Genomic DNA, 537,934 nt, shown 5'->3' on the forward strand with positions numbered 1-537,934 from the left:
ATCAGGTGCAAGACATACACTTCCTAACAGGCGTGTATGTGTGTTTCTGCAGGTCTGTATGAGCCGCGGTTGCGTGAACACGATTTTGGTTTACTGGAACTTCATTAACCTAAAGTTTGACAAAATAAATGCAGATGTGAAAATAAAGGTTAGGGAAGGCCCTACTCATGTGAGAGCTTATCATTTTGTGAGAAAAGGGCACAGCTGAGACAAGAGGAGCAAGCGTGGCTCTAGTAAAGAGTGAATTTTTAGAAAGTGTCTAAAGATTTTAAGGGTAATGGACAGTACGATGATAGGTGATAAGGAATTCAAAACAAGGTGTTAACGACATGGTAGAAGTGGGAGGAAGACGTAGCTATCAGAGAGGTGGTTCAAGTCAGATGTAGATCTAAAGAAAGTGCTTCAAATGTAGTGGATTTAAACCAACACCAAACCCCCCAAGTACCTTATTAACAGAGGTAATAATTATATCTTTATGTCACTTTATCCCCATGCTAATTTCAAACCCGTCCTAATTATTTGAGGTCAAAAGCAACGACCAACATTTACAGTAAGGGGAATGTCTGCAAAGCCAAACATCGCAGTGACATCGAGCGGCACTTCGTAGATTACAAAAATAAGAATTGATTCTGTTCTTGTGATTAAAGTCTGTGCTGTTTGGCCTAGGGCTGGTTTTGCACAATGCCAGGGTAACCCGAAACGTCCTGTCTAGCATAGCCTAGTGCTGGTTTTGGTATATTTCCTCCATTTTTGCCATTAACAGTCCAGCCTGGTGGCACTAGAGCTGGTTATTATTTATTTTTTTTGATTGGGGCACTCTCTCCTTTATTTATTTATTTATCTTCTGTACAAGCAGTAAGATCCTCATTAGCACAGATTGTGCCCCAGCGGGAAAGGAGACATGACAGATACAACTCCTAGTGGCTACTTTCCCCTCAGTGTACAGAAGGAGCATTAACACGTTCTTACTGTACTATGCCTATACCTGACAGCCCACTTCGCACCCCTTTCTGTCTCTCTAAGCATAAAGAGGTATCTCAGTCTGAGAGCAAATGTTTCCACTGTGCACTTACAAGTCAGACTTACATCTGACTCTAGATGACCCCCTCAGTGACTATTGAGCATAAGTAACAGCCCGTGAGTATAAGCCTTGAAAGGGTTTTGATATCACATTTTTATTTTTTGGCCTTTAAATCTGTTTCTACATGAATTTGTTAAAAAAAAGAACTGATTTTATTGTCTAAGACTCTCCACATTTTCACTCACTAGTCCTTGGTGTCAAGGTAAATTAAATTATAATGCAAACTAATAATTGAACCATTGTCATAACAACATTATGTATGTAAATGTATTCTGTCAAGTGACGTCAATGAATGCATTATAATACAAGTATGTTGAGAAGAGCTAGCAAAACTAATTAGAACTGATTAATAGATTAGTGTTATAAAGTAAGTAGTCATTTACCTTAATGTTTAACTATCTATATTGTAACTCCATGCTAAAATTAATGCAAATGAAATGGACATGAAAAACAAAATAATTGAATCATTGTAATTAAAATAACACATTGAAATAGTGAGAGGTTTATTTCTCTCCACGTAAGTGTAATTATCCCCCCCCCCCACCAATGATTGCTTCATTACAAAACAAAACTCTGTACTGCTACACACTTACTTTTTCCAATGTATCTAATTTGGGATATATATATACATATATATATATATATTTATACATATATATATATACGTGTATGTATATATATATATATATATATATATATCCAGGTCATACCCTCTGAACCCTACCTCTCAATCTCTTCCTTTGAAGTCCACACTATCTGTCTAGTTTATCCTCTCCACCTTCGTGTTGCTGTCATTTATCGCCCGCAGGTTCAGTTTCCATATTCCTTGACATCTTTACGGCCCCGCTCACTTATTTCCTATCCTTTGACCTGCCTACACTCATACTAGGTCATTTCAACATTCCCATTTATAGTCTCTTCTGCCACTAAACTTACTTCCTCCTTTGGTATCTCCCAATAGACCTCATCGCCCACCCACTGTGATGGGCACTGCCTTGACCTTGTCTTCTCCCGCTACTGCTCCATCTCTAGTTTTTACAAATTAGCCATCCCACTCTCCGACCACAACCTCACCTTACCTCATGCCCTCCCCCCTGCAACAAATCCACATGTACACAACAAAACCTAAGTACTCTGAACCCAATCCATTTATTATTTTCACTAAAACAACTATTTTCTCCAATGACTGCATTGTCCTGTCCTAATCAGGCTGCCTCTTTCTATAATGAAACATATATAACTTCTATAACTTCATCATCATCTATTTATTTATATAGCTCCACTAATTCCGCAGCGCTGTACAGAGAACTCATTCACATAAGTCCCTGCCCCATTGGAGCTAACAATATAAATTCCCTAACATACATACACACAGATCGAGAGAAAGTAAGGACAATTAAATAGCAGCCAATTAACCTAGCAGTATGTTTTTGTAGAGGAAACCCACACAAACACAGGGAGAACATACAAACTCCACACAGATAAGGCCCTGGTCGGGAATCAAACTCATGACCCCAGTGCTGTGAGGCAGAAGTGCTAACCACTGAGCCACTTCAGCCCTTGCAGTTCCAGCCACTAGGTATAGTCTCCGACGATCCAAACTCGAACCATGGTACACCAAACAGACCCGCTACCTTCAAAAGTCCTCCCACACTGCAGACCACCACTGGTGAAATTCTCATTCCTATCTCGAATAAATTCATCCTTTCATCTTACTATACTGCCTTTTCAATTGCCAAACACATTTTCTTGAAATCACTTACCCTCTCTCAGTCTGTGTTGGTATTTAATAGGGAATTTAGTCTGTAAGCTCCAATGGGGCAGTGACTGCTGGGAGTTCTCTGTACAGCGCTGCAGAATTAGTGGCACTATATAAATAGCCGATGATGATGAGGTCAGAAAAGCATTAGCTTTATTATTTGTCCGGTTCCTAAGGACTGGAAGTCCTTAGCAATATCCATAATTATGGAAAAATAATGTGCTCCGCACTGATTGTTCCCATGGATGCAGAAATTATTCAGAAGTGTCAGTCTCAACTTGAGGTCCTGGAGCACAAATTCAATTTTGTAAGGTAATTCTTCCTTTTTTGGGCATATATGCATAAGATTGCAATTAACAATGGCACCAACAGCGTGGAGTGCAGAAGCTTGTCTCTATTGATGGAAGAAGCTAAGTAAATGTGGACGTTCCCCCCCCCTCCCGCCGCGAATACACACTAAAAAAATAAGTCGATTTTACTTACCTTTCCTTTCTTTTCTCTAGCTGATCCGCGCCTTCTTCAGACAGAAAGAACTTTATTCACACTGTCTGTCAGTGACAGACAGTGTGATACTTCACCGATGCGCCGCGCACACTGAAAAACAGCGGCGGCACTGCAACCCTCTCCTGAGCCGCTGATAGATTAGAAAATCTAGTCAGTGGCGCCCTGCAGGCCCCGGCACCCTAGGCAACGGCCTAAGGTTGCCTAATGGGAGCGCCGGGCCTGCATATTACACCCACAAGTAAAATCAAGTTTTTGTATTGTTGGATATGGTGTTTAAATGACCTTCATTCCTGAGTTACTGGGGGCACCAGAGCCTCTATCACTGTGAATTACTTTATTTTTCCATGTCCCTAGAAGTGCCAGGAGCATCAGCTTATACTTTAGTGCACCATCCAGGTTCTGTTTATGTGGGGAAGCTTGTTTGACACGCAGTTCTATCAATGGAATAAGAATATTAAATGAAATAAATAGAAATGTCAGACATGTAATTATTACAGATCTGATGTCCACCTTTTCCTTTGATTCATTTGAGACATGAATTAAGCAGTATTTTAGGGGGGAAAAAAATCGAATCAATGCAGAGGACACATCTGCATTTTTAGCAATTAGTGAATTAACTTTTCATTCTGCTCATAAGAGATGTGTCTGAAAATCAAAGAATGGTGCTAGCAAAATAAATGTGCAATAATTTGGAGTTAGCTATGTGGAAAAGCTCTTTAAATAAATTCAAAAGAAACCATCAATATGTTTTTTATACATTGCTAGTATTAGTTTATAAAAGGGCAATCATAACTCAGCCTTTGGACAGACAATTGTATCAATAAAAATCTGACTTGTGTGCTTTGTAATGCATTAAATTCTTACATTTTTCATTATTTTATTTAGCTTTCACATTAAATATTTCCCTGTAACTAGGATTGATTCAAAACTACAAAAGAGCCAAAACAAATAAGCTTTCAATGCTAATTCATTCTGTGTACAAATAAAGTTAATGTGATTTCCAATTGTAATATTTTACATATGTTTAGGTTTTACAAAGTGGCAGATTTTTTTTGTCATTGACATTTTAGTGAAAATTTATAATCCTTATTGGATAATAAGATTATTTGCAAATTAGTATTAACCTTTATTCTTTCTTCCGAAGGAAAATATTTTATTTTAAACCTCTGTAACCATAAATGTATTCTGTAATCAATAAAAAAAGCATGCCCACGCCTTATCTCTTTCAAAGTTTTTCTAAACTATTTAAATATGCTTTTAGCTTTATATGTATGTTAAATACATAAATGTATGTAGATTTTATGCATTGAACCATTAAACGACACATTTGAATTAACTGTACATTTATTTTTTATTTTTCCATCTCCCTAGAACCTACTTATGGGACAGCGACAGTTCAGGAGGTATTTACCTCTCAAACACCTACACTTGGGGGCCGATTCAATTCTAACGCGGCGTTAACATTATTACCATTAATATGGCAATTTTAACCTGGATTTCATCTCGCGGCTCAGGGAGCCCTGAGTAAAAATCCAGAGTAGGAATTACTGTATTAAGGGTAATTATGCGCAGTTTACCCATATTAACGGTAAAACTGCTAACGCCGCGTTATTCCTGGCAGAATTGAATCGGCCCCTTGATGTAGTCTGCTGTTATTTTGATATTTCAATGAGGGAGAAAATTAAACGTTTCTAGACAAGCCATGGCAGAAATCCAATCAGCTTCAATCAACACCTTGGCTGATTCCCAATCACTGCCTGGAGAACATTTAAGATATTTCCACTGCACTCTGTACCTTGCAATAGTATAAAAAAATGCGGAAACATCAACATTTCAGTGCAGAAGAACAACCTTTCATAAGGTCACTTAGAACCATGTAATATACACCTATATATGGTAGTATTCAACAATTCAGTAGAGATTGCCATCATGAAAAGTCCTTGCATAGAAACCCAATCAAGGATCCTGGGTGGTCCACCAGATGATGTTGAGATGAAGTTTAAAAGATAATACGATGATAATTAAAAATATAAATTAAATATGCACCAAAGGGAAATCATTCAACATTGATGAATAGCAAGTAAAGGAGAGGTTTATATTTAATCATTTGGGGGCACCGGTGTCAAGAGTATAAATCCAATATGCTTCCTCTCAAAATACTAAATCCATCCGAAACAATAAGCAACCTTGTTTATGACTAGACCTATAGTATTTACAGATATATGTATCTGCTAAAATGTGCAAACAAGAGGTGCATTCCAGTATAAGTATATGTATGGGACCCAATCTTTGTAACCTGAGGGGTGGTGAAGAAAGCAAGTAACTTTGTGACTGTGTGTTCTCCCTGAAAGCAGACAACTCCTTGTAAAAGTATCTGTTGCACTTTATGGACCTCAAAATCTGCTGACCTGCAATGTTTCTTTATGTGGGTAAGTGGACTTACTTCTCCAACTATCACATTTTTAGGTTTACACCCACTTCATGGTCTTTGGAGACATCCTTGTAAAAGGAATATATACTATGTTTTGCAGGTTGGCAGACACTCTGGAAAAGGCACTTTGTCCAAGCGGAAAGAAGGTCACATCAAAGTCCAATCTACCTCCACTTTAGAAACACCCAGGGGCAGTTTTACCGCTATTAGGGCCGGGGGGGTAGGCCGGCCGGCAGCACCCTGGATGCAATATACTAATTTTCACCGGCGGCCATGACATGAGATGCCGCAGCGTCAGCACACAGGCGGCCGCATCACATGACAGGCGATGCGGCCGTGTCATTGATGAGTCCTGGGATGCGGCCACCTGTGTGCCCCCCCCGGGGCTGTTATCTCCCAGCCCGCGCCTGGAAACACCCCCAATTTTTCTAAATATCCATTTCCATTTAGCCTCATTTATGTTGTATATTAATCATGACAGTGAGGAGATACCAATGCTGTCTTTATTACATGTGTCACATTTATGTGCTTGATTTTTTTTATTCCATGGGTTGAAGCGAGCTTTCAAATGCACTGTCCCTGTAGAAGCACAAAAGGGGGGTGTACAGCACAATCTATTGTAAATAAAGATATGAGACCCAGTCTTCACAATCTATGGGAGTGTGGAGAATAAAGTGCTTTTGTGGGGAGAAAAAGGCTTTGTGTGCCCTCTCATAAAGCAAAGCCATCCCCCATGTCAATGTCCATCTCTACCATATTTTCTCATTTAAATATCTCATCCCATAAGATCTGATTTCTACATTAGAGTGCGAAAGTGGGTGTGCTTGTGTGCCTAATCCGCACCTAGTAACTCCCTCTGTTCCATCCAATTCCTCACATTGGATTGTGCAAACTTTTGCATCCCTGCTTATGGCTCGATCCTGGAAAAACTAGGCGCACTTATGTAAATCTAGGAGCATGGCTTCACATAATAAAATTTGGCTCTTTACCTCAGTTAAGTAAAACTCCTTTATACATAGTAACATGATAGAATTAGGATAACAACACTTATAATGCACCACACATAAATAGCTAATTCAATTGTGTAGGTCTAGAAAACTTAGTGTTCATGTCATATGTGACATTACACAGGGTGTCTGTGTGACAAGTCAGTAGTAAGTCTTACATCAGTGTAAACCTTACATCCTTTATTCATCACCATTTTCCCTATAATTTAGTCATTTGGACATTTTGACAAAACCAATTGTACTATGGATTAATCCACATATCGTTCTGTGATTGGATCCTGAAATGAGAGATCATGATTCAGCACATAGGCATTGAACTATGGCACTGTAGGCATTTAGTCTGCTGACATCTTCATGTCGACAGGTTAATTGCTGACATTTGCTGTGCGGGAATTATGACCGCCATCGTTCCTTCACCATGCATTGAACAGAATACACATATTGTGCTAGTAGAGTAAATTTTGGTTTTCATGCAATTCAATGTTCACATATGTTGACTTAAAACAGATTAAAGAGAAGGGCATTATATGCTCTATTTTTATGTTTTAATATTAAGTTGATTATTTATGCTTTCTTGTGTCCACAGAATCAATTTACAAACATAGCTGCAATATTCTGAATAGAGATGGACTAAAGTGCACTGAAAGTTCATGCAAATCAAATTACACAGCAGGACATGCAATTTTACAGAGGCGTGACTTGTACTTCGTGATTCTGCATCGTATTTGTAGCTTCTTATAATTTATAGTCTATGAACAGAGCTGGGACAACATTGTTAATTAATTTTGCTGTGTGGTGCAGTTATGGATAGACTGAGAACACTTAAGACCATATTCCACAGTCAAATTGTGCAAAATTACAAATGAGAAACGGGGTATATATTCAGTGGAATAGTCCTTTATATTCAGCTTTTATCTGCTTCTGACTTAGGAAGATTGGACAGCAAATACAGAAACTTGGCATTAAAGTGAGTATGATGTTAAAAGGACAGTGGTGGACTGAATACAGCATACACTTTTCTTAGGGGAATGTATATGATGCCAAACAAGAGTCCCAGTAGACAACAGGATGGTTTAAAGAGGGGCAGTATAAATATGGAGGATGGATATTGTCCGGATAACAATATGTTATTTAACAATATTTAATTATAAACAAGTCTGTCTCTTCTGCAAAGCAATACATCTATATGATGCCACGATAAATAATTGGCATGCTAAAACCAAAACTTAATTAACTTTGGCATACAATAATAAGTTCACTTGGCACCACAATTCATTTTGTGTTTCAGCTAATTTATGATACAGCATGAATCTCAATTTTTATGATTTTCTATGACCAGCATTGTACCCGAATAACATTCCAGTTTGAATTATTATCTGAGCCAAATGGTATTTAGTGATATCCTTAACCTGTCATGAATTATTGATAGGAAAGAAAAATGTGTAAGGCCAATTTATTATTCTAAAGGTTACAATATGTAACAAGAACATTTACATACATCCTGCGCTGGAGTTCCCTAATTTGAGGTTGCATGAATATATTTAACATTGCGATTCTGCTGGCTCCTGATGCATTAATGCTGGAAATAAAGGAGATGCAACAGATATCCTTCAATTAAAGAGAAATATTGAGTTGCAGATATACTTTGAACCTGATTAAAATGAAATCATATTTTTTTAAGTCAGTATATTTTAATTTAATTTACAGCACAGAAAAAACATTATGAGACATGGGGGTATATTTACTAAACTGCGGGTTTGAAAAAGTGGAGATGTTGCCTATAGCAACCAATCAGATTATAGCTGTCATTTTGTAGAATGCACTAAATAAATGAAAGCTGTTATCTGATTGGTTGATATAGGCAACATCTCCACTTTTCCAAACCCGCAGTAAATCTAGCCCATGGTCTATTCATGTTTAGAAACCTATGTCCAAATACAAATGAACACCTAAGATGCCATCTTTTGCAAAAAAGTACATTTTTACATTGGATCAGAGTCGGAACTAGCGAGCTGTGGGCCCCGGTGCAGGGAAGCGGGAGGGAGGGAACCGGGGCCCACAGCTTGCTAGTTCCCCATGCAGCGGTTCCCATGATCTTCATGGGCCCCGGTGCACCGCACCTGCTGCACCAATGGTAGTTCTGCCACTGCCTTGGATAATACATGGAATGAGGAGGAGGCATTGCTTATCCATGTATATTGCTGTGGGCCAACAGCATCTTGTGCATTACCTGCCTAGGTACAGCAGAATGATCTTCACTGAACCAACTAATAAGGCCACTTCGGAGTTAAAAATCAAGATTGTGAAAATCCCATGGAAAAACCCTGTAAAAGTGGAAACACCTTCATGGTTACATTGCTTGCTCATTTTAATATCATATCATACGCATAATGTAATCTGCGCTTAAAGTGTCAGGGGCAAACGCAGGATTTGTAGAGGGGGGTTTCCACATACACGTTGCCAGTGGGAGTGACCAACATGCATGGGGGCGTAGCTATAATTTTAGACAGTGCTTGGCTGCTCTCTAAAACTTTCTTTCCCCATTATATAAATGGGCAATGCTGCATGCACTACTGTTAGGTGCACACAGCTCTCTCTTTTCAAGCAGAGCTGTGTGAAGTGGGAGCAGGGTCCAGCCACCTCAATTATACAGTGCCCCAGTCTTGAATGGGGGGTTTCCAGGCACTGGGACCCCCCCCCCCCCTCGGTTTGCCTATGAGTGTATAGTACGCTTTTACATTCCTGCACATGCCCACAAAGCACTAGTTATGTTTGCTGCCATTTGTAGACTGAGTCTCATCTTGCCCTCACAGCTGCTTGTGGCCCCTTACCATTGAAGAGTCAGACTGGGGGAAGGAGGGGGCATGGAAGTGCGTACTGGAGCAAATGTGACTTATGTAGACTGAGTTTGACTGGGGCTGTATACATGTCAAACTGTAACGCAGGTGTTCTAAGGGGAGCTCAGGGAGGACAGAAACCTCCCTCCCGTGGAGCATGTCTCCTGACACGTACCTGTCAGGAGATGGGAAACTTGTGGATGCTGGGTCTCTGGTGTAAGTTATGATCTGATAGTGATGACCATCAGCTTACAGTCATCTGGCTCAACATACCAGTAAGATATGTATTTTTTTTTTTTGGAAGCAGTTTCTGTCTGTATTTTAAAGTGCAACAGCGTTCAACTTTACATGAGGCGCTAATATGTTACTAGACAATATTAAATAAGGAAGGTTTCCACCCTGCCTGACCCACTCATCATCCTGAGTAAATAATTATCATTCTATCAAAGCTGTCATCTACCACAATTGTTCTTTTACTAGTTCTGTGACATGTTTTCATTTTGCATCTACCCTCCAAAGTGGTTTGACAACTACACCTGGTAAACACAATAAATAAGATATGTAAGTACATGTTAAACTGACCCCACATACGACGGATCTGATGGTCAATGGATCGCAGTATGGCTGTTCAGTGCTTGGGTTGAGCAGCCGGATTACTTTTAGTATCACTGTGGCACACAGTCTGATAGCAATCACCCACTAACAGCATTTACAAACCTGTGAGCTGGTTGTCTGCTTGTGCTGTGTTTGCATCAAAAATGCAAGTACAAACTGCATGTGAAAAACAATTAAAATGTATTTGTACATTTATTTGATAGGTATTTTTCATGCAGTGTATCTATGGTTGATTTGTGCTGGATATGTTTGCATGTGTTCTTTAATGTGTCCAGACTCATGTGTAACAGGGCTTTTCCCATTACCTTCACTGACCAATTAATTTTAATTGGATTTCCAGCATATAGAAACCCATTTGAAATGAATGAACCATTAAAATGGGAGAAGCAACGCTACTAAATAAATACACGTGTTGATTAAAGAAAAAAAAAAAAAGAGTGTGTCCATTAAGACAGAAGGACAGCACTGTGGGCCCCCCTGCTCAAATGGTCAACATGGGATTCGAGCCTCTAGAGGTGGAGCCAGCCCTGCATTGTAATGTGCTTGGGCTCTTTCCATCACCTTTGGGATGGGAGTTCCAGGGTAATGAAAAAAAAATCAGGACCTCTGGAGTGACAACTTTGCCACCCCAGTGGTCTCAGTATAATGGGTACAGAGTCCCTAAAAAAACAAACAAAAAACACACATTTGTCAAAATAAGTTGGAAAAAATGTTTAATTAAATAAAACATTCTTGTTCACCACTTTTTGATACCTCGATAATCCATGGGAAGACCTTCTTTTCTTAATACACAGGTAATAAAACCCCCATAACAGTTGATGTGAACTGCTTCTCACAGTGCCCTTCTACAAAATGAGAGTGAATTCAATTGACCATGACTCCCCTTAGTCACTCAACCAATCACAAGTGGCTTCCCATACTATTCACAATGTGACATGGGTGGGGAAAGGGTAGTCCTACGGACTCCCTGCTTTCATCAAACACCAATAGAGTGTTGTGGGAATAAACAATTTCAAGTGCTTTGACATTCTTTTGATGTCTACAGACCATTTATTTTTATAACACATTTATGTTAATGGCGTTCTACATGTACATGCTATAGGAATAAATAAGCTATAGAAACCAATAAGAAAAAAAAGACACTTCTTAACCATTTGTGTTACCTCCTAATGGATAAGTACACAATGTGCTGTCATAGAGATCAATTGACTTTTTAATTAAGGTGCGGCAACATGCTTTAAACCAGGGGACAGGGAACTTTTTTACCTTTTACCCCAAAATATATTTAGATACGCCGACGTTACCCCCTTGATTTGAAAGGAAGGAAATAATATATTATTAATTATTGGAATTCAAAATTTTATTGAATCTATTAAAAATTTCTTTGAAAGCTTCAACTTCAAAACTTGAGGTTTTGGAGAAATGATGTTGCTTCATTTCTAATACGAGAGCATCAATATTGGGGCATTTGTCAATTTGGATACAGTCTTCAGCGTCCAATCAATTTCTCTGCTTTGTTTTTATGTTCGTTAGAGTGGAAAATCCTTGTTCGCAAAGGTAGGTTGTTGCAAAAGGCAACAACTTTTTGACTGCCTCCTAATGTGCCATTTGAATGCCTTTGTAGCTGTTGACATCCAAAAATATGACAGATCTGCTTTGTTTTCAAATGCAATACGTGCTTCATTATTGCATTGAAGCTCAAGAAGTGCCTCTGCCAACCCTTCAGGCTCTACTGGTACAACAGCAATTTCACATTTAAAGGGGTCTACAATCCAACTGACAGCATGTGAATCGACAGCATTACCCCCAGGAATTTCATTTTTACCCCATTTGGGGTAATATACTCCTGTTCCCTGACCACTGCTTTAAACGCACTGAAGTAGAACAAGCAATGGCAAATAAAAATGCAAAAGTGTCCAAAAATGCAAACAAACACAAATATGAATCAACACAGTTATGAACAAATAGGATAGAATTGGCCTTATTGTCAGATGTGTTTGCAAGCATTGCATTGGTGTAACAGTTATTGCTAGTTAGAAACTGTGACATCATCCTGTCTGCAGGGGTATAGGAATGAAGATTTTCATGGGGGGGGGGGGGGGGGCAAAAGACCATGGATTACTATATGGTTTGAAGACCCTTTTTCTTGCGTTTGTTATCTCGTTTTACGATAGATGTAACAGTGACTGTAGATATACAAAGACTCCAAATCCTATGTTAATTTTTGCCAGTGTTGGTCAACCCCGGTTTCATTGTTTATTTTACTGTAAAAATTTATTTATACATTATTAAATAAATATTATTATTAATGTTAAGTACCAATTAGTACAATAGCTGTTAGGAAGATAGATCAGTTCAATTGCTCATCTTAAAAATGTATATTTTGCATAGTCATTAACCTGGTTTTTATTCAGATTTCTTTGACAGCCTAAACTTATTTGATTGGCAGTTTTTTAAATCTATAGTCACTGCCTCACTGGTTATGGTCTGTGCTATACATTCAAATGACTATATCTCATGTTTGTTACTGGACCCACAGCAGGAAATTTAGGGTAAAGGTAAAGTGAATAGTTGTTCATCATCAATACAGGTTATTTATTAAATGCTTATGAATGTAACACTTAGGGGTATATTTACTAAACTGCGGGTTTGAAAAAGTGGGGATGTTGCCTATAGCAACCAATCAGATTGTAGTTATCATTTATTTAGTACATTCCACAAAATGACAGCTAGAATTCGATTGGTTGCTATAGGCAACATCTCCACTTTTTCAAACCCGCCGTTTAGTAAATCTAGCCCTTAGAGTCTTTTAAATAAACGAATCAATCTGTATTTAATCTACTCTAAGGCAAACTATATTAAAGAACATTTAGTAGTTATACTAAGACAATCTATAATTGAAAATAAAAATTCACAAGTATAGAACAGATACCATGACATCAGAAAGTAGCATGAAGGCTTTTGTGTAGAAGTTCATGGGGGGGGGGGGAGAAACAGTATTTGGCCACCCAACAGAAATCATGGGGGAGGCAACTATTCCCTCCAGTGTTCCCTCTAAGCTGAGCAATCTGGAAAGGAAAGAGTTAAAAGGTAACTCTAATGAGGGCTCCACCCGAAAGGTTTGCATTCACAATCTGCAATATGTTTCCTAGTAAGATACAGGTTAAACTCTATCATTTCCAGATTGATCAGCTTAGAGGGAACACTGATTCCCTCTGCCCCCCTTTCTCCGGTTCCTACACCCCTGTCTGTTTATATAGTAAAGATTCTAGGTCTTGGACATCTCTTCCTGCTGGCCTTTTATTGACTTTCTAATGTATTAGAGCTTCCAGGTAACTCACTGGTAAAAAGGCTAATTTAGAGGCTAATCTACCAAAAACAGTACTGTGTAGCTGGCATGTAATGTCTATGCTTAAGAATGCAACAGGACATTGTTTTTCCGGTGGTTAGATATCAGCAGTAAATGTAATTATTGTTTTGATACTATAGTCTGGGGATAGAAGCTGATGTAGCTAAGACTACAGTGTAATGAAGACGTTTACAGTAGTAAAAAGTAAAGATTGTAGCAAAGTCTCAAGTCCCGTATATCATTTAAAAAAATATATCAAAATCATTAGTCTAAATACAGTAGATTTGTTGCTGTATTCTGAGTCTGTGTCTTTGGTGCAGTATTTCTTGTTTCCTTTCCCAGTTAAAACAGTACAGACATGTTGGGTACTTTCCCCAGAAAGTGTTATCCTGAAATTGCCTCGGATGTGCAAGATATCACAATATTATTTATGTAAGCAGTGAGGTACAGTATGGCTTTAACTCACTTGGCTGTCAAGGCTAGTTTTGGAATATACCCAAGCCAAAAGAGTCTTGGAAGTGCCTTAGGTTCACAGCTAGTGATATCTGAAAACTGGCATTAATATGTATTAAAATTGATTGCAGAAAACACAGTTGGACACTCTTCTCTTTGTTGCAGCTGTGTAAATGCTTCAATTTATTTGAGAGAAGGTTACAGTGTACCTGCGTTGTCAGTGGTGTGCGGGGCAGCGTTTAGTGAGGATATTTCTGCAGAGATACATGTACGACTATGGCAAAAACAGCAGCTGTTAGCAGGAGGTGGCACTTTGGTCTGGTAGTATGAAAGCTGTAGCCCCCTACAGTTTTTTTTTCAGATTGCAGTAGAAGCATGTCTCCCCTCTCTCTCTCATTTTATTCCAAATTCACAAAAGATCTGAGGACGCTGAAGTGAAGGGGAGATGAGATTCGGGTAAAGCTGTGTTTTTTTTTCTGTGTGGGATAAATGATAGTAGACTGTGCTGTTCTCAGAGGGATTACAGTCTGCACTGTATCAGAAGCAGGGAAGCTTCAGAGAACTCGCAGAGAACAAAACTGACTCCATTCAGAGCAAGGATCAAGAGACAGGTGTAATGAATGGATGAATGTTTCACTTTCTGGGTGTCTGCAGAGCAGGTAAGTCCCGTTTTCCTGGAAATTCTAAAAAGCTTTTCTCCCAGAGGCAGAGTGCACATAATCAGCTAACTGCAGCTTGATCCAGATGGTGCAGCACTCCTAGTAATTGTGTAAGGGGCATGCTGCAGGGTACTCCGTAGTATTACTTATTTAAATATCACCAGTCTCACCTGCATGCAAAAATTAATAATAATTGTTGGAACAGTTTGATATAATCCGATTTACAGCATCCATCCTTATACTCATTTGGTTCATTCTCTGTAATTTTGACCTTTCTACAAAGTTTTTCTTCTCTTTTATTAATAATTCGGTTGCGAATTCTATTTGGATATGCACCTAAATGTTGTTGTTTATAGAATTGCAGCTTCCTAGTTGTTCCAGAAAATATCATAGATAAAATATCATAGATGTTACAGGAAAATTTTATAGGATGGGTGATTTCATGAAACTAGACTCACTAGTTCAATTCTCGTGAATGGGTTGGAAGGAAGGCGTTCTTTGTTAAAGGGACGCTGGCATTATAGAGCCACATGAATAGTTCAACTCACTTTGCAGAAACATGTAGCTTCGTTACTTTGTGTTGCATTTCAATTGTTGTTTGCTTTTATGAATAGTATTATCATGTGAAGACTCGGTATGGTCAGATTCCTTTGTGTGAGAGTTTTTTAGGATCATTATAACATGCAAATCTAAATATCGATGTTTGCATAGGGTTTAGTATGGTATTGGGCTTATAGTCATATATAATGTTAGACGCTACTTGATCAGTTCTTCAGCAGTTTCACAGCACAATGTTTCACAATGTGTGATGTTACTATTGCATCAGAGCCTAACGTGTCTGATGGATACGAGCAGTATCCTCACTGACGTTATTGTTAGAGCTGCGTCGCAATGTGTAATTACGGTAACAGTCAATATACCCCGAACATGATATAGCAGGAGACAAATGGTGACAGATGATTAAGGGAAGAGAGACAAATAGCTTGGCATAAAAACGCATTGTGATATCACGGGTATGTCACTTGTATGCAAAAAGACCTGGCTTCCTATGTTTTAGTATTCAAATCACTATAGAAGATATTATCAGAATGCCAATCCACATCTTAAAGGTGATCTATGTCTCGCAGTTAACTTTGAAAGAACAACTAATGAAGTCATCTTTCTTTCTTGACCACAGTAAATAAACAGAGGGATTTCATCCATTGTTAATTAAAATGCCCTTTTATTAATGGAATGCACCTGACTTGCCAATGTCGAGCATCACACAGCAGTGTCAGTAGAGGGAGTCATACTCTTGTCTCTGTTCTTACCGCAGGTAATAGAAGTCATTCTGCGGATACTAGCATGGATTGCAGTAATCAGAACAAATAATCTCACCATTGCTTTAGAGAAACGGTTATACCCTAACAATTTTAGGCTGTTTGGCATCTGATAGGACATATTCTTCTTTCCTTTTTTTTTATTTTTTTCAAAAATAGTTAAATGAGTATCTGTATGGAGTATCACACAAAACACTTTACTGTGCAATTCATAAATTTATATCATCAAGTAAAGCATGATAATCTGAAATGCTGGTGCCAAATTTATTGGAAAAATGTCAAAATAGCATAGAAGGGAAGCTTTTTGTAGCAGGATTTTCTGGTACAGTTTTAAAGGCTATTGAATTTGAGAATGGATTTAAATGGAGAACAAAATGCATAAAAATCTACAATGAGAATATATTGTTATATATATATATATATATATATATATATATATATATATATATATATATATATATGTTGTGTGTGTGTGTGTATCTTGCATGAAATAGCCCTGCCATCCTAGAAATGGACATTAAGGGCTAGATTTACTAAACTGCGGGTTTGAAAAAGTGGAGATGTTGCCTATAGCAACCAATCAGATTCTAGCTATCATTTTGCAGAATGTACTAAATAAATGACAGAGAGAATCTGATTAGTTGCTATAGGCAACATCTCCACTTTTTCAAGTCCGCCGTTTAGTAAATCTAGCCCTAAGTCAATGAATGCAATTCATGTGTGAACACAAATGTCAGTTATGACTCCCTACGACTTGAGAGTATTACGCGCAGATGTGGCTGATACAAGTCCTGTGTTTGTCGCAAGTCCGCTTGTTTTCAGCCGTATCTTTTGCACCCAATATAGGGCAGGTGCAAATGCTGACTTACAAAGCATAGTCTTTGATTTGATTTAAAAATGACACATACGCATGCCAGTGGCTATCACAGAACAACTGTATGCAACTAAGATATACTATTAGGGGCAGATCCAATTCGGCCACGTTAGTCTAGTATCACCTTTAATATGGTAATTTTAACATGGAATTTTACTCGCGACCGCGAGAGATGCGATGAAAAATCAGCATTAAAATTACCGTACTACCGGTAATACTGCACACGTTTACCATACTAAAGTTAACAGTGCGCAGGTCGCGTTATTCCTAGAATAACGAGGCCGAATTGAATTGGTCCCTTAGAAAGCATTGTATGTATGTGCGCATTTCAATCATCTGTATTTATGTAATTATATTTGAGAATTAATATTTATATAAATGATTAACTGTTAAGAGTTGCTATTTATTTTCTATTATCAAATAAAAGTTTTAAGTGTTTCTTTTATTGTAATTATATAAAACTTACAGAATATACTAATATTGAATCCCATGCTTGCCTACTGTAAGTCTTTCCCCTTCTGGAGGGGAGGTGTATTGCAGGTGTGGAGGGGGGCGCAGTGAATCAAGTCATTTTGTCCTTGCCCCCACAACAAATTGATGTAATTGTGGCAATTTGTTGCAGGGGCTGGGCAAAATGACGAAATTTCAAATGTCACCGAGACCCCCCTCCTGCAGGATATGGGAGAATGATCAGCTCTCCCAGGAGACCTACCTGGAATTAAGGAGTCTCCATGACATTCTGGAGGAGTGGGCAAGTATGCCCAGACCTCAAATCTCTGATGGTGATTTAATGCAGACTCCAGATCTCAGATGCAATACAGTGCAGACTCAGATTTCTGCTGACAACACAATGCCTCTCTCATTAGCCCATATTTCTGCCAATCCCTACTTTACACTCCCTCCCAGGTAAACAATTAGGGCTTTTCCCATTACCCCATACTCCTCTCTCCCCCACGTCCACTCAAATCAAGTTATCCAATAGTACACCAGAGAAGTCCAAATAGAAGGCTAACAATGGGCTATCTAACCATATATCTGTAACACTTGAATAGAATTATACATCTTCAGGTGCTGTGGGGCAAATTCAATTACCAGTAAAGTTGCATAGGAGTTTCTCACAAGGGAGGTTCTGGCTTACAATCTACACCATTTTATTTTTTATTCTTTTTTTAATATAGTAAGGTCTGTGTTGATGGTCATCTTCATCAGCACCGAACTTGCACCAGTAGAATCTCCCGCAACAGATACATCTCCTAGACACCTATCTGAGGCTGCTTCCAACTCAGCATAGCATAGCTAGGCTCGCCCACTACCACCCCCATTCCGTCTCTCTAAGCGCAGTGAGGTGCAAGGGGTAGCTCTGTCCCCTTCTGTGTGCAAACTGAGACGGATCTTTGGCTACTACATATGCGCAGTAGCCAAACGTGGTTTTTGCGCTTATGAGTTGGACTTGCGTAGAACCCTACATAACTCCCACAGGGTGCATTAACCTCTCTCACATAACTGAATCTGCCCCATAAACAATAATGTGTTAAGTCCCTGTCTCCAGTATTGGTGTTCATATGGTGATGGCAAGAGCATAATGTTTATTGGAATGAGCTTCCTAAAATTGACACTGCATGTAAACTGGAGACATTATTTGAATGATGGAATAGTAAAAGGGCATGAGCAGCAGTTGCTAGATCAGTCTGCTCACTCTCTGCACATGTCGAGCTGCATTCAGTGAAACAAAAACCAGTAAAACACTGATGTAAACAGATTTTTGTGCACATATACAGCTGTGTAACAGGACTGTTTTACTTTATCTGTTCTATTTTCAGGGAGGCAGTTGTATGCATGCAGCCAATTCTATAATGTTATTAATGCTTTTGTACTGTTTCTTTAGTTGTGATTGCAGCACAGCTGTAACCACATAACTTATAAGTCATAAGACTAATGGATACAAGAACAGAGGTAGGCAGTCTGTGGTTCTCCAGCTGTTACGGTGTACTCGGCATTCTCTGACAGTCTGCTGTGGGAATACAAGGCCAATCATACCTTGCCATCCCAAAATCAACAAGCTGTCCAAGACTGTACTATTCATTGCAATTTGATGGTATTTACAACATGTCATAATACTATCGCTATCAGTTAACTGCTAAAACAAGATGGGACATTGACAATTCAACAACATATGGAGGACCACAGGCGCCCAGTTTCCAACTAATTATGCTTGCTTTCTATTGGGATTAACATGCACAACATTATTAATACCCCAGCAGGGATTTGCAAGCTTTTAAATCATGTTTATTTCACCTTATCAAATTTAGAAGGACTTCCTATGTTATATAATTTTTTGAATATATTTATTTACATGACTAGTTATCCAAAATAATATTTTACCGCTGTATGTATGTAAGATGAGAAAAAGCACAATTACATTTTGGATTAAAATTTACATCGGGATACAGAGTTCCTCTGCTACAGACTGATGCTTACAGGGTAGGGTTAACTCACTCCCAGGTCATTAACTAGGGCTGTGCGACAGGGGCGACCGCACAGGGCGCAACGCTAAAGGGGGGCACAATTTAGGAATATTTTGGGTTCATTTGGGTAAAATTGAGAGCTAGCGGGGCGGTATTTGTCTTTCTCGCCCCAGGCGCTAGAATTGTAAGTTACGGCTCTGCCCACTCCCTTGTGTTACATTTATGAAGAGTAATTTTACTCCATTGAAAAAAAATAGTGAGGCCACCGAATCTACCACCAAGAATCTTTTACAGCCACTTGTTTTGAGCTCTGACAGTTTTCCCTGCCTCATCTCCACTTTCACACGGCTACAGCTGCCAGTGGCCAATCCCATGCCGGAGAGGTGCTTCCCCTGTCTGTCTTCCACACTGTCCACTGACCCAGCAAAAAAAATCACTGGCTGCGGTGCCTGACACTGTCAGTGAGGAGCCACACAGGGAGCAGCACCAAAGAAAAGACAGAAGAGAAAGAGAAGAAGACAGCAGAAGAGAAGGTCATAGAAAGTCATTATGAAGGGAATCAGGTCGATTATGAAGGGCACAGTGTAATGATTAAGGAGGGTACAGGGTAAGTATGAAGGGGCACAGTGTAATGATAAAAGAGGGCACATGGTGATTATGAATGGACACATTGTAATGATAAAGGAGGGCAAAGAGTGATTATGAAGGGGCACGGAGATTATGAAGGGGCACAGTGTAATGATAGCGGAGGGCACATGGTGATTATGAAGCAGCATAGTGCAATGATAAAGGAGCGCACAGTATGATTATGAAGGGGCACAGTGTAATGATAAAGGAGGGCAAAGAGTGATCATGAAGGGGCACATGGTGATTATGAAGGGGCACAGTGTAATGATGAAGGAGGGTACAGGTTGATTATGTATGGACACAGTGTAATGATAAAGGAGGGCAGAGAGTAATCATGAAGGGGCACAGGGTGATTATGAAGGGGCACAGTGTAATGAGGAATGAGGACACATGGTGATTATGAATGGACTCAGTGTAATGATAAAGGAGGGCAAAGAGTAATTATGAAGGGCCACAGGGAGATTATGAAGTGGCACAATGCAATGATAAAACAGGGCACATGGTGATTATGAAGCAGCACAGTGTAATGATAAAGGATGGCACAGTGTGATTATAAAGGTGCACAGTGTAATGATGAAGGGGCAGTGGGCACAGTGTCATGGTGATAGGGCAAAAGCATGAGGGAGTCATGTGGATAATTTTGCGAAATAAAAAAAATGCAGAATAACACTAGAAATATAAAGGTAAAGGGATGCTTAATTTGTGGAAAGAAATTGATTATAACTGCGTATAGTGATCAGGGAATTTTTGGTATGACATTGTTTACACTTTATCTGATATCAGACTTGGAGGGGGGTATTCAATTGACGGCGGGATCGCCGAAAATCCCGCACCCAAAAAATATTACCGTTATTACAGTAATCCTGCGCGTAAAAACCATTAATACGGTAATTTACTCGCTGGATTACAGCTCGCAGCTCAGGGAGCTGCGAGCTGAAATCCAGCAAGATATTACCGTATTAACGGTAATATTTTTAGAGCGCGGGATTTTCGGCGGTCCCGCCGTCAATTGAATATGCCCCTTAGGGGGGGTATTCAATTGACGCCGGGATCGCCGAAAATCCCGCGCTGAAAGAATATTACCGTTAATACGGTAATTACTCGCTGGATTTCAGCTAAAATCCAGCGAGTAAATTACCGTATTAACGGTATTTATGCGCATGATTACCGTATTAATGGTAATATTGTTTGAGCGCGGGATTTTCGGCGATCCCGCCGTCAATTGAATACCCCCCTTAGAGTTAATACAGCTTACTTTGTTGAAGATTGTTTGCAGTGTGTTTTATGTCAAGCGATAAGTTACAAAAAAGTTTCGGCTAACAATTTCTTAGCAAAGTGCAAACAATGTTAAGTTTGCACTTTGTCCGATATAAGGCATTTAAAACTAAGAAATACTTTTGTACAACATTATTTGCACTCTGTTTTAGGTAAGGAGTTAAAAATGTAATATTTTTTGGTATAACATTGTTTGCACGACCTTTTCTAGTAGATGTTAAAAGTTAATATATGCTACGCTAAAACAATATAGTGATAGGTATTGTTTTAGAGAGGGGGCCCCAAACCAGTAGGGCCCATGAGGTCTAAATGCGGCTCTGTCTGGAGGAGCCTGACAAGCATCTCTCTGTTGCACCTCTTTCTTCCTCCATGTGAGTGGAGTAACTGTGTGGCTGGTGTGTAACAACACTCCTCAGGATCTTTTTCTGCTGAAGTACTAATTTCCAGATAAGTGAGCACTAATAGTAATTACCAGACACCCGGGCTGCCGATCACTTCTTGTTACCTGGGGAGAGACCAGAGATCTCTAAGACAACAGGGAGAATCTAAAAACTTGTCTGTGCAGCACTAGAGAAGAACAGTTTTCTGAATCATTTGGCAATACATTTGTAATAAAACCATTGCTGCTTTTGGTGAAGGATTAGCAGAGTTTATTGGACTGATGAGGCATAGAATGGAATTGGGATTTATTGCCATTACAAGAACTGAATAAATAGTTAATCACTAGCAATTCATAGAAAATGTAAAAGATAAAATAAAAATAAAATATGCTCAGTCTCAATCTTGTTTTTCAAAGAGAAACATGTTTTTTTTTGCCAGAGGTAAGGCTGTTTTACATTTTGCCCTATCTATCAATGGGTCAATGCTGGTGATAGCTTCCCTATGAAAAGCAATGGGGAAGCCTATTTAACAAAATTTGTGGTGGTTGGGTTGTTCTGTTTTCGCCATCTCAGGATTGTGATAGCATAAGAAAATCAATAAAAAAATTACTTTATTACTTTAAGAATTTTTTTTTTCAATTGCTAATACTTTTATAACTATTTTTTTAAAATATCTTTTATCTATTTTTAAACATTGTGATTTGTCACTTAATAGTCTGGGCTTTCAGTTCCACTGCGCACTAACCGAGTAACCAGGCACGTGCACGCCCCTAGAGCTCGAAGAAGCTAAGCCTTACCGCTCGCGGACAAAATTTCCGATGCAGCTGAGTATTGGGGCGACTACAGATCGAATTTGGAAAACCCCCTCTAGAAATCCTGCTTCTGTTCTTGCCTCTGCTCATTTTATCTCACTTGCTGTATTGCCTCCTCCTCCCAAATTGTTGTACCAGAAAATAAGACAATCTGAACATTCAACAACCCAAGAGAGTAGAGAAGGAGGGGGATACTTGGTGGTGTGGACTAAAATAAGAGAAAATTGACAGCAGACAGAGACATCGGGCAGTTAGAAGTCCCCAACCCCCAAAAGAGTAAAAAATAAATATCAAGTAGCGCGCCCACGTTTCCCACTTGGAACACTGGGTAATAGCTCAACTGCCCCACCCTTCCCTGGAAGCAAGTGTAGCCCTGCCTTTTTCAGTCACTTATGCAGAGACTAAGCACATCAAAAGATCATTTTTCTTTTCCCATAATCAAGATGCAAATCTCCCTGAACAAGGCTCAATCAGAGATATTTAGGAAAATTGTTCTATGGGTTACCGTGTAGAAAGGAGGCATTGTCCATGGCAACCAATCAGATTCTGCCTTTTTCAAATATAATTTAGAAAAAGAAAGAAAATGCCTGATTGGTTGAGTTGGGCAATAATGCCTTTTATACATAGTTACCTGTGGAACAGTTTTCATAAATGTCCCACTATGTGTTTTAGTGGTGTACTTGCCTACTTTTTATACAGTTATTTGATTGATTTGAGCACTGAATATCCTCTGGTATGCTGACATTTGGAAATGTGATAACTCTGTATTCTAGACCAAAAGGCAAAATATGAGACCTTTAGAGCGCTCCACTGGGGTTGCTGCTAGCATTATTCTTGATGTAACCTCACACCAATAGGTCAGTAAAATAGGAACAAGAGTGGATAACAAGAAATATTCAGGCGCATACACATATAAAAATATACAGTGTGATAATACTTCTATATTAGCAGTGCATAGGACACTGCTTCCAAGTTCCACCAGAGGGGTCCGTAACATGTAAAAAATATAAAAAATATACAAATAATAGTGTAATACTTTATAGAATGTAATTATGTCTATAATCTTATATAACACAAGAAAAGTAATCCAATTCAATGTTCACAGTGTAGATCCCTTTTGTAGGAAAACTTACAGAACACCAACATGTGAATGTGCCCTTATAAAAATCAGACCAATGCTACACCTTCCAGCACAGTGTTTCCGCTTTAGGCATTATGCTTACTCTGTGAAGTCTTGAATTCTGCATATAAAGAGGTTCTTTATGATCTTCATTAAAATGATATCATGAAAACGAATATCCTCGTAAATTGGCAGCAAACCAAAAAACATAAAGATAAACCATCTAGTGTAATACATTCAATATAAAAAAATAAATCCTTAATTTAGATTTCACTAGACATTAACTTTTCAAAATTAAATGAGAGATGCAGGTACTCCTACCAGTTAGGAATAGATGATAGCCATATCACAACAGATGGTAATACAGTTCTGGGAAAAAGATGATAGCCCACAGCCTTCCTAGATATAAATTTCCTGGGTAGGTCTATCTGCAGTTCTTCACTTGCACTTTTCCAACGTGTTTCGGCCCAATTTGTGGGTCTTTGTCAAGGTCAAAGACTTATCACACTGTATATTTTTATAAGTCTATGTGAAACGGGTAGCGCCGAAATAACTCTATGTTCTAGCAGCTCTCACAAAAATAACAGTTCAATGAGCTAGTGTCGTTGTATAGTTTACAGGTGTCTATAATAATCTTTTACAGAATGTCTTCCTCATTAATAAAATACAGTAAATGAAACCTGTCACCAAACTATCAACATTTTTAATTGATAATTGTACCTCCTATTCTAGCTTTTGTTCTGTAAGTGTGTACTTTTCTTAGTATGCTTTTTATACGTCTCCTCCATCACCTTTGGCAGAGAATGAGGGGAAGGCAATGTTCCAATGTATGCTTACAAACATGCAGGCTCACCAGGAAACTAATGTGAAGTAGCTAATCAAATTACACAGACCACTAATCATACTTGCCTACTCTCCAAATTTCAGGAGCCACTCACCTGAATCCTGCTTCTTTTTCTTGTGAAATGGGCAGGGGCTTGTTGCTTTACTGCAAATTGCAGCATCATGGCCCAGTCCCTTTACATCAGGGGTGGGCAAACCTGTCCTCAAGGGCCATATCCAGTTCATGTTTTTAGGATTTCTGTCTGTAGAAACAGGTGGGATAATTACTGACCCAGCCAAATAGATTAACTCAGCTGTACATGATTAAAGAAATCCTAAAAACATGAACTGGATATGGCCCTTGAGGACAGGTTTGCCCACCCCTGCTTTACACAATAGTGCAAATCAAGGAATTGCACGTGGAGATCGAGGTCATGATGACTCAAAATGCATCGCCAAGCAGTAACTCATCTGTGTGACTTGTACCCTGGACCTCCCATCTGTGGGTTTTGAAAACGGTTATTACCTGTGTCAAACAAGTTCCTCCCAACACACTTTGTACCCCAGTATGGGACTATGTCAAGGGAGTTAACACAGACAGTTAACTCTGAATGAGTGTTACGTTTTGCCTCTATCGGCAAAGCGCAATACTCGGCATTCACTTCCTGCAGCCAGCAAAGGGAGAAGAGAATGTGGGCATCAGAGGATGGCTGCAAGGAAGCTAAATCCTGGTGAATGCTGAATTAACTTCCAGATTCAGATGCAGACTATGGAGTTCTAAAAGAAATCTGTACAAAGTTTGAAGAAATAGGGCACCATATGATCCATATATCCCCAATGGGAGGACTCTTTAGTGGGACAGCCACAATCCAAGATATTGAGAGTGAGCTATGGTAGTTATATCATCCCACTGGTAGCCAAGTTTTGAGCTAGACTCAAAGTTACTATTATAAGGATTGGATAAAGTTACTATTATACGGATTGGATAGTGGACCCTGTACATTTGAATATTGTTGTCCACAGTTTGACTGAGGTGATCTAGAAGACTCTCCCAACAGTCAAATTGTTATTACAGTGGCTGACATTGAGTAACTATTATAGTCATTAGGTGATCTGGTTAACTGTTAGCCCATATTCACATGTGGAGCACCACAGAACATGTTAGTTCTTAGCCAACTGTTTTCAAGATTATGGCATTTCACTAATCATATTTAATCATTCTGCCTTGTTTTAATAATTTTTGTGCTGAGTTATGTATCATTTAGATTGGAATGATATTGTTGTATGTTAGAAAATATATTGGAGCCACCACAATCAAGATACACAGTTCACACCGAGAAACCCACTGTTTCAGAATCAAGAGCATTACATTTAAACAGAATTGAGTATATCAAGAGATCTTTTCTCTTGTATGCTGATATAAAAATTATTGCAGTGGAAATATGGTTTGCAGTAAAACTCATATATGGAATACAGTAAAACTCATAACCCAGTTACTCTCTAATGTAATGTCATATAGCATCACAGCCAATAATGTTTGGCTTATGCTATCATTATTAGTTGCATACTTTATTTGTGTATTACCTCATCTATTTGTTACTTGCTTGTCTATCCGGCGCTACGGAAACTGTGGCGCCTTACAAATAAATAAATAAATAATAATAATAATAATATAGCACCAATATATTACGCAGCACCTTACAGAGAATACGGGAGAATATAAGAAGTGCGAAATGGATACTCTCTGAAGTATAAGATAAACAATACCACCATGCAGCAATATAAACATATAAAAAATATATTGATTTCTTAAATAAAAACACAAAAAACATATAAAACAAAATAATTGTATCATAAAACAAAAAATAAATTACAATTCACTCCATATAAAGTAATGGTCACAGTATTAAATTAAAAAACACCTATAGTGCATTTATATTAAAGAAGAATTAGAATATATATAGTCCTGGATTCTACAAAGATTAGGCAAAAATCAGGGGATCCTTCCACAGAGATTTCTCAAAACCATAATCGCTTAAATATCATCTTGATTCAAATGTCATCTGGGAAATAGAGTTTGCAATCAGACCAGTTGGCTCAAATGGTTATACCAGCAGTTATCGACTTTCCCCGCTAGAGCCATGACTCGGGTCTTTCTTCCACAAAGATGCTCTCTATTACGCTCTTTTAGATCTGGTTTACTCAAAGTCAGCGCCAGGCTGATTCCTATTCCTGTTTGGATTATGCTTGAAAAAACTTTTTCTTTACAGAGAATGTTTAATCAACCGTATTAACCCTGCCCTAATGGAGCTTACAGGCTACATTTTTTACCACACAAACACACACTGGAGTCAATGGGACTGAGTCATTAAGGAGAGCAAAGCATTAAAAAGGAGTAATTTTGCACCTGGGAAAAACCATGTAGCTTTGGAGGGGGAGGTCAATTTAAAATGTGGGGATAGATTTATAGTTGGGATAGGGCATGTCCTAGATCAAATTTCAGTGTAAAAATAAAGCTAGCAAGTATTTGTGTTTTATATGAAAAACTCAGCCAGTATTTAACTTATGTGCCAAATAATAATCTAATTTGCACCCCTTGCATTGTAACATGGTTTGTCCCGGAGAACATTTACTCCTTTTTTTTGCCTTTTTTTTCCTTAATGACTCAGGCCCAATATCAACAGAAGCTAATTTATTAACCTACCAGTATGTTTTTGAACTCTGGGAGGAAAGAATAGAAAGAACATACAAATTCCACACAGGCAGTGTCCTGGTTGAAATTGATATCTTGGTCCCAATGCTTCGAGGCAGCATTGCTAACCACTGTGTAGCCATTCTACTTTTCAACAACCTTTAGACTTTCATAAAAGATGTTCTTATAGAAAAAAGTTCCCTTTAAACATGTTATTATGTAATTTCCAAAGATCACGGGAAAATATCAAATATTCCTTTATTTGTTTGGTACAACAGACTATGTAAATGTTGTAGCTTTTTTTTTTTTTATAGGATTATAATTAAAATAAATCTGATCAATTTCACACATCAACCTTTGTATGCAGATGCTTCTGGCTGTGTAATTAGAGATCATAAACTGTTGAGCAACCCAAGACCAGGCATGATAAATGTGATGGCAGCTCTCCAGATATCATGCCACCATTGTTTAGAAGATACAGATTATATTTAATCAGAGCACTTATGTTACATTTGCCATGAATCATAATGAGGCTCTTTTTAACTGCGGGATTCCGCACAGATCCATTCGTCAATAGAAGACTTACATATAGCGCTGCTATTAAGGTGAATTAGAAGCCTGGCTTATTTCATGAATATTTTAACATTTGCCAATTCACACTGATTAATTCGCATTTGTAAAGCATGGGCTCAACTCAGTGACAATAAGCCTTAAAAAGTACTATCATTTCAGCACTTTACAATGATGAGATGTCAACTTGCCTGAATTTTTTTGCAATGTTGACTAAAATGACAAACACAAATGTAAATCTGTCTTTACGGAAAAATAAATGCAGCCTTATTTGATATTTAAAATGTTGAATAGTGTTTTTTTTATCCAGCTATTATGTAATATATTTGGTCACAGTGTTTTCTATATATAGGGCCTGATTCATTAAGGAAAGTAAGGCACAAAAATGAGTACGATTTCTCCTGGGCAAAACCATGTTACAATGCAAGGGGTGCAAATTAGTTAATTATTTTGCACATAAGATACATACTGGCTGTTTTTTCATGTAGCACAAAGATATTTGACAGCTTTATTTTTACACTGAAATCTAAGTTGATCTAGGACATGCACTACCCCAATTATAAATCTGTCCTCACATTTTAAATTTACCTCCCCCTCCAATGCAACATGGTTTTGCCAAGGTGAAAAGTTACTTCTTTTTTTGCTTTACTTTTCTTAATGAATCAGGCCCATAAAGTATTACTCTAAAATAAAATTAAATTTATACAAACTGATGATCGCTTCTATAATGCTGCATCTAACTTAGACACCATATCATGTTGAGCTAACCCCTCCAGTTCCATTGTGTTGCAGTGGTACTAGAGAAGACGTATAGGTGGGTGACACCAAGAGACAGACGCATCACTGTTCTGTCCATCCTAACAGTAGTTTTGCTTTTGTACTTCTGTGCTGTCATGACGATATTGGTCGATGGCACTTTCATGTCTATCATACTTGCATGCAAATGATAAAGTTTTGTCATTTTAAAAATATTGCAGACTTACCCACTTTTTGGGAGACTCCCTAATTCCGGGTAGGTCTCCCAGGCTCCAGGAAGAGAGGCCAAATTCCCACATCCTGCCCACTTCACTAGAAAGCCTCCATGGTGCAATTTGCGTTGAGTTGTGTGATTTTGGCCCTGCCCCCTGTGGCAGTTACTGGAACTCTGCGGCATCATGTGATTAGATGCAAAGACAGAGTCCTCTGTATACCTCTTTTACTAAACATATTAAGAAAAGCAGAGGGATATAAAAAGGGATGGATGGGTGTTAATAAAGAGAAACTGTGGGGGATCATGAAGGAGTTGGGGGTGGGGATGATTAACAGGGGTAGAGGGTTGATGGAGGGAGATGGTGGGGGATAATAAAGGTGGTATTGTGGGATGATTAACTGGGCTTGGTGTGAATTATTTATAACACTACCCAGTAAACAATCAAATTATTCTAAATAAACAATTCTATATAATGTATATTTTACATTATATTAAACAATTTTAATACTCTCACCGTAAGTCTAATAATAATGATTTACCCCTACCTCTATATGTATAATTACATATAGCTTATTTCTAGTCAAACAAAAAAAAACCACTACAAACACAATTAGGGACCCTAGGCCATTTGCAGTCCACAATCTGTCTGTTTCATTTTTAACTCATGGTAGTTCTCTATGTACACCTGTTTTTAATGTTGGTATCTATCTTCTCACTTAATATATTTCTATTACACTCTTTTATTAGATTATCTTCTTTTAATCTCTTTTCTTCAATTATATTGTTACGTTAAATGTCTCCTGTCTCACCCCTCCTATCTCTTCTGCTGTCCTTAAATTTTTCCCTAGCTTGAGTCTCCTTGTTACTATTATTATGGTTTATTTACATAGCACCAATCATATTAAGCAGCACTGTACAGAGAATATGTAGTCATTCACATCAGTCCCTGTCTCATTGGAATTTACAGTCTAAATACCCTACTGCACACAAACACACAGACTAGGGTCCATGTTTTACGACTGTGGGCAAAGTCTGGATCATCTGGAGGAAACCCACCCAAGCACAGTAAAAACATACAAACTCCACTTTCCATTTCCCTGTCTCCTCTTCTGTTCCACCTCCTATGTGCTTGCTCTGTCAGTTCAAGCTTTCTTTTTCTGTCCCCCCATTTTGTGATTTGCTACTAACCCTCATCTGGTTGTCATTTCTAACTTTCTCTGTTCCCCTCACTGTTTTCCCTCTATTCACTTCTTTGCTTTACCTCTGGTCCTCATTAATATGCTTTAAGCTCTCTGTTGTACTCACTCTTCTCCTATCTCTCTCCCTCCCCCCTGCCTCTATCTTTCTGAGCTCGGCTCTGTTCTAGCATATGCTCTCATTTCCTTATACAGACTCCCACTCACCAGATCAGCATTGGAAACAGCTCATCTTGCCTTGAAGACCATATGTCTCAATCTTTTGATTTACTTTTGTAGAGGGCCATTTGGGGACTTAGTCCTGATCACATAAGGTGAGCATGTGCGGTCTGTCCTATCTATCTATCTATCTATCTATCTATCGCTCCAGCACCCGGTTGAACTTCTATTTTACTTTTGTAGGGCACTACAATTGTATGTAGTTGCAGGGTCGGACTGGCCCGCCAGAGGACCAGGCTATCCCCTGATCGCTCCCCTCTTCATTGGTGGGGGAGCAGGAAACATTTTAAAAAGTAAATAAATAAATATATATATTCATGTGACTGCGGTGCAGGCGCCCCTCCTCTCTGCTCCGTTCACACTAAATGTCCGGTGTGACATCATTACGCCCGACGTTCAGTGAGGAGGCCTGCAGAGAGGCGTCTGCAAAAAGATAGAAGATGGAAGAGAGAAGAGAAGAACGAAGCCGATAGAAAAGGTAAGTGAAGGAACAGAAGCAAGGGGGAGCACAGACAGCATGAAGGGGGAGCACAGACAGCATGGCAGAGTGAAGGGGGAGTAAAGGCAGCATGACAGAGAGTGAAAGTGGAGCACAGACAGCATGGCAGAGAGTGAAAGTGGAGCACAGACAGCATGGCAGAGAGTGAAAGTGGAGCACAGACAGCATGGCATAGAGTGAAAAGGGGCAAAAGACAGTATGGCAGAGTGTGAAGGGGGAGCACAGACAGCATGGCAGAGTGTGAAGGGGGAGCACAGACAGCATGGCAGAGTGTGAAGGGGGAGCACAGACAGCATGGCAGAGTGTGAAGGGGGGCCAAAGCAGCATGGCACAGGGTGATGAAGGCGGGCCTGGAGAAGAGGGGAGCAAAAGCAGCATGGCACAGGATGATGAAGGGAGGCCAGGAGAAGGGGGGAGCAAAACCAGCATGGCACAGGGTGAAGGGGGGCCAAAGCAGCATGGCAGAGTGTGAAGGGGGGCAAAAGCAGCATGGCAGAGTGTGAAGGGGGGCCAAAGCAGCATGGCACAGGGTGATGAAGGCGGGCCTGGAGAAGAGGGGAGCAAAAGCAGCATGGCACAGGATGATGAAGGGGGGCAAGGAGAAGGGGGGCAAAAGCAGCATGGAGAGCGCAGTGTGATTATATGGAGGCATAGCATGGTGATTAAGGGGCATAGTAATGTGTGTGTGATGGCACAGCGGGATTGTGGCAATGTAATGAATGTGTGGTAGGTGGTGGCTAAATAATGGGTGCTATTTTGTTTGTAGGGTGAAGATGGAGCAATTTAATTTTATAGTGAGGATTATTAATTTATGATGGGCTGGTTTGGGGGCTATTCATTGAATGTGGGGCTGAGTTTGAGGAGCATGAGGTCTATTTATTAAATGTGAATATGAATTATTTAGTAGCAGTGATGTTTGTGGGAAAGGTATATTTATTATACGTAAATGCGATTAATTTATTGCAGGGGCTGTCTGGAGGGAGGGAAATACGTTTATTAAATGCGAATACTATTACTTTAATGTTGGGGCTGGAGGAAGGTCTAAGTATTAATTGTGGGTCTTATTGATTTAACACCGGGGCTGGTTGGAAATTTCAAAATGTACCCATTATTTTTTCCAAATCGGGCCCCCAACATTCCAGGATCCAGACAAGCCGCACCTTAAGAAACCAGCAGCAACAGGTGTTAAAAGTAACAAGAAACAGGTAGGACAGTCTGTCAAATGTTCTGAGTCTAGTGCAGGCTTGGCTAACCTGTGGCACTCCAGGTGTTGTGAAATTACAAGTCCCAGCATACCCTTCCAGCAATAAGCTGCTATATATTGGTAAAACATGCTGGGGCTTGTAGTTTCACAACACCTGGAGTGCCACAGGTTAGCCAAGCCTGGTCTAGTGGGACAACCCCGATTTTTGGTGACTTTTCTGCCCAATCTAAAGGGCAGGTCAAGACTGTGTACTCTTTATACACACACTGCATTCTTTATATACTACACTATGGTGCTAGCTGTCCTTTGTGGGCTGACTACTCCCCCTCTAGTGTCTGGTCTCGCCTCTATGATGGCTGGTCCCGCCTCCTCTGGTGGGCCCCTAGCATTGCAGTCCCCCTGTGGGCCCTTCATGCCCCAGTCCTACACTGTGTAGTTGTATATAGTACCTACTATATCAACATCCATGTTAGATATTTATTTTAAACTGACTGCTTTTCCAATAAAGCCTATTAACACTGCTATTTTACAGGAACAATTTCAGTATGTCTGAAAAAATAGCAGATGTTAAAAAGCCCTAAAAATGATTGTCTGCATTATTATGTGTCCTGAATTATAAAATGTGATGTGTGCCATTATGTCATAAAATCTTATTTTGATGCTCAGCCAGAAATTAAGTAATTTGGTGATTTCTTCCAAATGTTTACTGTAATATAGTACTAAAAGGAGAAAATAAATTAACAGGTTTGATACTTTAAGTATGAGGACCATTTAAATGATAAAGTAATCTATGGTGGGCACTAGACATAGCCCACCCCTCCCCCCATTTAATAACACAGACATATTTTAGCTAACACTCCATTTTCTGGCTTCCACCTACCTTTAATATTCCCTTGGGTCCACCACCCAGTTCTAGCTCTGTCTCTTTCACCATAAGTCCTTGTGAGTAAAATGGCAAACAGGCAAATGCAGGTTGGATAAAACCACAGTGTATATATAGCAGATATAACAACACTTGAGGTATGCAAGGGTCAGTAAATAATATAATGGGTGCAAGTCCACCTCTATCGCTCTGATGGATATTTATTTCATGCAGTTTACTCTAGCACAGTCCTTAGTAACTTTGAATTAGAAAACATTTTGAAACTCTGGGTACTGGAGCTGGTATTCTCCCATGATATGCTTCCATTCCTATTTCTCTCCTTTCTTTCTAACATGCTTGTAATGACATTAGTTTTCTCGTTCTCACTGGGCACCAGCACATTTGTCCCTGGCTACACTAATGAATGCAATCTTGCTACTCAGATGTGTTTCTTGGTGCTTACACCTATGCTCACACAACTCAATACCCTGACAGGTGATGTCAGCATCATTTAATCTCTCTCTAGCTCAGTACTTGACTCTTCCATAGCTCCTCCTCCATATCTCCTCCTCCATAGCTCCTCCTTTCACACTGCAGGCAACTTTCAGAAATACTAGCCAACTAGCCAAGTTACCCAAACACTGTCATTATTGGAGGACTAATAACGCAGACTTGTTCAGGGAAGCCACCTGAAAGGTCAGCTCTAATTCTAAAAAAAACCCCTTTTTTTATACACTCTAAAACATTTCCTTCTAATGGCTCCTGGGTGTCACACTTGCTCACACATCACAGTGTTACTCTCTAGCATTCAAGGAGCAGTTACGTCTTTATGTTCAGTAATAATCATAGCCATATCTTGTCATGTTATGCAAAACTTTTATGTAAAGATGTGTTTCTATGTTCAGTGTCCACCTCTCCTCTTTCAGTCATCTGGTTGAGCTGGATACTCATGCTAGCCACAACTGGGCCAGTTGTGATGCTTGGCTTGAATGCCAAGCAACAGAATAATCTTCCACTTCGCACACACACGGGTGGTCCAGTTGGACAGATCCAGCCATTTGGTGATCACGCTGAGCAGCTGCGTCACATGGGAGCCAGCCGACCTTGCACACAGGTCAACATCAGTTATCCTATTATTGTGTTTTCCAATCAATGACCCAAAAATAACTGTTCTCAGGCATGTTGATAATTTTTTGGCCACAAACAGGACTATTTAAGTCCAATTCACTGATGCCAGTGTTGTTATGGGTGTATGTGTTGTCATCTTTAGTCATACATGAAAATTTATATTTATAACAACACATAGGCTTGCAATGAGGTTCTTTCGATTCTGGGGCACTTCTGAAAAAAGAAATGTAACTACTTAAGAAGATATATATAATCTATTATTTTATATTCCATTTTCTAATGTAATATATCATATCAGATACTGCCATGCTTGAATCAAAGAAGAGACTCTGCAGGTAGCTCTCCTCCCCCACCATAATTAAAAAAAACAGGTTTTGGCCTTTGAGGCAGGCTACATGCTGTGAGCACTTACTGTGGCAGGTTAACTCCACCCAGAAGAAAGGTTTTGATATCAAGTAATATGAGGCAGAAAAGGTCTTTTTCTTCCCTGCCTTCACCCTGATAGGACACATATAAACAAAGCTTCTACCTGAACTGTTGGAAACTGTAAGTTGAATGGAATGGAGGTTTGTGCATATGGGAAGTGGCCTGGAAGGCAATTATATTAGAGGCTGGCTAGTACGAAAATGGATTATAATGGAGTTTGAATGGATTGAATGGGAAATGTGTAACTGCAAGTCTTGTAATAATGTTGCAATGCTGTGGATAGAGTTAGTAAGACAATGTGATGCTGTAGATTTGATAATGGAGAATGTGTAGGAATGTGTAATACGTGACTGTGGGCAATATGTTACCATACACATTCCTAACAATGTAACACAAAACTACGTAAGTTTGCAATGCTTGCTTGTCAGGTTTTGTTTATGTTGTAATTTTGATGGAGATTTAAGATTAATGTGTGACTGTGTGGATTGAAGTTTCACAGATAGGAATTGTATACATTTCAGATGGCACTGTGGTTCAGCAGTGTGGCTGGATGTAGTGGTAAGATGGCTGACAATGTGTCATATCCTGCAGTGCTGCACAGTTGTAGGACTGAGCTGTACATTCGGTTTATGAGACACAGCAAAATAGAATTTTGGTGTTTGAATGGAATATATAGAGTTTGTGTGTCTTTTGTTTTAAAATGTGAGTCCTGGAGGTACCGGTGGTCTTGTGTGTCGTGCTGTGCTGCTGCCACCCACCCACCCTGCTGCTGAGGTCAAGTTCATGTTTTACGGTTCGGTGGCCTTTGGTAGGAGAGCAGGTCAGTCAGCAACAAGAGAGCATATGGTGCTTGTTACCTGTTTATTTAAGCCATACTAATTTTGAATCACCAGACTCTTGGACCTCTGAGAGGAGGATCTATTGGCCTGCTGAGCGGTCGCAGGCCATCGTTGCGTCGTGAAAGGTAGTAGTCACTCGAGTACATCTTAGCACCGGCCAATAGATAAGGTATAACTTGTATGTTTATAAAACAGGCAATTATTGTAATGTATTGTATGAATATCTATGCTATACCATCCATGTTAATAGAGCATATGAAACCTGTCAAGTTTGTATAATGCACTTTGTTATACTACTATAATATATATGTGTTTTACAATTTGAATGTTAATTAAGACTACAAAACATATTACATCTTGTATGCATCTTTTATTGAAGCTATAGGCATAAGTTACTATATAAAGATTCGTCCTGTGGATTTAAGGGAAAATAAGAATTATATTTCTTAGGTTAAATCAGTACTACCTTTGTGAGGAGTGGGTTGACCGTAATAGTCATAAAAAAATATTATTAAATGAGTTTCACACATATTTGCCAGATTATTAGGGCCCATAGATATACCACCAAAATAGATACCCTTTTACATCTACATTTAGTAGGTTACTAAACATGTAATTCATGGGTTGGAGAACATTGCATTATTTTCTGGTAAAACAGATCTTGGGGACATTTGTTAGACTTTCTATGAGAGCAGGGATTCTTGAAAATGCTGCAATGGCGGGCAAGCAATTACTTATAACATCTCTGGGTAAAAGAGAAAGAATGGTATGACTATCATAGCATGCAGTAGAAATTGAATCTAGTAACCAATAATATATTAAAAGGAAAAAACACAGACAAATTCCCCCAGCACACTGCTATAGCCAGCAACAGATCTGCTATTTCTACTGTAGATAAAAATGCAAAAGTCTCCAATAATATATTCTCTTTTTTTGCATCTGTAAAACTTGCACCCTTGGCATCATCCCAACATCACCATAGACTGGATTTCAGTCATAGATACATTATGATTATAGCTTAGGTTTAGAATAACACAATACATAGACATTTGCAATATAGCGTTAGATAGTAACTGGTCTAATGCGTTGCTTCAAACAAAATTATCTGCAAGTCATTTTGTACTTGGAAAACAAATATGTATTATGCTTTCTATTCATGAGAAATTTGGCACGTAATGCACTAGGGACACAATAACAAATTAACTGTTGGTTAATTAACTCATTTGTCTGTAATCTCTAGTAGATATTGTATGACAAATAACAATTGTGCTTTATCCTCCTGATCAAAACTTGCAAAGCAGTGTAAGAGATTCTTCATACCACTAAGTATAGATAGCATTGTTTGCCTACTGAAGCAATTTTTAAAATCACAATATTAGAGATGGGGAAATCAATTCAGCCGATTCTGATTTTCAGCTAAATTTCAGTGATTGGTGTCTTGGTTCAGATTCTCCTTATCATTTGCCCAATAATTTACACCCTAGAAGAATCAGGCCAATTACAAGACATGAAATATAAATAAGCCAATCAGTAAGCATCAGCAAATTTTGCATGCCTTATAAAAGGAGTTTACAGCCCTTCTGCATTCATCATTATTGGGTATTTATGCTACTATTTGTGATTGTGACTTGTAACGTGAACTGTGACTTATCAGTGACCTGGCCTCTGTCTATTCTAATTTGTGTCTTCAATTCTGTTATGTGCACACTTTCTTAGTTTTGCATCATACTTAGTTAGCCCTATAAAGCCCCTTGGGTAGTTTTGTTTCTCTAATATACACCTACACCTTACCCATAAAGGTGTTCCAGTATATAGGCAATGCATTGTGGTGTATTTTTACAATGCCATGATTGGCAAAAAAATAATATTATTTAAGTTTACAAATACCCAAGCAAAACATTGTCATCCCAATGGGTGAAAAAATATACAATTTTTCTCTGCACATGTCATTGTTATTACTTCCCCTAATTGAAGGCCTTATTGTATTGGGAAGCCAGAATATCAAGTTTATTGTATTGACTGTTAGTCTGCCCGCAAACTTCCCATAAGCCAAAGTTGTGGTTTGGTAGATATGAGTCAAACACATGCAAGTGTGTGTGTGTGTTTGTGTTTGTGTGTGTGTTTGTGTGTGTGTGTAAGGGAGGTCAACCTGGAGAAAGTCTTCATTGCACTTTACTGTTTGTGCTAAATAAAATGTATTTTTTTGTTATATTCATAAGCATCCAGTAAATATCTGGACTGTGTTGCTATACAACAGTGATGGGCAACAGAGGGCCCTCCAAGCCTTCACCTGCAACCCTCAGCTAATTCCTGCTTCATTGTCAGATGAACTTGTTATAGCTTGACACATGCTTCTTTCTTCATTTAAATGTCGTCTTTTGAAAGTTAGAGCGCTGCCCATATGTCCACTGGAGGGTACCAGGTTGCCTATCATTGCTATACAAGCTTGATACAAAAAGCTTAACCATAGCTGATTTATCAGGAAACTGAATTATTGGTTAATTTGTGGGGACACAATAAAACCAAATGTATTTGCCTAAAAACTCCCAAAATGTATTTTAATTAACTATTCTTAAGGTTTACAAAACACATTTATTAAGTAAATTCACAATTTTATTAAAAAAACAATATATACTTTTTTTCCCTTGTTTATGTTATCATTTTGTTTCAATTTGCTTTGTTGCAATGATATTTTTTTCTAGTACAGAATTGACTGTAATATTTCAGTGCACACTTCCGGTAGATACATCTTGTCAGCTCTGTGCATCTGGGTATCTGGATAAGATATAGATTATACAGTGAAGTCTAATTAAGAAAACAGTATAGCTTCCCAAAATAGCTACTTAAACAACTTGATAGTGACCTTGGCTGGAAACTCATTGTTTATACTTAAGTGTCATTTAATGATATAGCCAAACATCTGGATAGAATCATTAAAACAAGTATGTAAAACAGAAAAGTAGAGTGTGATAGGAACAGATCATATGTAGTTGTACAGAAAGTATGAAAAGATGCTTCTGCTTAGTAAATATGGCTTCTATAAGTAGTTGTGCACCCAATATTCTCATTACCCTTTATCCAAAACCTCCTCCCTCAAAAGTTTACTATTTCAATAAAGAAGTGAAAAGGAAACAAGTACATAACTCCTGTGTCTTCTGAACATTGCTGCCTAGACATCATCATCATTTATTTATCATGATGATGATGATGTGCGGCGCCACAAATGATGATGTGCAGCTCTGTGCAGCGCCACAAATTCTGCAGCGCTGCACAGAGAATATTTGTCATACACATCAGGCCAGGCCCCATTGGAGCTTACATTCTAAGTCCCCTAACACACACACACACACACACACGTGTTCATTTTGCAGCCAGTTCCCCTACCAGTATGTTTTTGGAGTACGGGAGGAAACCGGACCACCCAGAGGAGACCCACTCATTACCCCAGTGCTGTGAGGCAGAAGTACTAACCACTAAGCCACCATGCTGTCCAGACATTTGCGTATATGGTAAATGCAGTACTAGTTATACGATTTAATTTGGTTATTGTTAGTATATCTAAAGTATTCCTTTGTGCTATTAATATGTGCTGTGTTAACCCAAGGTGCTGCGGAAGGGAGAGGGTCTTTTTGTTTTTGGTGTATTTTATTGGTAACAATTATTTATTGAGGTGCATTGTCTGCAGCTTAAATAATCAGATGTCATTGCCATGTTAAATATTGCATTAACTTAGAATTTCATGGTTATTTGGTATTTTAGCATAGTGATTGCGTGACATTTTTCATAAGGGCAGCATCACAATATACTTTCCATGCTCACCGTGCTCAAAAAGCATGTCTTGGCACAGTGGGTGTTGAAGCAAGCTACACAAGAATAACATAATTTTTTTTAAAAAAATCTATTAAGAAAAGCAGAGACATTGACTAGTTTGAATTGATTAATAAACTCACTACTGGCAAGTCATGACAGCTGGTGATCAACACAGGCATCCTCTGATTGGCTAAACAAGTCATTTACTCAGAATGGCTCTAGGAGATCAGTTTGTGAAAGCAAAAGTTGACTAATATAATATGATGGAGAACTGCTGCTGGAGTGCAGTGCCTCTGTAAGGGATGAGATCCAAAGCACTGCTAGAAATTACAGGTGTCTCCCGATAAAATAGTTACACAGCACATCCAGCCAACAGCTGGCAGTAATTTTTAGTGGTGTGTCAAGTCTCTAAGCTTACAGAATCTTTCTCCTGAAACACAGTTAAAATTATTTTGCTGTCCTGCTGCAGAGTGAAAATGATGATAATCCCAGAAGAGAAATCCTCATTTATTAGTCTGGAAGATGGAGAGTTGTGTATACCCCCCTCCCCCAAACATGGAAATCATCCTAAAAGGGACAATTCTAACACATGAGTGACACCCAGACTCTTACTTCCCTGAGATTTTTTTAGTCACATAACAAGTGTCAAATATCCCAGGATGCCACCAAAACTATTATTCATGATCTTTTCATTTCTCATCTTGACTACTGTAAGCTTATCCACACGGCCTCTCCCGCTCCCACCTTGCTCCTCTTCGCTCCATACTGAACGCGGCCGCTAGACTTATCATCCTTTCATGACGCTCTTCTTCTGCTTCCCTTCTCTGCCTTGCCTTACACTGGCTCCCCTTGCCCTACAGAATCCTGTTCAACCAACTCACCCTCACCTGCAAGGCCCTCTCTCACTCCACCACTCCATACATCTCCATTCTCTTTCCATACATCTCCCTCCCGTCCCCTGCAAGCGGCCAATGACCATCGTCTCTCCTCCATTCGGATCACCAGCTCCCATTCCCGATTCCAAAATTTCTCCTGGGCTGCCCCCCTCCATTGGAATGACCTCCCTTGTTCTATCCGACTCACCCCAAGTCTGTGCACCTTAAAACAGGCATTAAAAACTCACCTGTTCTTAAAAGTCTACCAACCATCCACCAAACCATCTCTCTTTGATTGCTCACCTCACCATCTCTTATCCCCATCACTCTTATGTGCTCCCCTTGCCCTAGATCCCATCTACTGACTCCCCTTGTGCTTATTGTCTGTGTACCCTCCCTTTAGATTGTAAGCTCTTACGAGCAAGACCCACTTCCCTCCTGTCTCTATACTTATTTTTCTGCTCCAGTTACAGTGGTACTACCTTTGTTTGGAGCTTTTAATGTTTTAGTAGTACTTGGTGATTGTTCTGTGCTGCTGAATACCTTGCATGGTCTACATTACTGTTTGCAATCAGTATGGTCCTGTAGAAATCTTGGGGCACTTTAGACATAAAGAATAATAATAACAATAATAATAACCGTTTGCTTCACCACTTCACTATTAACAAAATCCTGGCATGCCGGCAATCAATGCATAGCTGTATGCACAATAATTAAGTCCAGAATGTGACATACAGAGGATAAATAAACAATTAAAGTCTGGTGGAGGGTGAGGACTTAAGTGGTAATTGAGTTCACAGCTGAAATCCAGTTCACATATATACATTGGATGAAGAGTGATCAGAGTTCAAAACTTCAGTTAAATACATAGAAAGCAAATAGACAGTTGTGCACTCACAGCTAAGGTCCAGGTATTGAGTAGTCAGTTGTCGGCCTCGCAGGCAGTCTCCGGTTCACAGTTATGATAAAACAGTGGTCAGCATAAGAAGCAGGGTCTGGTACTCAGGAGACTCAGCAATAGTGGCTCTTCCAGCCTGCTGGAAGAGCTGGCAAAGCGCTGGCAAATTCCAGGCTGGCAAAGCGCATCAAGCTTTGTCTTTAATAAATATACCCCCAGTACTTTAAGCAAGGATTGGGCAGCGGTTAAGTTCACAGCCAGTAAATGGATTGTGGGTTCAATTAAGAGCTTAGAAGACATATAAGAACCAACCAAGCTCATTGCCAAGGTCCAGTGTTTAGGAGATGAATAGTCAACAATCTGTTTCATAGCCAATGTTTGGTTCAAGGTATCAGTATAGCAGCAGTTGGAGTTCAAATCCAAGATCTGATACACATGAAACAATAAAGCATACACTGGTCTATCGGACTTAATAACTGGCAACACATAGATGATGTTGCTTATAGACACAGGTGAATATCAGCACCTGGGATAGTATCAATCCTCCTTAGGACCCCCTCTGTTAAGCTGTCCCAATGTGGAAGCTAGTGTAGCAAAAGTATATGATTTATATCACTTTGGCAACTTTCTATACAGATTCATCTTAATAACATATTTAGCCCTATGATGTTGCGCAAACACAGGAGACACTACTGCCATGCGTTTTGGCCCTAATCCCCTGAATTATGGTATGCTGCAATAAGAATTCTAATGATCTGATTGGCTATAGGATGATTAATTCATGTCCATTTAACAACTGAGGACACATGGGTGAGCAGCAGATGAAGATTGATAGCTATATGTGTACTGTTACTAGTCACACACTAAAAAGCACAGATAGGTCTTCAAGGGAACAAAGACGCTATTTATGGACAGTGACTTTACAGGGGAGTGAGGGGCGTGGCTTTTATCTCTGCTCTATATATTTATGCTAATGAGTTGTCATTTGCGTCACTCGACAGTTTTTCTACAAAAACAATATAAGGTGTAACTTAACAATGCAGAAAAATGGGGTCAATATGACCATTGACCAGTTATTTTATATTTCAAGAAAATGCTTGTAATACAGTTACATATAAATCACATGTCTGTTTTACAATCGTTTGAATTAGCAGTGTTTGATGCCTGTTAATTACTCTGATTTGAGTCATGTCTTGTGTAGAGTTCTGGGGTTATACATTGAACTGTGTCCCGGGGCACTAATTTAAAGAAAAAACAGTCAACTTGAGCATCTGGTACAAGAAAATCCCAGATGTTTAAAATAAATTAATTCTAATGCTTTAAATTATCTTTTGCTTTGATCAGCTCACATCAGTAAAATGTTTAGGACTAAAATAATAAAAAAAATAATAAAACTAAAAGAACATCGAAATTTAATGCAGACACATAATACACAATAATCATACATTCTAAAATCATTAACATGTTGCAGTCCAGTTGTGTATGTATATAATATATATATATATATATATATATATATATATATATATATATATATATATATATATATATATATATATATATATACATACACACACCTTTTATATAAACATCTATACATCTATACCAGGTATTAGCTGGTAGTACTGTGAAAATTGTTCCTTTAAATATAAAGAATGTTTTTTTAAATTATGAATGATAGGCAAAGCAAGAGATTATAGCTCAAATGACCGAGGAGCTATCATAATGTATTTGGTAGGAGTGACATATTGTTCATTTAATCTCTAGCACAGATACTTGAAGGTTGCGAGCACTAACTGAAAACTTTAAATTGTCCATTTGAAGAAATCTTAAACAGATCTTATTTGTGATAATTGTTCTGTTTCAATTTTAACTTGTTATTAAATATTTTGCTGTGTCTTTCAACAGTTTTGTTCTATGCAAATACATATAGTAATATAATGTATTGAGAAAGTAAAAATGATTGTGAGATCAGTACCAAGAGTAAAGGATTTGCCATGCTTATGAAATAAGTTAATGTCTTGGCTGTTTTCCTTGTGACATCATCAAATTTGTACATAGACAGGGGCAGGCTGGGCTGGGGTGCAGGGGGGCATCTGCGCCCCCCCCCTTCCCTGGGTTGGTCCCATAGTGGGCTATCTTGGGCTGGGCCACTTGGCCACCTGCATTGTTTTTCCTTTAAAATGTTCCTAATAGGCTGATGAGTAGAGTCTTGCACCCCCAGGCTAAAATTCGCCAGCCGTCCCGTTTAGACAGTACGCGGTGTATATGCTAAACAGAGCTGCGTTATTCTAAAATACTGACAGAGAGTATTTTATTGCATTGAATGCGACACACATGGCACAGAATATTCTTTTCAATTAAGTGGAATAATCCTAGCTTTTCACAGCTAAACTGAGCAGAAATCTGTCTCAAGATAACACAGATTCTCAACTTAATTATCTCCCATGGTGTAATGTTTATCATGGCTATAAGCTCTAACACATCATTACTTCTTGGTCAGGTTTATCTATGAAGAGGAATACCAGTTGTAGGGGAGTGAGGGGTGCAGGCTAATTACATGAATGCGTTGGTTCACGCACTGACTTCTTAAGAAATCGTGACCTCACTGCAGCCAGAGCTTAGGAATGACTCACTACAGCTATTCCTTTTCAATTCTCTTCTTGGAAACAATTTTATCTCTTTATTACCTGCCATTTCAAAACCAAATGCTTCCAGCATAGTGATGCAACTAAACAATCAGTTAATTAGCTGGGTCACTCCAGTTTTTAAGCTTAAATATACCAGGCTGGCAAACTAAAGCCCATATATGGCCAGCATGATGTAAGAGCATTACTGGTAAGGTTTTTAAGGATAGAAAATGTTCAGTTTAATGCTGATAGTGTAGAGGTCTGCAAATAGTTGAGGGAGTCTAATAGTAATCAATTACTATGCATTAGACACTTGATCACTGCTAAGTAGCTATAATAATAAAGGGAAATACAGTATTACCATGGTGGCCCCGAAATCTTGCAACATTTCTCCAATATAACTGAGCCCAGTTTTAGGGTAAAAGATATGCTGTGTGATACATTCGCTATAGCCAGTGCATGATGATTTAATATCTTTCTTTTTAAAAAAACAAAAAAATATTAGAAAGATTAAAAAAATACATCTGGAACAGCAGGTGGCAGATTTGGAAAACTGCAAATATTCTGGTGAGGTTGAATTAATATATATGGATTAATATATCCATATATCTATATCAATCTCTCTCTCTCTCTCTCTCTCTCTCTCTCTCTCTCTCTCTCTCTCTCTCTCTCTCTCTCTCTCTCTTATATATATGTATGTATGTATATATGTATATATATATATATATATATATATATAATGTGTACGTTTGCCTTGTTACAATCCAGGGGCCTGATTCATGAAGGATCTTGACTTCAGAAACTTCTTATTTCAATCTACTGGACAAAACCATGTTACAATGCAAGGGGTGCAAATTAGTATTCTGTTTTGCACATAAGTTAAATACTGACTGTTTTTTCATGTAGCACACACATATCAACTTTAAATTTCAGTGTACAAATAAGCTATCAAGTATTTGTGTGCTTCATGAAAAAACAGTCAGTATTTAAACTTATGTGCAAAACAGAATACTAATTTTCACCCCTTGCATTGTAACATGGTTTTGTCCAGGAGACTGAAATAAGAAGTTTCTTAAGTTAAGATCCTTAATGAATCAGGCCCCAGGTGTTTGTATGTATTTATGAGCCAGTATAGACTTAAGATTCATCTGCCTTATGTAAAACATACGTTCTGCTTGCTTCTGTGACTGTTTAGCTCATAAACATTCACAAAAGAATAAAAGTTCTAATGCAGATGGATTATGCCTTTGCTCTAGTTATATTCTCTGTGAAATCTTATTGTGACTAACAGTTCATCTGTGGGGTAGTGGAAAAAAATCATTACAGAAAATCTCAAATTTAAAGTTCACCACAGAAAAAAAGATAATATTGATATACTGTATCCACGGCACCGTAACAATCAGCTATTCATCCACCTAGAATGTTTATATCTAGAGGCTAGGATGGAATTATAAAGATGGATCATTAGAGGATAATCACATAAGCAGAAATGTCTTATACTTTACTGTAAAGTCATATTTGGAGAGGTCAATTCATTGGCTTTATAGAAGATAATTAAACCATGCAAAAATATTGTTATTTTTAAACTCCTGGTAGAAATAAAATTGTAGCTTTGTGCCCATTCCTCCCAATTAGTAGTACCATGGGTATCTGTAATACCGTACCCCTGTCATTTTTAAAATACTCCCACCTGGGTCTAATTCTCACCGGTTTGCCGTCAGAATTTTAAAATGGCAATTTTATTGAAGACAAATCCATCGGGTACAAAATATCCTACACAGCAGACCCACTATTGTTCTTTTAATTCGAGGTAGAAACGAGTGACAGTATTTCACACAGATGGAATTTCATGGCAGAACAGAATATTTTGCAGAGATCTGAAGTTACAGAGATACAGGACCCAATTCATTAAGGAACATAAATGCTGTTCTGAGCCATATTTGGAGTAAAATCTCTCAGTGCATGCCCAGACATGGAATATACGCCGGTGAACACAAGAACATCCAATTCATCTCCAAGTGCAAAGGACACATATGAAAGCCTATGATTTCAGAGGCAGAATGGGGAGAGGACTGGGCATATGCACGTAGTAAATGTATAGTAAGGGAGTGCCAAGCTTGAGCAGACACAGCAGTGCCCTATTCAAGCTTTGGGGAGCTCTCCGGTGTTTTCTGTTGTATCAGTTGAACCAGCTACAGGTCAGGTGTAAGTGCTGATTGATAGGGATGACGGTCGCATATGGCTGCTAGAACATGTGTTTGAAATGAAGAGCAACTGTAAAAATGCATTTTATGTACAGTAGACATTAATAAAATAATTTTCTCTGTGTTCTGTTGGGACTTTATATTCCACATATTTATTAGATGTATCCTGCGGTGTGTTGTGTATGTACCCCCTGTCCCTGTGTGTAGTATGAGGTGCAAAGGTTACACAGTGCACCTCCTTCTCAAGCCCTGGCTGGCTGATTTACATGAGTGTAAATAACCAGGGGGTCACAGGTGATGTCACTTTGTGGTGCAGCGCAATAAATGTCAGAATAATTTGGGCTTCAGACCATCTCTATGACAAACTGAACTCTTTATTTACACTCCTCTTCTTCCAGCACAATAATCATAATGGTTGCAGCAATAAAGAAGTATATATACAGCTCCTCACTCTCTCCAGCACAGTTCTTAAGGAGCAATATGAATATGGTTGCAAATATATCTCCTTACTCCTCCTGCACAATTCTTAATGTTATCTAGATGTTATATAACATAAATCACATGTCTCTTACACTCCAGTACTCCATACTTCACTGCAGTTCACTCTTTCTCTGCAAGGGCAGTCAGATGGATGCTAACAGGCAGGCAGCTTCTCAATGCATTTCTGACACACACTGTGTAACTCTCAACTTCAGCTCACCCCTCCTCTGCGGGGATGATTTGTCCTTTGGGCTCTGACACTTCTCTCTGTGTGCGCACAGCCCCTGGCTCTGACACTTCTCGCTGTGTACGCACAGCCCCTGGCTCTGACACTTCTCTCTGTGTACGCACAGCCCCTGGCTCTGACACTTCTCTCTGTGTACGCACAGCCCCTGGCTCTGACACTTCTCTCTGTGTACGCACAGCCCCTGGCTCTGACACTTCTCTCTGTGTACGCACAGCCCCTGGCTCTGACACTTCTCTCTGTGTACGCACAGCCCCTGGCTCTGACACTTCTCTCTGTGTACGCACAGCCCCTGGCTCTGACACTTCTCTCTGTGTGCACACAGCCCCTGGCTCTGACACTTCAGCTACCATGCCTCTTGCACCCACCCTCTCTCCAGGGTCTCTTCCATGCAAAATGTTCCTCTCTCTCTTGGGGTTCTTTTTGGGGTTCTCCCCCTCTCTGGGATTAGAGACTCCTCCCCTCTGTATATGCAGCCACACTTCTGGTTTTATACAGTACATACCAGGTTCTCCTGGTCACAGTAGTTCCACAGCTACTCACAGTTCAGCCAGAATCACTGTGTAGCTTATCTCCAACACATATGCAGCTCCTACATCCCATAGTGTATGCATGCTGCCACTTGCATCAATTCCCCCCTTCTCTCCAGGGGTCTCTGCTCTGGGGACTCTCCCCCTATTCAGGCACACAGTACTTGTCCTTGCGCAGTCACCGCGCTCACACTCCCAGGCAATGCTGCGGGAGCATGGGAGGAAGCTCCCAGGTCTCCAGCTACATCTCTTCTCTCCCTGGGTGTCTCTCCCCCCTTGCCCCTCCTTCTCCTCACTCTGTCTCTAGCATGTATGTCAGAACGTACCTAGACCCGTGTTCAACAAGAGACGTTTCTTCTGATCCACTTAAATACGTTGAATACGAGCGTGCATATGCCCCAATCACGTGCACTTCAAAATAAATGCACAATACATTTTGTTTTGTGTGCATTAATGAACCAGGCCCACAATTTTCAAGTTCGGCCTTTGCTTCACCATTCGTTAAATACTGTGGGCCCGATTGATTATTACATGGCAAATTTTTTGTAAAAACGCTCTGCAAGGTAAGTGTTATTTAGCTGTATCACTTACTCCAGCTGTAGGGCAGGTGTGATTGCCAACTAATAGTGATGACTGTCATGTATGCATGTTAGAGCACTCAGCAGCAACTGTAAAAGTGCATTTAATGTAGAGTAGACATTAATAACATCATGATAAATGTATTTATTTGAAAAAAAAATCGGGCATATGCATACGCCAGATTTACGTGCATTAAAAAAAAACAAAAAACAGCAATCAATGTTCGTTTTGCGTGCTTTAATAAATCAGGCCCTGTATTTAAATACTCCACGTTCCTCATATTGCTCAATTTATAATATAGAGCTGGAATGACAACAATGTCAGTTCTTTCTGCTCTGTGGTTGAGGTAGGATTTGGAATTCTGACCCATATACAGACACAAGACTGGCGGAAAAAGTTTCCATAAAATAAAGGGATATTTAAAGGCACATTTAAGTAGACGTTCTCTGTTTTTCAGGAGGGGATGCAGCATTTTTCCTCTTACAAAAGGACTTTATTTTATTTTTTATTCTTTGGAGATAAGGTCTGATCTTATATTTACAGAGGTCCGCATTCTGCATTTTTCACATTTCCTAAAAAGCATTTCTCATGGTACTTTGTCTACTGTAGTAAAATCATTGAAACACACAAAAAGTGTAGGAGACATAAGTTAAGCTAAATTAAGCAGTATTTTAGGAGAAAAATGTAAAAGGTGTATACACAAATCTGCAAATGTAGGTGTATTCTCTTTACCAGGAGCAGTAACACAAAATGGAAAGTGTCTGTGAACCCAGAAATGTGGTTTGTGAAAAATAGTCAAGTAAAGAAATAGTGCAGGTCCATTTTGTTTGACCTTTAGTAAGTGAAGTAACTTCCTGTAGAAACATTTGAAAAGAACCAAGACCTGTGAAGTCAGTGACTCCGTATTATGGGAAATTGGTAGCATGCATACTTTAACAAAATTGTTTCACTGTTAAGTAACTCTGGAATGTAATAGAATGTCACCAAGTTAGTTAGAAGCCTAGGCAATTTACATTTTTTTTGGCTGGCAATTGCAGTTTAGCCTTTTATGGATAAGGATGAGTGGGACAAAAATAAAACCATATTATGTATCGTATTGCTGTTATGAAATATATAATAACCAAGCCTGTATTTCAAGCACACAAAATGCAATCCAACAATGATATTTCATACTTGCCAACTCCGTTTCCAGGAGAGGGGGAGTGACTGGAGGGCGGGAGGGGATGGGGCGAGGACAATTGCATCATTTTAGTCCCGCCCCCCGCGGGGCCAAAATGACGCGGTTGGCCTCCTCCGCCCCTTCCCGCCCTCCAAAATGGCGTAATTCACTGAGAATCGCGTCAAATGACGCGATTCTCTGTGATATCCAGGATGCGGGAGAAATGCCAGCTCGCCCGGGAGACTGACCCAAATTTCGGGAGTCTCCTGGACTTTCCGGGAGAGTTGGCAAGTATGTGATATTTGCCCATTTACCTTATTGTGAATTAAAATATTTTATTGCATGTTCTGTACAACACTAAAAGTAAAGTCATCCTGTATCGGAAAGAGGTAAAAGAAAATGCATGTTCGATTTGAGAGAGAAAGAAAAATGTCAACTGTGTTTATGTGTTAAGACCAATATGTTATCTCAAACTAATCTCAGTAGAAAAGGCTGGTGATGTTATTACACTACCAGACGCTGATTTAGACTTTCATGGTTGTACTCAGTACAATCTGTTGTGCGACATAACCAGTGCATGTAACACATGTTGCACCAGCTGTATTGTTGCCACTAAAAGCTAGAAACACTTTTAATTGTTTATTTGTATAGCAAATTTGTTGTGTGTATCTTTTTGTATCTTAGATTTCATACGTTTAAATTGAATCAAGTTTTAAATTGCACATTTAACAACATACTTATTAAGACAACCTGCACTACACCTATGACATTGCCTATAACAACATAAAACTGAAATTAAACTGGGGGGAAGCCAGACATGGATTATTCAACAATTCTGAGAATTAAATGGCATCTCCAGAAGACACATTTTATACAATAATGCAGGAGCTCTTAACTTTAACCTTTTTTTGGCCTGGAACTCAGATGTAATCTGGGAATAAGCTTCAGGACCCATTGCAGAAAGGTATACATTTTCTTAATCTATAACTGCAAGGAAATTCAATGTTTTTATAAAATAATATTACATTATGATCCTTAATATTAATTTAATTTTAGACAATCCCTTCACTTCATATAGGCCTTCCTCTTACATGTACTGTGGTGGTGAGTGTCACCCTGCTCATCCTGGGGCCAATACACTTGCCTGGCGTAACTTTATAGCTACATGAGGAGCAGAGCACTTTGAGAGTAGAAGACTAATCCAGTCCTAGCATTTGTCCTACCGGTGGAGGTGTCCAATAAATGCACCATCTTAATCACGTACCATATCCAACTCCCACCTCCAATCGGGACATAGGTGTCATGTTCTCACATAACTCTTTTTGTATGACCTTCAACTGCAGTCCGGTAATGCTGGAGAATCATACATGGGGTACAGGAGTTGCTAAGGTGACCTTCACCACAGTGACACTGATACTATGTGAAGTTTTGTCCGCAAATGTAAAACCTCATTAACAATGGTTTAGAATTTAGGGCTTTGAAAACTCATCCTAAGAAACATTAGACCCATTGGTTGGACAGTGACTAATACATTAAGGTAATTTTCCCGAATAGCTTTTCAGTTTTTACAACTTCTCTAATTTATTTTGCTTAAGATTTTGGAAGGATAGAACCATAATTAAAAAAAAAAAATATTGTACACTGCTTCCTTAAACAACAGATTGGGCCATGGGAAGATATTACTGTCTATTCATGGTTAGTATCAAAGGTTTCATAGGTTCTAGGCCACAGAACAGAACAAAGAAACAGCTACATCTCTTGTACTTAATGCACAGAGCATAAAAACAACAAACAATAAAGCCCATTAATCTGATGAAAGCCATGCAGTCAGGTTAGCAGCATGTTGGCTTGTGCTGTAATTTATTAAATGCAGAAAGGAATTCACTTGGCAGAGTAATGCAGAATCCTCCTACTGCTACAGATTTAGGAAGAGATATAAAATGTAATATGACTGGCTTACCCATGTGCAGCATATGGGTTTCTTCCATTAATCCTTCAACTACAGAATAGAATGCATATGTGAGCAATTGGTTTGTTTAAAATATTCATTTTAAGAGTGCTAGGGAAAGTTTTACTTTTATGTGAACATTTTATTTTTGAAATAAATGATTATTTTCATCACTGACGTATTAGACAAATGGAAAAAAAAAGCAGGACACATCCTAGAGCACTCGCCTCCTCCCACATGTACATGTAGTAGAATCTGTATTATTTCAGGTTGGATTGTGCAGAACCAAGAAGTATATAGTCCCTATATGTCTGTCAGAATTATTAAATACAATTGGAATTAAAGGTAAAACAGTCATGTAGTTCATGTAATTTATTTTTGAAAAATATTTTACAAATTGCAAATAAAACCGTATAGCTCTTAAATATGTTTATTACATACACAGACATAAAGGAAAACAAAAATTAGTTTAATATAATTTGCAATTTTTTTTTACAAGAACAACATTTGATCCACATTGAATAATAGGGGACTTTTATAATTTGTAAAACAGTGTATTGCTTGTGTGTTTAATTAGTTTATGTAAGCAATTGTGCATAGCGCACATAGACTGTCAGTAGAAAGTTTATTTATATGGTTATTGTGGCACCTACTATCCTCTAGGTATTTTGTTAAGTGGTTAATTAAGTTGTTTTTTTTTAATAATGATAACAGTAAGAAACTAGAAGCTACTTATAAGATTTACTCTATTATAAAAACATATTTAAATTCAACACACTTGGACAAGGCTCTAAATTATCTGTTGTTAACAGGCTATGGGCCAGGGACTATAGAGAGAGTGAAAGGTTTAAGAACAATGGCTATTAATAGCAACACAATGAAGTTCACAGTGGTCAATTTGAAAATGCAGAAATGCCAGTCAGTCATGGAAATGAAAAGTGAAGATACTGCTAATAAGGGAAAGTACATATAATATACGAAATATAAGAAATAGACTTAAGAGATTAGGCTTATTCCACTACCAGGTGATTAGATCGAGAAAGATCAAAAAGTATCATCTCCCTTAGTATATTTATTGATTAAATTGTGGACATAGGCAAATGTAAAACTGGAAAATGAATGCGGGTGGAGCTATAAATATGAATAAGAAGAAATCTCAGCAATACATTCTATTTAATCAGAAAACTATAGCAAACCAAGCTGATTGAGACCCAGTCTATAAGGGACGGCTTAGAGTGTACCTTAGAATTGATAGGAAGCTTATGAGGTAGCAGTGTTACTCAGTGGTCTACCAGACAGCTATGAAATGCTTGTGACCGCACTTGATGATCTGCTAGAAAATGAGATCACATAAGACTATGTCTAAGACAAGCTTGTGGATTAATACAAACAGAAAAGAAAAGAGTACAAGTAATGTTCCAAGAGCAGAACCAGCATTAAAGACACAGATTGGGTGAGAACTATAGTCAGCAATGTAAAACATGAGTGTTTTCTAAGCAAGCAAGCTGGTCACTCAAATGCTGACCAAGGGGGTGAGATCCAAGAAATAGAAGTAAAATTACATTTCAAGAGAATTATAATTAAAAGTTTATATGAAGAAGTAAGGTTATCAACAGTTCAGGTATGGAAGCGGATTTTAAGTAGAGATGTTCACTGACCCCTGTGTTCTGGTTTTGGTTTTGGATCTGGATTAACTTTGTGTTTTGGTTTTTGCAAAACCGCGCTTGCATGTTTTGGTTTTGGATCCCTGCTTTTTTATAAAAAGTCCCTATTTTTTTGCTAAAATTACATAATTTAGCTTTTTTCCCCTACATTATTATTAACCTGTATAACACTAATTTAAAGTCATTTGCAGTCAATTTTGACCACCTCACACGTCACAATATTATTTTCATACACTTTCAAACAAAGACTGCAGTGACCTGGCTGGATGCAAAGCGACAGAGCAATGACACAAGCACACGGCAGTTCATAGCACATCTAAGAAACATTGCCATACAGCAGTGCCAGAAAAGAAAAGTGGTGCGAGATGGAATTGTGCTTGGATTACGAAATCAGTAATGGTTCATTTGATCGCTCAACCCATTCCTTGGATAACTGTGGTAATTCTTCAGCTAATACATGTCGACGAGCGCTGACCGCTCCTGGATGCGTGCTTTTATCAGACCAAGACCAATCCAGGGTGTCAGACGATGCACTAAAAATAGCCAATGTAATTCACAGCAAAAAGCAAGTTCATCACTGAGCTTCAAATCAGCCCCGATTCACAGAAAAATGTAAAATAGTTAGGTACCTTTGACATAAAGTGCAGATTACAAACATTTTGTGCAATACTGATGAAACAGCAGCAAAGTGGATGGTTTGAGTAATACATATACATGTCTATTTAGACATCCATGCTTACATTACTTCTGCAAGCAACGTTGTTCTTTGTTAATAAAACTGTTGTCTTTATACCGTTCAAAAAAATGAAAAATAATCCTCCACCATTCTTTGAATGTTGATAGTATGATCAGATGGAGTTACAACAGAGGTGTCACTAATTCTGGTCAATTCTTTTACAGTTGTCAAGACCAGATTTCAAAATGTTGTGATGAGTCATCTGCATCATCAATGGGTGTCTATGATTTTTGCTAAACACACAACAGTATATAGCATATGTAGGTAACATTGGCACACAGTGGTAGCTGAAAGGAAAAGGTGTGCAAGATGGAATTGTCCTTGGGCCCTCCCACCCACCCTTATGTTGGATCTTAAAAAGGACATGCACTCTTTAACAAACCAAGCACTTCAGTGAGAAGGAGTGCCACTTTTGAGGCTGATGTGCTTGGTTTGTTTGGGTCCCCCCAAAACAAGCTAACATTGGCCTTAAGGCACCTAAGGTAACAGTGCTGTTAATGAACTCTACTGTGGAAAGATGTTGTTGTTGTCATCATCCCCATCCTCACCCTCATCAGTTTGTACATCATCCTGACACATTATTAATTCACCACCGCTGGAATCCACCATTACAGAAGTCTCAGTATTTTGATGCAATTGGCGGGAAAGGTCTTCCTCATGGAAATTGAAGTTCATTTTTATGAACATCATATTTTCCACATTTTGAAGAAGTAGCCTCCTACACTGATTGCTGACAAGGTTCCAGGCTGTGCTGAAAACTCTTTCTGAGTACACACTGGAGGGTGGGCAGCTTAGGTGGTGCAAAGCGAGTTGGTACATGGGTCTCCAAATTCCCTTAATTTCCGCTCAGTGTGTAAAGGGACTGTCTGATGTGTCTATTTCTATGCTGTCATCAAAATAATCCTCCACCATCCTTTGGATGTTGATAGTAGGATCAGGTGGAGTTACTGCAAAGGTGTCACGTTTTTTAGTCAATTCTGTTAGACCAGACCCGTTGTCAAAATGTTGTGCTGAGTCATCTGCATGATCCCTGGGTCTCTTGGGAAATCTAAGATTTTTCCTAGCAGCAGATGAGTGAGAAACCGAAGGAGGAGACGCCATCCTGTCACGTAACACTTGAGCTGTCATCTTGCTCACCAGGATTTCTTTGCATTCAGATCTGGGTCAGTTGGAAACAAAGAGAAGACATAGCGCTTAAACCTAGGATCAAGAACAGTCGCCAAAATATAGTGATCTGATTTCAAGATTTTGATAACCCTTGGATCCTGGCGAAGCGAATAAATTACTTGATCTGCAAGTATGACAAACTTAGCTTAATTGCTTTGTTTAATTTCCTCCTTCACTTTCTCAAGCTGCTTTTCCAAAAGTCTGATTAAGGGAATCACTTGACTCAAGCTAGCAGTGTCTGAACTCACTTCACAGATGACTACGTCGAATGGTTTCAGCACCTTGCACAACACGGAAAGTATTCTCCACTGCGCTTGAATTAAATACATCCCCCCTCCGTTCCCAATGTCATGGCTTGTGGAGTAAGCGTGGATGGCTTTTCGCTGTTCTTCCATCCGCAGAAGCATATACAGGGTGGAATTCCACCTTGTCACCACCTCTTGCTTCAGTTGGTGGCAGGGCAAATTAAATTGCTCTTGAAACTGTTGAAATCTCCTACATGCTATTGCCGAATGCCAGAAATGTCCAGATATTTTACAGGCCACAGACAGCATTTCCTGTCGTTTTCTAAAAAGCTATGCACCCCCAAGTTTATTGCTTGGGGATGACATTTTCTAAGGAGAATCCAAGCAGGATAAACCATGTTGCAATGACATCCCTTAGTTTTTGTAACAGATTGTCAGCTGTACACCTCTTAGTGAAGCCGGTGATACACAGAGTAGCCTGTCTCTGAAAAATGTGACATACTTGGTCACATGGTGCTGCTGTTCCTGCTGGTGAAGGCGAATCACCAACCCATTGGGCTATCACAGTCAAATAATCTTTCGTTTTCCCAGTTCTGCTTGTCCACATATCTGTGGTTAAGTGTACAGTGGGTAGAATGGCATTTTGTAGCCCAATAATTACATTTTTACGAACCTTCTGGTAGAGGTGAGGAATAACTTTGCTAGTAAAATGGTGTCATGATGGAATTTGGTAACGGGGACACAAGACCTCAAGTAACCGTCTAAAACCAGCTGCATTAATAGTGGATATTGGACTCAGATCTAATACTAGTATAGTTGTCGTGGCGTCTGTGATTCGATTTGCGACTGGGTGACAGCTTCCATACTTACTTCTTCTTGCAAAGGATTGTTTAACAGTCAATTGTTGTAAACTACTAATATTCTTCTTCTTGGTCTGCTTCTGGGATGAAGATTCACCCCCAGCAGCAGCAGCGACAGCAGCAGTGGGACTAACGCCCAAGAATTCTTCTGAGGAATCCAGTTCAATCATCTAGCCTTAGCAACTTGGATACAAGACTAACTCCGATCGCTACTGAGGATATTGATGAGGACGGTGTTGTGGGTGTAGATTGCAGGTACCAGGATCTAGCTGAAAGAAGGGTTCTAGCTGATGCGGAACTGCTTGTTTGGTTTTTTTTTAGCATAAGTTTCCAATTTTACCAACAGTTTGCCATGAACTCCCTTCAAATGGCGTAACGTGGATGAGGTTGCTAGATGGTTATGGTCCCTACCTCTACTGACTGTGGCTTTACAAATGCTACAAATGTCTAGACTATTGTTGTCAGGATGTGGGTAAAAATAATTCCACACATAAGAAGTGGATTTTTTGGTCTTATGCCCAGGCATGTCATTGGCCGCCTTCTTATCACGTGCAAGAACTGCTTCCACTGGTGCAGGACTTACACAAACAACATCATCCTCATCAACATTCTCATTGGTGCTCTTGTCATCTACACAAATATCCCCCTCATCCTGTTGCAATTCCAAATTGGCATCCGCAATTTGTTTATCACCGGCTACACTTTGGCTGTTCATGCACACATCTGCAGAAATGCTAAAAGGGGACTTCTTTATAGATACACCATCAGAAAGGTCAGGCTTACACATAGCACTCATGGATAGACTCTCCTCAGGGATTTGTGTCATTTCTGAATCTGAACATACATTTTTCTCTAATGCCTTACTGTTTTCTTCCAGCTTGGCCTTTACATGTAAAAGTATTTGGACACCACTTTTGGAGTCAGAATGGCAAGCACTTGCTTGGTCATGACTCACCTTACAGGAAGATGCCTCAGTGACAGTTGCTGAACTAGCACTCATAGAGAAAGGCGAAGACCTCATTCTTTCCTTGCCACTGTGTGTGTAGAATGGCATGTTGGCAATTTTTTTTTTTTTTTTGCAGATAACTTTGCCTGGATTACAGGTATTTTTTCTTGACAAAGGTAAAAGGTGTTTTTTTACATTTTTGTTTCCCTGACTTAAAAACACTAGGCCCTTTAACATAGGTGTCACTCACCGGACCGTGAGTGCCTCTGCTCTTGTGCGTGGTTCTCTCTCCTTCCTGCCGGCGCCTGACCTGAGCCGCGGCCGTCCGCCATCTTGATAGGACTGCGCATGTGCAGGATCCCTGAACTCTTATGACCTTGCTTTTAACTTAATTGGTTGATCAATCACCTCTCCCTATTTAAGGCACCTGTGGCCTTTGTATTGTTGCCTGATCTTGATTCTCACTCCCTGTGAGTCTCTAAAGGTGTTTCCTGTGTCCTGCTCGTGTCTTCAGTTTCCTGCTGGATTACCTGCTCTGCTCATCGGCGGTTCCCATACCCGCTACAGACTCCTAGCTCTCCTGCTCGTGTCTTCTGCTTCCTGCTGGATTACCTGCTCTGCTCATCGGCGGTTCCCATACCCACTACAGCCTCCCAGCTCTCCTGCTGTGTCTGCACCGGGACAAGCATCTCTACTCAGCGGCGGTATGCATACTTGTTATTGACTATTAACTGTTATCCTGCATATCTGCCTTGGACAAGTTTCTCTACTCAGCAGCGGTATACATACCCGCTATAGACTATTAGCTGTTATCCTGCATATCTGCTTTGGACAAGCCTCTCTACTCAGCAGCGGTATACATACCCGCTATAGACTATTAGCTGTTACCCTGCATATCTGTTTGGACAAGCTTCTCTGCTCTCCAGCTGTATACATACAGCCATAGACTATTACTATTACTCTACTTATCCGCACCTGGACAAGTCCTCACCTCCTCGCAGTGGTACAACTTGCTATCCGCAGACCACTGACTTCCCCGCTACCTACCTGGACAAGTCTTCCCATCACAGCAGTGGTACAACTTGCTATCCGCAGACCACTGACTCTCCCGCTACCTACCTGCACCTGGACAAGTCTTCTCATCACAGCAGTGGTACAACTTGCTATCCGCAGACCACTGACTTTCCCGTTACCTTCCTTAACCTATTCACGTCCGCCCGGCTCTTCTTGGTTGATACCTGCCTCTGCACTATAGTTGCAAGTCGCTGACTTTCCTACCATTATAGATGCAAGTCGCTGACTCCTATCTACTCCATTGACATTCTCTCTCCACCTGCTGTTGTATAACGTTCCTACTATTCACCCTACTGCCCAGAGGATCGCTGTGTAAACCCCGCCCCTCTGGTAAGCATTATCATCTGGTGAATCCTGGGTAGAACTCCTAGTGCCCGTGACAATAGACTTAAGCAGATGATGTAGAGGGATTACTATCATCATGACTGGTGCCAGCAGCTGCTTGGTGCTCCTGGTCTTCTGTGTACTACTGTGAATCAATTTTCATAACACAGTACAATGTGATTGCAGATTAAGAACAACAGTGCCAGCCCTATTATTTGTATTCCAGCAATGACAATTAGAAATGGAGCTCTCCTTTTTGCCTATATAACACAGCACAATGTGACTGCAGATTTAGACCAAGTCTTCCAGCCCTATTATATCTATATCAGCAATGACAATTAGCAATGGAGCAATGGTGCTCTCCTGTTTGTGTGTGAGCTGTATAACACCGTACAATGTGTCTGCAGATTTAGGCCAAGTCTTCCAGCCCTATTATTTCTATTTCAGCAATGACAATTAGCAATGGAGCTCTCCTGAATGTCACTGGAGACTTTGAAGAACACTGCTACCCCTCCTCTCTTCTACCCATTTCTACTATCCCTGATGAAGCCCCACGTGGGTTAAACACGTAGGAACGATACTCTACATCTTTTTATACATTTTCTAGCTCATGAGCAATCACATACTCCTTTTTTTACATACTAGCGTTATCGCGCTTCTGCGCATGCGCACAACCTAGGGCAGTGTGAACAACCAGCTGAGAAGAGAGGAAGGACGCCCGGCTGGGATTCCCTCATCGCTCTGCTACAGGACTCAGCATACTTGTTCAGCTACACGTGGAGATCATTTTACTGGACCAGGACCGTTCTGGGCAGCATTTCCAGCTATAGGTTAGTGCCTGCTCAGCTCTTGCTGACTTCACACCATGTGTATGAACTCAATAATTTTTTGATCACACGCAGTGTGCATTTCCTTTTATTGTTAATCCAGGACTGGCATACCATTGTGTACAGTAACGATTTGTTGCATTCAAATTACTCCAGCATTGGACTTATTGGACTCCTTACTGTCATATGCTTGGTTACTACAGACATCAAGCCATGCTTGCACCTGTTGATTTGTTATACAGCTGTACAATTTTGGTTAATTTGTTCCAGCATATATAGACTTTGTGGCACAGTGTTTATTGTAATCACTTGGATATGTGCCGGCATACCATTTTTTCTTGTTTTTGGTTTTGTTTTTGACAGTGATTTTGTTCATTGTTTTTGCGAAGTAAATATTAGGCTTTCAGCCTTTTCATATCCACCCCACATCTTTTCTGTCAGTTCTCAACAAATGCTTTGAAAATAATGACTTGTTGCATTCTACTCTGGATTCTAGAGTCATAGGGAGGAAGATAGGAACATTCTACTCAAGCAGAGCGCAAAAATCAGATCTTCAACAGTTTGACAGAAAGCAAAGGTGCATCAACAGCGATGGAGTCAGTGGACATACTTCATTAAGACACACAGAACAAATGTATTGTGTGTTTTTTTTCAAAAACATATATAATTCCGGAATACGCACGTCCATATTCAACTACATGTGGATCTGAAGAAACGTCTCTTGTTGAGTACAAGTTTAGGTTTGCTCTGCATATACGGCACTTGTCATATTGAGACAGACACAACACAATGCACGATATGTACAATATAAATATGAGGAATATAAAATCTCAGCATAATGCACAGAATAATAAATATCAATTATTGTCACCTGGTAATAATATAGTCATTAATGACAAAACATGAAATACATTTATCAGGAAGTTAAATTCTGTCCTTAAAATATGATTTTACAGTCGATCTCGATTGCAAACACATGTTTTAGCATGCATACGAATCCATCATCACTAGCACTCAGCACTTATACCTGCCCTGTAACTGGTGCAGGTGATACAACTACAAATCACTTACCTTAGAAATGTCTAAATCTTGAAGGGTAAGCTACATAAACTCGAGCTTGGCACGCTCTTACTGTACATTGACTATGTGTCTACACCCCTTCCCCTCCCTCTTCCGCCCTTAAAACGAAAGGCTGCTAGAAGTGTTAGTTACGTGCGAACATAAATTTTGTTCTTTGGTGTTTCAGTTTTGCGCATGGGCAAAGTGAAACAATGCTAAATGCAAAATATTGCATGTATATGCATTTACGTTCCTTAATGAATCAGGCCCAGTATATTAAAAATTAAAAACATACGATGATCTTCTAGCTATCAACAGAGGGTTAAGACAATCATTGGGGGCATTTTCATAAGTAGCCACAACCACATTTCAAATACTGCCTCCTTAATGGGACTTCTCTGTAGACCGGTGAGTAAGCCTCACCATAGAGATTGGAATACAGTCAAGGGATACTAAATATCTTAGTGTAGCACCGGCAACCCGAGCGGGCCACGCATGTGCTTTAAATATCTCCCCTGTCAACAGAGAACTACATCTGCATGCTGCAAACAGCAGTTGGAGATCCTGAGGGACTGGCAGAGAGACAATCTGAGAGGCCTCCAGAGAAAATGACTGAAATAGAGGTAAAGAAACAGATTGAAAGAAGCATCAGAAGAAGAAGAAAGGAAAGTAGCAGAGAGATATAGGGGACAAAGCAGTAGCAGCAGAGCTGACAGGGGACAGAAAGCTCTTAAGTGGCTGAAGAGCTGACCGGGGAGCGGAGGAAGCTGAAATATAGAAATATAAATATAAGAGAGGAGTGAGCAGTGGCGCACGCAGGGGGGGTTTCTGGTTCTCCAGAAACTCCTCCCCTCCGCGAACTAACGGAACTGTACAGCAGCCGCGGCGCTGTCAAAGAAGCGTCCGCGTTAGTGCTGTATTGTAGTATAATACTGACTGTTTTTTCATGTAGCACACAAATACTTGATAGCTTATTTGTACACTGAAATTTAAAGTTGATATTTGTGTGCTACAAGAAAAAACAGCCAGTGTTTAACTTATGTGCAAAACAGGAAACTAGTTTGCACCCCTTGAATTGTAACATGGTTTTGTCCAGGAGACTGAAATAAGATACCTCTTCATTTAAGATCCTTAATGAATCAGGCCCAAGGTTATTGTGCAGGGAAAGGCAGATAGGACTTTGGGGCTAAGGGCCTGATTCATTAAGGCCCACATACTGAGCGCAACCTGTGTTTGTTTTAAACCACACATATTTCAGCTCTGCATACACCCGAAGTCAACAGAGAATGAATCTTTGCGAACGATGCGCACAAAACTGGCAGATATGTTCATTAATGACTCGGGCCCTAAGTGTTTCAGTTAAGGAAAATATTACAAGTGTGATTTGTGATATAAATGATCATCTAAGGAGCTGCAACTTTTGTGCCCATTTGAGCGAGCAAGAGAACTATGCCATTGTCCTATGCATTCTGCCCAGTGGATTTGAGCTGTTTCTGTGGAAACAAAATAGAGGGTTATATTTAAAGTTTTGTAAAATATATTTGCTAATATATGTTTATGATGCTAATGTTAGTTTAAGATATGTAATGGTTTATGTGAAACGCGTTAAGTGATTATAGTAGAATTGTAGGTTGATAGATAGGATAAGTGGGAATGAAGTACCTCTTAGAGATATAAAGGATTGAAATTGATATGTAAACTAGCTGTGTTGCCTGACAAATACATCTCTACAATTTAGAAATACCATTGCAAATAATTGTTCCTCACTTTATGTTTGAAAATTACCCTCAGTTACTCCTTTGAATAAAAGTTATATAAAATGTTGATATAAAAAAAGTATAAATCCCTTTAGGAGTCCATACCCACCAATAAATGTGCTGGTGTGGCTTCCAAAGATCTGTTTGGTATATTGATATATCATTTGCGTGTCTGTGGTTCTAAGTATGTGGGAGGAGGGTTCCTTAATCTCCCTCTTGTATTGTTAATCCATCAACATTACCCAGTGAAGATCCTACAGAAACCTGACTAAGGTGAAGGCACTGCACAGAAGACATAGAGGTAAACGGTGACTATTCTATAAAGACACATACAGACCTGTACACACCATAGCTGGTAAAAGGGTGTTACATAAACTAAGGCATAAAACTTAAATATGAAGATATCAGCCAACGATGACCTTAAACTCACTTCTGTATTTTTCATTTCAACTACTGTATGTGAGTGGTTTTTTTTTAGTCCAGTTTAAATAGGCAGTAATTATAATATAGCACAATATAATATGCATACCTTACGCAAAGACCTCTCCTTAAATGTTCTACTACTTTTCACACCAATGCTCATTCTATTTTTATTTTCTTACTCAGAAAACAAGTAAGGCAAATCAAGCAACTTACCTATTTTCTAATTCATGGTGTGTCATTTTGCAAAGCAATGTTGACTTGCAAACCGTGTGTATTTTTGTCTTAATGATACAAGCTAACGTCATGAATCTATAAACTCAACAGAGATGATAAGATCAGCATAAAATTATATGAATGTTACAAATTGAGATTGGGTCACGCAATGCAAATTATGTTATTTTTGTGTCTGTGTGTAATGACTTGCATCATGCTCTCAATTGTCCAATGAATGCTGAATAAACAATATATTTTTTTAGACGCGGTCTGTGGGACTGTGAACATCTCTGCTTTCTCTCTAAAATATTTTGCATGACAGTTTTTCATCGTCTCAAAATCTCCATAGTAACATTTTCAGTAAAAGCAGCAACACATTTGAATGCTAGAAGAAGATATGTAGAATAAGATTTGGCAATCTCTGTTTTGGCCATTGAAAGAAAACAGCGATGGACAAAGATAATAGAGGGCAACCTCATAACCTACCACATATGTGAAGAAAGGAGGTTTGGGGGTGATCATTCGCAAAATCAAATGAAAAGCAAGTGTTTATTTTTCAAAGTTAAAAACAGTAAAAAACATATTTTATATATATATATATATATATGTATATATATACACAAGTTAACCCGTGCATGATACTCATGCATTCTAGTCAAATCAAGCTACTTAATGTCTTAAAAAGGTTCTTGTCATGCATTTGGGCCTAGCCCAGGCCTCCTCAGGGGAAGAGCGTTACTTCCCGATGCAAGCGCCCTTTTTAATGTGTGTTCATGAGGTAAAATTACCTCACGAAAATGAGTTTGACCCCTCAACTCGTAAATTTAGCCTTTACTACCCCTCCCTCGGGGGGAAGGGGGGATGATGGAAGTTAACTGACTTCACTATTCTAATTTTTTTGTCAAATAATGTCAGTATACCAAATTTCAGGTCAATTGGATGAGCCCTTTTACTTTTATATATTAGATAAGGCTAAGAATTTAGTAGGTCAGTGTATAACTCCGCCCAGCAGGTGGAGCTGCAGCTTGTTTTTTTTTTTTTTCACACACAGACTAACACACACCACTAGGCTTTTATTTTATAGATATACAGACATCTGTACCTGTTATAGGGGTTTCATAATATAATTGAGGTGCATAGAGCAACTCAGCTAATGACTGGTTTCAGTGCTCACCTTCTCTTTCATCCTCATATGATAAAGACATTAGGCCTGATTCATTAAGGATCTTAACTTAAGAAACTTCTTATTTAAGTCAAAACCATGTTACAATGCAAGGGGTGCAAATTAGTATTCTGTTTTGCACATAAGTTAAATACTGACTGTTTTGTCATGAAGCTCACAAATATCAACTCTAAATTTCAGTGTACCAATAAGCTATCAAGTATTTTTGTGCTACATGAAAAAACAGTCAGTATTTAACTTATGTGCAAAACAGAATACTAATTTGCACCCCTTGCATTGTAACATGGTTTTGTCCAGGAGACTGAAATAAGAAATAAGAAGTTTCTTAAGTTAAGATCCTTAATGAATCAGGCCCATAGACATGCTGGGAGAGGAAACCAATCCAGTGCTGGATATGGTGAAAATGACCTGAACATTCACAAACTTGCTTCCTGTATCTCATGGGGTTTGCCAACAGTGAAGGGTAATGGGAAGAGTGAGTGGGATAGTAGCTGCTTGAAGGTCCTGTTGCATGGACACAACTGGATTACTCATTGAATGCCATTCAACTAATTAGCTTTACTCCTAAATCAATTATTAGATCCCAACCAAATTACTATTTTTTATCTGGAGTACACCAGTTTATAATGAACCTCTTCACTCATTGCAGACATCAAGACATACCACTTATTGTGCATAAAACATTAACCATTAATGAACCAAAAAAATTACATAAACTTATTTCTAAAAGAAAAAAAGCTCTGTCATAATGAAATTATGGACAATAGCGCTATCCCGGCAGATGTCTCAGCAACCCAACCGACGCAAACAAATGTTGAGAGCAAAGCCTTTAGAAAATAATGCAGTCTACAGGGTGATGACTTTTGTTAAGGGTATTATCATCTTAATGTTGATTGTATTGCACTATATGTATATTATCTTGAGATAGTGGTGATCAACTACAAGATTTACAGAATATGACCATCTATTATCATATTATTTTGTGCAAAATTGGGAAAATGTCTCTTTTCCAAAACCATAAATACAATGCAATGTCTTGTCTGGAGCTAAATAATAAGCATAGAGGATCATGACAAAATGAACACAGTTGCAGGGTAAGGATCGAAACTTACGTCCAACCAATGGGTTGTTGTTGCGGATGAGAGGTTATTTTAGTTAAGAGGGCATAGACAAACCTATCATCTAATTGGCTAATGGGATGTCACAATCACAGAGGTTTAGAGTAGGAAGGGTTTGTTTCCCCCTGTCTTAAGCTGGGTACACACTACAGAATTTTCCACCAACTTTTTATGCCGAGCGATTTTACATGCGATCGATGGTCCGATCGCTCGGTCCATGGACTGCATACACACTAGCCTTGTTTAGGACGATAAAGGGAATAGCGGACGTCCCTTTAGCGACTTTTTACAGCCATGTTGTCGTGAGCAATGACTGTAATTTCATACTCACTGTTGTGGATCGGTCGGAAGTTTATACACACTACACAGCGGAAACGAGATTGGAACGAAAATATTAAAAGGTACGACCAACCAAACGAGGCGACAATCGTCCATTTTGGCAGACTTTTGACCATCGTGTCACTGCACACACTGACCCGACTTTTGAACAAGGGATCCGTATGTCGGCTGATTTAGCTGATTATTGGATGAACACTGTGTAGTGTGTACCTAGCTTTACTGGACTCTGTGGTTGGTTATCATTGGCAACATTACTTGGTGTTTGCATACACATTTCCGGAAGCGATGTTCATGACTAGAAAGAGCATTGGTGATTTACATTTGGCATTGTTTACTTGTGTTACTGTTGTTATATGTTTTATTTTATGTAATTTAATTTAATACAAACTTGATGTGGCATTTACCATCCAAGTCATGCAGCCTGGTGAGTTTATTTAAATGGTATGGTGGGAAAGGGAAGGCAATGGAACCAACAATGCTTTAGGTATGCCAATATCAACTCATGAATTTTCTCTGCCTGTAAAACAGCATCAAACCCACTGGTTATGTCCTCCTCAAAAGTAATAGCAATGTTTTATTACATCTTTCTGTAAAAATTATTTTTTCCCCTTAAGTTGCTTGCTTGCTAATGATAATTTGTTTAGCAAAAAAAAAAATCTCATTAAAAGAAAATTGAACTATTATATTATATTTTTCCCATTTGAGGGCCACAATCTTTCTTTTTATTATTTATTACCATTTATTTTCCACTGATGTAAAAAGCCATCACTTATCAGATGCTTATTTCATGGTCGATTTAAATTGCTCATTACCATAATAATACCATCAATAATCAGTAATTTGTAGGGCATTCACTGAGTGCATTGTTTAATACGGTCTTCTTTTTAGGATGCTCTTAGCATATTTAATTAACTGTAAATAACTTTCTTCCATCAACTGATACACTTATGTAGCGGAGTCTACATGACTAGGTTAGAAAATGAAGCATTTTATACATCCTTACTAATCACAGAGCGCAAAGTGATCATCTAAAGTAGGAATGGATTTTTTCTTATGAAAATATATGATCTATGCTGATGGAATATATATTTATCTTCATTATAAAAAAAATGGCATGTTAAAGCCAAATACATTTCTTAGTCACTCAAAGTGTAAAGACAAACTATTCTTCTATGATTTAAATCCCTATCTTAACTGATGTCCCTAACGCTAATATATACAGCTGTAATGGCTAGTCAAGCATCATCCAATCAATTTTTTTAACTAAACTGTCAGTATTCTCAATACCTTTTCTGGATGTTTTAATTTCTGTTCTTAGTGTTCTTATAAGACCAATGCAGTAAATCTGGTCTTGAGTTACATATAACAAATAATATAGGTCATATCACTGGCTTTCAATTTATATTCCTGTTACAATTCTGTTCCAAAACTAATTCCTTGCAATGACAGCTATAAAGACAGAAGTATGATGAAAGCATAAAAAAACTATTTATTGCAGCGAGAACACAATCCAGGTCAGGCTTGGTAAATAAGCAAACATCTGGGTGTGCCAGGAAAACAAGTAAATGATAATGAAAACAACACAGCAGGTACAGTGAATTTAGCTGAACAAAGATTAACGGCAAGAGCAAGGAATTCACAGCTGTAGATTTGCAGTATGTCCAGGCACAAGACAGATATCAAGTTAACATCCTTGTGACTGGGTACAGATGAGTAGTAAGTGGTTACTGAATAACAGGAACAGGCAAGAGCAAGAATTTCACAGGAGCAGAATGTAGCAATGCAGGTAGTCCAAGGGAAAAACAAACAATGACCAGCCAGGTGCATAGGGAGGAACAGACATAAATAGTCAGTGACACAGGTGTGGTAATTAACTAACAAGGAGCAGAAGATTAACTCCTGCCAGTTAGGCGAAAATGTCTATGGTAGAACAGCAGCACATCTGGTGGCATAGAGGTACTGCAGCCAGGAACAAACAATGGCAAAGACTTAGCACAGATTCCTCACAATTTCATATTACATTTGCGATAATAAGATTCAATGGGTGTGAAGACACTCCACAATGATGTATCTTAGCTGATTTTTCCTCATACCCTGTAGAGGTGCGCAACGAAAATCAGTGATATCTGACTGCCATAGTATCCGGAAATGAGCACAGTCAGAAATATTGTCCATAAACTGAAGAACTGTGCTATCTTATAGTCAAATTTATTGTGAAAACTGTTAGATGACACATTCATTAGAAAGAAAAGCATTTGAACCAAAAATTTCTATAATGTAGCCTATACCTACTCTCAGTGTTACAGTTCCAGCCGTTTTGTGGGAGGAACTACTGTATTACTTATAGAAATGAAGTCAGATAATTTCTTGAAACCAGTGACATAATTGAGGCACAAAGTTATGGGGTTCATGATTATAAATATTTATTGGCTTGACCATGTAGGATGTATGGATGTAACGTTTTTTTTCTTTCAGAGATAATTAATTTTAACCTATGTGAATCCTAAGATTAGGTGGTTCAACCACTAGAAGAAATGCAAGTTCAGAATCATAACATATTGCTATAACATTAGAAACATAGAATTTGACGACATATAAGAACTGCTTGGCCCATCTAGTCTGCCCATTTTTTTTATTAAGCTATGGTACCTTAAATCCTATTTGATCATTTATCCTTTATAAGGATATTCCTATGTCTATCCCAAGTATGTTTAAACTGCTCTACTGTATTAGCCACTACCACCTCTGATGGGAGGCTATTCCACTTATCCACTACCCTTTCTGTTAAGTAGTTTTTCCTTAAATTTCCTCTGAACCTACCTCCCTCCAGTCTCAGTGCATGTCCTCGTGTGCTAGTACTTCTCTTCCTTTGAAGAATGTTTCCCTCCCGTACCTTGTTCAAACCGTTGATATATTTGAAAGTTTCTATCATGTCCCCCCTTTCCCTTCTCTGCTCCAAACTATACTATATTAAGATCTTTGAGTCTTTCTGGGTAAGTTTTGTGCTGTAGCCCATGCACCTTTTTATTTTCCCTTCTATGTACATTCTCTAATGTATTTATATCCTTCTGGAGATATGGCCTCCAGAACTGAACACAATATTCTAGATGAGGCCGTACCAATGACCTATACATGACATTATTACTTCTTTATTTCTTCTACTGATTCCTCTCCCTATACAACCAAGCTACTGACTTGCCTTCCTCATTGCTTTGTTACATTGCTTACCTGCCTTTAAGTCACCTGAAATAGTGACTCCGAGATCCCTTTGTTCTTCAGTAGTTTCCTTATTAATACCTTATTATGTTTTATTAGTTTAGTACCTTATTATGCATTGCTTGTTTTAAGATAATTTAATGTAATAAAAACAAAATTGAAAATTACCATTATATTGTCTAATGATGAAAGGAAAAATATATCTGCATATAAAAAGTAACAAACACCCATGAGAGCAATATTGAAATGCTGATAAAATCGGGACTATAGCCATACTTCCCTACTTTTTAGACTTACCATCTGGGAGATCCAAAGTGCAAGTGCTAAGGGTATGGTTCTGGTTTGAAGACACAATTTACGTCATCACTGCCTTGCACCATACCGTACAATGAAAAATTTCTAAATGCAAAAAACATGGGTCTATGTTTTGGTAAAAGCATTTCTGCACATGTTTTGGAAGGTATAGATCAAACAACGGCAACCAGTGACTCTTCAGATGAAATACAAGTACCAGCAGCAAGTTCTCATGTAGATAATTGAAGAAGCATGTTCAGTTATTATTGTCTGTGACAGTGGGAGATTAAGTAGACTGTTTAATATCACAGTGGTTGACAACAACAAGTTGAAGACAGAAACCAGGGACAAATCTGTGAAAGTTTTGACATTACATCTGAGCTGTTCATCCTCTTACCATTGTTTATAGCTTCAAGGATGCTTCCGTATTCCTTTATGTCCTAAAATTTACTCTTTTTTTTTTTTTTCCCCAGAAGCTAAAAGCGCAAATCACATATTAAGATTCAACAGAGTGAGCAAAAATGTAGCTTTATTATTTGCAATTAACATTAATTTGTATTGTGATCATTAATTAATTAATAACCTACACTCCTTGAGACTGACCTATTTTATTAAAACATAAAAGATGTAGTTGGCATATTGTACAGCGCTGTTATACCCTAGTGGCGCCTTATAAATAAAAGATAATAATAAAGTAATAATAAAATATAATAACAATACAACTCTGACATGAGGTTTTACTGTAATGTGAACTTTCTTTTGCATATCAATGTGTGTTTTAATGATAGGCATGCTCAGTATGGCTTATAACTATATCTGCTATAGACAAAATTAATACAAAATAAATTCAGTTTGCATTTATGCGGAACTGAAAATTTTCTATTATTATAATATAACACAAATTACATTGAACTCTAGAGTTTATGTATAAGAAATAATAAAGATCTATAAGCTGTGACTATGATAACATTGGTCTCAGCTTTGTTGTTTACTGAGGTCAAAGATAAAAGATATCAAATAAAAACCACCACATAAAGCTCCAAGCTGTTTTAGGTCTATTTTACATAAGCATATAAAAACCTTATTTGGAATCTTGTTGGTTTTACAACTTTTATTTTTTTTTCACTTCATGAGTACCCCATATATCTGCTAGGAAGTAAATGTCTTATTTGTGCATCATAATATAATACTAAAGTCCAGAATCGTAAGTACTGTCTAGATGACAACAAGCTCCGACATTAGCATGGCTTGAGGCTCTTGGGTCCCAGAGCAAAAGTTATTAGCATTTAATAGCATTAAATATATTATTATTATGGATTGAACATTGTCAGTATGGGCTAAATGTTATCTAATCAATATGGGAGTACCACTGGCTTGATCATTATAGGACACTATTCTCATTATCAAAATGGGTGCACTTACAACATGGATAACATAGGGGCATTACTGACATAAGTGTTTTTAAGATTGACAGTTATGTAGATGGAGTGCAGAAGAACTGCACTCCATCTACATAACTGTCTATCTTAAAAACACTTATGCTAGTCATGCCTCTATATTATCCATGTTGTAAGTGCATCCATGTTCAATGCCCCATATAGATTATGCCAAGAGTGTCCCATATTGATTTTGCTATCTTCAGACTGTCATTCACTAATGATGGCCTCACACTCATCTATTCACATCCAGTTAAGACATATATATCGATGGTGGTGCCTACATCTGCCCCAAAACTCTATGGGCCTGATACATTAAAGAAAGTAAAGAAAAAAATGAGTAACTTTGCACCTTAGCAAAACCATTTTGCATTGGAGGGGGATGTAAGCTTAAAATGTGATGGCAGATTTATAGTTGGGGAAGGGCATATCCTAGATCAACTTTACACTTCTGTGTACAAATAAAGCTATCAAGGATTTGTGTACTACATGAAAAAAACAGACAAAATTTAAATTTTGTGCAAAATAATAAACTGAGTTCCACCCCTTGCATTGTAACATGGTTTTGTCTAAAGACAACTTACTAATTTTTTTGCCTTACTTTCCTTAATGAATCAGGCCCTATGTGTATTGACCACTCGGAGGTACTTGGTAGATCTGCATTTCCCTTTGCATAATGATGCTAAGCAGCAAACGTACCCCAGAATCTAAATCTAAACCTTAAGTAGGTCAGAAACCCTCATTAAATCAGCATATAACAACTCAAGATAAAAACGAGTAACATTTGTTTAATCTTTTACTTATATTACTTTTCTGTGTGCATTAGTGCACACTTTTCACATTTAAATTTTGCTTGTTTGCCTACGGAAAATACCTTTGACTAAATGCAGAGTAAGGGCATGCTATCTATTCAATTCCCTTTTCCACTCATTAAAATGTAAGTGTGGTGTTTTTATATTGTTTAGATTAGCTTTTGTCCTGCACCAGAGTAAGTCCATTCTCAAAAACAGATTCATCTATGGACCACCCTAATCTTCTAAATGTCAAGCAGTATGAAAATATGCCATCTTCACACACAGTTCTACCACAACCACATCACATAGAAGAATAAACTCTCTTCATCTGGTGGACAGAGTGAAGGTGGTCTTAGCGAAGTATAGAGTAGGCGCACTAATGCGCCTCATTTTGCAAGTGAGTTTATGCATTTTCAGTGGAGTGCCTAGCTATGCAGAGTAGTATACAGTCATTTCCTTTCCCAAAAGAACTTAAACTCTGCAACAGCTCAGAGTTGGCGGAGATCAGGTCTTGTCCTTTATTTTAACGAGTCAAAACAATCCCCATGTATAGTGTCCTGTGCAAAATACCATAAATAAATGTATTATTAAAAACTGTCAGCATGTCCCACTCCCAAATAACTTAACCAACCTGGACTGGTTTGCACTTTAACAGGGAACCTCCTCCTTTAGTGAGAACCAGTTTCTTTGGGGAGGCGGACGGGGGGAAGGGGGTTGCAAAATGCAGCAGGCCTCCTCTATCCCAAAGGCTACTAGCCATATGCTGAAAAGTGCTGGTTTTGTTCCTTATCACCCTGTCCTGTGGGAGCCACAATAATTTGCAAGATTGGTCCTGGAGTCACCCGAAAGACCCCAGTATAATGGACAGTTGCTCATAATTCCTCTGCTCATTAAACCAAACTTTTAAGTAATGCTTAAACATAAAACTACAGTAGAGTACTTTTTTTTTTTACTATTATGTTTTTTGCATCACACACATTTCTAACATTAATAAATTTGCTGCCCATGGCCAATTTACAGGAGGCAGGATATGGGGAGGCAGCTTTAACAAGAAAAGCAAGAGTATGTACAATCCAGTTATAGATGTAATATACAAAATGCATCATCATAGATTTTTAATTTCCTTTCATGGCTAAATTACCTGTGTTTTACGCCTTAATTAAAGTATATTTCATGCAAATGAATGTACTGTGTTTTCATCTGGGAATATTGGTTGGTGTGTTATTTATGAGAAATAGAAGTAGAAAGAGCAACAATTACAAAACTGTTCTGCAAAATATTCTCCTTCTTCCTCTACTGTTTTTTCATCAGTTAGATCTCAGAGCTAAAGTTTTTTTAGCTTTGTAATTGAAATCTGAGGTCAGCCTGTATCCTTCACCCCTATGAAGACCCCACCCCCAAAAAAACAATCAAGAGGATTTTTTGTCAGATTCTGGTAATGCTAGATACAATCAGCTAGAGAGGATATGTAGCTAATCATTGTAGGGAGGTAGATAGATTAATTTGGACCTATGGACCATCTACATTTGAATATGTAAAAGTAAATTGTCCACAAAGATGTAAGTAAAGTTCAAAAGCAAATTTGATATGAATTGGGGGGAAAGTATTTCAAATTACAGATTTTCAATGACAAACAAAATGGAAATCTAATAATGGATTCTGGAATTTTAAAGATGGTTTGAGCACCAATGGAATGAAATACATCTGTCACTATGAATAGTGTATGACAAATGACCATTATAAAAATGTATTTTTCAACCAGCCGCCACTAACCCACCTATTGTAAGGGTTCTAAGACGGGAAAAACTCTCCAGCGACAAAAATTCGCAATCAAGTCTCCTCTCCTTCAGCGATGAATGGTTTGCTATGATGTAATGATGGTTGCCTCAAGACTCCTCTCCTTCAGCGATGAATGGTTTGCTATGATGTAATGATGGTTGCCTCAAGTCTTCTCTCCTTCAGCGATGAATGGTTTGCTATGATGTAATGATGTTTGGCTCAAGACTCCTCTCCTTCAGCGATGAATGGTTTGCTATGATGTAATGATGGTTGCCTCAAGACTCCTCTCCTTCAGAGATGAATGGTTTGCTATGATGTAATGATGGTTGCCTCAAGTCTTCTCTCCTTCAGCGATGAATGGTTTGCTATGATGTAATGATGGTTGCCTCAAGTCTTCTCTCCTTCAGCGATGAATGGTTTGCTATGATGTAATGATGTTTGGCTCAAGACTCCTCTCCTTTAGCGATGAATGGTTTGCTATGATGTAATGATGGTTGCCTCAAGACTCCTCTCCTTCAGCGATGAATGGTTTGCTATGATGTAATGATGTTTGGCTCAAGACTCCTCTCCTTCAGTGATGAATGGTTTGCTATGATGTAATGATGGTTGCCTCAAGTCTTCTCTCCTTCAGCGATGAATGGTTTGCTATGATGTAATGATGGTTGCCTCAAGTCTCCTCTCCTTCAGCGATGAATGGTTTGCTACGATTTAATGATGGTTGCCCCAGGTTGTTGACCTCTGCAAAATCATTCTGCGCATTCACAGAACCAGATGATTATTTGTTAAAAAAGGCTTACTACAACCTACACTTTAGGGGACTGAATGGGATGGGGAATGGGCGGATGAAGGTAGACAATGTACAGTAAGGGTGCTCCCGTGGAAGGAACGTCCAAGTCAGCTTCCGTGTGCCAATTTCACCCATATCTCCTGCACCAGGGGTCTGTGTGTATGTGTGTGTATATATATATATATATATATATATATATATATATATATATATATATATTTATATCCCTACGTTTTAATGAACATTTATTGAAAAGCTGCTCTTGGAAAAGTATTTTCCATTACTAATGACTTCAAATAGGGAGATGTACAGGATTGAGGTACTATACAATGATCCTAAGAAACTATCCCTTAGCGGTACCTGTAGATGAATTCCTCAGCAGAGAACCTGAACATAAACTACTTCTGTGTCAAAACATTTTTCATTACTTCAATTAATTTATATTATTGCTAAAAATATAAGGATGGAAGTAGAAGTATTAAGAGTGTAAAATCTATAATATACTTTCATATGAATCCATTAATCTTTCCAATTACCAATAAACCATTTCATAGATATTGCATTAGGAAAATAATTTTCCTCTGTATTGCTAAGAAAGCACAACAGCAAAGTGGTTAGGGCGTAACACATTAGTCTCTTCTGCATTCACCCTACAGATGTAATGGTTTAAAAATGCCATAAATCTGTGAACTACACAGAGATAATGAAAATGATAAGACTCGTGACAGGTTAATAACTTAGCGAAGATTAGTATAGATGAGAGCACAGTTGTAGAGACGTGGATGCAAATGACTATACAGTAACTAACAATCTTTATGTGTTGTACTGGAGTGCAGGAGCGTTGAATCACCATTACTATATGTTATTCATCTCTTCATTTTCTATCTGTTGTTCTATATTTTACCCTCTGTCCCGGTCTTTACTTCTGTCATTATGTTATAGCTGTACATATCCATTAGACTGAATTTATACAGCTGCAGTCAATTTGCATTTTTTTGCAGGAAAGGTGGATTTTTATGTATTAAAATATTTTGCACCATTTAATCAAATTATTCATGTGGCTTCTGCATAACATATGTGATGCTTTGTATACTTCTAACATTTCTATCTGCTCATGGTAATATATTATGTGCTTTAAGTCAAAGTCCGAGCATGAAAAGCATAATACAAAATGGGTTACATTTACTAAGAATCGAGTTTGGCGGTGGTTTTAAACCGCCACACATCACCGGCGGTTTAGTGGTCCAAACCGCCGCATATATTATACAGCGGTTAGAGGCTGCAATTTAGGATGGATGGCAATGTGTGGCGGATTTAAAAAGCTAAATTGCCGGCGGTTTTGTCCAAACCACCAGTGGTTTGGTTAAAACCGCCATCAAAACCACCATCCAAAAGGCTGGACAGGACAGTTTTATTACATGTTTCTGAATGCCAATCAGAACATAAAAGAAAGCACCATTGACATTGAAAATATTTGGGCAATCATTTATTAAATAAGGGGCAAAATTAATTTAATATTAACTTATAGGGAATTTTGTTTTTTCATTATATTAAAAGGGACAAATTATTTAATTATTACATTATTCAGGCACTATGTAATGCCACATTATGCAACATAAATAATTATATCCACCATTAACAATCAGTTAATATTATTATAGATTCACATTTCCCCTATAATATAATGTTATATTTAAAAAAAAGTAATAATAATAAAAAAATTCCCCATAAGTTAATATTTTATTAATTTTGCCCATTAATCATTAAATAATGAATGCCCAAATAATGTAAATGTCAATGGTGCTTTCTCTTATGTTCTTAATGGCAAAATTGCTCAAACAGCATGCAGTTTGAGCAATCTCACCACTAACAATCATTTCTTTTATTCTGGCCGTTTGGATGGCTTTTTTGCAAACCAACCTCAGCTTAGTTAATCCAGCAGTTTGTATGTTCATCATTGTTAAAATTTGGATGACAATTTGTAAAGTAGTGGTTTTGTAAAATGTCAATTCTGGCCATTTTAATGGCGGTTTAGAAAATCGGGTGGTTCTAAATCCGCCGGAAAAATCACCAAAATTAGCGGTTTCACCAAACCACCATTTAGTAAATCTAGTCCAATGTCTTTATGTGTCCTGCTTTCCACAAATTATGAAATTCTCTGGTTTAATTGACATATTTCTGTTAATAATTAATACACATTTATTGAAAAGCTTTTTTTATACACGAGGCAGAGGGAAAAAGAAGATATACTACTATAAATATGTACAAAGAATATATTCCTTTAAAAAATAATTATAGTGAAAAAATACAATATTCAGTCAACCAGGGCCATCTCGGTGCACCCCCACCCCCCCTGGTGGCTCTACCCTCGTTCCCGCTCACTGCTTCTTACCTTAGCAGATTGGAATGAAAGGGGACACCATCTCCTGCCATATTCAGTGTGGGAGCCCATCACTGAGATTGAGGAACAGCAGAAGACAGCTTTCATAGGCAAAAATGTTCCATCTGTTTCTACTCTATGTCAGCCGCCAGCACTGTGTTTAGGGGCCTTCAAAGAACTATTTTCTTGCAACAATTTCTTATAATCAAATAATTTTACAGATAGAATAAAAAATCTTCATAGAAAATAATTTTTATGTACTATTTTATACTGTATTGTGTTTTTGGTTTTGAGTGGAAATCGGTTAGTGGGGCGGATGTCTAATTTATGTGAAATGGAAGTTTAGTGATAGAATACACTGTGTTTGTCACATAATCCTAAAAGTTCTATCCCTCTTGTGGGAGAGTTAGTAACATTGCACTACTATTTTCTCAGGGACTTCATAACAGAGTGAAGTGTGCAGAATAGAGATGATGAAAAATAGACAAAGCGGATTTTTTGATATGTATAAGCAATTCTACAATTGAATGAATTAATGAAGTGTTCATTGCATTGGCAGGGCTGTTCTCTGCCTTAGTGGTGACAAAGCCCAGTTTAAAAAAGACATGTATTTCAAAGAGGTATGGGCTTCAGTATATTTGTGGTAGCACCCTGTTATAAATAGATTTGGTGTTCAACATATCAAACTAGTATAGTAAATTGAAACTGGTTTAAAATAAATTATATTAAAATAAATCATACTAATATGTCACTCGAGAAAAGTAGTAAAATCAAATCCATCATTAAAACCAAAAGGGCACAGAGATAAAATGATAAATTGACAAAATTTCCCTTTTAAAGGGAAATAGTAAAGTTTTGTAGGAATGAAGGATCACTTTTATCATGTAGTTTGAAATATCTTTTGATTTGATCAGTATTATATTGAAGATATGATGTTCATATATCTCTGTTATAGACATCTAAGCTATCGTCCAAGTGTGCATCAGCATTACATTCAATATTTAATGTTCATATAATCTCTGGTTTAATCTCCTAAGCAAGTGGCCGAGGCGTTTCTATCAGTGTGCACATTTACAAAATGAGAGGGACAAAAACCACGCAGGCTGGCTTGCTTAATGCAGGAATGGTTTTAAATAGCCAATAAAATATATATATATATAAATAAATGTTACGTCAAAGAACTATAATCAGATACAACACTTACCACCCCCATCTGATTATATTATAGTTCAATCAAAAGACTATTCTTGTGACCTCTCTACAATATAGAAGGCATCCTAGTGATTAATATACAATACAGAGTGCACCCTAGTGACCAAAATATAATACAACATCCTAATAAACAATATACAACTGAGAGAACATACTAGTGATTTCTGTTCAATACAGGGAACATTATCAGGACCACTAGTCAAAATGCAATGCATATTTGTGGATATTAATGTGATCCCTATTCTGAAAGAAACCATAAAATGTAAGCCCTTCAATCGCTGATAGTTTTACTATGTTGGTTCCTAAATCTCTGATGGTTTCAAAATACAGACATGCCAAATATCTGGTGGTATTACAGTACTGAACCTTAAAATCTCTAGTGGCTTTATAATGCAGACAACCTAAATCCTCTGTTGGATTTTCTATACAGACTCCAGACTTATGTTAACTTTACTATACAGACCCCAGATCTATAATGACTTTACTATACAGACCCCAGATCTCTGTTACTTTTAGAATGCAGACCTCTGATAATCTCTGGTGGCTTTTGCTATACAGACCCCAGATCTGTAATGACTTTATTATACAGATCCCAGATCACTGGTCACGTTATAATGCATCCCGTAATCTATAGTGGCTTTACTAATCAGACCCTAGATTTTTGGTGGCCTAATTATGCAGACCTCCCCTCTATCCGTTGGTGACTAAATCAGACTACAAATCTTTGAATAACTTATCCTTCTTGCGGTCTCAATTTTTGTTGTGCAGGGACAACATCAAACCCAGTAAACAGCTTCCTGCTCTCTGAATGGTGGATAGTTCCAGCCATCTACCAATTAGTGTGTGAGGATCATGCTAGCAGCATTATAATCACTCCAGTTATTGCATGCACTTAGCTTTGGTATATATTATTGTGAAATAGTGGCTTTACTTGCCCTTTAAGCCTCTTATTCTTCCAAAAAAATACCACATTGCTCTGCATCTTTGCTGACACAAATCATTCATTGGGGTAATTTTATGTATGTATTTGCACAACTCGTCCCAAAACTGCAAGTTCATGCTTTGTGAGTAATAACAATGACAGGTGAGAACAGGTTAGATAGACTAACATGGGCTCAACCTAATGTGTCCCTATTTTCTAGTTGTGAATGTAGACAGGTATATAAGTGAGCTTTATAATTGGTAATTACATCCTTCTTATTATTTCTTAGACAGTTTGAAAGTTTGCACCAGTAGCAATTAACCATTAGAGTGCACCTTGATAGGTTGCTTAGATACAAATATATAGAATTATATCTTTTTAAAACAATACTGGACAGTGATTCATATTTAACGCCAGATTCTTGCTTTATATGTGCCACGCTGTTTATCTAAACTAGACATTTACCAGACCATAAAGAGCTTTAGAAATGGAAAGCAAACAAGACCTTCTGGAACATCTGCAGTGTCATTTTCAGAAATGCATTAACTCCTCAAATACTGGATCATCTGTCAAAGAGAGCAGGCCGCTAAGTCACTAAATGTGATTAGACTGAACAATGCATCTTGTTTTCTCATTATTCTAAAAAAAAAAACCCACATTCAATTTAAAGGACAACAGATCATTCACTGAACATAACATGTATGTTAGCATAGAATTATTCATATTATTGACTTTTTATTCCTTTCTAAATAAGTATAATTTCCTATGCCTTTCCGCTCTGTTACTGAGTTTTCCTCTTTCCACAAAATAGTTCCGTGAATCAAGAAATACAAGCTTGACGAGACATTTGAGGACTGAGTTAACTGAATTTACATGAATGCAATTTTACATTTGCAGGAAGAATATTGCATCATAGAGTATGTCATGCTTTAAGAATACAGTAGCTCTTAGAATAAACAAAAAAGTAATGCCACCGCTAAAGACTAAGGGGGTCATGTAGAGTGGGTACGGTATTCTGCATATAATGAGCTTTTTACTTCCTGCGCATGTGCACAATGTACTAGTTATTGCTGTGGCTAGATGAAGACTGAGTCGCATTTTGACCTTTCTGGTCCCTTATGATTCAAGAGGAACTAAGGAAGAAGGGGGCATGTAAGGGTAGTCAATATACATTTTGGGCGTGTTGGAGCAAATGCGGCTTAGGTAAAGTGACACATGCTCTTGTCCAGAGATGGGAAACTTGCGGGTATAGACGGAAATTGTCTAATCTCTACACAAGTCCCTAAATCAAGCAGACAAAAAGAAACCAAACCTGTTATAAGTGCGCGTGTCATTAGTTTAACAGGCATATCAAAAGTTGTTCCTTAATGAAAACCTCAATTTAGTTGCAAGCTACAGGTTTTGGTTCCTAGGCAATTGTCCTGTTTATTTTGAGAAAATATTTAGTGAATGCTATTATTAGCTATTTTAAACTGTATAAGGTCTATTGTATTCTTGATTTTTTTTTTTATCGTTTCATAAAAAGAGTTCAGACCAAGGTCTCATTGAGACGGTCATGCCTTTTGCCTCTGCTTGACTCATAATTTATAAGTGATTGGAATCTTCAGCATACCCTTGAAAAATGGAATTTACAAAACACTATTATTATCTAAGCTTTATCACTTTAATCTTTTTCAGTCTTTTCTAGCAATCAGATTGAAAGTCTCCCTTAATCTCTTTGTCTGTAAAACAATGACAGAAGGTTAACTGAGGTAATTGTTAAATGACTTTTTTTTTTACCTGCAAAGCAGTCAGAGATTTAGAGCTAAATAAAATTGAGGATTTCATGGAGTATAAGGAAGTACACTCTAACATAATTTGAAGGGGAGAGATGTTTGAGGAGTAGTTTCGAAGGGACACAATCATCAAAGTTATTGACAGTATATTTGGCATTGTATTTTTGTAACATTCCTTATACGCCACTACACTATGTTTTAAGGGCATGTCCGCCCGGTTAGAAGGTTACACAACTTTCCCATCCCTTGAGAACTTCACTATTACTGACGTGCAATTTCCCTGTTTTATTATCCACTCTGTGACCAATTAAAGATTTTGCCTGATTGGAAAGATGGCAAAGCCCATTGCCAGATAAACTAACTCCCTTAAAGAAATTGTACACTTATAGAGCACTTTTTGGGGACATATCTCACAATCAAATGGCTCCCAAGTTTTGTTCAACAAGTCCAATCACTACACTAACCCCACCAACTTAATAGAGATTTTATTGAAGTGCAGTGCACTTAGAATGATCAACACACCATGTGACTAGACAGTATTCTCCCCTGTCTATAGAACACTATACTACACTGTATTGTGTAGGAATAGGATAATGTGACTTTCACATTTATAACTAAAGAATGTCAAGCCTCATCTCTATACTAGAATCACACATGTTTATGCCTGATGTAGTCCTGATCTACAAATACTGTTGTGTTTCGTCTTGGATGTATTTTTAGATAAGTGCGACTCAAAATACACACATAGGTAAGGCTTGGTGGTAATGAGCATGTTGAGTCAGGTGAAAATTGTTTGAGAAACGGTGGGATAAAATGTTTCTGCTGGTGCTCAGCTAGCCATGACTCACAAGAGTCAGGCTACAAACTCGTCTAATGCTGTGGTATTGCACCCATAACTCATGAACAAATTCTAGAGTGCATCTAACGTAGAGAAATAAAAACTCTGTTCCTTCCAATATCTAACTATTGGGGTTATATTTACCAAATGGAATCAAACCCTATTTCTAGCATAAACTGTAGTTTTTGCCGGAGTAAGTGCTACTCCATAACTATTAAAGGGTCACCACTGGTGATAGCTATGTCCACATGCAAAGAAAGTACCAATGCAATCCTTATTCTGTTATTGCCATGATAACAATAGGCAAATAAAATTTAATGAAAAATGCTTTATTATTTAAAAAAAATAAAAAAAATTCACATGGGAATTATTTTAAAATATGTTTACATTTTTTCATATTTTTATTCTATTTTTAAACTTTTTTTGTAGAACTGAAAGGCTAAGTATGGATTTTCAGTTCCACTGAGCATGCCTGAACCAGCTCAGGTCACGTATGCACATATCCTTGTGACTGGGTGGGCAAAGCAGTAAGTTGAGCCTTATTGTTCATGGCCAGCATGACCATGGTAGCTCAGTGTCACTCAATTGCACCGGCACCGTTTTATTGATAAATCGTGGCAATAAGTGGTTTTAAGCGGTGATAAAAAAAACGTCCTATCACCCAGTGGTCGACGTGGGGGTGTATACAGTGGTATGCCATACCGCCACTTCTCCTACAGCCTTCATTGTAAAACTATCAAATTACATTCAATAACATTCCCATTACATTTTTCATACCGCCACTTCTAAATTTCCACCAGATCTTAATAAAAAGGCCCATTTGTCTGTGATTTGCTGCTTGTTTCCATTCCCCTTCCAACTGTTACTGTAGCTTCCAGTACTCACTAACACTCACAAGTAGAAAAGTCAATATCTCCCACAATATAAGTGCACATACTTCTTTAAATACTTGTGAATATTTTCATTATCTGATTGGATATAGGTTGTAATATCCCAGCTCACCTCGGGGGACATAATGGAGAGTAAAAGATGGAAACTGGTAGCAAAAAAGGTGTTATAACCCTTGTCATATAGAGTTTAAAAGTTCAAATACTAAAGCATAGCATGCCTCTAGCAATGCCCCTATTCACGTTCCACATTCCACAGTCTCAGATATAGACATACAAACATGATCAATTTTACTTGTAAGACATTTGTATGCTCCACTATTTCCAATTGTTTTCTAATGAATTACCAGGAATTGATTAAATAAGCCTGGGTAGAAACAGTCAGAAAGTTAATGGTAAATAAAAGATATGTCTCCTCAACAAATGAAAGATAAATACCTGGAAAAGTCACTCAATGTTCAACTTTTTACTAGTAATTTAATTAGTAATTACATTTTTGATCTATATAGTATTGAGCTTGTCGTGATTATAAGCTTGTTTTGCACTAACTTGCTCACTAGAATTATATCAGTCTTTGTAAAAACACATTTCCTGTACCATCATAGTTTAAAGAGCAATCTTCCAGCTGGAAATTGATTTTATTAATATGAGTATCGTTTACTGTATTTTTATAGTATTTACTGAAGCAGAACTGAGTATCATATGTGTAAATGAATTTTTAGGACAATTTGTAATTGTGTTCAATGTTGTTTTGCAGATGTCCTTGGTGAATTCCATGCATGGCAAGGTTTGTGCTTATTTTTTCTACCATGTATATTGCTAACATTTTAATTTCCCTTGCTTAGCTTATGGATTTAAATAATACTTCATGACTGGAGTATTTGATTACTATAACTACATATGCTTGCTAATATAATAATATATATAATATTATCTATCTATCTATCTATCTATCTATCTATCTATCTATTGTGCCAGTGCTGTATAGAACAAGATTATATATACTAAAACCATGCTGTTAAATTTAATTTGTATATGTTCATGGTGGTTTAGGAAATTTGCTAAATATTTGTGATGTTGAAATTTCAAATGATTAAAGGCAGCATGGTGGCTTAGAGGTTAGTTTTCAGCCTCACAGCACTTGGTTCATTAGTTTGATTCCCGACCATGGCCTTATCTATGTGGAGTTTGCATGTTCTCCCCGTGTTTGCGTGGATTTCCTCCTGGTGTTCTGGTTTCCTCCCACAATCCAAAAACATACTGGTAGGTTAACTGGCTGCCATTAAATTGACCCTAGTCTCTGTGTGTGTGTGTTAGGGAATTTAGACTGTAAGCCCCAATGGGGCAGGGACTGATGTGAGTGAGTTCTCTGTACAGTGCTGCAGAATTAGTGATGCTATATAAAGAGCTGATGATGATTAATGCCAGTGATGTTTTGAGGATTTCAGGATAAGCTCTGAATATATATTTATATAATTTATTCTTGGTTTCATATCCTGCCATAGGGTTTTAAAAACTCTAGACATACTTACAGAGAGAAATTTGAAGTCCATGATATATATAATGTCTCTGATATAGAATACATATCATTGGCTGGTGCCTTTGCTAGCCAAAAACCTGATTTTAACATCAGGATATCATTCCCCTACTCCTTTCAAATTTTTCTCAGGTACTTTATAGAATCATAGAATCTCTCTCTCTCTCTCTCTCTCTCTCTCTCTCTCTCTCTCTCTCTCTCTCTCTCTCACTCATATGGAACATAGTAGAATATTAATAGCACTGGCTGGGCAACTCCATTAAGGGCAGTGTATTTTTATCAGAATATTTAATAATCTGAATTATAGTTAGATGTATTTTAAACTAGGCTTTGTCGAGGCTTCCAAGTAGTTTATTTATGAAGACCCACTACAAAATCAAGATATAATATACTACAAACACATTTAATGTAGAATAAAATGCGCATTTTTGGCACCTAAGTATAAAATAGAGCCAATTTGTAATGTTTTCCTTGTATCGATCATTCCCAAAGGCCCACTTAGGTCAGAGCACAAGTGGGATCTACTTTAGAAGATAAGTGTAGTTTTAACAAAGTCCAAAAGATGCCCTACTCATATCATTATAATTGCATTCTAAAAATTAAAAACCTAGCTATAACTTCACATTTAAGGTTACACGTATATTTTACAGCCAGCTGACTAATGTTGTTACTGGTTGCTAGAGTCAATTGTAGACAGAGCAGACGATGTTGCTTTGATTGACAACCTCACCACTAATTCAGTTGTTAATCAACTGAAACTGTCAATCGGTCCTATGATTGTATGATGTTGTGCAAAGGGGGTAAAGTAATAATTGTCATTCAAACTGCCATGTGCTGTCTACAGATGTTATTGTCTCAACAACAAGGACAGAAAATCAACACTAGTGTAAACTAATTGTTGCTAGGTAAGTAATTCTACTGTAGCTTTAGCCTTACCTTAGTATTGCTTAACAATTTAGATTTTATTCAAACTGGATTAATCCTTTAATAGCCCTTCTGAGCCTAGACTATTTAATAGTCAAAGCAAAAAGTATTTAAATTATAGACATATATGATGTATTTCAAGCTCAAATGTAATGTTAGAAGAATTATAGCTTTACACTTTATGGGGCATATTCAATTGACGGCGGGATCGCCGAAAATCCCGCGCTCCAAAAATATTACCGTTAATACAGTAATCCTGGGTGTAAAAACCGTTAATACGGTAATTTACTCACTGGATTTCAGCTCGCAGCTCAGCTGAAATCCAACGAGATATTACCGGTAATATTTTTGGAGCGCGGAATTTTCGGCGATTCCGCCGTCAATTGAATATGCCCCTATATGTTATTTATGAAATATAGAAACACAGAAGATTGACTGCATTAAAATGTACTTATCAATGCTTTATGGCAAACGTAGGTCTGGTGTAAGTAAAGAATGTATACATTTAATTACTTTTGTATTTTCCACTAAAAAGTTATTATCTAACATTATAACCAAGCTTCACTTACCATGCACAGTTAAGAACATGTTTTCATATGAAGATTTATTCAAGCTGAATTTGATTTAGTTGTTGTGCTATTCCATCAGCACCTTGGACAGCAGTGCATGCAATGGTGTTTGTAGTGATTTCAGTGTGGATCTTGCTATATAAACTTAAAGGCCAGATGTGAAGCTCACAAACCATAGGACAACATCAGTTTTTTAAATAAAAAAAAAAAATATTTACAGTTGGGATTATTTCATTTTATTGTCTTAAAATAATTAAATATCACTAATCCCCAGAACTGAAACATTCATCTATGTAAATATATAATATAAATGTAATGCATTTGCAATGAAAGCAAAAATATTAGCAAACATCAAAATATAACAATTGTATTTGTATACTAACGTTGCTGAAAATGTGTCATCACTTCTAATGAATACATTCAACAAGTTAGTTATTTAAAATGGCCATTTCATTACAAACATAATGCCATACTCAAGGCATCTCTCTCATTGAATTCCTATCCACTAGCCACAAACAATAAATGGCTTTTGTATTGTTTATTAATAAAAGTGTGATCTAGATTTATGTGGGGTAGATGGGTGACTGTGCACTTGTGTCTAATAAGGTGAGATCGGGTCTTCTAAAATTGCTAGTTTTGCAAGTGTGGGAATATTTTTATATTTATATCTATTAGCATTTTGGTCATATTAGATGCACAATCTGCTAGTGCTAGTTTTTTTATATTTAATATGAAAATAACATTCAGTGTTAGCCTGAAATTGAACCCTTTAAAGAGAGATTGCGCAATTCTTCCCACTCCATTACAGTTAAAACCATAACTCATATCATTAGGACACTGTTGAATTTATGACTCCTTCTTTGCTATTTGTTCCATTTGAGTCCTCTCTACATTATGTCTCTTGTCTCTTGACCTACCTTAAATGTCTCTGTTATATCTCGTTATGTGTTACACTGAATGCTGGTGTCTTCTGCCTGCAACGCAAATTGTTATTTTGTACATTGTATCATATTTTTACTTTGAAAGCTACTTGCATGTATGTACTTGTTATTATGCTTCATTGTGCCCATGATTTATCTTGTGTTTATGCATCAGTTATAACTGATTTTACCGTTTCTGTACTTATATTTTATTTACTGTACTCTTGTAGTTTTGGCTGTACAGCGATGCAGAATCTCTAGCACCCTATCAATCAGCAATGATGATGATGAGCCCAACTGTCCTGATTAGTTTAAGCCATAAAGGAGGCTAATTTAAAAAATGTGTGCAAACCTGAAAAGCAATCTTCTGATTGGAGGGTTGTCATGTCAAATAAAATTGTACCTGCTGAATGCCTTCCATCTTTCAAATAAAGCACTCAGGCATTTTGCTGTGCAGGATTGAGAACCCCTTTAAAGAAACATCTGTTCTAGTGAAGTTGTTCTAATAGGTTGATAGTTTGTTAAGATTTTATTAAAAACATATATATTTTACATTTCATGCAACATTTTTCTGCTATTTCATTAAATCTTTAGTCCTAGACAGCAGCTCTGAAACAAAAGTGGGCAGTGTCCAATGGGAATGTCTTAATCCCATTGGGTTTGACCGAAATGTCAGTCACAGTCATAACCATTCTAAAGTAAATAAAAGAATGTATGTACTAGTTTACACACAGCACAGTAGAATCACTATGAGAACACTGACACACACACATGTCTGTGCTGACAAACTCAATCGCTCACCCTCCCCCTCTCCCCACCTTCCTTGGTTCTCCCTGATTCACTTACACAGCAAGACAGCATAAGACATTCACTGTTCTCTCTGATTACACAAGTCAGCAAGTCATTAACTGCAGTAACTATAAGATGGACAGACATTTATTTGTCACCTCCTTGAAACCTATGCCTTTACTGCTACCTGTACTTTAACAGAACTTGTGTACAAAAACATTGTGATGATTCAGATTCTGTCCACGATTCCCTGTTGATTCACATACCTAGAATATCTCCAGTTAGTCGCTTTGAAGGTTCAGATACTCCCACCAGATTATTGACAGGTTTATCTATTTAACGCACCAAGAACAGAGAAAAAAGCAGTTGAAAGTGGCTGTGGGCGATATTCAGAGGTGGGGTGATTCCAGTCTTTAAAAAAAAAATAAAAATGTAAAGGCAGCCAACTAAAAATACAAAGAAAAATGCAGCACTAATGTTCACTCTTAACGATCAGTGAGTTCAATTGCAAAGAGAAATAGCATTTTAATTAAAATATTCTGACCATCTCAATAATGGAAAAGTTTAATAAAAATTGTGATATATAAAAATTTTCACTAACTAAATGGATGAGGAATCAGAAGCATAGCTATCCACATTGGTAGCATACGCACCAGGAGGAAGAAAATAATGTCAAAGCAAACAAACGTTAGACTAAAAAATGATCTATTTAATATTGTCAAAGAACAAATAAAAAGTCATACATACATCTGTTGCAAACATACAGAGCTGCATTTAGAGCTGGACTACGCGTGTCCTCCAAATATTTGTACGCATACACCCATATATAGTTTTTTGTGTATCTCCTTTAGTCTGGAGAGGCAGAACAGGGTAAGGAAGGGACTGGCAAGCGAGTACAGCAAGGGAGTGATCACATAAATGTCACTCAATTAGATTTGGACACATGCGCAGATACAATTATGACCAGGTTGTAGCTTGGTGCAAATCTATGCACTGTTTATGCTATCAGCTGCACTAGATAGCCACTTCTGATTGGCTGATTGAGTCTTGACTCCTTCCATCGACCGTACTTAATTCATTAGTGCGGCGGTTCCCAAACTGTGCGCCGCGGCTCCCAAGTGTGCCGCGGCGCTGTCACTGGGGTGCAGCGGGCCAAGCATTGAAAAAGAGAGCACAGAAACTTACCAATCCGCCGGGCACCGGGACCCAGAAGCCTCCTCTCTCTCGCAGCTGTCACTGAATATCGACGTCAGTAACAAGCTGCTGCGGGAGAGAGGAGGCTGCTGGGTCCCGGCGCCCGGAGGATTGGTAAGTTTCTGTGCTTTTTCTTTTTTTTCTATGGCTGGCGCGCGGCAGAGAAGTGAGAGGGATCATGACAGCGAGGAAGAGAGGGTGACAGCTGGGGCAGAGAGGGTGACAGCTGGAGCAGAGAGGGTGACAGCTGGGGCAGAGAGGGTGACAGCGGGGAAGAGAGGGTGACAGCTGGGGCAGAGAGGGTGACAGCTGGGGCAGAGAGGGTGACAGCTGGGGCAGAGAGGGTGACAGCTGGGGCAGAGAGGGTGACAGCTGGGGAAGAGAGGGTGACAGCTGGGGCAGAGAGGGTGACAGCTGGGGCAGAGAGGGTGACAGCGGGGAAGAGAGGGTGACAGCTGGGGCAGAGAGGGTGACAGCTGGGGCAGAGAGGGTGACAGCGGGGCAGAGAGGGTGACAGCTGGGGCACAACGGGGCAGAGGAGTGTAACAGGCAGAGAGGGTGACAGCTGGGGCACAACGGGGCAGAGGAGTGTAACGGGGCAGAGAGGGTGACAGCTGGGGCACAACGGGGCAGAGGAGTGTAACAGGGGCAGAGAGGGTGACAGCTGGGGCACAACGGGGCAGAGGAGTGTAACAGGGGCAGAGGAGGGTGACAGCTGGGGCACAACGGGGCAGAGGAGTGTAACGGGGCAGAGGAGTGTAACGGGGCAGAGGAGGGTGACAGCTGGGGCACAACTGGGCAGAGGAGTGTAACAGGGGCAGAGGAGTGTAACAGGGGCAGAGGAGTGTGACAGCGTGAGAGAGGGCAGAGGAGGGGGGACATCATGAGAGAGGGCAGAGGAGGGGGGACATCATGAGAGAGGGCAGAGGAGGGGGGACATAGTGAGAGAGGGCAGAGGAGGGTGACAGAGGGCAGAGGGGGCAGTGTGAGAGAGGGCAGTGTGTCTGGATGCAGAGGAGGCAGTGTGTCTGGATGCAGAGGGGGCAGAGTGTCTGGATGCAGAGAGGGCATTTTTGCATACAACTAAATAAGTATTTCTGTCCTGACCTAAATACTTATTACAATTTTTTGACCCAACTACTTCTAAAACAGGACTGCTCAATAATTATTTTGGAGGGGTGCCTTGAAAAAATTTGGAGACTCTAAGGGTGCCGCAAACTGCAAAAGTTTGGGAACCACTGCATTAGTGTGACTTTTATATTGTATGAATTTGCAGCAGTCTATATGCATTACTTAATTGATGGTTCTATTTGCACTGCAGCAGGGAAAAAAATTCCCATTTGATGGTTAAAGGTGAAAACAACAGATGTTTCTATTTAATTATACTTTACATGGCAAATGCTACTTCCACATTTACTAATCACACTGCCCAGTTACTATTTTCTATTGTGTATATGACACTTCATTAAATAATTATATTGTGTATAAATAGGGTATTAAAACTTTAGCATTTGCGCTTTCCTTTGTCAAGCCACATCTTTATGCTATAGTTAGCTTTCTCTAAACTATCCCTACTGTATAATTGGGCATGAGTATACAAACTTTCTATGCCAGACTTATGCCTGGTGCATTTCCTAGTGATTTTGAGCTGGATGCAACTTGAGATGTATTAAAGTAATTTTATTGTTTTCCAATAAGCATTGTCTATGCGATATGTGTAGTTCTAAAGCACAAGCAATTTATTTAGCAAAAGCAAAAGTTTAGCAGTACTTATGTTAAAACAGTGTTTCATAACTCCAGTCCTCACACCTCCCCAACAGCTCATGTTTTGAGAATTTCTGCCTGTGGATGCAGGTGGGATAATTCTGACCCAGCCAAATAGATTAATTCACCTGTGTATGATTAAAGAAATTCTGAAAACATGAGCTGTTGGGGAGGTGTGAGGACTGGAGTTAAGAAACGCTGTGTTAAAAGAAGAAAAGTGTCCAACTTTATTCCCCATGTTATATAACAATTAAATATCTAATAGCAACACACATGACTCAATGTTGCTCACACATATCAATTAGAAGACGGCTGTATTCGCATTATTAGCTGCCAATGAGATTTTATCATCTGATTATTTACACTGCTATTGACAATTGCTGAAAAACGATTTAATAAGTTTAATGGACCCAATTTCAATACAAAATCGATTTGGTAACATATTAATGGTAAACAGCATATTTAACAATTGTGCGCGGCAGGGTGGTAAAACTCTTTGAAGCAGCTGATGTTAAAAAAATACCTCTAATTACTTAATTTAGACCAGATTAATTTAACTGGGGAAAAAACTGGGCAGAACAATGTGTCACAATTGAAAGTTATCATGTCTGAAATCAACCCTACTTAGAAAACACAGAAGACCACTTTGAACGATCTTAAACTGCCATGTACCAAAGAGTAAACTTATAGTAGCACATAAAGGCACCATTGACTCTCCAAATATTAATTATTTTTTTGTCCTGTGATGTCCTTAGTTACTGACAATGTGATAATTAACCCCATTAAAGATTATACACTTGAAACAGCATCATATAGTATCTCTGGAGAGAAAGCCTGTTTAATTCTCATTTTAAGTAATTCATAATGCCCTTGAATCCTGCATTTTATAGTGACATATACTTCACGCTTTAAGTAACTGACATTGGATCACCCATTGCACTACTTAAGGCTATTAACTACTCTATGGTATTGGAACTGTCACAGTCTCTCTAAATATGATAGATTGTTATAGTTACCTAATGTAACCTCTGTAACAGCTCCAAATGAGATACACAGTACACAAAGTATCAATGGTTCATTGCTGATTCTTCTGATACTGCAGCAATCTATATGGTGCAGAAGCCCAGCATTGCTGTGCAGAAAGTGTTCAAAAGAACCTATTCTTCAAAGGTAATATGTAAAGAAATTAGTGGAGAGGAGTGCTGTGTGCAAAGGTTGAAATATTGTTGTTTGATGTAAAGGGTTAACAGGATTGTTTGTGTGTCTTATGCAAGCCCTCTCCGATCTTTTATGATAACATTCATACAATGATCCCTGTTAGTACAAGGACATTTCTATATGTCCAGGACTGGTTTTAACTAGTCTCTGGGGGAGAAGGGGGTTGGATTCAGACGTTTAATAGGCAGCTGATAGCCACATAGTGGTAGCTTCAATTGGAACATTGTCTGGAAAGCTGGCTGAGTCCCAATAAGCTCTTGGGTAAGTGAAGTTTTGTGTAGTTCCATTTTAAAATTCAGCTCCTCACCCTTTGTGGAAGCTCTAAACTATTGAATCAGAAGATAATAGTGATGCCAATCTAAGTTAAATGGTTAGAGTCTGGTCACCTTGCCAAAGGACTACCACTGTACTGCATTCTTGTGAACAGGAATAGGTATCTTTTTAGTTCTCTTGTAAAAACAATAGATACAACAGTAACCATATTGCCTGTTCTTGTGAAGGAGTGAGTAGTATCTATATCTACATCCTATCATGTGGCAGTAGAGGTCTGTAAGCTCATAAAGGTACCAAAGTTATACATAACAAAGATGTTATAGAGAAAGACAAATTACATTTTGTAAATTAGTGTTTGTGTTTTACCTCTACAAAAAGGGTCTGCTTAGAGTAATAATGGTTTGTGGCATACAATAGTCTTGGAAAGCCATAATCAATCTGGTGGACCCTGGCTCACTAGTTAAGTGAGAATTCATAAAGTTAAAAAGTATAAAATAAGTAAAAATAACGATTTTACAAAACTCATCCTAATTTCTAGCCCACATATATATATATATATATATATATATATATATATATATATATATATATATATATATATATATATATATATATATATATATATCTATATCGTAAAGCTACAGTAATATATGCATATTAAGTGTCTATTATCATGTTGATACAGTCCATGTTTAGTAGTTCCACAAAACTTTACCTTGCTTCTTATCCAAGAGTATCCTCTTTTCTGGCATGGTACGGATACACGGCTGCCTCAGATGTGTGATTTGTCATGCCACCAATGCTGTTTCAGTTGTATTTTATTACTAAAACAATTGGAATGGTATGGTATGCCTTTCTTTGGACGCCTAGGCGCCACCATGAACTATTTGACTGCACAGTTGCTAGGTATGATGGCTCCTATTATGGAGATTGGTAGATGGCTCGGTCCATTCATGAATCAGAGTATCAGGAGATTCCCACACACTGATTGGCAAAGAGCTGGAACTATCAACCAGAGTTATAGGAGCTGTCTACTGTATATGACAGAGTTGCAGAATAGCCAAACTTTTTTGTTAGGTTACCACCAGAAATCTGGTGTCTGTTTTTTGTTACCAGCAGTAATATTTTTTTTGTATAGGTGGAGTCTGCATTATGAAGCCATCAGAGATGTTGGGCATCTGTATAATAATGCCCCCAGAGATCTGACGTGGTGTGAATTATAAATCAATTAGAGAATTAGGAGTTTGCACTCTAATACCGCAAGAAATTTAGGAGGCATGCTAAGTAGAACCACCAGAGGGAGCCTGCAATTTATAAAGGCCTACAAAGAAGGATTGACAACAAATGTTAATCATTAGTATGAACTTTATTTTGGCTAGTGGTCAGAGGATGCTCTCTGTGTTATATATTCTTTTTTTTTAAGATGCTTTCTGCAGTTAGTTACGATCATTAAGATGCTTCCTGTTCTATATAATGGTTATGAAGATGCTCTCTGCATTTTACAGAGATCACCAAAATGCTCTAGAGGTCACTCAAACAGTCTTTGTTTGAACACCCCCCCCCCCCCCCCACCATGCCAAGGAGCCCTAATTGGCAAAAAGTTGCAGGTCTACACAGCCGCATTTACATACGTTTGCTTTCTGAGTATGTGTAGTGCGTAAAAATGCAAAAATATGCTACACAAATAGACATACGTCTCACTCTGAGGGGGAAAATGTATTAACTTCCGATTTTTGCAAGTTGTCGCTTTTCTGCGAGTGTGCAGTGAAAATTTAAAGAGATAATGGCTTTAAAGGCATTGTTTTGCCTTTAAAGCCATTGCTGAAATCGGAAGTTAATACATTTACCCCTGAGAGTACATCAGGTGTTTATTACATTTTACATAGTATAAATTGCTTTACATTGCATGGATATCCTGTAAGATAAAATGTTTTCATTAATATTTTTAGAATATACTTTTAGTTGATATTAATGATTTTAACATTTGAACAGCTAAATATCATTTTAATTTGATGTCTGTACAGGAAATTCATCTGTCCTACAAAGGGAAATGATAATTTTTACATTAGTACAGAATTATTATCATCCAGCGATCTATACAATAATCAATTACTAAAGGTTACCATCTGCTCTGCTATAACAGAAAAGTCAGTACTAATCATTTTGTTTCATATCCTGTCCCTGTATTAATTAACATTGCTATTAGGAACTCTCTCTTATAGTAGGAAATGTATTCTAAATTCTCTACTATGCTCTTTATTTGTTCATTTTGGGAGATCACACTACAAGTTCAATTTAGATCAAACATAGAAATCCACAATTACTGATTATAATATCCTCAGGTAGGGAAATACATAAATAAGTAATGAACCAATACACAAATACAGGATAAATTAAGTACCAAATTAACACATTCATGACTTTTTTCATTATGTCATATTATCCGTTTCATTGAAGACGCTTTTATATTATTATTTGCTATTATTTCCAAGTTTGATATTGCGTTCTATGTATATGTTCTAGTCTTTGTTTGGGATGGGTTTACAAGACAGATAGAATTGTATTTTGGCAGCATATTGTAATATATATTTTAAGAACATATTATTTAGAGAAACAGGCAAAATAGGGCTAAAACAAATTTCCATCCTTCAGTAAAAAATTATTTTCAGGCAACTACTGAATTCGTAAGTATTTCAGAGTTAATAGCTATTCAATAAATATGCTGAAGATCTGAAGCAGTTCTAAGGCCAATGAACGAAGATAGCAATTGTAGGTTGTTGGTTTTTTCCCCCCTATAATAAGGTAACCATGACATGTCTACTGACATAAGATCACTATTTATTTCAAATTATCTATCATTGTTGAGGTGTGGGGAAGACCTGGATTTGGTTTCCTCTTGTTCTTATGTGCATTCTCCAGTGACATCACAATGACATCATCAGGTTTTCATATTAAATGCAATGAATTTTGTTCAGGAAAACACATATGAATAAGTTACTCAGAGGAAGAGCTTCATTACTGTCAACCTGACCTCAATATCAGAAATAAAATCCAATGGAACGTTGCTCTTACTGGACAAAATATCACATAACATTAGAGCATGCTTCAACAAGCAAAAGTCTTTCATGAGGGATTGATGAAACATGACTATACCCTAGTTTGATTTCATCATTCTAAGGGGCATTTAGTATACATTATATTAGTGTTTCAAAACATTTCCAAAAAGCTTGAGTTAAATCTTGTATAATATTTTCTAAACCATGTGTCAAATAGTGTCACACATTCAGTAATTGTAGCGCAATATTCTTCCAAACTTTCATAACAACCATATGGTAGATGAAATGAATATGTGTCTACAGGATGTTTACAAATTAAAGGAGAACAACCTCAAACGGTAGAAGTGTGGAGTGTCCCACAGTTGTATAGATACCAGCACCAGCACTGCACCTGGTACTTCCCCTAGGTCGACATAAGTGAACCCAATTCATATTATGTTACAGTAAGCAGCTTTGTATGCAAATCACCTCTCGTCGACACACAAGTTCCGCAACGGGACCTGGACACATAATTACTGGGAGTAGATAAACTGCCCTTATTGTAAGTTAGGCAATGACTAAACGTGTTGCTGTATCTTGTCCAAATTAATTAAAAATTATGTCATACAACATGGGGCAGCTTGGCTTAGTGGTTAGCACTTCTGCCTCACAGCACTGAGGTCATGAGTTGAATTTCCATGGCCTTATCTGTGTGGAGTTTGTATGTTCTCCCCGTGTTTGGGTGGGTTTCTTCCAGGTGCTCTGGTTTCCTCCCACACTCCAAAAACATACTAGTTGGTTAATTGGCTGCTATCAAATTGACCTTAGTCTCTCTCTGTCTGTATTTGTGTATGTTAGGGAATTTAGACTATAAGCTCCAATGGGGCAGGGACTGATTTGAGTTAGTTCTCTGTACAGAGCTGCGGAAATAGTGGTGTTATATAAATAGCTGATGATGATGATGATTGTGATTAACAGGAAAGTTTAAAAAAGATCTTTATATGGTCACAAACGACTGCCGGCTCAGCTGGACTGACCTGCGGTGTGGAAAAAGAAATATACTTGCTTTCCCAATCAAAAAAATGCAGGTCTTACTATGTATATTTATACACTATCCTTTATGTTATAATCTCATGAGGTTTGAATAATATCAATGTAATACGCAACATTTACTGCGGCAATAACATTTTTTTTAATCATTTTGCCACATCTATTTTCATGCTGCGTCTTACAGCTAAAATAATATTTCTGTGCATGGAAAAGCATCTAAGATGTACTGTAGATTTTCCCTGACAGCTGTAAATGGTAAAAAGCTGTGTCTATTTACAGCTATTTAAACATTGTCACTTTGTCGCTTGCAAAAAGGGGAGAAAAAAAAATGAATAATCACAGGATTCAACTCAAACAACAAAAGCAAGAATGTTTTTGTCTTTCCTAGAAAATTGAATATTTATGTTGGTTGGGGAGCCTTTCATGTGAACTGAAGTGTCAAAGCTGTATTTTTGTGCATTATAGTAGAAGATGTATATTTATCTCTAAATGTTGAATATTATAATTTTACCTTTCATCGTCAGTGAGCTGAATAAAAGCCTTAAAGGTATGTACACTAGCCTTGGGCAAGCCTTTAGTGGTTTCAATGTTTTGCATGGGAAACCAATTATTTCACGTTTTTATTGTCATTCTTTTGCTACAATCTGGTAATCAGCATTAGTTGTATACCATTAATATTTTACATGGGGAGAACAGATGGACTGGAGGTATTTGTGCCCAAGGACCACACTTTCACATACATCATGCTATGTAAAATGTGCTGAGCTGAACTGAACAAAAGGCCCTGTGCAAACAAAAATACTTTAGAATGTTGACATTATAATTTAACAGCACAGGGACATGGTGGTTAGCACTGCTTCCTCACAATGCTGGAGTCATGAGTTCTATTCCAACCAGTGCACTATCTGTATGGAGTTTGTATGTTCTTCCCATTTTCTCCCACAATCCAAAGATACAATGGTAGGTTAATTGGCTGCTGACAAAATGGATCTTAAGCTGGGTACACACTACAGAAATTTAGACCAACTTTTTATGCCGAGAGATTTTACATGTGACCGATGGTCCGATCGCTCGGTCCGTGGACTGCATACACATTAGCCTTGTTTAGGACGATAAAGGGAAGAGCGGACGTCCCTTTAGCGACTTTTTACAGCCATGTTGTCGTGAGCAATGACTGTAATTTCGTACTCACTGTTGTGGATCGGTCGGAAGTTTATACACACTGCACAACGGAAACGAGATTGGACCGAAAATATTAAACGGTACGACCAACCAAATGAGGCGATAATCGTCCATTCGGGCAGACTTTCGACCATCGTGTCACTGTACACACTGACCCGACTTTTGAACAAGCGGTCGTATGTCGGCTGTTTGAGCCGATTATTGGACGAAAACAGTGTAGTGTGTACCCAGCTTAAGCCTGTGTGCGGTAGAGAAATTAGATTGTAAGCTCCAATGGGGCAGGGGCCGATGAGAAAAACTACTTATGCTCTGTAATATGATTAGTGCTATATAAATAATAAATATCAAGACATTGAAATTAATGGAAAAAAAAGTCCATGGGGATTTAAAAATAAAAATATCCCAATAAAATCACACTACAGACATATTGTCACAAAAACTGTCAGAACATAAATCAGACATGGTATTACTACTGTTGTAATTAGCAAGAAGCTAGACAAATCATTTCTTTCTAGATTCCCTTTAAAATTACTTTATATGCCACAATCATTGTAGCTCTTAAGGTGGTTTTAAATGTGACAATAATTGCAGCTTTTAAGACAGATTTATAGGCAATAGTATTAGGTTCAGATCTTGGTTTTGACTGTAGGGTCACACTCATTTATATTTATAACAACCTCAGTAAGAATGAGTGCAAAAAGTTTTGAATGACTCAAGTTTTATGTTTAATTTTATTTTTTACACCCAATATTGTGATATGTGCAGTATGGGAATGTGGACATTGATTGACTTTATATACTGTAAATTACAGGACCTGCTTGGTAGAGCTTACAATCATAGTATATAACTGCTATATAAATATACATGGCTAATATTTACATGACCTATTACATATGTTTGTATGTAGGTATGTATATGTGTATGTATTTATTCGAAAATACGTGCCCCCATAAGGATAGGTACCTGCTAACAGCGTTTAGAAGTGGTGGACTTCTAATCAGCCACTGAGAGAATAGGGTCCTAGTTATAATGTCATCTTATTGTAATGACTGATTGAGGGTGGTTTACAATCAATTAAACATTAGTTTTCATTTTCTAACTTTGACTAGATTGATAATGGCTAATTGCTGATTGCTTGCCTGGCTATAAATCACTGTACATTTTCACCTTTCAACATGGTTAGTACAAAACCCGAAGTGACTTTTACGCTTAAATAGGGACCTGCAGATTCTCTCTGCAGATTTGAAAATCCACCCTTCAGGCCCTTATCATGCCCACCATCAGGAATGCACATGCCCAGTATGGTTGCCCATTAATGTATTTACCTCCAGAGTCTAAAAACGAGCTGTGGAGAGCTGCTGTGTTTCAATTAGGAAATTCACAGGTACATATACTGTCACTGTTCACAAAGCTTGAAAACCGCTTGCAATCAATAGAATAAAAGACCAGCATGTCAGACTGTATGGACAATCATTTGCTTGTGTGATAATGCCTTCCTATTAGAGATGCTCAGACTTGGTTTTTCAAAAACCGAGCCCCTCGAACATCGCCACTTTCTCCCTTCCTCGCATCTGAACTGAGGCAAAACATCATTGTTGCTTTGTCGGATTTCTCGTCTTTTGAACTCCAAAAGTTCCTCCCTCCCCAGGAGATCCAGCTCCATTGCTCACACAGAAACAGGGGTAGCAGTGTTCTTGTTGCTCTCCATTCTCCAGTGACATTGCTCAGTGCCATTCTTCACCCAGAAATGGGGGTAGCAGTGTTCTTGTCACTCTCCAGTTTCCAGTGACATTGTTCTTGGTACTTGACAAAAAAATGACTGGAAATGACTGGAAATTAATGTTATTGAGGCTAATAATAATGTAGGAACAAAAAAGAGCCAAATTATGTGATTTTGGCATATTTTAGCAATTAAAAAAAAAACAAAACACTGGGGTCAGTGAACATTCCTACTTCCTATCTGCCTATATTATTTCAGTGATTATAGCCACTCTCCACAAACCTATGCTCCCATGTGCAATTCTAGGCACATATGCACCTAGCAGATCGAAAGCTGTATTTGCTCTGCAGAGCAGCCATTTTGCCCTTCATAAATGACCTTGTGTTGTAAGTAATACACAAGTTGAGCTAGCAAGCAGTATATTGCCAGTATACAACCTTGTGCGGGTAAAGACAAGTACAAAAACAATGTTTTTTTAAATTTATTATAGTTCTGGACAGTGGTCGAATTGGAAATTTAGAAGTGGTGGTGTGGAAAATGTAATGGGAATGTAAGTGAATGAAATTTTATAGTTTTACAATCAAATCCATAGGAAAAGTGACGGTATGGCATACCACCAAATACCAGGCCACTTTATTCACTTCTTCAATGCTATATGAGTCACTATAGTAATTATAGTAAGATGTAAAATAAAGAATAGGCAAATCAGGCATGTAGCATGTGCATAGACAGCACAGTTGGAGATTAGAATAGTCAGCGACGAGGTCACATAAATCCAGGCCCGGCGCTCCCATTAGGCAAGGTTAGGCAGTTGCCTAGGGCGCCGGGCTCTGGAGGGCGCCACAGAAGTAAGGTACTTAATTAATTACTTAATTACCGCCGCACAGCTTCTGGTGAATCCACAGGGAGTGGCGAGGGGCCATGGATCGCGACCACTCTCCTCCCCTCCAAGAGCTGATGGGGCGGACCTTCCCTCCGATGACTCTCCTCCACTCCCCCCTCCCCTCACTGACTGTCAGGCGTGACATCATCATCACGGCCCGACAGTGTCAGTGAGGGACGGGACTCAGCAGCAGCAGCTAGGAGCGCCTTTAAGGTAAGGAAAAAGAGGGGACGGGAACATTTATACCCAGGGGGGCGCATTGAGACTCATCTAAATAAGTTTTCTAAATAATAAAAAAGTATTTAACATTTTTTCATTGGAACTAAACACTACTGGGTTCAAATCTCACCATTCACATTTGAGGTTCCCATTCTCAATTTTAAAGGCTAAAGTGTATCAATTTAAGATTGAACATGGTCAAACAGGCTTAAACATGGTCAAACGGGCTTGAATATGGTCAGATCTATTCAATTTTTAAAAAGTTATTGATTTAAATTTATTTTGAGAAATGACAACAAAAGTTTTTATAGCGATTCAATGGTTCAAGAAATGATACACGGTAAGTTTCAGCATCTTCAGTAAACTCCTTTTTTAAGGCTATAGACATGTGACATTTATTGACCCTTGCTGATTGGCTTCTTTACATTTCATGGACTGTGATTGGCCTGATTCTTGAGGTTTGTAAACTATTTGGTGAATTTTGGGAAAATGCAGTCAAATTTGTGAATAAATTTGCAAATCTCTGACATTTTAGCTGAATTTAAGAATCAAACCAACTGATTCACTCATCTCTAGCAGTACCAAGAAATGCTGGAAAAGCAATTGTAAATGGCTTGCCTCCTCCATATTAATAAAAAAAAAATATACAGAGACTTATTGAACTATTTATTTAGGGAAACAATAGAAAATGAGAACTACATTTCGATATATTTTCCTTTAAATCTAAGTAGGTTTCCATTTGAAAACTATAAAAAAAAACACTATAACTGAAATATGAATTGATGCAATATAAAAAAAATGTGTAAAACATACAAACACCTGCAAAAAAGTCCATACTTGAATGAATTTCAGACGGTTGGCCTTATATTTGCAATTGCTATGCAGCAAAGAACAAGCTAAGTGCATAATATTATCCTCTATAATCAACAACTTCAGACTGAAAGAAACCACCCACAGTACCCTTCAATATAGCTAAAGGATAGATACTGCATCTAGTGAGTTTTGCAAACAACATAATAATTAACAGTTTTGTCTCAAATATCTTTCTGATTAGCGCTGGAAACTTTTATTTTATAAAATGTCTTGTTTAAAAAAGAAACAAAAAAAATTTGCTTTAGTATTACAATTTTTATGTGCGTGTCCTTTGCATTGTGATTTGTCAACTCTAAATCACAGACATTTGTAGAGTATTGGGCTGTACTAAATTATTTCACTCATTTCTAATCATGACCAACTTCAGCTACAAACCAACCACTGTCTTATTATAAGAAAGATTTGGCAGCTAAAATGCCATAATTTCTTTCAGCATAACAAAATTACAGAATATTAATATGAAACAAAAATAGATATGCCACCACTCTCTCTTATAGATATAGTGCATAGGTGTAACTACCAGAGTAGCAGGCATAGTGTCAGAAACATGGAGATACCTGCTGATTTGGCACAGCCCTATCAGGAAGTGTGGAGTCTAACGTGCCTCTAACGTGCCTCTAATGTTCACCAGGGACCCTTGCAAGGGAGTTTGGGTTTAGCTGCTTGAGTTGCGCAGGTCACGATTCCATTTGTTTTTGAGGGTTCTTCCTCTTCCTCTGGGAATCAGTGTTGCATGTACTTGATTACCTTTAAGACCTCCCCTCAGTGACAAGTGCTATTCTTGTATTAGTTTCACATTAGTTAGTTAGTTAGTCACTTCTTTCTATTCCTACCAATGTTAACAAAGTTTCATCACTATTGTGTTATTGGTGCAGGTGTATATACCTTTGTTTCACAAATTTTCACAACTTTTCGTTTTATGTTTCTTCCTGTGAGGCCTACATAACAAAGACACCATGGGCAGAATATAACATATGCTACATGTATGGATTGACAATCAGTTACTTGTTGAATAGTAAAATACTTTAACAAACGATGTGGCTTAATCCCATAAATAACCTCCTTATTGCTTCTATTGATACAAGCATCTCTCTTGTTGTGGTACAGCAACAGTATCACAGATAATATTAATCAAGAGTAAACTCATTCTATTTTTCAAATAACAGATGTACAAAAGTATTTAATTAAGGAAAAACAGCTAGAGAAATGATTGTACTATGCTGGAAAAAAACAGAGCTGTCTGGAAACTTAATTATTATTGAGGTGATCCATTTATATATTCAATTAACAGCAACAAAGAAAATTATGTCAGCAGATGGAAAAATTGTTGTCTGAAGCACAACCTGGTAAAATGTTTCAAAATCAAATTCTTGACCATAACTTAGCAAAAACTAATAATAGATTTACTATAATACAATGAAAAAAATATATACCTATTTTTTGTCTATTTGTCTAATTTTTTTAAAGATAAATTTATATATTTTCTGTTTTGTTCCAATATTTAGAGTTCTGCTGTAGCCAGTCTTCATTTCATTTCTACAAGAAGTGATGTTAAAATTATGAGGAGGTAAGAATCAGTATAGATATAGGAGCAAATATGTTGGATGGCTAACAGTGGTTATCCATTCAAGCACAACCCAACCCAACCTGCCTGCTTCTATATAGTCAGGGACTTTCCCCCTGCTATTCCTTTTCTCTGCATTGAGCATGTGAGGGCATCTGAAGAAGTTGGTAATCTATCTAATATATACGGCAATAGAGAGCTTTGAAAACAACAGTTGAATACTGAAAGGTCAGTAGACTTATCAACAGCAGATTGACTATAGGAGTAATCTAAACTCATAGTAGTGGGGACACAAATATCAATATGCCTATTCTTATTCAACAGTTGTAAGTACAATGTATTTAAGGTATTAAACAAACACTTGATCTATGAAGAGCTTTTATTATTTTCAGTGCTCTCATTATCTATAATATAAATGCCTAGTGGCATGTGTTAGTCTGTCTGTGTGTGTGTGTGTGTGTGTGTGTGTGTGTGTGTGTAAAAAATAAAACCAAGCTGCAGCGCCACCTGCTGGGCGGAGTTATACACTGACCTACTAAATTCTTAGTGTGTGTGGGGAAAAAAATCAGAAAGGGCTGAAATTTGGTATACTAAGATGTTTTTAATTTGTTAATTTAATTTGTAAATTGTTAAAAGTGTTTATAAAGATTTTAAAAAAATATATATATATTTCTTGAAGGAGAAGTGACAGTTGGGAGTGGTTGGTGGTTGCCGGGGGTGACAGTGGGGAGTGGTTGGTGGTTGCCGGGGGTGACAGAATAAGAGGAGTGTAGATACTCAGGACCGCTGAGAGAGATCCCTGTGTCTGGATAGACATCTGGATAGATGTGGCGATGAAAATGAAGGATGAGGTGATGGAGAAGAATGATGAGGTGGTGACATGTGGACAAAACCACGTTAAAAAAGGGCGCTTACGTCGGGAAGTAACGCTCTTCCCCTGAGGAGGCCTGGGCTATGGCCCAAATGCATGACAAGAACCTTTTTAACACCTTAAGTAGCTTGATTTGACTAGAATGCATGAGTATCATGCACGGGTTAACTTGTGTATGTATGTATATATATATATATATATATATATATATATATATATATATATATATATATATATATATATATTACTGTTTGAAGATGCATCTGACAACTTCTGCTCCTGACACTAATCAATCCTGTATAGACATGCTCCATGCTCCTCTTCCTTTGAAAAGGGGAGCATGTTTTGGGACTCTCGATTGAATTTACCTAGTATGATCAGGTGTGCAGAACTGGGCACTTACTGGCAAGCATAATTCCACCACATCATTCCGCTGAATTACTTTACAATGTAATTACATTTGGAAGTCCCAATTTCACTACCACACTGGGACATTGAGATATAATTATGTCTTCAAAATGAGGAAGTGTCGGATGGACAATATGCTCCACTGCTGACAGCTCAGCTCATCAGGATTATATCTTTTTTTTGTACTTTATTTTACATCTATTTTTTTATATTATATCTTGGTACTGTTTTTTACAGGATTGCAAGCGACAAAATATATTATTGCTCTTTGCTATACAGCATAACTTCAGTATAATTCAGCGTAAGTCGAAAAATAAATAAAGATAAATATATCAAAGTCTACAGTAGATAGAGTACTTTGAGGACTTGTTTACAAATGCACTGATAAAATTAAAAAAACACATGAAAACTAACACACACATTAGATGAGTAATGATGAATTCTTAGCATAATTTCCACATGATTTTATACTTTTGTGCTTTTACCAAAACATTCTATTAAACTGGCAATGTGTGCTAATGCATGAAAATAGGACATGATGCATTCATGACATTAACAGTTTAGAAAGCAACAGTGGGTACAAGGCCATATGTAACCATTTATCCTATATTTCATATAACTTTCTAGTTAGGTGGTTTGCAGTAACAGCAGACTGGTGTGAATGAGCCATGACAGAACTTGATATGATTTGGCATTGTATTTAGATTTGCTATGCAACTCATTGGCAGCTATTCTTATGTTGTCAGCTATTTTAGACTCAATGAGGCTGACAGCAAAGAACTATAATTGAGTTACAGACCAAAAGACCACTGGGCACCCTAAAAATAAATTATGCCGTGATTGTGGCCTAATCAGGAAGTAGGAAAATAATATCTTAATGTGGACTTGACTCCTCCTAAAGATATGAGTTATTTTTAATATGTCAATCACTGTGTGCAATTGAACCAGATGTAAAATAATGTTTTAGAATCTACTTTAGAGATCTGCTATGTGTCATCTAGTTGGAATGTTTATACAGAGATGCTTGCGTGCAACAGACGATCAGTCAGATACTGTTTAGTGCACAGATGCTTTGACTGCAAAGGATAATAGCTATGGTCTCTCCAACTGCATATATATATATATATATATATATATATATATATATATTTCCCATAGGAATAACACATCAAAACCATATTTTTTATAGTCCATATTTCAGAAGATGACTGTACATATTTGTAAACAGTGAAACTAGAAACATGAAGTGTATCATGTATGGAGACAAGCCACATAAGAAAGCATATAGATAGCCCCCCTCCCAAAAAAGGAAGCTAATATAATCATGTTTCATATACATATATGCAGAAAATTATATTCTGTTTGATGACCGTAAAATGTTATCTCTGTCATGTTCCAGAGGATCCCATATTAATAGAATCACTGACTAGAATTGTTTGGAACAAAATCATAATAAAACAAATTAGCATACAGACTACACTACTCACTGTAGTGAGGTCACAAGTAAAGATGGGTTTGGACAAAGAATATATAGTTTAAAAGCAAAGAAATAATAGGTTTCCTCCCACACTCCAAAAATATACTGGTAGGTTAATTGGCTGCTATTAAATTGCCCTTAGTCTCTCTCTGTGTGTATGTTAGGGGATTTAGGTTGTAAGCTCCAATGGGGCAGGGACTCATGTGAGTGAGTTCTCTGTACAGCTCTGTGGAATTAGCGGTGCTATATAAATAAATAGATGATGATGATGATGATGATGATAGATCTTTGCAAGGTTAAAATGATTAGTCTGTGATTAGTATTTGCATTAAACCAATGAAAGCTAATATCTGATTGGTTGATACAGGTTGCAATAAATTTCTGCAGTTGTGCTATGTAATTAAATAGACTATCAAGTTTTTGTTGGGTTGTGATTGAGATGTAAATCTGACTGCTACTGTAGGTAAAACTTATTGTCTGAAAAATATATATGGGATAAGGCAAAGCAAAGTATAAGATTAGTAGAAGTCACCTAGGCAATTACTATGCAAAGGTATAAGGCTGCAGGTCAGAAATTCAGATATTTACAGAAGGGGGTATGTTATTCCTTATAATACACGGTTTTCCTAATGAATGCTGAGGTCATCAGAACTCTACATTTTATGTACAGAATTTACTGGCATTATAAATGGAATAATAATAATTATTATTATTATCTTTTTATTTATAAAATGCTGTCATATTACGGCAGTGATGTATATTGAGTGGATCTTAACATGACACAAATTACATACAATAACATGAAACAGAATGTAAAGATGACCGTGCCCAAAAGAGCTTACAATCTAAGAGGTGTGAGAAATAGGTGCAATTGTAAGGTCCCTAAAGGAGATGTGCCTCACAGGGCGACTACCTCCTAATACCTCCGAATTTACCACGATCCGCGTGGATGACTGGATCCCACCTCGGTCCCGGTTTGGGTTTTCTCCGGACGCCCGCAAGTAACGCCTAAGAGGGAAACACACAGTTAAACCGAGTCTACCAAGTAAGGGCTGTCCGAGACTACGGCAAAGGACAAGGACACGGTCAGTCCAAGCTCCTTGCCGCCTCCTCACTTTGTTCTTGCCAAGACGCGGGGGACTACAGGCACTGAAGGCCAAGACTAATCCGAGGACTAATCCCGCCTCAAGTGCCTCACACACCTGCCGGTGAGGGCCTAACCGAAAGGAGGAATCGAGCGTGATACTCACCGGGACACTCCCACTTCCGATCCGGTTCTCCTGCACCTTCCCGACTCCTGCGGATGACAAGACACACAGCCTCCCTCTACGCTCTCCGTGAACTAAGATGGCACCCACAAACTGGACTAGCTACAACGGCGACCCGACCCTAACAACGTTCTAATGGTCGGCAACGCAACTACGTCAAACACTAGGACTAACTAAATGTGGTGCACTAACGGAACTACTAGTTACACGCTACAGGGAACACCAGCCGGTGTTCACAGCCTAAACCGGAGGGCGGTTCCTAACCCCCTCACCCAGGTCTTACCAAGAAGCTGCCTTCTTGCTATGGAGTCACACACAGGCCCTAAGTACGGGTTCTTTAAGCCCGGCTGAGGCTCAGTAAAACAGCACACTAACCCGCGGGCCGACTGCCGCACGGAACAGCCGATCGAACTGAACCGCCCGACTGCCTGTACTCGGGTATCTCACACGTGTCCCTACGTCCGGAACCACAGGTCCACCTGCACGGAACCGGCCTTGAGGACCCTTGATCAGAACCACGGCCGCTCCTGGAACTGCCTCAAGGTGTGCTGTACTGCCACCAACTCACTCAGCCACCCCCCTCTGGGTACCAGTGTGACCCCGGGGACCTAAGGGACAGGAAAACTACATGTGTTCTCCCCTGACTATGTGTATGCTGGTACTTACACTTGTCCCCCACACAGCACGGGTTAGCACAGGAAAACCACAGGAAACAAGAGCCTACCTTTAATGGGGGCCTGACGTCTTGCCCCTGGACACAGCTAGAAAGCACACCAAAATACTGTAATGTAAACTACACTCGCCACACAGACAGAATAAATACAGTCTACAGTACTTTGCCGCTACTTACCCGAACACACCGCTGCTAGCCAACCAGCAGGTTGCTACAGCACCACGGGAGCCTACGCTCGACCGTACCTCCTAACCACGTGTGCTCACCTCACACAGGACCGCGCCTACTCTCACGAGGCTCCTACGCCTCTACCTCTCACCACCAGGGCCTTATGCCCTACACACCATGGGTCTCTGCCCAGCTACACACAGAGCCTTCTGCTCTGTTTCCTGGGCCTCAGCCCCCTCTCTACCTCAGGGCTCTGAGCCCACTCACTAGGGCCTTATGCCCTACTACCTAGGGGTCCTAGCCCCTGCCTGAGGCCTGTGGCCTTCCTAACTGACTGAGGGCCTTGTGCCCTTAATAGCAGATGGGCTACCAGCCCCTAACCAGGCCCTTTGGCCTTCCTATGGCCTCTAGGCCACTAACTACCTAGGGCCTTGTGCCCTTGTACCTGGGGCTCAGAGTCCCCCTCTCTAACTAACAGGGGCTTGTCCCCTTTATACAGATACTAATGGCCTACTGGCCCACTACCACGTTGGGGCCTAGTGCCCAGGTCCCTGGGCCTTGTGCCCCTAATTTACAGTGCCAACGGGCCTTGTGCCCGGCTGTGCCCACGGGCCTAGTGCCCGAATTCAACGTTGAGTATACTTACCTGCTCTGCGCAGGATACTCAACTTGACACGCCGTCTTCTGTTTCTTTCTCCTCCGGGTCTTCCAGACCCTCCAGCCGGCGGCGCCTCTTCTCCGCTTCGGCGCTGTTGAAAGCTGCTTGGCGGGGGCGCTCTCAGCCCTGACAAGGGCTCCCCGCCGACGATCTCCGCTCCGGTGGCTTGATAGAAGTCTTCTGGCGGCAGGGTAGCTCACGGCCCTTACAAGGGCCCCCTGCCGCCGCTGCCGCTGGTCTTCTGGCTCGACGTCGTGGAGAGACGTCCTCTCTCTTCTCCGCCGACGGACTTCTGGCAAAATGGCGCCACCCGGCGACTTATATAGTCGCCGGCGTGACGTCATCCGCCGGCGCGAGCGCTGATTGGCTCGCGTCGGCGCCAATCTTTTGAATGGCCGGGCGCGAGCCGCGATTGGCTCGCGCATCCGGCCGCTGATTGGCCAGCGGGGAAAGATGAGCCCTGATTGGCTCATCCTTCCCCCGCGCACAGGACCTGCAAAAAAGAAGTTATACTCACCGCCGCTGGATCGATGGACGGGTGAGTACTTCTCCTCTTCTTTCTTGTAGCTGGGCACCATCGGGGACCTCTTCAGCCCCTCCAGGGGCACAGCGCTGCCGGATATCTTCGCCCTCTTCACGGGCACCGGCTCCAGCGTCTTCTGTCCCTCCACACAATACAGAAGGTAGAAGGTAACATAATAACAACTAGTGTGGAAAATATAGGTGGCTGTGCACAGCAATCTATTGGCATCTATAATTTATTTGCAGCTGCTGGTGGTACAGGATAATTAGAGTGAGGAGAGACAGCAGAGATACGAAACATGAACCAGTCACTGCAGAAATCCCCAAACAGTGCCTCTCGCAACCTCAGCTGTCCCCCGCCATCCATCACAACTGAGAGTCCTTCCTCTGCTGGTTATAGAGGAGGCGCTTGTCTTTATGCTGCAAAGAAACTGTAGGGGGTAAATGTATCAAGCTGTGAGTTATCGACGGGATTGAAAAGTGGAAATGTTGCCAATCAGATCATTTTGTAGAATGTACTAAATAAATGATAACTAGAATCTGATTGGTTGTTATAGGCAACATCTCCACTTTTTAAACCCACCAGAAACTCGCAGCTTGATACATTTACCACTAGGGGTTGTTTCATTGATGTATATGTGCCAAGCCTGGTGATTTCCTTTAATGTTATGCTCTCTACTGGAAATAGAGCCAGGATAGTTGTTTCCAATGTTCAGTGGCAGGAAAGACCACCAAAGGAGGAATAGAAATGGCAACAGCAGTGAAAGCTGGATCCAGCAGCTGATCTGATATGGTACTCCAGCAGATCCTTGGTGTGATGACTCCTTTGCTTCACTTTGTCTGATTGTGTAGGAGGTGGGGCAGATCTAGCATCTATAGTGCAGCTATATTCAACTGCCTCCAGCATGTCACATATTCCTCCTATCGTAAATTCTAAGAATATTAGAAGTTACTGTGGAGTTCAGTGACCATATAAAACACATATATATGGGTCAGAGAACTCTGAGGTGCCTTGTAATATCCATAATAATTTAAAGTAGACTGGTATATTGCTTATCGGATATTTCTGTAGCACAACTTCTATTATGAAACTATGCATTGCTAAATAATAACTGTTTTCATTACGTTTTCAAATGTTATTGTCTCACAATTTTATTCCACTTAAAGATACAAGCGTGCAATGTACTGTAATTAAGGCTGATGACGTGCTCTGAAGTCAGCCACTGTATCCTGGTAGCAGTTGTCTTGTTCTTGCCATGCTCCTTTGACTTCTTGAAATACAACGTTTAGATGAAACTGGCAACTTGTCTTGTAACTGAACAGTTTAACCTTGAACATTTTGAAAAGGTGAAATCACATAATCTGTGAAATGGAAAGGTACGTGTGTGGCATTGTCTTTATGGTGTACTGTTGCAATGTAACATCTGTAAATGTTATGTCAAAGAACTGATCTAAAACAGTAATTAAAAGAAAATACAGAAATAACTGCTATACTGTAATACTCAACAAGGTAACTATTTCAACTTTAACAATATTTTCCCAGGAAGACCATTTTTTGTTCATCCAATTATACATAAATCTGGGTCATGCTTACAGACAAAGGATGTCTTTACCATACCAGTGCAGGTGGCACAAATACATTGCATATTGTCCGTTTTATGCAATGCATATGATAATGTGCATAGGCTTAGAGGGATGAATATGGAACAGCATCTTTGGTTGGCAAAATAACTTGTTCTACCCCTGGTCACTCATGACTCAGTGGACCATTTTAACAGACTTAAACGTATGGATTTAAATATTTCTATACATATATATATATATATATATATATATATATATATATATATACACACACACACACACTCACAGTTTTGCAATGAAGTGGTGGTATGGCATACTGCTGCATACACCCCCGCTTCAACCACTAATATATATATATATATATAAAGTTAACCCGTGCATGATACTCATGCATTCTAGTCAAATCAAGCTACTTAAGGTGTTAAAAAGGTTCTTGTCATGCATTTGGGCCATAGGCCAGGCCTCAACCACCAACCACTCCCCACTGTCACCCCCGGCAACCACCAACCACTCCCAACTGTCACTTCTCCTTCAAGAAATATATATATATTTTTTTAAAATCTTTATAAACACTTTTAACAATTAACAATTTAAATTAACAAATTAAAAACATCTTAGTATACCAAATTTCAGCCCTTTCTGAATTTTTTTTCCACACACACTAAGAATTTAGTAGGTCAGTGTATAATTCTGCCCAGCAGGTGGCGCTGCAGCTTGGTTTTATTTTTTCCACACACACACAGACAGACTAACACACGCCACTAGACATTTATATTATATATATATATATATATATATATATATATATATATATATATATATACACACACACACGCGCACACACACATACATCAGGCTATATCATATCATAAATGATATTTTATGTAAATGAGAGGAAAGAGACTCGACAGGTATTCTACTGTTTAACATATACTTAACTGGCCAAATCTTTTTTTTTTTTCAAATATTTTTCCTTTATACTAATTAATAATCCAACATCCATTATTTTTTTATGCCATCATCGCTCATGATGACGTAAAGCATATGTGATCTGACCTTCGGCTGCAAGTTCACCACACTGAGCTACCACAATGTTGTATTTCTGCTTCTGAATGCTCTGTAGTACATTGACCTTTGCAGTATGTTTCGCATCAGTGTGTTGCTACGACCCATCTAAGTTCCATCATAAAGCATCCAGAAAATAAATAACACGGTACTTCAGTCAGTTAATGTTGCAGCGGGTTGTTGCTAATGATGGTAATTAATAGACTAAGTATCTAATTATAAATTATTATCACACCTGGTACTGTGTAACTTGATTTAACACTTCTGACAGTTTTACATGAAGGAATTATGTAACATAGATACAGTATTTAGCACTGTTGCTAAAACGGTAATGTTATTCTTTTACTAAACAAAAAATAGAAGCATTTTATGCATGGGTCATTAGTGGGTGCAGCGCGATCTGAGTTAGGATAATTGAAAGATGACTTATGTCAGACTGTGCTTTGCCTCCACCTTCTCCCATATAAACAGCACATGAATGTAGCGTGACTACGAAACCGATAGCAGTCACACAGCATGCTATATGCTATTTGCAGCATGCTGTGTGACTGCTAATAAATTGAGCCATTCATACTGCCGAGTCATGCAACAAGTATGCCACTTGGGCATTGTTCTCTATGTTGGTTCGCAGAAAGTAACCAATGGAGATGACCTGATCTATAAATCAAATGGCTCGTTATCGTTGAACTCTATTCTTCCCAGATGCATTCAGGTGATAGATAGATATTAACTAAATGGTTGAAGTTTTCATGAATTGCAAAAATATGTGGCCGCAAATCAGTATCTAAATGACAAGCTAATAAACCTTCAAAACAAAATTGCTTTTCAAGGTGTTTTTAAACAACATATTTTAGAATAAAAGATCCAAAATAAAAAATGCAACTCATTTACATTCCAAATGATTTTTTATATCCCAAAATGGATTTTCTTTTTTGATTTTTGCTACATGTATTGAAGAAATGAAATTTATGATTTTAGGAAGTAAATTGCAGAAGATTTGTACATTTTCAGGTCTAAATTATCATTCGTAAATCAAGGGCTAAATTATCATTTGCTATTACATTGTGCATGTTTGTTACAATCTTTTGGTGTTTCTAAAAATATGAATTAAAGTACAGACAGTACAGACGCTCAAAAAGACCATTTTGACTGCAATTAGTCACATTGAATAATTCAAGGTTATACTGGATTAACATAATTACATAACTACAGATTAATTCGTTTTTTAAATGTATCTATTTTTTGTATTGTTAAACTGATTTTTTTCATAGATAAACATATACTTAAACTTGAGATATATATATATATATATATATATATATATATATATATATATATATATATATCACAATAACCACTTTTACATGGCTAGTACTTTTACTTAGTAGGACCACTCTTTGCCTCCAGCAGGCCAGCCTGGATTCTTCATGGTATAGACTCAACATGTTGTTCCTTAGTTATTCTGGTCCATGTTGGCATGCTAGCATCACACAGCTGCTGCAGATTTGTCGGCTGCACATTCATGCTATGAATCTCCCATTACACCACATCCATAAGTTGTTATGATGACTCCAAGGATTCATGTTGTTTACACCAAATTCTGACCCAACCATCTGAATGTAGCAGCAGAAATTGAGATTTGTCAGACCATTATGCATTGAGTTGTTGCCACATTATTGGCTGAGTAGATATTTGCATTAGCGTGCAGGTGTACATAATAAAGTGGTCACACTGGCATTATGAAAAATGTAACTGAATGGCTGGGCCTCGTAACCTCAAAGCTTTATGGAATTTGATATGTTTAAATACAGTTTAGCTTTAGTTTTAGATGCTCTTATTACTATTTTAGTAAAACAAAGACATAATGATGCAAAGCTATTCATTTTTGCCAGAAGGGGAAGACTTTGGCATGAGTTGGTCAGCTTAACATGTATTTCAACTAACATGACCTATTTCTAAAACAGAGTACAGCTTGGATAAGCTAGAATAGCATTAATAATGTATTTGGTGGGTGCAGAGGATCCAATGATTTTTTATTACATTATGGAATCACATTCCATTTGCATCCTGCACCCCAGTTTTCAGGTCTTCATAGTTGCATTGCTGTATTTGCATGCTAGTGAAATCATAACTGTGCCAGGGATGTCCTTTGCATGCATTTTATGATTGTACTAAGCAACAGAGATTTTATTAGAGATGGGCTGGTCCGGTTCCCCGAGAACCGAACCCACCCGAACTTTGCCTATCCGAGTACCGAGCTGAGTAGCTCGGTACTCTCCTGCCCGCTCCGAATCCAAATCGAGGCCGAGCGTCATTGTGACGTCATCGGATCTCGTGGCTCGGTTCTCGCGATACTTCAACATTATAAATACACGCCTCCACAGCAATCCATCGCTGTTTGACAGAGGAAGAGAGCAGGGTGTAGTCACAGGCTGATTAGAGCAGGGACAGAGAATCCAATATTCTTATTGCAATTGCTCTAACAAAAATCGCTAGAGAAGAGAGGAGGATAGAGGTTTATTTTTTATTTTTTTATATTTGGCACACCCCAGTGCTTTTGGGGTGTCCCCCATAATTGTGCATAACAATTTCTGGCTGTCAAAAGTCATATCTGTCAGCAGTATCTACCAACTAATTTTTAGCACTCCTCAGTGCTTTTGGGGTGTCCCCCATAATTGTGCATAAATATTTCTGGCTGTCAAAAGTCATATCTGTCAGCAGTATCTACCAAATTATTTTTACCACTACAAGTGCTTTGCGCTCAGAATGGATTCAAAGCAGTCCACATATGATCAGAATGAGCAACCAGGTTCTGTCACCAGTCCTGATGTTAGTGTTCCCAGTACGTCATCTGGCCAAGGCGATGTCAAACTACAGAGTGTTTCGAAATCAGTCCAAAAAACAAAATACATTTTTTTTTTTTACTGTGTTGAAGCGAAAAAGAAGTGTTACTGAGCAAAAGTTAAGTGCCGATAAAAAAAAAAATTGCCAACATGCCATTCTACACACACAGTGGCAAAGAGAGAATGAGGCCTTCACCTTTGGCTATTAGTGGCAGATCCCAAAAAGTTACCGAGCCTACAATTGGTGCACAACTACTGTTACGCGTCAAAGCCAAGCTGCAAGATAACAGTAAGGCATTAGAGGATAATGTTTGCTCTGATTCACAAATGACACCAATCCCTGTGGAGAGTCCATCCAACAGTGGGATGTCTAATCGTGAGCATTCTGCCGATGTGTGCCTTAATAGCCCAAGTGTAGCCAGTGATACACAAATTGAGGATGCCACTTTGGAATTAGAAGAGGATGAGGGGGAGATTTGTGGAGGTGATGAAGGCGCTAATGAGGATGCTGATGATTATGATGCAGACAGATACCAAATTGCCTTTCTCAATTTATATTTATATTCTAGATTATATAACGGCTGAATAGTTTTCTATTTTACTCCTAGTGGAAAGGGGATCTGATGCAGACAGATACAAAACTGCCTTTGTCCATTTCTTTGTATATTCGAATTTCTAGTTCTACAGTCTATGCAGGCTGCTTTTTTTTCTATTTTACTACAAGTGGATGGGGGGGGGGGGGTCTGATGCAGACAGATACCAAACTGCCTTTGTCCATTTCTTTGTATATTCGAATTTCTAGTTCTACAGTCTATGCAGGCTGCTTTTTTTTATATTCAACTACAAGTGGAGGGCGGGGGGGGGCATAGATAGCCACCAAACTACCGTGGTCCATTTAATTTTACTTTCTAGATCCGCAGTCTGTGCAGGCTGCTTTTTTATATTCAACTACAAGTGGATGGTGTATAATACACCCAAAGACGATGGTTACATTGCCAATAATCAAAGATGGAGGTTGTAGACAACCAGGTTTGACTGTATAATTTGCAGACAAGTGTTCGCATTAAGGACAGCCTACCAGGGATTAAACTGTTTTTTTTCATAATTTATTAGCTTTATAATTACCTCACTTATCTAAGAAACTGGTGGAGCACTAAATTAGGTTATTTTAGACCTGAAAAATAGCAAAACAAAACCAAAACCAAAACACAGAAGGGCGGTTTTGCAAAACCAAAACCAAAACACGAAGGTAATCCAAATCCAAAACACGGGGTCAGTGACTATCTCTAGTTTTTATGGTTGTACTAAGCAACAGTCTGCTGTCTCAGTCTGCTGTCTCAGTCTGCTGTAATATGATCCCATAAACAGCCAGTCTCATTTCTCTTTAAATTCCATTGTTACCTTTATTGTTACATCTGATGGATCAATTTGCAAAAGTGGCTGTGAAAAACTTTAGAATTAGCAACAATATTATCTTTAACCATATAAAAATGCATTTTCTCTTTAATCTCTTAATAAATCTATATATTAATAGCATAAGTGCGACTTTTAAGAAGTGACGTATTTCTCGTTTTGCAGTTATTTCACCAAAAATCTGCCCACCATTTAAAACTATGCATTCTCATTGGTGGCTAAGTGGTTAGCACTTCTGCCTTACAGCACTAGGGTCATGAGTTCAAATCCCGACCATGGCCTTATCTTTGAGGAGTTTGTTTGTTCTCCCCGTGTTTGCGTGGGTTTCCTCCGTGTGCTCCGGTTTCCTCCCACACTCAAAAAAACTTACTGGTAAGTTAATTGGGGCTTTAACAAAATTGACCCTAGTCTGTGTCTGTCTGTGTCTCTCTGTCTGTCTCTGTGTCTCTGTGTCTCTCTGTCTGTCTGCTAGGGAATTTAGACTGTAAGCCCCAATGGGTAAGGGACTGGTGTGAATGAGTTCTCAGTACAGCGCTGTGGAATTAGTGGCGCTATATAAATAAATGGGAATAATAATAATTGTCCTCTGAAAAATGTGTTGGCAATACACCTGTGTACACGATGGTTGCTCTGGAAACTGTGACAGTTAAAGAACTCTCCCTGTGCAGCTGCTGGGTGACCTGGAACATGGGACCTGCTGGGTGGTCTGGAAACTGTGGCAGTTATTTGCAGCCACATATATCAATGTGTCTTGTGCGGACCATGCCCAGCAATTTAACTTTGATGGAAGAAGTTATAAATATTTTGTAGTGTATAAAGCCATTTTTTAGTTCCTTTAATAAAGTGATTGATAATATAGTTATTTATTCATTATACTGCGTTGCTAAAATCTCTACATGTAATGTATTGTATAAAAAAAGTTATTGAATTCTGTTACTAAAGTTATTTAGTCATTACATGTCAGCTTCATTTAAGGCAGTTACCTCTGAGTTTCTTTAGTTATTTGTTAATAATTTACTAAAACTACAACTTGTGGCCCAATGTTCAAATCATTCTGTGGACCAAAGTGAGGGAGATTTGTTTATCTCTAAATGAAAGAGATCCTTCACATGTCCAAGGATCTATATTCATGTCCTTTTTCATCTACTTTTAATTAGAGATGAGCGGGCTCGGATTCTGCTAATCCGAGCCCACCCGAACAGTGCGGATCCGAACGGGATCCGAGCACTGTTCGGATATTTCCGGTGGGCAAAAAAATGAAAACAAGGCTCTGTCGTCCAAGTCTCGCGTCGAATCTCGCGAGGGGTGGGAGGGAGGGCCCAGAACAATTCCATCTTGTACCTCTTTTTTTGGCATTATGTGCTCAAGCTACCTCGGCGCAACCTTTTGGCCTAAAAACAATATTGTGAGGTGTTCAGAATAGACTGGAAATTAGTGGAAATGATTGTTATTGAATGTTATTGAGGTTAATAATAGCGTAGGAGTGGGAAAAAAAAACACAAAACTGTTTTTTAGCACTTTTTATGTTTTTTTCAAAATAAATCCGAATCCAAAACCTTAAATCCGAACCAAAACCTTTCGTCAGGTGTTTTGCGAAACAAATCCGAACCCAAAACGTCAAGCAAATCCGAATACAAAACACGAGACACCAAAAGTGGCCGGTGCACATCCCTACTTTTAATGCATTTTGAACAGGATAAAAAAAGACATGACAAATAAAACACATCTGGTATCAGTATCATGTAATCCAAACATTGTTTCCTCGAACATGAGCAATTTGGAAATGAAAGAGTTAAATGGTAAGCTAAAGGGGACTCTACCTTAAAAGGCTGCATTCACAATCTGTTAGATTTTTTTGTAGTGCATTTCTAACACTATTTCCAGATCACTCCGTTGACAGGGAACAGTAAGTGTAATACTGAAAATATCAGTTATTTCTGTTAATTTCTATATTTGTGCTTTATATAACATACTCATGTGTTTTAGCTTTGGAACCACTCAAAAGCTTTTGACATTATTGTACATTGCGATCTGCTTTTATTAACACAAGAGGGTTAACTTTTTTTGCCTTGGTAATCTATATCTTTTAATAGATGCCAAGTCATGATGTAGTTGGATGAACATTATTCCATACAGAGGTGCGTTTGACACCACAATCTTCCCAAATCAGTTTGACAGAAGCCTTACATTCCTGTGTGCTCTTAGCATTCAGATGCTTGTATCAGATAATACTTTACAGTGTTCCAAACATATTTGATAGCGCTGTTCAAAATTGAATGGGAACTGCCACATTGCATAACTCATCTATTAATAAGATATGGGCTATATTTAATGAAAATATTATGCTAGTCACACAGAGATAAAACCTCTATTGTAAGGTGGAAAGCTTAAAAGAAACACACTCAAAAAATTCAAACAAGATTAACTTATCTTGCTGTGGAATGCAGGGGATCAACACAGATGGTTTAAAATACTGTATTAAAAAAATGAGATCTGCAGATGGTCTGTTCAGCTCTAGTGCTCTGTTATATCTCCAAAATTGGTAATCTTGTTCTGTACATCTGCAATTCTGCAACATCCTGCATGACTAAAACTCATGGTCATTTCCATCTATTTGAAATCGTGCTAAAGCCTCATCTATTTGACCAAAGATTGAAAAGCTCAAAACAGCCTACTCACAAAGCTAATTCACTGCCAGCCCTAAGCCAGCATTCAAATAGGCTATAGATGTGTATATTTTCAAGCATTCACTCTTGCATGCATTTCCTGATCAAAGAGTCACACCTATAAGGAAGCAATTAGGTAGAAGGTAAATAGGTGTGAAAAAATTAACAAAGGTTTGCTAACAAAGAAAAGTATGAGTTAATCCAATATAATGGAATATTTTACAAATATTAGAAGTGTAAAAGTCCCAAGCATTAAAATACACTTTGCTTTTAATATTAGAACTACAGAATATTTTAGGTACCCATAGTTGCCTCCTCTACTGGAATGACTGGGAGACTTCTCAAATAGTGGGAGAAGTCCCTGACTCCCAGAGAGTAAATGTATCAAGCTGCCAGATTCCATCGGGTTTGAAAAGTGGAGATGTTGCCTATAGCAACCAATCAGATTCTCGATTTCATTTATTTAGTACATTCTACAAAATGATAGCTAGAATCTGATTGGTTGCTATAGGCAACCGGATTTGTGTGTTGTCTCCTGTTTCACATCCAGCGTAATGACGCGACTGGCATATTGATGAACTGGATGTCCAGAAGTCATCGCGGAACAGGGCAGCATCACACAGGACATCTGCTGAGTGGATCTGAGCTACCAAAACATCTTTCTGGTCAACCCCCTGTTGAGAGGAAAAGTAGAGGAGAACAATGAACAATGTTGGGTTTTTTGTGGGGGTTTTTTTTTTTAATAGTTTTGTAAATGACAAATCCACTCTAAGAAATCCTTCCAAAGAAAAAAACAGCACAGGAATTATACTAAGAAAAGACAGTAACTATTATTTTTAAGAAACACAATATTACAGGTATAAAATTAATATGTAAGGGACACAATAAACTGTGAAGTGCAATTCACCCATTATATAAGCTTTATTGATGTGGTTAATACATTTAATGTAAGTTGATACATTAATAATTGTAGATTATTTACCTTGAGTGAGATATGTTAGCATCTTTTAAAAAGAAAAAAATAAGATATGATCCTTTTAAAAACAAATGCAGTCTGTTATATTTCCCCTGCTTCAGTGATATCTGCGGCAAGAAACAGCTTTATAGCTAACAACTTTCAGCACCTATGAATAGATTTTCAACAGTACCCTACCTACTGCCTCCTGCAGGATGAATTGTAAACTGCATTGCTTCAGGGAAATTTGTTAATCAAAACAGTGGTATATTATTATAAATATTAACGGATGTCAGGGGCACTACTATTCTCTAGATTGCTTTGTATTCTTGTAAGTAGGACATCTCAACATTTTCCACATTTGCAAACTGCGAATGTGGGGCGAGAGCTTGGTTCCTGGTTAGATCACATGCACATTTCTCTTCATAATGTGAAAGAGATACAATTTGAAAGTATGAAGGGGTTTTTAAAAAAATAATAAGAAGAATAATAAGAATAATTTAAAAAATCCTGTTTGGCTGCATGCTGCTCATAATGTTATATGTTCTACCTGGTGGTGCATCACTGGGCAGCAGTATATGGGTGGAGCTGAACACGCCCATTGTAGAGATCAGGACATGCCCTTTGGGCAGAGCAGGATACATCCCTCACAGTGACATATGGTGTCCTCTAGTCTTGCTCCCTGAAATGATTTTTCAAAAGTATGCAGTTACCATGCATCACATCAAATCAGGTTACAAATCAGCTTACTATTCCTTCTATAACATGTGTGGCAACCCTCCTGATGAAGTCATCAGTCATTTCATGTAGCACACAAATATCAACTTTAAATTTCAGTGTAAAAATAAAGCTATCAAGTATTTGTGTACTACATGAAAAAACAGCCAGTATTTATCTTATGTGCAAAATTATAAACTCATTTACACCCCTTGCATTGCAACATGGCTTTGTCCAGAAAACTAAAGTAAGAAAGCTTACTCAAATTCTTGCCTAAGTTCCTTAACCAATATTATCCCTTAGATACCATTCAAATCTGCATGTATCTTAAGATATGTGTACTTCTGAATACAGAGTAAACTATAAGATGCAAGTTACGCTTATGTTGTAAGAGGGAATGGTTGCAACTCTAAATAAGGCTTCAGGTTGGCAGTTTTGTTCCCCTATATTTCTTGTTCGTCCTTAAATGTCTATACAGTAGAATTCCTATTAAAAATAAATAAAGAAGATATTAATAAATTGAAAAAAACATCGGAGAACAGCTACAAAAATACTGCATGAACTGCATAACAAAAACATATCAGGAAAGACTGTAAGAGCTGAACATTTAAGAAGCTAAAGCGGATAGAGGACAGAAACATTTAAATATAGCAGTTGTATTAAAAGAGTTCAGGAAAGCAGCATGTTTAAAAACAAGGGGGTATATTTACTAAACGGCGGGTTTGGAAAAGTGGAGATGTTGCTTATAGCAACCAATCAGATTCTAGCTTTCATTTATTTAGTGCATCCTACAAAATGATAGCTAGAATCTGATTGGTTGCTATAGGCAACATCTCCACTTTTTCAAACCCGCCGTTTAGTAAATCTAGCCCAAGAAGGAGATTTATAGAACAAGGGACACATTTTAGAATTGTAGGAAGGCTAATAGGTAATACTGATACGTAACACAGAGAAGAAAGGGTGATGGATCCATGATATAGGCTCCCAGCAATTGAGGAGGGGACTCATACAGTAAAATAAATGAACAATGATTGGGACAAATGAAACACTATTGTTGAGACTTAAATAGAAAATATTAGGGGGAAAAAAGAGCTACACACAAATAAAGGCAGAATAAATGAATATCTAGATTCCTTTCTTCTACTAAATTCTATGTTTCTAGAGTAGTGTTACATAAAACATTTTAAAATATACCCCTGAAATAAAATGTATTTCAGCACGGCACAATCTATTGTGAAAAAAAATAAAATTTACTTGGCAGATTGAAAAGAAAAAGTAATTTCTGGTATAACTCACCGTCAAAATTAGGATTAGAGTCAGTAAGTGAGTTGTCCAATCCTAGGGAGAGGTTAATAAAAAAAGGACATTTTCAAAGGAATAAACTTCCAGGTAAAAACATGGAAGAATGGCAAATTATGTGCAATTGGCAACAATAGCCTGAGTAAAATTGTCTCTTTTATTACGAAGCCCATCTAGGTTATAAGGCTTTGTTTGCATTCACCATGCCTCAGCAGGCTGAGAGATTACAGTAAATTGCTGCTTGGCTTCATATACCATAGATCTGTTACTTGGTCATCATTTCATTTTATGGTGTAATAAAATATTCTAAAATTATTGCGGGACCTATGAAAAGACAAAAAGGATTGCAGTAGATAGCCGTAGCGCTTTTCTATCAGCTGAATAATTAGAATAAACTCGGAGTGACATTTGCTGGCACTATCATACTGGCACAACAGCAGTCCCACTGGCTACTTTACTAGTTTAACAGATGGACATAACGCGTGTAGACAGCTTCACAGCTATCAATATGAAGATATACCATGCAAGCTTTTATTTCCCACTTTCACTCATCAGTTACCTGACAGTAATGAATCTTACATACAGGGCTGAATGTTGCAGTCCATTTATTCCAGCAAATATCCACTCGATTTTTTTTAAAAGAGGAAATAAGCCATTCTTTTAAATGGAGATTAACTCTGCATCAGCACAGACTATACAGTGTTCACTAACATATTGCTGCCGGTACTTTTGAAATGAATGAGAGAAGGTGTTAGTAGTGTTTGCATTACAGACTTGAAAGGGTAGGTCCACTTTAATTTATTGGGTTACACATGCCCTTGTGTTGCTTGTGTGCTGCAATTTCATTTTGGTTTCCTTCTGTGTTTTTCAGCAAGTTTTTCATATGCATAGTCAACAGGAGAGGGCTGGCAAATTTTAGCCTGGGGGGGCAAGACTCGACTCAGCAGCCTATTAGGAACATTTTAAAGACAAAAAATAATGCTCTGGCCCAGTGACCCAGAACAATGTAGCAACTATGGGACCGGCCTGAGGGGCAGATACCCCCCTACCCCCCCCAGCCCAGCTTGCCCCCAGGGCTGCCAAGAGGAATTCAGGGCCCCGGTACAACAAATTTGTGGGGCCCCCCCTTATAGTTGAGCATGCAAAAAAATTTTGCGCCGCCTCACGGCGGCGCAAATTTTTTCAAAGTTGTAGTTAGGCATTTGGGGGCGTGGCTAACATCAAAATCACTAGGCACTCAATTCGCCGGAGCGTCACATATGTCCAAGCACTCCTGACTTTCAGGACATCTACCACCACAGTGTAGTATACAAAGAATGCAGTGTGTACACAAACAGTTCAGTCTTGGCCTGCACCTAACATTGGGCACAACACTCACCAAAAATTGGTATTGTCCCTACTAGAATCACAACATTTCACACACTCTGCTGCTCTCTCCTACCTGTTCTTCTCACTTTCTCCACCTGTGGCTGCTGGTTTCTTTAGTTGTGGCTTGTCTGGATCCTGGAATGTTGAAGGACCTATTTGGAAAAAAAAATGGCTACACTTAGAAAATTACAGCCAGCCCCGGCGTTAAATCAATAGCACCCACAATTAATAATTAGGCATTCCTCCAGCCCCAACATTAAAATAATAGTATTCACATTTAATAAATAAACCTATTCCCTTCCTGCAAACAGCAATACCTATTTCCCGCAACCATCACTGCCATTAAATAACTCATAGTCACATTTAATAAATAGACCTCATTCTCCCCAAACTCATCCCCACATTCAATAGCCCCCAAACCACCCCATCTTAAATTAAGTCCCCACTATTAAATTGCCTCCCCATCACCCTACAAACAAAATAGCACCCATTAATTTGCCACCATCTACCTCACACTCACTACATTGCAACAAGCCCCCTGTGCACATTACTGTGCCCCTTCATCACTACACTGTGCCCCCTTATGTTCACACTGCGCCCTCCATGCTGCTTCCCCTCCTTTTTATTCACTCTGTACATTTCTCCCACTTTTTTTTCATTCTGTACATCTCTCCCCACTTTTTTTTCATTCTGTACATCTCTCCCTGCTTTTTTTTCATTCTGTACATCTCTCCCCACTTTTTTTTTCATTCTGTACATCTCTCCCCACTTTTTTTTCATTCTGTACATCTCTCCCCACTTTTTTTTTCATTCTGTACATCTTTCCCCACTTTTTTTTTCATTCTGTACATCTTTCCCCACTTTTTTTTTCATTCTGTACATCTTTCCCCACTTTTTTTTTCATTCTGTACATCTCTCCCCCTTCTTTGTCACACTCTCCCTTTCTACTTTCCTTCCCTTGACTCTCTGTTCTTTACTTACTTGTTAGTTTCTTTCTTTTCTTCTGTGTTCTCTTCTTTCTTCTTGCTTGGTCCCCTCTGCGACGTTCCTCACTGACTGTCGGGCGTGACTTGATGACGTCACGCCCGACAGTCAGTGTGAAACGAGCAGAGAGGAGGGAGGGCGGCGCGATCAGGTGAATATGTAATTTTTTTTTTAACTATCTAGCTCCCCCCACCAACGGACGGGTCGGACACCCCAAGCCCCCCCCCCCCCCCCTCCCCGGGAAAAAAAAAAAAAAAAGAAGACAAAAATAAAAAAAAATTGCAATAAAGAAAAGTGTAAAAAATAAAATAAAATTCAGCGGTGGGGGCCCGGTCCGGGCCCCCTGGCATGGCCGGGCCCGGGTAAATAGTACCCGCTCCCCCCCCCTCTCGGCGGCCCTGCTTGCCCCTGAAAGTCAACATTGTTAAATTTTGTTGCCCTTAGATTTATTACAGAGCAGATTTTGGGTTACATTTCTATACAATACAGTGAGCAAAGCAAATGTGTCATTGTGCATCATTGCACCAGCCCTCCAGCATCCACAAGAGCTCGGCCGTACTGGCCATCTGGCACTTCTGGCAAATGCCAGAAGGACCGATGGCTAAATGGGTCGATCCAGCAGTCTGCTAGCCCTAGCGGCAGAATGTCCCAGCAGCATTTTTCCCCATCAGTTGACACCAGCATCAGACTGGGAACGCTGCCTTAAGATGACACTGCCTTTGACATATAGGTGGGGCGCATCCAGGGCTGAGAGTGTTTAAACTCTGGGTCCTATGTTAAAGGTGGCAGCTGCACCTTTACGTGAAACTCCACCTTTGATATGCACACAAGATGACGTTGCCGGCAGGCAGCAGTGTACAGGAGCCGCAAGGAGCCTGCCCAGCCGACCAGGAAATTAAGCGAAGGTAAGTCACCTTTATTGTTACTTTTGATAGGTTAGGGGGAGTGGGGCTGGTATTCAATACTTTGACCAGGTCCCGCACTGGATCTCTTTTTATTTTATTGTCTTTTTTTTTTTTTCTTAACTTGACACTGCTCCCTTTTTTCCCTGGTTAGGGAAGCATGCAATGTTCATGGCATAATGTGGATTGGGGACATTAATCTGTGGCATACATTGAATTGGGGACAGAAATCTGTGACATAATGTGGTTTGGGGACAGCAGACTACGCACACCTATGTGTAACACCTGGGGCATGCACCAGCTGACATGCGTGCCGTCGATGTGTAATTGCAGCAAGTGAGGTAGACAAGAGAGTTTACCTCTGAAATGCAGAATGGAAGAAGGTAAATAAGGGGGAGGGGGGCTAATGTAATGTGGGAAGAGTCTTGAGTTAATAATTTAATGGTGGGGTTGAGGTTAATCACTTAATGGTGGGTGACTATTGCTTAGTTGAGTATGTGCATGAGATATCTGAGTCTGTCGCTGTGCCTATGCAAGTGTCAGCAGATGTTGCGTTTCTGCACCTGTCGTGTGTATACACAACTCTCTTATATAATACATTATAATTCACTTGGAAAGATTTGTCTTCAGTGGTCTGAGATTTGACAACTTTATGGATCAAGTTGCTTAAACTCATTGGGCATACACAGTTGTGCACAGTGACATCAGAGCACAGAGCCAACACTTGTTATACTAACTGTGCCCACACAGTGTTAGCTGTGAATGTCTCTGTGTGATAGATGGCAAAAGGAGCATTTAGCCAGGATACAATGGGGATTTCATTATTTCCCCAGGGGGAGTTGACTTTACTTAATGGGGGTTGGGGATTAATCATTTAATTGTGAGTGGGAACTAATGATTTATTGGTGGGATGATGGTTAAGCCTATTAATTTGATGGAGGGGGATATTTAATGTAAGCGGGTCACAGTGTTGCCTATTTAAGGCTGTGTGAGAGGAAATATGTGTATTTATTAAATGTGAATACTATTAATTTAATTTATGGGCAGGTTAGGGGGAACCCAGGTTCAGGTACCCATTTATTTATTCCACATAGGGCCTCCAACATTGCAGGATCCAGACAAGCATCAACTAAATACACCAGCAGTCACAGGTGGTGAAAGTGACAAGAACAGATAGGAGAGAGCAGGACAGTCTGCCAACTGTCCTCAATCTGGTGGGGCAGGCCTGAATTTGGATGACTGTATCGCTTAATTAGGATTTGGTCCTACTGGAAGGATAGGTATGAGGTATATCCCAATTCACAGTGTACTACATGTGAAGGCAGAGCTGCATGCATCTAACAGTAGTACACAAAGTATTGAATGTGTATTTGTCTAAAATGATAGCCATGTTACATAATAGAGGCCCACCTGTCTTAAATACCCTGGGCCCCCCGAGCCTTAATCCAGATCTGGTTAGCAGGAAGAAGCTGATTGCTGCTCCCAGTTATGGATAGGACAAAGCCTGCAAAGCAAGCCTAGGAGCTCTAAGTCTGGATATCTGATGGATGCCAGCAGCACCAGAAGTATAGATAAGTACAGTGGGCATGGGGAGTCATAATGTGCCTGGGGGGTGGCGTAATGTGGCTGATGAAGGGGTGATAAATTAAATGTTTTATTATAATGGATGTATCAAAGCCCCATGTTGATCATGCCACCAACACAATGTGGTCACGCCCTCTTTCGGGGCCAGCGCTATGTGCGGCGCACAGTTTCTCTCCTACTCCTCTATGGAGGGGGGCCCTGAAAGTTCACTGTACCTGTGCCCCAAATTTCTCTTGGTAGTCCTTTACATACCATTGTCTGATACTGGTGCACATCATCACCATCATCATTATCTGGAACAGAGATGGGCCGGGTTGCTTAAATGCTAGGGCTGATTATTAGTTATAGTGCAGCCCAGCTCAAGAGGTACACACCTCCTAAATGTTTATTGGTAGATGTAGCCACATCTAATGGTGTCACAATTGCTTGAACACCCCCCTACTGTACTCAGCATATACTTGCCCACTTATACCTTCCCCATCCCACCTCTTCTGATACAAGAAGACACAAGCCAATGACAGCAAAAAAATATTTACAGATATCTGAACGGACATTTTTGGTGTGCATGTGCAGTACAGAAATAAGCAGTGTTGGAACTACCATTGGTGCAGCAGGTGTGGTGCACAGGTGCCCATGGAGATAATGGAGCCCGCTGCATGGGGAAGTAGCGAGCTGTGGACCCTGGTTCCCTCGTCTCCGCTTCCCTGCACCGTGGCCCACAGCTCACTAGCTCCGCCTCTGGAAATAAATATCTTATGCAAAAAAAACAAATAAACAGATGTTCAACTATAAATGAGCCCCATAAAGGATAAACTAATTTTCTCCAAGTCTCCAAGTCCAGTGATAGCTTCCATCTTGTTGTTTCCCACAGTTGTAATGCTGGCCACATATATTTTAATCTAGTCAGTCTAAATGGTCAGACCTTTGTAATTTGAATGTAGAGCCAAATTCCAAAGAATCAATAGTTCAGACCCCAGCCAATTTCATTGGATCAAAACAATTTGTGTTGAAAGACTCCATAACCACTTCTAAAAACCCGATGACCTCACACATGTCTGCTCATCCGGGGGTAAATGTATTAAGCTGAGAATTTTCCGGCGGATTTGAAAAGTGGAGATGTTGCCTATAGCAACCAATCAGATTCTAGCTATCATTTTGTAGAATGTACTAAACAAATGATAGCTAGAATCTTCAAACCCACCAGAAAACTTTAAGCTTGATAAATTTACCCCCAGATCTTCTCTTTTGCAAATTTACAACTGATGATTAATAAAATCAGATTGCAATTTAATTATTATTATTATTATTATTATTATTATTATTATTAATAATAATAATAATAATAATAATAATAGTGATTTTATTTATATAACGCTTCTCTCCAATAGGGCTCAAAGCGCTTTACAGTTATAATAAACTCATAATACAAAATAAGCATGTAAAGGATTAACAGAGTACAGAAGAGAGAGCTAAGCAGTTGGAGTTTTGTTGAGGATTGGATTACACTTAAATTACTAAAGACAAAAATAAATAAATATATTAAATGGATGGTGAATTTGGTAAATAATTGCCAAATTGTTTGACCAAATCTGTACTAACGTTGTCATTTTAAGACTGACCAGATCAACTGATATATCAAGAACGCTTTAAAAATAAGTATTGTATATGAACTTTGTTTCATACATAAATTTAACAGTATAATATATTCGCAATAATCTGATAGGAGCCTCACATTGCTATTCTTTGCTGTTGGAGACCCTGCTATTTCCATAGTTTAATACTCAGGGTCTGAGTCATTAAGGAGAGCAAAGCATTAAAAGGAGTAACTTTGCACCTGGGCAAAACCATGTTGCATTGGATTGGGAGGTAAATTTAAAATGTTGGGACAGATTTATAGTTGGGGTAGGGCATGTCCAAAATCAACTTTACATTTTAGTGTAAAAATAAGGCAATTGAGTATTTGTTTGCTACATGAAAAAACAACCAGTATATTCCTAATGTGCAAAATACTAAACTAATTTGCACCCCTTGCATTGCAACATGGTTTGCCCCAGAGAACATTTACACCTTTTTTTGCCTTACTGTCCTTAATGACTCAGGCCCTCAGTGTTTGGCTAAATTTATGGCACTGAAATTACATCCATTATCATGCTGATTTGTGTTGTGATTGTGTTTTCTTAACAGGACTTCCTGCTTAATCAATTAATGGGTTTAGCCTTATGGCAACTGAGCACAGATGAATATTATGAATTATTTAATGAATTAAATAATGTATTTTTAATTAGCGTTCTCCAGCTACAATAAAGGTGAAGAGAACAGATAACTGCATGACAAAACAAAAAAAGGAAAAAAATGATTACATGTAAATCATAGCTGTATATTATTTTTCATTTGTTGTGAGCGATTTCCTGCAAAACACAATTTATTTTGATAGCAGACAAAGGATGTGTCAAGTAATAATAAGTATGCACATCCTCAAACATCATCAAGCCTTTAATACTTGTGTTTTGCCTTCTTTTCAGAAATAACATCAATTGTCGCATATACAGACTACCATTACAAAGTCAAATGGAAGACGTAATGTTTAGATTATGCAGAAATGTGTACTGTTTGATGAGCGAGCAGGAAGATAGGAAAGATTCAAATAATTATTATCATGTACCAACAGTATTATTCTATAAATCCAAAATACACATCTGTTGACAGTTTCTGTGTTGGTTTCAAAACAGTTTAAGGCCATCGGTTTTGATTTTGATTCAATAAAGAAGTAGCAGTTGACCCTAAAATATAATATAATAAATACAGTTATAACAGTATTTAATAAGGGAAGCTGATTATGTGATGGTATAGATTACAGGTTTGTCCATTTTAAAATACCTTTTTTTTCCATTGTGGAGCTTTAAGGGCAATGCCTCTCAAATCATCTTTAGCTAGATAATGCAGTGAAGAAACAAGTCTAAGGGGGAGGTTTACTAAGCAACTGTTTTGTGTTTGATCTGCAAACCACCTCACATCAGATGCGATTTTTAGATCTAAAACACATGTTTACTATGCTGTGGTTTGAAGTCTGAAAGCTCAAACTGGATCTGATGTGTGACAGTTTGTAAGCTCCTAAACCGCATGCGGTTCATGGATAACCACGTATGGTTTAGGCCGAACTGCATAGTGGAACTGGATTTAAAACATCCTGGTTTTACCGTTTGCATTGTGCAAGAGCCCAGTGCTACCCATCATCAGGGCTGGTCCTCAGGGCAAGGTTTGGACAAACAAACAGGTCACTGCACTTAGAGGTGACTTGCCCAATGCTGAGTAGCACTTGGCTATCTAGAGGAAGTATTTGTAGCACTACAGCCCATGAGTCTTCTTGAAGACTTGTAATGTGCAGCACCACTGAGGAAAGACAAGTTTGAGCAGACTGTCTGATTGTAGTAATGGAAGCGGGAGGTGTGCATTCCCTACACATGCGGAGTATGTCTCAGTAAGGAGGTGTAGTCTGAAAGTGGACAATCACTATTTAATATTAAGTGGTGATAGCGTTGGTTGTCTGTCGTCGCTTATTGCAACAATAAAAAAACCTACAATTGCTACAATTTACCAAGAAAATATCACTGTGGCAGTTGAATGATCAGGGCCTGATTAAGGGTTTACGACGCCCCTTGGCTAATATGCTCATAGCGTCACTCGCCTACCACGCCAGGTTAATACGCGGTAGGTAAAAATTAACTTGCCCTTAATTTAAAATCCAGCTTCCTTCACCTCCCCCCACCAATGTTTATATTCCTCTGTTTTCCAAACATAGCTACACTTTTTAAAAAATTCACAGAAATCTTTGTCACTTATTTAGTTTTTATTTAAATTAAAACATTATAGCAGAACAGAGGCATAAACAAGTGCTACTGAGGGTTAATATGTGAAGGCAGAGGGAGCTATGTCTCCTACACGTGTCCTACGATCCTATGTTTTACATTTCATTTTGTATGTATTTAGAGGCTAAAGGTCTCACTGTATCTTCAGGGGGGGGGGGGAAGCAAAAATATTTGATTTTAGCAAAAAAAAAATAGGAATTAAAAAAAATAAATCGGGATCCAAAACCAAAACCCGCAAGGGCGGTTTTGTCAAAACCAAAACTAAAACCCAAACATGAATTTAATCCAGATCCAAAACCAAAACCAGAACACGGGGGTCAGTGAACATCTCTAGTTAATAGCTTTGCACCATTTTCCAGCATCTGATTAGTTGGTTTGTTTTTATCGAAGTTTTCATTTTCTTTTTTTTTATGAGAGGACCAGTTCAAATACAGTTAATGTCTAGAGATAAGTATTTTTATTTCTGTGACTTTTGAGTGTTTGGAATCCTCACTTTTTATATAAACAGTAAGACGTCATCTGTGAATTGTAGTTCCCTTTCATCAGTTGCTTTTCAGGATAGTACTGTTAAATATTATCTATGTGCTAGTCTTACCTACTGTCATGGAAATCTCAGTGGTCTCACAGACATTCCCGGCAACTATGATTATATTAGTATAAAAAGGAGTCAGCAATTGTATTGATGTTGGTCACTATGCGACTTGAGGGCGGAAGTCTCGTGTATATTCTTGATGTCTGATATCGTTCCTATGTGAGTGGTTTATGAACTTATGCGACTCAATATTTAAACTGCTGATTTTATCATGTTAACCAGAACCCCTGAGTATGTCAATGGGACAAACCTTGTAAGGACTGCATGTGGGACTTACCTTCGTCTAAAGACTGTACTTCTTCTTAGTGATTTTGGGATCCTTCTCCTGGCCAGAAACGTAAAATCTGACAGATTCTTTTTAAGAGCAAATACTGATTCTCATTCATTAAAACACACAAAATGAAAGCAAATTGCTTTTTTTTAAAAAAAACAACACATGGAAATCAAGAAGATACGTCTCTTGCTGAATATGAGTCTAGGTACGCTCTGATCCAACTGACTGCAAGGATATGTCCAATACATATATGGAATTTAAAGTCTCTAAAGAACACACAGAAAAAATAAAAGTATTCAATGATTGACACTTGCCAATAATATAGTCATTAATGACAAAATTGTTAAAAAGAAAAAAGTTGTTTTTTTCCACTCCAATACATGATGTTATTAATGTCTATATACATAATGCATTTCTACAGTTGCTCCTGTTTGAAAATACATGTTTGATAGCATGTATCACTTTTAATCGGCACTTACACATGCTTTATAACTGGTATTCCGCCCCCCCTGACAAAAAACCCCCCCAAAAAAAAAACCACGAGAGAGAGCTGCTGCGCATGCGCCCGCGCATTTCGGCAGCGCTGTCCTATACAGCAGCTGCGGCGCTGCCAAAGAAGCATCCGCGGCGGTGCTGTATACAATACAGCACCGCCGCGGACGCTTCTTTGACAGCGCCGCGGCTGCTGTATAGGACAGTGCCGATATGGTGGGCACTGAGTTAGCGCAGGGGGGGGGGTTTCTGGAGACTCAGAAACCCCCCTGCATGCGCCACTGTTGAGCTTGGCACTCCCTTACTGTACATTGACTAAGTGCATACACCCAGTACTCTCCCAATTCTGCCCCTTAAATCGTAGGCTGCTATAAGGGTCATTTGCGCTCGAAGATGAATTGATTTACTGTAGCAGCGTTCACTGGAGTCTGGTCCAGTTCTGGGCATGCGCAGAATGATTTTACACAAAAAACAGCACATATCTGCATTTACATTTCTTAAGGAATCAGGCTTAGAGTATATACATATGTCACATTGAATATATACTGCATTTCTGGTAGGCATGTACTCATTCATATAAACTCTATATATATATGTTTTAAAAAATATACTACACTATATTATAATCTGGGGGGTTTTGTGGAGCTGGACAGCTGTTTGATCGTCTGGAGAATCAAGTCTCTTATGTGATTGCATTTCCAATTGAAGAAGACAAATCTACTCTGATCCTTCACTTATTATTCAGATAATCTCTTCTTTGACTTTCCCTTTGGTACCTGTCCACAAGTTGTATCACAATTTGTTACAAATTTGTTTTATGTTTGCTGCACTATGTTTGGTGCTCTTTACTTTGGTGGTTTATATAAAATATTGTTTTGGCACAAGAACCTTGGTCAGTTAATTTACATTTTTAAATACACTATGGGGCATATTCAATTAGGTTTCCGGTCCGCGGTAACATGAGTTACCGCGGAACCTGCGCAGTATTGCCAGTAATACGGTACCGCAATAACGCGGATTTTCCTACGCAACCCTATGGGGTGCACACAAAAATCCACATTATTGCGACCCTTTCCGGCGCAATCCTGTGGACCGGAAATATAATTGAATATGCGACAATGGCTCAATTACAGCTGAACGCATATGCGCTTAAAACGTATGTTGGAAAAGACATATTAAAAAAGTATATATATATATATATGCATATGTTCAGTCGAACGCATCTCAAGATGGGTCCAGCTTAAGACCCATTAGCATTTAGATCAAGCATATATGAGGTGTAGCAAGTGTCTATACTTATGCCCTAGGGATAGCATAGATAAAGCGCAAAGATAGTATAAAGATGTAGCTTGATGGTGTTAGTATTAAAGCAAATGTAGCATTAACCTAATTGTACACAAGTGTCATATACACAAGAGAAAATAGTGTCTTGACAGTTATTAATAACAGTCACCTTTACTTACAAAATATAATTAAATACCAGCATCTGCTATTCACTCCTTTTAAAATCCAATGTCAATCTTCTTTTCTGTAGTAGAATAAACAGAAATGTCAATTATTTAATGCTAATAGATTGCCACGACTTCATATAATATAGTGGCAATGCTATTGAATTAAGTAGTATAAGCTGGAGGGGTCCATACACAATCAGCCAATCAGAAGTGGCTAGAGAGTGCTGGTCATGATGATGTTCATCATTATTGTTGTGTTTCTCTGAACTGCCCTCTGGCACCTGCAAGAGATATTCCCCCTGAGGTGTATCTGCATCTGTGCCCATGTTAAATTGAGTCACATTTATGTAAACATGCTCTTACTGTACTCTGCCTATATTTGCCCATCCGTTCCCTCCCCTAATCTGCTCATCAAACGTAAGGAGACGCAATTATGTATACACATTTTTGGGATGAAAACATGTATCAAAAAAATATGTATATCTAGCTCTAAAATGTGCTAGGTAGCGTAGTAGTGGTAGAGCGAGGGAGCAGTGTGGTAATGAGATTACCATGGGGAGAGTTGCACCACACCCTCCCCTCTTCTATGTGCCAAAATTCTTTAAGCTGGTGGGGACCTGCTCAGTTTTCAGCAGACCTATGTTATATGCAGAGGTGGAGGTAGCAAGGTGTGGGCCCCAATTCAGGGAAGCGGGGAGAAGCGAACTGGTGTCCACGACTCACTAGTTCCCCATTATCTCCATGGGCCCCGGTGCACCGCACCAGCTGCACCAATGGTAGTTCCGCCACTGGTTATATGTAATATCTAAATATTACATATGGCATCCCCTCTGCTCCAAAGAAGTGGAACACTGGGGCTCTATGTATGTTATGGAATTTGTGTTGAAAACCTGCACATCAGGGCAAGGAAGTAGGTCTCATGAAGTATTCAGTATTACACCTGACCAACTTTGCACATACATGATGTTTTGGGGGATAAAAAAATCATCAAAAAGATAAATGCTGCCTAAACTGTGTCATTGACGGGTACATATTCTGCTTATCAGTGCACAAGATAAATAAGTGCATGATTTATATGTACACTAATGTTGCCAATAATTTCAATTAAGTATGCAAGGACAAACTAATCAAAAGGCCTGCTACTGATATTTGTATTAAAAAGTTTAACTAATGATCCACGTTGTTCCCACTACTGCTATAAAGATTGCTTTAATTTAAAAACTGTAGTGAAGAGAGTCATTTTCCTGATGTTTTCAGAATGTAAATTAAGCATAGACTGATCTATCATTGTCAACCATCATAATTCCATCCAATTTCTATTAAAATGGGAAACAAGCATACTGGCACACACGACATTGTGCTGTCTTTGTCACATTGTGGAGAAAGAGATACATGCGTTAAATGTACCAGATATTTCTCTCTGCATCAAAATGTAAAGTAACTAATTAGAATTTTTGTAAATGACAAATGGTAAAGCTGCCCTAAAACTCCTAAATTCCCTAATTCCTAAAATTAAGGATGGACACATTTTATTCTCCAGTACTTTTTCTATGGCTTCCAAAGGGGTACATGGTTTCATATTGAGACAGTCACACATTATGGGCTGTCTTCTGGGTAATTCACTTCATTAACTTCCATTATTTTGTTACCAACAGAGTTCCAAATTCATACACACATTAGCTAGATAGAATGTTCCTCCTTTTGAGCCTAGAGGGTGGCTGACCTTGACATCTGGGCCCTATAGATGAATGGACTGTGTGAACTGTCACTTTCTACTTGTGGGTGACAAATTTATATATCCTGTAACAGATGAGCTATATTCAAGGTCATACAATGTCTCACCTGTGAGAGCACATATTTGGTATGTATTGGTACATGTCCATGCAATAAAGTATATTGGGGCTAAACCACAAAGGTGCGCAAAGAATGTATGGCTTTACACAGAACATGGATTAAAAAAAAGCCTTTCAGGATGTTGTCTCCAGTACAACACCTGTTGTAGACATTTTATGTATATTAGTGATAAAATGATGGACTTTCGCTTTATGATAATAGAGCAGGTCCCCCCACTACGCAGATGGGGAGATCGAAATAAATTACTTTTACATAAATAAATATACATGATGCATCACTTAGACCCAATGGCATTCCATGGCCTTAATGAGGAACTAATTTTATGGAGTGTTCACAAATTTACTTCTGAGGGTCATCATCCGGTGGTAGTGGTGTCATTGGCTCTGCTTTCAGGGTTAATTTGCAGTGCTTAAGTGTGTCGGCTTTGTCAGAGCCGATGATTTGTGCAACACCCTCATCATCTACATTGTGTATTGTGCAACTATGTAACATCACATGCAATTGCACTGAATATATATATGAAACAAAAGTACTGTAATGAGTGCTCCAAAACATTGAATCCTACTACTGCTGTACACTTGAAAGGTTGCAGTGCCAAGAACCAGCGGGATACCTTGGCAGTTACCTACCAGTTACTCTGCATCACCCGCAACGATACATAATCTGTTATTAATGGGGATTCTCTGTCTAGGAGATAATAGTGCAGAGCTTTTGTGGCCCATTTTATGGCATTCCTTCTCTACAGTTGCATATTTTTGTTAGCTCTGAAGTAACCTCCGACTCAGATACAGGACCAGATTCTCTATTCAACTCTTTTCCTGTGAAAAGATTTCACCTAAGCCGACATCAGAGGTATCGGTTTGGAGAAAGAACCTCCGGGTAAAGTTATTTGCTTGTATTACTGGAGAGGAACAGAGTGCCGAAGATCTGACCAAGCAGCCTAAGACTAGGCTAACAGTCTGGACAACTTTTCTTAAACATGTCTGTAAGGGGATCAGCTCTAGTGAAGAAACGGTACCAACTACACCTAGGAGGTTCATAACTTTTATTTCTTTCCCAGTTTTAGACAGTTTTTGACTGCTTCCACCTTGTCTAGTTGAGGTTTTGTTTGGCTCCTCTCAAAGCTGTGCAATACTTTTCTGGATTAGCTGTTAATCCCACGGTCCACAATGAAGCTAAAATCGCCTCGACTTTGGCCAGATGTGACTTCCAATTCGGGGTATAATTGACTATATAATCTACGTAAGCAGCTGCATAAGCTGTATGAGGTCATAGCAATTTATTCATGGCCCTTTAGAAGGTGACAGATGCACCGTGCAACCCAAAGGGAACTTTATATTGGAAGAGACCTTTGGAAAATGTAGTCTTTTGCTTGGCTGAGGAAGTAAATTTAATTTGCCAATACCTCTTTATTAAGTCAAGCGTAGTCAAAAAGCTATTGTGAGCTACCAGTTCGTCCACCCCTGACAATGTGTAGGCATCGAACTGGGACACGCTGTTTAACTGCCTAAAGACATTGCAGAAGTAAATACTCCCCTTGGGTTTTGGAAGAAGCACAATAGGGCTGTTCCACTCACTAGTGGATTCCTCAATCACATCCAGCTGGACCATCTTCTCAATCTCCTTTCTCACGTCAAACACAAAATAAATATTTTGATATACCAGTGCGGACAATTGAAAGCAGTCCTCCGTTATCCGGCACTTGATCCACTTATATGTGCCAAATAGGTTTTAAACTCAAGGTGTTGGAAACAGAAATGGCGCTATCAACAATCCTCCCGTAAATACTATTAAACTAAACAGCAACAATCAATATAAAAATTCTCCATGTAATAAAAATCAATACATTAATGATGCAATGCATACACCTTGATGAAATTGTTCAACAAAGAAGTCCCAAGTGTCCTTGATATCATATATTCTTAAAGTCTCCTCCAAAGCATGTATATGTGAAAGTCTCCATGTGATAAAAAACAATACACATGAAAATTGATTGTTGCTGTCTAGTTTATTAGTATTCATGCAAGGATTGTTGACAGCGCCATCTCTGTTTCCCACTCCTTTCTCATGTCAGCCCGTCTGACTTTCGGAATACAGTACTGCTTCTTCACAACAACTCCCAACAGAGTAACAATGCCGTGTTCAATTAAAGTAGTGCTCCCAGGAATAGGAGAAAGACATCCCTGTTCAGGCATACCATTTACTCAGTCTGCTGTTTTTGCTTAACAGATAAAGCTGGCTCTATGGGAACTTCAGACGTTTCAAACACAGTACTCAATACACAAGGAGAGGGGTCCTCATCATACCAAGGTTTAAAGGAGATTGACGTGGTAAATTTGTTTCTTTCTTCTTCTCCCCAATTGATGGACATCGCAATTGACAGGACCAACAGCCTCTAGGTCTTCATATGGATGTAACTTATAGCACAAAGTTCCATACACTTCCTGGTGACCCTATCACTAAGTTAACAGTCCAACTCCTTAGACACCAGCCAACTTGTTCAGCATAGGTCACACTTACATAATGAACAACTCAGGCTTAAAAATATCATTGCCTTTGAAGCACTTTTTGTGCAAAGCAATGATGACTACACATGTTTCCGTGCAGGTAACCATGGTTAACAGAGGAAGAACAATGATTTCAAGCACCACCCTCCTTTTAAAGCTTCCAGTCTGTTTTCTAAATGAATCAGCATGACAGAGTGATCTCCAGCCTTGTCCTAGTCAATGCTCTCACCTGTGTTAACGAGAGAATCACTGACCTGATGTCAGCTGGTTCTTTTGTGGCAGGGCTGAAATACAGTGGAAATGTTTCTGGGATAAAGTTCATTGTCATCATAAAAGCTGAGGCAGCAGACTTTGTGAAAAATAATATTTGTGTCATTCTCAAAACTTTTGCACATGACTGTACATGCATAAATATGGTTTACACACACACACACACACACACACACACACACACACACACACACACACACACACATATACAGGGTGTTTTAAAAAGATAGAACCAATTTGAAATCGTTATATCTCTGCAACCACGAACTGCCCATGAAAGACACTCTTTTTCTTGTGGGGATACGTCAAAAACCATTAGTGACTAATCTGAGTCCTCAGAAAAAAATCACAACAGCAGTGAATTCAGTGTAAGAAGACACTCTATGAGGCGTTTGTAATAAATTCAACTATTGTCTCAATGTTAACCATATAGCAGGTGGAGGGCACATCAAGCATTTATAAAATGGTTAGTAAAATTTGATAACTCCTTAAACTGTTAACTTTTGTGTAATTGTAACATGATGCCTTCGTAAAACATATTGCTTTGAAATTGGGTCCATCGTTTTGAAACACTCTGTATATAACCATATAACCATATAACCATGGACAATATAATCCATAAAAAACAAGTGCATGCATGTTTATATATACATATTTATTCATTCGAGAATTAGGTGCATTTAAGGATGCAATAAAGTAACCTCATTTAACTGAAAGCCTCTTATGAGCTTGCACTAAGCATAACAGGGTTTAGAGAATAGCTACTGATGTGTTAACACAGATATTATTTGCATACTCTTATTTTTAAGGGCTCTTGAATTTTAAATAACTCCTAAGCGCTACCTAGACAGTAGAGCTAGGGGAATTTTACGTATCTTAGTGCATAAACTGATAGTGGTAAAGATACCTTAAAGGCACTAACAATCTGTTATAGTCTCCTTAAATTCAATAAGAAAGTTTAGAGCATCGGCAGATGATTCAAAGGTGGGAGCAATTCTATGTTCAATTTTTTTTATCATACAGAGTAGAACCACAGAGGTCATTTGTCTGGCTAGAAAACAAACAATTGCAAGCAATTTTTCTTCCCAATCAACTTTAGATATGCTGAGCTTTAGTTTCTTTTATTTATGGAAATATGGTGATTATAAAATCTGATGAAAATCCATTTTTAACAGAAGGTTTAAAAGTAATTTTCAAAACAACGGGAGATTTAATTTATCACATTCTCAGAGCAGCTTAAAACTCAGCGTTTAAATACAAATGAATTATACTTCCATAAATCGCCTCTTCACAACCCCGCTTTACTATTTTGAATGATTATTAACAGAAATATATTGTTCTTTAATACTAAACTATGTACAATGTATGAGTGTTAAAAAAACAAAGATGCAATTAATGGCAAAGTTCTCATACAAATGACTAAGCTATTAATCATATCACAGAGAACAGTGGAGACTGAAGCTAGGTTTATTCTACCTAGATATATAGTCTTTCACCTAAACCACTTTTCTTTAGCGAAGTTCCATTTATTATTCTGTATTTAGGAGGACCCTATTGTATTTGTAGCTTGCATTTCTGTTTGTACATATTTTCTATAAATTAGTTACTACATTTATTTGCACAATTTTTCTTATCTACAGAGTGATCGTTTTTGTCACTGTTCCATAATCCCTTAATCTCCTTCCATAACCCTCTTGTTAACCTTATTCACATGGAACCCTTTAATAATACAGGCAGGGGTGTGCCTGAAATAAAGCAACCTGAGGCAACTGTCTCATGCAACACGCTAAGATAAAGCAAGATAAAGTGCATTATTTTATTTTTATTTTTTTTAAAAAATTACAATTTTCTTGATGCAGATGTAAGATAATCATCATCATCATTTATTTATATATCGCCACTAATTCCGCAGCGCTGTACAGAGAACTCATTCATTTATTGTATGTATTTCTGATATTTTCTTTACTTTTCACTCTAAAACACCAATAAAGATGATATGGCTCCTGCCACTGCTTCTGACCCATCCTATGTCCATGATTAATCTTTGCAGGTGCACCTCAAAATTTAGGCACAAGAGAGTTTGGCAGTGCCAAAGAGAGTCATTGGGCTATATTTACTAAATTGAGGATTTCAAAAAGTGGAGATGTTGTCTATAGCAACCAATCAGATTCTAGCTACCATTTTTCTAGTACATTCTACAAATTGATAGCTAAAGTCTGATTGGTTGCTATGGGCAACATCTCCACTTTTTTAAACCCGCAGTTTAGTAAATATACCCACTTGAGTAAGACATACTGTGCATCTGCATGTGAATATATTTGCATTGCTATGTTTGTGACACGCTGTTATTGACGAGAGAGCAGATTCAGAATTCACAGCTCCTGAGTAATTTTTTTCTTAGCATCTTGTACTGTCATTTGAAGTGTGTACCATAAAATTATTCATTTTAATCCTTCTATTTCTGGAACTGATGGTTTGCAATTCTTCTTCAGTTGTTCTGGCGCAGAGTAACCTGCCCCAATTCAGTACAACAAATTCTTTATATTCTCTTCAACCCTGGCTTCTTTCTGATTGCTGGTGTTAGCTACCCTGAGTACAATGCAGACAATCACTTGACAATAGTGCTGATTTTTGTGAGTTTTTTTCAGTTTGTTATTAAAAATGACACCTATTGTTAAACATTATGGGTCACATCAGATTGCTCACTTTATGCTTCAGAGGAGAGACAGCTCTTGTCTATTTCTTAACTCTTTTTTTTACCTTTTTGCACCTGTTGTACACAATGAGGGCAAATCATGAATTACTAATAGTGGATCTCTTCTGCCTTTATATGTGATCTAGAGCAGAGGGTGATTTTAGGCTGCAGTCTGTAATTCATTTCCTCTGCCTCTTCCACAACCATTTTAATTATGTTTTTGTTGGTAGTGGGTTGTAAGATATTGATAGACAAGTAAGTTGTTGGCGGATGGGTCATTATTGAGTTTGGAGTAGATAATCGTCTTAGACAAGGATAGTTAAAAAGTTTGGGTGTTTAGGATTTAAGCTAAAAAAAGGTAAAAGTGCAGGGAAAACAACTGTTTTCTAGTAACTGTGATGGAAAATAAAAGTTTTGTTGACGTTACATTACATTTTTTCTTTCTAGACCTATGGTTGTTAGGAATGTCAGTAGCTTAATAGAAAGAGAACATACTATTGATTTGATGAAGTGGCAAACCCCACATGAAGTTTGTTGTATGAACTCTAAAATAGAGGCACATTTTTCACGCAACAATCCTACTGCTGCATCAGTGGGACACAAGCCTCACATTACTATTCTGTGATATCAGGGGATCCTGGTCCTTCTACTATCCAACTATCAGTCGGTGGCTTCCTGCTTACTTCCATTCTCTTCCTCACAATAATATAAAGCCCTGTCCTCACTTACATATACGGAAATGACGCTGTCTCCCACATGAAGTGCACTCATCTGCTTCTGCTATGAACCCTTCAGTAATCTGATAGGCTAATAATAAAGATTATGTATCAACAAGCACATGCTAAAATTGATAAATAAATCTCAATGTAAAAGTTCTGTAGGTGAAACTGAATGAAAGTTTGTTAGTGGGGACAAGGTTTCGTACACACACTAGAGTTCCTGTCTAGAGTTTTATTGAAATACATTACTAGTTAAAGTCTTTTAGCCATCTTTTGCAGTAAATAGATGATAACCAAGCAATACTGAATGTAAATACCTCAACCTCAACAAAACACTCAACAATACCACCCCTACATACCTCTCATATCTCCCTCTCTACCTCTAACCAGTGCCTTATCTGGTAACCATCTTTCACCCCCTCCTAGAAGACTTCTCCTGTGCCACTATTGACTTATGGATTTCCCTACCACTCTCAATCAGCCTCTCCCACAACTGTCAAATTTTAAACGCTCTCTCTTAATTGGAGCATACCCTACTCCCTCCTGTGCTACTCACACAAATGCACCCTCTTGACTGTCCCACTTTCTACTCTGAAGCACATTCATTTCTGTTATTTCTGCTGTGCGTCTTCCAATTAGAATGTAAGCTCTCTCATGAGCAGGGCCCTCCCTACCCTTTATTTTTATGTCTGCATTTATTTTGTCTACCTTGTATGTCCATTTTGTATGCATGACCTGATGGCCAGCACAGTGGCTTAGTGGTTAGCACTTCTGCCTCACAGCACTGGGGTCAAGAGTTCAATTCCCAACCATGGGATTATCTGTGTGGAGTTTGTATGTCCTCCCCGTGTTTGCGTTCCTCCGGGTACTCCAGTTTCCTCCCACACTCCAAAAACATACTTTTAGGTTAATTGGCTTCTATCAAAAATTGACCCTAGTCTCTCTCTCTCTCTCTCTCTGTCTGTGTGTGTATGTTAGGGAATTTAGACTGTACAGTACTGTGGAATCAGTGGCGCTGTATAAATAAATGACAATGATTTCCCCACCATTCAGCGCTGCAGAGCACTGTGACACCTTACAGATGTATGATAATAATAATAATAATAGCAATAATAATAATTTCTGTAAATATATGAAAACTTTTAGATACTTTATATAATTATAAACATCTTTAGCAGCTCTGATATATAAGGCAATTATTATTTTAGGTTTGGTGGACCATTTTAAGTCTTTAGGATGATTTTGAAATAATTAAATAAAAATGACTTGCTTTAATCAACCATGATGTTTAGTAGAGCTATGCATTTACTCAGAAAATCTATATATTTTATAGTATTATTATAACAGCAAATTACATTTTGAATGTGTGCATAACAATGTTTACTACACAGTAAGATCTGACAGACTATTTGCGATGAAAAGGTCATACATGCTGTCATACCGCTCCCTTCTCTCGCCATCATACACACCTGCCCATATTTTCTCTTCTTTGATGTGGGTCATAAGGTATTATATGCAGGCTATGTCACATGGAATATCAGTAAGTTTTTGAGAAGAGTTGTTTGTTTGCTATTTAAAGGTCAAGAAGTCAAGAAGACAATAAGCAGGATAATTGCCTTCATAACTATTGGAAAAAAACAATAAAGAAATCAGAAAAGTGCTCACATGTTACTTGCAATGACAGTTAAAAGTACAACACACACAGCTTTCTATCTATCTATTTATCTATCTATCTATCTATCTATCTATCTATCTATCTATCTATCTATCTATCTATCTATATATGTGTATATATATATATATGTGTATATATATATATATATATATATATATATACACACATACACACACATATAACATTATAAATCAGGTTTTATGTAATTTATATCAATCCTCAAAACTGATTTTTCCCTTTTTTTTTTGTTACTTGCATGAATCAAGTAAAATAGTCCTTTAGAAACATAGACTAACATACCTCCCACCATTGAGAATCACAAAATCGTGACAAAACAAGCCCCATCCCCATTCTGCCTAAACTCCACCCTCAAAGGGTCACCTTTGGTTAAAACGAGTGGTCGAAGTAGAAATTTAGAAGTGGTGCTATGGAAAATTAAGTAGGAAGGCAAGTTAATGGATTTGATAGTTTTACTATTATATCTACTATATCATTTACTATTATTTTAATCAAGGTAGTAGGAAAAGTGGTGGTATGACATACCATCTCCGCTTTAACCATTGGGTAAAACTCTACCCACTTCTTGTTAAACCCTGGCCATTTTTTGGCATGCAAATCGGGATGTCCCACCACAATGGGGACAGTTGGGAGGTATGGATTGATTCTACACCATACCTACAAACTGGTGTCACAGTTTATGAAACTTTTGAATTCCGTTATAGGCTGTCAGCTGTTTCCATATTTGCTTCTGAATGGCGTCTAATTATTCAGAGACCAAGATATCTTACTCACTTTGAAATCTATGTGACGAACATTTGGTTTTATAAACAAGACTTTAAAAGGGCCATATGATAGAAATATGAACATTTAAGTAATTGACTTAAAAATACATAACAACTTGGAAGAACACAGGAAATTAGAGATGCTTGAACTGGCTGGGAACTGTTTTCCAAACCAGTTCATCGAACTGAAACAAGTACTCAACCAAAGTTTTAATAGATTACATAAATTGAGTGCACTGCCTACCGGTTCCACCATGTTCGAGACAATTTGAGTATGGGCGAACTTCTTCTGACATGATCAAGCTAGTTCTCACATGGTCGATCCAGCTTGGACATGTTCAAGGATCAATTAATACATTTTAAGTGCACTGCTAGCTTTTTGGAGAATTTTTTTTTAATACTTTTCTTAAAATATGATCTAAAAAGTATTTCAAAATAAAAATGTTTAAAAATATTAATTTAAATGTGAGCAACAAACTGTAAGCCTCAAGCACAAATAGAAAATCTCAAACATTAATAGGAAATCTTGCTATATTGAAGATTGTACCGTGAACATGTTCGAGACAATCGAATAAGTGAAATTAGAATTGGTTCAACGTTTTTGAGCACCTCTAATGGGAAACCCTTAGATATTCTAAACCCGTAGGGTAATCTAAGCATTTTGAAATCTCTCTAGGTGGCTCAAGGCTCACTGACATTTAAACATAAATGTTCAGCAGTTAACTGTGTGGAAAAAATGCTAGCCCATAGCAATAATTTATGGCTTTATTTTTAAACTGTGCTCTAAAAAATTACAGATTGCATCTGATTGGCTACTGGATACAATGTACCCTCTTCTACTCAGAGTCTAAATAATAAAATGTACCTAACAAGAATTTTGTGCAGGCATCATCGAACTATGGGGACAGACTCAGACAACTGCTTCTGTCCATGTGATTGTTGTGAGAACTTTTTTTTCCCTCAAGTGCTGGGAACTTACATCTACAAAATAAAGTCTTAATAAACTTGAGGAATCATGCAGCCAGGAACAAGAGATAGGACATACTTACCAACCTTTTGGCCTTACCCTGTAGGAGGTGAGGTTGGAGGTTGGAAGGTGGTGGGATGCAGCAAAAGCGTCCTTTGATGTGGGTGTGGGGCAAAAATGGAGGCTCCAGCCCTGCCTTCTTCACTACGAAGTGTGCAGAATGCGGGAGAATGGCCTGTTCTCCCAGGAAACATACCCGGAATTTGTGAGTTTCCTGGACATTCCGAGAGAATGGGCAACTATGATATAGGGCCGAAGTTAATACTCCAATCACCAAGCTTTTTGAAAAAATAATGTTTGGGTGGAGTGCATCGATAATAATTTACCAATTTCAATTATATGAATTTAGAACTGTAAAGTTCAGTTCAGAATGCTGGTGCTATGTAAATACATAATCATCATTATCATCATCACAATGAATAGATTGTCCTATGATAAGATTTGATTTGGGTTTTAACATTACTACTAGCAGAAACAGGAGCCATAATTTAAAATAACCTGGTAACTTATTTTTCATTCTGAAATTAGCATTCAAAAATCTGATGATTTGCAAATGATAATTTGGGAGATAGCAGTCTGTCTTCTAGAAAAGTATAGGGTACCGCATCCTGGCCAACCCGCGTGCTTTGCCAGCAGATAGTCTTTAGCTGGAAAGATATGCTGGGACTTGTAGTTTCACAACACCTGGAAAGCCACAGGTTGGCAAGGCCTTCTTTATAGTACAGAGTTCCATACGATGCTTTCTTTAAAACATACAATATTTGCAAATATTTTAACATTTCACAAGTGTGTGACCGTGGGTTCTCATTAATTCTTAAAAAAAAAAAGAATGAAATGTTCTAATTTTGTTTTGTGATCGGGCTTTAAAATATGTTAATTAAGTTGAACGTGTTTTACAGAATTTTTATCTCCTTTTAATCTTCATTTTTGTTAATCTAAGCAGGATGCGTCACTTTATAAAATGATATCAATGTCATTTAAAAAATGTCATGGTAAGAGGCTTTGCAGCAATTTAATTACATCAAACTATTAAGGAGATCAGTGGATAAAATCAATGAAACTGTTGGAAACTAGTCTTAGATAATATTCATAATGTATTACACAATATGAGCTGGAAATAAGGAAATAGATGACAGTGTGAATTTTGTAGAGTAAGTATTGATAAAATAATGCTATAAAATATAAGAAATATTACAGCTTTATTCAAAAATAAAGCCCCTCCCTCCCCACATCTTATTTGTATCGGAAATCCAATATTCATGTTTTTCATTTATAAAGCTTCAACATATTCCATAGCACTGCACAAAAGAAACTTCAATTAATATTCCGGGAATCTCCTGGGCATTCCAGCAGAGTAGACAACTATGGGCTGCTCCTCAATGACAGAGAGTCAGAAAGAGGAAGATTGAGTAGGCAATTTTAGGTACTTGTAAATAGAACATTTATGGGAATATTGGGCTTCTATTAGATAACATCATTTATAACACCATGGGGAATGCATTACAGAAACCTTCTTAAAAATATAGTTTTAAAGATGTTAGTATAACATTATTAAACCTATGACTAGGTTTGGTGTTCAGTATGAGGTATATGTAAATATTCTCTGTTATTATGGTTTAAAACATTCTATAGTCACATCACATATAAAGCAACAAAAGCCAGATAATGAAAATACTAAATTCGTACTGAATAGTGTATTCATCATGCCACTGTATAAGTTTAATATTGGCCATTCCCTGCAGTGAGCTAGCAATGAATAATAAGGTGAGCTTGAGATAGCAGCAAATCAAAGACGGGAGGAAACCGGAAAAATATGTGATACAAGGAGGGAATTTCAACAAGATAAGGTGATTGCTCTGCATGACAGAAGAGAAGAGGGTTACAAATGCAGCTGTTATGTTTTTCTGTTGCCGTTTACCATAAGGTCCAAATAGCGATCTTCTGAATTCTTTCAGAAACGTTGATTTGTGCATAGAAAGAATGCGCACAAAAGCCTCTAAGCATTTACCCAAATATTGTCTTGGTCTCGTCATTTGCTTTTATGTTTGTTGCTAGTCAGCATATTTTCTAAAAACAGATTTAGATCCAATTAGCCAATTCCTAAAATCCCCCTCCTGACAAATGTAGAGCCTCCTTTTTACTTGTAATTAAATTATTCTGATTGCAAATGCTAAGATTATTGATTGTGTTCTAATTAGACCTTTGTCTTGCATAATTAGACTCACCTGTTACAAGACATAAGTATTCTGAATTATGTCTGTCATAGGAGAACATGACAAATTCACACGGCTGAAAATGAAAGTGGAAATTGGAACTCAACAAATTAACATTTCAAGCAAATTGATACTATTCACACTTATACAGTCTCACAGCTGTCCCAATTTCCACTCAGAGACACACTCGGTCTTCTTGTTTCAGCTGTGCCCTCTGCCGCTTAGAATGTAAGCTCTCTAATGAGCAGGGCCCTCCCTACCCTTTGTTTTCATGTCTGCATTTATTTTGTCTGCCTTGTATGTCCTTATTTTATGTTATCCGTTTTCCTTACTGTACGGCGCTGTGGAGCACTGTGGCGCCAAACCAATCTACAATAATAATAATTGATTTTTAAACATTTCTGCTATAATTATAGATGGAGCATGATCAGATGAACAGCGAGATACAGATCTAGGTACTCAAGTTTGTGATCATGCTGACCACCTCTAACCGCATCTCACTTCTATAGTTATACCGCACCTCACTTCTATAGTTATACCATATCTTACTTCTATAGTTATACTGCACCTCACTTCTATAGATATACCATGTCTTACTTCTATACTTATACCGCACCTCACTTCTATAGTTATACCGCACCTCACTTCTATACTTATACCGCACCTCACTTCTATAGTTATACCATGTCTTACTTCTATAGTTATACCGCACCTCACTTCTATAGTTATACCGCACCTCACTTCTATAGTTATACCATGCCTTACTTCTATACTTATACCGCACCTCACTTCTATAGATATACCATGCCTTACTTCTATACTTATACCGCACCTTACTTCTATAGTTATACCATGTCTTACTTCTATACTTATACCGCACCTTACTTCTATAGTTATACCATGTCTTACTTCTATAGTTATACCGCACCTCACTTCTATAGTTATACCATACCTTACTTCTATAGTTATATTGCACCTCACTTCTATAGTTATACCGTACCTCACTTATATACTTATACCGCACCTCACTTCTATAGTTATACCATACCTTACTTCTATAGTTATATTGCATTTCACTTCTAGAATTATACTGATCCTCACATCTATAGTTACACTGTGCCTCACATCTATAGTTACACTGTGCATCACATCTATAGTTACACTGAGCCTCACATCTATAGTAACACTGAGCCTCACATCTTTAGTTACACTGAGCCTCACTTCTATTAGTTATACAGCGTCTCACTTCTACAGTTACACTGCGTCTCATTTCTATTGTTACACTGCAGTGTGAGTGGGACAAGGTCGGTTTGATACAGTGGCTCGTTCTCACTTACGAAAGTGATAGATTGAATCATTTGTCTAATTATATTGTTCCCCATATTTAGCTTTGCTGAATTTTGTGCTACCATGAGTCAGCTGTATTATGTTAATTTGTATTTTCGTTTTTTGCTCCTTATGAATGAACCATTCATAATTGTCATTCTACTGAAAGTGCAATTAAATGGTTACAAAAAGAAATAAGAAATAAGAAAAAAGAAAAAAGAATGACACCACATTGCCCTCATTGTACATGCTGTGTGTATTTGTCTCACTTACACAGCGCATGCAATGTGGACATAATGGATGTCAAAAGCAGCTGAAATGTCCTTTATTCCAATACGGAGATGTCAAAGGTAAACAAGTTGAAAACTGTCTGTCTGTCTGTCTGTCTGTCTGTCTGTCTATCTATCTATTTTATATGTATTATAGAAATTATTTATATACTAAACTGTTTGTTTTGCCCCTTGCGCATAGGTTGTTTGTGATATCTAGCTATTAGTTTCCTATTTGGCTAAACAGTTTGCAAATATTTTATTCCTGTTCAAAAAGAAAATATTGTTTACATTGTTTTGCTATTGGGGTAAATAAAGTCATTAAGGAGTATTTACTACCGTTGCTGAAATCAGATATTTACTTTCAGTAGAAGACATACTATACAAAAGTTGGATTAGTTTTAGTGCAGATTACACCATGATCAATATTATAATTAACTATCAATGTGCAATATGGCACACTTTGGTAAACTCTATTGATGTTGCCTGGTGTTGGTAGGAGTGAGGGCCTTACAAAGGCTACATACAGGTCTGGTCTATTAGCAGGGCAGACATTTCACCCTCTGCCGCCATGCTCTCTTCTGCATAAGTCTCTCCTCTCCACCAAGTCGTCTAATCCTATTCCCGCTCTGTTCAGAGCGGGGACTCATAGGTTAAGAGAAAAAGTGCCCTGCCACACTTACTGGGCTTACCATGTTCCCTCCGCCCAATCTCTTACTTCTAATTGGCTTCACATTTTACAAACTGATGTTTGCTGTACGTGAAAAAGAATGTGCAATTACCAGTGTGCTTGTCACTGTGCTTGTGCCCTGCCACCTGTTTACTGTAGCCAGCATTACAGCAGATCCTAACATGTTTCAGTTGTCAGTATTGATGGTACACTGCCACCTGTCGTCTGTCAACTGTATTGCGGTGGATCCTCACTGGAAAAGAACTGAGTAACTGAGATGTCCCTGGTAGAAGAAGGCAGAGAAACCTGTAGACTGAGAGAGCTAGTGAGCTGAGGAGAATTCCTATTCTCAGAACAGAACTCAGAACTCCCTCAATCTTATGATAAAACCACATTGAATATATATTTGTTTTATTCCTGAAGAAAATCATCCATTTTAATAGTCTGGATAAACCTGTTGCACGCATCTTTTCTACCATCAAGATAAATCTATAACTCCAAAGATATTAAAAAAGGCTGATACCTGGGGCTAGATTAACTAAGCTGCGGGTTTGAAAAAGTGGGGGTGTTGCCTATAGCAACCAATCAGATTCTAGCTGTCATTGTGTAGAAAGCACTAAATAAATGAAAGCTAGAATCTGATTGGTTGCTATAGGCAACATCCCCACTTTTTCAAACCCGCAGCTTAGTAAATCTAGCCCCTAATGTTTTTGGGTGAGACTTCAGTGCATACATACTTGGCAGTGAAGTGCCTTCATGATAAAATAACTTCACTATATCTCTTTGAGAAGCTCATCCATATGCTACTCTCTTTCTTTTTTAGTATATTGTATTAAACATTCCACATAAGATATACTTTATTGTACGTTTAATATAAAATGAACCATGCCGCTAAGAGTAGAGCTATTTTTGCAGTATGTACTCAGTCAAAGGCTCCTTGAACAAGCTTTATTGGAATATACACACATGCATATGCATAAGAGGAGGCATCCATTAAAATGATTCTTGTCTGCGGCACGTTTGGATATCAAAATGTGCCAAACATAAGATTGCCTTTCACTGTAAATAATGCATTTATTCTACTCACAGGTATATTATAATTACAGTAAATGTGATTCACTTAGCATTAGATTGAAACTAATTTACTTTAGCTGTAGTAGCTAAGCAAGTGAGATTAAAGAGAATCTATCATCGGAATTGTGAATAATTATATTTATTATAGTGGATTTTTTAATACAGAGAAAAAAAATAGATACAGTTCCATTTTATCTTCTTTATAAACTGCAAATAGTTTTACCCCATAGTTGTTTGCTCACCAGAGGCAAATTTTAGCCCAGGGGCAAGACTCCACTCAGCATATGGCCCAGTGACCTAACCCAAGGTAGCCCACTAAGGGACCGGCCTGGTGGGCCATGGGCCCACCTGCCCATCCATCCTGACTCTCACCCTACTTTTGGAGAAACATGCTTAAGATTATGACATGTGTAGTTTTCCAAAATATGGAGGAGGCTTCATGTTAGAATGGGCCAGATACTGAAGTGTGTGCTCATTTCTGGCCTCCACCAAGACCTCTGGATGGTACACAGGAGTAGCCTGGCCAAGGTTGGCATGGGCTCAGTGGTAACTGCAGATATTGCTGTCTGCACTGGGAAAGCTACAGCTCTGCCTGACAGTGGCGACACTAGCAATGGAGCCACTAGCAGAAGGGAGGGAGGGTGCCTCTGAGGAGGTTGTCACATCCAAACACAGGCCCACACAGGCTTTTTTGGCAATGTCACTAAATGGACAAGTGTGACTTACTATAGATTTGTGGAAAATAGGACCAGAGACATAACATGCAACTTTCACTAGCTGTATGATATGTCAGATGCCTACCAATCCCTTTGTATGTATTCTGCTGTCCGAGACCCTTGCTGTCTGCCGCTATCACCACCTAAGTCTCTTCACTATTGTCAGGCTTGACGCACTGCTGCCTTTCCTGCTTCTGGTAGTCCCTACTACAGGTTCGGGAGCAGGCAGCAGATTGACATTATGTTCAAAGCACAGAATAGGACACAACTGTCCTGATTTATTAAGGGACGTAAATCCTCATACAGGCCGTATTTTGCATTAAATTGCACTGCGCGTGCCCAGAAACAAATTATATGCCAGTGAATGCAAAAACATCAGGTTCATCTTTGACCGTAGAGAACACTTCCAACAGCATACAATTTGAAAGGGGAGAGGAATGGGTGCATGTCCAAATAACCGCCTGATAAATGTATTTCATGGGGGAAATAAAATGGAAAAAAACCTCTTTGGTTTGAATCTTTTTTCTTTAATTTCTATATTATTAGCAGTTGACAGTAATGAAATACTTTTTTTATGTGTGTTCAGCTGGGACTTTATATTCAACGTAAGTATTGTACTTATCCAGCAGTGTGTTGTGTCTGTCTCAGTAAGGCAAGAGCCTTAGAAGCAGAGCTGACCTAGACTTGTATTGAAGAAGAGACATTTCTTCATGTCCAATTCTAGTTGGATACAGGTGTGTGTGTGCTCGAATTACGTGTGTTTTTAAAAAAATGCACAATATGTTAATTTTGCGGGCCTTAAGGAATTGGGCCCAATATTTTTAGCATTAGCATAATGCCTTTTTTTTTATCACTGATTTACAGTTTTTAAACTTTTAGAGATATTGCTCCACTTTAATGAAATATACGTGTGTTTGTGTAATGCATTTTCTACATGTTTTGTTTTGTGAAGTTCTTAGCAATTATGTATTTTGTGATGTAATTACTTCACTATTTAAATACTTGCTAATTTACACCTAATGGTACACCTGAAGATGGAGGGGCAGACCCTTAAACATTGTGTTTTTTTTCTGTGCTTGAATCAAATAACATACTTTGCATGGGGATGAATCACTAACTAATGCCTGTGTGGAGTATGTGAGATTTTTTTTTTAATTCCTGTATTGGTCTGTTCACCAAGCACTCAGATTTAGCAAACTCTGTTTCTCAGATAACCATTAGAATCAGAATGGCATTGACTACACCTCCTTTCATTTTTACTAGGGAAACCTGGCGGTAACCACCTTAAATTAAACTGAAATGTAATGACTAAATTACTTGATAAACAGAATTAAATAACATGTTTATTTTATATGTAGAAATTTTATGAATCACTATAGTACTACGAAACAATGCAACCGATTACAATGCCATTTTTTTCTGCAAATCTACAGACCATTTAATTTGGTATATGATATGCATCATAGAAATAAGTGACTCATAAAAGTCGTACTTATGCTATTAATATATATAACAGAGCAGTCCGCAAGACGCGCTGATATATGTGCCTGAAAATAACTGTCACAGTTTCCAGACCACCCAGAAGGTCTCATGTTCCAGATAACCCAGCAAGGCTGCAAATACTGTCACAGTTTCCAGACCACCCATCAGGTCACATGTCACATGTTCCAGAGCAACCAGCAGGTGCACAGGTTTATTGCCGATTGTCACATTTTCTAGAAGACAATGGTAATGCATTGTTGTAAATGATGGACAGATTTTTTAGCGAAATAACTCTGAAACGATGCAATTGATTACAATGCCAATATTTTTTGTAAGTCTACGGACCAAGACCTTTAATTATATATATTCGCCCTGCTCAGACAACAGCATAATATAAATAAGTTACTCATAAAAGTCTTGCTTGTGCTGTTAATATATAGATTTTCATTTTTCTGTGAATTTGATTAGTGGTCTTTTGTCCATTTTTTGTAAAATGTATAGCTTAAAAAAATAGATTATGGGTTGCTGTTTTATAAAGGAAGAAATAGAGAGCGCTATCGTGCAACACGTTTAATGACATTAAAAACACTTAACAACAAATATATGTATATGCATCAATAATCATTAATAATATCAACGGAATCCAGGAGCAAATGTACATATTAGGTACATACTGAAGAATTTTCCAACCGACAAGTTATCTCAAACGATTGTACCTACGACTGAAGGTCCGATTAGTCTGGCGATTCATCCATACACACTGACACAATTTACCTTCAGATCTGTGCTCTTCATTTGGTCCTTCATCTGGTTCTCTAGTCTTCAGAGAATGACAGCACAATATTCATTCATTCATTCTTGTCACACTGACTAATACCGTCTTGTTATAGCTATCTACATGTTGTAACGAATTTCATTAGCTTCTGTGACTCTGAAACGAAACATTCTGTCTCAGAACGAACAAATGAATTATTCCTTCTACAGCACTCTCTACATTTATTCACAGGATCATTCATCATTAGCATCAGCTGAAAAGAAAACGACTCTATAAACTCTATGGAGATCGTGAGCATGAGTACATACACACTACATGATTGATAGGTGATTGGTGGGAAAATATTAAACAGTGAGACCAACCAAATAAAACGATGATCGGCACTTTGAGATGACTTTCGACCATCGTGTCACTATACACACTAACCCGACTTCTGACCGAACAGTCCAATGTCAGCTGATTTGCCCGATTATTGGACGAAAATGCTCCAGTGTGTACTCACTTTTTACCGTATAAATATTCTCAGAAACATCGTGGACAATTGAATCTGCCCCAGGATGTTGGATCCATGTATTTGATATGTAAATGTATTCAGCTTGAAAAGGCCAGAACCTGTTTCTCTAGTTAAGGTGAGGAAGGAGGGTTATGTCCAGTTACTTGTGTGAAACTTTGGAAGCAAAATGGATTATATAATAATAGATTATATGCTTCATGGTCTATGGAATTCGAATAAACAATTAAATTCCTTAATCTTTTTCTATTTTTTCCCCCAAATCCGGTAGCTTTCATGTTAGCATCTTTCAATGAAAAAACATGTTTGTTTAATGGAAAAAAAGAAAAACTTTACAAGTTTCCATACTTATAACAACATACAAGCACTGTATGTTGATGGAGGGAAAATTGGTGTTTGCGAAGAGTGGAGGGGGGGGGTTAAGGGGAAAAAAATTCAGATGCCTTGCACAAAAAAGTTTTGTCAGAAATGTTTCCAATGTACAGTATATCTGCACTTATTAACCTTGCATACAGGGAGGGCGAATGTTGTGGCTTTCCATTCATTATTTGTTTTTATGAATGTAAAACTTTTTTTACATTTTCAATGTTAACTGACTGCGCTTACTGTGACTGTTCTGCAAGCATTGCTAAATATATGTCCAGTCAATTTGATAGAACATTGTAAAGAATTTCAATTGCAAATTTGAATAATAACCGCCGGTGAAGCTGCAAGTATTCAAAGGGATCACAATTAGGTGAAAGTTCTATTTGAGTAATTTAAGCATTGCAGAATTAGATAGCTCTTTGTCCTGTTTTTCAAAAAAACTGTTGCCTCATTCTCATTAATATAGACCTTTTTGGCGTTGGTGTTGATAAAATTTCTCTTTCTGTGGGAAGTAATTTTGGTGACAGTCTAGTGAAGTACGTTCATGACCATGCCGATATTTTTCTCTATCAACTTGCCTTGCACTATGAATTGCTGTTTAAGAATTTCTTGGCAATGCAAAAGCACAGACTCCCTTTCTGATGTGACAATTTTACGCTTGGAGCATGGATCAGGCTTGTGTTTAAATAATTTATTTTCTTGATCGTTTCTACAGACTTGTCAGTTTGAATGCTTATCAACATACTGTGTGCCATGGCTGCTAATTCTTCTCCAATACCTACAATGTCATCTTTTGTCTTTGTTTCATCCATCAATTATAAGTTTTTGACTGCCATCATCAATACTAATCTGGCTAGCACCATCTTCATTATCATTATCGTTTGCCAGTTCACGGTGTCATTGTTTTGGAGAGGACAGCTGTGTATCATGGTGATCACCCTTGTTTTCCTGCTGCATACATCTTAACAAGTGCTGAAACTACATGTGTCACAATCATTTCTGCTAACACACATGATTGCCTCATTAAATTTTGCATGTAACATACCATAATCATAGTTGGCTTTTCTTTGCTTATGCAGTATCTCAAGCAAAGCCATGGTAGAATTCCATCTATGATGTAAATTGTTTTATCTTTGTAATGTGGTAAATACATTTCTTCAACACATCATATTCTATAAGTTCTAATTTCTGTACAATGAGGTTAAGCACATGAGCAAAAGCAAGACATATGTGGTATTTGCCCTGATCGCAAGGCAGTTTATTGCTGGCATTTTGCATCATCAATCAGTGGCAGATCGGCCACGATGGAACAAGTCGTGTCATCATACCCTTGTCCCCACCCACATCTCCCATTGTCTGAGAGAAATGACGATTTAACTCATACTTACCAACTTTAGAATGTTGGTATCCGGGAGCCTGCGGGGGAGGTGGGCGTGATAGGGGCGGACCTCTAAAGTGCGCATCATTTTGGACCCGCCCCCCCGTACCGCCATGACGCAAACTCGTCATTTGACAGTGGGGGTGGGGCCAAACGCCGCAATTGACCAGGAATCGCGGTGTTTGGGACCTAATTCTGCCCACTTCACTAGGAAGTGGGCACTTCCTAGTGAAGTGGGCAGATCCGGAAGGTTGCCACACTCTCCCGGGAGTCCATGAGACTCTCGCAAAATGTGGGAGTCTCCCGGACATTCCGGGAGAGTTGGCAAGCATGATTTAACTGTGAAGTCTGGTAGAACTCCTGGGAACCTTGAGAGCATCCTGGGAGAGTGAGCATGTGTGCTGTATGTGTCACAGGCAGGGCCGGATTAAGGGAATGGAGGCCCCTGGGCTAAGGGGGCCTCCATTCCCCCATGAGGGCCCCCCCGTGATCTGAGCTGCTACCTCCCCCCGGTGAGCCGAGCCACCCCCAAGGCACTTACCTCCTTCTTCTGGCATTGCGGTCCTTCACCGGCACGCTGTACACTCTTTACTGAGGAAATCTCATGAGAGTGAGACTCACGAGATCTCCTCAGTAAGGAGACTACATTGCGGCGGGGAAGGACCGCAGTGAAAGTGCTCAGCAGCATTGATCGTGCTGGGGGCGTCCCCGCCCCCGACCGATCAATAATGCTGTTGAGCACTTTCAAGGGCCCCCTGGATGCCTGAGGCCCCTGGGCTGTAGCCCAGTTAGCCCTAGGGTTAATCCGGCCCTGGTCACAGGGTCCTTTTCTTCCATCCCCTGTGTGTCTACTTATTTGTAAACATCCAAAGCTTGCTTAGGAGTGATACAGACAGCAGTGTTATTTGTGATGATTAGTTTGCTTTTTCTCACCACTTGCATTTAGAATGCGCTGCTGGAAATTGACCTTGATGACAGACCGCCAGTGTTTGCTCTTGTCTGACTTATTTTTAATGTGTCACATTTTCAGCTATTTGCTTTAACATTTATTTCTTTCTACTGTAATCATTGGTCTTTCACAGTAAAGATTTTTCAACATCAGCCTGACAGCCGGCACGGCCTTGTCATTTATTAACATTGTCAATAACAAAAAAATGAAAAGTTGATGCAAAGAAAATTAAGCAAAGGAACTTTAGCTGTAAAAATGAATCTGTTAGATCATTAAATGTGTTTTAACACTTTACTTGATAGGTATAAATTCTAAGCTACTAGATTGCATGGATAAAATATAGCATCTGCATTCAGACTAAGCTGCCCTCTAACCAGCTATTTTAAATAGCTTGAGTAAAACGAAATATAACATTTCAAATATTGCAGTAGACGTAAAATGTGTTTTGTGCCATTTCTCCATAGTTTCATAGTGTACTGCTATACTTTATGTAATGTTGTTTATATCTCCCGTATATAGCAAATATTTTATCTACAGCTAGCCCTTAATATAAACCCGAACAACTAGTGTCACAAACTTAATCTTAACCATACTTGCCAACTTTGGAAAGTTGGCCTTTGGTAGATCTGGGGGAGGTGGGCGTGTTTGAGCGGGGGAGGGGGGGGTGAATTGTGTCATTTGTCCCATCCCCCTAAAGGGTCATCACAATTTATAGCCTATTACAGCAGGGGATGGGACTACTATGACGTGTCAATCGCACCCTAAGCCTCGGCCCCGCCACTAACTAACAAAGTGGCCAGGAACCGGGAGGTTGCCCTGCTCTCCTGGGAGAGTAAGCAACTATTCGGGGAGAGTAAGCGACTATGGTATTAACACATGTAACTGCAAGAGGTCTCTGAACAACCTTTAACACATCTTATAGGATGGAGGCGATTCACAATCACAAAACATTCCACACACTGTAACTTTTGTTTCCATCACCTGAGAAAATACATGTAAGAAATAATGCTTCTACTGCTGTACTGTTCTCAGGCTCATCGCAAGCGCATATCACTCACATACAATCCAGCATACTGCTATACAATTCCTCAGGGGTTTGGTGCACATTGGAGTCTGGTGAACGAGAACAGATTCACTGGATACAGTGATAACACATATTTATTTTAATTATGTTCAGAACATTGAGAAAAGACAATTGTAAAGGCAAGACTTTTATAGGGTTACATGGTCTTACAGCAATAAATCCACATGTAGTAATATTTTGCGAGACAACAGTTAAGGATATTATAAAGAATAAATAACAATATTAGGCCCGACTTCCATTATATAACAATACCTCCCTTCCAGCGGTGGAACCTGCAAGCTCTGGGACACGGTGCAGGGAAGCGGGGAGAAGGGAACTGTGGCCCACAGTTCACTAGTTCCCCATGCAGCAAACGCCATTATCTCCATGGCCCCAGTACACCGCTCCTGCTGCACCAATGGTAATTCCGCCACTGCTCCCTTCCACTTCAAGGCCAGCATTCTATTCTTACTCAGCTGCACAGTTTATTTGTACAAGACTAGTGCAACCTTAACAATGTTCCCTCTGTCAGGGATAACACATAACTGAATTATGGTCACCACTCCTTCAGCTCCCTTTGTCAGCAGTCAAACAGTGAATGTGGAGTGTGCAGTGCGCACTCCAGCAATCAAAAGGTTAACATCATCCATATTCTCTTCACAATATTTGTGAATTTATTTGCATCATCAATGATACCACTTTCTAAAGTTTATTTAACTTATTTAATGTGATATAAGGCACAGTGCTTATATATAAACAGTATTGAATACTTCTAAACATGTGATAGTTACAAAATATATAAGAAATGAACAGATATCCTATACACCATCAATAAGTATATAGATTTTCTCTGGTTCCAGGGTAGGAGCCAGAGAAAAAAAATGATTATACTTCAGAAATCAGACCCCAAAGTACAAAATGGGATCCAAATCCTAGATTTTATATGTCCCCTTTTGAAGTTTTCTAAAGACATCCCGGCAGTCATTAATAATGCGAGGAAAGAGTACAAGGTTAATTACAGTTATGTATGCAGTCTGTTGTTGATTCACAAACTATGAAATATTATTTCCCCAGCACTACATACACAGATCACAGTATGTTCATGTTGTTATTGAACAGACAGAGATCAAACACTGGCTAGTTACTTTATACAGAACCAATATGTGTCTTCTTGAGATTGGAACACTGCCATATTATTCATCCACTCTTTACTTAAAACTTGTTATAGGGGTGATATTTTAGTCTTACAGTCTGACCCATGTAAACATGTGGAAAACTAAAACTGTGACAATCAAGGAACAATTTAACTCTGAAGATTATGCTTCATTTAGGGTCAAATTTACATTCTACAATAGGTAGTTGAAGGATTGTCTCTTTTGTGTGAAAGTAAAGCACTTGAGCACAGTAAATATGGTAAAACACTCGCCTTTTATGTTTTTTTTAAACCATTCCCAAGACAAACAAACGAGCAGGAGTCTTCTCATTGATACAGCTTTCAAAAGATTCTCTTCTTTTCCTAAGGCGCTCTCAGGGAGGACAGAAACCTCCTGCGGAGCAGAAGGGCAAAAGCTTCAGCTCCACGGGAGGTTTCTTTCCTCCCTGAGCTCACCTTAGGACACCTGCGTTACGGTTTGACAGGTGTACTGCCCCTGTCAAACTCCCCACCTGCCACTGTCCTCGGAGCGGGTCTAGCTATTTTCAGAGGAGGCATGAAACCATTCTGCACTGTTATCATCTGATTGGATAGCCCTGGTGTCCATCTAATTAGAATTCACCATCATACAAGTAAACCCCTTGTCTCTGCGATGCCTGAATAATAGGATTCAGTAAGTTTTATCTGAGTAACGCTCTGATGAAACCCTTACAACATTGGTCAGAAGGACAAAAACTTAAGATTTAAAAAATTATGATACATTATATTATCAATGTTTATATTAAGAAGAATATCACTTATCATTTTGCTGAATAGTTATTCATCTGCTTTCTAAAACAGAGTCGCTATAATCCTTTATTACTTAATTAGTGTAAACATGTTTTGCATTGATTTTGCTTTTAATTAACAGGGAGTAGGGGTGAGTATCAGGGGACTATAGCCACTAATTCACATCATTATTTCCAGTTGATTTTCTACTGTATATTGTATTCTGCTGATTTGAACGCACAAATTATTGTAACATAATGTCTTATGAGGATTAATAGGTGTCCAATATGCAGTGTATTTAGAACACAGTAATATCAATATTAATTTCAGAGGGAAACACACAAAATATCAATAATATCATCTTTCTAAAGTATGATTTCCTGATGCTCTTACATTTGTAGGGTATGGATCGCTAATAACTAGAGTAAAGGAAAAGTTTACAGGCAAAACCTGAAACCTTGAAAAACCTATTCAGCAAAAACGTGTTGGCTTTTTCTGCGTCCTACTACATCCTCATTATAATATTCTATTTTTTGGACATGGATGTGTGAATGTGTGATTAAATACTAGGGCATAGATTCCGCTCTTAGCAAGTAGGAGGGTATAACATATTGTATGTATGAGCATTTGTTTGCAACACAATATCTAGTTGCAACTTTGAAAGAGATAATTGATTCCGTTTCCAATACTCATACGATAAGAAACTGACAGAAACCCTGGTTACTCAATTACGCTTTGGAAAGTGATATTTTATATTTTGAGGTGGACAAATGGTCTGCCGTCTACATATAGAGACAGGTGGAATTAAACGTTCAAACTATCTTGCAGAATTACTCATTCAAGCTAACAATCATCTGTATAACTATATGATTGGTGTGACTATCTGATTGAGTTATGCAATATTCCAGTATTATATGATCTTGGTATTGAAGATCAATATATATTCTGAACTGAAACCCAATAAAGCCTCTTTATTTACCTAAAATAGAGTGATAAAGTTATTTAGGATCATATTGGATCTAAAGCAGGGGCAGGCAGGGCTGGTAGGCAGGGGGCATCTGCCCCCCCACGCCAGTCCCATACTGGGTTAACTTGGGCTGGATCACTGGGCTACCTGCACTTTTGTCCATTAAAATGTTCCTAATAGGCTGCTGAGTCGAGTCTTAACCACCGGGCTAACATTTGCCAGCCCTCCTCTGATCTAAACATCTGCTAAGTAACTGCTGCTGGCAGGAGCATTAACTAAGGAGACACATCACATACTACAATAATCTTTCTGTAATAATAATATCCAGATAGACAGCGCTATACTGTACCCAACGAACCAACAAAGCTAAAAACAATGAAATACAAATAAGATAAATAAAAACAGAAAAAATGTCCAAAACCATCTGTGCTCAATTTCCTATAGATAATTCCTTCAATGTCAGATATATAATGATTATTCTTCCATATGACAGAAATAATGATGACAATTTCCACCCGACCTTCCTCTCAATGAAATTGTAAGAAATGAATTCTTACCGGAAGATGTGGATTACTGGTCATGTAGCAGGTTCTTTCATCGTTCTCCTCTATTGACTCTTCAATTCGATATCACGCTGATTAAATCTTTCTCTGATCATATCCAAATTAGAGATAGATATCTGTTTTTTCATATCATTTTTTCTGTTTTTATTTATCTTATTTGTATTTGATTGTTTTTAGCTTTGTTGGTTCCTTGGGTACAGTATAGCGCTGTCTATCTGGATATTATTATTACATATTACATTTGATAGGTTGGTGTATCCTGTTTCATCTAAGATATTCGGCAGCTTTATTGATCATTGAGCGCTGACAGTTTTTTTCTGTTATTTATTAATAATCTTTCTGTGTCCTATCAATGAAAATAGAAAAACTAGGATTTTTAGGATGCAACAAACAAGTGGTTCTCTAGCACTGTCTGACCTGTTCTGTCTAAATATATATATTTTTTTAAATACATGGTTAAAACCTAATACAGGATAAGTAACAATCTTTAAATAGGATATTTTTTCCAATCAGTCATATAAGATTTACAGCAAATCTACCTGCATTTGTGATTTTAATATACAGTTTTCTATGTCTTTATTCAGCATATCTTTGTATCATTTTGCTGATCTACTAATGTGTTTATAGAACTGAAGCTACTGATTGATTTTAACACATTTTATTAGATCGTTTGTGCGCTTCACATAAAAATAACTTCTTGTCTCTCTGCGGGAATTGAATAAAATCTGAAGAAGTCCACATAAGTGGAGTATAATAGTATTAAAACATGTCTAGGCAGCATAAAGTAGCTTTAAATTAGCTTAGGCTTACATCAACCAAAAATAGAGTGCGCCAGACACCTCCTTGTAAAGCTGCAATTACAGTATGTCTTTAAAACATCGATTACAATTTGTTTATGTGGTTGCTTGCAGAAAACCTTAGGACGCTATTTTAGCGGTGTCAAATAAAGTTCCCACTTTCAACTCTAATGTAAGTTTAATACACCGGAAAGTGCTTTTCACTGAAAATTGACAAAAATGCTAACGTCATAGTATTTTCTCGCTAACCCTTAAACGTCTTTTTGGTAATGTTAAGCTAGAAGAAGAGTGGGCAAACCTAGACAACCAATAAAAAGCTTGCATTTTGGCAAAAAAGGTGCAGGTGGGGGGGTTAGAGATACAATTTCCTATTAATTCCATTGCAGTTGCAGACCTAAAAAATGGGTGCAGCTTCTGCAATGCACAAGTGCCCATAAGTCGGGGGACCCTGTGCCCTGCACCCACCCTGTACTCATGGGGCCAAAGTCTTAAATCCTCTCTAAACTGCCTTTCTTATTCTCTCATTCTTGTGCACTGTAAACTCATAGTACTTTGTACCTGGTTGTTCCTAACATCTTTACCACTTCTTTTAGTGTCTAAACCAATCCAAATTAAAGACCAAATCCAAGCGAAATGTTCTATTTTAAAGCTGTGTCCACTATTTAAACCATCGTACTTGGGACAAACATTCCGATCTTCATCATTTATAACCCTGCCATGTGTTGCTTCATGTCTCTTATCAACATGTAACTTTGCTTATCTCTTGACTGGAGAGTCAAACATATAGAGAGTTGGTGCATGACGCATCTCGGAGGGAAACATAGCTCAATTCTCACCATTAACAGTAAAGCAGAAGTAAGCCTAACTAGATAATGATTATGCAACGTTCCAAATGTCAACTGAAATTACTGTTGAAAAGAAGTAAAACAATTGACTGTGATTGTATTACCCAGGTTTATCATACATGCAGATTAGACAATACATATTATCCTGATACTACTCTGCAGCCACACAGATTACACACCCATAGGCAGGATATGTCTAAATGTGAGAATAAAGCCTCTATATGAAATAAAATTCAAACAGTGCCTATAGAAAATAATCATACCCTGTCAAAATATTACCTTTTGTCACATTACACCATTTACATTGAAATTAATTAAATCAAACTTTTTCCAGCCGTATTCACACATTATAACCATCAACATCAAAGTAGAAATAAAATTTCAAAAATTCTTAACAATTAATATTATTTTATTACTATAATACCTGCTTTGGATAAGTGATCATACCCTTTGAGTAACCATTATAAACTTGCCCAGGTAAAACCAAAGACCTTCCAGATCACACAACTAGCTAATTGGCCACCACCTTACATCAATTATAGTTGTTTTGATTTCTTCAGAATAAATGCAGATGTTCCTTGAGGATTATACTACTACTACTGTACTGTAAATGTCTGTTACTCAGTTCTGCCATTGGCCATTGGTCTCCCTTTATAAGGCCCCTCCTTTCACCTTTTCCTTGCTGGTTCTTCAAGTCATACCTGACCTGATTCTATGCCTGCTCTGTGATTGCTATCCTGTCCCACAATCCGTGGTAAGCTGTGTTTCATTGCTGCTGTATGTTTGGACTCCATCGATCTCTGCATACCTGTTCCACTGCCTGTGGTAAACGCTATGATCCACACCTGTTACCTACTCGGCCTGCACTGCTGACTATTGATATACTGTTCCACAATCCGTGGTAAGCTGTGCTTCATCGCAGCTGTGCTTCATTGCTGCTTTATGTTTGGACTCCATCGATCTCTGCATACATGTTCCACTGCCTGTGGTAAATGCTATGATCCACACCTGTTACCTACTCGGCCTGCACTGCTGACTATTGCTATACTGTTCAACAATTTGTGGTAAGCTGTGTTTCATCATGGCTGTGTATGTCTGGACTTTGCTGATCTTTGTGCATCAATTCTACTGCTTGTGATAATTGCTGTGATCATCGCTCGCTATCAATGTTATTGCATCGTGCTCACCTGCTGACTAGTGTTATATCTCAGTGGTGAGCTGGGGGTCATCTTCTGCATATCAAGATTCCGCAGAACTGCTCATCTTCAGTGATCTTCATTGAACTGTGCATTGTGTTCCACTCTTTAGTGGTACTTGTTGTGACTTTGATCATTACGTATGCAGTCTGTACTATTGAACGTTGCTGATGGTTACTACTCTTGCATATCTTTGTGATCATCATTTGCAATTATTCAAGTCTTCATTGAACTCTTGTATTTATGTTTTATAATAAAATGGTAATCTTCGTTATCACCATTTGATGACGGATTGGATCATTCTTCTGCTGTATATCTATTCTCTATCTGTTTCACTGGGAGCTTCCCTGGAGGGCCGCGACCTGCAGGGTGGAAGCCGTGGAAGCCCAAATTCCCTTGCGGGAATCCCTGGTGAACACCTTCCATCTTGTTAGACTCCAAGCCTCCAGGAAAGTTTAATCAATACCCATTGAGATAGCATGATCTCACTCAATCATTCGTGAGCTAACCTGACACAATAATTCACCATAGTTGGAAAGGTGCTTTCAAAAGGGCTTTGGGATAAAGTTGTGGAAAGTCAGGAGAAGGATACAAAAGGATTTCAAAGGCTTTCACTCTCCCTCTATAGTCCAAAGCATGATTATGAATTGGAAAGTGTATGGCACCACCAACACCTTGCTTGGATTGGACTGTCCCTCCAAACTGGAGGACAGAGCCAGGAGAATATTTATCAGTGAAGCTACCAAGAGACCAATGCAAACTTTGAAGCGACTTACAAGTCTTTATGACTGAGATTGGTTAGTCTGTGCATGTGACAACTATCTCACCAGCTTTGCACAAAGCGGCGCTGTATGCAGGTTGGCAAGAAAGAAGCATCTTCTGAAAACCTGCCATACTCAGCCTCATTTGTGCTTTGCAAATAAACACATGGAAGATTCTAATGCCATGTGACAATAGGTTGTATGAGACCAAAATAGAACTGAACTCGAAGTGTTAAAATAGGTGCAAACCAAACACAGAACACCACCCAAAAAACACCATACCTACTGTGAAGCAAGGTGGTGGAAACATTATATTGTGGGATGTTTCTCTTCACTACAGTTGGTCAGGATTGAAAGCAAGATGGATGCTGCCATGTACACCCAAAATTTTGAGGAAAACCTGCAGCCCTCTGCTAGACATCTGAATATGGGCAGGTGATTCACCTTCCAGTACCTCAGGGACCCTAAATATACCACAAAACAAACTACATAGTGGCTTAAGGATAAGAAAGTGTATGTCATTAACTGACAAAGTTAGAGCCCTGGGTTAAATCTGACAGAAGATCTGTGGATGAACTTGAATAGAACAATTCATCACTGCTCACCGCAAAATTTGACTGAACTTGAATTCTTGCAAGGAAGAATCGGAAAATATTCCCATATCTAGGTGCACAAAGCTGGTAGAGACATATCCAAATGGACTAAAAGTTAGCTCTACAAAGTATTACATCAGGGCACTGATCACTTTTACAACCATGTTTTTCTAGTTTTTAATGTTTTATTAGTTTTCAAAACTGTTGCCTTTATTTTTTTCGTTAATTGAATGTTCTAAGGTAAAATGATTAAATAAAGCTGTAAAAAGTTTGATTTAATTTATTTAATTTCAACGGTGTAATGTGACAAAGGGTTATAATTTTGACAGGGTATGATGGATTCTCCAGGCACTGCACACCCATCTTGGTATTACTCTTAAATATAATTGTTTACAATGTTAAAAATAAAACTGGATAGTTGGAATTAGCAAGAGAGTCAGTATAAATATATTCCAGTACGATTATACAAATTCTAAATTTAAGATGGGAAGACTTCCCAAATTAAGGTTAATACATTTAAAACTACTACTGCAAACATATTTAAGTATTCCAAATGTCATCATGTTTTCTATCTACATATAAACACATTTCGGTTAAGCACTTCCATCTCTCATCAGGTTTATGCCTTTAATTATCTTCTTCAAGGAGGGCTAATTACTTCCAGTGCTAAGGTACATGTTTTTCTGTAGCCATATAAATTTGTTTAAAAAATGTCATACTGTATTTTCTCATGTATACAGTTGGGTGAACAAAAAGAAAGCTTCCCAATATGTGATTTCCAAACCATGAGATAACATTTTATTAATTACATTTTCTATTTTAAACCATATCTGTTTTACTTTGGGATAATCCCATTGCATTGCACCAGAATGTTCAACGTTAGTGTACGTCTTTTGAAACAGTATGAGGATGTGCAGGCTTGGTAATAACTAACCCATGCATAGGTCACATGTGTGAAGTATCCTGAATAATGAAGTGAACTTTAATAATTTTAAAGAAACATTTTCTTCTCAGTTTTCTTTAATTTTTTTTATAACTGTGAGTCTCATATTAAAATATACTGTGAAAATGTTTGAAATTAAGCCTTTTTATTCATAATTTAATCTCAAAGCTATTGGAGTGGTATTGGTTAAGTACTTCGCATCCATTTGCTCTTGTCGAATAATGTTATCCTATTTATATTTAAATGGGGTATTCAGTTTGGATAAATGGAATAATACCCCCGCTTCTATGAAATATAAAGAAATCTCCAATGATTTTCTTAACCGTATCAAAGCACAAGACTGCAGGCCATACTAGTATTATTCCTTATAACACATAAGTAGCATTTTATAACAAAGAGATGAAAACATTTAACTATTTTAATTACCATTGTGTTAAATTATGTTGCATTATACTAATCTTTGTTTGTTTGATCATGGTTTTTTTTAATGAGTAAAGGGAAAACTGTCAACCTGCCAGAGACATAGAGAATGAAATTCTCATCAATACTCGCATTTTGCAAAAATATAAATCTCACAAGTCCAACCTCCTACCACTCCAGTACCAACTCCTTCTATAAATTAAATATTACCAATTATCCCATAAAATACTCCTGAGTTTTAGCCTCATTAATGTCTTACAATAATCATTAGTTCAAAGTGACTTGTAGACTGTCTTTACTTTATGTGGTAATTTTCTGTGTGGAACACTTTTTGTTACATTGCTCAGAGTGCACCTGGAAAGGCTCTTTTCCACTAAAGTGCAAAGTAGAGACTCAAAATGGGTACCAACAAATCCAAAGATTGCCAGTTCTGAGATGATTCAAAATTCAAGTCCTTATAAGGAATTTTTAAAAAAAAAATTGTACCCTCCGCCACATTAATTTCAATTATTTCTTACTGCAAAAGGAAAGCTAATTTTTATATGTCTCTGTAAAACAAATGGCACCAATGTGACTACTCCACACTTGGTTAGTAATGCCCTTATTCCGACCAGCTACTGCCTAGTCTTGTGCAAATGTATACCAGGTTATCATGAAATTCTAGCACAAAGGAAAAGTAACAAACTGAAACAAAAAAATATTCCAATTCTAGCTATCATCATCAACATCATCAACATTTATTTATATAGTGCCAGCAAATTACGTAGCGCTTTACAATTGGGAACAAACATTGATAAGACAATACTGGGTAATACATACAGACAGAGAGGTAAGAGAACCCTGCTCGAAAGCTTACAATCTATGGGACAATGGGAGTTAGAAACACAAGGGCTATGCAAGGAATATGTGTCACTTTCAAGATAATCTTCATATAGAGGAGAATGATGCACAATGCTAACAACTCTGGATATATTAAATTCTTTCTAAAACCTCATAGAACCAATTATAATCTATAGAATTTTTAGACAGTAAATGACAGTAGTACTTTAGCAAAGTATAAAATGTAAAGTGTACGTGCCATTAAATCTAAGGCTTTCATTGTAATTATATCTGTTGCTTGCATATTACTTATCATGTTCTAGAACAAAGAACAATTCACTACCACTATCACATTATCTAAGAATTTGCAAACATTAACTTATTTTAAATCTTAAGTCTGAGTTCTAGAATATTAATAATAAGTGAATTTCTAAATAAAGTTACAATATAGACAGTGAAAATATATGAATTCATACATATAATGTTTAATAAGAGCAAAACAGTGTTTATATCATATTTATCTCTGTACTGTTTAGACAAATTTATTAAAGTCTTGTGTTTCAGATATAAGCTTATTATCACTTTTTTGTTACATATATGTTTATTATAACTTTATTCATAAATTATAGTCAATTATTAATAATTGAGTTCCTCCTGCACTGCTTCACTGCAAATGCTATTGGCCCAAAGCTAATTTTGAACTATGAATGTCTTGCACTTTGTTACTGACCAGTATTGAATTAACAAATGTGAAGTATGTTCTGTATGTCCTTTTCGCTCTGGATGATAAATGTCCTAACTCGGTTAACATTCAGAAAGATAATATATATGATAACTTGCAATGATGGAGGTTGAAAAATATAAGTAATTATAGTTATTTGGCCTCTTTTTACACATTTAAATTTATCACAGTTGTTTAAATAACAAATGCTTGGTCTAAAATTAGCATGATTTGCATTACTCATCATTATGTCAGTCTTGCAAATTTTGGTTTAGCCGTCGATATGAACACTTCGGGCCTGATTCATTAAGGATCTTAACTTGAGAAACTTCTTATTTCAGTCTCCTGGACAAAACCATGTTACAATGCAAGGGGTGCAAATTAGTTTTCTGTTTTGCTCATAAGTTAAATACTGACTGTTTTTTCATGTAGCACACAAATATCAACTTTAAATTTCAGTGTACAAATAAGCTATCAAGTATTTGTGTGCTACACGAAAACAGTCAGTATTTAACTTATGTGCAAAACAGAATACTAATTTGCACCCCTTGCATTGTAACATGGTTTTGTCCAGGAGACTCAAATAAGAAGTTTCTCAAGTTAAGATCCTTAATGAATAAGGCCCCTAGTGAGTGGAAACACTATTTTCAAAGCATCCAGACATCTTTATTAATATAAAGAGGATCTGCACATTTTTGTACTGCAATATATATATATATATATATATATATATATATATATATATATATATATATGTGTGTGTATATATATGATATATATGGATATATAAATATATATGTGTATATATATCATATATATGGGTATATATATATATATATATATATATATATATATATATATATATATATATATATATATATGTATATATATATATATATATATATATATATATAAAATCCTTTTTTCCATGTTTTCCAGACCAAGAGACCCTAAACAAATTGTGCAAGTCATACTGTGACATACGCAAACACAACTAGCATTCCTGTAAAACAAAACTAGACACTGTATTCTATTTCTTTTACTGTGCTTATACTTTAATAGGCCTAATCTGTTCTAAAACTGTGGAAATAATTTTCAGACAAACTGGATGGATATTCATATTTCATAAATGAACGTGGTCTGAGTTAAAGACATATACAGATGTTATCTCAGCATTGGCTTGGCATTAATAATTAATGCTATTCTTCCTCCTGAGTATTGAAAGTTCACTGTCTTCACAATGCCAGTTTTCTGCCTGCAGCCAGTGACACTGTTTTGCACATACCATACTAGAAAATAATAGTTTTATCGTTGACTGCTGTCTTGCTAAACAGGGAGCTTTCTAAATGTTTGGAGATCTTCTATGAAGATGTATAATAATATAATTTGTTTGAAGATATCTAGGGCATTTACAATCATATTAAAATAACTCTATGTGGAATTCTATTCTATTGTGAAAATAGTTGTTTCATACCTTGTAGAGATGAGTGAAGATGTAGCACAATTATGTTTTCCCTCTGCCATTCCGCAGGATGTAAGCTTGTATATTCTTATTTCATGGAACTTAAGGTTTGTGAATAGAATTTATGAATAGAGCTGTGTTGACCAATTCAATCTCCTGTGTTGTGTTGTGTGGTTGAGTTTAGAGTAGCATAGGACTAGCTCAGCAAATCATTGGAAGATTAAGAAATAAATCATCCGAAATTTTAACAGTTGATCTTAATTTGGTGCACCATTTACTATTTACTACTGTGTCTCCACTGGCTCTGCTCATGTATGTGAATCCACCAATCCACACATCGCATTTCAGCAAAGAAAGGCTTGCAAAGTTGTGAGACACTCTCCAATGTTAGAGAAGTATTTCCTACCTAATTTGGTGACGTGTTGTAGTTTAGTGTAAGCATGATTAACTTATTTAATTAAGTAAGTAATGTATATTATTCAGCTCCTTCAAGAATATACTAGACAGAGGTATAAACTGCAGCGAGATCCAGGAGACCCATGGTGACACCAATAAGCTGTGCAGTATTACGGCTGTTTGATAATGTTCCTTCTCAGTTGAGTCATTTTGAAAATAATTCAAAGGTTAATATAATAAGGACCCTACCGTGAAGGTAGGGTACCCTACAATTCACAATCTTCAAATATGATCCTAGCAAGTTCTGTTTTTAATGCAATAATTTCCAAACTGCTCAGATTATTTGGGACAGTTCTGGTCTTTTCTTTGCAGTCACCAAAGAACCTGTTTAGCAGTTGTAGGAAAATTTCTAAATCAGGTGCATAGTGCAATGACATCCCTGCACAGAGCTCCTTCACCAATTTTGTAGTGATTTTGTGTAACTCTAGCTTCAAAGTTTATATCAGGGACCTGGGTCCTTCAGCTAAGTCTCTGATTCCAAATATACTGGTGACCATTACTAAGGAACAATGAAAATGATATAAGAACTTTTTAAGCATGAGAACTATTTTGTGTATGATAGGAATGAAATCACTAGAAAATAACTGAGATTCATATGGACAGAATGTTAGGATACTACATTTTTTAGGTCACTTTCCCAAGCATTAGTCCAACATGTGGGTGTGGAGTTATGCTTTAATAAGAAACAGAAACAATAAAATAAACTTACCAGAGTAGGAATATAGAACCTAAAATGTATAGTTAGAGGACAAAAGGGATAACAGTGATAAATGAATGTTAATAATAATCATAATAATAATAACATTCAGGAAACAGCAATTACAATTAGAGGCAGTATGACTGAACAGTAAAACAAGGAAGTAATTATTTTGTTATATACATTTAAATTAAAGGTAAATGAACAATATAATAGTTCCTATGCCAACGGGCAATGACATTGGAAAAGTTAAATTAGTAATACTATTTATTCTATCTATCTATCTATCTATCTATCTATCTATCTATCTATCTTTTGTATATCTTTTTACCTATCTATCAATCTATCTAATTTATATTTATTATTTAAGTTATTGTTTTGTTTACCAAGTTATTTGTGATATTCAGCCATTAGTTTCTTATTTGACTTTGCAAACCTTTTCTTCCTTTTCAAAGAGAAATATTGTTTACATTGTATTGGTATAAAGGTTGCTAAAATCAGATATTTACTTTTCAGTAGTAGACATACTATGCAAAAGTTGGATTAGTTGGTTTATTTCAGATTACATCATGACCCATAATAATAAATAATAATCATTGTGCAATGTGACACACTTGGTCAAGCTCTTTGGATGTTGGCTGATGCTGTTGAAGTGAGGACTTATAAAGGCTGCTCACAGTACTGGACCACAGGTTAAGCGCTCATTGACTAACATAAAACAAAATTATGATTGGGGTGATAAATATTAGGTCTAAAACATGCTCAATTAAATAATATTTATATATATAAAATGTCTATAAAATGGTATGGTCTACTATTAGACTAATCATAATCGTGAGGTTCCAACGAATTGCTATAATTCTCATTAGACTAAAACAAATACAAATTTATTTATTGATCTTGGTATAAATCATTTCCTGCACACAGCATCACTTGCCTTATCAAATGTTCTAACATTGGTTATCCATATTAGACTGAATTGTGTGTTCCAATTAATATCTATTGTCACTATATGTTCAAACTGATTAACTGATTAACTTGAAGATTAACTTGAAGATTTTAATTAGGTTTTTATTGATATGTTTTATTATGATTATATTAATATGATTTATACCAAGATCAATAAATAAATTTGTATTGTTTTAGCCTAGTGAGAATTATAGCAATTCGTTTGAACCTCACGATTATGATTAGTCTAATAGTAGACCATACCATTTTATAGACCTTTTATATATATAAATATTATTTAATTGAGCATGTTTTAGACACTATAGTTATCACCCCAATCGTAATTTTATTTATGGTAGTCAATGAGCGCTTAACCTGTGGTCCATTATTGCTTGAAGGGAGGGATACCCTTTGTTAACGCAGCTCTTGCAACACTAGGGGGGGTATTCAATTGTTTCTTTTAACGCACTAAAGCAAAAAAAAACGAGCGCTCTAAAAATATTACCGTTAATACGGTAATTACTCGCTAAATTTCATCTCGCAGCTCCCTGAGCAGCGAGCTGAAATTCAGCCCGCTGGCAGCGAGTAAGTACCGTATTAACTGTTTACGCGCGCAAAATAACCGTATAATATGAAGTTTTTTTCGAGCGCTCGTTTTTTTGTTTTAGCGTGTTAAAAGAAACAATTGAATACCCCCCTAGGAGTTGAGCGGGATTCCCCCCCTTTGTGCTCACAGTACTAATGCAGTATGTGAAAAAGAATGTGCTGTTGTCAATGTGATTGTGCACTGATACCTGTTCACTCTAGAGCAATCAAATTTTCCGGTGAAGGTCAATGGGTTGTAGGGTTGTAGAAGTATTCCATTTTTAACAGCACTCACAGGTCTGTATAAGGGTGCAAAGAAAATTGTTAAGGTGTTCAATGTTTTGGTTCACTCAAGAGAATTATTAGAATATTATTCAGATGCATGAGGTATGCGTCTGGTATCTGCAATGCTTAAGCTGGGTACACACTACACGGTTTTCATCCAATAATCGGCTAAATCAGCCGACATACGACCTCTCGTTCAAAAGTCGGGTCAGTGTGTGCAGTGACACGATGGTCGAAAGTCTGCCCAAATGGACGATTGTCGCCTCATTTGGTTGGTCGTACCGTTTAATATTTTCGTTCCAATCTCGTTTCCGCTGTGTAGTGTGTATAAACTTCCGACCGATCCACAACAGTGAGTACGAAATTCCAGTCATTGCTCACGACAATATGGTTGTAAAAAGTTGCTAAAGGGAAGTCCGCTCTTCTCTTTATCGTCCTAAACAAGGCTAGTGTGTATGCAGTCCATGGACCGAGCGATCGGACCATCGATCGCATGTAAAATCGCTTGGCATAAAAAGTTGGTTGAAATTTCTGTAGTGTGTACCCAGCTTTAGGATTTAGGGTGTTACAGATAAGACAGCTTCTGTAATCTGGACAATGCACTAAAACTTTTTTTAAATGACCCTGGTCTTCTCCCACACTACTTGTGTTTCCACACCTTATACTTTGTTAAGTAAAACTAACAGTATGATGAAACACATTGTAGTCATGTCTGTGGATGTGACAAAATCGCCAACTGTAAGACTGTTACTTTTTTTTACCAAATAAAATGTTTTTTATTTTCATTGTACATTTATAACACTGTAAATAATTATCTTCTATCCCAGTGATTTGTGGTTGCATTTGGCAAAATACTCAAGTGGTTTTGCGTTTTAAACTTTTCTCTTGTCTGATCTCAATGAAATTACTATTTTAATATTAGAGCACCATGAGAAATAAAACAAGTTGATTAGCAACACTATTATTTAGCTGTCTTTGAAAAATTGAGCACTTCATAGAATTTTTTGTGGCATTACATTTGTCATGCTTCAGGATCTCTATACCCTGAAACCTTAATTACAATATGCAAATAAGTCCTGATAATACATTTTAAAACATAGGATAAAAGAAAAGAGAATAACAAATGAGGACTTGTTCAGAAATTTGACTTAGTTGGAATATAAAGTAACTCTAATCTGAATGACATTCCCAGTACACTATAATTATGGTCTTGTAGTCTACTATACCATATCAAATAAATTAACTTTATTACAAAGTAATCAAATATAACTTCACAAGTAAATGACATTCACAAAGTGACATATATTTAAAAATTTGTTTTAGGTTAAAAATGATAGATTACTCACCCACGGTCCAGAGTTTACTTCTATCACATGCCCAACACTGCTCCGCTCTCTCCTGCTCGCTTGTTGGGGGTGAACACAGTGGGCCTGAGTCGTTAAGGAGAGAAAAGCATAAAAAAGGAGTACATTTGCACCTTGGCAAAACCATGTTGCATTTTAAATGTGGTGACAGATTTATTGTTGGCGTATGGCATGTTCTAGATCAATTTAAAATTTCAGTGTAAAAATAAAACTATCAAACATTTGTGTGCTACATGAAACAACAGCCAGTATTTCCCTTATGTGCACATTAATAAACTCTCCCCCCCCCCCGCATTGTAACATGGTTTACCCAAGAGCAAACTTACTCCGTTTTTTAGTTGCTCTCCTTAATGACTTAGGCCCACCCATAGTTTGCTAGAAAATTAATGGGTTAACAGAAGCAAGTAGAGTGCAGTGATGTCTGCCATGCTTTGATCACTCATGCCAAATGTTGGGTGGCCTGCCAGGTTGCTTGAACATCAGACTCCATGCAAATTATCTTTTAGGATAGGCTTCTACTTAAAAAAAAGTTGTGATTGGAATTATCATTTCACATTGTGCATTATGAAACATTACAATTCAGTAACAGTAGTGAATATGTAACAGAATAAGCGAATTCCAAAAGTAGAGACTATCAAAAAAGTTTTATATATAAAAAAAAAAGATTAACATACTGTGCAACGTGATAATAACCCCTGTGGTTTCAAATCAGTAACGTGGTAAAGTCACCACATTACCAAATTAGGAGTATATTACCAATATGACCTGCCTTATTTTATTAGGCTTATTACCATAAATCTTAGCACTCCCTTATGTCTCCCATTAAGTGGAGCTTGTGATCCCATATCATTGCAAGATTAAGAAATTAGTTTTTCAGTTTTTTATGTGCCAACCTTTAGTAGATATTATACAAAGCTGTATTTTAGGGTGGGGGGTGGTTCCTCCTGTACTAACCAGGCATCATGCTGAGAGCCACAGTTATAGAAGCTGTTAGAACATTTTATTCTCCAAGATTAGAAATGCAAATAGTTCTCTTTTTCTAAATAATTTGCACATAGGCCTAGACTCTCATCATCACAGTAAAGATGGGAAAATCACTGTTTGTCTACTTTGGCAAGATTGTGAGGTTGGCTAGAGATACACATGTGCAAACAGTAAAATCATAACGTTAAAGTCAATCCTACTATCCCTTTAGGCTCACCCTTCATTATTATCATGTATTCCAATTCTCTCCTAAAACACAACTCCTTTATGTCTTTAAATAATCACATAAATGAGGGCAAGGACAAGGGCAGAATTATGAAAGGAACATTCCAAATATTCATATTTTCTCTCTCCATATGAACAAAATTATATAAATGCTACACATAGTACATATAGCAAACATCATATATGTCCTGCTCAAAAAAATCTCGCCAATCACATTGCCCTTTAAAAAAGAGTAAGTGCAAGTGCCTGTGTGTGGTAGAAATTTCAGTGCAAGAGTTTGTCTTTATATATTAATCACTCAGGGCTCATTTAGTTAGCCACAAGGCGCCATAGTAGCATCACGTGATATGTTGCCACGTGTTGTTTAATTAATAATCATGGCTAGTTTTTTGCATTAAAACAATAGAAGTGCCTTTACTATCATGATTGCTGTTTTTGTGCAAGTAAACATAACACGTGATGCTACTACATCCCCTTGAGGCTCATTGAAGACTCCCCTTAGTCTGGAGGAGAGGGAGAGGATTTCAGGCAAGTGTAATTGCTCCTGAGCTTAGCAATGGAGGGGATATTGGGACTGTCTTTATTAGATATATAATTGTACATTTAAGTGTTCTTTTTACATTGTTTAAAATGCACCTAAAATGCACTTTCTTATATAAAATGCATTTTCAAAGGTGCAAAAAACATTCCCCTGAGAATATAGGATGAGTCCACAATTCCGCTTGTCAATTTGAATTTTCAAATAAAAGTGTCACATTTACATGTGACTTAATAACCAGACCCATAAGTGCATGTAACTGACATACAGCATGATACACTCATGTCCACTCTCCTCCACCAATGTTAAGATGCATCTTGGCCTGTAAATCAAAGCTTATTTACAGGAGGAGAAAACCCTGTATTTCTCCCTACCTCTAAGGGCCCATTCAGCCTTGCAGTATATTGATTTAGCAGTTGTTGAGGATAAAATGAATGTATATATAGTTACGCGAGGGACTCGTAAAGATAAAATCAATTCTTGATAAGTGTGATTTTATCAGTGGAGTTTGAAATACTGAAATTCACCTTTAGACTGTTGCTTTAAGGTATAGTAATTTCTAGATACACTCCTGTTAAAAATCTTTACTTTTACCGTGAATTTAGCATGGTCAGAGGTAGTGGAAATGTCAAACTGAAATGTCAAACACATGTTGCAAACTAGAAAACCAGATTGGGATCTGTGTCTATATATGTATTTCTTATCATATAAGATACACGTGACTTGTTCCAGCTCCTTCTAAAGAAAATATTGGATTTAGGTATTTACAATAGTAAAAATCTGCACGTATATTATAAAACCCTTCACTTTTATATAAAGAACGGCTACTACTCACCACCTAAAAAAAATAAAAAATAATTTACATTTCCTAAATGATTATATGATGATTGCAAACTTAGAAATAATTTAAAAGAATATTAGACTTCTAATATACACATTTTAGTAAACTGGGTAACTTTCAATTCACACACCATTCTTATATATGTATAATTGAATTTTGATTAAAGTTAAACAACTAATTTTAGTGACAGTACTTTCTTACAGACACAAGAAATGATACACAAAGATATAAATTGAAGGTATCCAGTAAACCTGTCACTTAGAATCTCAATATACCCTTAAAATAGCATCTACTGCAATAGGCAATACAAACCAGTTTTTCACACCAGTTGTTTTTAACCCAGGGCTTAGTTTAGCCATTCTCCTTCTGTAGTGTTTGGAAGCTAAAGGTCAATTGTTTACATCTGTGAGTTAGAGATACATATTAAGGATTTTCAAATGCAATTTTGTGCAGCAACATTCACATAGCATTTGTGTCAAAAATGTGACTAGATTCTCTAAGTGTGCACTGACTATGGGGTTTACATCTACCTGAGCTGCCCTTGCCAAAAGTTATTCACTCCATTGTGAACAGAGCTCAAGTGGACTTTAAAATAATGGTCAACAGATCACTGTGAGCAATGAGCAGCCAGAACACAATATTTCTGTTTACCTGCATTACCAAAAAAAAGCAAGTGACCTTAAAAACATTTGAAAAATATACAGTAAGAACTGAACGTGTGAATGCGGAATGGGGCAAATGTTTTGTGGAACAGTATTAAACATTTCTCTCATCTGTACTTTCAGCGCACAGGTGGTTTCTGGGACTCAGTCCAAACTTGTCGTCTTTCCTCCCATGAATCCTCTTCAATCCTATCACTCTCGCTGTCATATCTAATCCTGTCCCTCTTATAGTACCTCTGTATCTCTCCTTAGCTCATCTGCCAGCCATGGATATCTTTACACAAATATTTTAGCACTTGAAGTTATGTAAAAGTTTGTGAGTGGAAGTTCACAGCCCTAAATGTGATTACTGCAGGATGCTGCTTCAAGATTTTAACACATCAATTAAATGTAATAAGTTTCCGCTCCGGGATAAACTGTAATAATCATTTTCATCTGTGGAGCCTATTCTCTAATTCTGGTCTTTATATATGTAGGGTTCTCAAACCTTTAAGACATGCTCTATCTATTGGTGGTTAGTTGCCAAAAGTTGAATATAATTTCCAGGGACAATTTTCTTTTGGGAGCATGTAAGCATGTCACACATGGACCTTATTGTACTATATTCACTATATTAATGCATCTTATACATGGAATAAAGAGGGTTTTACACAGTTGGTATATATTGAAGAATAGGGATACAATTTCTTAAACAAAATGGAAAATATTAACTCTGGAACCTATGGAATGTTGGAAGCTATGCAATGTAATCTATATAGTCTGATTTAACTATGCTGTAAACACAAGATGAATTCTTGGTACTTGTTCTTTGCTTCTAAGCATTTTGGGAGTGTACATTCCTTTGCTCTCCCACATTACTAGAACTGGGCTTTCTATATAGCCCCTGTGCCCAATGCATCAGTTAGAAATAAATTTAGACAATGGGGTATATTTACTAAACTGCGGGTTTGAAAAAGTGGAGATGTTACCTATAGCAACCAACCAATCGGATTCTAGGGCCTGATTCATTAAGGATTTTAAATGAAGAGGATCCTTATTTCAGTCTCCTGGACAAAACCATATTACAATAAAGGGGGTGCAAATGAGTGTTCTGTTTTGCACATAAGTTAAATACTGACTGTTTTTTCATGTAACACACACATATCAACTTTAAATTTCAGTGTACAAATAAGCTATCAAGTATTTGTATGTTACATGAAAAAACAGTCAGTATTTAACTTATGTGCAAAACAGAACACTCATTTGCACCCCTTCATTGTAACATGGTTTTGTCCAGGAGACTGAAATAAGGATCCTCTTCATTTAAGATCCTTAATGAATCAGGCCCTTAGTTATCATTTATTTAGTACCTTCTACAAAATGACAGCTAGAATCTGATTGGTTGCTATAGGCAGCATCTTCACTTTTTAAACCCACAGTTTAGTAAATGTAGCCCAATGTCTTCCTTTTACTCATACAGACACAGCATTCTATTACAGAGCAATATGCTAAATGTAAATAGCTTCCACATACCAGCTGAAACCCAAGTGACATCATCACTGTGGATCTACCTAATAGGAGAACAATTTGTCTAAGTGTTTGTATGGATTCCTTCCGGGTGCGCTAGTTATCTCCCACAGTAAGAAAAATAAAAATAATGAAAAAGGCAAAATAATAAACCAAATGAAAGTATAACATTAAACCTGCAAAGATGTCTATGATTTACAGCAAAATAAAATTCTGTTTAGATTCTGGAAAGATGTTCCAGCATGTTTTATGTATTACACATTTCTTGATAAGACGCATTTGCTGATATATATTGTGTAAAAAAAATTCATCTGACAGCAGGAATTAAATCTTAAATTACTGATATCATCTTGCAGAATGCTAAATGATACTAGTGCTCAATACATCAATATTACTTATACAAATAGTGGCAGATTTGGTCATGTTTAGTCAATACCAGAAAAAAATAATTTAATATAAACAGGTAAATACATCAAGATCAAATGTATGATATTTTACAATCGGTATTGGGCACTGTGCTTTATTATCTATTTATTACTGACCTTGTAGATGACCTAGAAAGTATGTTGTTCACATTTGCTGAATAAACTCAGCTATACAGGGTTATTAACTCAGAGCAGGATCGAAACTTGCTACAGAAAGATTTAGACAAAACAAACTGCAGTGAAATTGCAGATGAAATGTAATGTAAATGAATGTACAGTTATACAGGTAGGCCATGACAATAGCTGTTACTTACACATTAAATGGACAGCTGGGGGAAAAATGAATTGGAAAAGGGCTCAGGAATACTAATTGACAAATAGATGAGTTTCAGCAAATAGTGCCAGGCAGTCACTGCAATAATGCATAAAATCATAAGAGCCCAAAAAAGCATGTATTACTATTGTATAAAGCACTACACTGTAAAAAAGTACATAAAAATAAAAGAAGTAAAACAGTGGGATAAATGTAAGCATAGTATTACTGTTCCTTAAGACATTACACTGTAAGAAGTACAAAGGTGAACTTAAGAGGTCTCAGGGGTCAATAAAGGGAACGGAAGGGTTAAATCCTAAAGAAAGGTTCAAAAAAGCTAGGTTTGTTTACTTTGGATACAATGAAATTGAAGGGTGACCTAATTCCTATTTTTAAATATATTCGAGGTCAATACGAACATAATAAACATTTCATACCAAGGAATGTAAAGAGGATAAGGTGTCATAGATTGTAAATGGCAAAGGAAGGAGTTATTTACGGTAAAGGTGGTAATGCTGTAGAGGTCCCTACCACAAGAGGTGCAGAGGGCACATTTACTAGCAGAATTTAAATATGCCTTTCTTACAAGAAATGGCTTCTGTAGTTAAAAACAAAATTGTGGAGGTCATTATGGCAGTGAAGGATCCAGGCAATCAGTCTGATCATTTTTGGAGTCTGGAAGCAACTTCCCTTTCGAGACTAAATGGCAACTGTAACACTTAGGATTTTTTTTTTGCCTATGGATCAAAACAATCAGTTTTTTTGATATGTGGAAATTGGTCTAACTGACTTTATTTTCGACATTGCTAATGTTGCAACTGTGTAACAAGCATATAATCAGCCTAACAACTAACAAATTTTGATGTAAGATTTTTTTACAATTATAAGATTTGCCACACTGTTTAATTGTTAAATGTGTTGTCATGATGTTCTTATAGTATTTTACTGATGTGTCTCCTTTATAGCTTTAGCTTATTCTAGCCTGTCATTATAGTTCAATCTGAACGATAGATTTAACATACTGTATTGGCCCATTACAAAGACAGCAAACCATAAAGCACAATGGACACTACATTGATGGTTGAAAAGGGAAAACTGTAGCCAGAGAATATGAACTTTTTTGGTTAAACTAATAAAAAAATATGTATGAATCTATTTGCCAAAAGTATAATATCTTGATTCAATATCATAATTTGTCTTTGAATGTTTGTTTTTTTCAAATTCTTCAGTTTTGCGCAGAGCTATAACACCATAAATTGTAATATGGGGGACAGTAAAGCTAGTAGACTGTCAATGACTGCTATAGCAGTATCTTCACTTACATGTAAAGGATATCCATAGTAATATTGTCTCCATTGATCAACTCATCTAATAATGTATTAAGGTTAGCTTGACATCTGAGCTATAGTTAGATCATTTATGTTAAAGGCAACTTATTCAATATCGCCAGAAACATAAATATTAACCAATTATATTTCAGGCATTTTTGGAGTGCATATTGTCACTAATTGTAACTCAACTAAGCCTCTTTATACACTCAAAAATTCTATTATCAAAAACTTCCACCACTCTTCAACAACCTTAATATTAATTATTATTTATTAGCATTAATTTATATAGCAGCATATTCCATGGCACTTCACAATTGAAAACAAGCATTGTAAATAAAATGAGACTGGGTATTATAGACAGACAGATAGATAAGAGGGCTCTGCTCAAAGGCTGACAATCTATGGGACAATAGGCGTTTGATACATGAGGTGCTACATATTGAATATTGGTCCAATCAGATTGCAAAGATAAAAATGCTTAGTGGGCTGTGTGATCCAATCATACAGCAATGTTGGTCTGAGGGTCAGAGGGTTGTTTGAGTATAGAAAGATGTAAGTTTTGTGTGAACTGTGTAGAGGGGTGGTAATCAGGTAGAATAGAGTAGAAGTGAATTAATTGGGTAGAAAAGCCCAGGATAGGTAAGAAGATGGTTCAGGAATTTGTTAAGGTTTTCTGAAGAGGTGAGTTTTCCAGGAATGCTTTAAGGTTTAGAGGCTAGAGGAAAGTCTTATTGTGTGAGAGGGGACATTCTGCAGAGCTGTGCAGCTCGAAAAAAGATCTATAACCAGGAGTGTGAGCAGGTAATGAGTGTGGATGAGAGACATTTGTTATATGTTATATGTGAAGAGATATATGTTGCTGCAGTTTTGTTGAAGGCTTTCTTTGTTAGTGAAAGTATTTTATATTGTATTCTGTAAAATACAAGCAATCAATGTAAGGACTAATAGAATGTAGCAGCTGTATAAAATATTTTACAAGGAAAATTAGTCTAGCCACTGAATTTAAAATAGATTGTAGGGGTGAAAGACTGGTTAGGAGCAGACTGGTAAGGAGGGTATTGCAATAGTCAAAGTGGGATCATTTTAGTGCATGAATTAAAGTTTTAGCAGTGACTTGTGTGAGTTATGTGCATATTCTGTAAATGTTTCTTAGATGTATATTACAGAATTTGGATACAGATTATGAGTGGGGAACAAATGACACTTCTGAGTCAAGGATAACACCTAGGCAGTGTGATTGAGGGGTAGGGGTTATTGTCTTGTTGTCAACAGATATAGATATATCAGGAAGGTAACCTTGTCTTAAATTTCTACATTTTACTTTCCTGATCCGACAGAAACACTTCTTAATCACCCCAATTGCAGCAGCCCTTGATCATGTAGCTGCAAATAATTTTTTATCAATATCAACAATAACCTCACCTGTGGCACACAAAGGAAACCCACTAGCTTCAAAACGTCTCCTACAAAGTAAAAATCAATGGCAAAAGTCATTATTTTTTATAGTCATTATTATTATTATTATTATTATTATTAATAGTCATTACTTTTGATTATTTCCTTCAAATTCTCTGTTTTTTATCAACCTACTAAAAATGCTCTGGATACTGTCAAATAAATATACTTATGACCTCAGGCTTATAACACCAAATGCCTCCTTAATACATTTCAATCTTGTCTCAGCCCTCCCATATCAACCTCTCCAACCACCATCAGTGTACACGATCTTGCTTCCTACTTCAAGATTGACAAGATCTTATATGAAATGGTATCTTCTTCCTCGAGTAACAACCTGTACAATTCCTTTTCTGCATCCTCTGGCACATTCATGTAAAAGCTCTAATGCACAAAATTATTCAAATTGGTGTACCTATGACTCCAAAATTCTATTCTCACTTCAATATATGGAAACCGCTTATGTTGTAACTGACACTTTTTCCCTTGATATCTCTTGTCCAAAGTACGGTGGACTGCCCCCTGATCTGGACCCACCCTCCCTTTTATTTTTCCCTCAATTCCTTTTTTCCCCTTCTTCATCCTATAAGAACTCTGGTTAAAGGTCTCTACATCATATTTGAATCGTGGATACTACTTTAATAGTGCAACAAGATTTTTTGTTTTCTGTTCACTACTGTTGTTTATCTATGTAGCTATGGTTATCCTGTGAACTTGACAACCTTGAAATAAACATATATACTCTATATGTTTGATAGGTGGACAGGTCATGACTGTTAGTCTTGGAGAGTTAGTGCAGGCACAATGGGGCCAATAATCTTCTCATCTACATGGGTCTCTGACCTGGGAGGATGGGGTTCACTGGCAGTTTTTAGCCAGTATTCTCCATTAATTGTGAAATTAGCTATTTACATCAATCCCCACCAACAGCACTGTATCATAATTACTATTACATTTTCCAGTTTGTTTAGCAAATTAGTGTAATAAACATCTATTAAAATAGTAATATGGTGTTTTTCTGGCAAATAGTAGTATTATAACTGGTCATGAATTACACTACCAATCATCATCTCCTACTTGCTACACCAGAAAGTAGAAATTGTGCTGTAGTTCCTATACACTATTGTTTCCTCAGGAAAATAGCATGTAATGTACAGCATAAAATCATTTCCATTTACTTCAGAAAGCACATTGCCCTCTATACCTGACAATGTATATATTTAAATTTCAAATCAAACGGAATGGCTAAAATCAGGTTTGTAGAGGTCTCTTTATCTCAAGGCAAGTTTATATGAATTCATTTGAATGTATTATCTCCCAAAAGTTATTGTCATGTAAGAGAAGAAGATTGTAAAAGTTATTTAACTCAATGTAGTAAATAGTAAATAAATAAATAAATAAATAAGTATAGCATAGAAAACTGTGTAAGGCTAGTACTGTGACATTGTAATCCTGCCTTGTAGGTTAAGTTGAGGATGACGCTGATAAAGATGAGTTGATGATGAGGAATATGTGATGATTGATGATAATGATGAGTAAATGTGAAGCAATCTAAAGTGGTGGCCACTTACTCCTAGGCTGTATTTTGCTCATCTGCAAATATAAGGCTTCAGTTCCTATAAATCTTTGCAGCTTAATGAGTTGCATGTTACATCAAACAAGCATACAGTACAGTGCCAAAGACGATGGAATTGATTGTCTTGCTGATTAATGTTAGAATTATCATAACCGTACCTGCTTGTCTATATAAATAACCTTTTTTAATAAAACAACTATATCATTCATCAAGATAAAGAATTTCATGATCTATAATGCACTTTGTGTACCTTTGGTGTAATACACTATCGTGCATTAAGCTATGAAGAAATACAGGACCTAAATAGTTTGACTAAATAGTGTACTGAATCAAAATGTATCCTATGCGTTTGCGGCTACCATTCTAAGGGATTTAAGATTGATAGCTCAGATGTTTGAAAGTATCTGTCTGTATTTATAGTCTCTTTTCTGCCTATTCCTCTCTCATTCTCACTGAACTGGCGTTAAGAAAAACACTTTCCCGTATACACTTGTATATGATAGACAGGTTGAAAATGGACTTGTAGAAACCTAGCTCTGTGTGGCTCATTGAAATTAAATAATAGTATTTCTGTACTATGGGAATGAAAAGTAAAAACCTAAAACAGCAAATAATTTTCAGTCCACTACCACTAAGTGTATAAATACATTTTCTGTTTAAATCTTTAATGTCTGTTTAATTATAAATATGTACTATATGATCAGATCATTATTGCAGAGAATACAGTAGAGTTCTGCATCGCAAGGTACTGCATGGAAGCATAGGGAATGGTGTTTCTACAAACTTATTTTTAAAACATCGATTAAAGTTAGAAAGAAAATTTCAATTAGAGTTCTCAATCAACTCTGTTACTCTGAAATGGCATATAAGCAATTTGCAGATAAAATTTAATTAGCAGAATTTGTGGATTTTTTTTTTTATGGTAAATCAAATGCATTAAGTAAGTATAAATCAATGTTCCTGTAAATAATATAGGTTGTATCCATAAAAATGATTATGGTAAGCAGATCTAAATCTTCTTTATGCCATAAACAAATAAACAGCAGAGCAAATAATCTGTAACACAGCTTTGGTTATTGAATTAACTGTGTATTAACTACAGCAGATTTTTTCAACCTCATAAATGATTACCTCTTAGTATAAATCTAAAACTAGAATTATCACTTCACTTTTTATTCCCTTTACAAATTGATTAATATATTTGTAAAGCTGAAATACACGCGTTTCACTTGTTTGCACAGTACAAAGGAGTTGTATTTACAAATGAATATTTTTCTATACACCAAGCTTAGAACTGGTGCCTTTGATCTACTTGTTAGTTTTATGCAATATCTCGATTTTTCGATGTGTATTGTTTAAACTAATATATGGCTTTAAATGAAAAATTGATCAAATGCAGGAAAAAGTGTGCCTGATGTGTAGCACCACTCTGCACACCAATGGGTAGATAGATGTAACTTGGACAGTGATCTCAGTGGGTTTCATAATAAATGAGTAGCGTATTCCAAAATTGCATGTCCTGCTTAGAGCCATTGCACCTACCTTGTAGTTATATGTGCCCTTGCACATACAAAAGTCAAGTCGTAGCCGTGATATATAAGTAAAGTGGGTCAACTGCGCTCCTAAATGGTGTAGCCAAATAGAGACGTAATGGGGGAAAGGGATCCCTGAATTCCCAATGGATAACAAGATAAACAGTAAACTTCCTAAGTGCAAGTGGTGTTTATGTATAAAATGGTTTTCAAAACAGCCACCCAAACTACCAGTATTAAATAGATGGTTGTGCGTGGTGAGATTGCTCAAACTGCATGTTGTTTGAGTTATTTTGCCATTCAGAACATATGAGGAAGCATCAATCATATATAAATTATTGAGGCAATCATTATTTATTTATTTATGAAGGTGCAAAATGAATTTATAATTAACTTTTTTTACATTTTAAGAGTGCAAAATTATTGAATTATTATATTATTCTGGCACTATGTAATGCCAAATTGTGCAACAAATATAATATTATTAAGTGATTGCTAATGGTGAATATTATTGTTTTGATTGCACAATTTGTCATTATATGTTTTGTAATTCTCAGAACCCTGACCTACTAAAATGAAGGAGGATTTTGATATCACATAATAGCATGTGTTTGCATGTAGTTGCATAAATATTCTTTATGAAGCAGTTAGTCTTTTAACAATGTTTTCAATAGGATTTAATTTGATTCTAATTCTCATTTATAATCTTTACATTCTGCTAAAGATTTGCATCCACTCTTCAAATCCACCAGACATGAAAACGTGTTCCTTTCTTACCACTATCTATATCATTGTGATGGGTAATTCTCAGAATTATAATGAATAACTAAAGGGGTAGACAGAGCACTTTATACCTCACTGATGCTTCAGAAACAGAGTAAAACCATTGACCACCCAATATAAAACCACCCCATCTTTTATAAGTCTTTATTTATGAATTATAGGCTTCCACTGTGACTTTATTAACTTATATCAGATGGACCATCAAGTTCAGAATACCATTCAGTGATTTGTCACTTTATAATAATATAATAATTTGTATATAAAAGTATTTGAACAAAGCATAGTGGTTAGTTCCGATTCTTGCTTCAGTTTTAACAGCATCTCAAGTTGTTTTCTATTGTCAGGAAGATATATTTGTGATTGGATGAGAGAATACATTCCTCAGATACTTCTTAATGTGAATGACAACATATTCTCTGTACGGAGCTGCATAACATGATTGACACTATATAAATAAATGATAATAAATAAAAAAGTTATTATCCTTCCACCTTTTAATAAAGCTTTAATATTAGTGAGACCTTCCACATGACACCAATCAGTGCGAACTACCCTGGATGCAGGAGGTGTGGCCATTAAGCGTCCCAGAGATGAGGAGTTTCCCAACCCCCAGACCATTCAGCACACCCCCAAGGCCCCCTCTCTGCTCTGAAAACACATGCTCAGAAAAGAACCATTCTATGTTATTTTTTAAGGGATCAAGGATTTGATTATTTGTATTGAGATTTGACACCAAGTTCCTTTTTCTAGTATATTCAAATATGTTTTCACTCATAAATGGGCTATTAACTATAGGCCATTTCTTTTGTAAGGGTGAAAAAGGGAAAACATCTAGACAGCTTCTTCAATCACAGAAGAATTGGACAAGATATTGATGAATTATCAGTGAATGTAATACTGCAGTCATAACCAGCAATGATTTGCACTGACCGATGATATATTAAGGATGTATTAATAAGCATGCTTTTTATATAGGCAGACTTCTGTTTTATAGCTAATATGTGGTCTCCCCTACTTACTTTTCTCTTGCTAAGTGTATTTGCTTTGTAATATCAAGCTATCTAGAAAGGGAAGGGGTTGACGTTTTGATAAATGTATGTCAACATGACATGAGCAGCTATGTCTAGCTCGCAAAATGTGAAAACGTTTGTGTTTTGAGACATATCTAATGTGATAGGAGCAAGATGTTGAGATGGATAAGAACATAACACAGTCACTTGTCAAAATAGCATCTGACCAAACTATCACACATGTCCTTGTAATAAATAGATTTTCATCCTTTAAAAAAGGGAGTATGCCACATATAAGGGCATAAAGTATTAAACGCACAAATATCTTGTTCCAGCACAACCCAACTTGGGATAATGCGGTCTACATTCGTCAAGAGCATTTGTGATATCCTTGATGAGTAAAACTAAGCTTCAGTATTTGGCACATGTGGGCCCCCTAATGTGCTACAAGCTCTCATGATTTGTGAACCTATTTGCGGCTCTTTAAAGCACTGAAGTTATAACTTGAACATGATTGTTATATATATATATATATATATATATATATATATATATATATATATATATATATATATATACACACACACACACACACACACACACACACACACACACACACACACACACACACACACACACACACACACACACGGATAGATAGATAATAGATAGATAAAGATATGTACAGAGGAAGAGAGAGATTGATTTTCTGTGGAGTATAATGTATCACTTTTTAAAGATCATTTAAATCCTAAGTTGAGCAACAATTTAGACTACAAAATAAACTTAACAAAGTCATGTAGGAGCAGTGACAGGGCACATGCATTAAATGGGATGTCCAAGGTGCCCCATTAAATTTACTGCATATGCAAGGCTCTGGAGCAAAATTTTGATCTCTTCAATAAATTCCCCAGGCTAAATGTAGGCAACATGACAGTTAAATATGTTAATTCAACAGAATAAAAAAACTTGAATAACACCTAAGCAAAAGACCATTGTCGATTTCAAGTTACATTAGAATAGTAGTCAGGGAACAGGGGTAAATTACCCCAAATGGGGTAAAAATGAAATTCCTGGGGGTAATGCTGCTGATTCACATGCTGTCAGTTGGACTGCAGACCGCTTTAAATGTGAAATTGCTGTTGTACCAGAAGAGCCTCAAGGGTTGGCAGAGGCACTTCTTGAGCTTCGATGCAATATTGAAGCACGTATTGCATTTGAAAACAAAGCAGATCTGTCATATTTTTGGATGTCAACAGCTGCAAAGGCATTCAAAATTGTACATGAGGAGGCAGTCAAAAAGTTGCTGACTTTTGCAACAACCTACCTTTGTGAATAAGGATTTTCCACTCTAACGAACATAAAAACAAAGCAGAGAAATCGATTGGACGCTGAACACTGTATTCAAATTGCTCTGACATCAAAAGGCCTCAATATTGATGCTCTCTTATAAAAAATGAACCAACATAATTTCTCCAAAATCAGAAGTTTTGAAGGTGAAGCTTTCAAAGAAATTTTGAATAGATTCAATAAAATTTTGAATTTCAACAATTAATAATATATGATTTCCTTCCTTTCAAATCAAGGGGGTAATGTTGACGTATCTAAATATATTTTGGGGTAAAAGGTAAAAAAGTTCCCTGACCCATGCATTAGAATGATAAAGGAAGGAGAACAGTCTAAAATCATTGTCAGATTCTAATCTCCTTTTAAGAATTCTGATGTCTAACAAAAGGCATGAAATTAGATAAAAGATTGGCCATTATATTTTTGATATCCATATTTACTGATAGGGCTATAGCACGGATGAGCAAAATTATGGTGACCTCTCAGGCAAACTGAATTTTGAGGCAAAACAGGCCATTTTGCAGAGGCGCAAAAGCACACCTCTGCAAAAGGATTTTTGTTGGCAAGACAGGAATGTTAAACTTGGCAGATAAGAATCTATAATTAGAAATGTTCATCTACAGCAGAGGTGCCCACACTCAATTCTCAAGAGCTACCAACAGTTCATCTTTACAGGACTCCTTTAATCATGCACAGGTGAGTTAATCTTATTTTCCTGGGTCAGTAATTTTCCCACCTGTTTCTACAGACAGACATCCTGAAAACATGACCTGTTGGTATATCTTGAGGACTGAGCTTGAGCACTTCTGACCTACAGTATAGTACACAACAATCCACTGAAAAGGACTAGGCAGATGAAATGCATCACAACTTTGTATTTTAAACAGAGACATAGACAGGATTTAATACAATTAGTGCTTAAAGCTTTTAAACTGCACCAAGGACTACGGCCCAACATCTCCTATCTTGCCTTTGACAAGATAATTTATGAATTGTTGGCACTGAAGCTGATGACACCATTTAGCTAAAAGCTGTACTGCTAGCATAGAATCTCAAGCCACTATTGTTCATAATCATTATATGTTCTATTTTCTATATGAAAAGCAAATTACATGCTGAGTGCATGTTATTTTATTTATATCCGTTTTATCTGGAAGTGATGTTGAATTAAATAGTTAGCACATCAAAGCCAAAATATCAAATCACATAGACATCTAGTATGTTGGTCTTGAATGCTTTTGAGCATTTTGCATTATTATTTGCAGATCCCGCAAATTATGATTAAAACAAAATTGTTTGTTACTTTCATAGCAGAGATACTGAACTTTCAGAACCATGACAGGCCTGATTCATTCAGGAGAGTAAAGCAAAAAAAAAGAATGAGTAACTTTGCACCTTGGCAAAACTATGTTGCATTGGAGGGGGAGGCAAATTTAAAATGTGATGGCAGATTTATTGTTGGGATAGAGCATGTCCTAAATCAACTTTAAATTTCAGTGTACAAATAAAACTATCAAGTATCTGTGTGCTACATGAAAAAGCAGCCAGTATTTATCCTATTTGCAAAATAATAAACTAATTTACACCCCTTGCCTTGTAACATTGATTTGTCCAGGAGAAAACATACTCATTTTTTTGCCTTACTTTTCTTAATGGATCAGGCCCAACGTGTTTAACATATGTTTAACCCATAACAGAGGTGAGTGGGATCCAGAAATGCTGGGTCACCCATGTCTCTGAGGTCTCCACTCCCTCCGGAAGCCTCTGCTCCTCATCTGCATCTGCCAAAACAAGCATGCTCAGAAAATTCTCCCCTCTCTGCTCTATTGAGAGGTGAAAATGGCATTACTAGATCTCTACGCAGATTTTGCTATAGGGCCGGTGCCCCAATATTACATTTTGACACTAATGATGCCATTACAGTGTTACTCTACCTAGGATTGAATAAAATTTGGCGCTGACTTAGCTTTTTGGGCTCATAATTGCTAGAGTTAATGACAATAATATCTCACACAAGCAAATTCCTTTAATATTCTTTCCAGTAATACATATCAATATATTAAATGTATTTAAACCTTTCCTTAAACTGATGGCAAAACAGTATAGTACAAATTCATATCAATTAAATGTTTTCTTTAACCAATAATTAAAATGTACTTTTTAGCCAAAAATATATATTGTTTGCACTTATTAGTTGTTAAGATTAGAGATAAGCACTATCTTCTCTGATTGAGTCTGAAAGTTTCTAAAATAATATATATTTTTTTACTTCTATTCAATTTTATTGCAGGCTTAAGGGGTACATGCATTATCAGAGACCTCTCTGAGAATCTTACATCTTTAATAATCTTATATGTGAGGCATAAAGCCTCAGGAGACATAAGTAATGAAATACTCAAAACTAATTTTAAAATAATTTACTATACAGAAAATATACCAAATAATTCACAATCTTATATAAGATATTAGTGCAAAAAAGAGTGATAGAGGGAAAAGCTCTTAAAAGGAAAGAAAGTAAGATAAGTTTCTGCCAGGAGAGATTATTATTATTAATTTTTATTTATAGGGCGCCACTAGGTGTCCGCGGCGCCGTACAGGGACAGACAAGATTACAATACGAGGTGAGACAGCACAGAACAGTAAACAATAATCACAGTAACTCAGTGAGCTCAAGGCACAGCTAGAGGGGAGGGGAGAGGGGAAGGTCAGCCAGCAACGGCACCTAGGAGGGAGGGCACAGGTGAGAGGGAGACCCCCAGGGGGAAGAGAAGGGAGTGGGAGGAGACGCGGGAAGAGGGTCCTCGAGGAGGAAGGCAGGGTAGCTGGCGAGCAGAGTTAAAAGTGGTGAAGACAGTGGGAGAGAAAGCCCTGCTCAAAGGAGCATACAATCTAAGGGGAGGAGTGGACTGACAGAGAACACAGGGGAGAGAGGGAGAGACGGAGGAACGGAGGATAGGGATAGGGGAAGGGGAATGGAGGGGAAGAGTCAGAAGAAAAGGTAGGAAGTTAAGTGGGAGACTGGAAGGCTTTAAGAAAAAGGTGGGTTTTTAAACACCGTTTGAAACTGGACAGAGATGTTAATGACTCTCAAAACAAACAATACTGGGGTGAATACATTAAGAGCAAAGGATATTCCACATTAAGATAAATATTTTGCTTTTATGCTCTACTGTAAAATACATTTAACAGGTTGGTTTTATTTTACTTAAAGATGTTGTCTACCTTGGGACAATGTCTTTTTTAAGAAGCTCCCCGACTGTTTAACATATTAGTGGAGATCCCCTGGAATCCCCAACATTATCTCATAGTAATAGCTGCTCAGCACTGTACGGAAATCAGTATTGAAACTATACAGAACTTCTCCATCCTAAGCATTCAAGCTGCTATCACATGAGATGCTTGTTGAATGTGACACTTGGTTGAAGGGCCTCAAGTTCTGCCCAATCAGGTGTCACATACAATACACACATACAAGGGGTGAAGCTATAGAATCAGAGTCCAATGGAGGAACATACAAAGAGTTAAGTAATACCACTTGCCACCAGGAAATGGGCCAGCAAGGACTTGTCAATATAAGTCACATTAGTCCACCTGGATCTTGGCAATGTGTGGCATAGTGGACTACCAGAGACTGAGATATATAGAGTAAAGTCGGCCACAAGGGACCAGGCAATGGGCAATTTATGGTGTACTTGGTCACCAGGGAGTTGACACTGAAGTACTGAAAGAAACTGGGAAATACATTGCAAACTGGGCATTCAGGGAAAGGGCTTTGGAGGGCAAAATGTTTCAACAGGGACTTGGTAATATATGGTACATTGGGACTGAGAAATATATAGTGTTCGGGACTTCTATTTACTGGGCTCTACAGATACCCTTGACAATTAGGGACTGAGCATTGTATTGCATTGTTGGCTGCAAGGGACTTGGCTCTGTGTTATATAATTGGTCACCAGAGACTGGTCTCTGTATTGTACACTTGTGCACCATGTAGTGGTCTCTGTATTAAACATGTGGCCAAAATAGGCTCTGTTTTGTGTATTTGGCCACCAGAGACTGGAGTCTGTTTATACAATGACTATCAGGGAATGGCCTCTGCTTTGTAAATTGACCACTTTATTACCTCTGTATAAGACATCCACAGACTAATAAAGCCAAGCCCATTATTGCTGAAGCCTGCTGCATCATTCCCCCTCTACAAAACACTCTCCCTCTTAATCAATTTGGAATTTTGGCATGTCTGCTTTTATATACCAAAATTTACATGTAAAAGTCTCACCACAACTAGTAATTGTCTGTTTCATTAAATATCTAATGAGTAGTCAACACATCATCTGCACATTATGCACAATAATATTTATTTTCAGAATAAGACAGAATAAAACAACAAATAGGGCATTTGCAAATGTTTTGGCTTCCTGACACTTAGTAGTTAGAAATACTTCCTTTAGCAGATATCACAGCTTCCAAACATTACTTTTAACCAGTGAATCTGGAGACCCTAACCTTTCAATCATATAAGTATTTTATTGCTGATTTTGAGGTATGTTTTAGATAATTGTTTTGCTGAAACCCCTAACCTCTTTGCAGCTTCAATTTCTTCTCTGACTCTAGGACATTAGCTTCTAGGATTTGTTGATATTTAGTGGAATCCATACTTTCTTCCACCCAGACACCCAGACAAAGTTCCCTATACCGCTTACTACCACACAACCTCAAATCATTGTACATCCACACTCATTCTTAATTTTGTCAATATGTTCTTTTCTTCATATGCTTCTGCTTCTCTTTATTTTAAATGTGTCTTTGTTGTTGTGACCAACAAATACAATCTTTGCTTCATAAGTCTACAGCACAAAAAGTTTGTGGCTTAACCAAGTATTATTTTGCATAATTCGGATATTGACTTTTTGTGATGAGGTCATCTGAAAACTATAATATTCTGATTATTTTGTGTTACATTGTGCTGTGCACCTGTCCACTAATCTGGTGTCAGTTAAACATTTAAGCAGGTCCTTTGCAGCGATTTGTGGTTCTGACTTTATATATCTGACCAGTTCACAAGCAATTTTATCTGAGACTTTTATGGGTCTTTCAAGATCCTGTTCTCCCTTACAGGACTCTTTTCAGGCTGCATCCAATTTGTGGAGTTCCCTCCATCACACAATAAAACTTTCCATTAGTCTTCAAACCTTCAAACGTTCTCTGAAAACCCACCTCTTCAGGCAAGCTTATAAAATTCCTCAACCACCCTCTTAACCTCCATAGGCTGCCCTATAATCACCCTTTAGATAGTTCACAACAACCCTTTGTAAAATCATTGCTATGTGACTGAATTATATAGCCCACTAACCACTTTTTGCAATCTGGCTGGACCAATATGTAAAATGTAGCACTTAACCTCATGTATCAAATTTCCATTGTCCCATAGATTGTAAGCTTACGAGCTAGGCCTTCTTACCTTTTTGTCTGTCCATATTACTATGTTTGTTCCTTATTGTAAAGTGCTACTGAATATACTGGCATTATATAAATAAATGTTGTTGATGATGATGATGTTGACTTATTAGGACCCTTGGCTTCTCTTCAAAAGTTACCATTAACTTCCATTACGAAGTGATTATTTTAACATTTTTTCATTTTAAATTCCTCAGACTAATTGAAGTCCATTGTCCTGGAGAATAAGCAGAAACATTTTGAGAGGTTATAAGGGTCAGAATATTTATTCAACTCTGAAATTGTCCTCTTTTGGTTTAATATTTAAGGCCTAGCAAATAAAAACAACAAAAGTATTATCAAACCAACTGGACGAGTGCCCAAAGTTTCACTATTTTATTACTTTTCCATCAGTTAATTGGGCATTAAAATGTGCAGAGAGAGGTTATGTTCATTTTTTTTCATTTTCACTTAGAGGTGGCCGATCACACCAGTTACCTCTAACCACCAAAACGCTTTAAAGAGTGGATTTATCAAACCTTTTAAAATGGAAAGTGGAGGTGTTGCCCATATAAACCAATCAGATTCTAAATATAAATTTCTAGAATGTGATAAATAAATGATTACTAGGAGCCTGATTCATTAAGGATCTTATCTTAAGAAACTTCTTATTTAAGTCTCCTGGACAAAACTATGTTACAATGCAAGGGGTGCAAATTACTATTCTGTTTTACACATAAGTTAAATACTGTCTGTTTATTCATGTAGCACACAAATATCAACTTTAAATTTCAGTGTACAAATAAGCTATCAAGTATTTGTGTACTACATGAAAAAACAGTCAGTATTTAACTTATGTACAAAACAGAATACTAATTTGCACCCCTTGCAGTGTAACATGGTTTTGCCCAGAAGACTGAAATAAGAAGTTTCTTAAGTTAAGATCCTTAATGAATCAGGCCCTAGAATTTCATTGTTTGCGATGGAAATAACCTCCCATTTACCTGTTTAAAGGTTTTTATACAAAATTAAAGACTTTAAGATTCCACATGAGATAAATCCACGAGTAAGATTTATGAGACAATTTGGTATCTTTCCATCAAATGCAAGGACAGTTAATAATCTCTAAATACAATCAGAATTCCATGTGTTCAGCAGTCTTGAATATAAAGGAATACTATTTAACTAAATAAAAATTATAACTTTCTTCTAAAGAAAAATAGCACAGAAGTTTCTAGGTTTAAAAAGAAAACTCTGCATTATAGAACGAAGGAGCAAAGTGATGTATTACTACAAAGGTTACTTAAACAGAACAATTATTTAAGTAGGAGAGAAAATGAGCTTTGGTGCAGTGGTTTCAGAAACAGATCATTTGGATATTTAATTTGTGTATTTATGGTAATGTTTTGCCACTTATATGTGCACAGTATTTGAAATAATCATATATTATTAGCGAAGCTCATGAATTATAGGTGCACACTGACACATTTAATTTTCATTTCTGCCAGCTAAGACTTCTCGTCACCTGCACTGATCAGCGTTGACTCCTAATAACTAAATTAAATTTGAAATGCTTTGCATGATCTACATAAATATCAAAATTTTACTGCAGATGGCAAATCCGCTGAAATTGAATAAATGAGATAAACATTGACTTAATATTTTTTTTAGTATTTATGAACTGGAGGTGCAGTGCAAATTCTATCTTTAAATTGTGGATAGTCAATGGTGGATTTAGATAATCTGGGGCGTTGGGTTGTACATACATCCCAAACGTGAGTCTCGACGACATGTCAAATGTATATTTTGCGATGATCCATGCTCCATGAACCTGCCATGCGTGGAGTGCTGTATAATTCCTTAATAGTTGGCATACTGTATAATTGGCATGTAGTTGAGACTCACATGGTCCGGTCACATGCAACTCTCTACTGGTTCTGGATCACATTATTCCTGCCCTCCCCCATTTGTCACACAGTATACCCCTAACCCTCCATCACCCCTAACCCTCCATATCAGAAATGACCCCTCCACCCTCCCAACCAATGTCACATTTCACCCCTAACCCTCCCACCTATTGTCACATATGACCCCCACTCTGACACACATTTTCACATATGACTCAAAATCCAATACAAATCCATGTATTGCACATACACATACGTATGTAGAGTCATTAGTGTACCAGCTAAGCAAATATCTAAAGAACAAACATTTTGCAAAATGTATGAACTTATAAATATATAGAAAATCTAACAAGCAAATAAACTATCACTAAATAGTCATCTATCTAGTATTCTATTATCAGGAGGCATAAATTAATGAATTCCACAGTCACCCCCCTCCCATGCGCAGCTTGTAGAGATTTTGAATGCAACTTTGCCCAGATGTACAATCTGCTTATAATATGAAGTTATTGCTAATATATGTACAATCACCAATAAATAATATCTGTATAAATAGTGAATTTTGATTATAACACATCAGCGTTAATTTTCAAAATCAATGTATTATAAGGGATAATGCACCCACTATAGTAAGTTTTACAGATATATACCTACAGCCCTGTACTTATATAGTCACATAACTGCTGAGCGATTTCTAAAATCCTTATTTATTGATCAATTTCCAGTAGGGAGCACATATTCTCATATATATAGTCTGAATATAATCTCAGTGTTTGCTGATTAAAGACTGGAATGAAATATTATATGTGTGATATCATAAGTTTAAATACAATTCTCATGATAATGGAAATGAAATAGAATTTATAATACATCTAACACAGTTATACAGTGATTGGATAGTCCAAAAAGTAAATGAAGGTTTATATATCCATTTGTTTACATAGACAATAAAAAAATTAAAAAAACAAATGAAGCATAGTGATCAAAAATTGTACAATTCATAATACCGTGACTAAGAATTTAACAAATCTTTATTTAAATGATTTTCTCAAATAACCCTTTTTTCATTTGTAATGGAATTGCAAACAGACACAGCATGACAAGGGAGCCGAGAGCATAAAATAAATAGAGCTAATTTTTATGAGTGACATTTTCTCAACAAAGCTTGTACAATCGCTAATGTATATATTTTATCAAGGCGCTGTAATTATAATGCTAGGCATCTTGGGTAAGTGAAAGGCAAATCATTACATACTGCACAAAGCTGCTTGGGATGGCATTTTTAGCTGTGTGTATTATTGCTGCAATTGAAAATGGATGTTCGTATAAGCAGTGCCCATCAATCTGCAGCATTAGCAGGGAAAAAAAAACCTGTTTTGCAGATTATACAAAATGTAACTCTTCACTTATAAAGCTATGTGTCTGAAATGTCATGCAAACACGTCGCAGATTTCTCAAGAGAAACATTCAAACCTTTACTTTAAAAACATTTCATGGCAGAATTATATTACCATACCAGCACACTGTTCCCGTACATTATGGGCACACTAATTGCTCTATGTACTGATATATGTGCACAGTTTTAGAGCACAGCAGTGCAACGTGTAATATTGAGGTTATTACATATAACACAACACCAATCGGGGATCCCTCAAAGGTGGGAAAGGATTTCAGTGCAGAGAGTAGTGAATGGAGCATCACCACAGGATGCATGGTAATAATTGATATCAATACCATGTTCTCGCTCCACTCTGACTCCTCCTCCGGCCATGCCCCCTGACAGAAAACTGCACAAAGCGGGCGTCCAATTGCAAATATGCAGGAGAGAGTGGGATGCGCTGGCCTTTCCTCCATATTTGACTTGATACATAGAGCCTTAATTTATTTTTTCCATTAATTGACCAAATTAGTATGTGTGTTTTTACTTTGTTTTTGGTTTTGTTTTGATCAGTCTGGTAAAGGTTTGCTAACATGTCAGTTTGATACACATTTCCCCAGTCATCATTTGGGCAACCTCACCTTATCTTTCTTTGCTGTTCATCTACTTTATGCTCCTGCCTTTTCAGAAAGCTATACCATCCATCATGCTGTTGAATGTTGAAAGATCATTACACAGTGAGCACATGCAATAAGTGGTTATTGAACAGATCAGTGGGGATGAGAACACACAGTCTACGTTCATCCATACAGTAAATTAGCGACTGAGATGCATTGTATACACATAGATATACATGTTTGACGAGAGTGTGGCATGCAATAATGTGATTCAATTTATAACATAGGCGGCCTATGATAGGCCCCACGATTGGCGATAATTTAGGTCAAGTACAAAGCATAAAATCAAAACATGTTATCTGTTTGAGGAGGGCACAGTGGGGAAATCAATTCAGAAATGCTCCAGTGTTCATCTCATTGAATCTCCATTAAATCAAGAACAAGTATGAGCTGGCAGGGTTGGGGGCCAGCGGAGAATCTGCCCCCCAAGCCGGTGTCATAGGTGGCTATCTTGGGCTTGGTTATTGGACCACCTGCATTTTTTTTTCCTTTAAAATAGGCTGCTGAGTCAAGTCTTGCCCCCTGGGCTCATATTTTGCTGCCCTCCCCTGAGAAAAGGTCACGGCAAATGATGCAGTGCTGTATCTCAGTGAACTCACTTCAAGTGACAAACCAACGCGTTTCATTGTTCATTGTTCCTCAGGAAGGTCGCAGTATCCAAAGTGACTGACTCTGAGAGCTTTTGATACATTTAAGACATAGTTACAGAGTACAGAAAGAAGGCAAATCGATAAAGCAATGTGTAATGGAAAAGTTACATGAGGACATGAACAATCCGATAAATTAAGGTTCCAAAAAGAAGAAAAAACAGTTAAATTAGGCACATTGGAGATAATTTTCATAGAACCACAGCATTTTAATAGAACCACAAAATCTGTGTACCGCTTTTAGGCCAGGGATCATAGCTCATATAAACCAAAGTGTCAGGAAAAGAACAAAAGGCAGGATGATTTCTAGTTAATAAAAATGGATAGTGCAAAACTGAGGGGAAGTGTATTGATCGAACTTTGCACCTTTTTATCTTTATGCAAATGTTCTATTGATATGCAAATCTATTTGTGCAAAAATGTAGTTCTATGTACACTTAAGAGTCAACTAACAGTAAGGGGTAAATGTATGAACATGCGGGTTCTTCAACACCCGCGTGTTCAGCGTGTTCGGCGATTAAATTTCAAGCGGCGCTGCATTGTAAAGGGAAGTTTCCCTTTACAATGCAGCGCCGCTTGAAATTTTATCGCCGAACACGTGGGTGTTGAAGAACCCGCATGTTCTTACATTTACCCCTAAGTGTGCTCAAAGCACAACAGATGAAAATTGAGCTAAATTAAATGCACATATTGATACCATTTAATTTGTTTAAAAGGCAATAATTACAGTTTACTGTAAAGCCATTGTTTTTGACTCTATATCATAACCGACCATCTCCTCCCAAAGAATTCCTGACAATCCAATTAACAATACACAATACATCATCTTGTATGCATGAGCTGGTGGTAAAACAACATTAGGGGCATGGTATAATATTTTTTGGGGATAGACAGTCTTGAAATCCAAAAATTACAGAAACAATGCCCCCCTATGTTTACTATTACCATATAGAGAGATGATATGTAACAGTATCTAGTATATGCATTTTACTGTACTAGGCACAGAAAGCAAAGAATATTCTTCAGAGTTCTTTTAATCAATGAATATTAACTACCAACATTTTATGTTTTCATTAGACTGTCTAGACTGTAAGCGCTCAGGAGCGGAATACATGTATTAAGCCAATTCTATATATTGATAATACTCGTTCCTGAGACTTTAATTTCATTAAACAATTTATAAAGGACAATACTTTTTATTTTGTACAGGATCTAATATAGAGCATCGGCCACGCACACTTGAATGCATCAACACACATAATAAAATTCAGGCTGTTTAAAATTGGGATGCATTCACTTGCATTGCAAAACAGAAAAATATCATTCATTATGGGTCAAAGAGCGGAGCATTTGAAAGTGTAATATGCTTAATGTGGACCACATGATGCTTGTTAGTGTAATGTAAGTGTAAAATAAGAGGTCTTATATTCCCTTTCTGCTCGTGAGAGAGCACAGATAAAGGGTGGAGGTCATTACGAAGGACATCACCTTGATTATCCCCCTAGCTCTCTTCAAGGCGATTTCCTCCCACACTCCAAAAACATACTGGTAGGTTAATTGGCTGCTATCAAAATTGACTCTAGTCTGTGTGTCTGTCTGTGTGTGTATGTTAGGGAATTTAGACTGTAAGCCCCAATGGAGCAGGGACTGATGTGAGTGAGTTCTCTGTACAGAGCTGCGGAATCAGTGGCGCTAGATAAATAAATGGTGATGATGACTGACACTGAAATGGACATTATGGTAAAGTCAAAAACAATCAGTTTGGAACCACCCTCTACTAAAAAAATTGTCCTAAAAGGACAATTTACTCTCATTTACTCTCAATTTTGTATTAAGTACATTGGCGGAATGAGGACATAAGGAAATACGGTATTTCGTGGTGTTTTTCCCGGTGGCTTGTTAATGAGAATCTCATATAAAATGCACCTGGATGAAATTATTGTCACACTGATGAGAGCAGTGTCCAAGCTTTATGACTGCAGAGGTGGTGTATAAATGTAGTTACTAGTGTAGACCCCCATTAAATTTGGACTACCCCCAAATATGCATATTCTACCTCTTGAAGTTGACTGAAAGCTTAGTCATCAATACTTTTACATAATAAGAAATATTATTGCAGATTAATTCCCAAACACCCTACTCTATGAAGAAGCTCTGCCTATCATACATAATTCAGCCAACTTTTGTCAAATTTTATTTAATTTGGTTGTAAAAAAGGGAAAAATATATAGCATATATTTCAGTAAATTAATAATTAATAATAAAGTTATTAAAGTAACAAAACTAGTTATGAAAACACCAATAAGGTATTTTGCAATACTAATTATTCAAATGGTTTTGTGTTCCATGTACAGTATTGTTAGACATCATTAATTAGTTTTAGTACAGTATACTTTACAGTGCTTATCAATATTGGATTATTTGCATTTTTATTTAGTTCTTGTCACATTTCTGCACAGAATATTGACTGTTGTTGTCAGTAGATGTTCCTGTGTATAAAAAAAATGATGATTTATGTAAGGTAATTAAATAAAATACAAGATAATTGTACTGTAAACACGTCTAGTTGTCATGTCAAGATGAGTGAGGTCTATATATGTGTACATAGCAGAGAGGCATTGTGATGCTGAACTTATTTTTCTTCAGTCTGACAGGGGTGTAATGGTTTTCTCTCTTAAGCAGCTCTATGTTTAGGTCAAGATTAATCACAGAATACAGAAACTCATAGGCTGCAGGGTACATTATATCACATTAAGTGGGTGATTATTCCACATCTTCCAAACAGAGATTCCAGATATATATATAAACAGAAAAAAATATATAACGTAGTATATTAATAAAATAAACTATTCAATATATAAAAACATATATAAAATCAAAATAGTAAACAGGGATTTCACAAATTTTAACAACCCCCCTTCGTGGTTGTGTTATTTTTTGCATGAATAAAAAATAAATAAAACAGCAAACACAGCTTGTGAATTGGATTTTCCGGAGGAAATCCTACTTTTCTGACTATGCTCAAGTTAGAGCGTGTATGGCATATTAATATCAAAGGTCTTCCACATGAACTTTCCTGATGATAATTATAGGTGATGTTTGTCTGTTTTCCCCATGATTGTGTAGGTTTCCCCAAGGTGGAGCAGACAATACCAGTATGTATTTGGATTGTGTAAGTAAACTGGAGCAGTTTCCTTACACAATCCAAATACATACCGGTAGACTTATTGACATTTGACAGAAGATAACTCTTTGTGTATCCATGTAATAGGGGATTTAAATTTCAAGCTCCAGGAGCTGATGTGAATGATCAAATTTCCTCTGCAAAGCGCCATGTAATATGTAGGTGCTATATAGAAATCAGATAGATGCTGTCTTGGTAGACCTTGGTGCATTACAGTACAACCTTAATACATGTTAACTGAACATGGTTAGAATGTACATTTTTCTTTGTTAGATTACCATTTTCAATAAATAAATTGTACTGTACACTTTGTACTGAAAAATAAGAGTAATTGCATTGATCATTCATGTTCAATCATCAATTTTTGACCAACCTGAGATTGTCACTGGGATTTAGACCTTTGACAACATATAGGGTAAGATTTCATTCTTGAAAGCAAAAAAATTCCAGGGAAGCTTGAAAACTACTTAGACAGATTACAAATTGAATTGACCCTGCTCAGAAACACATGAGCAAATATGATTCTCATCTAGACCAGTGTTTCACAAACTCAGTCCTCAGGTACCCCTAACAGTGCATGTTTTCCATATCTCCTTGCTGGAGCACAAGTGTATATATTACTGACAGACGCATTATAATTATACCCACTGTGAATCTGTTACAATGTGTCAGTCAGTAATGAAAGTAATGAATAGCAGCCGCAAAAAGTTGGTGGGAATCGGCAAAACATTTATAGAGTTTGCACAAAACAAGTAAGCACAAAACAGTAGCTATTATGGTACTTTGAGAAGTTATCAGAAAGCAAAAATGTTGCTGTGGGGCAGGGGTTAATTCACAAGGTAATACAATGCTGTACTTCCATGTATGAGAATACCGTTTTCACAATATCCACATAATCACTTATATATATTAAATATTAGCATCATAATAAATATGGATCTTTCAAGTGAGTGTTTCTCACATTTTTTAAATATTTTTTTTTTATATTACATTTTTTTGAACCCAGAAAAAAACATGTCATGCTGCAGGGCAGAAACAGTTAAAATGTTCAGACAGAGTTGGGAAACAGCTTAACTCTAAATCACAGTGTTAAAATGAAGATGCCAAGTATCCAGACAAAAGCTTTAGCATTTTCCCGAAATAAAATTGTATTTACACCCATTGCTTTACAACATGTTTTGTCCAGGTACAAATTTTCAGCCTTTAGCTGGATTTGCTAATAACTCTAAATGAAACTCCATCTTTAGTTATTTGTTACGCTGATTGCCATTGATATAAGCACTTTTTCATTGTTGTTTAACATATTATGAATCTCATTTAGAGCTGGACAAAAGCCCTATTTTCAAGTGGGAAATACGTTTTCTCGTACTGAGCATGCGAATGACCTATGTATGTTCCTGCATCCATTTTACGCTAATTGCGTAACCCTAGACTGTGTACAGTAAAAAAGTGTTCACGTAATTGCTGTCTAGTTAGAGGTGGACACAGCCGCAGATATGCCTTTCAGGAGCATTATCTGTAGTGGGTGCTCTACCCCTGGAGCAGCGATCCTTGTTGATGACGGTGATTGCAGTGTTAAAATAAGTTTTTAAATAAATAGATTTTAAAAAGAATGGCGTCCCCCACTCCTCGTCCCTCCCAAAAGTGGTCCAAGCTCCAGCGCTCAAAGTCTGGACTGGATGTGGCAATTACAGGGGCATGAGGTCCCAATGCAAAAGCTGAAAACAGAACTAAGCTATGGCAGTCTGGACTGGTAACGCTATCTGTAATGTGACAAAGACCAAGCCTTTTCACCATGAGACTGTACTTCTAGAGGAATCGGGCCTGCGCGTATCACTGTTTAGACCAGTAGGAGTTTTTGTTTTTGTAATACTCACATTAAATATAAACCCTCAAAAATATTTCAGCTCTGGCAGAGTTGAGGGCATCCAGAATTGGGGCTTTGTAGAGCAAGATATGGATTCTCAGCTACAAGCTGCTGAGCATGAATATTTGTTTGCTCTACAAATTAAACTTAAAATCTTGTCTGAGATAAATAGCTGTATACAAAGGAATGAATGTCACTGACTAGTGTTTGAGTTCTGACTGGAAGCCACCACTGGTACTTGACAATATACTGTTGTCACTAGTACTTGGTTCCTCATAGTCACAGATGGGTGTTAACATGTCACTGTTCTCTATTGCTTCCAACTTTGAACCTAAGCTATTCTCACTGATCCTGTCATCAGTCATGTCAAGGTATTTCAAATGCCTGCTTATTGCGATGGCCTCTGTATGCCATACAATGCAGTTATATAACACTGGTATAGCTTCTGTTACTAGCAAGGGTTAAATAAATAATGATTGACCATGTTTTATTTTGTATATGTAAAAAACTAAAAATTACCTAACCTATCAACTAAATAATTGATAATCCTATCCTGAGTACCCACACAAATCCATTCCACCACTGTTAAACTAATCTAACAAAACTTATTTCTCTTTTTATGTTCTGTTTTTTTTTATAAAACTAACAACCCATTGCTAACACCTATTTAACTGCCTAATAACAATAACATTAAAAATATACACACTGATACAAAACTTATGTAAGCAATTTTTTTCTTAAAGATACAAAAATGAATATCCCTTCACTAATATCTACCCAAGCAAAAAAAAAAAAAATAACGTACTAAGAAACATTAAACAAATGTTCTAAGGTATAAAACAACCGAAAACATTATACCTAATAGCTTGGAAATATATAAGCAAACACTTCCTACTGCCTAAAACACTAATAACCTCCTAGAATACTAAAACATAAGACAAAAATGGGACTAATAGGTAGTGTATAGGGAGAAAATAATCAATTTAATTATTATTATTATTATTACATGTATTATTTTTTTGTACTTTATGGCACAGTAACACTATAGCCACCAGCTCTTTCTTTCACAGATGAAATTGCTATGACAGGAGGGAGAGAGCACTGGCTACAGACCTTTTATTTATTTATAAATAACTTTTTGCTATGATCACTGTGACTAGCTGTCTCAGCGATCACATGGCCTGGGGCTATATTGATTAGTTCCCAGCTTATGCTATGTGATCGCAGCTGTCAAGTGACAGTGCTTTCATAAGCATCAGGTGTGTGCATTGTAGCTTATTTACATCCCGATAGAAACCAGCACGTTCTAACCAGTCGTAAATGTGCCATAGGCTGTTCTGAGGTGAATAAAAATGTTCCATTGGCAGTCCCCAGGCAGATAAAAATCCAGCATATCTAGTGCTATTTAAAGTAGGTGTCCACTCCTTTAATTCATATCCATATTGATAACAGGATGATTTCTAAACATTTCTCTGCTGTTCTATTATTAAAAGAAAATGTGTATATATATATATATATATATTTAAAATGATCAGTATTTTGCAGTAAATGGGTAAGGGGTGGAATGTGAGCAACCAGTCTGCTACATTAGCAAACTCACTTGTAAAATGTTTGGTACATCTCCAATTCACAAGTAGATAGGTAGTAGCAATTTTAGTACATACTTTTTTCTCCATCAGAGGGCAGTAATAAATGTTATTGTGAAAATGGTATAATGTTTACTTTTTAAAAATATCCAAGCACTTATCTGAGGCAATACATGAGTGTGTCTTGAGGAGGCGTCTTCATACACTTTAAAAATAAAATTGTTATATTTTTTTGCTGTGCTAGACATTTAAAATAAATATTTAGCATTGTATGATAGCTTAGAGATACAAGTCATGAAATATATCTGGCAAAAAATGTAAACATGATGGGGCTCATTTAACGTTGGACGCATTTGCACTTGGAATGTACGTAGGAAAGGCACACATAGAAAAAGCATATTTATGTTCAATTCGGTACATAGCACGATGCTCCAGGCTCAAAACCAGTAGTATTTGCACCAGGTGTATATGTCAGGCATAGCAGGTGTGCATTGCTAATGGGCAGCGCAGTGTTTTAATGGTTGTCACTTCTGCCTGTATATGTCAGGCATATATGGGGTCATGATTTTGATTCCTGACAATGGCCTTATCTGCGTGGCGTTTGTATGTTCTCCCCGTGTTTGCGTGGGTTTCCTCCAGGTGCTCCGGTTTCCTCCCACACTCCAAAAAACCATACTGGTAGGTTAATTGGCTGCTATTAAATTGACCTTAGACTCTGTGTGTGTGATAGGGAATTTAGACTGTAAGCCCCAATGGGGCAGGGACTGATGTGAGTGAGTTCTCTGTACAGCGCTGCGGAATTAGTGGCGCTATATAAATGCATTATTATGATGATAGCTGCACCCCACGATAGCATAGGGATTGCGTAGAGATAACATAAAAATGTGGTTTGACAGTGTTAGTAGTAAATGCTAAAGCTGCATTACCCTGTATGAGTGTCATATACACAAGAGAGAAAAGTGTATTGATGGTTATTAATTAAAGTCACATTTCAATACTAAAGATAATTAAATACAAACTCTAATAAAAATAATGACTTCTTTACTGAAGTTGGCAATAGCAATGTCAACACGTAGCTTTCACTAGATAAAATTTAGCCACAGTGCCAATTAATTAAGTGCTATCAGCTTTAGGCAAACCAGCCAATCAGGCTGCTAGATAGTGCTGCTGATCGTCGTTATCATCGTTGCATATATTTACACCATCCCTTCCGCACCTGTAAGAGATACGCTTCCTGATAGGCGTTTCTGTGTATTTGTCCACATCTGAGTCACATTTATGTGAACACACCCTTGCTGTACTATTCTTGGCCTACACTTGCCCGTGACTTCTCTCCCCCATTCCTTGTAAGGAGATGCTAGTCAACGATACTCAAAGACTATATATGGACATATTCATTTTTGCTGAGCATATCCTGCATGAAAATGCATGAAAACAGACTTTGGTCAGACTCTAAATGAGCCCCAGAATGCATATTATGTTTATTAAAGTTACACATTTAAAACTGAACAATTCATAATCATGATTTGCTAACAATGCATGGTTCTTGACTGACATGTATATAATTTAAATACCCCCAAAAGTGTCATTGTAATGATCTGGTGTCCTTTATGGCATCATGATAATGACCGCAAGATCAATATCACAGTTTTGAGTTACTCATCTGAAAAATGCCGCAACAAATTGATATTATATATCTGACACAGATATTGATGAATTTGTCACTTGAAGTTACTGAAACTGAGCAGGTCCATATTGTTATCAAAAAAGCAATTTCTGGCCTTAAATTACAACATAAGAATTTTAGTTTCCAAAAGAACATCAAAACTCTGACCACTGCAAACTTTAATGCTATTATCAAAAGAAAAGTGTTCTCCCTAGGTTGGGTTTGCATTATAGGTGCAGAATCCAACACATATTAGTTGTTTGATCATATATTCCATCATTTTCAAATAACTATGTCTGGCTTTAAAAAAAATCCATTAAAAAATTGAAAAACCTGACAAGACAGGTCATTTGGGGGAAACAAACAAACACATTTGACATTTTTATTGAACACATGAACAAATGGAACAAAGTTGAGTAGACAAAGCAATCTACCGCATGACAATCTAATTATATAGAAAGTGTGTGTGATTCCGACATGATTGAATGGATACCTACTGTGTAGCAAGAGATGGATAGCATAATCCATTCAGAGGAACATTATTTTATCTATAGGTCTGATAGCTACAACTTTTCTGGCACTTTGATATGCAGTTTGCAAACCAAGTGGTTTACTAAAGGCCAAACCGCGCATCAAAGTGTATGGTTTTAACTGGCAAGGCTGAAAGCCGCCAGCACGGTTTTTATACATATGACTATCCCATGTTAAGCGGCGGTTTGCCAAGCCACTTTTTTATTACAAAAACATAGACATGGTTCACACAGGAGAGATTGCTCAAACTGCATTATGTTTGAGCTATCTTGCTTGTCAGAATGAACAAAAATATTAAAGAGGTAGAAAGCCCTCCCTTAAATTTACGCTAAACCCAGTGTTACTCTGCATTAGGCTCGATCTTTTAGGGGAGGGAGGGCTAAGGTTCAGGCCCCAACACCAAAATTTAACCGGCCCAATGCTGAGTAGCACTAAATCCCTCCTGATACCCATGGCTAGTGGGTGCCAGGGGAAAAACAAAATGTGGAGCAAGTAGTTGTGACACTACAAATGCCAGAATGTAATGACAGCCCATGACACTTCATGCATGCTAACACTTGTAGTGCGACAAGGGATTGCACTATACTTTAAAAAGTTATCCCTGGTACCCATCAGCCATGGGTACCAGGAGGGACCCAGTGCTACTCAGCATTGGAACTGGGACTCTCTAGATGTTGGGGCCCAATCATTTGATAGGCTCCCCAGAGTTCCAGGCCTGATGCTGAGTAGTCTGGGCTCTTACATAATGTAAGGGATAAAAATGGATACTATATCCTGTGGATTGGGACTGAAAATCACATCCAACAAGTTGTGGTTTGCAAACCTCAGACTATGAGAATCCATTCTTGTACAGTTATATATAAAGAGTTAGGGGGATATGAAGGAGTGAAAAGAAAAACAATAAAAGCATACTAACCTTACAGATGCCTTTCCCTGGCTCTGCCAGGGTCTTCTATGTAATGCTAATATCAAAAGAAAAGTGTTCTCCCTGGGTTGGGTTTGCATTATAGGTGCAGAATTCAACACATATTAGTTGTTTGATCATATATTCCATCATTTTCAAATAACTATGTCTGGCTTTAAAAAAAATCCATTAAAAAATTGAAAATCCTGACAAGGCAGGTCATTTGGGGGAAACAAACAAACACATTTGACATTTTTATTGAACACATGAACAAATGGAACAAAGTTGAGTAGACAAAGCAATCTACCGCATGACAATCTAATTATATAGAAAGTGTGTGTGATTCCGACATGATTGAATGGATACCTACTAAGATAGCACAATCCATTCAGAGGAACATTATTTTATCTATAGGTCTGATAGCTACAACTTTTCTGGCACTTTGATGTGCAGTTTGCAAACCAAGTGGTTTACTAAAGGCCAAACCGCACATCAAAGTGTATGGTTTTAACTGGCAAGGTTGAAAGCCCGCCAGCACGGTTTTTATACATATAACTATCCCACGTTAAGCGACGGTTTGCCAAGCCGCTTCTATGTAAACGGGAAGTTCATGAGGCGGGGTAGTGACACCTTTTTAGCCTATTTAAGGCCAAATGGTATGTCCTTTTTTTTATAAAAAAAAAGTAACGCCTTAATCTGTACACAAAATAATTTTTCTCATTGTCAGGGGTTTGTCTTTACCACTCCATGCATTGGGTCTCTATAGATTGACATCAATAAATAGTAAATATATTTTACACGTTCAGTCTTTGGAGTTACCAAGATGACTTCTCTTAAGGTGGGCGGTACTGGGCTAGATGAAGAGAGAAAAGTTTATCAGAGCAACATACATAAATAAAATCAACCTTTATACATGTAAGGAAAACAGCATTCTCTAACTGCAAGAAATAGAGCTAGATCAATCTTATAGGTAAATAAAATATAGAAATAAAAAGAAAATAAGACAGAGGTAAAACATAATGCAAGTTATTTACAAACCACAAACTCTGCAGACTCACAATGCTTCTTTATGTGTGAAAGTAAACCTACTTATTGCTAGATAATTATGCCAATTAAGTAATGCATGCATACTACATGTGATACATGATGACACATATGTGGCAATATAGTGTGTGCACATTATTACATAGTGTGAAATAGATATTATAGCAAGTCCAGACTATTATTCATTGTCAAAAATTGTGAATCTCAAAATCTCTAGACCTGCAATGCTGCTTTTCGTGTGCTAGTATGCCTACTTGTCTCACTAGTGCGATTCAAAGTGCATGGTCCTTGGACTCACCCCCAGGAAATCATCCTGTTTTAAGGTTTCCTGGTTGAAGGATACTCCGGAAGCTGTGCATGTAGAAAAAGTAAAAAGGTCCTATTAAAGTCCAATCTAAATCTCCTCTAGTACCACCCCCTCCATTCATTTTCACTTTTCAGTTTATCTCCTAAGACACCAGGATTTAGCCTCATGTTTGTCTTAAGCTTAAAAGAAATCTACATCCATGAAGAAGTAAAACTGGAAGGTGCAAAATTCAACCCGTTATACGTTTCTGGACAAAACTCGATCTCTGAAACCTGAGAGATGATGGTGAAATCAAGTCCTTTTGTAGGGAGGAATAATTATATGCAAGCACCCCTTTAAATAAACCATCTTCACTCTTCTATCTCACTTAAACATCCTGTATTGCAAAATTACAAACGTCACTGCAAAATTAGAAAAATAAAGTTTCCACTACAGTTTTGCAGCTTTGTAGTTTGCAAACGATCCTTAGTGAGTGTGAGTGATATTGGGAAGCACCGACCGCACAGTCAATGGTCAACTGCTTTGCGACTGTAAATTTAAATTGATAGATATATCAATTAGCAAAGAACTTAACAATTTAAAGTTAGCTTGTTAATGTAGCAAAGTTACAGTCTATTCTCTGTTACACCAATTCTGGATGTAAACCCTTGATTAGCAATCCAGCACAGAAATTAGGAATAGAGAGTTATTGTCAGACACTACATTTTCTAAATAGAGTCCATATTTGAAGTTCTGTTGACAAAAGGACTTTACAGGGTAGATTTACTAAAACTTATAAAAATCAGAATCTAGCAAACATTTTTTAGAATGTACTCGATAAATGATAACTAGAATCTGATTGGTTGATGTGGCCAACATCTCCACTGTTGCTTTTTAAAAGTTTTAGTAAGTCCACACCTATCTGTATTTTTATTACCTTGGTTCTGTCTCTATACACCCAACATGTCCTTTTTTCAGTGGTCATGTATTCAGTGAGAATGGTCAGAATATATTGTAATATCTATTTTTTATTGGTCCTATTTTCTTTAAACGAGACAGACAATATTTGCTATATTTTGCAATGTTAGCTGGTCAAAACTAGTCAGACTTGTTACTAAACACCACTCTTCCGAGTTTACTTACTTAGATCAGTTAGATTGGCCTCAAAAACTGCACATCAATAAATTCTAATACCGTAATGCCTGTAGATTTTTTATTTTTTTTATTTTTTTACAATATACCTATTGGGGCTGATTCATTAAGGAAAGTAAGCCATAAAAATGAGTATGTTTTCTCCTGAACCAAAGCACGTTACAATACAAGGGGTGCATATTTATCATCATCACCATTTATTTTATATAGCGCCACAGATTCCGCAGCGCTGTACTGAGAACTCATTCACATCAGTCCCTGCCCCATTGGAGCTTACAGTCTAAATTCCCTAACATACACACAGACAGAGAGAGAGGGAGAGAGAGACTAGGGTCAATTTTGATAGCAACCAATTAGCCTACTAGTATGTTTTTGGAGTGTGGGAGCACCCGGAGAAAGCCCATGCTAACACAGGGAGAACATACAAACTCCACACAGATAAGGCCATGGTCAGGAATCAAACTCATGACCCCAGCGTTGTGAGGCAGAAGTGTTAACCACTTAGCCACCATGCTGCCCCAGTTTATTATTTTGCACATAAACTAAATACTGGCTGTTTTGTCATGTAGCATACAAATGCTTGATAGCTTTATATTTACACTGAAATTTAAAGTTGATCTAAGACATGCCCTACCCCAACTATAAATCTGTCCCCACATTTTAAATTTACACCCCTCACCAATGCAACATGATTTTGCAAAGGTGCAAAGTTACTATTTTTCTTGCTTTACTTTCCTTAATAAATCAGGCCCATTGCCTATCTATCTATCTATCTATCTATCTATCTATCTATCTATCTATCTATCTATCTACCTGCCCGTCTGTCTATCTATCTACAGAACATATATATCGGTGTTTGCATTTTCCCTATATTAAAATATCACCACACAATATTTTGGCTGTCCTCTGCTGACCCTATCTGATGCACACATTGCCAGACAAACTGTTTTGAAATTGAGAATATGCTCTTCAACTGCCAACTGCAGATGCAAATGATTAAACTGCATTGTTTTGAAATGAATAAAAACTGTTACATTGTAGAAGACTAAATGACAGTTTGTTTTGCAATTTAAATAGAAAACAAGTTTGCAATGTTACAGTATGTGGAAAAAAATTAAGTTGTAAAAACAACGTCAAGGCAAATATTTTAGACAATTACAGTTAAGCACCACAATGCCCTGGGAAAAAAACACTGCAAAATGCTAAGGCAAGTGGTATTCTGTAAAATAATATAGGTTGAAATTTGAAGAATTTCGATGGATTCCAAGATATTATGTTTTTTTCCCTTTGGGGGAATTGGCTTTTGTAGTCAGTTTGAATTAATCTTTTTACTCTCATATTAAGGTTTTATTGGTTCCAAATATTTTAATACTGTACATATTTTCCAGTCTTTCTTGTAGTATAGCGTTTCAATCCCTAGAGTTTTAAATGATACCAGCTCTATTAAATTCTCTTGAGTCCTATTTATATGGCTCTTTTATGCAGTTACACTGACTTCTACTCTCAACCTGTTTTTTTTCCCAAACACAGACTTCACATCTTATCTTTAAATCCTTATCCTTATTAACAAACTGTTAAATTAAGAAGAAATGCAGCCAACTACCATATATGAAATGTACAATTTCAATCAGGGCCTGATTAAGGGTGGTTCTAGACGCCCTAGGCTAATACACTAGTAGCAGAGATCATGCCCCCCCACCAAATATTTCATCAACCCCCCCCCAGCCATTTTATTGACTTCTCAGTCATTTCATCAACCACCAGTGACCAATTCATGACTCACTGGTGATTTCATCACCCATCCTCCAGCCATTCCATTGCATGTCCAACCAATTCATTACCCTCTTCAGCCATTTTATCAACCCCAGTGGCCAATTAATGACCCCCCACCAGCCATTTCATCACACACACCTCAGCTACCCCCAGACAATTTATCACCTCCCCTCCCCCCAGTTATTTCTGTAGCACATGTCACTGTTGACATGTCTTCTGTCCCCACTCTTGGCAGCTGTCTTCTGTCCCCACTCTTCCCTCTTCTTTCTCAGGATCTGCAGAAATCTTCTTTTTTCTTGGTGACAGGCAACATGGCATTATATCCGATTGCTGTTAGCTGCCTGTCAGTGTGGGTGTGGATAGTACTTAGTCCAGTCTCATGGGATGTGGTAATCTCACAAGTCCAGACAATGAAAACTGCCCCACACTGAAAAGCAGCTAACAGATTTCAGCTAGCCCTGGGAGCTCCCCAACACTTGTATAACAAAATTATGGCTTTTTCCCAAGACCCAAGCACCCAAGGCTGTGGCCTGCTCAGCCTATTGGTTAATCAGTGACTGAATTCAAGTGTGATTAATATCTGGTATTTTACCAGCTGTTTTTGTCATCTGAAACATACTGATTTAGGGTGTTTGTGTAGATCAGTGAACCAGGTTTAAGTGGATACGCAGCTTCGAAAATAAATTGGGCCTGATTCATTGAGGAAAGGAAAGCAAAAAAATGAGTTCCTTTGCACCTTGGCAAAACCAGGTTACATTGGAGTGGGATGTAAATGTAAAATGTGGGGACAGATTTATAGTTGGGGTAGAACATGTCCTAGATCAATTTTACATTTCAGTGTACAATTAAAGCTATCATGTATTTGAGTGCTACATGAGAAAACAGCCAGTGTTTAACTTATGTGCAAAATAATAAACTAATATGCACCCCTTGCATTGTAACATGGTTTTGTCCAGGAGATAACTTACAAAATTTTTGCTTTACTTTCCTTAATGAATCAGGCCCATTATGTTTAATAGTGGAATTTCATTAACAAATTTAAAGTGTATGACATCTTCTGAACTGTTAGTTTTAAAGGTGGACATTCTATAAATCTCTAGTGAGAAGAGCAAACTAATGTTTTCTAAAAGAACGACAAATTAACACGTGAACATTTTTGCAAGACATAAATCCAGAGGTTTTGGCTGCCACAAGTTTTTATGGCAAGATACACGTACTGGAACTCCAAACATAGATTGTAATATTATAGTAAATGGAAAATGTCCTCTTAAAAAGAAGCAAAGATTACGATGCTATTGCACATCAATTATTTACAGCTATCCTTATCAGTTTCTTAAATGCCAATATTTCAATAGAAGTATAGCACAGCAATTGTCAACAAGCAATGCCACTTACAACTAGATTTTTAATGCATGCTGGGCTGATTAACATAATTAGGAGAGCAGCCTGCAATGTGCACCAGTCACCTAATCATGGTAAACAGCTGCCCTTCTTAGCCAGAGGCAAGTTGACTAAATATCACTAAGACTTTGACTGTGAGACCAAATGAATGTAGTAAAGACCACAAACTTGGCACATAATGCCAACCGATAGTGCACTTGTATAAATGACATGGGATAAACGGATCCCGGAAAATTATACTTATATAAGGTTAAATATTAAACATAAAGGTGTTTCTTTAATTAATATCTTCCCACTCTCAGTCCATATAAGTATATTATTCCAATTTGTGGCTAGAAATTGTTATTATCTGTTCCAGCATTCAAACTGAACACTTTACATAGCATTCAAAGTGAGCACTCTATAAAACTCAAGCTATCTGGGATAGAAGTAACTATGCAAAAGAATGATGAGACAATTGTAATTGTTTGCTATTTATTCCCATATATACCTGTATATTGCACTTAAAAAAAAACCTTGATATTTATTCCTACATCCTACCAAAAGATCTCAGTATTTGCTGTGAAAGAACCATGTGAAACTTGCTTGGATATTTAAGGCATATAAAACAATTGTTTACTACATAAAAAAAAAAGCACAAATTAAATTTATTGTGTCCTCATCTTTAGACATTCAAATCTTCTATGGTGCTGAACAAAATGAACAAGGTTAGAAAAGGAAACTTTCTCTAATCATGGTGTTAATTTATTGTAAAGTCCCATGATTGATTAGTGCTTCCAACAAATACGAAATATGGGGGAATGAAGGATTTATCCTATATCTGGATCAATATAAACTTGTTATAAATATCTAAGTGCAATTTTATTGGTTTTTGTTTATTAGGAGTTTTGATCCTAAGTCATTTGCTGGCTTGGTGGAGTCTTTATACTGGATGAGTGGCTTGTCAGGTTTCTTTATTATAGCAGGTTTATAAAACTTAATTTGCTTACATTTTCTTATGATGGTTCTCCTTGAACTAGTGGTAGCAAATAATGTTTTTAATATATACTGCCCATCCACCTAACCCTCTCTCCGTGATTGATCTCCTCACCTCTCTTCCCCTGTCCCGCTACTCACTCCTTTTTGCGATTGATTCCCTCTGACTCTCCATTGTGCCTCCTGTCTGTTTCTCTCACTTTAGGATGTAAGCTTTTAAGAGCAGGGCCCTCTTTCCTCCTGTCTCTCTACCTTTTCTTCTCCTCCAACTCAACTGTGCTATGTTTGGAGCTATTGAAGTATTGGTAATTTTGTTCACTGTTCTGTACTGTTTTACCCTGTATGGTCCACTGTCTGTTTTCAGACAGTGGCACCCTATAAATAAAGATTAATAATAATAATAATAATAATAATAATAGTAGTAGTAATAATAATAATGTATTGAGACACTGAATAGTGGTTGTAATACCAATGCAAATTGACTTTAATGTGAGTCCGATGAATCGTTTTGGTACAGTTCATTCTTATCGAGGTGTGCCTCATTTTCCTCCAGCATTTTTTATGTGTTTAAGGCAACTGAGAAGTACAGTTTGAAGTCCTGTACACACCCTGATATCCAAGTGTGTTCTCTGTGTATATATAGAATGTGGCAGACCCCTACAATTTTGGACTGGGGCATAAAGAGCCTACTGGAGGAAATGCAATGGTTATGGTCCATGAAACAGCGCATGCACCCCATGAAGTGGCAGCACACTGCTGAAGGGGTATGGCCAGCCACCAGAGGGTGCATGTACAGCCATCAGAGAGGTGTGGCCAGCCACTACATGTGATATCTGTACATAGATGCTGGTATCTGTCACAATATATTACAAAACCATTAAAACAAATGTCACTCAAAGCTACAATCACAATCTCTCACTAACCACTCAATGTAAAGACAGCAAATACAGTATGTGGTTAAATAGTTGCCCAAAACATTAGTCAATCACCCAATGTTACATCAATATCTAATAACAGCCTAATTTGTCTTAATGTGTAAGATGTAAAAACATAATATGTGAAGATTACATAACTACCTAAATAGCCAATAGCAACCTCAATAATTAATCCCTTTAATGATATAACACTGTTGTTAGATTTAATGTGACAAGATCAATTCAAAGTATAGTTTGTACAAATGTATTTGATAGGTAGTAATGATCCATAAAATTAATCCAACAAGATATAGTCTCTGCAGTCCTGGTCAATGATGAATAGGGTGGTCAGTAATTACCAAACATTAGTCAGTAATTAGCGAACATTCTTTAGACAATGAAAAAACTCACATTTGATGTACAGCTTAAAGGATCATGTCCATCTACGCAACCCTTGACATGCTCAGGATAAATCTACCACCCTAATGGCCCATGCGCAATGAAGATGTTCACAAATTTATGCAGAATTTCCAATCTTTCACACAGAATATCCTGCAAAACGATTTTATGCAGTGTCAACTCACAATTTAAACAACATAAGCATTTAGCACTTGATACTACTCTTTCAGGATATAATCTTTCATTCCTTTAATATGAGGCAGTCCTGTTATTGGATGTAGTGGAGTTCTAAAATATGTACCTAATTCTACACCCTTTACACTGAACTGAGCTGTTAAATGCAACCCACAAAATAATATTAATCTAATAATGGAAAGTCAAACTCTTATATTAAAACTCTGCATTATTACAATTGTAGTAAACAATTCTCATAAATAAACATTGCTACATACAATAAAAAACAGTAAATAGAATGCATGCAAATTACCTTGTATTTCACTCTACGGCAACTCTTATAACTAAACCGGGCAATCTGTGTTCCACTGTGGAATGCACAATAATTCCAGCTATGTAAACTGGCAAATGTCAAAATTATGCACGTTTAATGTCTAGGCAACATTATTAAGAAAGTGTTAGTTCTCTAGGCTAGCGCCCTCAAGCAGGGGGGCTCACCGGGGATTTCCCTGGTACGCCACTGGGCCAGTCCAATCTTGGACTCTTACTGGCATTAACACCCTAACCATTTGGATCTGATGGGTGTAGATCTGATAATATCATTGTTACATGTACATGAACATATGCCACTATACTTGTATCATTTATAGTTCTAAGTATAGAAGATAAATTATATTGTACAATATATTTTGTTTAATCGACAGCAAGATTATGAAACTTCTGCAATAAAACGTGTTATTTTATGTATGTTTATTCAAATACAGAAATTCATTAACTTTTTTTTTTTTTTTTAAATGGCATTATATTTTGTACCAAGGGAAATTTGTTAATTTTACTTTTAATTAAGATTAGGAAATGTATCATTATCTATTCATAGCCCACCAAAATTGCACTGCACATAAACTGAATAAATCTGAATGTGCCACTGCAGTAACTTAGTGATATAAACATGTGATTATATCTAATAACAATGTAAAACTTTACTGACTTATGTTTCTAAGAAACAAGTAAAAAAAAATTCAACTGCTCTAAGTGTTGTCTAGCAAGCTATCTGTGTCAATCACAATATTATTTTTTGTTATTATAATTATTATACTTTATTTAAGTGCCAAAATATTACAAAATGGATTTTTTTGTGGGGGGCGGGTGTGGTGCGAGTAGGCGGGTTTGGTATGCATTTTGTATTATTGTGCATCAGAGAGAGACATACAGGGCCTGAGTCATTAAGGAACATAAATTCCGTTCCATGACGCATTTTGCGCTAAATTAAACTGCACTTGCCAAGAAACTGACTATATGCAAGTGAACACAGGTACATCCAATTCATCTTTGAGCGTAAAGGACACTTCTGACAGCTTACGATTTCAGGGGTGGCACGGAAGAGGGGGCATAAGCACTTGGTCAATGTACAGTAAGGGTATGCCAAGCTCGATCGCATCCAGCAGCATCTGATTCAAGCTTTGGGCATCCCTCAGGTACATGCTTTCCGTCGTATCACTTGCACCAGCTACAGGTCAGGTGTAAGTGCCGAGTAATAGTGATGACGGTGGCATATGTATGCTAGGACATGAGTTTGCAATCAAGAGCAACTGTAAAAACACAGTTTCATTTAGTATGACCTGAGAGTAGAACGACCTTGGGTGTAGGAGATTTATTTATTCAATTTATTTATATAGTGTCACCAATTAGACAGTGTTATTCAAAGAATATTTGCCATTCACGTTAGTCCCTAATTCAAGGGAGCTTACAATCTAAATTTTCAAAAACATATACACAAAGACACACACACAGGATTAGTTTTGTGAGCAATCAGTTAACCTACCAGTATGCTTTTGGAGTGTGGGAGGAAACCAGAGCACCTGGAGGCAACCCACACAAACACAAGGTGAGCATACAAACTCCACACAGATAAGGCCATGGTCAGGAATCAAACACATGAGCCCAGTGATATGAGGCAGGAATGATAGCCATTGTTCTTCTGTGCTCAGATTTGGCTGATATGAGGCAACGAAGCCCCCACACCCTCTCCAAGCCCTGCAGCCTGATGCGCCCTCTCTTCTCTGAAAAGTTAAGAGCGGAGCCCTCTTCTGAGGGGCACATACACAGTGGGCACGTGTGCCGGTCTGCCCATGCACAAAAGAGGAGCTCCTAAGGCCCAGGGATGTACTGTCTCATCAACGACAGACAGCAATGGTACCAAACAAAACGATACAACTTTACTGAACCTTTAAATAAAACAAAGTAAATTCAAATCACTTTAACTGTTTTCTAACATGCAATTACTAGGCTTTGGTTCTGCTGAATGTTTTGCTTTAATTGCGCATTGCAGAGTATAGAAGGACAATACATACTATTGAGAAATAATATTACTTTATATGTTTACTTTCAAGGAGGATAAAAGGATTTCTGATTTCAAACATGCTGCTATTCTTGATGGAATATAAAGAAAATTGGCCATCTGGGGGACACCAAGCAACAAGGACGAAATAATATAAGAAAACAATCGATAAGGTATTTACTTGACACTTCTTTAAGAATAATGTTACCTATCAAACTTGAACATATAAAAAGTTTAGAAACTTTCAAAAAGTGCCTCACGAACAGAACAAATGATTCATTTGTTAAGGGACATTTAGCTACAGATTTATCTTAAAGAGAAAAGAGGTTTTTGGGACAGAACTACATCTGCCTGAGTAGTGGAGGAATACCTGGCTGTGGGGGACGCCATTTATGAAAATGCAGCCTATCAGTTCACAAACTTTCTATCAGTTTAGTAGAAGCCCCTCATGTCACCAAGTTATTATTGAATATAGGATTTTTTCAGGGCAGCACGGTGGGTCAGTGGTTAGCTCTTCTATCGGACAGTGCTTAGAGTCATGCATTCGACTCCTGACCAGCACCTTATCTGTGTAGAACTTGTATGTTCTCTGTGGGTTTCTGCGGGTTTTCTCCCACATTACAAGCAAAACATAATAGTAGGCTAATTGGCTGCTGACAAAGTTAACCCTAGTCTGTCTTAGGGAATTTAGACTGTAAGCTCCAATGGTTCAGGGACTGATTTGAGTGACAAATATTCTCTTTACAGTGCTGCAGAATTGGTGGTGCTATATAAATAGATGATGATGATTGTCATGATAGCTGATTCAGCCCACAATATGACTACATCCATTGCATGCTGGGAAATTTAAGCAGTTTTGCTACTGTACACAAATAAATAGACACTGTTACAGACAATATGGCTAGAATGCAACTTACAGTAAAATAATTTTAAAAGGTGGGATATATTCAGTTTCCTGTTTAATTTGCTGTACAGTCCTGTGTTTAAAAGAGTAGGAGGCATATTTACTAAACTGCAGATTTTAAAAAGTGGAGATGTTGCCTATAGCAACCAATCACAATCTAGTTATCATTCATTTAGTACATTGTACAAAATGACAGCTTGAATCTGATTGGATGCTATAGGCAACATCTCTACTTTTTCAAACTTGCTGTTTAGTAAATATACCTCTAGCACTTATTGGCTGTTCAATCAATACCGCTTTTCTTGATCTTGCTTTTATATTACTTTCGATAATATACTTTATTGAGTATTCTGTATAGGTAACACTTAGTAAAACATGGATATGCCCAGTCTTCTGGTCATGTTGGGAGAAACACAAATGTAAAATGCTTCATGAAATTGTCTTAAAACTGTGTTTTAAAGATTTATGTAAAGTAGTTGTAGCCATATTAGTCATTTGGTAGCAGTTCTGTGTTCATGTGCTCAGCACACAACACACCTTTAAACATGCACAATGAGCATTGTGAATGTTTTAAAGGGTGCTGTGCACTGGGCACATGAATGCAGTCTTGTTATTTAGAGAGAAGCTATATAGGGGGTTGCTCTTGTCCCAAGAGGCATGCAGACCTTAAAAGTAGCAAGTGCGCTTATATAATGTATTATTTGGTAGCAGTTTAAACAGCTTCAAGACTGTATTTGATTTTCTTTTTCTTTTCATTTGGTCTAACAATTGCTTTTCCAAAGCACATTTTTAAAGATTCTTTTCATCAGGTCAAGAAATAATGATTTTACAGGTGTTCATTAATTACTGGGTAATGGATCACTAATTAGTCTGCCCAGTTTCATCCTATCACATATGCTTTTTACACAGTGTGCAATGGTGTTAATTATTGTTGAAATGATAAAAATTACGGGATTGAAGAGACTGCACCTTAGGACTGTGCGAGGATAAGTAAAATTATTAAGGCTTTTATTGCAGAAAAAAAAATCCTTAGTACTGATATCACTTTCTCGTGACACATTGATTGTTGGCTGCTACATTTAGAAAAAAGTGCTATGTAAGAAAGCACTCAAGTTTTGTTTGATGTCAGCAATGTATTTATAAAGCTTTTCCGAGATGAATAATAGCAAAAATGTCCTTGTGTGAAATTGCAAGTGTCAAATATAACTTCAAACACAACTAAAATAGTGTTACAAATCCCTTTCCTGGTCATACAATCAGAAGTTCTTAGTTTAATATAATGATGAAGTCTCAATCACAAGTGAACCTATTTGGAAAAACAGACATTCTCATTAATCATTTTAATGATTAATTTTATATTACTTGTGACAATTTTATATATTACTGAAACTGCCATTGGTCAAAATTGACTTATTTGTTTACAATGGTTTACTTTAAAACTCTTCCTTTTGGGTTTGGGAGAAAACAGCTCTTTTGGCACATGTTCAAAATATGTCAATTTAACTATTTAGTAGAATCGTATTACATTCTCCTTGTTATAGAGCTGATTTGAAATTGTAGTAATTGTAAAGTAAAAATGAACAGCATTGTTTAATCATTCAGGATTTACAAGATTTTTTTAATGGGGGAAGGGTTTGCTATTCATGAAACCATTCAGCTGGAGAAAACAGGTGTTATTGTCGGCAATATGCTTATTTTCACTTTTTTTCTATATTTCAATCGGGTTACTATTGACCATAATTTCCAATGGGAGAGTTTATTTATCAAGCTTCGAGGCAGTACATCCCATCTAAGGATAGCATTACCAGAACAGTAGCATTAAAAAATGCTGTATCTGTACCAAAAGAAAAAATAAACTTTATTCTTATAAATAAATTTAATTTGAGAAAAAAAACAACATTTAATATATTTTAATTTATATATTATTGTCATGGATTTATATGAATGATTAAATATTACCTCAACAGTACTGCATAATATGATGACACTATATAAATAACTTGTAATAAATGAATCTATATTTTAAACATTCAACACCTGAAAGTGGTTTTTTAATCATAGAGAAAAAGAACACCAATAATATATCTATATTTAACAGTAACATAAAAATACAGTTCATGCACTTACCTAAATACATGGATATATTATTATTTATTTTCCTTTGTCTCTGTCTTCTGTTGTCTCCATTGCGAGTGGTTAGGGGGATTCAAATATAACTGGTATGCTAATTAAAATATTTTTTGGTCATTTACTGTGTGGTGATTGGTGTCCTGTATGCTATGGCTGCTTTTTAGGCCCAATCAGGCCCTAGCCCTGGGAAAAAAATCACATTAGTGTATCCCTCACCCCTTTACAAAATGATTTCTAACGTAGTTCTGCATTGCACAACTAGGGAGTTCAACATATCCATAACTTTAATGATTTGCTAGTGTGGTCCCTGAAATATATTTAGGATATTAGCATCACACAGCCTTTGAAATATATTATTGTTTATTTGCTATTTAACTCAGTTCAGATTTTTGTTTTCAGTTCCACTGTTCAAGTCATGTCATTATAAATGGTACAATGAGACATGAATGAAGACATGGATATGCATGTCAGGAGGAATATCTCTTATGAGTGCTGGTGCAAATATGTGTAATGGTGATAAGGGCTATCACCAGCACTATATAACAGCTTCTGATTGGATGCTTGTGTGTTGACCTCCCCAGTTGATAGTACTTAAATCATAGGCACTATGACTATATTATATGAAGTCGCATGAAGTATACATTTTATATTGAGAATGTGGGTGTCTGCTTTGTGCTTGCAGACAATTAACATTTAATGTTTGTTTGCTTTTTGCCAATGGTGAAAAGCACCTTTTACCCTTGACTGTATTTAAGTACATTGGTCCCATACACTTTTGTCACATAATTAATTTTAAAAGTTCCTCCTGATAAAATCCAAAAAGTAAATAATTAACCAGTCTAAATTATAGGGATAATAGAAGTCATGGTATATATCACTTATTTCATGAGTAGTGTTCTAATGCAAGAGTTTATATATTTGGCACAATAGTATCAAATATCAAAAGCATATATTAAAAGATCTTATAAAGTTGACTGGTCTTAAAAACAATAGAAATATCACTTGAGATTATATAAATTAAGCTGAACTTAATAAGACCAATGATAAGTCACATATGGCTTTATATAGACCAACAATGATGCTATGTACATAAATTACAGTGCAAACCCAGTCAGATAAGAGCCCTTTTATACCACTAACCATAGTGAATACTGACTCTTCTCTCGAGCAAACAAATAGAGTAGAAACTAACTCCAACTGCCAGGGTGGGGAAGAGAGATGTCTGCTCTCACCACCACCAGAAGTAATTGCCTGGCGACTCACCCATTGAGACAGTACAGATGATTATCATTCAGATGGACATCTCCCAAATGTTTCACAGTGGCTCCTGTTGGACTGATATCCAGGGCCATCGGAACGTGGTAAGCAGGGTAAGCAAGGTAAGCGCCATGTCTTAGAGGCACTCCAATCTACCTGACTTTCTCGCTTGTGCACCGGCACCGGACCAGTAAAAAAACAAAAATACTGCCTGTGGCTGCGCACATTGCCCTTCTCCATGCTCCCTTCTCACTGACTGTTGGGTGTGATGTCATCATGCCCTGACAGTGTCAATGAGGAGCGACGCAGAGAGGAGCCAGAAGACGGAAGAAAAGAAAACAGAAGATGAAGAGGAATAAACGGAAGAAAAGAAGGTCATAGAAAGGTAAGTAAAGAATGGAGGGGCAAGGGGCAACAGTGTCATAAGAAGAAATCTGATAGAGGAACAAAAGTGTATCGAAGCCACAGTGTGATGATGAAGGGGGCACAGTGTGATGATGAAGGGGCACAGTGTGCTGAAGGGGGCACAGTGTGATGATGGTGGGGCAAAAGTGTGATGATGGAGGTGCAAAAGTGGGATGAAGGGTGGTACAGTGTGATGAAGAAAATACATTTTTCTCTTCTATACTTCTCACCAAACTAATTTACCAAAAATATAAAATGTTATTACAAAGAATCCACATTCTTAATTTATATTATTCGCATAGCAATGCATTTTTGCTGTTTAATGTATTTATTAGTATTGCTCTCTTTATTAAAGTTTATTGTATGATTTTTATTAAAAGAAGAAAAGCATTATTGAATGAACAAATAATTTATAAAAGAGGAGGGCGCAAATTAATTTTTTGGCAGGCAGGCGCCAGACATACTAGCACCGGCCCTGCTGATATCCGTTATATATGATGTTAGTAACAGGATAGTGTATTCCAATAGAATAGCAGCTAGATCCATGGCGAGAATAGTGAATAGTAAATAATAGAGAATAGTATTTAATCAAACACTGGATGATATCCTCCAGAGTAATGTAATCATCATCATCATCATATAAAAAATAGTCCCCCACAAGAACTCAGTCAAATAGCATAAATTCTGATGCGTTTCTTTGGCACTCTGAGGAATCCGTACCCACAGGCTGAACACTGCAGCTCTTTAAATAGTGACTTGTCAATTGATACATTAAAGACTGCTATATTTCAATAGAAAACAATTAAATAAAGATATATATATATATGTATGTATGTATGCATGTGTATGTATACATATATATAGATATATAGACAGACAGACAGACAGACAGACACACATATATATATATATATATATATATATATATATATATAAAATATCTATTAATCTATTCAACTAAAGAAAGAGGTGGAAAGAAAGAAAAAAGAAAAAAAAACACAGACCAAACAAAATAGAAATCCAGTCACCATTATGCAATACAGTTCAATTCCAAATTTTCATTGTACTTAGAGAATAAATTCAAAACTCTTCCTGGCAACTTAGTTCTTTAAATCTATCATCCCCAGGATCTGAAGAACAAATATGTTCAACCCCTACAACCTCCAAAAATCTAGTGCCCGCAATAGGTTTATATAAAAAATGGCATTGGATAATATGGGACTGCATATTATTTAAAACATTTTGATGGTGTTCAAGAAATGTAATATTTATGGGCCTTGTGGTTCTAAACACATAAAGTAAATTGCAGCGGCATCTGAGAACATATATTACATACTTCGTATTGCAATTCATAAATTCTTTTATCCTATAAAGTATATTATTATGTACATTTTCTTATGTTTTATTTAAAATAAATGGCTGTTTCAAATGTTAGAATCTCCACATTTGAAACAGCCATTACGTTTCACTGGAAGCCAGTCATTAATTGTCTGTCTTGCTACACTCTTAGGTTCTCATGGAAAATTGGGTGCCAAAATATGTTTAACACTTTTTCCTTTCCTAAAGATTATCTTAGGTTTAGAAGGGAGAATAGATTTAAGTGTGGGATCTTGTTGCAAAATCATATAATTGTTATTAATTATCCCCATAATTTCCTTAGACCTCCTATTATACCTAGAAGTAAATGCGTCCTCAAATTAGTCCTGAGTACATTGCACCTTCTTAAAATCTGTATGATAATGGTATTTGTTATGCATTTTACTCATAGTACCAATAATTCCCTCAGATAATTCTAGATGCAACAACATTTATTTCTCAACTGAACTGACCTCCCTATATGTCTTATTTAAAATATAGGAAGGATAACCTCTATCTATAAAGCTTTGAATTAGCTTTGGCTTGTAACTGAAACATTATATTTGAGCAGCAGTTGCATTTAAATCTCAGTAGTTGGCTCATGTGGATATTGTTCTTCCAAGGTTTGTAGTGTTAACTCTTAGGGGGGAATTCAATTGACCGCATTACTGTTGAAAGTAAATCGGTCTGCGCACTATTACCGATATTAATGTAATAGTGAATGTAATTTCCGTTAATATCATCATATAAATGCTGGCTTATTGCTCGCGGCTCTCTGAGCTGCGGATAGAAAGGCGGGTTAAATTTACCATATTAACGGTAGCTCACTTACCGCGGAGGTATGCTGGGAGGAATTCAATTCCCCCTTATAATGTAAATAAGTGGTAACATCTACCTTTTTCTTGCAAGTCAGAGTGGTGATAGTAGAATTAAAGATCCTCAAGGTGAGTTCTAGGAAGTCAATATTTAATGTTGAAATTGAAGTGAAAATTTTAAACTATGCTCATTAGTATTTAGTGCCTGTACAAAGGAAAGTGCCTGTGCTTCACCCCACTACAAATAATAAATGATAATCAATATAACAGCCATAGAGAACCAGGTTCACTCCGAACAACCTACACCAAACATGGGCATCTTCAAAATCACCCATGAATATGTTGGCATAGCTTGGAGTGAATTGAGTCCCCATTGCCGTACCTATCACCTGTAAATTAAAAGAATGGTCAAAAAGAAAATAATTGTTAGTATAAACCAAATAGAATCAATCAAAAATTTGCTGATGAGCTACCGTGATTGTATCAACAAAATAAGAAAGGGAAGAAGTAAGTGAACCTATAGATGTTTTATAGGACGACCAGGTGGGTTGCTCAAATTTTTGGGAATATTAGTTTAATGATAATAAATTTCAGATGTAGGTTGATGTAAAAATAAAAAGTGGAATTCTTTTTTAGTAAGGACTTTCATTTCCAAAGCCCTCTCCAAGAGGGTCCCGAACTCTTAATAATTAATAGTTGCACCGATCTTGAATAACAATTCCATGTCCCTTACCTGCCCCTTTGATAACTATGGACGTGTAGTTTTTAGCTGTTTCAGAGCCTATTGTTCGGTCACAGATATATTGTGATTTTTAAAATAATTCTCTAAAATTCTCTAGAATAACTTAAAAAAAACAATCAATATAAGTACTGTTAACTGACAGTGGGAAAAACTGAGACTTCTTAAATTTAGCCCTCAATGGGTTAGACATGTCTATATTGCCATAATTTAGGTAAAAAATAGGAACCTCATTAGTTATTGAACTTTCTTTTAACAGACCTTTTAGAATATCTATCATTGCATCATCATTTTTATCCAAAACTATCAGACATCTCTCAATATCCAATCTTTTCAGGTTTTTATTAAGGAAATATTCCTTTTATACACATTGATACACCATATCGGTTCAAATCAACAAACAGTTCAAATAAATTTGTCTCAGAGGAAGGATCAAAATTAAGACCTTAATTGTATCTGACCTTCAGTAAGGGTTTTAGAGGATAAATTGAAAATCCCTTTTCCCTTTACTTTAATCTTGGTCTTCTTGTAAATCCTACCTCCTTCCCTCTTTCCTCTACATTCTCTCTTGGTCTTTTTGGTGTCAGTGGTGCTAGACTCTAGAATGGATTGTGATATATTGGCATCCGTTCCTCCCTCCTTTGAGATTTCCCTAAAAATGCAGGCATCTCTCTTCTCCTCCTCTGACAATTTGAATTCATATTTACTCTGTTTGTTTGTTGGACAGAAGAGTCAGTATTCACTATGGACAATGGTATAAATGGAGCTTACCCTGACCGGGTTTGTACTGTAATTTACGTACATAACAACATTGTTGCTCTATATAAAACCACATGTAGTTTATCATTGATCTTATTAAGATCAGCACCATTTATATCATCTCAAGTGATATTTCTATTGTTTTTTCCAGCTGTAGCTAGCCATGCGTGTAAAATCTGGATTATGCAATGAGACCAGTTGACTTTATAACATTTTTCTATATTTGCTTTTGATATTTGATACTTACCATTTTGACTTATTAGCACAGTTCTGATTGGCCTCATTCATTTATATATGTTTCTATAGGGTTAGGTAATAAACAAATATTTTTATATGTGTTTTATCTGTGTTGGTATTCATTTATTTAATTTGTGGCCCAGACATCTCTCAGCGTTGTACTGTTTTTCTTTTTGTTTCCACTATAGAGAGGTCACTATTCCTTTGTATAGCAGCGAGAGTTGAATGGGCCAAAATTTAGTTTTGTATTATTTAATTTACTGGTAATTATTTTTTTTATTACATAATATGTTAATAAGAGGTCGTGTATGTTTTTACGCCTAGCAGTAGGAGTAGTTTGGTTTTATTAATTGAAATTGTTTATTCTATTTAATTTTTATATTTATTGTATTAGGTAATTATTATTAATTACATCAATTGGATTATTGGGTCACACGGTGTGTTTTGTTGTAACTTATTGGCCACGAACAGCTATGTACAATATTTATACACTAGTATTTCCACTGGCAAGTATACCAAGTACAATATTTATGTTGTTATTATTATTATTATTATTTTTATTTGTTGTCATGGGTTCCCGATGCTACCAGATCCCTGATAAATTATCAAACACACAAATGGTATTTCATCTATTTTTTTCCGGAAACCGCTTCTGACTACCTTTACCTGTCACAAACCGCACTCTGCACACTCCTCACTATAAAGTTTACTGTAAGAGGACACACAGGATTCCAGCCTAAATCTTGTGCTCACCTATCCCTTAGGTTAGAAATTTAACTAGTCCTTTCCCAAACAAAGGCACACACTTCCACACCTCTCCGTAACTGCCACCATCTACGTATAAGGCTCATAAAATGCCTATGACTTAATGATCCAATTGCGCACACTCTGCGCTTTGATTGAGAAAATAGTTAGCACCCCCCCCTATTTAAAGGGTTAACACAGCCAAGCAATCAACCTCTTCTAAACAGACAATTTATTTGTTTAGAGCAATAAGAACAGCAGATATTACATTTTTAGATTTAATATACAGAAAGGTACAATGCTTAAAGGTTATAAAAACAATAAAAGGTGACAAAATATATGGCAAAACAGATTAAAAATAAAAAGGACAACATTTCAGAGTGTAAACTTACATACGAGTTATATAATATGCGCCAAGGGAAATTGGCTTGGCAGATGGACAGTTTATCAATGTTGATTGATTTCCCAAAAGTCTAAAAATATTTTGTCAGTGGTTTCCTCTTTTAAAGGCACTTTTTCCACTTTCTCCTTCTACAGAGGTTGGTTTCAAGGGAAGACCTGTGACACAGTTTTGCAACCTCTATTTACATCTTCTCAGTTCAATACCCAATTCTAAAATGTAACGTATCTTTTCTGGGGAGTGTGACAGTACTTTACTGTTTGCAATTTGAAGGCAGTACTCTTTTGTATAGTCTAAAAATAAGTTTGGCTGTCATAATTGTTCCTTGTTACACTAGCTGTGCTCCTAGTAGAAGTCCATTTACCCTGGTTCTATGGTCCCTTCTCTATTGGTTTATGGCATTTTATGGTTTGTCCCTTTGAACCTGTCTGCGCTTGCTATTTCTATGTGCACTGTTACTGTCATCACCTGACCAGAACTTAGGTTGTTACAGTAAAACATTAGACAAGTGAGTGTTTGAGGTTCTTTAAAATGACAAGTTATTGAAGATCCCTGCTGATACCTTCTTCCTGTGCTCTGGGGTGGACCTGGAGATGTGGTCTGCTGTTCTTTTCCATGGTGGCACTGAATGTGGTGCCAGTTGATTGGAGCAAGGTTGTTCTGGAATAGTGCTGGATGAGTCCTTCTGGAATCATGTAACTTGGGCATTACTGAGACTATGGCCTGATAACTCTCCTTATCCTTACCTGGCCTATCTATCCCTCCACTCATTCTAATTATCTCTTTCCTATCCACTGTGACTTTACCTAGTTATTGACAGTCTCTTATCTAAATACAGCACTTTACTGGCACTATGTTGTGCTAAAACAGAGACATATTTATCTATGTTGGATTTGACTAGACGTCCTATTGTTTTGCTATTTAAATACCTAACAAAAATATAGCAGTGGTGATAGTTATTTAGGTGATATAAACTGGAGGGATAAATAAGCAATCAGCAGTCAGAAGTGACTTGATAGTGCTGCTGATCGTCATGATCATGACATAGCCCTCCAGTACCCAAGAGGTAGGCCTCCTAACGGGAGAATTTGCAGATGTGCTCACGTCTGATAACCTTGCAATATTGTGAACTTACCCTTATTGTACTCAAGCCTAAAATGCACAAAAATCTATATACAGAAGATTTTTGGTATGCATGCACAGTATGGGAATGTGTAACAATGTTTACTTTCTGACAAACTCATTGCTTACTAATTTATTTACAAACAATATTTACCATACTGACATACTCACTGACAAATACCCAACTATCCCAATAACTATCTATCTGTCCCATGTACTTTTTCTAGTAGTGCAATATTTTCCTTCCTCTTCCTTCACTTTATCTGTTACTCTGTTTACTCTTTTCTATCACATTTTATGCTTTACTCACTTTTCCTTACTTTCTCACTATATTCTTCTTCTTAATAAACCCCTGTTCTCTCCATTAGAGGTCCCATTTATTTTGTATTCATAACTTTCTTTCACACTTCCCTTTCACTGTATTCTCCCTGTCTCTATCTCCTGTCACCATCAGTCACTTCTTCTGCCTGCATCTCAGCTTCGCCTCATTGATTTCCATCAGTTGCTCTCCATTGTCTCCTCTCCTGAGCATGCTCGTGGCTCCTCTCCACCCACTCATTTTTTGTGTCTGACTGTAGCTCCAGCCCTCTGCAGTCCAAGGAGTTCAATGATTAGCTGACCTGATGGAAGTGTCGAGAGGCTTGTTTCAGCCTACTAATCTAAGGAGGCTTGCGCAATTCTCCCCCGTTCGAGATAGGAGGTTAACCCTCACTGTGCTGCTTGGCATTTGCTTGAAAATTACTTTATTAAAGGTTATAGCTATTTACATTGTTATGTCATTCAATATCGCTAACTTTTTATAAAACACATGATGGGGAGGGGGGGTGAAAAGGGGAAAATGGTGAAATGCCTTAAAATCTCTTTCATAAATTTTACCAGGCTGTCACACTTCCATTTTACTTCATTCATATATTACAGAGCTGAAAGTGATATTCTTTTTCACAGTTTAGTCATATTACATCAACACACAATGCACACAATCCATGTTATATCTTAGTCGATCTAATAAGTGGGTAATCCTAAAGGCAGAATAGGTCACCTTGCATTCTGATAGGTGGAAACCATGGCAGAAGTTATATTATTTTAGCTCACATAACACAATACAAACATAGTGTATACATACGGTGTGTGGTCACATGGTGACGTTTGTTAGGCACGTCCCTTATGATGATGTCGGTCTACACTGATTATTTAGTGGCAGTTTTGATCTAGTGGGAGTGCCATTCCCCTGCAATGCATGTGGGGAAAGCAGTGCTGACACTTGGTACACAGACAAGTTTCACTTTGCAGAAGGTGTAAGGTTTGTTAATTACCGGTATGTTGTTTGCACTATATGTATTGAATATGTTTGTAAGAATCTCACATGATGGCCCTGAGGAAAGTAATGTACTGAATCATTGGAATGGATTAAATACACTTTTTTGATACAACTACAATTTGTCTTAAATCATTGAATGCTGCCTCACCAGGAATCTAATTATTGTACTTTCCATACAAGTGACGTATAGAGGAAGGCAACAGGGTAATGTACACATCAGGAGTGGCAAGCACCTGGATACTATATATATATATATATATATATATATATATATATATATCCCAATGATTGGGATACTGACACCCAGTATACCTTTAAAAAAAAACACGAACAGTTCAATAACAATATAATTAAAATGTACACCTACCATTACAGCGACGTCGGAGATTACCGAAGGTACTGGTATGCGACTGCTGGTAATTTAGGAGATGCTGGATGCCAGGACTGTCTTTTTACAGCATAAAACTTGTGTTCTTAGTAAATGTTGGGCATCTCCGGCAATCTTCAGAAACAAACTTAAATACAGGGAGAACAGCTGTTCTGTAACTCGCTACCATTAAAATTAAAGCAATTTGATTTTAATAAAAAAGCAAAGTAGACAGAAGCACTTAACTCCCACGTAAAATAAGACAGTTTTCTCACATAAAATTAGCCTAGAAGTTAAAAAAGATATGAGTCAATGTGCATAAGTATGAAAAATGTAAGCAGACTATAAAAAGCAGAATATTTATATTTTTCCCAACTAGCAAAAAAAGCAATTAATTATTTAGCTGATTACTTTTACTTTGTCAATTAGTATTATGTATAAGTATTTCATTAATGCAAATTATGTATTTTGTTTTTTACAAGTTCTCCCTTTTATGGATGTCATATTAACTTACAGTATTCTGAATTCCTGTCTTTATTGAACATAAAACCCAAATATAGCCCTTATTTGTGGCACAGATGCAACAGCATATAATGCGTGTATTCACCTGATCGTATATTTAGTGCAGCAACAAATCTCAAGGTGCTTCACAGAGAATTTGTCAACAGATGGTTGTGATATATGAAACTGTTTGGGTGCCATTCACTTTAATTGAATTTCAAATAATTTACTGGTAACTGGCACAGTGAGGGGATTAAATAAAGTAACCGATCGTATTCATGCTCCATCCCGCCCTCTCCGATCTGCCAATGACCGTCACCTCTCTTCCCCCCTGATCACCTCCTCCCATGCGCGTATCCAAGACATTGCCCACGCTGCCCCCCTCCACTGGAACAAGCTACCTCCATCAGAACTTCCCCTAATCTGTCCAGTTTCAAACGGGCTTTTAAAGCCCACCTTTTTCTTAAAGCCTTCCAGTCTCCCACTTAACTTCCTACCTTTTCTTCTGCCTCTTCCCCTTCATTCCCTTCCCTTATCCTTAGTTCCTCCTTCTCTCCCTCTCTCCCCCGTGTCTCTCTGTCTGTCTACCCCTCCCCTTAGATTGTACGCTCCTTTGAGCAGGGTCATCTCTCCTCCTGTCTTCACCACTTTTAACTCTGCTCTCCAGCTACCTAGCCGCCCTCCTCTCCCCTCTGGGGTTCTCCCTGTCATCCGTACCCTCCCTCTTGGGCTCCGTCGTATGCGGACCTTCCCCTCTTTTCTTTGAGGGTAACGCTGCTTAACGGATTTTCCTAGGAAATTCTGCTTTCCGGTCTGCTTGAAAATCATGAGCCAGCTAATGCACTCACTTGTTCCATCTCCACTGTGGTCAGTTATGCAAATCAGGTCTTCCTTCACTATCATCATCACCATTTATTTATATAGCGCCACTGATTTTGCAGCCATGTACACATCAGTCCCTGCCCTATTGGGGCTTACAGTCTAAATTCCCTAGCACACACACACAGGGAGACAGACTAGGGTCAATTTGTTAACAGCCAATTAACCTACCAGTATGCTTTTGGAGCGTGGGAGGAAACCCAAGCAAACACGGGTAGAACATACAAACTCCTCACAGATAAGGCCATGGTCAGGAATTGAATTCATGACCCCAGTGCTGTAAGGCAGAAGTGCTAACCACTTAGCCACCGTGCTTCTTTCATCTCTTACAGCCCCCCAGGACAGTGTAATGGGTTCCCCGTGGGAACAATGAATCCCCTCCTTTGTGCAAAGGGATATGAGAAATTCATTTGTAAGATCAATTGTAAAAACTGAATTTAGCCTTTAATTTTGCACATATATTAAATAGTTATACATATTTTGTGAGCTGGATGAATTGATAAAAACTGTCTGACATTGACATATGGTCCTGTCAGCATATTTTTTGTTTTATGCTTATTCAGCGAAAAACATTAAAAAGGATGTACTGTATATTCTGCTATCTAGTCCAGTACTGAATATGCAGTCAGCCATCAGAAAGTCAATGCTGTATTATATCAAGAATCTTGCTAGAAGGGAGAACAATTCTCTACGTACTGTAGGTCTGCTGGGAAATACTATGCACATTCAGCAAAAAAAAAATTGGCATATACTGTAGAGAGAAAAGTTATGTTAATTCAAAAGATTACTTTGTGTTGAGTTTTTCGCCTTTGATGTGTAATTTAAAAAAAAAAAATAATTTGATGTGTTCAGAAATGAGGCTAAAAATTTGCAAATTATCACTCATGTTTGTTACAATAAACATGCGCTATTCAGTAGGGAGAATAAACTTGCTTAGCTGGTAAATATATCAGGCCAATGGGTGAAAACAAAAAAAAAAAATTTCTTCAGACATAATTCTCATTAACATTTGACATTTAATGTTTATTGCTTTTAGCTGAAATGCTGAACATGCAGTTTATTTATTATGTATTCTGAACATAGTGTAGCCAATCAATTCACAAAACAGCAAATGAGTATCCTCATCTTGGGTCTGACTCATTAAGGAGAACAAAGCAACAAAAAGGAGTAACTTTGCACCTTGGCATAACCATGTTGCATTGGAGGGGAAATACATTTATATTTAGATTTATAGTTGGGGTACGGCATGTCCTAGATCAACTTTAAATTTAAGTGTAAAATTAAAGCTATCAAGTATTTGTGTGCTACATGAAAATGCATCCAGTATTTAACTTGAATGCAAAATAATAAATTAATTTGCACCCCTTGCACATTGATTATTTTGATTAAGGCAGGACCGCATATGAAAGGTCACAGATTGAAAGGTAGATTATCACTTCTTCTAAAAAGGAAAAGCGGTGGTGCTACCCACAGCAACCAATAAAATTCCAGCTATCATTTTCTAGAATGTATTAGATAAATGCTAGGTAGAATCTGATTGGCTGCTATGGGAAACACCTTCAATTTTCCTCTGTATAAGGTTAGATAAATCTACCCCTGAGAGTTAGATAGTGGAAGGAGCAGGGTCCCCAAACAGCACATAGTAGTGGTGTGAATTTCTTTAAAAATCGGTGTAGGAAAATGATGTCTCTATATGTAATAAAATGTATAAATCCAACTAAATACTTTTAGAAATACTAACAAAGAATATAACACTAAATTAGCATTTTGTAGCAAGACAATTAATATTTTTAAATACATTACTATATTGTACTGTCCCTGGTGACATCTGCCTCAGTTTGCCTCATTATAACATACTCCTGACCTTGAGTAAATGGGATATATAAAAACCTCTTTTGAAAAGTGGATTGTTTTGATGACTCGTTGCTTTTGTAATATAAATTGATTTTGTTTAATAGGTTAGCTAAAAAGGCTTGGAACTTGTATTGCCATTTGCAATATAATTGGTATTCAGTTAGACCATTGACTCTGAAATTATACTCTAGCAGAACACTGCTTCATTGTTGGCTGCATCAACGTGTTCTTCAAGATAATAATAATAATAACAGTTATTGTGGTTGATTTATAAGGTGCCACAGTGCTCTATAGCGCCAGACAGTGGGGAAAACAGAGCATGACATGAAAACAAAGGGGAGAGTGAGCCCTATGAAAGTGCTAACAATCTAATTGTATCTAATAAATCAAATCTAATTGTTAAGATGAAAATATGGATAAAATGTAAAGCAGTCAATCAGCAATGTGTGATCACTATCATGATAGCCGTTAGTGATATCATTATGCTTTTCAATGTGTTAATTTGAATAGCAAATGGAATGAAAAATCAGTTGCTGCTTTACTATATTGAAATATTTGATTGATTTTATTTTGTTAACTCCATTATGATTGGTTGTGCTAATTTGGTATCGTTCCATATTGTGGTTGTATTATTCAAGTCACATGAGACATTACATGCTGTAGTTGGAACACAAATATCTTGTATTTCAATTCACATGTGTTGTATCAGTTAACCATCAATTATTTGTCACAAATGTGAATTTTTTAGAACGTCTGTATTATAGGGATATAATGCGAGTCTGGAAAATGAACTGATATTTTAAGGGAAGTGTGTATGGACATGATTTAGCTTTGAACATGAGATTAGTGTAGGTAGAGTCAACACCATTCTCTTTACAAAAAAACCTTAGACTCTTTAAAGTTTGCGCAGATGGGTATCCACAGAGCTGTATCTATTGTGAAAGTCTGGTTCCAGTTAAAATGTCAATGTTATGTATCAATGTCTTCAAAGGGAAGGAGATTCAGTTTTGAATTTTGTGAGACGTGGATCCATCACTTTACTCCTGAAAGCACATATTCCAGTATGCAGTGAGACTCAAACCTGGATAGGAAATAAAAAGAATTAGACTTAAGATTAAGTCCAAAAGAGTGAAAATAGTGAATTTTGTAATAAGGAACTCTGATTACCTTGCCCTTTAATCTAGTGTAGAAAATGAAACACTAATCCAACAGCAACTGCCTTTATCGTGGTGGAAACATAGTTTTCTGCCAGTTTGAATGTTATCTGTAGTCTATGTTTTTAGAAGAAAGTGGTGTCCATGGGCAAAGTTATAAACAAAGTAGCCTAAGCTTTAGTTTGTGTATGAATTCTACATTTGCCTAAATTTGGGGGTCCCTGGTTGCCATTTTCTTCAACTCCAACACCAGTCGGTGTGATTCAAGGAGTATGGAATTCCACATGGATGTGTGATCCAGATTGGGTGTGCTTATACCATTCAGCTAGGCCTACCCACCATACTTGTGTGTATTTAGACAAACACTGTAATTCACTGGAGTGTTATTTGCTAGCAAATGTGCAGTAACCCATAATAACCAATCAGAATTTAGCTTTAATCAATCTTACACCACATGCACAATGAAAACAAACATCTGATTGGCTGCTATGGTTTACTGTACAATAACTCTTTTAAAGTCAGTGATGGGCAACCTGATACACTTCAGGGGCCACATGAGGCCCTAGGGCCACCTGTTGCCCATGACAGTTTTAAGTAAATAATTCAACTAGGTTCTTCTGTAAGGATCCTAGAACTATATAGACTGTTTAGTTGCACCGTTCCTAGAACGGTTATAGACATTCTTCACTCAGCTGGAGAATTGTTGACATCTGTGCCGAGCATAAAGATGACCATGAGGAAACTGAATCCTAGAAGTATGGAAGCTTACATACTATTTCAGTCAACAGATCTGTGGTCCTATCAGTATTACTATTTGATAGACCATTCTTGCTGAGAAAATAGTATTTAGTATATTATTGAAATAATAATTAAATTTGGTGAATACTTGTATTATTATGCCTGTTTGTCCACCCTCCCTTAGGATGTGAGCTCGTATGAGCAGGGCCCCTCTCCCCTCCTGTCTCCATACCTGTTCTTCTACTCCATCTTCGCTCATATGTCTGCCCGGAGTTCTGAAGTATTGGTACTTTGTGTTTATTGCTCTGTACTATGTCACCCTGTATGGTCTCCTGTTTGTATTATGTACGGCGCTGTGGAAACCTTGTGGCGCCTAACAAATAAATGATAATAATAATAATAATAATAATAGAAGGACATTATGAATTCACTAAAGTGGTAAGACTGGAGTGTCTAGATTATTTGTTTAAATTGGTTTCAACTCTCTATAATTTCAAATATAATTGCAAACTATACTTTAAATGTGTACAGCAGTGATAAGCAACCTGATAAACCTAGGGGGCCACATATTGTGGCCCTCCAATCTTCAAAAGGGTGCAAAGCACCCTTATATCAGTAATAAGTTAAAATAATACATTTAATCAGAGAAAGAGAAGCCTTTCTGTAATAAGTATTCAGCTGGCGTTTTAAATAAGTGTTGCAAGTATAACAAACAAATATGCCAATAAAGCATGAAGGAGTTGGGGGGCTGAAGGTTAAGGTTTGGAGGGTGGTATGTGGCCTGTTGTCTACCACTGGTGTACAGTACATTAAACTACATGCCAAGTGAATGTTAAATTCATAAACATGATGTTAAACTATTCTATAAAATAGCAGGCATATGTATGCAGTGCATGAGAGCAAGATTATCCATTGATAAATCATTTTCTCTTACTCATAATGACTAGGTTTTACTAACCTTAATCTTCTATTGACCTTATGTATACAGCAGAAGACATAGTTCCAAATCTTGTACCAATGGGATCTAACAAGAATCTATGCAAGTAAACAAATATTCTGGATACATGATGACCAGCGGAGACAAGCAAAGATTATTTTGATTATGGTGAAAATTAAACTTTGATTGCTTGATTCTTGGGAATAAAGTTGGTTGTTAACATTAGCTGTGAGCATGTGAATACTTTGTTATAATATGGCTGCTACTGGCTTTTGTATCCATTAGAGTGCTTGTTGTGTTTATATGCTGAGTTTGTGCTTGTTGTGTTTATATGCTGTGTTTATATGCTGCAAGTCTTTGGTCTGTAATCCCACAAAGTAAGTTTTATTGACAAGTGGTCATTTATTTAACATATTTTAGGAAAACTGTAGACCAGAAGAATGAAACTAATATACCTCCATTTAATAAAACAGCACTTAAAGAATCACGAACCTGCCATACATGTATGTATTTAGTAATCTACTGTTATTCATATCAGTGTTATTTACTGGTAAATTTCAGTAACACATAGCAATCAGTATTTAGCTTAAATCTATGTTAGGCCTTTGCACAGTGAAAACAAACATCTGTTTAGTTGCTATAGGTTACTGTACATTCAGTAACTAACCCAAGTGAATTCTTCTGCGTCAGTCCTATAACTGTATAAGCTGTCTAGTAATTCCTTGAACTGTTATAGACAATTTATTCTCCCCCCAGCTAGAGAATTTTGAAAAGCCTTTCCTAGAATAAAGGTGACCATGAAGAACCTAATCCTGGATATACTGGCGCTGATGTCCTAGTTCAGTCAACAGGCCTTCAGATTTATCAGTGTCACTAAGTAATAGACTATTCTTCCTGAGAAAATAGTGTTTAATATATAATTGAAATAATAATTTAATCTGAGGAGTCCATGAATTATTCAGTAAGCTTAATTAGGAGGACATTATAAATTCATTAAAGTGGCTGACTATGACTGGTGCCGAATGTCTAGTTTATTTGTTTTAATTTGGTTTCAACTTTCTATAATTGCAAATATAATTGCAAGCTATACTTTAAATGTGTACAGTATATTAAACTACATTGCAAGTGACTGCTAAATTCACAAACCTGATGTTAAAGTTATTCTATGTCTTGCACCAATGGGATTAAACAAGACTGAAAAATACGGCAAGTTGAATGAATAGCTCGGCATCTCTTGTTGAATCTTTGATTGTAAACCAGTGTTCTGGATACATTATGGCCAATGGTAGCGAGCAAATAACATTTTGAATGTATTCATATGGTGAAACACAATTCATATGGTGAAATTGAATATTTCATTCATTGATTCTCTGGAATAATGTTGGTTGTTAGAACTAGCTGAGAGTATGTGAATACTTTCTGTATTAATAAGGCTCCTAATGCCTTATGTATCCATTAAAGTGTGTGTTATGCAGAGCCGTAACGAGGCCGGTGCGGGCGGTGCCGCCGCCCCGGGCGCAGTCCCTAGGGGGCGCAGTGGCCGCCCGCACCGACTTCTGTGTGAGGAGTGAAAAGAAAAAAAAAAAATTAAACAGACCTCAGATTCAGACTGCCGGCCGCCCGGCGCATCCAAGATGGCGGCCGGCACCCGGCTCCACCCCCTTCTGAACTCTGCCCTCTGCCTCAGCGTCTGATGTCATGACGTTGCTAGGCAGCAGAGGAGCAGAGAAGCAGAGAGGAGCCAGGCAGCGACGGCTGGACAGGAGGTAAGTTTCAAAGCAGGGGAAGGGGGATGTAAGCTTCAATTATGGAGGGGATGTAAGCTGCAATTATGGAGGGGATGTAAGCTGCAATTATGGAGGAGATGTAAGCTGCAATTATGGAGGGGAGGGGGGGATGTAAGCTGCAATTATGGATGGAGGCAAGAGGGGGGGAATGTAAGCTGCAATTATGGATGGTGGCAAGGGGAGGGGGGAATGTAAGCTGCAATTATGGATGGAGGCAAGGGGGGGGGGGATGTAAGCTGCAATTATGGATGGAGGCAAGAGGGGGGGAATGTAAGCTGCAATTATGGATGGTGGCAAGGGGAGGGGGGAATGTAAGCTGCAATTATGGATGGAGGCAAGGGGGGGGGATGTAAGCTGCAATTATGGATGGAGGCAAGAGGGGGGGAATGTATGCTGCAATTATGGATGGTGGCAAGGGGAGGGGGGAATGTAAGCTGCAATTATGGATGGAGGCAAGGGGGGGGATGTAAGCTGCAATTATGGATGGAGGCAAGAGGGGGGGAATGTAAGCTGCAATTATGGATGGTGGCAAGGGGAGGGGGGAATGTAAGCTGCAATTATGGATGGTGGCAAGGGGAGGGGGGAATGTAAGCTGCAATTATGGATGGAGGCAAGGGGGGGGGAATGTAAGCTGAAATTATGGAGGGAGGCAGGGGGGGAATGTAAGCTGCAATTATGGAGGGGGGGAGGGGATGTATGCTGCTATTAGGGAGGGGGGAATGTGTGCTGCTATTAGGGAGGGGAGGAATGTGTGCTGCATCTTGCTATTATGGAGGGGGGGGGATGCTGCTATGCTTTATGAGGGATGGGGGGGTATGCTGCCCTAATGTGTGAGGGAAGGGGGGTATGTATTAATATAATGTGTGATATGAGGGTAGGGAGGTTGGGTGTCTTAGTACATGGGTGGGAGGTAGGCTATTAATTTAATGGTGACGTTTAGGCGGGGCTAATTATTTAATGGGTACTAGTTTATTTGTGGGGTGCTGGTGGGTCAATTTAATTTATTGATGGGGCTTTTTAATTTAATGGTGGGGTCTATTAATTTCAGGTGAGGTATTTATCTGTATTGCAGTCACAAGAATGCTCTCTGTATAGTATGGTGGTCACAGGAATGCTCTCTGTATAGTATGGTGATCATAGGAATCCTCTCTGTATAGTATGGTGGTCACAGGAATGCTCTCTGTATTGTATGGTGATCATAGGAATCCTCTCTGTATAGTATGGCGGTCACAGGAATGCTCTCTGTATAGTATGGTGGTCACAGGAATGCTCTCTGTATAGTATGGTGGTCACAGAAATGCTCTCTGTATTGTATGGCGATCATAGGAATCCTCTCTGTATAGTATGGCGGTCACAGGAATGCTCTCTGTATAGTATGGCGGTCACAGGAATGCTCTCTGTATAGTATGGTGATCATAGGAATCCTCTCTGTATAGTATGGCGGTCACAGGAATGCTCTCTGTATAGTATGGCGGTCACAGGAATGCTCTCTGTATAGTATGGCGGTCACAGGAATGCTCTCTGTAAGGTATGGCGGTCACAGGAATGCTCTCTGTAAGGTACGGCGGACACTAGGAGGCTCTTTATATTGTATGTGTGTGTGTACATGTGTGTGTATATATATATATATATATATTTTTTATGTAAGTGCACATCCACATTATTTATGTAATAAATGTATTGCTATACAGCATTACACTATGTGAGTTTCTTCCTCTCCATTATCCTGAATACTACTGAGTATATATGAAGTGCCAGTTCCGGAACCTTTCAACATTGTATGAAGCATCTGCTATTCCCATGGGGTAATAAGGCTCAACTTGATTGGTGAAGATACCGGTTATACCTACAGATAAGCTTTAAAGATCTTTTATCTGGTACGCATATTATATTGGCACGGCGCTGGTGTTCTAGAGTGGTTCCTCATTTCCTTCTTCCTGTTGATCCACTATTATTACCTGAGTGTCTCTACCTATTTAGTGGTTAAGATTCTGACTTTTGGTACACCTTTCTGTATTTTTATATACAGTATTATACTATTTGGCGTCCCCTCCCATTTGTTTTGTGTTATATATATTATATTTAGTGTGATGGTGACAAGGGGGCACAATGATAGAGATGGCTCCATGGCACGGTGTGATAAAGGAGAAACTGTTATGGAGAGCACAGTGGGATGAAGCGGCAGTGTGATACAGATGGTACCATTACATTTATGTTTTAATTTGTTTCAGTGAGTTTTATTTCAATAACCAATTAATTTTTTTATACAGCTAGCATGTGATAGCTGCATTTAAAGTACTTTGATTCTATGGAGGCTTATTACATAAAGATCCTTACAAAGCCAGACCAAGAATAATGGAGAGGGAGGTGGTTTCAGTGCGGTCTAGAACTTGTAAAGTGCTAGCCACGCCCCCACAGTAGGTTGACCACACCCACCCGACAATTGACACTCCCACTTAGATGGGGGCGCCGGTTCCCTGTCTCGCCCAGGGCACTAAAATGGCTAGTTACGGCACTGGTGTTATGTACATGTATTGAACATCTTAGGTCTGTAATCCCATAGTAAGTTTTAATGATGAGTGCTAACTTGGTAATTTATAACATATTTTAAGAATGCTCTAGGAGAATGATAACTATTATATGTCCATTTTATAAAGCAGTACTTCGAAATGTCAGCTAGTTTGCAAACACTAAATAAATTATATTATCTTAAATTATATTATATTAAATTATATGAACTGAATTATCCAGCTGGTATTCAAAATAGCAAGAAATAAAATATCCATTTGTTAGTCGTACATATATGTGACACCTAATCACTTATGAGTAACTAATGAAATGCTAAGCTTTTAATAGAGTTCCTCATTTATGATTCTATGTACTTGGATCTGTTTAATAATTATATAGAGCTAATTTCACAAGTGGTAAATGTCCTTCTTGATGTGTTTGAATCTAATCTTGTGTCATAGAATTGTGGATTCTGTATGGGCACCCAGTTTCTGATTCTCCTAGACAGACAACTAACACAGTATTTAAAATGTCACTTTCAATGTTATCTATTGTCAAGTGCCATCCCTGCTTGTGTACCTCATAGCAGGGACAGATGCCTTCTCCTGGCCTCGCTGATCCCCACGGCTCATTGCCCAGCAATGAGATGCAAGTGTCGGAACTTCTTCCTGCGGCTGTTCAGCCTCTCTGCGCATGCGCGCCCGTTGCTAGGCATCAGGAGGCGATTCTCCACAGCTGTCAGCGCCCCATTCGCTCTCTATATAATGCAGAGTCTGGCAGCATGAGACTGCCGGAGAATTAGGTCACTTATCTTCTCCAGCGATTGTATCTGCTACTGCTCATTTTGGATTCTGCCCATGACTTGTTACTGACCATTCTCCTGATCCCTAATTTGGCTCTTGTTGTTCTTGGTTCTGACACAGCTGGCTGACTATTCTCCTGGTTCTGATTTGGTTCTGACCGATTTCCTGGTTCTGATCTGGCTGGCTGACTACTCTCTTGAATCTGATTTGGCTCTGATTGATCTCTCGGTACTGACCCGGCTGACTGACCATTCTGTTGTCGACGGCAGTTCCCTGCTACCTGCCAGCCTATTTCTTACTGTTCACTGTCCACCCTTCCAGCGACTGACACCAAAAGATGCGACCTGCACGTCTCTTGCAGCTGAGTTGATACTCCCTTGCGGGGGTCCCTGGTGAAAACCAGAGGCATGTTAGACTCTGCTCCTCCGTGCTCAGTAGCGCCAACTGCTACTAGGTACCCACCATCTACGCCCTAGTGAATTTGTGACATCTATGTTGTTTACGTGAACGCTATTGGTGCAGTTTAAGTGAAATCTACGTGTTTTATAAAATAGTGACATTCAAATATGTGCTGTAATCCATAACAATCAGATTTTAGCTTTCATTACTCTGACTCCAATAGACCTTCTAAAAGTTGATATCTGATTTAATATGGGCTCTAGCACATCATTGCTCGCTTTATAATATTATAAAATTCTTCTTAAATATCCATGAAGCATCAGAGACGTACATTGTACTACGATTCCTGCAGGATAAAGACAACAATGGTGAATATATTTTCTGTAGAGTAGATACTTTCCTATTTCCTGCAGATGGCAGGTATTGTTATCTATGGAGAAGTCTTGTCACTGACATTGTTCTGTTACTGAGCTTAGTCAAGTGTGTAGTGCTCCCCTAATCAACCAAGGCAAAATAGAAAATACATTTAATAGTGCAATCAGCAGGCAGCTTATGAATAAGAACACTAGAAAAACGTCTTACTCAGAATGTGACGGTTCATAGCCTGCAATGGATGGTCGTAAATGTATCAATATTCCCATTTTTACCTACCCAGTTACTGCTTCTTTTGATATACCTTTATGTGGTAATGTTCAGGAGATGCAAAGGAAATTGTATAGTTTTTCAAATTGACATTATATGTAAATGTAAAACCATTTTATGTGAGGTCTTTTCATTTTTCATGCCTACCTTTCTCTTTTAAAAATTATATTAATGGTCAATGTTTTACCCTAAATAAAAAGCAGCGTTTCCAGAATAATATAATAATTAAGTGGAGACTAAGAAGAAAAGGTGAGATGTTAGAAGAGTGAACATACCATCAATTTTGTAAACTGGAGCTTGTATAACTGCTAGTGACTGCATGAGAATATTAGTGCTTGAGAAACACAAGCATCAGTAAGCCCTATGAGCCAGGGTCAGTAATTCCACATAGTAAAGTAACAGTGAAAACAACCAACTCACACCATATAAAAAATATTTTATTATAAACACACAATGCTGATGCAATAGGATCTTCATATTTTCTTTTTAAAGTAATCCATTGATAATCCATGGGATCAAAAATAAAAAAAATCCTGCAGTACACCGAACAACCTGCACTAGTAGGAGCCACAACGTGAATGAGAGAAAAGGGGCCTATCCACAAGTATCCAATCACAGCAGAATTCCTTTGACAGGATAGTGAGAAAGGTTTTCTGACTGAATACTCATATATAGGCTCCATGTGAAAACAAAAAGCAGGTATCAACTTTTTCCTTCTGCTATATCCACAGCTAGACAAATTAATAAACCTTGCCCCACACAACTCACTCAACAAAATTAACACTATTTTGACCTCTATAAGTCTGAGGATATTAACATTAAATAAATACTTTGTAAAAGAAAAAGAATCAAAGGAAACAAAAAATAAATACAACATATACACACTAGCCTAAAAAACAAATTCAACTTTGGAAGGTTTCTATTTACAAATATTTCAGAAAGTGGTTGAACAATATAAACTGTCCAGCAAAATTCAAACACATCATATTGGCACAATAACCCACCAGGAACTGAAAATAACATGAAAATCTTATTTAAAGTAGTCTATAAATGAGGCCCTATCAATCTGAATAAAATAGATGGCATAATATATTCCCATAACAGCTAGTTACAAAATAAACCAGTGACCTAGAGTAAAAGATACAATACATGTCTTAAGCATAGTTAATCAAATAAACTGGCAAGATAATTTCACATTAGGAACTTGCAACATTTAATCACTATACACGCATGCCTTTCACTACCTTAATGGTGAGATCACCTTTATTCTGTTACTTGATTTCTTCTTGTTTATAGAGAATTTTTACAACTAAATAAAAGGGACAGCCATGGGGCCAAACTTTCACCTACGTATGCCAACCTCTTCATGTCTAAATGGAAAAAGTACACTACAGCAACATAAACAGCACAACAGACCAGATGGAGCTATACAATGCAAACACTAACCCTGCAGGGAATCAACATTAACTTTGAAGCAGGTTTCTTTTCCAAAAATCTAACAAGAAAACCAGAATAAAACAAAATAAGAAGGGAGTGTTGGGCACCTAATAGTGCAGTAACTTCAAGCAGTCTTGTTCCACATAAGCACTTTATATCAAATATGTATACCAAATGGATGTAAACAAATCTTTTGTATCAAACAATCATATGGAATCTTCCACGGCCTCTTGTTATCTCAAAAGAATAAAAAAACACTGATAGTGTAGTAACCTACAATAAGGTGATTCCCAACACACCTCACACACCCTATGTGCTTGGTCATACCACAAATGATGAAAAAGATAGCATATCTGTGTTTCTTTCTTTCAACTGTATGATCACACTTGATACCTTAAATAGATGCACGCAACAAAACAAAGAAGCCACATATGGGGTAGCATTTTTATGTGTTTTGCACGCTTATTAAACACAATAGATTAATGCACTCACATTTAAAACAAAATATTAAAGCTTATCTGAAATTCCTAGATGGTAACAGGAGACACAGTATGTGCTTCTAGAGTCCCAAGATAAGAACAACAAGAGTAGGAATGGATTGGGGGCACATCCAGATAAAAACCAGTTCTTAACGTGTTTTGTCGTAAATAACCGACTTCATCAGGAGAAAATAGTTAATCCATCTAGTGTCGATTGTTATAGTGTATGGCGCCATATTGCGCATGTGCAATCTCGCGCATAATGCAAGATTACACTTAATCATAACATATACCTCACAGTGATTGACTCCAAATACCGGATGTTTACAAAGAAGTTTCTCATCTGCCATCCTAACTATTGGTAGTAACACACCTACAATCAAATATATATTGCATCCATTAATACCATGCAATTAATGTAAAAGTCATTATTAAATATTAAAATCGTATAATTAATAATTAATATTATAATGTAATAAATATATTCCTAAAACATTAATCCAAAGTACATCATACAGTACTAAAACCTATTGGACACATCTTGTAAATATATCAACTTCATATTTATAAAACCCTATCCCATCAAGATATAAAATATAAATAGTACAAAACTAAAAACTGTAAACAACTCTCCATGCCATTGTCATAAAAATGGAGCAATCTCATAGCTCTCATTTAAACCCCTAGGGGTTAAAGTACCCAGTTTGAATATCCAATACATTTCCCACTTTGCAAGTTTTTTGTGAAGATCACCACTCCTCGATCCAAGGGTAACATGTTCAATAGCTTCAAACTTAATTTGTAAGGGATCTGAATTATGTTTCTGCAAGAAATGTTTAGAAATTGTGTGACTCTCTATTTTATTTCTGATGTCCCTAATGTGCTCCTGAATCAGAAGCTTCAGCACTCGTTTATTTTTACCTACATATTTAAGGTCACATTTCTTCTAGCACTCTTTTGCTTTTCCTATATTTTCTTCTCCTAATAAACCACTCAAACACACTCTCATCTTTATTTTGTATTTTCTTCCTCACAAATCTGGTTTTGACCACTATGTATGAGCTCAACTTACAATATACAGTTGGTTAAATAGCTGCTATCAAATTGACCCTTGTCTCTCCCTCTCTGTGTGTGTGTGTGTGTGTGTGTGTGTGTGTGTGTGTGTTAGGAAATTTAGACTGTAAGCTCTAACGGGCAGGGACTGATGTAAGTGAGTTCTCTGCACAGCGCTACAGAATTAGTGGCATTATATAAATAGATCATGATGATGATATATTGATCATAAATGCACTATTGATACGCACCCATTCACCACTAAGCAGTTTTTCTTGAGGACCCTGGTCTTTGACCAGCAAAACATGTTTGTAATTAGCACAGAATGCTTTAACAGAGAGCTCTTTTAAACCTTCTGTATACCTACAAAACAACATTAACCACAATTGCTAGTAGAATCACATTAGAGAAAGGGGAAGAGGCGAACTCCCCAATTTTCAATTTTGTGAACATCCCACACATGCTACCAAAAACCTGGAAAATTAAGGTGCAATTTTAAACCCAAACATCTGTTCAACAAATAAATTCATGTGTTAATTTGTTCTTTAGTGCTAAATAAACCACTTTATATGAACTGCTATATCTTAATACATTTAAATACTTCACTGTGGGCAGTCCTCTCATTGATTGAGAATACCACCATTATGTTTCCCTTATACTGAGGCACAAATCCTAAAGACCAGCACATTGGACCTCAACCTTTAAAAGACACTTGTGGCTAGATTTACTAAGCTGCGGGTTTGAAAAGTGGGGATGTTGCCTATAGCAACCAATCAGATTCTAACTATCATTTTGTAGAAGGTACTAAATAAATGAAAGCTAGAATATGATTGGTTGCTATAGGCAACATCCCCACTTTTTCAAACCCGCAGCTTAGTAAATCTAGCCCTTGAACTCTTACTGCCATATTTGGTTATCCTTACAAGTGCCTGTTCTTAATGCACCCCACTCTTTTTATTTCTTTTAATTCCATTTCATTCAATTGTTTTACCATTGTTTAGTGCATTACCATATTTTGGTGTAGAAGTTGCCATCCTTATTCATCCACACAATACAAGCAAAACTAATCCCATTTGATCCACATGGAAAAGGCAAGTTTATAAGTTATTCAATACGTGAGACAAAATGGTCATAAATATTTTGATATACAGAATGATTGACCTATCTCATGTATTACTGTTGTCCCAACTTCTCGGCTGATAGCTACATACAACTTCTCCATACCCTAGATACACAATGCATTGGATATCACAAGCTTCTGGTTTTTTTGGAGGTCAACAGAGAATGAGGAGAAGAGAGGAGAATAGGCCGTTAATTAGCAACAAATTCACAAACTAAATTGAATGTGCTCAGTCAGAACAATAGAACCCACTGGCTGTTGGCTGCTGTTACATTGTATAGCACCAGCAAAGAGAGTGTGCCTACTAGTGGTTATAATGTAAAATGCAGCAAAAATAGAAATTGAAGTCCAGTAAGTGAAGAACAATTCTACAGCTATCATAGCACCACATGATGAAGATAAGAATCTGAATCCAACAGCACAATAAAATGCAGCAGTATATGAATTCTAAAACTAAAATCAGGTTAATGAAAACATTATTAACTAAAGTTAGGCATGCAGACAGTAAATATGCACAATATTTAAGTACTGAACCTGATACACAGAGGAATAGTAAATAATCTGCAAATTGCAATCAATGTCTAGTGCCTGAGGACTTATGCAGCAATCAGGTTCACAGATGAAATCCGGTTTACAAATAAAAATTGGATGAGCAATGATCAGACTTCAGAACTGAAGTTGAATGTAGAGAAAGCAAATAAGCAGCTGTACACTCAAAGCCAAAATACAGGGTGTGAATAGCCAGTAATCAGCAGTTGACTTTGCAGTCAGTCTTTGGTCATGCATGATCAAATAGCAGTCAGGATAAGAAGCTTGGGTCTGGAACTAGTGGAACATCCAACAAGAGTCCAGTACTATAAGGAAGGAGTAGGCATACGTTAACTTGGCTGTTATCTGGTACAATTACGTCACAGTCAAAGTTCAAAAATGGAAAGTATACTCAGGAGACATATAAGAAGTCACCAGGCTCATTGACAAAATCCAGAATTTAATCGATGAAATGAAAGAATCCAACTCACAGCCATCGATGATTCACAGGTAGCATTATAGCAGCGACCAGAGTTCAAAGCCAAGATCTGGTACACAGGATATGATAAAGCATAGTCGAATTCACAGCTAAGTTCTAATACACAATTGCAGGGGAACTGATAATACTAGACACTGATTCAAAGGACTCAATAATTTGGAAACTCATGCTTACTTGTGCTAGATATTTATAGACATAAATGAATGTTCAGCACCTGTGATGACATCACTTTTCATTAGAACACCCAGGGGTATATGTATGAACATGCGGGTTCTTCAACACCCGCGTGTTCAGCGTGTTCGGCGATTAAATTTCAAGCGGCGCTGCATTGTAAAGGGAAGTTTCCCTTTACAATGCAGCGCCGCTTTAAATTTAATCGCCGAACACGCTGAACATGCGGGTGTTGAAGAACCCGCATGTTCATACATTTACCCCCCAGTGTTAACTTGTCTCAAACTGGAAGCCAGTGTAGCAAAGGTATATGATTTATAAGTCTTTGACAACATCCTATATAGACTGGTTTTAGCAACATAGGAAGGCCTACGATGTTGTACATGCACATGGCTTGTGACACATAAAGACATTTAGCTTGCTACTGCATAGACTCAAAGTAGAGACAATGAAGATCCTGGAGAATAAATCTCGCCTTAAATAAATGAAGCACCCCTTTCCCTAGCACACTGCAAGTAGTGGTGAAATGTTTTCTCTCGCTTCAGTACCTCCACCTGAGTCTTCTGCACAGTATGGCGGGATGCAGACTGTGACGGAATCCCCTAGGGATGGACTGTAGAAGACCCTTTTACCCGACCACACTAACACTCTAAATAATAATGTACTGCACACTGTGGTTGCAAACAATCAACTGGGCATTTATTTCGGGGAAAATAAATGGGAGAGGCGGATTTAAATATGGGGAAATCATGAATAGGATAAATAGGACAGCGGGTAAGATAGTAATCAAATGCAACAGTAAAGTAATAACTAAACGACAAGATGTCCGCCATACATACATACATTCACTGGTGCCCCAAACTCTCCCACAATGCACCCACACACACAGTGAAAATATAACTCAACAACAATTACAATCCTGCCAATATTGAATAGTTTGTGAGGTTAACTAATTAAAGTTGGTGCACTTGTTGAAACGTTGTTAACTTACATTATATCTCTGACAGGTAACAGTCTCTGATATTTGTGTAGCATTAATAGTGTCACAGTGTTTGGTGTGTTTTTGTTACTTCTCCTTTGAAGATGAGGGTCTTAGCCGCTGTTGGGTTGTGGACTAACTGCAAGCCTGATCTTGCTAGCTGTCCCTCTCTGCTTACATGCAAGCAATTTGCTAATAGCAGGAGTCTGCCTCTCCGCACATAGGCTCGCTTTGCTGTGTACTCTCCCTCAGGCTGCTTAGGAGACTTGATAGTGGACTTTCTGCAGTGATCCAGCTACAAGACCTCTCTGTGCAAATCTACACCCAGCTTCTCTTTGCATGGCTTGGACAACCCTCTCTTCCTCTGTACACTCGTTCGTTTCGGCAGACTCTGCTTTCTACACACACTTCACTCCTTCTCTTGTTGCTGTGACACTCCTCACACTCCCAGCACCTCTTCCTGTCAGCTTTCTCCTTCCTGCCTCTCTTTCTTCTCTTCACAAACTCTCTGGTATGGCTGACCTCTGCCTCACCCTGCATCTCCATAGCAATCTCAGCACTTGACAGTTTAGTATAAGCCAGCCTGGTTACATAAACATATGTAATTGCAAAATATTCTAAAAGGACATAGTTTTAGACATCCTTTTTACATGTAGTTCATTGACAACAAATCATATTTATCATTTTCATGGGATTGTAGAGTATTTTTATTTATATGAATAGTCAACCTGGGATCCTGCAACCAGTGGCTATTAGTTCTTGATAGATGTTGTAGTTCAGCAAAGACCCAAGGGCCTCAATTAGCTTACCACTAACTTTGTATGTCCCAAGACAATTTATACATTACTCTAATAAACTCATCTGATAAAACTTATAAAAATTACCTTTCTCATTGAAAATCATCTTAAACATTTGATCTTCTTTGGATGTATTTATTTGATGTCATAATGGGCAAATTGAATAAATTGAAATGGCTGCTGGGCATCTTTTTATAAAATATCCAGACTTTCAAAATACAGTACATCTAATAACATCAAAGGGCCAATCTTAACTCATGCTCTAATTAGACTTTAATGATCTTATTATACATGTAATATCTGTTAAGATGTTCTACTGGTATTTGAGGAATAAAATCTAATTATCCTCCAAATGCTAGTTATGTTTCAGTGCCATGTTAATGTACTATGCTACAGTACTGTGGAAACTGGGGCAGCTAGCTAATTTAGTTTTGACTTTCAATAAGAGAAGGACTAATGACCATTGAGGTGAAGATTTTTTTCCAAATATGTAATTGCATAAAACTTTAGCATCCATTATTTAATTTTAGTACGAGCTGTTCCAAGTATCCTTATATAAAAATGGAAATTATATTGTAATTTTGATGAATGGAAAACTTAGACCAATACAGAAGAATTTCAGTGAAAGTAATAAATATCTGTATTTAAATAATTCATCATAGTGTACATACAACTTTACTCAGACATAGATTATTAAGAAGATGTATGCCCAATGTACCATATTTAGTGTTACAAATAAAGGGAGAATGAACAGTAAGACATTTCACATGTGTATTTAGATTTTAATAAATATTGGGCAAGCATTCATTTTAATTTGCAATTCTAAAAAATACAGATACAAACTGCAAGTTCTACTGCTACCTTTTGGTTAGCATCGTGCGACTATTGTTGCTCTGTTGCATCTTTTATATGGATGTAACTATGGATTGGATTGCAGGGTAAAAAATCAGCTGAAGATAATGGGCGCACCATAGGAGGAAAGGGATAGTCCAAGCAAAATATGTAAAACACACAATACTGCATCTGAACTGCACAAAAATACAAAAAAAATTAAGGGAAATACTCCAAATATTGCAAGTTTGAAAGATTATCCTTCTCACTATGATCACATTCTATGTCCACCTAATGCTTTTAACATAAATGTATGAATATCGAACACATTTGCCATCCATCTTGCAAGTTCGACTCATGCATCCAACTTTTAGTTGCCATTTTAAATTAAGTTTCAAATTTTAGGTTGACGTGAGAACGAACTAGCTCCAAATCACTAAAAACCAGGAACCACTTTGAGGCCTTAGTAGAGACTGGGCACATTTCTGATTAAAGTGGAATTGGTCAAATACATCTTAACAATACTCACGAAAATGCAGGATATCTGGTACAACTGACCTCAAAACAACTTTAGTAGAAAATCTTACTATCAGCTTTCATACCAATTTAAATATTTTTTTTCTAACGGATCAAATAGTTTGTTGTCTGAAAATATAAACTGTGTGTAGCACACTTTCTTAATAGAAAAGTGTAAAAAAATCCTTTGTGTAATTTGGTAATCCTAGAGTTGGAATACATCATGTGAATAATAAATATTGTACTATGTAGTTTGCTCAGTAAATATTTCCCTAATAGGTTAATGGGAGCTGTAGGACTGTAGGAAAATGTGTGTATTAAATGTAAGACCAATAATCATTTTCCAGCTGAGTGACAGGATCCGCTGCTGCAAAAGTTTGATCTGCTAGAGTGAGGAAGAAAGAATTAACATATTTACAATCTCATTAGCATGTATCACCTGCCAGCACACAGTTATAGTTTTAAATTGGGTCTGGACAGGTGTCAAAAAAACATTCGATAAGTTTGCTAGGATAGGAAATGATCTACTGGCTCTTTTATCTTGTTTGTAAGCATTTATCTTAAACCCATGTTTGCAGCCTTGCATGATGAAGCTTATCCTCTAGCTAAGTGAAAGTCAAAGTAGGAGTCCCCAATAAGTGGATCAAATGTTTGACTATGTCTTAGTCCCTTTAAATAATTAAGATCACACAGAATAAAATAAAATATTAATCCATACACGCTTCTTAAAATAACTTCTTCACCTTCTATGAAATACAGAAAATCCATCTAAACCATGCATTTGCTATTTGCATAACCCAGTGTTGGCTAACCTGTGACACTCCAGGTGTTGTGAAACTACAAGTCCCAGCATACTCTACCAGCAATAAGCTGCTATATATTGGCAAAGCATGCTGGGACTTGTAGTTTCACAACACCTGGAGTGTCACAGGTTAGCCAACACTGGCATAACCCATACGGGCGTATACAATTAAGACGGCAGATTGCGGTTACGCCCGGCTGTTGCGTTACCGTATTGGAACTGTGTAACCGCAAACTGTTGTCTTAATTGAGTATGCCCCATAAAGTCTAAAGCTTCTTGTCAAAATACAATTATTTTCATTTTTTATATTTATTCAGGATTCACCTAAATTAAATCTTTCACTTGTTTTTACTTTTCTCAAAAATGTTTATCGAAAACAATCAAAAAGAAAGACCTTAACAGTATGTTAAATGCAAATGCCCTGTAATATTATGATGAAATATGCATTTGAGAAAAATAATAACATTCGCCAAAACAAACAAAGAAGTTGTACTGAAAAGTAAATACTGATCAGATTGTGCTTTCTTCTAACAACTCTTATTATGGTCCAAATATGCATTCTACTTTTCTCTTAAATTACAGTATTCACCTTTAGTAACTATATGACAGTGCTGCACATGCTTGCAAATATCCTTAGCATAATAAAAAAGTGTTGTTTTGTGGTGCATAAATAAAAATAATTTTAGTTTTTACAAGATATAGTGAAAATAGCATGCTGGAGGTTGTTTCCATGTTATGAAATTGGGTTTGGTATGCCAATTGGTCGCCATTGACCTCTGTCAATGTTAATTGAAAGCGGCAATGTCGGGTTAAGTGTTTAAACACTTAACTAGAGGGGTCCTTGACATTATCGTTTTAAATTAACATTGACAGAGGTCGCGATGACGTGAAGCTGTAGTGCTGAAGACCTGTCCAACCGGAATAACTTGCTGTCAGCATGCTGGCACCATCGGAGATCTGCAGCGTCGGGTTTCAGCTAAGTCTGTTTATTTTGCAATCGGTTTTGGATACATTTGGATTTTATTTGTAGGGTTTGTCGCTGTCGGATCTGTGGTAATTGTTTTAACGATTACTACAGATGAAATGAAACTAAATCATTCATTATAATATGTCCTAAAAACATGTGGTCAATCGTTATTAAAGTGATGTATAAGGACCACCTGGAGTGTCACAAGTTAGCCAACACTGCATTACTCCATTACTACTTATGTGTTTATTGTTGGGAATATTATCTGGCATTATTAGTCCTGGACATTTTTACTGCTGGAATTATTCTGGATATTGCTGTTGACATACTACATGCTGGATATTACTGTTGGCATATTATATGCTGGATATTACTGTTGGCATATTATATGCTGGATATTACTGTTGGCATATTATATGCTGGATATTACTGTTGGCATATTATATGCTGGATATTACTGTTGGCATATTATATGCTGGATATTACTGTTGGCATATTATATGCTGGATATTACTGTTGGCATACTACATGCTGGATATTACTGTTGGCATATTATATGCTGGATATTACTGTTGGCATACTACATGCTGGATATTACTGTTGGCATATTATATGCTGGATATTACTGTTGGCATATTATATGCTGGATATTACTGTTGGCATACTACATGCTGGATATTACTGTTGGCATACTACATGCTGGATATTACTGTTGGCATACTACATGCTGGATATTACTGTTGGCATATTATATGCTGGATATTACTGTTGGCATACTACATGCTGGATATTACTGTTGGCATATTATATGCTGGATATTACTGTTGGCATACTACATGCTGGATATTGCTGTTGACATACTACATGCTGGATATTACTGATGGCATATTATATGCTGGATATTACTGATGGCATATTATATGCTGGATATTACTGTTGGCATATTATATGCTGGATATTACTGTTGGCATATTATATGCTGGATATTACTGTTGGCATACTACATGCTGGATATTGCTGTTGACATACTACATGCTGGATATTACTGATGGCATATTATATGCTGGATATTACTGATGGCATATTATATGCTGGATATTACTGTTGGCATATTATATGCTGGATATTACTGTTGGCATATTATATGCTGGATATTACTGTTGGCATATTATATGCTGGATATTACTGTTGGCATACTACATGCTGGATATTACTGTTGGCATACTACATGCTGGATATTACTGTTGGCATATTATATGCTGGATATTACTGTTGGCATATTATATGCTGGATATTACTTTTGGCATACTACATGCTGGATATTACTGTTGGCATATTATATGCTGGATATTACTGTTGGCATACTACATATTGGATATTACTGTTGGCATATTACTAGACATTTGTACAGCTGACATACAGTATTACTGGACATTAGTGTTGATATATTGCCAAACATTTCTAGGCTGAATAATACTGCACATTACAATAGCACACATACTACTGTTCATCATTACTATAGTCCACATTTTAAAAGTTAGAATCCTCCCTGAGTAGAATGGACACTGATTGGCTTACTATAGTACATTATAAAGAGACACTGTTCTACACATTGTAGTTTGCATTAAACATTGACCTGTCACTATTTTGTAGACTGAAGTACACGCCGACCTGACACTGTTCTACATATTGTAGTCTGCATTAAACATTAACCTGTCACTTTTCTGTTTACTGCAGTACACTCCGACCTGACACTGTTCTAAACATTGTAGTTTGCATTAAACACTGAGGGTAGCTATTCTGCACCTTAATGTCATTTTTTAGGAACTGCCATAAAAATAACTCTGTATAATATTTTGCTACTACACAAAGAAATACAGATTGGTAAATAATATCTGTATAGTGATACGCACAGAGCAGCTTTCATACAAGATCTTCAGGGATTGAACAGACCAGGCGTAACATGTGTTTCATGCAGGGATTTAAGCTAGTTTTCAGTTGGCATTAACCTTTAGGTCACTATCTCACTCGGTGTAAAGAAAACATAGATTTCAAGTTTAAATCAAACTGTAAGATTATATTATTTAAAATGTCTGGGCAGAAAATATAACTTGATTAAAAACAGAGAGAAATTTCTATCTGTCAAAATTAGAGGTATTAAAGCTGCAGTATAGTATGAGGCTCACTTTAAGTTGGACGTAAGATGTGTATTTATGTACTGTGTGTGCGCAGTAGGCATACAACCTAGTACAGAGAAGGTGCGTTCACATAAATGTGAGGTTATTAGAGGCTGAAGCAACCACAGACACGCCTGTCAGCAGGGGAGGGCTGGCAGATTTTAGCCAAGGGGACAAGATTCGACTCAGCAGCCTAGTAGAAACATTTTAAAGGAAAATGAAGCAGGTCGGTCAGTGATCCAACCCAAGGTAGCCCACTATGAGACCGGCCTACTATAAAAATGTATTCCCAGTAAAAGTGATAAATGGAAAATTGGTCTGGTCATTTGAGTCAAAAAACATGTTGTCCGGAAGAGGTTACCATACATATTAAATCATACTTGCCAACTTTTGAAAATTCATTTCAGGGAGATTGTAAAAACCATTGTGGGCGTGACCAGCTCCGCCCACTGGGCGTGACCAGCTCCGCCCACTGGGCGTGACCAGCTCCGCCCACTGGCGTGACCAGCTCCGCCCACTGGGCGTGACCAGCTCCGCCCACTGGGCGAAAACAGCTCAACCTGTAGTAGTTTGATCAGCATGTAATCATAATGTGTTTATGTATAGGTGACAAAGTAATGACTTGCTCATTTCCAAAGAGAAAGATTTTTAATATGAAAACCAACATGTTTTAAGCATTAAATAAACATTATAATAAGTAACGCAAACTTTATCAACAGAATTATATATAAATAATCAACAATAAGTTATTAACTTTATAATAAATAAATTAAATTATGGCTTCAACAATAGAACATTACAATTACTAAAGTTAACAAAACGCTAACATAGCGCTGTTCAACAGATTTATATCTATGATATATCCAAAAATTACACAATACAAAAATATAACCAAGCTTCACTATGTAAACTATATCCAAGTAAACAATGTTGTATAAAGTGCCAGCTCATAAAACATCACAATAATGAACATGAAACTCAAGCAAAAACACACAAAACCACAGATTTTCTCAGTTCACTTGATTTCCTCAATTGATAAGCAGCAGACTTTGCTTTACACAAAAGCTCTGGGGAGGGTTTAAACTGGTGACAGTTAATGTCTGTAAACAAATTAATTTTGCATTGTAGGAGACTTTTTAAAGTTCCCTCTGTAGACAATTGTCCCCTGAGCTCAGTCTTCACTTTGCGGACCATGCTGAACACGCGTTCAATTTCGGCATTGCTGTGAGGGAGGACTAGAAGTGATTTTGCCATATTTGATAATAATGGAAACTTTGGGTTCCCTGTTGCTGGATGAGTGACCATACTTAGTTCATGCCAAATACAGTCCACTCTTTCCACACCATCATCTGTGCATTTGTTTAAAGAGGACTCAGGCAAGTCAAAAACACGGAATTCTGAAAATTCTTCATGCAACTTTGGGATCATTGAAATATCTATCACTTGTGGGAAACGTTGTGCCAGTAATTCAATATCTTCAAAGTCGGCTTCCATGCGTTTTCTGTAGTTAAAAACTTTCATTGCCTTTACTACATCGTCACTAAAGGGAAACTTATTTTTCATATATGCTAGAGCAGAACAATAAAATTCTTTAACTTCCTGAAAAAACCTTCTCACTGCTGTTGGCTCTAGAGAAGCACAGGTCCTTATGTAGTTTCTAGTGGTAAAGCCAATAAATAATTCTCTGTCCCCCATTTGCATGTCTGGGTCCCCAAAATCTATGGCCAGAAGTCTTTCAAAAGTGTCAGCGCCTTTAATTATGTTTGGTTTGACCAACTTCAGCAACAATAATCTGTATAAATCCAGTAAGCACTCGTGCAATTTGTGGATAAAAGGAGCACGATACTGAAGAACAATATTGGTTTCATTAAATGAACCAAGCACTGAGTGAAGGAACAAAATGTACAACTCTGTTGTTGCATCCTCAAACGTTTCACAGAGAGCTCTGCTTCTTGCATTCTTCTCACAGTCTTCAGATTGGAAAAATGATTTCAGAGCAGGAAACATTTTAAGCACTCTCTCAATGCAGGGATGCATACTGAGCCACCTGGTTACCCCATGTTTCAGTATTTTCGAATACTGGACTTCCACAAACTCACTCATATCTTTTAGAGCTTGAACTCTTTTTGCACTGAACCTGAAGTAACTGGTTAGTTTGTAGAGGAAAGCATCAGCATCAAATGAAAGGGCATTGTTTCCTTTCCTTGCAGCTAGGTGCACCAGATGACACGGGCAACCTTCTGTAAAGACTGAAGGATTCTTCCCTTGAATTAAAGTCTTTACAGACCTGAGTCTTCCCATGTTAACAGAGGCATTATCCAAACACACACCAATGCAGTTTGTCCATGGAATAAGATGACTTTGAAACACCTCATCAACTGCGTTAAAAATATTAATGCTCGTGGCGTTGTTACAGACAATAAGATCTAAAAGCTTCGGCTTTATCTTTCCATCAATGTCCATATAGGAGACCAATATAGGAAATAATTTCTCCTCTGAATCATTTCCACCATCTAGTGCCAATGTAAATTTTAAATGCTTTAATGCTTCTATGACCGGTTGGGTACAGTGTGGAGCGAGAGCATGATTAATAATTGCAGAAGATTTGGTTCGACCGCAACCATATTTTTGCACAGCAGCCTCACTTGAATTTGGCATCATAGCTCTCATCAATTTTCCTACATGATCAGATGCTGAAATAGGGATATTGTGCTCGATAAGAAATCCAGTAAAAAGCATTTCCGCACGAATTACTGCATTTTCATCATGTGAAGTATGGAAGTAGGTATCCATTTTTTTGCTTGTTTCCAAAGCTTCTGATATTTTTTGGTGTTTTGAACCTTCAATATGGCGTTTACAGTCATTCACACCACCGTGCTTTATATCAAAATCACTTTTACAGACAGTGCAGTAAGCGAAATTCTTTCCACGTGTGGATTTCTTTAACACTGGATATGTTTTTGTTACTCGCGGTGTAAATTCACAATAGTATTTTTTTTTTTTGGCAGGCACACTTTGTGTTTCATCTTGTTCCTCTTGGTTACCAGAGCAAGGCTCTGCCTGGTCATCCTCCTCACACCTATAGGAACTTGTGCTGGGATAATTGCTGTCATCATGGCTGTCTAGTACACATTCAGGTGAATCAAGTGCTACGACCATAGTTTCACTTTCCGCACTTGGTTGGGGTACAAGGGGTTGTGATTGCTTTACACCTGGTTTGCCAAAGTAATTCCGAATATCCATTCTGAAGTTTTTTTTAAATATCCAATTTGCTATATATTCTTAGGGAACAGATCCGTCCCTTTGATTTTTAATTTTTTTTACAGTTAGTCTTCTGCAAAATACGTAAAAGTAGATAAATTAGTGTTTTGGTATTCGGGGAAATGTGGAGGTTAAGCTTCATATGGATATGGAAAAACTTTGAGAATAAGCTTATTGCCTGTACTTTATAAAATATCTACTACAATCAAGAACACATAATATTTTAATTAAATTCATATTATGCCACACAGTAGTGCCACCAGTTATGCCACAGAGCAGTGCCCCCAATTCAGGGTATATGCCTCACAGTTGTGTTCACAAATCATATTATGCCTCAGTTGTGCCCACAAATCATGCCTCATAGTAGAATCCAAGTTATTATTATGGCAAATAGTTGTTGCCACAATTCATAACATACCATATAGTTGTACATCATGTTCATATTATTCCACAGTAATGCCCCCAGGTCATATAACACAGAAAATGTGCAACAGTTCAGTGTTTTGGAGATGTGCTGCATTGATAGCCGCTCAATGTGCTACAATGCAGGGCGCTGAACGCCAAGGGTTGCCGACCCCTAGACTAAAGTGTCTTCCACCATTGGAACAGCTTACAAAGCAAATTGTGTATGTGCAAAATAAAAAAGTAACTCTTACCTTCTCCTGGTTGGCAGGTAAGGCCCAGATGTACTGATATCTGACGCTGAATGCTGTCCAAGTGCAAATGCAGAATCTATAAAGGAGTGGGACAAATATTATATTTCAGAACAGAGCAAAAAATTATACATCACTTAAAGCAAATTGTGTATGTGCAAAATAAAAATGTAACTCTTACCTTCTCCTGGTTGGCAGGTAAGGCCCAGATGTACTGATATCTGACGCTGAATGCTGTCCAAGTGCAAATGCAGAATCTATAAAGGAGTGGGACAAATATTATATTTCAGAACAGAGCAAAAAATTATACATCACTTAAAGCAAATTGTGTATGTGCAAAATAAAAATGTAACTCTTACCTTCTCCTGGTTGGCAGGTAAGGCCCAGATGTACTGATATCTGACGCAGAATGCTGTCCAAGTGCAAATGCAGAATCTATAAAGGAGTGGCACAAATATTATATTTCAGAACAGAGCAAAAAATTATACATCACTCACCGGTTACACACTGACATGGGGTGCATCAGCAATCTCACAGGGGTGCCACAGCCAGGGTCAGTGGTAAGCAAGGCGGGGGACTACTTAGTAATTATTTACCCTTAGGGATGTTTTGAAAAAATAGATATGACTGGAGAAGGGGGTTATAAGTCCAAAAAACCTGTGTCTCCATATCACCTACGGCTCTACATATATATATTAATTTAATTATCCCTAGTGAGGTTTGCTTAAATGAAAAAAAGATCTGCAGCCTGTTCTACTGCATGCTGCCCACAGAATCGCGTCATATTGTGCCCACTAACCCAAAACGAAATGAGGCAACTGCGTTATTTCACAACGGGGGCCATAATAGAAATATAAAGAGGGCAAGAATGCAACATACACAAACTATTGTAATACTGAATTACTGAATGAGTATTGACTTTCTCTGCAGGTTTTCTTAATCATAGTCTCAGGGTGAGATTCAATTGACTGTCATGTGCCACCGGTCATCACAGCAATGTCCGGCTGAGTCATTAAGGAGAGTAAAGCATTAAAAGGAGTAACTTTTCACCTGGGCAAAACCATGTTGCATTGGAGGAGGAGGTAAATTGAAAATATGGGGACAGATTTATAGTTGCGGTAGGGCATGTTCTAGATCAAATTTAAATTTCAGTGTATAAAGAGAGCAATCAAGTATTTGTGTGCTACATGAAAAAACAGCCAGTATTTAACATATGTGCAAAATAGTAAACTAATTTCCGTATGACTCAGGACGATTATCTTTGCAGTCTCCTCGGTTAACTCTCCACTGCTCTGAAATTTATAAAATTGCATTTCCTGAAGCATTTGCAGTCTCATGCTTTATACTTTGTGACATTTAGGCTTTCGGCTCAGTCACTCAGAATTTTACCTTCTTCAGCTCATCAACTTCAGCTGTGCCCCCTGGAGTAAAGTAGATTAGCCAGACATGAGGCTAGATTTACTAAGCTGCGGGTTTGAAAAAGTGGAGATGTTGCCTATAGCAACCATTTAGATTCTAGCTGTCATTTTTCAAAGTGTACTAAATAAATGATAACTAGAATATGATTGGTTGCTATAGGCAACAACTCCAATTTTCCAAACCAGCCATTTACTAAATATACCCCATGGTGTGCTTTTGTAGCTACCCCAGCCAAGTTGTTCTCTCCTGTGAGTAACCAACATAGTGACACTCTCCCCTTTAATTTGTTTTAAATGATTTCATTTATTCAATGGGGCATTTTTCAATTAATTTCAATTGGCGATGCATTCCTATGGTCTTTCTGTTGCAATTTATATAATGTAAATAGTAAAAATTATAACTACATTGAAGTAAATTGAGAAAAGTCCTTTATAAGATTTAGCAAACAGAACAAAATTGTATTGCAATTGGCAGACTTAAAATTACAGCAATATTTATGAGACTGAAAAAGGTGTTTATTTATTACACTGAAATATCGTTCTATAGACAGACGCAAATATAATATGATGGCAGATAATAACCACACGGCCCATCTACTCTGCACAGTTTTAGTCTCAACAACCTCAGACCCTATCTGATCCTTTAGTTTTTCTCCATATATAGGATAGTTTAATGTCTATCACAATCATGGATACATTGCCCTACTGTATTATTCTCTACCACCACTCTGTAATAAAGGCCAATCTCTATTTCTCTCTCTGATTTTTGCAATAAATGCCCGCCTCTCTCCCCACCCCTCTGTAATAAAGGCTCCTCTCTCTCTCTCCTCTGTATAATAAAGGCCCCCTCCTCTCTTCCCTATCTATAATAAAGGCCCCTCTCTCCACTTTCTGTAATAAAAGCCCCCCTTTCTCTCCCCTCTGTAATAAAAACCCTCCCTCTCTGCAAGACAGGCCCCAATCTCTTTAATAAAGGCCCCTCTCTCTCCCCCCCTCTCTGTAATAAAGGTCCCCCCTCTCTCTCCCCTCACTGAAATAAAGTATAATTATATATGGTGGCAGGTAACTCAGTTTGAAGCACTATAAAACTTTAATAAATATTTCTCTAATTGCCTGTTTGTATGCCTTGCTTAGAGTCCTCACTTGGTTTCCGGTCTCCACTCTCCACTCCAGCATATATTGTCTCCAGAGGGCATGGGCGTGGGAGCTCCGTGCTCCGCGATGGTGTTATGGGGAAGAGGGCACGCGCGCGCGTCATCACGCCGATGACGTCATCACGCCGATGACGTCATCACGCCGTTACCGCCGTATGCGCATGCGCAGTTTGGATCCAGGACTCCGCGGCGCAAGGGCATAGAAATTCGGGATTTTAGAGTACTCTCTCGGGAGTCCGGGAGATTTCCCAGTATTCCGGGAGTCTCCCGGACGTTCCGGGAGAGTTGGCAACCATGTATTAAATAAAAAGAAAACAGCAAATTAAATTACCCAAGCATTGAATACTAATGTGGTCAAATAACTTGCACTAGAAGATAAAATGACCTTTGCCCTTGCGCCAGTTTTCATAAATGTTTTTCACAGAATATTGTGAAGCGATCAGCAGGTGTTCCCTGTAAGCAGAAAAAGTCACGGTACCAAGAAAGCGTTTAAAACCTGGTTTTATGCACCTGCATTCACATCGAACTTGTAAAATGAAAACATATCACTTTAAATTACATCATTGTAGAGCTGTAAATGCATTTTATTTTGTTCATAAAAATATGTTTACAAAAGTTTGTGATTTTATTGTGGACTAGAAACTGCAAGGATTCAGGTTTAGGGGCTAGCTTTGTACATTTATCTTTTCAAGATCTTGATTTGATGCTTTCTTGGAAAGGTCAGTAGAAACATAAGAACTCTGCTATTCATTGGTCTTTGGCAAAAAAAAAGAAACATCTTTGGTGAAACAGTGATTCTGTTTCAAAGAACATTGATTTCCTTTATTTTATATTTTTTTCCCCACTGTAGGCTTTTTTTTTGTAATGGGACAACTAGTACCAATATTTTGAATTGTTTAACCTTTGTTACTTGTTTTTTTTCTTATTTTAACAATAAAAGTTTTAAAGGTATATCAAAACATATTCATATTTATACCTTATACTGTTGTTGTGGATGAAATCCTAAATACATCTCTTAAGGATGAAAATATCTTTGTGACTGTCATCAGTTAAATATGTTAAATTCCCATTTTCATTGTGTCTAATACAATGATTAATTGGCTCCTTCATTCACATACAACCATTTTATTATGTATTACTGCAAGTTGTATTGCTTTGTTGTTTATCTACTCTAGTGTTTCTTTGTATATTAAGTAGAGATTAGAAAATAGCTAAAGTTTTATTTGCAATCAATTTAGTCATAAAAGTTGGCGTTTCCCTAGTGTTATCATTGTTTCCTACAAAAAACAATAGTCTAGCTAGGCTGCTCTATCCCGAATCCATCCTGGCAGGGGCAGGCTGGACTGGGGGCAGGGGGATAAGGGGGCTCCCATAGTGTGGACTACCTTGGGCTTGGTCACTGGGCAACCAGCATATTTTTCCTTTACAGTGTTTCCAATAGGCTGCTAAGTCGAGTCTTATCCCGCCGGGCTACAATTTGCCAGTCCTCCCCTGCATCTCGGTATGTCTCTGGTGTGTCTAGTTAGGGATGATGTTGGGTAACTTTATATTTAATTTTTTTTATTGTTTCTACATGTTTTTCTTATTGTCAGATTTACAGATCTCATTAGTTGATTAAAAAATAATAGTAATAATAATTTAAACCACTGATTACTTAGCTAGCTCTTATTATGCAGAAAGAAGGTGGTTTTAATAATTTTGGCTGAGCAGACAATTCTGTCAAAATTGTTGAAATATTTAGTATAATCAGTTATTCCACCTACTACTATGTAAAAATGTAATTTTAAGGCTGGTGAAAAGGACATTTATGGTCGCAATTGCTATTAAGCATATTTCAATAAATTAAGCCACACATTGTACTATTTATTTGGCTAGGAAACAATTAATTTTAACTAAAATACAAAACATGTGGACATGCATATTGTTTGCACAAATATACCAGTTTGTTCTTTGCACAAACACACAGGTGTATTACAATTGGTGGAGTTGCATCCATCATGCAGACACTTTGCGCGACTATTTGTAGGATATTAGACAATCATAGGCCTGTACATGACCACATGGCATATGTGTAAATACCCGGCCTATTACTTTTGGATCACCATCTTTATTTAATATATTTCATTTAGTTTCTTGAAATGCTCCTTAGAACCAAATTTGTGTCAAAGCAATATGTGGACATTGAGCTGCCCTTATTATATGTATCACATTTGAACATTTTAATATTTTAGTTGTTTCTTGCTTGAAGGAGGCATCCCATGAAAAAAATGGCTGATGCTCAATCACTGCTGTCTCCAAATTGTTTTGCTGAATTAAAAAGGCTCTGCAGACACTAGTAAAATTGGAAATGTTCCGCTAAACAAACAGCATCCACCCCTTAAAGTTCATTTGAATATACTTTTCTGCAACACAGAATCTTATTTAAACATTTGGGCACCGTATCAAGAATCTATTGTCATTACTAACATTTGAAGGAAAGGCATTTTTTACTTTCATCATCGTCACCACTAATTGAAATGTCCTAGCTTTTCACAATTTAATAATAACATTTATGGCATCATTAGATAAGAGAAAAAAATAGCATTAGTGCTGCACAGCTTAAAAAAGAAAAAAAGGACCATATGCTAAAAAGTATTAATATAGCACGGATATAGGAGATATATAACTTATATCCCTTACCGCTGTTTTTCAAAGAAGGGGGATTGCTAATCTCTGAACTGAAAACAAGTAATACAAAGATAGAACTGCGCTGGAAAAGAGACTATTTGTTAAAAATAAAAATCTTTGCACATTAGTGCAATAAGATCACTGTAGAGTTACAATCATGGCAAAACTATAGAAATCAGAGAACTGATTTTATCTAAAACAAATAAAGAACAAGGGGTCATCTTATGTAACAATGCCACAACTACAACTCATGTTATTATAGGATCAGAGACATAGACAGAATATTTCCTTACTGTACAACATGTTTTTTGTAACAGAAAAGTTATTAAATACCCAACATTCAGTTCAATCCTAGGGTGAACTTATCCTTCTTTATTTGGAAGGGTATTTCCTGTAAGGAGCTCAATGTTACTTAGGAGGCAGCAGTTCTCAACAGCCATGTATCTAAATGAGTCCCCAATATTAATTATAATAAGTCAGTACAGGAATCAGCTTACTCGTGATAGTTTGTAACTGCATACCTCCCAATATTTCAATACCCGGCATCGATACTGGGGCGTGGCCATGTCACAATGGGGTGAGGTCACCCCCCCAGAGGACTGCCTAGTGCTATAAAGCACCAGACTGCCCCTTACCAATCCCCCTTTCCCTCCAAACACTGCAGCACGCACCAGTATCTAAGCTCTGCAGAGCATCTGTGAACGGAATATACCTCGCACCAAACATGTCTCTGGCTGGGACAGTGGGAAAGAATCCTACAATTGGGACTGTTCCACTGAAACTGTGACTGCTGGGAGATATGTAACTGTCTGTATTATACTCACGGTACTTGTACCACTCTCTCTCTCCAGGGCCCAGAATTTTAGTAAACAGACCCCCATGACTCGTACTACCCATACACAGTATATATTATGAGTGACAACAAAAAAAAATAATTTTGCAAAATCTCAAGAGAAGTGAAAATTTATAAAAAATGAAGTAAGAAATTGGTTACCAATACATTGAGGAATCTTTGTGAACTACATGACTAAGATAATATTGTGAGGTTTTATGTAGGATTTCATGTAGTATTTTACATCTTCATGTATTATTGTAGCGTCAGACTTACCGGTATTATAAATTCCTTTTGCATTCAGTATAATGCCTGGCAGATTTGATGTCTGCAAGCCCTGCCAATCTCCATTGTTATCTAAAATTCATATGAATTCATATTTATTCATTCATTGTCTTCACAGTGAGGATTTTCTACAATAATAGCACATTCCAAGCCCCACAGATCTGTAAGCTTTATTTTGCTGTGGAAGAGAAAATAAAAATCATGCCTCAATCTTGAATAAACAGTTGCAACGTTTAAAAGAAGAAGGATATGGAAAAAACATAATTTGCACTATGTGCATTGCTTCTCAGAAAAGTTGATTAGAAAAAAGAAAAAAACTCCTAAAATCTTATTGTTTTCTTGCCAACATTGTAATAGCATCGGCAGAATTGGAAGGTGGGTGACTGAGGTCTAACACTTATTAGTAGTTCCTTATATGCAGTAGGAAACACATTTGATTGTTTAGAGACCTGGAAGTACAATACAATGTATCCTCACACTGTGCTGTAATCTAAAATAGCATTGCAAGAGGCATCAACTTCACACCAAGCACAACTTTAGTTATTTGTTGCTGGTCAGCATTCTCATTTCATTTCATCTCAGTTGTGTCTGTGGGTGTTGATATTCTGACAAGGTTGATTCGCTTTGCTCCATAATGTGATAAGGGCACCTACGCTGTTGTTTTATGATTTGCGGAGGCTTAACTTTTATAGAAAAAAGTTTATATACTTATATACCACCGTGTGCAGACGGGGACATGTCATTAATGAGTCCGTAGTAAGGTACAGTTTCTGAAGACATCTTACTGTGTGGTACTGGAAATGAACCCAATAGTCAGATATATGGTGAGACTCTTGATGGTACCAGTTAGCAGCCAAAAAGCAATTTTACCTATCTTCCCTGACAGATCCGAGGTCTATGTATACCCTGAGGGTTTCCCATATTTGTTAGTGATAATATTTAACTCCAAATGTTTTATCCTATACTTGTAATATATTCATGTTTTCAGAAATAATAAGAAACTATACCTATAACTCATTTAAAGGTAATGTATAGCCCCAATATGAATCTCATTATTAATCGCAATTGTCCCAGAGGTTTGGGAGCAGTAGTACATTCATGACTAAAGAGGTCATCATGTGAGTGTTAGTGAGTATTACATGATCAGCTTAATCTAAACGTATTGTAATGTTCTTGTTATCCAGGTACTTCTAACTGCTGCAGATACTCTGCGAAGTTCACTAGGTAATTAACATCCCATTTCCCATTTGGTGTTTTTTGGGTGTGCTGATTTGCTCTGTTTTGTGTTTTTTTGTATTATGTCAGTAAAAGGACATTCATTCTGAAAATATAAGTTGCTTATATCAAATATGTGTCAATACATCATGGAGGAAGAATTTCTTTCTATACACACCAGACTTTATGGGTCTCTTATTGAACACTGCATGGAATCGTAAAATGTGCAAACATGGACACACAGCCCCAGCTCCTAGTGGCTGCGTCTGTGCCCAGTATGGTATCACGTGTGGGTGAATTGCAAAGATCTCACCGTTTAGGACTCTTTATCAACATTTGAAAGATCCCGTTTAAATGTTTATTATAAGCAGTGAGAATTTTGGAATTGATGGCCGATTATGTCTAAAAAACAAATGTGTGTGTGGCACCTTAGAGCTTCAAATTTTAATGCCAGAAACCAATTTAAATAAACATGGGTTTTGTCAGTGTTTTATTATTATTATTATTATTACTATTATTATTATTATTACTATTATTATTATTATTATTATCATTGTTTATTTATATGGCGCCAGAGATTTCAAAGGGCCTTGGATAGTAGTACATATAAGACATACATGAAATCAGTGAACATAACAACATGAGCATAGGTATAGAGCATAATAATAAATGCATGGATGCCATTAACAGAACTAATCACGTGGCATACAGACACAATTTATCATAAGACATGACATGAACAAACAAGGAATACAGATGTATGCAGAATATGACATAGAATATATATAGTATATTCCATTGTTACATTATGGCTTTTTGAATCAGCTTGGCAATGGTTTACCTGTGAACCTGTCTTGCTAAAACAGTACTGTCAATTGCTGGTGTATGAAATCAATGTCCACTTCCTGTGTTATATAACATAGCTAATATATTTTGGACTCAGGTTGCCTTGAGTACTCTCAAACAAATTAATCATTAAGAACTGTGGTTAATTAAAATGTGCGATAATTGTGGATCCATCTGTACAATTTCATACATTAGGTTTTCTCAGAGTAATGGATTTCAAAGTATAAAGGCAAAACCACATGTCTATTCCATTTTATTTAACATTTACTCTACATATGTTTCTATTTATAAATGGAGAGTTGAACAATAATGTAACAGTTATCAGCCTTAATAAATGAAGGAGGAGTCGTCGTTGTTGGAAAGTATACTAACCTTGTATGGCCATTGTATGTATTTTCTCTTCTGGCATAATATATAACAATTGTACTCTAAATTGTATAGGGTCTTTATAGAACCTGCTGTGATGCCCTTTAACTCAGTTGAATTCACCCACATAAAGAGATAAATCTTATAGACACAAAGTGTATCTTTAAAGTTTTTATCAATCATCCACACATAATGAAATTCTATTTAAAGATATGTAGCATATTAATGTATTGTATTACGTGCTTTTGAAAATTTTGTTTGAATAGAAAATTTCATATAAAGAGTTTATTGTCCTTATTTTATTTTACAATACTTCTGTGATATTTGAAAAGTTAAATTGAAATAGCAATAGAAAGATGCCAACACTTGCATACTTCTCCGAATTAAGCTGGTAAACATAAGCAATTACAGATGGAGCATGTTTGTTTATGACGAATGGCTCATCCACGCCCGTCACTTATCCATTATATTCTGCCATGGCTGGTGCTACCAATAGGCAAACCTAGCAGGTCACTCAGCCAATGTTTTTTGCCTTTACGGTGACCCCACATGGATTGCCAGTTGCTGACATGAGGAGAAGCAGCCAGCAGGTACTCCATGTCAATGTTATGCTGGGAGTATGGTGCTTGGCTATGATGTCACATGACTGGGGTCATGAGTTTGATTCCCGACCATAGCCTTATCTGTGTGGAGTTTGTATGTTCTCCTAGTGTTTGCGTGGGTTTCCTCCGAGCACTCCGGTTTCCTCCCACAACCCAAAAACATACTAGCAGGTTAATTGGCTGCTGTTAAATTGACCCTAGTGTCTGTGTGTGAGTGTGTTAGGGAATTTAGACTGTAAGCTCTATTGGGCAAGGTACTGATGTGAGTGAGTTCTCTTACAGCACTGCGGAATTAGTGACGCTATATATAAATGAATAAATAATTATGATTAAGGGTAAAGTGCCTCACTCCCACTCTGAGGAGCAGAGTCCTGCCACCTCCTCCTGCCTGCTAAGGTAAGCAGCAAGAATTGTGGGGCATGGTTTCCCATAGGTAGACAACTACAGGGCTTGCACGGGCCCCAGGGCTTGCACCAGAATTCTCTCCCAGTTAAACATTTTAATAGTACAGATGGAGCATGGCATATGGTGTAATTGGATGCAAAGTCCATGGTCAATGGTTACCTTAGTGCACATCGCAAAGAAATATGCTCCATTTATAGTTCTCAATTTTCATGGTACTTTGACAATTAAGGGTACATGGATAAATATATAGAACAATCATGTTCCCTGTGCAGATAATTGTATGCCTATGTGTTTTACTAAACAGAACAAAACACTAAACAAATAGATAAATAATATTTCCAAGTATAGTTAGAACAACACAGACATTAGATATATTTATAAGGGGCACTAATGAAGACAGATTCAGGTTCTGATTTGAAGCTAGATGGAAATACAGCGACATGGTTGGAAAATTTGCACCTGGGAGAAAATATTGCTATACTGGGTGAGGAGGGATTTTTAGAGTGGTAAACAACAGATGCAGTAGTGTCTGTATTTCATTACATATTGTATGGAAAATGTGACTTTCACATTTATTACCAATCTGCATTGGTACATCTGCCATATTGTGGCACCGAAATTTTTTACCTAATTATTTTTTTGAGTTGGACATATCTTGACAGGAGTGTGCGATCCACACGTAAACACACTGTGTTTTGCCATGCTTTTTCAAAGCAAAAAATGCATTCAGATTTACATAACTCCCAGTACAAGGTTTTATTGTATGTAGAGAAACATATTTGGAATGATTTTCAATTGATATTATTTCTGTAGTATATGTATTGATCAATAACTAGTGCTCACAAGAATCAATCCTTTATTAGCTCTATGGAGCTGCTCTGCAGCTGGAACCAGATACCTCCTAACGAGGGTGGTTGTTTTTTAATTGGAAAAGCAAGTTGGATGCTTGTATTTTGTTCCATATGGAGGATCACTTGATATCACAATCTTTCTGTATAAGTGTGACTGGAACTTACATTACTATTCTGTGCTGTTTTGAGGTCCTGCTACTCTTACTGACAAACACTCAATCTGAAACTTCCCCTTGGTTTCCTTTCCCCTCTTCACATCATGGTGTTTAGCCTATGATACACAGTTCTTTCCTCACTCAGTCATACACAGATCACTTATCCCCTGACATGTGCTTCCATTGTTCTGATTGGCAGCAATATTTTATATCCCCAACCCCACTATAGGAAATAAAGATTGATAACAAAAAATGTGTATAAAAAAACATGCATAAAAAAATAATCAGTAATAAACAATTGACAAATAGTAAAATAAAATTGTAAATATTTAATTTACCCTGTTGTAGATCAATTGAATATAGGGCTTTCTAACTACGTACTAGTCTGCACAAGGAGTAAGAGCCTCTAATATGTCTTCTCTGAGCAGCCCTCATAATTTATGTTGTATTACATTTTTGTCGAAGGTATTTAGAACATTACTTGCTACCAGGTTGTTGTTTTCTCTACAGCAGGCAGAGCAAAGTTGCCAACAGAACAGGACATATCCCACAGATAACATATTTTCCCAGTCAATGTCTGCTGTACAATATGAAAGAGACAGGTGACATAGGCAACATATAAAGAAACAGTCCATGATTTGATTTATCATAGGAATTGTTGGTTCCTGACAGAGTTGCAAGAATGCCATTTTCCATTTTGCTTTATAGGCACTTGAACAACAATATTCCATATTTTTTATATATCTAATACAGTTTGAGATTAATCAGCTTTCAGTTTATTTAGACACAGCAATCCAATCTGCAAACTCAATAATTGATTATAAAAATATTACAGTTGGAAAAATGGGCTGAAATGTTGCGGGCCACTGAGCACTCTCTTTGATACTTACAGCGTTGACACGTGATTAATAGCGCTTGCTGCAGTTAGCGATCTCAATGCCAAAATTATGTCAACAACGGAAAGGCATGGGATCACGAAAGACTTGAGAGAACAGTTTTGAATGTATCTGGTTGTAGCCAATATTAAATTATAAGTCTGCCATGGCATGGTCCCTACTATTACAGTCCCCGTTTTATCTAGGTATTAATAAATAAATGCTAATTATCGCTTCAAATTCTAGCAATTAAACAAAACTAACACTTGTTTGTAACTATTTATGTAATATTTGCAGATAATATTTATATTACATTACAAAATTGGTCAAGATTGAAACACAATTCAGCCTATTTTATTAAATATAATGCTATCCCCAGCAACAACTGATGTTTTTGATGGAGATAGGGCTTCTCCCTATGTGTTAAAGGCCACCACCTTGTTATCACTGGCTGGCAAAGAGATTCCACTGGCATTCTCCAGCTAAAGCTTCGCCATGCAAAGTATGGGTCAAGCATGCTCATATGCCCTGAGACTGGCCCAACAAAGTGGTAAAGTAAGCCTTACCACTTCCAGTTAGTATTGCCAGCATTTGAGTATCACTCAGTTCAGCTGCAGTATTTTTAGCAAATTGCAGGGATAAATAGTTATCTGTTGATGCAATAAGCACAGATTAAAAATCATTGTTATCGCAACATATTTATAAATTGGGCCAATAGAACAATCACCACAAAAAATTATGAAGCATTAATCAATGAAATACAGTTGAAAACAAACAGAGGTTCAAAAAAGTGCCGCCTAGCACAAAAAACATCCTACAGCTGTTATTCTATTCCAGTCAACACCCAACGAACAATAGTAAAAACAGTTAGCACAAGAACTTGGGGTGCAATATACAGGGAAATATTGGCAACAATATAAATAAAAAACACTTTTCAAGAATATGCACCAAATGTGGTATGAGATGATATAGCAGGTGAAAGATATCCACTGAGTTTCTATAAAAAAAAGACAACCATCTAGGAACATGCCGGGGGCTCTAGAGGAAAGGAGATGGTGTTTCATAATATACTTACTATGAGTAAAGATGATGTTATGATGTTATATAATGACCAACTATATGTAGGGAGCAGTCCATGCAAAAAAAGACAAATTTTAAAAATGTGTATATTTAATAATCTTACTATAGTCTTACTATTATTTGCCAGACAAAAAGGCCTAGGCAAAGAATAAATAAGTGTTGCCACAAAGAATGTGCTAATGTAAAAGTAAATTTATAGTACATGGTGTTCTTCACTCACCGTGCCTGTCAGGGCAGCCCCGCTTGGCATCGCTTTGGGTACGCAACATCTCAAGTTTCCCAGCAAATGACCTAGGCCAGAGGACCAAGCCAGCACGTTCTATTATTGGAGAGGCCACTTCTATACACCCTATGATTAGATACTATACTGGATCTTGTGCAAAAGTCCAAGTAGAGGGTTTAAAAATAGCTTAAATGTATGCCTTTTTACCACAGTAGACAACAGAAAAGGTAAGTATTATACATAGCAAGAATCATATCGATTAAGGAATATGAATTAAAAATCTGTGAACTTTCAAGTGTAAAGCTGGGTACACACTAAAGAATTTTCCACCAACTTTTTATGCCGATCGATTTTACACCCGATCGATGGTCTGATCGCTCGGTCCATGGACTGCATACACACTAGCCTTGTTTTAGACGATAAAGGGAGGAAGGCAGTCCCGTTAGCAACTTTTTACAGCCATGCTGTCGTGAGCAATGATTGTAATTTGTACTCACTGTCGTGGATTGGTCGGAAACTTATAAACACTGCACAACAGAAACGAGATTGGAACGAAAATATTTAACGGTACCACCAACCAAATGAGGCGACAATCATCTATTTGGGCAGACTTTCGACCATCGCGTCACTACACACACTGACCCGACTTTTGAATGAGCGGTCGTATGTCGGCTGGTAGTGTGTACCCAGCTTAATATAAATTGAAAGAGAAATGTTTGTGGAAGACTAGGAAACCTTGTACAAATGGAACATTGAACTTGAGGCTCTCTGTGCACAATAATCATTTTCAAATCTAGTAAGCTGTATTTTGCATATAGAACTGTGAAGATGAGAGGCTACCTGTTCAGTATGACAACCAAATTAAACAAGTCAAGGTTACAGAATGATGGCCAAGTACTTATTCAAATCTTTTCTTTCTTTTCTTTTTACTTATATTATTCTTGCTCTGCAAGTTGTTCTCCACTGAGAAGGAAACTGGGAAACTCAGGAACAACGGAAAGTGCTGAAAAGATCACATTATTCAACAATGACACATTTTATCATGAACAGAACATCAAATTCACCCTTTACCTACAGTGAATATGATTTTCAAATCAACTTATAACATCATATGCCATATTGATTTCTACTATATTGCAGCACATTTCAGGGGATAAAACTTGTGTATGAGCCCTGGAGAGATTACCAGCTACAATAATTCCTCATAGGACCATATTCTAATATTTATACAAATGGCATCAATGAGCGTCTGCTGAAAGAAAATAAATATTTTTTATTTTACGTGGGTTTTGATAGGTTTAAATTTGTGAGCTGTGTTATTAAGTAAACATTTAAACAGAGATTATTATGGCACATTCACAGCTATAGAACTTCGTGGTCAGAAAATCGCGGTGTTCTAGAGTGTACATCTGATATTGTCTTTTGATAAAGAGGCAATAATACAAAATACTTATTTATTTTGAAAACTGTTTACAGATTTAGACTTACAGTCATTGCAGAACACAGGGTCCACTAATCAGTAAGGGCCAATTATTGAGTACTGTGAGTTGTGACGCTGTCCGCTGACAGTACCTTAACCATCAACAGGACAGGCTGGCTCACAGACAAATGCACTATCTATATTTTGAAGGCCTCTACTTGAAAATAAAATAAGGGTACTTCAACATCTAGCAGATGTGTACTTGGTGAAAAAATAGAAACATTTTGCAAGCTAGTCTTAAATATGCATTAAAGACCATTTACAAAAATACAAAAGAATAGACCCCACAACACTAATGTTTGTATAAATGCATACAATTTTCTAAAAACCTGCATGGAACGTAAATTTAAAAATAATAGTGCAAAATGCCATGTTTTGATGAGAAGGACTTGACAGATCGGGGGACATGGGCAACTAAATGTAGGATAGGCACCCTTATGTACCTCTTTGGGTGCCCACATACAAAGACAAACTTTCCCTTTGTGGAAGAGATATTTAAATGACATTTGTGCGTAGAGAGGTTGAATTTATAGGAGTGTTTCCTGGTTTGTTTATCCTTACAAATATACTTGCTTCTACAACACTTGACCTGAACTGTACACGGAAATGTACATTTCTAAGCACATTTCCACCAACATAATGAAAATAAAGAAATGTATGATGGTGGCGCATATAACTAAGACAGAATTGACCCTGCATTCATGGTTTAAGAGTAGTAAGACTAAACTAAAGACCACACAGAGTATTTCAACATGGGCAGTTACAAACGGAATGCGGGTGTGCTCCTTTCAATGCGCAAGATGGCCAATTAGGCAAAATTGAGCAATTAGACATGTATTGCATGCCTCATATTTTTTAGGTCAGTACATGTTATACAGAGATGCCAAATAAGCCTGATTTCCAGGGACAGTTTCAAAGATTTGTCCTGAAACTCTTTGTCCATGGATTTTTTTTTTTTGCAGAATTCCAGGGAGTCATTCAAGACTCCCAGGAGAGTAGCCAAGTATGCCCCGATGGCTTGATTCAAAGCAGTTGCATTGAAGGAAATCAAGAGTTCTGTATCAGACCAAAGTGACTACTGATCTATAATATGCATTAAGCATTTTATTTAAGGTGTCTCATCATATGAGTTGCAGAAGAAAGTATCCAGCACATAAAAGCTAAAAGCATTTTTATCTTAGACACTGGCCAGGGGCACACTAGTACAAATCTACCATGGCATTAACTAACCTGACCTATTGCCTACAATGCAAACAAGTTGTGCATTTTAAAAACAGCAGGAGATCATTGAAGCTGTTATTGGCTTTGAATTTGTTTTCCTTTAATGCTTTTCACCTTCACTAGGCTACTTTGTTCTCTAAACCATCAGTCGTTTGCATTGCTAATTAAGAAAATTGTTTTTTCTTTGCTTCTAAAAGCTAAAGGATAAAAAAAAAGTTTCACAGTTGTAAAAATCGATATGTTAACTTAAAGCGTTAGAGAAGAAGCTGTATTGATTCAGCATTAATTGTGTTATCAAACAAATCTTCCTCATAGGGGGTAATGTCGCTCCATAGTTATCTTTGCATCTGTAAAAAATCAAAAGAGATCAGTTAGATCAAATAGTTTCCTCCAGTGCACAGAATAGAAGAACATCAATACATGCAAGTGATACTCTTTATAACAGTGATTTCAATGTAGTTAGAGCACAATAACGCCTCATGATGCCTGTCATTTAGTTTCAGAATAACTAATATCACTCTGGGTCGAAGCAGCAGGATCCAAAAGGAGGAAAACTTCTAACCGGCAGGAACAATTGTCCTGGTATTTCCTGCAAAAAAGAAAATGTTAAGTCGAATGTGATGATATTACACTAAGAATCTTTTGTAGTCTACTAGACTTGAATTAAATGTGACAGAGATAAAATTATACATGGAATTTGTCACCGTTGCAGGTCTATGAAAACCTTTCTATAACCCAAGGACAATCAATCCATTAACTTTCAATTCTCTGATCAATTTTGTGTTTATCCAGCAAATGACTGAAAGTCATAATGTCTTATGCAGGATCTCTTGGCAGTATGCAAACAATAACAATGCATATAATTAATATTGGTGGAAATAATGGGGTTATTCAAGCAATATTAATGTGATACCTCTGATGATAAAAACGAAATTAACGTTTTCCAGATAAACAAGGCATTTGTACTCTCATTTAAAAGTAAAATAAAAACAGGCATTAATAGATGGAAATTAAACACGTGATGGGCTCTCTTATATTCGTTAAGGGCAGGGATATAGGCATGACATACCCAATGTAACAAACCCCATAGACTATGTTTGGTTCCACTGTCTTCTATGGGGTCTAAGGTGTAGGTCAACATTGTTTACATATTGTGCAGAAAATGGCTATAGATTGACAATGTTTTTGTATAAGTGCGCTCTGCTCCCTGCTCCCTGCTCTAATTCTTCAGAGGGACTTCTCCACTTTAGATAATTTTTCTACATCGAATCCTTTATCCTTGTTGATTACATACTGTGAGAGCACATATTAGTATGTGTTACACCATTGTTTCATACTGATTTTCAGTTCCAACATGTGGAACCATCCTTTCTGGCATGCAAGGACCTTTCTTGTTCTACTTCATAAGTGCATAAGTACGGTTTCCTTAGCACTTATGCACTTAGCATGCTTCTTTAGTGACCTCAACTGCCTTCTTGCACGCTCATGTACGGACTGAAGCTGTCAATGACAGTTGTCGTTTCCAGCAAAGGAAAAATAACTGTTCTGCTCCTAGCCACAAGATCTATGCAAACAGTGTTCAAAGCTGAGTTTTGTATGTATAATACAACAAGCACTGGACTGTTTCCTGTGGTAGGTAGTCCCCACTGACGACACACAGTGAAGTATTCCTGGTAGCTAGCTCTGGTCCTTGCTTGTTATATCTGTACCAGCTATCTCATGCATTATTGACAAAAAAGGTTGGGCCTTTTAAAATGTTTAGTTGGTCTCACCTGGTTACACAAAAAAAGGACATTTTAAAACAATTGCAAAAAATTAAATATACTTCTTCTGACTTTTAGTAAGTTACATATCTGCAAATATGTAAAAGCTGTAACCATTTGAACAATTATGGAAATGTGTATTATTTTTTTCATAGCCACAATGGAGTAAGGCTAGGTACACACTGAAGAATTTTTCGGCCGACTTGTTGTCTAAAACAATTGTACCTGAAACTAAAGATCTGATTGGTCATACGACTCATGCGTACACACTAGACGGATTTTCCTTCAGATCTGTGCTCTTCATCTGGTCCTCTAGTCGTTTACAGAATGACAGCACAATAGTCACTCATTCACTCATTCCTGTCACACTGATTAAAACCACCTTGTTACAGCTATCCAAATGTCCTTACGAATTTTCGTTAGATACTGTGACTCTGAAACAAAATATTCAGTCTCAGAACGAAGAAACAAAGTATTCCATCTACAGCACTCTCTAAATTTAGTCACTGGGACATGTTCATTGCCGGCATCGCCTGAAAAGACCATGAATGTAAACTCTATGGAGATCATGATCGTGAGTGCATACATACCACATGATCAGCAAGTGATTGGAACAAGATTATTAAACAATACGACCATCCAAATAAAACAACAATCAGCACTTTGGGACGATTGTCGATCATCATGTGAGTGTACACACCAACGTGATATGTGGCTTGTCACAAACGCCCAGCCTGTCCCAGATACTGCAATCTGAACAGCTAGTCATGACTGGTGTTACCTTAGTTAATTAACAATAAATACACCTTTTCTGGCACCACAAAGGATTTATTATGGTGTCCTTACGTTCACCAGAACCACTTATTAATGTTTCACACTTAAATCACATATGCATGTAGCCTGAGCCTCCCGGGGCTTTGTAAATTCACAAAGAATCACAGAGAATACACTAGATTAAATGTATTTAATTTGAAAAATGTTTCCAAGGCTTATTTACGAAAAGGTAATTAACAGACATACAATAAATTGCACAAGCCCTGCCCCTGTGTACAAATGTTGTCTGTGTATCCTGCTTTACTTACTGAATGTGATCTTCACTATTTACTTTGATTATAAACAAACCCTTGTTGACAGGAGCTAGCTGGAAAATTGTATATGGCGGGCAAACAAAAGCAAATAAAAAAATACAGAATAATTTCTCCAACCCATCGGAAATAAATTAAATTAAATGTCCCCCCATGAAAAAAATCTTCCCTTGTTGATACTCCGCTGCTGTCAATAAGGGTTTAGGTTTCAACCCTATCAAAAACTTTTTAAGAGAAAAAGGGAGATAATATCCCTCACTCCCAAATTAGCTTCATTCTTATTAAGTTGATTTGGTAGTTAAGCACAATACACTTATACTTAAGAACATATTATTTACACTGTAAATCTTTCAGACCAGATCAATACTATTGGCTTCTTGAAATAATTATTTTAATAAACATATTAAAAAATATATATATAAACATATGAATTAATATGTATCAGCAGTAAAAAGGTTAGAAAGAAAAAGTAGTAAGATATTATAGAAATTATAATCAGGAAGTGAATGGTTTATTTTTTAAGAAATGTGTTTGTGATTGCTTTGTCTCATATGAGAGATGTATATATACTAATTAGGAGAGGAATTTCATTCACTCTATGTGGGAGATTCCATGTATATATAGTTGAGCGTGGAAAATAACCCCAAGGACATTTAATTAAAAATATGCTGAACTCTCAATAATATGAGTGAGTAAGAAATTGAGGAAGGGTAAAAACCAGTGAATTCCTTAAAACAAAGAAATCATTAAGGTCAATACAGGTTTCTTTCTTTTTATTATTGTACATTGTTGTTAGAGGTTACTTTTTATTTGTTATGATGTTTAGGATCAAATAGGCATGTGTGTATATGTAAGGGATTGACAAATGTGTCTAATTAATTAGAGAGGGGAAACATTTCGCCCCCACTGGATATTTAAACCAGTTTCACATAGAGGATACAGCTTTGAAAAAGTTTGGACTTGCCGAATGAAATGCGTCAGGCAGTATAGATGGAAATTTGCAACTTATATATCGTGCCAACTTTAATGTGGATATACAGAACCTTTACTCTTTATATCCGAGTTACCAGTGACATTGAATATCTAGGGTGGGCAACAAAGGGTAACTATGCAAGTTTTATTGATGCACGGTTTTACACATTTGTAATATGCGAATAAGCACATTGGTATACATATACTTTCGTCCTGAGATAGGTGGATATCATGAGAGAATTATATTGACTCTCTCTGAATTTGCATGGAAACAGGTGTTCTGAAGCAAGGAGATTAAGACAATCTAGTTCAAGTGTATGTTTGATACATTAGATATGGGACATAGGGTTCCTAACATTTAGGATCCAGGATTCATAAGATTTATATCTTTCATATGTGTTACACCACTAAAGATAAATATTTGTGGATAGAAGCCCAGTCTTTTCCGAATAATTAACGTCATACTCATGCTGGTATATTTACTAAACTGGGGGTTTGAAAAAGTGGAGATATTGCCTATAGCAACCAATCAGATTCTACCTGTCATTTTGTAGAATGTACTAAATAAATGAAAGCTAGAATCTGATTGGTTGCTATAGGTAACATCTCCACTTTTTCAAACCCGCAGTTTAGTAAATCTAGCCCATGAAGTGTTCCTCCAGATACTAACTGACTCGAGTGTGTAGCGCTATGGATGTCTACCTAATAACAATTTTGATGCTGATACATATTGATTCATATGTTTTTATATACATTTTTTAGTATGTTTATTAAAGTTGCTGATAGCATTGATTACATTGATTTAAATACAATTGTGGCCATGGCAGCATAATCTGCCTGCTTCACAGCATCCAACCAGGTCTATGCAGCTTGTGGCCACAGGCAGCTTTAAAAGTATTTAAAATACTGTGATAGATTTACAGTGTAAATGATTTATTGTTAAGTATAAGAGTATTGTGCCTAACATCCAAGTTAACTTCATGAGATTTAATCTTCCATTGTGATAATATCAGTGCTGTCTTTTTTCCCTTTTTTTTCTTTTTTCACCAGTACCCTCAGGCTTTTCCACCAGTGCACCACAACAAAAATAACAAAAACCGTGCATATGTTCGCTCAGTTTTAGAAAAAACTTCCTATTCTTAAGATTCAGAGTCTTAGGGGACGTTCCAAGATGGCCATATTTGTACATTGGGAAATAAAATTATATGTAGCAAGGGAATGCCTTCTAGAATTTTGTTTTTGGGTGACAAATTGATGGACCTATTTGTGCACCTGGGTATTATATGGAATGTAACAAACACCATTTTTAATCAGGGTAAATACCTAGATGTAATCAAAAAATTTAGACACCTGTGCTGTATGCTAGACAGTAGGCATACCTTTTATCCCTGCCTTTATTCTGCATTTGGAACCAAAAACATATATATAGACTTTCTACATCAGAAGCCAAGCACACTTGGACTTATTGTCCATAGCATAACTACTTATATCATTAATAATTATATAAAATAGCTTCGCCCATTACAATTTGTATTTTATTATATTCCACTTGCACCATAATCTTTAATGCTAAAATACAGGCATGACAGTTAAATTAATTACAACTCCTGTGGTCCCTTGTTATTTCTCTGTTCCGTGTAGAGACATCTGACAGCTTCCTGCACTCTGATTGGTGGATTGTTCAAGCCATTCACCAATCAGTTTGTGGAGACCTTTCTCTACACTGATTTGGAAATGGCCAGTGAAAGCAGCTGATAGGAGCCATCTACTGGTTATTACAGAAGCCTGTCATACACAGTAATTGTCTTACTGTCTTCCTATTTTGGGCCGGCCAGCTGTCTGTGGCCACAAGCTGCATATACCTGGCTGGATGCTGTGAAGCAGGCGGATTATGCTGCTATGGCCACAATTGTGTTTAAAATAAAAGTGGAGCATCCCCAGCCAGGTCCATGCCGCGTATTGCTGCAGTTAGCTGGCCAGCCGAAAATAGGAAGACTGTACCAGAGCAGGGCTAGATGCTTCCCTGTCCCCCCGACCCAACCTACTCATGATTTTTGCATGTGAACTGAGCTTTTCCTTTAAATAAAAACCTGTAACATATGGCCTGATCACTGTCTATCCCTAACTTTGCTCTGCTATCAGTTTAATAGCTGCTGCTTATTGGGCTGCAACCTATGTATTTGCTGGAACTCTGGTGAACATTGGGGAGTTACAATTAGATGTTGTGCCCCAGGTTAACCAGCTAATAGCATAATGAGTGTACACCTGCTTAGCAGTTACTGATGTAAAGTGCACTACCTGTATGACACATCACAGTCACCAATAAATCAAGGGAGCCTGAATTGGAACTCGAGAAGTGCAGAGCCTTTCGTATCAGTTATGAAATGAGGTACACTTCAAAGGGGTGTAATGGGGAAAAATGTTCTATGGTTGAAAAAAAAACCATTTAATGGAATTTATTTATTCTAAAATTAGATAGACTTAACTATACATTTCAGGATCTCTATTTAAAATTCATTAAATTGGTTACTTCCATAATATATCCATAACTTATTAAGAATTATTTAGCACTATTACATCTAAATCATGTACTTAAGAACATAAATCATGATACGCAATCATCATCTTCTATAATAAATGAGAGAAGTAAAAGCAGTTAATCAGAAAACGATTCTGGATGACATTAACACAGTACTTGAACACACGACCAAGTATGTACTTACCGGAGGAGAGACACTTAAAGTGTACATGATATATATCTATATCTCCAAGTGTCTAATAGATCAAAGAAATTTAACTATAATAAGCTCCTGTGACACTTGCAAATGCACTAAAAAACATTGAATTAATTTAGAACAAGTAGATGTATTAATTGGGGCTTTACTGTATATCAGACACACCATCAATTTCCTTTGTAAGAAATACCATGAACTTAAAAAAATTAAATGTATGTCTTATATTTGTAAAATGTATTTATGATGACAATGTAATATGTTTACAAATAGATACAGCCAACTAACAGTTTTTGAATTATGCGGATATTAAAGGATATTTACAGAGCTGTAAAATTTGACTTTGCATCACAAAAGACATTTTGTGATGTGATGTGCCTGGTTTTTCTTGATTGTGCTTGTTTATATTGAAAACTGAGGATGGTGATACCTGTGGAATGATAAATGTTGTGTCTTATGATGGAAGAGCCAGTGAATAAGGGCGTTCTTTGCTAAATCATCATCATCCTCACCATTTATTTATATAGCGCCACTGATTCCGCAGCGCTGTACAGAGAACACATTCACATCAGTCCCTGCCCCATTGGAGCTTACAGTCTAAATTCCCTAACATACACACACACAGACAGACAAAGACTGAGACTAGGGTCAAATTTGATAGCAGCCAATTAACCTACTAATGTTTTTGGAGTGTGGGAGGAAACCGGAGCACCCAGAGGAAACCCACGCAAACACGGGAAGAACATACAAACTCCACACAGATAAGGCCATGGTCGTATACGCTGTGTGCCCACTCTTTTAGCCAGCTTTGGAACAAGGAGATTAGGCATGTAGAATGGAAATTGAGCGGGAGAACACTAACAATACACGAAATGTACAAGTCTTTGAGGGATGTGGAGATCAGATATTGGCCTATAATTTCAATTGGACACTTTTTGCACCAACCAGATTCTTTTTAGAGGAAAGTCCATTTTTTGTGCACACAACTATTAATGGAATAAGATCCTTGCATGTACATGACTTCCTCGTTATGGACTCGGCTATGCAAAGCATCTGTCCAGAGGTATTTTCCAAAAGCGGAATAGGACGGCACCTATGCATGTGCTCGTGGACAAAAAGGAGTGTTTGCAGTGGTACATTTGTAACAGACATTGTTCTAGTGGTGGTTAGAAAATTAAAATAAACAAATGATGGCTTGATAAGAGCAACCCAACATTTTTCCTTTGCATGGATCACCATAAATATGCCCTTTGGTTTAAGAACCTCAAATAAATGTCTTTGATGTAAAAATTTCAAAGACAATTACAAGGTTAGACTTGGATCTCACACTTTCTGATTTTCTGTTGATTTTTATATAGCAATATTATACTGATGTATAAGTAAGCTCAAAGATGCATCTACAGATTAAGAAATGCAATAATTCCTTGCACAATGATATTGTTATATATGGATTGTGAGTTTATTAAAGTAAACATATCACTGTGAATTCATATTTTCTGGCTTAATTTTTAGCTAGTCTAAAATCATGTTTATTTCCTTATTCGGAAGGTAAGTTCACATTATGTTGCATATTTACAAGAAAGTCAGAAAACACCACTAAAAGTCAAGTAATTATGGTTGAATTATCACAGCACATTTCATAGCATAGAGACAATAAAATTGTGGTCTACTTCGAATATATAAAATATATAAAAAATATAATATAAAAAAAATACAAATCAGAGTTCAAAGTACAACTGGTGGGATGCTGTGGGTGAAACTTACACCACTGTAGTAAATAATTCCGAAGATTTCCAGTAGTATAAATGAAATCTTTAGTCTATCTAGAAAAAATAGAAATCATATACACAAATATGCAGATGTAATTTGCTTTATTTAAAAAAAAAATATTAATAAATATACATTTTAATATTTTTCACTTGAAATAAAAGCAGCACTGTTGTCTCATTTTGTGTGACTCATAAGGGGAAGAGTTTAAATTTACTGGAAGAATTTTTTTTAATTATTGAATGAAATGTACCAATCTGCGCTATAGTAGGCTTTGCTTTATTGTGACATTTATCCTTGTGCAAAAAAATGATTCTTTGATTGCTTGTGAACCTTAAATGTGCAAATGGATCATGAGCAGTTGGGGGTATGTACCTCTGCACTGTATATTTGGACTGTTGCACATCTATAGATGACCCATCTGTTTATTCTAACTGAACAGGGTCACCACTAGTCAAATGGAATGGAAGAACAAGTATATGGAATGACCAAAAAATGCTTTGTAACTAAGCAACACTGAAACCCGAATGTAGAGTTTAAATTTGCAAGAATAAATAAGTAATTGTACTGTACAATGTCCCCTTAAACTCCCCAAGCTACAGACACTTACAAAGACATATATGAGCCTGGTACAGAAATTATTTAATGCAAAAGTCTTCAATATTAATTTAACATTCAGCATCAGAGTCTCTAGTGGGTAGATTTGATTAGTCTAGCACAAATGACTCACTTGAAAGTTCAGGTGCATGCCAAAAAATATACTTTAACATAGGATTGAAAAGTTCAGCACATGTGGAACAGTATTGTGATACTACAAATAGAAAATATAGTAGATGTGAAATAATACATGTAATTTAAAAGAGGAATTGGGCTGAATCCCAAAATATAATTGTAATAAGGAATATAAAATGATGTACAGCAGGGGTGGAAAGGTGATTTGCAGGCCCCTATCCAAATTTTGTTACGTCTGCAATTCTCTAATCTACTGATTCTCACACCACACCACCCTTCGCTCTGCTCTCAATAGAGAAGACCAGAAGACCTCTTCTGAGAATGTGTATTTTGTCGCTTGTGCCCGATGTGCTTGTGCTGCTTAGAAAAGGCACAGGTGGGGTTGGGATGGCAACCCGGAATACCTCCCCTGTGGCCTCCATAGCAGACACATCCCCTGCATTACGTATTCTTAAGCCCCTGATATTTAGTAAACACTTTTCTAAACCCACTTATGGCTGAAGAAATATTCTATCCTATTGTAGACCACTTATACAGCCAGCACTCTTCAAACCACTGACATGAGATAAAATCCAATTCAAAGAGTGTTCCAATAAAATCACAGTCCCTTCATAGTTTTTTTTAAAGTGTATCATGATTTTAATGGGGCTTCAGTAAATTGAAATTTTATTTAATATGTTTGTGTTTTCATCATGTTGCATGTGAAAAAGAGGCTTAGGAGTTCTGAGCCTTCCACTGGATGAATTTGGACAAAAATTGAGTCCCAGAAGACATACTAGGGGGTGTAGGTCTCAGTTGGCTCTCCCGTTGGTGTTCTTGGGCCAGAACTTTGACCTGGGGAGCCAGTTCTGGGCCTTCCACTGGATGGATATGGTTTGTTTGTCGGTCCGGTTATGCATTCGGATACCACTTCACATATTGGGATGAAACCAATGCGAGATAGTCCAGTTGGATCCTTGCCAGGTTTTACGGGAGGTTAGGGTCCTAGTTGGACCTCCCGTGTACAATGGACAACCACCTAATGGGTGTATCCGAAGAGCTTCTAAGCTGCTAATTATTTTTAAAATGTTAACAGTAACATCCAACTCATAGTTAACTCAATAACTTGAAGATGTTAACATGGGCAACGTTGTTGGGTACTTCAGCTATTGTGTGTGTGTGTGTGTGTGTGTGTTTGTGTATATATATATATATATATATATATATATTTACTGTATTTGACGTGGGAATTTAGAACTGCGGATATGGAAATCAGCACGTATTAGTTCTTCTTTAAATGGTCAGCTTTATTTGCTCACAATCATCTATGTTAGGTCACTGTTTTGGTCCAACAAAGACCTTTCTCAAGGACGCCCAAATAGAAAATGACTTTCTTCACATTTTCAATTTAGGTTATCGTGAGAAAGGTACTTGTTGGTCCAAAACATTGACTTAATACATATGACTGTATGTAAATAAAGCTGATCTTTTAAAGAAGAACTGGTGAGTGCCCTCTTCTATACATTATGTTTGGAAAGCCTGTGTGTTATATATACATAAGATTTCAATGGAGTAACAGGAAGTTATGAAGTTTCCGCAGAACAATGTTAAAGGATGGCATTTGAAATCTAGTCAAATATCTTATTTCCTTCTATTCGTCTTTAGCATGTGAGAAAACAATGTCCTTTTCCAGGTGTGAAATTTACTATTAAAATAATACAGTTATTAAAAGAAACTGTCATTTATTCATAACAAAAACATATCATCTAGTAATATTAGTAATGGCAATCTGGTCATAGACCTGAGAGCCGTTTTATTATGCATGCGCAGCTGTTCCACTACATAATATGTCACGTTGCCCTTGAGAAAAGGGAAATTTAACTACAGAATTAATCATCGAACAAATGGATGTAAACTACAGCTATGCATTAGGACACAAAAGGAATATAAAATAACCCTGGGCATCACTGCTTTATGTGACTGGAATATATTTAAAGCACTGTGTAACAAATTGTAATTGCTACAAAGACATTGATACATGTTGTGTAGGCATTAAAATGTTTTTCTCAGTGCAACAATATTCAAACAATGTCAGGTTCTGGTGCACACGGACTTTCATGTATAATGCCAACAGGTATTTACAACCATATGTGACAACACTACGCAGCTTGGCTTATTTTTAATATATTGGGAGACTTGCATAGAACTGTGCACTCAGAGGTAGCTATACTATACTATATGCTTTGTGTGAAAACTTACATATCTCTGTGGGAAAGAAAGCCATATTTGAGGTGGTATTAAAAATCAAACCCTTTTGTGCATTGAAAAACTATGCAATGCAATATAGGAAGCCCTTTATTTTTGCTCTGTCTGCACCTGGTTTAGCTCATATAAATATCTTACATGCATACTGAGCAATCATCTTAGGTCTCCTAAATCTGCCACCTTCTTCTGTCACATGACTCTACAGTGCCTTTGTCTGTAATCAGGTTGTAATTTGAAATAAGAGGTGACTCTCATTTTCAATTGCGTTTACAGTTACGTTTACAATTACGTTTACAATTACATTTTCAATCTCATTTTACTCTCAATATATTTCTTCTTGGTAAAATATTTTATCAATAAACAATGACATCATTTAGCCCTTGGGCTAGTGTACCATTCCTAGAACAAATAGTGCATAAGCAAAAGTTTGGCAACATCACAGCATATGAAAAATGGATTCCTTGCTCATTATTGCTCACAATCTAATTCAGAAATCACAGAAATCCTTGCCATAGCGATATGGCAATGACCATTGTAGCTAATAGTGAGTAATCAACCTCTTGCCAGTTCATTGTTCTGCCCTGTACAGGAGATTACGTTTATTGACCTTTTGATTTTTGGTGTAGCTCATGGAACATATACAGTTGGACAGAGCATAATTTAAAAAGATTTCCCCCTCCACCAGTTACAATCTAGAGAAATATAATAGTTCAGCAAGAATTACTGTGGTTTTGGGAGGTGAGATACTTATTTCTTTAAAATATTGCCGGTATTTAATTATGAAAATCCACACAAACAACCAATACAAAGAAACGATCAGCGCAAGTCAGGTAACCTAGGTGGTGTCTTATTCTATTAACCGACTAAATACAAAATAATGGAGTAGATCACCATGGTAAAATATTCAAAATACCAATTTTTATTACACACAAAAATAAAAAAAATGTATTATCTCTTACAAAATGAGAGGTCGGTGCAGGAGATGTTGTCTTTGGCCCATAACATTTCTAGGCATTTTCGGCATTCAGCGGCCACATGTAGATCATTGCAGCAATTGCCAAAAAAAATAAGCTGCCATGCCACCAACTAAAGCAAGAGGTAGTATCAAGGTGGAATTGCAAACTATATTGTATCTTGTATTAAACTGCCATGTATTTTTGCCGCTGCACTGTCACTAATTTTAGCCAGCCAGTCTGCTGCAGCCTTTGGCCAAAATTGGTGAAAATTTTGACAGTTGTGAAGAGATCATTAGAAAATAGACTGTAAATGGCTGTAAATTAATGATACTGCTTTAAATACTAATGTATGAGCAAAAACAGTGATTTTAGCTGTTTTTTTAATGAAATCCAAATCCAAAATCAAAACCAAAACACATGAGTCTTTTGGTCAAAACTAAAAACAAAAAAACCCCCAAAAAAACAAAAAAATAAAAACAAAACTAAAGCACAAAGATGGTTTTAGAACCAAAACCACAAAACATTCTATGCATGTGTATATGTTGTTTATACTTAGATTACATTTTACAGTGCTTGTTGTTTCCATAACTTAAAAAAGTCTCAAAATTCAGTTCAAAGAATATAGAGAAACAATTCAAATTTCAATATATTTTCTTATCATTGACTTGGAGGTAAATAATGTTAAACAACAGAGTACAAAACATATATCATTTTTTAAAGGATTAGTCTGTATCATTTGATTTGAAATGCTGCTTAAACACTGCCACAAATCAAATGTGGCCAAGTCTGATTTTGTACTGTTTGTATATAGTGTACTCATTTCTCCAGTAACAAGAAGATAAATAATTATTTTAAATAGATTTGTGGTATAGATTGAATTGCAATGAGCTTTAAGCAATGCTGTCACAAAACAAACAGTAGTAAAATTGTAAATTAGCATGTATCTGTCATTTTTTCTAATCTCCTTATTTGTTCAGTACTGAAGGAAATTGTAGGTGCTTAATAAATATCAAATATATCTGTGTGTATGTGGATATATAGATAGATACATAGATAGATCTTGTTTTCAGCTGTGTACTTTTTCAATTAGACTGTAAGCTCTCTCGTGAGCCCTTGTTTTCATGTCTGCATTTATTTTGTCTACCTTGTATGTCCCTGTTTTATGTGTGTTCCCAACTGTCCTGCGGCGAATCAACAATAATAATAAATAGATACAGAGATGGAACATGTTTTGTTTTATATTAATGATGCGATCTGCGGACCCCCACGAATATTTGAAATTAATTTTACAAAAATATAATTTTTTAAAATAAAACACTAGTTTTTATACATCCTATTTTCTCATGCGGTCTGTCCAATGCCACTCCTGAATTACTCCTAACAAATAGGTGGTTGATAGAAAAACAAGAAAAATTGAAAATGAAAAAAGTAAATACAAATACAATTTATTTTGCTAGTGACTTCTACATCACTGTTTAGAACTTGTTATGCTGACAGCTGATATTACAAGTTTTATAAAAGCACTCACATCGTCAATTGTACTGTTAGAGTTACCGAGTGCATCCACTTGTAAACAAGCCGTGCCTAAAATTTGATTACTATAATCCACAACTTCAAAATAAGACTAAGTGTAGAGTATCTAATTTCATTTTACTTTAATGACTGATAACAATATCACAATTTGTCATGCCAAACCACTGTACTTTAGAGAAACCTAAACACACACATATCTTATCTCAACAATATTCTGCACAAAAACACTCTATAGTGTTATATTTATTAATATTTATTCACTATGTATATCAATATTTGTTTCCAATCACTATCTTCTTGTTTACATATCTATTCTAATTAAATAGCATATCCTGTGGCTCCGCCCACCCAAGCACAAGGATACACATTTACATTTATTGAGAACATATTTAATTTTGAAGGTCCCGTTGCAATGTCACTTGTTGCAATAAATCTATATGCACTCATTCACACATTAAGACATCACAGCAGCAAGGCAACAGGGTTATATAAATGAAGCAACAAATGAATGTCTAATTGGCAGGTAATACCAGATATTATGCGAAAAGACAGCCAATTAGATACATCCATGTTACAATGGATGTGACATACTTACTTTGATAAGAGTGACCCAATAAAGACAAAGGGCTAGATTTACTAAACTGCAGGTTTGAAAAAGTGGAGATGTTGCCTATAGCAACCAATCGGATTCTAGCTGTCATTTTGTAGAATGTACTAAATAAATGATAGCTAGAACCTGATTGGTTGCTATAGGCAACATCTCCACTTTTTCAAACCCGCAGGTTAGTAAATATACCCCAAAGTGACTTTGGGCAGGAGGACCACCTAAACCAGTGGTGGGCAAACTCAGTCCTCAAGGACTACCAACAGTTCATGTTTTTAGTATTTCTTTAATCATGCACAGCTGAGTTAATCTATTTGGCTGGGTGAGTAATTATCCCACCTGTTTCTACAGACAGATATCCTAAAAACATGAACTGTTGGTAGCCCTTGAGGACTGAGTTTGCCCACCACTGACCTAAGCCTTATGATTTCTGTTCTACAACTGTTTTATATCGTAGCGCTAGAGGTGGATAGTTATGATGCTGCATGAGAAGGGGATATTCTTAAAATCGGGCTATACAGTAGTCGCTAAGGAGATTCCCTTTAACACTTAGGGTTTGGGGAAAAACTTCTGTGTCTCAGTTGAGCTGTCTTCTTGTATAATATGTTGGAAACAAGTAGCAGGGTGGAAATCTAGGGAATGTATTGTTAGATAGAGCAATGACAATATTGGAAGGGAAAATGCTAAAGAAACTATAGTAATGGTAGCGGTGGTAGGATATCTAAATCTAGTTGTGTTCTGCATCTTGATCTCTTATGCATTCTATGCAAAGATTTCACAATGAGTCATGTGAGATAAGAGCGTATAAAGTGTTCCTCACCTTTGAACAAAATACACCTAAAAAGTGAAATAGTAAGAATTACTCATTTAGTAGAGGAAAGGACATTTGAAGATTTTGTTTTTATACAGTACTTGGTGCATTTGTTCAGAATAAAAGGTACTAGAGCAAATGGTTTGAGACTAGGGTGCAAATTTATCAAGCTGCGAGTTTCAAAAAGTGGAGACTGCTACCTATAGTAACCAATCAGATTATAGTTATCATTTTAGTACATTCTATGTTTGCCAGAATCTGATTGGTTGCTATAGGCAACATCTCCACTTTTTAAAACCTGCAGTTTGATAAAATTATCCCAAAGTCAACTACTGGACTCTTTGTTAAGTGTCAAACTTTACTGTTGGCTACCTGATAAATATATTATTCTCTAGTAAAAGGTAACTATTAGACAATTAGGTACTTGACTAAAAGCATGTTGCATTTAAGTATCCAATTAATTATTTACATTATCAGATGATATTGCAAAAATAATGGGAAACTTATTTTTCTAGGTTCTGACTAGAGTGTTACAAGTAAATGAAGGGCGATTTATCCCATTGGGTTTGATCTGGCATGTAAATACCAACGCATTTCACTAATTTGCTAAACTAATATAATTTATCATGATGTATTCTTTTGTATTTGTCACACAAATATATATTTTGTAGAATACTTATAAAAATCGTTCCAAGATATCTGTGATAAAAGTTGGTGTTGCCTCTTGCAAACCCTTAGACATTTGCTTCTGTTTTCTAAACTGTACTGAAAAAATTATAGAACGTTATTGGTTGATATGGGCAATAGGTTTTCTACTTCTAAAAGTATTCCTAAATCCCCCCCGGAATGTATATGTTATTGAGGTTTATGTGTATGATACGGTCACCTAATTCTTTTTTTTTTCTAGCTTGTGCCTCAAATGATGATTTGAAGAAGAAACCGTTTTAATGTAACCCCATAATGACAATGACAGGATCAACAATAAATAAAGGATAACTAATGTGCAGATGCTTTACTGAACTGTGTAAACATTTGAAAGTCTATGCAAAGTGATGTACATAATCATTTCGTGAAAATAAATATAATTTACATAAAAAGGGTAATGCAGCTTGTCTTTTCTCACAGAAAGCAACATGTGCAGAGACACTGTTAAGCTCCTCATTTGATTTTTAAACGATCTAGTTTTAATATAAACTGTTGCAATCATCAGACTTTCATGAATAAAATCAGCCAAATAGTACATTGTGTGTAAAGAATCAATTGGTTTATTTGCTGGATCACTGCTTGTTAGGTTAGATTTTCATAGCTAGGCAAAACTGGGAAAGTAATTTCCGAAAATGTATTTTTAAACATAAAATATGACGTAATAATGCATACTCAATTCAGACATATAGGGATGATTATTATTATTTTTGTTACAAAGCGAAAATGTGCACTAAACCATGATAAGACATCAGACATCTGCTTTCATTATCTATCACTAAATGAATTAATGCTGCCTTAAGACACACATTTTAGAGGAGAAAGAATAATAAAAAAATATTTCAGGCCAAATGCATTGGCAACATACATTGCTATGTATTTTTACACATATAAATCCATGTACACATAAACACATTGACACATTCTGTGTATACATTGACTCTCGCAGGTCTCTTCTTGCTATGTCACACCACCCTGACCCATACTTGTCTACTTTTGAAAAATAATTTTCTGGAGATTGTGCAAATAGTATAGTGTGGCGCACTGCTGCAGTGGGCATGTCTTGCTATGGCCATGGGGTATGTCTAACTCCCATATAGCTAGTGCCATTCACGGGATTGTTTAGCACCACCATATGGAACCTATGTGTAGAGCATGCTGTCAGAGGGAGTTTGTGTATGGGTGGCATGGCACCAGATCTGTTAAATATAGCAGGGATGAAAGGAAGTGTATTTTTTCACTGTAAAATTTATAGAAGTAGAATTGCTGGCAGTATCCAAACCTTGTCAGGAGCCGCGACAGCTTGCGTCCTCACAACCCAGGCTGCGTCATGACTGTCATGGCAACAGCCAGGATGTCATTTCCGCCCCCGTCATCCTGGCCATCACCATGGCAAAGGCCGAGACACTTGGTTAATTAATTCAGCGTCCTGGAAAGTGTGGTAGCCGGGCGCATGCACATTAGGGATATTTTCATTAAGCCGCAAATGGGGCTCATTATTATGTTTACTGGAGCCTGGCTATGATTGGCCACTTCTAGTATTTAAGGCAGGGAGGACTTAGCCTCCCTGCCGGTTATAGCGTCTGTTTGCTGCACATTTGCTGACCAGCTCTGTCCTGCTTTGTCCTGTGGACACTCTGCATTTGACCTGATTCCTTTTGTGATCTTTCGGCTTGTCCTTGACCCTGCTTGAACGCTGATTGCCTGTTTATTTGGATTACCATGTTTTCAACCTGCCCTGACCGCTGGCCTTTCTCCCGGCTTGAGTAACATAGCTCCTCATCATCATCGTCGTCATCATCATTTATTTAAATAACACCACTAATTCTGCATCCTTCTTGCTCTTCCCTGATATATCCACGTACTGACTACTTAACATGTGCTAGCTCAGATTGAGACGCATGCACAACGTTACATCAACATGCATATGTAAACCGGTGGTTGTGGAGACAAAGAGGAGATCGGAGACACAGACAGGCAGACAGACACAGAAACACACACACTTATATTCTACGTGCAGGGCAATCTTCATGGCCTGGTATCGTGCCAGTCCGAGTGTGCTGGAGAGCAGCGGCCATTTTCTAGTAGTACAGATCTATTTCCTTACATACGTTGCTTAATCTCATTGGAATCATTAGAGGAAAGTATAGTTTTATACGCATATAACAAAACCTGTCAGTGCAGCTGACATTTTCCTAAATGCAGGAGTTTAGTCTACCACTCGGGAGTCCAGGAGATCTTCCAGTATTTTTGGAGTAGAAATCTATTCTCTGATCCCTGATTTGCAGTACACATGTATCTTTTTCTCCTATTATTCACGTGCCTGTTGCTATCTTTCTGGTATATTTAGGACTCTCTGTCTCTGTGCTTGTGCAGTGCTTCCCCCTCCATATCCCTGTTTCACTTCTGTACCTCACTCCCTCCTTTCTGCTTGACTTGTGCCTCACCCCTTTTTTGGTCTCCATCTCATCTGTGCTTGTGGCTCCATCTTCGCAGGCTTATATCGTCAGTCTGCTGCTGGGATCAGTGCCTTGGAATAGTGGAAGAGGCAGCATTGCTGCTAGCAGTAAGGATGCAGTAGCTGCTTCCATAAGATATACGCACATTTTAAAACTCAGTGTTAAGACTTAAAAGTGCATTTTATTGCCTAAAAATACAGTAATAGCAGTAATATTCTTTGAACTTTGTGATTAACTAGTGACTAAGATTGAGGTTGCTCAATAATAAAAATAAAACACCGAGGGCTGTATGTACTAGTGCTCTGTTATGTTTTTGGAGACATACACAACTCATGGTATTGACTTATCTCATTATCATGTGTGCCACGACCTGTCCATTGGGCACACTGCCCCAGGCCACATAAAGCACCCGAGAGGAAGCAAATATGAAAGAAGAGTGGAGATAAACACATCTTACCTCCATTTCGGCCTTAATACATATAGAATTTACATTATTTTAAAACTATTGTTTCACTTTGTTAAAAATAATTTACATGTGCACTAAACAACATCCATAAATACAAGAAATGATTAGAAAAATGTCATACAGATGGACAGAATGGACTTGAAATGGACTGTTGGTTGAAGAATACTACAAACGTTGTATATGACTATTACTATTGATGTGTTAGGATTGCATATACTACCATATTAATATATTACATTGCTGAGAATCAAGTCTTGTGACAACATCTTTACATAAATAGCTGTAGCCCTGGCTCTGCACTGACAAGTTCACATAATGATATTTATTTAGGGAATGAAAAGAAATGTGGGCTTATTTTTTCAGGCAAAACTGCACCTATTTTAACTCATATGCTATGCATATACTCTATAGATGCATGTTACCATTTTTGTGGCCCATTGAAGCAGACAGTTTAATTGACTATCTGCAGTTTTTTTCTACTGGTATTCCTATATGCACATATCTACATATGTGTTAAGCCCAATTAAATCCAAATATGTATGTATATATAGGTATTTATTTATTATTTATTTATTAGCAGATATCCTGTTACTGAAATACATGACTTCAAAGTAAAAAAAAAACTCACTTCAAAGGTCTACCTAAAATATACTTGCCTACTCTTCCCAAATTTCAGGGAGACCTTCCAGACTCCTGGAAAAGCAGGCACCCTCCCGGATCCAGTCCACTTCCTTAGCAAAATAGGTGAGACGTGGGCTTGATGACCCTTCATTTAATTGAGTTGCTGACATTAATCAGACATCTGCATATTAGAGTGCAGCACTGTGCTTGGCTCACAGAATCCCAACAAGTTCCCCCTTATCACACAATCCAGGTCCAAACCTATTGCTGTGCTGTGTTTATTTGTCTTGGTGCAGTCCAGAGATTCTAGTACTCAGAGAGCCGAATGAGAAGTTACAAGTCTGTATTAGAGCCTAGTCACAGCCCAGCTCACATACTTCTTCCTGCCACTGTCCAAGGTGCTGAAATACTATCAGCTCTTTAAAACGAATGAACCCTTTCACTGCAGTGTTAAGGCTTGAGAAATGTGACACTGAGGGGAGATTATCTTGGCGAGACAACTTTAAAATATTACTGGAAAGCTATAACTGTTATTGTTGAAAATAAAAATATTAGTTACCACTGAATCAGAGACCGTAATAAATAGGCTAGTGTGAACACTGAAACAAACATTGTGTATTTGAAAATAAGTATTGTATATATAATACACTAGAATGTATAAATGTATGTGGGCAGTATGGTGGCACAGTGGTTACCATTGCTGCCTCAGAGTCCTTAAGTCTTGGGTTTGATCCAACCAGGACCCTGTCTGTGTGGAGCTTGTATGTACTCTCCATATTTGCACTGATTTCCTCCAGGTACAAAAAACATTACCTTCTGACAAAATTGGTCCTTATGTGTGATTGTGTGTGTCTGTGTGTTAGGCATACTTGGTAGTTCCAAAGAGCAGATGGCTTAATAATGTAAATTTAACTAATCGGGCAGTGTGTGTGTGTGGGGGGGGATCATAGTGATGATATTTGCATTATCAGGACTCGTCTATAACTGTGCAACAACGTGAGTCTCTCCCATGTGCAACAATGGCGGGTCTGATGACAGGCATCATCAAGGCTCCACCCACTTCACAAGGAAGTGCATCTGGAAAGATGGCCTACTCCCCTGGGAGTGTGGTAGCAGTCCCCAAAACTGGCTAGCGTCCCGATGTTCCAGAAGAGTAGGCAAGTATGGTGGTAGGGAATTTAGACTGTAAGCTCCAATGGGACTAATATGAATGATCCATATGTAAATCCTAAATATTCTCTGTTCAGCGCTGCTTAATATTATCGGCACTATATAAATAACCAATAATAATAATAGTGTTAAATTCCCTACCTTGTATGGAGTATAGCAGTATCTCTTTCAAATCACTCCTGATATTCCTATATGAACATGAGGTATTAATTTATTAACAGTTATAGGTATAGCACCTACATATTACACAGTTCTTTATAGAGAATACTTAATCACATCAGTCCCTACTCCAGCGGAGCTTATATTCCCTACCACACAGACAAACATACTAGGGTTAATTTTGACAGAAACCAATTAAACTACCAGTATGTTTTTGGAGGTACTGTTCTTTTAAATTCAAATTAGGCGACTTTATTGTGTCTACTACACAATTTTACTTTGTGTACTGGTATGTTATTCCCTATCATAATACAATGTTAACATGTATTTTATTTTGTTATCTTGATTTGAATTTAATCTTAGACTTTCCTTCGTAAGAAATCTTTCTGCATGTTGAGCTACCAAACAGTCCTTGAAGACATATTTAACAGCATGTGCATAATAGATTGTCATTCTCCCAAGTTTATCTTTTCTTCCAGACTAGACTGGTTTCATCAAAGCTTACGAAAACTTCTAAATTGTCCTGAAGGCGTTTGCGATATGATATCCACCTGTTCTTGGCTTTAACTGTTGTGTTGGAATTAAATGAACTTCCAGGGCTGTTTGTGACCGGAATATTTATTACCTGCTCTGACATATGTCAGTTGTGCAATCTTGCAAACCCACATAGTATCGGTACAAATAATAAATAGCTCTCAGCCTAAACAATGTGTTGGCTTTCTTTCAATGCAAGCACTCGGGCAGAGAAAATTCTAACGGCAAGATGTGTAGCAATGTCCCACTGCTGTGGCTTTTGGTTGGGTGTTTCATATTTGATTTGTGTTGGCTGGCTGCACTGCAGTCTACTGATAAAAAAACCAAACAATGGTGACATGACATTTCAGATTCGCAGAGGGACACTTGCTCTAGTATTGGCATGGAAAAAGACACTTTTGTGCGCTTTTCAACTAAATACACAATTTAACAGTATACACATCACACAAAGCAATACAATGAAAAAATAACATTCTTATTTAAGAATTGTTTATAAATAATTACAATAATTGTTTTTCTTTCTAAAATTGCAGTAAATGGTAAATAAATGTGCTAACGTACACTAATTCATTATGAGCAAAGTCAGAGGCTTATCTTTGGATCCAGAAATTAGCTGTCAGGAAAAAGATAGAAAAAGTTAGAGACTCTCAAAGGGCGCATTGTTGTTGTGGAAGGGGAAATTGATGCTGGATTAGCTGGCTGACAAATAGAGAATGGATATACGTCCAGCTAGTAGTAGCATCAACCCCCTTGAATTATGTCCAACCAAATAGGTAGTAGTGGATGTCTAGATGTGATTAAAATATAACTTTTATTGGCTTAATATTAAAACAAATTTATTATAAAACCAGCAAAAATATGACAAGCAAAGGTGCAAGTGAATAAACAGTAATGTGTAATAACCTCTATTCTCTTTCACAAACAGTATTGTCAATTGGCTAACAGATGCACACCATACAAATTAAGAAGCTATATTACCTTGTTTTAAATATTATGGGTGTCCTGACTCCCTACAATTAGTGCGACAGTACTACTCCTTTCTCCCTCTATACAATTTTGTCTGTGAATAAGATATTAGAGTCTATACTATGATGCTGTCCTACAATAGTAACCAGCAGAAATTATGATGCTGTCCAATTAGCCTGACATTGTATCATCTGTGACTTAAAAATTAGTACAATGCCCAATAATAATCAATTGGATCATTATTGGGCAGGCTAACAAATGTGGTTGAAACGTGACTACAGACCATCCCTATGCCTATGTATGTTCTCCCTGTGTTTGCCTGGGTTTCCTCTGGGTACTCCGGTTTATTCCCACACTCCAAAAACATACTGGTAGGTTAATTGGCTGCTAACAAATTGAACCTAGTCTGTGTGTGTCTGTCCGTCTGTGTCTGTGTGTGTCTGTCCATCTGTGTGTGTGTGTGTGTGTGTGTGTGTGTCTGTCTGTCTCTCTGTGTGTATTAGGGAATTTAGACTGTAAGCCCCAATGGGGACTGATGTGAGTGAGTTCTCTGTACAGCACTACGAAATTAGTGGTGCTATATAAATAAATGGTAGTAATAATAATAATAATAATAATAATCCCTATCAGCTCTTGACATCTTATTTTTTGGCACTTGGTAGTTGATGATTACAAGCGCTGTACCATTTTTGTCATTAATATGTATTTGTGTACATGTCTACATATACTTATAGATGTACATATATGAGGTTTAAAAAAAGTGGAGATGTTGCCTATAGCAACCAATCAGATTCTAACTGTCATTTTGTAGAATGTACTAAATGAATGATAACTAGAATCTGATTGGTTGCTATAGGCAACATCTCCACTTTTTCAAACCTGCCGTTTAGTAAATATACTCCAAAGGTTTTTCTCTAACAACTGGTGCACAGACAAGTGGAATAGAATTTTATTTACTATATTCTAGGGTTATGCTCCACATCCTCAATCAGTTCTTTTATAGAATGCATTGGCAAATGATGTGTTTATTGTTATTTTCTCTGTATCTTTTGTAGCAGCAATGATTGCTGAATGGGTACTGCTTTGTTGGCTCAACCACCCTTCCTGGGACATAAACTTTTTATGTATCTCAGCCATGTTTGGGTTTTGCTTTTTTGTTTTTTTTCACATTCTTTATACTATCTGTAATACTGGTGCATCTCAGTGAGTGAGCAAAACATATGACTCATGTTTCTTTACTATGATAATTAGGCTTAATGTCATAATCTTATTTTCTTTGCAACCATACTTTGCTGTCATCATAATTACTGACAGTCTTGTGCTACTTCTGAAAAATATACATATGGTAAACATTTTGTTAAGTAAGGACATCAAAGTGACAAGCGACCTTCAACAGAAAACTAGAGGTACTAAGATAAATAACCAGTGGACCAGAGACAACACACCATGATAGTTTAGTGGAAATAGTCTCAGTTCCACTGCTATTGGGACACAGACAGCTGAGACATCAAGGAGTCTTATGAATGTACAGTATATTCCTTATCACAAGCACATAAAACACTTATGTCAGCATAGCGTAAAAATGAAAAACTGCACTGTGCTTGCCCATAAAGAGAATGCATGTATAATACACGCATGTAGAGTCGTGTACATCTGACACTTGTGCCTCTTTACAGCTGGAGAGATGGGACTGGGGAGGTTAAATGCAGGACATGTTCATGCAGATGCTGCTAGGACTGACCAACACAGAGACGCGTATACGCCTGTCAGGAGTTGTATCGTTTGCCCCTGCTAGAGGGCAGTTGCAAATACATGCCGACAAGCCACCACTTTCTAGCCATTTCTGATTGGATCTGAAACTGATAGCAAACTTAAGAACTTAACAAATGTTAAACTTTACTTATGCTTATGTCCTAGATGCCTGACGTAAATCTGGCGTATATACTACAGGAGCAGAGCTAGACACATCTTGAGATGTACATGGGTGTAAATAAACTATTTTTACTGGCGACTTTCTTGAACATAATTTACGCCCAACATGCATTCAGTTCAGCATCTGGCCCATTGTGAACAAGCAATTGCCAACACCCAATTTATCAGAAGAGTACACATTGGTGACAGAATACACACTCCAATTGGTGTCAGGTACCACATGGGACCTTAAACCTTGCTGGTCTATTACCTTGCTTGTCAACCATTGAGTACTCTTTGCACTGGAGTTCTTCCCAGGAATTTATAATTGCTCAATGAGCTTTACCTGATCAGTGGCCAATTAAAGGAAACACTGGGCTGCTCAGAGTCAGCAGCTATCCATTTACCTTGCCCAGATATTGTGATTTGTATATGTGATCTTGTTGTGTTATGTGTACTGTTAGGATCTGTGTACAGAAGCATCATGTCCTTTACTATGTTTTTGTGTGATTACCCCTATACTGTGCTTGGCTAATCTCCAATCCTGCTTATGCACATGCACAAATTGCCGGGAGGAAATGCCAACACCGGCTCTTATCTTACGTTGTATCAGGATAAATAAACTTTGACATAAACTTTGACATATGTTTTTGCTAAATATTATTGGTAGCTTTTTTATATTAGAAAACGTTTATTTTAGGTTTAGTTTAAACTTAAGTCTGAAGAATCATTTTCATTTATAAATTCCACCTGCCAGCAGTTAATAAGTGTGCTAAATATCTGTAGTGACTCTCATTTGCTATCTGCATCAAAAGACAATATAAGATAGTTGGAAGTTATTTACATTTTGGTCTGCTCTCTTCATAAGTTTTCACCCTACTTTTATTTCAGAAAGTTTGCGCCTTAAAAATGATTTTGTATTTATGATATGTCATCTTAGCTTCAATAGTAATAGGTCAGATGAAGGAGATTTGGAGGTATATTTACTAAACGGCGGGTTTGAAAAAGTGAAGATGTTGCCTATAGCAACAAATCAGATTCTAGTTATCATTAATTTAGTACATTCTACAAAATGACAGCTAGAATCTGATTGGTTGCTATAGGCAACATCTGACTTTTTCAAACTCACAGTTTAGTAAATATACCCCTTCGAGTCTTAAAAGTTTACAATGATTCCCACTACAGTTACTTATTAAAGGTATCACCTTTCATTATTTTTGTTACTTTTACTTGACAAACACATCATTTTAATCTGCCTTATGGCTACATGGTTACTTGACTGCTTGTGTTGGATACATAGGTATTCTGGAAATGTTTCCTAGATGTCTGTATTAGTATTAGGATACAGATTGGATGTAAGGAACAAATGACAGTTCTCTGTCTAGGAGACAGGGAGCTTGAGAGAAATATTTATTTTTGTGTTGTCAACAGAAATTAAGATGTATGGCAGGTAACTTATGTTGGCTGGTGATAATTATTATTACCCGCATGGATGTGATACAGAAATCAAAGGAGCGTGTTATTTTCCTTAGAGGACTACTACAATACTATGAACTACTACAATACTGTGTATTTGTACAGTATTGTTATTACACAAATAATACATGAATGTACTTGAATAAGCACATTTATAATGTACTGTTTTTATTTGCATACTTTACATAGTAGCTTGTTGCTTTATTTGCAAATTCGAATAATGAGAAGACACAAGTAGTGGGAAAGAAACATGTGTCTAGCGAAAGAACAAGACACATACATGTAGCATTTTGTAAAACAGCAGACCACTTTTTTGGTGGAACTTTTGAGACATTCTAAAAGGATTATGGGGTATATTTACTAAACTGCCAGTTTGAAAAAGTGGAGATGTTACCTATAGCAACCAATCAGATTCAAGCTGTCATTTTGTAGATTGTACTAAATAAATGATAACTAGACTCTGACATGTTGCTATAGGCAACATCTCCACTTTTTTAAACCCTCAGTTTAGTCAATATACTCCTAGGTGCGTTTGGCTGCTTGGTATGCTATAGGGTAATGTTTACGTTACTGAGGGTAGTAAGTGAATGGTATTTTGCAGTAGTAAGCAACCTAATACACTTCAGAGGCCACAGGGGTTGATCTCTAACCTTTAAAAGGGCCACACATTACTCTTAATCTCAGTGATAATTCATAACAATACATTTAATAAACAAAAGAGACATATAACATATCAGCAGGAATTTTAAACAAGTGTTACAAGTTATATCAAACAGATCTGACAATAAAGCTGGAATGAACTGGATGCCACAGATGATGGCTCAGAGGTGACATATGGCCCCAGGGCCACTTGTTGTCCACCGCTGGTAGACGATAATCTTCTGTACTATACAATAATCCAAATAAATAATTAGTTTGGTACGTAGAAAATGCTTTACTATTACTAAAGTACACACATCTGCAGTCTCCCAGGGACAGACTGTCTGTATTTTAATCATTTTAATGCATGCTATCTTCTTTTTACGATTCTTCTGTTAGTTGCAGCCAGGGCACATATGGAGAGAGTCATTGAATTCCCTAATGATTTATATGTGTGTTTTTAAACTGGTTTGCAATCTGCACACCTCATTACAGACACTTCTATGTTGTATCCATCCAGCAGCCTGTAGCCCAGCACCAATATGCCATATGCTGTTCTGTGTGAAAACAGTATTTTGTCCCTAAACATTATGACACATTATGTCTATGTGGAGCCAGATCTGTCGAGCAGAGAATTTGTTTAAAACTCAGTCTTGTCAGCAATGTAAGAGAAAAGATGTAGTGTGTGCAAGTCTTGGCTGTCTATCCTTACTGCTAGCCTCTATATGACTAAGATTTATCATTTTGTTTATAAACACCAAAGCCCCAGAGACTTGTATCACCCTACTAGTTGAAAGAGCTGGACAGAATTTATATCCCTTTCAAACGCGTAGTGATGTATCTGTTACCTTAGGTGCAAATGAGAAGTTACGTTTAATAACAATTAAATGCAGAGGGCATTCCACTGCGGCAGCACCCAACACTAATTTAACCCAATAAAAACAATATTTGTCTGCACAATCCAGCAGTTCAGAGCTTATATTTTAAGTATAGAATAAACTTACAATTCCATAGTTCATTATGAGACCAAAAAAAGTACCTTGCATTGAATAGTAGTCAGTAATAGTGCATGTAAACCAACACATGGGGACTTGTGTAGAGTTAGACGTATGTCTGTTTTATTTGCGTAAAATGCATATTTCCGTACCAAAAATGTGTTCACATACATCTGGACATCTAACACTTGTGACTCCTGAGAAAGGAAGAGGCGGAATGTGGTGGAGAGGGAAGGTTGTGGGCGAGTAGAGGCAGAGTACACTAAGGGCACTCACGTAATTGCGACTGAGGTAGACTTGGACACAGATGCTTATGCATTGGTCTGGACCCTTCTCTCATGCAGATGCTGGAGGTGCAACGAGACGCAATGACGAAGATGACGATCAGCGGCGCTAACAGCCGCTTCTGATTGGCTGATTACGGATTGACCCCATTAACTGATAGTCTTTAATTCATTAGTTAATTAAATTATATGCAGTTGCAGTTGTTTATTCACATTATTATTTTTGCATATTTTCATCTGTACTGCAGCAGATTTTTACAGAGGAAATATCAGATGTTTGTATTTATTTTAATTTCACTTAATTTGATCCCATTTGTCGGTATTACCCAGTATTGTTTTATTACTGATTGTTCCCAATTGTAAGGCACTACAGAATTTTGCTGGCTTTGTATAAATAAATGATGATGATGGTGATTTTGTTTTTATATGTCAATATATTTCATATGCTAAATGCGATTTTTGCATTTACTAAAAACACGGTCAAGACAGTATTTTACATACGACACTTCATTGCATTATCATATTGTGTACAAATAGGTTAAAGCAACTGTCAAGCCATAACTATGCTTTCTCTGTACTGTCGTGGTGTGGAAGTAGACACATTGCACCTCAGCTAAGTCTGACGCATATGTTAGTGCTGTAAGATGTCACATTTTTTCATGTGTGTGTTACCGTTACACAAACCTAAGAGGTTGCCTAGGGCCCTATGCTATAGGAGGCACCTAAAACACTGACAGACTGTCACTCATTCAAAGTTTTTAATGCCCCTATGGTTCCCCTAAACTGAGTGCTGAGCACAGGATGCTAATGTAAGAAGCAGATGGGAAAAGCTTGATGGAAGTGGGAAAAGCCTGCCACCACTGTGTGTATACATAATATAGTTACAATGTAGTTGATATCAATTGGAATAAAAACTAATAAACGAATGGCAATAGAATATTTTTTATTAAATACATGCATCCTTTACTGTTGTTTTTATTTGCATCACTACATACTAGTTTGTTATTTGTTGCAAACTCAAATATTGGGGAGATAAGAGTGGAGGTAAATTGTTATGGGTTGGGTGCTAAATATCCGACACTACTTACCACAACATGATGATCCCGAAGGTGTGATGGGCGACATGATGATATTCCCCACAGTTTGTGAACTGCAACAATTTCCACATATGAAGATCTCGGCCACACAGAATGACATCACTTTGAACGGTGACAGTATTATTGCTGGTGTTAAGGAGGCAATGGCGGTACGTGCCGGCTCTACAGTGTGCTAGACTTACTAAAAAGCATTGTACAGCCAGTGTGTGCTTCCATTGCCCCCTTAACACCAGCAATAATACTGTTGCCATTCAAAATGACGTCATTCTGTGTGACGAGATCTTCATCTGTGGAAATTGTTGCAGTTCACTTTTTCAAACTGTGGGGAATATCATCATGTCATCCATCACACCTTCGCAATCATCATGTCTTGGTAAGTAGTGTAATTTTTTTTTATCTAAGTCGATATAATGACTACCACCGTTTGTGATAAACTGCACTTGACAGCTATAGGCACATGGATGTCAAAGTAATGCACAGCAAGGTTCAAGAAGCCTAAAATGTTACTTTCAAAGGAGATTTTGCTTTAAGTTTAGAGCAATTTTAAAATCACATTTTAGCAGAAATAGATAGATGCTATAAATCTGCCTCAATTTCCCTGGACATCAAAGCTTCTGTTAGTTATCATTTGTTTTGTTTCTTGTCATTTTGTTGAATTTTATAAGACTGTCGCCCTCTTCGAAATTATAATTAAAGCAAACCTTTCTAGAAATGTCAATAGCTTTAGAGACATTTGTAAATAAATTTCAAACTGTGCATCTGAAGTTATGTTTTATCTAATTTCATGATAGTTGTCCTTAAGAAAATGTCGACACAATAGGCAGCATATAAAAACATTAAACTATAAGAACAAAAGTGTTGGATACAGTCTTCCAGCAGACTTATCCAGGAAGAAGGGATCAATTTCCAATTAGACAAAAAAATGTAATTAGTCCTAATTGTAGCTAATTTTGTTTTATACATTTCCTATAAATATAGACAGTGCTAGAATCAAGGCTGGCAGAACATGTAAATCCTGGTATGCGCAGCAGGAGGGTGCCACATTTACTGCACTATGCAGCTAGCCAGGTTACACCGTGCCTCTCTAAAAGAGTGGATATTGGAACAAGCACCAGGTATAGGGGTTTCAGCGAATGCACAGGGGTATTGGGGTTTTGGCACATGAGTAGGGTATAGGGACTTTGGCATATGAGCAGTAAATGACTTTACGACACATGTGCAAATTTGGGAGGGGGATTGCATTGAAGAGCATAGCACCAGCCCTAATTAGAATTACTGTAAAATTAAATGTTGTAAATAAAGGGTACTCTTCTGCCCTTCTCCATGATTTATTAGAACACTATACCACTATTTTCGATTCTACAATTCTTTCTATAGTAAGACATTGGTGTTCACAGTTTATATACATGCCAATGTTCATCTTTAGCAGCTAATACATTAGATGTAATATTGTTCTAGTTTCCAATCTTTCTACTTAACAAAAAGATCTCTGTGAGACACCAATAATATTCTAGCGTGGAGTGTGCACAATCAGTTTTGTATTGTTTTTTTTTATTGTCCTATGGATTTTTCTCTGTTGACTGTATATGCTTAAATATTTCTATTTGTATCCTGTAAAATATCTTTGATTAGTTTACTGTGTCTAGAAAACATTGTACCTATGTCTCTAATTACAGTGAAATAATAATTGGATTCCTTTGAATATAGATTCCATTGTTTATCAGCACAGCATTACAGTAAATTGCCTATTAGAACACTGGTAAAGTGTATTCAATCGAAGAAGAAATTGTTTTCGCTCTGCTTGTTTTTGGAGTCTTAAGCATAATGCAATCCTACAGGCTGTTGAATATTGTTGTACTCTAACAATCTTCACATAGGTCAAACTGGTTGCTAGCACATCATTAAAATCAAATTTTGTGAACCTGTTTGATATTAGGAAATAAAAAAGTTAAGACTACACCATCTCATTGCCAACCTTAGCATTTGTGCTTGCTGAGCGTTCCAGGCTGTAACACACAATTTGATAATCGTACTGGTCATGTTAGATAATTTATTAATTTGTTGCACAGGAAGGCAAAGGTGTGAGTGGGATAATTTGAAATTAAAAATTAAAATGGAAGTAAAAAGATATACAGTTGATACCATTCATAGCATTTCTGAAAAACAATTTGTATATATTTTTTATTCTTTATTCAATTTTATTCAAATGCACCATTATTTATTATTTCAAGTTATATTGCTTATTATTTTTCATTCTTTATTCATTTCATTATTGTATTTATTGCTACTTCCATTTATTTTTTTCTTTTACATATACATCTAGCATATTATATTTCATCTTATCAAAATCACATACAACGATCAGCCACAACATTATAACCACCTGCTATTGTGCAAGTCCCCCTTGTGCCACCAAAACAGCTCTGACCTGTGGAGACATGGACTCCAGAAGACCTCTGAAGGAGTCCTGTGGTATCTGGAACCAAGACATTAGCAGCAGATCGTTTAAGTCATGTAAGTTGCGAGGTGGGTCCTTCATGGCTTGTACTTTAATTTCCAGCACATCCCACAGATGCTTAATCAGATTGAGATCTAGGAAATTTGGAGGCCAAGCCAACACCTTGAACACTTTGTCATGTTCCTCAAACCATGGCAGAGCGCATTATCCTGATGAAAAAGGCCATTGACAACAGGGAATACGGTTGCCGTGAAAAAGTGTACTTGGTCTGCAACAATGTTTATGTAGGTGGTACGTTGTAGGCGCTTTTGGTGTACAGGGGTCAGCATGGGCACTCTGACTGGTGCAGCCCCATAATCTGCAAGCTACGATGCACTGTGTGCTCTGATACCTTTCTATCATTGTCAGCATTCACTTTCTGAGCAATTTGTGCTTCAGTAGCTCTTCTGTGGGATTGGACCAGACGGATGGGGTATGCTTTGCCGATTCTGATAATTCCGACCCTGAGGTCATCTAAAAAAGAAAACCGATTTGCAAAGAAAACTGATTAGGTAAGTATCTGTATATTCTTGTCGTTTTCTTCTGAAATCGTTTTTCTTTTTTAGATGTCCTCAGCGTCGGATTTATCAGCATCGGCGAAGAGACTACCACCGCATTTCATCACCCACACTTTTTATTCAACAAAACCAAATACTTTGCCAAAACATGTACCTTTATCTACATCCACCTGCCAACCCTTTTTATTTAGACACTTCTTTAGCTTATCAATATATTCTTATATTGTTACAACTTTAATCATTTTTTTTATTATTATTTTTCAATATAATCTCATTCACACTCCAATGTATTTCATCAATGAGGGAACTCTAAATTAGAGTCAACAATTGCAATAAAAACAACTATACTGGAGCTTCACTGGGATACCAAATCAATTAGAAGACCTAGTTCTGAGTTGTTTTTTAAATTTCGTCTGGAATCTCTACTTGGCAAATTGCAAACTCCCAGCATTTTGTGACTAGTGGGCATACTGAGTACCATTCATCCTCTATCAGAAGGACCTCCATATCCTTGCTGTCATGTTTTTTAAATTACAAAGTTAAATATACACATGTATTGATCTTCACAGTTTTCTCAGTGGAATAACAAAAAATGGTGCCTTTCAAGCTGCACCTCAGGAGCTATTATTATATTTTCAAGACAGACAGTCATGTTAAGTCCTTTTACTGTGGCTGCTGAAGAATTGCTAGATGTCAGAGTACAGTGAAACATCCTCATCTAATCAACCAGTCAGGTAGATCTCCTTTGGGACAAATATACAGGTCAACTTCTCTTGTATGGGCTTATTACACCGGAATAATGCTTCTGTGTCACTTACTTTCAGTATAAAAATCTCCCCCAGTGTCTATTATCATTCTCCCAAGGCAATGTCAGGTGACGCCCCTGCTGTTCCTCCACAAAGCGTGGGACGGTCACCTAATGGATCCGGCTGTGGACGTCCTGTTGCTAGGCAGAAGGCACTCAGCATCCCCGGCCGTCCTAACTATGTCGGGCGCATGCTCGCCACCTTGACCAGTTGCTAGGCAACGGGATGTTCCTGGCAGCGCTTCTGTCCGCCCCGCTTCTCCTCCTATCAGCTTGCTGCAGCCTCTATTTAAATCTCACTCTGGCACCATTAGGATGCCAGAGTGTCCCCTTGTTCTATAGCGTTCCTTGTTCCTGTAGAGATACTGGTTCTGACCCGGCTTTCATTGACTCCTCTCTAGGTTCCTGTTATCTACCTGGTTATTGACCCCCTACTGACGATTCATGGATTTCTCGTGACTCTTGACCTTGGCCTGTTTGACTTCGCTTTGGATCTCTCTGTTGTACTGCCTGTCTCCGCTGGTTTGACCCGGACCATCCTGACCCTTCTTTCACCACACTGGTAGCTGTCTAGGTGAACCGGGACCTGCGTACCTCTTGCAGCAAAGCCCTTACCTGCTTACGGGGGTTCCTGGTGAACACCAGGGGTACGCTAGATTTCGCACATCCTAGTTCAGTGGCGCTAATACCAGTTGGTGTTTTTCTGCATTCAGCGGCTCTTCCAGCCTGACAGAGAAGATGTATGTTGCCACGTGACTTAACTAATTATACATTAATGTAAATTGTTCAGTTATAAAATATGTCTCAATTTGCAGTTTTATAGCCAGCATTCTGGTTATAATCAGGATTAAATTCCAGTATGTTACACTCAAGTGCCCTCGTTTATTCTGTTGCTCAGTGAGTTTTCTCATTTTTGTTGCATCCACAGAATAACTACCAACATACATGCTATGCTATTTGTGCAGTAATCTTCTAAGCACTATTCTTGTGATTTCACTGGTGTGTTTCCGGTATTAAACATGCATATTGTGCTAAAGAAAATGAGGTGATTCAGGCAATAGTTTGAGAACAGTGCAAATATTATGCAAGAAACAATAGACACATTCAGTGTAGAAAAGTAATTCCCTAGGCGCAAAAATTTATAGAGTGGTGTGTAGTTCTTGTTGGACAGGGCAACTAGTGGAGGATTAGTTTGAAGTATAAAAGGTAATGGTATCCAAACGGGGAAAATCTGGATAAACCGCAATAAAGATTATTCATACAGCAATTTAGTAGAAAAGATTTGTTTCTGCACTAAACTGTAGCATAAAAGAAAAAAACAATTTATAACAGTTATGCAGTTATGCAGGACTATACATGTGAATGGGCAGAATATATTATGTTCAAAAAGTGTCTGATTGGGATTTAAAAGTCCAAACTAATATGAAACAAGAAAATTACAATGGCAGGGTCTAAAGTAAAGTAGACCGCTCGTCTCTCTTCATCCAGGAGTACAAATGGTAATGTACAAGACAGTCAAACACGGTACACAGGTCAGACCAATACTGTGACCAATTCAGGGAAAGTAAATGCATGTAAGCTGCTGTAAACTAGTGTACGTAGGTTCACAGGGTGATAAATAAATATAAAAGGTTCAACAGGATAGCAAATCTAACTAGTCCAGTATTCCGAAAGCACAGATGAGATATTATTAATTTCCAAGCAAAAGTCAATTCCGCGATTGGCCCATTGTTTAGACCCAAATCGCAGAAGCAGCACTAGGACAGATGAAAGGAAGGACACTTGCCTCTATTGACAGGGTCCCTTCTACGAATGTGGATGTCTCCTCCAGGTCCCTCCGTATCGACTGACATGTTCGAGGATAACTGAGATGGTTGCTAGGGGGTGTTGGTTGCTGCCGTCGCCAGACAGATGTGCTCATTCGCATGTGGTGTAAGTCTTGTAAACAACTGTGTGCTGGCAGATAAAGTCTGATAGAACACAGCAATGGTTGAAATGCGTAAATAAAACAATATCGAGGGGTACAAAAGGCCAAACGCATTTCGCCATGGGGCTTCTTCAGGGTGTTGTTAAAGCAAGATTGAATATGAAATGGATTAAATAGTCGTCGTTCTTTGATGTTAGTCCCTGATTGAAAACCTCCTGCTTGGTCTACTATAGGTCTTTACAGTGATAGGTCTAGAGCCGATGAAAGCAATTACTTTCTTGTGAACCAGCAAAGGGTTGTAACTTTCCTTTTATCCAGCTCCCTAGAGGCAGCAATTTATTGACTATCACAGAAGTAGGGAGCTCTGATTCCCACTCCCGTTTTCCACATTCAATGTAAACAGGAATCACCCACAGATACATTTGTTTCCCAGGTTGGAAGATTTGTAGAAAATATAAAGATAAGGGGTGCCCAATGATGAAATGATCACCATGAATAGTAGACTGTGATAATAAGTAGTGAGTGACCTTGTGCCAAATGCTTCAGGAATTATACAGAAGAGCTAACACCACCAATTATAAAGATAAGCCCTTCAATTTATTTATTTCATACAGACCCACTGTTCCTTAAAGCCTACCAACCTTCCACCTAACCCGTTCTCCCCTTCCTCCTCCCGTCCCCTCTTCTCTCCTCTACATCTACTGGCTCCCTTTTGTAACTGAGTTTTTGTACCCTCCCTTAGGATGTAAGCTCATTTGAGCAGGGCCCTCCTCCCTCCTGTGTCCTTACCTACTCTTCTGCTCCGTCTTTTCTGCATTAGCCTGCTTGGAGCTTCTGAAGTGTTGGTATTTTTTGTTTACTGCTCAGTAATGTTTTGCCCTGTACTGTCTATTGTTTGTGCATTGTACGGCGCTGCGGAACTCTTGTGGTGCCTAACAAATAAAGGATAATAATAATAGTGTAAATGAACATGGATTGCCATTTTTGCAATTCATTTGTCACATCAACAGATGAACAAAGTTGCTTCAAAGTTTCACACAAATTGAGTTTGCCCATGGAATTGACCATTTTGCAGAGCTATGATGTGCGGGTGATGCAATTTTCAAGTTTATAAATGTCATACTGCACTATGTTTGTAAATGAGCATTTAGTGACATTTATAGTATCTGAATACAGCTAGGACAATGTTGATTAATTAATTATTCCATGTAGTCTGGTTGGGATAGGACTGGGAACAATGTCAAGTTCTACCAGTGAAGTATACAAAATTTTGCGACCAGATGAGGGTATAAGTGACTATTTCACAGAATCACTTTCAACAATTCCCACGTCTTCAGTCAAATCCCAAACAGCTATACACAGGTTAGTTTGTTGCAGTCAGTTTGCAAGCTCATTGTAAGAACAATGTGTGTTGCAGAAAATGCAGCAGCAGTCAACATATTCTTTATGTGAGCCTTGGATACAATGCTCTGACTATACCTCCTATTTATATGTACTTTATTATGATTTATTAATGATTACAGATCTGTTACTGACATACATACTTCCCCTGAGTCTGAGGCCATTTGGACAGGATCCACAGCTTGGTGTTGCTTCAATAGCAGGGCCAGCACTGTTATTATTTAAAAACTAAATTAAAAAAAGGGCTGAAATTTGGTATACTAAGATGTTTTTAATTTGTTAATTTAATTTGTTAATTGTTAAAAGTGTTTATAAAGATTTCAAAAAAATATATATATATTTCTTGAAGGAGAAGTGACAGTTGGGAGTGGTTGGTGGTTGCCGGGGGTGACAGTGGGGAGTGGTTGGTGGTTGAGGCCCGGGCTATGGCCCAAATGCATGACAAGAACCTTTTTAACACCTTAAGTAGCTTGATTTGACTAGAATGCATGAGTATCATGCACGGGTTAACTTGTATATATATATATATATATATATATCAGTGTATACTGCTTGTTTATAATAGGATAAATTAAAGGTGATTAAACGTCAGTAATTAAGTAAATTAGGGCTATAAAAACCCTTTCCTTTCGTTGATGTATTTCTTATTTTTTACATTTTTTTCAACAGTTAAACTCTTTAGCTATGATGTATGTTAGCCATATGTGCAAAGAGTGTTTATTGAAAAGGAAATTGTATATTTTATGCCAATTCTATTTTAATCCTTGAAGACCTTTTAAAATGTTCCTCTTTTGTGATACACTGTGTTGTAAAACTGAATATTTCCCTGCACGAATAAACTTAGGTCAATCTTATTAAGCCCACTTTCAAAATTGCTTTAACACTTACCCTTTACAAATGAATGGCTTGTACCCAATATTTAATATATATAACAGAACATCTTCTTCCTTGAAATGTCTGCTTTATTAATCTAATTGTATACATCCATGCACATCACTCACACAGTGAAGGCACTTGAAATGACTTATTGGTACATGTATACAGTTACACTATACAATATTAAGGAATTATCTTTGCGGTTCATGAGATTATTCAGAGAAAGTAAAATCAAATTCTGTTCCGAGCAGTATATTTCATTTTGGACAAGCTTCAGAATTCATGAATTAATAATAGATTGCATTTGATCTATACAGTACGAACATTTTTAATATACAATAGAGCATGTCAGCTCTTAGTTTAGTTTCCAATGGAAGATGTATGAAAACTGTCAAAAGTGCACAAGGTGGAGGAAAGAATAATAACTATTAATCTCCCTATTGTATGATCTCTATCTAGAATGGAAAATGTGTGCATGGGAGTATAACGTAAATTTAAGTATATTGCGATTTGTCTCTGAATTGTATTTTTCAATCCATAACAATATATAATTTTTTTTATTTTTTTTTACCTTTAAGTATTCCCAGAGATAGTTGTAAGCAGTGGAAGACAGACAGTTGAGGGCCCCTTGTGTGAGATTAGTCTTCTCTGTGCACAACCATCGTTAGTTTAGACAGAGCTATGCACACCCCTTCCATATACAAACTCAATAATCCCTGATCTATATTATATCTCGCAATGGTTAAACAATTCAAGAGGGTCATTTGCAATTTATTATCCACATACAGTTTTTGATGTCTTGACAGATATGCACACGTACCTTGCAGAGTTACAAATATAGATTTACTATCATAAATTTAGGCTTACTATACACCACTACAAACAATAAAATTTTTAATAATACATGGGTGTAACAATAGCATAGCAGCCCATACAGGTGTTACCGAGCCTGGAGTCACAAGGGGACCATTGAAATTTAAGGCTAATAGCACATAGTTGCCTACTCTCCCAGAATGTCCGGGAGACTCCCGAATTTTTGGGAGTTCTCCCGGACTCCCGGGAGAGCAGGGAAAAATCCCGGATCCAGCATCTCCCCGTTGTTGTAGATGGTGGAGGCGGGGCTAACCGTGACATCTTGGCCCCAACCCCTGCTACGATTGGCCGGAATGTCCTAAGATTGAGGGGCGGAGCCTAACAGCGCATCACGGGTGGCCACGCCCCCTCGACGGACCCCCTCCCGGACAGCTGGCTTCAAAAGTAGGTAAGTATGTAATAGCATATGGGCAATTTGTGCACCTACATTTATGGCTAAGGGACTGTTTTGTTCTGTGAACCCTACCCAAAACATTCAAAGAGAAAATCAGTGTTTGTATGTCAGCAGCTTAGAGCTTATGCTGCCTGCTATGTGCAGAAAAACAAATATAAACTGATGGTGGCTGATGTGCACTGAAATCGTTTGAATATCGCCTACCTGTGTGAGGATGTAAAGAGGGGTCAAGGCCCCTTCACAATATTGATATATGGCACTATTAAAACTAGTTATGACCTGAGTGTATACTAATATAAATGTAATTAATAAGCAGATATTTCTTCAAACTAATGTAAGGGGTTTATTTACTAAACTGCGGGTTTGAAAAAGTGGAAAGGTTGTCTGTAGCAACCAATCAGATTCTAGTTATCATTTTATATAATATACTAAATAAATGATAGCTAGAATCTGATTGGTTGCTACAGACAACATCTCCACTTTTTCAAACTTGCAGTTTAGTAAATATACAACTAGGAGTCTATATCTATAGGGCCTGATTCAAGTCCGTTTGCATAGGTATCTTGTGTGATTCTGCACTGTACATGCCCACAAAGGAGCGTTATGCCAGTGACCGCAATTCATTTACTCACGTCATTTACAATCCCTTATGACTTGAGAGGCAGAACTGGTGGACTAATGTAGCCCATGTGCAATAAAGGTGTGTTAACGCAGATCCTTTCCTTTATATCTGCTATAGGGCAGGTGTAAAACATCATCAGCTATTTATATAGCATCACTAATTCTGTATCGCTGCACAAGTACTCACTCACAGAACTCACTCACATCAGTCCCTGCTCCATTGGAGTTTACAGCCTAAACTCCCTAACATACACATACACAGACTGAGAAAGACTAAGGTCATATAAATAAAATAGCAGCCAATAAACCTACTAGTATGTTTTTGGAGTGTAGGAGGAAACAGGAGCACCCAGAGGAAACCTGTGCAAACTCAGGGAGAGCATACAAACTCCTTACAGATAAGGCCATGGTCAGGAATCAAACTCATGACCCCAGTGCTGAGAGGCAGAAGTGCTAACCACTGAGTCATCATGCTGAATTAGTATTTTCTATTTACTTATTAGCATAGATTTTACCATTTAGTTCAATGGACCATACATTTCAATGGGGTTTCCAGTTTGTGCACTACATGTATAAACCCATTTGAATAGGAAAAGCTTTGTACATGTGTAAAATGTGTATTTTTTTTTCTCACTCACTTCACTGGTTTAGAGGCACATTTCAGTGTCTAGAACTTGTGAGTTTTTTTCCCCTGATTTCCATGGTCATTTACTAAATTGATCTTTCATAGATTGCCCCTGTTCTGTAGTTAACATTTGTTTTCCAGAGGTTTGAAACTGAGTTACATCTATGACGATTTGCATTTAATATATTCAAAATACAGTCATATGAATCAGCAACATATTCAGCACTATTTATGAAAATCGTTCTTAAGTAGATTCCCATAATACTACATTCTACATAATACTGTAAATTTTTTAAAAAAACACTTTCTATTTAAAAAAAAATATTCAAGTAAAGATCTTGACTGTTTCTGTCACATCTTGATAATGCTGATTTTACATACTGTATGTGTGCTGTGATATTGACAGAAAGCACCATTTTCTTCCTGAGACGAGATGTCTCAGAACACAGTAATATATGTGATGATACTGCTTCCAACAGCATCCTCTAACTCAGGCATGGGCTGGCAAATTTCAGCGGCCGCATCGCGTGTCATGTGATGCGGCCGCTTGTGCGCTGATGCGGCTGTATCGTGTGTCATGTGATGCTGCCGCCGGTAATAATCAGGCTATATTGCATCCGGGGGGGGGGGGGGGCTGGGCGGCCGGCCCTAACAGCGGTTAGACTGAGCGGCCCGGGGAGCCAATGCCCCCCTGCCACCCGGCCCAACCCGCCCCTACTCTCACTTTACACCAGTGTTTGAAGTGCATGCAGGTGTGTAACACATGAGAGAAGCAGAGGGTGGGAGTGAGAAGGGGTCACACTCTGCAAATAGCTGAACAGTTCATATATATTCCAAGCACGGGTTTAAAAACCAGTCCCTTACATTCCTTGTGGATAGCACTGCTTGCAGGAGGACCAATTAAATATATACACATGGGTGCCCAAGAAAAGAGTCACAAAACATACATCTTTGTTTATCCTAATAACAAAGTAGGCAGACCGTGCACAGCAGAAGATTGCTTCTCTTTCTTTCCTCATTATTGTAATCATTATGAATAAACTTGACTTCAAGAACTAGGAAGCAATTAGAGATGGTCAAACTTGTTTAAAATAGTTCTCAAAACTTTTCAACAAACCAGCTGTACAACTCGTAAACTTGCAGGAAATTCTGAAACTTTAATAATAATGCAAAACATTTAAGCAACGTTTGACAAGGTTTAACCATTTTCAAGCTTAATGGCTACATTGTATATTATTTTTAAGTTCCCATGCGAACGACAAACCTTGGACTTCAACCCTCAAATGCAAATGTGAACGGCCAACCTTTGAACTTGAACACAGTAAGTGTTCAGTGTTCAAATTTAAAAAAAGAAATGTTAACATGCTATATAATGTAGCTTTTAATATTGAACAGGACCTATTTTATTGCTTATTTTAATTTTTTTAAGAACCACAAACACAAACTTCTACCATCAAAATCAAACTGGCTCAAATTCAAGATCAATCAAGCCAAAATTTGATTGAATATCGAATTGGTCCATATGATTAAATCTCTACAAGCAATAGCTAAAACGTTTCAGATTGGAATCTTAAGCGTTTACATTTACTTAACATTTTTTCAAGACAGTATCCAAGATCTTCAATCTTGTTTAGATAATCATCATTGTTTGCAGCATACCACATTACATTGCTAACCCTATAGTTGTTTACATTATCAAGTGCAGTTGAAGATGTTGCATGGAATTTAACAAGGACAAGTTAGGGAAACATCTTTGTTCTAGTTATTTACATTACATTAGAGTTGCGTTTATTGACTTACAACTTTCTGCTAGAGCATACAGCTGTCTCTCGGGTAAAATGTATTTTTGTTCCTAATTAAATATGGACAAGATTGCATAACTAACTTACTGTTGCTACAAATAGATATGTCTGGAAAAAGTTGCATAGTTTTAGATATTGATACATTATTGGCATTTCAGTGTAAGAGAACGGTATTTACATACAAGTGCTAGGGTGCTTTACAATTAATGAACCTGAAATGATCTGGAATGCAGATATTTGAATGTTGTATGGTACTATCAACCTGAAATGCAGATCTCCTAAGATGAGCACAGGGAGACCTACGTGAGCCCCAACATAAACCCCAAGCATAAATACAAAAACTCATACACATGGGGGTTTGACAGGAGAGGTGGGCCTCTTCCAGCTGCTTGCATGCCGTCAAATCCGCTCATGTGCGTTCTGAATAAGATATGCCTACTGAAACACAAATCCAAACAAATTATAATAAAACATGTTGCATATAAGGAAATTCAGTGCAATACCATAAAGGCACTATGCATGAATTTATAGGACTCTAAGGGGGGTAATCAATTGTTCGCGCTCTAAGGGGGGGTATTCAATTGTTAGCGAGATCCCCGGAAAACGAGCGCTCTAAAAATATTAGCGTTAATACGGTAATTACTCGCTGAATTTCATCTCGCAGGGAGCTGCGAGATGAAATTCAGCGAGTAAACTACCGTATTAACGGTATTTACGCGCATATTACCGTATTAACGCTAATATATTTTGAGCGCTCATTTTTCCGGGGATCACGCTAACAATTGAATACCCCCCTAAAACTATTACCGTTAATACGGTAAAATTGTGCTTAAAAACCGTTCATACGGTAATTTATTCGCTGAAATTCAGCGAGTAATTACCGTATTAACAGTAATAGTTTTAGAGCGCGAGTTTTCCGGAGGTCCGGTCGAACAATTGAATACCCCCCTAACTGTTACTAGTCCAGCTTACTCTTACTTGCGCTGCAGCATCTGATTCAAGCTTGAGGCATCTCAAAGGTACGTGTTTTTCTGTTGTATCACTTGCACCAGCTACAGGTCTGGTTACTAGTGATAGTCGCGTATACAAACTAGAGCATGTGTTTGCGATCATGAGCAACAGTAAAAATGATTTTATGTATAGTAGACATTTCTAAACTCCTAATAAATGTATTTTATGGAAAAGAATGAAAAAAAACACAACATTTTTTTTTTTTATGTTTTGTCAGTAATTATTTTATTATTATCAGGTGACAGTAACTGAATAGTTTTTTCTGTTTGTCTGTTTTCTGTGCATTCTTTTGGGACTTCATAGTCCACATATGTATTGGACGTATCCTGCAGTGTATTGTCTGTTAGAGCAAAGCGGACCTAGGGCTAGATTTACTAAGCTGCGGGTTTGAAAAAGTGGGGATGTTGCCTATAGCAACCAATCAGATTCTAGCTGTCATTTTGTAGAAGGTACTAAATAAATGAAAGCTAGAATCTGATTGGTTGCTATAGGCAACATCCCCACTTTTTCCAACCCGCAGTAAATCTCATATTCATCAATAGACATATGTTTACATCCGCTCCTTGTTGAATATGAACGTACGTATGCCCAGTTTATGTGCGTTTGTAAAAAAAAAAAACAAGTTCTTAATCTTATGTATATAGAGCCAAGGTAACATATGTCCAACAGCATAAGTATAATATCCACCTCCTCTAGTAATACATTATAGTTATGGTTACAGTCTTACAGTGTAATAGTGATGCTGGGAGTAATGATGTTAATAACAAAATTGTCCATAACAGGGAGTGAAATGACAAATGAATCCTTCTTTTGGAAACAGTCCATGTTTTAGTGACAAGAGGCAGAGGGTATAATTTTTGCTGTTGGTCCATCTCGCCACAGGTGAACTGAATGAGGGTCATTGTTTTTCTTAATAAAGAAACAAATATTCTAATATGTAGACATAGACAACAGTACTAAAAGTAGATAAAAGATCAAAAACAAGTCTGTTTATGTTTAATATAGCTTGATATAGTGTTGGAGATCCAGAGAGAATCAAAATACTGATTGCTAACAAAATGCCAGCAACTTTTAATATCTGTCCAGCTTGTTTTACTCATGGCTCCAGCGGGCACGCTTATATTCATTACTGGATCTAGCTATTCAGCTTTTAAAAATCTATTATATGTATCATCTTATACATATTTATAAATGTTTTGTTAATGGACAAAACAGGATGGAAAAAAATATATTTAATTGGATCTTACAGACTACCACACAACACACACACACACTAGAGTTCTTTTTTTTTGGCAGCCAATTTAGTTGCCAGTATATTTTTGGACTATAGGAAGAAACCCACCGAACATACAAATTCCATACAGATAGTGCAGGATAGCCAGACTAATCATTGTAGCATTGTGCTAACCATAGCTCAGAATTCTGGCACTTGTAATTCCCCAACTGCTAGTGTAGACTGCCTCTGATTGTGTAGGCTGCACTGCACATGGTATTATCCCTCAGAAACTATGACTGTTCAAGCAGTCATTGGTTTCTACATAATAGAACCGCAGTGAAGAATTACCTGGCAGGATCTTGCAAGATTCTGTTTATTGTGCATTTCTCTTATGCAGATGCCATTAGCCACTGGAGCAAGATGTGATCACTGACTCACTGAAGAATAAATCTGCATTGTCAAGTGGCATGGAGCTTGCATTGAGCCAGGTGGTGGCAGCATATAAGCATTATGTAGGAAGATATACATCATGATATATCACTATTTCTTCCCGCCCTCTCCTCCTGCTTCACCACTGTAACCGGTGGGATCATATCACCACCATAACTTTTACATGTGGAAAGGGGGGGAGGGGAAGCTGGGGAACTAAATTATTTGAATGAATTAAAAACATATCAATATACATTAATTATATTGTCCCTTTAAAAATGTTAAAAAGCTAGGACACAAGGATTTGTACATATGGGTTTGTATACTGTATTTTGGACCCGCTACTACTTACTTGCTATTATGCTTTTAAAAATTATTAGCAGCTACATTTAAGAAACTCCTATAAAATGCTGAGTATTGTATTAAAACAAAATACTGTATATATACAAGAGCCAGTCATACGGAATATGCTGCTTTGGGAAATGTTATGTATTTTAAACAGTTTATTTCATTAAAAACACAGAAAAATAAGTTTAATAATGCAGATTTATGGGTAGAGATGAGTGATGCTATGGTAGAATTTTGCACACATCAACATCTTTGGTTGGACAGACTGATTCACAGAGGTGCAAAGCTTTGACAAAACTATATATATATATATATATATATATATATATATATATATATATTATAATTCTTAAGTTATTTCTCACGTTTGCTTGCCAGTACTTCCAGCTCTCAGCTCAAATTACTGAGGTCCCTGCGGACTTCATTATAAAAGCATTGAATGTCATTTTGATGCTTTTCTAGAGATTATGTGCAGGATATGCCGGCACAGAAAACAGTTTTTATCACTTTGACTTCCGTCTGGTGCTCAACTTCGACCAAGTGCTTAAGGTCTGTGATAAGACTTTGCAAGGCATTAATGTCATCTTTGGTGACGAGAGCCGGGTCGGGCAATTCGTCTACAGCACGTGCTCATGGCATTGCCTCCCGCTTTTGGATCAGCTGTCTTGCTATGTGAAATATTAGGAATACTCAATTTTAGATTTGTCACATGATTTGTCACATGCTCCTTACATGTTTAAGGAGAAGATGGGGTTTTAGGGTGACAGTCAGCATTGTGGACTGCTGATATTAATCATTAGAAGTGGTTGAAATGTAAGTTTAGAAGTGGTGGGAATTAATGGAATTTGATTTTTTTTACAATGAAAGCAGTAGAAGAAGTGACGTACCACTGTATACCCCCCCACTGTGTTGTTTGTCCAAATTGGTGGGAGCACCACATGTGACTCCATAATTCTCCATTTTCAGGTGGGAATATGGCAATAATGTTTGTTCATTTGTAACCTTGTTTGTGTCTGCATAGTAGACACATATTTAGGCTTATTTAATAGCATGGCGTGATGTGCACATGTACACTTTAAGCCAAATTTATCAAAATAGAGTTTGTACACATCTATTTTGAATTTATAGTTATTTGGGGCAGTTGTTTAAAATTATTTTTGTTTTTTTACACCTTTGATGTCTTTCATATCCTGTTTGCTTTTATCATTTATATTTGCCTGTTATTTGTTCTTAGGTACTATATATGATTTTCACTTATGAACAAAGAAATCAGTGTATCCCAAGTGCTTCAACATTTATATAGGTTTTCCATAAAGTGTCAATTATACCCTAAGCACCATTTCATTCCACTTTGGCTTTCATATATTGCTAGTTTGCGCGGCCTCTTACCTCTTTGTTTCTTTGTTAATGCCCAATCTTTTTTTATTACTGTGTTTATTTTCAATTGTAAAGCATTGCAAAGTATGCTAGCACTTTAGAAATACTTGTTAATAATAATAATAATAATAATAAAAATAATAATAATAAAAATAACAGCAGAGCGAACACTTTCTCTGAATATAATGGAAATTGGTACAAGTTTCAGAAAACATTAAATTATTCAAGTTATTTAAAAGCACCAACCAGCAAACAGCTAAACAGTGAGTTAGAAGAAGACAATACATCAGCAACAACAAAAATATTGTACATTAGGCAAGATTACCTGTTTCCTTAAGTGAGAAAATTAAATCCCAGCACTCTCATCTATCTCTGTCCTATGCATAACTTATGTTCTCGCTAAAGCTAAATAATTCAAACTGTATGAATTTATCGAGTTTTAGCATATAATCTTATTGTTATCCTTTATTCATATAGTGGCATTATATAAAGTAGAACCGTATGTCAGCCCCTGCTCTTAGATTGAAAATGGATCTTTCAGTAAAATTCCCCCCACCATAGGCAAAACAACATACAAACAGTTTAGGCTGGGTACACACTACATGTTTTTCAGCCGACTATTTGGTCAATCGAGCAATAAACAACCATTCGGGCCAATATCTTATTAGTGTGTATACTTAATCGATGAACAATAGTCATTCCAACGTACCGATTGTTGTTTCATTTGATTGTTCAGCAGAACTATAAATCTTGTTCCAATGTCGTTCCAATCCTGCAGTGTGTATGCACTCACGATCAGGATCTCCATAGAGTTTATAGTCATGATATTTTCAGCTGACAGTTATGACAGTTGAAGAATACAGATCTGAGGGTAAATCTTTTAAAACATGTATAGTGTGCAGGGGCGCACGGAGAATTGTCGGGGAGGGGGGGGGGGGGGGTTCCCCTCCGACCCCCAAAAAACAAAACCCAACCCGCGCGAGAGCTACTTCGCATGCGCAGCAGCTCCGTTTAGGCAGCGCTGTCCTATACAGCAGCCGCAGCGCTGTCAAAGAAGCGTCCGTGGAGGTGCTGAATACACTACAGGACCGCCGCGGATGCTTCTTTGACAGCGCCGCGGCTGCTGTATAAGACAATGCCGCTATAGTGGCCATTTGGTTAGCACAGGGGGGGTTTCTGGAGACTCAGAACCCCCCCCTGCGTGCGCCACTGGTGTGTACACATGAATCGGCATGCTGATCAGCAGTCAATATATAACAGCTCTATATGCAAAGAGCAACTACACAGTTCAGAGCACAACAGTGCCTTATATATTATTGTGATTATTAGTGTTTTATGATATCAGGTTTATAGTTATATACATTTATTGAAACATTTTTCATGAAGACGACTGAGACTGGAGAGCATTTCTGCATATAGTGTTCAGCCATAGGAGTAGGGAATGTCTGAAATATTGTTACAAACTGCTCAACAGATCTGTGGAAGGAACCGTGTAATGTATCGTGCAACATCTCACCTTTTCCAAATGTCTGCTTGTGATGATTGGTTCTGTAGATTTATTGTGTTGCCAATTTTTATTGTAACCGTTCATCAGCAAATTGTGACTATTTTGTATTGCTCTGTCCATACTTAATTCATAATTGTTTTCCAGTTGCAACTGATATTTCTTTGAATGTATAAAAGTAGGAAAACGATATAAATGCAGCAATGAATCAAAACTAGACACATGGTCATTTAATCTGAGTGGATAATGTAAGCCTATTATAAAACAATCTAAGTAAATGAATGCTTTAGAGAATACAAATGTAGGGCATTATTGTGTACTGTACAAACATTTAAATTTTTTTTATCATCTATTGATGCCAGCTATTCTCTTCTAGTGAAATAATAGCATCCTTCAAAATAGATTTCAAAGAGATTATGTAATTTTGTAGTCCAAACTGGTCTTGTTGTTTAAAATTCAGGCATATGAGATTATTTATTTACGTATGTTCAAATTGTCTCACAGTGCCAGGATCATTAGTTCGTTTCCTACCATGACTCTATCTGTGTGGAGTTTGCCCCCCTTGTTTGCTTTGATTTTCTCCTATACAGTCCAAAAGCTTAGTGGTAAGTTAACGGAGCTTAGTGTGTGAAGTAGAGAATTTATACTGTAAGTTTCAATGGGGCAGGGACTAATGCTAATGATTCCACGTTAGAATCATAGCAGCTGAGTGCAACCAGGATTGCTGTCTCACCCTCTGCGACAATTTAAAGTGATTTAAGTTGTATGGGAAAAAGTCGATATATAAATAAAGAATTAGTATAAAAATGTGCATCAATCTGTGTGCACAGTTTGTAGCTAAACCCTAAATAAACCATGAAGTATCTTTAATGGATTGATCAAATTCAAAAGGTTGTCCACCTCCAGATGACTTTTTATGTATTTCATATCATTATATTGTTATGTCCGTATCTATCGTTTGCAATAAAGATTCTCCGATGCGATCGCTGTGGTCCCGCCCCCGTCTCCGACTGTCATGTTGGGGAGGTGGCACGCAGCTAACAGCAAATCTAAAGCTGTTAGCTGCCTGCTGTAACTGTAAGTGCGGCCACGGTGCATAGTAATCTCCTTAGTGAGGAGATCTCGTGTGAGTGAGATTATGGGGCGTATTCAATTGTTCCTCCGGCCGCCGGAAAAACGAGCACTCTAAAACTATTACCGTTTATACGGTAATATTGCGTGCAAAAACCGTTAATATGGTAGTTTACTCGCTGAACTTCAGCGAGTAATTACCGTATAAACGGTAATAGTTTTAGAGCGCTCGTTTTTCCGGCGGCCGGAGGAAACATTTAATACGCCCCTATGAGTCATAGTGAGATCTCCTCACTAAGGAGCTTACTGCGCACCACAGCCGCACTTACAGTGACAATAGAACACCTGCCATCTGCTGCAGCGACGAGGGGAACGAAAGGATGGTGAGGAGGACAATTAGTAGGTAAGTACTCAGGATGGTAGAGGAGGAGTGGAGATATTAATGACTGAGGGGGAATATCATGACTGGGTGGAGGGAGATTATGACTGGAGGGGAATTAGCAAAAAAGAGAAAAAAATATATAGTTTATTTTTGTGGAGTTTGTATGTTCTCTTAGTGTTTGCATGGGTTTCCTCCAGGTGCTCCAGTTTCCTCCCACACTCCAAAAACATAGTGGTAGGTTAATAAGCTGCTATCAAATTGACCCTAGTGTGTGTGTCTGTGTTAGGGAATTTAGACTGTAAGCTCCAATGGGGCAGGAACTGATGTGAGTGAATTCTCTGTATAGCACTGCGGAATTAGTGGCGCTATATAAATAAATGATGATGATGTATAAACATGTTTTTATGATCCCTGGAACTGGCTATTTGGTGTATGAAAGCGTTATTATTTATAACTAGCATGCGAAGGGTGCGAACGCTACATAAATAACACAGGAAATGGTGCGAACAGAATGAAACAAAGACCTAACTCGTAATATAATTGATATGTTGGAATTATTAAACATTAATTAGCTTTTTCACAACATTATATTTTAACTAAAATAAATAGATTAAACTTATTTGCATGTTGTTATTTGTTAAAAAAAATTATTCGATTGCTACTAATTGCATCACAGCCAATATTAGTTTACAGAAAATATTGATTACTACTTTCATTCAATTATTAAACTTCAACAATATTATCAGGCAGAGTAATTTATTTTTGTTGTCTTGGGAGATAACACCATTCTGCCGAAATATATCCAGAGAGCAGCTTCACGTTTATGTGCAACAAAAATAATTAATTGTTTAATGATAGAAAGATGATAAACAAACAAGACAGACGGAACAATGAAGCAATGTATTTAGTAGAGGTCACAGGAAGGCAAGTACGAACCAATAAAGAAAAGTAATCTGAAGGTGGAATACCCCTTACATTTTGAAGGATTGTTTCTGTGCACTGTTTTTGGAAAATAAGATCTCAAATTATTAATTGATCCTCAATAACAATACATACACTTAATGAATTTAAGCAAATCTAGAGTACTGAAATTAGTATTTGTAATATTTTTGAGAATATTGTTATTACTTTTCAACACCAGAAATATATAGAGATGAGCAAATCTAAACTGTAGACTGTTTACGTACGGTTTGTTACAGGTTATGTTTGTAGTGTACCAAAGCACAATTTCACTGAAAGTACCTAAGAGGAATCAATTCAGGGAAGATAAAGTCCTAAAAACATTTGCCAGCAGGCCCTTTGCTAGTTGCAGTAATGCATTGGGATTCTGATGGGCCTGATTCATTAAGGATCTTAACTTGAGAAAATTCTTATTTCAGTCTCCTGGACAAAACCATGTTACAATGCAAGGGGTGCAAATCAGTATTTTGTTTTGCACATAAGTTAAATACTGACTGTTTTTTCATGTAGCACACAAATACTTGATAACTTATTTGTTCACTGAAATTTAAAGTTGATATCTGTGTGCTACATGAAAAAACAGTCAGTATTTAACTTATGTGCAAAACAAAATACTGATTTGCACCCCTTGCATTGTAACATGGTTTTATCCAGGAGACTGAAATAAGAAGTTTCTCAAGTTAAGATCCTTAATGAATCAGGCCCTAGGAGATGATCAAAATTGTGATACAATCAAGTTCAGCAGTGAAATCGTCTCTCTCACAGAGCTGCAAAGTTCTGGGGTACTATGTTTGAGTTCCACTTTTGCTTCACCATTCTTCATTGTTTCAAATTTTGTGTATAGCAAAATGTATAGTCTATGTACAGAGCTGGCATAACAGCCATCAATTATTCAACTGTGTGCAGTGGTTTGGATAGGATTGGGAACACTTAAGGGCAAATTCCATTGGCAAAACATGTAAAATACTAAATAAGACAAATATTTTGTAAAATACTAAAACATGTTTCCTCATTTCTACTCCTAACAATTTAAAATTATAGAAATCAGAAACGTTTAGATTACAGCAAATGTTCATATTTCAGTATTGCAAAGTTTTAGGCAAATCACTCTTGACATATTTGCCCAGGTTATACTCTGTGTATGCTGCTATTAAATCAATACTTAAGCATGAAATGCAGCTTTTGCTAGACAAAACATATACCGCTTCTCCATGGAATTTCAGACTCCTTCACTGCATACAAAGCTGTGAATCAAACTACCAATAAGAGCTGCATTCCTGTATCTGCTAGAAAAACGTCCATCTTAAGTCTCTAAGTCTCTCCAGGGTCGGTGCAAGCGCCCTAGGCAAAGCTTCAGCCTACCAACCCTCCTCCCCCCAATTCCCACTTCCCAGCCTTTCATACACTTGACAGGTCTGATTCATTAAGGAAAGTAAGGCAAGAAAGTGAGTAAGTTTTCTCCTGGACAAAACCATGTTACAATGTAAGAAGTGCAAATTAGTTTATTATTTTACACATAAGATAAATACTGGCTGTTTTTTTCATGTAGCACACAAATACTTGATAGCTTTATTTGTACAGTAATATTTAAAGTTGATCTAGAGCATGCCATACCCCAAATCTAAATCTGCCATCACATTTTAAATTTGTCACCCCCTCCAAAACAACATGGTCTTGCCAAGGTGCAAAATTACTCATTTTGTTTTGCTTTACTTACCTTAATGAATCAGGCCCGACATTTGTAAAATAAAAATAGTAAATCTTACCTCCTCCTGGCTGGCTGGCAAGGCTGCAATCCACATGCACTGATGTTCAGATGTACTGATGGCTGATGCAGAATGCTGTCCTGGCTTTATTGCTGCCAAGGAGCAAATGCAGAATTTCTAGAGGAGAGGCTCCAAATGTTAGATTTCAGAACAAAGCAAAAAAAAAAATCACTCACTTATTAAATACTGACATGTCCCCCGCTGCCCACCAGCTTTCCTCAAACTTGACTCTGCCCTTTACATGCCATACGTGCCCATATGCTTTTATCACACATGCCACCTCCAATCCACCAGCTTTTCTCACATGCCCCCCTACCCACTAACTTCTCTATCATATGCAACCCTGCTCTCGGCACCTTAGCCAGCTTTTTCACATATGCCTCTGCCCACCAGCTTTTGTAGCACATGCCCCCCTTGCCACCAAGTTTTCTCATAAACAGCCCTCCTGCCACCAGCTTTTTTCTCACATCCCCTCTTGCCCACATGATTTGAATAAATAGACATCTTAATGCTCTGTGTATGTTATTTAGATGACCTTTGTTTATGTGTTAATATATTCTGCAAATGTTAAATTAATTATACTACTAGATAGCAACTGGAGAGATCCAAATAGTGTGCAAATACTGATAAAATAAATGGTTGCTCAAACCTGAAGTTCCTTTAAGTTAATAGTTTGTAACTCAGGGAGATTTCTAAATGTGACCCTCCCCCCACTTTCTCCAGCCACCTCTTTCCCATTTCCTCTACCCATTCTTACCCCTCATTTTCTGTAGCCCCCTCTCACCTTGTTTTTTCCAGCCACCTCTCCCACATTTACTCCAGCCCCCTCTCCCCTCCACTTTATCCAGCCACCTCTCCCCTCTATTTTTCCCAGCCCTCACTCTCCACATTTTATGTTGCCCCCTCTCCCACCATTTTCTCCAGCCCCTCTCTCCATGTTTTCTGTAGCCCCCTCTCCACTAATTTTCTTCAGCCCCCTCTCTCCACGTTTTCTGTAGCTCCCACTGCCTCCATTTTCTCCGGCCCCCTCTCTGTACGTTTTCTATATCATCCTCTTCCCCATTTTCTCCAGCCCTCATTCTCCATGATTTATGTTGCCCCTCTGCCCCCCATTTTCTCCAGCCCTCTCTCTTTATGTTTTCTGTAGCTACCTCACCCCACTCCATTTTCATCAGCCCCTCCACATATTCTGTAACCCCCCCCCCCCCCCCCATTTTTTTTCCAGCCCCCTTTCCCTCCATTGTCGGTATTAATTTAATACCTGACCTTTTCTTCTTTTCTCTTCTCTTTCCGCATCTCCACTTCTTGCTTCTTATTTCTGCTTTCTTGTTTGCTTCCTGGACCCTCGACTCCTCTCCACTGGCATCGTCATGACATAACTATGCTCCCGGGAGCCAGGTGCTGGATGGATGCAGTGTGGCAGTGCTGCCTTGTGGACTGTGGAAATAGAGGATGGGCGATCGCACCTCCCTCACCATCCTGGCTTCCTAACTAAAAATGTCTCATTTAGAGACATTCTTAGTGTGGGTAAATGACCACAGTACCAGCCCTAGAGCCCATTGCTCTAGGTAGCTGCCTAAAGCTGCTTAATGCTGGTGCCAGCACTGAGTCTCTCTGCTTTAGGTCAGACTGATATTTATAATGCTGTAAACAGTTTACAAATCACACTAAAAAAGCAAATAAAACTCTGAACATAATAAGCCGAGCTCAGGGAGGACAGAAACCTCCCGTGGAGCAGAAGGGCTACCTCCTTCCGCCCGAGAGAGTGAAGCTACCTGGTTGATTCTGCCAGTAGCATATGATTGTCTCAATGATTAAGCCATGCCCTTCTGCTCCACAGGAGTTATGGTTTGACAGGTGTACCACCCCTGTCAATCTCCCCACCTGCCACTGTCCTCTGAACGGGTCTTGAAGGTGCTCACAGCAAAATGCATAGTAAGCTAAATATGTGTTTAATTACTGCTGTAATGTTATAGCAAGAAAGAAACAACAAGTTTATCAACTCAAAACTTTATAGCAATGTTCCGGTGATATGTTATTGCTGGCCAGCCCTGGTTTGTAAGGACCTCAGGATCCCATGACTTTAATATCTCATTTACAAATTAGGGTTAAGCATTGGTGCTTTAAATACAGAGATATCACTGCGAATATGAACATTGACGTCAATTTAAAGTGCCGGAATTCACAGCAATCGGTATGTAGCGTAAGGATGTCAGCTATCTACACTGTCATTTTTATTGTAAGTCACTATTTTTATTTTGTAGGCATTCTTAAAATCAAAATTTTTTTGTAGGTTTAACCGATGTCGGTATTACCACCATCGTCAAACGGTACCTAACCCAGGAGGGGGCGTGGTGACGCTATTGTGTCACTGTAGCCCCACTCCCTGCCAAAATCACTGCATTTCATAGCTGGGGTCGGGGCTTAATGACGCAAAATAACGTCATGAAGTCCAGCCTGCATCACACCCAGGAGGATGCCTGCACTCCAGGGAGTCCGGGAGGACACCCCGAAAATCGTGAGCCTCCCGGAAATTCTGGGAGATTAGGCCATTATGTTCTAATATCCTTATAGTCCACCAGAAATAAAATACTGTGTCTCTGTGTCTACCCACTAGCCAAGTCTGTGTCTTGGGATTTTTTTAATTCTACTCTATTTCCTCTTTAATATACAAAGGAAAACTGTGCGATAAATGAGATTGGTAAGCCAGAGACTGAATGTTCTGACTTAAAACAATAGAAAATGTAACTAAGCACATGTGGATTAATCTTCTGTGTGGACACCAAATTATCACAATATGCCAACTCTGTTTTGAAAAATGCCATTGTAGAGAATGTCAGGACAGACTTTGCAGAGGAGTTTGTAACACTGTTGGCAGAAGACAGCTCTGCATTTTTAAGACAGGAGCAATTACAATGTTTTCTTCCAGAGCCTTTTAAATTAAAGTACTTGCAAAACATGGCATGTTGTAGATGACAAAATAATGTCAGAAGCAGCAGAATATTTCTTTTTGCAAAACACAAAATTGGCTATGGCACATATTTGAATAAATAAAATGTGTATAAATGCATTTACATAATGTATTGCTATCATTAAAGAATATTTGTATAAATAAACAGCCGCATAAATATTTAAAACATTATTGACATGAAAGGAACATAAAACATTATTTTAATACATATTGATAAATGTGCTCTCTTTTTATGTCTTCATAAATTTACAAACTTGAGTATTGCAAGAATTGGTGATATTTTATTTAAACTAGTGGTTCATATTTCAACACAAGTAGAAAAACATAAAAAAGGTGAACCTAGATTACATATAGCCATAAACAAATCAAGAATCAAATATTAGCCACATGATACATCATGTGAAGGCAGACACTGGGGTTTGTTAAAGAAAGTCAAATAAAACTACATTTAAAAGATATATTTTGTGCCGGAAAAAATTATCAAAATCTTTTCAGTACTACGTTTTTTTGTTCTTGGAATTTGTTTGAAATGCCCCTGATCTCCTAAGCAAATTTGTCAGAATACATAACCTACTGCATCTACTTGTGTTGAACGCAAGTAAGCGCATTGGGGTCAGTTTAGTGTATTCCACTAACTCCCCCTGACTGTAAGTGCTTCATGTTTGACATGTGATGCCACTGGAGTCTAACACAAAGTCAATGGAATAAATTATATGATGCTGTTATGTGCTAATTTTTAGGCATATAAAACTGCAACTATGTGTTTGTGAATTAATTCCTGGATATGGCTCAGAAGAAGCTGTGTACAACCAGGGGTTAAACATTCAGGCTGAAACTAAATCAATGAGTGCCTTTGATTGTGTTAAACTCCTCTGTCCTCCCCAGATGGTGCTTGTAGATAAGAATCCATACCCATGGGTATGACTGGGCACATTGTATCATTTATGGTGGGTCGCAAAAAGTGAAAGCCCTTGAAAATCTCTCTTTTAGGAGAGTGATATGCACCAAACTCAGACATTTCGACTGCTGAACCTTGTTATATGTTGTTAACAGCTGTGTTATATATTAATGGACTAGGGACACAGGAAAATATCATATCATATTTTCTCTAATATACTTACAGGAGGCATGTGGTATGCAGATGAAGGGGAACTTATGACCTCTTGTGTGGAGGTATAATTATATTTGTAAGCCATTCTGGTGGAAAGTTAGTACAGGAGAAATAAAATCTGGCTAGAAGAGGTTTTTGTCAACAGGAGTCATAAAACTGTAATTTGCATTTACACAGACCTTTCAGTTCTGACATCACAGGATGGGGGGCTGTGGGCCCTGCAGTTTGGTTTTAAAACTGTAGTGTAACGCTAAGGGTTTGTTCACTTTTGGGGAGTCAATCTGATATTAAAGAGTATCCCATTTTCTGCTTCTCCCAGCAACAGACACTTGATCATTTGTGTGTTTTCAATTCTGTGTTTTATCCTTTTTATTTTACAAGAAGCCATTGCATTATAAGTTTGTATGTCATTTTTGCTAATTGCTTTATTTTAAGCACTGTGTATGTATTGTCCATATTAAATTACTTTTAATAAGTTCAAGTCTCTGTCTTCTTATGAATTCACGCTACAGTTTGGTCAAAACACTACTTAGTTGAAACGGGAGAACATTGTGGTTTATGTTAACCCTGATTAAAAAAAATGTGAAAGATTAGTTTTAAGGGAGAACCTAAGGTTTCCTAAATAAGAGCATCAGATGTTCACAAAAAACCTTGGTGGTGGCCTAATTGGTAAGCCAAAGCTAGTGTGTGGCATAGATAGGTAAGGATTTAATCATTTTAGACAGACCAGGTGGTTGTCTTGATTAACCCTTTGTCATACACACATTACGCAGGCTCAGGTGAGTGCTGATTGTGACAAATGATTGTGGCAAATGGGCACAATGCAAATTATTGATAACTTCACCTGACTGAAAATTCATTACAGACATTGGGACCCTATTACCACATTTGTCTTTAATTTATAGCAAAATGTGTTACCTACTACTCATGGGAACTGCAATAGTTAATATACCTTAAACATGTTAACATTGCATTCACATAAATAATATTGCTTTATACATGACTTGTTCATTATATAGATATATGAAGACACAAAAAATATTTCTGCAAAAACTTAATACATTTACCTAACGATTGTATTAAACATGGAATTTTCTTGGGATGCCATTCATATCATTGCTAATATGATCTTTCTGAGGAGTGGCAAATTATACATCTCTGTGTAAAAAATATACAATACACAAAAAATAATCAATTAAATGAATGAAAAAAACTCTGAATATGTACCAGCAAATAAAAAATAACAATGACTGTGTAGATTAATCCTAAAATCCATATCCGGCACAAGCCAACTGAGCACAGGGTTTTAACCTCCAATTGGTGGACCACAAAAAGGCTAAATAGTGCTGGGCTCCTCCAGACACCCCAGGATGGTGGATACGAGAGTAATAGGTAAAAATAGGCAACTCTGCCACCCCAGTGATGCCAGTACCCCTATCTACAAGCCCACGTTTAAGTTCCAAAAATGTTAACCCTTGTGTCACTAATTAATTAATTTATTTATACGTTTAAACATTGTATAGTTAATTCTGCTGAATAATATGGTTGTTCAATGCTTTCAACTATATTTGTTGTAATTTCTTAAAACAAGCATGGACAGGACTAATAATGCTAATTCTTTGAAAGTGACAAAGTCACATCATTGAGGGTAAAACTACTGTATACATTTTAAAGTATGATAGCAAACCTGCTATGCAAACTTTTATGTGCAGATTGCCCTCCCACTCAAGTTATTTCATATCTATTTGCGCTCCTTATTATTACCCTATTTATATAGTGTCATTATATTATGCAACAATGCTAATTACTGTGTCTCCATGACATCTTTTTACACTGCAGGTGAAGTTGTGTACATGTTAATACTAAATAATCAGCATAGTTTTAAAAAAATGAAATTAGCATAAACTTAATGTTAGCACCATAAAAAATATGCATTTACTTTAGTGACACAATTTGCAAATTAATCAAGACAAATATGTGATAAAAAGTATAAAATACATTTATTGGATATTATGCCTTAGCTTAGCTTCCACTCATAATATTACTTTTACTTTTACTGATCAAAATTCACTGGTATCAAACAGAACAACTAATGTTCCAGTGTATAAAATATGGTTAGGATTATCCTCCAGGATTGTGAGATTATAGATTTTATTATTAGTTTAATCATGACACTGTTCTGGATATGTTCAACTAATCATATAAGCCCACTGAGAGATATTTTTCTCTTTTTAACTCTATTTAACTCTTATTTTAACATTGGAGTGGCATGAAAGGAAGATAAGTCTTGCAACCGTGTTGAGTATAGAACAAAGGGGGGGGACAGATGGGAGTAGGGGAGGCAGGAAAGGAGAAGGTTTCAGTAATCAAGATGGGAGATGATGAGTGTATGGTTAAAAGTTTTGGTGACATCCTGAGAGAGGAAGGGCTGGATGTGGGCAATGTTTCATAGTTGGAAGTGGCAAGATTGGGCAAGGGATTGAATGTGGGGGGCAAAACAGAGGGGGGAGTAGTCAAGGATGGCGCCCTGGCAACGGCGTTGGGGGACAAAGGAGATGGGAGTGTTGTTAATAGTGATAGAAAATTTAAGCTGGGAGGAGAATCTAGAAGGAGGGAAGACAATGAGATCAGTTTTAGGAATGCTTATTTTGAGAAAGCATGAGGACATGCAGGAGGAGATGGCGGAGAGGCAGTCAGATACACGAGAGAGGAGGGTTGAGGAGAGATCAGGTGAAGAGATGTAGAGTTGACTGTTATCAGCATAAAAGTGATACTGAAGACTGAAAGAAGAGATGAGAGCGCCCAGGGAGGTAGTATACAGCAAAAAATAGTAAAGGGTCGAGAACAGAGCCCTGAGGGACTCCTACAGGGAGAGGGGAGGGGGTGGAAGAACCAGACGTGGATACGGAGAAGAAATGGTTAGCAAGATATGAGGTGAACCAGTTGAGGACAGAGCCAGGGAGGCAGAGAGGTTGAAGGTTTTGCAACAGCAGGGGGTGGTCCACCATGTCAAAGGCCACTGGGAGAGGTCCAGGATCATTAGCAACTTCGGGAAGGATTCAGGTTTCAGCCCCCTTCCATTCCAGTGGAAGCCCCCCCCCCCCCCGAAAAGCACACACATACATCCATATGTGGGTTTGATTGCATATTACACTAGGGCCTCCAAACAACTATAGTGATGAAATGTGTAGGGTAGGTCAACTATGGGCCAAGTAAAGTAAGGGTGCATATATATTATATCAGGCTTGCAATTGGATGGCTCATAAATTTAAAGGGCAAAATTGCTTCTAGTCCATTCATACATTAAATAAACACATTTATCACATATTTGCATATGATTGGCTCATGTGTTTTTAAAAGGGAAAATACTCTGTATCACTTTGGTTTAAAAATATTTCTATGCAATAATAAATATACTATATACACAGATATATTACCTTGGCTCATTGACTATGCAGAATTTGTGTGTTCAAACCTTGCAACCTGACATAAATATAACTGTATGCAGTTTTGATATAAATCTATAGTTTTAATGATTCCAAAAGTAATTTGACATTTGACATTTGACATGAAAACTAAACTCTATTTTACTAATATTTATTTACGTTTATACAAACTTTAAAATAAGAAAACACAATGATAATAAGTCTTCTCATTATGTAAGCTTCCCTTGTATACTTAAATAGCAAAGCACAAGACAATGTGACAAAACACTAAACATTAATGTACATATTGTATCCTTGCAAGAATACAAGTGTATATATAAATATATATAAATATATATATAAATATATATATATATATATATTTATTTATTTATACCTTTTACATTAGATGTCATAGGCAGAGCTGTCTTAATGCATGGGTACGCTGGGCTTGCCAACTTCTCAGTATATCATTCTGGGAGATCTAATCAGAACCTTCAAACCCTCTTTATTAAAATGTTTAGCTGGATAAATCACCTCAGTATCAGCTGTTATCTGTACATGCGATCTTATTGTTGCGAATACTTATCTTGACTGAAGAAAACAACGTACACGTACTAATTGTATATAAGCAAGACAAAATCAACACACATAATTTTTTTGAAGCAATTCTCTGCAAATAAATTTTGCAAATGTTTGTGTTGAACACTTGATTACTAATATAATCAAGGAATCAATAATTCATAGTAATTTCGTACTGTGCCACATCCGTCTGTATGATTTACCAAATAAGTACCATTTTTATGTTGAATTTCTTGTTTTTCAACTTTAAGGCTCATGTTATATTGTCCAAACATTTGTGTGAATTTATCTCTGCTGTACAGCATGCTTTTTAATGTTCAAACACTGATTTTGCTGGTACCAATAAATATAAGTTTAATTTTTTTATAATTTACATTTTTTATACTTGTGAGTGGTTGTGTAGGTAGGGCCCCAGTGCACTGCTTTGCCCGGGGGCCTATAATGCTGTTAAGACGGCCCTGGTCATAGGATCCTTCATTCTGTCTGTTTCAACTCCAGATGATTTCACTCCATCTCCTTTCTCTTACTTTTCTTTTTGAACTGCCTTCAATATGTCCCATTGTATATATTATACCTCCTCCTACTACCCCCTATATCACTGAATCTTTTCCCATCATTTGTTTCTTTTCTTTTCCACAATACAATCGCCTCTGAGTTATCTTCCAGGTGTCTCTAAAACAAAAGCAGTCATAAAGGGTGTCTTTGATTACTACATGAGTTCAATATAATAATTGTCCAGTTGTCCTTAAGAATTTCATCTTTAGGTGACAGAGGAATGTTATCATGAACATGAAATGTCATAAAATGTAGAACATCCCACTGATGGTTTTTTGATGTGTAAATGGAATCCAATGACAAATTTGCTCTACTTACACATCTATTGCTTTCTGTTTTTAACTAACTATTGTACACCCTGGTTTTTCTACTTCCCACTAATATATATGTATATATATATATATATATATATATATATATTATCTATGCTATTTTATTTTAATTTCCTTTTACTTCTACTATACACTACATTATTTTATTTTGAACAATTTCCTATATGGTAACAAACTGTATCTCTTGCGGATATTGGAGTACAAACACTGATGATGAAGGAGGTCCACACTATTAACCAGTTGCTTCTGATTGGATTATTACAGATTGATGTCTGAAGATGATAGCACATTCTTTATTTGTCACTCCTATATTATATGATTTAGTGGACGTTTCATAGTGTCACTTTTTTGTTATTTGCAGTCATACCAAAACAACAAAGAAGATTAGCACTGCAGTTCTATAGAGGTATGTTTACATAGTTTCAATTACACAGGGTAGCAAATGCGTGTTGCAATTCATAACAAACGTAAACAGGTGATTCTATTTATTACATTTATATGAGATGTATAAGGTGTGGCTTATGCGAGTGTTTATGGGTAGGGCACTGCTATTGATACTTTTATAATTATTACTATAAAAACACTACTGTGTCTTGAAATGTTTTTAGCACCCTATTTGAGGTTTTTTTATCTGCTCCTTTTTTTCCTCCTTTTTGTGACATATAGAATTTTCTTGACCCATTGGCATTGCTGATCTTATTTGGACATCTCCGTCAGCAGCAACAACAACAACAGCAGCAACAAAGGCACACGGAGTGTACAGGTCATGTGTGAGCCTCTTTTGGGTGCCTGATAAGCTCAGGTTCCCATCGCAGGTCAAAATAGAAGCTCCAAAGTAACCTTGAGCCTATGATTAGAAATGCCACCACTGACTAATATGTTGGTTGTGTTACATTTCTGTGAGTTTGGCTTATTTTAGGCCACAGTATGTTTGGGGCAGGAATGTCACAGGCTGCTTTCAGATGGAGACTAAAACGATTACTATGAGCATTCCTGTCATGCATCAGGCAGTTTATTAATTTGCCATTGGATGGATAATCTTTTGACAGTGGAAGGTACTCATGTAGTCACTGGGAAGAAATGAGAATTTTTTGCTGGTCTGGAAACATTTTAATTCAATCAACATTCAGGCTATACATGATGCGTCACTCCTCATCCATAGCATTGCTGCCAAATTTTCTGGGAGTACCCATGACTGCTTCATAACGAATCAATCAGCAATAGGGTCTAGATTATCATATAAGAAAGGGGAACACACGTGGCTTTTAGGGAAAAAAAATATTTTAGAAATGATTGAAAATTACTTTAATATAAATATTATTGTACATATAGTTGCCACAATGCTCCATGTATGTTAATAGTATTTTCATAATATAGCTTTTTTTTTCTCAACATGTTTATTTTCCAAAATAATACATGTACTTTCTATCACCTTTTAAGAAGCACATTTCAGAGATGCTCTCAATTTCTTTGTGATGTTCCAGTAGATAGATGCCACCACGTTGACATGCTTGGTTATCTCATCCTATATCCTGAAGTTCTCTTTCCCTTTGGTAACCAGTACCTTAACTGAAGCATGAGTTGTATCTTCTATGTAGAGAGACGGCTGGGACTTGGCCGCTGATTTTGGAACATTTCATTTGAGAATGCTATTTTATTTTTGAAAAAAATCGCAGGATTTCCATTTGTGACTTGCATATCCCTTTAGATTTCCCCTCCCTTTAGATTGTTCGCTCCTTTGAGCAGGGCTCTCCTACCTTCTGTTTCCATCACTTTTAACTGCGCTCTCCAGCTACTCAGCTCACCTCCTCTCTGCCCTCTGTCTCCTCTCGCTTCTCTCCGCTCCCCTCAGTGACTCTCAACCTGTCATCCGTGCCCACCCTCTTGGGCCATAGTTACCTGCCTATACTCACTTTTCCCCTCCCTCCCTCTCTTTCATGCTGTGCCTGAGCCCCCAGAGTTATAGTGCTTACTGTTACTTGTACTGTGCTGTTTTACCTTGTACTGTGCCATTGTTTGTCCTTGTACGGCGCTACGGATACTTTGTGGCGCCCTATAAATAAAAATTAATAATAATAGTAATAATATGGTGCTTTATATGTTGAATCATAAGATCTGTTTGTAGGCTACTTTGGTGTTTTTTCATTACATTTTTTTTATTTCTTTAGGCAGCATTTAATTTTAAAGCACATAGTTTTATTCATTAAAATATGCTAAATAGGCCAAAATCAAAGCTGATTGTTTAATGCTGGATTTAAAATAATGGCGTATTCTTATAAGTTCCCACCACCTCCCAAAATAAATAATGTGTTATTTTTTAAAGTTTATAAAATTATATAAACCTGTAAATAATGTCATAGCAAAACAATTTTTTTATTTAAAAATTATCTTTCGCCCACTCCTTTACAAAGTTTAGACAATGTATTTTTAAAGCTATAAACCAAAATATACATGCGCAATATAAAGACTTACTATAATAATGCATTACTTAATTACAATACAACCCTTTATAAAGTGTGTTAACATGGAAATATGTGTGCATTGCAGCCATATATTTTTAATATAGTATAATAACTCAGAAGCAATATTTATTCTATAAAGTTAGAGATATTGCTATTGGAGAATCTACTGTTTTAAAATAATGGTAGATTTATTGTTAAAATTTTTTTGTTGCTAATGGGAATACAAATGTCCATTGATAGGGAAAGCACATATATTTTGTATATATTTCTGTAGCATCCATAATGTGGTTTTGTTTTTGTTGCACATACATGTTGACATTTGGTTCAATAATGAATTTTAACAAAATAAAAAATAACCATCTATTTCTTCTCTATGTTTTACAGAGTAGCAACGTGAACAGAAGGAGGCTCAGGAGGTTCAGTCCCAGGGAGCCAATGGCAGTGGAGGGAGGGGCCATTGAGGCTGACTCTCAATGAAGGTAATTAAACGTAACATTTTATTCTAGCTGTAAAACATATTGGGTTGAATGGACATAAATAAGTGTGTATGTGTAATATCAGAGAGTGTATAGGCGTTTGAATTAATTGAACTTTATTTTCTCACGGTTTAACATTGTTGCAAAAAAAGTAATAGCTGTATTTGCTTAGGAACAATTCACCCACGTTTTTTCAAAAGTTCAAAACTAAGGCATTCTATAGGAACATGTAGACCAAATGTTGCAAGTATTGTAATCCATAGAGTTTTTCTCATATTCTGGCTGTATGTACAGACCATAAAGTAAAGCAATGTTTAATTGTTCCTTTTGAGCATAACACTATGAATTAAGATTGCATGATCCAAAAGCCAATATTACATAAATTAGACCAATTATTATAAAATAAAATGAAATAGTATGTCCAAACCCCAATTATGAGCAATTATGGATATACTCTCTATTTTGGGCATGTTTAATGGGTAGGGTACATTATTCCAACCCTGTAAAAGTCAGCACATGCAGTGTGTAGACAGGTGGACAATGCCGTCAGTGTGATTGGCAACATTCAGACAATTTTCATGTCGACAGGTTAAGTGCCAACATTTACAAGGTCAGAATAATGACTGCCACCATGTTAAATAAGTTGAATGAAATTATTATAGCAAGACTTATGTTTTGCTTGTTTCTCACCCACAGATACTGCACTCAAGGAATTTACCATGGAGCGAAAAATGGATATAGTCCAGGCATACCTGGATGGCATCCATTGCCAGATGGGTATCATGCTTTATGCCCTGTGCCAAACCATGGAATACATACAACTCTTAAGAAACGTGTGTAAATACGCTTTCGTCTGAATTAATAATTGATTTAAAGTTTTTATACATTTTTTGTCATTACAGTATGTTAAACAATTTTATAAATTTGTATTAAATATAAAGTTTGTATTGTTGTTTAAATCTCTTTGTTTCATTCACATAAATTGCATGGTTTTATTCTAATTAGGCAAACACATTATTATTATTATTATTATTATTATTATTAAACAGGGCAATTAATGTGAGCTATTAGTGCAGAATAGAGACAGTGCACTATATATACCTAATAAGGTGCTAATAATTGAGGTCAAAAATGTTTATTGCTTACAAATAGGACATTCACACTCTCAATGCACTATACATAGATATGCAAAATATTCATAATAAGGTAGCAATAATCATGTTACAAATAAACCAAAACAGTACCTAAAGGGGATGTGGCAGTACACCATAACTATGCATTGTTAATATAACATTACTGTATTCATCATCATCATCATCATCATCATCATCACCATTTGCTCAGACCTAGATTTTCTTTTTTTGTGAACCTTTCCTCCCTGCTCCAGAGAAGTAGCATTTCTAACAGTGGGCATTATGGAAAAATGTCAAAATTAACACCACTCATTCCATTAGCTCTCCTCCTCTGTACATACTTACTTTATAAGGGAATGCATAACATGGCCATGTAAAACATTTAATATACCTTCCTGCTAGCTCTGTTATCTTGCCACAAATCCAGGCCTGTTAGTGCTTAGATGGACTAGGCTGGTAGAGATAACCAATATATACGAGTTAATTGATAATCATATGTGTCACTTGATATGAAGGAGGACGAACTATCCAGGTGCAGGTTGCAAGAGAGGCCAACAGAGGAGTCTGCCTTTCCTAACACAGCACAATGTGTGAGGGAAGGGTTCTTAATGCAATGTGGGTAGGATGTGGGCTATTAATTTAATGGTGGAGTTTGGATGGGAGCTAATTATTTAATGGTGGGTGCTATTAATTCATTTGTGAGATGATGGTGGGGTATTTAATTTAATGTGGGGCTCAGTTTGGGGAGAAGGAGGGCTATTTATTAAATGTGAATATAAATTATTTCATGTCAGCAATGGTTTTGGTAAATGGCTTTATTTATTACATTTAAATGTTATTAATTTATAACCGGGCTGTTTGATGGAGAGCACAATGAGTTTGTTTATTTATTAAATGTATACACTGTTAATTTAATGTTGGGGTTGGTTGGGAAAATAGTTCTATTACTAAATGTGAATACTGTTAATTTGATTTAATTTCATATTTGGGGCTGGTTGCAGTAGTGAGGCCTAATTATTAAAGAGGGTGCTATTGATTTAATCCCAGGTCTGTTTGTGGATTCCTAAATTTTATGTACCTTTTTTTTCCAACATTCCAGTATCTACACAAGCAGCAACTGAGCTAAATACACCAGCAGCCACAGGTGGTGAAAGTGACAAGAACAGGTAGGAGAGAGCAGGACAGTCAGCCAACTGTCCTGAGTCTGATGGGGCAGTCCTGAGCTTGGGTAATTGTCTCACTTAATCCGGATTTGCTCCGACTGTAAGGACAGTTGGGAGGTATATCCCTCTCCACACTGTACTGCTTGTGAAGGCAGAGCTGTGTGCACCTAACATTAGTGCACACAGTATTGCCTATTTATTCATCTAAAATTATAGCCATTTTACACAATAAGGGGCCTCTCTGTCTTAAGTGCCCTTGGCCACCCCCAGAACCTTAATCCAGCTCAGCAGAGGGGATGGCATGGATTTCACTCCCCAGACAGACACCAGTCATACTCCTCACTCAATGAAAAATGGAGTGTAAGATGATCACACTGACCAATCCAGGTGCACTTCTTTCTTCTCGCAGTTGTATAAAGTGTGGTAACAGAAGTAGTATAGGAAGAGCTGAGAGCATTTATCTACCTGTACATTCTCATGCTCATACTGTCACCATGCTCAGTAGAGGTGAGTGAAGAATAGATCTCATGGTAATAAGGATGTGTTATTCTGTAATCTCCCACCTTTACTGAGTTTATGAAAAGTTTGATCATAGTAATCACATAGTCCTATCACCATGTACCTCTGTCTGCAGTCAGTGAGGGTCACAGTTGCAGACTGGCTGCATGTGTGAAGATGGAGAAGTATCTCTGCTGAGCAATGGCAAGCAGTAACATTCGGTGTATCGGCTGGTGTCTAGCTAATTGCTTGGTAGCAACAGTTGCTTAGCAGTTATTAATCACACAGGTGCTGTTACTGAGGACTTATTTGAATTCTCCCTCTTCATTGGTCCCTCAAAAAAATGACCCCCTCCCCCCTTACTATCTTTCACCTGTGCTAGTGATATATTTATACTATTAGTGATATGTTTTTCTGAACTAGTGTGCTGTGAATATTGATCAATTGCTGTTGTGACTCAGACTGTACCTTGGATCCTGCTGTTTTCTGTTGCCCTTGACTTCTTCCTGTCTCCTGCATCTGCTATAGACCTATTACTGCCCTGGCCTTAAATAGTTTAATGGATATTGCCCAGTATTCTGTTGCCCTGACCTCAGCCTGTATTGCCTATACTTCTATTATATATATATATATATATATATATATATATATATATACATAGTGCTTTTGTTGTCATAGAACTCACCGGAACTGAGTTTCGGCACCTTTTTTCAACAGATTTTTCAAGTTTTAAAAGTAACTTTTGAACATTCGATGTTTGGTCCACATGGACTTGAATTGCCCTGTCGAGTGTAGCAGGTCGACGGTGAAATCATTAAAACGGTGCATGCGGGCTGCTTGTGTGTCGGGTCCGATGCATGCGTACTTCGCTGCGCTGGTTGTGATGTGGTATATATCTAATATTTTGCTGCAGAGACAGACCTGCAAAGATTTTTATATTTTGCCCCCCTCCACCTTAGACCACATCCTCCTCCACTTACAACTTATATAAAAGAGATTAATGTATTCTACCAGTAATTAAAAAAGGTTTTATTTTATTGTGGCCACATAGCAGAGGTGAAATACATAAAATAGACATTTAAACAAGATTGCAAACTAGGAATCACTGGTAGGAAATTAAAGTAGTAGATGGTGAAATTACCATGAAATACCATGGACATTTGGTGCGTTTACCTTTTTTTTGCAAGGGATACAAGATCATAAAACAATTGGATAACATTTTCTATGCCCGTCTTAAGTTAATAGAATAAGGAAAACATTTAGATTTTTCCGATAACATACTACATAAAAAAAATAATCAATATTACATGAAAAAAACACACACTTGCAATCAGTCTATGCATGTGCTTTGCAAACATAAAATGGCAAAACGTACTTCAGACAATAGCACTAACTTTTATTTATTGGGTTGTATGCATACTTTGTGAACCAGTCAGTGAAAATGTATTTGCAGGCTTACTCAAAATTCCAGTTGTTACTGTACAAGAACAAAATGTTTTCATGTCCAACAGAATTAGAGCAGATGGATGTCTTCCATGGAGATCTTTTTATATAAGCGAAGTGTGATATTGAAATGATTTTCCTCATCCTATCACAGTAAGAGGATTTTTTTACAGCTTCAAACTGTACCAGAAATTATTTATTAGCTTGTGTAAAATAAATCGTACGGTTTGTTCGAGATACTGATTTTACTCTGTTCTTTATGAAATTTGTTTGAAGTTTGCAACAAACTTGATTTAAAGTTTACGGAACTAGGACAAACAATACAGCGCTTGGGAAGTACAGAAAATAATAATTGGGATTCACTTTGCAATATGAATTAAAAATGTGTTTCTTTATTCCCTTTGAAATACTGAGGGTTTGTTTTCATACTGTCTGTATAGGTTTAAAAGCCCTGAGGGAGTAATTATCTATAGACCCAGAAACAAACATAACATAACTTTGTATATAATAAAATACCACTTCATTTAATTGTTTCCTTCCTATGAATCATCAGTATATAGGTGAAGCCTGAATATTAAACAGTTAAATAGTGTTTAGATTAATTGTGTCCATGAAAGCCTATGTTAATACACTAATAATTAAAGTATGTGAAGCCACATATCTTTGTAGCTCTTCAACTATAACATAAGAAATTAAACAAGTAATTTGGGGTTGTTTGGTGGTAAACAAATAGGCAAAAATTGCTCTGATTAACAGATTAACAGTTTGATTACATAGTACAAGGGAGATGACAGCATATGTACATGCAGGTGATGACATTGAAATATTTATACTGAGCTACATGTAAATTGATCCAAATTAATCATAATTATGCTATAACCTTAGAGCCATGACAAGTGTCACACAGTCATGTTATGAATATCAATTGAGCGACAATTCTCAAGTATCTCAACAGGCTCCCTTATCCAGGTTTGAACTGGCCCATTGGGGTGACATCCAAAGATACCTATTTCTCCCACTTTCATCATGTCACTAGGGTACCATTCACTCCCTTCCCCTATTGGGCAGCACAGTGACTTAATGGTTAGCAATTCTTCCAGCACTGGGGTCATGAGTTTGATTCCGGACCATGGCCTTATTTGTATGGAATTTGTATGCTCTCTCCGTGTTTGTGTGGGTTTCCTCTGGGTGCTCCGGTTTCCTCCCATACTTCAAAAACATACTAGTATATTAATTGGCTGCTATCAAATTGACCCTGGTCTGTGTTTCTGTCTGTCTGTGTGTGTGTTAGGGAATTTAGACTGTAAGCTCCTATGGAGCAGGGACTGATGACTGATGTGAGTGAGTTCTGCAGAGAGTACAGCGCTGCGGAATTAGTGGCACTATATAAATAGCGACTTATGATGAGGATATTGACACATGTTTTTGTGACTTCACTATAAGTTTACCTGTCTCATACTAGGTTAGACTGGGACCTTGACAAGTGTGCTATAACTCCAGCTTGCCAGTATCATATTATGAAATCAGTAAATTGGCTTGATATCACTACATGTGTTAACCAAATTAAGTTTGATGCCCCAACCCCAAAAAATCAGATACATTTTATTTTGATGTTTTTTTCACACATGTCTGTACATTGGTTGTCTGACTTATTGGACTAAATTCAAAACAGATAATATTATTTGGCAATGAAGATGAATAAGAGCATCACCCTATGTGTATTATATATATATATATATATATATATATATATATATATATATATATATATATTCTACTATATAAATGCCTAGTGGCGTGTGTGGGGAAAAAAAACAAGCTGCAGCGCCACCTGCTGGGGAGAGTTCTACACTGACCTAAATATTTCTTGAAGGAGAAGTGACAGTTGGGAGTGGTTGGTGGTTGCGGGGGGGTGACAGTGGGGAGTTTTTAACACCTTAAGTAGCTTGATGAAGTATGTGGCGATGAAGATGAAGGATGAGGTGATGGAGAAAAATGATGAGGTGGTGACATGTGGACAAAACCACGTTAAAAAATGGCGTTTGCGTCGGTAAGTAACGCTCTTCCCCTGAGGAGGCCTGGGCTAGGCCCAAATGCATGACAAGAACCTTTTTAACACCTTAAGTAGCTTGATTTGACTAGAATGCATGAGTATCATGCACGGGTTAACTTGTGTATATATATATATATATATATATATATATATATATATATATATATATATATATATATATATACACAGTGCCAACTATCCAGTTTAGCCACACACGTGGGTCACCAAATTAGATGAGCTCCAGTTATTCAGCACTCAAGCCAAGTGGACCACTTCTCCTGTGACTAGAATCTCTCAGTGCCCTCAGAAGATGGCGGTACAGGGAAACTGATAGCTGGCATCTTCTGACCACATGTACAAAAATGCCACTTAATTACTGTCGGATATTGTAATTATTGTTGGACATTGTGGTCATTTTGGGGCAACACACACTTTCAGAATAGGGCATTTGCCTAATGACGGGTGTCATATCATTAGGTTTAAGAATATTTCAAATTAACCTGTGGTATTTTAAGCAATTGCATGGCAGCAATAATTTTAAAGATCTGAGTATTATAGTATACAAATTCTTGCTGGGAGAAATTCATGGCAAAATTAATGAAAATGTGATATACCTGGTTTCAACTATTCTCATAAATCTATAAAATGACAGGTTAATACTATACTAGCAAATATAGTTGGTGAACATTATAATAATTAAAGAAGAATGGAATGTTAAAGAGACAGGTATCACCAACCCTGAGCTTGTTTCAAACAGGCTTACCAGGAGAATGTCTGTTTGGACCCATTGGAGGCCCAGGCAAATTAAAAAAATAGAGGGCGGTAGGTGCTCCACTCAAAAGTATATGATTGTTTTGGTTGGGTTTATTTTTTTAAAATCCTGACCAAAGAAAATTAGCACAGCTAGCACTGCAACATTAGATCAGGCAGTTACAATGTGGTATCAGCCATATAATCTATTTCACCCACAATGTAGTGAAACGTTACAAGTCCAACAACACAACATTTCAGGTCTATTGCTAAAAAAATTGTTTAAAAGTATATTCTTCATTTATACCAAGATATAAAGTATCTAAATTATACAACAATTTATTGTCAGCTCTGAGGTGTAGGCTTAGCCTATTGTTTTAACTCTTACATATTTAATTCCCTTCTAGTAGCTGCAAGTGGAGATGTTCAAAGTTGTGTGTATATGAATAAAAGTGCCTATCTATGGTGGGAAATAAGTATAAGGGCAGCATGGTGACCTAGTGATTAGCACTTCTGCCTCACAGCACTGGAGTCCTGAGTTTGATTCCCGACCATGGCCTTATCTCTGTGGAGTTTGTATGTTCTCCCTGGTTTGCAGTTTTTTTTGGGCTTAGTAGGTTAATTGTCTGCTATTAAATTGCCATTAGTCTCTCTTGGACTATGTCTGTGTATGTTAGGGGATTTAGATTGTAAGCTCCAATGAGGCAAGGACTGATGTGAATGAGTTCTCTGTACAGTGCTGTGGAATTAGTTGCTCTATATAAATAAATAGATGATGATGTATAACATTGCCTGATTGTTATCATGAAGTGTCAGGGAAAGGATTTGCCATTCTTTTGTAGTATGTAGGTGCATACATTCCAGTTTGGTTGCCAACTACCATTGTTTCTGCATTATGTGCCTGTGTGAATGCATAAAGCTGTGAACAAATTAATGTGGATTATGTGGGTCACATTTAAATAGTGCACAAAATTTAGGCACAAATGCACCTGTTCAGCTAATGAAGCCTGGCATTATATGATTTGTGGTTCCTGGGTGCCCTAATAATGATAATTCAATTAATTGGTCTTACCTGCCTCTGACTCTGCTTGTTTGCTGCCTGCCCTGAACCTTGGCTTGGCGTATGATTACTCTTTTGGATCCTGACTTTGTACTTGCTTTGTCTGCCTATAATGGACCTCTTCAGTGGACTGACCCATCATCTAGATTGTGAATTTGAATCCTTACTTATTTATTTACTCATTTATAACTGACAGCTTTTGATTAATGTCTATGTTTATAACATCATTAGTATAAATTGCTTACATATTTGTTCTGTCATAATGTTGCAATATTTGTACTGTAATAATGCTGCATACATTTTCTTATACTTAACACGGCCATTTATTAAGTGTTTATATAAACACATATCCCTACTTCATATATTCTTATATATTATATAATAAATATATTATTTAGCTCCTACAGATACAGGAGACTTATTAAAAACTGGATTAAGATATTTTGAGCTTTCTCAATTTTCCTATTTTTTTTAATTAACACCTGTCAATGTATTCAGCTCACTGCTAGGTTGGTCACATGACCTACAGATTATGTGATGTCACAATACCGATGCCACCTCACAGAACCCTGGTAAATGTCAATGTAACTGTCACAGCATCACCTGCTCAGTATGTGGAAGCACTACATCGATCAGCTGCCTGTCCCAGAGCTGGAGATAATCTGCAGTACAGTAAGTACAAAATGAGGGAAAGTTCTAAAATCAGCCAAAGTGTAATACCCCGTGTGGTGTTATTTAGAGTAATACGATGAAATTGCACCTTACCAGTATTAGATAGTTCTCTTTCTGGTTTTAACACTTCAGATTTTCTATGCACCAGAGAGGTAAGGAGATTTATCCAGAGATTTAAAATGACACAAGTGTATTCTGAGCTTCCTTGTATTATTATTAATTATTATGATATTTATTTTAGAACCACACCATTATTTTTAAACAATATCTTATCACTTTAAAACTATTTACAATTGACAAACCTTTAAATTCACCATACTAATAATAACACTGACATCTCTCATATTAATATATATAAATTAATTTCTCAATACAACTTTAAGACCTACATTATATATTTCAATAATTATTTGTAGAAGTGGTGCACGTGGTTGGGGCCCATAAATTTCTTTTTCACGCCAAATAAACTGAATCACACAGTCTCTGTTGTGTGTATTCATAGATCTCTCTACTTTCTCTCCTCTCACACTGTCCTCAGTACATAGGCACAGTCTCTATTGTCTGTATTCACAGATCTCTCTACTTCTTAGACATTTTCAGCACTTTACTTTTTACTCACGCCTCTCTTTTTCTTCCATTTTTTTTTACTTTTTCTCTGCTTATATATCATCACTTTGTCCAATTTTCATTCTGTCCCTATCTTTCCGCTCTCAGTTTATCAGACCCAGGGATCTCTCTCAGCGGTCCTGAGTATCACACTCAGGGTTGCCAACTCTGAAATGAAAAACAAGCAACCGCTAAGTGAAAAACAAGCCCAAACAATCCTTAAAAGAGCCCAAAAAATCCAAAAATGTATTATTTTTTTATTTATGATACAAATATCAAGATAATATTAATAGTAATGGGACCTGCAGCAGTTTCTGCAGTTATAGTAACTAAAGATGAAGATTTAGGAGTTATGGCTGCACTTTAGGGGGTTTATTTTCTCGGTACACTATAATATATCCCTAGCTTTACACTATAATTACATCATGTTCTGTCTGGTCAAATATATACTCTCCATATCTACTGCATACAACACAGACAGGCTCCCCCAAGAGGAGCCAACGCTGAAGTTTACCTACCAACACCTGAGGTCACGCCCATATAAGAGACCAGCAGCGTCCTTACACTGACTAAAGCGTTATTATACACAAGGCAATAAAGTTTTTGTTTTTTTTTTAAATGTTATGAAGCCCAAAAACCGCAACCCGCGACCACTAGTAAAACCCCGCACCTCTAAAAAAAAAACCAAGCCCAATTCCGCTTGTTATAAGCGGAATTGACAACTATGATCACACTCCTCTCTCCCTCTCACCCCGGGCAATCTTTATAAACACTTATGACAAGTAACAAGTGTAACCACATCTAACCAGGGAGGTACATGAACATAGCCATGAGTACACACATATATTTACATATAGATACACCTCTGGGTACTCAGGTGTTGGGGTATCACAAAAGTATTAGTGTGAAATAAAAATTAAAATCTTCCGATTCTCATACCAAAAACCTACCATATGGCAGCTTACCCTATTCCCACAAGAGACATGTGCTATCTGACTATATTTTATGTTTGCCTCTCGCTGAGCATGTTATCCGCTGCATATGATCTGGATATGCGTTTGCCTACTTATTCTGTGATAAAAAAAAACATTGTAAGTCAAAATATTCTGCAAACTAAACAACAGTCGATCCAGATTCACTCATCTAGATAGAGAAGAGTTTACGGCAGAGATTGGCACACTATGTTAAACAATTCTTTTTTTCGCAATTAACTCAAATTGCCTGAGCTATTAACAGCTAGATTAAACTAATTAGTGATCAGTCTCCAGATAGCACAGATTCTTTACTTAATGCTAAGCTATGGTTCGCCATCCACTGCAATAAACTCTGCTCCATCTGTATCTGGTGTCCTCACAGACCAATGTCTGTGCTTTAAAATGGCATTTATGGCAGTTGGGATAACTGTACAGTTATTTGGAAAATGCAATTTTAGAATTCTAGTGCCGCAACATAAAACAACTGTAGACAATACTTTCAATATATTCAAATATATTAAATTGTTTAACATAATACATAAGGTGAAATTATTAACTCTTTGGGACCATAACTATGAGTTAATATCCATAAGACTTTGCCCCTCTTTTCTAGTCCACGTTATCGCTTTGGATGCACGTATGCCCTTCATTGCCCCTTTTTTTCATTTGTTACTGGACACTTTTTTGATTTATTCTATATGGACCATATCTTTTATTTTAAAATTGCCATTGCTACCTTTTTTGTGTGTAGCATATCTGTGCATATCCTTTCCCTTTGTCTACATCTACATTACAGCATTGTTTGACATTGAACAGGATGGTTTTTCTTTATAATTTATATATTTTTTATTTTATATTTAATTTTTATATTTTTCAATTTTTTGTTATTTCACCATTTATTTCCATTTGTTTATATCTGGTCTGTTCTTGTGAATATTGGACTGACTTTGGCCTTCCCTCCATTACATAGCACCGTGGGTCCCTATTATTGTTTTGTAAAGATGAAATTATTGTATAAAAATTACATCAGTCACCTTTTGGTGAGTGTACTTAATGACTGGTGAATATATGCATGGAGATTATGGTAATCTACAACTTAGAAACTCTTGCATTATTTAGCCAGCAGAGGTCCATCAAATTCATGAGTCATTTAGGGGTTGGGTACTTATAACCGATGCTCAGATTGCTGACAGAGTAAATTCCTACAACTTAAAGCCGATTGTAATAAACCCAATAATAAGAGACTTAACACAGTACATCTCCGACATGGCTGGTAAACTACTGCTCAATTTTCCGATTTAAGGAAACAGCAGCACTTGCTATTTACTTCACTAATCAGGGCGACAGTCAATTTTCCGAATTTAAAGCGACAAAGCAGGACCCGTGTATAATGTAAAAAGGTAGATTGCTGAGTGATGGCATTGCCACTTTAAATCCTGAAATTTGACTGTAATGAAAATAGGACATGGGACATAGTTGATTTTATTTAGCCATGGCATTGTGTCATCTCTGTGCTAACTACAAATACGTATCATATAGAAAGAACAAAATAGATATTTGCTTTTTCTTTTTGCTTAATTAGCTTGCTTTAAGATTGATCCTTCTATAAGAGCATACATTCATTTAGCAATGCAATGCACACATTCCCTTAGGGGAAGTTGCTCTCCCTTTTCATATAGACATTTATTAAGTCATAATTAAGTAACTAGCATAAATCAATTTTGGTAATACACATGTTAGACAACATTTAACATGATTAGACTACGGGCTAAGCAATATTTAAAGAAGAACCTCTTGCATAAAATAAAAATGTACATTTAAGCATTATCTGCACATCTTATAAAAATAAACTAAGTTGTGGATGTTAGCCACCTACCTTATTAATTCTCATCCGTTTTGTATCCGATTAGTCAGGCTAGGGGCCTGATTCATTAAGGATCTTAACTTAAGAAACGTCTTCGTTAAGTCTCCTGGACAAAAACCATGTTACAATGCAAGGGGTGCAAATTAGTATTCTGTTTTGCACATAAGTTAAATACTGACTGTTTTTTCATGTAGCACACAAATACTTGATAGCTTATTTGTACACTGAAATTTAAAGTTGATATTTGTGTGCTACATGAAAAAACAGTCAGTATTTAACTTATGTGCAAAACAGAATACTAATTTGCACCCCTTGCAATGTAACATGGTTTTGTCCAGGAGACTGAAATAAGAAGTTTCTTAAGTTAAGATCCTTAATGAATCAGGCCCTAGATCATTAAATCAGGAACCTAGATTAATCAATTTTACACTCCCTCCCTTTGTACTAACAATTTGAAGTACAACAATTATCAGTTACTTTCTATGTTCATCATTTGATAATACTTTACAAGTTGTTCTTGTTCATTTAAAGGGCAAGATAAATATCTACTACAAATTCACTTTCTACATGTATGTAGCCATTTTCTAACCTGCTACGATCCTTAACAATATTGCGTTTCATGAACATCATAAATACATAAAGGAAATTTGGGATTTAAAGGTTGCAAATATTGAAAATGTACCCAAATTGTCAGAATCCCAATGTGTCAATTTTTTGTCTGCATAAGTAGCAGATAGATAGGTCAAAATGTTGTACCTTGATAAGTGCACACATGTCCATTGCTAATAACAGATTTTAAGCCAATCTACTTTTAATGGCAACAGTTCTACTGGCTCACTTCATGGAATACTCCATGCAAATGCTATCTTCAAAGATGCTTCAATCTATAACTAGTAAATTCCTTTTTCTAAATTGTGGAATATTTCCTTGGGACAAGAATGTCAACTTGTGACTGTTAGTCATCTATGTAAGTTACTAATTGATATCCATCTTGTATCCTCCTACTTAAGCTAGATCATTAAACCAGTGGCCCAAGTTAATTAATTTTACATAAGGCAACATTCTTTTTTAACCCCTTCACTACTGATGCATTTCCCATCCCTGTTTTGAGCTCATCACATATTTATTTATTGCCTGTTGATAAAAAATAGTAAAAATATAGAGTCTCTAAAAGAGCGTCCCCCTATCCTGGAATTTCTCATTGGTTTTAATAGACTGTGAGCGTGCACACTCTGGCATCAGAACACCCTCAGATCATGGTGGGAAGTGATCTATGGGTTTTCTTTACCCCTTAAAGGCATTGGACAAGTGGAACTCATCCTTAGCACTTTAGGGGGTTAAGCAGAGGACGAGCCCCACTCGTCATTAGCCCTTAAGGGGTTAAATAAAATGGGCACAAGTGCTGAGTTATAGAGCAGCCAGTGGTAGATGGTTGTCTCCCAAAATGTCTCATATAGTGAAACATTTAACCAGAAATGGTTACCATGGAACTTTGAAATATTAACTTTTTTTCTTACATTTTAGATACAATAAAATAGCTAGAAATTACTTTATATACAGAAAATGTACAGGGCATTGCTCAGTGAAGCATGAGGATAGAAATTGCTAAACACATGTACGTGACTGATTTTATTTTCACAATAAAAATTGTATTATATCAGGTTACTGCACTGTTGTAGTAAAAATAAGTGACTTCTATAATGATAATAACATTATACCAAGGATACTGCAGTTGAGCATATCTGTTAAAGGAAAATATTGCTGGATCATTCAGCAGAAAGGTGCTATTTATACACTTACTCTCCTCTTTACTTACATTAATTGCTTTGAAGTGTTTAACCTTGGTCATTTGTATCTGTGTTTGTACATCTGTCTCATTTATAGTGTTTGTTTCAGATATACTACACCTGCATGTGCAGTAACTCTGGTTAGTATATTCTAACCCAAGTAATCCTGAGATGGGAGAAACTACAGTCATAAGGTTAGCCTAAGGGCAAAACCAGATAGGAGTCATAGAATACACACTTCCACATCACATACAACATGCATTGTGCACAGCAGTAAGCATTGCTGTATGGCTTTCTGTGAAGCTCTTTATGTAGTCATAATGGAAGTAAATGATGGAAGCAAGAGGAAAGTAGCAGTGAGAATGAAGAGGAGGGATGAACCACAGGTATATAGTGGAAGGGAGTATTAATGAAGAAATGAATAGACAAGAGGGAGCTGTTTAATATAAAAAAAAAGGGGTTAAGCATTGAAGATAATCACGGAATGCCAGTGGGAAGAGAATAGGAGGCAGACAGGTAGAAGTATTTTCAGTAGAGTATCCACTGAGTGGCATGTGGGGAAGATTTGGTAAGTAGTGGTCTGAGGGCATATGGAGCTATTTGAAGCAAGTGGGAGATCCTTGTGGCATGTGGTGAAATATTGGAGCAAATGTGGATCATGTGGGAGCATTTTGGGATGAGCAATGTCAGCATGCCAAGGTTGCTTTACAGATTGTTTTTTATTCTTGAAATTAAAGGTAATGTGCGGCCCTTTGGAAGGTTGGAGCCCTTGAAGTATATCAGGTTGCCCATCACTGTTCTAAAGTATTAGGAGAATGGACTTCAGTGTGACATTTACAATTTCACAGAATGTGCCTTTTGGGTTTTCTCCACCTTACTACAAACCTAGTCACACTTATACTTTGCAGAGAGCAGAGAGAAGTCACACACCTTGATATGCACTCGATGGACTATTTAAGTACAATTAAGCGCTATGCATTCAGTATACTTCACAAGTTAGGTTCTCTGTAGTTTTTGGGGAACAGTAAGTTAATAGGAATTAACCTTCAGTGTGTAAAATGCAAGAGCTTACATTATAATCACATTCATTATATACATTATACAATGAATATTACATACTTACCAACTTTTGAAAGTTGGCTTCCGGGAGCCTGCCGGGGGAGGTGGGCGTGATGGGGGATGGGGCTCCAAAATTGGCGTAATTTTGGACAAAACTCTGCGATTCCCGGTGAATCGCGGCGTTTTGGACCTAATTCTGCCCACTTCACTAAGAAGTGGGCAGATGCGGGAGGTTGCCACACTCTCCCGGGAGTCCGTGAGACTCTCGCGAAAAGTGGGAGTCTCCCGGACGTTCCGAGAGTCTCTCGGACATTCTGGAAAAGTTGGCAAGTATGGAATATTATGGTACACTAAGATCAACACAAATAGTATCACACGTGGCATGGTTCAGTGCACCAACTCAACAGCAAAGTCTCTTTGGAGACCCTTTTAATATGCAAATGTGCTGTACTTATTCTTATTGTATCAGTCCTGTTTATGTTACATATTACACAATGGACATTTAAGTATATTTTCTAGAATATATTTTCTGTTCCTCTTTGCTACTAAGCCTTCTATCCATTGACTAATGATTGTGACTTTAATTTTAAAATTTTCCATAGATATTATACAGGGAAAAGCTACTTAAAACCAATCTTAATACAAAATGTAAGAGTGACACCATGCACCCTGCATTCAGTCTCTGCCCATGAAAACATTACACAATACTGCCCTGCAAAATATTAATCGCTATATTAAATCAACTATGCATAAGCACATTTAAGATAAACGGTCCGTTCAAGATAAAATAATTGTGTCTCTCTATATGGAAAACTATTTATTTTTATTTTGGGAGTCATCTGCTAGATTTCATAGTGCAATGATCTAATAATGCTAAATATTACCTGCAGCAACACTGATGATCCAACTGGTTGGTTTTGTAATTTTCTGAAATGTACACATTTCTTGTGTTAATTACTGGTGCCCCTGTGAAAATACATTTCTTCTGAAGTCTTGAAAAACATTACACTAAGCAAAAAATACAAAAATACATTATCCTACATTTCACACATTAACTTTAGTTCCTGATAGGATGCAGGAAAATCCATTCTGCTCAATTTACCGTGTTAAGCCCTTGGGGTTTCCATGACTTACATCTGCATTAGATGCCTAGAATTGGAACTAAATAAAATCCAGACCTCTAGCTCAAAAACAGGTGTCGTAAGATTAAGTATAATTATTCTGCTTAATTAAATGTTATAACCTTATATACAATTAAAGACATTTTAACGTACATTTGAGATAAGAGGCAAACTGCCCCCCATGGAAATAACTCAGTGTTGATTACCTTTAAATATATGCAGAATAGTAAAAGAATACTGATCACAAAACAATGCAAGTCAGTGGAGACACAAAGAGCATGATTATCTAGGAAAGCACGGTGAACGCAACTTGTGTCTTCAAAACTCGGACGTAGCTGGCACTCACGTCCGCCCGTTTTCAAGTACAAGCGGCTCTCAAGAAATGTTTCCCTTTGAATGTGAGTATAGGTATGCTCTGGCTATACTCATCTTGCAGTTTGTAGACAGACAGAACAGGATTCAGGATGCCCACAAGCATATGTGCAATATATTAGAATGCATGCAAAAAAATATATTAAACAAATGAATAACTCTTAACAGTATAATCATAAATAAAAATACATTTTTAAAAAAACATCTTTTTTTTTAAATGAAATTCATAAAACGGGACGTTCTTAATGCATACTGTACATACAATTTATTTTTATAGTTTGTCTTGCTTGCAAACACATGTTCTGGCATACATACGTATCAGTCATTACTATCTGTCGGCACTTACACCTGCCCTGTAGCTGGTGCAAGTGATACGGCTAATAAAACATGTACCTAAGAGATGCTCAGATCTTGAATCGGACAGATGTGAGTGCGCGCGACCTCAGTCCGCACTTACGGTACATTGCCTACGTGCGTCCGCCCTTCCGCCCTTCAAATCACAGGCAGTCGAAAGTGTCATTTGCATTTGGTTATGAATTGGATGCGTTTGCGCTCACTGGCTGTTTCTGAGCATTCGCAGAGCAATTTCACAAAAGCATACAGCATGCAACGGGACTTATGTCCAAAGATAAATTAGGCTCCATGTGAGAGATAAAAATATAGTCTGCTTTTCCCACATATTAATTGTGACTCTTCTCACTTCTCTCCTGCTTGGAAAAGATGCTCACAGTTGTATAACACTGTTTCCTGAAACAGTTGACAAATAGTTTAGAAATTTAGTAAAGTTTAAAAATTCTTAAACTTTAGATCAGCTAAAAATTTTGTGTAAATTTGTCAAGTTCACACATATTCAGGTTTATTTAGCACATAATTGGCCAATTTCAAATTGGCTCAAACTTTTTTTAAGCTGAAATGGATACATTTTAAGATTTTTCTAAAGTGAACAGTGAACCTGGAACACGAACATTGATATATGAACCTTGAAAACAGTAATATTCATGATTCAAAAAAAAAAAGTTAATATAGTTATAAAATATAGTGAATTAACTTTTTGTAGTTATGGTTAATAATAACTGCAACCTGCATCCTGATCCTATCAGGTGGCAGCAGGTACTGGCTTGTTCTCTGCTGGTTGTTGAGCAATTACAAAGAGTATTGTTTGTTGTATCGGTACGTGTCTAACTAGTTGTTCTGTAGCAACAGCTGCCTAGCAGTTACTGAGGACTCATTTAAACTCTCCCACTTCATTGGTCCATCAAGAAATAAAACAACCCTACTGTCTATCACCTGTGCTGCTGATATATTTTACTGAACTAGTGTGCTGTGAATATTGATCAATTTTGGCTTACAATTGTGACCCAGACTGTACTTGGATTCAGTTGTTGACTTCTTCCTGTCTTCTGCATCTGCTATTGACCTCTTACTGCCCTGACCTTGGGTGGTTTAATGGATATTGCCCTGAATTCTGCCAGCCCTGACCTCACCCTGTATTACCTACATTCCTATAATATATATATATATATATATATATATATATATATATATATATATATTGGAGGCACACTCGCTCTTCTGATGATGCACACACACACACACACACACACACAAACAACTTCTTGCTTTATACTTTGCTCTTTTGTCAGGATGGCAAAGTAACTAGCAACATTGACAATATAAAGTTCTGCACACTTTCTCGTGACCCTAATGCTAAATTAACAGCTTCCTAGACTCCGGCCACTATCTGGCATCAGTCACACATGGACAATGAAAAACAAAGGTTTAAAGAGTTTACACTTCTCCCACTTCCCTAGCTTGATAGACAATTCCACCTTGCCTTTATAAGGCGTTCTCATCAGGTGTTCTGCTTCAATTCTCTCACAAATGTGGCCTCTGCCTTTCTACTTTTAATCTAGGTGCACTGTTATGCAAATCTTTGTCACAATAAATAAATATGCAAATATATATATATATATATACAGCTGATTATTGAGCCGGCTACAGATCTCAGCTTGCCCTGATTTTTGGCCAGTATCTTGGACTGTATCCTTCAACTTTTGTTACTACCGGCTGCCTTCTTCTATCCTATTCACTGCATTTAGCAATATAGTGTTTATTGAGGCCCTATTACCACAAGTTAAGACCTAGGAGCAACTGAGTATTTTTAAACATATTGCGGTCCTTGGAAAGGGGTTTGTTGGAGAAGGTTCTAGCGGTTTATTATCCTGTCCAATATTGCCTTAACACTGTACTGCTTGTCCTTATGTTTATCATTTATTTCTTCTTGTTTATTTGTATAGGGACACCATATTGCACTTTCCAGAGAATATTAAATCATTCACACCAGTCCATTGGAACTTACATTATAAACTTCCGAATACACATACACACTTGGGTGCATTTTTCAATAGCCAGTGTTATGTGACAGCAATGCTAAACACTGTCCAGACAAATTGTGCTATAGCCTGAAGTCCCTTAATACAGGTTACACTCAGGATTCTGTACATGTTGAATGTTATGCTATATCGTTTTATTTCTAAGGTAGATCTAGGTCTGTATTCAGTCAGAGTTTTTTAATATGAAGTCATTGTAAATCAGTGTTTTCCAAGCTTGGTCCCTAGGGACCCCTAACAGTGTGTGTTTTCCTTATCTCCTTGCTGGAGCACAGGTGTATTCATTACTGACTGACACATTTTGAAAGATCCACATGTGATACTAATTATTTCACCTATGACCTGAAAAACCTGCACTGTTAGTGGTCCCTGAGGACTGGGGTTGGGAAACACTGTTGTAAATAAAGGTAGTAATTGTATTCCTTGCATGTTCATGCCATACATCTCAACTTCCCATTATCTCTGTTTATCCTCTCCCTTTGTTGATATGAAAAATGAATTGTCATCATTTTGTTTGCTAGTGTGCTCTTCTAATATTCACTAACTAAATCAGTTAGAAATACGTTGGATGTATGAATACCACGAGACATTTGACATCACAATCTTCTCATACTAGCTTGTTAGAAGCCACTGATCATTACTGTATAAATCTGTATACTCTTGAGTTCTCCTAGACTGCAGCTGCCATAGCATGCACACATTTTCCTCTGACAACACATTCCACAGTTGCCAATAGTCTTTGATCATGGAAAGCAATTTATTTTCCTTTACAGGCCTTTTTCGTGCATTATCTGTATCAGTTTCTTTAGCACTTCAATCTAAGTTGTTGTCTTTCGTATGACTTTTCATTTGTCAACTTTAACTAGCGCGTGCTATTGTAATGCTTGTGGGAAATGACAAGATGCACACAATCTTACCCAATCATGATGCAACCAGTGGGGCATCCACAAAATGTATCCACGTATGGAAGTATCAATTATTATTGAAGTCGTTACCAATTGTCTTTGCAGGGATTCCTCCACTCCTTGCTGTATTCAAGGTCTCTACCTATAAACGCGAACAGCAACACCCTGGAAAAAAAAAAAAACACAAGGAGCACAAGGACAAACAAACACAAAGACAGGGACCTCTCACCAGTACGTTCATTTTCTTGATTGCTGTGTACTCTCTGTTAGCGGCTGTGGGGGCAAACAGAATAAACACCTTCCTGCATGACACACTACTCACAGAAATACACAATACAGTGGGTAGGGGAAAACAGCAACACGTAGCAAACAATAGCAATGAGACAATGCAAATACTTCAACAGTACAATGCACAATACAGTAGGGTGAGGAAACGCAGAAGACAGGCAGCATTAACAGATCTATGTTTACCAAAAGACTACCAAGGATTTTGACAACAAATGGGGACCAGAATGGCAGGGTTGGTCTCTCTAAACTTTGGCTGAACTCCTGACTGTTACCAGGCCTAGTGCCTGAATTATCCCTACAGGCTTGAATGTGATTTGGCCTCATGCCCTAAGCCCTGAATAGCACTGTCCTCACCTAGGCTATAAGCCTAGTAATTGCTGCTCAGGCTTCTGGACCTGAATTAACAGTATCTCCAGGCTTACAAACCTGTTAAATATTGTCCCCAGAATACAAATATTAGAGGACCTACAATGAAGTAATGGGGCCTCAGGGACTTATGCCAGATTATCTGCTGCATGGGTCTAGCTCAGTGTTTCTCAAATCCAGTCCTCAGGACCCCCTAGCAGTACATGTTTTCCATATCTCCTTGCTGGAGCACAGGTGTATTAATTACTGACTGACACGGTGTAGCAGGTGGTATAATTATTTCACTGGTTACCTTGCAATCCTGCACTGTTAGTGGGTCCTGAGGACTGGATTTGAGAAACACTGGTCTCGCTGATGAAATTGCACCCATGGGCCTTGTGCACAAATGTGGCATAAGGTACAATAAAAAAAAAGTATGTGAGACATACCTGCTCTGCACAGGGACCAGGTCTTCTCTCTTTGCCTCTTCCTCCAGTTTTTCCAGACAGCAACACCTTTTCACCTGTGCAGTACTTGCTTGAAGAGGCTTCGACTTCTTAAGTCCCCAGCGTCTGACTTCTTTCTTTGTGCTCCTGTGTCTTTTCTTCTTGTTTCTGCGTTCCTGCACCTTTGTTTTTGGCTCTTCTTTGCCCCCAGCAACGGTCTCTTCAGATCACTGCCGGTGGGCAGGGCTTAGGCACACTGCGAGTCGAGATTGTCTCACGTGGTGACTAATTCAAATGGCCAATGGCAAGACATGATTGGCCATTTGACTGGCTGATGGCAAATCTGTACAGATTTCATGTCACCGCTCTGGAGGCACTCCTCAACAGTATAATGGCATGCACTTGTTTATCCAGAACTCTATTTACTCATTTATCCTTTCTGGGTGGGAATACTCTTAATTATAAAAGGTAAACTCATGACACTGCACACGTCTCTGCACTCACAACTTCCTTTGCGTCATGGCAGGTGTCTCTAAGAGTCAACATGGAATTTCTCAGTGACAGGTTAACACCCACAGTGCCAAGACACAGTTTTAAAAGTCCTACATATAAAACCAGTTTTTATTTACCACTTGTGTTTTATAATTATTGCTGGGTATAGAACATATAACAGCATTTAATCAATCGGTCTGTGTATTATATTTTTAATCACGAATTGTGCCTTTCCTGTTTTATTATGTACAGTAGATATAACAAGTCTACACACTTTTATTGAAGCTGCAGGTGTTTGTGATAAAAATGTTTGAACTCAAGATAAATCATGTTGGACCTTTTACCACCTTAAATGTGAACTTGCAACCAACAAAATTCAAGTGAAAAACAAATGGACCATTTTTCGGAAAAATAAGTGACAATAAAAAAACTGCAATATCTGCTATTGACTTTAGCACAGTCTGAATATGTTGCATGCATAACTTCTTTTGTCTTTTATCCTTCAACCACTTTACCGCCTCTGTACATACTTTTTCCTCTAGACCTAGAATATATATCATGTACCAGACTGTTATATGGACCAGTTTTGAACAGTTTTGCATAATCCAAATATGTCACGTCAGTTGCATTACCAAGATCCTGTTTGAAACTTATCTTATCATAAAAAATGAATCACATTTGTTAGGCTGTTGTTGGTTATGACCGGTCCTCCATAAAAACATGCTAGCACTGTGTTATCAACTTATTTTCAAAAATATATTTCACAAAAGCATTCACCAGAGTCCTTTTAAATAATTTACAAACTACATAAGTCAGGCTCCCTCTTTAAAGATTGATATAATATCTGCTTCCCACCAATTTTGTGACACTGACATGGTAATGAAGGAGTCCTTTAATATAAGATATTATGGAATACTTTGCCAAATTTAGATCCTTCAGCACACATGGGTGGATGCCATCTGGGAGAGGTGCTTTATTTGTCTTAACCTGGTTTGTGGTGTGTGTATCTGTGCTGTAATAACTATTCTCTACATGCCCGTTTACCTGTACATACACATGGGGGTATATCTACTAAACTGCGGGTTTGAAAAAGTGGAAATGTTGCCTATAGCAACCAACCAGATACTAGCTTTCATTTTGTAGAATGCGCTAAATAAATGACAGCTAGAATCTGATTGGTTGCTATAGGCAACATCTCCACTTTTTCAAACCCGCAGTTTAGTAAATCTAGCCCATATTGTTTGTTCTATTTAAAAAAAAGTCCAGAAGAACTCCCTCTTCTTGGTTATTCTACCATTTGAGAAAGCCAGTTGAGAGATGGAGACGAAATTTCCTGTTGAAGACATACATGAAGTGCACAATTTAAATATGACGTCAACAAAGACCCTTTCTCAATGCAGCCAAAGGACTAGCATTTGCAATTCCAAGTACAATTCGCAAGTAAAATAGCATATAAAATGCATTATGTTTATCTATATATCCAATATACATTTACAAGTGTGTTTAATTTTTTATTTTTTTAAACAGGCATCTGTGACAAAACAAACGTTTTTAGCTTGGTCAAGTCAAAATGTGGACACATACCGCATCTGATTGTGCATACAATATGTTCCCATTCAGATAAATGGAAGCTTCAACTTCATTCCCTGTTCAAAATAACGTAGAACAGCACAATGCTAGTTAAAGAAAATTATGCACAGTGGATTTTATACAATGCTATTTATTTTCACACTGTTTAGGCCCCATTTAGCCCAGGACTGACCCTTAAAATCCCCATAATTTAGATCACCTGCTAGATAACCTAGCATGCCTAACGACATCCGCCAAGAATGCCTAATGAATGATTCAGCCCTGCCTCCAATACAATTTTATCCATAAAAAAATAAAAATTACAAAAATTAAAGTATAAACGTGATAATAAATATATTTTATAAATATTGCTTATTACACTTTTTTATATTGTATCTTTGTGATGTATATTAACTTGGTGCCACAATCATTAACAATGTACTGATCAAAGAGGAATGTGTTATATACATATTATAACATTTGAAAGGAACTAAATGATTACCTAGTTCTGTAACATACAGTACACAATATACATACACATTAACAAGAATGTTTTTTTCCTCTTTTTTGTAGAATGCTTGACCAGAGAATGAAGTGGACACTGCAGGCGCTTCTGTCCTTTGGGGTGAAAATTCAATTGTCATCTAATAGTCAACAAAGCAATAAGACTCAGAACAATATGGAAGATCAGCTTGTTTGGTTCATGGGCAGTGAACAATACTTAGCATTGTTGCTCACAGTTCTTTATCTGAAATTAAATGTTTTCCTAAAGCACATTCGGAAATAGCCACCTGCAGATGATGAGTACTTTCAGTGGCTCAGGGATGCTAATCAGCCTGACAACGGTATCGGTCACCCTAGATATTAGTCTACACAATGGACTGATGGCCTGGCATATTAACAGCAATGTGACTTTAAATCAGAGTATGTCAACCTTGGATCCTGCAAATGCATCTGAGGAGGTAGAGATTTCCCACCCATCGCTTGACAAGAACTGGTCAGCCCTTTTGACTTTGATTATCATTATTTTAACAATAGGGGGAAACATCCTCGTCATTATGGCTGTATCTTTGGAGAAAAAACTTCAAAATGCGACCAACTTCTTTCTCATGTCCCTCGCAGTGGCAGATATGCTGGTGGGAATTTTGGTCATGCCAGTGTCCCTAATTACAATTCTGTATGGTAAGTAACTAGCCATTTAATTTTGCACTGCAAAATATAATAGTGTATTTTCTAGTGTTATAGACTACTGCTGTCCAGGGTTCTGAATGAATTGCATTCATGTTTTTATAACTATGCATTGGAATAACTGCCATTCAGTTTTATTTGGCTTCTATTAAGGGACATGATGTTCTTACATAAGTAGATGCTGTGAAAGTACAGTTCGTTTGAGTGATCGGTAATGTCATTTCAATCAAAACCAATCAAAAGGAACTTTGTTGGCAGTGATTTTTCTGCTTGGCATGAATTGTCTTTAGAGTTTAGTGCAACTGCTTGATATGCACTTAAATGTATTTCTTTATAATATAGAGGTTTTGTTTCATAAATGAAAGCTGGCCATAAAATCAGTTCAGCATCATTATATATTTTACACAGTATTCTTATAATAAATAGCAAATGTATTTAAATAAGATTAATCTCTGCATTCAGGAGCTACGGAAGAAAGCAAATACATACTCATTAATAAGCAATTCTTATTCCTTTCAAAGTTCCTTAAATAGGAAGATTGAGAATGGTTCTGTTACTTTGTTTGGTGCACGTGTTATATTATTTTCCTTGCAAATATAACAGAAGTTTTTTTGCAGATATATCAGTACTAAAGTAATAGCATCGGTTGGCAATTCACTTTATTATTTATTGGGAGATATTACATTAAAAAATGTATATATTTGTAAATATGATACCAACTTTAGGATTGTTTTGTGTTAGAACAAGGGCATGTGAATAGTCATTATGTTATTATATTTATTTTAGCTAGTAATATTTGGAAATCAGTGTATATTTAGCTCTCCATCCACAAGCTATTTATGCATAAAATCATTTAATAGGCATTTAATTATTAGGAAATAAGACATGGGTATAACCAGAAGTCATCTACTCCCATGCAGCTATCATTAATTACCACTGTGACAGACAGCCAAGTATTCCATTTACAGAAGAAGCAATAAAATGTTCAATAGGTACAGAAACCCACGAGTATCACTTGCACCTTGCACTTTTAGAAAATAGATATTTGCATTGATTATTATTTCACACACCTTTGCCACCATTGTCTGGATGCAATTTACAAGGTACATTGCAATCCTAAAGTACTATGGGCCTGATTCATTAACGCAAGCTAAGCAAAAGATTTTGTAAGTTTTCTTACTCAAGTTTTCTGGACAAAACCATGTTGCGGTACAAGGGGTGCAAATTAGCTTGCACATCTGTTTCTCATGTAGCACACAAATACTCAATAGCTTATTTGTACACTGAAATTTAAAGTTGATCTAGGACATGCCCTACCCCAAATATAAATCTGCCATCATATTTTAAATTTACTTCACCCTCTAATGTAACATGGTTTTGCCTTACTTACTTTTGCGTAACTTTCCTTAATGTATCAGGCCCTATGTCACCAAACAGGATATGATGAATGGCCCTGATCATAGACAGGTCACTCTCTAAAGGGTTTAGGTTTAAAGGGTTCATGCCTTAATTTTAATCATATTCCTGTATTTGAGAGTGAGCAGGAACACTTAAAGCAGATTGGTATTCTGACTGAAGACTGTCACCTTTGATTGGTCAAGTGATCCACCTCCATGAAACCACACCCCCTGTTCTGCCCAAAACACATTTTGCTTTAATTTTTTTTTAATTGATTACTGTAAAACAAAACTGCAACTGGCTTAAAATTATAATTTCCGTTTTTGATTTTTTTTCCCCTAAAAATGAATCTTCTACCCATCTATTATTGCACTGTGGGGAACCCTTCCCCACGACCCACTTCCTCTATTGTTGTCCCCTCATGAAATCAAGCCTCCATAAAGGTAGGACCACAACAGGGTGTTAAGTCTGACCCCTGCATCATCATTCTGCTGCTCCAACGTACCAATGTCTTTATATTTCATATAGCAATATTGGCATAATTTAGGTATAGAGGTCTCCAGTTGCCTTGAACACCCCTTATGCTCGAAACTCTCCACGACCTCCAGAATGAAGATGCCTGTAATTGACCTCACTGGAGATTTTTTCGTAGCTGGCAGCCCCAGTAGCGTCAGTATCCCAAGAAGGCAGAGGAGCCGTGCAGACCATTGCTGCTGCTCTAGTGGCCCCGCCTTCTATAAGGGATATCCCTTCCTTCACACCATGAGCTGCCATAAAGGCAGCCCGTGGTGTGGTTACATTTTCATTTTACCCCTAGCCACCCGCTGACCTCCCCCATGTTTGTGTGTGTCATCTATGTCCCTTGCCCTCATTCTCATGTCTCTATCAACTCTTTTGTCTCTTAGTGTTTATTTCTCCAATTTTGTGTATGTACCGCTATCTTACTTCTTCTGTCATGTGTGCTTTTCTTTGCCCCCATTGTGTTTGGGAAAAAACATATTTTATGTATAAAATAGATTACATTTATAAGGAAAACTCCATTCATTAAGAAATGCATTTATCAGAGAATATTTTTTTTTTTAATTGATACTAACCTAACAGAACAGTAGAAAACCTGTGAATGGTCCCACTAATTAAGGAGAAAGAGAAAAAAATTAAGTAAGTAGCTGCTTGGTGGGACTCATACAGAAATAAATGTAAGGAAGAAGAGAATAACAGACTGTTAAGTCTGTATTTTTTATTATAAAGGTTACAATTAGGTTTGTATATAGCCCCATAAGTTTTGTTTGCGGGCGGGGTGCGTCGATTGCTGTAATTCCGACATCTAACAAATGCAGTCTTCAGGCAAAAATGACAGAGAAGAATTCCGGCAAGCATGCTATAAACCGTGACAGGAGAACATGCCGGTGCTGAGATTCACGTCATTTAAAATGGCGAAAGGGGGCAATGCGAGGACTCGGCAGCTATATAATTTCCAACCCTTGGTAAAAACATTATAGAGCTACCGGGTCCTCACATTGCCCACTTAATAGCAGCAATGTAACTGTCGCAATTTTAAGTGACGTGAATGTCAGTGTGTCACTCACCGGACCGTGAGTGCCTCTTCCCGGACATTTAGGAACCGTGGCCGTCCTCCATCCTGAGGGTCTGCGCATGCGCAGCCCTTTCCTACCCTTCAGTGTATGTCCCTTTAACTTAATTGGCAGATCAGGCAACACTCCCTATATTAAGCACCTGTGGTCAACACCACGTTGCCTGATCTTGGAGTCTCATTTCCCATGAGTCTCTGAAGGTGTTCCTGTGTTTTCCTCGTGTATTCAGAGCTGCTGATTCCTGTGGTTTCCAAACCACTTCTACCTCTGTGGTTTCCAAACCACTTCTACTTCTGTGGTTCCCATACCACTTCTACCATCAAGTGTATCATCGTGACTGTTAGCTGATTCCTATCCGCTGCCTCCGTGCACTACAGTCTTCTAATCCACTTCAACTCTATCTCATATCATTGTGACTGTTTGCTGATTCCTATCCGCTGCCTCCGTGCACTTCAGCCACTCTCCACATCTACTCACCTGTTCATCATCAAGACTGTCAGCTGATTCCTATCCGCTGCCTCCGTGCACTACAGTCTCCAGTTTGCAACTCGTCTGTGTCTCCTCATCGTGACTGTTAGCTGATTCCTATCCGCTGCCTCTGTGCACTACAGTCTCCAGCGTACAACTCGTCTGTGTTTCAGCATCGTGACTGTGAGCTGATTTCTATCCGCTGTCTCCGTGCACTACAGACTCCAGCTTGCAACTCGTCTGTGTTTCACATCGTGACTGTTAGCTGATTCCTATCCGCTGCCTCTGTGCACTACAGTCTTCATCTCATCTCTCCCGTGTTTCCTCGAGACTGCTGCTATTATTGCCATCCGCTACTCTCCGTGATCTACAGCTCCTGGTCTACTCTGCTCACCCGTGTTCCATCGCTATCTGCATCTGCTGGTTGCTACTGGTTACCTCCGTGTGTCCGCAGAGCCCTGCTGCTGCTGCCAGCGCTGATTGTCCATCTACTGCTGATCCACTCTCCACGCCTTCCCTGTGTTCCGCTGGTCTCTACCCACCTGTCAGCATTGGATTCGTGTCTCATCCGCTATCCTGCTGCTAGATCATCACCATTCTCCTGGGTCCTCCAAGAGTCCAGTTCCGTGTTCTACCGATCACTGTGGATTCGTGGCCTGTTGGTTTACTTACCTGTGTGCTGCACCTACCAGACCTCTGCTTCATCCATCCAGGGATTTCTCATCCTGCCGGCCTCCTGCCGCTCAGGTATCGCTGCACTCCTGTCTGACTGCCTGCTTCTGAACCACGGTATGCATACTTCTCATTGACTGTGCTGGTGTATTGCATATCTTGCTGGACTGTGTTGGTTCTCCTCTGGAGTCTGCTATCCGCTGAGTCTGTTGCCATCATTGACTATACTATCTTGTTCCGGATTACTTCAAGAGACTTTCCATATTTGCAGTGCTGTTCAGTCATTCATATATATATCTATATTGTGCATATTACTGTGGATCGTGTTAAGGTGCCGTGTTTACCCTGTGTTGCAGTCTCTCCCCGTGCACCTCCTCACATATATATTCAGTGGTACAACTTGCTAGTAGCAGACCACTGATCCCTGTTTCCAGTATCACCTGTTCCAGTATCCTCTCACACAGCAGTGGTACAACTTGCTATCGCAGACCACTGACTCCCCGGATACCTTCACTTGGATTCCATTCCTTCACTCAGACAGCGGTACAACTTGCTATCCGCAGACCGCTGACTCTCATCACCTCCTCGTTTCTGTTGGACATTCCTCCTCACTATAGCAGTGGTACAACTTGCTATCGCAGACCACTGACTACCTTCACGTGTCCTTGTCCATACAGTTCCTCGTGTACTACTACCTCCATATTACCAGTGTTGCTAGTCATAGACTTTCCTGAGCATCTCATCATCTGCTATTTACAGTTCCGTGATCACCCTGCTACCAGAGTACTCTATTACCACCTACATTGCTCTGGTAAGCCTACCACTTGGTGATCCCTGGGTAAAGACTCCTAGTGCCCGTGACAGTAAGATCAGGCCATGACAGACCCAGATACGGAACCTACCGCCAGAGAGATGCTGCAGCATCTGGTCAGCCGTGTGGAGCAACAGGATGCCCGCCAACAGCTGTTAATTCAGTGTTATCAATCGTTAACCTCCCAAGGAACATCTGGACAGACTGTGACAGCTACTACTGAGGCTCCTGTGCTTTCCTCCGTTTCCCCAGTGCCATCCCAGGTGTCTACAGCTTCCACGCTTCACCTGCCTACTCCGTCAAAGTACGATGGAGACCCCAAAACTTGTAGGGGTTTCCTTAACCAATGTTCAGTCCATTTTGAGCTCCAACCTCAAAATTTTTCTACCCATCGTTCCAGAGTGGCCTATCTTATCTCGTTGTTTTCTGGACAAGCCCTGGCTTGGGCCTCCCCTCTGTGGGAAAGAAAAGACCCAATATTGCAAGATAGTGCCAAATTCATTTCTACATTCCGAAGTGTGTTCGATGAACCAGGTCGTGTGACCTCCGCTGCTTCCAGCATCCTCCGTCTGCGACAAGGATCTCATACAGTAGGCCAGTACGTCATTCAATTTAGGATCTTAGCCTCTGAACTTCAGTGGAACACTGAAGCCCTAGTTGCCGCCTTCTGGCAGGGGCTCTCCGATAAAATGAAAGATGCACTGACTACCCAGGAGCTTCCTTCGTCACTTGAAGATCTGATCTCTCTTTGCCATCGTGTTGATATGAGATTTCGTGAAAGAGAGGCTGAGAAAACAACTTCTGCTAAAGCACCTCTTCGTTCTAACCCTCAATTTCGTCCAGTTTCACCCTCTGTGATTCCCATGGAGATAGGACGTTCCAAATTATCTTCAGAGGAGAGGAAACGAAGAGTAAAGAATAGACTCTGTATCTATTGTGCTGATTCCACTCATATGCTCAGCTCTTGCCCTAAGAGATCGGGAAATGCCAGGCCCTAACTAGTTCTGGAGAGGTGAAGTTAGGGTCCCTGGAGTCCTCTCCATCTTCTATGAAATCTAAAGTCTGCGCTTTTGATGTTACGATTTCCTTTGCTACCAAAACCTTTGAGTCACAGGCATTGATTGATTCCGGAGCAGCAGGAAATTTTATTTCCAAATCATTAGTGCATCAATGGTCTCTACCAGTGATTACGTTAAAAACACCCATTACTGTGACGGCTATAGATGGATCACGTCTCATCAACGGTCTCATCACCCAGAGTACGTCTCCAGTAACACTTCAGATTGGTGTCCTGCACCATGAAGAAATATCGTTTTTAATCCTTCCAGTTACGACAAGTCCGATTGTCTTAGGCCTTCCATGGCTTCAGTGTCACTCTCCCCAGATTGACTGGCGCACTCCTCAAGTTACGTCTTGGGGGTCTGAATGTTACCATCGTTGCCTTTCCCAAGTTATTCCTCTCAAAGTACAGCAATCCTCCATATCATCTTCCTCACCGGGACTCCCTCCTCAGTATGCTTCATTTACTGATGTATTTGATAAAGCTCAGTCTGAACGTCTTCCTCCTCATCGTTCTTGGGATTGTCCGATCGACCTTCTACCTGGCAAGACTCCTCCCAGGGGCCGGGTCTATCCACTTTCGTTACCTGAAACTCAAGCCACATCTGAGTACATACAGGAGAACCTCCAGCGTGGGTTTATTCGACCTTCCACCTCTCCCGCTGGAGCTGGGTTCTTCTTCGTCAAAAAGAAGGATGGATCATTACGCCCCTGCATAGATTTTCGTGGACTCAATGCCATTACTATCAAGAATCGGTATCCCATTCCGCTGATCACTGAGCTATTCGATCGCATCAAGGGAGCCGTATCTTTACTAAGTTGGATCTTCGTGGTGCCTACAATTTAATTAGAATCCGTTCCGGTGACGAATGGAAGACAGCGTTCAACACCAGAGACGGGCATTGCGAATATCTGGTAATGCCTTTCGGGCTGTGTAATGCCCCCGCTGTTTTCCAAGGCTTCATCAATGAGATCTTTCGGGACTTATTATATGTATGTGTCGTCGTCTACCTGGACGACATACTGATCTTTTCACAGGACCTGCCTTCTCATCACCAACATGTGGCAGAAGTCCTCTCTAGGCTACGGAAAAATTCATTGTTCTGTAAATTAGAAAAATATTCATTCGAATTGCCCCAGATTCCATTCTTGGGGTATATAGTTTCCGGAGTTGGCCTGAAGATGGATCCAGACAAGGTGAATGCTGTACTACATTGGCCCCAGCCAACTACTCTTCGTGCTATCCAGCGTTTTTTAGGTTTTGCCAATTACTATAGACGCTTCATTCAAGACTTCTCGTCCATTGCATCTCCTATTGTGGCCCTGACTCGGAAAGGGGCTAATCCTAAGCAATGGTCATCTGAGGCTCTCCAAGCCTTTCAAATTCTCAAAGAGTCCTTCTCTTCGGCTCCAATCCTTCGACAGCCTGATGTGACACTTCCCTTCTTCCTAGAAGTAGATGCCTCTAATGTGGGCTTGGGAGCCATTCTCTCCCAACGCTCGGAACAGCAAAAATTCCATCCTTGTGCCTTCTATTCTCGGGGTCTTCTGCCCGCAGAGAAGAATTATACTATCGGGGACAAGGAGTTACTGGCTATCAAAGCTGCATTAGAAGAATGGAGATACTTATTGGAAGGAGCTCGCCATCCGGTGACGATCTTCACGGATCATAAGAACTTGTCATATCTCCAGTCTGCCCAATGCTTGAACCCTCGTCAAGCAAGATGGTCTCTTTTCTTTTCCCGTTTTGAATTAATTATAACCTTCAAACCAGCTGCCAAGAACAAAAAAGCTGACGCTTTATCTAGAGCTTTTGTGACGTCCTCTGATGTAGAAGAGGTTTCCAACCATACTATTCTAGACCCCAAATGTATCTCACTGGCTGCTTCATCCACCAAAATGCTACCATTTGGGAAGACCCTCGTGCCTCCTACTCTGAGGAGAAAAATCCTTTCGTGGTTCCATGCCTCTCGTTTTTCTGGACACGCCGGTGAACACAAGACCTTTGAGATTCTCTCTCGAAATTACTGGTGGCCTTCAATGAGGAGAGACGTCAAAGAGTTCATTGCTTCCTGTGAGTTATGTTCCCAGTTCAAATCCTCCCGCAGAACTCCAGCAGGGTTGCTGCGACCACTACCCATTCCGTCCAAACCATGGACCCATATCAGTATGGATTTCGTTACTGACTTACCACCTAGTAAGAATCATAATACTATTTGGGTGGTGGTGGACAGATTTTCGAAGATGGCTCATTTCGTCCCTCTGTCTGGTTTGCCTTCCTCGTCTATTCTGGCTGAACATTTCATTAAAGAGATCTTCCGTATCCATGGATGTCCGTTGGAGATTGTGTCTGATAGAGGAGTACAATTCGTTTCCAGATTCTGGCGAGCCCTTTGTAAAACCTTGGGCATATGATTAGCACTCTCATCTTCTTACCATCCGCAATCTAACGGACAAACTGAACGAGTCAATCAAGATCTTGAGACTTTTATAAGGATGTTCTCTTCAGCCAATCAAGACAACTGGGTAGAATTGCTTCCCTGGGCTGAATTCGCCCATAACAACATGTACCATGAGTCATCATGCAAAACTCCATTTTTTGTGGTCTACGGTCACCATCCGTCTTTTCCGGAATTTCCTGCCCTCCCGCCCACCCAAGTTCCTGCTGTGAAGACTGCTTGTCAGACCTTCAAAAATATCTGGTCTCAGGTCAAAACCTGTTTAAAGAAGACATCTAACAAATATAAGTCTTTCGCAGATAAGAAGAGGCGGGCTATTCCACCACTAAAAATTGGAGATCGTGTCTGGTTATCTACCAAAAATATTCGTTTGAAGGTTCCTTCTATGAAATTCGCCCCTCGTTTTATTGGTCCATATAGGATCATTCAAATAATCAATCCAGTATGTGTTAAACTTCTTCTTCCTAAGAATCTTCGGATTTCCAATGCCTTCCATGTGTCTTTACTCAAACCTCTTATCATCAACCGTTTCTCAACTCCTCCCTCAGCTCCGCAGCCAGTTCAAGTTCATCAGGAGGAGGATTTCGAGATTACTGAGGTATTGGATGCAAAAATTTCGCGAGGAGTCCTCCGTTTCCTCGTTCATTGGAAGGGCTTTGGTCCTGAGGAGCGCTCTTGGATCAAAGCTGAAGATCTTAATGCTCCTGCCCTTTTGAAGAAGTTTTATTCCAAAAATCCGGACAAGCCCGGTTCCAGGCGTTCTGTGCCCACCTTTAAAAGGGGGGGTACTGTCACTCACCGGACCGTGAGTGCCTCTTCCCGGACATTTAGGAACCGTGGCCATCCTCCATCCTGAGGGTCTGCGCATGCGCAGCCCTTTCCTACCCTTCAGTGTATGTCCCTTTAACTTAATTGGCAGATCAGGCAACACTCCCTATATTAAGCACCTGTGGTCAACACCACGTTGCCTGATCTTGGAGTCTCATTTCCCATGAGTCTCTGAAGGTGTTCCTGTGTTTTCCTCGTGTATTCAGAGCTGCTGATTCCTGTGGTTTCCAAACCACTTCTACCTCTGTGGTTTCCAAACCACTTCTACTTCTGTGGTTCCCATACCACTTCTACCATCAAGTGTATCATCGTGACTGTTAGCTGATTCCTATCCGCTGCCTCCGTGCACTACAGTCTTCTAATCCACTTTAACTCTATCTCATATCATTGTGACTGTTTGCTGATTCCTATCCGCTGCCTCCGTGCACTTCAGCCACTCTCCACATCTACTCACCTGTTCATCATCAAGACTGTCAGCTGATTCCTATCCGCTGCCTCCGTGCACTACAGTCTCCAGTTTGCAACTCGTCTGTGTCTCCTCATCGTGACTGTTAGCTGATTCCTATCCGCTGCCTCTGTGCACTACAGTCTCCAGCGTACAACTCGTCTGTGTTTCAACATCGTGACTGTGAGCTGATTTCTATCCGCTTTCTCCGTGCACTACAGACTCCAGCTTGCAACTCGTCTGTGTTTCACATCGTGACTGTTAGCTGATTCCTATCCGCTGCCTCTGTGCACTACAGTCTTCATCTCATCTCTCCCGTGTTTCCTCGAGACTGCTGCTATTATTGCCATCCGCTACTCTCCGTGATCTACAGCTCCTGGTCTACTCTGCTCACCCGTGTTCCATCGCTATCTGCATCTGCTGGTTGCTACTGGTTACCTCCGTGTGTCCGCAGAGCCCTGCTGCTGCTGCCAGCGCTGATCATCCATCTACTGCTGATCCACTCTCCACGCCTTCCCTGTGTTCCGCTGGTCTCTACCCACCTGTCAGCATTGGATTCGTGTCTCATCCGCTATCCTGCTGCTAGATCATCACCATTCTCCTGGGTCCTCCAAGAGTCCAGTTCCGTGTTCTACCGATCCCTGTGGATTCGTGGCCTGTTGGTTTACTTACCTGTGCGCTGCACCTACCAGACCTCTGCTTCATCCATCCAGGGATTTCTCATCCTGCCGGCCTCCTGCCGCTCAGGTATCGCTGCACTCCTGTCTGACTGCCTGCTTCTGAACCACGGTATGCATACTTCTCATTGACTGTGCTGGTGTATTGCATATCTTGCTGGACTGTGTTGGTTCTCCTCTGGAGTCTGCTATCCGCTGAGTCTGTTGCCATCATTGACTATACTATCTTGTTCCGGATTACTTCAAGAGACTTTCCATATTTGCAGTGCTGTTCAGTCATTCATATATATATCTATATTGTGCATATTACTGTGGATCGTGTTAAGGTGCCGTGTTTACCCTGTGTTGCAGTCTCTCCCCGTGCACCTCCTCACATATATATTCAGTGGTACAACTTGCTAGTAGCAGACCACTGATCCCTGTTTCCAGTATCACCTGTTCCAGTATCCTCTCACACAGCAGTGGTACAACTTGCTATCGCAGACCACTGACTCCCCGGATACCTTCACTTGGATTCCATTCCTTCACTCAGACAGCGGTACAACTTGCTATCCGCAGACCGCTGACTCTCATCACCTCCTCGTTTCTGTTGGACATTCCTCCTCACTATAGCAGTGGTACAACTTGCTATCGCAGACCACTGACTACCTTCACGTGTCCTTGTCCATACAGTTCCTCGTGTACTACTACCTCCATATTACCAGTGTTGCTAGTCATAGACTTTCCTGAGCATCTCATCATCTGCTATTTACAGTTCCGTGATCACCCTGCTACCAGAGTACTCTATTACCACCTACATTGCTCTGGTAAGCCTACCACCTGGTGATCCCTGGGTAAAGACTCCTAGTGCCCGTGACACAGTGGCTGTATGTTCTCATGACGTGGTTTATAGCACGCTTGCCGAAATTCTTCTGTCACTTTTGCCTAAAGTCTGCATTTCGTAGATGTCGGAATTACAGCAAACAAAACTTTACTGCCGCTGTAAGTTTTGTTGGAATTCCCGTCGTCACACCAATGACTGCCACCGTTGTTTGCTGCCATTTGGCCAAATTTTGGGTTAAAATGTATGTAACATGGCAAGTTTCACCCATCTGATTAATGCAATTCAATCTCCCTGTCCACTTTCTATCAACTATTTACAAACTTTTTTGGTAGCAGCAGGCAGAATTACACAGCCAGTGATTTCACTAAAAAGTTTAAAGCTAAAATTTAGGGGATTTTGAGTGTCAGTGTATATCTGTCATACGCAGGTTTTATGTATAGGTTTATATAAATATAAACTAGATATTTGCCTTCCTGGCCCTGTAAAAACAATCAGTTCCAAAAATTAACACACTTTCAACAAATCTGGAAAGTCACCATTTCAAGATATTATTCTAGAACGTTTCCTGCTGTACTTTTTACCCCTGTCTGATACTGGCAGCAGTGGCAGTGATGGTTGATGACCCTCATCTGTATCATTGGTTTGTCAGGTCCTGTTTTTTTATCCCAAAATAGACTATGATGCCATATGTTAGGTCAGAGTCAAAATTTAGAGGTTTGTACCCTGGTGAACTATCAATGGCACTGTCTGGTATTACGTTAATGGTTTAACTTAGCCTGTGATAAATTACATATTTCTTACTTTTTTTAGAGGGTGGGACAATCATCATTGCTTATTTGTAAGGTGCCACAAAAGTCTCCAATCCAGGACAGTCAGAGTTACACAACCCAATTGCACATAAAAATAGAACAAGTGCAGAAGAGGTTGACATAGAAGGTGCAAACATTAGACAAAGGGTAGAGAGGATCCTGCTCAAGAGTACCTACAGTCTAGATGAATGTAGAGATATGCAGCACTTCTCAGATGCACATGGTGAGGCAGGTAATTTTTCTATGCTTATCATGTGCCGGCTGAGTGGCAGCTTCATCTAGTTGCGTGACAGTTTTCAAGCAGTTACTGAAAGTAAGTCATTTAATTTGGTGAGGCTTTGTCACTGGTATCTGCAAACACAAATTGCTTTGCATTGCTCACAAGTGACAAATGTTTGGCCATTGATTTTTTTGAGGATTCTAAATAAGTTGTACTATGATACACTACTTTTCTTGCTTCTTTTCTTATAGAATATGCTTAGTGATGTGGAGTTGTCTGAGTCCATTTGTCCCCTTCTTTGCCCATGCTAAATGCAAGCTTATCATTTGATGGTAAATGTTCATCCTCATCTGACGCATGGGATGATAGTAAATATTCATCCTCATCATCCCTGGGAGAAAAACTATTACATCCCAGTACTACTGTCTCATGGTGCTTGTCCTCAAACTGCTGCAAATTGTCACTGACACCGTATTGTAATTTCATACATACTTTGGTTTCACCACTGCTAGGACCTGACATAATGGCCCTGAAAGTCTGCAAAAGCATGACTAAATAAAGAAATCTTTGTGTAATGATTTGCTAAAGAGTACGATAGAGATTCACAAATTTCATTATTATCTGGACTGCCAGCATGGACTATCCAGTTTATCATATTATGTGTTGGACTAATACCTTGAGGTGAGCATTTCTTCGTACAAGTGGACTTTGTGCAAACAGTCAATAGAATAAACTTGATATTGAGAATTTCCAAACAGTGCACTTGTGCCAGTCAGTGCATTTCAAAAGCTACCCCGGTTGAAATGCCAACGTATTGTGCGCTTAGCTATTGGCACTAATTACAAATGGAGAAAATCTTTAAGGTTTTTGTTTGTGCCAGTGGATGCATTGCAAAAAGTACACCAGTTGGATAGTGAAAAATGTGTTGGCTGGTTATTTAAACACCTTTATAGGTAATAACATATATATAAACAGTGTGTTTTGGATATATTACAGCGCTGAAATTAAATGGGTGGATGTGAAGATATAGGCAATTTGCCCAATGGCAAACCCATCTTACTCAAATCTATTGGATTTCAATAGATTGTGAGCCCCTAAAGTATTAACGAAGTATGAATTTAAATAGGCAAATCTGCTATGTACCAAGTGTGCACAGAACAGAAGTGAAGATAAAGAATGGAATAGATATGGTTCTGGCCACTGAGAAATCATAGCTCACATCACAGGTATAAAAGGAAAATACTTGCATTCACAGATGTTATATAAGGCTGTAGATATGTAACTTTTTTAAACCGTGCTGATTGGCTTCTTTACATTTTTTTTACATTTCATGCAATGTGATTTGCTTGATACCCCAGAAAGTATAAATTATTCAGCAAACTTTAAGGTGTATCTGGGGGGAATTTACAAATTGATCCACTCATCCCTAGTGTGATAATGAAAAGCTAGGTGGTGCTAGCTTACAACTTGTGTATATCTTGTAATTTGCTTATATCCTGGAGTTAGAGGTCACCTCAACAGCATTAAAAGATATGTTTGACCATATCCATCTAAAGCTCAGTAGACAGTTCGGTGTTAAAATTGACTGTGGATGCTGGTGGCTATAGAGAGAGGTTTCAGGTCCAGTTGGATATAAACAGCCTTTGCCATAAAAGTTGGTTTCTGCCAGACTAAAGCTCAGGGAAATCCTGTGCTACAGAAAGATCCAAAACTGCTACATTGACCAGTTGGAGATAATAGAGCTTATTACCACAGTGACTGGCTGAGGAAGGCAGTTCAACAATACAGGGACTGTGGGTCTTATGTTATGGCATTACAGCAAAAGTAGTAAGTGGTAAGTTAGCACTCCATATGTAGTGCTTACATTTATTCTTACTAAATCAAATTTCCCAGTTGTTGCTTTCCTGGAGAATTTGTTTTCACCCAGCATCTTCAACTGATCAAAAACTGCTACCTTTGAGATGAAAATTCCACTCTAGTTACAATCAGATTTTAAGAGGATTTTCAATATCTAAACACATTAAGGTATGCTGAATTGACTTCAAATGCATATGGAATGTTTATATTTGGAGCAGCTTGGTGTTATCTAAAGTGTTTGGGTCTTGTCACATAGCTGGGTTTTGCATATTTTTAGGAGCTACAGAAAATTCAGCAAGTCAGATAATGTTTTATGGAATCCTTTAGATGCAATGCCTATGTGACCATCCCAGGATCTTTTATAATATTTCTTGCAGGAAAAGTACATCAAAGCAAAAAAATGTATAATCCATATCTGAGAGGACCCCTGTACATATTCCCATGAAATACTGTATGGCAATCATATTTCATAATGATGTATCACATGTATCTGTGCAGATCCTGATGTTGATTGGATGCATTGCTATATTTCAACGATGTCTCAGAGAAAAGATACATTCATTATCAGAAGTTATGTAGGAATGTCTTTTGAACAAAGGTCATAAAAGGTGTCATATAATTGATTAGCATGCACAAATACCTTCCTTTATCCTGATGTTAGAACTTTGTCATTTCTTGGGGGTTAATCTGCTATTAAAGTTCTGTCCATATTTCAGCATCTCTTGGTACAGTTACATGAACTTACTTGAGTACGTAAAGATTCACCGATACACATACAGAAAAAAAGGCTTCTGTATAATAATGTTTCTCTGTCTGTATTTTGAGTTGCATAGATGTGTTAGGAGCAAAAATATGCCAGTCATCACTATCAACATTTAAACTTACATTATGGATGTGCAGAATATATGTCCTCTAAAAGGTTCATCTAAAGATACTTACAAAATACTCAAAATAGAATGCACCTCTGACCCGCTAGCAAATGCAAGTCCCATTGTGGGGAGACTATGAACCTACCTGTAGACATTCTGATTAGTAATGTATTCTTTGGTTTATGTGTGAGCTCATTTATCATTTAACATAGGTTCCAAAACAGTGTCATTAAATCAGATAAACATTTTAAAGAAGGGAGTTCTTGTGAAGAAATTAACAGACGACAGGCTGAGTAAAACAATACAGAAATTCTTGTATGTTAATCCTTCCTGTCATCTATTCATTTATTTATAAGAAAATGATTTATTAGCTGTGAACCGACTTTGGTTGAAATTACATTCTTCACAGGCAAGACAGAATAATGTTGTGTTAAGTTACTTTACTTCCTAAAATAATTGACTGCTTCTATTAAAACATAAATGTGCTCTAACATGAGCAATGTCCTTTAACACTGATTCAAGTAGTTAAGTGTATGCAGAACCAGAAACTATATGTGTAGCTATCACTTTGGTAATATTTTAAAGATGTACACTCCATTAACATTGGGTGCTAGCCTCTGCATGTTATGAAATTTGAATTGTAATTCAGTCACTATCCCCCAACATGCCGGAAGATGTATTGCAAGCATTGACCATCCCTGTGACATCCGGTGGATACAGCTTTGACTGCCAGCCCACAGACTATATGTGTATACTTTGCTAATGTCAAAGCTCTTAGTCAGAAAACCATGATATATACAGGTATAGAGTCTATAGGAGACCCTGCCCTTCATAGCTATTGTAAGAAATGAGCCTTAATGTCACAGCTAAGTGCCATAGACTTTGAAGTAGGACTGGAATTAGCATGGAAACATGGCTAAATCAAGGATATTAAGGGGGATTTATTCACAAAAAAATGGCTATGACAATTGAAAATGAGTGCTCAGCCTCCTGATACCTATTGCAAATTGTTTTTGTAATTACGGCACCACCCTATAAAACAACCTGTGCTTTCAGCATATTCATCTCATACATGTAGCATAGTGTCTTAAATCCATGCAAATAAATTACAGGGTCAATGGTTAGATTCCAGACTATGGGCAAAAATGTCAAATGCAGACATGTTTTATTGAACCCTAAGGAGAGACAATTTACCTGCAATAATAATAATAATAATAATAATAATAATATTAATAATAATTATAAAAAAATAATAATAATCACTAAACACAAAAAAAATGGCAAATTTAAAAAAAACTTTAAAAAACAGGTTATAAGTGTGTCTAAACAGTGACTTCTACTAGGATAATCAACTTACATTCTTAACCTCAAAGATGATATTGAAAAGTGCTTCGTAGATAAACTTTATTATGATGCCTTATTCGCCTATCTTGTAAAATCATCAATGTTTTTTTCTAATGGATTTTTAAAACACTTTTTATTTATTAATAATATTACATTTTAAATTTATTTAAAATGGAAGCATTTGAGTATTTTTAGAAAACAATTGTAACAGATATAGATAAGATATATGTTAATATGAGTTTCTTGCACTCCTGTAAACATAGAAATCAATAGACGTGGAAATGATGATCTGCATATCTCTACTTTTAGATAATGGGCAGTAATCATTATTTATTACTGCACTGTACTGCATTTCAGTAATGTTATTTTTTAATTAGTGTTTAAAATGTGTTAAGAATATAAGAGCTCTATCATCACCCATTCCAAAGATAAAAAATTTCATTTGCTTTTATCATAAGTCTCTCTTCTATAAACTAATAAATCAACCCATTACTTCTTGGAATGACATATGCAGTGATTAAATATTCTCTGTACATTGATGCATATTATGGTGGCACTATATAAATAAACAGTAATAAATAAATGAAAAAATAAATGGCTAAATGTTTTTCTAACCCACTGGGAAAACTAGAGACTTTAGGATGAACAGGAGATGAAGAATGACAACAAATAGGTTTCCTGATACTAGGTAAATGCAACTTTACAAATGTTGCATACCAATATGAAGTAGAGATGAGCGGGCTCGGATTCCGCTAATCCGAGCCCACCCGAACAGTGCGGATCTGAACGGGATCCGAGCACTGTTCGGATATTTCCAGCGGGCAAAAAATTGAAAATCTCGCGAGGGGTGGGAGGGAGGGCCCAGAACAATTCCATCTTGTACCTCTTTTTTTGGCATTATGTGCTCAAGCTACCTCGGTGCAACCTTTTGGCCTAAAAACAATATTGTGAGGTGTTCAGAATAGACTGGAAATTAGTGGAAATGATTGTTATTGAATGTTATTGAGGTTAATAATAGCGTAGGAGTGAAAAAAAAAAACACAAAACTGGTTATTAGCACTTTTTATGCTTTTTTAAAAATAAATCAGAACCAAAACTTTTCGTCGGATGTTTTGGCAAAACAAATCAGAACCCAAAACCCAAAACCCAAAACCCTAAAAGTGGCCAGTGCACACCCTTAATATGAAGTAATGTGAAGCCTAATCACAAGTGTGTCTGACATTTATTGTGTATTTCCTGTTCCTGTTAATAATGTATCTCTCTTTTGTTGCTTGTATTGAATATGTTTACAGCGCTACGGAATTAGTGGCGCTATATAAATAGCTGCTGATGATGATGAATATGTTTACACAGTTCTCACTAATGTTTGCTTCTAAATTAAATGTCTCTTTATACATGTTGTACTTTTTCTTAATTTAATGTAAATAGGTGTCAGTTTGTTCCTGTATCTAATATATTTCCAGCCCTGGCTTGCTCACCGATGTATAGTATCTCCTCTAATATGAAGTGTGTTCTAAGTGTAGTGCATCTGTTGGCCCTGCCCCTGAGTAATGTCTGCGTTAGTTGCTTCTGAACCCCAGAAGATGCTTCATATGAGAATATGAGGTCAGATCAAAATTACTTACTTCAAAATCAGGGTAGGTACTTACCAGAATGAAAGGATTAAGGTTTTGGGAAGATGAAGGTTTTGGAAAGATTATGGTATTAGAACTGCCTTTCCACTCCCCAAACCTGTATGATAATTAAAGACCGTAGAGAGATGTCAAACACACAGTGGATGTAAGAAAACCTAAATTTAGAAGAATAAGAGTAGGGAAAAGTGAGAAAAACAAGAATAGAAAGACTCTTAGCTGGCGACACGAAATCTCTGGAAGCTATAATTTCTGCCAAAAGAGGTCTTACAAAGTACTTACTGACAGGGTGCCCAAACATTTGCATGCATTTTTTTAAAGTCAGCATACAAATAATAATTGGGAAGTAAAATGTGGCACTATGTACCATGTTTAAGTATGTACCATGGAGAGGTTGTGTTATTTCATCTTTATTTTTACTTCTGTGGAAATTATGTGTATAGATATATATATATATATATATATATATATATATATATATATATATACTGGTGGGGGAATAAATGCCTAGTGGCGTGTGTGGAAAAAGAAAAACCAAGCCGCAGCGCCACCTGCTGGGCAGAGTTATACACTGACCTATATATTTCTTGAAGGAGAAGTGACAGTTGGGAGTGGTTGGTGGTTGCCGGGGGTGACAGTGGGGAGTTTTTAACACCTTAAGTAGCTTGATGAAGGATGTGGCGATGAAGATGAAGGATGAGGTGATGGAGAAAAATGATGAGGTGGTGACATGTGGACAAAACCACGTTAAAAAAGGGCGCTTGCGTCGGGAAGTAACGCTCTTCCCCTGGGGAGGCCTGGGCTAGGCCCAAATGCATGACAAGAACCTTTTTAATACCTTAAGTAGCTTGATTTGACTAGAATGCATGAGTATCATGCACGGGTTAACTTGTGTATATATATATATATATATATATATATATATATATATATACTGGTGGTGGAATTAATCCAAATCTGTGACTTGGGACTAAAATTTCCCAGAAATTTTAAACAAGTATTTTTAATATGAAACTCCTAAATGGTATTCAATAAACCAACTGCTCTGCTACACAAAGACAGTTTGCCCCCTACTTGTGTAATGTAGATCTATTAATCTTTCTACACATTTCATTTATTGAGTAGCTATTGAGTGAATACATTTTAGCTTACCTTCCAACTTGCGCACATCACCAAAAATGTCTGATGGTTACGATAGCATGGTATTGAAAGGGTACATTTTAGTGGGGCTCATTTCCCAACTGTCTTGGAATCTGAACTGTGGGACAGCAGACAGTCTCATCAAATCGAGAATGTCCCAATGGAATTTGGACAATTGGGGATGTATGATTTTTATTACACCATGTTTTCTGTGCACTAAAATCAGGATTCCGTTTTATGTGGGTTAGGCAAAGGTTATCTTTCTATTCCTTCTTAAAACCAGTAAAGCACTGTTCTGCTGTCTATTTCCTGGAGCCTGTAATGAGATCCTATAAACCGCTGCATCATTACACTGACCTTGAGAGTATAAATCCTGATAGAGCCTTCCCAGTGATATTTTCCCTAGAAAGATTGATTCACATTATAAATAGGATAAATCCTTTAAAGCATACCTGGAGGATCACCAGTATAACATATATTTTAAATTAATCAAATAAACTTTGTTAACATTCAAAGCAGGACAAGTTAAACCCTGCCAACTCTGACTCATACAGACGCAGATTACTGACAATATGAATGTAACTCATAAATATAACACACACTATATCATATAAAAATATCTCTTATAGTCACATGGCATCTAACAGTACTCAGAAAACGCTAAGACTGAAAGTCTACATGTAACAGTCATAGTAATATTTATGATTCCGTGAACTGTATATTAATACATTGCAATATATTTATAATTCTCCTATTTTTTACTGTTATATAGTCTCAGCTTCTGTTAAATTGATGAACAGTTCTTCTCCCTATGAGGCTCATGTAGCGTTGGATATGCCTCTGTCTTTTTAAATAAGAAACCCATTTCCGCACCGTGCATGTGTACCAAAAAATGGCGCATCTAACACTTATGACCTCAAACACCTAGGGAGGTGTAGCGAGATGGGAAATGGTACAGTAAGGGCTTGTTTGTGTTTTTGCAAGTCAAGTAGACCTGGGGGTATATTTACTAAACTGTGGGTTTGAAAAAGTGGAGATGTTGCCTATAGCAACCAATCAGATTCTAGCTTTCATTTATTTAGTACTTTCTACAAAATGACAGCTAGAATCTGATTGGTTGCTATAGGCAACATCTCCACTTGTTCAAATCCGCAGGTAAATATGCCCCCTAGATACAAGCGCAGATACACCTGTCAGAGGGTGTATTTCTTGCGCAACAATAATGATTATCATGATGAGCAGCAGCAGCACTATCTAGCAACTTCTGATTGACTGACTGCGTGATGACCCCTCCAGGTGATAACACCTAAATCTTTAGCTTTAAAGCTATATTATATGAAATTGCAGCTGTTTATTTTTGTTACATAATTTATATTTCCAATTGTACTGTAGCAGGAATAAAGATTTGTTTTTATTTGCTAAAGGCGTAACTAACTGATACTATTTAATTTAATTCCATTTTTATTTATTGTAACTTAATTTTATTTCTAGTTTGCCTGTGTATTTGCATTTAATTACATTTTAAATTGAAAATTTGACTTTCACATTTTTTTATAACTGTCATGATACTATTCTATAGGATACTTTATTACATTTTTGTATTCTGTATAAATATTGTAATGTAACTTTAGCATTTACTACTAACACTGTCAAGTCTCTATGTTATCTGTACGCTATTAAGGGAAGTAGGTATACACACTTGGACACCCAGCCCGATCAATGCTGCTGAGCACAGTCAGTCCAGTCCTCCGTCCCCGGCGCTCAGTGCTCTGCTTACTGAGGAGATCTCGTGAGTGAACTCTCGCGAGATCTCCTCAGTAAGGAGCTTACAGCGCGCCGGGGACGGAGGACTGGACTGACAGGTAAGCGCTTTGGGGGGGGCCCTCACGGGGGATGGGGGCGGCGGGCGGCTCACAATGGGGGCCTCACGGGGGAATGGAGGCGCCCTTAGCCCAGGGGCCTCCATTCCCTTAATCCGGCCCTGAATGCATGCACTTTTCTTGCATACTTGATGATCATGTCTGTGTGAAATTCTCATTGTATTTTGCTTATGGTCCGTTGTCTTTAATTAGTTAAAGTCCCCTGGTGACTTCTAATTAGAAATTAGTGAAATTATGTCTAAGCTTTTGCATGAAGAAAGCTTTGGAATCAAAACAGATTGTTTTGAAGAGGTGCGAAGTTCAGGCGATACAATCAAGTTCTGCTGTTGCTGCACCATTCCGCTCTGTATTTGTATATTTACAATTTGCTAAGTTTATAGTCTACGGGCCTGAATCATTAAGGAGAGGAAAAGCAAAGAAAAGAGCAAATTTGATGTTGAACAAACCATGTTACAATGCAAGGGGAGCAAATTAGTTTATTATTTTGCATGTAAGGAAAATACTGGCTGCTTCTTAATGTAAAACACAAATACTTGATAGCTTTATTTTTACACTGAAATTTAAAGCTGTTCTAGGATATGCCGTACACCAACTATAAATCTTTCGACAGAGTTTAGGGGTATATTTACTAAACTGCGGGTTTGAAAAAGTGGAGATGTTGCCTATGGCAACCAATCAGATTCTAGAAATCATTTATTTAGTACATTCTACACAATGACAGCTAGAATCTGATTGGTTGCTATAGGCAACATCTCTACTTTTCAAACCGGAAACTCACAGCTTCACAAATTTGCCCCCAGATGATGTTCCTGATCCGGTGTCATAGAGGGATTCTCCACCTAAATCATTTTCAGTATTTACTCCCTGTGTTCACTTTAAGCTAAATGAATAATATTTACTTTGCTGTCTCCATTGGTGTAAAATGATGTGCTTCATTAAGTCAAACTGCAGTGCTGTGATTTCTAAGTATCTATATTTTTGCACTTGTAAGTGGCTTGGACTGTATTACCCTAAACTACATTTAAAGTCTTTATCAAAAGAGGCTGCATATGTGTGATGAGGTCTACATTTACTGAGCAAAACAGCTCTAAGTTTATCTAAATTTTGGGTCACACTGGTGGCAAATATATAAATATTCAGAGTAAGAGTTATTGTACTAGGAGTGGAATAATATATAAACTAATAAGATAAAATAATAAATCATTAAATTATTGATGATTCTTTTATATCCATTTAGTGTAAATTATATAATGATGTAATCAGTAATTTGCTTATCATGTGACTGTATTCATTTATTTTTTGACCCTGTCCCTTCTCTGTTTGGGATCTTAATGAGTATAAATATTAGATTATTAGCCACCAGTGTTAAGACCTCAGTCAGATAGTAATGGAGGGCCCATTAGTATGGTAGCTAATAAGTATGTCTCAGGGGGTTAATGGTATGTGGTGGAATTGCAGTCTATCTTTTATTAGGGCAACTCCCAGCCTCCCTTCAGCTTCATGCAACTATGCACCCAATTGTATATATATCACACAAACCAGTGAACAGTACAAAAAGGCAGAATCTATTTTTATAGCAATTGAATAATGCAGAGAACATTCTGGTGGTGAACGGGTGCTGTGAGCACTGGTGCGTACATCAATAAAGGGATTTGGATGAGAGAGGAGGAAAGAACAGGGCAGACTATTGGCTACACCCCCATCGTGCCTTGGCCACACCTTATGTCCCAATGCCGCCTACCCAAATGTTGGGAGGTATGCATGTAGTTTGCAACAAAGCAGGTAAGAATGATGCTTGCTTGTATAGCATAAAATATATATCAGCAAACACAACACAAAGTTACAAAGTCATAGTCCGGTAGCTCTAGGTTTAAATGTCCTTGTGCCTAAACCCCAAAACATTCAGTTTTATTTGCACCAGTTAACCTTATAGGGCTCTATGCACTAATGCAGTTCTCCCATTTTTGGAGCAGAGTACTGGAAAAAGGAGCAGCGATGACCACTGGCACCTTAGATGTGACCTCTGTGACAGAGGATTTTCTCACACAATGAAGGGGAAAGAGTGTGACAGATCATAATGATTCATCTAATTACCATGTGTGCATGTCCTAGCTTCATTCAGTCTCCTCATGCCTCTTGGCACGACTCCTTGCATACAGATGCTCAATGGCACAGAGAGGAGACAAGTATGGAATAGAGTGGCCACTCTTTCTCCACATTTGACTTAGCACTTAGCCCTCATAATTTTTTTATTTTTTCTCTGATCACAGTACCTCTTTATATGCAGACTTTCATAGGAAAGTTTTTTAGAGCACTGACTCTGTGCAGACCCTTTATTTTATTAGGCCTTCACAGGTGAAGCTATATGCACAGTGGATATAGAAAGTCGACACACCCTTGTTTAAATTGTAGGTGTTTGTTATATAAGGCTTGAAATCAAGATAAACTATGTCAGACTTTTTTCCACCTTTAGGGGTAGATTTACTCAAAGGCAGTTTGAGGAGTTTCAAAACTAAAGAGATGATTATAAGTGGCGATATTTCTCAAACACCATGCTTTTCAGCTATTTTTCCACTTATAAGAGGAGCCAATATTGATTTATGAATTACTGTGCAATTTATTGATTATGTGTTGTCCCCCATCATAAGTAATTATTGCCCCTGTTAGCAATCATGTATTCTAAAAAAATACTCCCATAAGTTAATTATAAATTAATTTTGTGCCCATAATCAATATATAATGATTGCCATAATAATTAATATGTCAATTGTGCTTCCTCTTATGTTATCAACGGCAACATATATCAAACAGCATGTTTGCGCTAACAAGCTGGTTTTTAAAAATTTGTCTTTCTCCTGATGATTTTGTGGTGGTTGTGTATCGGTTTTGACCAAATCACCAGTGGTGTAGTTGGTTAGCCTCAAACTGCCCTATAGTAAATATGTTAGTTTGGAGCTGTAAACCTCCAAAAATTGCAGTGCAAATAGTTGACAAACACAATTTTTAGTAACTCTAGCCCTTAATGTAACCTTACAACCAACAGAATTCAAGTGAAAAACAAACAGAGAGACAATTTTTAGAAAAAAAAAAGGCAATATGAAAAGCTTACAATTCCCCAGTTGCATAAGTGTGCACACCATTTGATAATGGGGCTGTGTTCACAGTTAACCAATCACATTAAAAATCAAAATCAAATTCAACAGTGAAAGTGCTTGTGATTAACCACAAATAACGATGAGTTCTAGAATTTCAGGTATGGACAAGCTATATTTTTTTCTCAATTTAACATTTTATTTTACTGAACAGATTTGATCAGTTCACCCTTTGTATGCATTCTACATGGAGAGGCGAACTGACTATCAAAATGCTGTCAAATCGAAATCAGATTGTTTACCTGTTAGTGTCAGTTTATCAGTTTTTGAGCTTATCAGCTGGAGAGAATAAAAGACATTGCAAATTCTGTGTGTACAATTATCTCTGATTTAGTAGTTACAAGTACATATCTATATAGCCCAAAATCACGTATTTCAGAAAACTACACCCCAAAAGCTTTTAACCACTCATGCTTCCTTTACACAGATCTTGCTACAGTCTCACATTTTCACACAGGAATTCTCCCCAGGGGGGGTTGGTTTATCTCCTGTCTTCCACATCCAAGGTCATGGGCATAGTTTCTTGCAAACAATGAATAACTCCTACAAACTAGCTGTATCTAAGCTGTCTTTGAGCTATAAGAGAATAAAAGGGCTATAAGTCAACAAGATGGCGTCAGCTTAGCAAAATCACATTTCTTAATAATAAACTGTGGTCTGTTGCAAGTTGCATTGTGTCATGGATGCAGTATTTGTAAACATTTTATTAGTTAATAATTCTATCTGAATTTTCATTAGAACAGTTGATAAAAGCTTCCAATTGGCCTGAAGTTGTTTGCATGACACAGCATTTTGCAGCATTAGCTGCCCCATTTATTTTATCTTAACTGTTTACTATAATACATGAATAACGTTTAGGGCCATATACCAGTGTTTGAAATTTACAATATATATAGTATAGGATAGTAAATCCTGTTGACTAAAGTCTGCAGCGGGCTGCGTTTGTGGCAATTGGTTTGCAAAAAACATTGTGACCCTTGCGGGCCAGTCATTCATAAACATTTACAAATTTAATAGCTCTGTCAAATTTGACCTACCATGCGTGGGAATTTGGAGGTCGCACACACGTTTGCAAATATTTATCCTTAAAAATAACATTTCTAAATGACCGTACAAACCAAATATCATGAAATAAAAATAATATGACTTTTTATTACTACTTTCTGGCTTTTGCTTTAACTGTAGGTATAAAATAGTGAATGAAGTTTTAAAATATATTTTAGTTATCAGTGATAACTCTAGCACTGATTACTTTGAGGACAGATTTTTATAAGATTATATAACACATTACTTGTACATTATAGCATACCTCCCAACTGCTAGGATGGACATTGCTGATTTTAGGGGATTGTCAGGCTAACTGTACTGACTGTTGGGAAGTTGGAAAGTATATCTTCATGGGTAACATCAATGATGCACGTGGCTATTCTTGGGTGATTTAAGGAGAAGGGGTTTGTGGGTGTCATAGAGCTTCTGATGTGCTAGACATGCCTCCAGGACCACAGATTGGTGCTATCCCAAGAAGACCAATGTTGGAATGTTTGCTGTAGGGTTAATGCTATTGTTTATAAAGAGCTATAGCCTCAGTCGATAGACATTAATTACATTAAGTTAACTGCAATATTTTGACAAGTATATTTCAAACAGTGTTTCTCGATGTCTGGCTTGATGTTTAGTGAATACAATTATATCTTTATAGAAAATTATAAAAACACTACAAGGATTTGTAAGAGACATAGGGCAATGAAACACATTCATGTCCTCCAGGGCATTTTGTGTAATCTGTGAGGTAAGTAGCAATGACATTAGGTATAGATTTGGCTTTACAGATTTCTGCATTGGCAGAGTTTGTGATCAAGATTTAAAAAGATATTATTGGAAATTAAGAATTTACAAACTTTTCTAAAGATATTGCTAAAGGTTCCTCCATTCGAAATAGTTCTTCCTCTAAGCACACATCCATGCAGACAGTAGAAATAGTTTTTCCCCCTGAATCCCATGCCCCAAGCACATAGAACTGAGAGTCTATTATTGTTTCCTTTAGCACCTAGGCCAATGGTAAGGCAAATATGCTAATATGCAAATGACCATTTAATATCTACTTATATTACTCACAAATGGTAGGTTCTAATTTAAACCCATTTCTATTTCTATTTCTGCTCAATATACTCTGATGCACACAAGGGATAATGATAATCATATCAATAAAGATTTTCCACAATGTCCGTTTAAGATAATATGTATTCTTATTAACAATACGTATTTTCAGTAACAGTCTTTACACATATAATAACACAGTGTAGAAAGTAAAATATATATACAGGGCAGCACGGTGGCTTAGTGGTTAGCACCTCTGCCCTTCAGCACTGGGGTCATGAGTTTGATTCCAAACCATGGCCTAATCTGTGTGGAGTTTGTATGTTCTCCCCGTGTTTGCGTGGGTTTCCTCCTGGTGCTCCGGTTTCCTCCCACACTCCAAAAACGTACTGGCATGTTAATTGGCTGCTATTAAAATTGACCCTAGTCTGTTTATCTGTCTGTGTGTGTGTTAGGGAATTTAGACTGTAAGCTCCAATGGGGCAGGGACTGATGTGAGTGAGTTCTCTGTACAGCGCTGCGGAATTAGTGGTGCTATATAAATAAATGATGATGATATTAAATAAAACACTATGCATTGTCTACTTCAACTGTTTAAGCAATGTGTCTTATTTAATTCTGTTAATAAGTTAACGTGGTAATAATATATGTGTATATGTATTTTAGAAGAGGGAATGAAGATTGGCTAGTACAAGAGGTTGAAGTAATCAAAGTTTTACTTCAAATAAGCAAAGTTAGTATCACAGCAAAACAATAGCCATCTTAGAAATGAGATTATGTATCTGTACTGGCTTCAGTCCAAAAGCTTAACACTCCATTTGTCTCATTTGATATTTATGGGTTACAAGTTACACAACTAATTACATATTCATGATATTCTAACACCTATATTCCTATTTCTAAGAAAACACAAGATATCATCTCTTAAAGGAACATGCCTCCATTCTCATAGTGCAGATGCATCAGTTACACCCTAACACTCGATCTTCATTGGTTGATTCCATTTCAGATTTAAAGGGACGCCTTGCTTCATTGGTATTAGTATTAGCATAATGAAAGGTATTTTTATTGTGTCAGCCCTTATCCATATCAAAATGTCCATACAGATCAGAATCTTAAGGTGGTGCCCCTGGTTGCTATAGGATTACAACTCAGCACAATAGTTAGAACATACAATCTTCATAACAAGTTGCTGTTGAAGCTTAGTAGTCATCTTATAGGACATGCAGTGTCATCTTTAATTCTAATACATGTTGATACATATACATTTATATTGATTTCTAATACAAAGTCCATACAATACATTGTATCTAATTTAATAGCTATGTAGCTATGCAATAACACACTTATTATTTTGTTAGTTATTAGCTTCAGATATCAAATATCTTCTAACCTTATAATTACTTTATAAGTAGTTTAACAGTATGTATGATTATTTAAGTGTAGAAATAATGTTTGTAAGTAAAATCTCAGTATGTTCTACATGTGTCTATGTGTATATATTAATAGAGAGTGAGTGTGCACGTGAGTGAGACTGCATCTGCATGCACCTGAGAGAGCGAATACAATATGGTGGACAGACAAAGACAAAACTCTCCAAGGGCGGCCATCTTTAACACCACATGGTCATCCTGTCTATTGTCTGAATAGTGCAGTAAAATCCATAATACTTCACTGTTCCTGTACATATACTCCAATACTTTTACACAACTCTTATCATTAACCACACTAGATAGTTCCCAGTAAAACATCAGTGCTTCTTTTCTATTGTCTGTTCAATCCTAATTGCTTTTATACCACTCAAATTCAGTGGATTTAGTACACAGTATTTTAATTTTGAAGTGATATTCTATAAAACAAGTACAGTATATCTTAATCCTAAAATGTACAAAACAATGCATATTCCACAATACAGTCCATATTAAACAATTATTAACAATATTAATACCAAAATTCCAATGATACAATACAGTACTTAAACTACAAGTCCACAACATACATGTCTTTTCCTAACAGGCTTTACACATTTTCATTCTTACACACGTCTCATGTTCTTTGCAGTTTTCCCCCAAAGTTAGGCGAGTTACAGTACAGGATATATTAAGAAAAGTTCATTAAGCAATGGTCTAAGCAGCTCATATTTCTAAGCCATAAAATTGGTTTTGAAACAAAACCAGAGAAAAAACAAGCCCGCTCTCGGTATATCCCATATTATATATGGTACCAGCTGCATGGTAATAAGCCCGCGCTCGGTATATCCCATATTATATATGGTACCAGCTGCATGGTAATAATCCCGCACTCGGTATATCCCATATTATATATGGTACCAGCTGCATGACAATAAGCCCGCACTCGGTATATCCCATATTGTATATGGTACCAGCTTCATAGTAATAAACCCACACTTGGTATATCCCATATTATATATGGTACCAGCTGCATAGCAATAAGCCCGCACTCGGTATATCCCATATTGTATGTGGTACCAGCTTCGTGGCAATACAAATGCCCATATATTTATACAAAATAAAAAGACAGTTGTCAGCTCTTATCCTTTACACTGCACATCTGTGTGTATCAAGTAAATTGAAAACATGAATATGTTTTCAATATGCTAGATACACACAGATATGTAGTGTAAAGGATAAGCACTGACAACTGTCTTTTTTGTATAAAAAAATTGGTTTGTTAAGAGGGAAGAACGTCACAGACTACTTAGGAACAGTCAGCTTTGCTCGCCCTCTGTGGAGTTGCGATACTTTGCCCCCAGGCGCACACCATTAATACTGCATATGAGCAGTCCGCATATGAAGATGCAGCAGGCAACATGCAGTTGATCAGTTACTGCACATGTGCCACTCTGCGCATGGATAGTCTCCATCTAAAGAAGCTGCGGCCATTACAGGGATGGCCAACATATGTCGCTGAGTGATGATGTCATTGCGCGTTCAGGAACAATTATTCCTTTACAAATAACCAACAGGGAAGCAGACAGAGCATTGATTCAGAGCCCTTGGTTCAACACTGGACAGCCGGAGAACGGATTACAGGGTTAAGTCTTATATTTAGGTCACATGATTATAGCAAATAATAGGTGTTTGCAGGTTCTTATCAGAAGAGTAGTGTTTTTTGCTCCAATGTAGCTCATAGAAGAGCTGTTGTACATCAAAGTGAGGTAGTGATGATAAACCCAAAATATATGATTGTACAACTGTACTTTTTACACTAGGCTGGTAGGAGGTAATCCAGTCCACTGTCCTTTTAACCAACCCAGGTTGATTCACAGATTTTGACATTGATCTTGATGCCCACCCCACTGTCCATGCCATGCCATGGTGGGTCGGACCTAGACCCATCTCCAGCCAGGTTCCAATAATTGTGGATACTTGTACAAGACATATTCTGGATTCAAGCTCCCGCCTCCAAGCCAAAAATTTGCTCCAGAGGGTGGGTGCCAATACTAGCCCTTCCAGTGATGCTTTACTGTTGCTGCTGGCTGGAGCTACAGTGAAATGCTGCTTAGTTCCGGTGCTTCTGCTACAGTCCCTTCACAGTGGACCATGAGGGATGGGGGTTCCCCCTTAGTCACCACAGTGTTCCAACACTTCAGTTCTTGGAGTGCTTGGCTGGTTTTCTCTACAACAGTTAGACCAGCAGAAAAAGGTTTCAAGACGGTTGTGAAAACTACCCCAAGGCTGGTCAACACAAGAATGATGCCCCTATCAGGAGAACAGTGTGTTACCAGCTCTTCCAGACCCCATGTGAGAACCAAGGTAATTAATAACATTAGGATTCCTGGAGCTGCAACTGTATCATCCCAGTGTGCCCACTATAATTGGGTGTGGGTTTTGGGGTGTCTTTTACTCAATTAAACTTTGTTTGAAAACCTACTCAACATGACCACTGTTATCATATTACAATTCTATTAAAACATAGGACACTACACCTACCCAACATTGCCTGACATGACTATAAAGACATAGCAACCACCATCAATAATAAAATCTAAGCCGCCCGTGATATAGCGAGCCCAAAACTAAGTGTGGAATAGAGATATTTAATACAATGGTACAAAAGAAATTACTACCACAACATAATCTGATAAATGGATGCATGAATAACTCCACGAGTGGCTGGGGAAATTTGTTTCTTTAAATTAAAATATACATGCATTACTACTACTAAAGAGAATACACCGTGACCATGTATATAGTGCGTTTAAGCATCTACAGACTTTACCTGACCATTCTAACCAATCACAGAGTACAACTGAGATTGCAAGCAGAATGTTTAATTAGTGCTTAACCTATAGAATAAATATTGTGCTCACAACCAACTTATATAGAATCATGCAAGCAGTAACAGTGGTGTTGAGTCTATTCTGTATTTGCTAAATGAATTATTAGCAATACACAGCATTAAGTTATCCAAAACAATCTAAACATATGCAGGTGAGAACAAGCCATTTAAAATATACAAAATATACTTAATAACAAGGCTGCATATATAAATGAATTGAGAGTCTGAATATTACTCCAACATCAATACATGCAGAACAGCAGTATATATAAAGGTTGTTTAATATATGCAGTAAATAGAGAATTTTTGCTATTGACAATTAACCAACCAGCTGAGCATACAATGTGAACAATACATGGGGCTTTGACACTGGCCAACAAAAGAAGACAATTTCACACCTATTGTGTAGTAATACATCTTACAGTCATTTTGATGATGGGAACAGTCTAAATAAATAAAACTGATATCAGAATAATAACTGATTCAGATATAATAAATTTGATTAACAAGGCAAATAAAATAGGTATGAACATCTTTACTGGCCTGCCTAACAGGCTTGTAATAGATATGAACATATTTAAATATGTTTCAGAACACTTCATTTTTCTTTTTAACGTCATTTATACATTTTTAATTAAATATCTGGTCACAAAAACAAATGTCGAAGGTGGGATATGTTGAATTGAACTTATATTTTTTTAGCCGTAACATAAAAACAATGTAATGTTCCCAATAATACTTTTTTCTGTGGTTTGGAGTGCCTTAACTTAACACATTCTGATCTGCTAGTTAATAACTAGCCCTTGGCTAATGTGAAGAGAATACCCTCTCTAAACATCATAAATAAGTAATGGAAAAGACAGAAGAAAAAGAAAAATGTATAAATATATAGAGTATTGGTATTAGAGGTTTGATCCACTTTCTGGTATGGATGAAATTTAATGTACAATGATAGGGCACTACATCGCCTAGAGGTCTATTTGTTAAAGTGTGATCAGTCATTTAAACGGAGAAAACATCAGTTTTCTCCATAAATGGTCATCAAACAATTTATGAAGGGTCTAAGGCAAGAGAAATCAAAGATTTCTCTTACCATAACCCATTTAACATGTATTAGTGCAGTCCCCATAGATTAATATGGGGATTGTGAAGATATGCAATTCATTAAGCTTTGAAAAGCTCTGCTTTTCGCAGCAAGTTGAAGCTATCTTTGGATGACGTTACCTGTCATTTTCTATGGGATCCAGCTGAAGCCTCTCTGGTTTCGCTGGATCCCTCATCCGTATGCGCATAGCACTCTCTATTTACCGGCAGCGCTAGGCTGCCGGTAAATAGTAATAAGAATTCATGCTGGAAGGGGAACTTCACCAGGGCTCCCAGAGTAGCCCCAGCATGGTATATTACAGCGATGCTTTATTATTCATCACTGCAATTTGCAGCAATGCATGACTGTCACCGAACGTCTTTAATACATAGATCCCCTAGTATGGCCACTGGACATAAAATATACCAAACATGGTCTGACCACTGCACATGTTTCTAATGCAATAGTAATACATTCTGTACAGGTATAGGAAACTGCAATTTCCAATATGACATGATCACTAGACATGATAGAATTTTATTGTGTTTTAAATGCTAATCTTTGCTATATTACAAAGCATACAGGGTAAAAACAACTTAAAACAAGGAATTAGTACTATGTAACTTGACAGTGTTAAAACAGTGGACATTAAGAGGGACAGAAATTATTAGAGACAAGTTGTAAAAAGTCTGGAAATCAGAGATAGCTGACAACTAGAAAAGTACCATGCTAAGTATAATTACTTAGAAGTAATAGAAGCCAACTAATAAACACACCCAATGTGCACCTTGGTTTTGCAATGGTGATCCTTGATGATTTGCTCAGCACACATCAAAGTGCATGCGTTACTAGTATTGCGAACACCTCACCTAAAAGTTCTGATAAAACATGTCTCCCCGGCTAAGATCTCAGAATACGTTCTACTATATGTACATTCTCTTGAGCCCTACAATGGATGGAATCCACTGTTATCTCCCCCTCCTCCCCCCTCTATTAATGTTCTATTTATAAATGAAAATCGACAGTCCTCAGGTTTTGTCATTTTTAATTTTTAGAACTCTTGATTGTTATTTACTTCATTGTACTGCTGTCAATAAGTTAACACTATACATTCACTCTTAAAAGATGTCTTTTAAAAGAAATGAATAATTTTAAGTAGTACAAAACATTTAAAAGTTGAGAAATATTTTTTTTAAAAGAAGATAGTCACCTTTCTATACAAAATGTGGATTAATTAAAACAAGACATATTCTACATATGCAAAATACATTTAAGCAGGGACACAATGACATAATGATGCACCACTTTGTGCTACAGTGTGTCTTTAAACATGATTGCTTAACTCTTGGTCCTCTTCCATTTGAATTACCCTTCATAGCCTAGTGATATGAGTCAATTAATTTACCCATAGGCAAGATTTCAAAATAATGTACTGTGAGTCTCTGTAGTAATTAAGGGGTACAGCATGAAGCTAAAGCATTTGTTAAATTATTCTACTGATGTTCTTTTTAAGAGGTCAGGAAGTTGTGGCCAGTGAACAATATTTAAAGTGCATCCAAAGCATACTGAATGTAGATTACTTCCTCTCTGTTATACTGTCAATATATCTTTCTAAGTACTGCTTTAGGGCCTATTCATGATTCTGGAAATAATTCAAATGCTACTTAATTTAGACAGGTTAGAATTTAACAGCAAATGCCAAGTGCATACTAATAACTCACTCTCCACATATTGTTAAAATCCTCTTGGTTAAAAGGGCCTGCAATAAATCGCCCAAGAAGTTAAAGACTAAACATTGCTGCAGCCTGAGGCTGGTGGATGAGTAATCTAAGTTGTACACATATTGGAAGATGTCAGAAATCATCTCTTGGGAGGTTGGGATTTTCAGAGTGGTGCGCTAGAATAAGCGTTGTTTGAAACCCTTGTCAGCAGGATGCTTTACAAGCCTAACAGGCAATGGTCATCTTTTTATTACAAAAATTGGAAAAGGTCAAATACAAATTAAAATCAGTAATATTGTTACTTAGATCTTTTGCACAGTGTGCAAACTATTGTGCTCAGCTTCTTGGAGAAGGCATTGCAATTGTTTTCTAGTTTCTTCACAGTGTGCAGATCTTAATATGTCATCTACGCAACCCATGTGTGTTGCTAATAATATACATTATAGCCTAAAGTGTGTATTATTATTATTATTCATTTTTATTTATAGGGCGCCACTAGGTGTCCGTAGCGCCGTACAGGGACAAACAAAATTACAATATGAGGTGAGACAGCACAGTACAGTAAACAATAAGCACAGTAACTCAGTGAGCTCAAAGCACAGCTAGAGGGGCGGGGGAAGGGAGAGGGGAAGGTCCCGCATACGGCAGAGCCCAAGAGGGAGGGCACGGATGACAGGGAAACCCCCAGAGGGGAGAGGAGGGAGCGAGAGGGGACGGGGGAAGAGTGTCCTCGAGGAGTAGGGCTAGGTAGCTGGAGGACAGAGTTAAAAGTGGTGAAGACAGGAGGAGAGATGACCCTGCTCAAAGGAGCGTACAATTTAAGGATTGCCATTAGCAGTGTAGACTGCTAATGGCACTGTGGCGATATTCCATACATTTCCCACTAAAAATACACATATATAACTTGTAGGGCACAGTGGTTGATGCACATATTTTAAGCTACAGCATTTTTTCCAGTATGATCATGATTTTTATTTCTAATTACAAGGTACCGGTATGGGGTTGCCTTTTGCACACCATATACAGATTTGTTTATGGCACATTTTAATAACTTGTTGTTTTTTTTTAAATCATCTCATTCTTAAATATGGAATCCATACCTTTTTGTGATACATCGGTGACATCTTTCTGAATTACACCAAGAGTGTTTTGCATTGTACATGATGATGGATAAGGTCAATACATTACACCCAGCCATAACTCTTTTAATTGATAATATTACTGTAACATTTATGGATGTTCTGGTGGGGAAACAAAATTCAAAATTAGCAACTGATATTTACTCAAAAAAAACTGACTATGGAAATTAGTTTTTTAAGATCTGATGAAATTTGCCTTAGGGCACTAATTAACTTAAAGTCTAATAAATAATCCTGACCAGAATTACTGAAAATGTAATCCAAAATTCTTAGTAATAGATTGATTACAAGAGAATATAAATAGGGTCATTTGGAGAATATGGGTGATATTGTTGTTAACTTAGACACATTTTTCCTTTGCGGCCTTAACAGAAACAATCTATCCATTTTTTAGTTTACACGTAATTGTGTTTTGTTTACATTTTTATTTTGTGTTTATTTTATTTTTTTCACCATTTGTTATGTTTGCAATCTTAGCATCACATACACCAATGCATGTGTCTTTGATTACAAATATTGGTTGTAGATTATTTCTTCAACTACTTTGTATTTTGTGGCAAGGTAGCATTCAGTTGTGTATCGGCGTAAAATGTAAATGAATAATACAGGATTATTTTTTCATTCATTTGAATGCCATTTGTTAATAATTCTTCAAGGATGAGATGAAAGTTCTGTAATGTTGGTTTCTTCTTTCCAATACCGATGTTTCTATATTGTTTCTTACAGATAGACATCAAGTTGTTTGGTCAGATATGACTGACATATCTATTATGTTTTAACCAATATGGCAAAGAAAATAACAATTTATAATCATAATGTAAAATTCATATCCAAAATTCATATCCTGTGGCATGAAAATGGCAAATCAGGTTCTCATGCTGGTGTAGTCTCTTCATTAATGTTCTGTTAACAGATAGTTTCATTTGATAAATTATCTAAAAAAGAAACCCTCTGAATCTTCAAAATTCTGGAAAATCCAAGGACAACATAAGGGCGTGTGGCTTCAATTTGTTTAATGAGGTACATATTTTCCTGTACTTGTCTTTAATTTTATTAATAACTGTCCTAGATGCGTCCATCTATTCAATTACTTTTTAAAAATATGTCCTGTCTGGCTTTTCCCAAATCATAATACAATTTCACCAATTATATGAAATTCAAATTTAATATATTTAACTTATAAATTTGGCAGATAGGCTAATGTTATATTACATTTGAAATTGGTCACTATTTCTTTAAATTCCATATTCCCATTAGAATAATAGATATTGAGCTAGTAAAGTGATTGGCTGATCATAGAAACAAGTGAGCTTGTATCCTGCAGTAGTTTTGCAGTTTATGATGTTACCATCAACCTATCACAATACACAGATACTTCTTTCCAGGAGCATTCAGCACTTAATTATACTGGCTGTTATGGAGCAGAAATTATCAGAGTTAATTACCCTATGCAATTATAAGCTGGGTTTATTGCAGAAATAACTATGTTCACGCATATTATGTGACTGTGTGATCATAGTATCTGCACTTAACACAGTACCACGATACCAAAATGCAGCATAACATTGCTGTTACTGCTGGGGGACTTGTCACAGCACATTCAATGCTTCTCTCTAATGCTAGTTCCTAACCCTACACATTTTATATAAGTAATCTGTATTTAATACTGGTAGACAAGTACCTAGGTATTCTTACAATGCCAGAATATAGTTGCAATCTGCAGATGTCTATAGCTATCTACCTAGCAGGAATATGACTCTTGCAGCAGACTAAGGGAAATGTGTGTGTGCATCTAGTTTCTGATAACTGCAAGAAGTAAACTGTATATTGCCCATGTGTTAGAGTCTGCTGATGTGTAGTGCTTGCATGTATTAGTTGCCACCTGACTCACACAAACGGTGATTCAGAACTTGGTGTAGTCAGTGATCCTGTGTCCTGTAAGGATGGCTGATCACTCAGATTACCTGTGAATGTTGAATGACAGGACCATCATTTTTCAGTCCCCTCCCACCTCTCTGTAAGCATCTCTCTGCCCTTTCTCGTATCATCTTGCATTCCTCATCTTCAAGATTGCTTAAGCTTTCTAGTCATCAGCCAACCTCTTTTTGAACAAAGTATCCTGAAGCATGTTTTCTGTATTTGGTCATTAGATGCAGAATTTTTAGCAAGGAAAAGCTTGAACTACATGTACCCTTATAAGTCATATTTATCCAGATAAAATTTTGGATAAAGACTGTTTACAATCCAAGCAGAACGGTGCATGTCGTTTGCAGAAATGTTGAAAAACAATCAAGTTTCAGATCACTGAGAGTTTAGTTTGAGCAATTGAGCATTACAGTATTTAAATGAACCACTTTGTTTTGGTTATATCACAGCTAGATATCATGAAACACTGCAATCACCTTTTATCTCCACTGACACAAACATGCACTGGCCAAGAACAGCTGTGTACTGTATGTATACTCTGATATTCCCACTGGAAAGTATACCAAAAACATATTTATGTTCTTATTATTTTTATTAGTAGTAGTAGTTGTACCCATCACTTACACAGAGTGAAGGCAACCACTTTGTAGTCTAGATCAATATTTATGATAATGGAGCTTATTGATCATCATCATCATCAACACTTGGATACAGTTATTTGACCATGTCACTAGTTCCAAGTGAATACATAGGCTGCATTCTCATGAATATTGTTTGCTTCCATTGTGAGTCACACATAAATACCTCGCAACATTTGTCCCTCCGGCAGCGGGGCAGGGGTGTGGACAACGTTTTTGAATCACTAGGCTTCCCCATTCTCCCTCCCCTCTCCTCCAAGCTCTTTAATTGCCATGTTCACCAGTACACACGTTGCACGTTCACCGCTGCTCTGACATGCAGAGCAGCAGCAGACAGAATCTCCCTCCAAATGATCTTCCCAATGATCGGGACAAAGCTGTCCCAATCGCGATGGCGCGACAGAGCCCTCAAATCAGATATGTCCTGCCTACATCAGGACGGTTGGGAGATATGACAAACAAATATGCTGTAACTATAATTTGGTATAATCTAAAAATGTTAAAAAAAAATTGTAGTTTCTAGAAAAAATATATATTTTTATTTTGCTTTCCTTTTTAAACGAATAAATTCATGACATTTTTTCTATTAACCTCAAATCAAAATAGGCATGTGTTTTTCATTTATCTGTTTATCGCTCTAATTGTACAATTTCTTATCTTCAGCTTTGACATTGAACCCTTTAGTTTCTTGCATTTCTCTATACCTAAAGTGTCCTTTTTAAAAATAATGAAAATCTAATCTTCCCAAGCCTCCCACTGAGCAATGCCTCAGCGTCTCTTCCCAGGCAGGAGCTGATGCTGTCAGACCAGTATGACCACCAGTGACTGACAGGATCAAATTCTTGTGAGAAACATTTTGCTAAACTGCACTGCAGTAGAATAATACCTTGCCAGGAAGCCACAGGAGAGACAGGCAATAGATATGCAAGAAACCTTGTGAGGTTTTAATATTAAAATTCAATTGTAAATCTGTAGCTAGAAAACAAATAGTTACATGGCTTATTGTTATTTATAGCTTGTTTGCGCCATCTATAAGTAATAATATTTTGCTTTGGCTCATTTAAGCATTAGCTTGTTTTATATAAGAAATGTCCACCCTAAATGAATTCTGTGTTTGTAGACAATGGTGAGCATGCCTCTGAAGATTAATGGAGCTATTTGCTAAAAAATAGCGATAGGGCTGTTTTTCTCTGTGGTAGTCAGCATATCGATGCTGACTACACCAACACCACTTACCCCGACATGTGTATGAGGATCGAGGACGACTGGTGTTGGACGCGACTTCAACCAATGGCGATGAAGCAATAACTCGGCTTGACTTGATGACGTCACTCAGATCCGCAACGTTTTCATCGCTGCTGTTAAGCAGGTAATTTAAGTATGCTGCCATATACAATGTAGAACACTTTCTAACGTACATTGTATATGGCCAAATACTTATATTACCCCCTTAACAGCACCCATGACAGCGTAGCGGATCTGAGTGATGTCATCAAGCTAAGCCGAGTTATTGCTTCATCGCCATTGGTTCAAGTCGCCTCCAACACCAGTTGGCAAGCAGCGCTTCGAAGTACACATGTCGGGGTAAGTGCTGTCGATTTCATCAGCTTCATTAAACCGTACCCCACCCGTTTTTCTATCACTGCTTATAACAGTTATAGCAAACTACCTATCTCTGGCAGTGACCCCTTGGTAGATAGGGAGAATTCCTTATCTCCAGCCAAAACACCTGTAAGACTTTTCCCTGTTTAATAAAGTCATGTTCAACAATCAATATTAAGAAAGCATGTAAGCTTCAAGTGTAAGTGAAAAACTGTGATGAGCAGAGAGGTAGATAAAATCCTACAAACATAAAAAACTGCTTACAAAAAATGTGTCAGCTTAATAAGTAGTATCCACAACTGAAAACACAAAAGGCATTAATCTATCTTGAGGGAAAATATATTATTTCAGTAATTAACCGAGTATGACAATGTAACATTTATTTTTACTGAAACATGCCCCGCAGTAGGTGTAGTTATAGATAGGTATAATATAATATAATATACTTGATGTGTATACTACCACAAAGTTGTCTATCTTGTCTACCAAGTCAAGAAAATGCATCTTTCACTATCAACGTTCAATAAACAATTCACTTATAGTAACAGTGATATTCTTGAAATAAAGCAACACACATCAACCCTCTCACATGCAACAAATTCATTGCCTCTACAAACCGTTCTTGTAGTGAACAAGTCAGTGATAATAATGATGGACAGATATTCACATTGTTGGCAGAGAAGATCAAAGTATTCTAGTGATTTGGAGAACACCAGATGCTGGTGATCTGTCTTTCAGTTTGCCCAGACTTTCAAGTGTATTTGTTCCCCCAAATAAATATCTCAGTCGATGTGGTTCAAATAATCAGATCTTAAATTATATCAACTGCTTGTGGGATTTTTTGTCTATCAAACATGTCTCATAAAAATCTTTCAGTGTTTGTGGTTCATATTCTTTTAATATATAAAAAATAATAACAATATAATATATATATATATATAATATACCAACTGTAACCAAAGATTGTTTGTCTTATAACCGCCTATTTTGCACTCACATAAAGTTTGCAGTAGACGTGGTTAAAATTATTTTAATGTAATCAATATACTCAATCAAGTCAAATTTGACTTTGTATCTAGCTAATAAATATAATTTGTGAAGCGTCAAAACAACGGAAGTGTATGTTTAATGTTGAAAACAGTGCTGACAAATATCCTCCTAAGATCCTATTTCATATGGTAAAACTAGAGAAAAATAAACATGTGGGTAGAGTGATCTGTCCAGATAGAAACGGCCAAGATTTCCAGTTGCCCAGAACCACCACTCCCCATGCTAGTATCCTCACCTCCCCCGGTAATCTGAGGTTTGTTTTGTAGTCCAGTGGCACCAGTGAATTGATGGAACCTCCCGAAGGCAGAATTGTTTTATTATTTATAAAGAAGTGGGCGGACCCAGGGATCCCTCCTTCTCACATTACTCTATGAATGTAGGGGCCATGCAGTCTATTACTGCAGTGCATGACCCTTAATAGTAGCCCCTGCAGATTGGACCTGGCAGATCCCAGCTGCTAAACAGCACTACAGAAAAAGAAAAGCAAGTGAAAAGCAACAGAAAGAAAGTTAAACAACAAAAGATAAAGAGGAACAGATAGTGACTAAGTGATATAGAGAGGTAACTAAACAACATTCAGTGGGAAAAGTGAAAGAAAAGGGGTAAGTAAAGTAGTGGAAGAAGGGGAAATTAGAGAAGGGAAGGGAGTTCCCCTTCCTTAGCACCATGGACCACAAGCTGTATATTAATATAAAGCAGGTGGCCATTAAAACGAGCAGATCCTACCCCACCTCTACTCAGGGGAGTAGCTCATTGCCTTCACTTACACTTTTTCCACAGCCCACTCCTGACTCCTGTCTCCCCCATGTTTGTCTCTATTGTGTGTATGTGTCTCTTGCCCCCTCCCCCGTGTGTCTGTCTCTATCATCTTCCTCTATGTCTGATCCCCCTTTGCAATGTCTTTTTCCAATTTTGTATGTGTACCCCTCTCTCTTCCTCTATATCCCCATGTGTCCCCCCCCCTTTCATAGGCAAACCGAGGGGGGTTTCCTAGTGCCTGGAAACTTCCATTCAAGCCTGGGGCACTGTATAATTGAGGTGGCTGGATCCTGCTCCCGCTTCACACAGCTCTGCTTGAAAATGGAGAGCTGCACCTAACAGTAGTGCATGCAGCATTGCCCATGTATATTATGGGGATAGGAAGAGTTGGAGAGCACTGTCAAAAATTATAGCCATGCCCCCATGCATGCTGGTCATGCCCACTGGCGGTATGGTGTGGAAACCCCCCTCTACAAATCCTGCGTTTGCCCTGCCTTTGTGTGTGTGTGTCCATAGATCTGTCCTCTTTGTGTTTATGTCCTTAGCTGCCTTCCCATTTGTGTGTCTGTGTCTCCCTCTGTCTCCCCATGTGTGTCCCCCTCCTTGTGATTTTGTGTCTCTGTCTCTACATTGCAGGTGTTTGTCCCTTTCTTCCCCCCCCCCTATGTGTTTATGTCAGTTTCCTTGTGCTTCCTTGACCCATCTGTCTGCTGAGTGTGCACTTACAGGGGATTTTTAAGTTGCACAGAAACCACTCACACTCAAATCACTGCATCCTGAAATCAGCACCTGCTCAGAATGCTATAGCTGTTTGTGGTCATGGAGAGCTCAGTGAGACAGAAAGGAGTACATGCATGATTTCATCCCCACCACGTGACAGGTCCTGAGTTTAACAGAGCAGAGATGGCCCTCCTTATCCCCCACAACAAGGACAACAGTATTTCTGGGGAGAAATTTAATACCATTATTCGGTTCCAATAATGTAAAAACCAAAAAAAAAATAATATATAAACAAAGACTAAAAATGTATAAAAACCTTAATTCATTACAAAATGCTTCATTCAAAGAATAAATTATTTTCAAATTATATTAATTAGTTATCGACATCTTTAGGTCACGTTAACAGAACAGGTATTGAGGTGGTACCAAAATACATTTTAAATAGGACAACTTTTGGAAACCCCCTCTTGAAATCCTGTGTTTGCCCCTGGAAAAGTTGTTTTAACTGGTGAAGCAAGGAACTGATTTGCAGACTTTTGACTTTCGTGATCTATTTTGTGAGTCAGTCAAATATATAATTTTGAAAGCTTCACCGCACTCAAATAACAATATGAATATTTTATCATGAACTGCATTTTTTCCCTCTCATGGTAAACTAGTTTTACATGGATATAAAGCAAGGGTGGGCACTAATCTTCAGAATGAGAGTAAGTAGGGATAAAGTCTGTGGTAAGCTTAAAAAATTAGGGAGATTTTGCTGTTTAGGTTTTACATTTTTTTTTTATATTATATGAATGCATTTTTGTATGATTGTTTAGCTTCCATACAAAAAGTATGATTGCCACAAATGATGAGTAATCTTTGTGGGCTAGGGAATTGACTGGGAGGACATCATTTTTTATGTTTGTATTTTTTTTAATTTTCAAATGATTATTTGTAAGAAAATAACCGATTGACCAACATACGCTCATCTGTCCGCACCAATGACTTTTACACGGGGACTCAGAATGATGAACCATAAACGGATCAGTAAATAGGAACATCACCATTGAATATGTTCTCCTGTGCCCCTTTGTAGCAGGTGTCGACATCGGAGTGGGTTGAGTAGGGGTGAGGGGTAGTAGGGGAGAGTGAGCAGCTCGCTCGGCTATACACATTTGTGGCAGCGGTGAAAGCTATATTTCTGATGCCAGGATGTGGTTTAGAAAAAGGAATATTTCATAGATAATTTAACACCTATGCTAGGAATAGTTGTATAATAATAATAATAATAATAATAATATTATTATTAGTATCTTGCTTAATGTTTTGTTTCTTTTTTATTTATGTAGAGGGTCAATGGTTGCAGGTGTAGCTGATCCATGCTCTCCTAGACCTCAACTATGTTATATCATTTGTAATAATGATCTAATGCTAGCTGGCAAGTTAGCTACAGATGGAGTGCTGTGCTCTGAGACGAATAGCACGCTCCGGTGCTTGCCTAAAGCATGACAATGTCCTGAAGCACACCTCATTAGCACCGTCAACTCAAATATTACTCTAAAGGCATAAGGCGCTGTATATGTGAAAGAAAATAGTTCTATATGTAATTGGATATTACAAGTGATGTATTACTTCTAAGGTGGAGGGAATAGCGAGATCTTTTATCCTCTGCTCTGAATTGACCCCTCCCCACTATGCCACAGACAGTACTTGGTGATGTCACAGTGATGCCACTGATTACTACCTTGGAGGACAAAGCATTCAAAGTCAAATGCATCCCCAGCCACAGCCTGTCACTGAAATCCTGATTACAGGACTTTAAACAATTGGTGACAGGTCAGCCTCCATTTCTACACAGGATGTTTCTAAATGTTTACAGTATGTCTGCAAATGTCCAATCTAGCTTAAAGCTGCATTGCCACCTAAGGGGCAGGACATTTTGGATTACGGTTTTAAAATGGTTGCAGAGTACGTGTGGACCAATCAGAAGCATCAATCTATGTGATTGCAGTTTCTGATTGGTCCACTCTCCATCCACAGCACCAACCAATCCCAGTTTTCATCTGGGGCCATCAGATGAACCACGGAACCCCAGGAATAACAGCTGTACAGAGCAGCTCTCAGAACATTGGTGAATTGCATCCTGGGTAGAGTAATGTTTCACTCTACCTGAGATGCACTTTTAATTAAAGTCTAAAAGAAGGTTAATGTGCAAGAGACTGCTGATCAGCAAAGGTTAATACCTTGTATAAAAGTAGCCAATAGACATTAGGACAGAAACGCAGAAAAAATTGGACATTTCCCAAAGGAATCTTCAATAAATCTATGCATAGTTTTGCAAATCTTTAATTATCTTAATACCCTTTTAGTATCCCAAGTCTCCAACTAAGCTGATAACATCACTAAAAAATTGAATGAGTAAACATCAGGAGTAGAGAAAGGGGGATTTATTATATCCAATAAGCTGAGTTAATGTCCCAGAATGATACCTTTAAGTAAGTTATGCATATGGCCCAAAGCATTGATTAAGTAAAGTATGTTTACTTGCATTGGGAATATGGCAGACTCTGCAAAACAACAACTGCTGATCAGAAAACCTAGTAAGTTTTACTCAACTGCTCTACTTTCAAAGACTGTTTTCTCTGCAGTGAATTAAAGCACCGCAAACCCCAATTTAGCCAGCTCTCTTAGCAAACCTCTTGTTTAACTGATTTTTTTCTGAAAAAATAAAATAGCTTTTGGCTATAATCATTACAAGGTCATTCAGTTCCAATTCAATGTTTTCAATTGATTTATCCTTGATACACCAGTATCATTTATTTATACATTGCAGATATGTATTATGCAACTCCGGGGATTTGTTTAGGAAGCAAAACAAATGAAATCTGAGTTTAAGTTTATAAAATATATTAACTTTTCTCATTTGTATCTAATCTTTAGTTGTATAATACAATTCTGAAAATAGATGGAAAAGCATGAAATCTCCACAGTACAGGTAAAGTTAGACAAACAATGAAGAAAATTGTAATTTCTCCTACTAGGGGGGAAAATACTTTATTGACAACAAGATATCTGCCTAGACTGATATAACCCCACATAGCTTTGTGCACTTGTTTTCTAGAGTATTAGTAAACACCCTCTTTATAAGCCTCATATTGTATATTTTAAATACATATGCACCCATGATTGGATCAGCTTTTATGAACAGAACCATTAAAATCTGATTGTGGATCCATAAAATCACTATTAGTTTGATTCTTTCCTCAGAGGACACATGGAAAGCCTTTAAGCAGGGCCGGATTAACCATAGGGCTAACTGGGCTACAGCCCAGGGGCCTCGAGCATCCAGGGGGCCCTTTTAAGTGCTCACCAGCAGTGTTGATCGGTCGGAGACGGGGGCGCACCCGGCCCGATCAATGCTGCTGAGCACTTTCACTGCGGTCCTTCCCCGGCGCGCTGTAGTCTCCTTACTGAGGAGATTTCGTGAGTCTCACTCTCACGAGATCTCCTCAGTAAAGAGCATACAGTGCGCCGGAGAAGGACTGCAGGAGAAGGAGCTAAGTGCCTTGGGGGCGGCTCGGCTCACCGGGGGGGGGCGGTGGGTCAGCTCAGATCACGGGGGGGCCCTCACAGGGGAATGGAGGCCCCCTTAGCCCAGGGGCCTCCATTCCCTTAATCCGGCCCTGCCTGTAAGTAAATAAAAACCAACTCAACTTGTCATTAATGACTATGGGTCTGATAAGTTAAATATTGACTGTTTTTTCATGTAGCACACAAATATCAACTTTAAATGTTAGTGTACAAATAAGCTATCAAGTATTTATGTGCTACATGAAAAAACAGTCAGTATTTAACTTATGTGCAATACAGAATACTAATTTGCACGCCTTGCATTGTAACATGGTTTTGTCCAGGAGACTGAAATAAGAAGTTTCTCAAGTTAAGATCCTTAATGAATCAGGCTCTATATTATTAACAGGTGACATTAATTGAATTTTTTTTTTTCTGTGTGTTCTTTTCGGACCTGATATTCCACATTTGAATTTTATGTGTTCTACGGTGTGTTGTCTGTTAGAGCAGAGCAAACCTAGACCCTACCCATATTTAAATCCGGTCCTTGTTGGGCATATGCCCGATGGATGTGTGTTTCTAAAAAATGCACAATACTTTTGTTTTGCATTCCTTGATGAATGAGGCCCAATTTCTCTTAATTAACTAAGACTCTTTTTAAATTTTGTTTCCTGTTGTTGTCTGTGCTCTTTCAAACTCTCTGCTGTCTTTCCGATAAACTGATGTCATAAACCAGCTAATGAAAGGGAAGAGAGGAATGGTTGTAAAAGGATAGTTAATTTGTAGGCATTCTCAGAAATTCAGCATTATATTTCCTCAGTTCTGGTCTAATTGTACATCCTTTGGAATTCTGTTTAATTTACAAAATAGCCTCCATGTTTTGAATGTTTCTTTTAGAATGTTGACTTTGTGATCTGGGCCCTTGAACAAATAAAAGCGTTTAAAAAAAGACAGGAAAATGTTGTGTTATAATACACAATAATCTGCCACCATTACTTCAGTTGGCAATACAGCTGGGTTCCAGATGGCCTCTTCCGGACACTTGAAACTACCACTGTGTACGATAGATGCACCTACTTGTGTATGGTAAATGCTAGCTTATTAACACTTTAAAACCATCACGCTAAACCATGCAAATGTTTACCTTTTTCTCCTAAAACAGTGCTTGATTTAGCTTCATTTATGTGTTCAATTAATCATGAACAAGAGGGGGCATTGGGATTATATTTATTAAATGTGTCGTTTGCAAGTTTGAATACTTTTATTACATTGGTCTAAATGTGCATAGGAATGCACTTTCCTGTAAACAAGAAAAAAGTAAACCAATATCTTATTTTTGCATGTGGGTGTGGATGCAAGAGTAGGCACAGTCATACACCTAACCCATCCTCAGCAAGGAACACCCACAGCTTCTCCCATCAGAAGGTTCAAAATGTCTGTATTTATGCAATAAACAGACAAATGATGTCACAGGAGAGCCTCTGTATTACACATTTGTATTTTTGTAACTGAGCCTTAGTATGTTCCACTCATGTAGTTGTGTTATTTGCTGATTAGTGTCCATACTGTATAAGCTGGTTCTGTGGTTTGCTCTCTTTTCTGTTATATCTATCCCATCTGCTATGATGAGCTGTGAGCTAATAATGAGCCTAGGTGCTGCTCATTATCCAAATCCTCCAATAATTGTTTTGTCTATATAAGGCCCTGACATTGACATTGCCAGGTCATTGTGGCTTGTTTCTAGATACGCTGCCTGGTTTTTACTCTCTTACATTCTAAATATCCTTCTATGACCTTTTGTTCATTGTCTTTTTTGCATCCATCTAATGACTGCATCTGTCCTCTTCCTGTCTGTGGCATCTGTCTTGTGTGCTCACCTATACTCTCATACACTAACACTTGTCTAGCTGTGCTGTTTTATCCCTGTGCCTAGCTCTATTATTTTCTCTCATTTCTGTGATCTCTGCCCTGACACCATTGCTTGCTCTGGTAGAGTTCAGGGACTGTTTAGGGAGCTGAGAAGAGTTTCCAGAAGGTCAGGGGGTCTGCTATAGATATAAGAATATGGTTAGAATCCTATGTTTTCAAACAATTGTTCAATATGTTTTGTCTGATACTGTCTCCAAAGTGGTTATGAAGAATATTTACTTCTTTGGCATTTTTTACAATTTATTTTCCTACAAAATGGATTCATGTAGGATTTTTTTATTCGCTTATCAACACAGAACACTAATAAATTAATATATCATCAAGTAAAAAGTAACTTGCCTATTTTTATACTGAAGGGGAGGTCCAAGGGGTAAGTGCTACGGGGGTAATGATGCAAAATACAAAACCACTCCCTCCTCCCTGCTGTGCAATGCTGTGATTCACAGCAGAGTGCATCATCATCCACGGCCCTCTTCGCAGGAAGATCAGGCCTATTCAGATAATCTGGGTGAGTAAGCAAGTATGCGTAAAGAACAACTCTAAAGTCCTCTCTTAATTGATTGGCAATAAAAATATAGATAATTGGTTGTATTAGGATTCATCTACCTTGTTTAAATGCTTGGATGTGTGTACAAATGTGTGTGTCTTTTCTGCATATAAACTTTTACCTTCTTGCAAAATGCCTCCACCTTAGTCAGGGTTCAATAGGATCTTTGTGGGGTAATATGGTAATAAGCAACAACAGAGGGAGACTAAGGAACTCTCTGTCCCATTACTTAAGATCATAAACACACACACACACACACACACATACAGGACCAATACAACAAACTGGTCTTTAGAAGCCACACCAGCACATTTATTAGTGAAGGTGTGGTCTACCAAAGCAATGTTGGTTTTACTATCAAAAATGTATTTCATTATACCAACCGATAATTTAGAGGCAGGGGTAGTAACACTTTACACAGTTTTTCACTCAGTAATGGATTATTTTTACAGAGTTTTCTTTGCACACACTTCTTCTTTTATCTCAGTCCCAATGTCCTATCTGACTTTCCCTACACTACATCCTTGTCACTATAGCACAGACCTGCAAAATGATTTCACAAATTAAATTCAGGTCTCCTGATTCTGTTCACTGACTAGCTAACAGCAAATACTCAGTTCATATAAACCAGCAATAAAATAAATGTGTGTTTCTTAGCTAACTGGTCTCCAGCTTCCATTTGCAGCATGGCTTCTATCAGGCATGGAGTGTAGAAGCTGCTTCCTCTCCTTCCCTAAAAAGTCTTCTCCATTCTTTCAAGGTGTCTCTCTCTCCTTAATTCCACAATCTCTCAGACCTCTCGACTCCCATTATTCTCTCTCTGACAGAATGCATGGGACTCCCTCAGGATATTTTCCTCCCTGAGTGACTCTCGGACTCTCCAACTGCCTTTTGTAATGGCTCCTTCAAACACATACCATCCCTACTGCATACTGGGAGACGTAGCTCTCTGCTGGCAGGAGAGGTATCTAAAGGGCATGTTCGTCCCGCTTGGGTCACCATCGCTCTAGATGTATGCTGTGCAGGATTGTAAATAAGGCAATGCCCGCCCATTAGATGCCACCAAAGAATGATGTGGTATATGCCATGGGGCAGCACCGCAGGGTTGTAATTACCCAATAGCAGATAGCCAGCGCATGGAGGACTGCACTGGTTCCCTGCTAACTGCAGCATCCTGACGTGCAAAAATTACATCAGGATGCTTTCAGAATAGAGGAAACAAGGGGACCCAGTACAGAAGCAGTAAGATGATTCAGAAAGAATACACAGGTAGATGATACACAGAGAAGAAGTTGAGAGAAGAACAAAAGACGTTTAGGAGCAGTAAGGTAATTAAGTTACTGCAGAGGCTGGTGAGAAGAGGGGGCAGGATTGTGGGGCTAGTGGAGGGAAATTTCCTTGTATTAAATGGGAATAATTATTGTCAGGGTTGGTGTGGGGTTAAATCGGTCTGTCGGCTTTATGTTGAGGTTATTCATTTAATTTTGATGAGGAAGAATATGTCTGTTATAAAGGATACTATTAATTTAATGTTGGGGCTGGTGAGGGTGGAATATGTCTGTTTATTAAACAGGAATACAACTAATTTAATATCTGGGCCGACGGGGTGGAGGGGTGGGGTATGTCTAATTATTAATTGGAAATATTATTAATTTAATGTCAGGGCTGGTTGGAAGGAAGGAGGCTTATTTATAAATTGTAAACACTGCTATTTTAATTTTGGGCTGGTTAGGGGAAGGAGGACTAATTATTAACGTAGATGCTATTAATTTAATTTAGTGGAGATAAATAGGCATATTTATTAAATGTAAATTCTTTTAAATTCTAAAGCTGGTTGGATGGAAGGAGGCCTGTTTATTAAACAGAAAAAGCTGCTGATTTAATTTCTGTCTAGTTGTGGGGAGGGAGGCTTATATTGTTCACACTACTCAAATTTCCAGGAAGTGAATTGTATCAATATTTTTCCAACAGGGACCCAACATTCCAGAAATCAGCAACTAAGTATAAGACACCAGCAGCAGCAGCACCAGGTAGTCAAAGCTGCAACAGATTGGAGAGTGCAGCACCATGTTGGAGAAAGGCATTGTTCTTGTATAGATTTAGGTGCATCCCCATCGGCAATGTGTAACAGTTAAAATGCAAGCCCACCCAAGGTACAGTGGGGAGCGGGGGACTCCAGTGTTCTGTTTTGCCCATGGCAATTATAAGGGCTGAGTAGCATGAGAACCTCCTTATGAGATGTTAACCTTTAGCAATCTCCTTTCTGATGAACTAGTTATGTTCCACAGTACTTGGTTACCCCCAGGACTTCATTTCAGGTAGTAAGCAGTTTTTGATCTACCATTTGCTGGGTGGAGTCGAAAGAACATGGTAGGAGGTAGTGAGCAACCAGGATGTTATTGGCAGATCTCAGAGCCAGACAGGAAGGGGTTAATTCTGAATAATCTGGCACTTGCCTGTTAGGGTGGGCAGCACACGGTAGCATATAGTGAGTAACCAAGATTTTAATAGCAGAACTCAGAGTCAGACAAACAGAGTAGCAGACATGCCTAGGTTAGGAGCAGGGGATATCAACAGTTCATTTTAACAAGTCAGAGGTCAGGGCAGATAGAGATATGAGAGCAAATTCTTTAAACAAGCCGAGGTCAGGATGCAGGAGAAGACAGAGAATCCTTAGAACAATCCGGGTCAGATCTTTAACAGCAGAACAGGGCAGGATACAAGACACACTAGGTCAAGCAAGAACTACGACCAGCATTGGACTGGCAACAAGAAGCGGTTTATAAAGCCAGCAAAATCAAGTAGAGGTTGCTGGAAGATTGACTGCGTCAGTGCAGCAGTATTTGCACAGCTGATGCTGGTTGCTATTTACATAGAAACCAGCTGAATGAATGACACTGCCTGAGTATATGGAGAATGCCAGCAAGAGATTGGATGTGTGGTGGTGCTACCGCATAGCTACACACATGAGAGCCCCAGGCATTGTTAACTGACAGGAAAAGAATGCAGATAACGGATCAGATATACAGATGAGATACTAAAATGTTACAGCTCTGACCTTGCAGATTATTCTACTGCTGGAATATAAATCTTACTTCAAGGTTCTTCTATATCTTGCTCCGTCTATTTCCTATCTTTGTTTTCCAGTATCTAAAGCAGATAAGCTTCCCCCTTGCATTATGGTCCCAGCAGCATGCTTTATGCTAGGTATACTGTTCTTGCAATGATACTGTAAAAAGTATTAGGTTTGCAGCAAACATAATACCTAGCACTAAGACCAAATAATTAAATCTTGGGGTTAGATTAAACGGCGGGTTTGAAAAAGTGGAGATGTTGCCTATAGCAACCAATCAGATTCTAGCTGTCATTTTGCAGAAAGTACTAAATAAATGAAAGCTAGAATCCGAACCGACAGTGCGCCAATGGATATTAAAAGTCTGTGAACTATCCATCTATTCTTAACATAATTTGTAATTTTTAACAGCTTTTTCACAGATATAATTTAAATGTTATGTGACCTTCATGATGAAGTTCTTGTTTGGAAATATGCTAATCAGCTTTTGGAACTATCACAAAGTAGTATTTATTTTAAATAAATTAAAACACTTTAATTGTACACAGGTGGTCGCAAATCAATCAATTAATTATGTGCATTTGAAGGGAACAGATTGCACCAGGGATTACTGAGGTGTATTCTAACAAAAGGGGTGAATATTTATGCAATCAATTTTGTTTGCCTTTTAACTTGTAGTTTATTAAGAAGAAACTTTACAGGTTTTTTGTATTTCACATCCCATCATATACCAGAGGTAAAAATTAAATTCCCAAATTACTCTATTGTCATTCCATAATAAAATAAAATAAAACATAAACATTATCCAAATAGTAAAATATATGCGCTCTTGGAGAAAATATTAAAAATACAAATATTAAGAAGATATTAGATGTGAACAAATTAAATTGTCATAATATCCAAAGAGGAAACGTAACACAAATGCTAAAAAAACAGTGTATAACAACCCCTCAAAAAGGTATAGATGAATCCTATTGGCAACACCGTTTTTTTCTCTTTTTCTAACAATGTTGTTATTAATTATTTGAAATACATTTTGGGCTGAGAGTAGGATGTATGCCAGTTGGCATAGTGTATCTTGAGTGAAAACACTGTGCATGCAATGGAAGAGGGCCTATGCATATGTGCCTATGATGATTTGCTTAGCTCTGGCACCTACACTTGTCTGCATCTGGAGAGGTGGGATGGGAGAGGGAAGGGGAGTTCTAATGTTAGCCGAGTGCAATGAAAGCATGTTTGCGCAAATGCGGCTCATGCAGACCTGCAGAAATACTTATATGACACCTGTTAGGAGGCATATCTTTTGCACCTACTATAGGGCAGGTGCAAAAGGTTGCAGATAATAATGACTAATGCCATAAACCAGGCGCATATACTACTGATGTGAAGGTGGGCCCTTATTGAGATGTATTCGGCTCTGAATATGGACAGAAGTGTGCTTTTATTTTAGAGTAATTTATTCCAATTTTGTGACCAGCTCTTCATCAGCCCCTTTATGTTTATGTTTTATAAAGAAAATTTACTTTTTAAGGGCACTGTGAAATACTCTTTTCTTTACAAAACGTGAAAAGTAGGTGAACACGATCATAGACACTTTATGTATCAATGTATAGTGTCCAGAATGAAAACAGCTGCCAGTGTCAACCTCGATAAATCCTGTCCTGTAGCCTGGAGCACTATCATTACCGCTGCGCCCACGGCCATCCCACCCCCCTTACTATGTTTCTGCTGCTCACTATCCTAAGAAACATCACTAGTACTTATAGTAACATATCACTGTACAATTACAATTACAATTAACAGTATTTTATTATTAGAAGTTGCATTGCATGTTTGACAGTAAACTCTTGCGTATAAAAATAATTTATGTGTATGAATTGATTTGTACAGTATTTCTGACATGCTGAGATACAAATGTTGCACTACAGGAAGTGAATATAAAACACACAAACTCCTCACTATGGTATTACAGTGATTTGTAAACCTTACATGAACAAAGAGAAGAGAATTATATGATTACTGTATTCTATTTACTGCAGCTTTACTACCAGGCACTAGAATATTGTCACATCCTTTATTTCTACTGGGATACAATGTTTTTTTAGCTCAAAACAACAGATTTGGTGGCTTGCTGGAGAATTTACTAGCTTAATGAATTGTAAAGCTTTAGTTTGAAGTTATCCCATGGGACCGTGAGAGTCAGTTGTCTACATATCTCCCAAAATCTAATCAATTCTTTATGCCTAGTAAGGTATAAAATAAAGGTTTTAGAGAAAAAAATCCATCTGCTCAGCAACTCACTCTTATGGTGTTTTAAATTCATGCAGTGCGGTGGTCAGAATGACGGCAGGGAGAAATAATATTTAGTTTTGCACCTTGCGACTTTAATTTGTGACCATGCAAAGTGTATTTTATTATTAGTAGTAATAGTATTATTATTAAAATTTATTTATATAGTGCCAGTATATTCTATGGTGCATTACAATTGGAAACAGAAACACAGCAATAAAATGAATATAACAGACAGAGAGGTATAAGCCCAGCATATAGTGTTTACAGTTGTGTCTCTGTAACTCCTGTAACTCTTTATTTATTTCACTACTGGTCCTATTTATCAATCTGTGGCTTATCGCTGTGATAGAAAATCAATTATTGCCACAATCTATTAGTGAATAAATATATATTATTGAAATAATTTATTTAGTCTACTGCTACAAGCATCCTGAGATGGCGATAGTTGAAGAGGGATTGTGATGATTCTTATACTGCACCAATCATCATCATCATCAACATTTATTTATAGAGCGCCAGCAAATTCCGTAGCGCTTTACAATTGGGAACAAACATTGATAAAACAATACTGCTGTAATACATACAGACAGAGAGGTAAGAGTGCCCTGCTCGCAAGCTTACAATCTATAGGACAATGGGAGTTTTAAACACAAGGGCACATGATACATCTTATTGCACATTGGACCAGCTAGAATGTATAGGTAAAAAGCATTGAGTGGGCGGTGTGATCAGTCACACAGCAATGTTGGTCACAGGGTATTCATCTTGTGTAGTTGTGTAGAGGGTGGTAATAGGGTAACTTAGAGAGATTAAGATGCTGGTTGAGGAATATCATAAGCTTGTTTGAAGAGGTGGGTTTTCAGAGATTGCTTGAAAGTTTGAAGACTAGAAAGTCTTACTGTGCGAGGGAGGGAATTCCACAAAGTGGGTGCAGCCCGAAAAAAGTCCTGTAACCAGGAATGGGAGGATGTGATGAGAGTGGAATAGAGAAGCAGATTTTTGTTAAATAGCCGAGACCCAGCAAACATGTTCTCTGGCGACAGCACTGCTATCACTAGCAGTAACCCTTTTCTGCATTTGATAACTAGACCCATAAATATTGTCATTAGACATAATAGATGATGCTGATTTTTTTTTTAAACTGTAAACATTTTAAACTATTACACTTTGGCACAATTAAAATATATTTTAAACAATCATACATCTCCTTTAAGCAAGCAGTTGTTCTATATTAATTACAATTTGGCAATTGGTGCCAATGTTCCATTGAAGTCTATGGATAATTTTTCATTATATTCTGCAGAGCCACTAATATAGCAGCTATAACTGACATTTATGATTACAAATATGCAAATCAAAGATAAAAGTTCTAACAGAATAGTCTGTAAACATGTTTTTTTCTTAATATGCAAAGATTAAAGAAAAAAAAGAAAAGAAAAGTAGTAAAATAAAATAAAATAGTAATTAGAAGAAATAAGCAAATATCTTTTACTTTATTCCAGCCACTGTTCTGATGTATAAAATAAATAAGTTTGAGCAATATCAATTCACTGGATCACAGACATACAGGTTTAAGTCATTGTGTCATGTTATATGGAGATTAGTAATGTTAGCTGGATAGGTCAAGACTCTATAATTATTATTATCTTTTATTTATGAAGCGTCACAAGGCTTCCACAGCACCATATAATAGGGGAGTTAGAACATACAACAAAATTACATGCGTACATACAGATCATAACAATGAGTACAGGTAAACAGAATAATAAATGATGGACGCAATCAACAGAACAAATCACATAGCATACAAAAACAATTCAGCATAAGAAAAGACAGGGACAGAGAAGAGGATGCAGTATGAGCAGACATGAGACAGAATACAGACATGAGATATAGGGTAGAGGACCCTGTCCGTGAGAGCTTACATTTCAAAGGGAGGTGGTAAAGAAAGACAATAGGAGGAAATTGTAACAATAGGCATGGTGCAGTTCACTATGCTGCAGAGGTCTGTAAGATACTGAGGCCATGATGTAGAGAGGCGTAATTGGGGCCATTATGATGCAGGGGCCTAGGTGGTACAGAGTCCTGGAGGGTACAGATGATCATAAGACTATTTGGGCAACATCCATGATGGGTCAGGGTCCTAGAAGGTGCAGGGACCATGATGGTGTCTGGGCCTAGATAGTGTAGAAGCCCGGATGGTAGCAAGGGAGGTATGACAGTCTGTCAGGCGCCGTCCCTGGGTCTCTCCTTCCGCACAGAGATGGACGGCTTCTCTGCCCCTGGAAGTTGCCGAGCAACCAGATGGATGCAGCCTGGACATCCAGTCCATCCCACGGTGCATGCGCTTCCCATTGCCAGGCAATGGGATGCTATTCTGAGCTCAAGTGGTGACAGGTAATGTCACCACCGCCGGTAAACTTCCTGTAACCCACACTATTTAAAGGGGACCCTGGCACCATTAGGGTGCCAGAGTGTTAGGTACCCTATCCTCCATGCGTTCTATGTGCATCCTGTAATCTTGGTCTGTCTTCCCAGTACCTGACTTTGCTATTCCTGACTCTTCCTTCGGATACTCCTTTTGGCTTGGTGACTTCCTTCCAGTGTTTGACTTCGGCTAGCCTGACTACTCTTTTAGATCTCCCTTTGGTACTGCGCTGTCTGCACGGCTAGACCTCAGCTTCCCTGACTGTCCGAATCCTTCCATATACCTCGCTGTTTACCCTCCTGGGGATCCGCGACCTGCATGCCTCACACCGTTAAATGCAAACCTCCTTGCAGGGGTCCCAGGTGAAGACCAGGGGCACGTTAGACTTTGCGCCTCCAGATAAAGTAGTGCTAAAAGCAGCAGGTATCCCTTGGCGTTTGACAGTATACTCTGGCCATGTCTTAGGAAGAACCAGGGAAGCCCTTGGCCCGTGATCTAGTACTTAACCTTGCTTGCCAAGTGGATTAACAAGAAACTGAGCAGACCCAATTGCTAGAATGTTAGCAAGGGGTTATGTTCCATTTGGACTCCTTACAGAATACAGTACGCGCCCCCAGCGCAGTCTCGTCTTCTCCTGCTACCGTATACTCTTCAGCCTCGTCTGCAACTCCAGTGGCAGCTTCTATTCTTCGCATTCCCACAACTAAGAAGTATGATGGTGACCCAAAGAAATATAGAGGGTTTTCTAAACCAGTGCGCCATCCATTTTGAATGTAATTCTACTGCCTTCCCTTCTGAACGCACTAAAGTTGCCTTTATCATCTCCCTATTGAGTGGACAAGCACTCACTTGGGCTTCCCCACTTTGGGAACGGGAGGATCCTCTTCTCCGAAATTCTGCCGAATTCATTGAAACTCCATATCCCAGAAGAGCGCAAGACATGCCTCAAACAGAATATTTGCCTCTACTGTGGAGAGTCAGGTCATCTCCCTATCTCTTGTCCCAAGAGACTGAGAAACGATGTCTCCTAGCCAGTTTTCGGGAGGCCGATCTAGGAACTACATCACCTACTCCCTACTCCACACCTAATTCCGACTTCTCGATGACAGTGGCCCTTTTGAGACGTCAGCCTTTGTGGACTTTGGTGCTGCCGGAAATTTTACATCTGCTGCTTTTTCCTCACAACTCCAAATACCAATGCTACCCTTACCACAACCACTTTCCCTCACAGCGGTAAATGGTACTTCTCCCATCAGGTTATCGGTAGGTGTTCTGCATCAATTTCTGATTCTGCCTAGGTCGATCAATTCTCTCATTCTAGGGCTACCTTGGTTACGTACTCATGCTCCTCAACTCGAGTGGAATCTGGCCCAAGTTATTTCTTGGGGTCCACTCTGCCACAAGCAGTATCTCATTGCTGTGAGTACAACATCTGTTTCCACCACCTGTCACATTCTTTCCCCAGATCCAGACATTCCATCCGCTTTTTCTGCCTTCCGAGATGTATTCTGCAAGGTTAGGTCTGAGTCCCTTCCACCTCATCATTCTTGGGACTGTGCCATCGACCTAATTCCGGGAAAATGGATTCCCAGAGGTCGGATCTACCATCAATCTCTCCCCAAGCTATGTCTCAGTACCTGCAGGAAAATCTTCAGCGTGGGTTCATTCGGAAGTCCTCTTCTTCTGTGGGAGCAGGATTCTTTTTTGTAAAAAAAAAAAAAAAAAGATTTATTACGCCCATGCATTGACTACCGAGCTCTGAATAACATCACTGTTAAAAATCATTTTGCTCCCCCCCCTTAGTTCTTTGATATTTTATTCACAGAAAAAAGAGGGACAGACTAAGGTGCACTAACTCTCTAATTTTTTGCAGGAGATAATGAGACTAATAAAACTTAACTTTTATTGACTGATGAATTAAGCGAAATATAAAAGAACATATTCCTCATGTGTAATCTAAAACAATGTGTGCTATTAAAATTCGCTGGGTGTACTCGTAGCTCTGACCTATTATTATAGAGGTAGATAGAATCACTATGCTAGTATCTGGAATAAGTACAAATGTGTCTATAATATAACCACTCAATCCACGTCTGGTAAGTGTTTGTAGAAAGTTAGTGTCACATGATATATAGCAAGATTGATCTAGCGAGTTTGGTATTTTCGATTTTCAATTCTATTTTTAGATAGTGTCTTGCTGACTGCCTAGCATAAGCTCCATCTAGCTTGGGACCTAATAGGAGCAATATAGCTTATTTATATTTCCTCAAAATTTGCAGGCTGATAGAGGCATCCAGCGAAACGCCTCTATCAGCCTGCAAATATTGAGGAAATTCTAAAAACACAATCATGTGCTTTTTCTATGTGAATTTATGTAAAATATTTGTTTACTACTTATATAATTTTGTATATCTTGCAAAGGTGTTTATCTGATTTAAATCAAAATCAAAGTGTTAGGGCTCTCTCCTTCTGACTCCAAAATAGTCTCTACACCTTATAAAAGCAGTGGTTAAGCCAACGATATTGCCAGGGCCGTAACTAGGGCTGTGCGATAGGGGCGACTGCCCAGGGCGCTACGCTGAAGGGGGGTGCAGTTTATGGATATTTTAGGTTCATTTGGTTAAAATTGAGGGCTGGGGGGGACATTTTTCTTTCTTGCCCCAGGCGCTACAATTTTAAGTTAAGGCTCTGGGTATCGCTATACTGATTACACCAACATTGCTCGAGTACTGATTATATTCAGATTTTACAGCAGAACAGACTGTAATTTGAGCTGAACTTTTATATTCTTGCTGACTCTGAACATAAACTAATATGACAAACTTTTGGAACTTTGTTCATATCTAATCTTGAATGTACGAATTGCTCATGTGGTAAACTGATACAAGAGAGGGAATCCTGCTATTGAAAATCAATAAGTATAAATTACAAACCAATAACAGTAGTTACCATTAAAAGCTAGTATGGCTTCATTATAGACATGTTTTTTCTGGCAGTGATCAGCAATACATAATCACATCCCTATTTCTGCCTGTGTCCTATGGCAATCAGTGACTCACAATGTTTACTGATTGGAACTGGTGTAGATGTTCAGAAATTATATAATGTCAATTTTGGGAATAAAATTTGTATTTTTTTATATTGCATGAACAATCAAAAGAATGTATTTGAATATAGGCATTCACATGACTAAGGCGTTAGTCCGATAAAATGTTGTTTATTCCTGCAATACGGTGTATGCTAGTGAATAACTTAATAACACACATGTACTGTAACCCCTAGTAAACTCCAATTCCAGAGAACAGACCGGAGAGATTCCATTTTCATGGCAGCCCTTTGAGTCCATGCTTAACCCATTAGATTTTAAAGCGTAAATCTGGGCTTGTGTAGAAACTACATTTCCACCTGCAGACATAGTAATTTGCCCATGATAGGGCTCATCACTGCAGGATAACATTTGTGCTCAGCATGTAAAGTGCTATAGAGACAGCCTCTCACATACAGTGATGAGTGTTAATTACATTTTTTTACAGGACAATATACAAATAATCCACTCCTTTTCAGGGAAAGATGCTTATGGAAATGTCATTTAAATGGCAATCATTTGGGTCATTGCTTGATCCACTGAGACAAACCCATAGTAATGATTAACAATGACTAGCCTGGATTAAATTACACTAATGAAAATGAATACCTGTCCAGTTGTTATTTATTATGACATATTGGTTCAATTTGAAACAAATGATCAAATTCGTCAAGCATTTAAAAGTAAGTTACAAAAAGCAAAACAGCAATTAATAAAATATAAAACTAAAGAGTCAGAGATCCACACGACAATTTGGTAGACAGTCATCATATGTTTGTCATCATGATAGATTTAAAGACATGACATATTGTCTGCTCTGTGTGTCCTATTTACCTATGCTCGTACATCACTATTAAAAATGTGCCAAAAATAATAAATGTTGTCAAAAGTGGAAAAAATCCAATTATTTGTTAACTCTAGTAAAGGTGAGGTACCGTTTATAAATGACTCATGTTTGGAGCACAGTTGTTGATTGCAGATATTGACAACAGAAATTGTATCTTTCAAAATTATAAATTGGAAATAAACACCAAAAACTCCACCACTTATATTATACCACTGAATACGTGTCCATATATCATTGTGATAGATGAATAGCAAAAAGACGCACATCAGTTCTACAAGCTGTCAAGGGCAAAAAAATAAAATGCCATGGTAAAGCAAAAATTATACACCTATTTATGAACCAGAAAGTGCTTTTCAAGGTACATGCCCATTTTGCAGTCTTTAGAACACTTTTGTTCATTTGAAGCTTTTCATTATATAGGTCAATATGTGCCTAGGAATGTGTTCCCCTATATAAATGCAACCGTAAACAGCACATTACAGTACATCCTTACAGTACATCCTAATAAAAGTAGAGGAACAAGATTTGATTTCTGGGACCTCAGAGATAGCAGTGAAATGAAGTACTTTTGTGAAGAGAAAAAAACGCTCTGCAACAAAGCAGAGAACATTCATATACAGGAGTCCTTACTGTCCTTTTATCTCAATTCAATAAATCCTGTCCCACAAAATTAAATCTTGTACAAGATCACCTAAGCCACACAGAGCAAAGAACATCTTCAATCTGCCTAAACTCCTCCCATTAACTGGTACATACATTTGTACCATTTAATTCAGTGCCATCTTTGCTTACAAATTCAAGTGACTTGGGCACCCAATTCCACATATCCAAAAAATAAAGTGTTAAAAAAAATTAAATAAAATAATAATAATGCTACTGTTCTGATGCCAATTTTTGCTACTGAGAAGGTGATAGCGAAAGGCGGATTGTGGCTATTCATGTACCGCTTCAATTTATGTTAAATAGGCTTCTCCATGCAGGGAAGCATTGGCCGGAGTAGCCCCATAAATCTCGTTGCCGATGGGGATAATGCTGGAGATAGCACGGTGGCAGCCTTTGATAAATAGGGAGAAGCCTATCTCGAGCGAAAACTAAAATTATTTTAGGTTTCTGCAATGCAGACACTAACTGGGAGAAACTTTTTCCTTCTTTTATAAATATATCAACTGTTTTTGCATGCAAAAACCAATTCGGTTTGTACAATGTGTACTTTAGTTTGGATATTTCCTCTTTAAACATGTGTGGAACAGACATCAATTGTGTTGATTCTTGCACCCCAATCTGAAAATACAATTACTTTATCTGAAATGTTTTAATAACAATTTCTTTTGTGTTTACTATAGTAATTTTAGCATTTCTTATTAGAAAGTCTTCTCCAAAAAAAATTAGGATCAGAGTCGAGAAATTATAGTTTATTTGGGAAATTCCTGGGGGTATATTTACTAAACTGCGGGTTTGATAAAGTGTTGATGTTGCCTAGAGCAACCAATCAGATTCCAGTTATCATTTATTTAGTACATTCTACAAAATGAAAGCTAGAATCTGATTGGTTGTTCTTGGCAACAGCTCCACTTTTTCAAACCCGCAGTTTAATAAATCTAGCCCCTGGTAATGAAGTAGTAAATATTAATAATAATCTCACTCTTTATATTGCCAACTTAGAACACAAATTTGCATTCTAGGGAGGGTGGCACTATGAAGAGGGTAACATCATGGAATTAATGCCTTTTAATTTGCTTTTGTGCAGACAATAAGGGGTTTTACAGTATATGATGGAAGCACTACATAGTCATTATTGATTATTACATTTAACAGAATTGTAATTAAAATATGTATTTATGCAATTCACAATATCCCTGTTTAAATAATATTTTTATAGTATTACCATTACTTAGCCACTAATAGGAATTCTAATTTTGGATTTAAGCAGGAAAAATGTAATGTTTTGTTAAAGTTAACAAAACCAATATGGAAAAATCATTCATCCCTATGTTTATACATTAAGGCTTTCTAGAGTATCAAAGGCAAGAAACACAACAGGTGTTAAAATCTGCTTTAGCTGTTTAGTTCTGGAATATTAAAACACCATATGTCAATATCAGTACTCAACATGTTTAACAATCTCGGCCAATAGTATGTCAAGGGAGTTAAACATTACATTTTTGTCAGATATTCAATTATGCATATTAGAATATCTATTTGAGGAAACATTACAAATCCAGTTTTGCTTACTAAGTGGTATGTAGTAGATGAGACTGTCTCTCTTACAATATTACAGTGTCAGCATTTGGCCTCTCCTAATTTGCTTGTCATTTTCCACTTGACAGGGACTATTTTAATTAAAATATATGCCTGTCATTAAACAAAATGTTTATATTTTTCAAAAGTTCATCTGTAAGACTGATATTCATAGGCAACATGTTCGTAGAAAAAATAGAGACACACAAATGAAAAAGAAAATGTAACACCTCCAAATACGTTCATCATCCGTTTCAATATAAAATGGAAATCAACTTTCCTGCAACAGTATATATGGAAATGATAATTAAGTAATGTGCATAGACAGCCACTAATTAATTTATTTAATTTATCCAATATAGCTGCAACGCTAATGTTTTTAATTCTATCAGCTTGAAACATCTGGGCTATATATATGGACTGATCAATATGGTTTGGGGTCCTGTCTTTCTCTCAGCACACTGGAAAACCAGACCTTTTCACCAGCTCTTAAGATGAGCTAAAGCACATGGAAATACAAGATGCATTTCTGTAACAGTACCAGTTTTTAAAAAGGAAGCAGGAAAAAACCAGGAAAAAAAACCTAAGAGCAGGGCTGTAACGAGGGTGGTGCGGGCGGTGCCGTCGCCCAGGGCGCAAGGCCATGGGGGCGCAGCAGCCGCCCGCTACCTGCCTCCATACCTTCAGCCCTTAAGGGCTGAAGAGAGAGAGAAATAGTAACTTACAAAAGTGTGATGCTTCTTACATGTGCGTTCCACTGACTGGAAGTTCGGCATTTGGAATGCACATGCGTTCCACTGCGGAACTTATGGCCAGAAGCATCACACTTTTGTAAGTTAATGTTAAAAATTTCTCTCTATCTCTATCTCTATCTCTATCTCTCTCTCTCTCTTTATGCCATTAAAACATTTTCCAGGATAACACTTTAAAAAGAATTCCGCAAAATTTCTAAATAGATTGTTTGCTCTGGCTATTTTGACTGAGCGGTTAATATGATTTTGGATGGTTGTAGTTGTGTTACGATGTTTCACAGTGCTCAGAAAGTGTTGGGAGAACTGTTTATGAATGAATGAATTTAGTGTGTGCTATGTATTGGCGTCTCTCTCTCTCTCTCTCTCTCTCTCTCATTATATGAAGTAAATTCATAATATTAAAAGGATTTCAACCCCCCCCCTTAAATTCATGCCGACTACAGTTTATGTAATTAAGTGCATAAAATATTAGAATACCTATCGCTATATATTTTTTGCATACTTTAAATGGTCATTAGGGCAGAGAGTCGGTTGTTAATTTATTGGAATCCCACCACTTTGCGTATATGTGTGTGTGTGTGTATATATATATATATATATATAAGATTTCTTTCAGTAAAGTGCTAGCCACACCCACACATTGAGTTGGCCACACCCACTTGTCAAATGCCACTCCCACTTACATTGGGGGGGCGCCGGTGCCCTGTCTCATCCAGGGCACTAAAATGTCTAGTTACGGCACTGCCTAAGAGTCAGCTCTGTGGGTGCTTTTGCACCCCCAGCATAAGTACTGCCTGAGCCACTAACCATGTCTGTGCATGGTGTGACAGAATGGACATAACCAGGTTTGCTACTTCCCAGCAGACAATCTGAAGTATAGGATTGAGTGGTCAGCTATTGTTCTTACACAGGATCAGTTGTGATGTTTTAATCTGGGCCAGTCACTTCCTGTAAAGACACTAAGGGCAGGAAGCTGGGAGCAGCTGGAGCCAATCTGACATCACAAATGACTAGAAGGAATTAAAACAGAAAGAGACTGGCTATCACCCAACATCACCAAGGGGGCATGCAGTTGTGAAATACATTGTAGAAAATAATTTGATAACAAACAATGGGATTAGTTTTTATGGGAAAGTAAACTAGATATTGGTAGTGCAATTGCTGCTATATGTTTGGATTTTAAAAGCATTCGACACTGTTCCATATAAAAGTCTGGAACATATGATGAGATTATTAGGTCAACGGGAAGAATCAAGTGCATAAGTAGAGAACTGGTTGAAGAGTGGAAGACAAAGGGTAGTCAGGGCCATCTTTTCCATTGGGCACGATGGGCAGCTGCCCGGGGACCCCACGGGCAAGGGGGCCCCATAGGCACGGCTCTGAATGAGAATAAATAATCCTGCAAAAGAAAAAAACCTACAAGGGTCACTGAGCAAGTACATCCATCTATCTCTATCCCTATATATCTATATCTGTATCTGTATACATCTATATATCCATATCTATAGCTATATCTAGGGGCCCCGGTGCACTGCTTTGCCCGGGGGCCCATAATGTTGTTAAGATGGCCCTGAGGGTAGTTCTAAATGGAACATATTCTGATTGGGCAATAAGCAGCAACGAAAAATCAATGTTTTCTCTTAGGATAATAAATAGACTCCGTAATGTCGATTAATGTAGGGTTATGCAGCTAGGCTGTATACGAATACAGTTGAGTACAGTTTTAGGCACCTCACTATAATAAGTGCACTAATGGGTATCCTTATTAATAAAGGTGAAAATATAAATAAAGAAATGATAAAAAAAAACTAGATTTATTTACATAGGAAAAAGTTGCCTTCAATGTGGAATTGTTTAAATATATTTGTTTTATCCTGTAATCTGTCACCTTTCATGGACTAAATAACGCAAGACTTTCTTTCTGAAATGTATAATGTAAAGTTAAATGTGGATTAGAATGCAGGAATTCATTCTTTACTTGTTTGCTGATAGCTTTTTGATTAACTCTTTTTTATTATTTATTGTAAATGATCAGTTTGTCCTTCTGAGAGGAATAGAACAGAATGTTCCAGTATCTCTTTATCGCAATGCTTAAAACAGACTGAGTTTTTTAAAAATAAATTATTTCCATTTACTATTTTGGACATCATGTAGAGAATATTTTATTGTTATATGTTTACAAAGCAAACTTTTCAAAAGTTTAAAGGGACACTGGATGAGCAACTTTGATAAATGACATGAAAGCTAGAGTAATACAGACAGAGCATCCCTAATTGATGTTTCAGTTGTCTTCTTTACCATAGTTCTCACAGAGCCTGAAAGTTTGAATATGTTACCTTTTGTCTACTGATACCATTTTAAACATTGTGGTCTGATTCATTAGGGAAGTAAGGCCAAAAAATTAGTACGTTTTCTCCTGGACAAAGCCATGTTACAATGCAAGGGGTGCATATTAGTTTATTACTTTGCACATAAGATAAATACTGGCTGTTTTCTCATGTAGCAGACAAATACTTGATAGCTGTATTTGTACACTGAAATTTAAAGTTGATCTAGAAAATGCCCTACCCCAACTATAAATCTGCCATCACATTTTAAATTTGCCTCCCCCTCCAATGCAACATGGTTTTGCCAAGGTGCAAAGTTACTCATTTTTTTCTTTACTTACCTTAATGCCTTCAAATGCTAATACAGTCCTCTTACTTTCCATGATTATAGAGTCACTAAAACATGATTCATTTTTGTGGACTGCATATTGCTTTTCAAACATCCCAAGACTCAGTGGGAGTAAGCCCAAGATTTTCATTGCATTCATCAAAAAGAGCAACAAGAGCGCTGTGGGCTGTCCGTGGTCCTTTTACACTCGGCAAGCTTAGGCCCAAGTCTAAACAAATCCCCACCACCCCCACACACAAAATATCTTTATATATCAGCAGGTTAAAGATAAAGTTCATCAATGTTGTGTCAGAATTTGTAAATAGTAGCACTCAAACTCATTATATTCTGCTTATTAAGAAATATATATTATTGTTGAAATTTAACTTCCCAATCAATATATGTTTATCTCGGCAGCTTCTCTGCTCACCGGCCAATATTGGAAACAGAACATGTAGGATATATGTTGATATGCTTGGTGCCTTTGCAATTCAATAGGGTAAAGGAAATCCTCTCCCGTTAATTATTAGAGCCACCTATCAATGACGGTCTCTCTTCCAGACCAACTTCCTTGAGTGACTCTGAGTTCACAGCAGTCACTGGATAAACATACATTAATTTGGAAATTGAAATGAAATTGTTTCGCACCAATAGCAAATATTTATTTTGGTAAGCTACACACACACACACATATATATATTATGTGTTATATGTTACCAAAATATATATATATATATATATATATATATATATATATATATATATATATATATATATATATATATATATATATATGTTTTACCAATATAAAATAAACTGGGAAATTGAAATGAAATGGTTTATAAAACATTTCTATTTTGGTAAGATATATATATATATATATATATATATATATATATTATGGTAGTAGTAGTAATAAGATTTTGTGGGTACAATTTTGGTGAAATATGGGTAAAAGTGGTTAGTTTTCTTGAATTTAAAGATTGGGCAATTTAAAAATTCTTTTGACGAAAACCATAGTCAGCAATAATAGTGGACTTGCTAAAATAGTTAAGTCTATTATATAGAAAGACATAATTTACCAAATGATCCATTATTTCTTTTTTCAATCACTGTTGGTGCTGACTCGTCTTTGAAATATTACCTTGCAGCAAGGTCTGAGGCATTCAAGAAATATCACACAAAAAGGTAGTTCAGGTATTGATTTAAAAGAATATTTTTATCAAAAAAGTAAAAGAGATTGTAATTTAAAGCTGCATAATGACCTAATCTCTAAATTTACATAACAGTCCAAGGTGATTATCCATACACCCATTTTCTCGGCGTTCCTCCATTTTTATAATATAGAATTGGAAAATGTTTTAAGATTACCACTTTTGAATGGCTGTGAAAGGAGGGTGGGAGCAGGAGCACCAATTAGCAATCTCCAGATTTGTAATTTCTGATTGGTTCTCCTGCTCACAATCTGCATCCGCTAACTCACACAGCCTTGGTTTTTGGAGCACGTCTAATGTCTCAGGAGATGGGGTGAAGCAGTAAATGAGTACAATGTAGTACTTAGGTTATAATGAGGCTTTAAGCAGTACTGTTTAAATAGGGATTGCATCAAAGGAAAAACAATTTATTGTTATTTGTAGCCTATACAACATTCTGTGAAATACGGTGGTAAGTTCAAACCACTTTAGTACTTGCCCATTTTGTTTTCCATTTTCAAACTACCTTACTTTTATAAACAAACTCCTATAGGGTTAATTACTTAATTCACTTTCGGTTCAGTAGTGAACAAACCTGTGCTCCCTGCAGAGTTACCTTGATCTCTATTTCAATTTAATAAAGGGGTGCAACAGTACACATTGCAGGTGGGCATTTACTGTGTGCACGGTCGCTGGTATATATGGTAAAAGCTATCTCTTGATAGAAAGCCAGTTTATGGAGAACCATTAAACCTCCTTTAGAGTTGAACATATGTCAATTAAGGTAGCATAAAAATACTCATTTCCATGTTGAGCATGTATACTAAGATACGTCCATATCTAGTTTTCAGTGTACCTTAGACTTGAAGCCTCTTATGCCTGGAGAGGCAGAATTGGGGTGGGCAAACTTAAGCTGAGTACAGTAAGGGCATGTTTACTTAAAAGTTTCATGTCCCTTAATGATGTGGCCTAATGAGTCTTGTACGCCTCCCCAGCTAATGCTTCTTATTTGATGTATCTATTATCTGGTACTGGAGGCCAGTTGTAAAGATATGTCATGATGACAACACCAGCAGCATTGCCAAGCTGCTTCTGATTGGCTGCTGGATATTGACTCCACCAGCTGATAGTTTTTCAGCCATTAGAGTCGCGGTTAGATTATGTCAAATTCCGACTGTCTATTAAAGTTACTTATTTGTCAATCCGGTTTGGACTACTGCATAAAAAAGGATTCTCATTTTATTTATAAAGTTTTAAATGATGGATGTTCCATGATTTTCTCATTGATTAATAACATTGTCAAGATACTATTCTCTCTTGTGTATATAGACCGTCATTACATTATATTGTGTATGAATAGGGTAATGCATCTTATGCATCTACTACTAATACTGTATCTCTACACAATTGTGAGGAATAAGTGTATACTAGAAGCAAAAATACTACTGTATTTTGAGTTGGACATATCTTGAGATATAGGTTATTTTGACACATGTGAGCAAACGTTTTGCAACATAATTTTTACACATGCATTCAGAGCACAAAATGCTGCCAACTTTAAAGGTGGCCCGTCATGTTTAGATATGTGGATGTTTGTTTATAGAAAAGCAATTAAGAAAGAGACATACACAAATTTTAGTAAAGCACATCAACGTTATTCATTCACATTCACAAATTGCGCCCAGTATGAGAGAGCTAAATAAGCAAGGTAACTTTTACTCATTTAATGAAATTTAGTGTCATTTAATGAGGTGGTTGTCTAATTAGGATTATTGGCACATGACAAACCGTTATCTGTAGGAAGCACAGAATAGAAGAGTAGGAATGGGAATATCTGAAAGACAATGGATCTTGGGCCTGATTCATTAAGGATCTTAACTTAAGAAACTTCTTATTTCAGTCTCCAGGACAAAACCATGTTACAATGCAAGGGGTGCAAATTGCTATTTTGTTTTGCACATAAGTTAAATACTGACTGTTTTTTCATGTAGCACACAAATACTTGATAGCTTATTTGTACACTGAAATTTAAACTTGATATTTGTGTGCTACATGAAAAAATAGTCAGCATTTAACTTATGTGCAAAACAAAATAGTAATTTGCACCCCTTGCATTGTAACATGGTTTTGTCCAAGAGACTGAATTAAGAAGTTTCTCAATTTAAGATTCTTAATGAATCAGGCCCCTTGACATCAAATCCCTGACAGTCTTATATTTGAGGGTTTTAATGCTAAAAATGTGATTTTTAGCAAACATTTTCTTTAATATACGGTACTAGACTTTCACCCTAGTTCCATTTATCAACGTTTAGGCAATTATTCAATTCAACTCAACTCAACTCTAGACTATATTAGGAAACACACCGTATAATTAAATAAGTAAATTGTCCAGAATGACTTTCCATAATATCCAATATGTTGTTTCATTAAAAGTCCTATTACTAGAACAATTGTGATTGTACAGTAATTGCTCATTTATGTTCTGCTATACTAGGCATAACAATGATGATGAAACTTCTTAGATCTGCCTCAATTGTATCTCAAGCTCACAAAAGTCTGAAACTGCTGTAATGAATAATATTGTTTATGCCAAAGAGTCAAGGGAAACAAGCAGTCCTGAAAATTCTTGATAACATAGGGGTAATTTGAAATATAGTCATGCTTTACCAGTCATGTATTTAAATTTAATAAAAATGACTTCCTCGTATTGTACCACCTGGCTTCCTGCCTGAATTAAATCTCATTCTCCCTTATGAATACTTAGGCAAATTAACTTCATACACAAAAATGTGCTTTGTGGTGTGGGAAAGGTTGGCTTACTTTGAATATCTCTGCTTCAGTTTTACCTGAATTTTTTCTTAGGTTTACTATTTCATATTCTTTCAAGCCTTTTATGAGTCTTTTAATCCTATCTAGTAATATTTGTGGTTATCAAATAAATCCTGCGTATTGATAAAGCAAACATTCTAAGGGGTAAAATTATGAAGCTGCGGGTTTGAAAAAGTGAAGATGTTGTCTAGAGAAACCAATTAGATTCTAGCTGTCATTTTGTAGAATGTACTAAATAAATGATCATTAGAATCTGAGAGGTTGCTATAGGCAACATCTCTACTTTTTTAAACCCACAGCTTGATAAATTAACCCCTAAATGTCTTCCCACACCATGTGATTTTTTTTTTTTTGTCTCTTACAGTTAGATTGAGTGTGGACACATTGGGCAACATTTAACATGACATTCGAGCCCTTCAGGAAATGTTTTATACACAGCAGTTTGTCACTTATGCACTTTTTGAGACCTTTAGCATTTTCTTGTAGTCAGTACAATGTATGATGGTCCTTCCTGCACAGGTTTATAGCAGACAGGAAGTTGTGACAATGTCGTCTTTGCTTTTAATCTTTTTCTGCAATGGAGCAATGATTCCTGTACCCTGTGAGTTCCTGCTGCTTATGTGTTAACTGACTGCAGAGCTGAACATTTCTTGCTCGATAGCAGAGTCACAATATAAAGGGGCCTTATTCGTTAAGGATCTTAACTTAAAAAACTCCTTATTTAAGTCTCCTGGACAAAACCATGTCACAATGCAAGGGGTGCAAATTAGTTTTCTGTTTTGCACATAAGTTAAATACTGAGTGTGTTTTCATGTAGCACACAAATACTTGATAGCTTATTTAGTACACTGAAATTTAAAGTTGATATTTGTGTGCTACATGAAAAAACAGTCAGTATTTAACTTATACGCAAAACAGAATACTAATTTGCACGCCTGACCCCTTGCATTGTAACATGGTTTTGTCCAGGAGTCTTAAATAAGAAGTACCTTAAATTAAGATCTTTAATGAATCAGACCCAAGGTTTTCAAATTCCTTCTCTTTTTGTAAAAAGGCACATAAAATGATTCCATTGTTACTATCATTCATCATTAGAGTCTGATCACACGTTAATTAAATAAAATATGAAACTATAAGAGCGGAGAGGAGGAGTACCTGTAAAGTATATTGGTGCAGGTACAAGAGGGGTTAATCTAAGCATGCAGACAATTCCAATGGTGATTTGCACACCAATGGTATTCTGCAGTGCCTTTGTCCTGTCTCCTAACAGGGTGTCATGTTCAGGAGACACAATGACTCAAGATTCAGTACTAGCTCTCCCAGATAACAATTTATTGCCCTGTCTTTAGAGAACATGGTCAGATTCCTATAATATGTTTAACAAGGATATGTATATACCAAAGCAATTTATTTTATTCATATTTGTTATTATACAACTATAGGCTTAGTGCCCCAAGGCACATCGAATACGTCAAACACAAAAATGAGGCTCCAAGGGAAATCATAGTAACCAACCTAATATCTCCCACTAGATTTATAGTCTATAGTGGTTTCATGTCTACACATGTATAATTATGATGCTGTGATGTTTGAGAGAAAAGTATAGCCTGCATAAGAATTTCTTACTATTCATCAGCATACTGTGCTACACACCCAGGGGTGAAATCCCCCCCCCCCCTGTATGCATATACTGTCTTTCTGGATGATCCCATTGTGAGGGATTCTGAGGGGGAGAACCTCATCTTTTAAAAAAAAAAAAACATGAGATTATAGCATCTTTGTTCATTTTACCTATCAATCTAATTGTGGTTATGATCCATATTTTTGTATTCCTAAGCAACAAAAGAAATTGAGAACATTTTTCTGTTTCTGTATTTTTTTCCTTTTATGTTCTGAAAATATTGTGTACACTATTGTATGCCTTTTTGTTTTCTTGTTTTTTAATATACTTTAAGCATTGTGACAATTCAGTCATATTAAATTCCATTTAAAAAAAAATTCTGCCTTTGTGTTCTTAAAAATTCAGTGCTAGCTAAGCTGTGTTAATGACAAGGCTGCATAAATGAAATACAGGGTATTATTTGGTTAATGATAACACTGATTGATTTAAGTTTGATTGTAGGTAGAAGTTTGATTGTAGGTAGAAGTACTTTGCTTTATTATTAGACACTTTTTAAGGTAGAGGGTTAAAGGAGAATTGATGGAGCAGCACATATGACTTTTGGTAACACTTTGTTACTAGCTGTGTAAACTATTTTCCAGATAAACGACTTTCACAATAAAAGATCAAGCTTTTCTGCAGACAACAGAAATATAAGCAAAATTAGAGGTTAGTGTATAGTCTATAATGGGTTGACAGAGAAGCTCTGTTCTGCTTATATACTAGGTTGTCTAATTTCCTTTCTTTTATATATCTGCTTATTTCTGTTGAAGCCATAAATATAAACGATTACATCCATTTCAAGTATCTGAATGTTTCATGCCATTTGCTTTTATATGAGGCCTTGAAATGCTTGCATCTGCGCTGGAGATTGTTTTTTTTTACAGTTTGATGCATGTTTTTATAAAACTGACAATTATTTTCCTCTTGAGCCTAGTTTAGTTAAACTGAAATTCTTATTTTATATGTCTTGCTTCCCCAGAAAACAAGATACTTTAACTGACTTATATGGAATGTTCAGTCCCAATAATTTGTACTTTTGTTAAAATGCATTCCACAGTATAACTGAGTAAACTGTGTATGGCGTTTTTCAAGTATTAAACCGCCTGCCAGTGTCATCATAATTTATGTGGCCATGTGAATTATTTCCTACTTTCGGTATGTGGGTAGTGATCCTCAAGAAAAACCATTAGCTGAAGATGAATAGAAAATCAAATAAACTTTGGCTTCTCATCTCAACAACTTTACAAACCAAGTGGCAGAACAGTTTCTACACATGGTTTTACATTTACGGAAATCGGTTCCTTTTCAGGCATTTATTTGACACTTGGAAATCTTGCAAGGCTTTCAAGTCACATCCAATTCAGGTCTGAATGGTAAATTCTCAGTAAGATCAGAACTCTTTTGCTGTGATCGAATAAGCCAATTGTTTTCTACTCTTTTTGATACTGTATTTGCCAAAGTGTATTTGAAGAGGTCAAGATATAGATTTATATTGCTTTCCTCGTTTTATCCCACTGCATAAATTATAAGGGGACTTGGTATCTCTTAAAAAATGAAACTGGAGTCTTAAAACATCAAATAAGGATTTGTCTGTTTGACAGGATGCTATAAATAATAACTGAAATTAAAATAAAAGAAAGGAGTCTATTTAAATTACCTTTTTTTCTCTGCCCAACAGCTAACCGTTTTTTTACACTGCTAAAATGCTTTTAAATATGTCTTTCGTTCTTTTACATAACCATGTCATCGCCATTAGTTTCACTACCATTTAGTTATTTACTTTACCAGTTGGAAAGGTAATTTAACAAAAAGTTGTGACTGCTGTTGCTATGTTATGGGTGCTGTAAGGAGAAGGACAACACAACAGAAACTCTCCTTCCTGCACCCCAGGTATTTACCCAATGCTGAGGAGCGACTGTGGGACGAACAGTACACTCCTCACTAAGACCCCCTTGGTCCATCCTCGTCATACAGTTTGGTCTAGGGAAGAAACCAGACAGGTTACTGAAGAATAGGAATACCGAAGAGAAGGAGAGGGGGTTGTTCGAGGCGACAGCAGGGAGAAGAGACACTTCACTCTACCCTGATTGCCGACACTTTGTTTTCTTCTGGACCTGAGCAAGGGACTATGGATATTCGGGACAGGGAAGTATACCGCCAGAGTTTCCTACTCACTGTGGTATGGGTGAGGGCCCCTTGCAAGAGACATGACACTGAAATACCCTATTTACAGAGGGATGGTCGCCTTCCTATTGATAGACTGCATTTCTGCAAATTAGACATCTAGGAACCGGGGCGACACAACACACAACCACCCCACAGAGCTATCTACCCTCTCAGATGTGCCTCCTACACAGGCATTTTCTACAATAACAACAAAGCAGCACCCTGGTCCTAACAACCAACTATGTGATCAGGTACTGCACAACTATAGTGCTACTACTACTAGGTGTGGTGCACTAACCTAGCTTGCACTCCACGGTTGAAAGATACATATCACAACTTGTAGACAGAATAACAGATACCAAAAGCCTACCTTTAATGGGGGCCTGATTTCTGGATCCTGAAAGGAATAAAACTTAAACAGGTACCAAACCCACTTGTTCTCAGGTGAGACCGTGTACTATTCCCTGCGTCTTACTGTGAAAGCTAACCCTCCACTGACTATGAGCTGTTCATTCTCTCCTCAGAACCAATAGCCACCCAAGCCGAACGAGGACCAGCAAGGAATAGCATTACACAAAATGAGGAGTCCTTACCTGGAACTATCATCAGCCACTGACTGAACTATTGAATACCTCCCACAACCCACTGAGAACATTGCTTAAACTGGAACTATTGGGTACTCTGCTGGAACTCAAAAGAAGGCGTCCCAATTGGAACTACGAGCGGTAGCCACTGGAACTCAAAAGAAGCTGTGCTGCACTTCCAACTGGGAGCCTGCTTGACAAGGTCAGCCCACTAGCCCTGCAGACACTATGGCCACCTCGTGGTTCTAGCATGCTGCCAGGGAATAACACCAGCCTTGGGGATAATTGGGTGGGGACACTACCCCTACTCACACAGAGACCGATAAAGGGATACAAAAATCAATTCTACACTATCTACTACTGAGCAACCACAAAATAGCTGCTGGCAGAATACACACACTGCCATACAGTACTATGCTATAAAGTTCAGTGCAATACCTTAAAGTGACCACCACAACCACACAAATGGCCACACAGATTTCCACACAGGGAAACAGAGCGGGTGCAGTTTCACTGATAGGTGGGGATCACCACCTATCAATTCCAGACTTAAATTATTGGGACCACAGGATAATTCGGCTGTTGCTGCTTCTTCAGGATAATCCTGGCTGTTACTACTGCCACAGGCTAATCCTATTCTTCTTACTGGTGTCACAGGACTAAAGCCTGAATTACTTGCCACCACAGACCCAAAGCCTGAATTAATTTATATGTTCAAAGGATATTTATCCTTTCAATTATCTCCTAATTACCCAGGGTCTTTTGCCTACTATTTCAAAATGGGCCAAAAGCCCGAGATGTGACAGACTTTGTGCCCAAGTAAAAAAAAAAGAAATAGAACAGAGTTCAGGTGGAGGCCTGTAAGAGGTTTTGCCTGAAATGGGCCTTAACTTAGTCCAACTGGATCTGGCTTAGTACCATCCAGGGATCTAGCTGCCGCCATCCTCAAGGTACTGCTGCTGGCCATCTCGACGTCTTCTTGCGTCAGTTTTTGTTGGCAGGGGTGTTCCTAGTCCTGACAAGTGCTCCGTGCCGTATAATGAATGCTGCTCTTGTCGTCTGCACTGTCTGCATATGGATGTTCCACAATGTCCTCTCACATTGGCCCCGCTGACAAAATAAACTGTCGCACAGGACGCCTTTTTACTAGCCATCACACGGGCGTGACTTGGTGATGTGACAAACCCTGATTGGCTCCTTACGGCGCGAAAAATTCAAATGGCCAAAGGTAAGCCCTAATTGGCTCACCTCTCTGGCCACCAATTGGCTTGCAGCCAGAGGTGAGCCCTGATTGGTTCACCTGAAAGCCGTCGCCTACATCGGATCCTAAGGGAAGAAAAAGATGGACTTGCAATTGTTGGATCCTGGGACAGATGAGTCTTATTTTCTTCTTCCTTTCTTTGGGGGACACCTTCTCACAGCTATTTTAGTTAGTTTTATGTGACAGTCCTAATTGACAATAAATTACTTTTTTTTAAATAAAGTCCAAACTAAAGTAGTTTTAACATATCTAGATGTTTGCTTGAGAATCCAATCAACCTGTGTCAAGTGAGTAGAGATCAGAAATTCTCCACCCCCTTATTTTCCTATTCCTTTTAATAGACCATAGCAAGCAGTCAGGAAAAAAAACTAGCGCTGTTTTGAGGAGAATATTCAAGTGGGGTCCTGACCATAATATTGTCCCATTAATATAATGAAAATTCAAATTTACCCACATAGGTTTATTATAAATTAATTGTGCCTCCTAATCAATAAATAATTATTTCCCCCATAATTTATATGTCAAAAGTGCTTCCGCTTATGTTCTGAATGGCAAGTTTGTACTATCAAGCCAATCAGAAGCAGGTATAGAAGAGCATGTCATTTTCCTGTTGGTTTTGATGGAGATTTTGGCCAAATTATAATTATGCCAATATAAATTATTTAAATACAGTAATTTGGGGGAAAAGGTTCTGTTGCAGAGAAGACATATTATTTCAATGACTGCCACAAACATCTAATTAGCAATGGATTGTCAGTCATACATTTAACTTTCTTGGCCCCAGTGCAACAATTTTGTAAAATATGTTCATGTTGTTTAAACCTAAATAATGAAGCCAGGCATGATTATTATGGAACATGGGGAAAGAAGGTTCTGCAATGCCTCCTCATAACTAATTCCATATATAGTGACTCCTATTAGTTGAGACCCTCACAGAGTCTTATCATCCAGTTTGATTTTGAAGTTAATTACAATGTGTACAATTTATATGAACATTTAATTGCCTATTAAAATAGACGTAAAAAAGAAAACCAGCTTAAGACCAGCGAAACAAAATCTGTTCATTATACATTCATAGACTTTACTGAACCAAACTCTCTCAGCATCCGAGTAATGCTCTTATTTAGCAGAATTTTTATGTTCTCGGGGTAGCTAAAACTGATATTTTAGCGTAGTCATGTATAAGCGATTCCAAAACTTGTTTCTACTGACTAAAAAAATAAACATGCACATGGGTAAGTACAGCCCTTTGTACATGTGACTCTAAGCCTTTAAAATTATAAAACTTTTTAAATCCTTAAATATATTTAAATAATAAAAATGAAAAAATATTATTTACGATTTCAAAATAGTTTTATTTTTATAGAATTTTTTTAACACCTGTATTTTCTTATCTCTTTCCAATTTTCTGCCCCTCATTTCTGTTCTAATTGATACTAGGTGTTTAGTTTTTTCTTTTTATTTGGTTGTATTTTTTCTTCCCTGATTGTGTATGGTTCTTTGGGTTCTGTTGTTGCTGATAACACCTTCCTAGCTTGTCCCAGTGTTTCTCCGTGCAGTTTTATTATGCATGTTCCTGGATTTATATCTCCCTATCTTGCTACCTCTCTGTTTTCAGTTTCTCTCAATTTGGTTTCTGTGTTTAAATTCTCCTCTGCAAAGAAATTATATCACATTATTTATTATCAGGAAAATGAACAACTATGAGGATATCTGTTCCTTATAGAGTTAAACAAGTACATATTCCCTGAGGTGCTACTAAGCTTTCCCTCTTGATCCTAGTTTCGGGAGGATTTCCAATCCAGGAATAACTGGATTTATTATTTTGAGCCTCCTTAAAGGAAAGCTGAAAGATTGGACCTACAACCACCTTGCTGAAGACAACAATTTACCTATTAACACTTTCTATAATTTCTGGACTACGTTTACGGACATATAAAGCTCATTTTCTCTGACTTCCTGTCTTCTCCACCTGAGCCTCCATCCTAAATTATCTATATTTGTTGCTGGTTATTTAATGTCTTAGTGGTAGCGTTCATCAGCAAACAAAAACCAGAGACTCTTCAATTTTTCGAATGGTTCATAATGTGGATCATGACTTAATGATTTTTTTTTTTGTTGAATTTATGCCCAAAAAAATCTGTGCCTAAAATTGTAACTGAAAAAAATAGAAATACTAATATTTTGAGAGCACTTAGGTAATGTATAATTTCAATTTAAGACACCACTTCATTATCACTTTGGGACAGCTTGTTTGCTTTATTAAGTCCAATATTCAGAACTTTTTATAAACTGTGGGGTTGTTTTGTACCATACTAATTTTAGCTAATTTTGGAGCTGATGAAAAAGTTTTCTTGGTATATATTTCATGGGATATGTTGTGTAATTTAATAACTTTGCTGAGCATTTCATTGCATTTATGCAATTCTCAACTTTTATAGAATAAACCCAATGTGTAATAATCATGTATCAAAGGTCATAATTCAATAGTGCAAAAAAGGTATTTACCCAGAGCCTGCTAGGATTGGGAGCCCACACAGTAGCTTTTATTAGACTAAGACAGTAGTAAACACACATGAAAGACTGTATAACCATAAAGGCATTATGCAGAGTTGAACTTGCGCAAGTTTATGTAGATTGCACAAAGCGCATGAGTGTATTATGTACCAATGCAGACTGGCTTGCATCAGACACTTGCCTATGCTTACAACTGGAGAGAGGGAAGTGGGAGGGAAAGGACATTCAAGTCAGGTGTCAGGATTAGAACCCAGAGCTTCTACTTCTGTGGACTGCTGCTCTGCTGACTGAGCTATAATGTCTGCTGGGCAACTTCATGCCTTTACTCTGTGTTTTAGGTCAGTTTCACTGATTTCCTGATGTTCCAGCATGTTATAGCTCCTCCCCTCGACTTCTAATAAAAGCCTGGCCTGTTCCTGTCTTCCTTGCCAGATGATAGTGCCCCTGACAGTAATCTAGTGCATGTTCCTGTTGCTGCGCTCTATCTCCAGTTATCTCCTACTCGTTTACAGACCTCAGATTGTTCTCATCCACACCTCTGCCTGAACCCATTGCCTTATTGTCTTACTGTGTACCGAACCCGGCTACTGTTGACTGTTCTTTATTATATAATCCTATTGTAGCCTACCTTGCTTCTTGCCACTGAACTCCTATTCAGTCTTCGGACCGTTACACCAGGCCAAGTACAGTAAGGGCATGTTCACGCAAATGCGGCTCATGCAGACCTGCAGAAACAGGCATATCCACCTGTTAGGAGACATATCGTTTGTACCTCCTAGTGGGCAGGTACAAATACACACTGATGAAGATGCCTTGGCTTAAACTACATGCATAAACTACTACTGCTAGCCGGAGGCATTTTGAGATGTCTACGGCTCTGCACGTGGACAGAAATATGCTATTTTTGCATGCTCATTTTTTAAGTATAATTTACAACCATTTTGCAAACAACACTGCAACATCCCCTAAATGTTTAATATTAGTGTTTAAGACAGTGACCCTCATTTATTAATATATGGTGATAACACAGGTTTTCTTATCGTAGCGATAGAAATTTTTTTATCAACGGAATTTTATTATTAAAATATCACCAGAGCAGCTGATTGATACTGAGAGTCATAAGGCTTCATTTACCACTACACGGGACAAGTCTCTGGACATATGTGCATTCATGTCCTAGGTAGTAGGCTCACACATAAGCAGTGGAACTGAAAGGTCCTGGCTTGAAAAAAAAATAGAATTTACAAGAAAAAATACGTGGATAAAAAATAGAAAACAATTATTTTAAAATATTTCACTTTGAAAATAATAAATCTTTTTTTCCTATAATTATCTTTTGCTGTCACTATAGAGAAAGTAGGACTGCGGTGGTACATGTGCCTCCCTGGTCCTTGTCAAAAGAGCTTTTGGTGGAGAAAACAAGCAAATCTTTTCATGGGGCGGGGGCTACCACCCACTGATTGAATGTCGGTAGCCTTTGATAGGGGCGGGGTACACGTTCTCAGTGCGGAATATTCCGACACCAAGAAGTCCTCCAAATAAATGACGAATCTGTAAAAAAACGATGTAAAGAGAAGCAGACTTGCCTGTATACCGAAGTTGCAGATGTCCGATTGGCGCAGGATGCTGACCGCAAATGAGTCCGACTACTGAGGTGTCCGTCAAGAGATTTTAACGTCAGTGCGACTTCTTTTCCTCTTAATTTAAAGCGGTAATGTCAAACCCCGCAGGTTAAGTGTTGAAACACTTAACTAAACATTGCCGCTTTAAATTAAGAGGAAAAGAAGTCGCACTGACGTTAAAATCTCTTGACGGACACCTCAGTAGTCAAACTCATTTGCGGTCAGCATCCTGCGCCAACTGGACATCTGCAACTTCGGTATACAGGTAAGTCTGCTTTTCTTTACATAGTTTTTTTTACAGATTTATATTTTATTTGGAGGACTTCTTTGTGTCGTTATGGTGGGAATCGTAAAAACGATTACCACCATTTGATAGATAGGGAAAAACTGCTTTCGCAGCAGATAGATGTTTAATAAGTAGGCTCCAGTCTCTATATAGCAAAAAAAAAGATGCACTCAGATGACTTAAAGGGGGGTATTCAATTGTCCGCGGGATCGAGTGCGGGAAAACTATTACCATTAATACGGTAATCTCTCGCTGGATTTCAGCTCGAGCTGAAATCCAGTGAGTAAATGGTTTTTCCGCACAGGATTACCGCAATAACGGTAATCCTGCGCGGACCGCGGGATTTTCGGCAATCCTGCGGACAATTGAATATGCCCCAAAGTGTATATTTTTAATTTCACAATGTTTCAGTGCAGCTTTCGGTAAATTAAAAAGGTCCTAAATCCAGACATAAAAATTATGCATCTGTGAACAAGTCTTTTTAAAAATTATATGTATTTTTCTAAGTGGAACTGGCAACTATGCTCTGTGCTATGCTCACAGGATGTGAACGCTGCTGGATATAATAAAAGATAACATTAATGCCTGTGTTAAATCATTCAACCATACTTACTGTCATTTTGCAAAAGGATCGACTGTGAAAGCTGCATGTTTTACTTCTTGGGTGACATCCACTTGATGAGTGAGAATGGTAGAACTGCTAAACAGAAAGATTTGTGATCCTTATTTTTTATTTCAGTTCAAGCTGCTTTAACTCCTCAATCGCTTAGGCTTTTTTCACCCCATGCTAAGGCTAATTTGTCACTTTTTAAGCTGGTCACATTCTAACATCAATATAAGTAGTTTGTTTCAGAGAACTTTTCATAACATTCAATTAGATGCTTATACTTTCCTGATGCAGCAAATACAATCTGGGCAAAATGGCAAAAAGTGTTGTTATTATAATTGAAATTGCAAAAAAAACAGGGCTCTATACATAAGTTATCATAATAAAATTTGTATTTGAAAATGATAATGCATTTTTTGGCTAATTTACACTGTCTTGAATGAAATGCCTTAAATGTTTAGGAACACTATGGGTAGCCCAACAAGACATATCATTTTGCCAATTAGACAACCTACCACTGAGTACCCCTGAATGTATTATAGCCAGGGTGGGGGAGATCTGGGCATTAAGACCTCCATCTCTGGACTTCTTACACTTTTGTAGTGTAGGGTGTTATTGTTTGATGATCACCAGCCAATACATTTTAAGGGGCACATTTGAAAGAGAGGACCTTCCACTCTCAAATGAGGGGTTCCCAAAGTTTTTTGGAGCCATGTGCTGCTTAATATTTTCTATACTGTAAAGTGCTATTGTCTGGTATTGTTATTATCTAGGGATCACACAAGAGGCCACATCGTTTGAAAGAGGGGACTTGTTAAATAGTCTCCCCATGTCTTTCATCTGGAACATTACACAGTAGAAGCACGGCAAATCTTTTCACTGTTGGTGACTGCTGCCATGGATAGCATGGTGATAGCCAGTTATAGAAAAATGCTTTTCTCGTCAAATCTATCAAATATGTTTTTTGTGTGTTTCTGTTCTGATAAGGCTAAATTTACTCATTCCACATTTCATCAACCATGTGCTGTAACACACAAGCAAGCGACTGTCATAAAGACATTTTTGTGACATCACAAACACATTTGTGGAACACTTACACTAAACTTAGTGTGTAAATATCCCTTACCATCCAACCTTTCCATGGTTGGCAGCACTTCTTCTTAAATTAAAAAACTGCTACATTTTAACTCTCTATTTACCACATGCAGCTATAACACAGTGAAAGTCAAATCAGTCCCAGTTGTCTAGATGGGATTATCATATAAACTTCCAGTTTAATATGTCCAAAAGGGAGCTCATCATCTTCCCTCTCCCACTTTCACTCCACCTCTAGTTTCTATCATCGTTGACAACATCAAGCTCTCCCAAGTCCCCCATACCTGCTACCTCTGTCTTATCTTTGACCCTCAGCTTTCCTCCATACATACAGTCCCTTGCACAGTCATGTTGCATCATTCCCCTAAACATTGCCAGAATGCACCCATTTCTTACTCTGGATGTTGCCAACCCTTATCCACTCACTCATTATTCCTCACCTTGACTACTACATCCTCCATGTACATGGCCTTATTATCTATCCCTGCTATACTCTATCTAAACTTCACGGCAAGACTCCACATCCTCGCTTGCTACTCCACATACATTGCATTACTCTGCAAATACCTACACCGGCAACACTCAGACTCCAGAATCTCATTCAAGCTACTCACCCTTACTTTTAAAGCTCTCCATAAAACCTCACACTCAAACATCTCTTACCTCTTCAAGAGATATTCTCCTTCACATACTCTTAGATCTTAGACTTCTTCGGTGCTTCTCCCCAGTTATGAAACTCCTTACCCTTCCTGGCTAGACTTTCCCCCAACCTTGACTCTTTAAGTGCTCTCACAAAACCCACCTCTTCACTATAGCCTATTCTACCCCCATCTGATATTACTTTCTATGGGTGTTCTACCACTTACAGTCACAATCTACACAAACTCCTATTCTTTTAATATTGCCCTCTCCCTGCAGATCATAAGCTCTCACAAGCAGGACATTCTCTGCTCTCTAACTCATGTCAACACGCTCTTCTTCAACCTTGTATATACTTGATCTGTTTTTATGTATGATTTGGTATACTGACTTACAGCACTACAGGGTTTTGCAGTGACTAATTAATAAATGTTCATAATTATATAAATGATATCCCTCTTTATGTATGGCTGAGTTGATAAAGTAATTGTGTTGCTTATTTTTAATAAATGAAGAGGCATAGCACATTATGACAGCGGGAGTTGTTTAATCAGAGATAGCAGCATGACATTCATAAAAAAAGGATAACACATCCATTTTATAGCCCAGTTCAAGCTACACATGTTTACATTTCTAAAGGTTCAATGAAAATATTTAGACTACAAATTCTTGTAGCAAAAAGGAAAAGATTGAGCTAAATAGCTCTGCAGAATAAAGTATTGTATATAATATATTTGGAGGATTTTCAGTATTTATAGTGGAAATACATATATTTTAATGTTGTTTTATTTCAGTTTACTCTGTTAACATTTGTATGTCTATATTCTAACGATCTAACGGTCTACAGGTTAGTTTTAGCCTATTAAGCATGCCATTGCTGCAAATGGCTAGAGCCTAGGTTTAAAGCTCTGACTTGTCGCTCAGGTTGCTTGCACAAGGACATTGCTGAAAAAAAATGAATTATAAAAGTAGCAGTCATACCCCAGTGAAACACATCTAAAATATCCATTAAATTAGAGAAATAACTACTGCAAACTAATCATTTCTCATTCCCATCATATCCTGCCTCAACTACTGCAACCTCCTCCTATCTGGTACTCACGTCAAACTAATATGTCACTGTAAGACTGATCTCTCTCTGTTCCACTCTACATATGCAGCTCTGCATTGGCTTCCTATATCCTCCAGAATCCAATTTAAATTACTCAGCCTCCGTTACAAAGCCCTCATAAGCACCACCTCTTTATACATATAAACCCTCATCTTGACATACGCTCTGGCATGTCCTCTTAGATTTGCCTTTCACCTGAGCGTCACCTGTACTCTAATAACCACCTCTTACTCCTGCCTTCAAGATTTCGCCTGTGCCATTACTCACCATTGAAATTCCCTACGACACCTGATCAGACACTCCCCCCAGCCTTCATATATTTTAACATTCTTTAAACATCATTTATTTGTGATGTTGTTCCTGAATTAGTAACAGCAGTGAACATACCACATTTCTCTCCTGCTTTAGAAAAGAAGCAGATTGGTGTCACCACCGCCGGATTTACCATTGAGTTCTTTCAGTTGAGCAGAGTCGTATCTTCTTTACACTGTACATTGGTGCAGGATCAATAATCATAAATTGCTTGGGTGGAAATTAAATAATTAAAGGTTAACAACTGTAATTTTCAACACTCATAAAATAAATTCAAAGTTGGATCTTTCTTTAATAAAGTTGACTTTGCCCACTTTATTTTCCAATTTTATGGCACAACCCTCATAGAGAACAACTGCCCGTTTTCAGCTAGTAGACAAAACATTGAAATTTCATTCATGCTACATGTTTTCACAGAAAATGTCTTTGCTCAAGTCATCAACAGCCCAATAATTTCTATGGGGAAAATTATATGAGAAAACTACTACCATTGAAATAAAAAAGCCATTACTTTTATGGGTAAACTATTGTCATTGAAGTCAGTGAGAGAAATAATTAGTATTAAAGTGAATGAACAATTCCAACAGTGCATAGAAAATAATTTTCATTCACAGAACTTTTTATTTTTTACTTTATTTCATCATCATCATTTATTTATGTAGCGCCAGCAAATTCCGTAGCGCTTTACAATTTATTTATATTTATATTTGGGTTTTTTTATGTCAAAGAAATGCTTTTTGGAAATATGTTTTTTTATTTATGTAATATTTTTACTTTAGGTCCCATTGTCTGAAAATGAAATGTTTTTTTTACCCTAAGACAGTGTCCTCTGAGTGTAATTAACAGAAAGGAACCTGTTATGGGGATGTACTTGGGATAACATCGCCATTCAACAGAGCTTTGGTATATATGTAATGGACTTTATAAATGGTCCAATAGTAAGAAGGAGTTAATGATAAATAGGCCACAAGAAAACATCAAAAAGCTACAAACATACAATTCCAAGAGGTGAAAATACAAGTCAGCAATGTTAAGAATAAAAGCCACCATGAAGCAAAGTTGATTTTATCTACTGTATAAAAGCTAAATAAATGTATTGTTTTTGGTGTGTGACTCGACTACAAGATAAGTGATTCTGCAGCTTGCTAACACGGAAAGAAGTGGAGAAAATAGCTTGACAAATCTCATATTGATAGAAAGGAACATTCTGTGCATGGAGCACAGTTGATTGAAAAGCTAGAAAAATTCAGCATACATAAAAAAATAACATTTATTTAACGGCTGCGTAAACCATGGACTTGAATTTGTTGACCTTATGAATTATTTTGCAAGACTGAAGATTTCCACAGATCAGGATCTTTCAAAATATCACATTTTCCATGCTATATTGTAGAAGATAGCAGAAGTTTTGAGAGTGCATCAATTAACTATGCCAGATAAAAATTAAATAATCGAATTGGCTTTCTACGGTCTAATTCCTACGTTAGATTTTTTGAGCTGAGAAATGAAAGCATTAAGGTACTTATTGAATGAACATTTTGCTTTCCTTAATTTTCAAAGGAACCTGTTTTATAACCTGTCAAAAGCGGTATTCTATAATTTCATTAAGATGTACCGAAATAACAAGAATTGATCTCATAATTGAAGTGAGGTACATAGTTAAATATATATCGATCATGGTTATGGAATCTAGATGCTCTTGCTAAAGCAAGGACAAATGCATTCTTTTGAAATACAGTTTATGTCAGAAGCCATGTCAAAGGGAGACCAGTTGAAGAACGAAATGCTAGTGATATTATCAATTCTGAAGTGAAGATGGTATTTCAAAATGTCCTTTAGGCTTTTAGTTAATGACACTTAAAGGGGTTTTAGACTTATCTTTTTCCCGTAAAATGATATGAAGGTGATCTCTAAATATTTTGTTCTTTTGTTTTTCCTGCCTTTTGGTTTAAATAACATTTAAACTTCAGCAGAGTGTCTGTTCAACAGCTCTAACGGTTGCTTGTTTTGCAGAGAAAAATAAAATGAGTAACATTAGTTGTGTCTGCAAAGTTCCCCAAATTCTTGTCTAGGGAAAAGGGAAGAGAGTGGGAATGGAATCTTGGGCTATTACCTATTTTTAAAATCATTTGATAATTACCAGGCAGTAATGAATAACAATTAATTTTAAATTATCTTATCCGATGATCAATTTAGGGATATTATTATTTAATAATTGTATAATAACTATATATTGCTTATTTACCCACCATAATCATAAATATATATATACATACATGTAGTATTGTTATCCACGTTTAACCAATTCCTTCCAGTCATTTTCACAACAATACCTTCTCCTGCACTTTGTTGCAGCTTCTGACAACTGTACTCCATGGCAATTACAATGAGACATAGTAAACACAAAAACTCAGTTAAGGAGCATGTAGTGGAAATCAAAATACATAGCGCTAGATCCTACAATTGTGTTACTTCTCAAAAAAAAAACTAAAAACCGTGATCTGTGTCTTATGATCTAAATGTGACCATAACACAGTGCTGTGACAAATTGGAAGCTTCTCCACAGACGGTTAGGTTGTGTTAGAGTTTAAGGATTATTTTACAGAGTGAGACTAGATAATAGGGTACAGTCAGTGCGCAGTGTATTTAGTTAAGTAATGCATATAGTAAAGAAGCAACATCCTTCTCATTGAGAATGTGTAGGTTGCTGTGGAAACAGGAAATGAAGCATGAGGTAGCTAGCTGTCACTTAGAAAGACTGCTGGGTAGAGGCATGAAATAAGGATTTTTCAGCGTTAATAACTGGTGTTGACAGAATGCAATTCACCACCTTAGAAAGTGGATAAGAAAATCAGTAACTATCTATCCAGTTTTAAAAAGTTTTAGGTACCTGCAGTACAGAGCTCTAATCTCAAAAGTACTATCAAAGGTAGTAAATTGACATTAATTCCTGTTGGCAGGGCCATAGTGAGAAAATTCAGATCCTGGTAATGTAGCTTTTTGGGGCCCCCATAGACTACATAGCCTAGGGGTCTGGGCAATCTCCTTCCCTCATTTTCTTCCAACCTATAAGCCAACTCTGCACATCCCTAGGGTGGAATGGGCCAGAGTTATGGGCCACAGGGAGTCTTGCCCCAATGTAGACCAAAGCCCAGGTAACTGGTACCTGAACCCTTATCTTCACCCTTGATTGTATGCTGTCATCAATTATTTTCTTTCTTGAAACTGAGATTTAACCAATTTGATTATTGTTTATTGTTATTTTTTGCCATATTGTCTTACTACAGTAAAGTTGCACCATGGGAAAAATATTTTTTTGGGCATTTATTTAAATATCCCAAGATTAACACAGCTAAGCCTGTTACTGAACTAGCACAAGCTACTCTGTATTCTGTTCCTTGCGGTATATCCCAGATACTGGTTCTTACAACAATCTGAACGGTTTTGACGAGGGGATCTTTCACTGACATACATGGCAGCATTTGATTGGTTATTTATGGTTTGTTTTTGTTTCATTGAAGTCCACTATCTATGATCTGATTTTATATGTTTATTTGCCACTATTTTGATCTAATATCAATAGGTTTACTAATCAATACTCATGTTTCTGTCTAACAGATTTACCATTCAGAATTATCGTTTCTATCTGATCGAATTTTTATAACAACCTTGATTTATGTAGAATATCGTATTGCTTAACATTTATTTTTATATATCCTGTATTATTTGTTGTTATACTATGAAGAGCTTGGTCTGTCCTCCCATGGCTATATTTGCTTGCAGAGAAGACAGTTCTGAGGTCAAAATATTTTAATGGTTGGCAATAAACATATGTTTTTAATTGTAATCACAATATTAGTGTGGATTTTAGATTCAGAATTCTCTGAGTAAATACTATTAAATATAATAGTAAAATAATAATATTAGTAAATACATGTTATACAGAATTGTTTACATAGTAATAAATTGGGTAAACTATGTGAATATCTGCTTCAATTCTTGGCTATGGTGCATTACAATAAAATATTTTCCTCTATATGTCAAATAAAAGCATCAAATTCCCTGTTACAAGCATATATAATATTTATTTTTCTCTCCAAAGGCACAAGTACTGCCCAGTCCATGCTTAATCCTGTGTGAGACCTAAGTGTTCAATGATTTTATTGTAATTATGTTTTCTCGTTCATTTACCCTTAATTTTACTAAAATGCATCAAATGTCTGGTTTGGCACAAATCACTGCATGAGGATTTCAGTTGGAACTAAAGGATTTAGATTTTGGCTTATTATTTATATCATAAAAGACCTTGCAAGCTTCCTCTGCTTCCTAAGCTATGAAATTTAACCTCTACAGCACTCGAGGGGGCCAGTATGGTATTACAATATGTCGCTGGCCCAGTCTCCATCTAAAGGATTTACTGATTAAACCGTGCGCTGTAATTTTAAATATTATAATCTCCATTTTATGAAAGAGGAAATACTAAGCTGTAGATATTTGAAGAATAATTCACTCAAGTTTTTACTAACATCTTCATCCATTCCTGACTTTACTTTCTCTAAAATTCTGGTATTGTTGATATCATACATTTGGGTTTGATCGCAAAAAATTAATATATTTCCAAGTTTTGATTAGTAAATCTAGTTAAAACTTTTAATAAATAAAATAAAAATAGAAAAATAGATACAGATTCCCTGCTAAAAGGTTGGAAAATACATTAAATAGTTAAGATTCATGATAAATATTATGCTTAATTGTGACTTATGATTCAGTTTTTACAGTATAACTCTCTTATTCATATCTCACTGCAGATTATGCCTGGCCTCTGCCACAGAAGCTGTGTCCTGTGTGGATCTCATTGGACGTGCTATTTTCTACAGCATCTATCATGCATCTCTGTGCAATCTCTCTTGATCGGTATGTAGCAATACGTAACCCCATAGAACACAGTCGCTTCAATTCCCGTACTAAAGCTATGATGAAGATTGCTGCTGTGTGGACTATATCAATGGGTAAGCAGTGCAGTCTATGTTCTCAGCTGTAAGGAACGTATAACCAAATGTATGCTTATCAATTTGTTGTTCTAAGACCAGTCTTCTGCTGGTACCATACAAAGCTTAAAGGCACCTTAATCTCAAAAATGTTCATTGCTTGAATTACAGCTTTACCCAAAACTAAAAATGTTTCCGGTGGAGTTCACTAAATTATTCTAAAACACACAGTTCTAATGGGTTTTTTCAAAGACTCCAATTAACCAGCGCTGCTAAACAGTCTTCTAAGTCTGCTTTAAACAGGCTGATGGGTTGTCAATTCGGGTTGATCGATGCTGAAAATCGATAAGTCCTCCAACTAAACTCCTAATTTCTGGGAAAGCAATATGAAATGAAACAGACTTACCTTGAAGCCGATGGTGGAGATCTCCGATTGGCTCACCATGCTGACAGCAAGTGATTCTGATTGGAGAAGTGTTCGGCACTGCAGCTTGACGTCATTGCGACGTCTGTCAATAGAAATTTAAAGCGGCAATGTGAGCCAATCGGAGATCTCCAGCGTCAGCTTCAAAGTAAGTTTGTTTATTTTCACATTGCTTTCTCAGAAATTACGATTTTAGTTTGAGGGCTTGTCGATATCGGATTGGTGGTAATCGGGATAACAATTATCACTGGTCAATTCCCCTACCTATGAACTTGCCATTCACATGAATGTTTTTTTTTATGGGGTAGGAGTATTGTTTTAATAAGGCAAGCAGTGATAGGAGAGAGGAGTGTAGTGCATAAGCATTGGAAACCTCATAGAAATCCATCAGATTACATCTCTTTGTCAAAGTTTATATGTTAGAGAAGGGCAAGGAAATAAAATTATTATGTGATAGATGCAATTGGACATTCTGAAGTAGATTTGATAACATTGTCATAAAAAATAAGTACATTCCTATAATAATCACATGATTCCATGTTTTATCCTACATTTTGTATTATACACATACAAGGGAAAAATCAATGAGTGAAGTAGCCCCACACAGAGAACTTAAGGCAGTCCTATCCAGAGACCTACCGGCAGCCTTACATAAAGAACCTCTGACAGCCCCACACAGAGGGCCCTTCCAACTAAAAGAACCACTGGTAACCCTACACAAAGACCCTTTAGTAGTCCCACATAGAGACCCCTTGACAGCCATACTGGGTTGCTAATTTTCTGCATGTGCGACTTATAAGAGGGAGAAAACAAGTCAGTGATAATCTGATTTGTGGGAAGAATTAATTGTGGCATTAGTTTTTCCATCTCCTCAGCAAGCACTGAGATGACTTTGCAAAGTCTTTTTAGGATCATACATCTATCAATCTTAGCTTTGCAACACAAGTTTAATTTACAACTTTTTGAAGAACAACTGAATATGTGAACTGAAATGATGTGTGGGCAGAGGGTCAGACCAATAATTTTATTACTCTCTCATTCTACTCACATAGTAGCTGATTACTTTCTGGGATGGTGAGCCAGTGCAAATGTGTAATTGTCTCTCCTAGTGCTGCCTCTGGCACTTCCTGCAGAAGAAGAGCCTTTTGCAATTAAGTAAATACCAAACCGCTCTATTGTTATAGCAGGGACCATATATAAATGTGAATTTAGGGAAGCGGGTGATCATTATCTCCAGGCTCACTGATTTACCAGTCATATGCTCTGAAATGCCTTTAAAAACTGAGAAATTAGAATCTACGCTTCCAGCACTAACAGGAGTTTTGAGTGGCAGGTGAGACTGGTCATGTGATGCAAGGGACTTGGATTCTTGGCTTGTGTGCCATGATAGTTAGTAAGTGTGTCAGCAGTACTCCATTCCTAGCTGTGAAGGAGTGTAAGGGGTTCTTTCATGGATTAATGTCTGGGTTGCTGGTGTAGGGGTTGCAGTGTCATTGCCAATGGTAAGTTGCTTGAGGGGCACGAGGTGGAGGAATAGGTGTGAGTAGAAGAAGGTGCATAATAATTGTAATGTGGAGCTAACTCTCCAGTTTGAGTTGGCAAAGGGGAGGAAAGGAAAAAATGTTGCAGAAGAACGTAGGGAAAAATAAGGAGGGGATGGGAAATGTGAATAAACAATGTTAATAAAATAAAAAAAATAATGAATATTGTGAAGGCAATAAAGTGAGAGAACAAATAAAGATTAGAAAAGGAGGGATTATAGCAGAATGACAATAGCAGATAAATGCATAGGTTGACCAGAGGGGAATGGATAGGAAGACGAGAAAAAAAAATGGGGAGGGGAAATAGAAGTAGGATGGAAAGGAGGTGTGCTAATGCAATTCTGCAGATATAGCAAGTCTGATTATGGAATGGACTACAATAATCTAAAAAGACAAGCAGAATTGCAATGAAAACAGAGAAAAATAGTATATTAGGTGGGTAAATGCATGTACGGGGATAGTTACAAGATAAAAAAAAGTATTGTCCGTATAGTGAATGATACTTGTTGAACAGTAATGGGTATAGTGATAACAAATGCATATTTTATATGTACATTTTAGAAACTAATTTGAAATCATTAAGGTAACCACCTTTAACTTGCTTCTCTGTGCTCTCCTCACTCAGGTAGTAACTAAATTCCTTGTACACTCACTCTTTATTTCCCACCTTTACTACTGTAACCTCCTCCTCACTGACATCCCCCTACATTCCATCTAGAAATGCTGCAGCTACACTAAACTTCCTCTCCAACTGCTCCTTATCTGCTGTCCCACTCTATAAATCCCTTCACTGGCTCCCACCTTGAAGGTCCTCACCAACAATATTTCTCCATACAACGCTGACCTTGTCTTGAGATACACCCCAGCATGACCACTCCACTCTGTCTCTGAACTTTAACCTTTCCCCTCATAACCTCTTCACATTGCCACCTTCAAGACTTCTCAAATACTGCTCCCCACTTATAAAACTCTTTGTCTCATCCTATCAGACTCTCCCCCAAACTTCAATACTTTAAACGATCCCTAAAAATGCACCTTTTCATCCTTACCTACCTTATCCCCTCCTAGACCCTTATGTCCACTCCCTCTACTTCTTCCATCCACCACATGCAATTGTGACCCATTTGAACCTACTGTATCTTAATATAGCCTCCCTCTAGAATGTAAGCTTTGCCATGCAGGGCCCTCTCCCCCCTATGTTTCATGTCTGTCTCCCTTGTACAACCCTGTCGTCATGTCTGAATCCTCCACTGTGTGCTCACTCACACACGTGTTCATACCTGTATCCATGCTAGTTATGTTTGCTAACTAATGTCCTACCTTGTATGTGCTATTATGCTTAATTGTATTCATCTATCTGTTATTATCTTTATCGGTATCTGTTATTATATTTATTGTATTCATGTAAGATGATTGTACAGGTCTATAGAATCTGTGGTGACTTTTAAATAAACATTGATGATGATGATGATGATGAAAGATACCAATGTTTTAGACCCACTAAAGTGCAGGTGACCATAATATACCCCAGTAGACTACAGCGGACTTATCCTTTAGCGCTGATGTGAACCCCTTAAAAAATCTAAATGTAGTAAAATATATTCTGTTTTAATTTTAAAACACTTCTATTTTCGTGTAAATGTATACAACTTCAATACATCAACACAATTAAATCCATTGGTTAACAAATTTTATTTTATTCACATCATAAACTAAAAGCTTTTTTCCTATTACAATTATACACAAGTTACCAGACAAAATAATGGATGTATACATTGAAAATCCTCAGGCTATGTGTACGGAAGCATGTTTAATAAAACAATGTGTAGGAGTATCAGCTTGTATTTATGCCACAGAAAATAAACTCAATTTGTCTGGTTCTCTAATATGATTTTAATGTTAACAATAAAAGGTAGTTACAAATGTTCCCAACTAACATGATTAATATAAACGAGCAATATATATTATTTCATGATTTCCTTTTGTTCTTTATTTCCAAGTACAGACCAAGAATGTACACAGTAGAATTTTTTTAATATTCTTCACTATTTCTTAATCGTTGGGTATTATATGTTAAAATTTATTAAAGAGGAATAATTCACATATAAAAAAATAATATGTTAAGACTATGTTCTTTTAAGTCATAAGGGTGGTGTAGTGCACCCAGGTCAGCTCAGACTGCACCGTGTGTGACTTGATTAGGTGTGTTAATAAAATATTGGTAACTTACTATAAAATATAGCAGCATAACAGCACCATGGCACAGTGGTTAGCATAGCTGGAGTCATATCTGTGTGGAGTTTGTATGTTCTTCCTGTGTTTGTGTGGGTTTCATCTGGGTGCTATGGGTTCCTCTCACAGTCCAAAAACATACTGCTAGGTTAATTTGCTTCTGATAAAATTAGTCTTAGAGAGTGTGTGTGTGTGTGTGTGTGTGTGTGTATGTGTGTATATATATGTGTGCGTGTTTGTTAGGTATTTAGAAAGTAAGCTCCAATGGGACAGGGACTGGTGTGAATGATTACATATACTGTGTACAGTGTTGGGTAATATGATTGACACTATATAAATAAATAATAATAATATACTTATATAAGATACACATTGTATTATTTCTTGACTATACTCTTTTGTTCTGCTCTACATTACTTTGTAGACTCAAACAAGTGTGATGAGCAAGTTTGAGAAGTATTCTTCACTCATCACTTTATACTGGGGGGATAAACAAAAAACAATGGTTACAATAAACAAATGTAACTTGAGACAAAGGTAGTAAAGACCCTACATGCAAGGTAATTAGAGTATAGCAGCAATAGACATGAAAATGAAGCAATGTGTGTTTAGCAATGGATCAGCCACAAATTAATAATAGGGGGCAATATCATTAAGTGCTTAGGACTACAGAGTGAACAAGTCACATAGTTGGTTTTCATCTGGACAATATAGTTAGATAGGTGTTACGTATGGTGTTGGTGGATGTACCATATTAGATCATTATTATAGAGAACAATAATGTAGGTGTTGTGAGATGTGAGATTAGTTAGAGTAGCTAATAAAGTAATAAACATTGACAAACAGGTCAAAGATTTCTTAAAACTTTGATGCTTTGGTTATTGTATGATAGAACAAGGGAGAGTGTTTCAGACAATAAGTGCAGCACAAGAGAAGTATTGCAGAAAGGAATGGGAGGTAGAGATAAGAAAAGATAAAAGTGAACATTTTAGCAGAATGGGGAGAGAAACATAAAGAGACAAGAGAGTAGAGACAGATGTTTGCAGCAAAGTTGAGGGCTTTGAAATGTATAATAGCTGGGACCACTAGGTAACCATTTCCATAACTACCATTGTATTGTATCCATCCAAAGCTTTACTACTATTAAAGTGAGAGCTGGAACAAGTAATAAGCAACTTGCGACTCCCCAGTTGTCATCTGTTCCTCACCAAGTCCTAAAATTTGATCAAGCTAATCTCATTTGACAAATAACACATAACATACTTTATTTTGTCCTTATTTATTGAACAAAAAAGTAATTTAACATGAAGAAGCTATATGCGAAAACTAATTACACCCCATGATTTAGTAAGTTGTTGAACCACCTTTAGCAGCAATGGCTCTCTGTATAAGTTTATCATTCACTTACATTTTCTATAAGGAATTTGGACTCATCCCTCCTTATAACCCTGCGTCAATTAATTAGTGTTCGAGGGTATTAGTTTTTGTACAGCTCTCTGAAGGTTCCGTTACATAATATCAATGGAATTGAGGTGTGGACTTTGATTTGCCCTATCGAAAATATTGATCCTTTTTCTACCATTTAGTAGTAAATTTGCTAATGTGCTTAAGATCATTGTCCTACTGCATGAGAAAATTTCATCCCAAGTTTAATTATTAGACACATGGCCTCACATTTTTCTCTAGAATACTCTGGCATAAAGAAAAGTTCAAGGTAGACTCAATAATTGTGAGACATCCAGATGCAGCAATAAAAATCTTTAACCCTCCATCGTCATGCTTGAAAGTTGGTATGAGGTTCTTGAAACACTTTTGAGAAACATGGCATTGTGTGTTGAAACCAAATAACTCCATTATGTTCTCATTTGTCTAAAGTACATTGTTCCATAAGTCTTTTGTTTCATACAGATGCAACTTTGCAAATCTATGCCATACTGCATTTTTTTTTTTTAGAGAAAGGAGCTTTCTACTGGCGCTTTCTATCCTTCCAAAAAATCCATATTTGTTTAGTCTTTTTTGTACAGTAGACTCATAACCTTAACATTGACTGTGTTGAAAGACACCTGTAGATTCCTGGATGTAGCTTTTGACTTGTTTGCAATTTTTGGAGCATCACACAGTCTGACCTTTGGATGAATTTGCTGGTATTGGGAGATTAGCAGCTGTTTATAACGTGCTTCATTTGTAAATAATCTTTCTAACTGTGAAATGATGGCCTTCAAATTGTTTGAAAATTGCCTTAAATTCTTTTCAGACTGCTCAGTAACAATTGCTTGTCCAAGATTATTGAAAATGTCTTTACTACATGCAGGGCCGCCTTCAGAAAAAATCGGGCCCAGTACGGGCCCCCCGTGCCACCTGGGCCCCCCCCCTCATGAGCGCCCCCCCCTCATGAGCGCCCCCCCCATGAGCAACACATACTTTCATACTTACCTGGGGCCCGCCGCTGGTCACCGCTATTCTGTCTTCAGCCTGGCTGTCACCGTGACAGCCAGGCACCACGATCCGATCGCAGGGGTGGAGGAATCATTCCCCCTGTGATCATGTGATCTGTCACAGGCAGAGCACATGATCGCAGGGGGAATGAATCCTCCACCCCTGCGATTGGATCCTGGTGCCTGGCTGTCACGGTGACAGCCAGGCTGAAGACAGAATAGCGGAGACCAGCGGCGGGCCAGAGGTAAGTCTGTGCTGAGATGTTGTACCGGGCCCCCTGGTGAGCCCGGGCCCGGTACAACAGTACCCCCCGTACCCCCCTGATGGCGGCCCTGACTACATGTGTCAGCACAAACCTGAATGCTCCAGACTAAAATGGCAAAAGTTCTGCTTTTATGTAAAGGTCGTAGCACTTTCTGGTGATCAAACAATAAGTGCACTTGATTAGCACCATCTGGCTTAAATGTCCTCTTTATTGATGTTGAAGTAGTATAGGTGTACTTACCTTTTCATTCATGGCTTCGTCATGTCGGTGTATTGTTGTTAAATAAATATTGACAAAATAAAATCTGTAAAAATTGTCACATGAGATTAGATTTATCAAATGTTGGGACTTGGTGAAAACGAGATGGTTGTTAACTATGTCCTGATATGTAAAAGGACAGATCTGAAAAGGTTGTGTACTATTTTGTTCACGTCTGTATGTGAATTGTAATTCTGATATGTCAAGGTACCGAAGGCTTCCAATTTAAATTAATAAGTAAAAATTTTCAAAATAAAATAAAAGTTAAACAAACCCACAAGGTAACAATCATGTTTTTTTTATATTACACAAAAGATGATAAAATCAAATATTAAAATTCAGCTACAATGTATTATTGATTATTTAGCATTTTTCAAGTATACTGAAATGCTTACAATGTACTTGCTTATCTGGATGTAACAGATGTGTACAGGGTGATTCAAAAGTCGCAGTACACTCTTTTATTTCAAAAACTCTACAGGAAATTGGGAAACCTGAATACTCCAGTAAGGTATGGGTGACGTGGTCTATCTTTTACGGTATGTACCAAACATGGGCGCCATCTTGAAATTGGCCAATCGGCCCAATTCCTGTAGAATTTTTGAAATAAAAGGGTGTACTGCGACTTTTTAATCACCCTGTTTATATGATATAGTCCTGTATCAGAAGGTCATAGTACAATCACTTTCTCACTAGTATTCATGTTTTCATAAACTAGGGGATACGTATGAATTATTAATTTGGAAAGTTCAAATACAAATAAAGTACACGTAATTTATGTGTTTTAGGTGTACGCTAGATGTTAGTCACTTGCCCGATTATATTGTCTGCAAATACATGGTTTCTGTACAAGTTCAAACTAGCAATCCACTGCAGTATAATGTAAATCACAGTAATTTGGGAGAACTGCCAACAAGATGCAAGTGTAATATGCTATTTTAAAATTAAATCGAATACCTTTGTAGTTAGTCTAAGAACAATTTTTATTAAATTTGTTTATCTACTGTAGGTTACCCATTATTATCTAGGAGTAGTTAATAATTATAGCCTGTAGATGTCACGGATACTTTCAACAATGAGGATCTGTCTTAAGACAATAACATACTATGGTATGGTTTCACATTTTAATCATTACATATTATGTAAATACATCAGTTCACAGAACACAAACTTTTTTAAAAAAATTGATGACATTAAGGTGACAGCTAAAGATACATCAATTAGTAAAGAGCAGATTTAGAAACATTAATCTAAAAACATTTACATCATCAGGAACTTTTAGAATTTTTTTGTCAATGGTGCTCATCCAATACTATTTGCCTGTACTTTAAAAATAGGTTCCACTTACATTTATCATATAACTCAGTTTGAAAGTGCTTTAATATAGTTAGATACATTAAGAGAATTGCTATATATATATGTAATTTGTTTTTTTGCAAAATTGCAGAGAAGGTCATCACATAAAACTACCATAACAGGAGTACATAGTCATTGCGTAACAGTTTTAACAGTGCAGCCTATTTACAAGTTAAAATAAATGTGACTGTCTTGGAGGGTGCAGTTAATTGGGGTGGGAGGTTCTTTATAGATGTGGAAATCATTCTACATCTATAAAAAAGGCAACATAGTTCAAAGCAGTTCTTAACATGGCATCCATTTGCTTTGTTATTTTTTAAATATCCGTAGAAGAGTTCAAGAGGTTTAAAACTCATCTTAGCAAAAGTTTACTGCTGCCATCCAACCAAATAGTGTATATACTAATATCTGGATGGTTAATGATCATCACAAAATGGAACTTAAAATATATATTATATCGATACTAGGTAACAAAAAAGTCAAAAAAGCAAAGAAATATATTGCGATCACTATAGAAGGAGGAAAATACAATTTTAGTTGACATTTAAAGGTAATATAACATATAAAACTGGAATGGCATACATCTGAAATGGGGAAGATGTGCTGTTCCATAGGGTATCGGCAGGTTTAGAGAAAGAATTTAAGAGCACGGAAGCAAAGGTTTATGTATTGCGCAGTAATAGAGTTACATTGTCAGACTCTTAATAAGCTACTGTTTTCTTACCAGTAGAATGCTAGTAGCGTGAAATCAGAATGTAATATCTGCCCACAGGCACATGTATTCTCTGCTGAAGGATCATACACCTGACCATGGGATTACAGTTATGAATTGCCCTGAAGCCTTGTGTGTTTGGGCACACTTTTACTAATTACCATTCTGTAAAGCCAGTAGTCCTTTAATTAGCAATTCCATAAGAGTACAACGTGACCCAAATACCACATTCCATATATTTCCATATATTGCAACTGATGTAAAAGGTGATGGGTTACTCATACTACATAGACATCTGGCATTAGAAGGGAGAGAAGGATTATATAGTTAGAGTCTATTAACCCACAAATATGTGCTTTAACCAGTTATAGAAAAACATTTTTAAACATAGCAGCTCTTTGCTCTCACAGTCAAACCTGACTCCAAAACGCAAATCATGTGAATAGATGATGAGACCTTTGTTTGTTTTGTTTGTTTTGTCTTGTTATTGTTCTGAAAACAGATGAAAGGGGTAACAAGCATCTCATATTGATAAATAACATGTTAAACAAATATTTTGCATTAATTTATACGCATTCTATAAAATTATAATTTGTTATAACAAATTGTTTAATATGCAATTATGCAAGAAAATATAAATAAAAAAAACAATATTTCTAAAAGAGAATAGGGCAAAAGTTATTTGGAATGCAAGTCCACTATCAACCTAAGCAAGAGATCATCATACCTTTACAAAACCATTTGGTAATATTCAATCTCCACCAAGTTTAATTAGACTCCTGCAAGATCAGGTCATGACCTGGACTGAAAAAGAATGTAAAAATTATTTCATTCTATCTTATCCATGTATTACTCTAGCACGAGTTCAGTTTCCATCTAGCTTCCCACACTAATAATATTACTAGTGTAGTTTATAAATTAAGAGTCAAGAAGGAATATTCCCCATGGCTCTTCAAAGGTGGGGTCCTGCATCAGCTAGGTAAATCTAGCCACATAGCCACATGTGAAAAATAATAGCTGCTTTGTTTCCATCATTAAGATAAAATACATGCATAGAATTGATTACTTATTGCATTGAAGCTATTCAGCATGTTTATGTAATATTTTCTACATTCACATGGCTAATTTGGAAAGCAAATATAAATTCATGTAAGTTTAATGTGTATAGGCTCATACGATTTCAGCACCATGGAAAGTGTGCACATTGGTATCCTCTCAGTATCTCAGTATTTCTCAAATCCAGTTCTCAGGAAGCACAGTGCATGTTTTTCAGCTAAGCCATGTTTTCTAGTACCCCCTGTGGATCTTTTCAAATGTGTCAGACAGTAGGGACTACACCTGTTACTGGCAGATGGAAAATGTACACTGCTAGTGGTCACTAGGGACCAGGTTTGAGAAACACCCCTCTATCCATGCTGTGTGTTGAAATAATTTAGACTCTCACAATTACCCAAAAGTAAGTATTAATGCATAATAAGGCTCTGCTGACAAATTTAACTCTTCTACTTGGTGACTCATCTCCTGCAAATGTTCCTTAAATATGGAGGCTGTAGTGAGATACACATTGAACCAGCACCAAATTAGTTAAAATAAAACAAATTCAAATATCAGAGCACATTTTATAATGGTAATTTTATTCAATTGCTTTCGATTAATCTTCTGACTAAATTAAAGCAATTTGTTATGTACAATAGCATTAATATTGTCTTCTTTGCTGAGTGTGTGTAGAGAGTGAGGTAAATATTTATATAAGTAAACATTATTATATTAGTTTGTATTTATAATGCACCATTTGGAACCACACTGTACCGAGGTGTGCAACCAGTGGTTTGGGACCTCAGAATCCGCTTTTGGGATCTGTTAATTGTCAGATATGAGATACATTCTATTGGGAACTGCCTCTTTTACGGACCAGGAAAAGGCACACTCACATGTGAGATGCCAGTAGAAAAATACCCAGATAAACAGAAAGGCTCTGATTCATTAAGGCACGTATCCTGGGCGCAACCTGCTTTTAGTATTATAAACACATATATAGGCTTTGCATACTCATAAATTCATAAAGACATGAATCTCAAGATACGTGCGCTGTTGAATGCGGGTGTAGGTCTGTTATACTCTACTACACAAGATGCTGCAGCTGCGTACATACCTGTCAGCACCTGCAGATATTTAGAGGCAATAAAGTTACAATCCAAATCAACTATTATTTGTGGCGGTGGTAATCGTTTTCACAATTACCACCAATCCGACATCGACAAGCCCTTCAACTAAAATCCGAATTTCTGCCAAACCGATGTGAAAATAAACAGACTTACCTTGAAGCCGATGCCGGAGATCTCTGATTGGCTCACCATGCTGACAGCAAGTTATCCCGATTGGAGAAGTGTTCAGCACTGCAGCTTGATGTCATCGTTACGTCTGTAAATAGAAATTTAAATCGGCAATGTGGGGATCCCTAAGGTTAAGTGTTTAAACACTTAACCCGACATTGCTGCTTTAAATTTCTATTGACAGATGTCGCGATGACATCAAGCTGCAGTGCCGAACACTTCTCTAATTGGGATAACTTGCTGTCAGCATGGTGAGCCAATCAGAGATCTCCAGCGTCGGCTTCAAGGTAAGTCTGTTTATTTTCACATCGGTTTTCCAGAAATTTGGATTTTAGTTGGAGGACTTTTTGATGTCGGATTTTTCCGCATCGATTAAGTGTTCCCAACCCTTTTGTGGGTAGTATGAATGAGTGACAAAATTAAAAGGCTGGGTGTGTGATTGAGTGCAGAAGGGAAAAGTATAGTCGATCTGCAATAGGCATCTTTTGTACACATAAACAGCTTTAAAATGTTTTATCTTACAGACTGGCAACCTGTGACTTTGTTAATGGTGGATTTGAGAATTTTTCAGAATAGAGATTTTTTTGTTTCAGAGCAGTTTTCAGATTGAAAGTCTTGCTGGGTAATAGAATTTTCAGGTGATTAGATCAGGTTATGGACTAAAGAATGATCTACTTTTTGTAGATTAGAAAATGATCAACATCAAAACTGGAACGACATATAATGAGTCACAGAGCTTATGCCACATTGCAGAGCTAAAGCAAATAGTCATTACTAAGGTAGCTAAAATCGTGCTGGTTTAGAGCATTTTCCAGATGATAAAGAGGTGATTACTGAAGCGCAGTCTGAATAATAATATAATAAGGATGATGATAATAATTTGTAAAATATCAACAGTTCTTAATATAATAATACATATAAATTTACTGTTGAAAATCCAGGCACCAATACATAAACAATTATACTTAATTACAATTGCTTATGTAATTGCAGTTATGTCATTTTCACATAAAATAAAATCCTTGTTTAAGCTTGCTGTATCTTGTGCTTTTACCATAGACGATCAATCTCACTTTGTCCCAGAAAGCAGGGAAACTGTAGTTTTTTGCTTGATGAACTGTCTAATTTGTTTTATTTTTCTGTCCACTGGCTCCAACTTCCTACTGCAATGATAGATTATATTGCTTTATTTACTTAAAGGCACACTAATGCATACTGATTTTTAATAATTTTCCTTTAAAAACTTTATAATTTTGTTAGAAACAATGTGGTTTGTAAAATGTCTTATGTAAAAGCTTTCTGAACATCCATTGACAGTGTCTTGTAAATATAACAGTTACATATTCATTTTAAATACCAGAAAAAAACTTTTCTCTCTAAAAAGAACAGGGACAATCGCCGTGTTCTTTTTAGAGATAAAGGGTCTGAGTCATTAAGGAGAGCAAAGCAAAACAGGAGTAAATGTTCTCGGGGACAAACCATGTTGCAATGCAAAGGGTACATATTAGTTTATTATTTTGCACATAACTTAAATACTGGCTGTTTTTTCATGTAGCACACCAATATTTGATAGCTTTATTTTTACACTGAAATTTAAAGTTGATCTAGGACATGCCCTACCCCAACTATAAATGTGTCCCCACAGTTTAAATTTACCTCCCCTCCAATGCAATATGGTTTTGCCAAGGTACAAAGTTACTCCTATTTTAAGCTTTGCTCTCCTTAATGACTCAGGCCTAAAAGTTTTTCTCTCACCCGCTTCCCTTTGCCTCCCCCATCTCTGCTCATCTTACTACAAGTACACACCTGCAAAATAAATCTCAGTTTTTGCAGGAATGTACCAAATTCTGGTAGCCATAAGGGGTGTGGTGTATCGGAAAAAGAAGTGTGGCACATCCTAAAATCCCAAAATGGATGGGATTTAAGGCAGATCTACATGTTGTTTATGTACATTGGGGATGTGGTCTAATTATTTCCACTTTTCCCATTTGGAATATTAACAGGTATGCAAGTAGAATACCAAAACTAATCACATACAGCCCTATGCACAATACATTCAGCTCAATATACCTTAGCTATAATCATGTACCCATTATATACAGCTTTATGCTCACTATTTATAGCTTCATTGCAATTATATGCATTCCTATGCACACTATACAATCCTGTGCATACTGTACCTGTAACTAATGTATACATCCTCAAACTGCTCATGATGAACACAAGCTAATGTGTGCTCTGGCAATATATAAAACTCATCCACGGCATTATTACACCTTGCACACAGACACTTCCAGTTGTATGCATACTGTATTCAGCCACATGAACCCAGCTTTATATAAATCACATATAAAGAGAATATCTAAACTTCAGCAGCGCTTCACTTCCTATATATGCAGCCTAATCGGTCTCAAGCATGAACATACACCAGTTTATCAAAAGACATAAATATAAAATAAAATAAAATGTGAAACCTCTCTAATAAGTGTAAATAATATCTCCAAAGAGGGAATAATTATATTTCGGCTTGGTATTTTTCTTAGATGTCTGATACCAATGAGTCTTCAATTGAGGAGCCACTCAGTTTGGTCATGATCACATGATCACATAGAAAATAGAATATACCATATTGTTATACTGTAAAAGAGGGCAATACAGAGTGTATATTGCCCTCTTTTTACAGTATTACACTATGGCATATTCTCTTTTCTTTTCTATGTGATCACTAACATGAAGGGGTAGCAGCCAACAACTTATTACCGGTGAAGCTGCTCGCTGCAGCTGCTCCATGTTTGTAATGGGCTGGGGGTGTGGTGCTAGGCCAGTGTTGGCTAACCTGTGATACTCCAGGTGTTGTGAAACTACAAGTCCCAGCATGCTTTGCCAATATATAGCAGCTTACTGCTGGAAGGGTATGCTAAGACTTGTAGTTTCACAACACCTGGAGTGTCATAGGTTAGCCAACATGTGCTAGGCTATGATGGCATAGCCCAGCGCCACGCTCCCGAAAAGGTGCTGTCTCACCCTTGCTCCAAACTAGGTAAGAAGCGGAAGATTGGCAGCGCCTGGGAGGGATGGCTGAGCCTAAGAGGGAGGTGCCTAGGGCACCAAGGACACATGCTCCTGCCCTGCATATACCCAAGGGCTCAGTTAGTGAATAGCTTTATGCATGATTGATATGTGCAGAATGATGGACAAGAAGTCCAGGGCAAGATTGTATTTCTGTTTCTGCCTAGGGACGATGGATCTATTATATGTGCCGCTCTCTTCCCCGCTCAATAAACAGAGCTCAGCCCTTAACATGTTACAGTTATCCCCTTTCACGCTATCATCTCCTGTTATTAGCAGATGACACTAATGTGCCAGGGGTATTTCTATTAGATATTGTCTTCCTTTCCTCTCACTTATTCATCAGCCTGCTCATCTTAACTCAATTAAAGTAAATAGTAGTCATATTTCCCATCAGCCAGTGCATGTTCACCAGGTTTGCTGCCTGTACATGCATCAAGGAAATGCTGGTTCCATTTGTATTTGTATATTAAGCTACCTTTTCAATTACTTGTATAATTATTAAATGGCTTGAATGAAAGAAGCACTACTATGTATTTCAAAGGACATTGAGGTGTTCATTTAGGGAAAAGTCTTAAAACACAGCAAACTTCAGGTAAAATCAGAAAGAAAGCACACAATTCAGTTTGCAATTGGAATTTTTAATGTGATCAACAGTTTGTCTAAGCATGTAAGATGTTTGCGGTGACTTTATATTAAAAAAAAAACATCTGTTTGGTAAAATACATTTTTAATTTCAGTTGTTATGTTATTTGAAAATACCAATAAACATTATAAAGTTAAAAAAATGAAAATTCCTTAATTTGAGCAAATCTATTTAGCCAGGTATACTGTATGTGCAATACTTTGAAAGTTGAGCTATAACTAAAATAGTACTAATGTGATCCCATGAATATTTGTAATAATACCTAACAGGTGTAAAATAATACACAACACTATGGGCTAGATTTACTAAACTGCGGGTTTGAAAAAGTGGAGATGTTGCCTATAGCAACCAATCAGATTCTAGTTATCATTTATTTAGTACAGTCAACAAAATGACAGTTGGAATATGATTGGTTGCTATAGGCAACATCTCCACTTTTTCAAACCCGCAGTTTAGTTAATATAACCCTATGTGTCCCTGATATTAAGAAAATCAATAAATTGTACCTGAAGGCAATTTTATTTTATTTTTAAGAAACTTATGAGGTATATGCCAATTAAAAATGATATTCTCAAAAATTATGTTCAAATAAGAATCACATACAAACTATATTTAATTTTTACAACCCTAAATTGTGACCAAGGTAACTCGCTTGGCAACACACTTTAATGACCTACCACTTTATTTTACTGACCTTGCATATTATTCTGAAAAGAGGTATTACATTTGACATTGCATTTGTCTATTCTATTATAACTTGCATCATTAAGCCTATGTTTTTTTTCTAGGTATTTCAATGCCGATTCCTGTCATTGGCCTTCAGGATGACTCCAGAGTATTTGTGAATGGGAGCTGTGTGTTGAATGATGAAAATTTTGTACTTGTGGGCTCTTTTGTGGCATTTTTTATTCCACTTATCATCATGGTATTTACTTACTGCCTGACCATTCAGGTATTACAAAAACAAGCTACTGTGTTCATGTATGAGGAAATGCCAAAGCAGAGAAAGAACAGTCTTAGCGGTCTAAAGAAAGACAGCAACACAGAAAACATTTCAATGATCCAGAACCTTGAGGCAGCATCTCATTTAAACTCTCCAGTAAACAAAGAGGCGGCGCTGTTTCGAAAGGGGACGATGCAATCGATAAACAATGAGCGCAGGGCCTCTAAAGTCCTGGGGATTGTCTTCTTCTTGTTTCTTATCATGTGGTGTCCTTTCTTCATCACAAATATCATGTCTGTACTTTGTAAGGAGGCATGTGATAAAGACCTAATGGTGGAGCTCTTGAATGTATTTGTTTGGGTTGGTTATGTTTCCTCGGGAATCAACCCACTAGTCTACACACTCTTCAACCGAACATATCGCAGAGCTTTTTCCAACTACATCCGCTGCCAGTATTACAATAGCAGAAAGACAATGCTCCAACAAACCCAATGTCATCATAACCCAGCATCATCTACCGTGTATGGCAAGGACCTTAATTTAAATCATTACAGAAATGGCAATGAACTAATTAGCATGGACATGGATGAGACAGAGGAAGCCATCGAAATGCAACCTGGAATTTCAGAGTTATCTTTAAACAGTTCTAATGTTGTCAGTGAAAGAGTTAGCTGTGTTTAAAGGAAGGTCAAAACTACCTTCACTATTTTAGGTCAGTTTAAAATATTTGTGTGAAATGAAAATTATATGTTATGTTGAAAATAATAATATTAATAATAATGTAAATATTTGTTCTAAAAGAAAAAAAAAGTTTTTTTTAAGACATCTTCGCAGTCCAGTGCTTCAGTCCGATGTTTCATGTCAATTTTAATTTCCTGTTGGAACAGACAACATAGTGATTGATTTAGGTACATGACTGGCAGAATGTGACAGCCTACTCTTTAAATGCATGAAAAATTGTTCTGAATCATAGATCAATATGCAAAATATTTTTCATCCACATAAGTTTAAGTGATTCATTAAAGCGTAGAAAAGAATAACATTACCATTTTCAGTTGATGCATAGAGCATGTTTATTTTCCCTTAATGTTTCAAACTGTTAATTTTGCAAGGCAGATTGGCTATTTTCATGTGGTTAGATATTTCCCATTAGAATGATATAACATATTGATATTATACTCCCTTAGTCTAGAGGACCTCAAACCCAGTCCTCAAGAGAAGGCAACAGATCAGGGATGTTCAGGATTTCTTTCTGTAGAAACAGGTGGGATAATTACTGACCCAGCCAAATAGATGAACTCACCTCTGCATGAATAAATAAATCCTGAACACATGAACTGTTGGTAGCTCTTGAGGACTGAGTTTGGGCACACCTGCCCTAGTGTCATATACTGTATAATACTAAAGCATTCCGTGAGTGATTTTTTGAAAAGCACAGAATTGTAAAGCAACTTGATATATCTATATAAACTACAGTAGTGGGCATGTCATTCCTTATAATACACAAGTGTTGCTAATTAATGCTTAAGAGATCAGTAAATAATTTACAGTCTATATGTACGTTAAAGCAGGGATGGACTGAGAAATTGAAGTGGTCTTGGAAAATATTCTCTAAGTGGCTCATGTTTCAGTTGAATTGTCAGTAGGCTGGGTGAAAATCGCATTAGGTGAAGCTATGCATGTGCCTTCACTTAGTATTGGCATGCTGCCAGAGCAAGCATTGCCAACGTGCAAGGGGTACGGTTATCACTTTAGATTGTGCTCCACTTTAACGCTTTCCCATCCCATTCAAACACCCCAGCAACGCTGTGAACACTACCGGGAGCAAAGCAGCAAGAATTGGGGCAAAGTCTTGACTGGGATCAGGCTCCCATAAGGACGACAGTTGGCAGACTGTGCTGCTTTGACTACCTGCTGCTTCTGCTGCTGCTCAGTTGCTGCTTTGCTGGATCCTGGAATGTTGGGGATAGAGTAGTAGTCATTTGAACATTTAGATGCAGAAGTTCCACCAACTGAATGTACAGAGCACATAACTTCTAATTTCCTTAGAATCTACAATATTGGGCTTAACAAATCTTATAATGCATAAATGTTCCAAATGAATGACAATGCGGATAACTTAACATTGTTCATTTAAATATTATTTATAAATATATATTAATCTCATTTGTGTATTATTTATTGGATAACGTGCACACTAGTGTAAATTATAAGGGTATTTGTGGGCTATATGGCAATAAGAGGCAGCATGTTTAGTGCTCATGTACAGAGCACAGAATAGTGTCTAAAATCCTTAAAAAGTACAGTCAATATCTTTATAATTTTGCCATCCTTTATGATCTAATTGTTCCTGATGAATATTTAAGCAATTGCCTCAGAATGTATATATATATTATTTGCAGGATTTTTAATTTATACATGTTCACATAACTTCTGTACTATAATTTAAAGTTTTATTTAGGAGAAGAGATTAAAACACAAACAAGATGGGATTTTAAAACACAAACATATTTGATTTGCTTTTATGTTTCAGCTGACTTATTCCCATTACTGTGTATCTGATATTTAATGAATGGATTTTGCATGTGTAACTGTTGCTTAAACAATTGTGCATAGTATTAGGAATAAGTCGACAACAACTTACTCTTTAGCGACCCAATGACATACCTTGACTCATATGCAGAAAATGAAATGTTTTGCATTTAAAATGTGCATTGCAAATGACAATTAAAAAGTAAGCAAATAAATAAAATGCATTGCACTGCTGCACTCTAGTAGTTTGTCTCTTTAATATCCTATGTGTAACTTGTATGCTTCTACTGGTAATAATAAAATAGGATCTGTTAACATACATTCTATGGACACATCATTCTATCCATTCAGATTAATTGAGTTAGGTCTGTAAATTTATAAAAATGAATTCACATCAGGAAATGGAAAAGAAAACATTGTAAAGAAAATAAGTTCTGAGCAGTGTTGCGGCTAGACACTAATACTGTCTATTTTATCAGGTTTTTTTTAATTCACTGTTTGATCTCAATACATACATCTTTTAATATTTCGCTACTAGAATGTTTTAATGAATTAATACAATAAAGATATATTTAACAGAATTTAATCATATGCAAATAACCAATATATACTCTTTCCATTTGAGTGCCCCTTATGATCATTCTCTCCTTTTCTCTTCTAATTTGGCTCACATTAAATTTAATGATCGGGTGCACCCTTCCTTGGGATGTATACTTTGTACCATTTAAGTCAAATTAATATGCATATTTGAGAGGGGGTTGAATGGACCACCTGGTGCGGTTTTTCTTCTTTTTGTAAATACGAGGCCAGCTAAGGATATCACACCAGCCAATTGTTTTTGGTTTGATTAGCCACAGCTAGTTTTCTTCAACATTTTCAGAAACACACAAAACATAAATATAAGGACTTGCCTGTTCAGAACTAGCTAAACACAGGAACAGCCTCCCACAAGTGAGGCACCTTGTGTCCCACACACAAACAAAATATACAGGACTTACTGGTCACAGTTTGCAGTGTCTCTCAGGAGGCATCCAACCTTCTCCCCAGATCTGAGAGAGAGAGAGGAAACTGCCTAGCAACCATTTATCAACACCTTGCGAGTGCAACTCCTGATTACCAGCACTTGCACAAGTAATTTAGAAGACCCTCAAATGGGCATTACATATGGATCCCATCCTTCTCTCTCCATACACAATCCCAGGGACCCTTACCATTTTTTCCCTATATATATATATATATATATATATATATATATATATATACACAAGTTAACCCGTGCATGATAATCATGCATTCTAGTCAAATCAAGATACTTAAGGTCTTAAAAAGGTTCTTGTCATGCATTTGGGCCTAGCCCAGGCCTCCTCAGGGGAAGATTGTTACTTCCCGACGCAAGGGCCCTTTTTAATGTGTGTTCATGAGGTAAAATTACCTCATGAAAATGAGTTTGACCCCTCAACTCGTAAATTTAGCCTTTACTACCCCTCCTACGGGGGGAAGGGGGGATGATGGAAGTTAACTGACTTGACTATTCTAATTTTTTTGTCAAATAATGTCAGTATACCAAATTTCAGGTCAATTGGATGAGCCCTTTCTGAGAAAATAGTTTTTTCCACACACACACACACACACACACACTAATGCACGCCTCTACACATGTGTGTTCATGAGGTAAAATTACCTCACGAAAATGAGTTGAGCCCTACCAAATTTCAGCCCTTTTTGATTTTTTTTCCCCACACACACTAAGAATTTAGTAGGTCAGTGTATAACTCTGCCCAGCAGGTGGCGCTGCAACTTGTTTTTTTTTTTTCACACACACACACAGACGCCACTAAGCATTTATATATTAGATATCCCAGAAAAAAGACATTGGTCATCTGCACTGACCATGTACAAACCGGGGTGTAAGAGGGGATTGCCCACATTGCGTAAACAAAGAAACATAGGTACTTTGCAGTCACCAAATGCACATTTAATGCTTAACTAACCACTTTTTTTTTTTATTAAAAACGGAATGTTCGTTCCGCATATTGGAATATATGTTAAGGTGACCATCTCATGCCAAAGTCTCCCCTTCTTGTCCAGTCCTGGACATTCAGTGAGGAGCGGTTACAGAGAGGACCAAGACAGAAGACATGAAAGAAACTAATAAATGATAAGTAAAGGAACAGAGAGGCAATGGGAGGAAAACAGCACCAAGTGATGAATAAGGGGGAGGGGAAGAGAGAGAGAAAGGCACAGTGAACAAGGAGAGGAGGGGGAGAGAGGCACAGTGATGAAGGAGAGAGGGGGACAGGGAGAAAGGCGCAATGATGAAGGAGAGTGGGGGGGAGAAAGGCACAGCGATGAAGGAGAGAGGGGGGAGAATGAAAGGCACAGTGATGGAGGAGGGGGGAAGAGAGAGGCACAGTAATAGAGGAAAGAGGGAGGGGGAGGAAGACACAATGATGAAGGAGAGGGGGGGAGAGAGAGGCACAGTGATGGAGGAGAGAGAGGGAGGGGGAGAAAGGCACAGTGTTGAAGGAGAGAGGGGGGAGAATGAAAGGCACAGTGATGAAGGAGGGGGGTAGAGAAGGGCACAGTGATGAAGCAGAGGTGGGCGGGCACCATGGCACAATGATGAAGGAAAGGAAGGGCACCATGGCATAGTGTGATGAAGGGGGCTAGGTGAAGGGGGGAAAAGCAGCATGGAGGATGCAGTGTGATCATAAGGGGCACAGTGTGGTGGTGATAGGGCTTGTGGCAATATGTGTGTGTGTGATGGCACAGGTCTCTTTATGAAATGTGACTATAAATTAATAAATAGCAGTTATGGTTGCGGGAAATAGGTATATTTCTGAAATGTAAATACCATTCATTTATTGCTGGGGCAGTTTGGAGGGAGGGAAAAAGGTTTATTTATTAAATGGTAATACTATTATTTTAATGTTGGGGCTGGAGGAAGGCCCCCAACATTCCAGGATCCAGAGAAGCCGCAACTAAAGAAAGCAGCAGCTACAGGTGGTGAAAGTGACAAGAACAGGTAGGAGACAGCAGGAGAGTCTGTGAAATGTTGTGATTCCTAATTTTTGGTAAGTGTTCTGCCCAATGTAAGGGGCAGGCCAAGACTGTGAACTTTTTATGTATGCACTGCATTCTTTCTATACTACACTATGGTGCTAAATGTCCTGAAAGTCAGGAGTGCTGGGACATATGTCACGCTCTGGTCAAACAGTTCACTGCACCCTTGTGGCAATGGTTTACACAACAATGCAGGTTTTTTTCTGTAGGAGGGTGGTCTAGTGCTTTTCACCTGCTTGCCACGCCTTAATGATGCATAGCCTTGCCCCCAATTGTATGAATACACCCACTATAACTTTACAAATTTTTTTGCAATGCTTAACTATAGAGGGGGCCCCATGAAGTTGCTGTACTGGGGCCCTGAATTCCTCTTGGCAGCCCTGGTGATCTCCCTATAGTTTGTTAAGCAAGACACTGTTTTTATCCATATGTTAGGTTCTTCACCCTGTAAAGCATTTATGGAATATTCTGGAATGATGCCTGAGACAGTTTTTTTCACCAACATCAATTAGGAGTTGGTTGAGTGACATTTTTGTGAAAGAATGGCTCTGTATCCCTCTTGCAGCATTCCAGACTAGGTAGTCTAAATGCTACAGCACATACACGCCGTGCTCACGCGGTGGCCCAATGCCCTATTAAGTAAATTATATTAGTAGTTCATTTCCTTGCCCACTATCTCTATGTACATATGCTGAGCTGTACAAATAGAATGCAATTATGTGTTTAAAAACAACCAGCAACAATCATATAGCTGGAGATGGCAAGATATTTCTACAGATATCACAGGCAATTTTTTTCACCTAGTCCTGGAGCATCAAGGATAGCTTATCCGGGTGGATTTCTATGCATGGGTTAATGAAAAACTCTCATACTTTGGCCAAAGCCTCCACTGCACAAGAAATTCTCTGGTAATACACATGATCTTGTTTTCCAGAGTGGATTAGTCTCTGACGTAATGATAAATTCATTCACTTGGTCAGACCATCACCCCACTTAGTTCTCACTTGTTTCCCCTCAAAATTGAACTTTGCAGATGGAAATTACCAGGTACTGTTCAATCTCTTACAGCAAATCTCCCTGTTGTAATGGGTGTCTGTGAGGATCCTTGTTCTCTTATCCATTGCTATAATAGGAATATGACATCTGCAATGGACAATATGGCTTCTGTTTGTATATGGCCCCATGTACCCCACTGCTAAGCACCTTGTTTGACAACAGTATTTGGGAGCTGAAGAAGACAAACCTGAAAGACAATGGTGGAAGACTCACATGGTAGAGGACAAGCTAAAACTAAACAAGCATTTTGAAAAATACAAAATCACACTCACCCATAAGAAGTCCTGTTAAGTGAGATTGTGGAAGCAACAGACCAGCTCAGCTTTTTCATACAGTGAAGAGGCTCTGCAGCCTGATGCAACCTTCTACCAATCCAATAGCAATAAGTTTGCAATCTTCTATGCTGTAACAAAAGAAAAAGAGCAAAAGTTGAATCAAGAAGCACTCCGGGTCTCAATTGGTTACCACAAAAAAGTTAAAATAAAACTTTATTAGGTAATATTAAAATGTCAATACTCAACCAGAAAAGAATAAGCGAATTTTAAAAATTAAAGTGTTGAAGTGAGAAAAGAGTGATTAAAATAACAAGATAGACCCTGTGGTGGGACTAATTATAGGTACTTAGTTCCCCATATTTCGGACCTCTAGATAATAAGCCTCACATAGCTAGCATCTCTATATAATCGTATTTACTTGCATCATCTTTCTATAATGAGCCATATGGACTTTCTTATGTCCTTTATTAGTCTTTCTATAATTGATTTGTCATGAGACACAAAGGGATGTCCATATATTGGTCTGAGTGACAGTTTCTGGGTCCTTCAATTGTGTCTGTTGCATAAGGATTGTTAATAGCAAAATGATTTCACTGATTGGTGTATAATATTTTATTTAATTTATTTCTTTATATGCCTCATTGATGTCATATATCTATCCCCAATCAGTAACACAGACCTTTATGCACTGTCTGTTAGCTATATAGTCCTATAGTGGTTGACAATGTGCAGTCACAATAGATCATTTCTTATCTTCCCTATGCATCAGCATGGCGGGAGCTTGCAGATTGTAGTAGATTGCATGTGGTTTATCTCAATATTGGTCTGCACTCATTTATCTCTTAGTAACTAGACGAAATGTACTGTAATAATAAACTAGAGCAAATAACAAAACATGTTAACTAGCGACCGAACGCAGCGAGCAGTCCCTACCGCTTCCGGGTCTGACGTCACTTAACGTGACCTCCCGCCCGGCGTACGGTTCGCCCAGAGAGGCTTAATCATGGGAAAAAATTGTAACGAACGAACATTAAAAGTGAGGAAGGTCACAACCTGATGCAGAGTTCTCTTTCCCTCTTTTTCCTTTTCCTTTTGAATCTTCTATGCTGATAAGGTACCCTTCATTGGACTGGAATTCCAAAAGTGCCATCAAATTAGTGTTAAACGTCCAAACTTGTGGATATGGGATATCTAGTCTCATGGACAAACTGTTATGATCTGCCCTGTTTCTTTGTGTGCATTTTGCCCTGTGTTATTATTTGCCTTGTTTTCCTGTGTGCATATTACCCTGCTGTTATGATCTGCCTTGTATCGTTGTGTGCATTTTGCCCTGTGTTATTATTTGCCTAGTTTCCCTGTGTGCATATTACCCTGCAGTGCCTGTGATTCTCCTGGGGTACTGCTGTTCAGCCTTGCCGGTCAGGGGTTAACTTGCACTGCTAGTTAATCACTCCACACCTGTCTGTGGCCTATATGTGCCTGCTGATTCCTGTATCCTTTGCTGGTCATTGAAGTTTTCTTGCCTGTTCATGTGATGTTCCTAGCCTGTTCATGTGTCTCTCTGTTCCTGGATTACCTGCATGTTTCTGGCTGATACTGCAAACTGGTTTCAGTTAAGTCATCTGCTGCATTTCTTTATTATTTACTGCTTGTTTGCCAAGATCTGGAAATCCATTGTTCCATTCAGCCTGAACTGTTACTGTTTATTTTTGCCTTACCTGGACTTTAGTTTACTGCAATAAACAGTTTAAACGTTTATATCACGTGTCTGGCTCCATGGCTGTAATTAAGGAAGTGGTTGTGAACAGAACCCTAACACAAACATTGACTTTTTGGATGTAGAAGACATTATTAAAATTACCTTAACGTTGTGTCTCACCACCTGTGATCTAAAGCCAGCCCACACAAACTAATAGGGTGCATTGATGTAATTGGTCCAATATTTGCCAAAATAGTACAACACTCTGTGCAGACAGGCATTCTTCCTGAACAAATAAATGAAGCATTTCCTAGGCCTCTTCAAAAAAAAACCTCTTATTTTTCAGACTGTATGACTTGCAACAGATTTTAAAAAACCTATACAACCCAACTGGAATCCCGTCTGTTAACCCACAATATATACGACCCATTCCAGTCAGGATCCAGAAGACAAATAGTTCTGAAACAGCCCTGGTGCATTTACTAACTGATCCTCTGATTACAAGACAGAAGAATATTCCATTTTAATCCTCTTGAACCTCTCTGCAGCATTTGATATTGTGGACCAGTGGCCGAAGTGAGGGTGTATACGGTGGCTACTTCATCTACTGCCTTCATTGTAATCTATCAAATTTCATTCACTTACATTCCCATTACATTTTTCATACTGCCACTTCTAAATTTCCATACTGCCACTTCTAGATTCCCACTTTGACCACTGCCGTGGACCAATGAGATTCTAATTAAGCGCCTGAAGAATTTTTGTAGACTGGATGGTATAGTCTTTAGCTGGTTCAAATCATTTCTCACTGGCAGGTCACATAGAGTGTCTTTGGGAGTATACTCATCTGCAACACTACCCCTGTTACCTGGCATTCCTCAAGGCTATATTAAAGAAAAGTAATTGATTGTTCAATCCAGTTGATTAAAGGGAAAATAAATACATTTATTTAATAATAAATTTGTTTAAGATTGAATTACACTGCACAGTCAACATCTTAGCTTGTAGTTTCATTACTGAACCCTCTCACTGTGAAGAAACATGGTCCCACTGGACTGAGAACTTTTTAGTCATCACCCATTTCTCTCAGTTTTAATTGTACTTTTTAATCCTTTGTCCAGTGTAAGTGTATACACCAGAGAATCAGTGTATTATGTGCATTGCTATTTCTTGTTATTAGGTATATTTTGTCCTTGCTATTACCTGCAATACTGTATGTATTATAAATATAAAGACTGTTGCCATATGGTGTGAATAAAGCAGGACAGCTAAAGCCATATTGCATGACAGAATGGTAAGTTGTGTTATCTAAAGTATTTACCATTTGTCTCAAATGGTTATTGTTATGACATGTGGCATAGATCTGAGTTGTTAGTAATCAGAACAATGTCTGAGTGACTGTTACTATAGCTAGCAGTCCAAGTTAGTTATCTACATAAACAGGTAATCTAGGAGGAAATTAGGTTAGGATTTAATGATTGTGTGAAATGTGTCTCCACAGTACTATATTGACTGAAATATCATTGAAAAATGTATTAATATCTATCAATATAAATGGTATTGTATCAAAATGTATAACAGACTCAGATCGTGTAACACTGCAGATATAATGTGTCAATGTCTTAATGTTTCACGACATTGTGAAGTGTCATTCCCTCATGTAATATTGTAACCATTTGTTAAGTGTATCCAGCCAAATAGTTCATTTAGTCAAGCCCTTCTATTGTATAATCAAGGTAACAGAGACAGAGGGCCTCATACATTAAGCAAGGTAAGGTAAAAAAAAATGAGTGTAACTTTTCTCCTGGACAAACCATGTTACAATGTAAGGAGTGAAAATTAGTTTATTATTTTGCACATAAGTAAAATATTGTCTATTTTTTCATGTAGCACATAAATACTTGATAGCTTTAATTTTACACTGAGATTTTAAGTTCATCTAGGACATGCTGTCTTGCTAAAAGGTAACGATAATACTGTAGAAGAATAAAACTCTGAAGAATACTGATATTGTTAATCTGGAATGCTGACTGCAAGAGGCTGATGGAGGGTACACGCTTCCATTTAACCTGCACCTTGTGAACATCTTATGGTGTTGTGCTGTCATAATAAAGCATTATTTTGGATATATTCTGGTCTGTCCAGATGAGATGAATCCCAAGGATGGTAACCACTGTCCCAGCTAAGGTTGGTATCCTCACACTGACCATAGTCAATAAATGGGAAGGTTTTATACCATTTGAATAATGGAAACAGTTCACAAATATGTATAAATTCTACAGTGTTATACAATGTTCCAAAAAAAGTTAATTATAACATGTAATATGCTCTGTTTCTCTGGGCAGATGAAATGTTTGACAACTTTTCTTTTTGGTCATTTTAACAGGTATGTCTTAAAAAGAAATATTACAATTAGTGAAGTCATATTTAGTCTTAAATTAATAAAGATTTAACAACATGTAGGATAGTGACATTTTCCAAGACTCTTAACCTTTTGCATATTACTATCTTTTTATTGAAATATTGGACAGAGATTCCAGTCTATATGCTTTTTACTTTACTGCTCTCAACTGACTGTTAGCCGAATACGGAAATCTATTCAGCATTGTATTTGAACCTTACTTGGATTTATTCTAACTATATGTGCAAATCTGAGTTTGACATATAGATTTGTTTCACAGGATTACACATGAGACTCTTAATTAACATTCAATCTAGCTAGCTGTTTGAATGAAAGATATTTTGAATCAATATAGGAATCTTGTTTTCATCCTATTTATTATAGGCAAATATAGCATCATAGTAAACTTACAATGACTGATGATTAAAGATACAATCATTTTGATTTATTAAAAATTCAACTTTAACAGCTATCATGTCTCCCATGCTAATTTCAGTATACATGCTACCACTGCATAAAATATTCTGACATCATCGACTGAACTACCAATGCTATGCATACACTACTCAAATGTACCTCTCCTTTGCTCCAGAAATGAAGAACCCAATACCAATACTAAATGGCTGTTTAGCTGAGCTCCAGGAGTGGATGAGTGCTAGTTGGCTGAGACTGAATCCTTATTAAACAGATGTTCTTATGATAGTAGCTCAACTTCAAATAACAAGATTACAGCAGGGCCAACCAACTAGGCATAAAATTGATCAACTGCACAATCTTGGTATTGTACTTGACTCTGGCATGACATTTAAACATCAGGTAATATCCAAGATCGAATCTCCATTATTTCATCTGAAGAACATAGCCAGAATCAAGCATTTGATTCAAATGCTCCTGGCTATCATCCTGCAATTTCACCCACTTTAGCTTGGAAAAATTGAGATCTTTAATACACATATTCTCACAAGTATCACTGTTAACATCTATCTTGACCAACGCAGATTTCCACCCACGAACATGTCTTCCAGCATTTCTTGTTTGTACTTGGGATTTTCCGGATGGGTCAGCTGGTAAATTTGAAAAATAGAATTAAAATAAAGCATTCAAGCGCTGAAGGGCTCTTTCATATCTACCCTAGAAACCAACTTTTTAATCTAAATGTAAATCATAAATATTAAACAATAATGTCAAATGATCAATAATAAAATAGACTCATATTACATATAAAGTGATCTAGATGAAATCTTTCATTTATCTCCCCAATGTAATATTCAAATTCATAAAAAAGCATATAACAGTGTAATTCCATTTGTATTAATACATGAACATCTTAACCAATTACCGTAAGATAAGTCAAAATAGGTCTGTGATGAATAAAATGAAGAGCAAATAATCTTTACACTTCTCCTTGATGTGGCACCCGTGTGCAACGTCTATGATGTCACCCCCTAGTGGTGGAGAACTTACCAAAGGCTATTACTTCATTGGGCCTTATCAGAACTTTTTATCCTCAGAATGTTCTTTTCTTCTTAGATTTCATTTTCCTCATTTTAAAGGGAATAGATGAAAAAGAAGACATTTGGCATAATATCGTTTAAGATATATACATGCTTGTATTTAAACTGTTTTTTAAAAAACAATCTGCAGAAAAAATGCTTTTTCATACAGAAAAAAATTGAAGATGCAAATGCTCCTTCCAGAAAATCTGGATAACAATTGCAGTATCTCAAAAGATCTTAATTTTCCCAAGATGATTGGAGAAACTGATAATCGAATCCAGTTGAGATGGATCAGCACAATAGATTAGTTTCTAATCGAGGCTTACTTCACATCCTCCGATGCATTTCAGCCTGTGCGGTCTTTATGAAGGTGGATGCACTCCTGCACTTATACTGTAACCTAGCCAGTCTATTGTAGAATGTGGCCATGGTCTTCATGATTACTGAGTATTTTCAGAGAAGATCACCTACAACAATTTTATTCTCACATGTACAACTCAAATAAAAAATTGTAATCTAACAGCGATCAATTAAACTTAACCCTCAACTACTTTGTCCTGTCTCACTGAGCCCATTGACTAGTATGTCACAAATAACCCTCCTGTCCCTATGCCACATATTTTCTCTTCTGCCCCTACCCCTCCCGGTTCTGCCTCTGAAATCATAGGCTGTCAGAAGAGTCCTTTGCGCTTGAAGATGAATTGGACACTGCTGTGTACAGTGTCATATGCTCCGGTTCTGAGCATGCACAGAGCGCTTTTTTGCGCAAAATACGGCACGTACTGGCATTTTGCGTTTATGATTCAGGCCCTGTATGTTAAGAGCATACCTGTCAGAAGCAGGCCGCCACTTTCAATTAGCTATCCAACCCAATCCATATTTATAGGAATAATATTTTTTTAAAGAAATGTGGTCTGACGGAAGACAAGACAGGACACCTTCTAGGTGGGATAAGGTTTACTTAAAAAAAAAAATTGTAGTTACTATTGGTAGTACAACTCATTTGTATCTCTGTATATTGATGCAGATTTGTGTTTTTAGCACATTACTGAAACGTCAACATCTACCTTTAAACTATAACAACCAATTAGATTGAATTCATTGTCTAACCGGTAATAAAAGCTAATTGCTAATGTCATTATCTAACCCTCATAGTGAGCAATTCAAAATAGACATTAGTGCACCAGCTATACAGTTTTACCAAGGTAATTGCTAACATAGGGGATGTGGTTTGATGTCAAATATCAGTGATGTAATAATGATACAAATGTACAATGTGATGTCATCAGTGACATAATTAATCATTTCATGTGTCACATGATTTTATGAATGATGTTATCAGAAAATCATTGGGATAGGGCTAGCTAAGATTGACTATAATCTCAACAGTCCAATGTTCCTAGCTTTCAACTTAACCTTGCTTTTTTTATGTATGAGAAATAATTTCTGAACATGTTGGGTTGCAGGGAGCATTGGAGCCAAGTCCTTTTATTTCACTATGTACAACCATAGGCTGAACCTAGCTTATTTAGCAATAAACCATACAAAAAGATTAGCAATATCCATACAAAAAGTTAAACAAAACAGATAGTGCAACAATAAGCAAATAAGTTGTTTTGCGTGATATAGCCAATATTTTATAACAAGGCAATATAACCAAACTGATGTGATTGCTAATGTTACGATTACTTTTTAATATAAATTTGGACACTTATTAAAACTGTATTTCAACAATATTGTAATATGTTCCGTACAGTGAATATAAAAAATAAAATGTTCAAGGGACTTGACAAACAAGATCAGTTTATATAGTGTATTACTAATTAGTGTTAGGCATACATCAACACTACCTTCAATAGAGCTAGTTTTTTTAGACATTAAATTGATAGTAAACCACAACATTGAGGCTTATGATTCTGTCAGGACCATTGACTTCACGTACTTTAATACTAAATATAAATAATAATATTAGACACTCTCTATCATTTACTGTCCATATATCATTCAAGTTATATAACCATTAAACTGCAAGTATTTTGTGCCCTCAAACAAAAAGGGTTTTAGCTGCTGGCTCTGCTGTAATTCATTAAAGAGATTTAATTGAAGTCATCTTTCACAATATTTTGTGCCCTGTCAAAAAACACAGATACAGATTTCACAGTTCTGCAAATTGTTATAAGGATTGATGATTTTGCCTCTAGAAAGTGTTGTTTGTTTTACTTATGGGTCATTATGTGAAATATTGAGCAATCATCCCTGTTTTTCAATTTCATGATGATTACAGCAGGATATTGCAGATAACAGCTATTGGTATTTGTCGTACCTACTAGTTCTTGACAGGATGACCTGAAATTATCATGTTTATTAGGGTTGGGTCCTGGACATAGCAGAATATCCACATAAATAAATCATACGACAAAGATTATATTTATTAAAATATAAATAATTATATATATATACAAGTTAACCCGTGCATAATACTCATGCATTCTAGTCAAATCAAGCTACTTAAGGTGTTAAAAAGGTTCTTGTCATGCATTTGGGCCATAGCCCAGGCCTCCTCAGGGGAAGAGCGTTACTTCCCGACGTAAGCGCCCTTTTTTAACGTGGTTTTGTCCACATGTCACCACCTCATCATTCTTCTCCATCACCTCATCCTTCATTTTCATCGCCACATCTATCCAGATGTCTATCCAGACACAGGGATCTCTCTCAGCGGTTCTGAGTATCACACTCCTCTTGCTCTGTCACCCCCGGCAACCACCAACCACTCCCCACTGTCACCCCCGGCAACCACCAACCACTCCCAACTGTCACTTCTCCTTCAAGAAATATATATATATGTTTTTAAAATCTCTATAAACACTTTTAACAATTAACAAATTAAAAACATCTTAGTATACCAAATGTCAGCCCTTTCTGAATTTTTTTCCACACACACTAAGAATTTAGTAGGTCAGTGTATAACTCCACCCAGCAGGTGGCGCTGCAGCTTGGTTTTATTTTTTCCACACAAACACAGACAGACTAACACACGCCACTAAGCATTTATATTATAGATATATATATATATACTGTATATATATATATATATATATATATATATATATATATACTGTGTGTATATATATATATATATATATATATATATATATATTGTGACACTTGGGGCGCATAAATATGTATATATATATATATATATATATATATATATATATATACACTATATGGAATGGACGCTTGATCATTACACCAACAGGGACTGTAATGACAATGTAATCAAATACTTAAAATTTAATTTGGAGATAGTCCCCCTTTTACAGAGATGACAACTTCTACTCGCCTTGGAAGACTTTTCGCAAGATGTTGGAGACTTTCTGTGGGAATTTGTGCCCATTTATTCTGAAGACCGTTTATGAGGTCAGGCACTGATGTTAGATGAGAAGGCCTGGCTCGCAATCTCCGTTCCAGTTCATCCCAAAGGTACTCGATGTCTTTCTAGTCCTTTGTGCACTGGGCCATGCTGAGTCATGCTGAGTCATGCTGAAATAGAAAAGGGCCTTCCCCAAACTGTTGCCACAAAGTTGGAAGCATTGCATTGTCCAAAATGACTTGGTATGCTGAAGCATTAATATTGTCCTTCACTGGAGATAAGGGGCCTAACCCAAACCCTGAAAAACAGGCCCATATCATTATCCCTCCTCCACCAACCTTCACACTTGGTATAATGCAGTCAGGCAGGTAACGTTATCCCGGCATCTGCCAAACCCAGACTCGTCCATCTGACTGCCAGAGAATCATGATTTATCCCACCACAGAACACGTGTCGATTGCTCCACAGTTGGTGTGCTTTACACCACTCCATCTGACACTTGGCATTGGTCTTGGTGAAGTGACACTTGCATGCAGGCCCGGATTAACCCGAGGTCTAACTGGGCTACAGCCCAGGGGCCTCGGGCATCCAGCGGGCCCTTGACAGAGTTCAGCAGAGGTATTGATCGGGACGGGGGCGGGGGCGCCCCAGGCTCGACCAATGCTGAGCTCTGTCACGGCAGTCCTCCTTCTCCGGCGCTCAGTAATCTCCTTACTGAGGAGATCTCGCGAGAGTGTCACGAGATCTCCTCAGTAAGGAGCTTACAGCGCGCCGCGGAAGGAGGACTGCAGTGACAGGAGAGGAGAAGATAAGCGCTTGGAAGGGAGGGAGGGAGGGGGGGGCGGTCGGCTAACAGGGGGGCCAGGCTGCTAATGGGGGGGCCTCACGGGGGAATGGGAGCCCCATTAGCCCAGGGGCCTCCATTCCATTAATCCGGCCCTGCTTGCATGCAGCTGCTCTGCCATGGAAACTCATTTCATTAAGCTCCTGATGCACAGTTTTGTGCTTACATTAATGCCGGTGTAAATTCGGAACTCTTCAGCTATGAACTCAGCAGAGTGTAGGCAACTTTTATGCACCATGCGCCGTAGCAGTTGTTTACCCCACTCTGTGATGTCATCCGCTTTGTGGCTCAGTTACTGTTGTTTCTAAACATTTCCACTTTCTAATAATATCACTTACAGTTGACCGTGCAATATCCAGCAGGGATGAAAGTGCATAAACCATTTTATTGCAAAGGTGGCATCCTATCACAGTACCACACCTGAAGTCACTGAGCTCTTCAGAACAACCCATTTTGTATCACAAATGTTTGCAAATGTAGACTGCATGGCTAGGTGTTTGATTTTACACACCTCCGGCAACGTGTCTAATTGAAACACCTCAATTCAATAATTAACAGGTGTGACCAAATACTTTTGACTACGTTGTACTGCAAAAGGAAATGTGTAATAATTTCTCAAAGGGGACACCATTTAAAAACCCAGGAAATTACATATGCAAATGGATGGGCACTTATCAAATCCCAATTCTTAATTTCTCCATCCTCTTTTCTGCTATCCTAAGTCTTATCTGTGAATATTTACTCTATCTGCTTATATGGCCGTATTACACAGAGGATAGTAGAGAGGTATAGTGAAGAGTAAAAGAGGAAGTTGAAGAAGCACAATATAGTTTTGACAGCTCAAAAAAAAAAAAATGTCACAAAACACCATGTTACACTTACATCATATTACACTTACAGTCAAATAACCTTAAATATTTTTTTGGGAGGGAACAATGATGGAATCTGTACCAGCTGGAATCAAAATGCTAAGTTTCCGAATGAACCCATCTGTTTTTTACGAGATGCACTTAAGACATTTCCTGGACTTGCTGAGATAAACTTAATTTCTTCAATCACTTGGAGACAGCACAATCTCTGTCTGTGCAGACAACTCTTCTTTATCTTAGCTGGAAAAACGAAATCAATTCTTTTTAGCTAATTGCCTTTTATAACTCATTCATTATGAGGATAGAGTGTTGATTCGTTATTATGTAAGAAAAGAATTGTCAGCAGATGGTGAATGATAATCTCCAGTTATCCTGCAAACATTTTCAGTTAAAAAAAACCACACCAAAGCAGATTGAAAAATTCCATTAGTGTGAAACGACACTGTTCTTTTATAATACTTAATACCAAGCATAATAATTGTTCTGACAAGACCCACCTGGGCATGTGTGACATGTGAGTGTGAAATAATTATTTTAAAGAAAACCATATTATCTACTTAGAAATAACTAAAATACCCCCAAATGATTTCTCCCCCTCCTCTGTGACATCATGGCATGAGGTGTGCTGTTTTGCTCATCTGTTTTATAACTGTTTTATTACTCTTTGTTGAAGATTAGCTCTAGGAATTGGTTGGTATAATTTCCTGCACATATGGATATGAAGCATGGTTATGTTATATGATTCCATAGTGAGATACAAACATGTATTATGAGAAGTATTGCTTTGATGTATTATGTTTTCTATAGGGAATATACACTGAACTTGGAGTGACCCCAAACGTTTCAAATGTTTAAGATTTGTGAAATTGGCAATAAATAAAAGGGTTGACAGCCTGTTTGAAACACTGTGCATTTCAGAACAATCAAAGCCAGGTTACAATAAAGCAGGCCTTTGAAGCATACATCAAACTATATTAATATAATCTAAAATTATTTCAGATTTTAGGATTGACTATAATAATGACAGTAATCAATAACAGTGGAAAACATAGTTATATTTTTCCATATGACTCTAGCTGAATTTCAAGGGCATACTTGACAACTTTTCACGTTTTTCTTCTGGCAGATGCAGAGGAGAGGTAGGAAAAGACATGGTGGGCATGATTTGATGATGCCACTTACTTCACCAAGTCACAGAGCAAGGTGTGTGATTATTCCAATTTTGGCCTCACAGAACTGCCCACACAGTGTTCACTGAGATGGCTGGGGCTTAAGGACACAACCTGTGTCATTGTGGCACATCCCAGACCACCTTGCAAATAGGTAAGCCTTTGTAGGAGAACTGCTTGCCGTTTTGGGAGTCTGAGAGGTCTCAACCTAAATTAAGGGTCTACTGGACAATTGCAAACATTAGGCAACTATGATCAAGCAGACTAACTGTAACCTATGCCACTTTGTACAGTCGCCACCCTCTGCACATACCCTCACTAAATCTACCCTCCCCCATTATCTATAAGCCCCACAGAACTCAATGCATTCTTCACCCACCATTTAGTTATTTAGTACCTTCTACAAAATGACAGCTAGAATCTGATTGGTTGCTATAGGCAACATCCCCACTTTTTCAAACTCGCAGTTTAGTAAATCTAGCCCTTAGTCTAAGTAAAAAATATCACAGAGTAGTCAACACTGTATGTTACACAAGCCTATTAATATAGGAAAAAATAGTTTTTCTACACATCTAAAAGCTAACTACGGATATATTAATAACAATAACCACTATGTCAATCCATAAAGGAATCCAGAATGGCTTTATTGTACATTGTCTCTACAAGTTTATTGAAATCTAATGGAAAAAGCTATAAATAGCTTAAAATGTAGTACTCCAAAATCTCATTCATACCCAGATGGCGCTGTTGTCCCTCTGACTGGTTCAGCAGTCCTTTGCACTTTAACATGTGCCAAATATGCCCTAATAATAATCCATCTCTCAAAAGCACTGAAGTATTTTCCTCTAACCATAGCAACTATAATATTGAGCTTCTCCATTTTTCTTTATAACCTAATTAGAAACAAAGTATACAGAATATAAAGGGTCATCAATTGCGAATGGAAGAGAGATGCTTTCACCAGAGGCATAGCCATTAGCCATAGTATCTCATGTGGCTACTACAGGCCTGGAGTTACAAGGAGTCCAGTATAAGGCCCTAAAGGGTACTTGGGCACTTTGTGGACCTATGTAGATTAGCTTATCGAACGCTATAGTTTTATGCTGTTTTCCTGCAAATAGCAAACACTGTAAATACTAAGGGCTAGATTTACTAAGCTGCGGGTTTGAAAAAGTGGGGATGTTGCCTATAGCAACCAATCAGATTCTAGCTTTCATTTATTTAGTGCTTTCTGCAAAATGACAGCTAGAATCTGATTGGTTGCTATAGGCAACATCCCCACTTTTTCAAACCCGCAGCTTAGTAAATCTAGCCCCAAGTTCCTAAAGCAAAATCAATGCAGAACAAATCCTGCACCAATGATATACAGTATACAGAAGAAATCAGCGTTTGTGCATCATGAACTTAGAGCATACACTGCCTGTTATGTGGAAGATAACAGCATATAGCTGCAGACTTTCGTATGCTAACATGGTTGTCACAGTTTGTCTTCTGTGTGGCGGAGAAGGGTTGGTCCCTTTCATATGTTTTATTAGGCACAATAGCACTGTGAATTACCACAGTAGTAGTATTTTATATGTCACAATATTACTGAGGATGGACTTCACACCAAAATCAAGGCTGTTTTATGATCCACTAATCTACCCTCTCTTTTCAGCTATGGGACCCACAGAGCTCAATTGTCATTGCTGTTTCAACATCTGTTCATCTGTCCACTGAGCTGAATTGTGATTGTTGCTGGACCCTCTGTACCCAACTGTCAGCATCCTGGACCACGTTGTATCAAGAAACTGCCTGTTCTATCTACGATAAAGTATCCTTCACCTTATCCATTAAACTACACAATTTGGATCAGATCCTTCCCAGTTTATCAATACTTACCCTAGCTAATACACTTTCATCTACCTCTCACATCTGTCCATAATGCACATACTCAATTTACACTCTCCCTTTCTCCTATTCACTTGCACCGCACTTCTCTCCAAGCTTCTCTTCTCTCTCCATCGTTCTATTTCTCCCTCCCCTATTATTAATTCTCCTTCACTACTTGCTAGTTTTGCACACATGAACTGTTTTGTTTCCTGCACCCACCGCACTTACCAGCTTACATAGAAATAAACTTCACACCCACAAATCATCCTCAGATGTCCTCTTTCTCACCCAGCTCCATCTCACCTAATCCTGGGCCCTGTACATGCTCTACTATCTGCTTATGCTCCTTGCTCCACCTCAAAATGTTCCATTCACCCCATACTTCCTATTCTGCCAACCTTACCCACAAGTCTCTACTACCATTTCTTCCCTTCTCCTGTGCACTATGGAATGCCAGATCTGTTGCAAACTAGCATCCATTTATGATCTATTAATTTCTAAATCCCTCCTTGCCATTACAGAAACCTGGCTCATCTCTACTGACACTACATCCCCTACAACTCTCTCCTATGGGGGTCTCTCCCTTAGTCACACAGAAATAGATAGGGTGGTGGAGTTCTACATTCTACATTCTCCAAGCTGCACCTTCCAAGTCATACTTTTTGAACTTCCCTTTCATTCTATTCCCTTAAAGTCTAAACTATGCAGCTATTTTATCCTCTCAACCTTTGTATTGCTGTCATTTATCGCCACCGGGTCCACTTTCCTAATTCCTTGACAACTATCCTTTGACCTGCCTATGCTCATGATAGGTCATTTCAACATTCCCAATGATAATCCCACTGTCTTCTGCCAATAAATTTATTTTAATTACTTCCTCCTTTGGTCTCTCCCAGTGGACTATATCTCCTACCTTCTGTGATTGACACTCCATTCACCTTCGCTTCTCCCATTACTGCTCCATCTCTAATTTCTCCAACTTATGCCATCCCACTCTCCAACCACAACCTCCGTTCCTTCAGCCTCACCTTGCCTCATGCCCTCCCCACTGCACCCAAATCCACACATAAACAGTGACACCTAAGTACTCTTAACCCCATCTACTTCTTATTTTCACCTAAACAACTGCACCTCCTTCTCCTTCCTCTCTCATGGAACATGATTTTGCAACCTACTACAAAGACAAAATCAGCACCATTCAACGAGATATTACCTCTTGCCAAATTACACACATTCCACCCAATCTACTCACCTACACTCCTCAATCCACCTGAATTCATTCCATCCAGTACCTGAATATGATGTCTCTGCACTCCTCTTAGCATCTCACCCTACAACCTGTCCCCTTTACATTATTCCCACACAACTTCTACGTTCCTTCTCCCCTATTGCATGCCCAACTTCAGCAACCTCTTTACCCTGTCTCGCTCAACTGGCATCCTCCTTTAAACATGCACTCATCTCACCATTTCTAAAGAAACCATCTCTGATACAGCCTCTCTCTCCAACTACTGCCATATTTCTCTCCCCCTCTTTGCCTCCAAATTACCTGAGCAAAAAAAACAAAAAAACAAGCAAAATAATAAAAATACACTTTACTTTGATTATGAATTAGCAAAAGGCAACCAGTTCAATCAAACCATGCCCAAACTTTGATTCTGCATTATTTAATAATCATAAGGATACCAACTATGTGTACTTTATGAGTGATTGGCTGTACATGTGGGGATCTTAATAAAGTTTGCATATACATTTTTCTGTGCGTATTTTTTGATTTTTTTGAAAAAAGTTTTTTATGCTTTGCTTTGCATTCTCTGGAGGGTAAAATATTTATTTTTAGTATTATTTTTACTACAATAATGTGTGTTAACAATAAAATAACATAGCATAAAAAGACTATGCTTTACACATGCTGTAACACACGGGCTGATGTGTGAGAGCTGCTCTGTTTTTTATCAGATCTGGGGATAAATTTACTAAAAAAAACATGCATTTCTGGCAATTTTATGTGCAGTTTGAAAAAAGACCAAACCACACTCAAAATACTTTATAAACTGTAAAATGCAAATACAATTACCAGAATAAAGGCAGGTTTTAGGCATGGTTCTGATAGGCACTATAGCTTAAACCAGTGGTTCCCAAACTTTCTCAGTTCGAGGCACCCTTAGGGTCACCATAATTTTTCCAAGACACCCCTAAGCCAAAATAATTACCGGGTAGTCCCGTTTTTTAAGTAGAAGGGTCAAAATGACGTAAGATGTATTTAGACCCCTTCACCATCACATTGTGCCCCTTCATCATATCACTCTGTATCCCCTTCACCATATCACTCTGTATCCCCCCTCTTTGCCAGCTCTCTCTGTCTCCCCTCCTTCAGCGTCTCTCTCTCTATGTCCCCCTCCTCTCCTTCAGCATCTCTCTCCCTGTGTCCCCCTCCTCTCCTTCAGCATCTCTCTCCCTGTGTCCCCCTCCCCTCCTTCAGCATCTCTCTCCCTGTGTCCCCCTCCCCTCCTTCAGCGTCTCTCTCTCTGTGTCCCCCTCCTCTCTTCAGCGTCTTTTTCCATGTATCCCCCTCCCCCTCCTTCAGTGTCTCTCTCCTTGTGTCCCCCACCCCTCCTTCAGCGTCTCTCTCCCTGTGTCCCCCTACCCTCCTTCAGCGTCTCTCTCTCTGTGTCCCCCTCCCCTCCTTCAGTGTCTCTCTCTCTCTCTCTCTCTGTGCCCCCTTCACTCTCCGTTCCTTCACTTACCTTCTTCCTCATTTTCTGCTGTCTTCTTTCTGCTGCTCCTGCTCCTCACTGAAACTGTCGGGCGTGATGAGGTCACGCCCGGCAGTCAGTGAGAACAGTGAGGAGGATCCGGCGCTGGATAGGTAAGTTCTTCTCTTTTTTTTTTCTTCTGAGGGCGATCGCCGCACCCCTGTGACAGCGCCGCGGCACCCCAGGGAGCCGCGGCGCACACTTTGGGAACCGCTGGTTTAAACCATAGGCTGTTTGGGCTATCTTGGCTGCCAGAACTTGAAATAAAGTTTAAAAAAATTACCCCTCCCCTCAATTTGCTTAAATATCAATGTACTTAGCATTGGGCCAAGTCCTCTAGGGGGAAGGGGCGAAAGACTGGTTGGACCATGCACCTAGAGGGAAGCAGACCAATACTGAACAACATTGGGACCACAGTTGTATCCCTGGCTAATGGGCATCAAGGTAAAATTATTCAAATATAGTGGCCACTCTTGTGGCCCTACAAGTGCCACAAAAGCAGCCACTACAAATGTTGGCCCCATTGTTAAATCAATACATAATATTGCCCCATTAGTTATATAAATAATATATTGTGCACCGCTTAGTTATTTAAATAAGATATAGTGCAAAAAAAAAAGTTATTATTGCTTCCTTTATTTAAAAATCATCCCCCATAATTTATCATTAAAATTGTTTTCCTAATACATACATACCTGTAATCTTCTTCTGTTCTTGATTCAATGTAATCAAAATGTGGATTAAAAATAAAATCTACAGGAACAAAGAATTGCACACAAGCGGTTCCCAATGTAAATGGGTTAATATCCGTAGAGCCTGCCTACTTATTTACTTACGGGCCAACTTACTAGCTGTGTAGTCAATCAGGAGCGTCCTCTTACACCGGTCAGCCAATCATGGGTAAGAGACTGCTCCAGATTGGCTGCCCAGCTGCCTGATGACAATGAGCTTTTCAGACAGCCCCTGATATTGCATCTTCATCATTTATTTATTTTACATAGCGCCACTAATTCCGCAGCGCTGTACAGAGAGCTCACCCACATCAGTCCCTGCCCCGTTGGGGCTTACAGTCTAAATTCCCTAACATACACACACACACACACAGACTAGGGTCAATTTGTTAGCAGCCAATTAACCTACCAGTATGTTTTTGGAGTGTGGGAAGAAACCAGAGCACCCGGAGGAAACCCACACAAACACGGGGAGAACATACAAACTCCACACAGATGTGGAGGAATGGTCGGGAATTGAACTCATGACCCCAGTGCTGTAAAGCAGAAGTGCTAACCACTTAGCCACCATGCTGCATCTTGCATACAAGACTGAATTTAATTGTTACTTTTTTCAGCCACCAGTGTCACCCTAAGCATCTTCACAGCAGCAACTTTTTCTGCAAAATTCTGGGAAAAAGTCTCTGTGCTGAGATTTTGTTTCAACCTGGAACAAAGAGTTATTTAAAAGACAATGATATTAAAGTGGAACTTATCAACGGTGCATAGATAAGGTAATTCTGTTCAAATGGAATATGAGTTGAATAATTTCACTAGACGCACAGATCTCTGTTAATGCAATTGCACAGTATGATAATTAAAGATGACTTTTTTAAGGTTGTATTGATATATTTCTGTGTGCAGATAAATCCATCACAAATATAACACCATAAAGAACAAAGAAACAGTTCATTAAGAATCACTGGTAATTTCACATCATGCCATGGGGCATGGGTTAACTATTGTTCATTTTTACAGGGCAATAAAGTGTATTGGTGCAGGATATCACATGACAACCAGTGGTATCATAACACAGTATATAACTTAAGATTTTCCATTTTTGTTTTCTCTATCATGTTAGTATATTCAATATATTGTCTTGGCCTTATGGAACAAATGAGCTCAATAGCAGTCCTCTGCACCAATGGTAGCTTTGTCTTTAATTGAGCACAATGTTCTCAGTGCTTCCACCTAGATAATTATTGATAGGGCTCACAGTAGGCAATGGAATCCCCACCTCTATCACCCACATGGAGCAGAAATGCAATGCAAATATATACAGCAACGCAAGGCATACACCGATCAGCCCCAACGTTAAAACCACTGACAAGCGAAGTGAAAAACATTAAATATGTCTTTATAATGACATCTGTCAAGGGGTGGGATATATTAGGCAGCAAGTGAACAGTCAGTTCTTGAAGTTGATGTGTTCGAAGCAGGAAAAACTGGCAAGCGTAAGAATCTGAGTTTTGATAAAGGCCAAATTGTGATGGCTAGATGACTGGGTCAGACCACCTCCAAAACGGCAGGTCTTGTGGGGTGTTCCCATTATGCAGTGGTTAGTACCCATTAAAAGTGGTCCAAGGAAAGACAACCGGTGAACCAGTGTCAGGGTCATGGGCACCCAAGGTTCAGTGATGCGCATGGGGATCGAAGACTAGCCCATCTGCACCAATTCCACAAAAAAGCTACTGTAGCACAAATTGCTGAAAATGTTAAAGCTGGCTATGATAGAAAGGTCAAAAGAAAAGAAAAGGGAGTTTGTTTGCTGTAGTGCACATGAGATCCTCCTGATTTCTGATACTAATAGATTTGCTGTTTCCTTATGATTAAAACCAACTTTATTAATATTTATTTAAAACTATCTTAGTAAATAATATCAGCAAAATTGCAGTGAAATTCTGTATGAGTGAGTAAATAAAATGTGAAAATAAAATTGCTGGCTACAATATGTTAATATTTCAGTTCCTATTATTTGCTGAGGTGTTATTTACTCACTATATCTGCAATTGTAGATTATCTAATTAGAAGGTAATATATTTTATTAATTTCCTACAATTGACGCATCAAATTGTTCAGGCTAGTGAGAGGATTTAAGAGAATCGTTAGGAACTTACATTCCTTTTAATAAATAGGTAGTAAGACCTATACTTGTTGTATCACACTTTAAATTTCATTGATTTCCTATTAGTGCTTCAGTGTGGTTTTAATTAGGAAGTATTGCCGTCTTCTTCGTAGATCGAATTATTCACTTGCATTCGTCTTAATGGATACATGTGTTACTCCTTTGTTGCTTATTAGCCCATATTGTCTTAAAGTTTCACTTTTTAGCTACTTAAGAGAAACAATAGTATCCACGTTCCCTGTATTCTAATTTATTCAATTGGGGTGCATTGCTAACTACCTGAATTTTGCTCCTCTCTATCTGTAGACTGTAGTGGAGCTATTTAATTTAGTGGTCTCTATCCACCACTATGCCTAATGATGTATTCACTCAATAAACCTCTTATTTTGCATATAAGTAGCTCCGTGCAACCAGCATAGCTCATGTATAAAGGAACGAGGTCTCTATATAAAAAATTACATATAATACTCAGTATTCTTTTGGGAATTTTATAAAAGTGGTACCAATTTTGTAGCATGCACTTCCTTCTCCTTCCACTTGAAAATCATTCCTAGTTCCTAGCTTATCTTTTTTTCTAAGGGATATATTTATTAGGGCAACAATTGAAATGTAGACAGTATTATTAGGTCAAAAATTCCAATGCAGACATTTTTTATGGCTCACAATAATACCCAGTAACAAACTGCTTAAATATATGTGTCCCACAGCCCAATTGACTACAAATAGGGCATATGCAATTTTTTTAAGCTGTGCCATCAACTCTGTATTGTCCATAATAAAAATGCCAGTCAATGAGTAAAAGTTTTGGGTCTTGGTTCCCCTCCACTTCTATTACTTTTAGGGTAAGGCAGATTCTAGGAGGGTTAGTAAACAAGTCATTATGCACATCTTACTATCTGATTAGTACAGTGGTAATGCATTAAAGGGAAGGATACGGCAACATGGTTTTGGTTCACTAAATATTTCAGATGTCACTGATACTACCCGTTACACAATTGTCTTGCAAACCAAGATATCTATTTGTTTTTTGGGGTGTGCTACTCAGAGTCATACATCACACTGCTTGTTCTCCACTAAATGGTTCAGATGTCTTTACTATGTACAGTATATTATAATATACTATTATGACAACCAGTAGCCACTGCCAGAGGTAAACGCAGGATTTATATAGGGGGATTCATATGCCACACTGCCAAAGTGTATGCAAAGGATGTCGCTATCGTTTGAGACAGTGCTAGGCTGTTCTCCCTACCTGTTTCAAATATATGAGCAATGGCAGCCAACTGTTCTCATTCTGGTGGGGCAGTCCCAATCTAAGACAGGACTTTGTTAAGACTGGAAGGATAGATGGGAAGAATGTCTTCATACTGCACTTACTATTAAGGGCACCCTGCTTACATCAACAATAGTACACACAGCTGGCCTTTAACAACCAGCACAGTAGGAAGCATGACATACCTCTCATTTATCCTTGACTGAGGGGAACAGTCACACAACATTGGGGGTACCACACTAGAATCAGGAAAGTTGACAGATTGCGCTGATTTCTCCTACATTTATTGAAACTTACATTACTCGTTGCTGCCCGTGTCTTAAGCTGAGTTGCTGCTTGTCTGGATCCTGGAATGTTAGGGTCTTGTTTGGAAAAAAGGGACAGGCACATAAAATATTGAAAGTCTAGCAGTGAGTGAACTATTTAGCACCCCCCCTTTAGCCCCAATGTTAACTCAATAGCATCTACTTTTAATATTTAGGCCTCCCTACCTGAAACTAGTACTGAGATTAAATGAATAGCATTTATATTTAATAAACAGACCTAGTGTCTCCCTTCCAGCTCTGACATTAAATAACATTTACATTTAATAAATAGTAACTTCTTAAACCACGAAAAAACAATTCAGATGTTAATGGGTATATCAGGGTGCTAGATAACGCATGTGCAGTAGAACAGAAATTCCACATTCTGGCTATCAGTTACACTAATAAAAAAAATACAAATACAAAAAAATGTAAAAAATACATTAAAAATATTTTAAAAAATATATATTTAAAAACTATTAAACATGGAAAATATGTTTTAATCAAATAATAAAGCATTTTTTCAATGATTTCCAGCTTTTTTTTATTAATTATAAGTTTTTATTAATAATTTAGTATTTTAGCACTTTATTAACGTTTTTTATAGGTGGTCCACCATAGTGATAACAGAACAAGTATTTTATCGGTGCATGTACCACCATGATACCTACTAAATAGGCTTCCGCATGTAAAGGAATAGTTCCACTTCTGGGAGTAAGTGGATGGTTATAGCAATACTGTAACTGTAAATTAATGCACTTTAGTCAACTAAACAGTTTTATACCTGCTACTAACTGGTTAATAATGGTATGTTTGTTACCTTAAATGAATATGCCTTTCAGTGCAGTTGCTAGCACATCAATATAAATGTGAATAATGTTCTATTCAAAGATATATGCATAATTAATTTGCCATGGTTTATTAAAAGTAATGGTATCTCATAGAGAATTAATTTTGATGGGTCAAAAGTAATTTAGCTCTTAATGTTGATCAATAAAATATTCCTTAATGCTTAATGAAAAATGTGTCTATACGGCAATAAAAATCAATATTTAGTCAAAACAAACTATCAATAAAAACATGCTTAATTATAAAAGTGCAAAACTGTGAATTGATTTTAAATATGTTAAGGTTTCAGTATAATTAATTACCAATGTTTTCTTAATATCTATTAGCAAATTAGACTGAAGTGTTGGATAGATAAATTGATGAAGTTCATCTTGCAATAAAGAAAAGGTACCTTATTGCCTGAAATGATTGTCATGTATTTTTACTCCTAATGTATATTTGTGTAGATGGATTATTCTAGCACATAAAAATCGCTAAAAACAAATGCAATTTTATTTTAACATTATATATTGTCATATAGTGTATGTGCATGCTGGAAAAGAACTACTGGTATTTCCATTTAAAAGAAGTATTTGATATATTACTTATTTAAAGAGCAAGTAAAGCCAGTGGTTGAGATTAATTTATGTAAAAAGCTGTGCATTTAAGAGGTGAATAATTAACATTAAATAATGAAAGGATTTATTCTGAAAGAAATATGTCCTTAATGCTATCTTTTATTCCGCTACAGTAGGTTATCATGTGAGGGGATATATTTATCAAACTAAGCAGGCAAAAATTGAATTGCATGCTTGTAGGCTTGCTCTTCATAATTATTATGCAATTAACCCTTGGCGCTGAAGAGAGAAATTTAATTTAAATGTTATTTTTCACAAGGGCAAAGACAAAGTATCATATTATTAATAGGGAATATATATAATTTATAAAACACAATTTGAGTGGAAATATCAGCACTTAATTATATGGAAGATACTTAAAACGGATACAGAGGTGTACAGGATTGTACCTTGTGTCCTCCAATGCTGTTCTCCAGTATTTTTAGAGCATGAATAGCGAAGAACATATTGGCTCCATTGTAGCAATGTAAGAGGCTTATCTCATTGATGTGTCAGAGAGGGTCAGGTTGAAATTTCACAAGTGTGTTAATTAGGTCAATTGGGGACACTATAGTGAGGGGTGTGAGGAAAGTAGGAATTGCCATTGTGGACAAGTACATCAAAGAGATATATATATAACTGAGAATTGGACACTCTAGGGAGTCTGTTGATTGTGATTGATGTAATTGGAACCTATGCATAAATTCATTATAGAAGTAGCAGTGTGGGAGCAATTATTGGAGCCTATCCTCCACTCTATTAATAAAGCAAAATAAAAGCAAATGACACACATATCCTAAATAACATATTTTGTTAACATGGTTAATAAAGTTTATAATTACATTATTTTCTTAAATTAATTTAACTTAAAAGAATAAAACATTATGGACCATATTCATTAAGGAGAGTGAAGCAATAAAATGGAGTAAGTGTCACCCTGGACAAACCATGTTATAATGCAAGGGGTGCAAATTTGTTTATTATTTTGCACATAAGGAAAATGATGGCTGCTTATTCATCTAGCACGCAAATACTAGATATCTTTATTTTTATACTGAAATTTAAAACTGATCTAGGACATGCCCTATCCCAACTATAAATCCGTGCCCACAATTTAAATTTATCTCTCACTCCAATGCAACATGGTTTTCCCAACATTCAAATTTACACCTTTTTTATGCTTTGCTCTCCTTCATGACTCACATCCAATGTGTGAATATTGTACAATAATAATAATAATAATAATACATGATGACATTATAATCAGATCCACATTTACAAAATGGACACTTGCTTAACCAGAACAGGGGCCACCAGAAATCTTCCAATTAATGCACTCCATACGGCTGATGTTTATAAAGAGCAACAATCCGGACCCCCTCCTTTAGGAAGCTATGGCATTCCTCTTTATCACACAATTCTCTTGGTCCAAACAAAAAGGACGTATTTAACCTTAAGCCTCATGTGGATCCTCCATTCAAATTAGTAATTTTCACTCTCTCCTGTGACAGGCCTATAAAAACTCCATTTTGTTGTTTTGGTACCTTTCTGTGTGTATTGCAAAATACTTATCTAAACCAAGGCAAAGCCGAGACTTCTCCAAATATTTTGCTTGGAGTGTTGTCTCAGACGCTTACTGCACATATGCAAGAATTTATTCTTTCTTATCAGTAGTGTGCCAATAGGGAGTCTAAAAATCATGTTCATACTCTTAAATGTAAGTAGATTCCAGGACCCTTTGTTCTCTGGTTATAAAAGCTGGAGTGCTCCCAGACAGGCTCAGCCTCACCACCGGGCCTGAGCTGCACAAGGTGTTGGAAAAGCCGGGGTCCTGTAAATTGACTGCTACTTGAACATATTGATGAGATTCAATATTGGAATCTAAGTATTAATTTGCTTTCACTTTTGTATTGTATTCATTGTTTATAAACTATACACTTGTTGAAAACCCTGGTGTCAAGTGTTATTAACTACTTGTAACCCAAATGTGATTGTTTCTACTTGGAAAACTCCCCAAAACTGGTGATTGTTTCTACTTGGAACACTCCCCTAAACTGGCCATTACTTTCTTGTTTGTACATACTTTTTAGCTATTCCAGATCTTCTCAACTTTCCTCTTCCAGCTTGCATGCTCACAGATTTGGTGGGTCTAATGACCATTGTTCCAATGCAGCTCATTTGTCAGTCTAATACAGTAAGAGCCTCTTTTAGAGTGTGCAAATGTTTACCACACCTGCAGGAGTTAATCTTCCTTTGTTGTATAACCTGCACCTGCTTCCTTACCATGTACCTTGCTGGTTATTAATTGTTGTTTTTCTGATTATTGGGTTTCTAATCCTGTGTCTTGGACTTTCTGCTCACCACTCTTTGTTCCCATGTAGCTTTGGCTCTACCTTCCATCATCCTTCCGAACTCACAGGTTACCAGGGATTTCTCCAGCATCTTGTTGCAGAATTTGCTTTTGCCTAAATATTCTTGTACAGTGTAAGTGTTTATATCCTGTTACACATTCACTGTGTAATTTTATTTCCTATTGTTCCTGGATTGTGTTTTTGTTATTCAAGACTCCATCATTTTCTGCAGCCAAGTGTTTGCGCTTCAATAAAATTTATTTCATCCTTCACCTATTCTGGACTCCTTTGCTATTCTTGCAAACACCTAGTAATCATAACATAGAGATGGAAGCATAGATAATTGCAAAGTGGTATATAAATGAATGTTGATGATGATGTGTCACATATGTAGATGCAAAAATACTGTGATGTAGGGTACTCCTGGGGTACTGATATTATAGGGTACAATATATGCTTTTACATATTGATGTTAATCAACAGATTAAGTGACCAACCAAATTGCAAATTAAAATTAAAATATAACCTTTATTGTACACCACTATAATGTATATTATTAAAAAGCAAAACATTGCTAAATTGAAAATTCTGGGTAGACAGCAGGTGAGTATCCTAATATTAGTCTGTGGAATTGTATTCAGATAATGTAGATTAAGTACCAAGAATAGCCTGTAATGAAGTTTAGGTATATGATATATATATAATAATAATTCTAATAATACAAATAATTAAATATTACATATGATTATAACAATATTACACATTGCAAATACTACAAATATTGCATATATTACATACAATATGACCTAGATTTCACTACCTTATTACTCAGTAGCTAGAATAACAAGAAACATTAATATCAAAATTTGTGGTCCTGGTATATATAAACATCTAATATTGGAGCCAATACTTGTAACTTCTCCAGGCAATACTGTGGTAAAGGGGACACTTTGCCACCTTCTAATAGAGGAAAGAGCGATGGTTAGACTAGGACCTAAACTTAAAACCGCCTAAGCCCACTTCCATAAAATTGCACCTCCCGCAGTATCCACTTAACTGTTGATGATGAAGCCAAAGGGACGGGTGTATAACAAAGAGGGTAGTTTTGAGCTCCTCGCGGAGTCCGTTTCGTGTAGCTGGACGAAGCTAAGGGGAGAGGTATCTGGCAATTGGGACACTTTGCCACCTTCTAATAGAGAAAAGAGTGATGGGTTCCCTGGGAACCACAGCCTAAAGGTGCAGAGAGGGTTACATCTACACACACATACACACACACACACACACACACACACACACACACACACACAGCAAGAGACCAGTTGGATCACCTGGTCTAATCTAGTCATCCAGAGCTATGCCTGACAGGAATCTTAAAAAGCAGAGTTTGAACTGTGTGTGAGAGACTGAAGCCAACAAGTGTCCAGTGACCAGTTAGGGACCTAACTGTGATAGCCAGAGTTTAGGGCTATGGGACTATGTTTATTTCTGTGAATATTTGATTGCTGAAGACACTGCCAAGACTGTTTATCCATCATGACAAGTACATAAACGTCAAAGTGCTTCAGCAGAAACCTGTGTGAGGAGCCATCTGATTGCACGCTTTTCACAATACATACAGTATATATGAACTAATATACACAACAGGTACATTTAGAACTAATTACAATCTCCAGTGCACTGAATTTGTAAGTTAAACAGCAGAACTATACTATGACAGACCTGAATTTATCCTTAAGAAATACGAAAATAAAGACAAAAGAGGTGTGATTTGACCAGTCTCTAGAGTTACTATCTATTAATGTTATATAACCTCAGATTGTGCATAAGAACCTTATTATATAAGGTCATTGTGAATGTTCCAATACTGCCTATAATTCAAGAAACACCCCAATATTAGTTATATAGACTTAGACAGCATATATATAATCATAAATTGTGCCTCTACTGAAATAACTTTGTAATAAATTCATCAATCAAGGTGATTATTAAGATAAATGTTTAAATATATTAATAAGCCTAATAAGAGGGATAATAATCAGGTAAAATTACAGCTATTATAATTTGATAAGAAGACAACTGTACCAATATAAATTAATTAGAGATGTGCACAGACTCCCGTGTTTTACATTTGCATTGTCGTCCTAATGTTGTTGACTCTCTGAATGTCTTATCTGTGAGGAGTTAATGTTACATTTCCAACATTTATAAGTAATTTCCAGAGATACATTGTGGCAGGACATATAGTTCTGGTTAGAGGAATTGTCGTGCACTGCAATGGTCCTCTTACATGTATTTACTTAACTTAATTATATTATATATTTTTTGTATTTTTAATACTTTTCTTCTAGAAGCTAAGAATAAGTAATGAGAAATGCACTCAACATAAAGACTAATAGGAATTGTAGTGGGCAGTTGGCCAATATTAATGATGATCACCACTTGTCCTCTGCAATTAAGGGGTTAATAAAATCCACCGATCAATTACCACCATGAGCTGTGGGTTTTCTGAATGCTAGAGATAACATTGTTTGAAAGAGGGTTACTTCCTCTTTCAAATGAGGGTACCTCTGTTTATTTATTACCTGCGGATCGTTTTTGATCAGCAGACATTAACTAAACATGTGATGAGGCAAAGGTGCTCAGCACAGGGGTGAGAAAAGTATTAGTGGTGAAGGGGTTAAAAAAGAGGAACATTTCCATATATTTAAAATCTGAGACTTTCACACTTTGCACCTATGTAATCCACCCATTTATTCTGACATGCTTTTCATTTATTTTAATTAGAAATATCTAATCTATGTAAGGCAAGGTTATTAGGCTTATCATACGGTCTGTCAGGAAAGTCAGGCCATTTATTGTTAGGCAAATGTTGACTCATTGATAACAAATGACAACATCATTAAGTCATTTTTTATCATAATAGCTTCACATTTGTTTAGGAAAAATGGTAGCAAATAACCTATGTGAGATGATGACTGGTGCAATGTGTTTGGTCAGCATCCGAAAAATGCTGTTACATATTTATGCATGTATTTTGTAGTGCATTCTGCTCATAAATCAACTGCTCGTCTAATGTACCTTTTAAAGCCAGGTATGGTTCCAAAATAGCTTATCTACTTTGTTATTCTGAATGACTGTGCTGATGTTATTTTTAGAGTATTATTTGAAATTGCATTGTTCATATGGGTTTGCTTGCTGTTGTCGCCAGTCAGTACTATTGTGCTATTTATACACACACACTGATTTATACGTCGTACTTGGGCGCTCATAAATATGTGAACAAGGAAACCAGCTAAGGTCCTCATAGATAAATAACTTTCACAGCGAATAGTATTGTTCCCTAAAATAACATTAACGGGCAAGAAATTCATGGAAGTTAAGAAAAAAAATACATGCATATAGTGTAATATATAAATACTTTGATATCCTTCATCAGAAAGAACACACAATGTCCCAAAATAAACATATCCTTATGTGTTGACAGATCTACTTGTTAATAGTGTAGAAATCACTATACACAATTAGACCACATCAAGATAAAAGAACTCTCCCCCAAATATATTGTGGTTACTAGAAAAAATCTTGACTCATTGCATTGTATCAATAATGTTGAATTTCCAAGCAGGTTCATCCTTCAATAGCTCCCACGTTGGAGATGTGTAAAAATTAGAAAAAAATACATCTGTCAGGCACCGTCCCCACTGTTCTTCCGCTCGGTGGGGACGGATGCCTGTGAGAGCAGCTTGGGGCGCCATGCGTGGGGATGCCGCGCCCCCAGCTCCGTCGGGCGTATGCACCCAGGTCCGTCCCGTTGCTAGGCAACAGGACGCTATTATCGGCAATCTGCGTGCCTGATTCAGCCCTCTAATCCCTGCTATGCCTGCTCCTGTTTAAACCTGGCTCTGGTGCCATTAGGGTGCCAGAGTAACAGTTTCTGCCTCTAGCTATCCTGTGAGCGTTTCCCTGTTGTGACCCAGCTTCCTTGACTATCCTCCTGTGTATCTGCTCTCCTGTTGGGACCTGGCTTGTCGACCATCCTGCTATCTGCGTGCCCCACTTTGTTCTTGCCACCTTGGCTTGTTTGACTACTCTCCTGGATTCTCCTTTTGTAACTTGCATCCCGATTGGCTTGACCCGGACTGTCTGACCCTTCTTTCACTACACCGGCAACTGGCTAATAGGACAGCGACCTGCGTACCCTGTGCAGCAAAGTCCAAACCTCCTTGCGGGGGTCCCTGGTGAATACCAGGGGTACATTAGACTCCGCACCTATTAGCTCAGTAGTGCTAATACCGGTTAGTGTTCTCCTCTATTCAGGCCTGACAACATCTAATGTATATTATCGTTTATTAAAATATGAAGATATAATAGTCTTTAAACATTACACTCACATATCAAAATAAAATAATTAACACAGATAAACCACATTGAAATATGGTAAATGCCCCTACCAGAACAATCAATGGTACAAGCCTTAAGTGAGATATAGATGTTAGTTGTCCCAAACTTACCTTCTGCGAACAGATACACAAATGAATGTCCTAGTTCTCAGGGAATCCTATGCTGGAGTCTGTGACAAGGCATAAACAAACATTTCACAATATCAGTTTTTAAAACAATACTACACCCAATTGAATATTGGTAAAATCGCCTATAATCAAACTTTATCCGGAAATCTCCAATGGAAATGAGGCTTGAGTCTCGAATAGAAAACTATACTAACAGAAATGGAGTCCAAAGTGAGGCTTGGAGACTGAATTGTGGAACTACCACAGAGATTTGAAAATGAGATTTGGATGGAAACAGGAAGGAATGCACAAATTACATTTGCCGCTTAGTGTACATAAAAGCACAATATTCTAAATGCAATGACCCAAATGTAATGAATAGTAGACATACATATGTAATTCTTACAATAAAACGTGTATAAAAACACATATATATATATATGTATATATATATATATGTATATATATATATATATATATATATATATATATATATATATATATATATATATATATATATGAATATATATAACAAAAAGCAGCTGGTAATCATACATTGATGACTTATAGATATGCAATAAATCTAGACAGTGCAATTCCATCTTCAATGTCCAAATGTTGTAGACATAAATTCAAGCATTAAATAAATGTATACGTTCTTACAGTGCTCCACAATCAACTGCAGCCCGATATTACTCTAATGTAAATTACACACAAATTTAAACATATAAAACATGGCCAAGATCATATGAGCAATTCAAGTGCTGTGTATATCTCTTTTTAAATCTCACCATCACTTAATTGCCTTAAGATTTCTGCCTCATATTAGTAGAGCTCCAGAACGATAGCTGGCTCACTTCCAGTTTCTCTCCTCCCCCTCTTATTTTTAACTTTCCTTTTCCTCTCCTTCTGCTCCTCCCTATTTCTCTCAAGTGGGACAGCTTTGTAGAGCAGGTAGATTTGGTGGTGCTGGGTCATTAATGTATTGTTGGGGTATTTATGTAATGTAGATCCCTCTGATCGTTCCCCAGTTATATACTAGGCAGGGATTATCACAAACCCCGCGATCATAGGGAGTTTAGAATCCTTTAAGAATTCTCCCTCCTTGCGACATTACCTGCTATATCTATAGATACTTTTAGATTTAGAACTAATGACCACTTATTGGCTTATATCTAGCCAGGGACTGTCGCTCACTCTTTATAAGGAACATTAGAGAATTCATTGGCTAGTCTATCTAGGATTATTTTAATACAGCAATTGTCCTATTTTGGATTATTTCTGTGAGCTGTGATTTTTTGCACCTATATATGTGCATTTTTTGATATGTAGCAGAGGCCATGCAATTCATTTTGCATTTCTATCTCACTTATACACCTGTTTTGTTTTGTTTTGTATTGTAATTTTAATATTTAGCTCTCTACCTAACCAGACTGGTTTTAATGCATATCTAATAAAAATTAAGTTTTATTTAGACCTACCCGGAGTGCCCCGTTTATACACATTCATTTTTCTCTCTTAGTTCTATGCAATAATTATGTGTTGGGTGCACCCCCTAGGATATCTTCTTACCTCTTTCCTAGGTAATCATACTTATTGGTATATTTAGGGACAAGGTCATTATAATATACCTAGTGCGGTCTATTACTCCCATTTTTTCTGCTCCATGTAGTAGTTATGTTATATAATGTTGGCTATCAGCTTAATGTAGTGGGGTTATTAACATAATGTGGCGTCTGGCGGAGGCTATTTATGTAATGTAGTAGAGTATTAATGTTATTTAGTGGGGATAGTAATGCAATGCAGGGGCTATTAATGCAATGTAGGTGTGTGTTATTAATGTAATATTGTTGGCTATGACCTTAATGTAGTGGTGGTATTTACATAATGTGGCTTCTGTTAGAGGCTATTTATGTGAAGATTATTCATGTAATGTAGTAGGAGGCAGAGGCTAATAATTTAATATTTTTATTATATACAAAACTTTTATTTATTATTTAATTTGTCGTTGCTATTTGTTATTAATATATTGTAGGTGCTAATAATGCAATGTGTTATACCTGTTTTAAATGTGGGGGCTAGTAATTTTATGGCAAAAGATGAGGCCTGGTCATTAAACGTTGGTACTTTATATTTAATATTGAGGCTTGTTAGGGAAAGGGAAGCCTAAAGTGTTCACTCATTGCTCAGCCCTTGTTCAAGTCAAATATTCTAGGATCTAACCAAGCAGAGGTAAAGACACCAACAGATGCAGGTATTACAGAGCCAGTTGAGCCCCAGAAAGTACAACTGCATGCAGCAGCACCAAGGGCTCCAGCTAGTTAGTAAAACATTTTCCTAGCTGGTAGTGCAGCTTTAATTTCCTTTTGATCCCATCTGCAGTTCTTAAAGCAGCTCCCTGAATGCAATGTCTTACAGGAAAGATGTTACTATCCAAGCAGCAACAGAGCCTAAGACAGCAGCAAGTAATCAAAGCTGCAAAAGCAGGTAGGAGAGAGCAGAACAGTCTGCCAACTATCCTGATTCTGGTGGACAGTCCTAATATTGGAGAGCTGTCCAACACAATTAGGACTCTGTGTAATGGGCAGTCAGAGCACTGGTGACCTCATCACTGGTGTGCTGCCCAGAGATCCTTCCCATATGGAACACCAGAGGTAGGATCTTCTGTGAAGACCTGAGCCCTGCTCCACCAGACACAATAGCAGTTAGGAATGCATTGTTGGTGGCTTGGGCTTGAAATACAAATGACTAGGGGTGAATGGTGGGGGTGCATGTGTGACAAAGGGAGAGTGGAGAGGGCATATGTCACATATGCATTCCCCGCTCTCTCCTTGTCACCTATGTTCCCCTACCTTATTACATATAAGGGGTGAAAGCAAGCACTACTCATGCACACAAACCCACTGAATACATAAGACGCTCTTGACCTGGGGGTAAATGTATCAAGGTGCGATTTTGCAAATCCAGCGATTTTCTCGGGAGAGTTGAAACTTGCGGAAGCATGAAGCTGAGATTTTATGTAAAATCGGCAGAGTTGTGCTTCTGTCAAAATCGCTATTTGCAAAATCGATAGAGATCAAACTCCCGACTGTTTGCCACTCTGATTATAAAAGTCTCAAATGTATGAAGCTGCGATTAAGCAAACTCAGGAGAGTTTGCTTTCAAACACGCCAGATACAACATGCTGCTTGCGAGCAGCGTGTTGTATAAACACATCACTGTTACACTGCCTGTCATACAGAGCTCCAGCAGCTGTAAAACGTGTTAAAAATAGATCAAAGTTTAAAAAAAAAAAAAAAACGTGGGGTCCCCCCTCTATTTAGTCTTAATCCTAGTGCTGCCAGACTACTGCTGGTTCCGTGAAAATTGGGGAAAATTTTTGCGTGGGGCCCCCCTATTTTCACGGAACCAGTACTAGGCAAACTAGCCGGGGTTGGAGGCACTATAGCAGGGTAATAACGGCGATATAAGTGATAAAAAAAACATTTTGTTTTGTGGAACTACAAGTCCCAGCCAGCCAGATGCCCTAAATAGTATGGGCATGCTGCTACTTGTATAACTACAAGAACCAGCATACCCACAGGCAGCCAGGGCATGTTGGCACTTGGAGAACCACAAATGCCAACGAGTCCTGACACCCAGGGCTGGCTGGGACCTGTAGTTCCACAAAACAAAATGTTTACAAATCCACAATACCCTGGTTAAAACCACTAATATTTATTAAAAATAATAAACCCACAATAATGACAGTAAGCACCCTCATTTACACCACGTATTTTTATTAAAGATAATAAATCCCCAATATACTCACCAATGAAGTTTTCATCTGTTGTCAGCAGCTTTCAATTCAAAAATGACTGTCACCAAAGTTCAAAATAAATTTGTATCCAAAGTCCATGCTTGACCATGTCCAAAATAAATTTGTAATTCCAAAAGTCCATGCTTGCAATGTCTTCTGTTCTTCTGGCCAGGGGGGCCCCATTGTTGCTTGCAGTCTTCTGTTCTTCTGCCCAGGGGTGGCCCATTGTTGCTTGCAGTCTTCTGTTCTTCAGCCAGTGATGTGTTTATACAACTCGCTGCTACAACACAGGATAGTTAGCTAACACGGGAGTGTTTTACATCGCAGTAAATAGCCAGAGATGACCAGCGATTTTAAAGATTAGGGTCAAAATCGCAGCTTGTTACATTTGAGAACATTTTGACTAATTTTAACACACTGAAAAAATCGTACCTTGATACATTTACCTCCTGGTGTCCTCTTGTTTATTTAATCAATCCCATTTACACCATGCATCCAGAGTAATTCTAATTCCAGTATATACAGTATAATCCAGCTGAGTGGAACTACATAACCCAACATGCCACGAAAGAGGCTCTTATGTCATGCTGGGACATGTGAGTCAAAGGTCATGATGGCAAGTGCAATTTAACTTTATTTTATTTATTTTACTGATTTATTTACTTACTGATATACTTGATATAAAATGATTGTGATGTAAACACCCACAGTTCACTGTAATTCTATATCCAGTCTATTAAAAAACTCTAAAAATATAGAATCGATTTAAAATTTACTTGCATTAATTGTCTTTGACTCATCTGTCCCATCTGTTTGTAATGTAGTGTAACACCACCCCTTAACTTCAGTTTTTAAGCTCTAGCCTAGTCTAGCCTAGCACAGCTCTAGCCTAGCACAGCCTAGCACAGCTCTAGCCTAGCCTAGTACAGCTCTAGCCTAGCACAGCTCTAGTCTAGCACAGTCTAGCACAGCTGTAGCCTAGTCTAGCCTAGTACAGCTCTAGCCTAGCACTGCCTAGTACAGCTCTAGACTAGCACAGCCTAGTATAGCTCTAGCCTAGCCTAGCATAGCCTAGGACAGCTCTAGCCTAGCACAGCCTAGCACAGCTCTAACCTAGTACAGCTCTAGCCTAGCCTAGCCTAGCACAGCTCTAGCCTAGCCTAGCCTAGCACAGCTCTAGCCTAGTACAGCCTAGCACAGCTCTAGCCTAGCCTAGCCTAGTACAGTTCTAGTCTAGCCTAGCCTAGCACAGCTCTAGCCTAGTACAGCTCTAGCACTGCCTAGTACAGCTCTAGCACTGCCTAGTACAGCTCTAGCCTAGCACTGCCTAGTACAGCTCTAACCTAGCAAAGCCTAGTACAGCACTAGCCTAGCATAGCTTGGTTTGGCCATACCTCATACCTCCTCCATAGGCTGACCACTTCCTGAAGGCAACACATGCTTTTATATGAGTCCTGCCATTGGTTTCCCATTTGGGACATTCACGCTCTAGACCAACATTGCTTCCACCAATTTGTAGCTATGTATGAAAATAAGGAGTTTTGAATATTGGATCCTGAAACATTCTGTGTATGTTTGTTAAATGTTTTTTTAAACAAATGATGGAAAAGTGCGAACCTGCAAAAACACATTGTAAACAGTCAGAAATTTGCTTTTATCGACTAACTCATACTAGACTCTTTTAAAACTTGAATATGCAGATTTATAAATACTGCAGTTTGTGTTTGAAAATCACATCCTATTGGTCTAACTTTAATCAACATAGTGATGAACCTCACTAATTTATTAGCTGGCTTAAAGATGATGCACATTTGATGGAATGTGCTGCCTGGTAGAAGGGGAGAAGACATGGATTGGGGGCTGCATTTGGTTTGATAAATTTACTGTTTGATCTTTCATTGTTTATACATTGTTACTTCAAGAGAGTCTATGTTCTTTTTTGACATAATATTGTAACAGGTATGGAAATTCAAATAACAATTAAAACAGTTGACATACCAGAGAAAAGAAGGCAGATGTGGAAAATATAATATTATTGTTGTACTATTTCATTTTATAAGTCGTCATTATTTCAAAGTGCATTTTTCAACCCGCATTGTAAAATGCGTCTTTTGTGCGAAACTGTGCAGTTTATCGAGGTAAGAACTGCACATCAATAATAATAATCCAGCAGAATACAAAGTATAATGCTAGCATTCGGACCTAGGATCCATAAAAATGGTGCAATATATATATATATATATAGAGAGAGAGAGAGGTGGCTTGCAAAACAGCACACAAAAAAGCAAGATTTGTCAAATTGCATATGTTTTGAGCATAATACATATACGACAGTGTTTGATTTACAGTTCATTGCAAAAATGATGCCACAAAGTAGCTGTAAAACGCATTTACGGGTATATTTACTAAACTTCGGGTTTGGAAAAGTGGAGATGATGCCTATAGCAACCAATCAGATTCTAGCTGTCATTTTGTAGAATGTACTAAATAGATGGTGACTAGAATATGATTGATTGCTATAGGCAACATCTCCACTTTTTCAAACCTGCAGTTTAGTAAATATACCTCTTAGACACACTCTTATGATATGTACAGGTACATACAACAACTAGATGTATTCAGCATAAAAGTGACGGTCATCTTGAAACAAGAACCGGGCCTACGGGATACAAAATGTCCCGTTAGGAAAAAGTGGACACATTGAAAAGGGTTAAATCAGGAGCAGTCACTTCTAAACATCATGCAATCTGAGTTAAACCCCATGTGGCTTGCGTCTTTTAAAACTGCAATGCAATTGATTTGCAGATTAGTAAATGCTGGAGTCCATGTGTGGAACAGGTGTCAAATTGAGGATTGTAAAATAATTAAGTATTGACTTAAGGACCATTTGGGTTTGATTGTTGCTGCCACATAGAAAAATATGATTATGCTATTATATTTTCTTGCAGGCATAGAAAATCAAAGCTTTACAAGCTATTATTAGTTTGCTCAGTAACAAGGTCCTGACATCTGTGACTTAAAATATTTATTACTGAAGCATGTGAGGTTATTCTAGTAAAAAAGGAAATTACATTCTCTTCAAATTATTTGTTAGAATTATTGTTTACTTGTGCTGCTACGAGATCCTAGGTAGCACGATGTGAATACATCTGGATTTTAGATGACAGACTCTGGGTTTTAGAAAAGGAAAGAGGAAGACTCTGGCAGCGGTGACTTTTGTCTTTTGACATATAAGAAGGGGAGAGTTTAATGTGTTTACTTCTCTTTTACAGACAATACAGAGGGAAGGTTGAGGAGTATAATGATTTAGAGGCATTCAGGGTATGCGACGCATGGTAATGATATACTGTACATTGCCTTGATTTTATTAAAACTATCATCAGCTGATGTTGCTTCTGTAACTTATGTATGTTTTTAGAGCAATCCAATACTTCACCCGAAAGAGGTATATGGACATGCTTCATTCCCTTATTCTCAAATCCGTTTGGAACGGTAGGACCTCCAGACTGTCCTTTGCCCAAATGGCTCTGCCCAGGAGAAAGGATAGGCTTGCTCTACCTAACCTGGAGAAATACCAAGAGGCATGTATTATATCTAGGATATGGGATTGGGCTCTCCCGACTCACCATAAGCTCTGGGTTGACCTGGAGTGTGCCCCTTTTATCCTTACTTTCCCATAGCTGATCTGATATGGCTTTCTGATTCCTTAAGACCTCGTCCTCCCCAGCCTCCCTCCTCCATCCGGGATGCACTCAGATTTTGGGATAAGACTGTGGAAACCTCCCCAGATTTTGTTACCGCAACCAAAAACATCTCTCTCTCCAGTGTTTCCAAGCTTATCCCTGACCTCGACCTTTCTGGCTGGCTCTCTGAGAGCTTGCACTCCTTAACACATTTATTTGGCACTGAGGGTCTTTGCTCCTTTGCACAGTTGCAGGACAGATTTGGTCTTCCCTCTAAAGATTTCTACAAATACCTGCGGCTGCGACATTAGATCACTGACCTTCTACGCTGGGCCTGCCCGCTGAACTCACCCCCTCCGCTGCTCTATTCTAAATTGACTAGAGGTAACACCAAAGGAGGCATTACATTTTGGCACACCCATCTCACCACCCTTCCTGCTACGTCCAAACATATTTTCCAAACAAAGTGTCAATCCGACCTTGCTGTACCTCTTTCCTCAACCCAAAGGGACCACATGTACAAAAACTTGTCTAAAATGTCTAAATGTACTAATCACCTAGCAATTTTTGTGAAACTTTTATACAGGACCTACCTAACTCTGTCCCGCCTACATAAGATAGGGCCCTCTCCCTCCCAACCTTGCTGGCACCAATGTGGATCTGTTGGGGATATCTTCCATGTTTTCTGGTCCTGCCCAGTAATCCAGCCACTTTGGCTAGAAGTTTTTCGATTAGCAGCAACAGTTTCCAAGGTACAACTTACGCCATCCCCGCTTATAGCCCTCCTCCAGCTCTATCCCAAACACTTGCCAAAACACCATAGATATGTGTGGGGCCATGTTCTTTTCGCCGCCAAGGCAGCAATTTCACAACAGTGGAAACAACCCTCTCTTCCCACCATTCATAAAATAGCAGCGACAATCCAATTTAGCTACAAGATGGAGACATGCAAGGTTCCTTACCCTATGATACCTATACTCACCCAAAGTCAAGTGGATGGATTGGCATGTGTTCACCCCAGACGGTGAAGGTTCTACGCCTTTATGTCCACCGGAATTATTGGCCTCTGCCACCTCTGCCCCTCCCGACCAGCCTCTCCTGGTTTCCCCATGTGACATTTAACAATTTAGTTCTAGTTTATTTATCTGCCTGAAGAGTGCCTTGTTTAGTATCTTTTATGCAACAATGTCATTGCATATTTTGTTGTATTTCATGTCGTGTCTGCTCCCCCTATGTACCCCTTCCCATTACCCTCCTTTTTTCTGTATCCTCTCCCCTTACCATATATATATATATATATATATATATATATATATAAAATATAAAAGCCTAGTGGCGTGTGTTAGTCTGTGTGTGTGTGAAAAAAAAACCAAGCTGCAGCGCCACCTGCTGGGCGGAGTTATACACTGACCTACTAAATTCTTAGTGTGTGTGAGGAAAAAAACTCAGAAAGGGCTGAAGTTTGGTATACTAAGATTTTTTTAATTTGTTAATTGTTAAAAATGTTTATAAAGATTTTAAAAAAATATATATATATTTCCTGAAGGAGAAGTGACAGTTGGGAGTGGTTGGTGGTTGCCGGGGGTGACAGAGCGAGAGGAGTGTGATACTCAGGACCGCTGAGAGAGATCCCTGTGTCTGGATAGACGTCTGGATAGATGTGGTGATAAAGATGAAGGATGAGGTGATGGAGAAAAATGATGAGGTGGTGACATGTGGACAAAACCACGTTAAAAAGGGCGCTTACGTCAGGAAGTAACGCTCTTCCCCTGAGGAGGCCTGGCCTAGCCTCAAATGCATGACAAGAACCTTTTTAACCCCTTAAGTAGCTTCATTTGACTAGAATGCATGAGTATCATGCACGGGTTAACTTGTATGTATATATATATATATATATATATATATATATATATATATACATATACATATACATATATATATATATATATATATATATATATATATATATATATATATATTAATGTCTATATCATTGGCTGTGTATTTTATATTACTAATGTTATTTTGGTATTTCTTTGACAATCAGCTTTCAATATCCAACCTTTGTATCCTATTCTTCTTATGTTTGTATCTGAAAAACAAGATAAGAATCTTTCAATTTAGCCCCATACTTCGAACGTCGCAAAATCTCTCCAGTTGATTCCAGACTCTAAAACAAAAGTACAACATTCTTATCATTCTACACTATGCCTACTCACCCAATCTGCTGTAAACTAAACAACTACCAATACTTCCAATACAATAACGAAACTCCCAGCCACTACATCCCATGCGTTTAATAAAATATAACCCTCTGCCTGTACACTCAGTACACACAAAATCACCAAATCTAAGTGCACACTGCAAACAAAAAAAATCCCCGTCATTACACCCAATGCATACAATAAAAAAGAAAAGAAAAACTAAATTTAGCTATTTAACCCATTGATGTGTAATCACTACACTACAATTGCGGAGAAGAACACTGTCAATTGTTTTGTCTAGAAAGTCTATTTTTAATTGTTTATTACATCGGTGTGTGAATATCACTACATTTACAGATGTGGACACTGTTAATTGTTTTGCTGTCTACATCTTGCATTGGAGGCAGTCTAACTCATCTACCAGCCGTGAGCATATATGCAGTTGATTCTGTTTGCAGTATCTTTGTTTCAACAGAGAAATAGATGCATACAAATTGACTTTGGTTCTTTATATTTCATGAGCACATGTCGGCATGGTGTAAATCCTATTATACATCCAATAATAGAAATGTGTTGATCTAAATATAGCATTCATTGTTGCATTATGTGTTTTTATTATTGTAAATTATAAATAAATATATATTTTGTTATTATTGATATCTTTGCTAGTGTTACATATGTCATTGCGGTTAGTGAAAACTCTCATTGCTGTACTTAGATTTCCTTTTCTTTTTTATTGTTTGTTGTTGAGGAGATCACAAATCCCTTGTATAGCAGTGGGAGTTGCCCATCCCATTACAATTTATTGAATAGTATACGGTCCATTCAGTTTTGTGGATTGAGACCTAATATGCACCAATAAAAGGTGTGTAGGTTTTCTATACCAATGCATACAACACAGCCCTCAATCTACAGATCAATAGAATCAACATAGCTAAACACAATATACCCTGCATAGATCCCAACCATAATCAGCACAATTTACTGAAACCACACCCAATGGGCATAGTACAGCCACAAAAAAACAACTAATATCATCACAGCCAATAAACACAACATAAGCTCTTTCACATGTATGCCATATTCCTTATAGAAGGCTTCTGTGTTTTGGATTTTTGCCAATGTCTACTATGGTCTGTATGTTCAGTTAATACATTCTATTCATAGTTATATATACATTAGGTTACCACATCAGCGTAGGTGGGAATTTCTTGCCCTGCAATTTGTGCAGGGATTAACATAACTTAATATACATTAACCTGTGACAGCATCACAACATATCCAATAACAGTTGTGCTAAATCCCTCCAGGTTCTGTGATTTACTAATCCCTGTCTCCTGACACACTGCCAAAAAACATGATTACAGTACTTTGAAAAGGAGCCAGGTCTGCAGGTAAACATTACAATGATTCAATGTAAATTGTATGTTTTATATGTGTCTGGATTTACACTGGCTGATTTGGTATGCAGATTTCAAAATATGATGTAGTTACACGTCATAACTAATTTAAAAGTATAATTTTTTAAATCTAATTTTTAAAGTTGCTTGCCTTTTAAGGACACATATATTTCTTGCCTCTTTCTGAAGAAGCTGTTATAGCTAGTTTAAACGTTTTCAAGAAGTTTAGAAATGTTTCCAATAAGAATTGCTTTTTATCTTGATTGTACTTAAGTTAAAATAGCATTTAACATCAATATGGCAGCACTCGGCTGATTGCGGACTGTGTGTCGGAGGCTTCCATTGGTACATCCTGTGAATTTATGTGGCTGAAGTGCACTGAGATGCAATATACTGTAATAAAGAACAGGGGATATAGTAAAGGCATTGGATTTAAAACCTTTTAGTCTGGAAATGAATTCAAATACAGACTGGACACTCACTGGCTGCCTTCCAGATAGTAAAGGGTATTTCTACCTATCACTGGCAGAAACATAACCATCTGTGTATCATTAATAATCATTATTGCATGATTATGGAGGAAGAGTCTGCACTACCACTTCCATATGCTGCAGTGTGACTGATTGTTTAGACTTGTATGATAAGTATGCATTTGCCAGACCTCTCTGGCTGCTGTGTAGATAGTGTACCCGTTAATAGTCATCTTCTTTGATTTTCCTTGCAACTTTCATTTACCTTTGCTTAAGACAAAATACTCACACTCTACACTGTAAAGAGATAAATTCCTCTGGCCAAATCACATTATATATCTTAATTTAGAGAGGCTAAGCTGGAATAAATCATAACTCCCCAAAGAAGATGTCTCATGGATGCATGTGAATGGCATGTGATTGGCTCATATTCACTTATGTGATGCCTTCATCAGCGAATCGCCATACATACATACAATAATCAAGGTCCAAATTATTAGCCCAACACTGGAATATACTACTGACTTACTAATTGTTATCAGCCATCTGGTGCTGACATCGGAGTTCCGAACTGATATTTATTGGAAATAGCAATTTTATAACATCTCGATCAGTCACTGTACTTATATACAATTTTTGGGACTCACAGTCAAAAAATGATATTGAGCCATCCCACTTGAAGTAGACTATATTATACTGTAAATATTGAAAAAAAAAATTGCATTTGCAATTTTGAATAACCATGAGATTAAAACAAATATCTGTTCTTTACTCTCATGTATCTGATAATATTGTATATTGATTGATGTTTATATTTGCACTGATTTAATTAAAATCGCTTTCATTATATATATAAAAAACCTAGCAATTACAAACAACTCAAAGCCATTCTTCCGGCCTGTCACTGGTGTCCAGGCTTCGTGAGCAGCAGTGTGTGGCATCTATATGGTTGTTATTTTTTTTCCTTAAGGATTTAAAGCCTGGAAGAGGATTCCCACCATGGACATAAGAGTGTAATTTAATTGTTTTTTAGGAGTCTTTATTTCAGTGTAAGATTTGATTCATGGTGTGTCTTCATCTAACAGTCTTTGTTTCTGTGGTACTACAGGTCACAGTGGGTAAAAAATACGAGCGCTAACATGCTTTGGCAGCCACTAGTATGCTGGCACTTGTGGTTCCTGTTATAGCATCACCAGGCTAGCCTGTCATTGGCTAATGTTTGTAGCAACTTTTTAGTGGGGGTTCTAACGCGTCTCCCCAACCCCCCAATTACAAGGCTATGAAGCACATTTGTAAGGGTGTTGGGCATGCTGTTTTTCTTTTTTAATAAAATTATTTATTTTCACATTTTTTGAAACACTGCAAAGGTATGTGCTGAACATTATCATCATCAGGATGGATTGTTGCTCCAGGGGTAGATCACCAGCAACAGGTAGGACTCCTGACAAGCATACCTGCGGCTGTGTTCGCCTCTAAATAGAGAGCAATAATGTACTTTACTGTAGATGGCCTATGTATATAATCCCTTTTCCTCCACTTTTCCGCCAAGAAGACGTAACTCAGGGATATGCAAATAGTGTGATGTGAACACAAGAACACACATGTGCAAAACAGAAAAGGTTAGAAACAGGTCTTGTGCCCTACTTGAAATGAACCCCATAGTGAAGCAGTATATATTTGTGTGTATTAATTGGTCCATCAAGGACAGGGTTATCGATTTCTTATGGAGCATGCAGTTTCTTTACATTCTAATGTTAAGGAAAATAATGTTGAGTCTTGGACATGCAGATGTTATACCCGCACCTTTGACCGATTGTAGTAGCTGTACTCTTCCACCCCTTCTACTTTAATCACTAACGTTTAAAGTAAAAGTTGACTGTTGCATACATACAAATATACTAAACATAGAAAAAACAGCGCTAGAAATACCTATAGGTGTAGCCAATTGGAAAATACAAAAACCAAGGCAGAATGAAATATTGACAATTTATTATAAACATATATGAAAATCCAGTATAAAATACGGAGATATAACTCCTAATATAAAAATTATTCTGGTGGTTCTATTGACAATTAATTGCAATGAAGTCAAATTTAGGCATGGATATTCACACTAACTCGTCATATTAATGGTACAGTTCAAAGTGTGTCCTGGGAGCAAATTATAGAGGTAATAAACACTCAGGATATCCCAGTATAGAAGAGTCAATTGTAAGATCCAGCATATAATAGAGAGTGTAGACCATATGTACTCACGGTCCTCTTCTATCCTGTTAATATGCGGCTCTCCGGAATAAAATCTCCTGCAGCTATCTGCTGCTAGTAATGGGATTCTCCTGTAATACATACAAATATGCATCTACATATCCACATTCAGGGGCGCACGCAGGATTTTTAAGAAAAAAATAGAGAGAGAGAGCTGCAGCACATGCGCAGCAGCTCCATTTCGGCTGCACAATATTGTACAACACTACAATACAGCACCGCCGCGGACGCTTCTTTGACAGCGCCACGGCTGCTGTACAGTACAGTGCCGCTATGTAGGGGCACTGTTTAGCCCCCATTCTTCGCGGAGGGGAGGGGTTTATGGTTCTCCTGTGTGCGCCCCTTTCATTTGTATTTTGAGCTACACAGATCTTAAAATACATGCAACCTTAATGCCAGCACACAGATGCATCCCTAGCAAATATGTGGCAACCATCATCATCATCATCAACTTGAAACCTGCACACACCTAGCATGTACGGAATGTATTCAAAGATATATGTTACCCAAAACAAGATACACCACAAAGGGACATGCTTAAATCATGTCTGCTATCCTTTACTGTGCTCCTTTACTGTGCTGTACTTGCAAGCAACTACCCCGTTTTATTACTGTGATTTGTCTTTTGTCACGTTAATTCTACATAGTTATATTGTGTATCTGATTTATCATCCTACAAAAAGTGTAATAAAAAAGGTTGGTGTACGTTTGCAACCAGAGCTGTGATGTTTTTGCATCAGAAAAGTCTAATCTGTCACACAAAATAGTTTTACAAGCTACTCTTCATATAAGTTCTCTGTTTGCCTGGCTGATTGAAGCTCGGTGCTGATGAAAGACAACACATATGTTATTTTTACTAGCTGGAAATGGTAAGTAGTTCTATAAAAAAACACTACTTTTCATATGAAATACAGAAATGATTTTGTAAAAGATGCTTAAGTTTGGCAAATGCGGAATGATTGGAAGGAAAAGTGGAATTTAAGGCCTTATTTCGCAGACTATAACCTGTGCTAATACATTTCCATTAAAATTCATAGGCAGTAAATGGCAGACAAGGAAATATATGGAATCACAAAATGACTAGCAAGTTGCGTTTTGGCTAATGCTTGGTAAGCAGCCTTGTTTCTGATGCATCAGAACTGAAGTTAGCTGGATTCGACAAATGTCAGATTCCTGAATGCTTATAACTGAAATTTGAAATGCATCATCAATTAAATCCTGTCATCTAAAGTCCTGGTTGGCGTATTTGGGATTTTCATTGCTGGAGTTTTAATGAATTATATGAGTAACATGTTTTTAAAAAAGTTTATTAAATCTAATGTAAACTGGATATAAATAAGTTATTGCCTACACATAGGCCACCTTAAATATAATATGAATGTGTGTTTTTGATACATAGCTTCACACATTACATCATATTTACTGTATTCCTGGATACAGCACCTTTACATAAGATTGAACGTCACAAGTTGTGTTAACAATTGCAAGTCAATGCATTGTGAGGTTTGTGTTTTTTACTTCATTTTAAAAGCATCCTGTGAAAAACATGACAATACTAGATACATATTGCAAATCTTTTTCTTCAAGGACAGATTTACATCCTAGAATTAACATTTTATAATTGAAATACTTATTTTTGCAAGCCTAGCATACCCTGTAAAACTGCCCTTTAAATCTGTATCCTAAGGGGAAAAGTGCCCTAACTCTAAAAAGAACTACAAACTAGAAACGGTAGTTAATTGTATTGCCAAAGGCAACTAACGCCTTGTTAGGTACCAGCCACTCATTAATTAATAGTTAAATTAATTCTGAGTAATACATCATCTTTGTTTCCCCACACTTCCTACTGTATCTTATCTATGCTTCTAATCTAGTGTTGACCAACCTGTGACACTCCAGGTGTTGTGAAACTACAAGTCCCAGCATGCCCTTCCAGCAATAAGCTGCAATATATTGGCAAAGCATTATGGGACTTGTAGTTTCACAACATTTGGAGTGTCTCAGGTTAGCCGACACTGTTCTAATCCATGTTACCTTGTCACGTTTGATCTTTAAAAAAAAGCCATTTGTGCAGACTCCTGAATTTCCTCCAGCCTCCCTGACCCTCTTTGCCTTTCTTGTAAACTGGGTTGTCCTTGATGACACAATTTTCATCTTAAGGTCTCACATCCAATGTGTGAGGAAACAATTTGGCCAATGTGGGCCATGATATTGCAAATTGCCTCATTACGCCCCCAATACTTGCTCCTCTTACCACCTGTTTGGAATCTGTCCCTGTTAGAGAGGTGGAGTTACCAGGGAGAATCAAATGGAAAAGTGATACTGCATCAATATCAGATGGATTAAGTCTTAGAAAACACAGAAAAGTCTCTCTAAATTATTCCCAAAAATTAGCCCAGCTATTTGTCCTTCTAAGATTATTTTACACCCCAGAGCCAGTATACCCTGGAGTAAGGAATGAGATAAATATCATCTAGATTGAAGACTTTATTCATATGATTTGGAGATACCCTAAGCTTCAAAGAAACCGATCTATTATATTGAATAATACAAATAAATCGTACAAGGTTGGACTTGGTGAGAAAGCTTCATTTCGGCGGCGCTGTACTGTACAGCAGCCGCGGCGCTGTCATAGAAGCATCCACTGCGGTGCTGTATTGTACTACAATACAGCACAGCCGCGGATGCTTCTTTGACAGCGTCACAGCTGCTGTACATTACTATGTAGGGGCACTGTTTAGCCCCTGATCTTTGCGTACGGGAGGAGTTTCTGGAGAACCAGAAACCCCCCCCTGCGTGCGCCCCTGTATGTAAGGGAATTGTTCATTTTAACTAGGAAATAAACTGCACAACTATGGATAGCAAACACAACACCTTCTCCGGTCAAATGAAAACCTTATATACTACAAGTATCTTATCAAACTGATTAGCAGAGACTCCTAATATCATGGGATATCAATGGCAGGAAAAGCAATACTGTATTTAAACTGATCACTGTTTTACCCCTGTGGCAGCCTAAGTCCACATATGTGTATCTAAAATTGGGGCTAGATTTTTAAGTGACAAAATGCATTTTCATTTGGATGTACAATAGGGACCAGGTCCGTGAGACCAGTTACCTTATTAAGCAGGTATGGGTGATAGAACAAAAAGAGACGGTGGCATTTTTTTTCCATCACAGCAATGTAAACAATAAGTACAGTCATATTATTGTGGTAAATGCAATTCGGCAACATGTACTGAGAGGGAGTATATGGGTCTATGAAGAGAACTTTATTTTTATTTTATCAAAACATTGAATAAAAAGTAGGTAGATGTTGACAAAGTATAGTAATATTTATATATTTTTTTATTTGATTTCCCAAATATTTTCAGAAAATATCAGATGTATCATACATATTGCTACAAATACAGTCCTCTGTTATTTTATTGCCAGCTTGAAGCACGGCCCAGAAGTGCACGATTGCAGTTAAGCTGTAGTTAAATTACTACATTTTTATGTACTTTTCTTTTTTAAGCATATATAGATGGATTACAATTGTTTTGGACAAATGGTGCATTCAAGCGAACCCTAAACTGTGAGGAACATGCCGTACTAACTCCATACACTTAATAGAAAACTTACTGCAGGGAGGTGCAGTACACTGTTAGAGAGCACAACAAACAGCATGCCTTGGATAATGCCATTTCTCCCAAATAACTGTGATCCTAATGCACATGGAAGATGGAGGAGGTATGAAATATACACAGCCCCATGTGCATCAAGCCAGGGTCTGAAAATTGAACAAGAATAAAAGCAACACCAAAGGCAAATAATGGCATAAAAATAATCCATGAGACAGGCCTAAAAGTGCTTACAGCAAAACCTCAAACAATAGCATGTGCCTAATATAAGGGATATAATGCTTAATACATATGTGTATTAAGAAAAGCCAAATGAGTCTGGCTACTCTCTGTCTCTGCTTTGACGCCCAAAGGTCCTAATGAGTTATTTTGAGGTAATTAGAATATTGATCTGTAAGTTTAAGTTATTTGTAAATGAGGACAGATGGACATCCTTGAGTAACAGGATGGCTGCTGTATTCTATGTACACAAGATAAGCCTAACAGCATCACACATCCTAACAGAGAAAAAATGAGGCTAGGTACACCCCGGAGGTTTGTCAGCCAAATATAGTGCCAATCAGCCGTTATACCACCGTTTGATCAGATATCGCACTAGTGTGTATACTTACACAATGAACAACAGCCGTTCCAAAGTGCTGATTGTTAGTTTCATTTGGTTGGTGGTATTGTTTGATAATCATGTTTCAATCACCTTCCGATCATGTAGTGTGTATGAATTCACGACTGATTCCATGACCAACAACCAATAATTCCTCAAACTGCGACTCCTTTTGGGGCGTGTGTGTATGTAAATTTCTGATGTCTTTACCTCTCCCACGTGGTGCGGTGTCCACACATCAGTCAAATGGCAATTAGGTCCTTCTTACGAGAAAGAAATAGTAGCTGTGTATTCTATAGATATAGCAAATCTCTGCTTGTCTAATTATTCCCCTTTGCCAGTACAGTCCACAAGAAAAGGTACATCGATTTGAAATACTAAAGATGTGTATTGGAAATGTCTGCTTCCATAATTAAACACCAGGGTGCATCGAGTCTGCAAGAAAAGTCTTTCACAATTGTTTAAAATGGGTCTAGCCTGTACGCATGAATCACCCAACCAACCGGACCTTTGGTCACAGGTACAATCGATGTAGATAAAACTTTGGTCGGAATATTCTCCAGTGTGTACTAGCCTTAGGAGGAACAGAAGAAGAAAAAAACAGGGTCACAGGTTAATCCATGAACTAACATTTCCTATCCCCTTTCTGCAGTAATTAGTTATGTGTAACTATTATTATTATTCTAGGTGCTGTGGAATAATCATGTGTTGTAGCAGTAAAACTGACAGTGTGGGTTTGGGAAGTGATAAGAGGATTATGGGAGGGAGACAAAAACAATGAATTTCTAGTGCAAGAAAACCTCTGCAGACAGGGTTAATAACATGGTAAAGATGCTGGTTAAACCACTGCAATATGAATAATCTTATAAATTATTAAATAGTATTTCCATTAGGCAACTTGAAAAAGAAAGTGTAATGTAAAACTTTCTCACCTACTCACAATAGGATTTTTTAAATTACCTTGCTCTGAGAAATGGTGCGTCATAATTGTATTTCATTTAAAATTATAGTTCTTGTAAATGAATTTGATATACTCTGTTCGAAATTCTAGGAATTGTGCTTATATGTCTTTTGTCAACAAACCAGAATTCAAAACCTGAGAAAAAAAAATCAAGAAAACATTCTATTTATTTACAATGGATTTTAGGTGATTCATGGAGTTCAATTAAATCTGTGGAGTACATCTTGGGAACTTTGTGCCAAGTGATCAACAGTAAACATATTTTGAAGGTTTTAAACTCCTGAGTATTGTAAGCACTTGTTAGATGTCTGGTGTATAGGAATAGCAGTGCAGTGGTTGTGTAAATCTGCATTGCAAGCAGGTGGAGTATGGTGTGAGTGCTCATTGGTTGATCTCTACTACCCATGTCATTGGTCTGGCTTCCAAGATTGTCTTTACATTTCAGAGACACGAAGGGCCATCCGGTCAGTGAGAAGTTTGCCTTTACAAGCCAGCGCCGCTTTAAATTTTAGCTGTCAACTCGACGATCTCCCGCGAGTTGAAAAAAATGGACTTTTGATACATTTACCCGCCAATACTCTTCAGTCAGAAATACTTCATGACACTTTGTTTTAGACATAAACTGCATCCAATCCCCATAATCTTCAGCCAATCAATTAATGAAGCAACATGTACACTCTCCATCTGCAATGGAGGAAGGGATGAGGTTAATAAAAATATTGTAAATATGGTGTCTCTATGGTGTAGCTGGTAATGCTATGGGGAATATAGTTATTGATTGGACTGCATGAGGGGAGGAATGTATTTAGCTATATGTATTTTTGGACTGTGGAATGTATTTTGCTGTGGAAAATAGTTGTCAATAGGACTAGGTAATGTAGCTAGTAAATGGGCATGTTTAATTGCCCTACACGGGTGCTCCTTCATTCAGTAGATATTTGTCTCATTTTAATTACACCTAGCTAGTCCCTGGCTTCTATCCCTGACAATTGACCCTGCATCAAGCAAGGCCAAGTCCTGGGGGTAAATTTATCAAGCTGCGGGTTTGAAAAAGTGGAGATATTGCCTATAACAACCAGTCAGATTCTAGATATCATGTTGTAGAAGGTACTAAATGAATGATAACTAGAATCTGATTGGTTGCAATAGGCAGCATCTCCACTTTTTCAAACCGCAGCTTGATCAATTTACACTCTAGAGCGGGAGGCTCCGGAAGAGTAGGCAAATCTCCTGGATCCTACAAAAATGCCGAAGTTCACAGCATTGAATATCGGGAGGTGAGGCTTAATCGCGTCATTAAGCCACGCCCCCTGCTATTCAATGCTTTGAATTTCGACATTTTATAGTGTGGCCGGAGGACAGAGTCACAAAGTCGGAAAGTATGGTCTAGAGTCTCCTTGAAAGTAAACAATATGACATATACTTGATTCGAATTTTAGAAAGTGCTTCAAATCGTCATAGTTCCCCAAACTAAGCAGAAATGAACATTTATTAACATTTTCCCAAATTATAATTTGGCTTTCCATACTTATGCTAGATAAAATTGAAACTTAGAACTTGATAGCCCATAAATGTTATGTTTTTCTCTGTACTCACCACAAAAAGCAGAAAGGTATAGAGCAAATGGAAAACTACTTTTGCATATGCCTGTACAGCACAGAATTCCAGTTATATAGTATAAATAGCTTGATAAACTAACTTTCAGCTTTGAACATACCCAACACATAATTTTGACAATATTTACACAGTCATTTACTGCCATCTAGGGATTGTCTTACTAATTGCAACAAATGTTGAAAATGTACAGTGTAATACATACAAGAGAAGTGCTGCAAATAATTATTTCATTGGCAATTTCAGTGGATTTGACAACAACAGCAAAAATACAGTATTTAGAAACTAAACTAAAATCTCCACTTAATTTAACACATTTTCAAATGCAAGTATGATATGAGAGAACTTGGTTTGGGCATGATAAAGACATTAAATTCATTTAAATGCTAATATAATTCCTCATCCTTTCTGGCAAACACTTTTTAGGATTAATTTGCTGAACATAAGGAAAAGATACCGTACTCGTATGGTTTCTGTTTTTGGCCTACTGTCAGTAAGGCACGTTTGCATTTTCAACCAGGGAAGTTAGGTGGAGGCCAGCAATAGGAGAAGGAGAAAGCTTCTTCTATTGCATTAAATAACTTAAGCAGTGAAGTGTGTTATCACTGTATTTATTAGTGACAATTCAATTAGCCACGAGGTGCAATAGCAGCATCAATAATTATGGCTATGTGCACAAAAATAGCAATTAATGTAATGAAAACATTGCTTATGTTTGCTCTCTGAGGTGTGTGAAAAAAAATTAGCGAAAATCATTACCTAAACATCACGCAGAAACATAACACGCAATGCCAACTTGCGGCTAATTTAACCAGCCGTATTGGGAATACCTGCCGACTTTTCAAAACTCTCCTCTGTAAGGTCCCGGAGGAGAGGTCATGTGGGTAGGATGGGGCGTGTGACGCTATTGCGCCACCGTAGCCTTGTCCTCTGCTAGGAAATGTCGAAATTCACTGCATTTCATAGCAAGGGCAGGGCTTAATGATGCAAAATCACGTCATTAAGCCCTGCCTCCATTACTTTCGGGAAAATGCCTACTCTTCCGGGAGTCCGGTAGGGCTCCCCAAAATTTGTGAGCCTCCTGGAAATTCCGGGAGAGTAGGCAAGTATACTAATGAGTTACTAGTTTATACACTTGTCTATTTCATGTATTTTGACTGCCCAATTTGTGACAGCTTCAAATGTGCAGATTGATGGTATTTTAAACAGAACATCATGTATCAATAACTCATCTTTGGGTGCAAGAGAATGGGCAAGAAAAAAGATTCATTACACTAATATGTAGTGATACTGGGTGTAAGATGTAGTACCGTGAGTATTTCAGCTACATAAACACTTCTATAAGGTATGAACACAGATAAGCAAAATTTTAGTACCCCGACAACCCGCGGAGACTTATCCTACGGAACCTCGCGCTTAATCTGCCACATTAAATTAAAACTCTTAATAGTTCAGAACTTACATACTCTGAGTATTAAAAATCTTTTGTTAATCTAGTATAAATTAGTTTACTAGTCACAATATTTACAATACTACATTAAATATTGTATACTACCAGGGGTGATTACAGGCAGGGACACCTGTCCTCCGCTTGCAGAGTTCTTCTTTCTAAGGAAAATTTAATTTTGAAGCCAGCATTCCGGGGCTTCAAATGCCTTCTGGTATTTGCAGTCACACAGCAGGAAGCTCATTAAGCTGGGAGCTTATTAAATTGCAAGTTGCTCACCTGGAACTAAATGAATAAGTGGAAACACTGATATCCATTGACAACAGAAATCGGAGATTGCCATTCACTGAGCAGGGACCGATAGAGGTCAATGGAGACATGGTGAAGTTATAGGAGAGTAAGATCCTGAGTTAGACATTAGAAAAGGGATAGAAGGAAGAACGCCATGTTGACTAGCCCGGATTGTACACATCCTAGTATATTTGACAGATATTGGATTTTAGGGATATCAGCTCAGGAGTAGTTTTTTTCTAGCAGCCAGGATAATTATTATTAGTATCATTATTCATCATCATCATCATCATTTATTTATATAGCGCCAACATATGTCACAGCGCTTTACAATTGGGGACAAACATAGTAAACTAATAAACAAACTGGGTAAAATGAACAAAGAGGTGTGAAGGCCCTGCTCGCAAGCTTACAATCTTTTATTATCGTTGAGTTGTAAGGACCACAGTACTGTGCTGTGACATACAGTAGGGAAAACTGGAATATACACAAAACAGGGATATACAAGGCAGGCAAAATAATTGCAGACATGAAAACAAAGGGTATGAAGGATCCTGCTCCTTATTGAGCTTACATTCTAAGTGGAAGAGGGCACAGTTGAAACAATAGGAGCAAATGTGGCTTACAGTTGAGATTGGTATGGTTGTGAGGGTATATTAATGTAAATAGTATTATCGGGGATAAGGTAAGCTCTAAAATAGAAATGGGTTTTCAGAGAGCATCTGAAGATTTAAAGGCTGTGAAAAAGTTTGACTGAGCATGGTAGGGAATTACATAACTGGGGATAAGCACGGGAGAAGCATTGTAGGTGGGAGTAAGAGGTGGTTACCAGATACAAGACAAGACGCAGGTCAGAGGTAGATCTAAGAGGTCGAGAGGGAGAGTATTTTGATATGAGATTTGAGATGTATGAAGGGATGGTGTTGTTGAGGGCTTTGTAGGTAAGTGTGAGTAATTTGAATTGTGTTCTGGAGGACACAGGGAGCCATTGTAGGGATTTGCAAAGTGGTGCAACAGATGTTGAGCAGTGAAAGAGAAAGGTCACTCTTCCAGCAACATTTAGGATAGATTTAAGCATGGATATATGGGTGTTGGGAATGCCAGATAGCAGGTGGTTGCAGTAGTCAATGATCAAGAATTGAACTCATTACCCCAGTGCTGTAAAGCAGAAGTGCTAACCACTAAGCCACCGTGCTGCTCCAAGAGAAGAGGTGTACAATGAAAAGAGTAAAGAGCCAAGTCTAGAGCTTTGTGGGACCCCAACAGATAGTGTGAGTGAAGGGGAGGATGTGCCAGAGGCAGGGACACTAAAGGAGTGTTTCAATAGGTAGGAAGTGAACCAGGAAAGAACTGTTTCATGAAGGCCAATGGAGTGCAGGGTGTGTAGGAGAAGAGGTTGGTCAAGTGTCACAGTGTCAAAAGCAGCAGATAAATATTAACTTTTATTTTTGGTTTGGTCACCCTGGTGTGTGTTTTTGCTGCTACGCTATTATTAAAATTCGAAGTTTGCATTTGCATCTCGCAATTAAAAGACAATGGCTTCATTTAAAAGTATTTTTAATATTTTTTTCTTGTTTGAGCAGCAAACATCAGTGCGTTCGATGTCGAAGGCTGAACTTTGCTTTCACATGGGAAAATTTGAATGTAGCCACTCTCTCGAACATGATCGAACTGGCTCGGCCAAACCTGTTTGCCCTGATTGAATTTATCACAAATCTATCTAAAGTTTGAGAATTTATAACAGATTTGTGAACTTTAGAACCATTTCAGGAAGCACTGTTAATTGCTCTTCATTATTGCTCTTCATTTCACCTGCTGACGTTACACATGTTGCTGCCCGTTATTCATTGACGCTCATGACAGAACTGTCAAACGTCAACATAACAGAACAATATAAAGGCAAAATAGCATGAGAAAACATCAGGGATTATTTTTGTCAGATGACCTTTACATAATCTGGAAGATCTGAAATGTTTATCTTATGTTTAAGATATGGCAATGTATACTAGTGTAAGCAATATATGTCAGCTAGGTATGGGATCTACTGTGTTGTATTCTTTGTATTTTAAGTTTCCATATAAGGGTTTTGAGATTAGAGTTAAACAAAGTGCTGGTACAAGATTTTCGTTCTAAATGCACACTGGTGTTTATATTTCTACTTGTAATAATGTGTAACATTCTCAATACTCAAGGATCTATTTCAAAGAGAGTCAGAGCACTGAACAGGAATTTTTTTCCCTATAAATATAATTTACAAATTCAAACGGTACACGGTACTTTGGTTTTGTTAGCCTTCTTCATAAAAATCTAATTTGACTACTGCAATCCTTGAACCACCCATCTGGGGAATCTTCTAATTCTCATTATTCAGGCCATGCATGATTAAACTTTAGGGAGTTTTACTGTAGCTTATTACACAGAACATTAAATTAATATAGGGACTGAGGCACTGCGATACATGTAGTCAGATATGATGTAGTCATAATTTCACCATTTTTTTTTAGCAAAGTGCAAACCATCACCTACAATCCAGATATGTCCCTTTATTAACAGAGTATGGGCCCGATTGATTAAGGAAAGTAAAGCAATAAAAAATGAGTACGTTTTCTCCTGGACAAAACCATGTTACAATGCAAGGGGTGCAAATTAATTTATTATTTTGTACATAAGTTAAATAGTGGCGGTTTTTTTTCATGTAGAACACAAATACTTGATAGCTTTGTTTTTACACTGAAATTTAAAGTTGATCTAGGACATGCCGTACCCCAAAATCTGTCTCCTCATTTTAAATTTACCCCCCCCTCCAATGCAACATGGTTTTGCCAAAGTGCAAAGTTACTCATTTTTCTTCTTTACTTTCCTTAATCGGGCCCTATATGTCTACAATAACAAAACATTCAAGCAAACTATGGAAATATGTCTTCATTAAAGTGAACTTGTCACCTACTCACAGTGGTGGCTATAAAGCACGTACACCAATGACTTTTAAATAAAGTGTTTGCAATACTTTCCAGAGATAACATCTGTGTGGTTGTTATTTATTGCCATATTTTATAAAGTTTAATTGTATACCCAGAACTTCCTAACTTAGATATAGTGTTTTCTTCAATTGGGTTTGCAAAGCCAGTCGTCTCAAAGAAACAATTCTAAAATATAGCCCATCTGTCAGCTGGACTTGGGTCCCTCCCCGCCCCTTACAAAAGGGATAGAACACAATATCTCTTGTTATGAGATATCAGCAGGGCTGATGGAAGGGAATAGTGCGCCGTAGGCACACTTCCATCTCCATTTCAGCTCCTCCCCCTCGGAATTCTCGCTTTCTGCAATCGTACCTTCACCTCAAACCTTGGGTGAAGCAAGCAAGGGTTTGCAGGCAAAGAAGGAGAATTTCAGAAACAGTCCTGCTTGTGATGCTGCCATTAACAGGCTGGGAGTGTAGTGTTTGACATCACAGTGCTCTGCCAGACTCTCAGCCTATCACTGACACGGAGAAGAAGAAGCAGCCAACAGGATCACAGCATAAGAGTGTGGTCAAGATAATTCAAATAAATAAACACATGCCCTCTTCCTGGTGCCAGACAAAGAGGAAGGTGTTTAATGTACTTCTACAAAGCAGTAGACCATCGTTGCAGACGCGCCAGCAAAAATAAAAGCTATAAATGAGTGACATGATGTCACTCATTCAGTCTTTTATACACATATGACATTTTGCTGTTTTAGGCAATGGTAATGTTGGTTTGACGGTAATGCCAGTCTTGGACATCAGTATTCATTGGACACATCTTAAATAGCAGATGACAAAGTTCTAACATCAGACAAGTATTTTTAAGAATTATTTTACTGTCCGCACCCCCTTTAATGTGAGCTCACTAAAATAAGGTCTGTACTAATCAGTTTTTAGGACCCCTTTAATGAGATTTGTGAAAATTACATTACAGTACAGCAGGCTTCTCAAATGTGGATTATAAAATGATTTGCTTTGATGTTTCTTCCCTGCAAGAAATATTACATATAAGACCTGGGATGGTCACATTGTCTTCTATGGGCATAACATCTGAAGGGTGCCATAAAACCTTATCTGACATGCTGGTTTTATCTGAATTTCCTGTAGTTGGGTCCTAGGCCTTAATAAAATATACTAAAACCCAGTTATATGACAACACAAACACACATTATATGACATCAAGCTTCTTCAAATATAAACATTACACCAGGCCTGTCCAACCTGCGGCCCTCCAGGTGTTGTGAAACTACAAGTCCCAGCATGCCCTTCCAGCTATCAACTGGTTGTCTACCGGCAAAGTATGCTGGGGCTTGTAGTTTCACAACACCTGGAGGGCCGCAGGTTGGACAGGCCTGCATTACACTGTCTTTTAAAGTAGATTCAGCATAGTTAGCCCCTGGTTTACTGACACTTGTGATTGTTACAGGAGAGAAGCAACACCTATTATTCTTATTCTTATTTTTATTCTTATTCTTATTCTTATTATTATGAACTTAGTATTTTAAAGCTATGCATTTGAATAAATCAGCATTATTAGTGAACACCAGATAATAATAATAATAATAATAATAATATAATAAGTTTAATAATAATACGTTTCCCTAATTCAGTATTCCTCAAGCAAACTGAACACTGAAAACCACTATGAAAGTCAATTTCAAACTTTAGTTTCATCATGAAAGAAGAAAACATAAAAGAAATAGCTAGTTGGAAGGAATAGCAGGTCTAGGATATCTGCAGCTTTAGTGACATTGTGACAATAAGCGTAAGAATATATATGGCCCATGAGACTCACTGGAATTGTGTTAAAAAAAACATGGGAGCAGGTAACAACGAGTTATGTTTTATGTTAAAAGAAACCTAGACTAAGGAGAAAAAAAGTTTTTTCTTATCACAACTCTTTTTGAGGTTCAAAGTTATAATACTCTCATTTATTGGGGGGAATAAGCTAATATGTTTTGTGTGCGTTGTATTAGTAATTAGAGATGCTTAAGAATTTTGAATGCAGTTCATGTTCTCTGTTTCTATTTGATGTTTACTGTTTGCATTTCAGTTTAAGGTCTGCTGCTTGCACTTGGGGTTCACATTAAAATTGGTGTTTTAAAACATATTTTTTAATACTATTTAAATAAGGTTTTAAAATAATTAACACACTACTGTGTTCGAAGTTCAAAATTCACTATTCACCATTAAAAAAGTATAGATTTAGGCTAAAACATGTTTGAGGTGGTTTGCATATGTCCATGGCTGAACAGACTCAGACACAGTTGAATCAATTTGAACATGGTCGAATCTGTTCAAATTTAGCTAAAAAAAAATGTAATTGGTCAAGAATTTGAGAAATTCTTGCCATTTTTTACATTTTTGTATTGGTTTTCAAACCAGTACCAAAGTATAAACAATACACAGCCACAGAGGCTGATCATCCATTGGCTACCACCAAGGGCCTGGTGGGCACAGGAAGATCCAGATTCCCTTTTTATCAAGGGGGGGATGAGCCACAAACCAGTAGCTCCAATGAAAAAGATCAACAAGGGTAAGCAAATAACTCGATATGACTAAAATGTGCAGGGGCATGGCATGGGAAAGGCATTGTGTCCGATGTTTGGAGGGGAAGGGGAGGGGGGCAAACCAGTATCTTGCTTAGGGCACCATGGGGTAATTATCCAGCTCTGCAGAGCCAGTAAAAGTATCTTTTTTTATCATCAAAATAATTACTAACTAAATTTTCAAGTGTAACCATAAATATTTAAGTACATGTATTCTGCAGGCATCTACATCATATGAAATGGAAAAAATGGCCCGCCAGGCAGGGCCATCTTAACAACATTATGGGCCCCCGGGCAAAGCAGTGCACCGGGGCCCCAACATATATATATATATATATATATATATATATAGATTTAGATGTATAGAGATACAGATATAGATATATAGAGATAAAGATAGATAGATGTACTTGCTCAGTGACCCTGAAAGGTGTTTTTTGCAGGGTTTTTTTTTCAGGATTATTTATTCTAATTAAGAGCCATGCCTATGGGGCCCCCTTGTCCGTGGGGCCCCCGGGCACCTGCCCATCGTGCCCAATGGAAAAGATGGCCCTGCCGCCAGGCTGTTCCATTACATATTTTCAATTGTTTCTAGTGAAAAATAACAAATGAAAAGATAAATTGATCAATCCTGTTCCTCCAAGACCAAAGTTCTTACCTCAGTCACCCAGTAATAAATGCAAAACCTTCAAAGTAAGATATTTTGTTTTTGTCAAGTCTCATAATGTATTACTATGCCCTCTGGTAACCTAAAGTATTGTAAACCACAAATAACACATAATCATATTTACTGAGAAAGATAAAGTTTCAGGTCTCATTCCCTTAAGGGATAATAGGAAGTGTGTATGTTACAGATAAGGGCGCATTGTTTTCGAAGTTTGCTGAGTTATATTTAGCTTATCTATATTTGTCTTTCGTATGAATTTAGCTAAAATTTCTTTCCTATCTTAACTATTAGAACAGATGTTTTTATTTCTTTAACTATATTTCCACAATGACATATTGTTCCTTGTCCAATCAATATGATTTGGAATTGCTATCTTTGCAACTATATGCTTTCTAGAAACTGTGATATATGGATTCAAGAAAGGTTCCCATGACTGTCTAGTGAACACACTGTCAATTATTAGATCTCCGGCCAAGCTTTATGGACAATATGGAAACTGTTGGGCAGCACTGTGGCTAAGTGGTTAGCACTTCTGCCTTACAGCACTGGGGTCATGAGTTCAATTCCCGACCATGGCCTTATCTGTGAGGAATATATAAAGGAAATGAAATATCAGCGCTTCTCTTCTACAAGTAAACCTGCTGCTAAAGAAAAATCTGTATACAAAAGGTCTATATATACTTCAGCGCATAGTATACTATGCGCTGAAGTATATATACTTATATGTGAGGAGTTTGTATGTTCTCCCCGTGTTTGCGTGGGTGTGCTCCGGTTTCCTCCCACACTCCAAAAACATACTGGTAGGTTAATTGGCTGCTAACAAATTAGGGAATTTAGACTGTAAGCCCCAATGGGGCAGGGACTGATGTGAGTGAGTTCTCTGTACAGCGCTGCGGAATTAGTGGCGTATATATAAATAAAAGGTGATGATGAACTGTAGTTGTATGAGCCACCATGGAGTAAACTGTTTATGCAGATTGTCATTTTTCTCTTCAATTATGCCTAATGTATTGTTAATGTCAGGGCCTTAAGGACCACGGTTGACCTAAGTGGTGCCTAACACTACCCATAGATGCAGCACCTCGCTCCCCACTGCTTTTTACTTAGCAGACGTGAAAGAACAAGGAGCGACATCTCCTGTGCTCTTCAGTCTGGGTGTTTGGCTTTGGGCAGTGATGTCATAGCTCAGCACCACTCTCCCAGCCCATCACTGACATTAAGGAGCAGCAGCTGACAGCTTCACAGGTAAGAAGCTGCTCATTACTTCTTCTTCATGTCAGTGGTTGGCAGTCCAAATGGGGGGTGCTACAGGGGCATTAAAAACTTAGGACGAGTGGCATTTTGTAACTCTTTATGGAAGCATGGAAGGGCTTAGTCCCAGTAGCATTAAGGGAGCATGGCTTCAATCACTGCTTCACATACGGAAGAACGCTTTGTTTCATTACATCTTTCTTGCACGTGTGCTGCGCTCCTCCGAAAAGCCTCCGGGTATCAAACAAAGGCAGCAGTTAAGAAATTCTGTTTCTGGAGTAATGCAGTAAAGATCAATAGTAAAATATCATGATCCCAGTGTGAGCGCCTAGCTGACGCGTTTCGTCCGACCACAGGTGGACTTTCTTAAAGTCCCCTTAACAGCTGGCTCAGCTAATAGTAGCGCCAACCCTGATTAATTTATTACTATACTCCACCTTTGCACCTTCCACCATATTCTAGAGTTATGGATTGTCACGCAGCAACTTCCTTATCGCACTTCTCCATGGTCACTTGCAGCTCTGGGCAGTGAACACGTTCATTGCTTAAGTCTCTTGCCAGCAATAGCCCTTAATTTTTCACTGTCCCTCTTCAAACTAGTGATCTTTTACCTCTATTTCTTCTAAGACTTGACTGTTTAAAGCTGTACACGGGAATTTCCTGCTTTGCTGAATAAATGCTGGTATATGAAGTCTCAGGGACTGTGTACCAACTAGCAAATCATATTAAATGGTATTGAAGCAGCCATCATGAAAATAGTTCAGAACACTTAACACTTGTTTAACAACAGGGCACTTATAACAAAAAGGATATATAAACTTCATTGCATATATTGGACACATTACATAATGGTGTTACACTGCATTGGTGTAGAAGAAAGAAGAAAACAGCATTTGCAGGACTACATGGCTGGTCATCACTAGATATGTTTGGATCACCCAAAATTTGCTTTGCCACACTTTGGTCTCAAAATTTGTGAAACAAAAGCTATCTCATGCTATTTCTACCAGCAAATTGGTGAATCTTGCAAATTCTCTCCGAGTCTGATTCTCTGGTTAATACAGAAGTGGAAGTTGCTCAATGAATTTATAGGCTCATAGCAGGTGCTTGAAAGGGTGGGGCTATACTAAAAGGAACAAACACACAGCAAATTCCCCCCAGCACACTGCTATAGCCAGCAAAGGACCTGTTATTTCTAATGTATATAAAAATGCAAAAGTCTTAGTTGCACACATTTGCAAATGTATGTTAAAGCCACCCGCCACTCCATGGTGCTTTTGCTAATAGGGTGGTCCTAACGCTAAACAATGAGAGTCCCATATATTTGGACCATACATATATGTGTTTTTAAATTGAGATCTAACTTACCAAAGAGGTACCCCAGAACCCTCCAAACAGCAATTCAGTGCCAGTACTCCCCCTCAGCTACTGACACCAACATGCCTCTCAGACAAATACAGAAGTGGACGTTGCTCAATCAATTTATAGGTTCATAGCAGGTGCTTGAAAGGGTGGGGTTATCCTAAGAGGAACAAACACACAGAAAATTCCACCAGCACACTGCTATAGCCAGCAAAAGACCTGCCATGTTTGGATCACCCAAAATTTGCTTTGCCACGCTTTGGTGTCAAAATTTGTGAAACAAAGCTATCTTATACTATTTCTACCAGCAAATTAGTGAATCTTGCAAATTCTCTCTGAGTCTGATTCTCTGGTTAGCCAGGCACCAATACTGATTCACCACTCCCACTTGTTCTAAGTCGTTTTACAATCTCTCCATCTACAGTAGCTAGGCCTAGGGAGAATTTTTCAACATTACACTATTCCATATATTCACTATATACACTATATAAATAGATGAAGATGATTTCATATTGAGAACAGTGCCTTGTTGAATTTGGGAGTACGCAGAGCCGATTTACTTGTGTTTTTAAACAAACGGATGTTGTGCTCATAATGTGGGCCATGATAAATCAGGACGCTATGTTCTTCTGCATGCTTCTCCTACAAAGATTGTAAGACAGCTGACATGAAGTGGAAGAGTTGATTCAGTGCATGAGCAGCAAGAAAGCATTGCATGTGTTTATAGCCTCAAGTGTCCTGACAGGTTGTTGTTTTTAATGACACAGAGGATTATTGTTTTCATACGTTTTAAAGAAACGTGCCCAGAGAAGTAACTTAATCACTCAGCATCCTCATTGGAACCTTCCCATTTCCTCAGAATATACAGAAAACAAGGAAGTGTTCCAATCTGGTTTCATGTTTTAAATTCATTTATAGCTCACTAATCATCAAGTTACTTTCAGGTTCCCAATCAAGGTCATATGTAAATCACAGATATGTTTCTCCCCTATGTAAGAAATGGTGAGTCTGTAATATAATATATTATTCTTTGGTACAGATCAGTTGTAAACAAAACGCTTTCCTGAACTAATTTTGACCACATATCTTATCAGAATGATTCTACTCCCATGTCCTCCTGTACAGGATCAGTGCATTCAGCACTAATCTAACTAAAATAAAAGTCAAAGGCATGATTCAGCTGATTTGCTGCTCAAAGAAACTTGTGCAATGTTATCACCTTGGCAAGATACATTGAATAGAATTCTGAAATTAAAGTGATATATTTATATACTGTACCAATGCAATTTAGGGGTAGCTTTAGATTTGGGGAAATTCATTATTTTATTGTCTTATACATATGTCAAACAACAAGGGAATTTTTGAACAATTAGAATTGCTCCAGAAACTATGCAAGGTGCGATAACATTATTCTCCTAAAATGCTGCTATTTGGTTTAGCATTATTTATGTTTTACATTATTATGAGGGTAAGGGGACACTGTGACTGTCCTTATTATATGTGGCACTTTTGTGTTTTTGAAGATTTTTATTACATTGATCAATTTACACCTATAAATGAGATTTTAGAAGTGCATTTCATTATAAGCATATGGACAAAACCCAAATTCTGAGATCTCAGCAGTGGCAAAAATATGATAGCCCTTTTTGTTGGGAGATCAGAGATGCAGCTGTCTCCGGGGCTTTGTGTCTAGTACGCATCCGCAGAGGCTTCTTGCTGTACCAGTAATATCTCTTCCGTTTGCTGTCTAATCTGTATAGCATACCATATCCTGTATTCCACAATTCCACATTAGTGCCTGCAACACTGACATCTTTACTCACATTCTGCCGAGCCCTATTACACACACCTGCCAATAGGTTATGACAATACTTTTGAGGCAAGAAAAGGCTGCGTCAGTTCCTGCAATCAAGATGCACCTAATCTGCACTTAGCAAAGAATGTCTTCAATCCACTCAACCGCTGCCATCACCAAGTGTAAACGTTTGCACCCGCAGACGTCAACATCCTTGTCCACAAATTCATGAACTTGGCATCATGGCACACTTGTCCTAAATTAACATCACAGAAGAGTTTTTGCACTCAGGTTTTACACTGTTAAGTTACATTTACTGGAATCAATATTGTATACCTAACTTTACATTTAAACATGTCTGATAGAGTTGCAAAATCTTTTGAATAGGAAGCACTTCCTATAATCCAAGGTCCGAAAATATTTGGCCCGTGACTTGCTATAGGATATTAAGCTCAGCATTTAAGTTTACTTTACAAGGTCCCTGCTGGCAAGGGTTCCTGATACCTATTTATTTATGTGGGGTCACAGGTATTACAATGAAGGGGTTGCTTGGAAAGCTAGATGAGTACAAGGTAGATTTTCTTGTGCATCTACATGATAGAGAATGCTTTCCATATGACTTGTGTTTGTTGCCTAACACGAATTGAATTGCTGACTATCATCATCATCATCATCATCATCATTTATTTATATAGCGCCAATATATTCCGTAGCGCTTTACAATTGGGGACAAACATAGTAAACTAATAAACAAACTGGGTAAAACAGACAAAGAGGTGAGAAGGCCCTGCTCGCAAGCCTACAATCTATGGGACCATGGGAGTTTGACACATGAGGCTAAGGCTAAGTCTACATTTTGCATTTCGGCCCAGCCAGACTGCAAAGGTAAAAGTGACTCATAGGCTAAATGATCCTGTCACACAACAATGTTGGTTAGGGGGTAGTTGTCTTGTGTGAAATTGTGTAACGGGTGGTAATATTGTGTAACGGCCTGTCGCTTCCAACTCCGTAACATTGCCCGCATCCGTCCGTTCCTCTATCAAGATTCCACCAAAACTTTCGTCCATGCTCTCATCATCTCCCGCCTTGACTACTGCAACCTCCTCCTTACTGACCTCCCCTGCTCCCACCTCTCCCCCCTCCGCTCTATACTCAATGCGGCTGCGAGACTCATCTTCCTCTCACGCCGCTCCTCCTCTGCCTCCCCTCTCTGTCTTGCCTTACACTGGCTCCCCTTCCCCTACAGAATCCTTTTCAAACTCCTTACCACTACCTACAAGGCTCTCTCCCAGTCTACTGCCCCTTATATCTCTAACCTCCTCTCCATTCACACTCCTGCCCGCTCCCTGCGCTCGGCCAATGATCGCCACCTCTCCTCCACTTTGATCACCTCTTCCCCCTCCAGAATCCAAGACTTCTCCCGTGGTGGCACCCTTCACTGGAATGAACTCCCTCGCTCCATCCGTCTCTCACCCAATCTGTGCTCCTTCAAGCGGGCACTTAAAACTCACCTGTTCCTCAAGGCCTACCAACTATCCACTTAACCTCTCATCTCTTTTGTTTCTCCCCTGGCCCCTTTTTTTCTCTCCCCTTTGCTTCACTGGCTCCCTTCTGTGCCTGATTTGTTTACCCTCCCTTAGGATGTAAGCTCGTATTAGCAGGGCCCGCCTTCATTCCTGTCTCCATACCTGTTCTTCCGCTCCGTCTCTACTGTATTTGCCTGCCTGGAGTTTCTGGAGTACTGGTACTTTGTGTTTATTGTTCTGTACTGTTTTACCCTGTATAGTCTACTGTTCGTACCGTGTACGGCGCTGCAGAAACCTTGTGGCGCCTTACAAATAAACAATAATAATAATAATAATAAAAATAATAGGGTAAGGTAGTGAGGTTAAGAGGATGGTTGAGGAATATTATAAGCTTGTCTGAAGAGGTAGGTTTTCAGAGAACGCTTGAAAGTTTGTAGACCAGAGGAGAGTCTTATTGTGCGAGGGAGAGAATTCCATAGAGTGGGTGCAGCCTGAAAAAAGTCCTGTAACCGGGAATAGGAGGATGTAATGAGGGTGGATGAGAGACGCAGATCTTGTGCAGAACGGAGTTGCCGAGTTGGGAGATATTTTGAGACAAGAAAGGAGATGTATGTTGGTGCAGCTTTGTTGATGGCCTTGTAGGTTAGTAACATAATTTATATTAGATTCGGTAGAAAACAGGCAGCCAGTGCAGAGACGTACAGAGTGATTCGACAGAGGAATAACAATTTGCAAGGAAAATCAGTCTTGCCGCAGCGTGCAAAATAGATTGTAGGGGTTTGAGTCTGTTTTGGGCAAGACCAGTAAGGAGGGAATTGCAATAGTCAATGCGGGAGATGATAAGTGCATGAATTAAGGTTTTTGCAGTGTCTTGCGTGAGATATGTGCGAATTCTAGAATTGTTCTTTAGATGTATATAACATGATTTAGATATAGAGTCAATGTGTTTTACAAGTAAGTTCAACGGTTATGTGCAAAAATCTGCTTTGTTTCACTGCACACGCGCAATAAATCAATGTAATATATTGAGTGATGGTTGTGAAGTGCTATTAATTACTGGGGTGGGTTTCCCAGGGGGGGGGGGATTTAATTTCATGCATTTGAAAAGTATCTTGATGCATACACATATTTACACAGTATTTTTTATACTAGAACTCTTAAGATGTGTGTAACTCAAAATACATCATTAGGCCACAATTTTGCGAACAAAATTTTTGATTTGGGTTGCAAAATTTTGGCCTACTCTAAATGAGTCACATAATATAACTTATTCTGTTATTGAAATGAATCCAGAAATATAAAATAACTGCTAAGTTTATAAAATAGAAAATCATTGCATAAACTACTGATAGATAGCCTCAGCAAGCCATTAACTACACTCTAAGATCATCTCATTTGACATGCAGCTCTTGAATAAATATTACTTACTTCTAATGTGCCCTGCTTTAAACCTACTTTCCTCCGACCACCAGCATTGTGAGAGCAGCCAAGGACTAAAGACCACACCCCTACATAAAGGTTATTACTCCTCTGCTGATAATAATGGTATAAAACTTCAGGCACAGGCCTGTCTGGGGGAGGAGCCAACAAGCTGGTGTGACCACACCCCTTTCTGCAGCTATCGAAGAGTCCCAAAGGAGATGTTGTACTGGAGCTTGACATTCCTCTTGGCGGCTCTGGAAATGCCAACATTTATCTGATCCAGTGGCAATACCAACATTTATCTGATCCAGTGGCAATACCAACATTTATCTGATCAACATTTATCTAATATTTTGCCTAATTTTCTCTAATTTTTCTATTTCTATTTGTTTCAACATAATATCCAGTTTTTCCCAATAATAATATATTTACTATTCGCTTCTGTGAAAGTATGAGGTAACACCTACCTGCTTCCACAAATGTTCCTATATTTCTTGGTGGAATATAATCAATGTTAGATAACAACAATCTGCTTCCACAGGTTATCCTACATTTCTCAATAAAAATATGATACTTTTTCAATTATAGAAATGTTTTTCTATTTCACAATAAGTATGTCAACAGTATGAGGTGCCAGCTTTGCTTCCACAGTTTTTTCTCTATTTCACAAATAAAGTTTAACAAATCTGAAGTTTTATTCTCATTTCTCTCTCTGTTTTTTCTCCCTTGTCAGTGGGCACTTCAATCTGTGTTACAACTATGCTGTATCTCGCAAACCTCTTGTAACAATCTGATTTATCTTATTAAGCTCTGTCTCTCACTTCCATTACTTTCTCATCTTTTATTCATCTATTCAGTTTTCTCTATCAAATTTCCCTTATTGTTCTTTCACTTATGTTGTCTCTGTCTCTCCTTGAAATCTGTTCCCTCTCTCCATTTTTTTTCTGTGTAGCTTTTCTTACATTCCTGACAGCCAGGAACCGCAGCAATTGCTCACGTGCGGTAGAGGCGCCTGGCGGCAGCCCTTGCTGTGGCTCTGCCAGCACGTTAACCCCTGCAATGCCTGCAACCTCTAATCTTTCAATCAGCTAATACTAACAGACTTTGTGGGGCATATTCAATTAGCTTTTGGATTCGCGGTAACGCGCCGGAACAGCCGCGAAACGTAATACACGGTACCGCAATAACGTGGATTTTCGTTCGCAGCCCATAGGGTTGCGAATGAAAATCCGCGTTAATGCGGTACCGTAATACCCGCAAGAACGCGCACTTTTCGCGGTAACGCGAGTTACCGCGAATCCGAAAGCTAATTGAATATGCCCCTGTATGTCTGAATGACAGTCACAACAACATTACATGCATTCTAAAGATACTCAACCTCACTTAGTTTTATAGTACATGTTAAACAATAAATATTAAATATGTCTCAATTTTGTGCCATTACCCTACTCAGGTTATTTGCTCTGTTAAGGATTTAAAGGGGGCATTACCTAATTTGTAGGGCACTACACTATTAGAAGAAGAAATTTTAAATAAGTAAAAGAAAGCTTAAATCCCTGAATTGAAACCAGGATCAGAGTTTGTATTCTGGGCTAGGAATTGCTAATACAGGGGGACAGTAATCATGGGGTTATCCTACAAAGCCACAACTAGCACCAGGCCAGGCAACATGCTATGCTGTACTATACTATACTGTATCATTGAAGCTCATTAATACATTGCTACAATGACATTTATTGGCACAATGAGATTCATGCAAATACCATGAGGAGTCTATAATACCTCGTTCACGCTGACCCAAAAAAATGGGTTATTGCCTGGGCAAGCCCAGACGACCCAGGTCGATGTTTCAGTGTGAACGGGTCAAGGTCCTATTCCCGGGTCATCCAACCCGGGAATTAGACCCGGGTCTTTTGGAGGGATATCCCCGGGTCTGACCCGTGTAGCCTCCAGTGTGAACGGTGAGACCCAGGTTGAAAAAACATCACAAGAGGAGCCAATCAAAGCCCCTCTTGTGATGTTGCCTGGGAGACCTGGGCAGACCCGTGTTCAGTGGGAACACAGTCTACCCAGGTATTTGCCCGGGTGTCCCGCACTGTCATCCAGCAACATCCCGGTTCATAAAATCGGTATGTTGCCAGGGCGGCAGTGTGACAATGGTATTAGTTGGTAGCAAATCAACAGTTTTCTCATGGCTCCAGCCAACCAGAGGCAAGTCACTCTTATTGGCTACTCGCATGCAGCCCACTTCTCATTTATTCACATTGCAGCACAAATGAGAGCAAGTCCTTTATTGTAATATTTTAGTTTTTTTCAGCCCTTGGAATTAGGAGTGGTAATGAGAGAATCGGGGAGTGTTTATTTCTTATAAAGTGTTGTGTGTTTATTTACTAAAAAATTTCTGTGGGGAATTACACTGAAAATACCACATAAAA

At 37.6% G+C, this 537,934-nt stretch overlaps 1 protein-coding gene across 2 annotated transcripts; it reads left to right on the forward strand.

Annotated features, from left to right (window-relative positions):
- The first annotated feature begins 14,206 nt into the window (after positions 1-14,206).
- HTR2C (5-hydroxytryptamine receptor 2C) lies at positions 14,207-466,148 on the forward strand. Of its 2 annotated transcripts, XM_075187205.1 has the most exons (8): positions 14,207-14,695; positions 81,364-81,393; positions 215,904-216,024; positions 335,455-335,549; positions 336,243-336,379; positions 359,110-359,718; positions 446,988-447,188; positions 463,228-466,148. In XM_075187205.1, exons 6-8 carry the CDS (start codon positions 359,334-359,336, stop codon positions 464,061-464,063), a joined length of 1,422 nt encoding a protein of 473 aa, XP_075043306.1. In that variant the 5' UTR covers positions 14,207-14,695; positions 81,364-81,393; positions 215,904-216,024; positions 335,455-335,549; positions 336,243-336,379; positions 359,110-359,333; the 3' UTR covers positions 464,064-466,148. The 2 variants fall into 2 exon arrangements, with proteins under 2 accessions (XP_075043306.1, XP_075043307.1); XM_075187206.1 differs by lacking the exons at positions 335,455-335,549; positions 336,243-336,379.
- Positions 466,149-537,934: the final 71,786 nt, after the last annotated feature.

Source organism: Mixophyes fleayi, chromosome 9, assembly GCF_038048845.1.
Source record: "Mixophyes fleayi isolate aMixFle1 chromosome 9, aMixFle1.hap1, whole genome shotgun sequence".
NCBI lineage: Eukaryota > Metazoa > Chordata > Amphibia > Anura > Limnodynastidae > Mixophyes > Mixophyes fleayi.

Coding starts and splice junctions, on each gene's coding strand:
- HTR2C (XM_075187205.1), top strand. CDS start 359,334: ATGATGAGTACTTTCAGTGGCTCAGGGATGCTAATCAGCCTGACAACG. Junction 359,719..446,987: donor CCTAATTACAATTCTGTATG/GTAAGTAACTAG, acceptor ATCTCACTGCAG/ATTATGCCTGGCCTCTGCCA. Junction 447,189..463,227: donor TGTGTGGACTATATCAATGG/GTAAGCAGTGCA, acceptor TTTTTTTTCTAG/GTATTTCAATGCCGATTCCT.